Source organism: Crocodylus siamensis, chromosome 3 (assembly GCF_052110815.1).
Source record: "Crocodylus siamensis isolate JL-2025a chromosome 3, ASM5211081v1, whole genome shotgun sequence".
Classification (NCBI taxonomy): domain Eukaryota; kingdom Metazoa; phylum Chordata; order Crocodylia; family Crocodylidae; genus Crocodylus; species Crocodylus siamensis.
In genome coordinates, this window is record NC_143397.1 from 72615723 (window position 1) to 73184251 (window position 568529).

The 568529-nt window shown below is 42.9% G+C and overlaps 3 protein-coding genes and 1 pseudogene across 6 annotated transcripts in view; 3 read left to right on the plus strand and 1 right to left on the minus strand.

The window, feature by feature from the left end:
• Window positions 1-200391: 200391 nt before the first annotated feature.
• ADAMTS19 (ADAM metallopeptidase with thrombospondin type 1 motif 19) lies at window positions 200392-457123 on the plus strand. Of its 3 annotated transcripts, XM_090038506.1 has the most exons (23): window positions 200395-201013; window positions 202099-202709; window positions 254888-255053; window positions 260529-260701; window positions 261418-261501; window positions 263534-263691; window positions 279651-279694; window positions 324680-324785; window positions 357270-357410; window positions 358686-358836; window positions 375271-375372; window positions 379426-379556; window positions 382545-382714; window positions 387177-387304; window positions 389897-390017; window positions 395567-395647; window positions 406523-406680; window positions 408293-408446; window positions 409895-410030; window positions 414071-414275; window positions 418611-418763; window positions 450670-450847; window positions 455854-457123. In XM_090038506.1, exons 1-23 carry the CDS (start codon window positions 200929-200931, stop codon window positions 456003-456005), a joined length of 3588 nt encoding a protein of 1195 aa, XP_089894632.1. In that variant the 5' UTR covers window positions 200395-200928; the 3' UTR covers window positions 456006-457123. The 3 variants fall into 3 exon arrangements, with proteins under 3 accessions (XP_089894633.1, XP_089894632.1, XP_089894634.1); XM_090038508.1 differs by lacking the exons at window positions 200395-201013; window positions 202099-202709 and adding an exon at window positions 228518-228712; XM_090038507.1 differs by lacking the exons at window positions 450670-450847; window positions 455854-457123 and having other exon boundaries at window positions 200392-201013; window positions 414071-414280; window positions 418611-418750.
• Window positions 217751-223627, minus strand: LOC149868401 (uncharacterized; annotated as a pseudogene).
• Window positions 457124-462007: 4884 nt separating the features above from the next.
• On the plus strand, window positions 462008-478412 carry MINAR2 (membrane integral NOTCH2 associated receptor 2). Its single transcript, XM_090037215.1, has 3 exons — window positions 462008-462187; window positions 476905-477150; window positions 478233-478412. Exons 1-3 carry the CDS (start codon window positions 462023-462025, stop codon window positions 478410-478412), a joined length of 591 nt encoding a protein of 196 aa, XP_089893341.1. The 5' UTR covers window positions 462008-462022.
• Window positions 478413-536746: 58334 nt separating this feature from the next.
• CHSY3 (chondroitin sulfate synthase 3) overlaps window positions 536747-568529 on the plus strand; it is a 252663-nt gene continuing 220880 nt past the window's right edge. Inside the window, exons 1-2 of one of the 2 annotated variants that reach the window (XM_090038509.1) lie at window positions 536747-537988; window positions 541888-542171. In XM_090038509.1, coding sequence (XP_089894635.1) covers window positions 537382-537988; window positions 541888-542171 — 891 coding nt within the window. In that variant the 5' untranslated portion in view covers window positions 536747-537381. The remainder of the gene's footprint in view (window positions 537989-541887; window positions 542172-568529) is intronic. The other variant, XM_090038510.1, reaches the window with a different exon arrangement.

The window sequence follows — 568529 nt, forward strand, 5'->3', positions numbered from 1 at the left end:
CTCATCCCTTTTGCAGTGTGGCGTCCAAAACTGGACGCAGTATTCCAACTGTGGTCTGACCAGTGTCCGATAGAGGGGAAGTATCACCTCCTTGGTTCTGTTTGTCATGCACGATAAAGTGCAGTTAACTTTGCTGATGGCTTCGTCCTGTTGACGACTCATTTTCATATTGGAGTCCACTATCACTCTGAGATCCCTTTCCACTTCCGTGCTACAGAGCAGATCATTTCCTAGGCAGTAGGTGTGCTGGACATTTTTCCTCCCTAGGTGCAGCACTTTGCATTTCTCCTTGTTAAATTACATTCTATTGTTTTCTTCCCATTTGTCCAACTTGTCCAGGTCTGCCTATAGTTGTTCCCTGCCCTCTGGTGTGTCTACTTCTCCCCACAGTTTTGCATCGTCCACAAACTTGGACAGAGTACACTTCACTCCCTCGTCCAAGTCACTGATGATGACATTGAAGAGTATTGGTCCAAAAACCAAACCCTGCAGGGCCCCTATGCCTATGTCCTTCCAGGTCAATACCGACCCATCCACCACCACTCTCCGGGTATGACCCTCTAGCCAATTTGCCACCCACCGTGTAATCATTCAAGTCACAGCCTCTTAATTTGTTCACCAGTATGGGGTGAGATACCGTATCGAAGGCCTTCCTGAAGACTAAGTAAATGATATCTACCCCTACTCCTGTGCCCAGGTGTTTTGTAACCTGGTCATAAAAACAGACTAGATTGGTCAGGCATGACCTACCTGCTATGAACCCATGCTGGTTTCCTCTCAGCATAATTTTTCCTGCTGGGCTCTCACATATATGAGCCTTAATAATTTTTTTGAAGACTTTGCCAAGGATGGAGGTGAGACTGACTGGCCTATAGTTGCCTGGATCTTCCTTCCTCCCCTTCTTGAAAATAGGGAACACATTGGCCCTTTTCCAGTCCTCCAGATGTCAGGGTAGTTTAGGTAGTTTAATTTAGGTTTAATCTTTCTCTCTCTTTAACCTAAACTAATGTTAATTGAAAGCTGAAATAACTGTATTAAATGAAATGGATGTGGTCTGGTACAAATGAGAGCAGAATTCTGGTACAGATTCTGTTCTGAATCTAGTATTTGAAATAGATGGAGATGGGATACTCATGTAGGTGGCTTAATTTTTTGGATCTCCAAAAGTACTTGATATTACTGTAACTTATTTAAGCATCACTGGGGACATCTACATATAACACTGGGCACATCTACGTTTTTTGGGGCTTACCAGAACTGGATACCTTAATCAAGAAGTTTGTGCTTCTATACACCATATATTAGTGACAGTGGAGCTCGTTTTAAAGGTGGCCTACTATTTGTACTGACCCCATCCCATAGCAACAATGTGCAAAAGAAGCAACATGATGCTGTCCTTTGATCAATCATCAAGCATGCAGATGAACTGGTAAAAGTTAAGCAGTTTAAGTGATTGGAAACCCTACTAGTAGAATGCTGTTCAAGTGCTCATGGGGCTGGCTGTATGTTTTGTAGACCCTATTGCCAATGGCACCCCGTTAGGGGGCCCCAGAACATTCATCCCAGTGTACTTTTAGGCTCCTCAGTCTACATAAAGAGAGGTGACAGCACTCAAGGGCATAGGTCAGGAGTGACTGGCTGGCCCAAATCCCACTTCCCCACAACACCTCCTCCTTCCCTGCCTCCCAGACATTTAGACAGCAGACCCTGAACATGTCTTCTGTCTTTTCAAACTTGTCAATTTGCTATCCAGCAGCAAAGTGGGTTCTTACCTCTATAGTATGAGCTGAGACTGTTCCAACAGAGGTTCAGGTGAGTTGGTTTAGTGTTGGGTGCTGTTGAACTGGGTGCTGGTCTGACTGATCTGGTTCCACTGAGGGGGGACAGGTTTGGGGTGTCTGGTTCTATGGATCAGAGTCTACATGCTCCAGGAATCAGGAGTCAGTGCAGCTTGGGTAGGGCTGAGGGGTCTGGAGTCTGCAAGTGGTGGATGGGGAGGTGGTCAGGGGGCTCCAGGAATAGCAGGGACAGGAGCTGTAGGGGCTGAGTTGCTGGTGGGAGTTAACCAGGGGGTTGATGACTGGTGTGTGATCCAGGTCTGGAGTGGTACTGGTGGATGGCTTTCCCCCACCTGCCCATGGTTGGGTGTGTGGCAGGGGGTGCTAACAGCTGCACAGTCCTGGGGCTGTGGAGAGGGGTTGAGAGGGGGAGCAGTGGAGTCTGGCTGTTGCAGACAATTTCTGGAAGGGAGGAGGGAACTGGAGCAAGGTATGCTGGGTAGTATGCCTCAGTGGGTGCATCTACATGTACTCATTTGCTGTGAAGTAACTGAGTTAGGCTCCGGAGTGGTGAGAGATGCGCAGGTGAAGCCCACTGCAACCCCGCTCCCCCGAAGCCCCCCAGACAACCCCCAGCAGCCGCAGAGCCCCCTGCCGGCTCCCAGCACAGCCGGAGGTAAGTGGGCTCGTGGTGGGAAGGGGTTAACTCCTCGCTCCCTGGAAGGAGGTGGCTGCATGGAGCCGGGCCAGGTCAAGACCCCGCCAAGGCCCCTACTTGGCCCAGCCCCCCAGGGAGAGAGAAGAGAAGGAGTGGGGTACTCACCAGTCCCCCTCCTGTAGGGCAGGGCCCCCCAAATCCCAGGCAGGGCTCCCTCTGGCCTGAGAAATCAGTGTTCCCCGATGGCAGGCCCACTGTGCATGCGCGCAGTTTAAAAGGGCCGCCAAACAGGGAAAAAAAGCTCAGATAGGCTCCAGAGCGGTGAGAGATGTGCGGGTGAAGCCCACTGCACCCCTGCTCCCCCAAAGCCCCCCAGACACCCCCTCAGCAGCCGCAGAGCCCCCTGCCGACCCCCAGCACAGCCGGAGGTAAGCAGGCTCATGGTGGGAAGGGGTTAACTCCTTGCTCCCTGGGAGGAGGCAGCTGCGTGGAGCTGGGCTGGGTCAAGCCCCCGCCCAGGCCCCTACTTGGCCGAGCCCCCCAGGAAGCCATGCAACCGGAGCCGTGCGAACAGGCTGCATAAACAGGCACTCGAGTTAGTGCGGAGTTCGCCCAGGAGAGGGCACGGGAGGGCACGAGACCCTGCCTGCGAACCCCCCAGAGTAGTCAGCCCCAGCCATAGCCAGCCTACCAGAGGCATGACACGGATGGGCATGCGCCGCACCCCGAGGGTCCCCTCGGGCTCTGCGGCCCCCCCCATTTGGCACCTCAGGGACGGCCACCCAGACGGAGCCCATGCTTCCGGGCTCCATGCAGACGGAGCCCCTGGCTCTTGGCTGCGGGGGCTGCCTGTCCCTTTTTCAGGCTCTGGGGCCCGGGAGCATGGCCACCTTCTCTTGCGGGGTCTGCTCCCTACTGGGGTCTCTGGCACACCAGCTGGAGGAGCTCCAGGCCATAGTCCAGAGACTGTGTGCTATCAGGGACTGCGAGCAGGAGATAGACTCCTACTGCCAGGCCCTTCTCCCCCGGGAGCCACAGGGTAGAGCACCATCTCCCTCCAGGACTAAGGAGGACTCTGGGACCTCCCACTCTGCCCACTCAGGGGCATGGACCAAGGTGGTCAAGGGCCCTAAGGCCCGCCGCACCAAGGCCCTTCCCTTGCCGGAGCTTAGCAACAGGTTCGCACCTCTTGCAGCCCCAGCAAAGCCTGCTCACTTGCCAGCTCCCGCAGGCAACCCAGGCTCAACCTCAGCTACTACCCCCGCTCTCCCCAAGACAAAACGAAAGGTGTTTGTTGTGGAAGACTCCATCCTGAGGTGGACTGAGGGGGCAATCTGCTGCCCCGACCCCTTAGCCCAGGAAGTCTGCTTTCCAGGGGCCCGCATCCGAGACATTGCGGAAGGGATCCCAGAGCTCCTCCAGCCCACAGACCACTATCCCATGATCCTTATTCATGTGGGCACCAATGACACGGCTCGGAGCACCCCCAGCCAGGTCATGAGGCGCTACAGGGATTTGGGAGCAGGGCTTAGGGGTCTGGGAGCTCAGGTGGTGTTTTTGTCAATTCTCCCAGTCTCAGGCTATGGGCTGAGGAGGGAGAGGAGGATCCACGCAGTGAACCAAAGACTGTGGAGCTGGTGTCATCGGAAAGGCTTTGGCTTCCATGACCATAGCCCACTCTTTGGTGAGAGAGGCAGTGAGCTTCTGGGAAGAGATGGCCTCCACCTCTCCCCCCTGGGGAGGAAGCTCTTTTCAGCCAGGCTGGCTGACCTGCTCCACCGGGCTTTAAACTAAGCCCGCTGGGGGATGGGGGGACAACTGCCACTGCTGGCCCACTGAGCAACCCTTGCAAAGCCAGCAGACTAAGGCACTTAAGTGAGCCCACCCCTGCCCCAGCCCTGGTACAATCTGTGGGCAAGGCAAGAGCCCCCAAGGGGACACTTGCCTGCCTGTACACTAATGCCAGGAGCCTGGGTAACAAGCAGGAGGAGCTCATCCTCCTGCTCAGTGCAAATAATTATGACGTCATTGGGATAACGGAGACCTGGTGGGACTCTACCCATGACTGGACCACGGGTATAGAGGGCTATACCCTGTACAGGAGGGATCGTGTTGACAAAAGGGGCGGGGGTGTAGCTCTCTATGTGAAGGAAAGCTACATGTCCCTGCAAGCTGATGTTGGCAATCAGCATGGACAGCTAGAGACCCTCTGGGTAAAAATTTGTGGGGAATACAGCACAGGGGACACAATGGTGGGAGTCTACTACAGACCTCCCACTCAAAGTCCTGAGCTTGACCAGGAGTTCGCCCGGGAACTGACTGAGGCTGCTTGCTCCAGGACCTTGGTTGTCATGGGTGACTTCAATTACCCAGACATCTCGTGGGAAGATCACTCAGCAAAATCCAAGCGGTTGCAAAGCTTTCTCTCGTGCGTGGATGACCTCTACCTGACTCAAGAAGTCTGTGGGCCAACGAGAGCCAAAGCACTGAATCAGCAACTGGCTACGGGGGACGACCTAATTGGTGACCTAGTGATTGATGGGAAGCTGGGTGACAGCAACCACGAGCTGATCACCTTCACCATCCGCCGTAAAGCTGGCAAGTCAGTCAGCAACACAGAAGTACTTAACTTCAGAAAAGCCGACTTTGACAAGTTCAAGAGGCTTGTCAGTCAGACCCTCAGGGACCGTGACCCCAGGGAGATGGGAGTTCAAGAAGAGTGGTTGCTTCTCAAGGAAGCGATCCTCAATGCACAAGCTAAATCTATGCCAACACGGAGGAAAGGCAGCAAGAAGGCACAGCAGCCCTCCTGGCTCTCCAGTGGACCTCCTGCAGCTAAAAAGGAAAGCCTACAAAGGATGGAGGACGGGATTCACCTCCAAGGAGGATTATTCTGCACTGGTCCAGTCCTGCAGGGAGCAAACCAGGAAAGCCAAGGCTGCAACTGAACTCCAACTAGCTTCAAGCATCAAGGACAACAAAAAGTTGATGAACATGAGCCTGCAATAATGCTGGCTAATAAAGCGACCAAAATGCTGGCGTGCATCCATAGATGCTTCTCGAGCAAATCTCGGGACGTCATTCTCCCCTTGTACTCGGCCTTGGTGAGGCCGCAGCTGGAGTACCGCGTCCAGTTTTGGGCTCCACAATTCAAAAAGTATGTGGAGAATCTTGAGAGAGTCCAGAGGAGAGCCACGCGCATGATCAGAGGTCAGGAAAGCAGATCTTACCATGATAGGCTGAGAGCCATGGGACTCTTTAGCCTGGAAAAGCGCAGGCTCAGGGGTGATCTGATGGCCACCTATAAGTTTATCAGGGGTGACCACCAGGATCTGGGGGAACATCTGTTCACCAGAGCGCCCCAAGGGATGACGAGGTCGAACGGTCACAAACTCCTGCAAGACCGTTTCAGGCTGGACATAAGGAAGAATTTCTTTACTTTCCGAGCCCCCAAGGTCTGGAACAGCCTGCCATCGGAGGTGGTTCAAGCACCTACATTGAACACCTTCAAGAGTAAATTGGATGCTTATCTTGCTGGGATCCTATGACCCCAGCTGACTTCCTGCCCTTCGGGCAGGGGGCTGGACTCGATGATCTCCCGAGGTCCTTTCCAGCCCTAATGTCTATGAAATCTATGAAATTACTCTGCAGTACAGGTGCATGTCTACACATGCACACCTATACTGCACAGTAAATATGGCGAGTTAGGCCAGCTTGAGTGTAAATTTGATACCTGCATCATGCAGATATCAAATTTATGCCTGATTAGTTACTGTATAGTAATGCATGTGTAGACGCATTACCGCACAATATCACTGCATGTATGGACTGACTTGGGACTAACTTGAGTTAATGCCGACATGTGTGGATGCTGGCCTATTCCCACTTACTGAACAGTAATTTACTGTCCATTTAATTTAAGCTGGCATTAATGCATGTGTAGACATGCCCAGTTTCCACAGGTTGGATATTTGGGAAGAATAATAAACTTTCTTGCTCTTGCTATCAAATGTATTTATTTTTTTCATAGCAACTGTAATCACCATTTAAAATATACAATTAGTTTATTAATAATGAATTCCATGCAATGTTTTATTTTCTTAGTGTTTCTTCAGCTTTAGTTGCCATAGCAACTGCTTCATGTGTAACCTTTATAACACAGAGCAATTATTTTAGTCACTTTATATGGCTTTCCAAGAGACAAGGTTTTTTGGTCTTTCTGAATAAACCACAGACATAATAAAAACATGGATTCAACACAAGCTTGGTTGCCAACACAGTAATGTACTGCACTGGACTATTTCCTCCATCCAATATGGAAGATTCTACAAAGCAGACAAAACTGACCTAGTTACAGGAAGTAATGTCAGACTTAAAAATGAAAACGGAAGAAAGTAATCTTATAATCAATAACCCCTACCTGACCCTCCTCTTAATACTGGGATTTGCCATGGTAAGGCTACCTTCCAATGGCAATATAAAGGGGTATTTCAGATTTTACTAGATAAATGTGTAGCAAAGCTAACTTTCTTTCTAAACCGCTTTTTCTAGTTTTTGTGTTTCTCTTTTCTTTTTTAGATTAGATTCTGTAGCCATTATCACTTAGTAAGGCAACCAGCAGGTGGCAGCAGTGTTCAATAAATATAGAACAAGTGTATAATTCTGGTAAAACAGACTGCTACAACAGCATTAATGTATATTGAACTTTATGGAACATAGATAAAATCTATTTGTTGCACAGATGATGTTGTTCATGACACAGTTTCTGCCATCATTATTCACTCAGAGAAGTGTTTTACTCTATGAGTAGTTCCCATGAGTACAATGAGGCTGCTTAAGGGGTAAGGCACCCTCTGATGTAAGCTGGGATGGTAGAATGACCCACAGTCCTTGATTTTTGAGGGGAGTGAATGATATAAGGAGTTTGAAAAAGCAAGAGAGGCTTTACTTAATCTGAATTTAAATTCTAAGGTAGAAAGACTTCAGTTGCAAACTAGATATTTGGTGACTTAAACTCACTTAAGTCTGATGGAGTTCAGATGCTAAGTGTTGGTTTAGCCCCCTTTCTACTTTATTCCTGTCCTCTATATTTGGTGGGTTTCCACTAATGGAGCTTTAAAATATATGGAGCTACCATTTTCTACAATTGTGTTTAAATGATTTTTCATATCTGATGTGAGAGTCAGACAAAAAGTGAGAGTGCCAGTTAATATGACGTAGAATTATATTTGAATTTAAAATAAGAGAACAGTCCTTGCTTTAAAAACTTCAGTGGCATGAAACAGTGTCAACCCATCTCTTGTCTGGGCTAGTTCCTTTTAAAAGAATGGCCATGTGGTGGTTAAACTCTATAAAGTGATCAAATTCTATAACAGGAAGTAAAATTCATAACAATAACATGACAGGGATAAATAGTAATACCTTAATAGGTGATTTCAGGCAGCACTGGATAATTTCAATGTTAATGAACCACCAAAATTACTGAGAGAGACACAAGTCATATTTAAATTACTGGAATATGTAAAAAGTGGCTTTGCCAGGTGCTAACTGGAGGAGAGAGACTATATCTTCTCATACAAATCTGAGAGTTTTAAGAAGCTACATTTAGTACTTCCAAACCATATATTGGCCACATCCCTGTAAATATTAGCAAGAAGACTTAGGCAGTGAAGTATATTGAGCATAGTGTAAAATAGTCACATTTTGAAAGTTTTCCTTAGTTTCATGATTTGCTGTCTCCAGTGCTATTCTCCATTTTAAACATCTCTTTCTCTCCCTCTCTCTCTTCTCAGCAAAATCTTTCAAAATGGGGAGGAATGCCCTTTTGAATATATTTAATAAAATGGAAAATAAGGTTTAACTAGCCTGCAAAAAAGTGATGCATGCTTGCTTTCTTTCTTCTCTCCCTAACAAGCAACATCTGTATTCTTTCTAATTTAGAGGTTATAAATAACAAATAATAGAAGAAAACACTCATTTAATAAGCTTGTGCGTGTGTGGAGGGGATGAAGTAAATTGATTTACTGACAGCATGATGCCAGTTAAAAATAACAACTAAAAATGAATATAACCAGTCAGTATACACACAGATGGAAATGGGGATTGGAAGACAGAGTTGATGACCTGGGATCAGTGACAAATGAGGTATTTTTTTCTGTTGTTGTTTTTTGTTGGTTGACTGTCTGTAAATACTATCTATGAGATACTGTAACTTTCTGATGAAACAGCCATTTCTTGTTCTCAAAACAGTTCTCTTGGCTGTGATCAAATTTGGCTGCTGCGTTGTTCCTGGTGATATCATTTGTTAGTGACTAAGGATTTGTCTACAAAGAAAAAAATGATTAGCTTAGCTATAGGGGAATAACTAATCTGTTTATAGCTAGCTTGTTAAAACTGCACACAGTGAGCACTTTATTCTGGAATAATTATTCTTCAGTTATTTTGGAATAAATTCACTTTCATTCCAGAAGAATTTCTTATCACGAACAGGTCTTCATTTCTAATGGTACAAATTTCTGAGAAAATTCCAGTGCTAGAAATGACTCTAGGAGAGGGAGTAGTACAGGCGTACATCCTGCAGCTGCCCCTTGTCCTTTGCTTTTTGTGCCTTCCCAGGACCGTGGTGGTCTCTGTCTAGGGAAGACATCAGGAACTGTGGTTGCTTCACTCCTGCACTCAGGCTGAAGCAATCTCATTCAATAAAGCTTATGCTCTGTATACATATAAATTGCATATCTACCATGACTTCTGCTTGACTTCAGACTAACATGTCTAACTCTCTTTGCTTCACTCCTCCCATTCTGGGAAGTATGCTTAACTTGGTATGCTTGTAATGACACTTCAGACTTGTGAATTGCTGTTTGTTATCTGTAACTAGGTCTTACACAATTCTACCACAAGCTAAGTTTGCTAACATGGCATTTAGGGCTGCTTGCAAACAGTAAAAAAAGCATAACAAAACCCCAAAATGGCACTTCAAACTCCAAGTGCCCCCATGCTGAGCCCAGCACATGCTTAAAAGAGGCAGCATGTTGGTTAGACGTGGCTCACCTGATGTCTGTATAGATCAGGTGCTTTAGTGGGGCTTTTTGGTGCTTGTATCTAATAGCTGATTGACTCAGCTTTGGAGAAAAGTGCCAAAAGGCCCTGCTGAAGCCCCCGATCTATACAGACACTGAATAGCCAAGTCAAAATAATGCACTCCTGCTTCTGGTAAAGAGTTTTTCTTTTAATAAAAAAATTTAACATCTGCAAGCAGCCATATTTGTTTCATTTGTTGTGCAATAGTTCAATAGTTCCTGTATTTATTATCAACTTATGTTCTGAGGGTGACTGTCATGCCTGGGCTAAATAGAAAATTGGGCTCTGAGCTTGCACTGTTACAAATCGGGATGGAAATCTTTTTGGGTTTTGCTTATTATTTGATGGCACACTACTTGGTGTGGTGATAATGATAGTGAATAAACACCTACATTCCCCAGCTAGAAATCATGTCCTGTTGTGCCAGTTGCTATGTTAATAAATAAGCTAAAATGCTTTAGAAAGGTCTTTTTCTCGGATTATGACATGCAGTTATTGATACCATTAGATGTAGAAATGTGTGAATAAGTGTATAGTATTAATGGTTATAATTAACCTAAACAATTCAATTTATGGCTCTTCTGTTTGTCTGCAACTTTACTTATTGGAGAATGGCTTATCAAGGGTCTAATTCAGAACCTACTGAAGCCAATAGAAAGACTCCTATTGATTTCTCTCAGCTGTTTGGACTAGACCTTGAATATTACTTTTAAGGACTAGCTCTGCAAATAGTAGAAATCCTTTTTTTCCTTCTCTTCTTCCCTTCCCCTGGCAGATGAAGCTGATTTGTCTTAATTAACATACTCTATGCATACTTTCTGAATTACTGGTGGGAAAAGCAATAGCAATATATCCTGCTACTGGATGACTCATTCTTGTTCTCATACTATTTTCTGAGTGTATGCTATCACGTTTTCCATGCAACTATGTTTTTAATGCTAAAGGGAGAAGCATGGCTTGGATTTGCGTATGAACAACATTCCCAATAAGATTTTAAGCTTGTCAAAACCTGAGCTTTCTCTGGGGTGATCCATCTAGAATTACTCTATCAAACACTTGTAGGCTTTGGTCATTTGGGGTTTCTTGTTTGAGGTTGAAAAATTCTGTTTCTGGATGAGTAGTACTAAAATCATTTATTTTAAACTTCTCACAAATGCACTTGTATATATAATTATTTCAAAATCATTTATTTGCTATTTATAGATGCCATTGACACCATGTGTCTGATACGAAGCACCCTGCATTGCACATTTAATGAGTCCTTTTTTGTATTCACTTCATAGTTCACTTTTAAAAAAACTTTATAATCATTATTTGAAGTCAAGGCAGTACAATAGTTTATGATCTGCTTCTATACTGCCCAACTTCTGCTCATAAACACATTCCACTCCCAACTAAAAGCAATTTATTTTATTTCTTTTTCAATCTAGCAGAGTTCTTGTGTGTGTTGTATTTTTGAGGCATGTGCAACTGTGCAAACAACTTGCAAAAAGACAGTGCTTGTTATCATTTTTAAGCTTCATTAACCTCAAAATATTTATGTTCTGGTGTTTGTGATACTGATAACTTATTTCCCAGGAGAATCTCTCTTACCAATTACCTCTTTACTATTCTGTATTGTCCTCAAGCAAAACTGTAGGTTATTTCCATCCAAATCTACAGACCATAAATAGTTACTTTTGCCCATTGTGTTAATTTTAATAAAATAAATTGAATGGTAAAAGGTGTTAACAACACCCTGTCATGGTGCAATTTTAAACAGTTAAACAGCACTCATGGTCTGAAGTATAAAGCCTTTGGACTTCTTGGTTACCATGGCAAGCACAATATGAAACGTATGCCAAATTTTGGATGCCAAACTTAAATGCCCACAGGACAAAGAAGTGAAATGAGACATGAACTTTTTCAAAATAAATTACTTATTTGGACAAACTTAATCAAAACGTTTTAGGAAAGAGGATACCAGTTACTTTTATTCTATCAAGTAAGCTGCTTTAGTAAATGAGGAGGAGCTTTTGTTTAGTTCTGAGTTGAGGATGATAGTTACCTCCTTTCCTGCCTTTGACGAAGAGACAAAAGGATAAAAAGATGGTAGAGGGAATGTTTCTTTCTATTGTTCTCAAGCTCCAACACAGCTGGTCTGTCACAGTTGGATGCTTCAGACTAGCAGCTTGGCCATGACAGCTGTAACCTAACTTCTGGCTTATTTCCCAGAGCCCAGGATGAGATGTCATCTGGATGCTCTGACCAGTCTCTCTCCTTTACCAGACTTTCTCAGATTGAGTAGATCTGGATGAACTGTCTTATATCATCCTGGTGGTGCCATGGTATTCAGTGGCTCTCAGGACCAATGATAGCTGGTAAAGTGGGAAAGGGGAAAGACCATACAAGGGATGTAGAAACAGAACAAAGGTTTCATAGCGCTAGTCTGGGGTCTTCACTGGTGAGGCAGTGATGCTCAGGCATCGCCACTAATTTGCTGAGATCAGGATGTCACAATGATGAGGCTATCTGTGGGGTGCATGAAATGAAGGTAGAGTCCATGTACATCTAGAGGCATAACAAGTGGAAATGTTTCCCCTTCCACTGTGAAACCCTCAACCATTCATTCCCTGCAAAGTCTCTCTCTTTTCCCTCAGCACCTTTGTTGGCACACTGGACTTCTCTGGCACTATGTGTATTTTCTCTATTTCATACTGAGCAGCTGAAAGGCGTGTGATCTGTCCAGCCAGTTCTCTGCTGGACCAGGCCCAGATGGTAACCCTGAAAAGCTTCATGAAATGGTGCTCATGCTCTCTATGTAAGGACCTCAGAAATAGGTGCTGGCTTCTATCATCCTGTTATTTATTTCACTTAGTAGGCCTTGCCTAACAGACCAAATTAGATTAATTGATATCTAATCACATACTTGTCTTGTGTAGCAGAGAACACCATAGTTTTTGGATGGTATCTATTTTGTTTGGATTAATTTTGTCTTTCTCTTCCTTTTTGTACCTTTCCTTTGAAACACGGTTGTTAAGGTTATTAGAACATCTCATAGAATCATAGAAAATAAGGTTTGGAAGGGACCTAATCATCTAGCCCAACCCTCTGCTCAGATCAGGAGCACCAACTCCATCATCTCAGCCAAAGCGTTGTCTAACCAGCTCTTAAAAACCTCCAAGGATGGAGATTCCACAACCTCCCTGGGTAACCTGTTTCAGGGCTTTACTACCTTCCCTGTAAGAACGTTTTTTCTTCTTGCCTAACCTAAACTTCCCTTGCCACAACTTGAGACCATTGCTTCTTTTTCTGTCATTTGCCACCACTGAAACCAATCTAGCTCCATCTTCTTCGGAATCACCCCTGCAGTAGTTGAAGTCTGCTATAGAATCGCCACCCCTAGTCTTTTCTTCTCTACATTGAATAAACCCAGTCCCCTCAGCTTCTCCTCAGAAGTCATGTACCCCAGCCCTCTAATCATTTTTGCTGCCCTCTGTTGGACTCTCTCCAGTTTGTCCACTTCCTTTCTGTATTGGGGACCACAAAACTGGACTAAGTACTCCAGCTGTGGCCTCACCAGTGCTGAATAAAATCACTCCCCTTAATCTGCTGGCAACGCTCCTACTACTGCAGCACAACAAGGCACACTGGCTCATATTCATCTTATTTTCCACTGTAACCTCCAGGTCCTTTCCTACAGAGACTTATAAATCTATTTTTACTTTTCTAGTTAATCATAAATTATATAGACCTGCTAGACCCTCATTATTACAGCATGCCTAACCCACATTGTCAGTGATCTGGTACGGTGCTTGAAACACATGGGCTGCAAGTTTCATTCATAATTGCTTAAGCAAACACTAACCTACCTTTCCACATTAGCTAGCATTGTTTACTAATTCTCACTGATAAATAATGTTATCTAACTCCAAAGGAGAAGATGAAGCTAACTCCAAAGAAGATAGAGCTATCCAAGTGCAGTAGATGTCAAACTACCACTTTTGTTGCATCTGTGCTGTTTTGGAAATGGGCAAGCTAAATCTATAAAAGCCTGTCCAGTCCTACAGCCTGGAAATGCCCCCACACAAGCCATGTGGACATTCTAATATCATCTTTATCTGCTTGGCCATCCCTTCATAATCTTAAACATTTTACAAATATCCTTTGATAATTTGTGCCAACTCCATCTTTGCAGTTGCAGAAGGATCTTTTACTGGTAGAGATATAAGCCAAAACATTTTAAGTGAGCTAATGCAATGATTACATTTATCTATTGAAGCCAGGGTAGAAGTTGAGCCTCTGAAGCAAAAAGTACGTAATGTGTGTGAAAAATAAAATGCATTTATTAGGTCACTGTTACCACTGGGAACATGCCTATGGGCTTGATTCTTCCTTGGCATGCCATCATTCATAGGTCCAGAGCCAGGCATGCCACTTGAGCCAAACTTGAGGCCATGTTGGCTCATCCATCTCTGACTATAGGTCAGCCATAGAGCATAACTGTTGATATAGCCTGATGCTAAATCTTCCAGTTGGAGAATATTAACTCAAAGCAAAGGATTAAAAAAAAAAGAGGGAGAACAATGTGTAGCAAGAATGGTGAAATGAAAAATGTGCTTTTACACTGTCAAGATACAGCGGGGAAAAACACATTTTAAATGTATTTCTGTTTTTTCAGTGCTTAACAAAAAAGGAGGCAGTGAGTGAATAATGAATAGGGAACAGTATCAGCAAGGTGAGATTGTAGCTCCATAAAAAAAATGGCAACATGCAATACATAATTAAATGTCACTCTGGCTATATTTAAGGAGTACAGCCTAGCTGTGACTGCTTTTCTGTGGTTTGAATACTACTAGTTTGTCACATATTATACCCTGCTATTAATGTCTATGGAGAACATCCAGGGTTTTCAATGGGAACTCTGTACACACAATGTAGCAAATATTTGGATTTATATTCATACCTATAAACTTATTTGTAAAGTTGTTTGGAGTTCTTTAGCTGAAGAGCACAATGAACCAAATCTTGAAGGGTTGTGTAGAATTAAACAGCAAAAGACAATGGGACAATGGGACAATGCATTTTTCTTTGGCTAGCTAGTAAAGCTGCAGAGAAGGCGTGAAACTTCTGTGCCATGGAAGTCACTTTCATGGGGATCTCTGCAGGAATCAATGCATGCCAAGGTTCTCCTGCCATGAGACAGGGTTAAGTGCTTAACTTATCACAAATGTGATGCATCTGGTAGATCAATCAATAACATGTCAGAAAGTTGCTCAACCCCTGAACTTATACCTGAAATGCCCTAATTTCATGTCTCTGTTTCATATTTTTATTGAGATATTCATTTTTACTTGCCTTTTGCTAAATTTTCACCCAGTGTCATCTGTTCATTTGATCTCTGCCTCTATTAGTGTGTTCTTACTTTTATGTTATTTCTCAAGTTATTCAGCTACTGCTTTTTGCTACCCCTTCCTTTAAATCAGCTTCTTCATTCATTAGTGTGTTTTTTCTTTTTCACATTTCTCATCAGGTCATTCAACGGTCATGAGGCCTGTTCTTCCCAAGCTCCTTTCTGGAGTCTTAGCTTAACTATAGTTTAGCATAACTATGGCTTAGCAACTCCTACACTCACCAGTAAATCAGTCTGTACTGTGAGGTCTGTGCTCATCTGGTGGCCTTAAGTGGAGGTACCTACAAATTACTTGGGGAAACTGTAGTTATTAAAATGAAACAAAGTGAACTAGCATGTAACTTTTTTCCCCCTCAGAGTATAAATTAAGAAACTTTAAAAAGGAGCAATTTCTCCCTTCCAGTTACCACCCACATTATCCCTCCAACTCCTCCTCCTAATGACCTGTTACTTTACTTCATTTTGCCAGTAGTACCATTTTAAATATAGTTAAGTGTAAATTTGCCAGATTTTATTTAACAAGTGATCTTGGATAACCTCTTGACTGCCTTGTTAGGTTATACAGACTGCTGTAACATGAGATGGCAATATACTTTAATTAACAGTCTGTGATGTGAAACTATTAGTAGCCAGTCAATGTCTGCCTATTCTTACTTTCATTAGAAAGTTAAATGACTTTTCTGTTTTGTTTCAGGTTGTTAACTTTTTACCTCATCCAGTGTACCAAGTTCCCTCATGAGATCTACCTGGCTAAAATTAAACAGCAACTATGCACCAGGATGGACTGGAAAAAATATAGAGGAGGGAGATGTACACATACCATGGGTGCATCTACGTATGATGCTATGTTCCTGTGGCAACATGGTTCGGTGACATAAAATCCGTGGACAAGAATTGGGATGCTGCAGCTATGTTGCCATAGGGATGCGCTACAGCACAATAGTACATTGTGACACCAAAGTAGTGCCTAAAAATAACTGTGCAGTGTGGGCTGATACTGTGCTATCTTTTAGTACTTCCTTTTGTGTAATAACAACTTTGCAATAGCAACATGTGTAGACACGCCTCATTAGGAGGACATTTCTCATAGAACAACTCCCTCTCTGACCTTTCCTGTGAGTCCTTGTGCTCACAGGAAACCTACCTAACACCTTTAAAAGGTGGACTTGGGAACACAAGTTCATAAAACAGCTGAACACTTAAGAACCAAGGACTGAACACTGATCCTGAGTAAGATAGGTGAGAATGACCCTCCTACCTTTTTTTTAGACCTTAATCTCCCAGTAATCAGCTTCTCTTCTTCTACTAATTGTCTGCTACCCTTGTGTGCAGACCGAAGTGACAATTTTTGCCTGGTCTGGTCACAGAAAGCTGTTTATAACTGTGAGCAAATACAAATGCACAGCTGCAAACAGCTTTAAAAATGGCTGATTGGAATGAAAATCTGACCCTTCATTGCATGAGGCATCACATAAAGATGTTACAAAACGTAGCATCTTTTGTAACTTGCATCAGCTCCCAGCCTGTCCCTGTTTTCAGAATGGGAGGGGGGGAAAGGGAGCAGAGGGAGTTCAGCCTGGGGGTTTTCAGCCTTCCCTGGAAAGTGGGGTGGGTGTATTGCAGACCCCCCCCACCCTGAGGGGGAGCCAAGGTGGGAGGGGGTCCAATTCATCCACTCCACCTTTCAACACCAGCTGGGGAGCCCCAGGAATAAACTTCCTACACTGCCTTTCCCCCCTCACATTCTTTAAACAGGGAGTGCTGGCAGAAAGCCCTGGCCATTGCTATAGGAACCTGGCTGCAGGCTCCCAGCCCACAGCTAGATTCCCCTGTCCCCTGGAACCACTAGTGAACTTCTGTTTGGTCTGGGGTAACATCGTAGCTCAGAAAATCATTCTGAGTTACAGCTGGGAGCTGCATTTCTGTCTGCACCCCCCCAAGAATCTCTCTCCGCCCTGTCCCCCTGCTGTTTTTCACTAGGCTGTGCCTGACTTCCTGTGATCAGAGACCTAACAAAGAATGTTTTCAACTTGAAAGCTTGTGTAACTTTATCTCAACTACATAGCCGGTCCAATAAAAGATACCACCCTAAGAAACCTTTGCCTGGCTTAACTTTAGAACAGCAGGTACCAAAACTACAAGACACCAAATAGGTTTAATGTTGGAATGAGAAACTTTTCATACTTATGGATTATTTAATTCCACACATACACATCTAGAAATGTTTGTCTTGAAAAGTTTGAATTTAAATTCTAGTCTAGTCTACTTTTTCAAAGAGCAGTGAAACAATTATGTATGCACTTTTCAATCACTTTTTTGGGATGTTGTGAGTAAATTCCAATAAAATCCTTAGAGAAAGCATATTTCTTCTTTTTGGATCTTTCAAACAACCAGTGATAGTTTGAACATAGCAATTGTGGCACAATACCATTTTCTCTCTTTTCATCTCAGTCCAGTTTTATGAATTTCTTCTAAATACTAAAAGGTATACTTGTTTGTAAGTAGCACACAAAGGGTGTGTAAAGGTGAGAGAAGAAATCAAACTTTATTTTTCCCTTAACTTGCTAAGAAGTTTCTTGTCCCCTAGAGGTAACTGTCCCCTGGATTAAATATATTGGCAGGGTAGTTTTGGTAAGATGAAGCTTTAATTTTATATTTTGCTTCCTTCTCTGATACAAGGAGATCAGCTGGCCTTCAAATAATGCTGCAATGCCCTTTGGAGAGATGCAGAAGATTGTATTTAACAAGTGAAAATCGGCTCTAACAAATTGTTTGTTCAGGTTTTGTTGTTGTTTTTGTTTCTTTGGATACATGCACATGTTACATTTTATCTTGACCTAACTAGGGTTAGGTTCATCTAAATGCTGATCTGTGCAGATGTTTGGGGGTTTAAACTGGGCCAAAAATTGGCAGGCCTGATCTAAGTTAGTTCAGTTGAGTAGGTGAGCAAACTTAGATTGGGAACAGGCTACCTCAATCCAGCAACAATCTCCATGGGTTTGGAGTGCAGCCCCAGGCTGCAAAATACCAGCCACTCGTGCTGGCCTTGGGACTGTACACTTCCTAACCGGAACCCCTTCCCCCCTCTCCCAATGGACCCTCTACTGGCCTTGCTTTATACCTCCCCTTTCCTGCCACTCTGAGTTACAGCATCTCCCAGCACCGGTGAACGTTTGCACACACCACTGCTCTATATTCACATGGCTTAAAGTAAGCTGTATGATCGTAGACTGGGTGCAGCAAACATTTGTATGCACCCTGTGTCGTTTCTATGTACTCCACAAACACATGCACATTCAAAAAAGGATGAGCCAGTCTTACTGTATGACAGGGTTAAGATGTACACTCCTGCATATCTGGCCCACATAATTAGTATTGCTGGCTGCACAGTGGGATGACATAGTGTTGGTAGCATGGGTGGTTTACTGTTTGAAATAAACAAGGAGAATATATTTAAAAGGACTTTAAAGTAGAAGGAGCCAGAGTGCAGGAAAATGGGGAGTTTGCTAACAGATTAGTTACTGATAAGAACACCATCATAAATGTTTTTCTATGTATTGTAAGCCACCCTGTCTGCATTAGAAAGAATTATTAGGGTGGGAGGGAAAGAAAAAAATGGAATTTCAAATAAAAAAAAAAAGGAAGAGTAGTTCTTTCCCTCCCCGCTAACTGTTAGATATAGAGACTGAAGGTGTATGACAGTGAGTTTCTCTTCCCCTGGTCTACTGAGAGGGGAGCCAGGAGAGGCTTCTGGACCTGGTCTGGGGAGTGGAGTGGGAGATAGGGGAGCCTTTTAACAGCCCATGCCCTGGTAAGCAGCAGAAGTCATTTTCCTGCTCTTCTAGTTTGCCTTCCATCCTTGTCCCCCCACCACGGAAGCACCTTTTAAAAAAAAATCTGCGAAGTACTGAATGCCTTTTATGGTAGTGTTGAGGTGATATTGTTTCTGTGATGGTCCAGGAAAAGTGAGAGGCAAGAAGTGTGGCTATCTTTTATAGGACCAACTCCATGGTTGGAATAAACACAGGAAAGCTTCAGGTATCACAGTACCCTTTCTCAGGAGAGAAGCAGACACAGCAGAGAGCTCAGTAGGAGATGAAACAAACACTTATATAAAAGCTCCATATATAAATATAAATTGGATATGACAGAAATTATCAGGTAGCCAACACAGAGGAGAGATGCAGTAAAAACCCAAGGTGGAAGAACAAGCTTGTTCACGAGGGCCATCATCACCCTTCAAATGGAGAGAGGTTTGTGAATATTAGGCAGATTATAATGGCCAATGAAGCTGTTATCTATGTTATGTCCCTAGTACTTAGTGTCCAGCAGGCTAATGAATTTCTATTTCCATGCTTCTTACAGCATTTTATTGTTTTTCTATGAGGTTTAAGAGCCCAGAATGAAATCCTGGCAATAATAAAGCCAGTGGGAGTTTTGCAGCTGACTTAAATGGGGAGTGAGTTTCCAGGCCTAATATTTGAACAAGTTCTATATTGCATTGAGGGAAGAAATGTAGTAACTGAGAAGAATCCAGCTTGAGGTGAAATGAGTTTAAAAGTGCCAGATCCTGGGAAGTGCTCCTATGTGTAGTGATTCTGATCTAGTGTAAAAGGAGGAGCAGGAGAACTGAAATTCATTTGTACAGTTTTACTCCTGAACTAATTGTTTCTTTAAATGCATTTCATGTTTCATGATTAGCATTTTTACATGCCTGAGAACTTCACCCCCAAGCCTCCAAAACTGAAGTTTCATCTTATGACCGGCAAAAATGAGCTACGAATGTCTGGTCATCTCGCTGGCAGATGCATTAATGCTTCCATGAGAAGAAACAAGCTGCCAGAATTACTCTTTCATTTTATAGTCCAACTCTTGACCAAACTTCTCATGCTTGAGAGTAATGACATAGGCGAGTATCACCCTGATTTTTACCTCCCCATTTTTGGGGAGTGTGGCAGGTGAAGGAGCTGGAAGAAGAATATTTGCCAGCTCATTTATTTGATAAATTTCACAGTTTTCTATTACACTGTCTTATAAAAAATATATATTCATTACTTGCCAAGCTTTTGACTGTGAGACTAATGCATGCATATTTGCAAATATTTCCATTTCTTTTAAAAATACAAGGGAAGTGTTGGTTATGTTGTCTTAGTTCTAGACACAAATCAACTCCAGCAGCATAGATTACCTCATATATTTTGGACTCTGCTCCCACAGATTTCAGACTTGGTTATTGCATGTGAACATGTTTAATCTTACCTGGTGGTTGATCTCTTCAGATAAGGGTTTAGTGTTGACTAGAGTTCTCCATGACCTTTGACTCCTTCATTCTTGAGATGTTACTAATCAGTCACTTGGGGAACATTTCAGTGGGGTTGGACACATAACATGATTACTCTGATGTATCCCATCATTTTACTGGTATAAATAAAGAGCATGCACGTAAGGAAACTTTATGCTAATATAACTTACTAAAATCTGGTGTAGCATTATCCCAGGAAAACTTAGTGGTAGAATGACACTGAGATGTCTGTTGTGTTTGCTCCTACCTAGGGGTAGCTAGCAGCTTGAGCTAGTTTCACCCATCACTCAATGCCAAGGTACAGTAAAAGTGTACAGTAATAGAGTCTGCTGCAGCAGCTAGGGAGAACTGGTTGCCTATCCAGTTCAGACTTAAGTTTGCTAAACCAATGCTATCTACACTGGGGTTAATATTTTATGCCTCATGTTATAATGGACTGAAAATCCCTTTAGTGGTAACTTGACATATTTGTTTTAAAGATTGCGTAGAGTAGTGTGTAGTAACAACACATAGTCATCACATTTGCCCCAGGATGAACCATTTTGTTCTGGGACAAGCTGCAGTTGTTTAGATGACCATGTCCATTGTCCCAAGAAATATTCTTAAAAGGTTCACAGGATAAAAAGTAGTAACATTTTATCCTGAGACATTGCAAAGTACATCTGAACAGTTGTCCTGGGATTGCATCACTGAATTAATGGCAGAAAAAAGGCACTGTATTCAGCCATTCATTAAACCCCTATTACTAGAGTGATGTCTACATGTGACAATTCTGGAATATTTCTGTTCCAGGACAAACGCAGGCACAACTTGCCCAGGGACAAAGGTAACGTGTTCCAAACCCTAGAGAGCATTCATTCACCTGTGGCACCTAATACACGTCAGCACTGTCATCTCTTTTACTAAAGGATATATGAAGCTGTTCTAAGAATCTATAAGGAGCTTCAGATTACATTGATATCAACATACTAAGTCTATCAGAAGCCTAGGTAATGCATCATTCTGAACTCTAGAAAAATCTGAAGTTAAGCAAAATGAAAATTTCAATTTCACATTGAATGAATGCTTCTGCTTTATTTAGAAATTTCCCATTGGAAAATAAAAAATGAATTTTCCTATAAAATATCTTATTTGTAGTAATGTCCAGTTTTTACCAACAAAATGTTTAAATTAAAAGCTTCAGCTGGCTCTGCTAAATTGTATCAGATTCAGAGACCACACTTTACTGTATGCCTTACCACCACAAATAATTTTGGAAGAATTTTGGAAGAATCACTTCTATGGCAAAAGTGAATCAGATGCTAGATGAGGAAAATTTTGATGGGAGAATGTGACTTGCTTGATTCTATCTTGTCACAAATGCCTGGAATCTTTTGACAGCCTAGAGGCTGTTATTTGCCATCACAGATCTCCTCACAAAACCCTAGGGTACCTGATAAAAGACCTGAAGTATGCTATCTTTTCTAGGGAAGCTTTTAAATCAAGATTGAATGTCTTTTTCAGAGACATGATACATCTCAAACAGAAATTATGATCTTGATATGGAAATTATTGGATAAAGTTCTGTGGCATGTCCTGCTGGGTCACACTAAATGACCTGACTTTAAAATGCATGAATATTTTGTCTGGGTCTCCAAGACTACTGATAACTTGTCTATAGTTATTTCTAATAATAATTTACAAGTGACTTGCAGACAAAAATGAGAAATGTTTCCAGAATCCCAAGCTGGGCCTCTTGTAGTGATTTCTCCCAACTGCATGTGCATGGCAAAAGGCAGTGACATTAGTGGGAAAATAGGGAATGGGATGTTACACGTTACAAGCTGTATGGATTGTGTGCACAGTCAGGGAAGATCTTCAATTGCTCATGGAACTTTTGAAATTGAAATACCAGCTCTGGATACTAATTGTGTATCTTGGCCTCTATATTTTTTTAAAAAGCTGGCGTAAGCAAAAATTAGACAATTATTACTTAGAGTAATAACAAGCATTCTGCGTTCCTTCATATAAAGATTTTTCATTTTCATTTTGCACCTAACATGACATTTGTTGCTTATAAGTCTAGAGAAATGACAATAAAATTGCTTAAAACCAGTGTCAGATTGACATCAGGCCCCTATATTTAAGTAAAGGCAAATAGCTATATTTATTCCAAATCTTTTATTTGAAAGTTTAGTAAGATACCTACAAGACATAGTCATTTATATAAAAAACATTTTTACTTTTAGGTTTTTTTTTAGTATTATTGGTATGGGAGATACAGCAAACATACGTGGATGATAAGGCATGGGACTTTGGCTTGTTTTACTTGGGTTCTGTTCCTGGTCCTGTCACTGATCATGTCACGGGGCCCTGTACGTGTGACTCGGCCTGAAGTTGTCTTCCCTCTCTTCTCTGTCTGACATGCTTAGTTACAGTTTCTCAGTTTGGTGAGTAGTTTATTTGCTAAGAATAATTTCAGGAATCTCTATGTAAATTTGAGTCAAATTCACCAAACAGTGTTTGGATGGGAACTTTTTTTAGGGCTCGTCTTACAAAACTGCTGTTAGTGTAGGCTTTCTTCTTCTGGCTAGTATGCCAGGGGCCAGGATAGTCATGCTGAGCAGAGGTTCCCTCCGTCATTTGGGGAGACTTGAAACCACATCTTATAGCTCCCAGGAAAGTGTCTCAGCTACCTGACTAACAATTTAGATGCCCTGCTCCAAGATGGAATCAACTGAAGATTGGGCCTGATAGAAGTAGCCTGGGGATAAGCAGGGTGGAGTGAGGCACCTGAGATCTCCCTCTGATAGTTTTAGGGATGCCTTCCAAATCTCTATTTATCAATATCAAGGCATGGCAGAGCCCTTACGGTGCCCAAAGTGCAGAGCAGGCATAAGCACCTGCCAGAGGGTACCTGAGCGGCTTTAGGGGCAGAGCCATTACAGAGAGATTGAATAACACCCCACCTGAGATCTTTTGGTAGGTTAGTAATTAGAACTTGGAGCTGAGAGGCTCAAATTGAAATCCACACTCCTGGTGAGCCTGGCTTACCCACTCCCCAGGTGAAAGAGCTAACCACTGGACTATTAATACTCTCATGCATGAGGAGTTCTGATTGGAGCTTTTTCATTTGCGTGTCTGCATCACTTTGAACCTCCACATCACTTCAACCAGTTTTAATTGTAAGGTCTTCAGAGCAGGCACTGCCTCTTATTTTGCAGCTTTACAGTGCTATGTACAAAGCAACTGAGAGCTTGCTGGAGGCAACTACTTTATATTGCGACATTAATTTCTTTGTAATTTTCCTTCTGAAGTAAAATATGTGGGTTTACTTATTTTGAGGCATCTCTGGTAAACCCCCAAAATACAAGAAGTGATTTTGGAAACAAACGTTTTACCAGTTTTACAGAGAAGAGTGTATTTGTCTATGTTTATTTTGCTCACTAAAATCCATTTTAGCAAGGTTGAGCATATTAAAATATGCAATATATGTACTAGCAGTGCATAATTTAAGCGTCTGTCATCTGTGTGTAAATGTCTAGACCAGGTATCCTGTTCAATTCTGCAGTAAGCCAGCTGTTGTAGTTTACTAACTACTATATAAACACTTGGAACTTGGATCAATTTCAAAAATATTAATGACGTGTTTTTTCTAGTCTGGAAAATCACCCTTCAACTCCTTACCTACTGTATGTAAACTATAACAGACTATTTAAACTATAAACTGAAAAAGCTTTAGTTACAGCTAGCAATTGATTTATTTCAGGGTAAACGCATTACACTGAATTTAACATGTTACAAACAGATTTCCTACCCCCCCGGTATTAGGAAGCAGTGTTACTTTGTTAGACCACAAGGCTAAGAATCAGGATTCCTGGGTTCTATTCCTGGCTCTTTCCCCTGACTGTGTAATTTTGTGTCAAATTTTCCTTTCTACTTGTTAGTTAGACTAATGAAGTTCACATATTCATATTTAATCAATTCACATGTGTACTGCAAGTCTGAATGCTTTGAAAAGTACTTTGATATCCTTAGATAAAAGGTAATATAGTATCTCCAAGTATTAATATAGAAAAGCCCAATCCAGAAAACCCATCCTAAAAATGCTCCCTTTCTGCAAAAGTTCAGATCAGACATAACTGTCTTCTAATTATAAACACCAGTCTGTTTTCTCTGACTTCTCATAACTGCAAAGAAGACTATATTAAGTTCACGTCATATGGATAAGCTTGACATCATCCTCTCATTTCTTTTGTATACTGTAGGTCCTACTGGGCATGTCTACACATGCATTTACGGGCGCTTACATTTAATGTGCATTAAGTGAATGCACATTAAGTGTATTTTGGCAGGTGTCTACACAAACTAAGATTTTGGACTAGCTTTAGTCCCAAATTGTTCCAGTCCTGCTATGTGCCCCTGTGGCCACCAGGGGGAGCTCTTGGCAGCCATGTTGAAGGCAGAGCCAGCTGCCAGCACTTGGAAGCCATCTTGAAAGCACACCTTCCACACTATGACCTCTGGGCTGACACTTTCTGTGTCAGAGTAGCAGTGTGGCAGAGACACAAGCAGCATGTGCCTGTCCTGCTCCTTCTGCAGCTGTGCTTCCCAGCCCTGGCTGTCCCAGCTCCTGGGTCTGGCACACAGGGACAGGGTCCCTTGCTCCCCAGGGCTGCCATAGGTGTACTGCTCACTTGCTGCTGTTCTGAGTGCCTGGCACTTGGCCACCTTGCACTACTTAACTCCTCCACCTGCTCTGGATGCATGCTGGATGACTGTTACATGGCCTTCCAGAGTCCCCACTGCTGTGCAGCTGCTGCCACCAGCTATGTTTACCATGGGCTTCAGGATGCCTCCACTGGGACCTCCATTGCCTTTGTGTCCCAGCAGCCCCACTGCCTCTGGGCCTGTTGCTCCAGCCATTACTTGTGGCAGTGCATCATGCTGCAGGAGTAAGATGATGACCAGTGGGTCGACATGTTCCAGGTCACCTGAGCCACCTTTGAAGACCTGCTGTGCCAGGACATGGAAATGTGCCTGGCCAGACCCACTGACACCTGCCTGCCCCACTGCCCACACCCCCTATCCCCTGCCCACCCCCAAAACCAATCTGGGACATACACTTCCAGTTTCAACCAACAGAGCTCCCCCCTACACCCTCCCCTACACACAGAGTCCCTCCCCAAACCTCCCTGCTCACAAACAATAAAGAAAACCCTCCTCCCAAACTGAAAACTATCTACAAGAATCTCAGTATTTCCATGAATCTTGGAGTGGGGTGCTGTGTGATGGGGGTACCCAGGATGCAGAGCCAGGTGGCAGGTGGCCAGCACCCTGGCCATGGACAGTTTCCACCATGAGTCTGGAGGCCACAGTGAATGTCAGAGGCTCCTGTGGGGGAGAGGCAATGGAGGCCTTCCTCTGAGGCCTGGGTGGGGGCCTGCTGTGGGGCAGTGGACAGGACCTGGGGTCCTGTGAAGCCAGGGCTAGAGGCCAAGCAGGGGGGGAACTGGATGTGGTTTCCAGTCCTGGCTGGCCAGTTGCTGCTGGATCAGTTCCACATTGTGCTGCTCCAGGACCTCCAGCTGGACCCAGTGCTCCTGTTGTGCCTGGTCCTGGGCCTTCCCTCAGGAGACATCTTCCTCCCACCAGGCCAGCTCCCATGCCTGCAGCTCTCATACCTGCCCCAGCATTGCCCAGTTCTCCTGGAGCAGGAGGATCCAGTGTCTGGTGTGCCTCTGGTCTAGCTGGCACATCCAGGTGGCTCCCACAGTGGGTGGTGGTGACCCTGATGTGGCATTCCTGCAGGGCCCTGCAGACTCTCCTCCACATCCAGATGTTGGCCCTGCAGAGGCAAGAGACAGAAGCCTTTTGTGTGAGTTTGCAACATGGCAGAGATAAGATGCTCTGCACCAGGGACCCTGAGCCTCCCAGTTTCATATCAGAAGTCTGTTGTGAGTGGGTGCCCAGGGACCATGGTAAGCTGTCAAGGCAGGGCTGGGCCCAGGAGACTACTGGCCAAACTCCCCAGCCCCACTTGCTCCCCTGGGGCTGGCTGGCTGTAGGCTGCAGGCAGCCTGCCTCCCCTGCCTGCTTCCCAGGGCAGGCGAAGCCAGTCCAGGCTGTTGGCAGCACCTGCTGTGACTGCTCCAGACCCCATCACGCCCCCTTTCTTCCTGCAGGCCAGCTGCTCTGCCGTGCTGCTGCCCAATCCATGGCTCCCAAGCTTGGGGCATGCAGGGCTTCCAGACAACTGGGATGAGGGGCTGGCTGCACCCCCATCCTCCCTGCTGGGGGCTTCCCTGGGGAGGTGCCCCAGGGCTGCCTCTTTGTGTGCCCCTTATGTGTGTTCCCCAGGTGATGTACAATATGCTATTTATGCAGGCAGAGGGCTGCCTGTGCCACTGTGCCCTGCTGCTGTTGATTCTGCTAGTACCCTGGGCACACCTGAACTCCTTGTTTGGGATCCTGAGCTATGACTGCATGGGAAGCAAGCCTGGGCTTCCCACAACCTTTGCCACTACCTGGAGAGCTACCTGGGCTGCACTACACATCCCTGCCTCCTGCTGCTGAGGAGGACATTGCTGCTGTCATTGATGCCTTCCTCAGAGTGTGAGAGGTCTGTGCCTACCCAGTTGCAAGGACATGGTGCTGCTCAACAACGTTTTGAACTGGCTGGTGAGGCTGGTGGCTCAGCATAGGGCTTCCCATCAGTGACTGGCTGCACACAGTATCCGTGGCCTGTGGTGTGTGACAGGCTGATGCACAGCCAGGCCCCACCCCTGAGGAGGAGCTGGTGGCCAGTGGTGACATGGCTGGCTGCTACTTATGGTGGGGTTGTTACTTAAAATTGCCAATAGCTCAAATTAACAGGGAGACCTTAAAAAGGGGATAAGGCAAAATGCCGTGTTTATTGGTTACATGAAATAGATACATAAGCTTGGACACACCAGTCACACAAAGACATACACAAGCATACATACAAACAGACATACACAGATATACAGATAAAACCATTCCAATAAGATGTTATAGTTACCAACAGATGTTACTCAATATTAGCACTGGATGGCTGGGTGCAGGCTTACTGAGGTTGATAGGAGAGGGGGAAGAACAGACAGACATGTCTGTGCTCCATGAGGTTGCAGAGAGTGGATTTTCCATCTTTTATGGAACCCACTTTTATATTTTATATTTATATGGTCCTGCCTAAATTTGATACTTGCATAAAGCCATTTTTAAGGTGCATTAAGGGTATACATGTATAGATGTACACCGTTAATGCTCCTTAAATCAGGCTAATGAGCATTAAATGAGCATGTGTAGACACACTTACTGATCACTTGCAAATAATTATTCTTTCTCCTATGAAAATTCACAAAAGTCCATGTTTACTAGTTACATGGCTAGCTTCATAGATTTAATAGATTTCGTAGACATTTGAGCTGGAAGGAACCCCAGAGGATCATTGAATCCAGCCCCCTGCCCCAGGGGCAGGAAGTCAGCAGGGATCATAGGATCCCAGCAAGATAAGCATCCAAATGTGTCTTGAAGGTGTTCAAAGTGGGTGCTTGAACCGCCTCCGGCGGCTGTCTATTCCAAACCTTGGGGGCTTGGACAGTGAAGAAGTTCTTTCTTATGTCCAGCCTGAATTGGTCACAGTGAAGTTTGTGACCGTTCGATCTTGTCATCCCTTGTGGGGCTCTGGTGAACCAATGTTCCCCCAGATCCTGATAAGCACCCTGATAAACTTATAGTGGCCACCAGATCACCCCTGAGCCTGCACTTTTCCAAGCTAAAGAGCCCCATTGCTCTCAACCTTTCATCATAAGGTCTGTCTTCCTGACCTCTGATCATGCGCGTGGCTCTCCTCTGCACCCTCTCGAGCTTCTCCACATCCTTTTTAAATTGTGGAGCCCAAAACTGGACACAATACTCCAGCTGTCCAGTACAGCTGTCCAGCTGTCCAAGGCCAAGTACAGCAAGAGAATGACGTCCCGGGATCTGCTTGAGAAGCATCTATGGATGCAAGCCAGCATTTTGCTCACTTTACTAGCCGCAGCATCACACTGAAGGCTCATGTTTATCTTGTGGTCAACCATGACCCCCAAGTCCCTTTCATCTGTAGTGCTAACCAGCATAGCACTACCGAGCCTACAAGCATGGTGCAGGTTTTTCTTCCCAAGGTGGAGAACCTTGCATTTTTCAGTGTTGAACGCCATCAGGTTCTCATCCGCCCATTTTATGAGTCTGTCCAGATCTGCCTGGATCACCCTCCTATCCTCAGATGTGGATGCTTTACCCCAGAGTTTGGTGTCATCGGCGAACTTGGCCAGTCCGCTTCTGACACCAATGTCCACATCATTGATGAAGATGTTAAACAGTATAGGCCCTAGGACAGAGCCTTGTGGGATCCCACTGGTCACAGCGCACCAAGATGATTGGCTCCTGTCAACCACCACCCTCTGGGTCCTACCGTGGATTGTAGTGATGTCAAGGCCACAGTTAGCCAGTTTAGCCAAGAGGTGATCATGGGATACCAGATTGAAGGCTTTTTTAAAGTTGAGGTATACAACGTTGATCTCTTCCCCCTTGTCCAGGTGATACATCACCTGGTCATAAAAGGAAATGAGGTTGGTCAAGCAAGACCTACCCGTAACAAACCCATGCTGGGTATCCCTCAGGATATTGCCTTCAGCCAGTCTGTTAAGGATGGCTTCCCTGATAATCTTTTCCAAGACCTTGCCCAGGATAGGGGTCAGGCTGATGGGCCTATAGTTTGCCGGATCTACTTTCCTCCCTTTCTTGAAGATAGGCACAGCATTGGCCCTTTTCTAATCATCAGGCTCTTCACCAGAGCACTAAGAGCTCTGAAAGATCCTTTTATTTTATTTTTTTTTCAAATATCAAACGGTTGTTTAGTGCAAAAATACACAACAGAGTAAAACACCAAAAAACTACATTTCCTAATGAAATAAAATTAAAATAAACTAAAAATAAAAATAAAACCACACTATATTGTGTCTCACTTTTTTCCCTGCTTTATGGCTGAACTCCTAATAAAAAGTGTCTCTTATCTTTTTCTCTGGCAGAAAGCAGCATTCTCTGCTTTTAAAATCTCTTTGAGAGAAAAAAAGGTAGCAAGAGAGAGGGGGGAGAGAGAGAGAGAGAGAGAGAGACTTTGTCCCTTTAAAATGATGATGTCTCAAGTACATAACTTCTGTGTTCATTCAAATTTCAGTGGCTACTCCCAAACCAATTAAAATTTAAGTGCCTGTTAGCAAATGTCTTTTGCCTTATGGTGATTATGGCAGCATCATTTGTTGTGTCAGTATTATACTTTTTAGCTTTGCCACCTGGAGCTATTAGACTTTCTCATTAGACCCCTCCATCCCACTGCATCCCCCAGGAGCTACTAATTACTGTCTTTACTCCATTTACTCTTATCTCCAATTCAATTATGTGCACTAAGCCCTAATGAAAAGTACAACACGGCTGCTCCTACCCTGGCATTCCCCATTACGCTCTTCATACCCAGCATTGCACAGATAGTTGCCAGTGGGTACCAGCCATTCACCATCTACCTCACAGTACATTTTTGGCACATCCTTCTCTTCCGAGTTGTTGACACAGGAACCACAAAACTCTACCAGAGAAAACATATCGGTTCCAGTGATGGTGTCCAGAAATTGAGCCAGCTCTTCAAAGTCTATGAAGAAGTGATAGATTTGAGACTGCACACCAATCTCAGCTTTGCTCTTCTTGTATATGCATTATTATGGTGTTTAGTTGCATGATTATTTCATTTTTTTCTTCACTAGCTAAAGATACTCGTGCAATGTCTTCTGGTGACAACTTTATTCAGAGTGAGCCAGGTGGAATTCATGAGGAGTAAGGTACTTTGCAGCTGTCATTCAGCATGAACAAAGGAATTTGCCATGGAGCAGCTGATACACAGGAAAGCCAAGCCCCCTTTACCTCTTCCTTTGTCCCTACAGTAGGTTGTTTCAGAACACAATAGTACTGATTACATGTAATGAGGTGGAAATTAGCTGTATACAAGACATACTTAAAGAATGTGTCTACATGTTGACAACATTGCTATGGTGCTGTGCTTTAAGTACTTCCTTTTGGAAGTACTAAAGCATAGCACAGTATGGGTGGTTACTGCACTGAGTGTGTGACGCATGGTTGGATTGTGCCGCTATGTCTCTGTAGAGGTGTGCTATACTGAGGGAGTGTGCCTGTACAATGACATAGTTGCCAATCACCTGTAGACCCATGTGATTGCTACATGGCTGTAACACACTGTTGAAGAGAGGTGCCTAGGCCAGAGCTTAGTCATAAAGGTACAGTGACAGTCACTGTAACATTTTGGGAACCATTTTATAGTCGATTTTCATTTATAAGTGAGGAAGGTGCTCATTGTCAAATGCCTTGGTGCAGATGCAGCAAGTTCCTTCTTAAACCACTGCAAAACCAGGTTGCCTTGGCTTTCATACCTCCCAAAGGCTAGATCAGCTCCCCATCTCATCTCTTCAGAGACATGTGAAGAGCACAGCTGGTCAGGTCTGACGTACTGCTGATTAGTAAATCTTGATGAAAGCAGAAACTAACATTTAGAATTATTTTCATTTTTGGTTTTCATCAAAATTTGCCTGTTTGCCAGAGAGAGGTTGGCAGAATTGGAAAACAGTAGATTAATGTGAGCAGTCCCATCAGGAAATCTTGGCAAAACTCAATTAGATTATGGGAAATAATCAAGTCCTTATGTGATTAAGTTTAAAAGGTCAAAACCAGCATATGCCTGAGATGTTATCACACCATGTGTTTTATGTAATTTGAAGTTGGTAGGATCTGTGGTTGTTTAGCTGGAGGAACTAAAAGGTAAAGGGAAGCTGGGGGCGGGATGCCCCATAGAGGCCACTTTAAATGTTTTATTGTGCCAAAGGTATAAAACCATCAGACATTTCTGTTACCTCTGAAAAGTTATTGTATTCATTTTTAAACACAAAGCTCAATCAGCAAAACATGAAGTCAGAGAATTTATTCCAATCACACCCTAGCCTCAAAACTCCTGCCTCTTGTGTTTTTCATAATTCAATTTTCATGGAAAAAATGAAATTTCAATAAAACATATTCTGTTTTAGGAGAGTAAGCACCCCATTACAAATCAGTTATTTAGTCTGATAATGGATGCCTGTCAGACTGGTCTTTTATTATCCTACTCATTGAGTCATTGAACTTCTTGTCTTTTGCAAACTCCATTGAGCCCGAAAGGCTTTGCTCTGCCTCTGGTGAACCTGTATGGAGCTTGTCTGAGCATTGCCCATACATCTGAGTCCATGTGTCGCAGTGCACTCAGGTGTCCTGCGCCTGAGAGTGGAGATTGTTCTGGGGAGACCCCTAGTGGCAGAAAGGGGGAGGCTCAGCTGCTAGTCACCAGGGCTGCACAGGTGCTGGTTATTGGGACAACTGGTAAAACCAGCTGACAGGAAGGGGCAGGGCTTATCCCTTCTTAAGCCCAGGTAGGAGGCCAGGAGGGCAGTCCCTCTCCAGCAGCTGTGGGAATAGGGACTCAGCTTGGACAGACAGAGGGGAGGACTCTGTGTGGAAAAGCCCCGACCCCAGAGAGCCTCAGGGCTGGCCCGACCGGTCGGAGCACGCCCGGCCAGGGCCGGCGGCGTGGGAACGCGGGGCGCGAGAGTGGTGGCGTGGCTGCAGCTGGGACGAGAGCCTGGGAGGTGAACCCCACGTGGGGCTTGGCGGCACGCGCCTTAATTAACTTCACCAGGTGCGGCGAGGAGCTGGGCAGCTCAAAAGCGGCGCCGGCGCAGAGCTGGGAGAGACCGGAAGAGCCGGAGGAGGAGGAGGAGGTGCTTCCCGGCGGGGAAGCGGCACAACGGAGGACGGCAGATCAGCACCTGGCGAGGGTCGTCTGGAGCCGGGTAAGGCCCTGCAGGGGCAGGACACGAGAGACGGAGGGCCCTGTGGGCCGTGGACAGCAGTGTGAAGGCTGGGGAGGGGGAGCTCCCCATCCCAGCCCCAAGCAGCGCAGCCCGTAGCCGGAAGCGGCGGAGGCGGGCCGGCCCATGTGGTACTGGGCAGAAACAGAGCCCAGGCAGGAGCGGCGTGCTCTGGCTGCACAGAGGGAAACCCCAATCAGGGAGCACTTCCTCTGGCAGGAGGTGGACGGGACCCAACAAGAGACCTGAGCCACGCCCAGCAGGGAGCTGGCGGAGCAGCTCGCGTGTTGCTAACGGGACAATTTTCTTTCGAGGGACTACCCCACCTCAGCTGAGGAGAGGGGGGCACCCCTTTCAACTCACAATGGAGGCCTGGGCGAGGGTGTAGGGGAGGCAGAAGCCCTCACAGACCCCGGACCGGACTGGACAGGAGGTACCGCTTTTGGACGTGCGCGCGCCAGGGAATTCACTGAACCTATTAACAGCAAAGTCGTGGCAGGCGGACTTGGCAAGAGCATCCCAGAAGGGGGGGGCCACCCCGTAACAGGAGGGCAAGCCCCACAGCGATCCGTGGGCGCCCCAAACTCATGCCATTGTGGGCGGACTCGCGGACACTCTGGCAGTGAGAGCATCCCCCGGTCGCTGCTGGGGTTGGGGAGCCCTCCTTCCCTCCTGCTCCCTCACTCTCTAGTAGGGAGTAGATTTTGTTTGACCGGGCGGTCTAGTTTTTATGTTGTAGCCCAGGGGCTTTATGTTTTATGTTTACTGTTTTGACCGGAGGACTGGATGAGGCTGTTAGGGGTTGGAGGAGGCCTCACAGGGACTCCCCAGTAGTGTGGGGGTTCCTGGCATCTGAGAGGGTGTAGCATTTGGGGGGTGCAGTTGCCCTATCCCCAGAGTGGGGGGGGGGGCAGCGAGGAGCCCCAGAGTGAGAGGGGGGGCAGTGAGGAGCCCCGGGAGTAAAGAGGAGGGCCAGAACATAACAGGGCCCAGGTCAAACCACATCAACTCCATCTGAGAGGCTTGGGCCATGGTGTAGGGGAGGAAAAGGAGCTGCAGGTAGCGCCCCCTGTCACTGGGGCACGGAAAATGTAATCAGTGGGAGGCTGCCCAACCATCTTCTAATCAAGTAAGATCAAGGCATGGCAGATGAGTAGGCAGGCAGTTGGCCCATTACAGGAGGGCGGAGCCACCCCGGAAAAGCTCCGATATTGATACCCCGTCACACCATGGAAATGCTCCCGACCTGGAAATTCACTAGTAAGTCAGCTCCAGACTCATTCCTAACCCCCACACTCAGACCTAGAACTAGAGACTCGGAACAGAGAGACGAGTTTGGAGCAGTTTCACCTAAGTGTTTCTAGTTTGGAGCATATCTAGACTCAGGTAGGTGAGTCAGACTCTGAGGCATGATATAGACAAGAGGGTTGATACTCTTACTGATTACAGTGATACTTGGAGTGAGCATAAGAGCTAATGGATTCAACTCTGCTGTCTTTTTGGGGTCAGGATTGTTAAATGCTGAACATGTGTGTGTGTGGGGGTTACAGCTTTGGCAGAACAAATTGAATGATGCAGCCAATGAGATGTGAAACTGGTGGTTTTAAACCTCCACACTGTACCAAAATAATCTTTTATAATAATGATTGATGTCTGAATGGGTACAGTGCATCTGATGGACTTTTAAAAGTGGTAATTCACACTAATTTTTCTGAAGTTGATTGTAGGCCTAAATTTCATCTTTAAAGGGAAGGGGGAATTATGTTTGGGGGTGTGCCTTTTGTTTGAATTTAACTGTTATGTTTGCATGCCCCTATAGTGGTATAAGTGAGTTAAACCTTTGTAACTAATTCTTAATGAAGAATTTTACTCCATTGTAACAGCATATATGGGTATGAAATTATAACTATAACTGGTAGCATACAATAAATGGTGACATGTGGGGTGACATTACACATTATTAGACCTTGTTAATGGTCGTTCAAGTTTTTAAGTGCTCTTCATTTAAGGCTCATTAATACAGGACAAGTGTCCTCCAGCATTTTAAAATTATACCACTTCGGGCTAGGTTTATCTTTGAGCTGTGCGACCTAGATCGAGTTAAATTAACTTCTGGGTGTTCACCTAAGATAAAACCCACCAATTTGTGGTCCTCCAGTATCCCAGAAGGCACAGCTCTCTCTCAGATGGACTAGCTATCATTCAGGACTATACAGCCCTGGACTGACAGCTGGGAACAGTTGGGCAGCAGATAAGTGGGGGGTTGGTGAGTCGGGAGGGTAAGTGGGAGAGAGAGTGGATGAGGAGGTGGCGGGCCACTGCCTCCTCTGCCCTCCCCCTAAACTCCAAATTATCCCCTCTACCTGCAGATCACCCCTCTGCACCCCAGTCTCTCCCTCCACCTCCATCAGTCTCTTCCACTCTTAGCCCCCCTCTCCGATCACTATCTTGCTGCCCTGATCAGGCCAAGAGTGGTAAAGGCACTGGGTGGGGGGAGAGGTCCTGTTTGATCCTGAGATCCCTGCAGGTCATGCAACACCCCTGGACACCTGGATTTAGCCCCTGCCAGGCCCCGCAACTGAGGGGGGTTAGTGCGGGGGGGGGGGCACAAGGAGCTGCTGGAAGCCAGCAGAGTCTGGATCCAGGTGAAAAAGGGGTGGTCTGGCCTGCAAGGAGCCTGGCAGTTAGATCAGTTTTCTTTCAGGTCACCTGAAGAAGAATGTCTTGCACTTAAAAGTTTGTCTAACCCCAGCCATGTAGATGGTCCAGTAAAGGATAGCACCCTAACAAATCCTTGCCTGACCTTTAAAAAGGAAGGCAGAGATGGCTGTCTCTGAATATGCAGAGTATTTTTCTTTAACCAGGAAAAAAGTCATGATCAGGAGCCATCAAGGAATTGATAGAAGGACCACTGAGCTCCAGGGTTTTCCTTGAGAAAGACCTCCAGCAGGAACACTACTGGAAACTCTTGACATACCCAGCAAGTGTTGTTAGGCAGGGCATGACTTCCAGAGCTGCAGCAGGGAAGTCAATTGATAAAATTGCTCTTTAAGAAGGATATTCAATAAATAGGATTATCTTTAATGGGATTACCCAACAAGAGGCAAAACCATGAATGAACATTCCTGGGAAGGGGACAGAGAATCTCCAAACTAACAACCAATGTAGCAGTGTTAGGAGAAGTGGAAATTGAATTGGCAATTGGTCAGAGGGGTTTGTTGTTTTGTGGTTTTGTTTTTTTTGTTGTTCCACATCTAAAAACCAAATAGAAAGAAGGCAGAGAGGAAACAACTTTTTGGTAGTTGTTCCCTTTTAATTTTATTTTTACATACACTATAGGTACTATTAAAGATAACAGGGGCAGAGTAAGACCTAAATAGTTTTATTGATAAAGCCAATATAAACTGCAAGGCTTGGTTCAATATTTATACTTCCCTAAACATAGAGCTGAACAACACTTGCAATTTCTGTGTTGGGGAGTATTCTGGTATTTCAGCATTTTTTTAAAATTTAAGCTGAGACAATGTTGCAGAATAAATACAGTGAAACATTTCAATTTGAAAAAGTCAAAACACTTCACTTGGCTTTTTTAGATGCTTAGAAACAAACTGTTTCAAAATACTTTGAAATTGAAGTCATATTTTGGTTTATTGAACTGATCCAAATGCTACTTTGGAGTCAGTTCAATGTTAATCTATTATCTATGTGTCATCATTGGGTATATTCCCTCATGAGAGTTTGTTTAGGAGCATGATTCTCCATTTTCTTTGGAGCAGGGTCCCTGGCCATACTACACATTAGTAGAGAGATAGCATATTTACTCAAATCCAAGACAATTCTCCCCACCCTCCCATTCAACATGGGAAAGGGAAACTCCTAGTCTTAGATTCAAACATAGGGAGTGAGACAGCAGCTGCACAACCTCCTTCCCTCTTGTACCTTGAGCTCAGGGTCAGCATTGGACCCCAGTCACTGCCCCTCCCACCACCTGCTCCCTGCAGTGCCTCTTCCCTGCTGCCACCTTCCTGCTGCCCCTGCTCCCACTGCAATGCAGGGCTTTAGCCAAGGCCAAAGCTATGACAGGAAAGTAAGTGTTGGTGGCAGAGTGGGGAGGTGGTGCAGGGGACAGGCAGCAGGTGGGTAGGTGCCGGGGAGCAGCAGATGGGAAGGCAAGTGCAAGCAGGGAAGGAGCAACAGGCACTGTGGGGAGTGAGACAGGTGCCAGTGGGTACAGGCACTGCAGGGGAGCCAGTGTGGGGAGTGCAAGGACTCCCAAGTGGTTGGGCAGAAAAAGAGGGAAAGGGAAGGGGTCAGGTCACCTCAGGACCCCACCACCTGCCCTTGGCTACTGCTTATCGTTTTGCAGTGGTGGTGGTGTGGGGGGTGACATTTCCAATTAGATGCTATATGTGGAAAATTATAATACCTTTTTCCATATCGAGAATCTAGTTATTGGCATGAGGGGGTATCATTTTTAAATCAAAGTAATCTTGAATTCAGATAAATATGGTTGTTAGCTTTGTTAGTCTGGCAGGGGGTACCTTATAGACTAACTGAATTGGAGATGTGCAAGTTTTCATGAGAAACAGCTCACTTGATCACCTGTTTTTGTATTCATCAAATGCATTTTCATCAACTGCATCTAATGAGGTGAGCTGTTGCTCCTGAAAACTTATGAATCTCTTATTCAGTCTACCCTTCACAATGTATGTTAACTGAGGCAGCCAGAGTTCTGTAGCTCTCATGATAAACAGCACAGTTTGGTCAAAAAATTGAGACACAGAAAGTCCTCCAGGAAGACCAGCTTATAGAAAAAATGAGAATATGAAGTAAAATTCTCAGGAAGCAATGTTTGCTGAGAAGAAAATGCAGGTAAATATTTTGCTGAACAACATCAAAATTATGGGTCTGGATTCTTTTCCAAAAGTGCATATTATATTGGAAAAGAAGTTAATTGAGTGAATTGTAAGACAATTCTTGACAGTCTTCAGCACCCAGTTGTTGTGACTTTTGTTAATTTTGGAAAAATGCTTCTACTAACTAGTAGTTGATATCTCTCCCAACTCCTCATAAAGGTCTTACATCAGTGCTTAGTTGACGATAACCTTGAAATTGCTACAGGCAGTTGATACAGGCCGTTCCATTCTTGTTTCTGGCATTGGTGGTACTGCATTTGCTCCAGTTAACTACAGGATAATTCAAGATTCTGATAAATTTGTCTTCTACCTCTACCTTTTTTTGTACTGTAAAAGGTACTAGATGGACTTTGCCAGTGATAGCAGTTGTTTCCTCTTCAAGCAGGCATGTGTGTTTTTTATGGGGTTTTTTTTGTTTGGTTTGTTTTTTTTTTTCCCTTTCATCTGATATCACTTAAAAACATTAACTGCCTTTTTCACTATTTTTGGTATGATACTGGTGGTGGTTGGACTTGAGTGCCTAATTCTTCCAGGGGCAGAAGGGACCTTTTGCTTTTCACCTGCAAGGGAACCACATGGGCACATGAAATATATGTTTGCTAAACAAACATATATAATATGTAAGGCCTAGCTACATAATGCAACTAAGGTAAGCTTCTGATGGCTTCTGAAATGAGAGGGTTCAAGCTCCTTAAAGGTATCTTACTTAATTCCTATGTACCACAGCAATGAAAAAGAATAGACAGAGGTGTGCCCTGACTTACTGGGCTTTCCTTTACTATGACATGTTGCAAAATGGTGTGGCGTGGTATTGATGTGATGAAATACTTACATGGGTGGAACAAAGATTTTGGGAAAGGTGGGTAGACATGGTGTGACACTTCATTACATATAACATAACAGCTAGAAGAGCCAGTTCTTAAAGAGATTTTTCTAGAACCACCCATCCCAGCCTTTAAACAAGCACCTAACCTTATCACCAGAAGCAAACTCCCTATGACCCAAGCCACACCTAATGGATCTAGACTATGCCAAGGCAAGACATTTAAAACCTGCCAACCTATCTCCACGACCCCCAGAATAGGTACACCCCACAACAGAACCTTCACCATTCCTGGATCTTACACCTGCATTTCCAGAAATGTTATATATCTCATCCAGTGCACCAAATGCCCTGCTGGAAAATATGTAGGAAAAACCAAACAACAACTGCACACCAGAATGAATGCACACCGTAAATCTATCAGAGACAAGAATATCCAACTACCTGTGGGGGCACATTTTTCACAGGACAATCACTCCCTCTCTGATCTCTCAGTTCTGATCCTCAAAGGAAACTTACAAAACACCTTTCATAGACAAGCCTATGAACTTCATTTCACAAATCTACTGGATACTAAAAATCAGGGACTCAATATAGACATTGGATTTATATCACAACCTGCCTGACATCTGATTCACCAGGTACCTACCAAACCTGACCTCTTACTTTTTTCCTTTTTCTCCATCTTTTCCTTACTACCCTCCCCTACTTTTCTGCCTGTTGTATTCCTAATTTCCAGCTGTTCATTTTTTCACAGACAGCCTCTTTTTTTTTTTACCTTGAATCACTACCACTGTAGTTTCTCCCCTACTCACCTTTGGCCTTTTTCCCCTGCTTTTTCCCCCCTCCATTCCTTGCTTACCTTTTGTTTTTCTTATTTTTACCTATTTACATTCTCACTGACATCCTGCCACACTTTTAGCTTCTCTCATTCCTTGGAGTTTCAGAACACCAGAGACTCCCTATGTTTGAAAAAGGGTGATTGTGCCCAAATACTTGCTAAGAACTTTCTCCCAACTTCTCAGTTAGTCTAATAAAAGATTAATAGAGTCATAGATTGTAAGGCTGGAAGGGACTTTGGAAGATCATTGGGTCCAGCCCCTAACAGGAAAGATAACTGGGGGTCAGGTGACCCCAGCAAGGTGACTGTTTAGTCTCCTCTTGAAGATTTCCAGGGTAGGAGATTGCATCACCTCTGGAAGGAGCTTATTCCACAGTCTGGTCACCCTGACTGTGAAAAAGTTTTTCCTAAAGTTGAGCCTGAATTGGTCTTCCAGGAGTTTGTGGCCATTACTTCTAGTTTTCCCCTTGGGTACCCTGGTGAACAGTTGCTCAACAAGTCCTTAATGTACTTCCCTAGTGTAGTGGTAAACTACTACCACACCCCTTCTCAGCCTTGTTTTCTTCAGACTGAGGAGTCCCAGATCCCTCAGCCTTTCCTCTTATGGCTTGGTATGTAAGACTCTGATCATATGGGTGGCTCTCCTTTGGACTCTCCCAAGCTTGTCCATGTCCTTGTTGAAGTGCGGTGCCCAGAACTGGATCCAGTACTCCAGCTGTGATCTCACCAGTGCTGAGCAGAGTGGAAGAATCATCTCCTTGGTTTTGCTGGAGATGCATCGATTGATTTGCCCTACTGGCTACAGTGTTGCACTGCTGGCCCATATTCATACTGTAGTTTATTCTTACCCCCAGGTCCCTTTCATTCGTGGTGCTGGTCAGTTTGGTGCCACCAAGCCTGTAGGTGTGTTAGGGGTTGCTCGTCCCGAGATGGAGCACTTTACATTTCTCGATGTTGAACTTCATCAGATTCTGATCCACCCAACCACTAGCCTGTCTAGGTCTGCCTCTATCTGTAGCCTATCTTCAAGCATGACCACGCTTCCCAATAACTTGGTGTTGTCTATAAACTTGCCAGTAAGCTCTTCACCACCACATCCAAATCATTAATAAAGATATTGAAAAATACTGGACCAATCACTGATCCCTGCGGGACATCACTGCCCACTTCTCACCAGGATGACACACATCTTGTCACTACAACTCCCTGGGTCCCATTCTGCATCCAGTTTCTCACCCACCTGACTGTTTTGAAGTTAAACCCACAATCCTCCAATTTTCTTGCAAGGACATTGTAGGATACTAGATTAAAGGCTTTTTGGAAGTCTAGAACAGTTGCTTTTTGCAATGTCAACCTGTTCTCTCATGTCCAGGTGATAAATTACCTGGTCATAGAAGGAGATGAGGTTGGTAAGACAAGACCTGCCTGTGATGAAGCCAGGCTGGCTGTCATTCAGAATCTTACCTTCTGCAAGCTTATTGCAGATAGAGTCCTTGATGAAATTTTCCAGGATTTTCCCTAGAATGGAAGTTAGACTGATTGGCCTATAGTTACCTGAGTCCTCCCTCCTGCCCTTCTTGTGGAATGGGCACAACATTGAACCTCTTCCAGTCCTCAGGGACTTCTCCAGAGCACCACAAGTTGTGGAAGAGTTTCACCAGGGGTTCTGCAATGGATTCGGCCAGCTCCTTCAGCACGCTCAGATGATCATCCAGTCCCGCGGACTTGTATATATCTAATTTGTCTTATTGGTCATACACCAAGTCTATGGCAATAACAGGAAGGAGATTATTTCTACTGTGCTCATCCTCTACCTGGAGTTGTTTTCCCCTTGGTCTGGTGAAAGACCAAGGTGAAGTAGTCATTCACATCTCATATCACATCTATTCAAAGAACCTTGCCTGCATATAACATAACACACATTTTTCTCCAGTTAAAGAGAAACTACAAGCTTATGGGGCAAATGCCATGTTATATAGTTTAAGATCAAAGCAAAAACCAATATAAGTACTGGAATGTGCACTAATTTCCTATGAGATAATATATAAACTTTACAAAAGTGTGACAATCTAGGTAAGAAAAAAGTCAAAAGACAGTTAAATGTATGTCTTTTTCAGATTCATAAGATAAAATATAGCCTTCTGGAGTGTCTTTCATAGATTTCATAGACATTAGGGCTGGAAGGGACCTCGGGAGATCATCGAGTCCAGCCCCCTGCCCAAAGGGCAGGAAGTCAGCTGGGGTCATAGGATCCCAGCAAGATAAGCATCCAATATACTCTTGAAGGTGTTCAATGTAGGCGCTTAAACCACCTCCGCTGGCAGACTGTTCCAGACCTTGGGGGCTCGGACAGTAAAGAAATTCTTCCTTATGTCCAGCCTGAAACGGTCTTGCAGGAGTTTGTGACCGTTCGACCTCGTCATCCCTCGGGGTGCTCTGGTGAACAGACGTTCCCCCAGATCCTGGTGGTCACCCCCGATAAACTTATAGGTGGCCATCAGATCACCCCTGAGCCTGCGCTTTTCCAGGCTAAAGAGTCCCATGGCTCTCAGCCTGTCATCGTAAGATCTGTTTTCCTGACCTCTGATCATGCACGTGGCTCTCCTCTGGACTCTCTCAAGCTTCTCCACATCCTTTTTGAATTGTGGAGCCCAAAACTGGATGCAGTACTCCAGCTGCGGCCTCACCAAGGCCGAGTACAAGGGGAGAATGACGTCCCGGGATTTGCTCGAGAAGCATCTATGGATGCACGCCAGCATTTTGGTCGCTTTACTAGCCACAGCATCACATTGCAGACTCATGTTCATCTTGTGGTCAATGATGACCCCCAAGTCTTTTTCTTCTGTAGTGCTAACCAACGTAGCACTGCCGAGCCTATACGGGTGCTGCAGGTTTTTCCTCCCAACATGGAGAACCTTGCATTTTTCGGTGTTAAACACCATGAGGTTCTCGTCTGCCCATTTGCTGAGCTTGTCCAGGTCAGCCTGGATCACCCGCCTATCTTCTGGCGTGGATGCTTTGCCCCAAAGTTTGGTGTCATCGGCGAACTTGGCCAGTCCACTCCTGACTCCAATCTCCACATCGTTAATGAAGATGTTGAACAGTATGGGTCCAAGGACAGAGCCTTGAGGGACCCCACTGGTCACAGGGCACCATGATGAGTGACTGCCATCAATCACAACCCTCTGGGTCTGACCACGAAGCCAATTTCCCAGCCAGCGGATCGTGGTGGAGCCAAGGCCACAACTGGACAGTTTGGCCAAGAGGTGATCATGGAATACCAGATCAAAAGCTTTTTTGAAGTCAAGATATATGACATCAATCTTTTCTCCCTTGTCCAGGTGATAGGTCACCTGGTCATAGAAGGAAATAAGATTGGTCAAACAAGACCTACCCGCAACAAACCCGTGCTGGCTGTCCCTTAGAATGTTAGCCTGGGCCAGTCCCTCAAGGATGGCCTCCTTAAGAAACTTTTCTAAGATCTTCCCCAGGATAGAAGTCAGGCTAATGGGCCTGTAGTTAGCCGGATCCACTCTCCTCCCTTTCTTGAAGATCGGCACCACATTGGCCTTCTTCCAATCTTTGGGCACTACACCAGAGCGCCAGGAGTTTTCAAAGATCCGTGCCAGGGGCTGGGCTATGATGCTCGCCAGCTCCTTGAGTACCTTGGGGTGCAGGTTGTCAGGGCCAGCTGACTTGAAGGTATCCAGCTTCTCAAGGTGTTCCTTCACGAGGTCAGCATTGATGGAGGGTAGGGGATTCCCCTCACCCAGATTTCCCTGTCCCATAGCAGGCATGGGCATCCCGTGTGACTGATGAAAGACTGACGCAAAGTACCTATTTAATAGGTTGGCTTTTTCCTGGGCGTCAGATGTCAGTTGCCCCATCTGGTTTAGCAGGGGTCCAATGTTGACCTTGCTTTTCCTCCGGCTCCCCACATATCTGAAAAAGGACTTTTTGTTGTCCTTGATGCCTGAAGCTAGTTGGAGTTCAGTTGCAGTCTTGGCTTTCCTGGCTTGGTCCCTGCAGGACTGGACCAGTGCGGAGTAATGCACCTTGGAGGTGAATCCCGTCCTCCATCCTTTGTAGGCTTTCCTTTTTAGCCACAGTAGGTCCGCTAGGTCTCTGGAGAGCCAGGGGGGCTGCTGAGCCTTCTTGCTGCCTTTCCTCCGTGTTGGAATAGATTTAGCTTGTGCACTGAGGATCGCTTCCTTGAGAAGCAACCACTCTTCTTGAACTCCCATCTCCCTGGGGTCATGGTCCCTGAGGGCCTGACCGACTAGCCTCTTGAGCTTGTCAAAGTCGGCTTTTCTGAAATCAAGGACTTCTGTGTTGCTGACTGACTTGCCAGCTTTACGGCGGATGGTGAAGGTGATCAGCTCGTGGTCGCTGTCACCCAACTTCCCATCAATCACTAGGTCGCCGATTAGGTTGTCCCCCGTAGCCAGTACCAGGTCAAGCAGCGCTTTGCCTCTCATTGGCCCATAGACTTCTTGAGTCAGGTAGAGGTCATCCACGCACGAGAGAAAGCTTTGCGCCCGCTCAGATTTAGCTGAGTGATCTTCCCACGAGATGTCCGGGTAATTGAAGTCACCCATGACAACCAAGGTCCTGGAGCAAGCGGCCTCAGTCAGTTCCCAGGCGAACTCCTGGTCAAGCTCGGGACTTTGAGTGGGAGGTCTGTAGTCTTGATTAGGGGAAGGCAAAATATGGCCCACAGGCCAGATCTGGCCTGCTAACTGATTGAATCTTGTTCATGGGGGATGCCCATCAGTTAATTGCATCTGGCCCATGTCTGCTTCTGTGGCACTCTGCATGTAGCTGAGACCTGCCTGGGGCAGCCCATGGTACACTCCAGCCCCTCTCTGTATGGCGGTTCCTCCTCCTGCTGCGATGATCCAGGCTGGGAGGAAGCTTTAGCTGGGCAGCTCCTGTCCCAGCACATGGGGCTTCAGCTCCAGCTCCCAGCTGCCTTCCACCCACTCAGCCCCATGCACAGTGCTGCAGGGGCAGCTGCAGACCATGCTGTCTAGGTGAGCTCTGCTGCACATGCCTTCTCCTTTCTCCCCTTACCCTCAACCAGCTCCCAGGACCTAGCACCAAGGCAACCCTTCCCCACATCCATTCACACATTCCACCCCTGCAACACTCCCCACCACCTCTACCCACACCCCCAGGGCAGGGGATGCTCCATGACCCTGCCTCATGATCCCAGCCTTGCTTGCTTATTTAGCTTCTGAACACTGCTTCCCACCTGCCTGCATCCCCATCCCGTATAGGGAGTTTTGGTGAGTTGTTGCAGTGGTGGAGGTGGAGGAGGTGCTGACCCAGCATGCAACAACTCATCTAAACTCCCCATGTGGTCCCCAAGCCCAAATAATTGCCCACCCCGGTCTTGACAGTGCCTTCAGTGCTTTACTGTCTGTCATTTCTGCAACTGAGTTAAGGATTTAGCTACAGCTAAAAACAGCTTGCAAGGCTGTGAAATGGAAGAAAGACATTACCAGGAATGGTAACCACCAGCAGAATTGCAATATAGTTTGAACAGTGGCACATCAAGTCCATTAAAAAGGAGAGAGAGTCATTAAGAGCTGTAGAGTGGAGAGAAATGAGCAGAAATCAGGGAGATGACAATGAGCTATGAAATCAACTGATTTCCTCAGTGCTGCCTGAATAGAAATGCTGCCACCCCTCCCAGGGAGTGTACTTTAAAATTGGGCTGCAGCATGAATCAAAGTGGGGTGAAATCGCACCACTGCACCCCCCTGGATACTTATGATACTTTTCAGCCATCTGACAAGAGTTTTTTTCAATATAAAATACTAATGCAAAACATGTTAAACTCATTGAAGTTGACACAAGGCTCCTATTTCTTTAGTGTCCGTTGAAGCAGCTCTTTAGTACTGAGAGTCATTAACACACACGTGTGTGTTGTCAGTCATTTGACATTTTTAAATTAAGGTGGCTGTCTATATGAAAGAGAAGCTCTAGCTCCATTAGAAGTGATACCTTTGATTTAGGGATTATTTTGTGAATGTTCATGGCCTGAGTTACACACGAGCTCAGATTCAGAGTTCCTCCTGGCCTGAAACTCTCTGAATTAATTTTATATGCACAGGAGTAAACCATTCTAAGGCTAAGTACAAACAGTCAAAAAGCCTGAGGCTGAATCTATTTAGTCTTTGCAGGTTGGTCTAAGTTGCAATTGAACTGACAAGCAAGTGAACAGACATTTACTTTAGATGCTGGAAATGCAGTCACATGCCTGTAGTGGCCCAGGCCATAAGTGTTGAGGGGTGCTAGAGCATGCCTTCCTGCTCGGCTGGAACAGACAGCTTGGGCCAAGGCTACCTCACCTTGCTCTGTAGGGGAAGGGGTTTGGGGAAGGTGCAAAGGATCCTGGGGTGCTGGAGGACTGTGAGTTAACTTGAATCTGGAGAGGACCTGGAACAGAAGTTCAATAAACTGATTTAACCTAAATCAGTTAATTCTGGTACTACATCCATCCAGGTTTATCTTAAATTGTTTCAGCCACTTTGAAAGCAGTTTATGTGCACTTAACTTCTGTTCTGTTACATAGTTGAGTGGGTTTCTGATCACTTATACCAGTTTATGTGTAACTTCGGTCCCTAGCCTAATAAAGACTCTTCTTTCATGCACTCAAGTTATATGATTGTTCTTATTACTAACTCTTTTCTCTTTCAGCTCTCCACTGTGCTGTACATGTATAGTTAACTTTCCTACCTGCCAATAACTGTGTTTCTATTTACTTTTAAAATACGTTTTTATCAAAGAAGGCATTTATGATCTCCTATTCTTAGAAAGACTCATTTTTATGGGAAATTAAAAGGTGTATTTTCAAAGCTAAATATATAACAGCAGTTCCACTTCACCTCATTTGTTTCCAAGTATAGAAGCGTGCCAAGGGAGTGAAGAGGCATGCACTAAACACTTCCATCAAATTATGCCTAGCATCTTTGAAAATTATAAATTCTAAGCTTCATTTTTACAGTACTACATTCCATAGTTTCTAGCACTAAATAACTGTAGTCCTTACAAGTTTATTATACCTGGAACATATCCTCCATGAAGAACTGTAGTAATGCAATATTTCTTCAAATGGAGACTCGACTCAGCTTCAGAAAGGATTCCCAATCTTTAAAGAGGAGACAAAGACAGAGAGAGAGAAAGGGAAGAATTTCAGGCCATATTAGGACAGTTTCAGATTTTGCAGTATTCTTTCTGATAGTACAATTCTTTCAGGGGCAGATCTAGAGGCAACTAGAGGGGTTGTAGTAATGCATTTGCTTCTATTGCATAAAGTATGCTGAAAAAAGTCACACAACTACTATTAGAGCAGTGCCGGATGTGCTACTCATGAGCTTGCTCATGACAGGCATCCAGGCAATGGGTGCATCCTGCATGTTCACTGAAAGATGGCCACATGGCTTGAGTGGCTGGGATGAGTTTTCAGGGTAGTGCTCTTTAGCACTATCCAATGCATTGTAGATATGCCCTTTATTGATCTATGTAGACCTTTCCAAGATTGTTATGGCTGCTCACTTTTGTGATGTGCTTTAAGATGAGAAATATGTGCTTGAAAAACATAAATGGACAGAAGTGAAAATTTACTTATTCATGAGAGTTCTGATTGTGTCCTAGTGTAATGCAATATTCTCAAGCAACATTATAAGGAGTTTATTAATCCATTAATCCTTGTGTCTAAGCTCCCTGGGTGACATTTTAGTCTTACTGAAGTCTGCTCTTGTTTAGCTATTTATTTCATGAGGACCAGGAAATCAGCTGCTGATTTACCTCCTAGGAAGATTAAAACAGAAGAAAACTTAATCCTGTAATAGCTTTTCAAATGTCATTAGAAATATCTGCACAGATCCTGTGTTTACTTTTCCATTACTTTTAAAAATAACTTTATTTATTGGATGCCATTAATTCTGCAGACAGAAGAAGAGCAAAACCTATGAAACACATTTCCAGATTGTTATCTCTACCCCTGGAAGATGCTTCCTACTTTTGTTAAATATGGTGACCAAGACTGTAGACATCTCTGAGCCCACCACTCTGAAAAAGCCACACATGTCATTGGACATCTTGTCTTAAGCTTTCTGTAGATTAGGTTTCCTTGAAGCCAATTCTTCAGAAATATCTCTCCAAAATCTACAAGAAACCTAAAAGGAAACATAAATCTTGGTCAGTAATCCCTAAAGTAGATTAAGCAGTGCTTGCTAAAGTAAAGAGCTCTTTGTCACCCAAAGACTTCCTTCAGTTTAACTTGGAAGACTTTCTGGAAAATGATTTGAGCTGGCCTTTTCCCAAAGAGATATTTCTATAGAGTCTACATCTATGTACAATTTGTGATCACAAAAGCATAAAGTGATTTTTATAATCTGAGTCTGCTGGCAAAAGACTTTGTGGCTTTGTCAAAATGACCATATTTTTTCATAATGTTAATTAGTACTTAGATTCTAGCCTTCAAAAGTGCATATATTATTTAGTTAACACACATTGGATTAATGTAAAAATGTAAGCCAAGTTCTGAAAGTTGACTTTCTCTCTTCTTTACTCAGAATGTTTCGAAGAACTCCATTTAATTAATCCAGTACTCTGTGACATCACGTGTGGTCTTTACATGACTTTGGAAGCTAATATTGTTACTTAATATTTATTCCTTATTGTTCAGCATTGTTTAATCAGGTTTTTTTTTCTATAAGCGGAGCAAACTAATTTATTTTTCTCCTGGAAAACTGACCTCTGTGTCAAATGTATAACTTTTTTCTTAAAATAGAAACATTATTTCATATAATCAAAGAAAAGAAAGTACCATAAGATCAGTCTGAACTTTCCCTTTCCATAAGACATCAAGAATTGTCAACAATTTTAACTGAACAATTTCTTTAGTAAATGGGCAAACATTAAAGGAAACTAGGATAAAAATCATACGATGCATGTGAATTACCATTATTCATTCCTCTTAATAAGGAAATCTATAGATATAAAACAAAAAAAAACACGGTGTTGAACTTTTTTCTGATCTCCAAGTGCTGGTAGGGATATGCGGGAAGTAATGAGTTTGAAATAAACACCTTGGCATCAGTAATATATTTTTAATAGATTCAAAGAGCAGTGCTGATTGAAAATTGAACATTCACTGCAGGAAATTCTGACATCTTAACACTGATTTATTTTTCAATTGGAGTCAGAGCCAAAGTGACAATATCAAAATTTCATAGAATGAAAAGTTCTGACAATTTTCAATTTAGAGTTGCTGAAAAGTTTCAGGATTAATCCAACATGCAAATGCATCCATCTAAGCCACAACAGTTAGGGGGAGAAAAGTAACTCCCTTTGCAGGGTTTGCATGCCTTGACATTTGGTTTTGTTCTGATTTAGAAAGACTATAAAAAATTTCTGTGGTTTTACCTGAAAGGGTACCCTACAGCCACAGGGTCTAGAAGTCCAGGAATTTCTGACTCTGAGGTAACTCTGGATCCTGAGAAGTCCTCAGCATGTGGGCTATCAAGAAAGTGAGTACCTATGCAGGTGTCCTCCAGGCCAAGTGAGTGGTAAAGCAAAAACTTGATAAGCCCATCAGATGGGCTGCCAAGGAAGTAGGAAGTGAACTGGGAGGAGCCTTCTCTGGGCTCAGCTGGAGTTTCATGGAACTTAACATTTTTGTGAAACACTGATTTCAATAAACTAGTGAATTTTGATGCGAAAAATTGTCCTTGAATTTTTTTCCATATGAGATTAAATTCATAGGAAATATAATCTGATTGCGCTATGCTTTCTAACTGAGATGGGCTCTGGCTGCATTACATTTCCCATTTACATTATGACTGATTGACCCTCCATAAGGTACCATGGCTGGCAGTGAGGCATCCTGGAAGGTATAATTCAGTTGCAAAGCCGAGACAGAGTGACGACCAGGGACACAAAACACTAAACCACAATTTTCTTACCAGATGGGATGACACATATTAAGTTTTATCTAATCTAATATGAAATGTTTCATTTCACTTTCTCTAACAGATATACATTTAATTTTGTCAGAATCAATTGGTAACATCAGGGCCTAATTCATGGTAGATTTGGCTATTAAATATGATCCTAGAAAAATATTAGTAATACTGAAACTAAAAATATTGAAATGTATTAAAGCTGCCTGTCATGCACACAGTCAAGAACAAGACTTTCTTGGAATGCAGTATGGTCAGAAGAGTTTGTATTTAAGTCAGTGCTCATTTTGTCTCTCCATTTTACCTCTCATCATTGTCCTCCTGATCTCATGAAGATCATTCAGTACAAAGTAGTGTGAAAACATTAACACATTTGATTTGTTAAATATGACTTATTTTCTTCAAAGTGGTAAATTGTCAGTTCTAGAATGCTGGTTTATAATACAGCCATATATAAAAGTGTGTTCTTTTTGTTTAACTCCCTTTAAAAAGATTTTGCATGTGGGAATCATATTAAATATATACAAAGGAAGGGTTTTCCATTCTTTGAAGAGTCTTCAAAATAAATAATCTTGTATTAGGTCAATTTGGGAACTTATGCCAGCATATGCATGCTTCTCACCAGTCTGTGTGCCTTGTGGATACTTAGCCACGTCTATAGCATTGTCTTTTAAAAAGTTGATTTCAGCTATTTGTCAAATGTTTTCCCTAACTTGAGTATGGCAATACTTTTTAAAAATTGAGTTGGCTTGCCTGTAAGTAGGTATGATGAAACTAGAGTTAGCACAGCTCCTCAGCAGCTAACAAAATCACGCTGTAGTAAGGATGCAGGCTACCTCCACTTCGCTCCTATTAGTCCTCTAATCTCTTCCTAAAGTTCTTCCCACTTACCCCTTGGAGTAGATAAATTCTACAGTTCACTGGGAAAATTCATGGAGTGGCTTCTGAGGAACATCACATGAATCCTTTTCATTGTGATAAGTCAGAATGAAAAGAATTCATGTGATGTGCCTCAGAGGCTTTAGTGACATGTGGTTGTCTTCAGTGCCAGTGTGGTCTTTACATGCCAGTGTGGACAGAGTAACTTGAATGTTGAGAGAGGTAATTAGCCATGTTAGCCTGATGTTAGGCAGAAGGCATGGTAACTTTGCACTGTATAGACTTTACAAGCTAGAAAGGTATTGCATAAATTTCTGCAAGCGGCATAACTGTTTGTAAGCTTATTTCATCTGATGCTGCGAAGGGAGTGAAGGAGGCAGAGTTTCTAAATAGAAAGCAGTGATTAAAGGAGCAAGATCTGGTTGCAGAGGGGTAGGGAAGGGGAAGGAAAAAGGAGGGGGTACTACTGAGAGAGGCAAGATGGACAGGAGAGAAAAATAAAGAAGTCCTATTGAGGGACACATGGGATTAGACCATAGACCATCCAGTCTGTAGATTTGTTTCCCAATCAAGTTCATTTTTAAAATTTTGGTGTCTAAGAACAGATTGGATTAGCTTTTATAATCAGTTTAGCTTAGCTTGTATAAACTCTGCTTCCTGAAGTCTCTTCACAGCATCTGATGAAGTAAGCTTGCTGCTTAAAAAAGCTTTTATATACATTTATTATTTAGTTTATTTGGCAGTGTGGTCACTCTCACGTAGACAAGGTTAATTCAAGAGACCTCCCCTCTCCCTACCTCCTCTCCCCGAAGTATTTAGCAGAATTCACAGTCATTGACTTTGATGGGCCATGCCATGAAGGCTTCTACTGAGGCCTATTCAAGAGAAGCAATGTGAATTAAGGTAACTTGAGTTAACTGCATGTCCCCCCATGGGACTGCCCAGTAGTGTAACAAAGCCATGAGCCCTAGGCACTGATTTAAAAGGGGCATTAGCAGCACAGCTCCTTCTACTCTCCATTCCCTTCTCCCTTTCCCTCCCCTGTGCTCTCTGGTGCTCAGCACCATCACTGCCTAGGGAGTCATAACTGCTAGTCATGCCTCTGGTGGTGCCCATATGCATCAGCTATATGTGTGTGTGTGTAAATACTGAAGAGTAAAATCCATTGTCACTTATCCTTCAGTAAGCTCTCTGCAACCAGATCTTGCTCCTTTAAGTCAAACACCAACACTGCAGTCCTGGGACTTCATATAAAACAGGATAAGTGGGACATGAGATCAAGCAGATGGAGAAACCTTTCAGTTTTCTGAGTGCCCTGCAAGGTGGAAAGCCAAATCCAAGCCCCACTGACTGAAATCAGTGTGAGCACATCTACATGAAATGTTTACTGTGGAGTAAACTAATTAGCTCCACAGTAAACATCATGCTTCTACACGTGTCCTTGTTAGGCTGGAGTAAACTAACTAACTCCACAGCAGGATAGTATTTGTAAATTCAAGCACTATCTTGCTGCAGTTTTTTTTTTTTAATTCTGCAGCAGCGCGTGTGTAGATGCTGCCCTGGCTGGTGGGGGCATGAGGGTGCTTCAGTGGGGGTGCTGCCTGCCAGCTAGCTCCACAGTGGGAGCACCCTCATGCCCCAGCCTGCCCTTCTGCAGCACACTGAGCGGGGGGGGGGGGGGGTGCAGCCCTGGGCTGGCAGGCTGACTCCCAGAGTCCTCTGCCAGATGGTGCTGCTCCAACCCAGCTCAACATGCATGTTCAAACAGCATGCCCAGGAGCAATAAACTGCAGAGCAATGAGCTCTAGAGTTTATTGGTTTGCATTAATTGCATGTGTAGATGCATGTGTAGCACCTCTCTACGATGCCTATTTGCATGTCCCCATTGCATGCTCAAGAGAGTGGGAAGCTTCTGCTTGTTTTGACTGTGATGTAACATATGATAACATGAGCCAGGTTACATACACTGGCCCTGCCTTCTGAAATTGTAAAGTTTATAAGGATGATGATGATGTAGGAGAAAATTGGCTAGATAGCTGAGGTCAGTGCTTATCTGGAGTTGTGTGGTGGATGGACCCTAAGCTCAGGAGTCATGGGAAGGTACAAAAGGCTTCCTCTAGGTGCTATCTACTAAGATGGCATTGTACTTTGCCATCAGGCCTTACAGGGAAGAGTGATCCCCGGAGTGGTTTTTGGGTTGAGGTCTGTTACCCGGGTGTATCTAAAAGAGCTGAAATGTCTGGGCTAGAAGCAATGTGTCAGGTTTAACAATGCATGTGCTAGACTTTAAAGAGCTGAACTCCTTGGGCTTGCTCAAGGTCTAAAAGACTGAAGGGTCTTCTGGCAGCAACAGCAGCAACCCCCAAGCAATGGCAGGCAGTGCACCCTGGTGCCAACCCTGGGTGGCAGAGCGGCAGTGACTCCATGTGGCACCACCAGAGCAGCAGCAGGTGTGATGACCTCTGCACCAACCCCGAAGCTGTGAAGCAGCTGGACCCCCAAGCACTGAGTAATGGCCAGTTATGAGATTGCAGCAGTGATCTGGAAAGAGTCTCCTCTTCCCCACCCTGGTCTAGGCAGGTAGCAACTGCCAGGGTGGAAAGTCTTCAGTTAGAGACTACTATTGAGAGACCAATGGTGTTTGATGTTTTGGTTTGGTTTGATATTTGGTTTATTTACCATTGTGGTGTTTGATAAGGTTTTTTAAAGGGAAAATGAAAATAATGCTCAACTTTTATTCTCTGTTTGGTAATAAAGTTGATTGCACATGGGGAAGATGTTTTTTCAGGACCCTCAGTAAAAGCTATTTTTCCCAGGTTTCTTGGTAGGGGCTTGAGCCAAAACTCACAGATATCATAGACATCAGGGCTGGAAGGGACCTCGGGAGATCATCAAGTCCAGCCCCCAAACTCCCCAGATTTGAGCCTGGCCCTTGTACTACAAACCAGAGCCAGGCAGAGAGGTTACAAATACCATTTTACAGGGAACGGGTGAGATCTCACCTGGAATAGTAGGTACAAGCTGAGGAAGGATGAGCTCAAACTGGAACCAATGGAGGGCGGACGCACTTACATGAGAGCGGGTAGTAGAGAGGAAACAGAGGTGCTTCAGCTTTTAAACCCAGCAAAAGGAAGGTTGAGTGGGGACATGATTGGTCTCTAAATATACCCAACTAGATTTTTCTTATGGAAATGATAATAAAATTATACTACTTGAAATAGACTTTCCTGTTGTTGCATAAGTAGATTTCTCTTGTCAGTGTCACAATGGATTTTGGATCAGGCGCAAATTTTGAGGTGAAATCCTGGCCCCATTGAAGTAAACATGTTTTTTTCTGCTTGACTTCAGGGGTCAGGAAACACTAAAATTTCATCCTTACCATTTCAGCAGAAACATTTCCATGGCAAGAGGATTTAATAACAGAATTTAGCTTTAGTAGCAACCCATTTTTAATGTACAAATATTTGCAAACTCTTTCTATGTTTACGACTAACACAGATGAAAACATATAATTGTCTTCTAAAGCAGTAGGTAGCTGATAATAGGTTCACAAAGACTTAAGCAGTGGAAGGTTTAAATCCTCAGTTAACATTGTGTAACAGGATTTTATCTACATAGTTCTTTCATGTTACTAAAAGCTTTTCTTTATGTGTGTGTACATGCATTTTTCAGTTCTCTGGCTCATTTGGAGGTATGTTGTGCTACCCTTCAGTCCTCCTTAATGCTCACTAACTCGTGTAATCATTTTTCTGTTTTCAGAATCCCATTTCCCATGGTTTAGGTAAGACACTGAAGACAGTAACAGCTATATTTGTAGACATAGCCCTAAAAACTGAAGGGTCAAATCCTGTATTCCTTATGCATGAATGTAAACAGGCTTTGACTTAGAATACATGGCTCTGAAAATATGAATAGCGTTTCTATCATTAGAAATGGAAATATTATTTCCTTGGTGGGAGGGGTGGGGAAGGAAGCTTCATAAGAGAAAAATGTCCTTCTGATCTTACCTCCATTGATTTCAGTAGAATTGGTTCAGGAACACGAAGGATAATTTGAGCATTTATTAATATTTTAAAGATAATTTTATCACTTATCTCCTTTTAAAATCTTAATAAGGCCTTGTCTGTAGATAATGCAGGCTTTTCTTTCATTCTTATGATCTTTCTTTTTCCTTTCTCAGTTTTATTACATATTCTGACTACCCACCCACCAAAAGTGTCAGCCTTTGAAACTGGAGTTATCTTGTTAGTGTGGTGTTGGGGGAAAAACCCCCTTTCGATTGGCTGTATGTTGAGACAGTAAAATTTTTATGAAGAAAGCATATAGATGGCTCGACCTATTGAAGTCAGTTTTGTATTTGCTTATCTGGGAATTGGACTGGTCCCCGACTGAGCAGAAATAACAACTCTCAGTGTAGTCAGTTTGTATTCTGCATTCTGTATTCTACTGGTATGCAAGAATGCTATAAGAACCGTTCAAGTTTTAGTAATGCACAGTTCACTACGTGTAATATTCATTTTCATTCTTATGCAAGAAAAAGATCCTATTGACTTTAATGGGCGATTTTCCTACTTAAGGAATACAGAATTGGGTACTTTGCTGAGAACTAAAGAAGCATTAATGGCTTCCATATGTCATTGCATAAACCTCATTCATGTGTTTTTGATTTAATGGACTATAAAACAGAAAACAAAAATATTCTGTGTAACTTTTTTGAAGAAGAGAAATGCTTCAAGGATCACAGATGAGAACAATTGTGTTTTAGTTTGATGTACAACAATTGTCTGAACCCTGGAAATCACTTCTATAACACAATCTATTGTTCCTTTTGTTCAATTGATCTTACATACTATATCCATTCCCTTGTCTTCACCTTTTTAATTTTTCAGGGCACTGTGGGGATATTATGTCAGCACTTTTTGACCTCATGCAGCGAAGTTGTCAGTATTGAATTAAGCATGTTTTTTTAATATAACCGTACAGTTCTATGCATAGATCAATTCTGCAAGGTCCTTGATTGTATGCAGTGCCAGATTATGGCATGCTGAGGCCCTAAGCTATGTCCAGTTTAAGAGGCCCCATGTGATAAAAATAATCCACAAAAATGGATTTTCATGAAATTTTAAAATGAATTATTGTTATTTTATGCACAAATGTAGTAACTCAATATGGATAATAACTGTGGAGCCATATATATGTATATTTTTTTCTTATTAGAATGAAAACGTCCAGTTTTTTTTTTCTTATTTAGAGGCCCCTCATACTGTGAGGCCCTAAACTGTAGTTTAAGTAGGTTAAGCCTAAATCTGGCAGAGATTGTATGGCAAACAGACAATGGTTGATATTCCAGCATAAAACTGAAATAAACTACAAGTGCGTGAAATAGTATACACATTTTTTACATAATTATGGATTCAATGCACAAAAGTTTTTAATCTCCAGATTTTCTGCAGCATCAAGGTATGGACATAAAGTCCATAGGAAGAATTTGAATAAACAAGGTAAGCAGGGGCTAGGAAAATACTAACAGCATCTAAGGGATGTACTGAAACACAATCTATTCAGACATGTAAGGACAGATTTTTAGAGTGGCTTCATCCAGGCTTGTCACTGTGATTCCAGAATATGCAGACATCATTTCTGTTCCCTAATCAGGTGCCAATGGGGTACAGGGGTATAGGTTGTAGCAGTGTTGGTCTAAGAACATAGGCAGATATGGGTGTTAACAGAAGTTTAAGCAGCCTGTCAGGTATGTGCTCTAACTATAGTGCTTTACACAAAGCACAAGTTAAAGTGCCATTGAACCCAACAGGCATTTGCCTGTCGGATGCAGGGGGCTCAAAGCCTGCATGCACTGGCCCAGGTCAGCAGGCAGCAGTGCTCCAGCAGCCTCCCAGGAGGATGCTGTACCACCTGTCTGCCCAGCCACATCCTCTTGCCGACTAGCAACTGTCAGCAGTAGCTAGGGGGGAAGACAGAGCTACCCTGCTGCATGGCTCCCCCTCTCTCCCCCCACAACTACTCCTGCTGGGGTCTTGGAGAAAGCCAGGCAAGGCCCACCAGGCAGCTGTCAGCAACAGCTGGGGGGGAAGGAACACAGACCCTCTGCTGCACACCTTCCTTCCCCCATCCTTTTGGCTGCGCAGGGAGGAGACAGAGGGTTTTATGTCTCCTCCCTACAACAGCCTCAGGATGAGGACTTGTATCCCATGTGGCTTTGTGAGGCTGGGCTGGTGTTTGCATGGGTGAGCACCAGCCCAGCCTCACAAAGCCACATGGGATACAAGTGGAATTGCCCAAAATGAATCCTCTCAGAGAACCTGTACACAAGTTCCCTAGGGTGCTCTACATCAGACAAGGGTTACGTTTTTGTGCGACTGGCCATTTTAAAAGCTCTCTGCAGCTGTGCATGTTTGCTGAGTTAAAGCTACAGAGCATTTTAAGCTATCGTGCAAAAAATGCAACTTCTGCACACACCATACGCGCAAGTGGTGTGAGCACAATTACTCTTTCCTTTTGTGTGTGTGAAACCTCTGAAGCTGTTTTACCTGCATGCAAACTGAATAAAGGCTGTAGTCTGCATTTGGTCAATAATGTATAGAACTGATTTTTCTTCCTTGGTTTTAGGAAATTAACTGTGCACTGCAAAACAAGCTTTTTAAAATGTTTTGTACGTGAATAGCTCAGGAGAGCAGAAAGTTAAAAATGAGAGGCTTAACTTGTGATTGATCTGAAACATCAATATATGGTAAAAATAAAAGCAATAACAATTGAAACAAAATATTTTTCCATCTTGAAATAATCTAAGTACTAGAAGACCAAGTTTTTGAAATAAAAAGTATGCTACATCATAAAGAGGCTTTGTGAACTTGAAATCTAGGACAACAACCAAAGAACACAGAGGGTCAAAACGGTTTCAGGTAGTCTGCCTACAGCACTGTAAAATTTTTGTAAACAGTTTTTTCAAATTTCATCTTTTAAATTTTTTGCCTCCCCCACTGCTTTGTGAAAGACCAGCACAAAGAACAGAGTATATAGGTGTATAATGAAATGGACTACAGATAATGTAGTGTCTAATATAGAAAATAAACAAATGATATGGTAAATTAAGATGAAAACTTCTGTGGATGTGTATGGTGATAGAAGATAAAGCATAATAAATAATTATTAGAACCTTAGTTTCTAAAAAAATCAGGCTGAAATATATTATATTTAAAGATATTATGTTTCAGCCTGATTTTTTTTTTAGAAATTAAAATTCTAATCATTACTAATTATATATGACTTTCTTCAACTTTAAGGAAGAAAAAAGCAATTTCAGAGAGAGAGGCTCAGGACTGTCCTGGAAGAAACCGTGAAGTGCAGGTCATATTACTAGGAGGAAGAGAAGGTCTTTCTGAGGAGGAGACTGTTGTTGCTGACTTTTTTCCACCTATGATCCTCACCTACTATGCTCAGCTTGATGCTTGAAAAGTTGTTATGAATGCGGTACTATTAGACTCACTGGAAATTAAAGATCCATGGAGCTGAGGTTGGTAGCTACTAAAAGAATGAAAGACAGATGTTGAGCTGGGAGTGGGAGGGAGAAAGAAGGGTTGTGATGGAAGTTTTCTTGTGGTGATGAAATTTCATCTTGGCTTGTAGGGAACCTCAGGATTTTGTCTGATAAGGTTTAAATTTGCACATACATCTGTTACAGCTGTGTCTCAGCTATTTTCAGGAGGTATAACTCCTGCTATGCATGTGGAGGAAGGGAATTTGTTGTAGAAGACAAGTTTCAAGGACTTGGACCTGATAGTTTCTGTTGTGAATAAACTAAATAAAAAGCATTTTTGACGCAGTCCTCCACTCTCTGGACAGCAGTACTGAGTGGCATGATAACCCAGTTCAGAATGCTTGGATGAATTGCTTTTAACATCTTTAACATTATGAGCGGTCATTCTGACAACTATAATTCAATGTATGCATTTGATATTTGGAGTAGACGTGGAGGTGAGAGATGATACATTTTTTGGAAAAGATAGTTAAGTCAGTCAAGAGGTAATCATCATTATATGTGTAATTATATATATAATCTAATTGCATGACTTCATGCAATCTAAATGTTCTTCCCCATAACCCATGTATCTGCTTCCCTACAACATGTGGTTAAAGCCTCTTCCTTTCCCTGGTCCAAAATGTTAGTTAAATCAGATGTTTGGAGTGGCTTCTCCCCTTTTTCTGCTGGCTCAACTCTTATGTCTTTTTTTTCATCTTGGTACCCAGTGCCTCTCCTCAGAGTGACTCCTCCCATCATCCTATAACTAGGGGCGATTTCTCTTGAGAAATTATTGCTAAGCCTACATATTGGAAAGGAGTGTAAAGCTCAATATTCAGGGGACAATAAAATATATAGAATACATTTAAGCAAGGCATTATTTGCCTTGCATTCTTGGAGCAGGCAAATAGGACCTGGGAAAGTAAAGGGTTAAAGTCAATTAATAACTAAATACTAATACTGGTCCCTTAACTTTCTCAACTCTTCTAAGCCCCCCACTACCTTACCTCCCAGAACCTTTTGGCAATCAACAGTGGTCAAGTTTTCACATCCTGTTGTATATGTAACGTGCTGGGGCATTAATTGGCTAAGTAAAAAGATTGGTTTTTTACTCTTTTTTCCCTCGAGTCTCTTCTGGCTCTTGACAGCCTGGGCCCCCTGCGTTGTAGTTTTTGTGTGTGTGTGTGTGTGTGTGTGTGTGTAGCACATACACTCATGCATGTGTGTGTGCACACTTCCAAATGAGATTTTTTTTCCCTCTTCACTCTTTTTTTTTTTGTCTCAGTCTGCTTGCTCTTTCATCATTTAAGTAGGAAGGCCCGGCATGAGCTGTTGTTCTGGCACAGGTCTGCTGTTCTGCTTGTCAAAATTAGGCATGGAATTGTGTCTCTCTGACTCTATCAGGAATACCTGGTTTTTCCTGTCCTTGCCCCTGATTTCAAGCATGTTGGAAATGTAGCTTTGACAATCATTTTAATTGCAACTTTTATGGTATAGCCCCCTAAAGGGTCAGCCCAGAACTCTAGGCACTGGTAAACCCTTACAAAGGTTATGCCCATATTATGAGCTATACAATAGTTAAACAAAGTATTGTACCAATACTTACAGATTTTTTTTGTTTCATGGATTGACAAAAGCCTGATACACTACTAGTTATTCTACATGTCCATCAGAGGCACAAGGAAAGAGAAAGAATCCAGTTCACCTAAGCAGTTTGTAAAGTTGTTCCACAAGCACTTTGTTTTATCGCTTGACAGCTCTGCCTCTAGGGAGATTCTATTCTCAACTGTTCTCATTCGCTTTGAACTACCCTTCTTATGCTATTAACTATGATGGAGCTATACAAATTTGACAGCCAAAAATCTGGCCCACCTTAGGTGGTAAGGAGTTTCTAGTACAAGTGAAGCCATGCTAACATGGATGGATGGTTTTATGTTCACGGGTACCTAAAGTTGTAAGAAATATATTTACTTAATGTCTGCTGCTGAACCATATTACTACTGAGGTTTGATTTTAAAATAAGCTACTTCAATAAATTTATAACTATCAGCTATTTGAAGATGTTGGGAAGACTCATGTCCTCTTATGTAGTTGTATAGGTAGGAGATTCGCTTGTGAGGGCAAAGGAGGACTATAACATTTATATTAGTTGTATGTTTTAGCCAGGCAAGTTGGAGCCAAAAAGCTTGGAGTTTTTTTAGTTTCGTTTCATTTTAGTAGGTAAGACCTCACTGAATAAATAACATACTGTAGTTAATAAGAAAACACAGAAACCCACAGGAAAGCCACCCAGTCAAAATGTGATACTAATACAAATTTCTCTCTCTCCCTATGCCCATTCTCTGTTATTATTGGTAACTCTTCCTCATCGTTCATAACTTATAGATCAACTTTTCCTCCCCTTTCCGTTTTTGTCCCATACAGTCTAACCAAAGACCCCAGTAAAACAGACAACACACTTCTGCCCCACCTAAGAGAAGGAAGTCCCTGCAGTCTCTCAAAAGAGCCTGTTCCTCTTGGGTTTCCAGGCAAAGTGTGCAAACAGAAGTTTTAATGGTCCAGGAATGCATCCAAAGGTCTAGTTTTATCCCAAGTTAGCACAAACCTTTTGATATGCATCCATCACTATTTCGTAGTATCTCCTCCCCCTAAAAGTAATTTCAGTTGATTATTTTTATTATACTCTACATGCATTTTATGATGCAATTAGAAAATTATAAAGATGTACTGTAGACCACATTTCACGTCTTTAGTGGAGTCTGGAGTAGGTCAGAATTACCTACATAAAGCTGTACTCATTGAGAAATTACTGAGAGTCTTTTTGAGTCTGTAGATATAGTTATGCCACAAGATCAACTAAAAATGGATAACTTGGATCAACATTTTAAAAGTCTTAGTCTCTATGTTGACTCTAACAAAAAAAATCCCTTCACCATTCATTTTTCATTTATAAACCTTGGTGGCAGAACATTGATCATACTGTGTTACAGACCTTGAGAACTATCACTTAAAGAAGAAGGATTTACTTAAAGAATGCACTGTGTTAACAGAGATTGTAGGAATAATGTATGAAGTGTAACATACACATGCTGCATGGTTTCCAGCTGTTTGGCTTCGCAGTCATTCTATATGCTGTGAAAGAATACATGAGTCTTTAGATAACATAACTATAACTTTAGGAACTCATCGGTAACTCTTTTGGAAAAAGTGTGGAGAACATCACTTCAGTACTTAAGACTGGAGCTCTTAACCCCTGGCCCGCGGGCCAGATCCAGCCCCTACCACCATGTAATTCAGCTCACAGGGCTCCCCTTGGTTCCTGGGGAGTCCTGCAGGCCGTGGCTCTGCATGCTAGATTTGATGTGTAGGGCCCAGTCCCAGTATATGAAACCAGGGGGTGGCATGGATCCCCCGAGTCTGATCCTGGCATGTGGGACCAGGTGGAGGTGGCCTAGACCCCCAGAGCCTGATCCTGGCAAGCAGATGTGGCATGGGGCCCCAGTAGCCAATCCTAATGAGCAGGGGTGGTATGGGGCTTCAAGGCAGGAAGGACCTGATCCAGCCTGTGGGCCAGCCCTACACTCCTCATTTGGCCCATGGAGCCAAAAGGTTGAGCACCACTGCTTAAGACCATAAAAATCTACCATGAGACCTGGAAGGTAGAGCATATGAAATGTGACTAGCCGATTTGCAGGCTGAACTTAAAATAGGTCTATGAACATCCATGATGTTTTCCTATACTCTAAATAAGATTTGAGGGTGAGTCTGACCATATTAAAAAATAATAGCTTTGAAGGGGACACCTAATTTGTTCATGAATAGGGTTTTAAACATTTAAATAAGCTTAGTTCTTTCTGAGGAGCAAGGCTTCTGCAGTGGCAGATCCAGCAGAGGTGCAGTTACACCCCCTTTGAATTCTGGACCACCTAAAATTTAAAATCAATTGTCTGGTAGTGGCATTAGTTTTTCTATTCAGAATAAGCAGCACTGAGAGAGTCAATTGTCTTCATGGTTCTTTATAAGCTACCTGATTCCTTTTAACCTCTTCACAGGTCTTAATTCTCTCTCTTTTTTAATGGTCTTGATGTTCCACTAGTAAAGCTATCCTTTCTTCTGCAATTCTCCTGTCTGTCAGCTGCTCTTGCTAATATAGCTGTTATTCTGCAGTCCTGCAGGCTGTCATTAACTCTAGCTGAAAACATTTACTCTGGTGTAAAAATAACTTCCAGTGAAGCATTGGATGCACTGTCAAGATGCTCAGGAAAGCTAAGTTGTTTTTATGAATCTGAAAGAGATGTATATTTAAAACTAATGACTACATGACTAATGAAACAATAGCTTTCAATTATTATTTGCTTAGCTTGTGTTTCTTTTCATAAATAATATAATCTAACAAATGAATGCACATTCCAACAAAGTTAAATATGGTTTTGTTTTGATCTTAAACTGGATAATATTGTTTTATTATTAAAAAAGAAAAAAGCAGCGAGGGGCCTGATCCTTCTTATTTTTTTCTCAGGGAGCCTGCCAACCTCTCCCACAGCTGAGGGGGTGAGCTGCTGGTGGGCCCTGAGCTTTGGGGGGTCCCAGTCCTTCCCTCCATGATGGCAGTATCCCCCATGTGGCACCCACCCACTAGCAGCCCACTCAGGTGGCCCCAGGGGGCACCGCCACTATGGAGGGAAGGACTGGGGGCCCCTGCAGCTCAGGGGCCACTCAGCTCACCAGCAACTTACCCCGCTGGATCCAGGAGATATAGGCAGGCTCCACAAAAAAAAAAAAAAAAAGGATCAGGCTCCTCGCCATAACAGTGATGGAAATCCCTAAATTGAAACGGTGGGTTTTTAATCGTCTCAGTTAAAAACCTTACATTTCAATTTAAGGGGCTGAACTCCCATCACATGTACAAGTGCCCTTATAGTCTGTGTTGATGCGGAAATAAAATTGCTATCTGCATGTGAGTGGCATTTGTGGCTCTTATGTGGCTAAAAAGCTTCTATTTAGATATACAAAGGGAAAGAGAATTCCAGCCCATGGAGACACATGCTATATAAGTACCTGTATCAAAAACTGAAGACCCCTGTAATTGAACCTGTAATATCGTCACAGTCCAGTAGTCTGTACAAATACTACCTAGCCATTACAACTTCAGTACCTAGTTAAATAAAAAAAAAAGGGCAGCCAAGTTATAAAATCAAACTTAGCCTGATGAAGAAATCCAACATTTGTAGTTTATTAAGAGACTATTCTAGGGAACAGCACTGAGAATCCAGCATAAAATGCACAAGTGCTATAATGTGTTGAAAGATCTTGGAAATGATTGGATTGGGCTTGTGGCATGTTAATACACATTAATGTCATAGTTATGAACCTGCATTTAAAAGCCTGTTATTATGGCCATAAACACAAGCAGAATTTACAAACAAGAACTTCTCTTATTAATCATCTGGCTCTTTTGCCAAGAAATTATAAAATTTGTAAGATAATGGAAAATAAGAGACATGATTTAACAGTTTAAGTATCTTTTCAGTCTGGTCTGCAGACTCCAGCCTGAGATATGAAGTTTGCTGCCAACCCACCAAAAAGCAATGGAAATGAAGCCATGATATTAATTACAGCTATTCTATAAGGTGTTTCATTTCAGCAAGTGTTAGGTCAGTTAGAAAACAATGCAAACATTGTAATTATTTCTGTTTCTGCTGTAAAATGAACTTGTTTGTTAAGCCACAAGATAATTCTATCTTTTAAGCTCCAGATTTCACAGAGAGTAAAAGGATACTTTCTGCCTCTTTCTACCACTGAAAAAAGGGGATTGGAGGTAGGATTGAAATGAAAGAATAATTGGCTATTTTCTACTTGAGAGGTGCAGCACAGTCAGTGACAAATAAGTTTTCCCATGTTGCTCTTCCAAATTCAGTGATAAGCACATAACCACTGTACATTACAAATGACACCTTCTCCATATCTCAGGAAACCAATTCACCACTATTATCTCCTTTACATCTCCAAAACAGGTTTTCATCCCAGTTGAGTAGTTTGCCATTAATAGCATTCTTGGCTAACCTTCCAAATGAGTCGTTACTGTGATGCTATCAAAAGTTTTCTTAGTGTTCATGTAACGTTGTCCATGCCTCAACCATTTGATTTTATTGCTACTGGCAATGAAAAATTAATTGAGGCCATGATCCTGTAATACGAACTGTGGGGGCAGGATTCTAAGTTAAGCCAAAGCTTCACAAAAGTTCATGGGTGTGATCATGTGTATCTAACTGTAGGATTGTGGTATAAGGTCTGCATAGTATTTGTATGCAGATTGTCTCTAAATAAACATTTGTTAGTCGGATGTTCCTATTTATCTTGGGTGCTTGTACAGCACACATCACTACCTCTCAGTCTTTCGTATAGTTATTTCTCAACATTCCTGTAAGGTAGGGAAGTACTAATTTCCTTAATTTAAAAGTGGGAAGCAGTGTCACAGAAAAGATGAAGCAACTTTGCTTACGGGTATGAATAATGTCTACAGCAAAGTGGGAACTAAAAATCTCTCCCCTCTTTCCCCAGGAGAATACTCTTAATACTGGACTGTTTTTCTGCCCATGCTATTGTGTCTTATCTGATTCATAACTCTGGAAACTTTCCTAATGCTGTGGTCTGTATTTAATTGTGCAAATATTAAACAGAAAAAAAACAGTGAAAATCTGAATTATCATTTTTACTGATCATTCAGCACAGTTGTGCTTTCCCTGTGGTCCCTGTGCATGAACAATTATACAAGTGAGCCTTGTGAACATGAGATTTTGTGACTGTATTTGCACAGTTTAATTTTCTTTCATGTGTTTTTGGCAGGGCAGGGATGTAATCTCTATCTAATGCTGACAGAAAACATGCAACTTCATTACCAAATAAGACTAAAGGAAACCTCAAAATTTGGGATGAAATTTTGGCTCAATTAAAGTCAGAGGCAAAACACCCATTAACTTCAGGACATTTCTTTTTTAGGGTTTTAAATAGTGGATCAGCTAAACACTGGCTAATGTACAGAAAAATCAGTAAATGATTTTGAATCATGTATAGATATAAAAAAATACTATTTTCTACCTGAAGATGTTTTGAGAATTGACATTACAAAAATATAGGAAGCTCTTGTTTTAATGAATTATTTGTTCTGCTCCACCTGTTACCTTTTTCTTGACTATTTTTGTCTAAGCCAGTGGTTCTCAACTTTTTAGAGCTAAGGCAACCCTTGTTAGACTTGAGGCAACCCTCCCTAATTTTTGTGAACTTACTGGCACGCCATTTCAAAGCCTAATGTATTAATGAGAAGGCTTACCACCTTGCTGAGGGGGCAGGCAGTAGGGGTGGGGGAGCAGCTTGGCAGGGAGAGCCCGAGCCTGCATTTATTCAATTATCTCTTCACACTTCCTGTGTCACCCTTCAAAGGATCTTGCAGCACCCCACGGTGCCCTGGCACTCTGGTTGAGAATCATTTGCCTAAATTAAATTAATGCTGGCATGCTGGCATTCTACAGGCTCAGAAAATCTCCCTCATTTCCAATGAGGAGGTATTAAAAACTTCAGCTAAAACCAATGTCTCCCTCAGGATGTTCATGCTTAAGCTGTTCTGTCCTGGAGCCATTGCTTTAGTATTAATGCTGTGTATTATTTGATATATTATGTGATCCCACCAGTGGTGTCACACACAATTTAATGAATATCTTACATGTCTTGCCTTTCTCTAAAACTTACCTTGTTTAATGATGTGCTCCAATTTTCCATGTCCCTGGAAAACACTGGGAGAGAATTTTATTTGCTGCCATTTCACAGGTATTTTTGCCTCATTGGTCACTAACTTCCCCTTCCTCAAGTGCAGAAGAATGAACAATATAATAATGGGCAGGAAAATGGTTAAATAAACCCTTTGAAAGCTGCAACAAAGTTTGGTCTAGCACTGGAGAAAGGCTCACAGGTTCAAGGAAGTAGGGGAAAGTAGCTGCTAATTTTTTTCTGCACTTGTCCCCCATCTGAAGTGCAATACCATGAAGTAGATGCAATTTGTTGACTGGGTGAGTTGAGTTTATAACCTCAGTTTTTAAGATTAATTACCCTAGTTATATGGAAAGACATTCCCAATTTACATGGCAGAAATGGCCGAACTCTAAGCTAACCATGGAGTGATGAATCTATGTTATCTGGTGTCAAAGCATTTGATAGTTTTTCGTTTACTGAAATAGACCTCAGTCTAAAATTATAGACCAAATGCATGCTATCTACTTGTATTTGTTTGTTTGCAGGCTATGCAGAAAGGGAAGGAAGTTGATGTTAAGAATGCACATGCCCTGCAGGGGCAGAGCTCTAGTCTAGCTTAAGAATGAAAAAAACTAGTGCCTTCCTCCTGCAAACTTACTATAAGTCTCCAACCTCAACCACCCCAGGAAAGTACTTCAAAACTTTTTGCCCCTATATCTTTCAAAGAAGATCCAGTGAGCCATTGTGCTGCCATCCCTACTGTTCTAAATAATTATTGAGCTTTCTTTTTTTGCCTTCTCCCCTCTCATTTTCAAGAACAAAAATAAGGTAAGGGAAGCTTGCTTTATTCACTACAGCAGGGGTGCTCAACCTCCAGCCTGTAGGCCAAATGTGGCTTGCAGGGCCATGGCATCAGGCTTACGGGGCTCTCCAGGGGTTGGAAAATGTGGTGGCAAGGGAACACTGACAATTAATACAGGATTGCCACAATCCTGCTCTGCCAAATTCCCAAACCCAGCACAGCATGCTTGAGCTGGTTCATGCCCCCTTTCCACACATGGCCAGATTGGGACTGGGCCACCCGCTTCCCTCTGTACAGCCAGGTTGGGGATGTGCTATGCCCCCTCCCTCTGTGCTCGTGGATTGGCATCAGGCCATGCCCCCTTTCTCCCGCAGGGCTGGGTGAGAGTCCTATCAAGCCCCTTTGCCCTGTGCAGCTGGATCAGGGATTGTCTGCCTCCTGCCCACCTCTGTGTGGCCAGATGGGGCCCTACTGTGACTGCCCTATGTGCTGAACTGGGACCACTGGCTGGATCCACGAACAAACCAGGCACTGCCCATTTGGCCTGCAAGCAAAAATGTTGAGCACCACTGCTCTACAGTAGGTGCATCTACATGAAACGCTACTGTGCAGTTGTTACTGCATGTTTATTTTGTACTTGTATTAACAAGTACTAAATAAGTGCCAGAAAAAGCCTTTTAGGTGATGCTACTGTGCAGTAGCATATTAGCACTGTCTGTGCTGTGACGCACTATTGCACAGTATTTTTTAGCTACTTCACACACAGCGTCTCGTAGACATGTCCTGTAAGACTGACAAATGTAGATAATGTGGACAAGGGGGTTTATGGACAAGTGAGGAGCTGGAAGATGGCCAGAAAGTGGCCTTTTCTGTAGTTTATGCAGCAGAACAAATTGATGATGCCTTAACAACAAGGTAATTTATGTAGCTTTGTTTGCAGGCCTGACTCATACTTTTATTTTCCATGCAAGAGATTTTGTCTGTATTATGTAAAGGACTGGAGCCAGATCCATTTTGTCTTGGAGGCATTTAGCCTACCCATAGCTGCTCCAGTATCTAAAATCTAGGTGCTTTGGCTTGGCGGAGTGATCCAATTTGACTGGATTTAGGTACCCAAGGTCTATAACAGCCAATGGAGAAACATAAGTGCCTCTGAAAAACAATCCTGGTTGACTAATTTAGATGTCTAAGGGCTCTGCATGAATACTGGGAGAAGTAGGTACCTGAAGTGTGATCCAGAAAGCCTGAAGTTGCTTAGAGGTGCCAATATGAAACACAAAGTATATAAATATGTCTGAACTGCAACGCTTCTCTGGAGCCTGGGTGCCTGATTCAGGCTGCACTTAAGAAGCCTCTGTTCACCTGTGATTCAGAACACTTAGGCCACATCTGAGGTTAGGGACCAACCTCTGTAGCGGTGCATGTCTTTTGAATGATAGCCTAGTGGCTAAAGCACTTATCTAGGCAGTAAGGAACCTGGGTTCTAGGCACCTCTCATCTGTAGGGTTATTTTCCTCTTCTTAGGTAAGTATTTTGATTCAAAAGGCTAGGTGATGGCATTTTTCAGCTCTTCTGTTGAATGTGGACCACTAAGTGCCCAACATTGGCAAAAGCCATTGGCCTAGAGGGAGGGCACACAAGAGAGAGCCTGCCTCTTGTCATGTCTGAGTTTTACCTGTCGGTTAGAGTGCCGATGACAGCAAAGCAAAAGACCATAATAACTTAGTAAGGATGCAGGCCATAAAGACCCCTCAGCATTAGTAGCCTTTATTTCTTTGCTAAAAGAAGCATTGCAGTTGGAGTTTGTTAAAAGTTTGTTCTCCACACTTACGGAGCTTGTTGTTTGCAATGATAAGTATTGCAGGTGCCAATCATAAGGTTGACCTTTTGAACCCGCTGAGGACAGCCAGATGAATAATGTATCTAGGTCAAATGAATAGGTATCTAGGTCAGATGAATATGTATCTAGGTCACTGTGTAAGAACGTAATTGGTGGTCAGTAAATATTCACAATTGGCATGAAGTGATTGGTCACTGCTGACTATAACTAAGAGCAGATTCCCGCCATTAAGCGGAGAACTCTGAGCACACTAAGGAGACACAGTCAGCAGATTGGCCACCTGTAGACATCTCCCCGCCAGCCATTCTTCATTTGGCGTATCTCGTTCACCGGTTCATCTGATCATCTCGTCAAAGAGCTCTCGGAAGTTTACTGATCGAAAATGCATTATAGTTTTTCCCTGTGCATGAGCTGTTGACCAGTTCTGGGACTATTGAGTCGGGCAGCCACACCTAGCCTACGGGTTAGAAAGCAAGGGCTCAGCTCAGGAACCCTGTGAACCAACAGACCCCTTTAGACCGTTCTGTTCTATGCACTGTAACTGAACAAGTCAGCTATCCTGCCTACGCTGCGACCATCAGTAGCGTAAGTACAATAAACCTTTCATACAACCAATACGCTTCAAGCTGCCTGACTCCTACTCGCCGTTACTCCCCACCTGTCCAGTCATCTATCCTTTCTGCGCCAAGCCAGTCATGCTGACCCAGGGTCACAGGTCAAGGGTATGCCGGTTATGAGGTGCAACACCTCTTAGCCCAGCCCTCATCTAGGAAGGAGGAGACTACGGCTCTGAAGCCTGATGCCAGGATTCTGTATCTCTTTTATGATAGATAGTTTTTGGTTAAAAATAGAAATAAACTTGTTGGCATAGACAACAACCTAGACCCTTCTTTTTGTAGCAAGGGGCCCTAACCACTAGGCATTCCTCTGGATCTGGACATGAGCATTTGAAGTTGAATAGTTAATGACAGATTGAAGGTGTCCGGCATATATACTGGAGCCAGCCTGATGTATTTTAAATTGTTAGTGGATTAGTTTATAAGGAGGGAAGGGTTACTCCATGCATGCCATAACCTGTTCAAGTTGTTTGGCCAGGTCAGCCAAAGTTAAGTGTTGTTATGTTCAACGTCCTTGTAGTTTTATAGGTGGTGAGGGGATAGATGCATAGAAGGGCTAAGATACTTCTGCTTTTGCTCTTAAAGTGCTGTCATTTTTTGCTTATTATATAGAGTTAGTGTCTCTGGATCTCAGCTTTTGGGATGTATGCATTTAGCAACACCCCTCAATGTATATTGCTAGTATGAGTCTCATGAGAGCACAACTGGAACGCATCATTTCAATAGCTGCTTATGAGTAGGTTAAGACTTTTTCCTTCCCAGCTTGAACTGCATGTCTTTGTAAGTATCAGGAGCCTGAATGACAACTCCTGCCTACTTGAGTCATCCTCCCTTATGTGAGTAGTCTTGTTGATTTACAGCTTCCTCAAGTGGGTGATGTTCTGGCAGGACAAGGCCTTTGGTTTTTATCTGTTGCTCTACAGCATTACACTGTAGGAAAGAGGTTTTGTTTGTAGGGATGTTTTAAATAAAATCATCCCTGTAGGTGCCGTGAAATAATAATTTTGCATTTGATTTTTTAATTTTTGCTCATTTATTTTGCAGAAGTTGTATTGCTTGAAGAGAATAAACTCATCATAGAATATGGTTAGGTGCTGTAAGTTGTCTGAACAGGTCCTTTGGTTCAGTCTAAAAATACAATCTTTCAAAAAATAAGGGAATTTTCTCCAAAACTTTATCCTTGACTTAATGTTCATAGATTATCTCTTGTTCTCTTCACCAAAACACTCTTCCGCCCTTTATCTCAAATAAAAAGTATGTATATAAACAAACAGAAGAAAATAACCTGGCTCAGTCTACAGCACTCTTAGCCACTGTACAACATGTTACTTTTCAAAGGCATCTCTTTCTACTAACTGTTACCATTTATTTTGAAGTGTTAGCTATAGCTGCCTTGAAGTCCTTTCTGCATACCTTATCATATAGTCCCAACCTTGATCTGTTCATCCACCCTGTATGTGTGTGGTATCATACATGAGCAGGGAATACCTCTGTGCTTTCCAGAAATTAAATGAAATTTTCTATTCCCTGTCACAGGAACAATAAGAACAGGTCTAATGATGTAAAACAATTTCTTCAATAACTGATGATTTCATGCCTGCTGACTAGAGCAGGGGTTGGCATCATGGCCTGCAGACTAGATCTGGCCTGTGGAACCATTGGGTCCAGCCCCCTGGAGCTGGGACTTTGGATTTTGGCCTTGTGATGCCATGCCACAGCTAGGTAGCCAGGCAGCATCGAGCTTTATCTGTGTTGTGCTCCAGCTGGGTAGTGAGGAGAAATAATGGCCAGTTCTGAGCATCAATTTGCCTTGGACTTGAGCTGAGCTATTCCAGCCCACTGCCAGCAAACATTGCTGAGCATTGCAGTAGAGAAACCGAATTTCTAAACTTAAGTTACATAAATATTTATACTGTTGATGGAGCGTGTGTTTCTTAACTAAGGCTGATTGTAGTTTTATTATTTTAAGTAATGTCCCCATTAAAATTCTTCAGAAATTAGTGAATCAGAATCTTGCCTATCCTTTTCTTTTTTGAGAGGTGGAGGGGTGGGGGAGAAATTTGGAAAAGTGGGGCAAGTTTTGTCATCCGTCATTTAATGTTGTCTATTAAAAATGTGAAGGAAATGAACTACATGTCCCTGCTATTGGCTTTATTACCTTTTGTAAATGTACATGTGTGCTGGAAGAACATGTTATTCAGATACTTTTTTGTAGCTGTTCTGAATTCCAAGGCTATGACAGTAGGAATAGTCATGATGTTATCACCCCCTAACCATAATATGAAATAATGTTTACTAAAATACATAAATAATGAGGCAATGAGTTTTTGTCTCTACTCTCTCTTCACTCCAAACTTTAAAGCTAGCCTGGCTGTCTGTAGTTTGACAACTAGACATTTATTTAATGTTTTTCTTAGAAAAGTTCTGAGGCTGTATCTGTGTCCTTGAGTTTTAGCTGAGACAGAGGAGTGATATGCTGAAATGCACTGAGTGGAACATACAAATACAAGAGTAAAAACAGCTGTTCCCTTAGGCTAAATGAACTGGAGATAGTTACATGACTTCTTCCCTCTACCATCCTATGAAATGCTTTTTTTTATTTAATGCTCAAGAGCAAGTATTGAATTAATAATGTCCTAAACCAATTTTAACTGGCTCAAACCATGTTTTGTATGAAGAATATTTTTAAGTTAGAGTTACATGAACTACCTAGTGACAAGAGTTACTGGACCAGTCTTATTGTAGATTGTACTGGGTACATAAACAGCTTGAAAAAGTCAAAGCTGTTCTACAGCTTTTCTCTGCTAATTTACAATTCAGCCTAAAAATGTAGACACAAGAAGATTCTTCATGTGAAGTTATTTCTGTTGTGTTGGGCCAAGCCTGTAGTATATCATAGCCTGTGTTTTTCCCTAGCCAAACATTTAACAATTGTTAATGTTAGAGGGAAGGTGGCAGGGACTCTAATCAATCTATGTATGTCTAATTTTAAAATAGAAATCAATATAGATAACAATGAAATAATGGCTACAGATATATATTAGGATGTATTTTCTAATTTACTTGTAGTAGCTTAATGTCCTGTTTGGCTAGTGAAAGTGGCACATGAACTATGTGTTGAGTTTCTGCCCAGACCTGAAATTCTTTCTAGATAAATATAACCAATAGCTGGTATTTGAATGCTTCTCATCCTATTCCTACTTCTGTCACTTGGCATTGTAAATGTCTTGTGAAAATAGCACAGTAGAAACAGCAACAAAATATCAAACTCACTGTGTATATATCTCTCTGCAGAGCTCTGTAATAATACTAACTTCTCAATAAAGTCTATCATTAAAAATATTAAATGAATTAATTTGACAATGAGCTGTGGTAAGCAAGCATGCATGTAATGAGCTTGTTAATATTTTGCATTGATCTGTATTTTTGCATTGCCTTTGCATTTAACAGCCATAACACTTTCTCATGTTGAATAGTTTTCATTTGAACTCCCTGGAATATTTTGAAAAAACAAGTACATTAGAAGAAATAATTTATAACCTTGATTCTGGTGTTTTCAGCTGCATGATTTTTATTATTAGTATTATGATATTGGGAGCCAAATCCTATTTCACTTTTACACAATTAAGTGCTATTGAGGCATCCAAATGTAGCAGAGTAAGTGGCATTTTGGTGCTTGCACACATTTTTTATCCTGTTTTCACCTGTACAGCTCTACCTACCCTTCTAAGCATGTCCAGAAGGCTCCATGATGGCTGTGTATTAGGGCTGTGTGAAACAGCACCTTTTCGTTTCGACTTCCATTTCACTATTTCAAACGGGACAGTATTTTGTTTTGAGTTTTGTTTCATTTCAAAAGCACTGTTCCATTTTGTTTCATTGAAACTGTTTCACTGTTTCTATGCTGTTTCAACGTTTCGCCCATAGGCTATAATGTGGAAGCACAAAACTGCCTATAACTTTGTCATTTTTTTTTCACAGACTTGGATAAAAACAGCAGGGATGGTAGCCCCTTCTGAGGGTATGAAATCTGCCACGTTTCAAGGAGATGAGATAGGTGTAGGGGTTTCTGGGAAACTGCACCTCAAAGTCTAGAAGACAAAGCTCATGCCACTTGTAAATGTGAAGGCACAGGGGGGTGAAAACAGCAGGCATGGTAGCCCCTTCTAAGGGCATGAAGCCTGCAAAGTTTCAAGTAGATAGGTGTAGGGGCTTCTTGGAAACTGCACCTCAAGCTGCTGACAAGCAAAACTTGTGTCATGTGTATGTGTTAAGGCACATCAGGGTGAAAATTGTAGGCATGGTAGCCCCTGCTGAGGGCATGAAGACTGCCAGGTTTCAAGGAGATAGGTACAGGGGTTTCTGGAAACCACCTCAAGCTGCTGACAAGCAAAACTTGTGACATGCGTGACTGTGTGCATGGGTTAACGCACGCCCTCACTGGCACTGGGGCCTCTGCATGACATGGTAGTGTGCCCCAGCGAGGCTTCCTCCCTTACAGCCTCAGCCTGGTCCACCACTTTAACTAACAACAGGTAATAACTTAGTAAGCTGCACAGTAGCACCAGCAGCATCTCAGGCAGCCAAACAGTCACAGTCAGTATCAGAGCAGTCCTTCCTCGCTCTTCCCCCTCCCTCTTCTTACGTTCTGTTTCCCTTCAGGCAAGCCCAGCTTCAGCTATGAAACAGGAAACATTTCAAAACTTTCAAAATGTTCGACTGCGCTCGTTTCGTTTTGAAGCTGTTTCAAAGCCCTTTGTTTTGTTTCAGTTTCACTGTTTCAAGCTCAAAACGAGTCAAAACAGCATTGAAACAAAACAGCTGGCAAAATTTCACACAACTCTACTGTGTATGCTCTGTGGTAAAATAGGAGTTTTCCAGTTGGTACTTAAGTGCATGCAAGTCCTTGAAAGCATGGTTGGAGAAATGGACCCAAATAGAAAAAGGCCCTGGGTTCCATTCTCTGCTACTCAGGCAAAAGCTACCCCATCGCTGTTCATCCATTTTATCCAATGGCTATTAAATACAAGATGTAGAAAAGCCATCTTGGACTGGTGGAGTCATGGTGGGGGAAGGGGGCAGAGGGAGAGGGGCAGGGCAAGTCCTCACCCAGGCCCTTTCCATCTTAGGACAGCATTCATTTCACTAAGCCACACTTCCTCGGACTTGCTTGTCTCGTGGCCCTATACATATTTTCCCTCTTGGCTGCCTACTGAATCAGCTTTCTGGGAAGTGGTAAAGGCAGGTTCCAACCTCCTCTGGCATCCAAGGTGAATCCTCTCACTCTCTGGGCAAGTGTCTTAACCATGAGGCTATTGGGCTAAAAGGTGGTAGAAACCCCCTTCCTCCATCAAACAGTCATTATTCAGTCTTTTTTTTCTTTTGCAACCTCACTTTTGGTGATCCATATCACAGGATTGTGAGGCATGTATACTTCTAGGATAGTCCTCCAAAACTGTACTGCTCCACGTAGAAGACATTACAGGACAGCAAAAGGCCTTGGAGAACAATGAACAATGGACTCTGCCTTCCTCAGATAGTTTGTCTCGCAGGTAAGAATGGGTTGAGGCAGGAGTGTAGAGGAGGAAGTTAGAATAGCAGGGGAAATTTTGTCCAATTCTGTTTCTTTTTGGAATGAAGAGAGTTGAGACCAGAGTGGATATTTCAGAACTTTATAAAGGTTTTCAGTTCAATTCAGTTCTAGGAATGAGTGAACATTTAATGGTGGAAGTGTTATATTCTCTGTATGAGTTGACCCTTCCCCACTGTCATGTAATGTTGTGGAATCTGTTATGGAAAAGTATTCTAATCCATAAGATAAATATTTTTTAGTTCTGTAAGCAATATTGTGAATAAGAACATGTGGTTGAAATACATGGCGTTAAAACTCTTTTTTCACTAGGTCATATCAGCATGAAATATGTATTCTGTCAATAAAGGGATTTATTGTTAAAGAGTTGTTTATTCACACACATTACAATTTTATGTAAAAATTGCAAAAAATTGGCTTACAAGAACAACTAACATTTGCAAAAGCTGTGCAGCTGTATATGCCAATTTATCCTTGTGACTGTGTGTTATGTTCCTATACGTGGCAGCTGGAGATTTGCTCCCAACAGGCCTGACTCAGTGCTTGTGGAAGTCATTGAGAGCCTTTTCACAGCTTTCAAAAGGGTCTGTCCCTTTCCCAACATTAGAACTATGCTGGCTATTCTGTGTGGGCTCGTGAAGTTTATCTGGACAACTCCAGTGCATGGGGGGCAAGACAGAGAGATGCATAGATTAAAAAAGCAAAACAAAACACTTTTTTTTATCTAGTCCATTTTAGAGAAATTGGAAGCTATAGGACCTATTGCACTGCTTTTGAAGGGTTCCCCTTAGACTGCATCTTGGGGAGGGGCTAACCTCCTTCCAAATGAAGTACTCCATTTCAGAATATGTGTTTTATTTAGTGAGACATTTACATGATTGAAATTCAGAAGACAACATAATTACCTGAGTACTTGATGTTACAGGTAAGTCCACCAGTTTAATTGTCCCAGTTGTCACAGCCAGTCCGTCATTGTCCTCTGCCCCCTTTTCTGTTATGCACAATAGACAGGTATGATCTACTTTGAGTCTGATTCAGTTCCTGGCAGGACCAGGTAACGTCCAATTCTAACTGACTTACCACACATCAGGATGTATTAGGGCTATGTCATTCATTACACTTAGGATGTATTAACTTCACTTCAAACATGAATGGACATGTGTTTAAGCAGTAAATTATGGCTAAATGCTCTCACATAGTAGCCAAGTTATGACTTTCCATAAGAGGAGTATCTCCAGATGGTATTAAGTAGCATATAGTCAGCTATCGTTGGACAGCTCCATGGAGGTAATATGAACAATCCGTGGTCCTCTTGGCATTGGCAGGATCCAGTGGTAGAAGTAACACCCTCTCCTGGGCTGGGCCTGAGCCTCTCCCTGGGTCTTCCCTCCCTGAGCCTACTGGCACCAGCAGTAGAGACCTGGCTCACCCTGGCATGCCAAGGATAGTCACTCCTGGGCTGGACTGTGCTGGGCATGTGGCAGGGAGGGTATAGAGTCTGCATGTGGTGGTTCCATGTCTTCACAGGCAGACATGCAAGCTCTGGTGCCCTGTGCTGGGGTCAATGTTCACAGCCAGCTCTAGCCCTTGTCCAGGGTGGGCTGAGATTGTACTAAGCGTTACTGTGCAAATGCTGAGAACACATTGTAACTTGTAATACAGCATTGACATATACATTATTTACATATAGATGTGTAAATAAATAAAATAAATTGGATTTTATTCTTTAATTCATTTGAATGATTTCTAAGTCTGGCTCAGGATTTTGCTTTGCCCAGCACTTCTCCTCTTCTCCCCACACACACGTGTACATATAAGAGACTGCACAGTCTATTAAACAGAGAGACTGATTTGAATGCAAAAGGCAGAGAAGGGAGGGAGAGTTGGGGAGCAGTGCTGGGTGAAACAAAAACCTGAGCCAGGCCTAGACATCATGAGAATGAATTCAAAGAATGTGAATTAAAAAGTGTGTGTGTGTAAAAATGTGGCTATATTTTTATTTGCCATCTTGCTTTATCTTTTTAATTTTCACTGTAAATGTGAAGGCTAGACACTTTTAAAAAATGAAAGCTGTGATTCTCTCATAATTAAGTAATTCCAGGACTAGGTTTTATGAAAAGTGGTGCTCACCAAGAAACACTACTCACTTGCAATAAGATCATGAGGACCACGAGTTCACTCAGTCCATTGAAGCAATGAAAGATACTTATCATGTCAAAAATGCTCATTTGAGTGCAGTCAGTTGATTAAGTCCTACTGAGGACAATGGGAATTTTCAGTGGTATTTTCAATGGGAATTTTCAGCCATTTTGAAAGATGGAGGAAAATTCTACTTCCTGCTTCTTGAAAAAGAAAACTATTTTTCAAGTTTTGCTTCGGGAAAAGAATATTGATTTGGGAGCAACCACAGGTCATAAACCCATAAAAATGTATTTTTCGGAATTCTTTTTGTGAATAGGATTTCAGTGACTGTAGCCTACATGAGAAATTTGAAACTTTTGCATTACATTCATAGAACTAGCAGAGAGATACGTATCTTTACATTTATACACATATACATTTATACATGTATATATCTTTTTAATTTCTCTGTAACTTGATTGCTTATATATATACATATGATACTATTTCTAGAAATATTTATTTTCATGTGAATCCGTGCATTGCACCTAGAAAGCCACAATTATTACTGAAAGATCTGAAGCAGTATTTAATACGTATGTGAACACATGCTATCAAATGTGGTCAAACGATTGTTAACATTTTCAATGTGAAGTCTATTTTATATGGAAATTTGAGAGATAAACCCATTGTGTCAAGCAATCTCATGTACAATTTAATTATTTGTATTATTTAATGTAAAGGTCTGAAAAATGATCTGTTGATGGATAGCCCATTGTCATATTTGGATGTTGTAATTTCGTTTGGGAGTTGCAACAGAGTGCTATAATCAATCTGTATATAGACCTTGTAAATTTATTTGCAGTATGTCTGTCCAAAATATTCCTTTCTAAAGGGACATGCACTTGGAACTAACTATATAATCTGATGTTGACAAAACAAACAGGGGATTCAAACATATTCATAATAACCATGTCCTCCAAAGATGACTAAAGCAAGATACACGACACTGAAGCATTAAAACATTTTACCTGCCAAAACCTGAATTTGAAGTGAAGTGTTTCTTTTGTAACAGATGACGACACCTAAAACTGTTCAGGAAGCTTGTGCTCCTTTTAGCTGCTGTTGTTATTCATGACACTATCAGTACAGCAGGGAAAAATTCAGAAGTGCTGAGGGCCTCCACTGCCCTAGGTCCTAGTAAAAGCAGAGCTAATTTTAAACAGCTTTGTTCAAAAATGCATTTATTTGTGAATGTAAAATGTTAATGTTATGCAGAAGATTTCAGGAGGGTGGTTATTTTTTGCATTTTGTTAATTTAACACCCCCCCCCAACAAAACACAGGTTATCTTAAAAATAAGACTTATCTCATCTATAAAACTGTCTTTCAGAGGTGTTGAAAACTGATATGAACACCAAATTGTTCGCTTTTCATTCCTCCTTTTTAGACGAGGAAAAATGAGAACAATATATCTTAGGATCTGTATGGGTGCATTTACACATCACGATCTAGTGACATTGCTATGGTTCCATGTTTAGTACTTCCTTTTTGGAGTTACTGTACAACCCCTACATCGTTGTAGCGGCACACTATACCCAGGGAGTGTGCCACTACCGTGATGTAGCTAGTGATCACGTGTAGGTGCCTGTGATCACTACATTGCTGTAGGGTGCCATACGGTGAGGTAGTGCATCGCTACATCGCCATAGGGTGATGTGTAGACATGCCCTATGTGTAAGTTTTTGCTATCATGGTGAGAAGATAGACCTCTACTCTTAAACATCAGTAATCACATGTATGTAACATAGTAAACAAGCAATGTCATTATTACAGAGGAGTTCACCTCTTAAACTTTTAATATGCAAATAAGATTATCTATAAATGGAACACACAAAAACAATTACAAATAACCACCTAGTCAAAGATATTTGTAATTGCATTTTTAAAAAACTGAAACTATAACCAGGAATATTTGGGGACTCTGTACTGAATATCAGTGTGAAATTATTCGAGCATTATGAATGGGAATATTGGTTATGGTCTACTTATATTGTCAAATGCAATAAAAACCTTCAAAGTGTTTTACATAAAGAAATCATTTTAATAAATTGAAAGAAGCTTGTATCTGAAAAATATATATATTTCCTGCATATTGCTTCTAGCTATACAAGAAATGAAAATGAAAATGTGAATTAGTAGTTCCTGATGGGGAAGTATTGCTTGCCAACATACTTTTGGTAATTTTTTTTGGTTTGCATAGTGTACTTTAGCCCATAAGTATCTTCAAATGATTAGGATTTCAGCTGTGTTAAAACCATCAAAACAATTTTTTTGTTCTCTATTCACTAAACTTGTTCCATATTTTTAAGCCAAACTGGTTAGTGACTGAAATCCTTTATGCCTTACCTAGTTGAAAAAAATTAATATTTTCAGTTTGTTTTTGTCATAATTACAAAAAACCCCTACATTATGTTTGAATCCAGTATCCTCTTGACCCCCTGACCATTTACATTCCCAAATCCTAGGGGTGTTAGACTTTAACAATCTAATTTAAACAACAGGATCAAAAACATTCAGAATTAAGGTTAATGGAGTCTCTTAAACATATCTTATAAGATCAGAAAAGCCATGGCAGGAGGGTCTTTGCACCATCTCAGATATTTTGCAATGAGCTGTATTTAAGCAGGTAGCAGTAGGGCTGTGTGACGCTCCAGTTGCTGATTCAATTTGGCAGAGATTCGGCCCAATTCAGTGGCCAAATCTCTGAATCCAAATTGAATCAGGAGACCCTTTAATTTCTCCAAATTGAATCAGAACCCTCCAAATTGATTCGGAGAGATTTGATGATTCCAGCATAGACACAGCTTAAATGTTTTTTCTACATACCTCAAGGTACCAGGTGGCTCATGAATGCTGAGATGCTGGGGTGGATGGAGCATCCCACAGAAGTGCAGGGGGGTGAGGGGGAGGAGGGTCTCCAGCGTCTTCAGCAGTGGACCTGGAAGTAGATCAGAAGCACTTCCAGTCCACTTTCAGGTCTGGTGTGGAGCTCACAGGGGACAACCCCCCTCCCTCTGGCTCAGCAACTGGTGCCTCCTGGGTCTGAGGGGGGGCACACAGGGTCCCCTCATGGCTGATCCACTACCGGATCCACCACGAAGCACATGGGGGCCCCCCTGTGCTCCTATACGTGGGATGCTCCATCTGCCCCAGCATCGCAGCATTCATGAACCACATCTGGTACCTCGAGGTATGTAGAAAAACCATTTAAAGCTGTGTCTATGGCCAAATCGCTGATTCTCAGAATCAGCAGTGAATCTTCAGATTCAGATTCAGCTGAATCAGATCGGGACAGTGATCCAAATCAACAAATAGAATCACTGTCCCTGATTTGGGCCAAATCTGAATCTGAATCGAATACAGCCTATTTCGCACACCCCTAGGTAGAACAATCTAAAAAGACAAGCTAAATTAGAAAATTCAAGATTTTTTTAACTTGCCTACATTATTTTCTGGGGCTCTGTGTGTGTGTGTGTGTGTGTTTAATGGAGTGGGCTTTACATAAGGTAAATTGAAAAGCACTCATGAAAACAAATGTCAAGTTTATCTGTATATACAATAAAGAATTAAAAAGAAAAAGCTTTCCCCAGAATTCATAACTAGATAGTTGGGATTGGATACAGTTTCCAGAGAGCTATCAATATTCTTATACTTAAATCTATGAACTTTACAGTTATTACTCCAATTGTGGATTAAATTAAGTGCTGCTGTGACTAAGCTATAATATTACCTTAGTCCTGCTTAACGCTGTTTTGCTTAGTGCTATTTTGCTATAACTCTCATTTTACATGGATACGTGATTTCACTTAGTGCTCAGGAAGTTTCATGATAATGCTCACAGTCGCCATGTTGAATCATTAAAAACAATTGTGGTCACTATCTTGGGTCATCAGCTACTTTCAGTTTTGCTTAACCCTCATTTTACTTAAAGCTCGGTTTTTCAGGAACCAATTAAGAGCACTAAGTGGGGCTTGTCTGTATGTGCATAGGTCATGACAGGATTTGGGCCTTGACTTATTGAAAGTTAGTCAATTTGATTGATGTACTTAAGTTTTTATCAGTTCAGCTGATTATTTACTAGGGCTGTGTGAGGCCTTGGGTGCTGATTCAATATGGAGATTTGGCTTGATTCGGTGGCCAAATCTCTGAGTTTGAATTGAATCAGAAGACCAATTAAAAGGTCTGAATTGATTCAAAGCTCTCTGAATTGATTTGGAAAAAATTTGGAGAGCTTTGGTGGTTCAGGAAGTCCCAGCTCACTGCAGCAGGGAGCTGGACCCAGACTCCATGCTGTTAAGTAGGGGGCAGTAGAAGAGGGACTAGAGGAGGGATGAGGGGACCATGGGGGGACCCCTGCCAGGCCCAATCCCCTGCCTGCTCCCTGAGCCCCCCTGAGTGCCCCTGGCTGCCACCCACTCTCCCAGCCAGGGGCACTCAGGGGGGCTCAGGGAGTTGAGTTGTTACTGTGCAATCATTTAGTACTTTCATACACAAGTACTATATGACTGGAGTTACTGCACAATAGCGTCACTGAATGGCTTTTAGGTGATGATGACTGAGTAGTAGCTCATTACTACTGTGCGGTAGTGTCAAGTCATGCTTCCTGCCATAAGATGCTGCTGCATAGTAGTAGCAAGCTACTGCTCAGTGAGCATTTTGTGTCGACATGGCTTGTATGCAGGAAGAATTTGGGTTAGGCATGGATTGTTTTCTTTAAGGCTATGTACAGACATTACACATAAACTGGTATAAGTGATTGGAATCTAGTCTAAACTCACAACAAAACAGAAGTTAAACACACAGACCTGTTTAAAAATGGTGGAACCTGGTCTAAGGTAGACCTGGATGGATATAGTATTGAACGTAATAGGTTTAGGCTAGACTGAAGGTCAGAAGAAGCCATCTGTGACTATCACCTGGACAAGGGAGAAGAGATTTATGTCATATATCTTGACTTCAAGAAAGCCTTTGATTTGGTATCCCAGGAACACCTCTTGGCAAGACTGGCCAATTGTGGCCTTGGGTCCACCACAATCTGCTGACTGGGAAATTGGTGCCGTGGTCAGACCCAGAAGGTGGTAATTGACGGAAGTCAATCATCATGGTGCCCTGTGACCAGTGGAGTTCCCCAAGGCTTTGTCCTTGGACCCATATTGTTCAACTCCTTCATTAATGATGTGGACACTGGAGTCAGAAGTGGACTGGCCAAGTTTGCCGATGACACCAAACTTTGGGGCAGAGCATCCACACCAGAAGACAGGAGGGCGATCCAGGCTGACTTGGACAGGCTCAGCAAATGGGCAGACAAGAACCTGATGGTGTTTAACACTGAAAAATGCAAGGTTCTCCACCTTGGGAGGAAAAACCTGCAGCATCCTTATAGGCTTTACACTGGCTAGCACTATGGAAGAAAGAGACTTGGGGGTCATGATTGACCACAAGATGAACATGAGCCTGCAATGTGATGCTGCAGCTAGTAAAGTGACCAAAATGCTGACTTGCATCCATAGATGTTTCTCAAGCAAATCCCAGGATGTCATTCTCCCCTTGTACTTGGCCTTGGTGAGGCCGCAGCTAGAGTACTGTGTCCAGTTTTGGGCTCCACAATTCAAAAAGGATGTGGAGAAGCTTGAGAGAGTCCAGAGGAGAGCCACGCACATGATCAGAGGTCAGGAAAACAGACCTTACGATGACAGGCTGAGAGCCATGGGGCTCTTTAGCCTGGAAAAGCGCAGGCTTGGGGTGATCTGATGGCCACCTCCAGGAAGTGGAAGTGGACCTGGACGTTTATCGGGGTGACCACCAGGATCTGGGGGAACTTTTGTTCAAAAGAGCACCCCAAGGGATGATGAGGTCAAAGGTTATAAACTACTGCAAGACCATTTCAGGCTGGACATAAGGAAGAATTTCTTTACTGTCCGAGCCCCCAAGGTCTGGAACAGCCTGTCATCGGAGGTGGTTCAAGCACCTATATTGAACACCTTCAAGAGTAAATTGGATGCTTATCTTGCTGGGATCCTATGACCCCAACTGACCTCCTGCCTTTCGGGCGGGGGTCTGGACTCGATGATCTCCCGAGGTCCCTTCTAGCCCTAATGCCTATGAAATCTATGAAAATATGAACAGGTAATGGAAAAAAAAACAAAACATTTTTCAAGCTACAAAATGAATTATGTAATTCCAGTACTAAAGTCAAATTAAGTCAAACTGAAAGATTATTATATATACTTTTGTATTCCAAAAGTGAAAGGGAACCAGGCACTGGTTTACACTTTTCCAGTGGGCTTTGTCACTGCTAATTTCCCAGATATGTGTGAGGTCAAAAGCTTAAGTTTAAGCTTGTTTATAACTTTAAGCATATTATTAGTCATTAGAAAGTAAACCAAGTTTTTCACACTTTTAAAGTTTTATGTGTCAAAATAATGTGTATAATATTTGTTTAAATTGCAATGATTGGATTTTTTATATTGATATTGGATTTATGCCGTACTATGTCATGGGTGACTTGATTGTCATGGGTAATTTCAGCTACCCTGACATCTGTTGGGAAGATCATTTAGCTAGCTTCAGCAGATCAACCACTTTCTTGGTGACTATAAATTACCTGTTCTTGACACAGGCTGTGGAGGGGCTGACTAGGGATAAACCCACTCTGGATTTGGTGCTGGCCAAAGGGGAAGATGTGGTAAGTGACCTGAAGATTGGAGGTGTGCTGGGGTGACAGTGATCATGATCTGATCAGATTTACCACCCAGCGAAAGGCTGGGAACTCTACCAGCACAACAAAAGTCCTAGACTTCAGATGAGCAGACTTTGGTAAACTCAGGAGTCTAGTTTGAAAGGCCCTTCACAACCATCAACTGGACAACTTGGGAGCTTGTGAAGGATGGCAATTCCTCAAGAAAGCTGTTCTTACTGCTCAAAAAGAGGCCATCCCCATGCAATCAAAAAGAGGAAGAGGGACCAAGAGACCCACCTGGCTCAAGAGAGACATTATGGAACTTCTCAAAAAGAAAAAAGAAGCATACATGGAATGGAAAAATGATTTGGGATCCAGAGAAGAGTACGGTCATGCGGTCAGGGTTCTGCAGATATGAGACAAGGAAAGCCAAGGCATCCATGGAAATCAAGCTAGTGACTGAAATTAAAAAATAACAAAAAATCCTTCTATAGGTACATAGGGAGCAAGAAAAAATCAAGCTCCACTGTGGCACCCCTACTGAACATGGAGGGAAAGCCCACAGTTGAAAAAGTAGATCTTCTAAATAATTAGTTCATATCAGTATACCTGAAACCAGGCAAGAACTGGTCACTAGACTGGCAGTGCAGGGAATACAGCAATGACAGCAGTCCTCATAAAATCATATTGATGGGGTGGCCTCATCCTGGAAGGTTGTCTCCAGTGGTGTACTCCAGGGACCAGTGCTCAGTCTCGTGCTCTTTAACATCTTTATTAACCACCTGGGTGAGGGAGTGAAAAGTGCAATGATTAAGTTTGTGGATGATACCAAGCTGTGGGGACAAGCAGGCACATCAGAGGACAAGTCAAGAATTCAGGAAGACTTTGAGAGGCTGGTACTATGGGCTGAACAAAACCATATGAGGTTAACAGGGACAAATGCCGGGTTCTTCATCTGGGTAGGAAGAACCCTCACCATATCTATACAATGGGTGGTGGTCCACTGGCTGGCACTGCATCTGAAAGGGATCTAGGGGTGTCAGTTTACTCAAGGATGATATAAACCACCAGTGTGATGAAGTCACTAACAGAGCAAATAGAACTCTGGTGTGACTCACCAGATGTGTCTCCAACAAATCTAGAGAGGTGCTCCTTCCCTTCTGCTCAGCGTTGGTGAAGCCATAGCTGGAGTACTGTGTCTAGTTCTGAGCACCACACTTCAAGAAAGATGTGGACAAGTTCAAAAGGGTGCAGAGAAGGGCCACCCACATAATCAAGGGCCTGGGGGACAGGTCCTATGACGAGAGACTTTGGGATCTGGGTTTATTCAGCCTGAGCAAAAGAAGGCTGAGCACTGACTTGATAGCCACCTACAAATATGTCAAGGGAGAACACCAGGATGTAGGAGAACAACTTTTCAGAAAAGCCCCCTCCCACCCCCTGGAAAATGCAGATCAATGGATACAAGCTAGTTGAGGAAAAGTTTAGGTTGGACATAAAGATAAACTTCTTTTTCATATGGGTAACTAGAATCTGGAACACACTTGCAGCAGAGGTGGTGCAGTCACCCTCTCCGGTGGTCTTTAAGAGAAGGCTGGACAAATACCTTTTTGAGCTCATTTGAGCCCAATTACCTCCTGCCCATGGCAGGAGACTGGACTTAATAATCTAACAGGTCCCTTCCAGTCCTTCTTTCTGTGATTTCATGTGATAACAAGTTTCTGCTTTATAGTTAGTATTTTTTTAATAAATACTGATTTTTGCATACTTTACTTTTATTGTTTTCATATGAACAAGAATGTGAATTGTTTTATATTCGTTGTTCTAAAGCAAATTTTGTTCACTAATGATTTTGAACAGTGCAAAATAATTTGAATAATTATTGTGGGATTCATAAACATGTCCGTGTTTAGTTTATTGTAGAGGGAATACATTGGTATTGATATTTGCAAAAACTGGTATTGCTGCAGACAATTTATGTACAAATTTTTTTTTCAGATAACGTATACATAATTGTGCAAAATGACTTTTTGCAGCAAGACGGACTGCTCTCATACTAGGTACCAGAAATGCCAAAGCGTTCTCAAATTATATAATTGTGGGTAGTAATTAATAAGTACTGGCTGGTATATGTTTTCACGAGGGGAAAATGCCACCTTTTTTTAGATAAACTTCCATAATTGTATGGGTGACTGGTGCCTCCTGAGTCTGGGGGGGCACCAGATCGTCAACGGGGGCGGGGGCACTTCTGGTTTCATGGCTGGATTTCCAGGGGGTGCATGGTCGATCTATGCGTCACCAATGCATAATTGGCTCCTCACTTGCAGCACTGAATTAAAAGCTTCCCCCAAATGAACATGATTTATTTATAACACAAATACATTTCACCCCTATCCTTTCACCTATTTATTTATTTGGGATATGAATAATACCTGTAGGCACACTGTTACCCCACCCCCCAAATAAATAAAATAAGATCAGGGAGGGACATTCACCTTCTGGTGGTCAAGTAATATTAGTAGAAATTCTTAAAGCTGTAGCACAGTCTGTTAGGAAGCAGACACTATCAAAATGCACACATACTGGCTCTGGAATCTTAATAGTCTAATGTACTTATTCCATATAAAAAGGCACCACATTCTGTGTTTCAATAGTTTCAGCATATTTTGGCAATTGTGAGCTACTTTCTTAATTTACTTCAGGTTAGTGATATAAAGTTTTTGATCAATAATACAAATGCCAAGCCTGCTGTTTCTGTATTTGAAGCCTTGTACTCTGTTTTTATTTATATCTTTTTCTAGTAAACTAAGCTGTTTGTCATCAGTGTGGCTTTTAATATGCAATTGCTTTGTGAGCTGAAAATAATTTTTGTAATTGTAGAAGTGTCACAGAAACATACCAGTAGTTTTACTAAGCAGTTTTGTTTTAGAAAAAAAAATCAGAAACTATTTCACAAATTTCTTTCATTGCCAAAAATGTATCTTAAAATGTGTTAACCATTTGCCTTTATTCTTTACCGTGATCCGCTGTCTGTCTTTGGTTAGGAACTGAGTGATTGGTGCCAAATGTTTAAGGCAACAATTTATTATTTTGGTTTCATTTTGTGGTAAGTCCATATTAAAAAGAAAAAAGAAAAATGGTTAGAAAGAGAGAGAAGAAAAAAAACTTTCAGAGGGCACAGCAGAGCGGACAGCAAATATCCCGTAAGTAATGCCAGCAGTCAGGAAATAACATATATTAAATTCAAAGCAGTCATTCGTGTCTTCAGTCTCTCCAAGAATGCTAGTACAAATCCAGCTGGCAGTTCAGGTAGGTTCTACAGCCACATCTGCCTGATGCATTTGGCGGTGTCTGCTACTCTCTCTTTTTTTAAGGCCTCAGTGCTAAGAAAAGTATAATTCATTTATTTTAGGATTTCAAGGAACAGATAATCCACCACGTGGCAAGAGTTCTCCTCATCAGCTTTTTCCTACTGTTGTAATTCAGAACGGGAATCGAAAAAATATGACAGACATGCTTTAAGTTTTTTGTTAAAGCAATAGCAGTATTTCCATGATATGTTTGCATTCTTTTCTTTGCCTGGTAAGGTGGCAAGTTATTAGTTTGGTAAAATGCTGACTTCTTTTTCCTTCACCAGAAAATATGAAACAAAGGACGATACAATTATGTGATGATAGTTGCCCATTTTAGTCAGAGAGGGATAAGTTACTGATATAGCTCTATAACGTCAAAAGCATCTTGCGAATATAGTGGAAATGATTTTAGTGAGATGAATTTGCCATATCTTTGTGGTATAATTCTGACTTTTGTGTTATGATGAGGGATAAATTTGACCCATTACTTCAAATGGGATGTCTAATACTTCAGACTTCAACTTGGAGTTTTATTTCAAGTCAGCACTTGATAAAATTAGAGTTAGGGAACATACAGAGATTACATTTAGATCAACATAACTAGTGGTATGTTAATCTAAATGCCCATCTGTGAAGACATTTGTGGGGTTTAAATTGGGCCAAATAGGGTGGGCCCAATGTAAGTTAGTTCACCTGAGTAGGGAAACTAACTTAGAAGTAACAGGTTAATCCAATCTAGTAGATGTCTGCACACATTTGGAGTGGAGCCTTGGGGCTGGGAAAGCCCAACTGCTCTCCCAAGCCCTGTGGCTGTGCTCTTCCTACTCCCCCCACCCCTTGACCTGACTGTTTTTTTAAGTCCTTAATCCTGCCAACCCCCTCAGACCTGTCAACCCCCCCTTGCACATCCACTAGGACCAACTTGATCCTGCCCACCCCTTACCCCACCTGAGTTACTTACACTGGCTTCATGGCTCCCATCACCAATGAACACCTACACATGCTACTCCCAGTCTACAGTCACATGGTTTAAAATAAACTGCATGATCATAGTCCAGGTGTGGTGTACATTTATAGATTCATAGACACTAGGGCTGGAAGGGACCTCGGAAGATCATCGAGTCCAGCCCCCTGCCCCAGAGGCAGGAAGTTTGTATGCACCCTTAATGTCAGTCTGAGATAGTCTTCTATACACACATGTACACATGAACATCTTAACTCTTAACTTAATTCCATTTCAGTTGGACTTGCATAGGTTTATTTGATGCCTCATAACTATAACTGCTCACATGAAAAGGTGAATAGTTCTAATAAAATACTATATTTACCTGATTCAAGATGCCCACTCCAATTAGATCCTATACATGGAAAATTAGAAATTAGTTATAATTTTCTATATATAGTTTCATAGTTTGTAGGGTCGGAAGGGACCTGAGCAGATCATCTAGTCCGACCCCCTGCCATGGCAGGAAAGAGTACTGGGGTCAAATGACCCCAGCAAGATGTTCATCTAACCTCCTCTTAAACACCCCCAGGGTAGGAGCCTGCACCACTTCTCTTGAAAGCTGGTTCCAGACCCTAGCCGCCCTGACTGTGAAGTAGCGCCTCCTGATATCTAACCTAAACCTACCCTCTGCCAGCTTGTGACCGTTATTCCTGGTCACTCCTGGCGGTGCTCGGGGAAACAGTGACTTCCCCAATGCCTGCTGATCCCCCCTGACTAGTTTGTAACAGGCCACAAGATCCCCCCTCAGCCTTCTCTTTTGGAGGCTGAAAAGGTTCAGGTCCCGCAGTCTGTCCTCATAGGGCCTGTCCTCATACTGATCATCAGCAGTATGATCTGCTGTCCCCTGATCATACGAGTGGCCCTCCTCTGGACCCTCTCCATGCTGTCCACATCCCTCTTGAGGTGCGGCGTCCAGAATTGGACGCAGTACTCCAGCTGCGGCCTGACCAGTGCTGCATAGAGGGGGAGGATCACCTCCTTGGACCTGCTCGAGATGCATCTGTGGATGCATGCCAAGGTGCGGTTGGCCTTCCTGACTGCCTCTCCACACTGCCGGCCCATGTTCATCTTGGAGTCAATGATGACTCCCAGATCCCTTTCCGCCTCCGTGCTGACAAGAGGGGAGTTCCCCAACCTGTAGGTATGGTGCCAGTTGTTCCTCCTGAGGTGCATCACCTTGCACTTGTCTGTGTTGAAACCCATCCTATTCTCGTCCGCCCACCCTTGTAACCTGTCGAGGTCTGATTGTAACCTGTTGCATCCTTCCAATGTTCCCACATCCCCCCACATCTTAGTGTCATCAGCAAATTTGAACAGGGTGCTTTTTACCCCCTCATCCAAATCGCTGATGAAGATGTTGAACAGTGCGGGCCCGAGGACCGAGCCCTGCGGAACCCCACTGCCCACGTCCTTCCAGGCTGAGAAGGACCCATCCACTACCACCCTCTGGGTGCGGCCCTCCAGCCAGTTGGCGACCCATTTGACTGTGTGGGTGTCTACACCACAGCCCCCCAGTTTCTTAATAAGAACGGGGTGAGAGACAGTGTCAAAAGCCTTCTGGAAGTCCAGGAAGATTATATCCACTGCAACCTCTGCGTCTAACGATTTGGTGATCTGATCGTAAAAGGTTGGTCTGACAGGACCTGCCACTGATGAACCCATGTTGGTTGCCCCTAAGCATGCAGTCTCCTGCTGGCCCCTCCTGGATGTGTGTCAGCATAATTTTCTCGAACAGCTTGCCTAGGATCGAGGTGAGACTAACCGGCCTATAGTTTCCCGGGTCCTCCTTCCTGCCTTTTTTGAAGATGGGGACCACGTTGGCCTTCTTCCAGTCCTCCGGTACCTCACCAGAGCACTACGAGTGCTCATAAAGTTGTGCCAGGGGACTTGCAATGACCTCGGGCAGTTCCTTTAGAACTCTAGGGTGGAGATCATCCGGGCCGGCTGACTTGAATACGTCCAACCCCTCCAGAAGCTCCCTAACTAAATCCTCACTAACCTGTGGCCCATGTGTGCCTCCCCCGGGGCCCAAGGGGGGCCCAGCAGGGAGGTGGCTGTTCTGGTCCCTACTTAGGAAGACGGAGGCAAAGAAATCGTTAAACATGTTAGCTTTGCCGTCTGGTATGACGACCAAGTTACCCATGTTGTCCTGCAAGGGCCCCACATTACCCGGGACCTTCTTTTTACCCCCTGTGTGTTTAAAAAAAGACTTCTTATTGTCCTTAATCTGGGAAGCTAGTCCCAGTTCCATCTCTGCCTTGGCCTTCCTAACTGCCCCCCTACATCCCCGAGCAACTACAGAATAGTCCTCCCTGGTGATGACCCCTTCTTTCCACCGGGTATAAGCCTGCTTTTTAGCCAGGAGACATTCCCGGATGCTTTTGGTGAGCCACAGAGGCTTGTGTGCTCTCCTGCTCCCTTTGATCCTCCTTGGGATTACCTTCCTTTGGGCTTGGAGGAATGTCTCCTTAAGGAGCGACCACTCTCCTTGGACACCTGGCTCCCCTCCCCCCCGGGACCTCAGTGCTTCTCCAACTATCCTCCTTAGCTCATTGAAGTCTGCCCTTCTAAAATCTAGGGCCTCTGCCTTACTGCATGCCTTTGCCACCTTGCGCTGGATGGTGAATTCCAGCAGGCGATGATCGCTGTCGCCCAGGTGGTCGAGCACTCGCAGCCCCCTCACCAGGTCATCACCCGTGGCCAGCACTAGGTCCAACAAGGCGTCCCCCCTGGTGGGGCTGTGCACCTCCTGGGTTAGATGGAGGTCCTGCACTCTGGCCAACAACCTGTGGGAGCATTCAGACCTGGCTGACTGCTCTTCCCAGCAGATGTCCGGGAAATTCAGGTCCCCCATGACAACCACATCCTTAGCCTTCACTACCTCTCTGAGCTGACCCAAGAATTCCTGGTCAAGCTCTTCACCCTGGTTGGGAGGTCTGTAGTAGACTCCCACCATTAAGTCCCTTTCCCCTTGACTGCCTTGTACTCTAACCCAAAGCACTTCAGAGTGCCCCTCCCCTGGCTCCTTGCTAATTAATGAGGATGTGTATTCCTCCTTAATATAGAGCACCACGCCCCCACCCCTCTTTCCTATCCTGTCCCTCCTGTACAGCCTATAGCCCTTGACATTGACCGCCCAATCATGCGTTGAGTCCCACCACGTTTCCGTAATCTCCACTATGTCCGGGCTGGCATCAGCCAGCAGGAGGGTGAGTTCCTCCTGCTTGTTGCCCATACTACGAGCATTTGTGTAGAGGCATTTGAGGCCTCCCGTGGGTGTGTGTACTGACCCCCTAGTCCCAGCGTTACCCTGGCCCCTCTCTCTTACCTGTTTGATTGAATCTAATGAGTGGAAGATCACCTTAAATTTGTTCCCCTTACTGTTATGGCAGAGAAAGCAGTGATGGGGGTGAGGGACCAGACCCCCTCCCTTTGCTCCCCTGCCCCTTGTCCCCCTACACCTGCCCTCCTCTTCCCACCTCCATGCCCCCACATGTCTGTGCCTGGGCCCTGACACCTGTCTCCCTGTGTCTACCCCTTCACTCCACTTATCTTCTGTGCAACTCTGCTCCTCCAGGGCAGCCAGCAACAACGGTGGTCTAGGCCTGGCCCTAGCCCAGTCTGGCCAGGGTGAAGTAACGGCAAGTCTCAGCTGGGTTGGAAGGACAGGAGCAGAAGAGTAGAAGGTAATGGGGAGAGAGGGCAGCTGGGAGAAGGTGAGTAGAGAATAGGGAGACAGGAGTGGGGGAGGCAAGCATCGGCATGGTGAGGGCAAGGGGTGGGGAACAGACTACTCACCTCCCCCTCCCTTCCCCTCCCCGTGGTCTCCCCTGTGTTACCCCCAGCTACATGCTCCCACCCCCATCAAACAAACTATTCCAGACTGGAGAAGGCAGTGGTTAAGCTCTGGCTTCTGCCCTGAGCCCAGAGCCAAAGCTGAAGCTGAGCCATTGCCTGCTGCCAGAACTCAAATCCAAGGCAAGGCATTTTCCCCACATGCTGATAGGGAATTCAAGGAAATACAGTAACAAAAGTCTCCGTGATAAAGAGAGTGCCCACCTTTGTTAGGACAGGAACACCACCAGTTCTCAGTAGCTTATGAAGGATAAGAAATAACACAGGAATACACATGGAAAAACACCGCCACTGTCATCACCACTACTGCTGCAAGGACAAAGTAACAAAGGCATTAGTGAATAACATAAAATTTGGCTTGAGAGGAAACTCAGGAGGTTGTGTCATCCAAATCTGCTGCTCAAGTTGGAACCATCCCTGTCTAAGTAATCTCAGGCAACCATTTGTTGAATCTGCTCTTAAAATTTCCCAGTGATGGGGATGTCACAACCTTTCCATGTAATTAGTTTCAGAGCTTAAACGCCTCACTGACGGACAGTTTTTCCTAATATCTAACCTAAATCTCACTTGTTGCAATTTAAATCCATTACTATTTGTTCTGTCCACTGTGAATATAAAGACCAGTTGATCACCACATCCTTCATAGCATCCTTTTGTATTTGAAAGCTATTATCAGGTCGCCTGGTCCCCCCCCCCAATATTTTCTTCTCGAACATAAATCATCCCATTTCTTTTACCAGTACTTATATCATGTTTTTTAGACCTCCAATATTTTTTGCTGTCATTTCCTAAACTCTCTCCAGTCCGTCCAGATCTGACTTAGTACTCATTGTGAGGCCAGGCCATCTTTAGACAGAGTAGAACACATCCTCTGACTTGGATATGCCACGCCTATTAATACATCCATTAATGCTATTAATGTATGCTATTAACTTAAACTTTTTTTTAATATCATGCTATTGACTCACGTGCACCCAGAGGATGATTTGATCAGCAAAAAATGGGGGTCCGTTTTCCAGTCAGCAGCAGCAAACTCCATGAGGACCTACAAAATTATGGTCCCAAAATGCCTCATACTGCTTGACACACTTCCTGTGCTGGCTGCTTACTGAAGCCCTTCACAGGTGGAACATGAGACAGTAGGGTGAGGAGTTCCTTCTCCATCCTTCTGGTCCACCTCTCTCAGATGGTATCTGGGGCACATGCCCTGGCTACCCGTCTCAATTTACACTACTGTGGGCATGATTACACGTGCATTATTGCACCATTACTACTACACATTAAGTTTAGTACCTCTAATACGAGGTACTGTACTACATAAATACATAGCAGCCAATGCTAATGTGCAGTAGCAAAGGCTTGCAGCCCTTTTGTGATGCTTAATGTGTAGTAGACTAATTCTACTTTACATTAGTGCAGTAGTACAATTTTTGCTGTGATGCGCAGTAGAATTAGTCTACTGTGCATTAAGCACCTCATATAAACATGCCCAGTGTGTATCATACAATCCTCTATAGCCCCCAAGTCCTTTTTAACAGTACCAGTCCAGTGAATCTGCCCCATATTCTTTTTGCATATATGATAGTTCCACCCTAAGTGTAGTGCTTTGAAATTATCCATTGTGAATCATATTTATTTCAGGCAAATTTATTATTTGAATCCTAATCTATCCCCTGAATTGTCGGCCATTCTATCCATCTTGTTTTAATCTGAGTATTTACTAACTGTAAATATTGTTCTGTTCTTCAAGTCATTAATGAAGCTGTTTGCATGTATCATCTCTTTAAGTAGCTCTAATAGAGAAGAGTTTTCCTTGAGAGACTATGAGTATGTCAACGCTGCTAATTAGTATCTGCCTTAATACAGCCCCTCTACATCTATTGTAATTAATTATGTGGCATACTGATCTAATCTTCAAAAGGGTTTAAGGGACAAGGATTTAATGAGATACTGAATCACACTCTACAAGTCTGACCTAAGACAATGAACTCTTGGTCTTTTGTGGGAAAGAGATGGTACTAGCTGTCGCGTCCAAGGACCGGTGCACCCTTGACCTGCGAGCCTGGGTTGGCACAACCGGCTGTACGATACGGTGGTCGTACAGGTGGAAAAGCGAGAGGAGTCAGGGAGTTTAAATGCATTTTGGTTAAAGATTTATTGTTACTTACACCACAGAAGAGTTGCGGCGTAGGAAGGAAGTTGTGGTTACACAGTGAGAAAGGAGAAGTTCAGTTCAGCTTACAGATGCTTTTTTGTTGCACAGATCATAAACTGCTTGGTGCAGATTTTCAGCAAAGCGTACAGGTAACTTTGGTTTAAAGACGTTCGTGAACTCTTGGTGAGAACGGATGAGTCGACAAAATCGTATACACCTGAAAATTTTCGCTGCAGGTGGGGAAGGGTCAGCGACTGGCCAGATCGCTGACTATGTCTCCTGGGTGTGCGTGGAGGTCTCCGCAGAAGGCGGAAATCTTTTCAAAATTAAAGGTTTTCAGGTAGCGAAACACAACACACCAGGCTTGAATAATTACAGGACTGCCAATTATGACTGTGAGCAGACTTTGCATGTTCTTAGGTTTCATGTGAGATTGACTGTGCATGTATTTTACATTTAAGCTGGGGGAGGGCTGAATACGGAAGTATGATGACGAAATATGTTATGTTAACCTTTTGACCTTTTTGCCATCGGCATCTGAAATCAAAGATTTTTCTTTGACACTAGCCTCTATTAATACTTGTAGTTATGCAATGATGTGTTCAAATATAATGTTTCAGGGTGAAGTCAATGATGTGTTCAAATATAATGTTTAAGAGAAGAAACTGAGAGGTAGTAGGGCCAAAGAGTAAAATGCAGTTCTCCTCTTATGAAGTACTCAACAGTGCAGTATGATTTGTGTTGTCAGAAGGCAAATCTGGTCCTATAATGTCTCGCATAGTGTCCATGGTAAATCACTATTTTTAGTAACTTGTATTCACAGAAAATATGTTTCTGCTAAGACTGGGTATACTAAATATCAGTCTGGCAGTGAATATATTCATTTTTTAGGCTGTTTGGGGCACTCATCCTAGCTAAATGAAAAGTGATTTTTATATGAGCATTTCATACCATAATTTATACTGTGTGGACTTCGAATGAAAAATCTTTTTTTTCCTGCTCATTCTTCTTACTCTCCCTCCAAACATTTAGTAAATAATGTTAGTGATTATTCAGCCTGAAGGTGTTACAATATCAACTAGCTTCGGTGCTACTTGCATGAGTAAAGACTGCATTTATGATAGCTAAATGATTAGTAAATGGAAGACCTTAAATGTTCAGTTATATGATACAAAGATTTAGTACTTCAGATAACTATAAGAACATCCTCATCCATTTGTAAATAAAATAATATACATTTAGGGTGATCTTCTATTACCATTGGCAGTCTAGATTCTATTTCCATTTGGTTGTCTAAGCCATGAGACCTAGTGCCCATATAGATCGGGGTAGTCGACTTTCTTTAGCTATGAGCTGGAGAGACTTACTCTGGGTCAGAGGTGGGTAGGCATGTGCTAGGATTAAGTTGCTGCTGCTGCCACTCATCTCCAGAGTGGCTTAGGAAAAGTGGCTGCAGCTGGTGCTTATTCCCGTGACCAAATGCTGAAGCCCTACATCCATAGTTTCATAGTTTCATAGTAGCTAGAGTCGGAAGGGACCTAGGTAGATCATCTAGTCCGACCCCCTGCCTTGGCAGGAAAGAGCACCGGGGTCAGATGACCCCGGCAAGGTGCTCATCTAACTTCCTTTTAAAAATCCCCAGGCTAGGAGCCTGCACCACTTCCCCTGGAAGCCGGTTCCAGGCCCTAGCCGCCCATAGGCCAGATCTAATGGATCCTGCTGTCTATAGATTGTCAACCCCTGACTTAGGTGACCAAATAGTAATGTCAAATTCATCTCAGTGAGGAGAGCCTTCTGTACTGCTTCACCCTTAATAAGGTTTTTTTTTTACTTCATTTTACTGTGAAGTTGAGCTAAAATTCCTCCTTTTTTGCTCAGGGTTTTAATACTTAGGACTTCAGATTTTCTTACTGCACTTCCTACACTGGAGATAGATTGAATCTGAGTTTTCTCTTGCCCAAACTTGCTTAAATCTGAAATAATTCAATTGACATTAAGGCTATGGATAGAAGTTACACACAAACTGGTTTAAGTGATTAGAAATTAGTTTAAACCTGTAACAGAACAGAAGCTTAGTGCACATAAATCAAAACAAAATGGCCGAAACTGGTTTAAGATAAATCTGGTTGAATGTAGCACACTTAACTGATTTGGGTCAAACTGGTTTATGAAACTTCTGTTCCAGACTTCTTCCTGGTTTCAGTTAAATCAGAGTCCCTCAGCATCCCAGCATGCTTTGCAGCCCTGGGCTGTCTCCTCCAGAGAGCAGGGCTGGCCCTGCCTTTCTGCTCCCTAGCTGGGGCAGAAGGCTGACTGACAACAAAACCAATGGGAAAAACAATAAGTAGTGAGAGGAGGCTGCAGCAATTCTAACAGCAGGTACAGCAACTAGCTACAGCAAACCTCATTATTTGCTTTTCTTTTCAATTCTGCATCCACTGAAAACAACTGTGAAAAATCTTGATTTTTAGTACTGGTTATCCTGAAAATATTAAAAAGGACTTTTTTTTTGCTGCAGAATACAGATAGGGAAGATTGGCAGTTTCCCCTTTAGCATTGCTATGGGTAGCAGAACCTTTTGCAAACAAATTTAGTAAGGTCAAATTTTATCCAAGAAGCTCCAGCCGCATGCTTGGTTTTGCTCTCATACCTATACTCCCTCAGTCCCCAGGTGTCCTACCTGTGATTATCTTAAATCACCCTGGAACCCTAGCAATGAGGTTACATTTACAAGATGAAACATTATCATAAAATCATAGAAAATTAGGGTTGGAAGGGATCTCAGGAGGTCATCTAGTCCAGTCCCCTGCTCACAGAGGAACCACCCCCAACTAGATCATCCCAGCCACGGCTTTGTTGAGCTGGGTCTTAAAAATCTGCAAGGATGGAGAGTCCACAACCTCTCTGGGCAACCTGTGCTAGTGTTTTACTACACTTCTAGTGAGAAAAATTCTTCCTAATATCTAACCTAAAATTCTCTTGCTGCAATTTGAGACCGTTGCTTCTTGGCAACAAAGGCACACTGTTGACTAATATTCAGCTTATTGTCCACTGTAACCCCCAGGTCCTTTTCTGCAGAGTTGCTGCCCAGCCAGTCAGCCCTCAGCCTGTACTGGTTAATGGGATTGTTCCATCCTAAGTGCAGGAGTTTGCATTTGTCCTTGTTGAACCTCATGAGATTTCTTTTGGACCAAAGCTCCAATTTGTCTAAGTCACTATGAATCCTAGCTCTACCCTCCAGCATATCTACTACTCCCCACAGCTTGGTGTCATCTGCAAACTTGCTGAGGATGCACTCTATGCCATCTTCCAAGTCATTGATGAAGACTTCCAGGCCCCAGGAAGATGAAAACTGGTCCCAGAACCAAGCCCTGGGGCACCCCACTTGATACCTGCTGCCAACTAGACATTGAGCCATTGATTACAACCCTCTAAGCTTGATGTTCCAGCCAGTTTCTTATCAGAAAAATTCAGTGCACAAAAAAACCCCTGCTTTCAAAATGGCTGAAACCAGTTAAAGATAAACCTGGATGGAAGTAGTATCAGAATTACCTGATTTAGATTAAATCAGTTTATTCTGTCCCAGATCCCCTCCAGTTTCAAGTTAATCACAGTCCCCCAGCATCCCAGGATACTTTGCATCTCCCCTGCAAACTCCCCTTCACAGGATGGGCAGGCTAGCTTTGGCCCAAGCTGTCTTCTCCAGCCAAGCAGGGCAGTGTGTTCTAGTACTTGCTTATTGGTTCAATCTACACAGTTTAGACTAACCTGTGAAGATTGAGTCGATTCAGCCTCGGGCTTTTTGACTGTCTATATATAGCCATGAAGTCTCATCCCTACAATTTAGGAAAAGGATGATGAGTTATTTTAAAAAAGTATAAAGGCCAAAATCTCTTGACATGTCTCCAAATCCGAATGTCATTATTTTTCTTTTCTTTTTTTTTTATTCTTACCTACTCTTGTAGTGTCTTTTCAGGATTTGGTCCACAGTACGTTTGGTAGACTGTATCCAGTTTGGCATGGGGAATAGGGGAAGGGAGCTTATGAGATTTCATCCCACACACTGAGGCCTCTGTAGAGGGCTGGGAGCAGTCTCAGTCTTTGTATTCTTATGATTTATAGGCTCTTAAGAAGTAAATGACACTAGTTCTGCTGGCCTTCCCCTGCCAAGCAGGATAGCTAGGTAAATGTCATGGCTCTGCTGTCCTTTTCCTACTATCCAGAAAAACTGTCTCCTCTGCAGGTGGAGTTCATATTGCATCCTTTCAAAGGGTGGCAAATAGCCATCTTTCCGTTATACTCCGGGAGTGCTGTACTGGCATATGGCACAATGCCAGGAAACCTGGTGTTTAACTTGTGTAAAAGTAAAGAAAGGAGGAGTTAAAAATGCTGCTGGGTTTTCTGCTGTATCCTCTCCATAGATAATATGTGAAAATATTTAACACCTTTTTTGATACTGTATGTTCAAATCCAGAAACACAGAATTGTTTTCTGAGGTATTTTTTTTTAAATCTAGGGATAAACTATCTCCAAGGGTTGATTTAAGCTGTATCCATGGAGGGGAGGAAGTTTCCCAAATCTTTTTCAGTTTGGCCCTGGACTTTTTACAAGGGCTTCATAAGAGATCATGAAATTCCCTCTACCACATAACTGGCTCATTCATTATTTTGCACTTGAGGCTGCCAAGTGGAACTTTATCTAATGCCTATTGATAATTTAGGTTCAGCACTTTGCCCATAGTGTGGCTAGCCCATATGCTTAAACTTGCAATATGCTTGCAATGCAGTAGGATTACTTTGGAATAACTATTTGCTTTGGAAGCCTGTTACCATTAATGGGAAATGCTTTCCTACCCTCACAGGCATGCACGATCCTTGCCATCCTTAGATGCTGCACTCAAACTATGTCTAGAGCTTGAAAGCAAATCCCTAGCCCAAATTAGAAGTGTGTTTTGATTTTATTCATAGAGTAAAAGGGAAGAGGCCATAAACTCTGTCAAGTGAAAAATTATACCACTATTAAAGATCACAAAGAGTGCCAGTTTTCTATTCAAATGGAAACTAGGCATCTGATAATTTAACAGAGGTAGTGTACTAGTAATGCAGCTTTTGATGTAGAACAAGATTTACATCAAGCTGATTTATAACTTTGTCTTAATTTGCAGCTGCATTAGGTGAGACAATAGAAAGTGAAATTACAAGGTTCTTGCATGCCAGGTTTGATAAGGGTATTAGAAAATCTAGGCCAATTGTAGCAATGATAACTCTGGGATAAATTGTGGAGCCGGACGATAAATTGCTGTCACTATGCACCTTTGACTATCTTCTCTGCATGGCTGTCATCTAATTAGAGTTAGTTGCAGGGGTGGGGAGGGAGAGAGAGAGGGGAAGAGGAAAACATCATAACCTTAATTCTATCTTTTTATTTTCACATTTTGAAATTCAAACTTTTATTGAAAGAGCAAAATGTGAATGTTTACCCAGTTCTATATTTAGCTGTAGTGGCAAAAAATTATGAAAATTTTCCTTAAATTTCCTTAAGTTGGAATTTCTTTCCCATTTAAATCAAATGTTGACCAGCTGTAGTTATAATATCTAAAATCTCTTAGCTGACTGAGACAGCCACCATTTTTCTAAAAATCCACATGCTACAGAAAAAGTTTTCCTCTTTTCCTTTATATGCAGAACTTGATGCCAAGATTTACTGGCTTGAGGTTCACAATCAGCAATATGCAGTGCTGGACCAGGGGGAATTACATTCACATCCTTGCCAATCTAGAAATGGGAGAAGGAAATAGGCATATTCTTTCATCCTTTACAGCTTCAACATGTGCATCCAGCCCTAGAAGTTCTTGAGATATCAGTCAGACTTTAGTGATGTGACATTTTTATATGTAAAAACCTCTTTCAGATCAAGTTAGCTTCTTTTCTTTAAAATCCCTCCTTCTGAACCCTTATTCAGCTGAACTCATAAGCTGGTAAGTAATACAGATAGGGAGATGCAAGATTCAGATTTAGTTAATGATATTAACTCTTTGAACATCCTAAAAATACTCAGTAAAATGTTTCACATACAGAATACATGATGCATGTACACATCATTATTCCAGCAAGTGTTTGGTTCAATTATTTTCAGTGTTGTGAATATGTGAATTCTTTTTCAAAGCTTCTTTCAGGTTTCATGTTTCTTACCTTGTATAAATAATTTCCTGCTCTGTGACAATAGCCACTTCAGTTGAAGGATTCTGGCTTCTGCCATGTGATAAGTGCAATAAGGCTGTCATATATCAAGTGACCGAGGACAGGAAATGAAGGTTAGCCTCTTATCTACACTCTTGGGTATTGCACATGCTTAGTGGTCCAATAGATGAGAGATTCTTTATTTTAAAGAGCTGTAGCCTTTATAAATGAGGTGAAAGAAACCTTTAATAATAATGGCTACCTGTGAAACTGCTTGGTATTAAAGTAGCATCCAGAAAAGTAACTTTTGCTTCTGGTTAATTTTATAACGCATAAGTGACTAATTGTCTCTGGTCCTTACATAAGTATACGTGGTCACCAGAGATCCTGGTTTTTCCTGATAAAAAAAATTGCAAATTCTCTGATTTAAAAATAGCAAAGATTGCAGGGGGGACGAGGGTTTATCATTATTCTCTAACCCCCCTCCCCCAAATTGCAAATTTTCTGATAAAAAATAGCAAATTCTGATAACAAAATTGCAAATTCTTTGACAAAAGAGTCCAGAGAAGAGCCACGTGCATGATCAGAGGTCAGGAAAATAGATCTTATGACAAGAGGCTGAGGGCCTTGGGACTCTTTAGCCTGCAAAAGCGCAGGCTCAGGGGTGATCTGATGGCCACCTATAAGTTTATCAAGTGTTCACCAGGATCTGGTTGCATGATTGCTCACCAGAGCGCCCTGAGGGATGACAAGGTTGAATGGTTATAAACTACCTCAAGACAGTTTCAGATTGGACATAAGGAAGAATTTCTTTAATGTCCGAGCCCCCAAGGTTTGGAACAGCCTGACATTGGAGGTGGTTCAAGCGCCTACATTGAACACCTTCAAGAGTAAATTGGATGCTTATGTTGCTGGGATCCTATGACCCCAGCTGACTTCCTGCCCTTTGGGTGGGGGGCTGGACTCGATGATCTTCTGAGGTCCCTTCCAGCCCTACTGTCTGAAATCTATGAAAAAACCCCCAAAATCTGTGATTAAAATGAAAGGCCCCTCACTTCCCCACAAGCCCTGCTGGTGCCTCTCCCTCCCCTCCCCACCACATCCCTCTGGTCCTGCTGGAGCCCCTCAGTCTTCGCCACAGGCCCCCCAGCCCTGTTCATTTCCCCCAGCCCTGCTCACACCCCTCCACAGTGCCCTGGCCCACCTGGTGCCTCTCACTCCCCCCCCCAGCCATGCTAGTGCCCCGTGCCCCCCCCAACAGCCTCCTGCTCCCCCAGCCATGATGGAAGGGGGGCACCAGCTGCCAGTGCTTTGGGGCCAGGGACCTGGATCCAAAGCCCCCTGCCCCTGGCAGGAGGTGGTGGCTGCTGCAGCAGAGTAGAGCCTGCCTCCCCCTCCCCCTGTTTCCTGCTTGCTGCAGTCTTGGGGGAGCAGCTCCCTACTGCTTCACGCACCCATGGGGGGCAGCCCGCCCCCTCCCCACCCCAGCCCTCACACAAATCTTGGGGGCATGGGTCCCCCCTGCCTCACCATGAGTGCATGCAGTGGCGGGAAGCTGGTTCCACCCCCCACCACCCGGGGATGAGCCACCTGCAGTCCCTCGTGTTCTCCATCGGGGCCCTGTGGCTGCACATTGTGCCCTCAAGCCCCATGCACCACCTGGCTGGACAGCAGCCCGAGCCCTGCCCAACTCTCTCCCACCCTCCCTCCTATGGTGGCTTCAATACCCCCACCCCCTAACTGCAGAAGCTGCTCTGCAGGCTGCCTGGCGGCCATGTGCACATACATGCACATGGTATCCCCTGCCTGACCGCCCTCCTCCCGCTCCCTCCCAGCCCCCTGCAGGCTAGAACTCTTCCAGCCTGCAGAGAGCTTTTTGCAAAGCTGCAAAATCTGTGGGTGTCTCCAGTAAAATGAGAAATCCATGTTTGCCTCTGCTAAAGGGTAGAATCTGTGGTTTTCTCTGTTTTTCCATGGGAAACAGAAAACATGGATCCCTGGTGGTCACATGACAGAAGGATCCCCTACCCTTGAAGGTCTAGGAATACATTTACAGCCCTCACTTAATTCTGAATGTTCTCTTCCCTCCACGCATGCTGAGAAAAACAGACCTGCATCCACTGAGACATCATCTGGTTATAGTTCCACTGCAGTCACTGTTGCACATATTCTTAGTCTAGTTTCAAATTAGTTACCTAGCTTTTTAGATGATTTTGTGGCCTGCACTGAGCTTGCAGTAGATGAGCAAACTAGTTTAAAGCTAGATCAGATAAGTCACTTTCCATCAGTCCAGTGAAGAAAGGAAGACCTACCTACAGGCTGTATATAGAAAGTACACTCACTCATCATGGCTGTTTGTGCCATCAGATATACTGTCCTGTTCCATGTGGGCTGTCTTCTGACCAGGGAGGCGTATAACCACATTCATGCACTATGGAGGGCAGGATAATTAGAATGAGTGGGCCAACTGGGATCTTCACAGAGCAGTTCTGGCTGGTGTGATTTCAGTGCCAAGTAAAGGTGGCTACATTGTTTTTGGTTTAGAGGCGGCCTACAGAGCAGGGCCATATATTTGAGAAAGCTGCTGCCTGACACAGTAAGTATAGATATGACCTCAGACACTCTTGTTTGTTTTTTGTGGATAAGCAGAAAGTCCTGTTTCCTTGAAAGGCTTCAGGGGCACAACCTCCTTCCTCCAAAATGCATACATTTCTTTGGTGTCATAGGTATAAACAGGATGTGATGAACATAAATAGGTGTTCATCACATCCCTTTTATGGCTATGACGCCGAAGAAAAGTATGCATTTTGGTGGAAGGAGGTTGTTACTCTGAAGCCTTTCAAGGAAGCAGCCCTTTTATACACATTTTTCTGAAGAACTGTCTGTAATATTAATGGGAATTTTCTGATGCAGGGAGCTGGCCTTGCTGCTTCTATTATCTGAACTGTACAAGAGAAATGGTTGTTAGCTGTGATAGAGACCTTTTTTCTTTAAAATGTGGAGCTTATCACTAGTGAAGTGTGTTTCCTCTCTTTGAGCCTGATTTACTTGCAAAAAGTAACAATATTGCTATGGATTGTACCTATACAAACAAAGTTCGCATCGAGCAATTCCTCTGTTTTGGAAAGGAAAGGCAAATCCTCCGTTAGAAAAAGCTGTCTACCATCTAACAAAACCCCAACTGTATTTCTATCAAATTCATTTTGTTATGGTGTCTTTTACTTTTTGTTTCCTTTTGTTTTTAGCAGCTAGCTCATTCAGTTATCTCACTTGCATTAGAATTCTCTAAAATACATTGCCATGCAATCCAAAAGAAAGCTCAATTCATGTTCACAATCATCCCAACATTCCATGTCAAAGGTGGACATGGTCAACATGGTCTGATGGGGGTGAAGATGGACATTGTTAAATGTCTTTTTGCACTTGCTTAGGTCACACTATTTCAACTGTTGGCATATTGTCAGAATTGCCTTTAAGATCTTTACTAGGTTTCCCCTTCCTTTCCAGCACTGATTTGGCAATACTAAGCCGGAAATGCAAGTTCCGTGTATGGGGAGGAGGTAGGTGTACACATATGAGAAACAATGACACAAATACTCTACTTACTATGCAATACATTAGGTTCTTGATTCTTTTCAGAAATGAGGATCCAGTAATGATATTTCATGTGTAAAGGAGCCAGCAAATTTTATATATTTATATTTCTGCTATGTTAATCAGTCAGAAACATTATGCAATTTTGAAATTGTTATATATTTTTTTATCTTCAGGTTTACCGCTGTTCTCCCTCAGTTTACCCCTCTGTGAAATCAAGGTAATAATAACAGGACAAATTGCATCTAACAAACACTTTATTAAATTATTTTTATTCTTCACATTTATTTTCTACAAGTAAAAAAAAAATCTTTAATGTGTTGCTGTAAAAATATCAGCAATTTAGGTGACTTATATCCAGTTTGCAAGCTGCTTGTCAATTTAGTTAGCTGGCATGGTTCAATCAGTCAGCTGGATAAATCTAGTTCCTAACAGGTTGTGAGAAATTTTGTGGAAAGTAAATTTGAGGTTTCCTTTCTAGCATATTCTGAGATTTTCATTTTTTTCCAGTTGAACGAGTTACCTATGATCTAAAATATTTTCAGAAAGTGATTGACCTAAGGCTTAAATAGTCTCAATAAATTGATGTCCAGATTGGTGTGAAACAACTGGAGAAAAAAATGTAATATTCCACTGGTAGTATTCAGCATATATTATTTACAACATAGGTTTTATAAGACCTATTACATTATAAAGTATTCTGAAAGTATAATTGAAGTGGTTTGTTGTTGAAAAAAATCAGTTTAAAGGATATGTTTCTTCAAATTGACAGGCTATTAGGGAAAATACACAGTTAGGACCAATGAAGGAATGGATTAGATTTAACCTAATACATCGTTTCCATCTTTTAATTTCTGTGATTAAATCTGTTTTAGCAAACTTCTTTATATTTGCAAAGAACATAAACAAAGGAAATTATCTTAAAGGGCCAGATACTATAAAATATGTTTGGTTTGAGCACTGTGCAAGCCTACATACAGCTGCAAAAGCTCTGGAGAATCTATTTTTGGTTATTTTGTGGCATGGAAACTGGATGCATTTTTCTTTGCTTTGAATTAACTATTAAATTTGGAATTTAATAAAAATAATAGAGTAGAGATGGAACTCTTTTAAAGACCATTGAAAACTGATCAAAAGAACTCTAGAAGAAAAGAGCATCATAAACTGAGCAATGAGGTGAATTAACACGTCCTCTCCATTAGAGCTGAAGAATGCTGGAATGGTAACTCAGGGGTTCAATCCAGGACATGTGGTGTTAGTTACATAAAAATATCTATAGAATGTAACAAAGCAGCAAACTTTAGCTGCTGTTATTCTCAGTTTTTTCAATGTGTGATCTGGGTTCATAGTCATAGTCATGTAATGCAGAAAGAGAAATACTGTAGACAAAATGCCCTTGTGAGCAGGGGGAAAATGCATGCAAACACATGGAACATGTGCATGTATGTATATGTACACATGCACACGCATGCTGAAAAGGTATTCCACATTCTCTGTCCCACTTGTTCACTCTTTCATAGGCATGTAATTCCAGACTTATACATACATTTACAACTTGTACATACAGTTACAAAAGCTCTTAATTAAGAACTCTAGGTAGATAGTTAAAAAGCAGAATCATAAAGCAATGCAATCAACACCATCTCATAGTGCCAAAGCAGATAATAGGCATTGAAAAATATCAAACAACTCAACTTACTTAATAGTCTTCATAACATCTGTCTCAGCAAAAGCTTGGAAGCATAACTGAATATACCACAGCATATTCAGAATGTTATCATGTTCAGGCTATCAAGCAGGGTCACTCAGTTACTAAACTGGGTTGTGTAGATCCTTGTCCATGGCTTACATGTTCTGGAGGTGCATTTAGACAATCCCCTGAAAGGATGGGAGAGCTACAGGGTTCTCCAGGTACAATAGAAATTATCTCCTGAAGCAAAACATATATTTTTGTGGAGTAAGTGGCTTAGATATCTAATAGGGAGGTTAAGATATGGGAGTAAATGTCTTCAGTGACATTACTAATTTCCCCCACAAGTTTGTCAGTTCTACTCTGTAAAAGCTCTTAGAAAAAAAAATTACCCGTGATACTTTAACCTTGCCTCTTCTTAATCATTAATTCTAGTCACAACTTTAGGTTTCTTTTTCTTTCTTGCATATTGCAGATCTTTAGATAATAGCAAGCAGCAGAATCTTCTTTATTTCTTTCAATGAATGCAAGATACAGAATTCATGTTCTGGATTAACAACATTTTACGAAGAGATGTTTTCAAGGTAATTAGTGACTAAGACGATAATTCTATTTTACTTAATAAAAATTAACTGGTAGAACTTCTTGTAAGATAAATTCTCTTTGTAATTGCTGTTATTTTATAGGAAAGCAAGTAGAAATCTGGACATTCTGGGAGTACATATTAGTAGGCTAGTCACAGCTTTTGCTAAAACAATACAAATATATACACATACATATATGTACACATACCCATAATGATACAGAGCATAGTGTATGAGGATTCAAAAATATATAAAATGAAGCATTGGATAGGAAAGTAAAATGGGAATTCTTTTTGATTTTGGCCTTTATTCTTTGTGCAAGTAATGCAAATAAGTCTTGGGAGCACAGGAAAGTCTGATAGTTATTAGAAAAAAGTCAGATTGTTCTTTCTTCATTAGCATAGTCTTTAAAATTTTCCACTAAGGGAGAGATCCATTTGCCTCTCATTTCTTCAAAGAGTGAAAAAGACCACAAATAGTGATTTAAATCACATATCTCATTTTCCCACAAGAACATATTCTGTCTGAAAATGGGGTAATGGGCCCATGACAACTGCAGATCTCATTGGAGTTAATCACAGTCAAGAAATGGCCTCTCATTGTTTGTAGTTTTGTACCACAGGTACCACTACTTAGGTTTCTAGGCCAAAAGAGAGCATTATTAATCTCAAAAAAGGGGAAATTTGAGAGAGTCTCACTGCCTGCATATCTGTCAGTATGCTGGCATCCTGAATTCTTAAATTTATATCTGGTTTTAAATATTTGGGGGATATTGGATCAGTGACTCTCATTACATTTCCCAAGATATTTATCTGGTGGAGATTATATATTATTCATAGTTCAGCTAAGGCACTAACATTTAATCAGTCCTGTTTCGGAGCACATGAGTCTCTTCATTGAAGAATTAAGTAGAGATAAGAGCCACCTTAAAAAGCAATGAGAGTTCCTCTCTATTTTTGAATGAACTTTGGGGGGAGCACCCCATAGTTCTGCTCCATACAACAAAATGGACTTTACCTTAGATCAATAGACCATTAGTGCTGCCAGGATTGCCCTTCTGCCTGCTTTATTGTAAAAGGATAGAATTCCATCCAAGGCTTGTTTTGCTCTAGTGCTCACATGTGCCTATTTGAGATCAGATTTTTATTAAAATAGATTCCAAGACTCTTAAAAGAAGACAGCCCCTCTAATTTCTTTTCCTGAAAAAAACAAATTCATTTTCTCTTTTCATTCCCAAAAGTGAATGCCTTGGATTTAACAGTGTCAATTTCCAAGCTATTTGAGGCTCAGTATTGCTGAAGAGCATCTAATAACCTTTGGAGGCCTATTTGTGACTGTAACATGAATAATGCATCATTTGCATAAATTTGTTTTCTTGTTTGTTGCATAAAGCCTGTTTTTTATTTAGGAGAACTGGCTGAGAAGCTCCTCGGGGAGCAAATACTGCCTGAAGAAGTCAGGTAATTCACAAGAGCATTATCTATTGCTGTTCTTATCAGTTTCCTCCATATTTATTTATCTGTCTTTGGATCAGAAACTCTCTTTAGCTGTATGAAGACGACAAATAAATGATTTTTTTAAACCTGTTTAGAAGCTAAATAGTGCAACACTAAACAATGGTTCATGCAAGAATAGCCTTCTCTGAAACTGGCTAGCTTTTCTCCCAAAATATTATTTTCAGAAATTCACATCTGAAGATGAAAAGTAAATATTTCTTAAACACTTACCGTATTTCATTCAATTATAATACAGCCTGTTTATTTGTAGGGGGATATTGGAGGGTTACCCAGGTTGGCAGATATATGAAGTGTTATTTTTTTTTATAGGGTGGTGGGGTTCTGTTGTCTGTATCTGTTTCCTACATAGCAGGACCAGGAGTAGAACCAGTGGGAAATGTTTTGACTCGATGGACTTTAACTGGAAAAGGCTACCTTGTTACAACCTAAGTTTTTTTTATCATGAAATCTCCCTGTTTTGATGAAACTTTAATTAAGAAAATGCTTCTCAGGCAAGGTTTTTTGGGTAAATGTGATGTATTTTATTAAACCAACTAAATAGTTGGAAAAATGGGTCTTTACAAGCTTTTGGGCACAAACACCCTTCCTCAGGCATAAGGGGTAGTCTGCTGCTGTTTGTGTATGCTCCTGGGTGGAACAGAAGCTTAAGCCAAAATGCAGGTCTGTGAAAATGCAAATGTGCAGGGAAGAACAGAGGGGATGAGAGTTAATAGGTGTAAGACTGGTAGGTGGAGGAGAGAAGGGTGGGATATTGACCTGGTTATAGACTGTAGCTGGTAAAATTCAGAAAGGTTACCTAGGGTTATCAGGTGGCAGCAGGTTACAATGTGCATAAATCTAATGTAAATCTAAATTTACGCCACAATTTCTTGTATCTTCTAGATTTATGAAGTGAAGTTCATAGGCTTATCTACAAAAGGTATTTTGTAAATTCCCTTTGAGGATTAGAACTAAGAGACTGATGGTTATCTTGCGAGAAGTGTGCATCTATGGGTGACTGGGTAATTTTCTCTCTGATAGATTTTTAGCGTGCGTTCATTCTGGTATGCAGTTGTTTGGTTTCTCTTAGGTATTTTCCATCAGGGCATTTAGTGCACTGGGTGAGATATATTGCATTTCTGGAGACCAAGAAATTTGTTATAGAGGAACAGACATGATCACAGATTAGTTCATAGCCCAGTGTCCAGGATACTCACTAGATTTACAGGAAGTCCATATTTAAATTTTTGGTTCGCAGAGAAGAGATGTAAAAGTTGGTCTCCTATGCCCTGTATGATTATTCAAGCCACTAGGCTCTTCCATGGTAATCCATATTGTCATTTTTCATGGAAATCTTGGAAAGATCTTAGTTTTGTCCAGTAGAGATGAAAAATATTAAACTATAGGAAAATTTTGTCTCCTGGGACTAACTAGGAGTTGAGAGATGCATTTTGTTTTCACTTCTGCTACAGATTTTGGCTATGGACAGGCATTACACATAAACTGGTTTAAGTGATCAGAAACTGGTTTAAACCTATAACAGAACAGATGTTCAGTGCATAGAAACCAGTTTGAGGAAAAACCTGGTTGAATGTAGTATCAGACTTAACTGATAAGACTCAAACCAGTTTATGCAATGTCTGTCCCAGACTTCTTGCTCGTTTCAAATAAATCAGACTCCCCCAGCATCCCAACATGCTCTCTGGGCTGGGCAGGGTTCTCTGCTCCAAAAAAGAGCTGGCCCCTCCCCTCTGCTCTCTAGCCAGATCAGGGTCAGGGTGTGGCCAGACGCTGGCCCTGTGGCAAATTTCTTTCTTTGTCCCCTCTTCCCACCCACCTCCCACCCTCAGCTGGAAAACCCTAGGGACTGCAAGAGCTCTATGGCTTGCCTGCAACAGGCAGGGACAGAGTTAATCACTCCCTCTGTCCTCCAGAACACCAGGGCTTTGAGAGCAGCCTGTTTGGCTTGCACAGCGGTCCCAGGGCAGGGTAGAGAAGCAAGCAGATCTGTGTGCAGATCCAAGCCCTGCTGCAGCTCTGAGCCCAGAGCTAAGACTTGCAGGACAAGACTGAGAGGTGGAAAGTGTTGGCCAAGACCTGACACTCATTCATCAGTGATCACACATGCTGGAGATTTAGTTGAGAAGCTGCACCAAAGAATGCAGAGAGCTACATTTACATTATAAAACAGAACATGTCAACAACAATGTTTCTGAATGTCTGGCTATAAGGAAACACTCTCCCGTCAGGATTAGTAAGACGAAATCTTGTCTTTCTGGTTTACATTTTAAGTTAGACTAAGTTGTGTATGTTGTGTTTTACTGGGCTGTATCTTAGCTTAGGAGAAGATTTTTGGTAGTTCCCTGTTGTATGCTTTGAAAATTGCTGTGTTCAATACTTTGCTTCAGATAAAAGACTTTTTCCCCATCCTCTGTGCTAGCCCCAGTTGGTGCCTGGCCACACTCCCTCTGCTCCAGCAGGAAGGGTTGAGAGCCTTGGAGGGCCTTTCTTTTTCCTCGTCTTTGTCAGTAGCTGGCAGGCATGCTCTAATGCCCGTGCCTTCTGGCATGAGCCACTGCAGGCATGTGTCTGCATTTTCTGGTTTAACAGAGCATGTCTGTCCAGCTATTAATTAGTTTAAGCTACTCTGCTTATACTAACCTGAAAAGAGTGAATCAATTCAGGCTTGGGATTTTGAATGTCTGTCCCTAGCCTTTGTGTTTGCATTTGAATAAATAATGTAACCTCAGTGTGGCTCTGCCTCCCTGTCTTTAACATGCAAGTAAAAATACTTGCTTACCTCATTGTTTTTGTAAATTTAATTAATCAATATTTATAAAGGACTTGGGGATTTTCTGATGGAATTCCCTTTAAATCAGAGAAATAAGGTTGTGGGACAGAATTTCCAAAAGCAGTAATAGCAGGAAGATGGAGCTCAGTATTTTTATGAACAGGATTAAAAGACTTTACTGCCTGTACTAGGAGGAGATCCAAGAGGTCCCTTCCAGTCCTGTGTTCCTATACTATAATGGAGATGTGTAGTATAATATCAATAAAATCCTATTGATGTATTTATATTGCTTATGATACTGATAATATAGAAGAAAACAAAACTGCAGAAGAATATTCATTATGCATTGAAGTATTTTAAGGTACAATATTTACTTAAATAGAAGATGAGGTTTTCCCCCCAGTTGACATAAAAGTGTCCCCCCTCCACCATCTTATAATTGCATACAAAGAAATTTCACTAAATACATTGTCTATCATTAAACTTCTGCCAAAAGCAACATGTGCTCAGCAATGGAAACCAGCTATGAAGTTGATTAAATGCAACGAACACTGAGTATGGCTAAAAAGATATGGCCCACATTGGGCAAATGCATTGATGAGAACATAACAAGTATAAGTTAGTATAAACCATCTGAATAAAACATATGGTAGTGCCCATTAAGCACTGTCCCCTTCACTGCCAACTCTTCCAAGTTATGGTGAGCCACAGCATTGCTCTCTCTATTGTCTCCTCTCTCAGCCTGGCACATATGTTTAGTGTAACCATGCCCTCCAAGGGGTTAAGTTAGACCAGGTTGCTGTGCACCTGCATATAATTTTTTGGAACATCCCAGGACTTGTGACAAGAACATCTGGTTCCAGTCATGAATGGAGGCCAGTTAGCAGATGGCTCCTTTGTGGGTGGTATCTGGAGTATATACACATACTGAGCAGTGCTGAGCTGTGGGGTCATCATGGAGTGTGGGGCCACACTAATCATATGCACAGGGCTAAGAGAGGGCATAACAGAGGGCATCTGGGTGAAATGTATACAAGAACTTGGCTCACCTGGCTTGAAATGTTGCTGACTTTGGCAAGGCCCAGCCCTGTAAACTATGTGGTAAATTATGAACTTTTTAGTTTTGGACTAATATTAGGCATGGTTTATACTAGATATAAGTGGGCACATCTACATGAGATGTTTACTGTGGAGTTATCTAATTAGGTCTGCAATAAAGTCACAGGGTCTACATGTGTGGCTCTTTTAGGCTGCAGTAAACTAATAAATGCTGCTGCAGGTTAGTACTTGTAAACACAAGTACTATCTTACAGCAGCATTATTTACCATACTTCAATGCACATGTAGATGCTGATGAGGCTGGCTGGGGCATGGGGGGAGGTGGGGTTCAGTGTGAGGGCTTTCTGCTGGCTAGCCATGCACTGGAGCATCCTAATGCCCCAGCCAGTCCCTCTGTAGCATACTGAGCCATGTCAGAGCATTCTCCAGGCTGGCAGGCTGAGCCCCTGGATCTCATGCCAGCTGGGGCTGCTCTGACCTGGCTCCATGGGCTGTAGTCCCAGGCACATGTATAAATGCAGCACCCAGGACCAGTAAACTCTGGCACAAACTGCGCTGGAGTTTAATGAAATTAACTGCATGTATAGATGCTCCCAGTGGTCATGTCTACATGAAACATTTACTGTGCAGTTGACTAAGTAGCTGTAAACATCTCAGCATCTACATGTGCACCCCTGTTAGGCTGTGGTAAATTGATTTATTTCACAGCAGGATAGTAATACTGGGTAGTAAAAACCTCTGCAGTAGCACATATGTAGACACTGGAGGGGCTGGGAGGGCATGATGGTGCTTGAGTGTGGGGTCTGCCTCCTGGAGCTGTCTGCAATGAAGCTCCCTCATGCCCCAGTCAGCCCTTCCACAGCACATTGAGCTGACCCCTGGGCCCTCTGCCAGCTGGGGCTGCTCTGACCCAGCTCCCCATGCTGTGCATGAATAAACTGTGACCTTATTGCTCTGGAGTTTATTGTTCCCAGGTGCATATTTAAATGGCATGCCCAGGAACTCTGGAGCAATAAGCTTCACAGTTTAGTCATATGCAGTAGGAGCACATGTAGACATGCCCGGGGGTAACAAAGTGCTGTTCAAAAGTGTGTTCATGGAGCATCTGTATGAAAACTTGCGGCAGTTTTAAACAACATGCAAGTTGTTAAAGGTAACATGCATCAATTCTGGATGAACTATGTGCTGGGGTACTATAGTTGCAGCCACGTTTAATTTCAAGATTCATGTTTTAAAATTTGCTCCTCATTTTCACATGCTCCGAGAGAGCAGGGTCTGACAGTAAGGGGAGTGGGAAGGGGCTCCAGGGGAAAATGTTTTGGTGGGGAAACAGAGAGCAAAGGGGCAACTTGACTCACAGATTTATTTTCCCTGCTGTAGCAGTGGGAGGGAAAGAAATTTAAGGCAAACCTCCAGTAATCAGATCCTATACCTGGAAAATTATAACAAATTTATAATTTTTCTACATACAGAACCTTATTACTGGGGGGGAGGAGGGTTATCTTATCATTAGGGTTGTCTTCTATTCAGTAAATATGGTATCAGTGGAACATGTGTTTGATGCATCTCTTAAACCCTTATACTATAATCTGATGATCCTGCTTCTGCTGGACATCAGCAGAGTAGATCTGCTAATGAAGGCACATTGAGCACATCCCCCTGGGTGAGCATGGATTTAGTTCTGTGGGACATGGTAATCAGCATATTGCAAACTGAACCTACATGATTAAAGGGCCTAATCCAAATCCAAATGTGAATACTTAGAGAGATGCGCAACATTAATTTTTAATTTGACTTGGGCTCCTGAGTCATTTGTAAAAGTGTTTCTTCAGTCCTGAATTACTTGTGTTTTCAATTTTTTAATAATTAGCTTATTTAAATACCTGATCCAAAAAGCATTTTCATGACCTGTTAATAAGTTAACTAATATATTTCTAAGTATATTTTTAATGACAAAATGTACTACTACACCTTCAGAGAAGTGTTTGCATAGTGCCATCATGCTATTTTTATACTATTTAGGCACTGACAATTTTTAAAAATGACTTTTCTTACTATTAGAACACAAGCTTCAAGTTATAAGTTAGGTGGACAGTAATTCAAATGTATACATTTTAAACAAACAATCACAGCTTTTCATTCAAATTATAGTTCAACAAGATATATTCTGGGTAAGAAAGTTCTGAAAAACCAAACATTGACAACTGAGCTAACCTACCCCCTCCCCATCAGTGAATTCAGAGTAAATAAAAATAAGGAATAAATCAAAGGGTACATTTGATTTAAAAGTTACATTTCTGTTTATGGAATTTTCTGTGATGATTCACCCAGAAAATTAGCAAAAGCACCAAAGAAAACTTTTGCTGGTTTTGCTTCATAGTTCTATAACTTAGGCTAGGAATAGAAGTTGCACATAAACCAGTTAAGTGATCAGAAACTGGTTTAAACTTGTAACAGAACAGTTTAGTGCACATAAATTAGTTTCAAAATGGCCCAAACTGATTTAAGATAAACCTGGTTAAGTGTAGTATCAGACTTAACTGACTGAAGTCAAACTTATTTATGGAACTTCTGTCCTAGACTCCTTCCTGGTTTAAGTATGGGACAGGGAGGGGATATTTGCCCCCCTACCCCCCATCTCCCACTGGGGGACCACAGCAGGGTCTACCTGCCTGAGGCAGAGCAGCCCCTGTCAAGCATTTTCCCCATTTCACCCTTGCTGCTCAAGTGGCGGGGCTGGTGGCCAGACGCTGGCATGCCTCAGCTCCCTGAGGTGAAGGGGTGAGGACAGGGGGGATTAATTCTCCCCTTCCTCCCTTTTCCCCTAAGGGGACCCCAGCCAGGGTCTGCCTGGCTGGGATATAGCAGCCCCTGTTGGGGTTCTCCCACCTTGCTGCTCCAGTGGTTCAGACACTGAGGTGAAGGTGGCAGGGAGAGGGTTTATTCCCCGGTCCCTTAGGGAGGGTATTTATTCCCTCCTCTGTTCCCCAGGGGGGGCCCAAGCCAGGTTTTTCCTGGCCAGGGCATAGCAGCCCCTGTCAGGGTCTGCCCCCTCACTGCTCCAGCAGGTGAGAGCATGGCCCCCTGAGGTGAGTGGGTAGGGATGTGGTTTATTCTCCCCCCCTGCCCTCTCCCACCAGAGCACTCCAGCTGGGGTCTACCAGATCCAGCTGTCATCTCTACCACTTGCCTCCATGCAGGCTGAGTGCCCTCTGACAGGGGCTGCTGTGCCCTCTCCAGGCAGACCCTAGTTGGAGTTCCCCGGGGGAGAGGGGAGGGAGTGGGGAATAAACTCCCCCTCACCCCCTTCCTCTCAGGGGGCTGTGGTGGCTGACTTCTGGCCATGCCACTACCCCTGCCATTGGAGTGGTGAAGGGAGGTGGGGGGTAAAGGGCTGCAGTCCCTGTTATGCTGTCTCGGGGAGTGTAAGTCTCTTCCCAGTGGGGAGGCTGTACTGCGGGCAGGAGCAGGGTGGGCAGAGCTGCTGTAGTCTGCATGGGGAGGGTGGTGATGGTGGTGGGGCTGGGAGAGGTTGCTATGGGGACCTAAGTGGTGGCAGCACTCGGGCGAGGGGGAGGAGGGCCTGTGGCCAGCTCCACATTCACCTTAGCCTCCATGGCCATACCTCCCAGTGTTGCTGGTGCCACCGCTCATCCCATGCAGGCTGTGGCAGCTTGGCCTACCCCGCCCCAGCACTCACTAGGATGAGGCTTGCGCTCCCTGGGATACCATGACAGGACCTGCTGTCCCTGTCACTGTTCCCCACTCACCTTGCCACTCCAGCGGCAGAGGTGGGGTCATAGCCAGACACCAGCTGGCATGGCCGCACCATCCATCCTTCTTGCCTGTGGCTGACGCTGTGGCTGTGAGGCTGAGCCAGGGCAAACCTCAGGTGCTGCTAAGGGCAGGCAGGGAGGGGCCATGCCATACCATGGGGGCAGGGCCCTTCTCAGCTGTCTGTGGCTCGGGCTGGGACTACAGGAGCTGTGCACCCGGTTTGCTCCCAGCTCCCTATGCCCAGGCTGGGCAAGGCTATCACAGAGCTGCTGAGGTGGGCAGGGTTCTCTCCCCACTTGTTCCTCCGCCACCATGGGGCCAGGTGGTTCTTGACCCGTCAGTGCCAGCTGGGGACTGGGGTCTGGCCATGCTCCCTCCCTCCCCCCTCAAAAGCCTGGCAGGGGCTGCTTCCCCCTCCCGGCATACCCTGGCTGGGGTCATTGCAGGCCATGGTGAGGGTTTGAACTCCTCCCCAGTCATAGTCAGGCATGCTGGGGCCTGGCCATACTCCACCCCCTGCCTCACTTCCCCCACTTCAGCTCAGCTTCTCTCCAACCTTCTGGCCACTGTGGAAGAGAAAGGAGGGCTCACTCTAGCACCCCCCAGCTTCTGGCTTGAGCCACTGCAGGAGTACAGCTGCATTTCTGGAATCAAAAGTGAATGTCTATTCACTTGCTTGCTGATTCAATCTATGCAGGTTAGACTAATCTTCAAAGATTGAATCAATTCAGGCTTGAGCTTTTTGAATGTCTGTACTTAGCCTTACAGACAACAGCTGGCAATTAATCACAAAAACTCTAGTTCTATCCAGACACATTTATATTCCAGGTGTCCTTCTGTAAATTTAGGCTGTGAATGAGATTATGTCTGCCTTTTTATGTTGCTTGCTCTGTTGGCTTTACAGCACAGTACCCCCAAGTGGCCTGTTTAAGTTGGAATTCAAACACAATAGTTCACTGATGGTTTTTTAATGAACAAAGCTGAAGTTGAACTAAGATTAAAAAGAATATATAGAGTCAGGGAGAGAACTTCAAAGAATCCTATGTAAACAGAACTTTAGCTCAGTGACCATATCAGAGGAAATGGCTGTTTTAGTTAAAATTAGGCAGAAGACAGTCACTCAAATTTTCACTTTACTATTCTGTTCAAGTGGCCTGTGGGTCTTGGCTCTTGACATGGTTTTGCTCAGAGTATCTATAAAGTGGTAATTCTAATCTTTGGAAGTCACTCTTTTCCCCCTCTGAGGAGTTTTTCTATGATCAGGAGCCAAGAAGAACTGAGAAGAGCTTAAACTCATTAGCAAATTTATCATATAGCATATAAAGCAGCAGGGCAAATTGTATACTGATGAAAGTAATATTCAGGGAAGAGGATACACTTGAGTGAGAGAAAGACTCTTCACTCAGACCTATTTTTTTTTAATTGGCAGTTTTCCTTAATGTTTATTCATGAACTAAAATACAGTACACTCTGTACTCATGACTTTTGCTTCAGGTGGTGAGGGAGCCCACTGATGATGTCAGAATTCCTTGGACAGTTGTCATCAGCTGTCTTGATTGAAACCAGGTTACTTTAAGCAGTCAGAGAGCTTGATTCTGCAAGATGCTATGTGCTTTCAAGCTTTATTGAAGTTATTAGGAGATAAAGCACTCAGGATTGATTAGGAAGTATGAATGGGCTCATTGCTTGGCCAAAGGTAGAGATCTAGAAAATAGTGGCTGGGATTGTATGGTGAACCGCAAAGCATAATGGAGAATTCCCTTGCTGTATTCTGAATATAGGAAGGCTGATGCAGAGTGGAAACAGCCTGTGTGACCCTGTGGTGCGAGGAGGCATTCTGTGTCATGTGTTTTCAGTATCATGTGTTTTATCATTCTTAGTGGTATTGAAGTCTGGATTTGGCTTATTGCTGTCACGACCATATTATAAAAGACTAGGTACTGGGTACCATAGCCACTTTATTTTGTATTGAAATACTGCTGTTGAGGACATTTCTGTATAAGGGAGGTAAAGATACTGTGTTTGCAGCTGTGAACTCTGGAACACATCCTGTTATCTGAACATTGTCAGTCAGCTTCAGCTGGTACAAATGCAGAAATGATAATATGGCTGACAGGGAACAAAGCATTTAATGCAGGATGATACCTTTAGGATTTCTCTTCTTGTTTTAAAATATGAGACATACAGTACTGTGTGCGGTTAGGATTTAGTGTCAAAGGCAAACGTTATCTCATTTAACATAACTCTTGAATTCTACTGCCAATTAAAATAGTCTTTTGTTAAAACAAACCACTTATTCTTGGAATCCTCCTCATGGTTTATACAAGAACTGATATTTTGAGTCAGTATCACTCTTTCAAAGGCAAAGCCAAAACAAAAGTCTTGGGGGATGGAATTATTATAGTAATGGTTATGTATGTTGCTAACAACTTAGGTTTTCTTAGCATACAGCCATTCATTATTTCATTTTTAAAAAAGAAATCATGAGCTGAGAATAAAATGGAAGACTTAGGATGTGATGTATTACTACTGGCATGCTTGAACTTTCAAAAGTCTTCATTTAAGGTCCAGATTCAATAAAACTCTGTCCAGCTTCCGCACCTTGAAATCTCACACCAGGCCAAAGCAGCATGGCTTGCATTGGTTTCCGAAGCACAGAAATGGGATGGAATTTTGGTGAATCTGGCTCTAAAACACCACTTGCAGAAATCTGTACCCATGGTGTCCAGAAACCTCATCAAGTTCAGATGATTAAAAATTGACCATCTGATACATTGAAGGTGAATGTACAGAAAAATGTATAGAGAAGTTCTTATCTTTACCATTATTCCTATCCCTTTTCCTGTTGTTATTCATTTCACTGGAACGTGCACAACGTCCTCAGTGACTGCTTCAGTATGTGCAATGAATGTGACACAGTAAGCTTTAGCACATACTGCACTGGTGTTTATTGCTCGTAGGTGTTGTGTTTACATGTGTGTCTGGCACCACAGCATGTTGAGCTGGGTCAGAGCAGCCTCAGCTGGCAGGGGGCCCAAGAGGTCAGCCTGCTAGACTGGGGCTGCTCCGACTTGGCTCAATGTGCTGCAGAGGGGCTGGTTGGGGAACCAGGGTATTTACAAGTACTAACCTACAGCAGCATTTATTAATTTACTGTGACCTAATAGGACCACATTTGTAGATAAGGAGACTGTACTGCGGAGCTAATTAGGTATCTTGTGTAGATGCACCCAATACTGCCTATACGCACAAGACGAAATGTTTTCTGCCCAAGGAGCCGAAAATCTCAGGCCCTGATCCTGCATGTTCTTATGTATGTAAGTATCCTGATGCACATGCCTACTATCAAACTTACCCATATATATTTTTCTCTAATTCAGAGCCTGACGAATATATTACAATATTTTAACTTTGTTTTGTTGGATGCTACAGCCTTTTTCAGGCAAATCTCCAATTGAAGTCAAAAGTAGGTTTGACTGAATAAAGTCAAATGACTTGGCAGAGGCCCACTCATATTTGGCACCCAGGGCTCAGAGCAGAATATTTAATTAGTAATTGCAAAATACTAACAAACATATAGTAAAAAACCCCATTTTATAGGTTCTACTTCAAGCTAAATACCTAACATTTATTCTGCAAAATAATCATTTAACTTGTGATTATTTTTATTTGGATTTACTTTTAATTTCTATGTTTTTTTCTTACAACATGAACTTCTGGATTTCAGATTCCTTGGTATTAATTATGGGTTTCTAAGGCTAGATACATATCAGTTTTGCTGCCAACGCTCTGTGAGCCATAAATGATATTTTTTTTAAGTTCCCTCCCTAACATTGCTATACCAGTTAAACCTCAAGTGTGAATGCAGCTTTGCAAACAGAAGGCAGACAAGGTTCTTTGGGTAAATGTGATATCTTTTATTAGACCAACTAAGAACATTTTCTGTCAACTTAGCTTGTGCTGCCTGGGAAGATAGTATAACTGTGTCTATTGAAAAACTTTCTGTTGGTCTGTGCTGTGTTTCCACTAGAGGCCTCTGCTATGCTGGCCTAGGCTCTGTAGAGTAGACAAGCCTTAATTTAGCTATTCTGTGTTACCTGAACCTTTCTACCCCTAATTTTAATGAGACTTTTGTCATTCCAATAAGAATGGATAGATGTTTTACTTTGTCAGGTGCTTATCATGATGATCTACTTCTATTTGCAGCTACCCCTTTCGCTTACCCCTTTGCTTGCCATGTAGCTTGGGCACCACAGCCTGTTCCTGCTGTGCTGCCATTCCCCTAGAAGCAGGTGCAGGAAGTTGATGCCGGAGGACAGAGGGGGAGCAGAACCCAGAGGTTGTGGCAGAAGCAACCAGGACCTGAGAGGTGACTGGGTAAGAGCCCACAGGTTACATGATAATCCTTTGGGGACTGTATGTGGCCTAGCCTAACATAAACAGTCAGATACAGAATGCTTATTCAAGCAAAACTTCCATTTAATTAATGCAGATGAGGAGTTTGAGGTCTGGACAAAAGTAGGAAGAAGAAGGCATACATGATTGTCCCTTTGGCATGGAATCACTCTTCTGAACTCAGGCCTTATGGTAAAATAATCTTTTATAAATAATACCTAAACTTGATCTTTGCATGTCCTGTCTGTAAATTTTGCTATTGCTACTGTGACAGGGCACCTTTTGGGTGCCTGTCACTTTAAGGGTCAGAGTAGACATCAGGACAGCCAGTGGCTGTGAACCAAAGTAATGGGCCAGTAATGATTGCAGAAGAGCCCTGGGTTTGGAGGAGGCAATGGAGCAGCCTCCATTTAATATCCAGGCTCTCAGGGCTGAGCCAGCAGTCTACTGCTGGCAGCCGGAGAGACGCCACCCAGCTAAGCAGCTGCTCAGGAGCACCTTGAAGGTAAGGGCAGGATCTATAGGGATGGCAGGAGGATCCTGGTCCTGGGTATGACTTGAAACTGCACCTGATGGGGAAGGATGGCCTGGTAGGGCTACATATGGTGGGGTAGCTCCCCAGAAATGCCAGGCCAGTTGCCTCCCCAGTGAAAGAGGGGTAGGGATGCCTTATAACCCTAGCCCTCACTACCCAGTTGGTCTTAGAACAGATAGTGGGGCCAGGCATGCCTATTGAGAGGCACCTGAGCCATGGGGATATAAGACCCCAGACCCTAGTGAGAGGGTGGAGTTGGGGCCAGGCATGCCTAAGGAGAGGCACCTGAGCCCAGGGGGTGTAAAACCCCGATGCCCCAGCATAGGGGGCAGAGTGTTGGCCACAGTGAGGAGGCAGTGGTGAAAAGTAGGGTTGCAAGGGGTGACTTGAAGGACTGCACAAGAGTTGTTACATGAGAGAGCCCCAGGGAGGAGAGTAAGTTGTTGCCCTAGAGAAAGCGTAGAGAGGTAGCCCCAGTTAGGTGGCAGAGGAGAGTTAAGGGCCAAAGGCAGAGCTGAGGCTTAGGGAGAGGGCGTGCTGTGCATAACTGAGGATACTGGGACAAGCAGAGCCAAAGGCTGAGGGAGGTCTGTAAGGGGCAGGGGAAAGTCATAGTGGGTAGCTGTGTGCACATTGTAGCGGCACTATAACGGCAAGCTCCAGGGGAGAGTAAGAGTCCCAGTGAGACCCTGGAGCATGGGTCACAGTGAGGCATTCTGTAATATGGATGCCATCTGTAAGGCATAGGACACGGTAAGGGAAAGTCAGAGCCATGTATAAACCCCTCGGCATTGGGGCATTGAAATGGGCAGCCTCCCACTTAATACATCAGGTTGATCCCAACAAGTCGTGGCAGGGGAGATGGGGCAGTCTGCCCTAGATGAAGTGGTGGGCCGGTATGATGACTGACCATGAGTAGGCACCTTTTGTCACAGCTGCCTGTGGAACATGGTTATACTTGCCCTTTTCTCTGCTGATATCTCCAGTCATGCATTAATCACTTCTTATTGAGCTGTTGTGATTGCCCCTTTTATAGTCTTAATAAATCCTCATTATCCAAATGTCAGAATACTGTTGTCAGACTATTTTTTATCTAAGAAATATCAGCTTTGTCTTCCAGAGCCCTCCCAGGCCTTCTGTTTATAGCTGTTATCAAATCCACTTCAAAATGTACCTGTGACTTTCAGAATGTTTCATGGACTTATTCTACTTCACTTCTTTGAACTTCTGTTCATCCACACACCCACTAATTTAGAGCCTTCTATTTGTCTCTTCTTCATAATTTGTAGTCAATATTTAGCATAGATGATGTATAAGTGTTGACGGGGGGGGCACAAGTCTGTGCCACCACCAGTGCCCTGCTACTGTGGGACACTGGCTATAGCCAGGCTTTAGCCCTGAGCCCTGCTGTCAGTGCAGAAATCATGCCACCACCACCCCCACTGCTGCTAGGCCCTGGCTTCAGCCTGGCTGCAGCCCTGCACCTCACTGTCAGCACAGAAATCTGTGAGGAGGGGCATGCAGATCCCATATCTCCCCATGTTGCTTATATTTAGTTATAACCCCATCTATCTGAAACCTTGTTCCTTTCTCAAGGTTGAATTACTTTAAATCTCTTTTCTTTTTCTACAGTTTGCCTGACTCTGCAAAAATTTATATGATACCATGATTGTTCTGTTATGGTTTAGTATTCCAAAATTTGCTAATCATGTCAAAGTGAAATAGCAAAATATAGATAATACCAAGTAATGTACACTTTGATAATCTCTTCCTATTAACAGAAGAGAAATTGAACAAAAATTCAGAATTATGTGGCTTAATTATTAGCCTTTTGCTTAAAAATGGGAACCTCTACATAGTGGTAATTCTTATATTTATTAGTCCCCAAATTCAGAAAACAGTTTGCTTTAAGAAACATATAATTTGTAGCAGTGTAGCTAGATTTCAGAATCTGTGAAGCTACAAGTAGGGCGTTACTTATGTATGTACCTCACATATGTTTTTGTCTCTCAAACCCAAAGATAATAGAAAGCATTGAACTTGTAAGGGTTACATAATGACTTTAGAAGGTTTTAAAATCTTTGAAATTCTTTATACGAGAGCAACCTGTTATTAATCCTAGACCTCAAATATATATTTGATGCTAGGCCTGAAATATATTTTAGGAAATGGTTAATAAAAAGAGAAAGAAATTCAAAAAAGAAAACAAAAGTATCAAATTATTATTCAACCAAATCTTAAAATGAATTTAACATCATTGAGTATTTTTCTTTGAACAAAAATTTTTATTAAGCCTTTTCCTACTTTCCCTAATTATTTCCTTCCTGAGTGAATGAACATCTTTCTGATCATTATATTGATGATCAAATAGGATAAATAGTAAAGCAACAAATGGCCGCTATTTTTACTGTCGCTTGAAATAGAAGGTCTGAGAGAGAGAGGTAAACTGCCAAAATAATGTCAAGATGGGGTTACCTCATATACCTACCAGTGACATTAAGGCCCAGAATTTAAAAACAAAAATCATAGGTATTTTTTCACTTATTTACTGCAATTACTGAAATTGTGCTTCTTTACATTCACTTTTGGCTGCATCTATATGAGATGCTTTACTGTGCAGTAGACAAACCTACTATGTAACTCTGCACAGCAGTTATGGTGTAGTAAATTAGGCTACTGTGCGGTTAGCTGGTACCTGTAAATACAAGTACTAAATTAAATGTGCAATAATTTCCTCACAGTAGCACTCATGTAGACACTGACTCGGTTCAAATTTGCTTCCGATCAGCAACACGAACTGGTTGTTGGGACCTGGTTGTTGACCTTGCCCAGCTCCCAGCTTCCCCTAGGAGTTGACAGCGGATCAATACCAGGACAGGGTCGCTCTCTGCCCTCCGTCCCCATGCTGTGTGGTGACTAGGGAGCTCTCTGCTTCCCCACCCAGCTGTGGGATCACTGTCAGAAGCCCCACTGGATGACTGGGGCAGGGAGGCTGGGAAACAATTGCCCCGGAAGCAGGACGCCTCCCCCCACCTCCCAGAGCCTAGGCCTGACCCTGGTGCCCCCTGCCAGGCTGTTGCTGGCACCTGGGGGAGCCTAGAGCTCCCCCTGGCTGCTGTATGGGAGCAGAGTAGGAGTAGCTCTGCTGTGAACTGCTCCGGTTAGGAGCAAATTTGCTCCCGACAGGTACATGTGTAGGCACACTTCCAATGAAAACTTACTGAATAGTATATTATTACACGGTAAACTTTCTGTGCATTAATTACAAGTGTAGACATGCCCTTTAAGAGTTAAACTCACTGGTGTTTCATGTTTGAAATTAAATGTAAAGTTCTTTAGGACAGTAGCTGTGAAACACCTAGTATGCACTGAGCCCTTGATAAGTAGTCACAATATATCAGTAAGTGTACATTATTAATTAAAATGTAAGTATTTCCCTGGTAATATTTGTTCTCTGTTTCATAATGAACATATTTATTAGGTGTAGGTGTGGTTTTTCTTTTGTGGTGTAAAATCTTGAATTACAGATTGGAGTAGAAAATAAGTTGCACAGTTACTGTTATAGTTTATACACCTTTTAGTTCCATTGCTAATTTTTTCCCACTGGCTTTAAAGTATAAAACAAACCAGAAGGTATTTTAAAACTTGAAGTATACATTTTCATAAGTTTTAACTTAAAGGACTACATTGTAAGGTCCAATTTAAAGTATTAAGGATGCTACAATCCAGGAAACACTGCTTATGAAACACCCAGACTTTTCAGTGAGGTACAGAACATCACATGTTGTTAAAAAGCTGCCAGTAGAAATGTAATGGAGAAGAACAGAAACAAAAAACAGGGACTAGGTCAAGTCTGGAATATTTCAGAGACTTAGAGAATGACAGATGAGTGCTATAGAGGTATGAAGAAAAAGTCATGGAGGTTTTTTTTATAATTAGAATGTAAGTCCTGAGTATCTGGCAGGCACTCTTCAAATACATTTGAAGTGACAGCTTTAATAACTGACTCTATTCTTTTTGTTCTCTACCTCCTTTTGAAATATGGCAGGGTCACCCTGACATGAAGTGCTCACGTCAGACTGTGGCACACTGAACATGATTTGGCTGCATACATGTTTCTTTTGTTGCTCAGTCTCTCTTGATCAGCAAGCTGAAAGTTGGACAAAAGTTCAATACTGAGATAAAAACCACTAGAAATAAAAATGTTGTGATCCCTCATGGACAGTTCATGAAGTGCCTATGGAGTGAAATCCTAATGCACAAGGCCTGTTAAAACACTTTACACAATTTAAGAATGCCTTATGACCTTTACATAGGGTTTATATAGGATTTTAGAAGGCGAGTCACTCAGGAGAATTTTACCTATAATTCTCATTTGTGCATTAATTCCTTATAACACTTACTAAAGAATTACCACAGAAGCCCCCCATTATTTTCCAAGACACGACCAAGACTTAGGCTACAAGCAGAGGTCACCGTTGTTGCAAGATAAACCATTTTATCCCAGGACAAAATGCAGTCATTCAGACATCCCAGGATAACAGACATGGCTATATCCTAAGAAGTTTCATGGGATTAGTAGTAGTAATAATAGTTTATCCTGGGATACTGAAAAGTGCATCTGAATGGTTATTCCGGGACTGTATCATTGAATCAATGGCAGAAAAGAGGCAGCAAATTTAGCCACTTGCTAAACTCTGATTAAAGGGCAATGTATGTACATGCCAATTCTAGGATATTTCTGTTATGGGACAAGCACAGACACAGCTTGTCCAAGGACAAATGCAACATCTGTTCTTTGCCTTTGAAACTGTTGCTCTTTTATCTCTCACTGTCAAGTCACTGAAATTCACAGAAAACATTTTCTAAATCTAACATCAAGTTATGTGGGGTGAGGAAGATAATGGAAAATTTTTAAACAATGAGGAAAAAGAAGGAAATGTAGACCAGCAAATTATAGAAAGCGAGGGTTAATATAAATCCTCATCTGAAACCTCAGAGTGAGCATTATAACAACATGGGAGAAGTAAAGGCTTCAAGAACTATTATTAGAGCACAGGTAGATGGCTAGCCTTATAGTAACAGCTGAGATATGTCTTGATGGCCTCCTAACTCCTGGGCTGAACATAGTGTAATGTAAAATGGCATTTAATTGTGCTAAATTATATTTCATAGCCTTTGGTCTGCTAAGGTCCATACCAAGAGCCAATCACTGAAGATCAAAAGAATGCCTCCTTTGTCAGGAGCCAAAGGATTGTTAACTGAACACCAGCTTTTGACTCTCCAATGCCAGGGGGTGCATCTACACATTTGCTTCAGCAAACTAAGTTTTGCTGCTGTACTGGAGACAGTACTATCTTACGGTGGTTAAAAAAAGTGCACCTAAGCAAACATGTAAATACTGACCTGGCATATGTTGCACCCAGTCAGCCCAGGAAGCAGGAGGCCAGACCCTTGCCTATTGACTAGACACATGGCTGCACTCTTTGGGCACTCTCATGCCCCAACCAGCCCCTCTGACGCCATGACTCAAAGCCCAGGGCTGAACCCCAGAGCCTGCTCCACCCTAGCTCAAACTGGTGCAGTACCAGGTGCACATGTAGACACTGCACCTAGGAACCATTAACTCTGGCATGAACTGCACTGGAGTTTATTGTGCCACATTAACTGAATGTGTAGATGTACCCAGGGTGTCCACCAATAGCCATTCCCACTATAAGTTTACCAGCCAACAATCCATCTCTGTTAAAACCTGATTTTATGGACAATTGGGGGGGAAAAAGTGCAGAAAAGATAAGTTTGTAAAATAAAAGAAATTCAGGTTGCACCAAGTAAAGAGAAGTACTTATTGCATTGCCCAGGTTACGTTTCCTATAGTAGCAATACATTACTTTTTCTACCATGCAGATTTAGCTGTGTTGAATGGCACTTTTGAAAGTGAAGCCAAGGTTCTGCCAATTGTGATTAGCTCTTGGTTAAAGATTACACAGTAGTAGTAAGAATAGGTCAGATAAATACCTGGTACATTTAAAGATTATTTTGATTCATAGTATCTTATTAATCTTGATATAATTATTTAACACAGAATATTACCTCACTCCAGCTTGTTCCATGGTGATCCCTAACCATTATGTTTGCTTATTTTGTCACAAAAAAATACTACTGTAACATTTAGATTATTTATTGGTAATTTAAGGAGGTAAAACATCTCAAGTTATAATGAAAAGAAAAAACATTACTAATACAGGAAATTTAAAGTAAAATTATCCAAGAAAAAAATCGTTAAAGTACAGCCATAATTCCTGTCTGGTTTCTCATGCCACAGAAGAAAATGCAAATGCATTCTCAGTTTTAAAATTGAGTTTAAATTAGGACCACTTAGATGGTCATAATGAGTTAGATGAGGCAGCCATTTCTTACTTCAGCTAACCTTCCTAACTTCTAAGGAAGTTCAAATTTTAACAATAAAGAAGTTTTGGGGGGATGAGTATTTTTCCCATTATTAAGATCATTCAAAACAAAAACAGTTTGAAAATAAATATTAAATTTCTTTAAATAAAAAGATTCATTTTAAAATTAATTGTAATAAATAGTGGCTTTTTGTGGTAATACTAAGGACATGTATTCTGTACTGATAGACAGTGCTGTAATTTTGAGAAGAATTGAAATATGTGCTGAACTCTTCCATGAAGAGCCATGTGGTGAACTCTGCCGTTACACAATGCTGAAGAGCTGGAACTGATGCACTGAAAGAAATAACAAACATCTTAGACCGACCAGGACTCTCTGACCAGATCTGACAATAAGCTGATTGTCAGACCGTCTCCAGACAACACTGGGCTGGAAACTGGACACTTTGTGTATCTACAATGGAACATAATGGCCACAAGCTGTAGTGGTAGTCCAAAACATTGTGTATTGAAGAGACATTGATGACACCTAAAGCTTCTGAAAGAAAGGGATACTAGGGGCACTGAGCCTGTCATTTGTGTCTGGGAAGGTCTGATGCAGCAGTCACAAGAGTTTAAGAGAGATGAGTCCCTGGACAAGATGCTCTCAGTACAAATGGATTTATTGACCATGAATGTCTCAATAGGAACATGAAAGTCAAAGTAATGGTATAAGTCACCTCTGGACACATCCGCACATGCAGGCACTAGTAGCAGCTGCACAAATTTGCGTGAGAGATTTCTCCCTCAGGACACATATCTGAGCAGGCACTTTGGTGTGAGGCAAGTTGTGCCACTTGAGGCAAACTGACCCTGGCCAGTTCCTCCCAGATCTGCAGCCAAGGGGAGCTAGAGGCCGGGGCCAGTACCATAAAAACCTGCCCTGGAGCAGCTCAGGGCTACTTGCTCTCAGGAGCTTCTCAGGCTCAGCCAGTTGGTATCTGGGGACACTAGACACTTGTGCCAGCTGGACTGCTGAAGCAGCTCTAATCTAGAGTGGTCCCTGCATCTTTTATGCACTGCAGCAGCAGTCTGGCTGTGGGGGCTGCTGCCTGGCTGTGACCTGCTGCCACCTGCAATAGCACACACCCCCTTGTACCCATGGTCCCATGGCTGCATGCCTGCCAGACCCAGGCAAGGACCACATGGCTGGCTGGTCTGTGGTACAGGCATTGCAGCAGAGATGTCTGCACCTTTGGACCAGCTGCCAATAAGCTATGACTGCACAGTTGGCCTTTGGGCAGCACTGCTGTCATGTCTTTTGGTGTCCCTGCTCTGCCATCCAGGCAGCTATTGCCCAGAAGATGTGCTCCTTGCCATGACACATTTTGAATGTTGAAGCATGTCCTCCTGGCCCCAAATGGCTAGGAGGTCAGCCACCTCATGTGCCCTCCAGCTGGGTCCCTGGTGCTGGCTTTGGGCAGGCTTCTTTGCCTGGGTCACGCCACTTGCCTCACTAGCAGAGGTCCTGGTGTTCCCTGCTTAAAAATAGCAAATTCTCTGATAAAGAACCCAAATTCTTTCATTAATTGTTAATTAATTAATCATAATAAAACAAATTCTAAATACATGTAAACTTTGGATGTGGAGTTTGGGGGGAAGGGGTGTGGAGGGAGAAAGGATGGGTGAGGGGCTGGAGAGTTTGTGGGTGGGTGTAGAATTTGTGGGGCTGATGTGGGGCTTGTGCAGGGGTTTGGGGTGGTGTGGGCTATATGGGTAACAGGTTTATGGGGGTAGTTTTGGGGTATGGGGTTTTTGGGTGGATTGTGAGGGGTCTGTGTGGTGGTTGTTGGGACTGTGGGGTTGGCAGGGAATGCTCAGGAGAGATGGGTCCCCTGCTTATCCCCCCAATATGGTGCATAGCCCCTCTGCAGCAGCAGCCATCAGGGCACTTATGCTCACTCCTGGCAGAGACCCCTGATGGCGTGACGCCGCCTCAGACCTGGGGGGGGTTGTACATGGCTCAGCCTTGCTTGAGAGCATGCACCAGCCAACTGCGCCCATGCCATGTGCAGCTCCCAGGTCTCCAGTGGTGCCACGTGCTGCCAGGGGGCTGTGCTTGCAGCCGGCCACAAGCACCCTAATGGCTGCTGCTAGCTGCTGCAGGGGAGCTGTGCACCATGCAGGGGGGCAGGTGGGAAACGCACCCCTCCGGAGCAGTCTCCCCCTCCCACAGTTTCCTCCACCCCCACACAGTCTTCCCTCCACCACAGCCCCCCCACTACCATGTCCCTACTTACTGGGGACAGAGCCTAGGTCCGATCCACTGCTGCAGCCTTGCCCTGCTCCTATTTACTCCAGTACACTGAGGCAACATGCTGGAGCAGCAGGGGTATAGGGCAGCCATAGAGACTCTCTGGTCAGGTGCCAGAGCATCTCTTTGGAGGACCCAGCCTCCGGCTGCTTGAGGCCCTGTGCCACTTTTTTCCAGCTTGTAATTTTTTGATACCAGGATTTCCTGGTATCAAATTTAGAGTCGACACTGCAAATATGCAGTGTGGGAAAGATGTTTTCATTCTCAGACTGCCACCTGCGGCATCTCAAACTACGTTGAGGCACTGCAGCAGGCTTGTGCTCACTTGTTTGGATGTGGCCTCAGAGACTAATTGAATATTTTTAGTGTGTTTTGTCAATAGGTTGGTGCTTGGAAGTTTGTGTCTACATAGACATTTAGTGTTTGTTACAGTGACTGCTAAATGTGGAAGGGATAGTAAAATGTGAGATAAATGGTTTCTGTTATGCAGCACTGCATAGCCAGGACCCCTAAGGCAACTGTAATGGAAGCAATGAATGAAACAGATCTTTGCGAAGCAACTTGTCTCAGAGTGATTATTGCACACAACATATTGTAATCTTTCTACATAATAGGTTGAAAGACTGTTTTTATAAGAACAAAAGTTGACTCAACCTTAACTATGGAGTTATAACCAGAATGTCCATAGGAATGCTTGAATTACACTGTATGTTGGTAAGAATTTCACTTCAGAACATTAACCTCCCAGCAGCTATTTATACTGATCTTGCTTGCTTCATGTAGTTTCTATCATTCCTTATTATCTATCCAGACACTACATGCACTTGGGATGGATGATGCATTTGTATCTGACCCCCTTTACATGTGCAGGTAAAGGCACAATTAGATCTAATGCATGATTTATACAATCATACCTTATTGCAGGTGTAGGGGGAGATTACTCAGGTATGGGGATTCTCAGTCCCAGCTGTGCATGGTGCACAACCAGGACCATCAGATGCGGGACTTTAATTCCCAGCTGCACCCTAGCTGGGACTGAAAACGTCATTAGCTCCAGGACTCTCAGCCCCTGTACCAATGGGGTGCTGCTAAGGTGCTTGGGAGTGCATGATGTGCCCCAGAGCTGGGAGATCACAATAGCTCAGAGACTGCAGCAGCTATAATATTTACGCTTGTTTGTGGCCTGGAGCACCTGTGCTATGTTGCAGTCTAAACATGTGGAGCACTTGACCCAGTGTTTGCAGCTTGGAGTAACCCACATCCCTGCAGCTGGGAAACCATATTGGCTGGATTTCTCAGCCCTGGGAGTGCATTGTGCTCCCCCGTGGCTGGGAGACTGCAGCAGCTATGGTCTCCCAGCTCCAGACTGCTTACATATACAAATTAAACCTGGATAGAAACCAGCTATAAAGTTATTACATATTTTTAAGCAATAACTTTATAGCTGGTTTGAGTTTTTAAGGTGCAATAGTTAATTTGCACATGTAGCCAGTCTAAATTTATTGTACAATTAATAAGGTAATTGTGCAATAGATATAACATATAGAGGGGGCCTCTGTGTCCCTTTAAAATGGGCATTTTCAGAGAACTCATACTTCGTCTCTCTGTATTAAATCTGTTATTTCTGTTTCCCTGATCTTCCTCCCTCACAGCTGCAAGCATAATATGCGCTCCCCACTCTTCCAGGAAACGGGCCTGAACAAATGTGGTACAATCCTTTTGTACTAAGAATTACTTTGGCCCAACTTTCTTGTGGTGTTCTCAGTTGTTTCCATAAAACAAGTCTTCTGCATCCTTTGTATCATAACGGAGTTAAAGTACAGCAAGAATGGCAGCCTTTTGCTTTTTTCAGTAAATACAATATAAATGTCTGTGTGTGTTCCCACTTTGTAGGTTTTTACAAGCATTAATAATTCTCACACCCCGCTGTGTCAGCTAAACTATTGTTATTGCCCAGGGAATAATTTGAAATGGAAAAAAAAACTTGGACACTTTTTTTCTTGCCTGCAGTTTCTGAGAGGTGGTCATCACTTTATCAAATTTATTTGATGTATATAAACCATGAGGATTAATATAAGTATTAATTGCAATAATTGAGTGCAAATATTTGACTATCGATATTTAAAGTTTGAGATGTCTTTCTTAGTTTTGACTAACCTCAAATCACATGGCATGGTTTCTGGTCCCTGACTGAGCAAAGTTGATTCCTGTAATCTGGAGATGCATTTAAATTACTACCTGGGCTTTTGTCTTGATCTTGAACTTTTCAGAAAGGCATAAGAATTAAGGGAGAAATAGAAAATACTCAGGATTAGGGAATTCTAGGGAAAAAAGTGTTCTCAGAACTGTGCAGACTTGCCTGAAGCATTATTTTAAAAAATAAAGTGAAGCTACTGTCAGACTTAATTTAATTTTAATTTAATTTTCCTCTGGTCACACTCATACAAAGGGAAAACATGTGTATATTTTATCTTAATTGTGAACAGTATGGTCAGATACTCATCTGGTTTATTTAATTGTTTCTTTGCCAGAGACTGTGGGAAGCCTGTCTCCTTTCTAAAGGAGTGTCCCATACCACATAAAATATACAAAATGTTTTGAATGTAGTAGTCTCTAAGGGCATTTATATACATGCTCTGGGAACAGGGGGGAGGGCTTTAGTTAGAGTGGTTCTCAGAACCGCTCTAATTAAAGCACCCAAAGTGTCATGTGTATCAGCATCCCCACACCGACAATGCCAGTGAAGGTGCTTTAACTAAAGTTCATCAAACAAGCTTTAGTTAAAGCAAACCCGCTGCCATTTTTCAGCGTGAGGATGCTGATACATGTGATGCTGGAGTCTGCTGGAGAGCTGCAGAGCACTGCTGGAGTGATTGATTGAGTGGGGGAGATTTAGTTGGCAGGCAGGCAGCTCCCACACTGAAGCACCCTCATGCCCCAGCCAGCCTCAGAAGCATCTGCTCGTGTAGTAGTAGAACTCCGCTACAGGATAGTACTTGTATGTACAAATATTTGCAAGTACTAACCTGCAGCAGAGTTAATTAGTTTTCTGCAGCCTAATAGGGCTGCACATGTAGACACTGAGACTTTACTGCAGAGATAATTAGGCAGCTGTGCAGTTAATGTCTTGAGTAGATGTGCCTTCTGAGTGTCAACAACACATCTTTAACTAAAAGTCCCCTTTATTTATGCTGCTGTACTAAACCTTCCTTTCTCCATCTGTTTTCAGAAACCTAACTACTGAAAAACATGAATGTTTCTGACCTGAAGGAAAACTGGGTTGGGCTTTTCTCACAAAGTCAGGATGAGACCTAAATTTATCACCTTCATCTTCAAAGTTTACAGGTATTTAGAGATGGGGTTGATTTGGACCCACCTTGACTGGAAGCTGTACGCGTCAGAAATATCACAATATTACTATCACTTTCCTTCTGTCATTATTAACCAATCTCTTTCCAAGCTCTAACTTATGCTACCCTTTTTTTAGTCAAGTAGATACGTTGAAGGTAAGCTAATAATCCACAGACCAGGGGTTGGCAACGTTTTTGGGCAGAGTGCCCAAAATGCCCACAACCTCATCTTGTAAGATGTTGGTGTACCAGGGGCAGGTGGTAGAGGAACTGCAAAGGGCCCGAACCTTGTTGTAGCAGTGCAGCCCTGACCTCTTCCCTGCTGTCTATGCATTTGCCCTTTGCATGCCATACTCTGGCACCCATGCCAAGGGTTGCCATGCCTACCCCTGCCATAGAACCATTATGTATAACCCACAGACCCATTGGAAGCATGGTCTGCAGGACTGAATAGCTAACTGGATTTCAGGAAATTCTTAGATCTAATCACAGCACTACTACAGTCTCCTTGGATTGTGCTGGGTAATCGATTGTCCATTTTATCCCTTGCTTCAATTCAACAATATCAAAAATAGGCTAAAGAGTACTTGTTCTTGGTGGCACCAAAACTGTAGCAGAGTTTCCAGACAAGGGGGCATAGTTCTTGTCCAGAGAGCCTCATGTGTGGATGTAGCAGGGCACTAAAGTGCCTGCTACTTGAAGAGCAGAAAGGCCACCAGGATCTGTTGAGTCAGTTGACCGAAATGGGGCAGGGCTGACTCCTATAAAGCTCAGGCTGGAGGCTGAGCATGGGGGTCTTGGCTGGCAGCCAAGGAGAAGCAGTGGTGCCTGACTAAGAAAAGGAGTGAGGCCTGAACACAAGCAGTTGGGTACGCTAGTGAAGGATGTAGCACCCACAGAAGGCAAGTCAAAGGAGGTTAGCTGAGTGGTTTAGCTTTATGTTATAGCCTAGGGGCTTGTGTAATTGTTTTGTTGTTGTTGTAAGACTGGAGGACTGGGTGAGGCTATTAGGGGACGGAGGAGGCCTCACAGGGGCTCCACGGTAGTGTGGGGACCCTGGCGCCAGAGAGGGCGCAGCATTCGGGGGTGCACTGACCCCAGCCCTGAGAAGTGGAGTGGAGAATTGGAGGCCAGGTAAGGCTGAGGCTGCCTGAGCCCTACAGAGGGGTTTAAGACCCAAGGAGGAGATTTGGGGGCTAGGCATGGCTATGGCCACCTGATCCCCAAGGCTCCAGAAGCCCCAGAGTGGGCAGCACGAGAAACCCTGGAGCAGGCAGCACAAGAAGCCCCAGAAAGGGGGGCAGAGATTGACGAATGCCAGGGAGCAAGGTTGCGAGGCAAGCCAGAAGCGCCGGTGAGGTGCAGGAGAGTGAGACCCAAACAATGTCTGGTACATCTGCGAGGCTTGGGGCATGGTACAGTGTTGGTTAGAGCCACGCATAGCCCATAAGGCTGGAGTGCACCGAGTCACCCAAAATAGCACAGGGACCAAGATACATCAGAGCACCATGTTCAAGGGGACAAAAGGCAGCCTCCCTTATACATACTTGACATCAAAGACGTGGCGGGCAAGATGTGAGGGTGCTTTAACACCGACTTGGCACGGTAGGAGGTGCTAGGGGAGATCATGGCCACCCTAGGACTCTGTGCAGCTACAATGGACATACAACAATTTATCACAAGGCAAAAGGGGGCTTTACCACATATAGTAACAGCCCATGTTGAATACTCTTGCCCTGTGCTAAGTTTCATTAAGCGTTCAATTACCATGGTAAAGCCCCACCCCTTTGTATCCTATAGTAAATTATTTGTATGCCCACACCTATATTATAGGAAGAGTCAATCTAGTAGAGATTGTTGGAGGGGAAACAACACCTTTTTAAAAAAATAACACCTTTTCAGGTTATATAACTGCTTTCTTGTGAGCAATGCAAAATAAGTAGGTGTTCAAAAGGGGCTTGTATGTGGGAAAAGCAGAAGCCTTGCACATGACCTGAGGAAGAGATACTGTTTTGAGGTGTGGATCAGGGTTCTGAGACATCTATGCAGGGAGCTGACACATGAGAGAGAATCACAGAAAATGAGGGCTGGAAGGGACCTCAGGAGGTCATCTAGTCCAACCCCCTGCTCAAAGCTGGACCATCTCCAACTAGATCATCCCAGCAAAGGCTTTGTCTAGCCGGGTCTTAAAAACCTCCAAGGATGGAGATTCCACAACCTCTCTGGTTAACCTGTTCCAGAGTTTTACTACCATCCTGGTGAGAGAGGTTTTTCTAATATCTAACCTAAACTTCCTTTGCTGCAACTTGAGACCTTTGCTCCATGTTCTGTCATCTATCACCACTAAACACGGTCTAGTTCCAGTGAGTTGATGAGCACTGGAAAGCAGGATGATACAAGGTAAGACAAAGGGGGACATCTATATGAGATGCTACTGCCCCAGATATAGCATAGGCGAGCACGAACTGTGATGTGGATGCCACTGCTTGTTGCCACTGCACAGTAGCATCGGAAACGACCTGTGCACCACTGGGACTATGCAGTAATGGTGGTTACTTCTCAGTCATTTAGTATTTGCTTAAGCGAGTACTAAATGACTGCGCAGTAACAACTGTGAAGTCTGGCACATGTGTAGATGCTTCCAGGGAGTAACAAATCTGCTCAGGGCTTTGAATGTGGTAACAAGAAGCTTAAATTTGGTGGTATACTGAAGGAAGAGCAAATGGAGGGACCTGCCTAATATTGATGCTGTGAAGATTAATTGGAAATCATTTTTACATTACTTATTTTGAACATATAGTGTTAATCATATTACTATGAAGGTAGAGTTGTAGGGCTGATTCAAACCACACTGAAGTCAATGAGGAGACTCCTGTTAATTTCAATGGGTTTTGGATCTGTCCAGTATATCCATTGATCCTCCCTTTAGGCAGACTGCATTGTTGGCCAGAGGCTAACCACATGGGTTTGAAGGTCTTGAGGCTCATTTTGGATCTGTGTATTCCTTACCTCATCCACTGTGCTTCAGAGCTGTTTTCTCAGAACAAAGTGCTTTTTATTCAAGCTTTTCTCCATTTGTTAGACGTGTGCAGAAGTAATTGCTGTGTTTAATTGCTGTCATGCCACATCACAGCTCTGTACATTATACAGTACATGCTTTGTTTATTCCAAATATTGGCCAGATTCTGCTGTACTAATGCAGATAATACCACTGAACTCAATATAATTAGTCACAAGTACAGAGAACAAGATTTTTCCTGTGATTTGTCTAAGAGGAGCATAAGTAAAAATGAAGCACAGATTTAATAAGAGGGGAAACAGCTTGTGGTTTTGCACTAGCTCCGGCATTTGCAAGTGATAATTCAGTTTTGTTTTGCAGTAAAGCAGACACAACATTTTTAGCATATAGTGAATGTTGACATCGAAGTATTTCACTATGTTAATGAATTTTAGCATGTCAGAAAAAATTAGATTAACTTGTTTAATAATTTTACCTACTCATCAAATACTACAATGACTGTCATTAATCATGTCCATTTTATATACACAGCTTGTAAAAAGTTTATGTATGTTTGCAATTAACCTTAAATGTATTGTTTTAGTTTCAAAACAGCATGTTGAACATGTTTTTTTCATTTTCAAGCAAGAGAAAAGAGAGTTGTTTTGCAGCAGGAATGTTTTCATATGATGGAATATAGCATAAAGGAAGGGAACAAAGCAAGACGATGCATGTACCATGGGTTAAAAAAAGAGGTTGTAGTGGAATATATAGCAACTTTACCAGAGGATGTGATTAGTAGGGCCATGGCACTGTTTGGTCAAGATCAAAAAGGAAGTTGATGTGAATGAGAGAGAAGCACGGATTGACTTCAGAAGGGAGTGGGGAGAGAAAATGAGCGTGGAAGTACCATCCTGCAATTCATCCTCATGTTGCTCCTTTCTCTTCTACCTTTCCCATTTCAGATCGATCAGCACAAACACCAAATTTTCCTCAAACTTCTTCCCACCTTGACATCCCAGCTGACCCTTCCATTGTCAGTCTCCATGGCCTTTCCCTGGTATCCAGTGTCCCACAGTACTGCTGTTTGATAACTTATGTGAATGAAGTGAGCTGCAGAGGGATATACAGGGAGCCGGGGAGAGTGAAAATGATGTTGGGAAGTGGGACTGAAAAGACAGGAATTTGGTTAGGAAGTCATCACTTTTTAAATTTCAATAGGCTTATGTCTAAGAAATTATGGAAGTTCCACTTGGTATTTTATTGACACTCTAGCTATTTTTCTCATAAGAACCAAAGAAATGTGAGGAAAGCCAGATTAAATTTTAGAAAGAGATTGCTGCTTTTCTGCAAGATCTGCAAAAATTGGTAACTATGTCACTAATTGGTAACTGGGAAATGATTTGCCCTGTGATGCCTTTGTCAGAACTGGAGAATGAATTCATTCAGGAAAGCATGGAGTAGAGGAACTTCACTCCTGCTTTAAGTGCAGATATCAATGCAGCCTTAATACAGGATTGTTCATTACAGCAGAAAAGAAAAATGGAGCTGCATAGAACTGCTGGTTCACCAGGAATAGGAGACGTACTATTAAGTGTGACACTTTCCATTCTGGTTACCATCTGCAGAGGAAGATACATGAACAAGCAAGACCCAAAACGTAAATACTGAAAGCTCTTAGGGGTTGGGATAGTCTTCTCTTTTCTGTATATTTTCCCTGAGTCAGGAAGAAGACATGGGAGGTTACTGAGCAGAAAATTTTTTTTAAGGGGTTGATGTTTTACAGGATTAAGCAGGGCTTGTGTGGGTGAGAAACGGAATTGAGCACCAGAGCAGGTGCTTAAGCTGGCTCAGCAAACCTGGAAAGTTAAACACTCCATTCTGCACAGGCTTGTTCACCATGAGCTCACATCTTCCACACCCACTACGCTCCCTGGAATTACTACCAGGAAAGCTGTATGAAGGGGGGGAGGCGGGAGTGTTCCTTGTGCACACTGGGTGTGGCTGGAGGGACCTGGCAGGTCCTGAGCTCCTCCGTCAGGTGAGCAGGATTCTTTTTCCTTTTAATAAATAGCCCCTGACCTGTGCCTCTTTTGTGCGTTTTCCTGTATGCTGAGTGCTGCAGAAGTGGGCAGCAGTTCTGCAATGGAAACATGAGGGGGACAGCTTGTCTAATGATGTAGTCAGCCTTTCATAGGCACCGGAGAGTGGAAGCATTTTCTTTACTCTCTATGGACTGAACTAAGGGGCCTCTCATGCTTCAGTGGACAAACAGCTGTGGAACCTAATTATTACTACCCTGAGCCTCAAATGAGGTCACAATCTTCAATCTTCTTTAAGACAATAAAAAATGTTTTAAGCAGTTTTTTGAGGAAGATGTAGCATTTGATGTTCTTTAATAGCTGTAACTTGGTTAGTATCTGGGGCACCAATTATTTTAGGAAGCAGTGAAGAAAGTAAACAACATCATTAGTTTTTCAGGTATTAGATTATTACTAGATTTTTTCTTCTTCCACTGTTCTCTCTTCCCCGCTCCCTTTTTCCTTCTGCCATTACAAACCCTTTCAAGTAACTGCATTGTTCAGTCCAGCCTCCTGCTAAGAAAAACTGATAGTGAGAAAAACTGATACAAGGCAGACATTGTTGTGCAGTCAAATTTCTTAGATTTCTGGCATAACTAGTTCAGTAAATGTAAGTTTTCCATCACAGTTTGCTCTACTATGTGGCCTAATCTTCTTGATATTTTGCCCAATATATTATGAGTTCAAGCTACTATTTCTTTCCTTTGTACAAGCCAATAATATAAAAGCTAGAGCAAATGTATAAACCCCAATGGAAAACACATCTCTATTTCATTATGGTTATTATTTGCCAGTGGGAATAAACAGTTTTCTCCCTTTGAAGACCTCATTAGCTTCTAAGGAAAAAAACAAAAACAAAACAAAACAAAAAGAAAAACCTTTTTTAACCTTAAATCTTTGGGGACCTGAAAACAACTATTTAATTTAATATTTTTGGGAGCCTCCACTGACCTTGGCCATGACAAACCTTGTGAGCTGTACTTTAGCCCACACAGATTCAGATGCTTGCAGTTAATTTAGAGTGTATCCATTAGTGCCTGTGTCCAAACTGCAGAAGGGTGTTGGTTTGGAAAAGCAACTGACTGAACTTCCCCTGATGAACTCTTCTATTAGATCACTCCTATCCCCAGTTTTGCCTTACTGTTTCTATTCTTGCTTTCCCTTTCAGGTTAATTAGTTCAGTGGTTTGTTCAGGTAATACAGGACACACATCTGTCTTTTTGTTTGAATCCTATTCCTATCTGGAATTTCAGTGTGTAGCTAGAGCTGTGTCTACTGCTACAGCTATCTGTCAATCTACTGGTTCTATCTCATTTAAGAAATACGGAAATACCAAAACAAACAAGACAAGTTAAGCCAGTATGGTGATTTCTACTTGAGCAAAACTGTAACTGTTAAGGTTGGGTTTGCTTGAGAAGACACTGCAGTATTTGTGCCATTTTTGTCCCCCCTGAAAGTAGTACATAAATATATGAAAAGTGTCATCTCCTAATAGTGGGGCAGACTGAAAAGTGAACTTTTTCAAGGAAATTTAGCAAAATGAAACAGCTATTCTTTTCTCTTATGCACTTGTTAATTTTAGGCAGCTCTGGGAGCTCTTAACCTCTGGGTTGTACACACATTAAGATGTCTAAATCAGTTTTAAGCACCCTTTAGGCATCTTAAAGTTATGCCACTCCGGGGCAGGTTTATTTCTGATCCATGTTACCCAGACTATGTTCCACAAATGTGTAGCCACTCCCCAGAGATAACCCATCCAAGTTTCAGTCCTCCAGCTTCCAAAGATGCAGTGTCCCCTCTTTCCCCTCCCTCCTTTTCTGTGTAGACAGACTATCCACTCCCTGAACTCTACTGCCTAGGGAGAGATACTGGTACCAAGACAATTCCCTCTTCCACCTCTGGGTGTATGACTTAGGCAGGCAGTTTGCAGGGGCATAGACAGGTCCAGGAGGGAGGGCTGGGGGTGAGGGGGATGGATGGACTGGAGAGGAGAGCAAGGTAGGGGCCAGATCGGGGTTATTGCGTGCTGGGGTTTCCCTTCCAGGGCAGAGGCAGTGTCCCTGTGAGCGGAGGTATCCCAATTCATTAAAGTTGAGACTTTCTTTAATTTACTTATTCTTTATTTCTTTTTATTTTTTATTTTCCTTATTTTATCTTTAGTGGCTTCAGTGGCTGACTGACTTCATTTCATCACCCAGCCACCATTCCCACCCATTGCCTCTCTACCTTCCATTTCCCTACCCAGTCCCCATCATTAAACTGACCCCCTTCCAGCCTCATGTTCCTAACCCACTAACCCATCTCAACAGCCCACCACCACCTAGAGCAGGTATAGAAGCCTGTCCTGGGTCACCAGCCCTTTGGTAACAACTCAGAGCTGTAGCTCCTAGTTGGGCCCCTGCTCACCAGACCTCTAGTGGCAAATCACAACTGTGTAGGTCAGGGACAGTCAGAGAAGGTTTTAAGCCTGAATGTGTGACTGCTTTAAACTTGACCTAACTCTAACACTGATCAGTGTTTGAGAAGTTTAAATTGTAATGTGTAACAAAGACCTTAATCTCATGTGCATCAGAATACAAACTAGATTGAAAACTCCTGAAGTGCCCTGGATATATAGCATGTGTCTGCAAATGCAGGACCTATACTTTTATAGAGATTGATCATGTATGGTCCTGGTTTACTTAGAGTGATGATTTTGTAGCAGGAACCTACACTGACAGACTCAAAGTTAAGTTTTAAATACATTGGTTTTCAGCCTAAATATAAAATATATAACTTGTAATTGCTGGTGAATTCATTCAAATTTCCAGACTTGCAAACATAATGGCTGTACACATTCTATAGACAAATATAAAAATTTGATTGCAGTACAATATAAAATATATCTCATTTTCAAATACATTTAATGATGACTGACAGTGTATTTAAAACTTAATAAAACTTTCAAATTAAGGGCTAAGTAAGAATTATAATAATAGCAAAATCAGTTACTGTAGTAATATGGATAGGAGTAACCCATTATTTGATCTAGGGGAATAGCAAGGGATATTAATGCTGAATTTGTGAGACCTACATGAATAAAGTGAATAAAATTAATTTTTACTTGCCAAAAGAATCAGTCAAGGAAAAATACTTCAGGTTCTTCTTATTATAGGAAACAGGCATAAAAAGAATGGCCACTGGTATTTGAAGAGTGAAGTTACTGTACCTTTCTCAGTTCTGGTGTCAGACATTTTATCTGTGCTATCCACATGCTGAAAACAGCCTCCTGCTTCATGTGTCCTAAGTATTCTTGTTTAAATCTGTCCTTATACCTTATTTTCTCCCTGAAAAGTTCCAGTCTTGGCTTATGGCACACCCCCTCTTCTTGCTCTGAACAATTATTCTGTAGATTGCATTTTTATGAATTTGGATCCAATCCTGTTTCCAATGAACCCAACAAATTTTTAGACTCCTAAACCCAATGTTAACTAAGAAAATGATATGCTGCTGACTGTACTTGTCAACAGCAGTTTCTTTCTTGATGTCCTGCCATCAGCTGTTACTAAAGAGGGGTAAATACTAGTAGTGTTAATGGGACCAAAACTTTTTCAGCACCTATAGAAAGAATGATTGTTCTATAAGACTGAAAATGTTTTCTGCTATTGTGCTGAAAATGCTTTTTATGAAGCTATTTTCAACACAAGCTAAATCATTTTCTAAATAAAAAATGGTCTTCATTTTGAAAATCCTTTGGAACGTGAAGATTTTTCTTCTTGCTTGCTTGCTAAATGCTGGGTTAATTAATTATTACTCAAGCATAGCTTGAGCATTCTTAGCTTCCATGTCCCATTGACTTTGATAGAGTACTTATTGCTCAGTGCAGAGAAATATTAAGCCCTTTGCTGGATTCAGCGCTGCATATAAAAAAGGGAATTTAAAAAAAGTTAAAGATCCTCCTGAATAGCTGTAAAACAAATACAGTTAATTCAGGGAGGCAGAAGTAGAACTTGCAAAGGGACATAAACTTCATTCATGTAAGTAAAATGAAAACAAAGAAAAAAGAAGTGGGGGGCACTATGCAATGAGGATGGGTTTGAGATTAAAAATAATCTAGACATGACCTAAAAATTAAATACATACTTCTAAACTTCCACTAAGGACCAGGTTAACCATAGTGGGTCAATGGGATGGCTAACAGGAATAACCAAAAGGAAATCACATGGAAGTGAAACTCAAAGGGCACGTCCACACAAGCAAGCACATGCACTTGCAGCAGCTCAAATGGAAGCAGTGCAGATTTGAGCTGGGGCTTTTTGCCTCAGTGCACATGCTCAGACATGCATTTTGTTGTGGAGCATGTTGTGCCTCTTGGGGCAAAATAACTCTGCCTGGCTCCTCCTGGATCTGCAGCCAGGGCACAGCTGAAGCCCTCTGATGTGGAGGACTCCTGCCCCACTCCCAAGACCACCACATGGGGGGGAGGACGGGCCCAGCTTCTGTGGGCCTCCCCAGCTGCACTTGAAACCCCACCCCCAGGAAAAATCAAACAAGTATCCCCATGGAGGAGGTTTTGGGGATGCTGGACAGAGGCCCCTCACTTCACTGGCCAGAGTCTATCCCCTGAGACCATGGCCACTGAGGCTGAGTCTGAGACTGACTCAATGAAAGATCCATCAGTGAAGCCCGCCCCGTTCCAACGATTTAGGGGAGATGCTCACCCCGGTGAGTTCTGAGGGGGGAAGTAACCTCTCTCAGGACACTGAGGCATTAATAGCACCCTGGTGCCTGACTGGTCTCCTTCTCCTCCTTCCCCTCCCAGTCAAACCCCACTACTAGCCCACCCAATGATCCCACATCAGAGAGGGTTGGGGTGGGGTCCCCAGATTAACAGTCCGATCTTTTTGGGGACCCTGTGCAGACCCCCCAGGGTTCAAGCTCTGCCCTGCCATCTTGTGAGGGAACCCAGCCCCCATGCTTACCCTCACCTCCATCTCTCAATCTCAGCCAGAGTCTGGGTTCTTAGCGGACCAGGAGCTTCAGATGGTGCCTAAGGAGCCCACTGAACCCCAGGACCAGGAGAAGGACACCCGAGATCCAGAAGACTCCATAGATACTGCAGACCCTTCGATCCTGGCAGTTCCCAGGGGTGAGCTACTTGCATTTCTTGACCATGACTACACCTGCCAGACCACCAGCAAGGTACAGCTCGCCTTGCTGGGGATTTTGACAGCATCCTCGCCACTGTGACGGCGCTGGTGGGGGAAGGCAAGGGGCCCAAAAGCTGCAATGCCTGGATCTATAGGTGGGCCCGCAGTTTCATAGATGCTGTCTATACTTATGGGAGGGTGCTGTGTGAGCCAGCAAACCCCACACAAGGCATTGAGATGCACGAGGTCTGTGCTGAACCATCTACTCCACCCCCCAGCCATGAGGTCATTTAAGATTGCAATCTCAATGTCCATGGTTGCAGGAAGGGTCTCTGGAGATGTTCAGTGCTCTCCTTCCTTCAGGTGGGGGTACTCCATGGTATTTGTGCAGGAGACCTTGATGACTCCAGCCAATGAGCCTAATTGGCAGCTGGAGTGGGGAGGCAGGGTCTTTTTTAGTCACCCCTCAGCCACCTCCTACTGGGTGGCCACCCTGTTCTCTCCAGGCCTGCAGCTGGAGGTTCTCCAGGATGTTGAGGTGGTGCTGGGCTGCCTGCTGCACCTCTGGGTCCAGGTGCAGGGGCTTGTCCTGAACCTTCTGAACATGTACGCCCCTGTGAGGGACCCGGAGTTGGTGGATTTTTTCTGCCACTTACATCAGCACCCTCAACACTTGCGAGTGCCTGGTCCTTGGTAGGAACTTTAATGTCACCCTAGATATGTGAGACTGGTTGGGCAGGGAGTGGAAGCAGGCTGCTGTGGGCATCCTCAGAGAGATCCTGACAGATCCTGTCCTGGTGGACATCTGGCATGCTTGTTACCCTACCAATCCCCCTCTCTTCACTTATGTGAGTGTGGGGGAGGAGCAGGCATGCAACTCCCAGCTGGACTGGGTTTATATCTATTTGCCTCACTTTTCCTGGGCCCACTCCTCTGGCATCTGGCTGATCCCTTTCAGTGATCACTACCTTGTCTGGGCCCAGGCCACGCTAGGGCCTGGGTATCCGGGGTTGGCCTACTGGCATTTCAGTGGCAGTCTGCTGGAGGTTGAAGGCTTCAGGGAGGCTTTCTGGGAGTTCTGTCTGGCCTAGCAGGAGCAATGGGCAACTTTCCCCTTGGCTTGGAGATGGTGGGACATGGGGAAGGTGAGCATCCTGCTTTTTTGCCATGGCTACACTTGGGGGCACACCTGGCAGAGGGAGGTGGTCCAGGAATAGCTCGAGAGGGAAGTGCTAGAGCTGGAGAGGTATCTGGATACCGACCCAACCAACCCATCCCTCTGTGGAGTGTGTTGGGAGAGGCAGGAAGAGCTTTGTGCTCTGGATGACCACTGAACCCATGGTGCTTTTATCTGCTTGCACTTCTAGTTCCTTCGGGAGATGAACCATGGCTCCCGCTTCTTCTATGCCCTGGAGAGGAGGATGGGGGCCAAGAAGTACATCACCTGCCTTCTGGTGGGTGATGGCACCCTGCTCATGGATCCATGTGAGATGCACCAGTGCATGCAGGCCTTCTAGGAAGAACTCTTCTCCCTGGATCCGACCAATTCCAAAGCCTGTCAGGCCTTGTGGGAGGGACTCCTGCAGATCAATGCAGGTGACTGGGACCAGCTGGAGGCTCCTCTCATTCTGGCTGAGTTTTTGGCTGCTCTCCACCTGATGCCTGGCGACAAGGTACTAGGCATCAACGGGCTGATCGCGGAGTTCTATCAGGCCTTCTGGGATGTCCTTGACCAGGACTTTGCCACAGTCTGGGCCAAATCCGAGAGAAGTGGAGAGCTCCCCCTGTTGTGCCAAAGGACCATGCTGATCCTCCTGTCAAAGAAGGGGGAAGCAAGAGTGGTGGAGCAGCTCTGGGTATGGGCAGGGCTCCTGAGATGTCTCTCCCTGTGTAGAAGAGTGCTGGTGCTGAAGCAGCTGTTCCTGTCCATGCTCTGGCCCCAATTACACACCCTGCCTGTGCCCCCTGAGGTCCTGGTGGGACTCCAGAGATGATCACTGGAGTTTTTCTGGCTGGGACAGCACTGGGTTGCTGCAGAGGTCATGAGCCTCCCCTTGTGGGAGGGAAGCCAGGGCCTGGTTTGCCTGCACAGCAAGGTCCTGGCATTCTGCCTTTGGGCCCTACAGCAACTGCTATATGGTGTTGGTAACCATGTGGCATGGGGCCACCTGGGGCACGCTTTCCTCTGCCACTTCCTGGGGACTCCAGTATGACTGGCAGCTCCTTAGCCTGTGGGGCTTCTCCCTGCAGGACTTTTGGGGCTGCCAGATTTCTACCAGGACCTCCTCCAGGTCTCCACCTCCAGGTCCCCCGCAACAGTAGCCCAGGGTGCTGACCTGCTTGTCAAGCCCCTCCTCTGGAATACCCCAGTTGCAGGTGCTGATGGCAGAGGTTGATCCTGGCTGGTGTCACACATATCTGGCGTCCAGTTCTGGGCGCCACACTTCAAGAGGGATGTTGACAGCATGGAGAGGGTCCAGAGGAGGGCCACTTGTATGATCAGGGGACAACAGGGCAGGCCCTATGAGGAGAGGCTATGGGACCTGAACCTGTTCAGCCTCCAAAAGAGAAGGCTGAGGGGGGATCTTGTGGCCTATTATAAACTAGTCAGGGGGGATCAGCAGGCATTGGGGGAGTCACTGTTCCCCTGAGCACCGCCAGGAGTGACCAGGAATAACAGTCACAAGCTGGCAGAGGGTAGGTTTAGGTTAGATATCAGGAGGCGCTACTTCACAGTCAGGGCGGCTAGGGTCTGGAACCAACTTCCAAGAGAAGTGGTGCAGGCTTCTACCCTGGGGCTGTTTAAGAGGAGGTTAGATGCACATCTTGCTGGGGTCATTTGACCCCAGTATTCTTTCCTGCCATGGCAGAGGGTCGGACTAGATGATCTGCTCAGGTCCCTTCCGACCCTAGAAACTATGAAACTATATCAGAGACCTCCTGGACTGGCTGGAGAGAACAGTAGAACAAGCAGGAGACCGGACACAGCTTGTCTCCAGAGGCTTTTCTCCAGGGCCCTGCTCATTCCCGTTCTCGTCTCCAGTATTGGAGATGTGTAGACATGCATGATCCCTACATTGTCATAGTGCACCATGTGGTGACATAGCATGTTGCTGTGTCACCACAGGGTGACGTGTAGATGTACCCTTAAAGTTCTACTAATCAAGCTATTCTTTCTTCTGCAATTCTGCTGTCTGCTAGCTGTTCCTGATAATGTAACTCATGTTTTATAGTCCTACAGGCTGGTTTCAACTTGAGCTAAAAACATTAACTCAGCTATAAAAGCACTAACTCAGATGTGGAAATAACTTTCAGCAAGGCATTGGATGAACTGCCAAGAAGCATAAGAAGGTTTGATCTTGTGTTCTGAATCTGAAAAAGATGTACATCCTAATAACTACAGATCTAAAGAAACAATATATTTTGATTTTTTGCCTAATTTGTTGTGTTTAGTAGATAATATATGATATAGAAAATGAATACACATTCCAATAAAGTGATATTTGTTTTTGCTTACTTTTTTGTTTTGAATAATATAGCCCTAGGTCCCCAGCATATTAGTTAAACCCTGTAGTTTCTTTTTACATGGAGAAAAATGTGTTGTGTGTATATGTGATAATGAACCACACCATTTGTCGCCCCCTTTTCAAAATCCTAGATCTGCTTGTCTTCTGTAAATATGTCAAATGTAAGCATCAGGGAGAGAGAAGTGCTATTTCAGCTAGAGGGCAATGATGACACAAGAATAAGTGAGCATATACTGAGTGTGAAATCAGAAGAATGTTTTTAGACATCAGAAGAATGAACATGGGTAGTGGGCAAGAAACCACCCAAAGTGGCACTAGTTTGTAGATGAAACTTGATCAGCATATGAAAGGGATGATAGGGCATTGTTTTCAATAGTGAGGCATTGGACTCATTGACCCAGGAGATATTTCCAGTACTGTTCTCCAGAAGTCCTCCACATCACCAGCTGCAAAACACCTACATTCATTTGCAGCTTACATTTTAGACTGTAATGCATGTGCATAAGTACTTTAGTCTGAGTAACCAAGTGGTAAACTCCCTGTGCTGCTCTGTACTGTTGCTCAGTACCTGCCACATGCACTCCAACAGCCTTAAGTCCTGTCACCTTTAAGAATGACAGTAATAATAGTGCCCACCTTTTAACTCATGATGGCCTTCCTGGCCTAAGGAGATTCAAGGCTATATCTTCAATATCTTAGGAGTGTCCTAACCACTAGCATGTAGAATAGTCAAGATGGGGTGTGTTCCACCACTTCTGTTTTAATTAGACCACTGGCAGCCAAAGAATATCAGATTGATGGGGCTAGAAAAAAAGAAAACAAGCAGGAGCTTGACTTGCATTTTCCTGGTTAGGACAGTAGAGTGGGAAGACTCCCTGAGTTTGGCCCACTGCACTGTTAATAAATTTAACATTTTCCCAGATATTTTATGAAAGCACAGAAGCAAACCAGAGAGCAAGGAACAGAACCAAGAATTTCCCCCCACCCCGCAGGTGAGGGGCCTGAGCGTTTAGCATTTCCTACTGGGTAGATCTAAATAGCTCACTGCATAGATTTTACAGGTCACCATGCAGATACATTTCTGTCCATTCAGTGTGAATTACCATTAATGCTAACTCTCTTTAAATTAACTCTCCCCATTAACTGTATAGGGAATCTTGGGTTTTGCTAATTTTTAGGAATTGTGATTTATCCATTGAAGATATGTGGATGCTGCCTTCTTGAATCATAGAAAATCAGGGTTGGAAGAGACCTCAGGAGGTCATCTAGTGCAACCCCCTGCTCAAAGCAGGACCATCCCCATCTAGATCATCCCAGCCAAGGCTTTGTCTAGCCAGGTCTTCGAAATCTTCAAGGATGGAGATTCTGCAACCTTTCTGGGTAACCTGTTCCAGGGGTTTACTACCCTCCTAGTGAGAGTTTTTCCTAATATCTAACCTAAACTTCCCTTGTTGCAACTTGAGACCATTGCTCCCTTTTCTGTCATCTGCCACCACAGGGAAAAATCTAGCTGCATCCTATTTGGAGCCACCTTTCAGGTAGTTGAAGGCTGCTATTAAATCATCCCTTCAGTCTTCTTTGCTCCAGACTAAATAAGCCCAGTTCCCTCAGCCTACTGATAAGTCATGTGCCATTTTCATTGCCCTGTGCTAGACTGTCTCCAGTTTGTCTACATCCTTTCTGTAGTGGGGGGCCCAAAACTGTACACTACTGCAGATGTGGCCACACTAAATATAGAGGGGAATAATCACATCCCTCAATTCACTGGCAATGCTCCTACTAATGCAATGCAATGTGCTGTTAGCTTTATTTACACTAAACTTCTTCACACTACATCTCACTAAATTTCCTCCTCTGCAGATCTTCAAAATACATAGAAAATGTAAAAATGAATTCTTGCTCTGAGCCAAGAAAACTGTTAGGGATGAATTATGAAATTTAGCTTCTTGTGGTAATTTCAAGCATTTTAACTTTTGTGGGGAGATTTGGGTGAAGATTTTCAGTCATCTGCTCTGCCTTTTTGAAAGGTAATCTATGGTTGAAAGACTATTCAGAAAGAGAAAGTGAAAGGAGGACAAAATGGCAAAGGGTTGGTGGTGGCTATATGGCAAAGTGGATAAGGGGGTTATTACTGGCATGTATCCTAAAATGTAGCATCAATTTTACATTGGTGTGCTTTAATTTTTCCTAGGCCTGTCCACAATTTTGACTGTATTCTCAAATGTATATATTGGATGTAGCAGGGCACTAGGGTGCCTGCTACTGGCATTGGTAATATGACTTGGCTGCCAATCAGCAGGGCAGCACAGCTGAAGGTTGCTTAGGCAACTGAGTGGGTCAGCTGACCGAAAGGGGGCAGGGCCTGGCCTTTATAAACAGCCAGGCCGAGGCCAGAGGCAGTTCCCCTCTGACAGGCTGAGAAGCAGGAGCTTTGCCGCTGAGCAGGGCTAGGCAGGGCTGCCTGAGTGCTTGAGCATCCACATGTTGATGGGATGGAGAGGCCTCTATCATGGAGGCTTGACGGAGAGCCAGGGTGGCGCGGAATGTTATAGCCGGTAGGCTGATTTTGTGTTACAGCCGGTAGGCTCATGGCTTTATGTTCATTGTTGTGGTGATTGTGTAATACTGGAGGACCGGGTGAGGCTGTAGGGGAAGGAGGAGGCCTCAGGGGAGCACTCCAGCAGAACAGGGGGGGTTCCTGGCAGCGCAGAGGGCACTGCATTTTGGGGTGTGCCCAGGGAGGGCACAGTGATTGGTGCCAGAGCTGGCATTGTGGATGAGGCACGGTGTTTTGAGGTGTCCTGGCCCCAGTGGGGTGACCTTGGAAGGAATTAGGGGGGGTGTCCCAACCCCAGCCCAGTGGGGGCACTATCGGGAGTAAAGCCCAGTGGGGTATATGACCCAGAAGAAGGGTCAGGGGGCCAGGCACGACTATGGGTCACCTAAGCCCCAAGCGCAGGAAGTGCGTGAGCGAGGCCCAGAGCGGGCAAGAGTGTGAAAGGGTGTGAGAAGCGCGAGGCATAGGCCCCAGTGAGGGTGGGTGCGAGAAGCGCGAGGCATAGGCCCCAGTGAGGGTGGGTGCGAGAAGCGCGAGGCATAGGCCCCAGTGAGGGTGGGTGCGAGAAGCGCGAGGCATAGGCCCCAGTGAGGGTGGGTGCGAGAAGCGCGAGGCATAGGCCCCAGTGAGGGTGGGTGCGAGAAGCGCGAGGCATAGGCCCCAGTGAGGGTGGGTGCGAGAAGCGCGAGGCATAGGCCCCAGTGAGGGTGGGTGCGAGAAGCGCGAGGCATAGGCCCCAGTGAGGGTGGGTGCGAGAAGCGCGAGGCATAGGCCCCAGTGAGGGTGGGTGCGAGAAGCGCGAGGCATAGGCCCCAGTGAGGGTGGGTGCGAGAAGCGCGAGGCATAGGCCCCAGTGAGGGTGGGTGCGAGAAGCGCGAGGCATAGGCCCCAGTGAGGGTGGGTGCGAGAAGCGCGAGGCATAGGCCCCAGTGAGGGTGGGTGCGAGAAGCGCGAGGCATAGGCCCCAGTGAGGGTGGGTGCGAGAAGTGCGAGGCATAGGCCCCAGTGAGGGTGGGCGTGAGAAGTGCGAGGCATAGGCCATAGAGCGGCCGTGAACACAGGAATAGGGACCCCAGGAAGGGCTGATGAGGTTCAAAGGCCTGGAGAAGGGCGGGCGCACGATTAGAAGCCTGGAGGGGGCACATGTACTGGGGAGGCCCCGGAGAGGGGGCGCATATCACAGAGGCCCCAGAGGGGGTGCGTATACTGGAGAGGCCCCGGGGAGGGCACGTATAAGATTAGAGCGTCTGGTGAGGACGAGGATATGGGAGAAGACCCAGACAAGGGCGAGTCAATTGGGAAGCCCCTGAAAGGGGCGAGGGCAAGTCTAAAGAGCCTGGAAGGGCAGAGCGCGTGAGCAAGAGCCCAGAGAGGGTGCACATATCAGAGAGGCCCCGGAGAGGGTGCGCATATTAGAGAGGCCCCGGGGAGGGCATGTACAGAGAGACACAAGAACGTCCAGAACACTGGCGAGGCTTGGGGGTGGTATTGGGGGTGGAAGGAGCCACGCGGCGCCCTAGGGTGGGTGCACCAAGAGCTATCCATATAGGGCAAGAGCACCGGGTCTGAGAAGCCCAGGAAAGGCAGCCTCCCATTAATATTACATAAACAGCAAATCAATGGCGGGCGAGACGAGGCTGCTAGAAGGGCAACTTGGCACGGTAAGGGCGCAGGAGAGATCATGGCCACTCCTGGGCCCTGCCCCGTGACATTGGAGCATTTATTAAAAATACTTCTCTTTAAAGATACAGACACCAAATGGAAATAGATGTGCTGCTGCTGTATAACCCCAGCTTTGGGACCGGTTTCCAATTAATCATTAGGGGCATCAAATGGAAAGATTCATTGCTTCCTTTTCATATTCACTATACCTGAGGGTCCAATCCTGTAGTTATTCAATGATACTACCTTTGAAGTCCTAATGTGGAATATCGTTAGGATCAAACCCTGATCTAAAAGCCTTATTTGGAACCCATAATATGGTGGAAGAGCCTGTGCTGTCTAAATGTTTGTGTAGGAATGAAGAATTCTTTTCTTTTGTCATTAGTTTCAAATACTTAAACCTTGCAATAATGTTCAGCGGCATTACTGCTGAGTCTTGCTCTTAAAGACACAGGGAGAAGATGTCTGTTTAGAGTTATGTGTTATTGCTTTGCAAGTGAAATGAAACCCCAGGAAGAACATGATTTTGAAGAGTAAACCATTGTTTGAGTATGCTGTTAAGGATGGTTTGGATGCATTCTGTATTAGATCTCCAGTGTTGTTTTAATATTATTAACATTACAATGGAAAATATATTTATCCTCCTTCTCTAACTTAATAGCTGAAGGGTTTTTACCAAATTTTGCACAAAATAAGGACATTTCCCTTTTAAACAGTGAACAAAATGAAAAAATTTCAGCCCTCAAGCTGCTGCTTTTAGGAAATTGTAAGTATTTGATAACAGGGCATTAGAATAGAAAGTATTATATATCCTTAGATAGTTATTATTGCTATGTATGTTAGGCTCATGATCACGGTGCCACTAACAGCATGCTGTGCCTGTTTAGTTTTGTCACACTGGAGTCTACTCACCCACCACAACTTGTTGTTGTCTGAGGTTTTACCTGGAGATATTGTTCAGTGGTTACCCAGGTGACTTGTTGGGACTTCTTCTGTGGGGTTCCTCCTCCCCTACACCCCACCCCTTTCTGCTTAAGGGGTATGGATCAGCCTCAATGGTATCCTGGTTTGATGAAGGTGCCACTGTCCTCTTGTTCAAGCCTGATCTGATGGCTGCCTGCAGCAGTATAGCTGCAGCCTTGTGGGCTAACAGCTTAAGCAACCAAACAATTCCAAAATGAAAAAAACTGGTGTGACACAGTGGGCAAAAATACCCACCATGCCAAGTGTTTCATCTCAGGGCTTGGGATTTTTTGAGATGGGATTCACCTGGTTCACCTGTGGTCCCATGTTGCGGATGTCCCTGGATTGAACCTGTGCCTTGGGCTGGCTAGTGCCTAGCCACATACTGTAGTGTCCCATGGAGCATTTCTTCATGCCTACATGATGCTCACATTTCTGGTACCTCCCCCTGGGAGGCTCTGGTTCTGAAGTTGTGCAGGTGGGATGAGGGGGATGGAAGAGTTCCTAAGTAGGGTCTTCCCTGCTGTGGGCCCTGGCAGGGCCCACTGAGCTGTTCTCTCCAAACCACAGCTGACCTGTGTATTCCTAGACTGCTTCTCCCATGTGCTGGGTTGATCCCAGTGTCCTCTGGTCTTGCTAGGTGATTTTGTTCCTGGGGGAATTCTCTGGCTTCCAAGTGATGGATAAATGAATGCTCAATCCCTCCCTGGGTGCTCCAGCTGTGGGACAGGCAGTGCTGCTTCTCCAGTTGTGATCCCTTGACAGGGACATGCTGTCCCTGAGGCCAGAGGAGAGTTGGCATCTTGTTCTGCTGCCAGTGCTCTCTCTTCTCCTCCCCCCAGCCGCTGCTAGTTTGACTCCTGTGTTCCTCTTATGCCCAGAGCCTCTAGGCATTGGACCAATCAGTGGTGCTTCTTCCAGCCACAGGGTGCTGGCTGATTCTCCTGCAGACTAGCCACTGGGATGCCAGTGCCACAGTAAGTGTGGCATGAGCCCACCATACTATGATATACACAATAAGTTGACTACAGATTACTTTGCATGGAGTGGGTATAATTCTGGCAGGCATCACTCAACCACCAGGAAATTTCATTAACTAGCAACATAGATCAGGTGAAAGTGACAAATATCACAACATTGTTTTTTCTCAATATCTGCAGAGGTTGCTATACAGGTTTCTGTCACAACATATTTGCAGGAGGTGTATTTCAGGAGAAGACCCTTTGATTCAGAAGTATAACTTGGATGACGATGTGCATCAGAAATGGACCTAGTGCCACATTATCACATACATTTCTCATCTTCATGCCTTGTAAAGATATGTAAGGTGGCTGAGAGCCATAATGTAGGTTTACATCAGAGGTTCCCAACTTCTGGGCTGCAGCTCAGTACTGGGCTGTGGCAAGTTGACTGCCACTTCATGGCACGAGCCCCCTGCTAGGATCCCTGTCTTTCCACCTGGGTGAGTGGCTTCTGGAGTTAAAGCTGAGCTTCCGGAGTTAAAGCTGCATGGCAGGACAGCCCCTGGAGGGAATTCTGCTCTTGCTGGGCCATGGTATAAAAAAGGTTGGGAACCAGTGGTTTACATTACTGAAACTTTGGCAAAAATACATGTTGTACAATTAGACCCTTATGCTATTGTGCACTTAGTTTGAATCCTGCAAAGTGATTAAGTCTGTTGTTGTACTGTCCTGTTCCAACAAACCCTGGAATCAGTGGGGCTCTTCCATTGATTCTGGAATCCTAAATTATCTGCTTGCATATGGAGGCACAACTGCATTTATATCACTGTAATTAAAAGCTAATCTTAGTCCCTAGTTTCTATTATAATTCTTATTCTATTAATATTTTAATTCAGTTTTTGTTCTTTGCTCCCCCTTATAAATGTTAATGCTTTGCAATACAGCTTGTTGAAATAAAAAATAGTTTATGATGGTATAATGCTATATATATTTATAGTCTATAGACATAACTATGGCCTTCACCCTTTAAAAAAAATCTCTGAAGTTGATTAAATTCAGACTTTTAAAACTATGATTGTTATATTTATGGAAATGCCTTTGTTATGAAGGTAAGAAACAAAGTTTAAAGTATAGAGTGCACCTCTCAGAAAAGGTTGAAGAGGCATGTGGGTGGAGTTTTTTGTGACAACTGGCTTGCATCAATTCTCTTTAATAAAAAAACAGCTTAAGATTTAGAGACACCAGAGTCAAAGCTGAACCTGGTCAGTTTAAGTTTTGTGTTGAAGTGTGGTCTTTCCTTATGTCTACCCTCCATAACCATTAATCATAACTCTGTGGTGACTTGATAGATTGAGAAGGAATGCCATTCTTTCTTGGAAAATATAACTTAATTTGTTCATGTAAACAAATACAGATTTAGTGTGATTATTCCACTGTGGTATCCTTGTGTGCACATGGTTAAAGTAATGTATTTATATTAAACCCGCTGAAATCAATAAAATGCAAATATAGACATTTTTATTTACATCTGAGTCATTCCAGACTGGATATTTGATTGATGCTTTTATACTATATAAAAAAACAAAAAAGCTTGCATTAAAACCACTGGAGTTGGTCTATTTTGATCAACTTTCTCAAGGTTCAGTTGACTTGTACTTCATCATAAGTATTGTGCATATTACTGACCAGTTTCATCTCTCTGGTTTTATGCTTTATACTGTGAAGGAAATCCTGGCTGCCTTCACAAAACTCCCATGGACTTCAGTAGGATTTACCTTTTGTGTCCAATTAAGTCTTTTCCAGTCTTTATCCAACTTTGAATTAAGTAATTATGTAAAATATGTTCATAGTTGTAGGCTATTTAAAAATCTTTCCAGCTGTGGGAAATAGGTAGGCTGATCAAGTTTCTCCCTTGGGTTCCAAGCCTGTTGTGCAAAACTTCAATGACTGTATGGAAGATGACTTTTCAGAATTATCTCACAATTTCATGGCTGTGGTGATAACCATTGGACTGACTTTGAATATGCAGTGGGCTAGTCTGTCTCATTTTTCACGTGCTGTTGGAGTTGAAAAGGAATGGCAGCACTGCCTTTGTAACTTACCCATTTCTGTATTTTCAAATAAATGTTTTGTAATAGTCTAGACTTGTTGAGGACTCTGACCAGCTACAGACAGCTCTGAGGGATGTTTATTGTTTTGCCTATTAAAATCACCATTAAATGCATGTGCTTGCAGCTGTAAGTACTGTACTTCCAGGAACATCTTTTTTTGCTTACTTACAGATAGCCTCCAGTAAGTACCATAAACAGCTAGTGGCAAGAATCCTAATTGGACCAAAATAAAAAAGTTTGAGTTAAACATTTTGTGTGCAATAAAGAAGAAGGGTTTTCCTTTCCATTACAGCAATCAGTAATGAGTTTCAAATGATGCATAATTTGGTGAAACCACATTTTGTTTCTTATTGGGATTGTTTCAGTATTTTTCATTGTGAGGAATTTTTGTTATACTTGCATGGGTTTAATAAGAATCAGACTTGCTGTGGCCTCCAAGGAACAGGAGTTGGGGACAAAATAGTAATTTGAGTTTTTGGGCAACAGAATCTCTTGGTCAAGTTCTGGAAGTACTGAAATAGGTTGAGGCAACAACTTGTGAGTTAAATCCATGTTCCTGTTGGTTCATAACATTATCAAAAGAGATTATCAGTGCTTCCATAAAGCAGGATGTCTCCTCCACTTATCAAACTGATTAATCAGACCTTGCTCATCTCCTTGATAGACTCCCTCTTAATTATTTTATACCTTCTGAAGAGAGAGAATTTAAATTACAGCAAAACAACTTAGAGCAATTTGTTTTTTAAATGTGGGTATAGTATGGAGACTGACCTACTTTTATCAGTCTTTGATTTCTCCTGACAGCTAAGGTGTTATGAACATAGCTGCATCCCATAGTGGGAGGTAAGCCAGCTTTGGAGTAGATGTATATTTTTTTTTCTTTCTTTTTTGCTGAAATGACTCAGTAAGTGACTCGGGGGTTTGGGTAGAGAAGTTATGTAACTTAAGTGATCAGAAACTGGTTTAAACCTGTAACAGAACAGAAATTCAGTGCACATAAACTAGCTTCAAAATGGCCAAAACTGGTTTAAGATGAACCTGATTGAATGTAGCATTAGACTTAACTAAGTTAGGTCAAACCAGTTTATGGAACTTCTGTGTCTCAGACCCCCTCCTGGTTCAAGATAAATGACAGTCCCCCAGCATCCCAGGATGATTTCCAGCCCTGGGTTGGGCTATGCTGTCAGATTAAGCACAGCAAGGTTGCTCCCTCTCCCCCCCGGCTTCCTTGCCAGAGCAGTGAGGGCTGTCTGACAAGGGGGTGGGGATGGGAAACCCAACTGGGGATGCAGCCCAGTCTGCCTGGCGGAAGCAGAGCAGCCCCTGACAGACTTTTCCACTGCTAAAGTAGAGGGGGCAAGGGCCTGGGTTGGTAGGCTCAGGTGGATGGGAGGGAGTGGGGTTTAAACCCCCTGCAAGGCCCATAGGAACCTACCCTGGGTCTGCATGGTGGGGCCTGCCACGTTTCTGTGTGCCCCCCGCCCCACACTTCTCCCTGCTCAAGCAGGGAAGAGGGTGGCTCTTTCCAGGGTTTTCTCTCTCTCTCCCCACTCAAGTGGAGAGCAGGGGGCATAGCCACACCCCAGTTCATGTAGGTAGAGTGAAGTGGGATGGGGGAAACTTAAATACCCCTGATCTTGGATCCCAGTTGTGGTTTGACTGGGAGGGCAGCCCGTCTTAGGCTTTTGTCCCCTTCTCCCCCAACACCACTCCCTGCTCAAGCTGAGAGCAAGGGGTAGGGCCATGCACCAGCCAGAGCTGACAGGGTAAGGTGGGGAGGGAGGTGTAATCCCGCCTCCCTCCCCACTCCCAACAGCATGGGACTCCAGCTGGGGTCTGCCTGCCAGATTAAACCCCCATCCCTCCCCCTCCCCCTTATCACCTCAGGCTGGTGCCAGGGCAAGCATTTGGCCATGCCCCTCACCACTTGAGTGATGAGCTGGGGGCGGGGGTTGCCTGACAGGGGCTTCTGCACCCCTAGAAGGCAAATCCTAACTACAGTCCCATGCCAGTGGGAGAGGGGAGGGAGGTTCCCTTCTCCCCTTTCCCTCAGGCTGCCACCCCAGCAAGTTGTGAGTGGGGGGGAATGCCTGGCAGAGGCAGCTTCCCCCATCCCTTTACAGGCACACCCCATCTGGGGACCATGCAGGCCAGGGTAGGGGTTTAAACCCCTCCCCAGTAATACTCAGGAGCCTTCTGAGGTCTCCCCATACCCCTCTGCTCAGGTTCCCTCCAGCCTTACAGCCACTGCTGAAGGGAAGGAAGGGGTTGATCTAGTGCCCCCAGGCTTCTAGCCTGAGCCACTGGCACGTGGCTGTGTTTCTAAAATCAAAAGTGAATGTCTATTCACTTGCCTCTCCATTCAATCTACATAGGTTAGACTAACCTGAAAGGATTGAATTGACTCAGGCCCAGCTTTTTGAATGTCTATACTTAGCCCCGAAGGGCAATATTCATTCTGTTCTGTTGCCCTTTGTGATCAACATGTTTGCAACACCACTGGAGAAGATAATTCAATTTGGAATGTGGCTGCTACTCAGCTTTACATTTTCATGTCCTAAGACTTGGCTGTCACAGTCAACTGGCCTCTTCAGTGTCGGGAGTTGTATGAGGGTGAATTGGCAGAGAATGAAACTAAACATGTTAGGAAGTTATGCATGTATCTTTGAGAAACTAGCTGGAGTAATGGAGGGAGTTTGCCTGTCTTTTGTTACTAGAGGCTGAAACCAGCAGATTCTGTTGAATCTTTAGCTGCTTTTATCTGCAAATGTAGATGTAGAAATCATGATTATTGTGGGGGAGGGGTTTTCCCCTCCCAACATTTGTTTGGCCATAAAATTGTCTCTCCTTTAAGGGAGGGATCTTGCTACAGTAATCAAAGACTTTATCTTCTTCATACTGGATCGCTATAATTCATTCTGCAGGGGGAATATCAAAAGACCACACTAAATCTTCAACTTTTGGGGGATGTAATGGTACACTGTTAAGGTGTAACATAAATTAGTGTACATTTCAGTTTCTTTACCAAGTACGATATCACATATTTCTTTGAAATTATGAATCGGTGAGTGGGTTGATTCTCAGTTATGTCAGGGACAGCTTCTCTTATCAAAAGAGACCATGTGAGTGGGGATAATCTGAAGTGCTCAAGATAACATTTTTGGAGAGGTTAGAGATAAGACTTTTTCAGTAAGTGTTCCTTGACAGTAGAAATGTCCTTTCTCTAGCTATAGCTGAATAAGGTTGATGGGAGAGTCTTGTGAAAGTGACTACTAACTGGTTTACATGAAATCAGTAAGGTTCTCTATTAATTAGAGGATTGGTTTTCACATAAAAAACAATTCAACTGGCAGAAATTAATACTCTTGTTGGCATCCTTGACACAATTCCAAAGAAGTATAAAAGTGTCTTTTAGTTTCATCACCCCTTGGGATGATTCTTCAACTTTCAATGGATGAATCTTAGCCCTGCTGCAAGTGGATTCCATCACCCCTGTTTGTCTGGAAAATCACACTTAGAGGATAGTCTTTGGGGGATAGCCTTGCTCTGGAGGAGGCCTCTTACTAACTCTCAGGGAAGCTGATACTTTTGAGTACAGTTAAACGGATAGAGCTACCTAAAAATGTGGTTTATGGGAGGGGGCATGTTTTCCCTCCCATTAGAAGGTGCCATAGGAGAGATGGTTGCAGTGAAGTCCCCCTTGCCTTTGTTATCTGTCCCACATCCTTTGGCACCAAGGTTGAAATTTCTTCCAGTGATTGCTATTGGAGTAGATTCTGTGGTGGGAGACCAACTGGTGGATGCTTTTAATATGATCTGACCTTTGGGTGTGGATGCCCATATCTCTGGTCTGGAAATCAAAAACACTAAGAGGCCCCCACTTCTAATGATGTTGACCCAGTGGCAATCCATGGTCCTGATTTTTGGCTGGGTAAATGAGTGTCTGCCTATTGATTGCAAAATCTGTTGTGGCAAGAAACTTTACTGGCATATTGGAGCCAGGCACTAGAACTCTTTGGGTGTGACCTTGAGTTTGTTCAAGATCCTGAGTTCAAGGGCTTGAGATTTCCAAGAGGATTGCCAGTACTGGACTTACCAAGGCAGTTTCTACCTGCATTGCTAGTGATAAGCTCTTGAAGCCTTGGCCTAGGATAGATGTTGGTTCCACCTCTTGATCTTGAAATGGTGCTACTAATCCAATTGAGAAGATTTTCTCTCCTCAAAGGTGGGAGGAAAAGTTCCACCTTTTTATCTGCTGTCCAAGGAAAAGTCCCCACTGTGATCTGAGAATGATCCACAGGAGCTGATATTTGTTATATCTTCTTTCTCTCCCTGCCTCCACCATTCTCTTACTTTTTGTGTAGGGTGGGGCATTCACCAGCTTACCTGCCAAATCCAGCTCATAGTTGGAATAGAAGATCAGGGGGTGTTTATACCAGCATAGCATCATTAGGTGGGGTACCAACTCCATTCTATGGCAGCTATGACTTGAGGTTCTGGGGATTCTTGCAATTTATAACAGATCATCACCAGCAACTCCTATAGAAGGGTGGTTTCCACATCTTACTAACTAGGGTTACCATATTTTCATAGATTTTTTTTTTTTTTCATAGACATCAGGGCTGGAAGGGACCTCGGGAGATCGAGTCCAGCCCCCTACCCAAAGGGCGGGAAGTCAGCTGGGGTCATAGGATCCCAGCAAGATAAGCATCCAATTTACTCTTGAAGGTGTTCAATGTAGGTGCTTGACCCACCTCTGCTGGCAGACTGTTCCAGACCTTGGGGGCTCGGACAGTAAAGAAATTCTTCCTTATGTCCAGCCTGAAACGGTCTTGCAGGAGTTTGTGACCATTCGACCTCGTCATCCCTTGGGGCGCTCTGGTGAACAAACATTCCCCCAGATCCTGGTGGTCACCCCTGATAAACTTATAGGTAGCCATCAGATCACCCCGAGCGTACGCTTTTCCAGGCTAAAGAGTCCCATGGCTCTCAGCCTATCATCTGTAAGATGATCAGTTTTCCTGACCTCTGATCATGCGCGTGGCTCTCCTCTGGACCCTCTCAAGCTTCTCCACATCCTTTTTGAATTGTGGAGCCCAAAACTGGACGCAGTACTCCAGCTGCGGCCTCATCAAGGCCGAGTACAAGGGGAGAATGACGTCCCGGGATTTGCTTGAGAAGCATCTATGGATGCAAGCCAGCGTTTTGGTCGCTTTACTAGTTGCAGCATCGCACTGCAGGCTCATGTTCATCTTGTGGTCAATGATGACCCCCAAGTCTCTTTCTTCTGTAGTGCTATCCAACGTAGCACTGCCGAGCCTATAAGGATTCTGCAGGTTTTTCCTCCCAAGGTGGAAAACCTTGCATTTTTCGGTTTTAAACACCATCAGGTTCTCGTCTGCCCATTTCCTGAGCTTGTCCAGGTCAGCCTGGATCACCCGCCTATCTTCTCGCGTGGATGCTTTGCCCCAAAGTTTGGTGTCATCAGCAAACTTGGCCAGTCCACTCCTGACTCCAATGTCCACATTATTAATGAAGATGTTGAACAGTATGGGTCCAAGGACAGAGCCTTGAGGGACCCCACTTGTCATAGGGCACCACGATGAGTGACTGCCATCGATTACTACCCTCTGCGTTCGACCACAGAGCCAATTTCCCAGCCAGTGGATTGTGGTGGAGCCAAGGCCACAACTGGCCAGTTTGGCCAAGAGGTGATCGTGGGATACCAGATCAAAAGCTTTTTTGAAGTCAAGATATATGACATCAATCTCTTCTCCCTCATCCAGGTGATAGGTCACCTGGTCTAGAAGGAAATGAGATTGGTCAAGCAAGACCTACCCGAAACAAACCCGTGCTAGCTATCCCTTAGGATGTTAGCCTGGGCCAGTCCCTCAAGGATGGCCTCCTTAATAAACTTTTCTAAGAACTTGCCCATTAGAAGTCAGGCTAATGGGCCTGTAGTTAGCCGGATCCACTCTCCTCCCTTTCTTGAAGATCGGCACCACATCGGCCTTCTTCCAGTCTTTGGGCACTACACCAGAGCGCCAGGAGTTTTCAAAGATCTGTGCCAGAGGCTGGGCTATGACGCTCGCCAGCTCCTTGAGTACCCTGGGGTGCAGATTGTCAGGGCCAGCTGACTTGAAGGTATCCAGCTTCTCAAGGTGTTCCTTCATGAGGTCAGCATTTATGGAGGGTAGGGGATCCCCATCACCCAGATATCCCTGTCCCATAGCAGGCATGGGCGTCCCATGGGACTGATGAAAGACTGACACAAAGTACCTATTTAATAGGTTGGCTTTTTCCTGGGCGTCAGCTGTCAGTTGCCCCATCTGGTTTAGCAGGGGTCCAACGTTGCCCTTGCTGTTCCTCCAGCTCCCCACATATCTGAAAAAGGACTTTTTGTTGTCCTTGATGCTTGAAGCTAGTTGGAGTTCAGTTGCAGCCTTGGCTTTCCTGGTTTGCTCCCTGCAGGACCGGACTAGTGCAGAATAATCCTCCTTGGAGGTGAATCCCATCCTCCATCCTTTGTAGGCTTTTTCTTTTAGCCGTAGGAGGTCCGCTAGGTCCCTGGAGAGCCAGGAGGGCTGCTGTGCCTACTTGCTGCCTTTCCTCCGTGTTGGAATAGATTTAGCTTGTGCATTGAGGATCGCTTCCTTGAGAAGCAACCACTCTTCTTGAACTCCCATCTCCCTGGGGTCATGGTCCCTAAGGGCCTGACCGAAAAGCCTCCTGAGCTTGTCAAAGTCGGCTTTTCTGAAGTCAAGGACTTCTGTGTTGCTGACTGACTTGCCAGCTTTACGGCGGATGGTGAAGGTGATCAGCTCATGGTCGCTGTCACCCCGTTTCCCATCGATCACTAGGTTGCCGATTAGGTCGTCCCCCGTAGCCAGTACCAGGTTGAGCAGCGCTTTGCCTCTCATTGGCCCATAGACTTCTTGAGTCAGGTAGAGGTCTGAGTTTTCCCAGATGTCCTCTTTTTGGGTCCTCCCATCTCTATCTGGGAGGTTTTTTTTAAGGCAGTAGCAAATGTCCAAGATTTTGCTTTACCTCTGCTTTCCTGGTACTTAATGTCTTGCCCTAGCAAGGAGCTGCTTGAGGTTCGGGGGAGCAGGAGCAGGGCAATTGGAGGCAGGGCCATCATGTGTCTGCACAGGGGACCTGGCAGCTGCAGGCAGGTAAGTCTGTGTGCATGTGTGTGTGAACGTGTGTTCCTGCTGCCACTGGGGCGGCAGCAGGGCAGGGAGGCAGCGGAGTTGCCTGCCCGTCCAGTTGGGGGCAGGCAAAGGGTGGGGGGTTCTTTGGGGGCAGCAGGAGCTGTGTGGGCAACAGGACTGGGGGTGGGGGGCTGTGGGTCAGGAGTAAGAGGCACCACCATGGTTTGGGGGTGGGGTACTGTGGGTCAGAAGTGAGAGGCAGCAGCAGGGCTGGGTGTGTGGGGGGTTGTGGATTGGGAGTGAGGGTCAGGGTCAGGAGACAGGCATGAGCATATCACTGCCCCCACACAATTATATACCCACCCCCTCTTCCTCACCTTTCTCCTCCCACAGGTGTCCTCTTTTCTGAAACTGCAAATATGGTAACCCTATATTAAAAACACAGCCTGGCACAGGTGCATATCTGTAAGAAGACGTTTATAAGAAGATGCCCTCCTCTGTATTTTGAAGTCTCGTGCATGCCTAGCCCTGGGGAGGGAAGTTAATATTACCCTAGAAGCAAATGATCACTTTGGGAGACAGAGTTATTACTGTTCCCCAGTGTCACTGAAGAAATCATTCCTTGGTAGATCTCTGGTACATCTAGCACTTCAATGTGGGATCCTTCAGATTTGTTAGAGTGGAACATTCCCAGCTGAAAAGCATTTCTATTTGAGGCTTTAACTCTCAAGTCCATTTCTCCAATATTTTTTCTGGTTTTCTTCAGAGACCATTGTCCTGTGAATGACAGTCACTCAGCACTCTAGCTTACACCTGGGTATCCTGGCCAGTCCTCAGAAGAAGATCCTGGAGTTGTTTTGATGAGGGAACTACTGGATATCCCTCTGGAAGAGGATGGATAAAGCCTGGTTTGCATTCACAAACATGTTCCTACATTCTTCTTTTGAGTTGTACGCAGGGTCCCTGAAGTCTTTTTTACTGTGATGCCTATTTCCACTTTTTTGTTCATATACAAGTCAGGGTTCCTCTGTGCAGCATACTTTTGACTCCTTAAATTCCTTTGTGCCACAGTTGATGCAGTCTAGGGATTCTCTTCTGAGCGTCTCCTTCTGATAGCCTAATTTTAACTTCTTTTTTTCTGCTTTTTTGTCTCCTATAATTAGTAGAACTGTATCTAGGATGTCCACCTAGCCTGTTCTTTCAGGGGGTCTCTCTGGTGTCTGGTCCCAAATGCCTCAGGACCTTTTTCAATTATTTCTTTCATTTAAAAAAAAAAAAAGTAATGTTTTTATCATTTCAGTAAGATTTTAACAGTCCTTAAATGCTATAATGTATTTAATACAAAGCAATTCTTGACATACATTGAATGCCTTGTGTCTTTTGTGGCAGAAATCCGGTAGTGTGTTATGGTAACTGATTGAAGGAAAAAAATGGCAATTCCCACAAACATCCTTCTATGTGATTAAGCTATACAGCTGGATTGGCCTTGGTATCCCACAGCTGGAATCCTCACTTCAGACTCTTGCATAAAAATGCAAACTTGCTGCAACTCTCATTAGAACACTAACAGATGTATTAAATTCACTAGTAACATTAAGGGGTTTAGATGGGTACTGGTTCACTGAGATTTGATTATTTTTAATGTATCAATGCCATCTCCAGTCACCTAAATGAGATAAATGTCAGTAATAATTATAGTCAAGATAGACAATAAAGCACTAGTGATATTTTTATGTAAAGCAGAACCACTTTGGTAAGAGATATTTGAACAAAGGTCTTTCTCTAAGGAGAATTAACTTCAGTCTTGATTTAAGCAAGCAACCATTTAAAAAATAATAATGAAAAGTTAAAATGTGCTCCTTTTGGGTATGTAGGTGTTGAAAGGAATTTTCACAGGCATTGCAGATGCCAGCATTCATTTATATATTGAAAGTCAAGTTCTTTGTGATATCTTATATTGGATCAACTGTATAATTGGGAGAGATGTTAGAGAAGCTTTTGGTCAAGAAGTGCCCTTTGAAAGTTTGTCCAACACAATGAGTTATCTCACTACACAAAAAGTCAAGTAAAAGAGATCACAAAAATCAGTTGCCTGTCATCCATTTCCTAGATCATCATAGCTATAATGACATTCCAAACTTTATATCTATCTATCTATCTATATATGGATGTTGTTAAGTTACTGATTTAAGCTTAAATATTGGGGTTGCAATGTCATTTGAAGTTCTAGGTTTATGAAAAGCCAAAAGTTTTACCTGAAACTTGAGGGAAGTCCAGTGAGATTCATCATGAAGTCCGTTTTGCCTGCTATTAGCTACTTACATGCTCAAAAAATCTTCTTAAATAAAGCTAAAATGATGTTAAGGGAACCTCACCATGTCTCATGGGTTGTCCTAAAGACATTCTTATGCTTGTTGTAATGATATGGCATGTGTGGTCTCAATGAAAAGCCAGTGTTATGCTGTATCCATTTATGTTGCCTTCATCATTGTATAGATTATCTTATGCTGTCTATATGTATCTTTATGATTTTGGTTATAGTTTAATCAAAGGAACTGAGGGATGCATACTTAAGAAATAGAGAGTAGGTGCAACTGCCAAATATCCCTGGCCATCATGGTATTAGAGCAAGGCGAATTGCCACTTCTAATCACAGGTGTAAGGGGGTGCCCAAGGCATTGTCTGTCTGTAATAGGAAAAAAAAAACTTTATTTGCCTTTCTGTTCTCTCTCCAAACTTATGATCAGTTTTTCTAATGCCATATTTACTTGAATAGAAGATGGCCCTTATTATAAAACAACCCCCTAATAATTGGATTATTTATATGGAGAATTGATAAATTTTATATAATTTTATCAGGTATAGTATCTAATTTTGGGAGGTTTGCCTTGAATTTCTCCCCCTCCCATTGCTACATCAGGAAAAATAAATCTTGGGGGTTATGTAGCCCCTTTTGTTCTCTGCTTTCCCATAACTTTTTCCCTTGGCAGCCCCCTTTCCTTACTGTTAGACCCTGCTCTCCTTGAACCCATGGAAGTGAGAAACAATTTTTAAAACTTAAACATAGCAGTAACAATTTTCATATAGTACTCATTCACTTAGTTCATCCAGAATTAATACATGTTACCTTTTTTTAGAACCTGCTACAAGTTTTAGCACATTTAGCATAGACACATTTTTAAACAGCACTTTGACACCTACATAAATATAGTACAATGGTTTTTTTTTAAGGAAACCATCTCATGTCCCACATCAAATTAACAAGATCAGTTCCAAATCCTTTGAATAATTCAAGAACCTTATGTGGCCCCACAACCGGCAAGTATTCTCCACCCCAAACTTTTCAGGCTGATTCTTCAGATACTTCCAAATCTTTTGGCAGGCATCCTACATGCAGGCCTAAGCCAGGAGGCTTAGGATTCAGATGCCCTTGAGTACAAAGTTGTTTTCTTATTGTTTTTTAAATTTAAGGAAAATGTTTCATGTTCTAAGTCAAACCAGCCAAATTAATTCCAAATTTGAGTCATTGAAGAACAATATGTGGTCTACTACCAGCAAGTAGTACTACCAGCCCTACTAAATCCTTTGTTCCCACTTGGGGCTTCAGATGCTTCCATATCTTTTGGCAGGCATCCTATGTGCAAGCCCAAGCCCGGAGGTTTGGTGTTTAGATGCCCCTGAATTTTGCTTGCCCTCAGCCATAATGATTTCATAGATTTCATAGACATTAGGGCTGGAAGGGACCTCGGAAGATCATCGAGTCCAGCCCCCCACCCAAAGGGCAGGAAGTCAGCTGGGGTCATAGGATCCCAGCAAGATAAGCATCCAATTTGCTTTTGAAGGTGTTCAGAGTAGGTGCTTGAACCACCGCCGATGGCAGACTGTTCCAGACCTTGGGGGCTCGGACAGTAAAGAAATTCTTCCTCATGTCCAGCCTGAAACGGTCTCGCAGTAGTTTATGACTGTTCAACCTCATCATCCCTTGGGGCACTCTGGTGGACAAATGTTCCCCCAGATCCTGGTGGTCACCCCGATAAACTTACAGGTTGCCATCAGATCACTCCTGAGCCTGAGCTTTTCCAGGCTAAAGAGCCCCGTGACTCTCAGCCTGTTGTCATAAGGTCTGTTTTCCTGAATTCTGATCATGCGTGTGGCTCTTCTCTGGACTCTCTCAAGCTTCTCCACATCCCTTTTGAATTGTGGAGCCCAAAACTGGATGCAGTACTGCAGCTGCAGGCTCACCAAGGCTGAGTACAAGGGGAGAATGACGTCCCGGGATTTGCTTGAGAAGCATCTATGGATGCAAGCCAGCATTTTGGTTGCTCTACTAGCTGCAGCATCGTATTGCAGGCTCATGTTCATCTTGTGGTCAATGATGACCCCCAAGTCTCTTTCTTCTGTAGTGCTAGCCAGCGTAGCACTGCTGAGCCTATAAGGGTGCTGCAGGTTTTTCTTCCCACGGTGGAGAACCTTGGATTTTTTGGTGTTAAACACGATCAGGTGCTCATCTGCCCATTTGCTGAGCTTGTCCAGGTCAGCCTGGATCACCTGCCTGTCTTCTGGTGTGGATGTTTTGCCCCAAAGTTTGGTGTCATCAGCGAACTTGGCCAGTCCGCTTCTGACTCCAATGTCCACATAATTAATGAAGATGTCAAACAATATGGGTCCAAGGACAGAGCCTTGGGGTACCCCACTGTTCACAGGACACCGTGATGAGTGACTTCCATCAATTACAACCCTCTGGGTCCGACCACGGTGCCAATTTCCCAGGCAGCAGATCATGGTGGACCCAAGGCCACAACTGGCTAGTTTTGCCAAGAGGTGATCATGGGATACCAGATCGAAGGCTTTTTTGAAGTCAAGATATATGACATCAATCTCTTCTCCCTTGTCCAGGTGATAGGTCACCTGGTTGTAGAAGGAAATGAGATTGGTCAAGCAAGACCTACCCACAACAAACCTGTGCTGGCTATCCCTTAGGATGTTGGCGTCAGCCAGTCCATTAAGGATGGTCTCTTTAATAAACTTTTCTAAGATCTTCCCTGTGATATAGGTCAGGCTGGTGGGCCTATAGTTAGCCGGATCCACTTTCTTCCCTTTCTTGAAGATAGGCACCACATTGGCCTTCTTCCAGTCTTCGAGCACTACACCAGAGTGCCAGGAGTTTTCAAAGATCCGTGCCAGAGGCTGGGCTATGATGCTTGCCAGCTCCATGAGTACCCCGGGGTGTAGATTGTCAGGGCTGGCTGACTTGAAGGTATCCAGCTTCTCAAGATGTTCTTTCACGAGGTCAGCATTTAAGGAGGGCAAGGATCTCCCCTACCTGGACCTCCCTGTCCTGTAGCGGGCATGGGCGTCCCATGGGAAAGATGAAAGGTTGGCTTTTTCCTGGGCGTCAGTTGTCAGTTGCCCCATCTGGTTCAGCAGGGGTCCAAGTTGCCCTTGCTGTTCCTCCAGCTCTCCACATATCTGAAAAAGGACTTTTTGTTGTCCTTGAAGCTTAAAGCTAGTTGGAGTTCAGTTGCAGCCTTAGCTTTCCTGGTTTGCTCCCTGCAGGACCAGACCAGTGCAGAATAATCCTCTTTGGAGATGAATCCCATCCTCCATCCTTTGTAGGCTTTTCTTTTTAGCCTTAGGAGGCCTGCTAGATCCCTGGAGAGCCAGGGGGGCTGCTGTGCCCTCTTGCTGCCTTTCCTTTGAGATGGAATAGACTTACCTTGTGCATTGAGGATCGCTCCCTTGAGGAGCAACCACTCTCTTCTTGAACTCCCCTCTCCCTGAGGACATGGTCCCTTAGGGCCTGACTGAACAAGCCTCCTAAGCTTGTCAAAGTTGGCTTTTCTGAAGTCAAGGACTTCTATGTTGCTGACTGACTTGCCAGCTTTACGGCGGATGGTGAAGGTGATCAGCTCATGGTTGCTGTCACCCAGCTTTCCATCAATCACTAGGTCGCCGATTAGGTCATCCCCTGTAGCCAGTACCAGCTCAAGCAGTGCTTTGCCTCTCATTGGCTCATAGACTTCTTGAGTCAGGTAGAGGTCATCCATGCATGGGAGGAAGCTTTGTGACGGCTTGGATTTTGCTGAGTGATCCTCTCATGAGATGTCTGGGTAATTGAAGTCACCCATGAGAACCATGGCCCTGGAGCATGCCAGCTCCCAGGCGAACTCCTGGTTAAGCTCAGGACGTTGGGTGGGAGGTCTGTAGTAGACTCCCACTGTTGTGTCTCGTGCCATGTTCCCCATGAATTTTAACCCAGGGGATCTCTAGCTGTCCACCCTGGTTGCCAATATTAGCTTGCAGGGAAATGTCTCTTTCCTTAACATAGAGAGCTACACCCCCGCCCCTTTTATCTACATGATCCCTCCTGTACAGGGTATAGCTATCTATACCCATGGTCCAATCATGGGTGGAGTCCCACCAGGTCTCCGTTATCCCAATGACATCATAATTCTGTGCACTGAGCAGGAGGACGAGCTCCTCCTGCTTGTTCCCCAAGCTCCTGGCATTTGTGTACAGGCAGGCAAGTGTCCCCTTGGGGGCTCTTGCCTTTCCCACAGATTGTACCGGGGTAGGGAAAGGGTGGGCTCCCTTAAGTGCCTTGGTCTGCTGGCTTTGCAAGGGTTGCTCCGCAGGCCAGCAGTGGTGGTAGTCCCCCCATCCCCCAGTGGGCTTAGTTTAAAGCCCTGTGGAGTAGGTCAGTCAGTCTGGCTGAGAAGAGCCTCCTCCCCAGGGGGGAGAGGTGGAGGCCATCTCTTCCCAGCAGCTCGCTGCCTCTCTCAGTAAAGAGTGGGCTGTGGTCATGGAAGCCAAAGCCTTCCCGATGACACCAAGTGGTGCAGTCTACGTGGATCCTCCTCTCCCTCCTCAGCCCATAGCCTGAGACTGGGAGGATTGATGAGAACACCACCTGTGCTCCCAGACCCTTAAGCCCCACTCCCAAATCCCTGTAGCACCTCATGACTTGGCTGGGAGTGCTCTGAACCATTTCATTGGTACCCACATGAATAAGGAGCATAAGATAGTGGTCTGTGGGCTGGAGGAGTTTTGGGATCTTCTCCACAATGTCCTGGATGCAGGCCCCTGGGAAGCAGCAGACTTCCCGGGCTAAGGGGTTGGAGTGACAGATTGCCCACTCAGTCCCCTTCAGGATGGAGTCTCCCACAACAAACGCCTTACATTTTGTCTTGGGGAGAGCAGGGACAGTAGCTGCAGGTGAGCCTGTGTTGCCTGTGGGAGCTAGCAACTCAGCAGGCTCTGCCAGAGCTGCAAGAAGTGCGTACCTGTTGCTAAGCTCCGGCAGGGCAGTGGCCTTGGTGCGGTGGGCCTTAGGGCCTTAGGCCACCTTTGTCCATGACCCTGACTGGACAGGCTGCACAGAGTGGGAGGTCCCGGAGTCCTCCTTTGTCCTGGAGGGAGACGGTGGTCTACCCTCTGGCTCCTGAGGGAGAAGGGCCTGGCAGTAGGAGTCAATCTCCTGCTCAGAGTCCCTGGTGGCACGTAGTCTCTGGACTGTGGCCTGGAGCTCCTCCAGCTGGCACACCAGAGACCCCAAAAGGGAGCAGACCCCACACGGGCAGGTAGTTATGCTCCCAGGCCCCAGAGCCTGAAAAAGGGACAGGCAGCCCCTGCAGCCAAGAGCCAGGGGCTCCGTCTCTGTGGAGTCTGGAACCATGGGATCTGTCTGGGTGGCAGTCTCTGAGGTGTCCAATGGGGGAGGCTGCAGAGCCCGAGGGGACCCTTGGGGTGTGGCGCATGCCCATGCGTGTCATGCCTCTGGTAGGCTGGCTACAGCTGGGACTGTCTACCCTGGGGGGTTCGCAGGCAGGGTCTCGGGCCCTCCTGCGCAAACTCCAAGCTAACTTACGACTTACGTGCTGGCAGACAAGCGTGCCTGTTCGCGCAGCTCCGGTTGCGTGGCTCCCTGGGGGGATGGGGGAAGTAGGGGCCTGGGCGGGGGTTTGAGCCAGCCTGGCTCCACGCAGCCACCTCCTCCCACTCAGAGAGGGGTTAACCCCTTTCCACCATGAGCCTCACTTGCCTCCAACTGTTCTGGGGGTTGGCAGGGGGCTCTGCAGCTGCTGGGGGCTGTCTGGGGGGTTTCGGGAGAGCTTTGGGGGGTGTGGTGGGCTTTCACTCACGCGTCTCTCGCCACTCTGGAGCCTAACTGGGTTTTTTTTGCTGTTTGGCAGGCCCTTTTAAACTGTGCGCATGCGCAGTGGGCCTGCCTTTGGGGAAAGCTGTTCTCAGGCAAGGGGGGCCCTGCCCTACTGGAGGGGGCTGGTGAGTACCCCCTCCTACTTTTCTCTCTCCCTGGGGGGCTGGGCCAAGTAGGGGCCTGGGCAGGGTCTTGACCCGGCCCAGCTCCATGCAGCCGCCTCCTCCCACTCAGAAAGGGGTTAACCCCTTCCCACCATGAGCCCTGCTTGCCTCCAGCTGTGCTGGGGGTCAGTAGGGGCTCTGTGGCTGCTGGGGGGGTGTCTGAGGTGTCTGGGAGGCTTCGGAGGAGTGGCGGTGTGGCGGGCTTCCACCCGCGTGTCTCTTGTCGCTCTGGAGCCTAACTGACCACAGAAGCAAGCTAGGGAGGAGTCTCCCACTTCCATAAAGCTAGTATATAGCCAAGATCTTCCCACTAAAAGAGAGGGTGGGAGGCTAACTATGATGCAGGCCCCTGGGAAGGACCTTGGTCAGGGTCCTACCCTCTGTCATGTTCCTGGTTTTCCCCAGCCAGTAGGAAAACCATCTTGGTACTACCCCCTGCCACATTCATGGTATTTTCCCTACTATTCCAAAGCCAAAGGCTCATCATTTACCACATAGTTCACAGGGCTGGTCCCCACCACAGTCAACAGCATTTCAAGCCATGGTGACCACACAGCTCAGCACTGCATAGTATGTGTAGGCACCCAGAACCACCCCTGCAAAAGAGTTCATGTGTTAATTATACCCCAGTCATGACTAGAACTAGTTGTTCTTGTCATGAGGCCTGGGATGCTCCAAAAATGTACAGGCAATTACCGTTTAATGCTGTTTCACTTAGTGCTACTTCGCTATAAATTTTAAATTGATTCCACTTAGCGCTCAGTAAGTTTCATTATAACACTCAGAGTCACCATCTTGGGTCATTAAAAATCATTGCAGTCACCATCTTGGGTTGTCAAATACTTTTGGTTTCACTCAATGCTCGTTTCGCTTAACACAGTTTTTCAGGAACCAATTAAGAGCAATGTCCAAGGTCACCCAGACTGCTTGTTCTTCTATTAATGCCATCTGCACCAGGCGTTCCCATTCACCCTCCTGTGTTGCAGCCCCGAAACAGTAGTCCATGGGTTCGTAGTGATCTCCTTCCTTGGACCTGTCCCTCGGTGGGGGGGAGTGGGCATTGTCATGCGGCTCAATTTGCTCAGGCCCAATCCACACTCCCTGGAGACGGGACTGACCTTGCTGGAGCAGTAACATACTATGCCTCTCACTGTCCCTTTCTGGGACCCATTTTCTTCTCCTCCTCTCGCCTGGGATTTATGACCAGGGCATGTAAACCCCAACCACGGCTGTGCTTGCTCTCTGAGACAAAGAATGCTTTTGCTAGGCAAAGTGCCTCCTTCCAGTTCTGTGGCTGGTATCGTCTTACCCATGGCTGTGTCTCATCCTCCAAATCCCACAGGAATTGTTCCAGTAGGACTTGGTCTATCGAATCAGTTTGCTGGGGTCCTTTTGTTCAGGGCATCCCTCAAATATTGCATGAGGCTTTGGGGCCTCTTAACCTCTTTTGTCTTTTATGCCCTAAAAGCTTGCCTGTAGCTCTCAGGCAATATTTCCAGCCTGTACAGGATGGTGGCCTTTACTGTATCATAATTACAGGCTTCCTGTCTTGACAAGGCCCAACATGCTGCCTGGGCCTTGTCAACAACTAGGGCCCCTAGATGGTGAGCCCATTGTGAGTGATTGTGTCCAGTCTATATGGCTGTTCACTTGAACGCCTCTATATTAACTTCTGGGTCATCGTCCCTAGTCATACAGGGCATCTTAAACAGGGATGCATTCGGTTGCATCCATTCCTGTTGATGTGCCCCTTGTCTCTGCTGCATCTCAAGCACTTGCCCTATTGCCTGAATGGCCTGGGTAAGGAGCTCTGCACGGGCCATGGCGGCCGGCTTAATGGTAGCCTCCACTGGGTCAGGGTCATTAATCCTATATTGATGACTTTCCAGCCAATGCACCACTGTCACTGTCACCCCACTTCTGGGGACAGGTCCCCAACTCACCTGCCATGACTTGACAGAATTTTAACTGAAAAGGAGGGGTTCAGTGGTGTTCCTGCCCTGGGCCCAGAGATGGGGGTACTTACTGCCTTGTTGCAGTTGGTCCTGAGGCTCTGCCTCCCCTACACCCTGTCTACTCACCAACCATCAGAATTGTCATGCCACTGCCAGCCTGTGGTCCCGGCTTCTCTTATCTAGCTGAAGGACCCCAGCCTCTTCAGCCTCCACTCACAGTGCAGGCTTGTGGTCATAGCCTGTGCTTTGTTCCTGATTCTTGACTTCTCTTGACCACAGTGATGGGCTTGTGCCTGCAGTGCCTTCTGCAGGCTCAGGGTTGAGTAAACCCTGCCTATGCCCTGTAGGTGGTGGTTGACCCCAAGCCCATTCCTGTGAAACCTGGGGTCAATGAGTCTTGTCTGGATCCCAGACACTGCCCTCACCTACTCTCTGCAGGGCAGAGTCATATGTCACTTCTTCTCAGCTGGGTCGCACCCTGTTGAGCTCAGCTTCTTGCTTCCTGCCTCTCCTATTGCCCCTGGCTTCTGCCAGAGTTTTTAAATCCCATGCGGTGGTGGCTGCAGCTGATGTCATCAGCCAGCTGCCACTGAACTAGATTGGCAGATGCTTGAAAAGCCGGTGGAGCATGGGCTCAGATGACTCGCCTGTTGACCCAGCCTGCCTCCTGGGTAAGTTTTCTGTGGGACTGGGGTCCGTGGGTCTATCTCCCAGAGCATTGGGGTCTTCCCTGGTGCTTCTGGTCCTTGGAAGTATCTCCCGCCACCACAGGGGGACTGTGCTTAATAGTTACTATCATATCTGTTATGGGGGGGCAGGGTTTGGAGTTTGCCCCAGCCGTGCCAGCCTGGTATTGCAGTATCTCCAGGCTCAGAGCTTGTTCCCTCCTGGGGGAGCAAGTGCCCACCTTTTTATGGACTATACATATATATTTTTAAAAAGGTTTACCATATTGTGTTTGCCTTATGCGGGCCATGGGTGTTACTCTTGTTCAGTGTTGGCTGCAGTTAATCAGCTTCAGAGTTGGTTTCTATTTCTGAGCACTGGCTGGTTTTAGCAGCAGTTTACAGATAGACAATGTATTTAATGAGATTTCCTTGTGTGCAATTATAAGATAAGGGGCTTTTTAAAATCTCTTTTTGTATTTGAGTAAAATGCTATATCCTTTTGTTGTTTTGTCTCCTTACTAATTGTCTGTGGTAAAGGGTGATCTCTGGGCAAGTGGCATTCCCACAACTACCCACTCTCTGGAAAGAGGAACCTAAAATTTATTTTGCAACCCAAGGGGGATCCACTTAGAACTGACAGAGATTCCCCTTTTGCATTTGTGAGCTCCAGTGTAAGGGCAGTGGAGCTGAGGTTTGTAGGGATAGTTTTTGGTCTGCTCCTTGGGACAAGCAGCAGGACTGCAGGGAGAAACTCTGGATTCTGGGGGTACTCCACAGATGGGTTTGTGACAGGTACTTCTCTAGAAAGAAGTGGAAAGTTCCTAGTAGAAGAGCTCTACCAGTTGAGATAAGGGAGTATCGCTTCTCGGCCTCTTGAAGGCTCAGATCGAGTGAAAACATTTACTCTTCTATCTTTATTGTCTGTGGACCACCTACTAGAGGGAAAGGAACCATACTTTTTGCCAATGGATTATCATACAAAGAAGAATATCCAACAGAAATCTTTAGTTTGCAGATCTAGCTTGTAGTTCTATTACTTAAAAATAAGGATTTTTGCAATATTATGGATCAGCCTTTTAAAAGAAACTCCAGGTGGTCAAGTACCACTAAGTCCAATTGAGCCAAAACATTCTACTTCCCTGTTTCATGGTCACAAAATGTAGGGTCTTTTAAAAAAATCATGTCTTATATCTGTCACAAGCTAATAAACATTTCTATATGGATGAGTGTAATACATTGGCTTCTAGCTCCAAACTCTCCTGAGAATCACAAATCACTGTAATGTTTCTTAGTACTGAATCTGAAAGAAGTGAAACATCACATATATGCAGAGAGTATTATTGATCCTACTGAGGGAGGATCATATATTGCTTATTTCAACTAATAAGTAGAATATATCACATTCAATGAATGCAGTGATAAATCAATGGATTTTTTTTTTTAGCTTCAGTTGTTGCTGTGACAGTAATAGATGGAAAATGAGGTTTTTTTTAACTTGGTCTCTTCTTTTAGCTGTGACTATGCAAAATTATTTTTCTGAGACTTCAGTATAGCAGTATCCCAAAGTACCAACATTTTGGCCTGGAGGTTGATATTATTTTCTTGTATTGTTTTGGGTGATGGCTGTATTGGAGAAATTAATAGTTTATTGTCATAGCTAGGGACCAGTGGAATTCACGCCCAAAGTCTATTGCTCAGTGGCTCCTTTAGCCTTGCAGTTTCTCCCATGCGCCATCCCACTGATGATTGGCAGAGGGGCCTTGTTGGCCTTGCCACTCACTCCTGATGCCTGGGATGGTGAAAACTGCCATTTTCTATGTGCTACAGTTTTTGCCTCCTCTCAAGACAGCAGTAAGCCTCAGGGCCATCGAGTAGGCCTGTGCGAGTAGGCAGCTATTTGATCCAGCTTCAGATCTGGCCTCTTCGGATGCCAGTGATCCAATCTAGAGCTCTGGACTGGGTTTCCGCTTTGACCTGGCCAAAGCAGCTCCGAAGCTTTGGAGCAGCCTCAGAGATCTGGCCATAGGGTATAATGGGGAATTGATGAAATGTCTATAACTTTGTTGTTTTGGATGAAGCTTGTAGGATTAGTAGCCTCTACTGAGGGCATGAAGCCTGCCACATTTCAAGAAGATCGATGCAGCGGTTCAGGGGTAACTGAACCCCAAATGCTTGAAAGCAAAACTCATGTCATGTGTATGTGTTGCACCACAGGGAGGTGAAAACTCCAGGAGTGGTGGCTCCTGCTGAGGCCATGAAGCCTGCAAAGTTTCAAGAAGATTGGTGCCGGGGTTTGGGGGGAACTGCACCTCAAGATGCTGACAGGCAAAACTTGTGACATAGATGACCCTGTGTGTGTTAAGGTGCAGAGGGCTGAAAACTGCACAGGTGGTGACCCCTGCTGAGGCCACACAGCCTGCCAAGTTTCAAGAAGATCAGTGTAGGGAGTTGGGGGGAACTGCACCTCAAGCTGCAGACAAGCAAAACTTATGACATGGGTGACACTGTGTGTGTTAAGGGGCAGCAGGGTGAAAGCTGCAGGCCTGCTAGCCCCTGCTGCAGCCATGAAGCCTGCCAGCTGTCAAGGAGATAGGTGAAGGGGGGTTCTGGGGCCCCCCCCATATCTGGGAATGTGATGGGTCTGTGGTGGCCTGGGCACCCCCAATCATGGGAATGTGATAGGCCCATGGGGCCCTGCACCCCTAGCTGCTGACAGGCAAAACTCGTGACATGGATCCTTGTGCAACTGACTGTCTGTCTTGAGGCAGTTGATTGTCTGTATTGATTATTTCCTCTCCTTAGTCTGTGGTTTTGTAGGTGTTAATCTGAACTAATTAACTCATTAACGCCTAATTAACATCTACAAAACCACAGACTAAGGAGAGAAAATAATCAATACAGACAATCAACTGCCCCAAGCTTGGCAGACTTCATGCTCTCAGCAGAGGCTAGGATCCCTGCAAGTTTCATTCAAATCAGAAAAAAACCAAGTTACAGATATTTCATTGATTCCCCATTATACCCCATGGCTGGATCTCCAAGGCAGCTCTGATGCTTTTCCAAAGTGGTTCAGATGCTCTGAACCACTTCAGACAGCCTAAAAAAGCCAGTGTTTCAATCTGGACATGCTGCTTCCGACACCAAAGTGTCCAAAGCTTCTCCAGATCCAAAGCACGGTCCAAAGCCTCACACAGCCCTACTGCTGAGGCCCCTCTGCCAATGAGCAGTGGGAAGCAAAAACTGCAGCACATTTAAAATGGCAGTTTTCACCTCCTTGCTAATCAGGGGTGAGTGGCATGGACTCTCCATCAATCAGTAGTGGGAGGTGTAGGGGTCACGCAGAGGAAACTGCAAGGTTAAAGGAGCTGCCACACAGCACAATTACAGTGTGAATTCTAGTCTTCCCTAGTTATAGCATGCCCTGAATATGCCTATTCTATCTTGTATCATTTAATACTATAAGTTATTTTGATGTGCACTTTGTATAGGACCATGCAAGACAAAGTTATGCACTATTTTGTATAACCAGCTGTCATAAAGGAAACAGTTATAAAGTTCTAAATATTTACAGATAAGCATAATTTATTTTAAAACATTTTAACTTCATTTTGTTGTGGGAGAAAGGTAAGAGAAAGGGCTGCAAAGAACTGAACAATTCTGAAAAAGCCTCCTGTTGAAGAGAATTGTTCATCAGTTCCAGCAGTAGCAGAAAGTAAATGGAAACATGACCTGAATCAGCAGCTGAAAACAGGGTAGAAGTTTAAGCCTGCTTGAAATGCTTTTGTCAGATTTTTGGCATAGTTTTGTCTTCATATTATACATCTAAAAATGCTGTAGGTATGTTTTCAAAATAATAATAAAAAAGTGTAGTAGACAAAGTGATTCTCCTTGAAGAAGCAATGACAGTTTAATAGGAACCATCTGTTAAGATGTTCAGACTTCAAGAGGCCATTGCTTTAGCTAGTTTGATTTTTTTCTCATATATTTTTAAACAATGAATTCTTTGCAAATACATTTTTAAATATGTAAATTTCCATTTAAAACTAATTTCCTGAAGGGTATCATTTTATTTTTTTTCCCTGGCTGTAACATGTTCTATTGTTGACATAAAACTCCCTCTGGAACCATTCCCTATTTTATGTTTAAGGGACTTAATTGATTCATATGCTAAAGCCTTGTTACATGCATAAACCTTCAAGTTGAAGTATATTATAGTCAGATTTTTCTTCATTCTTTCACAGAGTAGTACCTTAATGGGAGAAGTCATGGAGTAAGTAAATGGGGTAGAATCTGGCCCTAGACTAATTTTATAATTAAAATGATATTACTAAAGAAAAGTATTATTAAAGAAACATCCTCTTATCCATGTCCTAACCACAACGTTCAGCCTTTTACATTCTTTTCTAATTGTTCCATCTGTCTTGGTATGTCATGGCTGTGAAATGTGGACTTAGGAGTCCTTGCTTTAAACTAGCTACTTTAAGTACTACTCATAGTTTAGCTGCAGTAGCTCTCTTATTTCCCTTGTTTCTTTGGCTAGCTTTGTAGCCTGTGCTAAGATTTGTGCTACCACAACTAGATTGCTACCCAGGATATCTAGGAGTTTAAAGCTGTTTTAGGCAGATGTATGGTACAACTTATTCAGGCAGTCACTGCAGTGTGGACAAACCCTTACTGCTAAATCTATCCGAGGAGTAGGAAGTAGGGGTACATGAAATGGGCTGTATTCAATTCAGATTTGGATTCGACCCAAATTGGGGACAGTGATTCAATTTGTTGATTCTGATCACTGTCCCAATTTGATTCAGCCGAATCCAAATCTAAAGATTTGATGCTGATTCAGAGAATCAGCAATTCGTCCATAGACACAGCTTTAAATGTTTTTTCTACATACCTAGAGGTACCAGGTATGGCTCATGAACACTGCGATGATGGGGTGGATGGAGCATCCCACAGGAGGATGGGGGGGGGTCCTCCGGCGTGCTTGGCAGTGAACCGGGAAGTGGACCAGAAGTAATTCCAGTCCACTTCTAGGTCTGCTGCCAAGCATGCTGGGGTCCCCCCACGTTTCTCCAGCTCAGCAATCAGCCATGGGGGGACCCTAGGCACCCCCCCCCCCAGACCCAGGAGGAACCAGTTGCTGAGCTGGGAAGGTATGGGGGGAAGGGCCAGCGTGCTCCCTGGCAGACCCAGAAGTGCTTCTGGTCCACTTCTGGGTCTGCTGCCAAGTGTGCTGTGGACACCCCCATGCTCCTGTGGGATGCTCCATCCACTCCACCATCTCAGCATTCATGAACAACCTTGAGATATGTAGAAAAAACATTTAAAGCTGTGTTTATGTCCAAATCGTTAAATCTTTCCAAATCTCTCCAAATTGATTCAGAGGGTTCCGATTCGATTTGGAGAGATTAAAGGGTCTCCTGATTCAATTTGAATTCAGAGAGCTGGCCACCGGACTGGGCAAAATCTCCACCAATTCCAATCAGTCACCAAAACTTTGCACAGCCCTAGTAGGAAGTACCCTAACTGGAAAATAGTAGCCTGATTGAGGTGGAATAATTTTCCTAGAGTCTATGGACCTGATCTAGCAAAAGAGTTCAATCCATAATTAACTTCAGTCAGTAAAACTTGTAATATAATTAAGTGCTTTGTTTGTTCAAACCCTAAAGTCAATGGACATTTTATTGAAATTTAAAACTGCAGGATCAGTCCCTTCATGGCCAAGAAGGACTATGTTACAGTCGCCCGAGGATGTAGGGGGGCAGTCAGGAGGGCCAAAGCAGAGATGGAGATAGGACTAGCTTCCCGGATTAAGGACAATAAGAAGTCCTTCTTCAAATACATAGGGGGTAAAAAGAGGGTCCCGGGTAATGTGGGGCCCCTGCAGGACACGATGGGCAACTTAGTCATCACGCCAGATAATAAAGCTAACATATTTAACGATTTCTTTGCCTCTGTCTTCCTAAGTAGGGACCAGTTCAGCCACCTCCCTGCTGGGCCCCCCTCAGGCCCCGGGAGAGACACGCCTGGGCCAGGGGTTAGCGAGGAGTTAGTTAGGGTACTTCTGGAGAGGCTGGACGTGTTCAAGTCCGCTGGTCCGGACGATCTTCACCCTAGGGTTCTACAGGAACTGGCCGAGGTCATTGCGGGACCCCTGGCGCGGCTCTATGAGCACTTGTGGTGCTCTGGCGAGGTGCCGGAGGACTGGAAGAGGGCCAATGTGGTCCCTATCTTCAAAAAGGGAAAAAAAGAGGACCCGGGAAATTACAGGCCAGTTAGTCTTACCTCAATCCCGGGTAAGCTCTTTGAAAAAATTATCCTGGCACACATCCAGGAGGGCCTTGCGGGGGAATGCATGCTCAGGGGCAACCAACATGGGTTCATCAGTGGCAGGTCTTGTCAGACCAACCTGGTGGCCTTTTACGATCAGGTCACCAAATCATTAGACGCAGGGGTTGCTGTGGATGTAGTCTTTCTGGACTTCCGGAAGGCTTTCGACACTGTCTCTCACCCTGTCCTCATCAAAAAGCTGGGAGACTGTGGTGTCGATGCCCACACGGTCAAATGGGTCGCCAACTGGTTGGAGGGCCGCACCCAGAGGGTGGTGGTGGATGGGTTCTTCTCGACCTGGAAGGACGTGGGCAGTGGGGTTCCGCAGGGCTCGGTCCTCGGGCCCGCACTGTTCAACATCTTCATCAGTGACTTGGATGAGGGGGTAGAAAGCACCCTGTTCAAGTTTGCTGATGACACTAAGATGTGGGGGGATGTAGGTGCACTAGAAGGGTGCAATAGGCTACAAGCTGACCTTGACAGGTTGCAACGGTGGGCGGATGAGAATAGGATGGGGTTTAACACTGATAAGTGCAAGGTGTTGCACATGGGGAGGAAGAACCGGCACCACACTTACAGGTTGGGGAACTCCCCTCTTGCCAGCACGGAGACGGAAAAGGATCTTGGAGTCGTCATTGACTCCACGATGAACATGGGCCGGCAGTGTGGGGAGGCAGTCAAGAAGGCCAACCGTACCCTGTCATGCATCCACAGATGCATCTCGAGCAGGTCCAGGGAGGTGATCCTCCCCCTCTATGCGGCACTGGTCAGGCCGCAGCTGGAGTACTGCGTCCAGTTCTGGGCGCCACACTTCAAGAGGGACGTGGACGATATGGAAAGAGTTCAGAGGAGGGCCACTCGTATGATCAGGGGTCAGCAGGGCAGGCCTTATGAGGAGAGGCTACGGGACCTGAACCTGTTTAGCCTCCACAAGAGAAGGTTAAGGGGGGACCTTGTGGCCTGCTACAAACTGGTCAGGGGGGATCAGCAGGTATTGGGGGAGTCCCTGTTCCCCCGTGCGCTGCCAGGAGTGACCAGGAATAACGGTCACAAGCTGGCGGAGGGTAAGTTTAGATTAGATATTAGGAGGCGCTACTTCACAGTCAGGGCGGCTAGGGCCTGGAACCAGCTTCCAGGGGAAGTGGTGCAGGCTCCTAGCCTGGGGATTTTTAAAAGGAAGTTAGATGAGCACCTTGCCGGGGTCATCTGACCCCGGTGCTCTTTCCTGCCAAGGCAGGGGGTCGGACTAGATGATCTACCTAGGTCCCTTCCGACTCTAGCTACTATGAAACTATGAAACTATGGCATCTACTGTACACAAATCTATTCTTTAAATACACTTTAATTCCATTCACAGCTTTATTTATTATTTTCTAGAATAGTATTAGTGTTCTTATGTCAAGAGCAATATTTTCTGCTTCTATGATATTCTTACCAACATAAGAATAGTAGGTAGCAGAACTACTTCAGCTTTCCCCCAAACTCGAGCTACAGCACAGTCAAAAACAATAATAAATAACTAACTAGACCCATATTAATCTTTACTTTTAAAGTGACCTGCAGTAGGGTATTTCCCATTTACGTTTCATTCTTGTGTACTTTAATTTTTGTGTATGTAAATTGTGATATTTTTGCAGGGTTCACTTGTTTGTGTCCATAAAATATGTAGCTGTAGAGCTCCCTCTAGCAGGGCTTTATATCTCACTTCATTGTATCCAGTATGTTCTCTTCCACAGTCATACAGTTCCTTTTCCTTGCTTATTATTATAGTACAAAATGTTATATGGGTGCTTCTTTAGCATCCAAAACTGTATATTCAAGGACTCAGACCTAGTTTGAAAGAGATGTATAATATACCAGAGAACATATGTTCCCCCACCACAAATCTGAAAAATTTAAAGATAAAAAACCCCCAAAATCAAGTTAAATGTAAACTGTATTAGAAAATATTTTTCAAAATTACATTTGATCATACTGTGTCTTTTACTAATGGTGGAAAATTTTCTTAAAAAGTTAAGTCCTTGTCACAGTTTATTCAAGGTTAGACGTTTTCTTACTGTGCCTTTAAAATGTACAGAGTGCTGGTTTGAGCAAAATGGGTTCAGTTTTCCTTTAAAGTTTGGTTTGGGCCTCATTTAAAAAAATGAATAGACCTAGTGAAAGACCCCATTCATTTTTAAAGCATTTTGAAAATGCTTGCAGTTCCTATATAATCCCATTTTCACCATGAAAACTTGACTCTAATCCCCCAGCCATTTTAATCAAATCCACAGTAGTTGAAATTTCTATTATAAATCTATTCCTCTATTATTTATCTAGTCAGCAGTGTAGAATCAACATGTAAAGCAGAAGTTATTTCTTGCACAATCATCATTTGTTAGAAGTTTTGTCTGACTAATCTTTCAGTATAAATGCATTTAATTTTTTTCTTTAATTAATAAAGTACATCTCAATCGATTAAATATGCTGGTATATTAAAGTTATATGAAGGAATAAAAGAGAGAACAAATTATAAAGAGGCACAATGATCTTATTGATAATATTTTGCTTTTAGTGATTTGACTCTGAAATTGTGTCTTTAAGGCACAATACCACTGAAATACAGCTGCCTCTGCAATAAAGTAGGATGTAGAAACAGACAACTTATTGCAAAATTAAAGAAAATAAATTTCTGTGCTAGGGCATGGGTAAGTCCTCCACTTTATTGTCATAGTATATTTAATATCCACCATGGTTCACCAGTTAATGTTTTATGTATCTATTTGTCTTAAAATAACAATACAATGTGTTTTTCTTATATAAACTATTTATTTGTAAATTAAACAATCACATTTAAAGGATTAAAATATGATTTATTTTATCTATCTCAATCATTTAACTGGTCATTTTCCTTTTATCTGGACTAATAAAGTAGGAGGTGCTAACCAGAATAATCTTGTGCCCTGAAAGTGTTTGCTTGGAGAGTGACAATTTAGGCAGTCTTCAGACTTGTGGCTGGTATTCCAGAAACCTAGTGAAAGAATCTTGCAGCATTTCATAACCATTAGACGAACTAAGGTACTCTCAGATTTCTTTTTTGTTTGTTTTTTTCAAATGTTTCCTAATTCATTTAGACATGGCACTTGCATTTGGTACTCACAATTCTTTTCAGAAGATATCCTTAGTTTAATATATTTAAATGGGAAAATATTTTTTAAAAAAAGCAAAAATAATTATGAATTGTTAGCAAACTATGGACAAAATGATACTTGCCTACCAGGCATATCCCTATTTTGGCATGTCAATGATGATTCTGGAAACTGGTTTCAGTACTTCTAACTACTGAAGAATTTTCCATAAATGATGTACAGTGAAAAAGGGAGAATTTTGTCCTATAATCGTTAGGCCTGTGTGAAGTGGGTAGTATTCACTTTGGATTCGGCCAATTCAGGGGACATTGATTTGATTAGGTGATTCGAATCACTGTCCCGAATCAAATTGGCCAAACCTGATTCAGAGGTTTGGCCACTGCTGAATCGTCTGAATCTCCAAATCAGGCGGGCCCCATCCCCCACCTGCTCTCCCAGTCCCGCCAATGGCTGCCCTGCCTGGCCCCAGCTCCCTGCTCTCAAAAAAAAAAAAAAAAAAAAAAAAAGCCCTGAACTCACTGGCTCCTCCCAGACGGGGGTGATCCCCACTGCCCCCAACTGCCCTGTGCTGTGTGAGGGGCTCTATCATGAGCCCCCACCTGCTCTCCCAGCCCCTGCTTCTGGCTCTTTAAAAAAAATAAAATAAAAGCCCCTACTCATGGGCTGCTGATGGGTGTGGGTGATCCCTGCTGGTCCCCACTGCCCCATGCTGTGCAGTGGCCTCTGCCAAGAGCTCCTAGAAGCCCTGAGGCTACTGTAGGAGCCAGTGAGTGAGGGCTTTTTTTTTTTTTTAAAGAACTGGGAGCTAGGCTGGGGAAGGCAGCCATGGGGGCAGGGCTGGGAGAGCAGGCAGCAGATGGGGGATCCTGACAGTGCCCCTCATGCAGTGTGGGACAGTAGGGGTACAGCAGGAAATGCCCCCCTGCCTGGCAGCAGCTGGTGAGTGGTTTTTTTAATGTTTTTTAAAGAGCCGGGAGCTGGGAGAGTGGGTGGGGGATGGGGGCTCATGACAGAGCCTCCCACACAACATGGGGCAGTGGGGGCAGCGGGGCTGCCTCCCCCACCTGACAGGAGCCTGTGAGTTCGAGACTTTTTTTTTTAAAGAGTGGGGAGCTGTGGCCATGCTGGGCAGCCATTGCCGGGGCTGGGAGAGTGGGTGGGGGTCAGGGTGCTTAAGGAGGTTAGGGAAGCAGGCAGGGGATGGGGCCTGGCAGAGGTCCCCCCATGGTCCTTTCCCCTCTCCTGAAGCCCCACCCCCGCTACTTACCAGCATGGAGTCTGGGTCCAGCTCCCTGTGGCAGTGAGTAAGGACTGCCTGAATCTTTGAAGCTCTCCGAATCTTTTATGAATCGATTTGGAAAAGAGCTTTGAATTGATTCAGACCTTTTTATGTGTCTCCTGATTCGATTTGGATTTGGAGATTTGGCCACTGAATCGGGACGAATTTCCTCCGAATTGAATCAGCACCTGAAGCTTCACACAGCCCTAATAATCATACTATTTTACAAGCCTGTCTGAATGAAACCATTTAACCAAGTTCTACCTAACTTCCTGTAATCAAACCCAACCTATTTTGGTGTCATTTCCTCTGCTTCATTCATAACTAACAGCAATTAAGCAAATCTATTTATATGACCCTCTTTCCATAATGAAACACATAGTTTTTTTGGGATATGGGAACAGGAGGGACTATAAACATGAATCAGGCAAGTTAGGATGAATATGAAACTGAGTTACCTATGAACATGTCAACTAGGAAAAAAATTATAATTTCAGGTGGTACTTCTTTAAAATGTTTCAGCTGTGAAATATCAATACAAGCTGGTATGCTGTATAAGTTTTGCTGTATACACACGATTCCTGTTTACTGGCAGATTCAGTCTAAAATCTGTGAGCCTGCCTGGCCACTGATTTGAGGTAGAATTTAAGCTTCTGATTCAGAGAGGTAGCTCTAAATGGCTCTGAATGGGCTGAGATCTACCGATATATAAAACTAGTTCTCCCACAGTAAATTATTGCTACAGGTATGGTCAGAGAAGACATTTATCTCCACTACTGTAATTAATGAGGATTGTTGACAAGGCATATTCTCCAAGGACACCATATTTTTGGACCTACCTCTGCTTTATCATTCTGTGATAAAACAACTGTCTTAACCTTCAAGTCTTACTGTCTGTCTTTTCTTCTCTGCCTGGAAATAAATGAGTGAGACTGGGTGGTGATGAAAGTGGGATGCTGGTGGGGACTTTGTTGTGAATGTATCCTCCTAATGGTTGTGTTTTCATTAGGGTATTATGGGCTGGTAGTAGTTGATCAAATTTGTTTCTAGTTAAGAAACTTGCTATTCTGTCTTCTTAAGAGAATAGCAAGGTAGTCAGCCATGTTAGTCTGAAGTCAAAAGGCATGGGAGATCAATACCTTAAAGACTAACTAAAACAGCATAAATTTTCATAAACTGCAGTTTACTTAATCTGATTCTGGAAAGGGATTGAAAAAACAGAGCCTCCAAATATGAAGCAGTGATTAGAAAACAAAGGAATACCTAACTCCAGTTCTCATCACAGCATCAGACCTTGCTCTGGACTTAGATGCCAGCTGCGCTCCCTTATCAACAGAGACTACATAATCACTGGACCAAACAACATGGATTATAACATCCAAACGGTCATCTACCTGCACCTCTACCAATGTCTTATACACCATTGGTATACAGGTGCTTACTACTTCTGCTGTCTAAATTGGGCAGATGGGGTGATTCTTACCTGTAAGAATGGATTAACATAGCTTTGAGATCAATATCAGAAAGACATACAAGCCTGTGGCAGAACACTTTCATCTCCCTGGATATTCCATTGCTAGCCCAAGATTGGCTGCTCTTAGACAATAACATTCTTTAAAAGAACTTGAACGGGATATTACAGAACAGGAAATCATCCACAGATTGGCTTATGTTAAATACCAGTCTAAACCAAGACTCTTGATTCTTATCCTATTATCTAGATTAGCTCTTATAACCTCTATTTATGTCCCTCAACTGCTTTTTCTCTCTCCTACCCACTTTGCCTCTCTCAGCAGTGCCCCCATCTTCTTCCTCCCCTTTCCCTGCCCTTTGTGGACTAATTGCTGCCTCCTATTTAGAAGCTCTGCTTAGATGCTGTGGAGGCACTGCAGGAATGAAGTAAACTGCTGTCCTATTTCATTTCTTCCCTCAAGTTTAAAAGGTATAAATCTACCCTGTGTTTTTAAGAAAACGTAAGTGGTACCTAGAACACAGTAGTTCCTAGAGTACTAGAGTAATGGAAATGAAACGCACTGAAATGTTTTAAAGAGAAAAACTAACAAGGTAGAATAACAGAGTATAAACCACAAAGATCTTTATCTTAAGTTAAGTTTTAGCTATATTTAGGAATACATCTACATCAGGAAAAAGTTTCAGTTTGTCTGAGCAGAAGAATTTTTCACCTGAGTGACTGGGAGAATGCTGAATACAAAAATGTTGAAATTAGATCTGTGTATTGCCTACTTACCTAGCAACCCTAAGGAATCCCTGCACTAGTATAAATGCTCTGTCTTGTCTTATATATTTTTTCATGTTAGGTTTAAAAAAATCTCTTAGGTGGCTTCCTCACACATCAGGGATCAAGCGTATTTCTCAGACAAGCTGTCTTTATTTCCTTGAGGTGAATGGAAGCTTTCCCACATTAGGGAAAATAACTAGATCTTGTTAATAAGTGATGCGAGAGGACAAAAATACAATGACAAAGTACAGTGAACCCACTGTGCTCATCATGTAAAACAGTATTCTGTAGTTAGACATTAATCATTCATTTTAAGCGACAAAGCACTGGTGTGACACCATTGGACAGGCACCAAACCAGTAGCACAATTAAGGTGGGGTAACAGGAGCAATTGGCCTGGGCACTGACATGAGTGGGGATGGGGGGAAACTGTTTTTTGCAGCAACTCTGTGATTGTGATCATTGCAGCAGCAGCAAACAGAAGTCGTCACTTCCCCGGTGTGCAGCAACTGGCCCTGGCACCCTGCTCTACTGTTACACTGATGTGCCAAACTCAATTTTCTGAATCACACAAATATATATATAACTGCCACATATTTAAAACTAAGTGCATACAGAATGAAGAAATGGACGTGAAACCAACAAATGGGAAGACAATAATAGTAAATTAAAACATACATTGGACACACAAAAATATTTTGCTCTACCTATAAAAATGTTCCAGAAAATATTCATATACAATATAATTTGTAATACAGGTCAGACCTCAAGTCACATTTCTAGTGTTCTCCAGTGATCAGCTTTAATCTTGCCTAACTTTGCTTGCTACACATAGCTCAATTCTAAAAAAAGCTATCTAACTGAGTTTATGTCTTATTGTGTCATTATTATGGCACGCACCACATGAAATGTATGACAGATGCTTTTCTTGTCTCTGCTGATGTGAGACTTCAAAAGACCTCAGTAGAGCTTATCAGTAAGAGGCAAATTCTCTTATGCTGGTTCTGCAAATAAAGGACAGCCCAAAGTAGGAAATTTGGGCAGGTGAGTGAGCGAGAGGGAAGCTCTTTTATATGAATACTATTTATTTCTAAAACCTGTGGAAATCCCTGTATTGATGGTTTGCTAAGATCTGCTGTGTTCATTTATGCATTGAAGGATTCTAGCACTCAAAGACAACATGGAAGGAATTAAGGGCCAGGATACATTGCATAGATCCAGGGCTTCTACTGACAGCTGGCCTCTCTTTCCAAACTGCCATTTCTCTGGGCATCTTATCATTACTAAAATGATCAGGTGGAAAGTTTGAAAATAAAAGCTCATAATCCTTTTATGCAGGTAAGCCCTCATAGGGCAAAATGTGACCCAAACTATTTCTCTGTACATGCAGATACAACTTCATTGTTCTTAACATATATGAAGAAATATATATTTTGATGTACAATTGTACAGGTGCCAAAAATATATATTTTGTTGTACAATGATGTACAGTTGCCAGCTGATGTGTAGATTCAGCCCAAGTAATTAAGGTCAAAAGTTGTAACTATTTCATTGCTGCTCAATAACATCTGTCAAAGAGCATTATGGTTAGTAGGGGTGTGCGAAATGGGCCCTATTTGATTCAGATTTGGCCTGAATTAAGGACAGGTATTTGATTCATTGATTCAAATCACTGTCTCCAATTTGATTCGGCTGAATCCAAATCTGAAGATTCGATGCTGATTCAGAGAATCAGTGATATGGTCATAGCTTTAAATGTTTTTTCTACATACCTCAGGGTACCAGGCGCGGCTTGCGAATGCTGCGATGGTGGGGTGGACGGAGCACCCCACAGGAGTGTGGGGGAGCCCCCGTGTGCTCAGCAGTGAACTTGGAAGTAGACTGGAAATACTTGGGGTCAATTTCCAGGTCTGTGGGGAGTGGACCGGAAGTGCTTCTGGTCTACTTCTGGGTCTGCTACCCACCCCCGTACTTCTGTGAGATGCTCCATCCACCCCACCACCTCAGGATTCACGAGCTGCCTGGTACTTTCAGGTATGCAGAAAAACACTTAAAGCTGTGTCTATGTCTGAATCGCCTAATCTTTCCTAATCTCTCCGAATCAATTTGGAGGGTTCTTAGTTTCATAGTTTCATAGTAGCTAGAGTCGGAAGGGACCTAGGTAGATCATCTAGTCCGACCCCCTGCCTTGACAGGAAAGAGCATCTAACTTCCTTTTAAAAATCCCCAGGCTAGGAGCCTGCACCACTTCCCCTGGAAGCTGGTTCCAGGCCCTAGCCGCCCTGACTGTGAAGTAGCGCCTCCTAATATCTAATCTAAACTTACCCTCCGCCTGCTTGTGACCGTTATTCCTGGTCACTCCTGGCAGCGCACGGGGGAACAGGGACTCCCCCAATACCTGCTGATCCCTCCTGACCAGTTTGTAGCAGGCCACAAGGTCCCCCCTTAACCTTCTCTTGTGGAGGCTAAACAGGTTCAGGTCCCGTAGCCTCTCCTCATAAGGCCTGCCCTGCTGACCCCTGATCATACGAGTGGCCCTCCTCTGAACTCTTTCCATATTGTCCACGTCCCTCTTGAAGTGTGGCGCCCAGAACTGGACGCAGTACTCCAGCTGCGGCCTGACCAGTGCCGCATAGAGGGGGAGGATCACCTCCCTGGACCTGCTCGAGATGCATCTGTGGATGCATGACAGGGTACGGTTGGCCTTCTTGACTGCCTCCCCACACTGCCGGCCCATGTTCATCGTGGAGTCAATGACGACTCCAAGATCCTTTTCCGTCTCCGTGCTGGCAAGAGGGGAGTTCCCCAACCTGTAAGTGTGGTGCCGGTTCTTCCTCCCCATGTGCAACACCTTGCACTTATCAGTGTTAAACCCCATCCTATTCTCATCCGCCCACCGTTGCAACCTGTCAAGGTCAGCTTGTAGCCTATTGCACCCTTCTAGTGCACCTACATCCCCCCACATCTTAGTGTCATCAGCAAACTTGAACAGGGTGCTTTCTACCCCCTCATCCAAGTCACTGATGAAGATGTTGAACAGTGCGGGCCCGAGGACCGAGCCCTGCGGAACCCCACTGCCCACGTCCTTCCAGGTCGAGAAGAACCCATCCACCACCACCCTCTGGGTGCGGCCCTCCAACCAGTTGGCGACCCATTTGACCGTGTGGGCATCGACACCACAGTCTCCCAGCTTTTTGATGAGGACAGGGTGAGAGACAGTGTCGAAAGCCTTCCGGAAGTCCAGAAAGACTACATCCACAGCAACCCCTGCGTCTAATGATTTGGTGACCTGATCGTAAAAGGCCACCAGGTTGGTCTGACAAGACCTGCCACTGATGAACCCATGTTGGTTGCCCCTGAGCATGCATTCCCCCACAAGGCCCTCCTGGATGTGTGCCAGGATAATTTTTTCAAAGAGCTTACCCGGGATTGAGGTAAGACTAACTGGCCTGTAATTTCCCGGGTCCTCTTTTTTTCCCTTTTTGAAGATAGGGACCACATTGGCCCTCTTCCAGTCCTCCGGCACCTCGCCAGAGCACCACGAGTGCTCATAGAGCCGCGCCAGGGGTCCCGCAATGACCTCGGCCAGTTCCTGTAGAACCCTAGGGTGAAGATCGTCCGGACCAGCGGACTTGAACACGTCCAGCCTCTCCAGAAGTACCCTAACTAACTCCTCGCTAACCCCTGGCCCAGGCGTGTCTCTCCCGGGGCCTGAGGGGGGCCCAGCAGGGAGGTGGCTGAACTGGTCCCTACTTAGGAAGACAGAGGCAAAGAAATCGTTAAATATGTTAGCTTTATTATCTGGCGTGATGACTAAGTTGCCCATCGTGTCCTGCAGGGGCCCCACATTACCCGGGACCCTCTTTTTACCCCCTATGTATTTGAAGAAGGACTTCTTATTGTCCTTAATCCGGGAAGCTAGTCCTATCTCCATCTCTGCCTTGGCCCTCCTAACTGCCCCCCTACATCCTCGGGCGACTGTAACATAGTCCTTCTTGGTGATGACCCCATCTCTCCATTGGGTATATGCCTCCCTTTTAGCAAGGAGACATTCCCGGATGCTCTTAGTGAGCCATGGGGGTTTATGTGCCCTCCTGCTCCCTTTGACCCTTGTTGGGATTACCTCCCTTTGGGCATGGAGGATCGTCTCCTTAAGGAGCAACCACTCACCTTGGACATCTGATTCCCTTCCCCTCTGGGTCCTCAGCGCTTCCCCAACGATCCTCCTTAGCTTGTTGAAGTCAGCCCTCCTAAAGTCTAGGGCTGTTGCCTTGCTGCAGCCCTTTACCACCTTACGCTGGATGGTGAATTCCAGCAAGCGATGATCACTGTCTCCCAGGTGGCCCATCACCCGCAGCCCCCTCACCAGGTCGTCACCCGTGGCCAGCACCAGGTCCAACAAGGCGTCTCCCCTGGTGGGACTGTGCACCTCCTGGGTTAGATGGAGGTCCTGCACTCTGGCTAAGAACCGACGTGAGCGATCAGACTTGGCTGACTGCTCCTCCCAGCAGATGTCTGGGAAGTTCAGGTCCCCCATGATGACCACATCCTTAGCCCTCACTGCCTCTGTGAGCTGACCTAAGAATTCCTGGTTGAGCTCTTCTCCCTGGTTGGGAGGTCTATAGTAGACTCCCACCGTTAAGTCTCTCTCCCCTGGACTGCCTTTTACTCTAACCCAGAGCACCTCAGAGTGCCCCCCCTCTACCTCCTTGCTAATTAACGAGGAAGTATATTCCTCCTTGATGTAGAGTGCTACTCCTCCACCTTTCCTTCCTATCCTGTCCCTCCTGTATAGCCTATAGCCCTTGACACTCACCGCCCAGTCATGCGATGAGTCCCACCACGTTTCTGTGATCCCTACTATGTCAGGGCTGGTGACAGCTAGGAGGAGGGCAAGTTCCTCCTGCTTCTTCCCCATACTTCGAGCATTCGTGTAGAGGCATTTGAGGCCTCCAACGGTTGTGCCCACTGACCCCCTAGTCTCAGCAATGCCCCGTCCCCCATCACTTACCTGTTTCTCCCTTTTGACCATTGGTCTGGGCTCGCTGGCTGTTGCTGGGCCTGGTAGTTCATCATCTCCTCCGCGCTCATCTTCCCCCTCCCCCGACGAGCCTAGTTTAAAGCCCGCCGAAGGAGGTTCACCAACCTGGAAGAGAACACACGCTTACCTTTAGGGGAAAGGTGGAGCCCATCCCATCCCAGCATGTCTCTCAACACGATGTGCCGGTCATGGCTGAGGAAGCCAAAGCCCGCCTCAAAGCACCATTCCTGTAGCCTCCAGTTGGTCTCCGCTATGCACATCTCGTGGTGTCTGCCTCGACCGCTCACTGGCAGGATGGAAGAGAAGACCGCCTGTGCGCCCATCTCCCTCAGCACGCCTCCCAGAGCATGGTAGTCCTCCATCAGGCGATCAGGGGCTTTCCTGGCCGCATCGTTAGTACCCACATGGACAGGGACCATGGGGTAATAATCGGTGGGCTGGATGATGGACTGGAGCATCCCCTTCACATCCTGAATCTTCGCTCCGGGCAGGCAGTAGACCTCACGTGCTGAGGGATCCTGGCGACAGATGGGCCCCTCCGTACCTCTCAGGATGGAGTCACCAATCACGATGACGCGACGCTTCCTCCTCTTAGGCTTCTTGACTCCCGCCGCCCGCACAGGACATTGTGTGCGCAAAGTCTCCTCCCTGGAATCTTCCACTGCTCCCTCCTCCTCCAGGGCTGCCAGGGCCTCATATCTGTTCTCCAGATGGACAGGAGGAACTGGTGCCGCAACATGGTTAATAGCCCTGGCGCGGGAGACCGTCTGCCACTCAGCAGTGGAGGGCTCATCCCGGGCTGCCCTCTCCTCTGTCGTACCACCCTGCAGAGAAAGAAAATACCTATCAATTTCCTCCTCTGCCTCACGGATTCCCCTCAGCCTGCTAACCTCCTCCAGGAGCTCCTGCACCCGCTCCTCCAGGGTCCTAAGGCGGATACCTACAGGACAGGTGCAGGAGTCCCCAGTCCCTGCCCCCCCAGACCTTGCCGGGCAGTTCCCGCAGGCCAGGGGGTTGGAGGACGGCAGCCCCCCCGAGGGCTCTGTCTGGGTGGAGGCCTCGGACAAGCCCCGGGAAGGCCGCGCCCCCCGGGCAGGGGCCCTGGGAGAACTCCGTGTCGACACCATCGCAGGAGTTGCTGCCCTTACTAGCAGAGCAGGGGTCAGCCTCTGGGCCCCGCCTGCTCGCCCGCCTGTGAGAACGCCCTCTTACAGACCGCGCCTGTTTGCGCGCTCTGTTCGCGCGGCTCGGGAGCGCGGCTCCCTACTGGCTCGGCTAAGAGGGACCCGGGGGGCTTCCCCTCCGGATCCGGCTCAGCTGCGCCGGCCCCTCAGTCCCTCAGCCCCACTTACCTTAGGGGGATCAGCTGCTGCTGCCCCCTCAGCTGCTCTGCTCGCCGCCGCCGCCGCTACTGCTGCACTCTCCTCCGCTCCGGGTCCAGAAAGGAGGCACACGTGTGGGAAGGACACACGTGCGCCTGTGTCCCTCTTCTCCCCACTGCTCCTGACCTCCAAGTCAGGATTTGATTCAGAGAGATTAAAGGGTCTCCTGATTCAATTCAGATTCAGAGATTTGGCCACCGAATTAGGCCAAATCTCCACTGAATCGAATCAGCAACCGAAGCTTCAGACAGCCCTAATAGTTCTGCATTCAACAATCACTATTTCAGCAGGCACGCTTACAGATGGGGCATCCTTCCTGGTGGGGTACATGGTCATCTCTCATTCCTGGAAATGATTCCTCCATGTTAGGGTCAGGGCAAAATGTAATGAGAGCATGGGGAACCTTGTACCCTTACTTTGTTGTTCTGAGGATACTCGATTTTAAGTCTCTAGGTTTGCCATTTTAGCACCTTTGATGAATGTTAAACTCACTCCAAACAACTTTGGTGAAGGGGGAAAAACACACTAAGGACTTTGGCATTATTGCTATGTATCTTGTAATTTGATACCTGTGCCAGGTGCTTTTAAGAAAATAAGTAATATGTTTCAAAGGAGATTGAGTATATATGATAGTGAATTGAATTACTTTAATTAACTTATTATCTATGACTATAGAACTGCTGCAAGTAAAATAAATTTAAAGAGGAAGCATGGAGATGGGTTCTGACACTAGTTTCTATGTAACTCTGGATATATCACTTAATGGCACTGTGTCCTATGCTCTGTATCCCTAAAATGGAAATAATTCTTTTTTATCACACAAGTGTGTTGGGAGAAGCTGTGATACTGAGGACCATGTAAATATCATAGGTAGATCCTTGCCATATTTCTACATTTAAAGAAAGAGAGGCTCAATATATAAAAAGGAGTCTAAGAATATTATAGATCATTGGGTCTACTTTGGTAAAAGTAAGCATATGTGTATGTGGTTGGTTGCAAGCCTGGGACTTGAATGAGAAAACTGTACAGAGAAAATATAAAAAAGCTGTTAAAAATGTAAGCAGTACTATGCTTTTGGCAAAATTTGGTTGTAATCAATGTTATCTCCCTGTGATGTCAAAAAAAATCTATGCTGTAGCCATTGTTTCAAAGAACTCATTATAAACCCAGTTTCACCCCATCACAAATTAAAATTTTTTTTTTGAGGATGAAAGACTTGGTCGGGCCATCTTTTGAGGAAGGAGTTTTTCTTTCCCTTCTACTGCTTTAAAAAAATATTGTTTGTGTTGTATGCTTGCTTATTCATTGCCTTTCTGTCTCTGAGAATGCATATTCATTGGGATATCTCGCTGGTCCTGAGATTTTTGTGTGCAAATTGAGATTCCTCCATTTCTTCAACATGTAGTGGTATTCTTCCATCTTGTCTGGCAGAATATCTCTCTAGCAATATTCTATTTTATCAAATACTTTTTAAAGTAAGTACATAAGTTAGTCAATTCTCAAGATATTCCTATTTCTTGGGAGACTCTGTTTGCCTTCACCTTTGTACGCTAACTTTGTATTATCTAGTAACTTGCTTTCCACTGCTTTTCCATTAATTTTTAGTTTTATATAAACAGAAATATATTTTCCTCAATTTGATCACAGAGAACCTTGCACTGACAGACTTTACTTACTGTTCCCTATTTTTGTATACTTGATTTTTTTCCTTTCTCTTTCTTTTCCTGCCTGTTCTATCCTTGTTTTCCCTTAGATTTCCTGGCCTGCCTTGAATGCCTCCTGCTTATTCTTGTTTCGTCATGCAGTTGAAGTCGGTCATGGTCTTTATATATTTGCTAAATTTAAATGAATAGAAATTTAGTAGTAATCATAAAAATAGTAATGTCTACAATGATATACAGAATTTATCAGTCAGTGTGTCTACAGGAATGGTGGTTAGTCATGTTTTCATATTCTTAAAGATTCAGCTATTTTCTCTTTCATCTTTTTTTCCTTGTGTAACCTTCCTATGCCCAACATTTTTAATTTCTTTCATGCTCTCCAGCTAGAACTGATTTTCCTGTCAAAGTGCCATGTATTTAGGTGCTGTATTTGGCAATGGAAACCTTATTGTACTGCTCAAATGTCCAAAGTGTTACTTGTAATACTTGTAACTCAGGCAGAGATATTTTTAATGTCTTGCGTAATTTTTTACATGCCTCATTTTAATTCCTGAGTAAAATTAGAATAAATTGTGAAGAAGCTTAGCTGTCTGGCTAGTTAGGGATTAACCATACATCTCAAAATCACTGGCTTATATCTATGTACTATTCAGTGATAATTTAATTTGTTTGATTAATCCAATCCCACTTTGGCTAGGAACACTGTTGATTTTTTAACATGATCCCATGTGTTTACAGTCCTGGCCAAATTTGTCTTGTGTTCTGTAAGATGTGTCCCTGACATAAATTGGAGCAATTAGAAAGAGCTTAGATAGACTATGACTGGCTATGGTCCCTACCAGGATATACTGATGGGAAGCAATGTTCCACCCTGCCACCTACCTACTTTTGAGACATTAAATTCCCTCCATCTCCCAACATGTCCTTTAAGCATTGGGAAGATTAGTATAGGAGCCAGAACCACTAGATTTATGGCTGTAAATTCCCCCCACACTAGGAGAATTCTCAACTAGCTAAGTAGCACAATGAGAATGGAATGGGAAATTGAGAAACAATCATTTTGTGGTGGCGGTGATAGTGAAAACGTATTTTACAACTAACAGCGCTTAGCTACTAATATTCAGTATGTACACACAACGTTTGTTCCTGGTGATTTCTAAATACATTACATGATAGTATGTTGTTTTTGAGTAAATTCATGTATCAGAAACAGCCAGGATCCACTTTACAACGGGGAAAAAAGCAAAACTAAAGAGAACTCCCATTTACATTTAATTTAATAGGAAATTAGATAGGACAAGAATCAGTAGAGAACAGACTAATAATGGTTATTGTCTTCATAATGATTATTTTTGTTATATTTTCATGCATTCACTTTTCTCTTCCTAATTTACTAAACTTGAGTATATTGCTTTATAATCAAGGCAACTCTGTTAGAAAAAAAAAAGCAAAGGGTGGGTATAAAAATTTCTAACTGGAAACATAAAGTTTCCAAACTGTAGACCTATTTTAAGTGACTTCTGCTTGTCATTTGTTTTTGCTTAATCAGCAATAATTACATTTTTAGATACAGTTTTTTGAGGTTTGTTAGCTTTCTTTTCTTTTTTCTTAATATTTTCAGAAACATATGTGAAGTAACATTAAGCAGTCCTTTCTCTTCCTTTTGTTCAAGAAAAGTAGTTCATCATGGTATTATTATTTTTTGTCTGCTTATATCATTAAGAGTATAACAAAGTTACACTAATACACATTTTCCTTAAATTTCAATTATGTAAAATTAACAGGAAACTCAGACCCTTGATGAAGGAGAAAGGTTCCAATGGAAAAAACCAAACAAAAAACTAAGGGGAGTTTTTTTGATTCCTTCTCAGCTGAATTGGAAAGCACAGGAATGGGAAAATGCCTATGAAGGAAACAATAATCTTTGACGGTGCTGAGCATTTTTGTTGAGGCTCTTCTGGTCTCCTGTGGTTTAATTTCTTTTCTTGAGAGGTTATATTAAAGCAGGAATAGAGTTCTTTGAGGTTTAGGCCTCTTTCATTTAGGAAGCATCTTCTCAAATAAGTGACTTTTGTGTTTTTTTGTGTGATGTCTCAGTGTCTCAAGTTTGGATTCATTCTTTATAAGGCACCCCGATGTTTCAAAGGAAGAAGATAGTCTTTGTGAGACATTTGTTTGTTAAATGGTAAGGTTGATCTTTCAAATTAGATGGGTAATGCTTTTGCATGGTGGAACAAGCTCTGAGGCACAAAATTTGAAGTACAGTTCTTTTTGTGAGAGCCCTTAGAATCTCACGTTGTTATTGTGAACTGAGATTTATGGAGGGAGTCTTACTATCTGTACTTATATGCTACAATTTACATAGGATACCTTTAGAAGATTGCTCTCTGTCAAATTGGCAATCCACACTCTTGTAAAAAAAATGGAACACTAAATGAAAAAAATATAACTACCCATGAAAGTGCATGCCCATTAACTGATGGCGCTGCCAAACAGCCTATATAAATAGAGCATTGTAAGTGTATTTTTACTTCTCTCTACCACCCACAAAGATCTAGATTAACTTCACAGTGTGGTTTTTTTGAGAGAGCTCACCAGTTAATGACTATGATATACTAAGAGTAAATCTCACTGCATTATTTTAACTCAGTAGTACAATCATGAGAACCTGTGGAGAAAGATATAAGGATCAGGCTACTGTGAGTTTAACTCTGCATATTTACTGTGCTGGCACTTTAAACCAGAAGTGTGAACACTGAGCATGCAACATTAAGTTCACAGTAGTTTGACACATATCTTACTATTTGGGTTATCATGATTATACTACTAAGTTTAGATAGAACTGTGAGATTTACTCTAAAGTAAGTTTCGTAAAAGAAAAGTCTTTTGAAGTAGTCTTAAATGCATACATTTAAAATAAACCCTTCATTTTTGAGCATGTAAATAATGGTATAGAATTACAGACTAAACATTCGGAGTCCATTAGTTAAGAGGCAATGAAGTTAACTGATTAGTTCAATGGAAACAGAACACAACTTTTTCTAAAATGTTGACTTTCTTCACATCTGAAAATATCAAGAAATGGCACATCCGTTCACATTTACCTATGGGTTAAAGTAAGGTACTTCAACTTGTATTTAGCTTCAAAGTTTATTTATAACTGAGATACCATTTGCAAGGCATTTCTGTTTCTAATCTTAATAGTCATATGATATGTGGCATTAGCGTAGTAAACACCATTCAGACTAGCACAGTTACTTCTGTTGATCCAGTACATTTTCATTAAATTGTAAAAATTTGAAACAAATGTCCACAAAGTTAAGGCAGGCAGAGCCTTTGAGGCTTACACTCAGAAAAATAACAACTAAACCACTGTGGAAATCCTTGAAGATTCTTTATCAGAATTTGAAGCATTGTTTAAGGTAGATTCTAGAAATGGATTGGATGTGTAAAATAAAATAAAATTCCTTTTTGTAAACACACTTGCTAAAGCTTTTATAGTTTTGAAAATAAGCCCCCCCGCCAAAACAAAACAAAACATTGGTTAAGGATAAAAAACAGCTTCCTAAAAACAGCTATTAATTATATCATTCATTTACTTATGGTTATAGGGAAGATGATGCTCACCAGTGGGCACGTCTATGCGAGATGCTATTGTGCAGTGGTTATTGCACATTTATTTAGTACTTGTATAATCAAGTACTAAATAAATACTCAGTAACCAGAGTTACTGTGCAGTAGCTTCAGTGAATGCCTTTTAAGTGATGCTACTGCGTAACAGCCTAGTAATACTGTGCTGTAGTGTATTAGCACTGTTGGTGCTGTGATGCACTACTGCACAGTATTATTTGGCTAGTGTGCAGTTAGTGTCTCATGTAGATGCACCCACCTAGTAGGACATCACTCAGAAAAGATAGGAAGTGACTGGCAGCATAGATTTAGCTGTAATTATACTGCTTAGGGGGTTTTAAGGTCAATAGGCAAAATCTTTTGAGTCTTCTGCTCATGTTTTGAGATCTATGGAATGTCTCTAGTGACTCTGAGACAACCATGAAGATAGCAGTCCTCAACTTCAGGTCAGACTATGGAAAATTTTGCCCTATTAATTCCAAAATAATTAGTCCTCAAAAACATGGTACAGTAGAACCCAAATAATTTTTATCAGTGTGGTTCACAACCCACTTATTTTGCAACAGGTTTAAGATGAATCCCTCAGCTCTTTGCTGCAGCTTTTACTTTAAAGGACACTACTTCTCTGATCAGCTGGAGATCATCAGCTGTCCTGCAGAGGTGATGGAAGAAGTGGCAAACAGCTGGAGCTTCTCAGTGGTCTTGTGCAGCTGTTTGCTGTGGCTAAATGTACCACAGGCTAGTTCACATCTTTGTAGCTTTGGGGGAAGGGAGGTGGGTAAGGGGAAGAATATAAACCTTCAAAATATCTAGGTTATACTCAGATATAAACTCATGGAGCCAGATTCTCAGATGGGACAAATCTTCTGATGCTTTGTTGGTTTCTGTAAATTGATTTACACCAGCTGAGGAATGTGTACATATATATAGAATTTCCCATTTTTCATTTTTCCTGGGATGGAATGGATCTGACCCCCCTCCCCTTTTGAAAAAAAAAAAGAGCTATACTTCTATTGAAATTAAGAACAGGAATTAATCTAACTTTTTCTTCTTAGTGATTATAATTTTGACACAGAGACTGAACAATAGAAAATAGATGCTTAAAATGATACAAGCTTTATTTCCTTCAACAAATTTCTGAGTTCTTTCAAATATATTATGTATCCTAATTTTATAAATACATAGTAAATTATATCCAGCAAGTGAAGAAAGGGTTTTTAAATAATCATAATAGGAGCCAATGTAGGTTGCAAAACAGAAACTCTGAGACAGAATTTTGCTAGTCCTATGGATTATTAAAGGGAAAGTTCTTTGTACAGCACATGTGGATACAATCACATTTGTGTTACAAAATCACAGTTTGAAACACAGTTTGCTCTTTCAATTCTTATTCTTTTACAGATAGACTTTTTTTGTATCACTATCACAGCTACAACTGTTAGCATCCGGTGGGCTACAATACCATCGTACCAGTATTAACCTCTGACCAGACTCTGTTAAAACTAATGAACACCAGTAGGGGCTCTGTTTTACAGTGCACTTTCCCTGAAGTCAAATGTAAAGCACTTCCATTATATTTCTATTTTGGCTATTAAAAAAATACAAATGAAACATAAAAGGAGCAAAGAAAATACATTGCAGCTACAAATAATGTTTTTTTAGCTTTGTTTACATATTTGTAGAACTGTTTCAAACATTTCTCTTTTGTTTGTAATAAAGTCAAGCATCTCAAAGTCTCTCCTCATTGTTCTCTTACAGTCCTACTACCTCCTGCAGCTTATGCTTAAGGACTCAAATTCTACTTACTTTACTCACAGAAGTATTCATCTTGGCTTCATTGAGATCTGCAGATGAGTAAGACAAATAGGATTTGGTCCAAAGGTATGAAATTAATATAGGAAAATATAAACATTGTTATGACATTTTCCAGTTTAAAGAAATAGGAAAAAACCCCACATTGTTTGTTTCTTCCAAGTTTTTGCTGATTGTCAATTAAATGTATATTTTCACTCTTGCATAGTAAGCTCTGTGTAATATACCATACATAATTGTTGCAATTTTAGTACATTTTCTTACTGTTCATTCATACCTAAAATTGCAATCAAAATCAGAACTTAGGACTTATATTGTAGTTTGTGAACCCCATCTCCCAGGCTTTACTTAGAGAGGCTGCACAAGGAGTTTTGCCTGTGAAAGGTTTGCATGATTGGGCCTATTAAATAATTCCAGGTAAATTAAAACATGTAATATTATTTACTCAGGTATTCAAGCTTTATTGCAAGCATTCAGTCTAAATTTAATTACCAAATGAATACTAGTTTGTACTCACTGTAAAACTCTTCTTATGTTAAGCTATTAACTGTAAATCTGTCATCTTGTTTTTACTAACCCTCCCTGATTTTTGCTTAGTTTGAAAGTTGGCTCAATTAATTTCCAGCAAAGCATCACTATGTAGTATTTTTTTCCATAAAACCAAATAACTAATCAAGAATATTGTTTGGAGGTGGTTGAGAATACACACCCTGACTGTGTAACGTTTATGCAGCTATTGAAGACACAGAGCAGTGATCAGATCCCTAGTTGTTTGGCTTCTGTGGCATCTAAACATGTTTTTTATTTGGAGCCTAAACATGTGATTTTTTTTTGTTTTGTTTTGTTTTTTTTAGGTTTTACTTTTCATTTTAACATCTCCTTAACTTTTAGGAGAAATGCTTGCAACTTTGTAGATTTCGCTTACTGACCAAATGTCTTTCTCTCAAAAATAGATTGCTGTGCTTTTCCTTAAAGGCATAACAATCACCTTTGACATCAGCAACCATAGGTAAAACAGTGAAGGTTATGATGAGATATTGGCTACATAATTGGATGTGTTTACCTGTTGTTTTTGAAGGTTAATGTGCTTTTATATGTTTGTTTTACCATATCACTTGGCTTCTTGTTTAATCATTCCTCTGCTGACAGAGATTGGGGTGGGAAGTGTTGGGTTTCCATGGAGAGCTGTATAGTGGGGGAAAAAAGGGAATTTAGAATCAAATTACAGAAAAACAGGCAGATATGGTTAATCTTCAGAGTAACTTGAATTTGAAGCAAAGCCCTTTTAAACATGTTTTTATGTGGGAACAAAAGATATACAGTATAGCTTTTTCAGGTATTCTAGTTAGTATATACTCAAGTGTGTTTGTGTGTGTTACTTTGGCTAGGGTATAGTGTAAGATTTTCTTTGACAGTGTTTGTGTGTAGAGTTTGTGTGCATATTTAGCGTGTGCATGGTACTGGGAATGTTAGGTATGGCATATGCATGTTTTATTCTGTGGATAGTAAGTCAAGTGTTGTGGTCTGAGCAAGATTATGTAAGCTGCATTTGCTTATAACATTGTTGTGTGCCTCGGGGCTATGTGGGTATAGGCTGAATTGGAGGTGTGCTACAAGATGAGGGGATTCAAAGGGTATATATGGTGGTGTCTGTAAGGTACTGAGTGACTGTCACAGAGTGTGCCTAAAGACTGTGTGCATATAGGTTGAATTGTGGGTGTGCTACAAGGCAAGGCAGGGGATACAGATTATATGGTGGTGTCTAAGGTCTTGAGAGGCTGTCATGGAGTGTGCCTAGGGGCTGTGTGGGTGTAGGCTGAATTGTGGGTGATACACAGAGATTTACAGAGCATATGGTGGTGCTTGGAGTGTGCCTACGGACTGTAGGGGTGTAGGTTGAATTGTGGGTGTGTTACAAGGTGAGGGGGTATACAAGATATATGGTGATGTCTATGTGGTACTGAGAGACTCTCACAGAGCGTATCTTGGGACTGTGCGTGTAGGTTGCATTGTGGGTTGTGCCTACTGAGTTGTGTGTGGGCTGTGTGTGTGGAGTATCTGGTGGGTATTAGGCTCTGGGGGGGGTGTGAGAGAGAGAGAGATAGCACAGAGAAGGGTTCAACACTGAGATGAGAGTGTGTGTGTGTGAGAGAGAGCACTGTGTGTGTGTGTGAGAGAGAGAGAGAGAGCGCACTGAGATGAGTGTGTGTGAGAGGGAGAGATGGGTTCAACAGTGAGGAAAGTGTGTGTGTGTGTGTGAGAGAGAGGGAGAGATAGCACTGAGACGTGTGTGAGAGGGAGAGCACTGAGAAGGGTTCAACAGTGAGGACAGAGTGCGTGCGCGTGTGCGCGTCCGGCCTGGCCAACACGCTGCACGTGGAAACTCAGGACCGCGACCTGCCTCCTTTCAGGATCTTCCCGCTCTTCGCCTTCAAAATCGAAACTCAGACCAAAGTTTGGAAAAAAAAAAAAAAAAAAAAAAGACAGACATGCTTTGCAGCATTGTCCGCAGCCGCCTAGCCCGGCCCGACCCGGCCCTGGGAGCGGCGGGCAGCGGGAGGCCGCGCTCTACCTGCCCGCACCTCCGGGCCCGGCCATGGAAATCGTGGCGGGCGCGGCGGCCAATCGGGCGCGAGCTGTGGGCCTTGCGGGGCTGCCCCCGCCGGGCGGGGCGCGGGGCTGAGCCGGGCACATGCTGCCGCCGCGCGCGCCTCCCGCTGCGCGTCCCTCAGCTGCCGCTGCCCCGGCTGCTGCGCCCGGACTGTTACACGCGCTCTGGGCGCACAGATACTGTAGCTCCCTCCCTCTCTCCCTTCCTCCTCCCTCCCACTCCGCGCTCTCCAGGCAGCCTCTGCTCCTGCTTCTGCTGCTCCCTCTCTCTCCTCTAGGACACGGCATTTGCTCTGCCCATTCCTTGGAGGTGGTTTTGCTCCGCGGGGCTCCGGCCCCCCTGTAAAGCAGCAGGCAGACTCCTCCTGCCACCCGGCAGGGAGCTGCTGCAAGCTTTCCTGCCGCTCCCCTCCCCTCTCTGCCTCCCACAACCTCGGACCCACACCCCGGGAAGAGGCAGCTGAGCCACACGCCGCCCTCCAAAGACCTTGTGCAATTCAGTGCACCAGCCATTTAGGACTGGAAACAGCAGCAGCAGCTCATTACAAACCAGGACCGGAGCCACACAGCCCTGCCAAGTCGCCTGGTCCCTCCGCGTGGGTTTCAGGCCAGTGAAGTGGATGGAGAAGAAAACAGGGATGCGACTGAGCCACATTTGCTGCATTTTTTATCAGCTGTGTTTCCTGTCAAGTGGAATAATTTCAGGTAAATTTATCCTTCTCTCATGTCTGTGCATTTCCCCTCATTACAAAGGGGGTGGGGTGGGGATATCAGTGGTCCAGCATGTCCTTGGTGCTTTCTCTCCTCTGCTTATGTTAGCCTTTCTATGCCGCTAGCCCCTACATCTGTTCACAGATGGATCAAGCATGTATAAAATGGACAAGGGGTGATTCTCAGCTGTGCAGTGCTTCTTGTATTACATTCCGTTCCTTCTGTGCTTATGCCTGTATCCTATATTTTCTTATTTCTAAATGACCTAGCTGTGTTGTGTGGCTGTCCACTAGTTGTGAATAACTATCTCTCGATGATTTGTATGTACGTTACCCAGCTGTGGACCCACCTCTGGCTTGACTAGCAATGTCACTCCATAAAGTACTTGGGGAAACATATGACAGCTTCTACATTACACACAGACATACTTTGCATGAATATGCTCTGAATGTGATCTTGATAGAGGTTTTGTTTTGGTGTGTGTGCACATGCGCACGTGTGGCTCAGGGACATGTGTGTTTAGCTGCACTGTAATAATATGTATGCTATGATAGCACAGGCAGTCTTAAAAAGGGCTGATGGCAACACCATTTTCATGAATTTTGTCCATTTTTTTTCACTGCAATGTCAACTAGCTTTTATGACCAGCTCCCTAATGAAATGACTTTGAAAAAGTTTTGTCATGGTTTTGCGTAAATTATTTTTTTTGGTCTAAGCCTGGCGTTTAATCGGAGGCATTTACTAAAGAAACAAGTATAATGACAGATAGGAATACACACGCAGCTTCCATGCAGCTCAGTTTCCAGCTCTGTCTCCAGTGCTTACCAAGAACGGCATCCTGTCTGGGATTCCTCAACAGCACATATGAAAACCTAGTGACTGACTGACTACATGCCACACTGTATAGGGGAGGGGAATGGAAATTTGGTATGTTTTGTATGATGGGTTTGGCAGTGGGGAGCACTGACTGTCAGTGCCACCAAGTCTGAATTGTGTGGTGGCCTATACTGTGATTTTTGTGAGGTTGTGTAGATGTGCCTTTGCCTATATCGTTTAATCACAGCCTGGCCTTCCCACAGGTCTGCATGCTTCAGGAGACTCTGAGGAATGGGAGATTGTCTTCCCAGCACTGTGGAGCAGGGGCCAGCAGGAACCAGCTGGAGGCAGTGGTGGAGGAGGCAGCTGCAGTACTGATCCCAACTGTGGGAATAAAAGCAGCACGAGCAATACTCCCACCACTGCTAGTCCAGTGGCAGGCAGCTCCCGTGAGGTCCGTTCAGTCTCCTCTTCAGTAGACAGGCAGCCACAGCCGGCTGGAGAGGCAGCGGAGGAGGAGGACACAGAAGATGAGTATGAGTCTCAGGAGTTCTATCACTGGTCTCCACTTCCTCAAGGATCTGGTGCTACTTCTCAGCTACTCCCACCACCTTCCCCACCTCCACCTCCTCCTTCAGAGGATGGGGATGAGGTGCTGCTGAGAATCCCGGCCTTTGCCCGGGAGTTCTACCTGCTGCTAAAGAGGGACAGCCGCTTCCTGGCCCCTGGCTTTGCAGTAGAGGAGCGTCTCAGGGGCGAGGGGAAAAGTCCTCCAGGTGCTGCGCAATCTCAGCCTGAGAGAGCCTGTTATTACAGTGGTGCTGTGCTTCACTACCCTGGCTCCTTCGCATCTTTCAGTACTTGTGGTGGATTGGTAAGGTGGATGCTCCCTTCAAGCAGAATCTCTCTTGCCTCCATTCTAGTCTCACGATCATCTTGTCCTTACTCCCATTTCCATCCCATTTCCTACAATCTTTTCTTCCCTATCCTTTTCCTCCCAATCCCTGCCTTCCAAGCCTCTCATACTACCCTCATTCCTAATCCCAAATCCCATCCACACTGAACAGTCCTAGCCCTGTCTTTTTCCTGCTCATTACTTTTTCTAGCTTTACCCAACTTTATGTATATTCTGTTACCCAGTCCCAGTCCTACTCCATCTAAGTCTCATCTCTGAATTGTCTTCTTTTCCCACTTCCTTCTCATCCCTCTTGTCCTCCCCATCTTCCTATCCTCAGTATCTCCATTTCCTTCTGTAGTTCCATTTATAATCATCTGATCCTTTTTCCTCCTTCCCTTTCACATCCTCTTTCTCATCTTCATTTTCTACCTCTTCCATAGCTTAACCCAATGTCTTTACCATCTCCTCATCTTTCTTTTACCTCATTCATCCTCCTATCTCCTCCCCCACTCATACTTAGTTGTATGGATTCAAAGAGTGACTTTCTTTTTTTTAGATTTTCTTTCATAAAGTTACAAAATGAATATGTTTGCAGTTGAAATGCTAATACAACTCAATATTTCTGTGTTTTGGTTTGTTTTTTTTTCACTCTAGGGACACTGGATTCTTAAATGATACCTGGGGCAACTTCCCTTAAGTTACTTCTGATTTACACGAGCATGAGATCAGAATTGGGCCCACAGAAGCAATGGTGTATCTTAATGAGCTGGAATCCCAGGATACTTAGTAGTAGATGGAAGCAGAACAGGCAGCTAAAATGATATAAAATCTTGGCAGGGTTTAAAACAAAGGCAATTAGTCTTATTCATATCGGGCTTTTATATAGCACTATAAGTATACATTCTTGTAGGACTTCACAAAATGTAAAATAAGAGTAGAGATGGTGATGAAAACAGCTAGCAACACTCACCCTGTGCACCTTGGTTTTTTGTGGCTAGATAGGTGTTGGTCTGTACTAACTATACAAGGCTTACTTGGTTTCATTCCAAAATTGAACATCGGACTCAGGCCAGGATAGATTACTTAAGGTTTACATAACTTTTGCATGAAATTAGCAGTTTTGTGTGGTTATTATGGGAAAGAATGTAAAATGTAGAGATATTGACTTAATTTTCCTTTGCTTGTTTGGATTTATTCAAACCCAAAGCTTATACTAAAACTGGTAGGGGAGGGAATGCTTGTGGATTAATACCAAACACAATATTTGTCTACACTCCTGCAAGGTGAAATCGCCAAGTTTCACACAGCTCGCAGTGGTAGTGGCTGGCATCTAATTATTGATGTTTTGTCAGATTTTCCAAAGCATAGTAGCAGAATTAATTGGTAAGAAAAATACTTGAGTCAATTGAGGGTGGTCTGAAATCTATCAGTAGCTTTTTAATACTCTGAGGAGGTTATTTGGTTTATACTCTTTTTGCTCTTGATGCTATTTTACTTCTCTCTAATAATGCATATGTGCAAATGTGCGCAACATAGGACTGAGAAGGTCATCAAAGAAATTAGGTGATAGGTAAATAAAGGTGCATGACTGAACACAAGAACATAACAATTGTCTTTTATTAGGTGAGATCATAGGTACTTCTTGCTCAATGTCCTATTTCACACAGTGGTACACAGTGGATGCTGAAAGGTACTGTGAACAGGGTATGACAGGTTTTTCCACTGTTCCTCTCTCACTTGCAGCCTCCAGCATTTAAAATCTAGGAAGTTTTGATTCAGAGGTTGTACTCCTAATTACCATGCTCAATAGCTACAGATATACCTTTCTTCTAGTAATTTGTCCAATCCCTTTTAAAATCTAGTTAAATTGTGAACTTCTACAATATCTTGTGGCAATGAGTTCCACACTTTACAAGCTGTGCGAAAAAGAACATCCTTTTGTTACGTTTAAATTTACTACCTAATAGCTCCTTTTATGATCCATAGTTCTTCTGTTATGAGAAACAGTAAATAATAAATTCCCATTTACTTTCTCTTTACCATATTTGTAAATCCTTATCATGTCTTCCCTCAACTGAATGGGCCTAGCCTCTTTGGTCTTCCCTCATATGGAAGCCCCTCTCTACCAGTAATGATCCTTGTTGCTGTTGCTGATACCATCTGTAGTTCTTCTGTATCCTTTTTAAAGTGTGGGGGCCAAAACTGGGCACACTACTTAAGGTGTAGCTACACCATGGATTTATAAAGGGACATAATAATGCTTTTTGTTTAGTTTACAGTTCCCTTCTTAATAATTCGTAACGTTTTGTTTACCTTTTTTGACAACTGAGCTTATGCTTTTAGCAAACTGTCTGCGGTGACTCCAGGTCTCTTCCCTGTGTTGTAACAGCTAATGTGGAACCCATCATAGTGTAGGTATAGTTTGGGTTATTTTTCCCATGCTCATCACTTACCTACACTGAATGTAACCTGCCATTTAGTTTTCCATTCACTCAATAGTGTCAGATCCTGTAGTTCCTCTCGGTCTGCCTTAATCTTTACACTTTGAATAATTTTTCCTCATCTGCAAATTTGGCCTCTTCAGTACCCACCCCCTTTCCCACATTTATGAATATGTTAGACAGTGCTAGTCCCAACACAGATCCCTGGGGGAATCCCACTATTTACATCTTTCCATGCTGAAAAATGACCATTTATATTCACCTCTTGTTTTCTATCTTTAAACTAATTTCTAATCCAGCAATAGAACTTCCATGTAATCCTGTGACTACCTGACTTCCTTAAGAACTTCTGAAAGGGGACTTTGTCAAAAGCTGTTCTTGGAAGTTCAGTATGTCATTTGGATCACCCTCACCACCTGCTTATTGACACCCCAAATAACTGGGTAAGGCATGATTTCCCATTGACAAAACCATGCTGACTCCTCCCCAGCAAGTCTTGTTCATCCATGAACAGTTCTTTTTCTTATTATTGTTTCTATAAGTTTTCCAGGAACAGAAGTTAAGATCACCACCCTGCAGTTCCATGGGTCCTCTCTAGAGCCTTTTTAAAATATGGGAGTTACATTGGCAATCTTCCAGTCCTTTGGTACCAAAGCTGTTTTTAGTGATAGGTTGCAGATTACAGTTAGAAGTTCTGCAATTTCTGATCTCAGCTCCTTCAGGACCTTAAAGTGAATGCCGTCAAGTCCTGGTGAGTTGCTGTTTAGTTTATCAGTTTTCTCTATGACCTCATCTATTGAAATCTCAATTTGGATCAGCTCCACTGACTTGTCCTTAGAGAGGAGTGGATCTGGTGAGGGAATCTCCCTAACATCTCCCACAGTAAGACCATATGCAAAGAATGCATTTAGTTTCTTTGAAATGGCCCTGTCATCCTTTAGCACCCCTTTTAGACCCTGCTCATCCAACGGTCCAGCTGACTCCCTGACTTTCTTTGGCTTCTAATTTACTTAAAGATTTTCGTATTGTAACCTTTTAGATCTCTAGCAAGTTTCTCCTCATATTCTTTCTTAGCTTGTCTTATGGTTTTACATTTGATTTGCCAGAATTTCTGCTCTTTTTTGTTTTCATTAGGATTTGTTTTCCACCTTTTAAAAGATGCTTTTCTTTCTATTGATTGACTCTGCAACTCTGCCATTAAACCATGATGGCTTTCTTTTGGTCTACTGTCCATATTTTTTTTCATTTATGATGCACATTTTCTCTGTTAATTCAATATGGTGTTCTTAAGCAGTTCCCATGCTGCTTGTAAGTCCTTCACCTCCTTAGAGGCCCTTTATAACTTCCATCTAACTAATTCCTTATTTTGGTATATCTCCCTTTTTAAAATTAATGGCCACTAGGGCTGTGCAAAACTGCTGTGTTTCATTTCGGTTTTGGATTTGGCCGTTTTGGAGGACAGTGATTTGTTTTGGTGTTTTGGCTCATTGTTCCATTTCAGTTTGGCTGAACTTGTTTCTGAGTTTTGGCAATGACTCAGACGTTCAGATTGGCTGGGGAGAGGCAGGCACAGCTGGGTGGCTGCATGTTCTCCCGCTGCTCCTCCGGCTGTGCCTGCCTCTGCCCCTGTGGGGGGAGCCATGGGAGAAGGCCCCATGGCTGCCCTGCCCAACCCCCCTCCTCCACCTTGCTACAGCCTCCTGGCACTTTAAAAGGAGGGCTGCAGGGCTGTGTTAGATTATTCCCAGGGAACACCTCTGAAACATCCGAAACATTTTGGATGGTTTAATGTAGATTCGGAGCCTTCCGTTTTGTTTCGGATTCAGTGTTTTGGGCACTGAAATGGGCTGAAATGCCTCCGAAATGAAATGGCTGCCCAAATTTCGCACAGCCCTAATGGCCACTATTGTAGATTTTTCTTTTTTTATCTCTTCTCCTATATGAATGTCAAATCCAATTGCATTTGGTCACTATTGCAGAGCAGCTCAGTAACACTCAGTAACACTTTGAACCAGGTAACAAAGTAACTCTTTGAACCAGGTCCTGGGCACTACTTAGGACTAGGTCAAAAATAGCCTTTCCCCTTGTAGGTTTCAGGATTATTTGCTCCAGAAAGCAGTTTCTGTGATGACAAAAAGATGGTTTCTGCATCCTGGCTTGATGTTAGATTTAGTGTATTTGTGGATAATTGAAGTTGCCCATTATTACTGTGTTTTCTGCTTTTGTAGCCTCCCTTATCAAGTCTGTCTTGCTGCTGTCCAGATCTGGGGCTCAATAGTATATATCCAGACATACTCTTTTTTTCTGTTGAAACGTGATTTCTATCCACAGAGATTCTATGGTCTTACGGCTTATAAAATCTACCCTATTTGATTCAATTCAGTCTTTGATGTTGAGTGCCACTCCCCCATCAATACAACCTGTTTTATTATTCCTGTAGTTTGTATCCTGGTCAAAAGTAATATGTATTATGGCTCATATTTGCGAAAGGTGCTGTCTTTTTCAATTTGTGAACTGATCATTCATCATTTAAATATCCCGCAAAGTTCTAGGACCTACTTCAGTAGTTTTCATAACAACTGGACTTTTCACAGGAATATCAGTTTACTTTTGAACATACATATAGACTAAGCATGCATATACTCAGATCATATGTTATGTTCAGATAAATGCCACTCAACTGTAAATTATTTTTTCAGGTTTCAAGTGAAAAGGTGTTTGATCTTGCAAAACTTACTCATATGAATTAACTGAGTTTGTAATTAGACTGTTTACAGAAGTATTAAGTCTTCTTGTAAGTGTTGCTAAATCAGGCCCATAATTAAAATTGGCACAGCACAATATTGACATTATCTTAACAATTTTGAAGTTACACCTTATTCTTTATTAGTCAATGCATATGCCTTTTAAATATGTGAGTAATTTTTCTTTTTTCCCCCCAAGTTCCTTCACTTGCATAAATACTGTATAAATATTGCCATTCATGTGCTATGTCCTCTGCTTTATGCTACCGAAAATAGTCGGGAAGTATTTCAGATGACACTTTCTATTTTTAAATACATTACAATTCACCGCAGAAATATTATAAAGCTAGTTTAGTTATAATGTGTTTTCTTCATTTGGATGTATTTAGGCGTGTCTACATGTTCAATAATGTGCTGTAGTTACTGCACATTAAGTTTAGTGCTTGTATAACCAAGTACTAAATCAATGCGCAGTAACTGGTGCTACTGTGCCGTAGTGCCAGTGCATGACTTTTTTTAGTAACGCTAACTGCTCAGTAGGCTAATATTACTGTGCAGTAGCATTTTAGCATGGTTTTTGCCCTGCATGCTACTGCACAACTAGCATCTCATGTAGATGCACCCCTTGTGTATGTATTTCCTCCCACACAGCCATTATGAACTTTGAGTTATTTTGCTAGACTGCTAATCCTATCAGAAATGAAAAGAAACAAGAGGAACAAATCAACACCCTCTCTCTCTCTCCCCTGCCAGAAACTCATGGTAGGGTATGGACAGCTAAGTCATTTAACCTACTACAGTAAATGCTCTGTTATCCGGCATCCATGAGGAATGGTTAATCAAATATGCCTATTATCTGTGAGTTATACTTATCTCCAGCCTGGACGGCATCCCAGGGCTTTTACTCTCTGGCATCAGTGTGCCGGGGGACAGGGAGTGGGGCCCTGCGCAGGCTGCTTTGCCCTGGGTCGTGGTACACGAGGAGGAAGTGGGACTTGGCACATGGTGGTGAAACCAGAAGTGCCACTGTGGGACTTCCAGTTTCACTTTTGCCATGTTGATCGGCAGGCTGGTATGTAAGATGACAGATGCCGGTTAATAGAGCATTCTAGATGGTAAAGTGCAAGATAACACAGCTTTTACTGTATCTGTAGTTCTTCCATCACTACTCCTATTTGGTAGCCTGCTCTCTTCATGTCCTTTTCTAGCATCTGGTGAAGTAAACTTCATTAACAAAAGCTAATGCATATCTGAGTCAGTCTAGAAGATGCACCTCTACAGTATTTTCTGACTGACTTCAAACTAAAATGGCTGACTACTTCTGTCCATTTATCAAATTCACTTCTTGATCTTAAGTTCCCGCCTCTGATGCCAAAGGTTTCATCATTCATTCTACTCTTTAGATACTTCTTTTTTCTAGTGAATCTCCTTTGTTTTGCCAGGACAGGACATAGTAATGCTATCTCACTTCAGTTATAGTTTAGAAGGACTTAGACCTTTAACTGAGTTTGTAGAAGCCTAGATAAGAGGCCTAGAGAAGGGATGGGGTCATGAATGTATGTACCTCAAAGTGGAACAGGTAATGGAAAAGGTTCCTACTTGAATTATATTTATAGATGATACAGAATCTTCACAGAAAATAAAAATTAAGCCTTAGGCAAAAATTATAAAGCTCTGAATTGACCTAGTATTTTGATTTGCATTACAACATGACTTAACCAGCTTAAGTCCTAGTGATATTAGTGAGACTTACGCTGCGTTTACACTGAAACCAAAACCATGATTGCAGCTTTTCAGACCTATTCAAGTGTGCTTTAAATTGGCTTGCTTTAAACTGATAGCAGTGTACCTATGGCAGCAAGGAACTTAGTGTTATTTATTTGCCTGAGTAATTCTCCAGGTTCCTGAGTTTTGCTGTCGGTGCTGAAACCCATGCTACTTTGGTTACCATATTACCTGGAACCCAAGCTACCTAATTTAAAGCTAGCTTCAGGATGTCTAAATGAGATGTAGTCACATTTTGCCATTAGTATGGGCATACTGTGAGCACCTAGTTATGTAAGAGACACATTTATAGTTAGATATACGAGGGCCTTGTTATATGGTAAGTTTGGGCCGCTCTGGTTGCTTTTGAAACGTGGATTGTCCACACATTAACACCTGAAACTAAATGAAGTGGTTTTTAGGCAGCTCAAAGCTACATGGTTCCTGGCTTTCCTCTATGTGACTGTAAATGAATATCTTGTCATTAAGGGTGCCTGTAGATATGCAGGGTGCTGCTCTGATGTGCTTGTAATTACAGCATGTTAGAGTGGACTCGATTAATTGAGTCTGCTGGAGCATGCTAATTAGTGTACTCCAGCAACCTTTGCATCTCATGGATTCAATGTCCCTGTGCTTGAAAATGGCAGTGGGGACACTTTAACTAAAGCTCATTGAATAAGTTTTATTTCAAGTGTGTCCACTGCCATTTTGAAGCATGGAATGCTGAAGACATGAGAATTTGCAGGCGTTTTAATAAGAGTAATTCTTGGAGCCGCTGCAAGTAAAGCACCCTCCCCACCTACCCCTGGAGCACATGTAAAGATGCCCTAAAGCTTGAGAGTTAAAGGCAGGCAAGCATAGTGCTAACCACGTTGCTCCTTGATGGCTACAGAAACTGATTTGCCTTAATGACATTAACCCAAATGACTGCTAGGTTTGGGCAAGCCTTTGACTTTGACCTAATATAAATAAAAATAATACATGATTCCACTACTACAACTATGTAATGCACATTTTAGTCAGATGTGTATGGATTTGTACTGCTGTCTTCCTTCCTGATGGTGATCTGGAAGTCAGCACAAGTTCAAAGTTCTCTGGAAGAGATACTCTGCAGCTGTTAGTATGGCCTGCCTATAGTTCTACATTCTAGTACATACCTAGCACACACTTCTTTTCAATTTTTACTATGTTTGGAATGTTTAGGAGTAGACATTTTAGGGGCTAATCAAGGACTAAATGGAGGGTGGATTGGTATTTTTTTTTTTTCAGTTGTTTGTCCAAACAAATAGACTACCTTTGTGTGGGGAAAGAATGGAGGTGCCTTTCCCTTGAGAAGTTGCAGATAAAGAGGATTATGGTGCATGCCGTCAGACAACACAGCTAAGAGTAAATGTGCATTGAAAGAGAGTTGGAGATGGCTGATAATTACCTGTGCAGTCATGCTGTTGATTGGAGTGCTGCCCTCAAGAATGCCTCATAGAACATGCATGGAGTGCCAGGCTAATGAGAGGAATATTTTGGAGAATTAAAAGCTTAATTCATTTCCTCTCTGAAATCAATGAGAATGCTTCCACTGAAATGATTGGAAACAGCCTTAGGGTACCTAAACAAGTACCAGCCCTATGTGAAATAAATGTAAGTTAGCTCTCTGTCCTGTTTTAGCCCTCATTGTCTTACCCAATGAAAGTATTTCAAATCCTGATTAGTAGTTGTATGAGCAAGTAGCTGCAGATTTACTCTAGCTGTTTCATATATATCTATGGGTCATGCTCCATAAAATTGCCAGCTTTTGAGAATCTTATAGTGAGTAGCAAATAAAGAGTGGATTTTAGTAATTTCTGACAGCAAGACAAGTAGGAAATAGCACCCTAGTTAGCTCATTCCATTCTGACAGTAACTTCTGATGGTAACAAATTGACAGTGTACTTCATTTAAGTTTATAACTTTGGAAAAAAGGATTGAAAAAAGGCTATTCACTTACCTGGCTTTTATACCTGCTGGAACTTAGTGTAAACAATGCTCATTGACTAGACGAAAAGTGTGTGCTAAGCTTTGCATGCTTCACTAATCCTCCTTACCGTGTTTTTCAAAGGCCTTGTGGCATTAAGTAGCCTTGGAATTGACAGGACAAGACGGGACTGGCTTTAAATCTGAAGGTTCCTAGTCAGGGTCATCAGCAGAGATCCTAGTTTTCTGTACTAAAAAGTCCCCAAATTCTCCGATTAAAAAACCCCCCATTAAAATCCTCATTTTTCAATGAGGATTTGGCCCTGGGGCCCTATTCACAGCCTCACCCTTCACCACTGATTGGCTAAGAGGTCTGCTGCTCATGTGGCCCCATTCCTTACTGCTGATTGGCAGTATGGGAGAAGCAAGAGTGACTTGAAGAATGGCACTTTGGGTACTTGTTGATGTGCAGGACGCTTGCTTCAATTACAGTGCGTCAAAGCAGAGAGGGGCAGGGCCTCATAACAGGAAGTCCTTTTGGCCAATCAGAAGTGGAGGGAGGCTGGGGAGGGCTGTCATCTTGGTTGCTTCCGTGTGTTGGCTTCTCCCCCCTCAACTGGTTGCTTTAGTGTCCAGAAGAACTGCTCAGTGGGTGTGTCTACATGAGATGCTACATCACTATAGCGATGAGCTATGGTGATGTAGCATTGGCGGGCATGAACCTTGACACAGACATCACTGTGCAGTAGGATTGGGAATGATGTGTGCACCTCTGGGACTGTGCAGTACTGGTGCCAAAGCAAGTACTAAATGACAGTGCAGTAACAGCTGTGCAGTCAGGCACTCATATAGGTGCGCCCACTAAGTGTTTATTTTTTTTCCTGGTGATTTCTAAAGATTCTCTGTAAAAATTCAAATTGCACATTTTTTCCATGTTTTTCTGTGGCAAATGGATTTCTGGGATCCCTGGTCATCAAGTACATAATTGTACTTAATCGCTATGCAGATAATTGATGTTTATTACAAACTAATCAATAAATAACAAAAGATTATAAAGTAAGATGATAAACAGATGGATGGATAGATAACAAAATAAACAACAGATGAAGTAAGCAACAGATAACAAATTGGGACTAACACTATTATGTAGCTCAGCAAACATGTATTTATCTGTTATGCAGCTGAGTAAGCAACCAACACTTTATATGGACACTAATTATCAAAATGTACAGTTTGTAGCAGAAGCAAAAATTCTAGTTTTAATTAGTTTTAAAGGCATCTTACATTTTTAGTAAATACAGTAAAAGAGCAGATATTAAAGACATATTAAGGTCGGCATATTAAAATTGAGTGTTATTGTACCCATGATGGTCCAGAAAATATGGGAGAAGCAAGGGTGACTTGAAGAATGGCACTTTGGGTACTTGTTGATGTGCAGGACCCTTGCTTCAACTACAGTGTGTCAAAGCAGACTTGATTAATCGAGTCATAGAATCATAGAAAGTTAGGGTTGGAAGGGACCTCAGGAAGTCATCTGGTTCAACTCCCTCTTCAAAGCAGGACCATCCCCAAGTAGATCATCTCAGCCAAAGCTTTGTCTGGCTGGGTTTTGAAAACCTCCAAAGATGGATCTTTCACCACCTTTCTGGGTAACCTGTTCCAGTGTTTCTCACCCTCCTAGTGAGAAAACTCTTCCTAATATCTAACCTAGATTTCCCTCCTGCAACTTAAGATGGATGCTTCTTGTTCTGTCATCTAACACTACTGAGAGTAGTCTGGTGCCATCCTCTTTTGAACCACCCTTTGGGTTATTGAAGACTGCTATTAAGTCTCCTCTTAGTCTCCTCTTCTCTAGACTATATAAGCCTAGTTCCCCCATTCTTTCCTCATAAATCATGTCCCCCAGCCCTTCACCATTTTTGTTGCCCTCTGCTGGATTCTCTCCAATTTGTCCACACTGTTTTTGTAGTGGGGGCCTCAAAACTGAACACAGTACTCCAGATGTGGCCTCACCAGTGCTAAATAGAAGGGAATAATTACTGCCTTGGACCTGCTGGCAGCACACCTAACAATGCAGCCCAAGATGCCATTAGCCTTCTTGGCAACTAGGGCACACATCTGGCTCATATTCAGCTTATTGTCCACTGTAACCCCCAGGTCCTTTTCTGCAGAACTGCTGCCCAGCCAGTCAGCCCCCAGCTCATTGTGGCATATGGGATTGTTCTGTCCTAAGTGCAAGACTTTACACTTGTCTTTGTTAAACCTCATGAGATTCCTTTTGGCCCAGTCCTCCAATTTGTCTAGGTCACTCTGAATCCTAGCCGTACACTGCAATGTATCTACTATTCCCCCCAGCTTGGTTTCATCTGCAAACTTGCTGAGGGTGCACTCTGTGCCATCTTTCAGGTCATTGATGAAGACACTGAATAAAACCAGTCCCAGGACCAACCCCTGGATGACTCCACTTGATAATGACTGCCAACTAAACATCGAACCATTGATTACTACTCTCTGAACCTGATTCCAGTTTTCTATTCACCTTATAGTCCATTCCTCTGGCCCATAGTTCCTTAGCTGTCCTGCAAGAGTGTTGTGGGAGACTGTATCAAAAGCCTTGATCAAAATCAATGTACACCACATCCACCAGTCTCCCTGCATCTACAGAGCCAGTCACCTTGTCATAGAAGGCAGTCAGGTTGGTCAAGCATGATTTGCCCTTGGTGAATCCATGCTGACTATTCCTAATCACCTTCTGCTCCTCCAAGTGCTTGGAAATGGATTTCTTGAGGATCTGCTCCATGATTTTTCCAGGGACTGAAGTGAGGCTGACTAGTCTGTAGTTCCTTGGATCCTTTGTTTTCCCTTTCTTAAATATGGGCACCATGTTTGCCCTTTTCCAATCATGGGGGACCTCTCCTTATCTCCATGAGTTTTCAAACATTATGGCCAGTGGCTCTGCAGCCACATCAGCTGACTCCCTCAGCACGCTTGGGTGTATCCCATCTGGCCCTATGGACTTGTACATGTCCAGCTTTTCTAAGTAGTCCCTAACCTGTTCTTTCACCACTGCAGGCTGCTCATCTCCTCCCCAAACTGTGCTGCCCGGTGGAGTAGTTTGGGAGCTGACCTTTCTTGTGAAGACTGAGGCAAAAGAGGCATTGGGCACCACTTCAGTCTTTTCTGCATCCTGTGTCCTGCTTCCTCCATTCAGTAAGGATTCTCCTCTTGCTACCAACATACTTGTAGAAACCCTTCTCATTACCCTTCACATTCCTTGCTAGCTGCAAGTCCAATTGTGCTTTTGTCTTCCTGACTTCATCCCTGCATGCCCAAGCAGTGCTCTTATATTTTTTTCTTAGTTATTTCTTCAAGTTTCCACTTCTTATAAGCTGCCTTTTTGTGATTTCATTTACTAGAGTTCCCTGCTAAGCCAAGCTGGTTTTCTGCCATACTTGCTAGTCTTCCTGTACATCAGGATGGTTTGTTCCTGCACTCTCAGTAAGGCTGCTTTAAAGTACAGCCAGCCCTCCTGGACTCCTCTCCCCCTCAGTCTGGCTTTGCAGGGGATCCTGCCCATAGTTCCATGAGTAAGTAGAAGTCTGCTTTTCTGAAGTCTAGTTAGTATACTCCATCAGCCTCAGTGTCTCATGTATTTAGTGTCCCACAGGTGCTTTAACCAAAGCTTATCAAATGAGCTTTAGTAAAGTGCCTGTGCCACCATTTTGAAGCATGAGATGCTGAATATAAGCGACACTGTAGATGGTTTAATTAGAGTGGGTTTTGAGAGCTGCTCTAATTAAAGTGCCCCTCCTCACCCACTCACCGAGCATGTGTAAAGATACCTCATATCTGAAGCCTTGTCTGACATCTTTCCAGCTATGCAGGTGGTCCAATAAAAGATATCACCAAAAATCCCATTCTTTCTTTACATATCAAAGCATTACATTACTGAAGTATATTAACATTCTTAAAAAAGAAGAAAAGACATGGGCCTTCATTCTATGAGAGAATTTTTATCTGCTTTTTTACTGTACTTACTAAAAATCTAAGATGCTTTTGAAACCTAGTAAAACCAGAATTTCTACTTCTGATACAAGCTGGCCATTTTGGTGATTATTGTCCATATTATGAGCTTTAGTAAATATGTGAGAGAGAGATGTTAGAGTAATTGGACCCTTTGATACCTTGGATAGCATACACTCTATCCCTTAGGGCTGAAAAACTTGTTTAAAAACTTAACCTTGGATTCATGTCACTGAAAAACATTAGCTTCTCTTAACTCTAGTGGTATTGCAGTTAGACTGCAGTGTAAATTTATCCACTGGACCTCCTACACAAATGTTTTTTTAAAAAGAATTAAAAGGTAATTATAGTTTTTGTTCTGTGGAATGGTTAGAAGACAGAGTGCTTCCACAGTATAGTGACAGACAGGGAAAGACAAAGATAGCAAGTATGGTTCATGATCCATTTGATGCACGAGTGCAAAGTGTTGATAGAGCAGAAAAGGGAACGCTAAAATAAATGGGAATATCTTTAGGGCCTTGTGAAGACTGGAAGGAATAGAATATAGGGGTATAGGTTGTAGCCATGTTGGTGTGTGTAGATGAAAAGGAGGCTCTAAATTGAAGTGGTGGGTTTTTAAACCCACCGCTTCAATTTAAGGCCCTTTAAACTCCGGTCTCATGCACATACTCCACATTTATCTACCCCTCTGGCAGCGGCAAGGGGAGGGCCAGCTGCCAGTGGGTGGAGTAGTCTCTGGGGTGTGGGGGTGGGGGCCGGTGCTTCCCTCTGCAGCAGCGGCAGCCCCCCCCGGTAGCATTCGCCCATAGGCACCAGGTTTGGGTGGTTCTAGAGGGCACTGCAGCCACGGAGGGAAGCACCAGGCCCCTGCGCAGCTCAGGCAGGCAGGCTTCAGGTAGGAGGGTGGGGGGAGGTGGTGGGCAGGCAAGATCAGGCTTGCCACTTTTCTTGGGTGGAGCCTGCCTTCTGGGGCTGCTGCCAGGCTGACTGCAGAGCTGTGGAGCAGCTGCATGGAGCCTGGTGCTTCGTTCCATGGATGTAGTTATTTAAGGAACACTATGCCACTGAATTTCCTACAGCAACTGTGATTAATGCACAATACACTGCCAATGCGTGCAAACACCGACAGCATTAAAGCGGTGCAAAAGCATTTAGCCCACTTTAAAGTTGCATGCACGCATGCCCGTCGTTTTGTCTACACATGGCCTATGGACATAAGTAGACTAGGTTCATTGTGTAAATCTGATATCTTTTATTAGAGAAACTCAGATAGTTGGAAAAAAAATTCTTTGCAAGCATTCAAGTACAAATACCCTTTGTTAGGCTGAAGAAGCATCTGTAGTTGGTCTGTGCTCTTTCTGGGTGGAATAGTAAAGAAGCCAGAGGCCAGGAATAGAATACACACATCCTCTTTTGGGAGCTCATCTCTTACTGATCCCTAAAACAAACTGAAGCGATAGTAAGAACAAACACCAAACAAATACTTCAGATCCTTTTCTGCTAAGACCAAGGTTGGTTCATTTAATAGGGTAAACTCTGCTTTCTCAAACTTGCATTGTTGAGGTTCTCTTGTTGCACATTTTATTAACTAAAGAACATAGGTGGAAGGGGTAGAAGCAAGGGTGGGAATTGGATCCCTTACTGAGAGGTCACAGGTTCGTAGAGCTTTGCTTTGTTTGCTTTAACTTTACCACTTATTTTTGTTTAAAACATCTTTAAACAAACAATATCAGATTTATCAGCAGTGGAAATTGTCTAGGTAGGACATCAATGATAATGTTAAATCAAAAGCAGCTTTGATTGATCTGTATGGGAAGTGGATTTCCTCACAGAAAACCAGAAGCAGCACTATGAAGATAGAGAGAGGTACTTAGCTGTGTTAGTCTGAAGTCAGGCAGAAGGCAGGGTAGAGATACATGTTATAAACTAGTTGAATCAGAAATGCATATACTTTCATGAGCAAGAGCTCACTTCATCAGATATTATCTGTGAAGATAAGCTAACACTGAGACTTTGATGTCATTGCCTTGTAAAAAATGGAGGAACCAGTGGATTTCATGCTGGTTTCCTTCAGTGTTTTAGTTGAAATCAAATTTGATTAGTTACATGTCTGATTATCAATAGTATGAGTTACACTGAAATGGAGAAGATAGAAAAAATAAAGAAAGGTAGATGGTAAAAATGAACAAGCAGAAATGATAACGATACATTTGTACAACCTAAGCACCATATAAAAACAAATTATTGCTGTGTAGTTACTAAACACTGAGTTTACAGGGAGCAAGCAGACCACCTAACTGCAACTGTGGATCACTTTTTTACCTTTGGAGGAAACAAAATTAGGAGGTGATGATATTTCAGATGTTTGACTTATGTGACAAAGAATTACTATGAAACAAGAAAGACCTGATTAAAGTATAAAGGACTAGACCTTTTCTGATTTTAGTTCCTTACTTGCATCCTGGCACTAAGGGTGGGGCACTAATTCTGGCACTAAGATCTATTCCTACTCAAATTCCCCTTTCTGAATGAAGAAAAAGCTCTCTTTTTACTTTGCAGAGCTCTTGCTTGGTATACCATGATAAGAATAAATATATGTTGCTGCATGGCAAATGTCTCTTGGATTCATAGTTCTATAGTTGGTAGGGTTGAAAGGGACCTGAGCAGATCATCAAATCCGACCGCCTGCCATGGGCGGGAAAGAATGCTGGGGTCAAACGACCCTGGCTAGGTAATTATATAGCCTCCTTTTGAAGATCCCCAGGGTAGGAGCAAGCACCACTTCCCTTAGAAGTTAGTTGCAGATCCTAGCCATCCTGACTGTGAAGGAGTGCCTCCTGATATCTAGCCTGAATCTACTTTCAGTCAACTTATGCCTGTTATTCCTTGTTACTCCCAGTAGTGCTTGGGGGAACAGGGACTCTAGAATAGCCTGCTGGTTCCCCTTGGCCAGTTTGTAGATGGCCTCCAGATCCCCTCTTAGCCTTCTCTAGTGGAGGCTGAACAGGTTCAGGTCCTGTAGCTTCCACTCGTGGGCCTGCCTTGCTGCCCCTTGATCATTTGAGTGGTCCTCCTCTGGAACCTCTCGATGCTGTCCACATCCCTCCTGAAGTGCAGCACCCAGAACTGGACACACTACTTCAACTGCAGCCTGACCAGTGCCGCATAGAGGGGGAGGACCACCTCCTTGGACCTGCTCGTGATGCATCTGTGGATGCATGACAAGGTGTGGTTAGCTTTCCTGACTGCATCCCCACATTGGCAACCCATGTTCATTTTGGAATCAATGATGGGCCTGTAGTTTCCTGGATCCTCCTTCCTCCCTTTTTTGAAAATGGAAACCACATTGGTCCCTTTCCAGTCCTCTGGCACCTCACCAGAGCACCATGTGTGCTCATAAAGCTATGCCAGGGGTCCCGCAATGACCTCTGCTAATTCCTTCAGCACCCGCAGGTGGAGATCGTCAGGACCTGCTGATTTGAACAGATCTAGTCCCACCAGAAGTTCCCTGACTAGGTCCTCACTGACCCTGTGCCAGGCAGTGCCTCCCCTGGGTCTGTTGGGGATCCCAGTGTGGGAAATGCCCCATTCCCTGCTCAAAAAGATGGAGGCAAAGAAATTGTTAAAGAGGTTAGCTTTGTCATCTGGTATGACCACCAGATTTCCTAGCGTATCCTGCAGAGGCCCTGTGTTACCCAGTACCTTCTTTTTACCCCAATGTATCTAAAAAAGGACTTCTTGTTATCCTTGATTTGGGTCACTAATCCCAGTTCCATCTCCGCCGTAGCCTTCCTAACAGCCCCCCTACAGTCTTCAGTAATGGAGGTATAATCCTGGTGATGGCCTCTCCCTTCCATTGGGTGTACACCTCCTATTTAGCCTTGAGACTTTCCTGAATGCTTTTGGTGAGCCATGGGGGCTTTTGAGCACTCTTGCCCCCTTTTATCCGCATTGGGATTGTCACCCTTTGGGTGTGGAGAATTGTCTCCTTAAGGAATGACCACTCTTCCTGGACTCCCAACTCCCTTCCACCCTGGGACCTCAGTGCTTCCCCAACTAGTCTCCTTACCCCATTGAAGTCTGCCCTCCTGAAGTCTAGGGCCTTGCTGCAGGCCTTTGACACCCTATGACAGTACTATGAAACCCTGTACTGGATGGAGAATTCCAGTAGGCTATGATTGCTATTGCCCAGGTGGTTGAGAACCTGCAGTCCACTTACCAGGTCGTTGCCCATGGCCAGGACCAGATCCAGCACGGCATTTCCCCTGGTGGGACTGTGCACCTCTGGGGTTAGGTGGAGGTCCTGTAACTCAGCTAGAAACCTATGTGAGCGGTCAGGCCTGGCTGACTGCTTTTCCCAGTAGATGTCCGGGTAGCTAAGAGCAAGTTCCTCCTGCTTGTTCCCCATACAATGAGCATTAGTGTAGAGGCATTTAAGGCCTCCTGGATGTGTATGCATGCCCCGCTAATCCCAGGACTCTCTGGACCCTGTCTCTTACCTGGGTATTTCTTGTGCTTATTGACTGTCTTGTCTGGGCTGTTCTTGTGGGTGGCTCCCAGTTCGGCATTCCATGGCTCCCTCATCTTCCCCTTCCCCCAACGAGCCTACTTTAAAGCCCTCTGGAGGAGATTGGCCAACCTGAAAGAGAACACCTTTGGGGGAGAGGTGGAGCCCATCCCACCTGAGCATGTCTCTTGTCCTGAAGTATGGGTCATGGTTCAAAAAGCCGAAGCCTGCCTCAGGACACCATTTCTGAAGCTGCAGGTTGACCTCCCTGATGCAGGTCTCATGGTGTTGCCTGCATCCGCTCGCTGGAAGGACAGATGAGAAGACCACCTGTGCCCCTGTCTCCTTCAGCTTGCTCCCCAGAGCTTGGTAGTCCTTCATCAGGTGATCAGGGCTGCTCCTGGCCGCATCATTAGTGCCCACATGGATTAAGACCATGGGGTAGTAATCGGTGGGCTGGATAATGGCCTGAATCATCTCCGTCACATTCTGAATCCTTGCTCTGGGCAGACAGTAGATCTCATGTGACATGGGATCCTGGGGACAGATGGTACCCTCTGTACCTCTTAGGATGGAGTTGCCTATGATGAGCACCTGACATCTCTTCTTCCAGGTTAGGCTGCCTCCTCCAACCTTTTCTGCGCGTGGACTGGCTTCCTCTCCAGAGGTTTCCTCCTCTTTTTCCTCTTCCTCCAGTGTTGCCAGGGCCTCATACCTGTTCACCAGCTGTACTGGGGGAACGGGTACTGCACCGTTGCGAGCAGCCCTGGCTCTGGAGGGAACTGTCTGCCATTCTGCTGTGGAGGGCACCTTCTGGGGTGCTTCTCCCTTTGGTGCTTGGCCTTGCAGGGAAAAGAAATACCCATCAATTTCATCCTCTGGTTCTCTGAACCCCCTCAGCCTGCTAACCTCCTGGAGTTCTCTCTCCTGCCCTTCCAGGGCCCTAAGATGGGCACCTGCAGGAAAGGTGTGGGGGCCCTCATTTCCTGTCCCCCCCGGCCCTGCTGGGCATCCCCTGCAGGCCAGGGGGAAAGGTGATGCCAGCCCCTCCATGGGCTCCATCTAGGTGGAGGCCTCAGAGAAGCCCTGGGTGGGCGGCGTCCCTTGGGCAGGGGCCCTTGCTGCACTCCACGTTCACACCACTTTTATTTATTTATTTATTTGATGTGGTGCTTTCACCTTTCCCTTGTTGAAGATTTCCTCCTGGCCCCTCCAGCTTGTCCGCCTGCGCGAAAGCTGGCGCAAACACCGGTGCGCCCTTACAGAGCATGCCTGTTTGAGTGCTCTGTTCATGCAGGTGGCTCGGGAGCGCCGCTCCCTGCCGGCAAAGCTAAAAGGGATCCGGGAGGCTTCCCCTCCGGATCTGCCTCAGCTGCGCCAGGTCCCTCCACCCCACTTACCTTAGGGAGATCAGCTGCTGCTGCCCCGCTGCTGTCTCTGCAGATTAATTGATTAAATTTTTATTAAAATCAAGGGATTTGAACTATAAGCATTCCTGTATATCTGTCATTTTATTTTGAATATTGTCAGGTAATGCAGGAAGTGTTATTTCAAGTTGGGAAAAGCGTTATACAAAATATTGCAACTGTGCAATGGTAATTCCTTTCTTTCTTTACAAACCTTAGCATATCACATAGATGTCCCACTTTTGGGAAGATGTGGTTAATGATTCCAGTGATGATTGTTTTGATGTTTTCCCCAACAAGTCAACCTCCGAGAAAAAAAATCTCTTTTCAATGAGTTTTCAAGCTAAATACATTTTCTGTTGAAGAGATCCGATGTTTTTAAAAATTAAATTAGAAAATATTACGAAGTGCTTTAAACCTATATCCCTCTTAATGAATAAATATTTGTGAAGTTAAGAAGTCTTATTCAAAAGAAGTGATAAATTGAGCCAGAAATTATAGTGGAACAAAGATGATGCCATTAATTATGGCATCATCGGAGGCTTGACGTCTACCTGGCTGGGGTCATTTGAGCCCGGTTTTCTCTCTTGCCCAGGGCAAGGGGTCGGACTTGATCTACAAGGTCCCTTCCGACCCTACTTCAGTGAATCTATGAATTATACTCTTAAAAATGACTGTATCCAGGTGGTTTTGCAGAAGATTCTTCTAAAAAACTGAGAGAGAACCAAGTCTATTTTTGTGGTAACTTGTTAAAAGTAGTGGAATTGTATTAATGTGTGTTAAGTGCCATTCTGGCCTTTTCCTCATTTAGTGTGAGGGTTGTATGCAGGGGTTAGCAACTTCCAACCCACAGGATGAATTGCCTGTAAAGAGGTCCAATCTGGCATGGAGGAATCAGTGGGAATACCCATCTCCTCTGCAGCACCCCTTTTCTGTGGAGCCTGCAGCTCTTCTGTATCTATACCTGTCTATGCTGAAGGTCCAGGTATCTGCAGTGAGTGTGAATGTAGGCAGCTGGCTGCTATGGGGAGCAGAGACTTGAGGCCCATGGCAATGGCTGGGTCCCAAGATCTGGCCCATGCTGGCAAAAGGCTGCTGGCCTTTTCTCTATTGTAAATGAGTCAGAGGAATCCAATATAATACAGAAATTGCTCTACAAATTGTCTCATCATCTTGTTATGGGGTTTATAATATTTGGGCTTTAAAGTCTAATGTTCCAGGTACTCAACCTGTTTGTTTATATGATAATTTCATTTAAAGAAAAAAGTTGAGGAAAAAAGTTTTAAATTTAAACTACAAATGCTCAAAATCCAGAATAAAAGAACCTCAAACCTCTTGTTTTTAAGGCTCATGATATTTAAACCAGTTTCATAAATGATTTTTGAATGCTGGCAGCATGGTTCTGTAGCTGTGGAACTGGAACTGCTCCAGTCATATTTGCCTAAGATTTGGTCTGAACTGCTTCTGTTTATTTCACTTTGGGTTGTTACTACTTCAGTCTATTTTTTTATTTACATGTCAGCTGTGATTATTTTGCAACTGAAGAAAGCTGCAAGAAAGAGGTATAATAATCAAGTAATGTCACTGCATGCAGAACATACAAGAATGAAAAACCTGCACCAAGTTTTTAATAGTTATTTAATTCAGGGATGTGTCTTAGTCTTTTCTTTCCTCATAGCTGTGAAATGAAGCAGGAAGTGGCAGTCTAGAACAAGAAAAAACCCATAACTTGCACATATTCAAAAAGCAATGGATGGTCACCTTTTAGAATAGTGGTCACCAACCAGTGGATCCTGGTCCACTGATAGATCTCAGAGCCTCTTGGAGTCAATCCAAAGCTGGGGTGGGGGGCTGAGTGCCTGTGTGCATGCATGCATGTGCCGCAGCCCAGCAGGTCAGTCCGTGAGGGAGGGAAGGGGTGTGCGTTAGATTAAGGCCCCAGTGGTGAAGGACAGTGCCACAGAAGCAGGAGCAGGGGTAAGTTGAGTGGGGCTCTGGCTGGGTGGGACTTACCTGGTGGGGAAGCACACTGCCAAATGATGTTTTCTCTCTCTGCCTCCATCTGCCCCCCCGCCACTTTCCCTCCCCACAGACTTAACAGCTGGGCGGGGGGTGGGAGGGGGTGGGGTGAGGTGGCAGCATTGCACAGTTGATCTTGGGTTGCTTTTAAATGCCAAAGGTGATCTCCTACTTAAAAAGGTTGCAGACCACTGTTTTAGAAAGTTGGGCAAACTGACATTGTTGAGAGAAAACTGGCACTTGCTGAGAAAGAATTCTTGAGGGGTATGAAATACCTAAAGCCTCTGGAGAAGTAGAAGACAAATGTGGGCATAGGGAGGTAGTTTTATGCATCTTTGCTAAGCAGTACAGGTGGATATTAGGGGTGTGCAAAGTGGGCCCTATTCGATTTGGATTTGGATTTGGCCCGAATTGGGGACAGTGATTCGATTTGTTGATTTGCATCACTGTCCCTGATTTGATCTGGCTGAGTCTGATCTTAAGATTTGATACTGATTCAGAGAATCAGCGATTTGGACATAGTTTTAAAAGTTTTTTCTACATACCTCGAGGTACCAGCATGGCTTGTGAACGCTGAGATGCTGGGGCGCATGGAGCATCCTGCAGAAGTGCAGGGAGGGGGGGCCCTCCTTGTGCTTGGCAGTGAACCTGAAAATGTACCAGAAGTACTTCAGGTCCACTTCTGGGTCCCCTGGGCAGCACACGGGCCCTCCTCGCCATATCGCCCTGGCTTAGTGATTGGATGTGCGGAGACCCAGATTCAGGAGGCACCAGTCACTGAGCTGGGGGGGGTATGGGGGAAGTCCCCGCATGCTCTGTAGCAGACCCAGCAGTGCACCCTGGAAATGCTTCTGGTCCACTTCTGGGTCTGCTGCCAAGCATATTGGGGAGGTCCCCGTGCTCCTGTGGGATGCTCCATTTGCCCCAGCATCACAGTGTTCATGAGCCGCCCACTACCTAGAGTTATGTAGAAAAACATTTAAAGTTGTGTCTGTGTCCGGATCGCCAAATCTTTCTGAATCTCTCTGAATTGATTTGGAGGGTTCCAGTTCGATTCAGAGAGATTAAGGGGTCTTCTGATTTGATATGGATTTATAGATTCAGCCACTGAATCAGGCTGAATCTCTGCCGAATTGAATGAGGGACCGAAGCTTCGCACAGCCCTAGTGGATATCAGGATCCAGGGAGATGAATCAACACCACTGGGCTAATTAGAAAGATGTTGTTCTTGTAGAAGAGATCTTGACTGTAAAACTCATGTTTCTTGTTGATTCATCAAACTTTGATGTTGTTGACTTTATGGCCATATTCGAAAGCTTTTATCTTTGCACAGGCTTTTTCTGCTGAGAGGAAGGAAGCAATATAGCACGACGAGGACTCTAATAAAATAGTGTAGTTTTATTGGACATTTGACCAGTTATTTTTATATTGACTGTTCATACACCTAAAACACTAGATGGAAACACTTTATAAAACAAAATAATAAAATATTTGTGGTCATATTTAAAATAAGAAGTTGTTGTATTGGGTGGTTTATTAGTCACTGTAAATGAACAGTCAGTCATGTTTTTTTGCTTACTTATTACCTGCTGTAATGATGATACAAATGAAAGTCTTCAGGATCAAAGACTTGCTAGTTGGAAGAAAATACTGAATAGTGTTTCTCATTAATTTTGGAACCGTGTATTCAAGATTATAGACCTCAATCACAGTGTTTAATTATATTTGCATGTATGTGACTAAAGTTAAATTTTTGGAAGCATATGCTATGAATTACATGATGTTTTTCTTATTTTCTTAATGAATTTTAAGTCTAAAAATGTAGAAGTATACCTCACAATGAATTGAAATGATTTAGTTTCTTTGTGATTACTTTCCAGCAATTGCATATGCTTATTTTATGATCTCAGCTGTTCTACCCGTAGGCTTTCATTAGATCTCACAGGCTAAGCTGGGTCAAGCCAGGTCAATGCTACTTGGAGAGAAGAACTTTGACAACCTAGGAATTGTAAAAAGTAGTCTTAATGATTCAGCAGGTGACACACACTGTTGTGAGTCAGTGGGTACATCTACCCTAGACACTTAAGGCACAAGTGTTGAATAGCACTGCCCAGTAGCATGCTGAGCAAAAACCATGCTAATATGCTACTGTGCAGTAAGCATCACAAAATAACTGTGAGCTGGTGCTACTGCGCAGTCACTATAGTTACTGTGCATATAGCTAGTACTTCATTAATAAAATACTAAACTAAATGCACAGTAACTACTGCACATTAATGAATGTGTAGACATGCCTAGTATAGAGTAAAGTAAGAATTAAGATCTTTTTTCTGACATCATGCCTTCTATTCTGGGTAACTCGTATAGCGATTCAGTAAAAAAAGTATGTATTGTGTGAAATTCACTGTAATTCCTCTGAAGATATAGGCGATTGAAAAAGACATGTTTAAGGTGGATAGAAGAAAGGACTTTGATTGCTAGTTTGTTTGTTTCAGGGAGCTGTCCAGCATAAGGCCAGGGCCCCTGCCTGCCGGGTATCTTCCTTACATGTGTCATTGGGAGGATCTGGGGAGTACTATCACTGCCTACCACAGATGTTCTACTCTTTCCAGCCATGTCTTGATGGATATTCTTTTATTATTAGGAACTGGACATAAGATGGATGATGATTCTGCTGGGTCCTTCCCTGGAGGCATGCTTTGCAGGGCTCCTTCTCCCCTTACACCTGTCTTTACTATTTTCAAGGTGAGACAGGCCAGAGCAGTATCTTATGTTAGCTGAGGCTACCACTAGTTGTTACCTGCTGTTCACTGTATCAAGTTTACAAGTTAGACTCTCTCTTTCATGATAGCTACATTTGTCCTAGAATCAACTCATTATGGACTCTCAGGTTCATCAGTGGGTTAGGACATTTAGGGTCTGTGAGGTTTCAGCCTTATATCAGTTCATCCTGAGGTCTCAGGCTAGTTAATGCCTGCCAATCCAATCAGGGTCCTCAACCAATAACTGTTCATCCCAAATTTCAGGGTTAGTCACATTAAAATCACCCCTCCCCACACAGTTAATCAATTAATATAACAGAAAAGAAAACTAAATCAGTTCCTTCTTGGGAGCTGACTTAATCCAAGGGTTTGTGTCCTTCAAGAGTTCATGGGGGCAATCTAACTAAATTAGTTTCTCCCCTGTTGAGGGATCTGCTGGCTCAAGATCACTTTACTGCGAGTCCTGTCCTGCCTTAACTACCTTGGGTCAGGACCACCATCTTTGCCAGGGAAGAGGTTTCCCTTCTGCTACCCTCCTGGCTGGTTGAAGGGGAACACAACCCTCCCAATACAAAAAGGGAAAAAAAAAAATAAGGTGAAGAGAGTGACTAACCAAAGGGGTATTGCCCCTTGAACTCGCAGCCTTTTATGTGCTGGGTACTCTCTCTCTCACACTCTCTTGCTCTCACCTGTTTCTGAGTCTGCTTTAATCCTCTCTCAGCTGTCCTGGGGTGGCTTCTTGGTGCGGTATGTCCTGGATCCTTTTGATGGTCCTCTGACCACCTTGGCCAGTATGCTGGCTTGCTTCCCAGTTGTCTGCAGGATGCTGTCAGCAAAGAATACCTCTGGTGTCTCTCTGCTCCACTGGCTGCTGTCCTCTTTAGGCTGCCCCTTTCCAGGGCTGGAAATAGCTCTCTGTGTTCCTTGTGCCAATCCAGAGGGAGCATGCATTCTGGAAACATGTCAATTTACTCACCTCTCCAGCGGAATTCTCCTCTGCACCTGTGGTGAGTGTTTTCTGCATGAGTTCCTTGGTGCTTTCCTTTGGCCCCGGTCTCTTTATCTCATAGGAGCATAACTTGTAGTGTTATACAAAATCATTTTGTCATGCCTTAGTGCTTAATTATACTGCATTTTTGGCATTTTTCCTTAAAATTGCATACAGGTGTCGCGTGTCTCATGCAAAATCTTAAAGGAGTCCTTTTCAGCAGTCCAGAGTACTCACAGTGCAATTTGAAGTCAGGGGATCTGATCAAATTGGGCCCAAATTGTTGTGTCACTATGTAGCATAAAGGAAGATATGTAGAATTGCCTCAAAATAACATACATAGTATATGTACACACACACACACACACACACACACACACACACACACACACACACACACACACACACTTTATATATAGGCTATCGATAGAGACCTACTGAATTCACGACTGTGCAGTTTTCATGGAAAATGTGAAATCGGGTGGGCTCCACAAAAATGGTTGGCTCTGTAAAAAATGATAATTTTGGTGGGCTTTCAAGAAAACAAAAAACTAAGCTGCAAGCAGAGGAAAGGGTGGAAAGCCTGCATACCTGAAGTATGGGGGGAAAGGAAGCAAATCAGAGGAGTGAGTCCAGGGCTAGTCAGGGACATGAGAGAGTTTTGGCACCTGCTTTTAAAGCAGCCACAGGCATTCTGGTATGGCATGCTGCAGCTTGAGAAGGATTCTTCAGCATGAACACTGAGAAAAAATCCTCCATGATTTCCAAATATGTTTCAGTGTTGGACTGTGGAAGGCAGTATCCTGCACGGAACTTGCACCCAGATGGAGGCAGACTATTCTGTACTGCCTACAATGTGACTCTGGATGCATTAAGGAAAATCAATATTGATCAACACTTAGAGGCTGAGGCACACATGAATCAAAAGGCTGTTGCAGAATCTGAAGGTCAGAGCAAGAATCAAGTGACTGTTTCTTCACTCTTTAAAAGGACCATAGAAAGCAACTTGTCAAGGCAAGAGATGGCATTTTACCTTGTGGAGGCTTTCACAGTGGTGAAGATCCCACTGGAGAAACTAGTTAAGGGACTACCCAAATCAAAACATGACAAATGCTGGCAGTTTTCTGTGTGCTAAGAAGCTTCACCAAGTCTATTTCCTTGCAGTGATTGCTTCTCATCTACAGTCCACAAAGTCTGTATTGGCAGAATATGACCTTCTGCATTGTGGCCAAGGAAGCTACTGACCGTCAAGATAACTCGGCTGCACGCTTTATTTGTACTGGGAAGCTGGACAGATCGGGACCTCCCTGTTTTTCAAACAGAGCCGATCCGCCTAACATCTGTCAATTTTTCTAGTGTGTCTCAAGCCACAGTGAAGGTAATTGCTTAGAATTTAACAAGGTCTTAGCATTCCTGTCTGACAGTGGCATGTACATGTGCCAGACTTTCTCTAATGTGCTTCAAGGAATGCTGCCCAACACAGTTCATGTCACTGCAATGTTCACGTTCTGTCTTTAGTAAGTAATATCTTGTGTACATAGTTCCCTGATGTGGGGTAGCATGGTGCCTTTCTTCAAGAAAGTCTTCACACATTGTCCAGGCCATAAGGTCCAGTACAGAGAGTCCATTGCCAGTCAAAGTGGGGACTCATGTTGCCACCAGAACCTATGCTCACAAAATGGAATTCGTGGTTTATTGTGGTCTGTTACCATGCCAAGCATATGCAGTGCTACTAGCAGTTTGTGCACAGGAAGTTGGAAATTATACTGAACATGCAGTGAATGTTTAAGCTGTGTGATCTCTTAAGGTGAGATGACATTCAAGATCAAGTGATGCTTGTGGCTGAAAATAACACCTGGTTCATGGAGCTTCTAATATGGTTTGAAGGCTGGTGGGTTGTGATATACCATGCACACAACAAACTGATGGATTTGATAAACTGGATTGAAGACATGGCATCACAAGAACTGTCAAGCTTTGCTCGTGAAAACCAGCTGTTCCAGGCAATAGTTGTGGAGCTGAATCAGTAGTACAGGTATGATGTGTTACTGCCACTGCAGTTCAGGCAACTAACTGCCTCCTTCCTTGGTACTGTTAGCATTTTGGACCCCAACCAGGTGATCCTCAGCTACTGAAATTCATCCCTGGGTGGTGGAAAGAGCATGACAATGAACATGCTGCCTATGTGGACTTTGTCAAAGAGTGCCAGATGCTTTCTGTGTTCTGGGACTGTGTGACCAGTTTCCATATCTCTACACACCCTGGTAAGATGCTGCCTCACCATTCCAGTGAACTCAGTGGACACTAAGTATGCCATCCCAGTGAACAGTCAAGTGTTCACCCCACAGATAGAGAGTGTCCACAGTTGCTGTTGCTGGATGCAGCATACTAGCATTTAATAGCACGAATTGACTGTCTCGAAGTTAGAATTCAGTAAACTCCTTTTTACAATGTCCTTTTAATAAAGTGTACAATCTTGGTATTAGATATAATTCATGCTGTGTATAGCTTTAATACGATGTTTCAGTTTAGCATTTAATTACATGAATAGATTGCTTAATAACATATCAATTCATGGTTTCTGTGGACTTAATCCCCTGATTAAGCCCACAGAAACCATTAAGGGAACTATTGTAAAGCAATTAAGCCACGGTTTTGGGCCACGGTTTTGGGCCATCTGGCAATCTTCAGGGAGAGACAGGATTGCTGGCCCCCTCAGCCAATCAGAGGTATGGAGGGGGGGCCTCACCACACTCAGCCTGTGAAAATGGTGGCCAGCTCAAGGATCTGCCCGTGGAATTGGCCAGCCATCTCTTCAAGTTTGGTAGTCCCCTAGTTACTGATATTTGTTATACTTTTTGTTGGTTCTTGCTAATATTCCTAGCACATTTTTCCAGCTTTCATGTGATCAAAGGATAGAGGACATGCCCTGGAGAGAGAGATTGGCATTTTGCATTTAAATATTAATTGTGGAGTGCAGACTTTGTTGAGGTATCTTTTAAAAAAATAATTTCTTACTCTGTGCTTGAAAATAGCTCATCCCTATTACTCCTACATTTTCTTTTGGGGATATTAGTTTTACCTCATGAGATAAATAAAAAAATACTCAAGTAGCATCATTGTCAATAGTTTTGATAAACGTTTTTGAGAACTGGAGAGCTAGAGATATATCATTAGAAATGTCATACAATAAAATACTCAGTTTGCAAAAAATGTTTAACATAAATGTGGTGCTGGAAGCTAGAGATGATGTTTGTGTTGTTAACTTTTTGTCTGTTTTTTTACTTTTTTGTATTCTGGCATATGGATTCCTATTTTAGATAAGAACATAGAAAGCCTAAGTAAATCTGTACACTGTAGATTCTATGAGCTGTTTGTTTGATGTTTAAGGATAGTTTCCCCCTGAATTTTACTTTGACATATTGTTGTCCTATTAAAAGCTCCTGTTTCATGAAGAGTTTTGTTAGTTTGCCATAATTCAAACCAGACTTTGGATGAAATTTAACCCCTTGCCTTGCTCAAAGCCTAAGTAATCAGGCTGTGAGTGGGAATTTCCAACAGGGCTGGAGAGGATATAGGTTAAAACAGTTGCAGCAGCTCATTTCTATTCATTATTTGAGGATCTAGACAATTGAGTTAGTATAAATATGGATCCCAGATGTATTGATATGTGTGGCACAGTTTAATTTTGCCATATAAAGTTGCAGTTATTCTTTTCCACTTATGCCCTCAATCCAAGCAACCCCATTACTTGGTTTAGTTGATGCAGATTGCTTTCTGCTGGCCTTTTGTACATTGTTAAATTTTGTCTATTTTAAAACCATACTATAATGGCTTCTGAGAATAAATCTAGGCACAGAAAAAAGAAATGGGGGTACTGCAATTTCATTAGCAGAGCTGCAACAGTTTGTTCTACATACTTATGTGCCCTACCCTAACCTCTAGAAGTGCTGCATTACTCTGATTACAGTGCTTTAGTCGTATGGAACATATCCTTATAAACACTATGGCCTTTAATTTTGGGGGTGTTTCTTTGTAGGGGAAGGTGATATTTTTTCCCAGATTAACCATGCTTGTTCATATATAGGATCTGTATTCTTCCTTATATGATATTAGTAACAACTGCAAATCTATTGGGTAATAAACTGTCTGAGGTTTTTCACATAACGTAGGCATTATATACATATGTATTAATACAGATGTAAATTTCCATGGAATAATTTTCTTCTGAAGTCACTTTTTGCATGTTTTTGGATCTGTTAGATGTTAGGTAGAGGGAGATGATATGCTGTATATTGCTTTATATTGAACATAGCAGAGATTGCCTTTTGAAGATTGCCAAAGTAGTTTAATAAATTGTATCTATTAAATGACTTTATTATAGCCTTAATCTCATGTCTAATTTCTCATTTACATTCTATAATAAGAATAAAAAAGAGCTTTGCTTCCAATCTTAACTTTAACGTGGCTGCTCTCTTACTAAAATATATGAGCTTGATTACAGTTGGCATGAAATAATTATCTTTGAAAAAAGCAAAAATGTTGTTGCATAGTTATTCAGTCAGAAATTATTCCGGATACTTAGGTGCTGAAGTATAGATTTAAGAGACTAATGTAAGGTAGTGAAGTTTGCAAATATTTACATTTGTTTTTCATAAAGCTACCACCGTGTGTGTGTTTATTGCTTGTAAAATGGCCTGAACAAATTATATTTTAAAGAATTAAGACTTATGACCATTCAAACTCCATATTTCTCAAGAAGTACACCTCAGCTTTGATCAAATAGGATCATCTCTCGGGTGTATGTTCAGGACTTAGTGCCTCTGTAGTTGTTGACCTCTCTATTGAGACCCCATAGAAAGTTGCCAGCGAGGCCAGTTTTGTATATGATTTTTGTCATGTGGTCATATATTTACAGAGAAATGAACTGAGCTAATCAAGTACCTTTCCAGTAATACTGGGTCATATGGCTTGTGCTGTGTTAAATGACCAACATGTTCTATAAGCCTGATCCAATGTCCAGTGAAATCAAGGGAAAGACTTTCACCATTTGAAAGGGAATTTCATCTAGCCCTTTTTTTTTTTCATAATCAAGCTCCTGGATAGCACCCTTATTGAAAAAAACACATTTTCTTTAATTTTGTCTGGAAATAGTTTTAGTGATCCCAGCTAGTTGTAGGATCTTGTGATGGGTAAATGTGAATAGTGGTTTGCCAATAGCCCTCTCTGTAATATAACTAACAAAATATTGTTAATATTTTCCTAGTAACCCAAAGAAAATTTACATTATTAAACTATTAAATAGTTTAAACCTGATTACACCCTTAAATACTGGATTGTAAAGGAATTTTAACTGTTATTAAAGTAAGCATGTTGAAAAGCGTGCATTTATGTCGCATTGCTAGTGTTAAATGGAATTGAATCTGGGAGCCCCTGGTATTAACCTCCCCCCCCCCCCCCCAAAAAAAAAAAAAAACACAACAGTTTGAAAGAACCTAGTTTAGATAAGACCTACAGTGCTTTGCCTCCAATGCCTTGTCCATCTTACCTCCCAAAGTTGGGACACATTATCAAAACCAAGGAGGACTAGAACTTCATACAGAAAGAACTGAATGTCCTTGAGGGCCAAAATAAAAAATAAATGAATTAAATATAATGGTATTGGAGGCCTTGGAGGCAAACACTGTAGGCATTCTCTGAAGTAGGTTCCTCCGCACTGTAGCTTTCAATGGACTCCCAAACTAAAATTGGAGGTATTATGGAATTGGCTAGATGTTGCACCGGGAGTTATCATTTTTAATGCCAAATAAATACAATACAAAGGACAAGACCATGCACTAAGATGAATATATGCTGTAAACTGGAGGCATACCATTTTGAAATGATTGATGAGGAGAAAGATCTGATGTATCAGTCAATCATAGGATTACTACAAGCTGTCAATGTGATATGGTCATAACAAAAAGAAATATATCAAAAGAGGTGATTCCAATAGAGATACAGAATTATTGAACTCATTGTACAAGACTCTGATGATCTCATGTGGAATACTATATACAGTTCTGATCACTTATTTTCAGGAAAGTTGAATTCAGACTGCAAAAGGGGCAGAGGAGAGATTCTAGAAAGATTAGGGAAATGGAGCCTTTTTATCAGAGAAGACGAAGCAAACCTGGCAGCGTGGAACCTGAGGTGTGATAGGGTTGTTGTCTGTAAATATATTAGGTGAGTGACCAGTGATGAAGCAGTATTTAAGCTAAAAGACCATATCAACTCATGAGCGTGTAACTGGCTTTTGATGTATTTAGACTAAAGATTAGAAGAAAGTATCTGACCATGAGAAAAGTGGTAATCTTCCAATAGGGGTGTATGGGAGGGAAGTGGGGGATGGGGATGGGGAAGCAAGTTGTTTTAAAATGGAGGTTAACAGTTTAGACCTGACAGAAGTAATGAATTAATACAGGAGCTAGGTGCTTGAAACATCTGCAGCACAAAGCCAACAACACGAAAGCTAAGAATGTGCCATGAAGGTTAGATAAATATGTCAAGTAGAATGGACCTGACCTATAGATCAGGTGTCTGATAATGAAAAGGCAATAGGATGAAGGAATAGATTATTTATTTTTGTACCAGCCTGTTTCTTATTTTTCCTTTCATTATTCTATTGTAAAGAGCTTATACAATATGTTGATACCTGAAAAAGGAGTAGCTCTCTTAAAATGGCAATACTAGTAATGACATAATGCATGATATAGTGTGTGAAGAGGATAGTGAGGATAGAGAGGAACGCGTAATTGAAATACTGTGTTTAATTGGCTTCTTCTATCTTGGACTCTGTAGTAGCATAGTAAAGCTTAGAACAAATTCCTTGAGATATTACTTTTTACCCAGAAAAAAATTCCATCAATTTTATTAAGAAAAGCAGTATAGTTAAACAAAATCAATCCTGAATACATACACTTAGCTCTGAGGTGTTAGGCTTTGGACTATTTAGAAGAAATAAGTCAGCTTTTCTGATTTGATCTAGGGACAGAAATTACACAAAAACTGGTATAAGTGATAGGAAACAGGTTCAAATCTGCAACACAATAGAAATTCAGTGCACATAAATTACTTTCAAAATGGCCAAACTGATCTAAAATAAACCTGGATGGATGTAGTATCACACTTAACTGATTTAGTTTAAATCAGTTTATTGAACTTCTGTCCCAGATCCCCTCCAGATTCAAGTTAACTTCCCCACAAGTCTCCCTGAGGGTGGGTGGGCAGTTTAGCCTTGGTCTGAACTGTCTGCTCTAGCCGAGGAGGGAGGCATGCTCTAGCAGCTCCTGGCTCTTGACCTGGGCCACTGCAGGCATGTGGCTGTACTTCAGGAATCAAAAGTGAATGTCTGTTCACTTGTTTATTGGTTCAGTTTATTCAGCTTAGACTAACCTGTGAAGGTTGAATTGATTTAGCCTTGGTTTTTTTGACTGTCTCTATTTAGCCTTATGGATAAAGGAAAGTATATAGCAGCCGTGCAGTTTTACAAATGAGTGGTGCTGAAAGTCTCCAGCTATGTTTACCCTTCAGACTAGTGTGAGAGAGACAAATGATCATTGTATTTTTAAGATGATGATAAACAAGATAATCTCAGAATTTATCTAACAACTTCTTCTTTCTTCTATTCTCTTCACTTCAGAATGGGGTCTTCAGAATCTTCTCTTCACCCCCCCGAGACATGGCTTTTGCAAATTGTAACAGCCAGTCACCCCACTAATTGCACACCCATGGCCCTGCCCCATGCTCTTTCCACTTCAGGAGAGGGGCAGAAGAGTCTCTCCTTTCCCACAGCTGTGGCATTTATCACTTCTAAAAGCCAAGAGCCAACTTTTTGGAAGCATCCAGACACCAGCCCAACCACCCACAAGTTCCTGCTCTGTGCTATTCCTTGGCTTGGAGATAATGATCAAGATGCTGATGCAAAAAGAACAGATATTTTTGGCATGGGAACAGGGCTTGGGAGGTGGATTCCTGTCAGGTGGTTTGGGCAGGAATTATTTTATCCTTTTAACAATGAAAAATGGTGCTGAATAGCAAGTGACTTGTGAACCTAGTTATGCTTCCCTTGGGCAGTATAGTCTACTGTGACACACAGACTCCCTGAAGTTGTAGTGGAAGGGAGGTGAGGGGCAAAGCCATCTGGGATACTGGAGGATGGAGTTAAACTGTGGCACTATACCTAACTGTATAAATGTTGCACATAGTGCTAGAAATCATTATGTTGCCTAGAAGTTGATGTTGAAAGAGGTAATATTTTTTGTTGTGGAACCACCATGGTTTTTTCCATGACAAACTGCTTGATTGGTTCTGTACTTGCTTTTTGTAGTGTCCCGGGCCTCATAAATACAGTCTTACAGTTATGATTCTTGGAGTTATGATAACATGAAAACATGGAATTTGATCAGTAAGAAACTTCTTTTTTATCGTCTTGCTAGTTTGTTAGATTACATGGCACCATTTAATTATATTTTTATAATAATGACATATTTGGACAAAGCTTATAAAAATATTATGAACAACATGAAATATAAGTTATATCCTATTTTGGGAAAAAATCCTTCCCACTCACTTTATAGTTTCCAAAATGCAGTATTTAAAACTGTGCTGCTCTTAGTTATAGTGCATCAAAGAAGCACCCAACATCACTCAGAAAGTTACTTCTAACTCTCTACATCTAAAAATGGTCTTATATGATTAATTGAATCTTTTCTAAAACTAAATTTGAAGGTCAGGTTTCTTTGTACAGTAATGCAAATGGTCAGTGTAGCAGGCTTGTGGCCACAGGGACAGCTGTGTGGCCCCATGCCTGGCTTAGGCTTGACTGTCGCCTTCCCTTGGTCACTCGCCTGCTGCTCTTTGTTCTTATTGAAGGTTGTGTAAGGGAGGCTATCCATGGGCTCTGAGCGAGCCTGAGCCTGTGTCAATCACCACTGGGTCCTCCTGGTCCTCCTGGGTCCCCTTAGTTAGAGTCCTGCCCCCTAGGTTAGTTGGTTTTCTTGGCCTGTGCATGCCTCTGCTGGGCACCTGTAGCCTTAAGAGGAAATTGTATGGTTCCGTTTCTCCTCTACACCATGCCCCAAGCCTCGCAGGTGTTCTCTCTCATTGATATTGCGTATTTATACAGTCAGCCTTCTTGGACCTTCAGACCCATTGGTCCCTTATGCAGTCTCCCCTTGAACTCCCAGACCCCTGGTCCTACATGGAGCCCCTCCTCTGGGCTCCCAGACTCCCCTGATCCAACTCTCAGCTCTTCCACCAGACTCCCAGCCCCCTCTTCCCTCCCCCCCGATTTGACTTTCAGCCCTTCTGGGCACAGAGGTCCTCTAGTCCAGCTTAGTTCCCTCTGGGCTTGTGAACCCTATGGACTGGCTCAGCCTTTCTCTGGGCATATAGATCCTCTGGTCCAGGTCTCAGCCTATTCCCTAGGCTCCTTGACCCCCTTACTGGGCCCCACTCTGTCTGTGGGCTCCTGGTTTACCAATTCTCTAAGTAGGCCTTCAACCTGCCATAGCAGTGCCACTTAAATATAAAGAAGCATCTCAACCTTCTGGCAAGCACCTTAAACTCTCTCTGGGTTTAACATAAAACAAAGGCCACTTGCCTGTAAAACCCAACCTTTCTCTACCCAGGTGATCTGCCTCTGTTCCCAGGCCTGCAGAGTTGTTTGCATAAATCCAAGTGCCTTCAGGAGCTCTGCTGCAGGGAGCTCCTCACGTTGTGGCTGCCAAGGAGAGACTGCCTAACTGATTCAGGTTCTGGGCTTATATAGTTCAAGTATAGTGAATGACGCCTAATACTAACTGACTTACAGAACTTTACAGATGGATTTACTCAAATGATCAAAGAAACAGCAGAAGATTTACTTGTAAGAGATAAGAAAAAGAGTCAACCATGGATGAACAACAGAATCATGGAAATGTGTGATGCATGACAAGCACTGAAAGCTAACCATTAGGGCTGTGCGAAATACCATAATTTTGTTTCAACATCCGTTTCACCATTTTGGAGGGACAGTGTTCTGTTTTGTTGTTTCATTTCATTTCGAAGTACCGTTCCATTTCATTTTGTCAAAACTTTCGCTATTTCAATGAGTTTCGAAAATGGACAATCATGAAAATGTCTGGAACTTTGTCATTGCATGCACAATTTGGGTGAAAATTGAAGGAATGGTAGCCCCTTCTGAAGGCATGATGCCTGCCAAGTTTCAAGGAGATAGGTGAAGAGGTTTCTGGGAAATTGCACCTCAAAGTGATGAAACCAAAAGTCCTGACACTTGCCAGCAGCGGCAGCCTTCTGTCATCTGTTGCGCAGATCCTGAGGCATACATACCAGGGAGAGCTGTGCCAGAATCTTCCTGAGGTTGCAAGCCCCCAGATCTGCATGCTGGATGACAGGAGGCTGCTGCTGATGTCTGGTATTGGTGGCAGCAACAATTTTCCCCAGCACTGGGTGTGGGCTGTGCCCAGTGCCAGTCCCAGGTGGCAGTCTGAGCCTCCTGTCATATAGCTTGCACCCCTGGGAGGAGTCTGGCACAGCATGGCAGCCCTCCCAGGGGTGTGAGCCCCTGGATCTGTGCCCTGGTGAGAAGAAGCTCAGCCTGCTTGTCCCACCTGGGACTGGTACCCCTAGCTCACCTCCCTGCCTGGCTGTAGCCCCTTCCCTCATGGGCCCCTCCTGGCTGCAGGCCCACTGCACAGCCCCTGCCTGGCTTCAGTCTCCTGCAACTTACCAGCATCAGCAGCTGTGCTCTTGGCCCCCTGCCTGGCAGGGGTTAGCATGGCTTGACCCCAGCTACCAGGTAACCACTGCCTCTGCCACAGTGTGCTGCTGCTGCCTTGCTCGGCGCAGTGCAGCATGAGGCCATGTGCTTTTGGGCAGCTCCAAGCCATCACCTGAGGCTCTGTGCCACACGTGGGGATTGCTGGCCACACCGACCTGAGTCCTGCATGCGCAGAAGCAATGCGCAGGGCTCATGCATGCAGGACCTGGGCTGGTGTGTCCAGTGGTCCTTGTGAGTGGTGCGCAGCCCTGGGTAACAGCCCAGAGATGCCTGAAAGCACAGCCCCATGCTGCGCCAAGCCAGGCAGCAGCAGTGCAGGTGTTTCATAGTTTCATAGTTGGTAGGGTTGGAAGGGACCTAAGCAGATCATCAAGTCCGACCCCCTGCCATGGGCAGGAAAGAATGTTGGGGTCAAACGACCCCAGCTAGGTGATTATCCAGCCTCCTTTTGAAGATCCCCAGGGTAGGAGCGAGCACCACTTCCCTTGGAAGTTGGTTCCAGATCCTAGCTGCCCTGACTGTGAAGGAGTGCCTCCTAATATCTAGCCTGAATCTACTTACAGTCAACTTATGGCCGTTATTCCTTGTTACTCTCAGTAGGGCTCGAGGGAACAGGGACTCTTCCATAGCCTGCTTGTCCCTCTTGGCCAGTTTTGTAGATGGCCACCAGATCCCCACCTCAGCCTTCTCTTGTGGAGGCTGAACAGGTTCAGGTCCTGTAGCCTCTGCTTATAGGGCCTGCCTTGCTGCCCCCTGATATGGCAGAGGTGGTGGATACCTGGCGGCTGGGGCTGAGCCAAGTGGGAAGTGCGTAGTGGGGGCTGCAGCTGGGTGGGGGACTGTAGCCAGCAGAAAGCACATGGTGGAGCTGTCACTGGTCCCAGGTGGGACAAGCAGGCTGAGCTTCCTCTCCCCAGGATGCAGATCTGGGGATGGCACCCCCAGGAGGGCTGCCATGCTGTGCCAGATTCCTCCCAGGGGTGCAAGTCCCCGGATCCACGCCACATGACAGGAGGCTCAGGCTGCCACCTGGGTGCAGCCCTCACTGAGTGCTGGGGAAGATTGTTGCACTTCTGGGAAGAGTCCAACACAGCCCTGCAGCCCTCCTGGGAGTGCAGACCTCCAGATCTGCATGCCAGATGACAGGATGTTGCCACTTGGGTCCAGCGCTGAAGCCAAGTAAGCCCAGCTTTGAAACTTTCAGAACGTTTCAAGTGTCTTTGTTCGTTTCAAAGCTGTTTCAAAGCCTTTTGTTTCATTTCAGTGTTGCTGTTTTGAGTTTGAAACGGGTTGAAAAAGCTTCAAAATGAAACACCTGGTGAAATTTTGCACAGTGCTGTTAACCATTTGAGTCAGAATCTACCAGTCTCAATTACAGAGAAGCAAGCAGGAATGTAAGAGATGAAATACGAAAGGCGAAAGAAGACTGGATTCTAAACAGGCGTGAAGAAAGTCCAAAGTGGTTTTGAAAACAACAGCAAGAAAGTATTTGAGAGCCTGAAAAAGATGACCAAAGCACAGCAAGCATAAACAATGGCAATAGAAGACAAGTATAGATATTACTTGCTGAAAGCCGTGTGAAACATAAGAGATGGACAGGGTATGCAAAGGAACTCTACAACTACAACATCCAAATGGGGCCCAAAGTACATGACCAGTTAGAGAAAGGAGGATCCACTGAAGAGGAAGACCCAGGCATCTCATTAGCAGCCTGAAGAATGGGAAAACATCTGGAATAGATACCATACATGTAGAACTCTTGAAGACAGGTGACAGCATAATAAACATGTTTCACACAATTTGCAACATGATACGGAGGGAGAAAACTTGCCAACCCAATGGATGAAAGCAATCATCATTCTCTTTCCTAAACAGGGGAATCTCCACCAATGCACAAACTACTGCACCATCAGTTTGATTGGCCATCCAAGCAAAGTACTTCTAAGACTGAAACTAAAGAGATTCAAGCATCAAGTAGAGCCGTTGCTGATAGAAGAGCAAGATGGGTTCAGAGCAGGAAGAAATACCACAGAACAAATCTTTACATCCAAGTACTGTGTGAAAAGTATGTGATCACAAAAAAGAACTTCACCAGAAATTCATAGACTTCAAGAAGCTTTTGATAGGGTGTGGCACAGAACACTTTAGCTCACAATCAAGAAGCATAACATCAGCATATCCCTGATGACACTAATAGAGGAACTTTATAACAATGTACATAGTGGAGTCCTGATTGACAACAACATTGCTGAATAGTTTGTGACTTCAGTAGGTGTGCCAGGGTTGCCTGCTCTTGCTATATCTTTTCAACCTCTTCATTGAGCAAATCATATCAGATGCCTTAGATAATTTCACAGGAACTGTATCAGTTGGAGGGTGGAAGATCAACAACCGTGCTTTGCTGACAACATCACTCTGATAGTGCGGACATGTGATGAGATTCAAGAACTTACAGAAATGGTAGACAAAACTTCAAAGAGCTATGGCATGGCAATGAGCATTGAGAAAAGCAAAGTGATGACAACTTCCAAGATAAACAACAGCAATGTCAATGTGAAGATTGGCAATGAAAAACTAGAAAGAGAAAACTAGCAATGAGTTTTAAGTATCTGGGAGCTACCATTACAGAAAACTTAACATCTAGAAAGGAAGTGAAGACCAGAATAGCCATTGCCACCAGCCAAATAGCAAAGCTAAAGAAAATCTGGACAAGCAGCAATATTACACTGAAGGTAAAGTTACCTCTGCTACATGGTCTGGTCATCTCTACAATGTTTTATGGCTATGAGGCACGGATGCTTAGTAAGAGGTTAGAGAATAGAATTGAGGCATTTGAAATGTACTGCTTTAAACAACTTCTGCGTGTCTTGCATTGGACCAATGAGTCTGTCAAGCAGCAAATCATTCAAGAAACTGGAACCTATAAACTGCTGTTGGAAGTTGTGAAATGAAGGAAGCTGCAATGATTTTGATACATCATGAGAAGGCAAGACACCCTTGGCAGCACCATAATGCAGGGTGCAGGGGAGGCAAAGAGAAAAAGAGGTAGACCCAAGAAGAGCTGGGGAACCAATAATAAAGACTGGATGGAGTTTCAACTGACAGAGTGCACAAAACTAGCCAAACACAGGGCAGAGTGGAAGATGGTTGTTACAGCATCTAAGGTGCCCCAGTGATTGCAGCAGTCTCAGGATTGACCTGACCTGATCTGAAGTTGTTTACTGAGGTTGAAAGAGCAAAAAATACCTTTCATGTAAGATGGCAGTGGGATTTAGGTTGGTTTCTTCAGTTTTCTCAAGTGAAACTTGTACTACATAACAGATATAAATGTCAGTTTCATAAAAAGAGGTAATCTCTTGGCACCTGATCCAAAGCCCGTTGAAGTTACTGGAAGCTTTGTAAGAGGCTCTTGATTTTCGGTAGCTACTTCTAGTGAATGAACATTTTATTTTAAGGTGAACTGAATTAAAAAATGCATAGAAATGTTTGGGTCAGAAATATTTTCACTGGCTTGTTATGCATATCCAAGATTACAATAACAGTGAGATTAACTGTGATACCTTTTCTTGCAGTTTGTTTATTTTGTGCATTTAGCATTTTGTAGGAAGTGAGTACCCTATTTGCCTGTAAAATAAGTTATTCAGTTTCCCCTTTCTGAGCTTTTCACAGGTAAGTCAGGAAAAATATTTCAAGAACCGAAAATTATGATTGCAGAACCATGGAAAACAGGCAGGAGGAATCAGGGTCAAGTATACTGCCTGAAATTATTTTTTGCCTTATGAAAGTTATGGGATTTCAAATTGACAGCATTATTTTAAATTAATAACTCTAAGGTGAATGAATTAGCACAGGTTTTTTACTAGACACTAGGCTATTGTTCTTGGAGTTCTCTGTTGGCCTACAGGAAATAGAGTTGTATTTATCAAGTCTTTCTATGCAGTCTTTTAAATACTACTCCCACGTGGCTTTTGGCCTTGTCAATAAGCTTTTGCATGAGAACTGGTTTATTGTCAAAATGATTTCTGGGCATTGGATACATCTACACATGCAAATGGTGTTTGTGAAAGGGTAGGCAAAAGCCGCCCCCAACACATCCCAAACCCCCGCCTGATGCGCCCTGATACTCACTGCAGGAGCGAAGATGAGCAGCAGCTGGGGAGAAACACCAGCGGAGGCTTGGCAGTTTTGGAGCTGCCTGACCCTGCAAACTGGTGAGCACCGGGGGGCCTGGCTCTAGAGAGGCACGGGCTGCTCAAAAGGCAGCTGGTGACACAGCTGGGCCAGTACCAAGGAAAGGAGAGCAGAACGCCAGCTGGAAGACGCTGGCTGCAGAGCCAGGGAGCACCAGCCCTGAACACGGGGCAAAGAGGCTGAGTGTCTGCTGGAGGATCCTGGTAGATGGAACAAGGAGCCCAAGCACCAGAAATGGAGGGACACCAGAGAGCTCCAGCAGGGGGAGGCAGTCCTCCGGGGCACCCAGCAGTGGAGCTGCAGCCATGCCAGGGAGCACAGGTACTGCAGCAGGGAGTGGTGATGAGGGACCGCCAGCACCTTTGGGCAGCATGGCAAAGAGGGTGGCACAGGAACCTACAGAGCCCCACGTGGGAATGGCAAGTATCACCGGCTGCTGGGACCCTGACAGCCCAGCTGTAGGTCAGACGGGTCAAAAGTGGGGAGAGATGCAGACTCCTGGGGGGCCTGCCCAAGAGGGCCAACAGATGCCTGGCACTGGACAGCTGATCCATTTGAATGCCCATAAGGCAGCTTAGAGAGGGTTGCTCCCACCCTGCTCCGCCTTCCTGGACCAGCCAGGGGGAACTCCAGGCACCCCCTGGGTGTACTAGCCCAGGGGCTGGGAGGGAGCATGGGGCCAGGAGACATCTGTCTTCTGGTGAGAGCTGGGAAATTGCTTCCTGTCCCCAGGAACTGCCTGCTGCTGGGGCAGGCTCAGGAGCCTGGGCTGGGACAATGTCCCCCTGCCCCAGGAGCAGGGAGCTCCTGGCTCTGGTTTCCTGATTGGGGGTGGGCGGTTTGGAAAGAGCTGCAGGGGTGGGACAGATCCCAGCCCCCTGCCCCAATTCACCAGTGGGGCAGCTAGCAGTGAGTTCCCAACTGGGTGGGAAATCCCCACCCAACTCGGGGCTCTCTGCTAGCTGCAGCACCGGCAAACCAGGGCATGGGGCTAGGACCTGCCCTTCCCCAAAGCTCTTTGTATGCCCTGTGCCTTGATTGCCTGATCAGGGCATGGGGGTGGGAAAGAACTGCAGGGCTGGGACCTGTTCCAGACCAGGACAGTTTCTGGCTAGCCCTGGGATATGCATGGAAGTCTGCACGTGCAGCCTGGAGGTGATTTGGAACTATCCTGGTCTGGGGCAGCTCCCAGTCAACTCCAGGCTGGGTGGGGAACTCTCCTTATGCAGGGAGCTCCTGGACCCATCTCTGCAATTGTAATGGGGGCTGGGAGATTTCTTCCTGCCCCTGACAGGTGTCTGCTGCCAGGGTGGGCTGCAGTGACAGAGCCTGGGTCAGGAGAATATCCCTCTGCCCTGGCAACAGGAAGCTCCTGGCCCCAGCTCTCTGATTGCCATCTATATGTGACTTACTGCACAGTAACTACTTGGCAGTTAATTTGCTAACTGCCTTTGCAGATATCAAATTAATTGCCAACTAGAGCAAATTATTGTGCAGTAAGGGTCTGCATATGTAGACGATGATGCTTACTCCACAGTAATCTGTTCTACTATAAAGCGTCCCGTGTAGACTTGCCCATTGGCTCTCTTTTCTTGAACAGAATAACGACACATAGAAAAACATATATTTTTGTACATTATTAGGGTATCCATATGTGTCCTGCATCTTGAGGGATTTTGCTATCCTTTCATTTCCAGGGGATATGGCTGTTCAAGGACTAGTTAAAGCAGTATTACCCAACTGGTGTACTGGAGCACACTGTTGTGCCATCAGACAGTAACAGGTGTGCTGTGGGAACTTGGGGGGAGGGTGTAGCTCCTGTTGGGGCATGGCTCCAGCCAGTGTTGCCACCATGGCCCCATGCTGCCCCCACCCCCCACATCCGGCCGGTGTGCCGTGGGATGGAAAAGGCCATGTAAGTGTGCGGTGGGATGAGAGAGGTTGGGAAACATCGAGTTAAAGAAATGTGTACAGTACATGAATTTCCTTACTATTAAAAGCAGGCACTTGAAGTACTTGATCATTCTAACTGACACTGGTGTTAGGAGAAACCTTTTTGTAGTGATTTGGATTTGTATTTCCAGCCTTTCCGACCTGAAGATCTTGTTGCAGGATGTTTGCATCATATTAAGGAAGCATGATTTTTTTATTAAACTTAAGCAGTGGCATTTCTAAACACCTGGATCCTATGACAGTACACTTTCTTAATTTTTTTAAAAATTTATGTACTTTAGGAAAGGTTTAAATTTAACTGTAGAAATATTTAGCTGTAAGTTTTGGTTTGAGTGTAAGGGAAATATTGTCTTGGGGAGGCAGTAATTGCTCCAAAAGGACTGTGCTGGTCTGAATATGTTTGACCTCACTGGGTTTTAAAAACTTAGCATGTATGGACCTTTTTTATTTTGCTTGGGCAACTTTATAGATGAAGAATAGTATCTACATCATCCATGTATGCTACGATAATATTTCTAATATATATTACATATAACACATATAGATTGTTAACTAAATGAGAGAGAGAGAGACAGAGTTTTCTTGATTGCCCTCCAGTTCATACTAAGGGTGCAGCAACATAAGATACATGGTAGGATATTCCTTCTAGCATATGGGTTTGCGATGTACTCCACCAATCTCAGTTTTTTGGATGATTTTAAGGTGTAGCCCTGTGTTGCAGGGTTTTTGGTTGTAGTTCTACATCCGAAAGGAAGAGTCACAAATTCCACATCATAAGTAAATAGTAAAAGCAGATTTTTTTTACTTGAAAAGCTACATTACCTTAAATGAAAAAAGCACCATTCATGTTACAAAATTAAAATCATAAAAAGTCAGTATGTGCAAAAGTTAATGTTGCCATTGGAACTTTATCTTGGCAATGTGCAGTATTTGCTATTCCTGTTTTTCTGGTTTAAAGTTGTAGTTGAACTGTATATAATAAAATATACAGGGGTGTGTAGTACAGCTGAGTTAACATTCTTGTTGGATCTGTAAATTTTAATCTATAGTATTCAAAAAGAGTAGGAAAATTAAATCAAGATTTTAAAATTCATGAATGGTTTTCATGGAAGAAGAAGAGGAAATGAGCTATTCATTTTTTATATTCCTTGCTGTAACTCCCTGTAATATTCTGAGATGTCTACAGTGGTTGGCCTGAATAATCCATGGTCACTTGTGGGTTATTCTGAAACTTTTTCTTTATAATCTTTCTTTCAAAAAGAATAATAACTTTTCAGGAAGTTTAGTTTTAAATGCATGGTGCTTGCTGGTAATAAAGTGTTCAGCCTCTGGAAGGCAGAGAAATATGGATCCTTCACACTCTTGCCTTTAATTCAGCGGACACATAGGCCCCATCTATACATTACACTTAAAATGTGATTAACCAGTTAATCACATCTTAAGTTGTGGCCCAGCCATCTGTTCAGTAAGTTAATGGCATGATAAAACAAGGAATAAGCCACAAAGTTATTTCACAAAAAATGTAGAATAACTTTGTGGCTTGTCCTTGTCATGCCATTAATTGAATATGTGGGCAGGTACTCCACTGTGGCTGGAAGCCCCATCAGCTGAGGGGGATCCCAGCTGTAGGTGTGCACCACCCATGGCTCCAGCTATGAGCTGTGCAGCTGACAAAGTCTACTGTGAGGGCAGTGTGTGGAATGCTGCCCCGATGCAAACCTCATCAGCTGCAGGGCTCACAGCCATGGGAGCTGGCTACTTGCTAGTGCAGTAATAAGGTGTGATTGGATCTGATGCTAGATCCCACAGTCATACTTCCTGCCATGCACATGCGGCATGGCAGGAGGCGTGATTGTATCATGTATGAGATTATAACATGCTTGAATATCTAGAGGAGCCTATAGTGTTCTTAATATGAAAAAGGATGCACATAAGTGAATTGTAGGATGTTATTTAGTAATGTTTAAATGCTGGAAGAGGACTAATAATATGATTTTTAAAAAATCAGCTGTCTTATCTTCACTTGTGAATTTACTAGTTTAGGGTTAACAAGGTTATTTATTTGATGTGTTAGTAAACCAATGCAACAAAATGTGTTTACAGGTGTAGAAATAGTTAATGTGGCATGCATGATGGAAAGAATAAAACATAAATTCCAGCATGGACAGTAAATTAAGAGTGGTATATTCCAAAGTAACAGTATAGTGTTGAATATAGCATATTGAGAATCATGGTGAAATGTAGTTTTGGAGAAACATCCATTTTGATCTTTAATTGAATGCATGCAGAAACTGAAGAGACATTTTACTTACTAGTCCATATCACAATTGAGGCCATCTACTGGGTTTCTTCAGTTATCTGGTTTCCATGGCAAACCAAATTTGCAGCAGCTCTTGGGGGATATGTAGGAGGCTGGTAACATTTTTGTTAATGGTGAGATCACTATTAATGGTCTGACAGCACCAAATCATTCCCAAAACTAAAGATGTATGTTCTTCTTGGAGTTCCGGTTTGGCTCACAGTTAAAGAACAGCACTGAACTTGGCTGGATTCTTTTTAGAGATAAGGTGCTCTGGTGTCTGTAGCACATGTGCTGAAGTGGCCCTAAGACCAGTGAGTGAATAGCCATGTTAGTGGGTAGAAGCGCCAGAGAGAAGCCAGCTGCAATATTTTTAATCACTGTTAAAGGGGAACTGCCCATTCCTAAATCCTGTCATTAGAAAAAAACCCAAAAACCTTAATGTTCTAATTTTCTCCTGTAAATATTTTTGGGTGCATATACACATGCATCAAGGCTGCTCCGACATTGTAATTACAGAGGGTTAGTGCAGACTCAATCAAGTCTGCTTGAAGCATGGTAATTACTGCATTCCAGCAGACTCCAGCATCATGCGTATCAGTCTCCCTGCACTAAAAAATGGTGGCAGGGGTGCTTTAACTAAAGCTTGTTCGATGAGCTTTTGTTAAAGCACTCCCACTGCTATTTTTCAGCATGCTATTTTTACACATGGAACTCTGGATGCTTTAATTAAAGTGGGTCTCAGAGCCACTCTGATTAAAGCAGCCCTCCCCACCTTTCCAGAGCACATGTATAAATGCCCTATGATACTCGTTTATTCTTTGTGTTTCGCTTAGTTTGCACTATAACAGAAAACTGGTTAGTTTTCTCTTTTTCTAGAGAAAACAGTTTATCTCTTAACTGAAATTTATAATAGAGAAGTTTTTCTTGTACTGTGGAGTTTGGAGAGTGTCTGTGTGGGTGTGAAAAGAAAGACTTACCTCTGCTGAACAAGCAGCAAAGCCGGCGGGATGCTACGCCAGAACCAGGATGCAGCAAAAGTGAAACCACGGCAGATGGTCATGCTGTGGTAAAAGGAAAAAAGGAAAAACAATGCAGAGTCAGGAGGAGCTGGGACTGGCTCCCAGGTCCGCGTGGGCATGCTTTATAGTAGTGTGCTGGGACTGATTTGCTGCCCGGACCCCCAAGACCAGGATGAAAAGCCCAGCAGGAGAGCAAGAGGGGGAACCGGTAATGAGGTTCCTGACCAGGCTGGGGGGGGCCAGATTTAGAGCACAGTCCCACTGCAGTGATGTGGGGATTTCCCAAATAACCAGAGCCAGACAAGGCTCAATAACTTACCTATAGAGACTCTGTGGGAGTCAGGCGTCCACAACTTGGGCTGGATCCAGGCAGGACCAGATAGGGTGAGGACCTATGTACATCTGACCCATAGTAGGTATAAAATCAGAATAGGGAGAGGGATGTCAGGGGACAAGACAGCCTGGGACCTGGAAGACACATAGATAAGGCAAGGGATGGTAGGGAACACCTGGGCCAAACAATGTCTCAGTCCCACCATCATAAGTTTAAAGGGCCAAAACATGAAAGTGCATGTGATACCAACTCTAGTGGTCCAGGAAAACAACATTGTTGGTTGGCATTAGGCGGGGTGTAGGGGAGACAGAGCCCCAAGCAGGAAGGACAACCGGCATGACTGAAGGAAGGCACCAGGAGGAGCAGGATAGACCATCTTCTTCCCAATTAAAATAATTTCCAGCAAAGATGTGGCAGGCAAGATCCCCTGGGACACCGACCAAGATCTAGCCCATTAATGAGCCTGTTTTTTTCCTAAACAAGGGCGAAACCAGAAAAGACCCTACGGACTTGACGCACAGGTGAACAGCACAGGAGACTACAGTGGGGCATAGGAAAGATGTATTATATTTTTTACTTGCAGTTTTGAAAAAAAAAAATGGAATATATCTCTGTGCTTTTAACAGCTCCAGCCACAGTGTCACACATATTGTGCACCTTCAGGTACTCACAAGGAGGACAAAGGATTGTCAGCCAAGTACTTGAAGAGTTTGCCATTAGGGGCAGGAGTAGGGCAGAATTGGGGAACAGAAGCTTGAGGGAGAGCCAGCCCGAATTGTCCTTGAAGAAAATTCCTCCTAGATTATATATAGGGACCTATCTAAATCTCAGTTTGCGATGCAGTGACAATTTTTATCTTGCCCTTTTGCCCCAAGCTCCCCCTTTTCCCCTGTTGCTGCAGGGTAGAGAGGCAATGCCATGGCATTTGCCTCTCAAACACTCAGAGGCGGGGGAAGGGGGCTGCGCAGCAAAAAGTAAGATAAATGATGTTGCTGAGATGTAAACTTCCACCATGATTTTGGTAGGTTCCTAATTATATATTAAGTTTAAATACACAACAAACTAAGCAAAAATTGTCAAAGGATAAGGTTTCATTAGTCCGGTAGTCATTATAGTTACATATACATTACATGAAATAGAATAGACATTGCCAGGAATGGCTGGCAGAGCAAAACTGCAGAAGAAAGTGGAATTTTGAACAGTGGAACATGAAGATCATTAAAAAGGACTTGTTACCACTTGTGGAGTGGAGGGAGATTAGCAGGAATCAGGTTGATGATAAGCCACGAAGTCAACTGACTCCCTCACTTCTGCCTGGATAGAAATGCTGCTGCCACTGCAGGTAGTTGGTTTTAAAGTCTGTGTGGAGCAAGAGTCAAAGTTGGGGAGGGTGCAACTGCATCACTGGATACACCCCCTGCTGCCTGAGTGGACCTGCCTTTGTATACATTTTCCATAGGGCTGAATGTAACCTCAGTGCAGAGCAGAAAGTGGTGTGCTCATATACTGATTTCCTGTTTGATGGGTAGTGGTGTGGTAGGGCACATGGGCTCTGCAGAACCTGCGTTCCTTCCCTGAGAGTGCTGGACAGGAGGGTGTGGGAAACGTAATGCTAGGATCAGAAGATAGGTATATTATGTTCACTTATTAACCTGAGTGCAGAGAATGGAATGGGCAGGACATAGTGTGAAAACCGATGAGAAAAGACATGTGAAGCAGATTTTGGAAGCTAAGGTGGAGGATATCAGCTCTCAAGGTAGATGAAGGCAAGCTGCAGATGGGAAGATAACAGAAAAAGTAATCTGGCAGGGTAGGTAACAATGTGACAAGGAAGAAGGAGATTGCAAAAGACAGGGAGAGATGGAAAGCTCTCTTTGATGGTAAATAGTACCACAAAAAAGGAAACTTTCCACAAATATATCACACAAAAAAAGGTGCAATATCTTTGTGACTGGTTTTCATCTCACTTTAAATAGAACATGTGGAACATGTTAGGAACATGCTAGGACCACATGGCCTGGTTATGGTCTCTGTAATTATCTCCGCCTAGCCCCAGTGCGGTCCCTACTGGCCAACAACCAGCTGCCTGTGGGACTGCCCAGGGGCTTGAACCAGCCTGGTATGGTGTTTGTCAGCTGATGATCAGCTGGATTAGGACCACACTGAGGCTTAAACTGACCCTAGTGTAGTGCCTGGAGCGCTCCAAGAGCTGATTGTCAGTTGGAACTGGAGGCCACACTGTGGCCAGTTGGAGCCCTAGTGAGGTCTTGATCTGGCTGACGATCAGCTGATTGGCTGGCTCCAAGGAGTACACTGCGGTTGGTTGGAGCCCCATTCTGGTCCCAGAGCCAGTTGACAATCAGCTGGTTGTCAGGCACCTGGTTTTCAACTTGCCAGGGCAGAGGGAGCCTGGGATCATGACTGTGATCCTGGGGTGCCACCTCATGGGCATGTAGGGCACAATTTGGATCTGATCCTCAATCCCAAAATTGCACATCCTGTCATGCACATATGGCAAGGAAGGAAGTGTGATTGTTGGGATGGGGATCAGATCCCATCATATCTTTAAATGAATGCCTATTAGTGGCCCTTATTTCATTGTTTGTTGAACATACATAACAGCAAATGGAGAATAGCAGAAAGCAGCTACTGAGGGACAGAGGAGGAAGATTGTTGGACAGAATAACAGTTATTTTCAGATGAACAACGACAATTTTAGGACTATGAATTCTACCATTATTCATGGCAGAGTAATAGATGAACCTACACATAAGAATGCAGATGGCAGCAATGACCATTTGTGAAACATTTAGTTCTATTTCATATGTGTGCATACATGCATCTCCTGTAGGAGCAATATGCTTGAGTTATATTATTTTAAAGTTCTTGAAATGTAAATGCCAAGAAAAGACGTTTTGTTTATTTTATAGATTTTTTAAAAAAAACCCAAAAGATGTATTTAGTGACTGAACTAGTGCTCAATTCCATTCTGCTCTGGTATTTTAACCTGTCAGGTTGTAGATACCACAGTCAACACAAACTAAATTGTATCCCAGTGGACACATCTACATGTACTATTAATGCAGCCCAATAAACTCTGGTACATTTGTGCCAAAGTTTATTGCTACTGGGTGCCATATTTACGTGTGCACCTGGGACTGCAGCATGTTGAGTTGTGCCAGAGCAACCCTGGCCGCCAGGGGGGCCCAGGGAGGTCAGCCTGCCAGCCTGAGGCAGCTCCAGCATGTCTCAAAATGCTGTGGAGTGCCTGGCTAAGGCACAAGAGTACTCCAGTGTGGGGTTAGCCAGCAGGCAGCCCTTGCACTGAAGCACCCTCATGTCCTAGCCAGCCCCGTCAGCGTCTACATGTGTACTGCTGCGCACTAAAGAACAAATACTAACATCCGGCAGAATTAATTAGTTTCCTGTGGCGTAATAGCACCATGCATGTAGACACTGAGACTACTGTGAAATTAATTAGGCAGCTTTGCAGTAAATGTCTTATGTAGATGTGCCCAGTGACAGTCATTTTTTAGGAGCTGGGGAACGATTTCCTCATTAAGCGGCATTATAAGGACCCACATCACAAACAAGGCAAGATAGTCTGAAATTTCATCATGATGTCTCCATCATGACATACCTATATTCTTTATAAGGAAGCTTCACTGTTTTATCAGAGAATCTTTACAATCTAAGCATTATATAATTAAATATTGGGAAATTGTGCTATATTAGCTTGTGACACTTGTAGGCTACTTTTGTCTCTGCCTTTATTTATCTTTATTCCTAGAATGGGATAATTCTTCTTTTTCTCCTTCCTTGCTCCTTTCTGAATGTAGTATGTCCTTGTAGGTATTTCTTTTTTTTCTTACCCTTAATTTTCTCTCTTGTCTTTAAAGATGTGGGGGTTGGGGGGAGGGTTCACCCTCAAAGGAACAAGGAGGGGATAGAATCTAATGTTTTTAGCTGTATATCATTAGGGCTCTAACTTTCCTCCATTCTTCCCAGTCTTTTGCAATCCTTGTACAATCAGTCAATTTTAATCCCATCCAGTCTGTCATATTTGGTGGTCCTGTTTTGACTTCATCCTGCTGAGCATCAGCGAAAGACTCGGTTGTTGTTAACCTGGGCCTTGACTGATGTGGTATGAGGTTAGTTGATTGCTTTTGTGTCATTGGCAATTCTTTGGGCAAAAATAACCCAGTGGTGCCAGTCTCTTCTCCAGGTATGGATGGCCGTTGGCTTTTGTGAGCTCACCTGCCCTTTGACAGGTTTTGTTTTTAGTCCTGCTGGGTATCTCTAAACCCTCCTCACCTGGCAGACCAGGTGGGAGTGCCAGTTTAGCCCAAGCACGTTTATCCTACACATAATCTTCACCAATGCGTTTGCTACATATATATGCTACATTTAAAATATACTTTAAAGAAGATGTTGGAAACTGCAGGAATCCCCATGTGTAGCAAATATCATTTTCAAATGCGTTACCTGTCCATATAAAGACAAGTGCCCCTAAAGCTTCCAAGGGAGGTAGTCGGGCTTCCAAAGGAGGTGGTGCTTTCCCCTACCTTGGGGGTCTTTAAGAGGAGGCTAGACATGCACCTGGCTGGAGTCATCTGATCCCAGCACTTTTTTTCCTGCCCGGAGAAGGGGGTCGGACTTGATGATCTTCTAAGGTTCCTTTCAACCCAAACATCTATGAATCAATGAATAAAGAGTGCATCTATCTAGTGACCTCCTATGGATGTTAAAATCAATGGGGTCTTTCTATAGTTTCACTGACAGCTGAGTCAGATCTTAGGTACTTAATAATAATGAATGTTTTTTGGCTCTTAAATCTTAATCATATTGCTCCTCTTCCCCCTGAAATGTATTTGTGTGACATATGTGTTTTGCAATCAATACTGACTGAAGGTCTGATACAGTCTTGCTGCTATCCAAATTTGTCTGAAATGGATCTACAGTAGTTGAATAAATATGGCTGATACTAATGGTCTTTGCTAAATTTTTATGTTCAGTTTTCCCATTTCTCCTGCAATAACTCCAGGCATTAGGAGCAGTTGTTGGAGCCCCACAACAAAGCAGTAGGGTTCAAAAGCCAATATGGAATATATTGACAGTATCAGTCCAGCTGCTGAGTCTGTGGGTAGCAATTTAAGAAAACAGACCCTTAAATTGTCCTTTCTATTATTCTTAGCAAAGACGTCAGGGACTGAACGAGCATTGAGAATGAAATGATTTAGTATTTTTGAAGATATTTTCTCAAGGTCAGGGCTAATGAACGCTAGCTACATATTTTGATGAACCTTGCACAGTTGCTGCTTATGAAATACCTGTTCTGAGACTAAAAAACTCCTGTTTCCCAAGATGTCAGTTCAGCTTCTTTTTAAAGGCACCCAATTAAAAAGAAATGGTCCAAAAATCAGTATCTGAATGAAGCTCAAAACCACCTACAAAACCAGGAGAAAATTAGTCAGATTTCCTTATATTCTACCTGTTGTTTAAACAAACCAATGTTCTTAATACAAGCAGACTAGTTAGTGATAACAATAAAGTATGCTGGCTGTGTGGGAACACAATTTCATTGTTGTAATGAAAGCATATTAAATAATTTAGCTTAGCTTCTAAGTGTTTGATATTTAAGACTTCTGTTTCTTATAAAATTGCCTGAAAAATCAGCACAGGAAAAAAACAGCTAATCAAATCTGGCTATTAGAAATATTCCACACTACTAATGGTTAACTGATGGTAACTCTTTTCAGCATTTCCCATCAGAAAATTTTGAGAAAGGTTGAGGTACAGCCAACATACCAAACTGAGAAATAAACTAACTATATACAATATTTAAGTTGCCTGTAAGAAGGGCTGTAATGCACATGTATATGTTTGAGGAAATGCATAATTTGTACCACACATGCAGTTTAATTTCATGTTCTCAGCTGGATCAAGGTTTGTTTCTGAAGATTTATCAATAACTGTTTTGTGAAGTTATGTCATTCAAGAACCCCGATCAGGAACAGCATCCCATTAATTTCAGCAGAGGCAGATTTTTTCTATTTCTGTATAAATGGGAATTAAATGCATGCATGGAGAAGAACTCTACTTATTTGAGCCAGATGTGTCATTTTGTTTTCCTATAAGCAGTAGTATTTAATGGCTTTTCAAATTTCTGGAATTAGAAGTCAGCTGACAGTTTTGTTCATGGTATTTTGTAGAAAAAATAACTTCCTTCTCTATAGACTTTGTATTTGTTGGCAGTCTTAGGAGATCTGAGTTGGATCACCACACATATTAGTTCTAGAAGCAAGTTTTTCAGTAGTTTTGTGAGCTCAACTATGTTCTCATAAATCAGACCTACACCTGATGTAAACATCAGCTTTGACTCTTTTAACCCTGCACAACTTATTTTCAAAGGAAAGACATTTTTAGCAATTAACAAATCAATGCTGGGGCTTCACAAGCATTTCCGTTTTTTTGGAGCTATACGCAGTTGCTAAATAGTCTCATTTTCTAACTTAATCTTAAAACATGTACTGTTTTAGTAAAACTACTTAGCAAAAAGTATGACAACATTGTGTATTATAAAGCTAATATATAGATTTTGCTGTACATGCTGTACATATTTAATGACCCCACGGGTCCCCCAAAACAAACCTTTAACATTCCAGATCCATAATATGCATCTGCTACTGGCATCTAGCCACCCACCCACACAGATCTTGCTGAATTAACTGAATTTTATTCTAGTGCACTGCAGTACAGCGGGTAATAAAACAGAAAGATGGTCACCTGCCTAGTAGGGTTACTAAAATAAAATACATTTTAAAATAAATTTAAGTTTCTTTTGTTTTTTTCCTTTTGTGGGAGGTGTGTGTACACTTCTATAGTTTCTTTAAAGTACTTCCCTTACATATTCCCTTTCTTTTTCTTTCCAGATGGGGTTCATACAAATCAACGAGGACTTCATATTTATTGAGCCGCTCAATCGCACTTTGGCTGTGACAGGTTATGCACACAGGGTGTACAGAAGGAAAAGGTCTATAGAGGAGAAAGTTGCTGAAAATCCAGTTTCTCACACTCATTACTGTGGTGTTGTTACAGGTAATATGATGGTCTCATTAAACAGATTTAATGTATTGGGCATATTTAAACCCCATCCCCCAGGTAATACTTTTTCCTAATGACCTGTCTGATTATTTTTCTAGCAATAATTGGATTTTAAGTGGCATGATGGACTTCTGGCTGTAAGTGGAACTGTGCATTCATTTTTTATATGAATGTTGCACATCCAGTGAACCATTAGATTTTAAAGAGGTCTATGGGCCATCTTTCACTTTGATCCAACATTTATAGTCTGTTTCTTGTGTCCATGTGTCATCTGGTTGGTCTCTGATGTACTTAATGAACACAGTGTTTATGACTTTGTCTTCCACTTCCCAAATGACAGCTCTAACCAGTATGTTCATGAGGGAAAATGAATATAGCCAAGTGGTAATGGTATTGAGCTGGGAGGATAAGATCTTTCTCTAAGGCTTCTTGATGCAGTCTACTTGAAGCAGTCATAGGCTAAAATGTATAAATAGGTGGAGGAGCCAGGACTGGACTTTTGGAACTCTCTTAGATAAATGCTTTGACCACTGATCTAGAGAGGGTCCTGCTCCTTTTTGCTTTCTCTTTTTGTCCTAAAGAATATCAAGTTACTTTTTTAAAGACTGGCACAGTTTAACAGGAGGTAGGGAGAATACCTTCATCCCAAAACAGTTCATAGACCAGAGGTTGGAGCACTTCATAGCAAAGTGAGAGATTTGGGTTTGATTCCTTCAGACAAGGAGTCTGGTTCTCTCGCATCTTGCATGACTGCTCTCGCTTAACCAGTAGGCTGTTGCATAAAACAAGGTATTGATACTGGCATGAATGACTCCTCAACTTTTGAAAGAATGGTTGTAAGCATCTTTCTTTCATGTAAGGTTCTAGGCTGTGGATCCTAAGTGTATTAAGGCACCATTTTGTGTAGGGTTCCAGATTTCAGACATGGTCTTCTTTTCAGTGTTTTCATTGGCTAGCTTTAAGTAGCTACACCCGAGCGTGCGGACCTTAAACAGTTCCTGCTAGGTATGCTGGCTGTTTTGGATTCCTTTCTGAAGTGCTGAAGTTACTCTGTGCACTATGTAGGGGCCTGAGGCACCTAACTCAAAGTTTGGGTTTTACTGCAGGCTCAGGGATGTAAAAGGTACAGAAATACCTTACTTCTAGGGACCCAAGTCCTTTTAGAAATTGGGCTCGTATTCATTAGGTAACTTAATAGTTTATGTGCCTAATAATACTTGCCCAAATAAGTCAAGATAACGAGTTCTATGCAAAGTTCATTTGACAGAAAGCATTTAGATGTTTACTGTGCAGTGGACTAATTAACTGTGGACAGTAAACATTGTACATCTACATGTACATCTTATTAGGCTGGAGTAGTTTAATTAACTCTGCAGCAGGATAGTACTTGCAAACACAAGTACTATCCTGCTGTGGAGTTTTTCACTCTGTAGTAACACATGTGTAGACAATGCTCTAGCTGGCTAGGGGAGAAGGGTGTTTCAATGTAGGGCCTGCCTGCTGGCTAGCCCCGCATTGGATTACCCTTATGCCCCAGCCGGCCACTCTGCAGCATGTTGAGCTGGGGGGAACACATCGGCAGCGTCCCCCACCAGCCAGGTCTGCCCTGACCCAGCTCAACATGCTGTGCTCTTGGGCTCACATGCAGACGGAGCACTAAACTCCAGAGTTTGCTCATGAGCACTAATAGCACATGTAGATGCACCCATAGACTAGAAAATAGAGACTCTATTAATTGGAATGTAAACACCATAGAAGCCAACAAATTAGTTACATAGTTCCTCTTATGAGAGAATGTAGACTTTTGACCTCACAGGAAAAGAAGTGGGATGGAGTAAGAGCTTGCGAACACAAACTTGCAATGCCTCCTCAAATGGTGCTGGTGAGAAACTGGCACAAGTCAGGGAATAAGGAGCACTGAATAATCTGAGGGTTGCAGTGCTTGGTTACAGTCACTAACAGGGGGTGATTCTGAACAACTTATTGTTCTTTTTACATTTTCTGTAGCTATAGAAAAGGATTCAAAGGCTGTGTTGTAGAGTACCCATTGGTAGGTTTCACTGTGTTCTTTATTCCATTGCCAACTAAAGGGAGTTGATTGCATTGGATTTGTATAGATATAATGTAAATCTTCATGAGCCGTTTATTTGCATGACCTAATTTCTATATCAACAACTTGTACAATATAAATAAATACTTTTGCATAGAGGTACTTTATCCTATCCCTTTATTTCTTTACATGTTTACCTGCTTATAACTGTATAAAGAGCTGTACACATCTTTTTAGGCATTACCAGATTATTTGGCAATAATCATTGAAATCTAATTTTTTTAATGCCAGTTAAGGCAACACGTTATAACCCTAGTTATCTGAAGATCTTGTAGAAATGGAAATCTTCAGATAAATGAGATTTTAAAGGATGGGGAAGCCTGCCAGTAAACTTTGAAAAGGCAAGCTGGCTTGGAACTGGCTTGTCAGAAGGCTCTAATGAGACTGATGTCCAAAGCCCCTTGAAAAGTTGTCCTTTTGGAGAGCTGAGAAAAATTCTTATGGTGTACAATCCTTAAAGACAACATACTTTTTCATAAACCAGGATTATCCTAAAATGCATAAGTGCCTTTCTCTATGATGAAAATATTGAGAAGCAGCACTAGATATATAGCTTATTATTTTCTGTTGACACCACTAATTGTTCATTTTGAAGCATAAATTATTCAGCTACTTAAAAGCTAAATAGAATGATCAGCAGATTTTTTTAATTTTTCTAAGCAGAAATACTAACATCCCATTAATTTTTCTAGCTAATAGCTGTCATTTCTAACTAAGAATAAAACGGTGGATAAATTGTGTTACTTTGCTGGAATCCAGGAGTCCTTCTAGGATGTGGGGGAATGGACTAGATGACTCACTAGAGGTCTTTTCTAACCCAAATTTGTCTATTATTTAAACTTACAGTCATAGCTTTCTTTTTTTCAGCATTAAATGCTTGTATGGTAAGTCATAGCTGCACAGCTTCTAGGGTTGTGTTTCTTGGCCAGCATCCTGACACCGAAGTTTCATTAAAAATTGATTCTCTAAAGAATGACAAAATAAAGGAGCCTGTGGTTCTACAGTTAAAAGTCATGTGTGTAAAGTTAGGGACTGTTCGTGTGTATAAAGTTAACTTTGTATGTTAAGTGTTTGAAAGACAAGGCTCAGAGACATTAGAATTATATCTCTTAGAATTTTTATTTTATATTTTTAAAATCAGTTTGGTTTTGAAGCAAATATAGCTCATATGCTTTACGCATTTGTCACACATATTGACATTCCTTGGCAAAAGCAACAACATCACTATAATTCTGGAAAATAAAAGTGCACATTGTATGTAACTTCATATATCTTATTTTATTTTAGACAATCAGGACTTGTAGTAGAGATGATATCTTTTATTAGACAAACAAGATTTTTGCAAAAAAAATTTTAATTACAAGCTTTTGGGCACAAATACACTTCATCAGGCATGGGAGAAAAGGTTGTAAGAGTTCTCCTGGTAGAAATGAAAATATTTTATAGGATTTCACAAAAGAGTCAATAGATGGAAAACTCCCTTTATTTTATTTTAGTAAGTTATCTTTCTACAAATAAGAGAGAGAAAAGGTATTTTTTATAAATTGCTGTATTTTAAGAATGAGATGCACACCTGATTTTTTTTTTTTTTTTTTTTTTTTTAAGCATGCAATACTTTGTTAGCACAATACCATTTCACCCTGCTGAACTTTCTCCTGTCTGAGTTATATTCTTTTAAATCTTTAGATTGTTTTAGCACTTCCTTGAAAAATTGTTCTTCAGATTTGGAAAACACACTCATATTGAAATGGAGTAAAGGAATTTTCTTATTTGTGATGAAGGCGATTAATTGAAAAACATGTTCTTTCAATCTCCCAATGCCTGAATGGTTCCAGAACATGTGTTTATAATTGTCATCTTCAGCAGAAATGTTGTTGAAAATATAGCACCCAATGTTACACATTTACACAGGGCCTTTTGTTTGAATTATTCTACTGGTGTATATAGCTTTCATTTTGAAATGTTTTCATACTTTTTCTATAAAAAGTGTTTGCTTTGATTCAGTCCTCTGGTATATGATCATTTAAGCTCTTCCTTCAAAAGCAAAGTCTGATCTTGATCTTTATTAATAAATTACTTTTTATGTACAACATGATCTTATGTGTTCATTTGGAATTTGAGTATGTATCAATCCACGTTTTGTTGTTATATGGTAGGGTTTGTTGACTTCAGGGTATTCTGTGTTTTCTGATGGTAGGAGGGTTTCTTTTCAAATTTAGTGAGTCTGCTTTTGTGCTAACATACAGCAACATTTGGTCTTCCTTTATTAGCAAAATCAAGGACAAAATACAGTTTTTTGTGTAGATTAGGAATAGAGAAGAAGGTTCAGAGTATCTGCCTGGTTCTGGTGCTTCTGCCGAATGGGATTCCTATTTGAATAGTTGTTTGGAATAGTGATATAGTCCATTACTTACAGCTGTGTAAGTAATCCCTTGAAAGTACTTATTAGGGTGTATAATGATTACATTGTATCTTAAGTACATTCCTTCACATAGTGTAACTATTAGGGGTATGCGAAATGGGCCCTGTTCGATTGAGATTTGGCCCGAATCAGGGACAGTGATTCAATTCATTGATTCAGATCACTGTCCTTGATTTGATTTGGCTGAATCCAAATCTGACAATTTGATGCTGATTTGGCTAATCAGCGATGCGGACCCAAGCACAGCTTTAAAAGTTTTTTCTAGAAACCTTGAGGTAGCAGTGCGGCTCATGATCGTTGTGGTGCTGGGGTGAATGCAGCATCCAACGGCAGTGTGGTGGGCTCTCCAGTGTAATCAGCAGTGAACCCATGTCCCCCCAGCCAAGACCCAGGGGGCACCAGTCGCCCAGCTAGAGGGCTGTGGGGGGGCCCCCGCATGCTCCTCGGTGGACCCATAAGTGCTTCTGGTCCGCTTCTGGGTCTGCTGCCGGAGGCCCCCATGCTTCTGTGAGATGCTCCATCTGGACCAGCACTACAGCAACCACAAGCCCCTGCTACCTGGAGGCATGTAGAAAAAACATTTAAAGCTGTATCTATGTCCAAATGTTGAATCTGTTTGAATCGCCGAATCTGTCTGAATCTCTCTGAATTGATTTGGATGGTTCTGAGTTGATTCAGAGAGTTTAAAGGGCCCTCTGATTCGATTCAGATTCAGAGATTCAGCCACCGAATCAGGCCAAATCTCCACTAAATTGACTCAGGGACTGAAGTTTTACACAGCCCTAGTACCTATCTTACTGCTCACAGATATATATTGTTAGTGGCATTTGTAGTATAAATTATTTTTCCAGCAAATTCAGAAGTATCAGTGACATGCGGTTATATAATGCTGCTGCATTAAAAGATGAATTCATGCAGCATTTTTTTTATGTTACAGAGAAGAGAAAATCCAAGAATCAAAAAGTATCAGAAAGCGGAAGAAGAAAAAGATATTCCTATAAATTACCTCAAGTGTACAATATAGAAACTGTAGTGGTTGCAGATCCAGCAATGGTTCTATATCATGGAACAGATGCTGCCAGACGATTTATTCTAACCATCTTAAACATGGTAGGAAATTCTTAGAACTCACGTTAGCCTTTGCATAATAGATTGACTTGCTTGTTAGATTTAATGATCAGACTTTTAAGTGGAGTCAATGAAATGTAATGGAACCTCAGAATGCTCTCAGCATAAAATTACTGATATACTTGTAATTGATACTATGTACCTTTGACAATGAAGGCAAGAAATGGGACTTGATCAGCTTGATTTCTTAGAAACCAGACCTGTTAAGAATGAATGCTCATGCCCAAAGTGACATGTGGTCCTTCTCATGTAGAGGAATCCTATGATGCTCTTGGTTGCTGCTGACAGAGTACTATTATAACCTGAGAAGTGATAAAATGTTATTGCCTCTTCCCAGCTATAGCTCAACCATGATCTTTTGTTCAACTCAATGGGACATCTCATGCGTAACACAATGTATGTGTATAAGGGGTTATAATGTATAGAATAGGGGGTTATAGTCATTGTCAAGTGTAAAATGAACTCTTTTTTGGGTACTAGGACTAAAACACTATATTAACCCCTTGTTTGCCCCTTCTCTGTCCAAAAAAGAGAGAGGTAATATATTAGCTTTTATGTTGTACTGCTATGTAGGAAATTCAGGTACTTAAATCAAAGTACTACAGAATTATTAGGTGCCCTTATATTCTGAGATTTGACTTTTTTTAAAGCTATATTCTACATAATGGAATCATTTCTTTTTTTTTTTTTCATTTTAGGTTTTTAATCTTTTCCAACACAAGAGCCTTGGAGTGCAAGTGAATCTTCGGGTGACTAAGCTTGTTCTGCTTCACGACACTCCAGTAAGAAGTAACTTCATTTCTCATAGTAAATGTAGAAGGACATTTGAAAATGGATAAAAGAGTAGAGTTATGTTGTTTGCTTCCACACTAAAGCATGGCATGCAGTAACCAATCACTTAGTACACCCTGGCAAATTGTGTCAGTTATTTTCTTTGTGTATTTATTAGGGCTGTATGAAGCTTCAGTTGCTGATTTGATTCAGAGGAGATTTGGCCTCATTTGGCGGCTGAATCTCTGAATCTGAATTGAATCAGGAGACCCATTAATTTCTCTGAATTGAATCAGAAGCATCTAGAGCGCTTCAGAGAGATTTGACAACTCGGCCATAGACACAACTTTCTATGTACCTTGAGGTACCTGGCATGGCTTGTGAATACTGAGATGGTGGGGCGGATGGCATGTCCCACAGGAGCATGGGGGCGTCCCTTGCACACTCCGCAGCAGACCTGAAAGTGGACCAGAAGTATTTCTGGTCCGCTTTGGGTTCCACTGCAAAGCGTGCAGGGAAGTACCCCAGCCCCCAGCTCAGGAACTGGTGCCTCAGCAACTGAGGGGGTGGAATGTGGCAGCCCAGCTGGGATGCCTTCCCACCCCCTGCTGGATCTTACACCGGGGATGGGAAGTTAGCTCAGCTGGACTGACTTCCCATCCCCAGTGCTATGGTCGAAATGTTTCAACTTTCAAAACATTTTGACTAGCCTTGTTTTGTTTCAAGGCTTTTTCGATGGCTTTTGTTTCATTTCGATTTTCTTGTTTTGACCTCAAAATGAGTCAAAACAGTGCCAAAATGAAATGGCTGTTGAAGTTTCACACAGCCCTAGCGTGTATGTGTGTTTTGGTACATATGTGTGTGTGTGTGTGTGTGTGTGTGTGTGTGTGTGTGTCAATTGTACCATAAACAAAGCACTAATGGTAATAACAGGTGTACATTTGAAGTTGTTTCAAAAGGGCAATATCTGTTTAATTTTCCAGTTGTTACATGTGGACGAGTTGGGAATGAAGCAAAGCCAAGGCTGGTTTTGTCCCTGGATGGAGCAGTTTTAAAATTAGAGCAGTTTTGCTACGCTTATGTCATTCCCTGCTTGTCCACACATAACAATTAGAGCATATTAGTTTCTGCTCTTCTGAAGTGTTCCTCTTGTTGAAATAGCTCCATACATATATATGTCCATATCCTAAGTACTATAGTGTTGCTATATTTTCAGACATCATTGGTAAGCTTATCTTTTAAATCCTGTTCTCTTGTTGAAGAGAAATGAATCAGCTGGCATAGTTGGTGATGTTCTTTGGTGTGGCCTATGCTTCTTTCATTGCATTTCAGAGCAATATTATGTGGACATATTGTTATTTTTGTAAAGTGGCTAAGACATCATTCCATATTTTAGTTAAAATTCAAAACAATAAAAAATAGAATGAGAGAGATTCCTAATATATGCATTTAAAGGAATGAGGTTGTATTTTTCTTACCTGGGTCTTGACATAAATATTCTTCATTCTGTAAGTGCAGTTAACTCCCATTTATGTCAGTGGGAGATTGGCATATGCAGGATGAAAGAACTTAGGTGACAGAGTCCTTTGAAACTGAATTTTCACCCTTAAGTCAAATAAGGATAGTCTGCATTCCTGAAGCTAAAACAGTTGTGCCCTGAATATAGAATTATTGTAAAACAGAACATTTTTTATAAAATCAGTCAAAGTATGTGCTTAAATCGGGAAAACTATTTCAGAAGAATTTTTGTTTTTTGTTATTATTGGTATATTAGAGTGGAAAACAAAGATTCAGAGAAAAATAATGTATAGGTAAATGTCTGTTCAAAATGTATAATGAATAATGAAATCTGTTATAATTTCGTATAAACCATTAGGATAGCTGGACAAGGCATTTTAAGGAAGTTTTGATCTTTGGGTCAAAATTGTTCTCAGCTTTATGATTATTTAAACTCTTAATATACCCTGACATATTAAGATTAGAGAACTATACATGCATACAAACCATGATGTGTGATAATATGGCATGCATTTCAATTTTCAGGCAGATATGTATATTGGTCATCATGGGGAAAAAATGCTGGAGAGTTTCTGTAAATGGCAACATGAAGAGTTTGGCAAGAAGAACGATATACATCTAGAAATGTCAACAAGCTGGGGAGAAGACTTGTCATCAGTAGATGCAGCTATACTGATCACAAGGTAAAATATATAATAATTCTTGTTATTAAAAACACAAAAAAGATTGGTATACTGACTTGCTGGCAGTACTGTAAAGCTAGAGTAGTTCAAATACTTTATGAAGTGACAGTGAGTTGATGTTAGTTGTAGCAATGAGTCTACACTCAGCCCTTACTCCTGCTTTTTTTATGATAATTTATAAAAAGTACTATCATAGATTTGAGGTGTTAGAAAAAGAGGAAATGAAGCAATTTGGTAATTAAAAAAGCAGTGCGCATTAGATCCAGACAGTAAATAGTTGAGATCTCTAAAGGAGCTTATGTTTGTAGTGAGTGGCCACATTTACATGTGTCCCTATGGCACCTTTGTTACTGTGCCATCATTTAGTACTTCCTTCTGGCGTTACTGTACAGTACCGTCACCCCACGTTTTTTCCCCCGATTCTACTGCACAGTACCAACAAGATACTGCGCAGTAGTTAATTACTACAGTGCAGTGGCATCACTGCACAGTTAGTGTCTGGCGATGCTGCTGTGCAATAGTAACGACCTGCTGTGCAGTAGCTTGTTGCTACTGTACTGTAGCATCTTGAGTAGGTGTGCCCTTTGACTATTTAATTAAGGTAGTGGATAAAGGAGAAGGAGTTAACACAAAAGACAGAATCCCAATATCCCATCACCTTACCCAGTTACCCAGCCACACAACTGCAGCACAGTGCTTTAACTACCAGGTTGTAAATTAGGTATTATCCAATTCAATTTCTAGTCTTCCTTTTGAGGCTCGCAAAGTGAGAGAGAGTTGTGCAGCCAAGAGGAGGAGTTAACAAACAGAGATTGTTTGGTTAAATGGGATGGAGGCCTTTCAACTTGTGACTACTAAGTTCTTTTAGTAGCGTCTTATGAGGGACCTCATCAAAGGCCTTTTGAAAATCTAAACAGTTTGGGCAGAAAGTGAAAGGGTCTTGGGCACCTAGGGGCACTGAGGGGTGTGTAAACATGTACTAATTTCGGAGGAGATTTGACCCAATTCGGTGGCCAAATCTCTAAATCTGATTCAGATCAGGAAACCAGTAAAAATGTCTGAATAAATTTGAAGCTCTCTGAATCAATTTGGAAAAGATTCAGAGGGCTTTGGAGGTGCTGGCAGTCCCTACTCACTGCCGCAGGGAGCTTGACTTGGACTTCATGCTGGTAAGTAGAGGGTGGGGGAGGGGGAGCTGGAGATGGGGGCAGGGGACCATGGGGGAACCCCCCATAGGCTCCACCCCCCCATGGCTGTCCTGCCCAGCCCCAGTTTATGGCTCTTAAAAAGAAAAAAACCCAAAAACATTCACTGGGTGCTGCCAGGTGGGGGGGGGGGGGCAATCCCCAATGCCCCTCACTGTCCCATGCTGCATGGAGGGCTATGCCATGAGCCCTAATCCCCTGCCTGTTCTCCTAGCCCCCCCATGTCTGCCCCACCTGGCCCCAGCTCCCAGTTCTTAAAAAAAAAAAAAAAAAGGCAAGAAAAAAGCTCCACAGTCACCGGATGCTGCAGCAACTGTTGGGCCTTCTGGGGGCTCATGGCAGAGTCACCCACCCAGAGCGGGGCAGTTGGGGGGCAGTGGAGATCATTCCCCCTGCCGTGAGTTTGGGGCTTTTCTTTTCTTTTCTTTTTAATGAGTGGGGAGCTGGAGCTGGGGGGGCAGCTGTTGATAGGGCTGGGAGAGTAGGCGGAGGATGGGGCCTGTCCAATTCAGAGATTCGGCCAATTCAGCAGCAGCTGAATCTCTGAATCAGATTCAGCCGATTCAATTTGGGACAGTGATTCGAATCACCGAATCGAATCGCTGTCCCCTGAATAGCTGAATCTGAAGTGAATACTAGTTACTTAGCACAGGGCTAGTGTATATGCACCCCATATGGCTAATGGCAGAGTAAGATTTAGGCCTAACTACCTTCCCCATTGAGAACTGCTGCATTTCATGGATGGGTGAAAAGACCCTGTTTTATTTTTAGACAGTGCAATGCTTTAAGTTATTGAGATAACCATGTTTAAGTCCTGATTTTCTGATTTATTATTAATAGTTTTCCTTTGGTTTTACAAATATTTACCTCTTAGTTTCTACATGCTTTACAAAGGTAAATATCATTATCCATGTTGAGAAAATTAAGTCACAGAGCAAAAAAGTAATTTTTTGAGGACATATAATAGGTCAGTGCCAAAGCCAAGAATTAGAGCCCAAATTTCTTGGCTTTTATTCCAGTGGCATTATTCTCTGGAATATGCTACCTCCTATCTCAGGGCTGTTTCAGCTTTTAATAAATCATACCAGTGTGGTTTTTTGACTGTGGGAATGTTTTGCTAATCCAGACTCCCTCTGCACATTGTCAGGGTTTATGGTATTGCTAACCCCATGTGTGGCTACATTTGTGTGTTTTGCTAGTTCAAAGAGTCTCATTCTGTTTTACAAACACAGAACAGACTCCCTTGTCATAACTTACAAACAACCCTGGATATTAGACCTGCTTTACTGAGAAAAATAATATTGTTTGAACAGATGAACATCAACTACTATTACAATATTCTATATGTAGAAACATGTTTTAGCTTATTAAACTCTTTCATGTAGCAGATCATTAAAAAATATCCCTCCTTGCTTGCTATAGCTTGAGAACAGAACAGAAGGACCCTTAGAATGCTTTGCTCTTCCTAGGTCAGTCAGCTCTGTGAGTTTTCATACAGCAAAGAATTAACAATAAAATACTGAGCCATCATTTTACTAGTGAGCTAATTTTAATGTCATCATATGTTTGAAAGAAATATACATATTTTGCTTCTCACACTTAATTTTTTTTACTCCATCAAAATCTAGTTCCTTTGATATTTACAGTAATTTAGCTTCAGTATATATTTGATGGAATTTGTACAGAGCTGAATCAGTATTATGAATACTGATAGGAGAAATTGTATTTTTGATAAAAAGTGACAAAGTGGTAATTGGTACATATAGTAGTTGGACTTTCTAAACTTTAATGAGCCTTTACTGTAGTGCAGTGTATGGTAGGTATGCAGTTATTGTTCTAATATTATAGATAATGAAAGTATGCTCCAGTGACTTGCCTAAATTCACTGAGGTGACTTTGTACCAGAGCTAGGATTAATATTAATTGGGTGTTCCTGTCTTCTCTAACATGGAAAGATGATATACCTGCTGTGCAATCCCTTAGAACTGTGCTCTGTTGAGCTCGTTGTTGCTGTCTGGTGTGGGAGAAGCAGAACTGTGATTTTGGTTTCTCTCTCCTGCTTTTGAGAATAACTTGCTCCAGGGGGGCTGCTAGCTAGGACTGTCAAAATGGCTAGTATCTGCTTCAAATTCGGCCGATTCAGGGGACAGCAATTTGATTTGGTGATTCGAGTCACTGTTCCAAATTGATTTGGCTGAATCTGATTCAGAGATTTGGCCACCACTGAATCAGCCTAATCTCCAAATCGGACAGGCCCCATCTCCCACCCACTCTCCCGACCCTGTCAATAGCTGCCCTGCCCGGACCCAGCTTCTCAGCTCTTAAATAAAAAAAGAAGCCTGTACTCACTGGCTGCTGCCAGGTTGGGGTGGGGAGAGTGGCGCGATCCCCACTGTCCCCCACTGCCCCACGCTGTGTCGGGGGCTGTGTCACGAGCCCCCAACCCCTGCCTACTCTCTCAGTCTCAGCTCCCATCTCTTTAAACAAAAACAAAAAAATCCACTCATTGGCTGCTGCCAGGTGGGGGTGGCGATCCCTGCTACCCCCCACTGCCCCATGCTGCATAGGGGGCTCTGCCACGAACCCCCTGACCCCAGCCCCCCACATAGCTGCCCTCCCCAGCCCAGCTCCCAAGTCTTTAAAAAAAAAAAAAAAAAAATCCATACACACACTGGCTGCTCCCAGGCAGGGGGGTGATCCACTTCCCCACAGTGCATGGGGGGCTCTGCTATGAGCCCCCAAAAGCCCTGAGGCCATTGCAGCATCTGGTGAGTGCAGGCTTTTTATGTTTTTTTTTTTTTTTTTAAAGAGCCGGGAGCTTGGGGCCGGGTTGGGGGGCACTTGTGGGGGCTGGGGGAGCAGGCAAGAGATGGAGCCTGGCAGAGGTCCCCCCATGGTCCCCTCCCCCCTCTTCCAGGCCCCGCCTGCCGCCCTCTACTTGCTAGCATGGAGTCCAGGTCCAGGTCCCTGTGGTGGCAAGCAGGGACTGCCTGAATCTCTGAAGCTCTCTGAATATTTTCCAAATCAATTCAAAGAGCTTCAGATAAATTTGGACCATTTTATTGACCTGATTTGATTCAGATTCAGAGGCTCAGCTGCTGAATTGGCCGAATTTCCTCCAAATCGAATCGGCACCCGAAGCTTCGCACAGCCCTACCAGTAGCACATACAATTCCTTGTGCCCAGGAAGGCATATGACTGCACAGAAGCTAAAATGGCAGGGTCATTCAACAAAGACCTGTTTTATGGCTTTTCTAAGGGGCAGGGTGATACATTTAATAGTCATAAAACTCTTACGGCTAAGTTTGGTGAAATTCTTCCACTGAAATTTAACTTTATAAAACTAAGCTCATGCAGGGTTGTGCAGTGTGGGGGGAAAACACTATTTAATTTCATTTTCAGAGAGTTTTTTCTCCCCAAACTGCAGTGTAGCTAGTTATCAGTATTATTATGAATTCTCTGTGTTTTTAAGACCTCTGCTACTGCTATTAAGAGAGATCTGGGAGAATCTCAGCTACAATTTTTTTAATGGCTGCAGTTTTCAGAGGTGCAGAGAAGTTTGAATTCATGAAAAGAGTGCATCTTAAAAGGTTAGAACCCAAAGAAAAGGAACCTCACATTTTTATTAAAAACATCTAATAAACTTTAAATCAGTCAGATTTTTTTAGCATAGCACATGAAGTTTGGCCTCTTGTGGTTACCAATAATGTTCAGTATATGTCAGAAAGGTTGCTTGACTTCACATAGCTCTGTTAGATCATTCTTAAATACTATAGTATACCAGCTGCACATTTCATTCAGAATTTTCTCTCACTTATTCACCTGTCAAATATTCTACTACTTACTTATATGTGATTTTTTTTGGACCACAACTGATCTTCTTGATAACCGGACTATGTCTGTACTGTACATTTATTGTGCTAAGTAGCATTGTTCTGAAACATGCCAAATTTCTCCATCCACACTGTCTTCTAAACCAGAAACTTTGTAGTTGCATTCACATGTCCTTGGACTGATTAGCCCTGCTGAGCAGCAAAGCCAGTTAGCCCACCCACAGTGCTGCAGGCTAAGGATGCCCACACTACTTGTTCAGAAAACATTTAGAACAGAGCTTTGTTTCAGCACAGTGTTGCAGGGTGAGCAGTGAATAGTGAGTGGAAAGGTCATGACTTCCATACTTTCTACATCACACTTATGACTTCTATCTGAGCAACGGCTTAATATTTTTACGAAGTGATGGAGAACCAACTGTATGCCACAGTAAATTGCTCTGATGGGTAATTTTTTCATGTTCTAAGTTAGGCCCCATTTTTCATTTTAACTTGTGTCATTTTGGCTGTCAGCCATTAAATCTCACTACACCCTTTTTTTTACTAGAGTAAAAAGCTAATAGATATCTCTTTCCTATGTAAGTGCTGGTTGACTATCATCAAGTCACCACTTCTTTTAAATAAACAATGGAGACTGAACTTCTTTAGTCCGTTTCCTAACATTTATTAATTCTTGTAGATCTTTTGGAGAACTCTTTGCCATTTTTCAACTTGCTTTTGGAAGTGTGCTCACCAGAATTGGACAAAGTAATCTGTTAGTGGCCTCACTAATGACATGTAAGATGTATTACCTTCCTGCTCCTATCTGATATTCTTCTGAATGTGTATTCAGTGGTCACATTCAGGCCGTAAGCTGCAGTATTGCCATTAGAGCTGAAATAATCATATACCACTTCCCCTAAGTTATTTCAGTTCAGTGTAGGATGTAGTATCCTATCTTATAACCTATATTCCTTGAGTCTACCATTTGGCTGTATTAAGACAATATTATTCTAATGAGCCTACCTTATGAAGCAAACTAGTCACTTCCTTTAAGTGACCTATGTTTGTTGTTATTTACTGTGACATCAGTCTTTGAGTCATGTGAGGTATTTCCAGCTTTTAATGTTTTATTACAGATTGTTGTTAAGATCTGAGGCCAAAGAAAAAGGGGACCTAGCTCAGAATAACTCCAATAAAGTGATAATTTTCCATTTATATTTACATTGAGATATCTATTAGTTTTTTTAGTTCATGTAGTATAATACACCTGTTTTGATTTTTGTACTATTCCAATTTTTATTGTACTAGTATACACAGGTTAGAAGATAAATATTGTTTTGGGCTTTAGGTAGAAATGAAATAATTGCTTACAATTGCTTGTAATATCAAGCTTCAAGAATCTTTCAGATATTTTAAATAAGACAAAGAATTCCTGACCCCATCAAATCCACTGTTTACTTCTACACCCAACATGGTATTTAAACGTACAATTACTTACTTACTTCATGAACTGCAGCTCATGATAAGAAGTTAATGTCACCATTCACCTTGCTGAATATCTCCTATTTAAATTATCCAACCGACCAATGAACTAATATTTGTTAATGTGTTAATTTCATTGCCTCTTATAATCCTCCAGAGTGCACATTCAATTAACATTAAAAAAGAGAATGAACAAAATGCTTTGTGTGTCTTGTGGTTCTGTGGCCTATGTTTGAGGCAATTTTCAGAATGCTCTGTTGTCTGAATATGAAAGGGGTACTTGAAACCTTGTCATCAGTCACCTGGTAAATGCCAAACTACCGGCATTTGCTAATACAGTGTGAATATTATTGGCCCTTTGAGCCTATTAATTGAAACCGTAGTTAATAATAGCCATGTGACTTGTGGAAACTTGTTGCTTGGTAAATTGTCCCAAAGTCTTTTATGTCTGAAAGAGCCTGATATCTTGGAACATGCAAGCAAAAAAGCTCTAGGTTTTCTTTGATAAACAACCCCATTTTAAAGCACATCCTTATAGTTGTGCAAAGCTATACATATTAGAGAAGTAAGGAGAATTGGAAGAAGAAAGATAAAGTATTGGAAACTTAATTTTGTTCTTAATATTTGATAGGGTGTTTGCTTAATTTACATTGGGGAGTTATAGATAAGTCTGGATTTAGAAATACTAAGTGCCTTTTGGTGACAAATCTGCCTAAAGGCAAAGAAGTAGACTTAAAAATGACAGCTAACTGCAAAATTATGCATAGATGTGAGACTCAAGGATTTTCTTGTCTTCTTCTGTTTCCTATCTTACATATCAGGCTGCCTGTTTTATTTTGAAAAAAAAATCTGTATAAGGGAAGGCTTTTCTGTTTGGTAGCTGGAGATTGAGTCTTTGCATTGCCCAAAGGACCATTTAATATGGTTTTATTTAATAGATTAAAAAATTTACAAGCTAAGTGTAATTTATTAAAACAACAAACTAGTAGTTGCTTATTCCTGCATAAGGTTCTTTTCTACCATTTGTCACCTTGTTCAAGCTTGGAGATCTGCTATAACCTCATAAAAGTTCCACTGTATTCCCAAATGAATAAGGGTGTACTTCCTGCTTTTCATTGTTAGCTTGCTCTTTTAATAAACCAGGAAAAATTGTCATTGTAACAGATATTAAATCAGCAGCTTAAACTAAAGAATGTAGTGCTTGTGTTTTAAAACTTGATTTTAAAATATATGTGCATTTAACTTTCCCTTCACTTAAGCCTGATCTAAGATTTATATACTTAGATATATATTCCATATGAAGTGACTCATATATTTACTTAACTATAAACCAAAGTTAAAAAATGCTCATGCTAAATTTGCATATTTTCACTAATATATCTATTCTTCATTTCATAATTTTGTTTTAATTTGAATTTTAAAAATACCCTTGCTTTGTAATTATGATGAATTAGAACTGATTTTAATACATCATTGCAGAGTTGTTGCTGTAACTATTCATCAAACTCTTCATCAATTTTAGATTTTTATTTATTTTTTGTATTATTCCAAAATAACTGGTACATAGATGTAGTCATAGAGCCAATTACATGTAGCAAATAAAAGATAAAGAGAAGCAACAGATAATAACAGTACCATTTATGGCTTCCATGACCACAGCCTGCTCTTTGGTGAGAGAGGCAGCGAGCTGCTGGGAAGAGATGGCCTCCACCTCTCTCCGCTGGGGAGGAGGCTCTTCTCAGCCAGACTGGCTGACCTGCTCCACCGGGTTTTAAACTAAGCTCGCTGGGAGATGGGGGGACTACCACCACTGCTGGCCTGCGGAGCAACCCTTGCAAAGCCAGCAGGCCAAGGCACTTAAGGGAGCCCACCCCTGCCCCAGCCCTGGTACAATCTGTGGGCAAGGCAAGAGCCCCCAAAGGGACACTTGCCTGCCTATACACAAATGCCAGGAGCTTGGGGAATAAGCAGGAAGAACTCGTCCTCCTGCTTAACACAAATAATTACGGCGTCATAGGGGTAACGGAGACCTGGTGGGACTCCACCCATGACTGGACCATGGGGACAGATGGCTATAAATTGTATAGGAGAGATTGAGTAAATAAAAGGGACAGGGGCGTAGCTCTCTATGTTAAGTAAAGCTATGTGTCCCTGCAAGCTGATGTTGGTGACGAAGGTGGATGACTGGAGACCCTCTGGGTTAAAATCCATGGGGAACACAGCACAGGGTACACAACGGTGGGAGTCTACTACAGACCTCCCAACCAAAGTCAAGAGCTTGACCAGGAGTTCACCCAGGAACTGGCTGAGGCCACATGCTCTAGGAACATAGCTGTCACGGGTGACTTCAACTACCCAGACATCTCGTGGGAGGATCACTCAGAAAAATCTGAGTGGTCGCAAATCTTCCTATTGTGTGTGGATGACCTCTACCTGACTCAAGAAGTCTACGAGCCAACGAGAGGTAAAGTGCTGCTCGACCTGGTACTGGATACTGGGGATGGCCTAATCGGCAACCTAGTGATCGACGGGAAGCTGGGTGACAGTGACCATGAGCTGATTACCTTCACCATCTGCCATAAAGCTGGCAAGTCCATCCGAAACACTGAAGTCCTTGACTTCAGGAAAGCCGACTTTGACAAGCTCAGGAGGCTTGTCAGTGAGGCCCTAAGGGACCATGACCCAAGGACGAGGGGAGTTCAGGAACAGCGGTTGCTCCTCAAGGGAGCGATCCTCAATGCACAAGCTAATTCTATTCCATTTCAGAGGAAAGGTAGCAAGAGGGCACAGCAGCCCCCCTGGCTCTCCAGGGATATAGCAGACCTCCTGAGGCCTACAAAGGATGGAGGATGGGTTTCACCTCCAAGGAGGAATATTCTGCACTGATCCGGTCCTGCAGGAAGCAAACCAGGAAAGTCAAGGCTGCAACTGAACTCCAACTAGCTTCAAGCATCAAGGACAATAAAAAGTCCTTTTTCAGATATGTAGGGAGCCAGAGGAAACGCAAAGGCAACATTGGACCCCTGCTGAACCAGATGGGACAACTGACACCCAGGAAAAAGCCAACCTATTAAATGCATACTTTGCAATGGTCTTTCATCTGTCCCATGGGATGCCTATGCCCACTATGGGGCAGGAATGTCTGGGTGAGGGAGATCCCCTGCCCTCCATCAATGCTGACCTCATGAAGGAACACCTTGAGAGGCTGGATACTTTCAAGTCAGCTGGCCCTGACAATCTACACCCCAGGGTACTCAAGTTACTGGCGAGCATCATAGCCCAGCCTCTGGCATGGATCTTTGAGAACATCTGGCACTCTGGTGTAGTGCCTGAAGACTATAAGAAGGCCAATATGGTGCCTACCTTCAATCAAGGGAGGAAAGTAGATCCAGCAAACTATAGGCCCATCAGCCTGACCTCTATCCTGGGGAAGGCCTTAGAAAAGTTTATTAAAGAGGCCATCCTTAATGGACTGGCCAACACCAACATCTTGAGGGATAGCCAGCACAGGTTTGTTGCGGGTAGGTCATAGAGTCATAGAAGTAGGGTTGGAAGGGACCTTGTAACTCTTCGAGCCTGACCCCCTGCCTGGGCGGGAGAAAAAGACTGGACTCAAATGAGTCCAGCCAGGTAGTCATCAAGCCTCTTCTTAAAGATCCTCAGGGTAGGAGCCAGCACCACTTCCGTAGGAAGTTGGTTCCAGCTCCTAGCCGCCCTAACTGTGAAGTAGTTCTTGCAGATGTCTAATCTAAACCTACTCTCTAATAATTTGTGTCCGTTGTTCCTTGTCATGCCAGGGGGCGCTAGGGGAAACAGTGTCTCCCCTAAACCCTTCTGGTCCCCCTAGTGAGTTTATAGACAGTCACCAGGTCCCCCCTCAGCCTTCTCTTGTGAAGGCTGAACAGGTTTAGGTCCCACAGTCTTCCAATGTAGGGTCTGCCCTGTAGTTCCCGGATCATGCATGTGGCCCTCCTCTGGACCCTTTCAATGTTGTCCACATCCCTCCTGAAATGGGGCGCACAGAACTGGACACAGTACTCCAGCTGTGACCTGACCAACGTTGCATAGAGGGGGAGGATCACCTCCCTGGCTCTACTTGAGATGCATCTTGGATGCACGACAAGGTGCGGTTAGCCCTGCCAACCGTGACCTCGCATTGTTGGCCCATGTTCATCTTGGAGTCAGTAATGACTTCAAGATCCCTTTCTACCTCCGTGCTCTCAAGAAGGGAGTTTTCCATTCTATAAGTGTGCTGCTGGTTTCTACTGCCTAAGTGCAGCACCCTGCACTTGTCAGTATTGAAATGCATGTTGTTTATGTCAGCCCACTCCTGTAACCTATCCAGGTCTTGTTGCAGTCTTTCCCTCCCTACTAGCGTGCTCACCTCACCGCAAATTTTGGTATCATCAGTGAATTTAAACAGGTTGCATTTCACCCCGTCGTCCAAATTGCTGATGAAGAAATTGAACAGTGCAGGTCCCAGGACCGAGCCCTGGGGGACTCCGCTGCCCACTTCCCCCCAGGTTGAATATGACCCATCCACCACCACCCTCTGAGTACGACCCTTGAGCCAATCTGCAATCCATCTGACTGTGTAGGCATCAATGCCACAGTTGCCTAGTTTTTTAATGAGGATGGGGTGGGAGACGGTGTCAAAGGCCTTGCTGAAGTCTAGAAAGACTACGTCCATAGCAACACCTGCATCCAATGCCTTTGTGATCTGATCATAAAAGGCAATCAGGTTGGTCTGACAAAACCTGCCCCTAATGAAACCCTGCTGGTTGCCCTTGAGCATCATCCCTGAAGCCAGCCCATCACAGATGTGCTCCTTGAGGATTTTCTCAAAGAGTTTCCCAAGGATAGAGGTAAGACTGACGGGCCTATAGTTGCCCGGGTCCTCCCTCTTCCCTTTTTTGAAGATGGGGACCACATTAGCTATCTTCCAGTCATCTGGCACTATGAGCGCTCGTAGAGCCGCGCCAAGGGCCCTGCAATAACCTTAGGTAGCTCCCTCAACACCCTGGGGTGGAGAGCATCTGGACCCGCTGACTTGAACATGTCCAGACCCTCCAGAAACTCTCTAACCCGGTCCTCCCCAACCTGAGGTCTGGAGGCATTCCTCTCGAGTCCATCTGGCATCCCAGCGGGGAAGTCCCAGTCCCTGCACAAGAAAACGGACATGAAGAGTTGGTTAAAGAGTTCCGCTTTCTCCTCTGGCGCAACCACCAGATTGCCCAGCATACCTTGCAGGGGCCTCACATTACCTGGTGCCTTCTTCATCCTCCCTATGTATTTGAAAAAGGACTTTTTATTATCCTTGATCTTGGACACTAGTCCTAGCTCTATGTCTGCCTTCGCTTTCCTGACAGCCCCCCTGTAGGCCCCCCCTACAGGTCTTGCTTGACCAATCTCATTTCCTACAACCAGGTGACCTATCACCTGGACATGGGAGAAGAGATTGATGTCATATATCCTGACTTCAAAAAAGCCTTTGATCTGTTATCCTATGATCACCTCTCGGCAAAACTGGCCAATTGTGGCCTTAGGTCCACCACGATCCACTGGCTGGGAAATTGGCTCCGTGGTCAGACCCAGAGGGTGGTAATTGATGGAAGTCAATCGTCATGGTGCCCTGTGACCAGTGGGGTCCCCCAAGGCTCTGTCCTTGGACCCATATTGTTCAACATCTTCATTAATGTTGTGAACTTTGGAGTCAGAAGTGGACTGGCCAAGTTCGCCGATGACACCAAACTGTGGGGCAAAGCATCCCCACCTGAAGACAGGAGGACGATCCAGGCTGACCTGGACAAGCTCAGCAAATGGGTGGACGAGAATCTGATGCTGTTTAGCACTGAAAAATGCAAGTTTCTCCACCTTGGCTAGCACTACAGAAGAAAGAGACTTGGTGGGGGGGGGTCATCATTGACCACAAGATGAACATGAGCCTTCAATGTGATGCTGCGGCTAGTAAAGTGACCAAAATGCTGGCTTGCATCTAAAGATGCTTCTCAAGCAAATCCCAGGACATCATTCTCCCCTTGTACTCAGCCTTGGTGAGGCCTCAGCTGGAGTCCTGCATCCAGTTTTGGGCCCCACAATTCAAAAAGGATGTGGAGAAGCTTGAGAGAGTCCAGAGAAGAGCCACGTGCATGATCAGAGGTCAGGAAAACAGACCTTACAATGACAGACTGAGAGCCATGGGGCTCTTTAGCCTGGAGAAGCATAGGCTCAGGGGTGATCTGATGGCCACCTATAAGTTTATCAGGGGTGATCACCAGTATCTGGGGGAACGTTTGTTCACCAGAGCTCCCCAAGGGATGGCGAGGTCAAACAGCTATAAACTACTGCAGGACCGTTTCAGGCTGGACATAAGGAAGAATTTCTTTACTGTCTGAGCCCCCAAGGTCTGGAACAGTCTGCCATCGGAGGTGGTTCAAGCACCTACATTGAACACCTTCTAGAGAAAATTAGATGCTTATCTTGCTGGGATCCTGTGATCCCAGCTGACTTCCTGCCCTTTGGGCAGGGGGCTGGACTTGATAACTTTCCAAGGTCCCTTCCAGCCCTAATGTTTATGAAATCTATGAAATGTCCATGAAATCTATTCCTAGGGCCTCCCAGTGCATTTTGTGTTACCACTCTTATCTTACCATAAGATATTTGGGATCTTTGTGTCTGCATGTAACAGATAGAAATTAAAATTTTATTTTGTGTTCATATAGGTCTGTTTGAGTGCTGACAACACATATGTAGAATATAGATGTATCATAATGATGTTTCTGAAATTATCCTGGAGGAAGCAGAAAAAAATGGCCAAATGAGTCATTTATAGGTATAGCTAGGGCAGCATAAATCTTTACAAAGGGGCCTAGTATGTAATGTATCCTCATTCTTGGAAATTAAGAGATGTAATGCATTCTTTTTTCAATGTAAATCAGGAACTAAGAGCAATTAATATACTTCCCTATTGCCAAGATATAGCAGTACCATTTCCCCAAACACCCATAATAAAACTCTACAATGTATAATTTATCCATAGCCTGAATCAGCCAAGAAGCGGGGAAAGCCAACTGTATTTATCTGAGAACAAAACTATTCAGTAAATGAAAAAGTCTTTTGGACATTAAAAGGCCAGTGTTCTTTTGTCTCTGTTAAATGAAAGTGTACACTTTCCCCTTTTTCCTGTGTATAACGCTAGTTAACATTCATGGTAGTGGTATATGACTGAGAACTTACTTTCTACATACACATTTATTTACTTCAGCATAGGTGCCATATTTCCACTAGTTTTGTCATGTTGCTTAACAACCCAGTAACTCTCATGTGACATAGCATAAGGCATGGCTTCTTTTAAAACTCAGTGCAAGTTTGGGAAGAAAATAAAGCAAAACAAAATAAACTTTGCCATTTTTACTTTTAACTCGAACTTATTTAAATGGAATATGAGAGTTTATCATTTTATTTTGTATCTCTTCATGTATTTTCTGCTATTATTACACCGTTCGAATGATAATTTACCTCGCAGATGACTAGAAAACCATAATCCATCATTCTTTATTTACCACTCCATTTTTCTAGTGGCACTGGCTGTCTTAAGTGTCTGAAACCTGTGCAACAAGGCTCTTGGGACATGTCCTGGTTATGCTGGTTCTTGTTAGGAAGAGAAAATACCATGAAAACACCTTTCTATTCAGTCATGCCCATGGTGTGTCCCAAGTCATGAACAAATGTAACATAGCCACCCGAATGAGGTGGGCAGTCCCAGGTAGCACTGGATGCATCATGGGCATGTGCCAGGAAGTGGTTACATTGCCTTTTTTTGACATGTAGTGAGTCATTGTATTTTCACAGTGGTGCTCCAGGAAATTTGCTGGTGGATCCAAATCACCTATGAGGGAGTGTTCTACATTAGTGTAAAATAAGAATATTATATTTAGTTTTGCTTTATTTGTAAAAATAATGCGGAACAGTTACTTTCCTTTCTCACACTAACACTGAATACCATTGTACATACAAGTGGACATTTTTGATCAAATGTAAGCAAAACAAAAGAAAATTATCTTTGGCTACTGGAATATATAACACAATATCATAACATATTAACCTTTTGAAGTGGAGTTTCAGTGGAGGACTGAATTGATTGCTTCTGGGTGCAGCAGTTACACATGCACCCAGGGCCACAGTACATTGAGCTGAGGCAGAGCAGCCCTGGCTGGCATTGTGCCCTGGGGGTCAGCCTGCCAGTCTGGTGCTGCTCTGACCTAGCTTAACATGCTGTGAAGGGGGCTGGCTGGGGCACGAGGGTGCTTCACTGTCCAGTTAACTGACAGACATCCCCGCACTGAAGCACCCTCATGCCCCAGGTGCCCCAGTCAGCATCTATACATGTGTTGCAGCAGAGTAAATAACTCTGCCTTAGGATAGTACTTGTGTTGGGCAGTACTATCCTACAGTGTAGTTAGTAATTAGTGTACTCCAGCCTAATAGCATCATATGTGTAGATGCTTATGCTTTACTACGTACCTAATTAGTAATTGCTGAGATCATTTTTGGGTCATTTTTACTCTACTGTGCAGTAGCAATGACCTACTGCATAGTAGCAACAGCATCATGGTTAGTACCTGCCTATGTTACACTGCCGTAGCAACAAGCTGCATCACCTTGTTGCTATGGTGATGTAGTGTCTTGTGTAGACACACCCAGTATGTTTGAATAGTTGTCTCCGGATTCCCTCAGTTAATGGTAGAAAAGCAGCTGTGCATTCAGATTCTCACTAAAACCTGATTGGAAGGGTGATGCATACACAGCTATCTCAGGAATTCTTTTGTTTCAGGACAGACACAGGCACAACTGGTCCCAGGACAAATGCAAGCTCTGTCCCTGACCTTATGGATACATCTACAACAGAATAGGTATTTAGCTGCCTAAGGCAGCTTTTTCATGGGAAAACTGCAATAGCATTAGAAGTTAGCATTAGCACAGGTTGTTTTCCAGCATATTTCCATATTATGTATCATTCTAATTAGTTTATCTTTTCTCTTGAGCAAAAATATTATTTCCAGCAGTATTAAAGCAAATTGTGCTCTGCCTTCTGTTTATAAGTATTAATGATGCTTTCTCTTAGAATAAAAAGCGAAAAAAAAAGTTGAATTTCATAATGCTGACTTTATGGTAATTTCAAGTAATTTCAGAACAGAGAAATCACCAAGACCTATGACCCATGTAATTTAAATGTGAGGTACATTTTTGTCACCTGATTAACCCCACATCCACTTAGTGAATGAACCAATGCTAAAGCATTATAGTTAATCCTGGCCTTTGCTTCACCATGTTCTTTGTTGAAATGATGGAGTTTTGTAGTTAGTTTATAGCCATACGTTATTTTCAAATGGGTTGCACAATCATTGCTGATTTGATAGCTTGGCTTGCTTAAAAACTGTCTTTTTTCCCCCAATTCTAGGAAGGATTTCTGTGTACATAAAGATGAACCGTGTGATACTGTTGGTAAGTAAATGCATATAAAAAAACCATAGTAAGATGTATACAATCTGCATAAGTCAGCATTATATGAATACATATGCAAAGTTTAGTGAATACCTCAACATCTATGGATGCATATTTATTAACTAGTTCGAATGCAAAAGCTATTTAAAATGACAGTGATAAACTGCCTGAATTTGTGCCCATTATTAACAAAATAATATAAACATGTGAAAATGTTTTGAAAATATTCATCATTTTAATAAATCTTTCACAGCAGTTATTTTAATGCCAGCCTTGTAACACATTAACACTGAATTTTTAGATGCTTTGATTTAAATTAAGGATAAGATAAACAAAATGTGTATATAATTTATTGAAGATATTTCGCATTTCTTTTCTGTCAGAATATGCCTTTTAAAAAAAAGATATGTTATAAAATGCATAATAATATAGTTTTCAGGAATATGTAGGTAACCTGGGTGTAAGACATTTTCAGTAGGTGGATATACACTTAGTGCACTGCAAGCTTACTTTTAGGGTGATATTGTCCACATTCCCTATATTTAGAATGTAAATGCAATTACTGCAGGTGTTAATTGTCCCATTTTAATGGTATTTATTCTCAACTGTGTATATATTTAAAAGTCCACCATGCTAGAGACTGTGAATGGAAATCTGTTAACTTCTGTGTGCTAAAAATGGTAGTTTTCTAGAAATTGTGTTTTTGGCATTTACACATAGGTTGCAATTCTGTTAACCCTGCAATTGTGTATGTATAAACATGTACACATCAACTGAGCATGATCAGTCAGCTTTGCACTGGCTGTGAACATGCAACTATGAATGTGCATACCTGAGGTACATCTTCAGAAAGAGGTGGTGGGAGGACCCCCACAGTGCTTTAACCACCATGCCACAAATCAGACATACAGTCTTTCCAGTGCTTTTCTTAAAGCTGAGCCACTGCACATTGCTTTTAATATATAGATGTAGAGCAGTGGGGAAGTTTCAGCCAAGGTTCTAGCTAGAATCCAGTGTGGGGGCTTGCTGACTTTTAGGGAAGGAGCCATTTCACTGAGGAATATACTCTGCAGTTTGTTTTCTTCTTTTGGGCCCCACATATCTCCCTAATCTGTAGTGTGGTGGTTAAAGTACCATGGTGGTGAGTTAGGCACAAGTTCAACCACACTCTGGGCGAAGAGGGACTAGAACCTGGATCTCCTGCTTTCTGGACGGTGCCCTCAACATCCTGGACAAGTGCCCTCAACATTCAATGCTTGGGGCTAAAATATGGGAAGGATGCTCTCCTCCTATAATACCCATTAGTCATGGGTTTTTGCTGGCTGCATTTTCATGATTTGGGTATATTTTCCTATCCACAGTGGACCCATATACAGGAGCGGATATGTATGTAGGCAGTGCATAGTCTTCTACATATGTGCTGCATGAATATGCTTATGTGTTCACAGGCCACGTGTACCTGAGACGCTTACTGCTTAGTAGCTTGTTACTACTGTGCAGTAGTGCCGTGTGGCATGAAACTGATGTGGCGCTACTGCACAGTAGTAACAAGCTACTGCTCAATCAGCATCACCAGGAAGCTGTGCTGGGATGCTACTGCACAATAATGCCAGTTACCACACAGTTATTTAGTACTTGTGTATGTAAATATTAAATGACTGCATAGTAAGAACTGCACAGTCAGTGTCTCATGTAGACACGGCCACAGTGCAGGGATAATAGAATTTCAACCTGTCTGTAAGTGCCAAAAATGCTACTTTTGTCGATCACCCTAGTCTTGAGAAGGTGACTGGAACAGGAGGGAGTAGGGGTAGTAGCAGGCCTAATGCCTGCATTTTTAGCAGTGGAAATTTCTGGTAAATTAATGACTATTCATAGCTGTAGTCTAAATGCCAGTTCATAGGTGTACCATTTAAAAGTGGACATTTTCCATCTACGGTAGTTAAGATCTGATACTGTTTACTCTAGTAGGAAAACTCTTTAATACCACAACTGCCTCCCCCTTAGCTTGGTGGGGGGCATCTTAAATGAGCAAAACTTAAGTAAGGTCAGTGGAGTGGTACTTTTTTATCCCAGGTTTGAATTTTGCTCCTGGCGTCTAAGGTAGAATTCTTCAAGTGGAGAAACAAGGCTTCACTGTACTGGTCTCTTCAAGAAGATTAGGAGAATGCAGGTGGGCATTTTAACAGTTGTAAATATACAGTGATACATGATTGCTTTCTGTGTGGTAGCATAGAATTATGGGTTGTTTTTGCTAGGTTGATAGCAGTTTTAAAATGAAGTAAAGTTTTGAAGAAAAGTCATTGTTCTTTAGTCTGCATCAGGTCCTTTCCCCTCACTGATTTTAGTGTTTTTTTTCTTTACTTTTTTCATGACAAATCTGTGGAGGTATGTTTGCATGGTACATATGAGCAAAAGGCATTTAAGTACTAGGGTCTGTTTACCACAACAGATAAGATTTGGTAATGCTTTCTGTTTCTTCCACTTGTTGGTCTTTTGTTGGCCTATTTTTTTGTATAAGTTAGCTGTCCACCTCAGGAAGGATCGCTGCAAGAACCCACATGAATCATGTCCTTTCACTTGCTGAAGAGCTCCTGCTATAATTTCACTGTGGATTTAGAGAGCATGAGGGGGAATACATGACATGATCTCAACAGCTCTCCAGCTGGAGGAAAAACACTGTGAACAACATAAATGTCTCTACATGGCCTTCTTTCACCTCATGAAAGCCTTCAACTCTGTCAACCAAGAAGTACTGTGGAGGATCCTTCTGAAGTATGGATGCACACTGAAATTAGTCACCACTCTTTGCCTGCTCCATGACAGTATGTGAACAGCAGTTCTCAATAATGGATCTATTGCAGATCTGTTTGAAGTTAAAACAGGAGTTAAGCAAGGCCATGTCATCACTCCAACACTGCTGTCAATATTCCTTACCATGATGCTACATCTGATCACCACCAAACTTCCAGTCAGAGTAGAGCCAAATGGCTGATAAGATATTTAATCTCAGCTGACTGAACCAAAACCGAGCCCCCCCCAGACCTCAATCATTAAGCTCCAGTATGCTCATGATGCTTTAGTCTGTGCTCACTCAGAAGCAGACCTTCAGGCAATCGTTGACATTTATAATAAGGCATACAAGAAAATGGGACTGACACTTAACATTCAAAAGACTAAGGTCCTCCATCAACAAGGTTTAATAAGCAGTCCTCAGCTCTGGTAATCCAGATCCATGGTGAGACACTGGAGAGCGCTATTTTCCGTAACTTGGAAGCCATCTCTTGCAGAAGGCTGACATCAACAAAGAAATCCAACATTGCCTCAAACGTGCAAGTGCAGTTTGAGGAAACAGTATTAAAAAATCATGACATGAGATCGGAAACTAAGCTCATGGTTTATCAAGCAGGTTTAAACTCCACCTTAATGTACAGACCTGAGATGTGGACAATGTACAGGAGACGCCTTAGGTCATTGGAGAAAGTACTGTCAATGCTGCCTGCAGAAGATTTTTCAAATCTAGTGGGAAGATGGATGCACCAACATTAGCATCCTCTTGCAAGGCTGATCACATCATCCAGATATCCGACTCCAGGTGCCCAAAGCAAGTTTTATTCTCCCATCTCAGTCAAGGCGTACATTTAAGGGAAGGGCAGAGAAAGCACTTTCAAGGATGTCCTCAAGGCCAACTTGAAAAAGTGCAACATCAACATGAACTCATGGGAGACTATTGCCCAGGACCATCTCAATGGAGGAAGAGTCTGCTGCAAGGAACTCAGTACCTTGAAACCTTACAGTAACAGGAAACAGAAAAGCTGCAGCGGCAGAAACAGCATTTCGAAGACCAAATCAATAATCTAAAGCCAAGCATCCTGCACAGAAACACATGCCTAAGTTGCAACAATGGTCTATCAGTCTTGGATCAGCCTCATCAGACATCTTTGGACCCACAGATAAGATAATCATGGAAGACAGTCATCCTTGATTGTGAGGGATTGCCAAAGAAGAAGAGTTTTTTGTAAGTTAGCAAGACCTAGTTCACACTTGTTGTTCCTTCTTGCCTTGTTATAGTGAGAATTCTTATTTATACCCAAAGAAGGAAATTATCTGACAAGTAAAATCTTATATTTTAGTGTTTATTTTCAGACTGATGATCTTTTCTATAGTAGTGACAGTGGATCTATGTTTAAGAACTATTCATGAGAAACTGCAGATGAACGTTTCAGATGAGAAGTTGTATGTGGCTGCATCTGAAGTATAGTTTGTCTGGACGTTAAACCTTTGGCAATTTAAAATTTGTAGTATAACAGGATGCTTAGAAAAGTCTTGTCTCTAAATTTCACCTTTTAAGTCAATGTACTCAAAGAGTTTACTTAATAAGTGTTATGTTCTGCAGATCTTTATAGATACTGTCTGCCAAATTATTTGTTTCTGGGCCTGTGTCTGTGGTGTATATACAGAAGGTCAACTGACAAAAGGATCCAGACCTAAAGTGTCAACCAGTTACGTAATGCAGATCAAATCAGATATTGCATCGGTGATAAGTATGTGGAATTTTGTTGAACTAATGTAGTGTTGATTAGAATGAAGCAGAGGTCTTTGTTTGTCTAATTTGACTGGATGAATGTTTATTCACTGGATCACAGTTCAGTTACTTATATCCACCGTAGTGGATATTCTTGATGGCTAGTTATTTCTTTAGGAATTGGCTGATATTTCCCATGTTTAGTTTTTCCTTTATGACTTGTATTGTGAGCATACTTAAGGCAGGATGGTCCATTTCCTGTGGTCATGTATTACATAAATTCTTAGTTGTCCAGGGATGTGGCTCAGAATATTAGATGCCCCAATCCTCTGGAATATAATTTTTCCATAAAATAAATCCATTATTCTTGCCATGCACTTTGGACAATATTATGGGACCTGCCATGCTGCTAGAAGGCTACGTCACTTTCAATCAGATGTCAGGGTTTGGTAATTAGTCTGAAGAATGGGGCTGAGGACTAATGATAATGTTGTGCCTTTCTGTTTAGTGGCAAGAATATTACTTCATGCTGTTCAAAATTTTTGCTTGGCCAAGAACAAGATTATTACATCAAAATTTTGACAACTGCAGAGCTGGAGAGGCATCTCTGGGGATGCTTTTTACTGCAGGGGTATGCTTAGTTCAGCATCTTTTGATTTTGGTTTTGCTAGATTCTGTATACCAGAAAGATGATTTGGGGTTTAGATTAGATCATAAGCAACTGTTTGATAAAAGGTAAGCAAAAGAAGTTTGATCTTTCAATAAATCATCCTACAGTATGTTTATAGGCAAAGAGAGACGATGCATTCCAGGAGTGCTTAAGTTATAAATTATAGTATTTGCCAAATGAAGTAGATGAAAAATGCTAATGTAATATCAACTGAAAAATTCGCAGCTGCACCAGGTTGAAGGGGGGAAAAAACCCATGAACACACTAATGCTGATACTCATCTACGGTCGCCAGGAGAGCAATAAGTCAGTTTGTGCAAAGACTAATGCAATTGTACATGTTACTCCTCCTACATGATGCTTACAAGGTGTTCTTTCCAGCATATTACACAATCCAGAAACAGAGGACATATGAAAGGAACACTGAAGGATGGATTGTGTTATTGGGAGGCTTTGTCATGTTAAATTATAATTCTCCTCAGTGATGGTACTAAACCATCACCAGGTTTGGTGTTTATTCATTAAATGCCAAGAGTACACAGTATGTTTTAAGATTGGACATCATTACCCATCTTAAATAAATCAAGATGTGCCAGGATTGTGTTTTTTAAGTTTGCATGTATTTGTGTGGCAACAAAAACAAATTTCTAGGTAACTCATATGTTGCTCTACTCAGAAGTGCCATGAATGATTTCTCAGTAAATATATTATTTTATTTTAGAAAAACCGAGTGTTTTACAATTATTTGTGTGATAATTTTATGATTTAAGGTGAGCATTAACCAAGAGCTCTGTTTACACAGGAAAAAAAGGTTTACCCTAAATCAAAAACAGGTGTTGTCAGACCCCTGAAAGATTTAATTTCACTCTTGATTCAGGGACAAAATACATGGTACAAATGACTCAACTATTGCTTTCATGAGGGCCTTGAATGTTATCTACATCTCTAGGTGAAAGCATATGTGGGTATGGGAAGAACTGCAATTTTATTCATACTTCAAGAAATCATTTATCAGGTTTATGTGGTTTAAAATTTGAGTTTTTAGGTCTTACTCAGAAAAAAAAGGAGGAAAAAAAGAACTTTACAAATCTGAATTAACCAAAAATATGTTAATACTTATTTTACAGCAAGAAGAGTCTTTTGGAAAGATATTTCATTTCCAAAAATGTTTTGGATTTTAGAATGCAGATTTTTTTTTCTTCTGTTTTTCAAGCTTCTGTTATGTACTGTGGTATAGGTATAAGCGTTTGGAAAGCTCTGCTATAGTAGAGTTTTGGCTTAGGTTCTGATTTCATGTTGTATAAATCCAAAGGAACATCAGTCCCTTTCTGCCTTAACTGATCTCAGTTTCCAATAAAAAAAATAGCTTTGTGTGTTGTAAATCAGTATAGGTCCTTTGGATTTGGTGGAACTCTCTTAATTTTCAGTATTGCCAGCTTTCACAGGCTTGGTAGAACACATCCTTGCTTGACACTTACCATGCGGTGTGTCTGGATTCAAATTCGTTAGACGCACGTGCTCTTAAATGTCCCCTAGTTCTGACTGGCTGTAATACTCTCCCTTCTACCGGCTTCCATGGCCCTCTTCCTAGGCACAGGCTCTTTGTCCATTGTCCACAGAAGGACCAGTGTTGATCCCCATGACTTATTTTAGAAGTATAAGTACAACCTTTTGGGAATACAGTTCACTCTTCAGGAGCACATATGACACTTGAAAGAAACATTCACTGAACTTTGTAAAGGGTCTTACATTACGAGGTCTTGTGATCTCTGATGTCTTTGCTAATGCACCAGCTACTAGAAACAAATGGTTGCATAAGAATGTTAATTTCAACTATTAAAAAAATGAAGGTTTACTCCTAACAGTGGTAGAGAGAAACTTGAAAACCTGTACATGTGTGTACTGCAAGGACTTGGAAACCATGAAAATAAATAAACCTGTTACTTTTAGGCTAGTATCCTGTGTTTTGGATACATTACAAACTGAAAACGCACTTGGATGTTATGTGAGTGGGTGGTGTTAAAAAAAACTGAGAGAAAAAAATCAGTTTCCCCCTCCCAAATGTTTGTTTTGATCATTTTAAGGATTATTGATTACAATAAAAAACTATACATTTTGAGATATAAATGAAGTTGTTTGTGTTCCTAATAGAGCAACATTGACATTCTGTGTCACTTTCACCTGAAAATTGAATTTGTCCCCTTCCAATAAGAGTGGGTAGAACAAATTGTTTTTTCATAGACTGGCTTCTTAATCCTAAATTTGCGTTCTGCAGATGTTTTTTTGTATTCTTTGTGTGTATTATCCTATTCTTTGCCTCCCCTTGGTCTTGTGGATGCGATGAGGAGTGTATGTATGTGAGCAAAAGCTTGCCTTTTCTGTGGCCTGGTTATTTCTTCTACTGTTGTCTTCGTTCTCCTGGGTTCCTTGGAAGAACAAGAAGGACACAAGCTGCCTGAGATTTTAATGCTTTCTTTCTGTATCAGGCTTTTAAATGTACAAAAATAAATCCACCTAACACAGGGAAGTGCTAGGTTTTTGCTAGTACTGCCAGTATCATTTTAACTAATATTAACCATTATTTTTTGGCTATTAATTATCCAACATAAAAGGCACAAATGGCACAATTTCTTGAGATTGAATCAATTCATACAAAAGCAAAGAAAGAACCAAGATCAAAGATTAAATCAATGACAGGCTTAGCAAAGGAACCCAGAACTCGCTCAGTTCCTAGGCCCCTGTGTTTAATCTGTTAGACCAGGTGCGTCTCCAGCATGTAAGATATGTCACTTAGCAAAGCAAGAACAAAATGTTGTTGCACTGAGTGTTCCTTTCATATAAACCTCATACCACATAAGAGGTAACTACTCAAAGACCAGTGAAAACGTAAATATACTGACTAGGAATTTGGCTTGTTCCAAATGTGACAGGAAACAAATTTATTGTTCAATGAAATTAAGATTTTGTAGTAAATCTTACTTTAGATCATAAATACCTCCCATTTGCAGGTTGCTGTTTTAGTAGTAATGCCATATTTTCATTTTATAGTAAATTATAGGTTGCATTCCTTGGAGGCAGTCCTTTTTTCTTCCTCAAAATTGTATTGAAGATTGGACATTTCAAACATCAGTTGTTCAGCACCTGAATCTTATTATTGTACTACAAACTACAGTGATTCTTTAAGTCATATCTCCTCTCATCCCTTGTCAAAAACCCACAGGTGTACAACACATGTGCTACATAAAATCCTGTGATTGCAGTTAATGTTTTTGAAAGATTTATGGCAGCTAGTAAAATGGCCTAGTAACACTTATTGTTGTAAAGTACAAAAAACCCTAAACAACAACACAAAACCTATTATTTTTAATTCACTTAAGGCCTTTCTTCCAAATCATTGACACAATTCTTGAGCTTTTGTAATATAGTTATCTCTGGATCTATAGAACAAATTAAAAATGATCTATTATGTTGAAATTCAGAGTCATTTGATAGGAAACTTTTGCTTGAGATAGACTGACCTCAGAAGTTTATCATTTCAGCAGTAACTTCTTACTGCAGCAGAGGGAGATATTTTTTATATAAACTTTAAGTCAAAACACCTGTGCGATGGCACATGAATACATTTACTCTGAACCTGGTATCATTTTTTTGCAATCTCTCAGCTTCAGTTGAATTCACTAAGTAATAAGATGTTTCAGGACCAGCAAATGAAACTTTCCTGACGCTTTACAAAAGACAGAGCGTCCAATGTTTTACTGATCTCAGAGGAGCATACGTGCAGTATTCTGGTACTTGGGGGTCTCTTTGAGAGGAGGTAATTAAATATATGTTCCTGCCAAAAAAACATTTCATTGCTGTGCAATTTTATTCTTTTTCAGCATTATTGTCTTATATGACATTGTACATTTTTAAAGCAGAACAATACTTACTGTTAGCTTTAGTGGCTTAATATATACTTGTTTCGTTTATTGAAACACGAACTATAAAAACATTGTTTACTGAATGAATGTCTTCATCTTTAACTTGTTTGCTTCTATAGTGTTTCTGTGAAAATACCAAAATCACTATGCTCAGGCAGCACAAGAATTGATGACTTCAAAGGATATGCTTCAAATTATTGTCTTCTAGAGCTTTTTAACTTGATATCAGTGAGTGTTGCAAATTAATAACAGAATATTCCAAGAACCCTCAACTCTGCCTTGCCAACTAATGCATCTAAACTAGCATATTAGATATGAATAGCAACTATTAAGGATTCAGAAAAAGCCTACAAAATAAACATTTCCAAGCAAACTAAAACATTAAAAAATGCTTTATTTTAATCTATTAAATGCTCATTGATGGGTTTTCTGTAAGTACTTGGTAAGAATTGGATCAAATTATAAATCCTAAATAGCAAATATGTTTCCTTTTGTTCCATTGGGCAAGCAGAAGGCCCAGCCAATCAAAAGCTACAATATCAATAAGACCATCAGCCACACCTTTGTCTAGCATAAATTAATGCTTGATATACTAGGAAATTCATGAGGGCTACATCAATTAATTAGCCAAAGAAATTTTGTAGAGTACAGTTATCAGCATAAATTTAAACAATTTGTATTCATATGTTGCTTCTTGTCTTATAGTTAAGTAATACATAGATTTCAGTTACCAGAGTGACAATATAGTAAAGCAGAAGTGCACAAGGCAGCTACGAACTCACTAGTTTGGATAATGGTAGCAGCCTGGTAATAGCAGCATTATACTCAACATACTCTACCCTGCCAAGAAGCAGGTTCTTGTGTCCCTTTGCATTTCCCCTAGTCTTTATAAGGCTGTCATTTAGTATTTTAATAACTAATAACAATATTGCAGCAAGACAATCTATGGCTTTTTAATATTGATTTGTTTTTCTTGTGACTTTGCTAAGGTGTCTTATTGAGGTCCCATTTACATGTTAGGCATGATTAGTTAACCAGTTAATCACACCTAAAGTGGTCACTCAGCCACATGTTCAATCAATTAATAGTGATACAAAGAGGAATAAGCTACAAAGTTATTACGCAAACTATGTGTAATAACTTAGTAGTTGCTTCCTATCACACGATTAATTGAACGTGTGGCTGGGGACCCCTGTGGCTGGGACCCCCATCATCTGATCGGAGGTCCCAGCTGGGATGGCAGGCCATGTGCACCCCTAAGCCTGTGTGCTCCCAGCTGACAGGGCTGCCAGCCATAGGGGAACCCTATGCACCCTGACAGAGGGGAGACTGTAGCTGCGGTGATCTCGACCTGATGGAGTGTCAGCTGAGAGACTTCCCAGAGATAAGGTGTGATGGTATCCAATTTATGATCCCACAATTATGCTTTCTGCCATGCATGTATGGCATGATAGGAGATGCGATTGTGTGGATCTAACACTAGTTCCCATTGCACCTTTACCTGCATGTGTAGAGAGGCTCTTAATGTAACTTGATTTCTGGAAGTATGAAAGTTTCTTAGGAAGCAATTGCCATTTGGTGTGACATGCTTCTGATGTATAAATAATGTTAACATACAAATCCTTAATTAAAGAAAATCTGACTTTCACCATTTGCAAGCTAAAACTCCTGTTGATGCCAGCAGAAGTTATACATCTGGAAAGGCTGAAGGATAGAACTGTAATTAGGTGCAAGTCCAAGTAAATAGAAACCAGAAATTTAACTGAGGATATCATGATCTACCAGATTTATTATTGCCATTGAAAGTCTTTGGTGAGTTTTCTCAGGGAAACAGAATCATGAATTAAAAAGGACCTCTTGGATTATTAAAGCCTATCTCTTTTTATAACAGCAAACTACATTATATTATCCCTTCCATAAATTTGTCAAATTCTATCTTAAGACTAGTCAGATTTGTTTTTCCTTTTACCAGTGAAAAAATCATATTTGCTTTTACTTTCCAGTAGAAGGCCGTTCTACAATCACATTCCTTTGCTGGTTAGAAACCTCCTTCTGATTTACAACTTAAGGCATTTATGGACACTTAATACCCATTTGTTTGTGCCATGAAGAAACTATAGTCCCTTTCTGATCTGGGCACAGTGTTAATTGAGGAAGGTAAATGTGTTTTTTGTACATCAGTTGAGGGGGTAGGAAGAGTATGGGGGGTTATTAGTCCATTAAAATGAAATACTTGTATTTCTATCATTCTTTGTTTCTTATTTGGATTTAGAAAGTTTGCAATAGAACATCTGTCTTGTTTTATTTAATGCGTGTAGTAAAATCCTGACCCCATTATATTTAATGGCAAACTTCCCATTGAATCAATGGGGCAAAGATTTTGCAAAATCCCTGTGGATGCAGTGGACTTGTATGTATGTTTTCATATTGTAACTCAGAGCACAACTGCCTTGCAATATTTTGGACCACATTCTGGTCTCTGTTCATTGATTATTAAACATAGGGTACTCTGAATTAAATTAGTATGACAGGTCAGAATCTCTCTCACTGAGTGTATTATGGTACCATGATAGCAGTTTAATAATATTAATGTTTGAACTTGCTTTTCACTATAAAAACTATTTTTGAGCATCATACAGTCACCTTTCATAAAAATAGAAGCCTTTTTATATTTAATTTTTATCAGAGTTATATTCCTTTAGGACTTGAGAAAATTGAGGAAATTCAGATTAGTTACTCAGAGAGTTCAGAGTTATGAATACCTGAAAAGGTGGGTTTTAGCTTTTTAAGATGTCTTCAAACACTGTTTTTTAAAGGCTAACTTTTTGATCATTGTATTGCAAAAGCCTTGTAGTTTGTAAATACATAGAGAAAATTAAAACATCTGAACAGTTCCGGAAAGGGTTTGTGGTTAAATTTTGGATTTATTTATAAGAGATTTCTTAAAGTCTGTTAAAATGCTCATCTTGAAAGCATTACTAAATCGATCAGATGTTATTTTGATGACATTCTGGTGGTGATCTAGAAAGTGGGAAACCAAAATGAATGAACAGTTGTATTTAGAGTAAATGTGTGTATAACAGGGATACCAGTAATTGCCCTTAATATTATGCCATTTTAAATCAAAGAACATTTCAAGACAATAGTAATCGAGACACAATAAAGAATAGCCATCTTAATTCAGCAACTCCATTACCTAAGGAAACACTTTATTTAGATAATAACTAGTTAAAATCATGATTAAGGTTACATGCAGCTTGACTCTTAATGTTATTTTCTGTTACTGATTCATAACAATCCTTCTATATACAAACGCTGTCATACTTAACACATCTTCATTTCCACGATGAATACAAACACTCATCAATCACAATATAAGTAAACACAGGAATATAGATCTTCTCTCTTGAGTCATATCATTAGGTGAGCATCACCTATTTATTTTTTTATACCTTCAGGCTATCGTTTCATTGTAGCATTATAAAAATGTGTTGGCAACAACTCCTGAGTTTAAGTGTAATCAGGACATTTCTAAGTTTTTCTATCTGTATCTTTAAGTCTGTGTTAAGGAGAACTTAAACTGTGATTCCTCTCACCTAAAACAGTTTTCTAAACTCTATGAGAGATTACATCATTATCATTTAAATAATTCATTAGGCAGGACAGACCCCAACTTTAAAGTCTTTTAACTTTACATCATTAATAAAGGCTGTTTACAGACATAACCCCAACCCCAAAACAGCACTTTACTTCAAACTTGGCACATCTCTGCACTGAACCAAGTGCATGCCTAGAGGAAGCATTGCATTGGTTTAACCTGACTCACCCAATATCTGTATTGATCAGGTGCTTCACTGGGGCTTTTTGGGCACTTTTATCTAATAGCTGATTCAATCAGCTATTAGATAAGAGAGCCAAATACCCTGCTAATGTGCTGCCTCTGCTGGTCAAGTGCGCTTTTTGAGGGGTGGGGGTGGGATTCACATCTGTCAGGAGCCAAAAACAATAATTGGGTGGGGGTAACAATGTATTCTTATCACCTTCCATTTTAGAATACATGGATGGCGTGTGCTTATTAAGGACAGGAAATATAGCCAAGTTTCTTCAGCTAACTAATTCTGTTTTCCATTGCCTGTACAGAGCAAAGTGAACTCACACACACCAGAGAATCTCCCAGGAAAATTCTGTGTGGAAGAACCTCTAGTGTAAGTAAGGCTTTGTTGCCCAGTACACCATCCACCCCAGTTACTGCAGTTGCCTCCTCACCAGAGCCTCACTCCCCAGTGTTAGCAAAAGGCCTTTGCACAGGGGTAGGGGGAGGAAGCAAGAGACAAATAAAGGGTCAGGAATAGGAATGAGTTTGCTATGTCACCTTTTCTGTTTGCAGAAGGCTTTTACCAGAGAAGTTGCAGTTCCAGCTTTAACTTAACCAGCTGCTAAGAATTAAGGAGTAGCAACTGACACCCTGCCAATGCTCCTTTTGCTAAGTGAAGCATAGAATTGAGTCTTATGTAATTTTGTTTATCCCATGTACTGAAAAATCACTGCACAAGCCCCCAGCAATCGCAAGATTTTTAAAATAACCGGTTTGAAATTTTTTTTTCTATTCTAGGTTTTAAGTCTTTAGGGACCACATTTTTCAGCTTTTCTCTACAACCCTGTGGGCTGGAAACTTTTTAAAATGAAAGCTGAGCAAAAACAGGGTTTTAAGAACTACACCAAATATTTCAATATTCACACAGTCAATATGTTTAGTATTGGGAAATTACCAGTATACTCCACAGTAGTTTTTACTTTCTGTCATAACATATTATGCTTTCATATATTTCACAAATAATTTGGCTATAAGGGGTGCATGTGTGCTACATGTGTGCTTTACTGTGGAGTAGACTAATTGGCTTTACAGCAAAGCTTCATCATCTTCATATGCACCAGTATTAGGGTGCAAGAAATTTATTAACTCTGTTGTAAGATAGTACTGTTGGGGATGGTACTATCTTATGGCGGAGTTGTTTACTGCCTTACAGTGCACTTGTGGACAGTGAACAAGACAGCACTTTGAGCCAGGACAGAGGAGTCCTGGGCTGGTAGCAGGCTCAGGGAGTCAACCACATGGCTTCATAGTTTGAGCACTCTCATACTGCAGCCAGCCCCTCTGCTGCCCAATACTGCCACCTGGAGCCTGGGGCTGACCCCTCAAGCCTGCTGCCAGCCCAGGGATGCTCTGCCCTAGCTCAAAGCATTGCTGTCCCAAGCACACTTGTAGATGTTGTGCCTGGAAGCAGCATACTCCAGCACAAACTGCTCCAGTGTTAATCGTGTTGCATTAATTGCATGTGTAGTTGCACCTAGAGAATATGAAAATAAACATTTCTATGATTTGACATCTAACTCAATTGTACAAATCAAAGTAAACCAAACTATTGGGATGGAAGTGAGCTTAACAATCATTACAGATTGTTTAATTATATATTTTTTAAAAACCATCTTGGCTTTAGCAGGCATGTTCTTATGCAAATTTTAAAAAATAAAATATTTTTATGCTTTCAGATGAAAACTAGATAGCACCTTTTTTTAGTTTGGTGTTTATCACTACATTCTGTGTCATCTTTCATTCAAATAACTCAAAGCATGTTGCACATTTGAATGTAGGCTGCAGTTAATATTAGTCACAGTCAGCATTCTGCAGCCCCCATGCAGAATATTAACTGCAGTTTTAATACCTGGAAGATTAACTGGAATATTAACTGCAGCCTGCATTCTTTTCCCCAATTACAAGTCGGTTCACTCCACATAAACTTTACCTAGATTTTTTATAATTTTTCAGGCTGCAATCAGGAGGATTCCAGATAAACTGCACGACATGCCTACTTCTTGTCCAGAAGTACTTAGGATGGGATTTTTAAAAGCACCACCCAATAAATAGGACCTCATTAGTCACTTTTGATGCATCCCAGGGGGTACTACTCAGGCCAACCTCGTTACTACCCTATATAAGGTTCTAGATTCTCTGACTTTTGTAAGTAGATTTTTTCAGACCTTAGAGCTATCAGCCCCTATGTCTTGTGGCAGTCACAATATTCAGTTGTACTTATATCACCTCTGCATATAAAAACCTTGGAATTTCGTAATCACAAAGCAGCACAAAGATTATTACTGGTATTTGGGTGATGTCTGGTCATCAAGTCTTTTTGCCTATGAACAACTTGAGATGCTTTACCAAGTAAAATTGATAATTACAGATGCCTTTTGCTTGGGAAGAAGACTCTGTTGATCTTAGAGCTTTGAGTTGGTAGGGCACATCCCCACAAGTGTGCACATGCAGGTTGTGATGCCTCAAAGCTGTTTGAGGTACCGCAGACTGCATGCAGTGCACATGCACTTGTGCACTGCATTGCTAATTTGCAGCACGGTAGTGTTCCGTTTTGTTTTTTTACATGGTGGCCAGGCTCTGAGCAGCTGGCTCATCACTGCTGCTGCCCCAGGAGGCCCCCATGACTCCAGGTAAGGCTGCTGGGGTCAATACCTGTGCTGACTCCAACCTCTCCTACCCCACCTGGGTTCCTTTGCCACATGCTGGAGCACGCAAGTATGTTCCGCTGCTTTTTGTCCCATAGGAAATGCGTACTCATAGGGATGTGCCCTTAGAGTTCGACAGACTCCTACAAAATATGGAGAGAGAGAATCTAGTGCTCACCAGAATTTTAACTATAAAACGATATCAGCACTTGTTCACTGAGATGAAAAAATTGTTAGCAAAAGGACAAGAAAGACCTTATACATTTTAGCTCAGAGGTATGATTATAAAAGGTTGTTACAATTGTGTCCTCTAAGAAAGTCTCTGAATGGGGAAGACGATACCACTTCAGCGTCCATTGGCTTGACTTTTATGGTGCACTTCCTCTCTTCTTTCTTTTTTCTGCTTAATACTTCCCCTTCTATTATATTTTTCTTTGAACAGCGCCAGAACTATTTTGTTTGAGAAGTGTGTTTTTACAAGTTTTTAAGTGGTTTTAAATATATTTAAATAAAATGCATATACAAATAGTGTGTATTATATACATACATAATAGTACCATGATAACTTTAATAAATAAAATGGCAAACACTTTGTCATAACAGTTTTAAACACAGTCTAATAAGGGTTGTTTTTCATGTGTGGAAAGGTTTATTCTCCTTGTTTAATGGCACTATTTCCTCCCTCAGTCCCGCATAAAACCTGGAGGAGGAAGGCAAAACATAGTAGGAAAAGCTCAGAGTCTACAGGACAAACGTGTACAATCAATTTCTGAACTGTTCATACTGTTTTTGAAGCTGTGCCATTGACAACTGTTTATGCGTAGCTGTTGCTAGCGAAGTTTGAGTATAGTTGTCCCATCCATTACAGGGATTTTTTCTCCTGTGGAGAGCTGTGTCCTCTAGATACTTTATAAAGCCATGTAATAGCCTGTTTAATAGGATAAAGCTTGTTTTGCATATTGAAGATAGAACACTTTTAAAGAAAATGTGTCTCTCAAGTAGTTGTTTCTAGATTAAGAGCCACATTCATAGTAGTCCACTCACAGTGGGCCAAAAACATGACTACTTTAAGGAATATTTTAGACTTTTTTGAATGCCTCTGGCTCTGCTTACAATATCACTTCAGCAGCCATTTCGGACATGCTTTTTATGCATTAAAAAGTATGTTCTATTTGTGCCATCATGTTAATTCTTCAATTTTGTAATATACAAATTAGTTCTGTGTAACTCCAGTACACATGCAATTTTAAGGTTCTCTTTGAATTTCAGACTTCATTTCTATTTTTCATTATTCCGCTGCCTGTATTTGATGTATAGCTCCTTGGTAATTAGCTTTAAAAACAAAATAAAAAATGGTAAAAATGATTTAAAGGTAAAAAATGTGGCTTCCTCTCCTACATTATAACATCACTATCTCAGATACAGTCAAAATGGAACCCAATGAATAAAACGAATTAGTAGTGAGTTGTTTCTGGTTACTAGTAGAATTTGTTCAACATTTTTAAGTAGCTCTTTTCTGTACATGTGCATCTTGTTTTTAGAAGAGTATTTAGTAATAACAATAGTTTATGCAGTCCTTCTATTTGAGGATCTCAGATTTCTTGAATTACATCTCATAAGGTACTATCAGACATGGGGGGAGAGGCGGAAACCCACACTTTGTTGAAAGAAGCAGAGCATTGGTTTGACATGGCTTTGCAGTGTCTGTATAGATCAGGTGCTTCAGCAGTGATTTTTGGTGCTTTTATCTAAAGCTGATTGATTAGCTGTTACATAAAAGCCCCACTAAAGCACCTGGTTTATGCAGACGTTGGGTGAGCCGGGTCCTACTAATGTGTTGCCTCTTCTGGGCATGCACTCGGCTTGTTGTGGGGGAAACCAAATCTAAAGTGCCATTTTGGAGTTTTTTTATGTCTGTTAACAGCCTTACTGCCCCGGCAATGTAATGAAAATGGCATTATTCCCAATTCACAAAAGTGGTTTTTAACTAGCAGACTAAATTCTCTTTAGAACCTAAATTGTAAGCCAGGATATTTGAGTCTCAATATTCCTGTGTTGTTAGCAAATAATCAAAAAACTCAATGGCAAAATATGTCTCATATACACCCTAGTGGTTAGCTTACATGAAGATAACAGCCTATTCCTGCTATCATTTACTACCATTTTTATTCAAATGTAAATCAACTGTGAATTTAAGATGATCCCCCCACAATAATTAGATTCTATACATGGAAAGTTTATAAATGTGTTATAATTTTCTGGGTATAGAATGTAATTATTAGAATCTGGCTTTGACTTTGTCCCCTTCCCACTGGTGCAGTAGGGAAAATAGAAGTGGGAGGAGGGATCAAGTGACCCCCCTTGCCCTCTTCTTTCCCCATACTTATTTTCCTTGCAGATCCTACTCCCTCTGCAACCTGTACCCTCCAACCCCCAGCTCCCCATAGCCTCTGCCCTTCTCCCCCATTTGCCACAATCTCTGCCCCTCCTCCCCTGCTTTGCAGTTTGTGCCTCTTCCCCTCACCACCTTCTTTCTCTCAGATGCTGCTTAGGCTCTGTTTGTAGAATCATAGAAAAGTAGACTACAATCAGTTTTCAGACCTCAGGAGGTCATCCAGTCTAAACCCCTGCTCAAAACATGACCATCCCCAACTATATTATTCCAGCCGAGGCTTTGTCGAGCTGGATCTTAAAACTCCCCAAGGATGAAGATTCTACCACTTCTTCAGGTAACATGTTCCAGTGCTTCACCACCCTCCTAGTGAGAAAATTTTTCTTACTATCCAACCTAAACCTCCCTTACTGAAACTCTGTTTCCTCCTGGAGCACAGCATGTGGAAGCTTAGCCCTTGTTGGGCCATGTCAGTGTCAGTAGTGCTGATATGCTGGCAGAGCAGAGAGTTTCCATATGCTTTGTGCCAGAGACAGAGCCCAGCTGGAGCCAAAGGGAAGCTGTGTCTAATAGTAAGGGGGGGTGGAAGGGGTGGTGGGGGGGCAGCAAAAGATGGAGGCAAGGAGGATGTTGTGGGTTTGACTCTGGCCCCGACCTAGACTTAGGGCTACAGTCAGACCCACAGCAGCTGCCTGCCCCACCTCCCACTTTGTATGTGAATCTAAGATGAGTGCCCCTCCCATGCTGATTGGGGAGGGGGGCATTGTCTTATATTTGAGTGAATATGGTACATTACCTGAAAGAGATCTGTACAGTCGATCTTAAAGTTGTGATTCTCCTGAGATTCATCCTCTCCTGAGGATGACTCAGATGTTTCCATAAACTTTCTTTTCCCTGATAGCTTTTTTCAAAACTTGGGAAGCAGTATGCGTAAAACTATACAAAAAGGTCAAGAATGTTATTACTCAGCTGTCAAGCACAAGAGCTTTATTGAAGACAGGCAGCAGTTTGTGTAGATACTTTTTTGAAAAGACACTGGTTAACTATAATAGACTGCTCATATAGTTAGTGCATGATGGTTTCTGGCACTGCAACAACTAATCAAAGGATAAGTGGGTTTAATCAAAGGATAGGTTGGTTTATTGTTGCAGAGACATGTGCATAAGTATTTGAACTTATATATTTTAAAGTTTATAGATTTCAAATAAGTTATTTAGAAAAAAACCCTGTCTCAGTTGACTAGTGTCTTGTTGAAATAGACGTGGGTCTTAAGGGAATTTTTAATGAGAGAAATGTAGCAGATAAGATTTTGTTGTACTGCAGATGACATAGGGAAAAAAGGCATTAATCAAGTTATGGGAGTAGTTCCATAGGGCATCAAAGCTAGAATGGGTATTATAGCAAAGAGGAGGATTGGGTTGACATGATATATAGCTAGGACAAATAAGTAAGAAGAGGTGGTTTTTCATAGACATTAGGGCTGGAAGGGACTTCGGAAAGTCATCGAGTCCAGCGCCCTGCCCCTGGGGCAGGAAGTCAGCTGGGGTCATAGGATTCTAGCAGGATAAACATCCAAATTTCTCTTGAAGCCATTTAAAGTAGGTGCTTGAACCACCTCCAATGGCAGGCTATTCCAGACCTTGGGGTCTCAGACAGTAAAGAAGTTCTTCCTTGTGTCCAGCCTGAGAAGGTCCTGGAGGAGTTTATGACCGTTTGACCTTGTCATCCCTTGGGGTGCTTTGGTGAACAAACATTCCCCCAGATCCTGGTGAACACCCCTAATAAAATTATAGGTGGCCATCCAATCGCCCCTGAGCCTGCACTTTTCCAGGTTGAAGAGTCCCATACCTCTCAGCCTGTCATCATAAGGTCTGTTTTCTGATCTCTAATTGTGTGTGGCTCTTCTCTGGACTCTCTCAAGCTTCTGCACATCCTTTTTGAATTGTGGAGCCCAAAACTGGACGGAGTACTCCAGCTGAGGCCTCACCAAGGCCGAGTACAAGAGGAGAATGACGTCCTGGGATTTGCTTGAGAAGCATCTATGGATGCAAGTCAGCGTTTTGCTTGCTTTACTAGCCACAGCATCACATTAAAGGCTCATGTTCATCTTCTGGTCAGTCATGACCCCCAAGTCCCTTTCATCTGTAGTGCTAGCCAGCGTAGCACTACTGAGTCTATAAGGATGCTGCAGGTTTTTCCTCCCAAGGTGGAGAACCTTGCATTTTTTGGTGTTAAACACCATCAGGTTCTCGTCCATCCATTTCCTGAGCCTGTCAAGGTCAGCCTGGATCACCCTCCTGTCCTCAGGTGTGGATGCTTTACCCCAAAGTTTGGTATCATTGGCAAACTTGGCCAGTCCGCTACTGATACCAATGTCTACATTGTTAATGAAGATGTTGAACAAAATAGGTCCAAGGACAGAGCCCTGAGGGACCCCACCAGTCACAGGACACCACGTCAACCACCACCCTCTGGGTCTGACCACGGAGCCAGTTCCCCAGCCTTATGGGGTATTATGGAGGACCTTAAAGGCAAATACGAGATTGTGGCCAGCTCACACTTGCTGCGTTGTTGATGGTATGCCCTGGCTGTTTGTTTTTTTCTACATCGGGGTTTACTTGTCTACCATGATGTGGTGTTGTCTCAGTTTTATCTGGAGGTGTTGTTCAGTGATGTCCCTTGGACCCCAGGGGACTTAGCTGGTACTTCTTCTGCGGGGCTCCTCCTCCCCTACACTCCAGCCCTTTCCAGTCAGGTGGTATGGATCTGGGTATGATAAGGGTGCTTTTTGCTCCCATATAAAACCTGATTGTGCGGCTACATGCAGGACTATAGCTATGGCTTTTATTAATTAACAGAATGGTAAATGAACAATATTATAACCAAAACAGCATGAATGACATGGGTAGGGTGATGATGCCTGCCATGTCCAGTGCTTTGCCTTGGCACTTGAGGCTTCTTGAGGTGGGATTCACTCAGTTCCCATGTAATCCCATGTTGTGGGTATACCTGGGTTGAACTGGGGCTGGGTTGAACTAGTGCCTTGGGCTGGCTAGCATCTGGCCACATATGGTAGTGTTCCATGGGACAGTTCCTCACACCTTTGCAACCCTCATGATTCTGATAACTCCCCACTGGTAGGGTTTGGGTCCATGGCTGCTCTGGTGGGTTGGACAGAACTGAAGGTTTCCCAGATGGGTTCTTCCCTTTAGTGGGTCCCAGCAATACCCATTGGGCTGGCCTCTTCCCGCCCCTAGTTGACCTCTGCTTTCCTACAGGTGGAGTGGTGAGGGGGTGAGGTCAGGGTTGGACACGGGCCCCTTAGCTCATCTGCTGCTGCTCCCAAGCTGTTACTTGGTTCTTTTTCCCAGGCACCTGGCTGTCCTCGGTGTCCTTGGGCTTGCTGGGGGTTTCCTTTCCAGGGATAATGTCTGGCTCCTGGGTGGCAGGTGAGCGTGTACTCTGGAATTCTCTGGGTGCTCCAGCTATGGGAATGGCATCTTACTGCCTCTCCTGGCAGAGATGCTTTATGGGGATGTGCCAGCTTCATAATGGCTGTACAGGGAGCATCCAATGGGGCAGCCGATGTTCCTTCCTTTTCCCCCCCCCGTGGTTTGGCTCCAGGGCTCCTTTTACCCCCGGAGCCTCCCAGTGTTGGACCAATCTGCAGGGCTTCTTTCAGTTATGTGGTGCCAGCCAATATGCCTTTGAATCGGCCAGTTGGATGCTGGTGCCACGGTAAGTGGGATGTGAGCCTGTCACAGAGATCCTTTAACTTGATACAATATGGTAGAAGAGCACAGGATTAAAAGTGGGGCAGTGTGGTTACATGTAGGGCCCAACAGGTGATTTTAGCAGCTATTGTATATGTAAATTGAGCAAGTCTGTGAACAGGAATCTTGTTAATCTAGATAAAAGGTAAGGACCTGAGTAAAAGCTTTAGTTGTGTGGATAGTAGGATGAGACTTTTTAGTTATCATACTCAAGGGTTAAGGTTACCATACTTAAGGCTCCTGATAGACATTACACTAAAGATGCAATTAATCGGTTAACTGCATCTGAAATAGTGGCCTGGCTACATGTTCAATCAGTTAATGGCCTGATAAAATGTGGAATAAGCCACAAAGAAGATGTACAAAATATATGTAATAACTTTGTGGCTGGTTTGTATCACACCTTTAATTGAACCTGTGGCCAGTGTTCCCAACCTCTGGAGTATACTAGAGCCTTCCATGACTCCGGTGTGCTCCAGGGTCTGAGAGCTCCTGACTAGGGCTTCCAGCTAAGAAATGCACCAGGCACTCCTGCAGCTGGGAGCCCTGAGCACCAGCTGGGGGCTCCCAGTGGGGAGAACACAGGGAGACAAGCCACTTGCACTTACTAGTGCATGGAGATCCTGAGAGAGGTTTCCCCATTCCCCAACAATATGGCATGACAGGGTCTGATGCTACATCCCACAATTGCAACTCCTGCTATACACATGTGACATGTTAGGAAGCATGATTGTTGGGATTCTGCATCAGATCCAAGCATGCTTTTAAATTAACATCTGTCAGGGGCATTATTCTTTCCCTCCATAGTATTGGTATGTTTTGATTCAAAGGTAAGGTTTAGCCTTCAAGTTACAAAAGTATTTCAGAATCTGATAAATTTAAATAATGTTTCTTGGATATGGAAACAATTGTAAGCACAGTGATCATTTTTGGATTTTCTTATGTTGCATTTTACATAAAGATCTAATAACTTCTTGTGAGTTAATTATCACATTTTTATTTTCATATGATCAGTATAGGAGATATGTACAGAGTGGTCCAAATTTTATTATACCCATATGCAACAGAATACCAAAATCTCATGATTTTGTCAAATTTCAGAAAGCATTTAAGCCTTGCAATGTGAAATCCATGCTCACTCATTAAAGATTCTACTGGTTTGATCTGTCCAACTGATTTATAATCAAAATGTCTATGTTAAAGATTTCAGGTATCTTTGGTATAAGTAAAGTCTATCAAATTAATATTTAGGATCTGTGAAGTGTAATAATATCTATTTATACCAGTATATTGTTTAGCATACTATTATGTGAAGTGTGCTTTTTGCTGCCTTGGCCCAAGGACCGTCAGTGTTATGCTACTAATTTTTCTAATCCCAAGCTCAGTGATTTGTTTGATGTGTTCCAGACATATTTAAATATTGTTTAAATCAACAAAGCTTTGTGCATAATTTTTAAACAAATGTGTTTAATATAGTTAGTGCCTAAGTAAAAGAAATATATTTGTAATTTAAACTGCCTGGCAGTAGCACCAAAATATGCAATTGCAGAACTGTAACCAATTATTAGGAAGAGGTCATCTTCCCCTAAAATGAAAACAATTTGTGTTTTGCAATAGTAGCAAGTATTTAAATTGTAATGCTCTGTACTACAAATCCTGCTGTAGTTTACCTGGCAAATTAAGTTTTCATTTGGCTTTTTGCCAAGAATTACTTCTTTTAAATTTTGCATAGAGCTAGCAAGCATTATTTTTCCACAAAATCAAATTGTGTTTTGTAGTAGAAGCTGCTACTGCTGCTAAGTCTGCAAGACTTTAAAAGTTCCCATTCAAAGTACTCTGACTAGACTGGAAAATTAGTGTCCCTGGCCTTTTTGGAAAAGAGACTTGCTTTTAAATACTTGACAAGCTAAAAAATCAACATGCCATTTCTTCCTTCACCTTTCATTACAGACTGTTGATCAGACCACTTATAGACAACAGACTTACTTATCTACCAAGTTTTTTGGTCATTTAAGAAATTTCATGCGTCAGACCTTTTATTTGTCCCAGTGTTAGTAATTTTTAAAAAGATGTGCTAGGACTGGTCATTTTCTACCATTATTCTTTTGCAACACTAAAAAAAAAAGTATCAGAAGTATTTAATGAATTATTTCCCACTTCAAAAGAATCTCACAAAGGATTATTTTCTCCCAAGGTTGACACCATCTCTCATTGTTTTCCATTATATTAAGACAATAGACTGTACTTAACAAATATGGCCACTGGTTCTATTCACCAGCTAGTCCAAGGCTACCTCCTGAGGTTATGAGAACATACCATATTCTCCCAAGTCATGTAGTCTTTACTTCATAGGAAACTATTGAAAAAGGGCATTTTGTCTTGCTCTAGACTCAAGTTGATATCTGCCGGCAGTCAACTGTGTCATAAAAGGTTATACTTGGGTTTGGTACTGAAGAGTCAAAAGCAGCCACATGATGATGGTAGCCAGATCACTCCACTGGCTACAGAAACTAGCATGACTTAGACCAGTGATTCTCAACCAGGGTGTCACGGTACCCTGGAGTGCCTTGAGATTTTTTCAAGTATGCTGTGTGTGCCGTTTAACATTAGCACATTAGGTTTGCAAATCATCATTCAGATAACCCAGACATTTCAAATAGAAATCCACAGCTATCTTTCTGAATGCTTTGTAACAGAAAATCAAACCACTTACATCTCAGCCTCACTGTTATTGAAAACAATAGGCAATAGAACCATTTTTGCAATAAAGGATTCTGTGTAGAAGAACATATTTTTTGCCTCATACTAAAGGCAGTAATTACAGTTACGAATAGCCATGCTCAAACATGATCAGTAACCTAAAATGGTTCTTTGCAAAAACAACCAAGTGGCACAAAATATAGCAAGAAGGGAGAGAATTGGGATGTATGTAAGTGATGCAAGGGTTACCAGTAAAGTGAAAATTGGAAAGCATGTTTGTGCATGGGAATTTGGGGGTAATATAATCAGGATATACTTGTGAATCTCACCATAAGAAATAAAATAATTTAAGGTGGTTTTTAAGGTTAGGAGTATATACTGGTAATTTAAGGATGAAAACAACAATAAGTTGCAATTATCTCATAATAAAACATTACGTAGGGAAAAAAAAAGTGTTTAAGGTTAAAATGAAAGGAACTCTAAACATATTAAGGTATAGAAATGCGTAAGTTTAAATGGATGCCAGCAATCTTATTTCTGCTCTTTCACCCTGCAATAATGCTGTGTAATAACCATGCAATTTTGTTTTGATTAGTCCATAATCATTATTTGTAGTATCAGTAAGCAGTACCTGTAGTATCATTATGTGGGCTTGTGAGGGAATTTTTTTCGCATAGGCAGGAATGACAGGAGTGTGACACTCAGTATGGCAGTATGCCTGACACTCAGTATGCCGGTGTTTAGACTAAGCTTTGGCTTCAGGGTTGTTCAGTTGTGAATTTGCATGAGACCGTACTTCATTCCACTGAAGCATTATTAGTATGGCTGCTGTACTGTTCTCCTCTCCTCTTGCTAACAATTCAGCTCTAATACTATTTTGTCTTGGAGTGCTCAGTAGTGGAGTGCTTGCTTAGGACTTTTGTGGCCTTGTCTGGTCTCTGAGAGCACTCCTTTGAAGCTAGTCCAGGCTTGGCTTCTAAGAGCCAGTGGGGAGTCTGAACCCTTTTCCACTCTGAAAACCTGGACTTTCAGTCCCTTATTCTCACTGGTTTTCAGTGGCCCTGAGTCAAGGCGTCTACATCCAGTTCTGCTCCTGACAGAAGTGACTTCCCTTCCTTTTGGGGTGATCCAGTGCAACTCACAGTTCCAAGCAGCACAACAGACAGTCTCTTCCATAAATGCATTTAGTGGAGTAAAGGTCAGTGAGCCAGAGTTCTCTGCGCCCTCCAAAGGGGATAAACAGTCCCTCCATCCCCAGTCCCGCCCACACAGCCCTGAGCACCCCCAAGAATTCTCAACATAGCCTTTCTAGTCTTCCCAGCTTCCCAAGGCTTCTTCACCTCTCTGTCCCCAGATTTCTCTCAGGAGTTGCCAGCGTGCTTGTTTTCATCTGCTTTTCCACTGGCATGCTTATCTCCTCTTGATACTTTCTAATTGTGGGATGGGTCACCTTTATTAATATGTCAACAAAGCCATTCAGTCATTTGCTGCTGCTACATATCTATCTCGTCTCTTTCTGCATGTAGCCAACTGTGTCTCAACGCTTCATTCTTTATACACAGGCTAACACGGGTGGGCAAAATGCGGCCTGCAGGCCAGATGCGGCCCACAAGGCCATTCTATCCAGCCCGCAGGGCCCCTAAAAAATGTAGACAAATAATATTTATCTGCTCCTGGCTGCCTGTCATGTGGGCCTCAGTGTCTTGCCAAAACTCAGTAAGAGGCCCTCTGCCCAAAATAACTGCCCACCTCTGGGCTAAAAATATCAGTGGAGTTGCACAATATTATAACAATTTGAATACAGTTAACACAATAGAACCCATAGTCCATCACAGCTTGGCTCTTCCAGCTTTCAAACTTTTTGGAGCATAATTAATTTATCACCACTTCTGCTGCTAGGAATAGTTGCTGTGAGACTTGTAAGAGTTGTGATGGTATATAGGCATGTTAAGGCAAATCATTGTGGCTGATGTGGGCTGGAGGCCAGTGGCTTAATAGATTAGGGATGAAAAGTACAGAACTAGCATGATTTTTATGAAGTATGTGTTGAATTTGTAACTAATGATATTTTTTGTTGGTTGGGGGAAGAACGTTTTAGCTAAGGAATATTACGTGCATTGTTGACTGGAAAAAAACATTTTACTTAGATATCACTTACTTATATGATATTATTAATAATTATAATAGTGGGAGTAGCTAATCTTCAATCAAGGGAATAAATACTGATAACAATCTTGATTTATATCCAGTGTGCAGTAGACATGGGCATTTAATATTTTTTCCATTTGGTTTGATATTCTACATTTTCAAAAACAATTTTAACTGGAAAGAAATAGAAATATACCTCTTAAAATAAGCTAAAAGGATAGTTTGCCTCCACAAGGAAGAGTTTCTGGCTCCTGTTACTGCTACAGCAAATACAAGATGACTAGTGCCATATGCTTGGATGTCATCAAGGCTTGAAATGGATAATTCATACAAATGTGTTTCTCCACCCACTCCTCCCCCTGGAAAAATATAGCCAAAGAAATGGGACAGTGAGAAAAAAACAAAATATAACCTGAAAGAATGCACAGCGGCACCAGCACAAGACCCAGCTGTAGGGGCTATCTAATGGAAGAACACATTACTGTACAACAAAAACAGTTTTGAGCTTTCTCGAGTAACTGTTGCTGACATACCATAGAGTGCACGATCATCACCATTCCTGTCTGTCTGCATAATGACAAATGTTCTGGCATCTTATTCAGAAGAGTTCTTATTGAAGGACTTGGGAACAGGCTATTATTCAGGGGCATCTGATACTCAAACAGTGGAAACTGAATATTCTGAATGGCTGTCCGGTGCGTCATGTCATCAAGAGCAAGCTGTTGGGATTTTTTTAATGAGAACTGTTCTGAAAGTGACTAAGACTCGGTTTGGAACCTGACCTAGCTGTCCAGCTGACACTTCTTCAGCCTCACCATGGAAAGCTACAGGGGTTGTTTTTTTTCCAGACTAAGAAGTAAAGTGATTCCTTTTTGATTTAGCAAACCTCAAGCATCACAGGTGTTTTTCAGAGGGCACTTTAAAAACAATATAGTAATGGTGAAAACCTTTATTGTGAAGATCTTAGTGTGAGTTTTCCTAGCTCTGCATAATATTAATAGTTTTTAATGATGTAGCGAGGAACTGTGTTGGTCTGGGAAAAACACCATTTTAAATCTCTTGAAAGATTAATCATGAATGTTCCTCCATGAAAAAATTAGAGTAGTGGGTCAAGTTGGATTCATGCTATCAGAAGAAGATAAAATGTATATGTTTCAGAAAAGCTTCTTGATTTTTCTAGTATCACAGCTGGACTTGATGAACCAAGAAAAGTAGACTTTCACACGACTACAAATAAAATGATTTTCCTTTTTTTCCCTCTTACTCTGGCTAAGGATACTTTCTAATGGTGGGTAGTAAACATTTTAAAGTTGCACAGGTTATCCTAGCATATAACATACTCTTCTGCATCACATCTACATCTGTAGATGCATGTAGATCTGTAATTTGTATTCTGTTTCATTTTATTTTGGGGGGGGGAGTTTATGGGATCCATTGTTTTTCATTTACTCTGTGTGTGTGTGTGTGTGTATGTGTGTATGTTGCATGCATTTATCTTTTACATATTTATTTCCTATTCATTTCACCCCATTTCTTAGGGTCTGTTGTCATGGCAACATTTTCCATATTGTGAATTTTTTTTTTAAAACATCACTGTCCCAGGGGGACAGCCACTAGGAGACAGGGAACCCCTCCTGCGGTGGGACTCAGGACAGGGACAGCCTGTTCCTACAAAAAAAGCCCTGGGCTTTTTGAACCCAGGGCTTACTTACATGTTGCAGGTGGAGAAGGGGCGGACAAGCGGTGCCAGTATGAAACTGCCACATGGCTTGTGAGCTGCGCTTATTTCCAGCTTGAGCCGGCACGGATGGGTAACATCATTCCCGGATGCCACTGATCAGCATAAAAGCTGGCACCGGAGGAAATACCGGGAAGGCACCATGGGAGGTTCAAGGTGAGGGTGCTTCCCATGCTGGGTGTGCACAATGCTGGCATGCAGCATTAGGAGGTGTCCTCAGCAGAGGAGAGGACCATGGACAACATCGAGGGACAGTGAAGACTATAAAACAATGTGCCTGTGAGCAGGGGATGGGTCAAGACCCTACCCTGGACTACTGCTGAAATCCTTTTTTCTTTTTTTCTTTTTTCTGCCAGGGATCAGCCCAAGAGGCCTTGAGGCAAGGGCAGGGGCATAGACAGCACTCTGAACATAGGAGTGCCCGTAGAGCCATGGTCAACAGCCAGGCTTAATCAAAGCTCCAGCAGAAGGCTGGAGCAAGTCAAAACACCCCAGGAACTTGAAGGTTGGGATGAAACAATTGTCTCCCTACCAATGAGAAAAGTGTAAAGAGATGACATTGGAGGGCAAGCTGTGTTAACACCAAGGGTCTGTCCTAGAGGCTGGAACATGGTTGGGGTTTAGGGGAGGTGAAGGCCCATGGATACCTACTGAGGGTTGCACATAGAGAATATCCCCTTTTAAAATAGTTTGGAAAACCATTCTGAAGACCATGTTGCCACCTCATTTCGTGTGTCTTTAAGAAAACTGGCAGAATAAATTCAGCTGATGCTAAAGAAGATTGCGCAACAAGGACAATTCTAGTAGAGATTAGGTTTCAGGGTAAACTGGCTGACTTTCAGCAGATTGACCATTTTATGATCATTTATCAATGAACTGTTAATAAATTAGTACAGTGCAATCACAGGAGAATAACTTACATGCTATGTATATCAGTATGAATCTTCCACCCCTTTTCTAGATGTTTCCACTTCAGTGGTTAAAATCCAATAATGTTCTCAATTAAATGTTTACTAATAGGTGATTCATACTGTATTATTAAACAATGAACATCACTGGATATATCTATAAATATCTTGCTATAGGTCTTTTTTTGAAAATCAGGTTTTAGAAACAGCTAGTCTAAACTTAAGTAGGCATCGCGGGTCAGATTCTGTTCTATCTCTAAAACTGCCCAAAAAACGACTGTGATCCTATTTCAGGAGTGGAGGTCATATCTCCCCCAGTCTCTCAAGGTGCAGCCTATTGCACCCTGAAGCACTGATCCTTCTTCATCCTTCAGAAACATACAGCTCCCTCGTTTTGGTAATCAGCCGCAAGCAGTCTTGTGCATCTCTACTGGGTGAATCTGTTCCACCTAAGGCATTGGTTCTCCACCTTTTTAGACTCAAGCCACCCCCTGATAGACTTCAGGGCACCTCTCAGTAAATTCAGAGCACCCTATGGAAAATGTCAGCTCTTAGTATTCATTAGTTTATTGACAACAGCAAAAGAGAAGTTATGCTGCTGCACAGAACTCAGAAAGATCTCAACAGGCCAGACTTTTTTTAACACTGTAGAATCCTATTTAAAACCTCTTGGTTTGTTTTGTGAATGTTTGCACACCTAACAATACTAACATTGCATAGCACCCCATGGTATTCTTGAAAAAATCCCAAGGCACTGCAGGGTGCCATAGCACTCTGGTTGAGAATCACTGACCTACCCAAGGAAATGTGCAGACTTCTCTCATTCTCAGTGGGCAGTGTTATGTGCTTCTATTATGTCAAGTTCCAACTCATTAAGAAGGAAGACATCCCGGTGGGATCTAGTTCATTCACAGAGGAAGATGGTTATCTGAGCAAGTGCATCTACCTGATAAGTAGCAGCATTCACTCCAGTGTAAACTAAGGTACGGTTTGGCAGTACTGCTTGTCCTTGACAAGTTTTAAGGCACTTTCCCAAGAAGAGAGACCTTGGTTTTTGGCCCACCTCCACTTGAAAAGGATTGAACCCACATCTCTTACTTCCACGGATGTTCCTTATGTATCAGGCTATGGCTCTCCTTGTGAAAAATACTTACCTGAAGTGACTTCTGTGTGGAGTGGAAGAGTGGAATAGGATTGTGTTTTGTAACATAGGTGAAGAGACGGGGAGGCGGCAGGACGCTGCACCTGGAGCTGATCGCGGTGAAAGTGAAACCATGGCAGCCGGAGCTGCCGAAGATCAAAAGGAAAAAAAGCAGCTGAGTCACGAGGATTTGGGAACGGCTCCTGCGTCCACCTGGGCATGTTTTATAATAGCGTGCCGGGGTCAATTGGGCAGCCAGATGCCTGGTGCCGGGATAAAAGACCTGGGGGAAGAGAAGCTTGGGGAACCGGAAGTGAATTCCCTGACCTGCCCAGAGGGGCCAGAGCACTTGAATGCTCCCAACAAGGGGACCTGGTGGGTATCCCAGAAAGGGGTCATGGAGGGAATGCAGGGCCAGAGAGGACCCAAGGAGCTACTTACAGGATCAGCATGGACTGAGGAAAGTGGCAGCGATGACTGGAGTATAGCTGGACCCAGCAGGGCCAGGATCCGGACACAGCTGATGGACAGCAGGTCCCAAACCTGGGGAAGAGTTGACATTTTGGGGGATGGAACGCTGTCGAGGCCAGATGCCGTGTAGACAGAGAGGTGGGAGGCCATAGGAGATGCTCGGCAAAGAAGCATCACCATTCACCTGTGGGCAAAGACCCTGAGAGACGGAGCGCCAAGAAGTTTCAGAACATTAACCTCGACAACACAGGTGACAACATCACAGTTGGTGTTAGGTGGGGTATAGGGGAGGTGGAGCCCCAAGAAGGAACAACAGGAATGACCAAGGGAAGGCACCAGGGGAGGTGGGACCAAACATCATCCTCCCGATCTGAACATAACCATCATCAAAGACATGGCAGGCGAGGCTCCTGGGGAATTGACCCAAAGTCACCCCAATAAACAGGTTGTGTGGCCCAAGGAGCCATGGCAAGGTTCGAGAAGAACCCACAGGTGCGACGTCCAGGGGAAAGACGCAGGAGGTTACACTCCTTTATCCCTCCTATGAAAGCTGGACCACTGGTTGGATAGGAATGCAAGAGTCATGGGGCCAGAAGGAGAACAATCAAGAATGAACTGGAATCTGTGCTGAGAAGGGGGCTCTCTTGGGAAGAAGTAAGCACTGGGCTCTGCTCCAAGTGCTGTTCATGCATTGTATCCAATGACTAATTTAATGTGTAGTTTTTCACTGTTTAAAAAACTGGAGACTTTGTTGGAGCTTATGTGCTTCCCAGCCACAATTAGATGTCAACATCAATAAGGAGTTAGATGTGTAAATGGCCCATCAGGTGCACTTCTGACCATGTGCAGTAGGCCAAGTCCACTTAGGAATCTCTCCTGGCCAAGATAGAGGCATGTCATGGATCTAGATACCTTAGTGATTTCTGTGACTGCTGTGTGGAGTGGAATAGGATTGTGTTTTGTCACATAGGTGCTTAAAAAGCTCTGGAAGTGCTATATAGATGTTTACAGAAAGAATTAGATATGCACCCAAATATATAGTCTGCACTATATGCCTTTTGTCTCCCTAGATCACTGTTTCTACTTTTCTTTCATGAAAAATAGGACCGAGGACTTTAAAAGTTTTATTTTAGGGTTTGATGTTCTCATCTGAAAATATATTATGTTAAACGTGCTCTTTTCTTCTCCTCCCCACCCCTGCCTTGTGTTCTAAGGCTGCCAATGTCAAATAAGTTTTTTTTTTCCACAGAAAGCCTCAGAGTATACTATACTGTTAAGAATTTTCTAAGTTATACTTCAAGGTAGTAGCTAAATAGCTATGTGGAAAGCTTTTCCTTATAATGGGAAACATTTGGACTGCTGAAAGAAAATTAATATTGGTTTGCTAGTAACAGAGATGTAAGTCAAACTAAATTTCCACCATCTATGCTCACAAGTCCATACATTTGTCAACTCAAATGAAAAAGTCTTAGGTGTATAGCCAAAGCTACACATGGGTATTCAAATAAATCAAGAACTTGTTACAGTGGTTTAATTTATTTCACACATTTCCAAACAAACTTTATAAAACAAAGTCATGTTTCTACTGTGTATGAGTACTAACTACTCCACGCCAAAGGTTTGCCCAGAGTTCCTGGCTCTAATTCCTATTTTTGCCCTCTGTTGAGCAGTGCATGCTGCTTGTCTTCACTGAATTCTAGAGCTAAATACATTTTTCTGGCTTTTTAACTTAGTTATATTTTGTGAGGTTGTCTTGGAATCTTTAGAACAAAATATGTTATGCATGTAAAATATTACTATTTTAACAAAATAAGTATTTAAAATATTGTTCCATTTTGTAAAATTATTATCATTTCATGAAGTTAATTGCAAACGTACCAGATTGTAAGTCTAAACAATGTTCATTCAGTTTAATTTCATGTATGCATGTTAATAATGATGCTGTTCATTTTCTTTAGTGGATAATGAGGAAAGGATTGGATACTCTTGCAACCTGCTCTTTTGCATTAATTTGTTTCAGTCAAAAAATAAGAACTTTGATTGATAGAGTCCTAGGAAATGCCATATTAAAACAGTCTTGGCCACTGAGGATATGGAACACTTAATTGGTTCTTAGCCAGCTTCCTGTGGTTTAGAAGAGTGCTGTATGCTCTCTTCTAAACAATAATTTTTTTGATAGACCATCACTATCTGCCAATTTAGAAAAGTTCTTCTGGATGGCAGGAAGCTATAATTCCCAAAACTGGGCAGGAAGAGCCATGAAGCTGTTCACTACTTTGTTATGTATGAAAAATACAGGGTATGTGCCCAAAATATACAACACATGATTTTTGAGCACTGGGTGAGTTTTCTAATAATTGATAAATAAATCAAGTAATACCTTTAGTAGTTAAAATTAATTTAAAATCAGTAATTTAAAAATGTAGCATTTATGTTAGCATAATAATACCCTAAACTTGGAATAATGTTGACTTTTCTAACTTTTCCTATGGTTAAAATTAATTGAAATGTTGCACATAGGCTATATAAGAATAAATTAGATTATGGTTAAGATAAATTAATCATAATTCTGTCTGATTGTTATGCTTGCATGGGTCACAGCTGGGGTCAGATCAAAAAGCTCTGGTATGTCTTATATGGAGCCATATTTAGCGCCTCATCTTCATCTCCATATGCATATGTCTATTCTATTCTATTCTGTTAGATGTAACTAGTCAGTGACATGAGACAGCCTGAACACTTATCAAATTCCTTTTCAGAAATTGGTTGGCCCAATGGTTAGAGCTCTTGGTAGGTTTCATAGCTATACTGTAAGTTCGAACCAGTGCCTGAAATGGTTCCCAGTTTCACTGCTGCTGCTTGGGTCTCCAATGCAACACTTCTGAAAAAAACTGGAGTAGGAGCAGAGTGCAGAAATGCTGAGACTCAATGGCCACGTTTACATGAGAAGCCAACTGCGTGGTTGTTGCAGCACAGTCATTAGTACTTGTTTATGCAAGTACTAAATGACTGTGCAGTAACTAACCAGACTTACTGTGCAGTAGCATCACCAAACAGCTTTTAAGTGATTTTGACTGCTCAGTAGCTGATTATTAATCCACAGTAGTGTTGTGTCATGCTTTCTGCCACACAACGCTATTGTGCAGTAGTAACAAGCTACTGTGCAGTCAGTGCCTCATGTAGACATGGCCAAGGAGTAGGCTCCGCTTTTTCATCCTTTTTTACATGGGGCCAATCTTAGTCATGCCACCCAATAAACCAGTAAATCAATTGTAAATTAGGAATAAGATTCTTTAGTACTTTGGACTGCTCTGGCAAGGAGCTGTAAATTAAGTTTAGCTGGTCAGTGTGCTTATTGTTTTGTTTTACCCTTGTCCACTGTTGAATCTGGGCCTTAAATTAAAAAAAAAATCTACATTAGAAATGTCGCATCGTAGCATTCTCTTTGAGTTTCTTTTTTAGTGTTTGTATATGTAGTTAATAATTTTGAAAAAATAAGGACAATAATATGTCAAACTAAAGTTAAGATTGCGTGGATAATATAAACTAAGACCATTCAAAAGCAAGGATTCAAAGAAAATAAGATTATAAAGATTGTTATAGGAAGAAAGTTTAAGTACTAAGAAATCTTAACTCTGTCCTGTTGTGATACCGTAAGGAGAAAAACAGTAACATCTCTTCTCCATTCCTCCATCTCTTTTCAGTACGGTTTCATTTAGTTTGGGGCTACAGACACTAAAATACTTATATCATGACTGTACAGTGTTTGCAAACTACAAAACAGAGTTATGGCTCTTTGCATTTCTTAATTAAATATGTGGATTTTCTTGAAGTGTAAGTTTAACTCTGAATTTCTTTAAACTGTAATGTTGGTTTGAGGATAATTACTATACCTTCTAAGGTTTTATATTAAATTATGATGCATTGCTGTCATATACAAATCTGTCTTATTGTCATTTTTCATTGCAGAGATCTCTAAGGCTCTCAGTCAACAAACTATTTAAGCAAATGTTTAATTTTAAGCACTTAGTATTCTATGTGCAATCTGAGGGTCTAAGTTCAAATGAAGTATATGTTGAAGTGCTTTGCTGAGTGAGGGCATGTCTACACAGGGTGTTTTATTTGTTTTTCTGAAGCCATCTATTTAGTCATTGCATAGGCACTGTATTGAAGAGGATGGGTCATAGCTTTGATCTGTCATGGAAGTGCTCAGGTTTTCCTAGTTAAGGGTGTTTGTTTGTTTTTTTTTTTTCAACTAAGGTAGAGTTTTACCACATAAAGGAAAGGTAACATTTTCTCAGAATATTTGGCTTTTCTCAGGGAGTTACATACTTTTTTCTATGGTAAATTGTGCCTGATTGTTCTTCTGCTTAGGAATGGAAGTTAGTGAGGTTCAACTGCATTAATTAATACTTAATTTCCTTTTTTTTCTAAATAAAATTTAGAAATCCTCTACAGGCTAGAGAAATGTTAACAACTTTTATCAGGTCTACATCAGTTTTGTTCTGTTTTTTGTTCTGATATCATTCAACATTTCTTGTATTTTTTTTTCTTATAGATACTATATTAGGAGCTTTTTAAAACTTTCATTGTTCTGCTATCATTGATTTCCAGTGAAGAATTTTCAGGTACAAAATATGTTAATTTGAAGTTGCATGGAGAGACTACAAGGTTCATTGGGGATAGTTTAATCATAACAAGAAAGCAATTGTTCGGGGTTTTTTTCCTTGTGGATTTAACCTTGAAGCAGTTCCAGCTGTGTTAATAAGCCACAGGAAGCTGCAGTGAGCATATATACATTTAAAGAAGAAATTCTTTCTTTTACCTAACACTATGATAGCTAAACAAGAGCAGCTGTTTACTGAAGCCAGCTTCATTTTCTTTACACGTGAAATTAATAACCATGGACAAGACATGAAACTAGTTCATGCTTAGTAACTGTCTGAGTTATATCTAGTAGCTAGCGTTTGATGTGGCTTTCATGCATAAGGTCAACTTTGTTTAATAAGGAGAAAGTCACAAAGCATTAATTGCATTTGATATTTTTGGCTGTATCTAGAATCAGAAATCTAATATAATTTAAATGAAGTTCCAGTTTCATGTTAGTATTAGGCCCCGAAAGATTAGCAATAATCAGTGCACTCCTAAGAAGGTTGAGTACGAGGGAGCTATTTCTTATGTAAAGTGTGATGTTGAAAATATGAGCTATTGGTTACAGTTTCTTTATTGTAATAGATATGTAAATTAAAGGATTTACCTTTTCAGAAATGAATTATATCTCTGAAGGTCAGTAGAGTACTATAGGGTACCTAGTGCTCAAGTGGTGATAATAGGAAGCATTTATGTAAGAAAAACATCTTACTAGAAGAGGGGAGCTATTTATGGTAATTTATCCCAGTCCCTTCTTGCGAGTTGCTTTGCTGTTGTGAAAAACAGTTAATGGGAAAGGCTGGGGAGCCTCGAGACCTTCTCAGTTACTAGCTTCAGCAATTCCTTGTTGGGGATGATTGTCTTCCATGATTGTCTTATCTGTGTGTTCAAAGATGGCTGAGGAGGCCTATCCAAGATTGACAGACTCTACTGCAGTTCAGACATGGGTTTTTGTGTGGGGTGGGTGGTGCTGGATTCTTGATTTGGTCTGAGATGCGCTGTTTCTGCCACTCCTGCTTTTCCCTCTCTTGTTATTGTCGTGAGGGCTCAAAGTACTGAGATCTAGGAGTGTACAAAGTGGGCCCTATTTGATTCAGATTTGGCTGGAATGGGGGCAGTGATTCGACTAGTTGATTTGGATCACTGCCCTGATTCAATTCGGCTGAGGTACCAACATGGCTTGTGAACACTGTGATGCTGGGGTGGATGGAATGTCCCACAGGAGTGCGCGTCCTCCTCCTCCCTCCCTCCCCCGCATGCTCGGTGGTGAACCCAGAAGTGGACTGGAAGTACTTCCAGTCCACTTCTGGGTCCACTGGGGAGCATGGTGGAGCCCCCCCACTGCTCGGCAATTGGCTATGGGGGGACCCTGAGTGCCCCCCCGACCCAGGAGGCACCAGTTGCTGAGCTGGGTGTGTGTGGAGGGGGTCCCCAGCGGACCCAGAAGTGGACCAGAAGTGCTTCTGGTCTGCTTCCAGGTCTGCTGCTGAGCATGCTGGGGAGCACCCCCCGCGCTCTTGTGGGACACTTTATGTGCCCAGCATCACAGCATTCACAAGACACCTGCTACTTAGAGGTATGTAGAAAAAACATTTAAAGCTGTGTCTACGTCCAAATTGCTGAATCTTTCTGAAGGGTTTGGGGGGTTTCGATTCAATTCAGAGAGATTAAAGAGTCCTCTGATTTGATTTGGATTTGGAGATTCAGCCACCAAATCAGATGAAGTCAGGGACTGAAGCTTTGCACAGCCGTACTGAGATCCCTGCAGCAGATTCTTCGTCCATTTGAAGTGGTCCTGAGTGATAGTCTCCCATGAGTTGACATTGATGTTGCATTTTTTTAAGTTGGCCTTGAGGATGTCCCTGAAGCACTTTCTCTGCCCTCCTCTTGAGTGTACACCATGACTGAGCTGGGAGAATAAAACTTGCTTCGGGAGTCTGGAGTTGGACATCTGGATGACATAGCTGGCTCAATGAAGTTGATGTTAGATCATCATTGCTTCAGTACTCTCATGGTGTTTACTTGCAGAAGTATGCTAATGCTGGTGCATCTGTCTTTCCCAACGGATTTGGAGGATCTTCCTCAGGCAGCATTGATGCTTCTCCAACAAGTTTAGATGTCTTCTTTACATTTTCAGTGTTTTGGCTCCATACAGCAAGGTAGGGATCATGATGGCTTGATAAACCATGAGCTTAGTTTAAGATATAATGTTGCGATCTTCGAATAACCATTTCTTCAGGTGTCCAAAGGCTGCATTTGTACATTTAAGGAGATGCTGGATTTCTTCATCGATGTCAGCCATCTGGGAGAGAGGGCTTCCAAGGTATGGGAAGTACTCAGTGTTCTATAGAGACTCACCATGGATCTAGATCACTGGAACTGGGGACTGTTCATTAGGAGCTTGTTGATAGAGGTCCTTAGTTTTCTGAATGTTAAACATAAGTCCCATTTTCTTCTATGCCCCAGTAAAGATGCTGAGCATTGCCTGAAGGTCTGCTTCTTAGTGAGCACACACTACAGTACCATACTGGAACTCAGTAATTTGAGGTTGGGGTGGTCCTGGTCTTGGCTCAGAGTTGTCTGAGGTTAAACAGCTTATCTCCATTCACTAGTTTAATTCCAGTCTGATTGGAAGCTTGTTGTAATCAGATAAAATATTGTGGCAAGGATTATTGAAAAGTGTTGGAGCAATGACACAGCCCTGCTTAACTCCTGTTAATGTCAAAGAGATCTGTGATAGCTCCATTACTGAGACTCACTGCTCACATACCACCATGGAGCAGGAAGAGAATGGTGACAAATTTTGATGGGTATCCATACTTCAGAAGAATCTTTCACAATATTTCTTGGCTGACAGAGTCAAAAGCTTTTGTGAGGTCAAAGAAGGCTATTTAGAGAGGCTTATTTTGTTCCTGGCATTTCTCATGCTGCTGGTGAGCCACTAAGATCTTGTCAGTTGTGCCTCCTGATGCCCTAAACCCACAATGAGATTCTGGGAGGAGCTCTTCAGTAAGTGAAAAGAGACCGTTCAGGAGCAGTCTCACAATGATATTTCCAGTGGTGGACAGCAAAACAATCCCTCTGTAGTTTCCACAGTTGGACTTGTCTCTCTTCTTGAAAATTGTCACAATCATGGCACCCCTGAAGTTGTCTGGGATTTCCTCATTCCATATCCTTAAGATGAGGGCATGAAGCTGTGAGGTGAGCTCCTCTCTCCCCTGCTTGAAGATTTCCATGGGGGTTCCATCCATTCTAGAAGCTTTGTCATTCTTCATCTGCTTGATGGCTTTCTTCACCTCATCAAGAGTTGGAGGGATTATGAGATCATCTCTGACTGGGTGTTGCAGGATGGAATTGAGAACACTCTTATCAACAGCAGCGTCTTGATTGAGAAGGTCTTCAAAATACTTCTTCTGACCAGCATTGATGACTCCATTTTCCTTGATTGGGTCTCCTCCATCCTTAGGTCTCAAGGGGTTTGGTCCCTGAGTGCTTAGACTATAGATGGCTTTGGTGGCAGTAAAGAAACTGAACATTTCATGGATGTCAGTGGGATGTTGAATCTCCTTAGCCTTGTCTTCCCACTATTTGTTCTTCATATCACAGGTCCTCCTTTGGACCTCTGCCTTGGCTTGTTGGAGATTCAATTTCTTTTGCTTGCAGTTGGTGTCATTTTGCCAGGCACAAAAGGCCTTATGCTTGCAATCAATCAACTCTTGGATCTCCTGATCATTCTTATCAAACCAGTTTTCATGTTTCCTGGTAGAGAATCCAAATGTCTCTTCCTAGTCACTGATGATGGTGGCCTTGAAGGCACTCCACATGCTGATGACATTCTTCCATTATTGTTGATTGGAATTCACCACTTTTTCATTGAGGTGCTGATGGAAGGTATCTTACTTGCTTAGGTCCTTGAGTCCTCCAACATTGGTCTTCTATCAGCATTGGTTCTGCTGCAGCCATCTCTTGGGAGCCAGTTTGAGTGACATAACCAAGTGGATGAGTTGGTGATTAGTCCAGCAGTCATCAGCTCCTAGCATAGCTCAGGTGATGCAGACATCTTTATGTTCCTGGGCACAGAAGATGACATAGGCAATCAGGTGCCAGTGCTTAGATTATGGTGTCTTGTGCCATGGTGTCTTTTGCCTGTTTCTGTGGCATAAAAATAGGCACAACAGGTACAAAAAGGTGTTTTTCAGGTCATAAAACACCAGTCAGAGAAAAGCTGGAAGTATTCTCTTATTTTCAGGCCTAAACATTGTTCTTATAATCAATTTAGTAGGTCTAAATTGAAGGTACATTTGAAAAGCCTTCAAGTACATCAGACTTCGTAATGAAGACAAGAAAGAGAAACCAACAACAACAAATATTACGATGTAATGTTATTGTAATTTTGTTCTAGCATTGGTGTGTCTTGATTGGTGCTGGCCGCAGTCAGAGCTAAAGACTTTTTTATCATTGCATCCTAGTCAGAAATTGACTACCTTTTCTTTTAGCTTCATTGCTGAAATGATGATGATGATGTAAGTTGGGTCACCAAGAAACATGTAAAATTTAATTGTACTTGAACAAAATGCTTTTAATGTCTGTCTTTCTCATTTCTTCTCAACATTTTAATTCAATTTTAGCTACATTTGGGCTGAAAATGTCATTTAAAACAAAAATGTTCAAATATTTTGTTTTGGAAATGTCAAAAGCATTTTTTTTCTTTTTTCCATCCTTCCGTCCCCCACCCTGCTCCCCAAACATTTTTTTGTGTGTTGAATCTGTTGACAAGATTAAAGCTGCATTTGGCCCTTTGGGTCATCTCAATCCTTTTTTTTTGGCAAATAAATTATGCATCCCAATAAAAATCACCCAGCTCTACACAGAAGAAAATCAGGCAAATGATGGAGGTGAGGTAATGCTCAAAATTCCAATGTGGCCAAGGCCTGCATGTCTGCAGACTGACATATATTTGGACAAGTGAAGTGAAGTTTATCCTGTGATACATTACATTAGAAGGCTAATCATGACTAAATTCCACATGTCTTCATTGTTTCACTGTTGATCTTTGTATCAGAAACAGACAGCAGAGAAATTGGTCCAGTGAGTGTCATTCCTTTGAAAGGATGATCCATAAGAATTAGGCATAAGCTTGGAATATATAAATAATTAAATAGTACTTCAGTTTGTTGGGCCAAGACTAAAAATAAGTGGCTAAAGTTAGACTCTGCCATACTTGTATAGGCTCTTAAATAAATCCCCTAATTCAAATAACAGAGGTTGTGTTTTGCACTACTTACTGATTTATTCTGAAGATTCTGAACTTGGACTCAAGAGCCTAACCTTTGGGCATCTGTCTCTGAAAACCTAGGATTCAGGTAACAGAGGGTGCATCTACACATGTGTTTAGTCATGAATAAATTTAGTGCACAGTAAGCGATTTTGGCTAGGCATCTACATGTGCAGTGACCTGGCACCAAATTTTCTGCCAGGTCCCTCCAGCCCTGCTAAGTGTCCCTGTGATCACCAGGGGGCTCTCCAGCCTCTGGTCCCAGCTTCCAGCACCTGGCAGTCATGTTTGAAGCCAGGCCCAGCTGCCAGCACTTGGCAGTCTTCTTTAAAACCTAGTCCCACTCTGTGCCCTCTGGTTAGTCAGTTCCTGTGCTCAGAGGAGCAGCGTGGCACTCACAAAGGGAGCATGTGGCAGCTATGCTTGTGGCCTTTCTGCACTATAGCTGGCCCTGGCAGTGAGGAACAGAGTCTTCCGATCCTTCTTGCCGCCTTGGTTGCCTTGCTGGCCTGCTGCACTTATCATCACCTGGTCCATGGCTGTCTAGCCTCACCTGGCTCCCCCACGCACAGCAACCACATGCCCACATGCAGCGCACTCTTCCAGGGCTCCTGCCACCATGCAGCTGCTGCTGCCAGTGAGGGGCTCCAGGAGGTCACCACCAGGACCATCATCACCCTGCTGGGCCTCCAGCCCACCCTCCTGGGCCTGCGATGCCAGCCTGCACTGGTGGCAGCACCTGGTGCAGCACAACTGGGACAATAAGCAGCAGGTGGAAGCTCTTTGGATGACCCAGGCCACCTTTGTGGACCTGCACCACCAGCTCCAGCCCCACCTACAGTGTGAGGACACTGACATCTGCCTGGCCCTGGTACTGCTCAGGCTGGCCACGCCAGCCAACCTGTGGTACGTGGGACATTTGTTTTGGCCCAGGCAAGGTCACCACCAAGGAGGCCATCCTGGAGGTATGCAGCATCCTCCAGGTCATGCTGACAGACACCGTCCTCTGTGTCTGCAATTCCCAGGCAATGATGGCAGGCTTCTGTGCACTGGGGTTCCTTCAGTGAATCAGGGCCCTGGATCTCACCCACATCCTGGTGGCCCACCCACCCCATGGAGACCAGATCTATTATAGCTGCGGGGGGTTCCACTGCTTGGTGGACCACTGGGCATGTTCATGCATGTCAGCGCCAGTGCATGTGGCACCCACGTGTTCTGAAACCCTGGACTGGTCACGCTGGTGGAGAGTGGGTGCTTTGCACTGGGAGTGGAGGATGTGCAACTGGGCACCATCATTGTCCCATCCCTGCTCATCGGGAACCCTGCGTACCCACTCCTGCCCTGGCTGATGGGGCCCTACACCGGCCACTTGGACCCCTGCCAGGCCCACTTTAATTGATGTCTGGGCAGACCTGTGCCTTTGTCAAAAGTGCCTTCGGCTACCTCAAAGGCTGCTGGTACTCCTTCAGTGCCCACTTCAGATTAGCCAAAGAGAACCTCCACTGGGTCATAGTCATATCCTGTGTGCTGCACAATATATGTGAGTTCCGGGGAGAGTTGTTCTGCAAGGCCTGGGCAGAGGAGGTGCTGCAGGTGGCAGAGGCCTGTTAACGGAAGCATGAACCACTGCAGCAGTAGGTTCCCTATGGTGAGGCCCTAGGTAAGCTGCTTACCTGTCAGTAGGAGTCAAGGCATTGGGTATGGGAGGCTCTGGTGGACCACCTCATGGAGCACTCCCCCCTCTAGCCCTCCTGCCCCACCGCCCACGCCCACAGATCCCCTACCCCTTGCCCCCACCCCCAGCACCACTCTCATGCCAGGCATATGTCCAAACAAGAAATCTTTAGTTCCTTCCTTCTTTCCCTCTCAAACAAAAGACCCCCTGTCCCCACCCTCCCCAACAAACAGAGACCCTCCACCACTGTCCCCACACACCAATAATAAATCCTCTTTCCAGTTTCAAAACTACTTAAAAGAGTCTATGTTTTTGTGCCCTGGAGTGGGGGGGCTGTAGGGTGGGGGAACCTAGGAGGCAGAGCCTGGGGGTAGCTGGTGAGCAGCCCAGTTTTGGGTCATTCACCCATGGGTCCAGCAGCTGTGGAGACTGGGGTGGGGGCTCGTCGGTGATAGTGTCCAGCTGTGAACAGTGTCCTGGGTGGGCATGTGGTGTGTGCTGTGCAGGCACTCAGCTGCCCCTCTCCTCCCCCTCCCAGGGAGGAGATGGTGCTGCTGACAACCGGTAGTGTCATAGCTGGCCACTCCTCATGGCAGGGTCTGAGGTGCAGAGCTGGTGAGGTAGCCACTGGCCAGGGCTCCCTGAGCTGCTAGTGGGTTTAGCATCCAGGGAGCTAGGCAGGGTGGGACGCTGAATTACTGAGGGCCCCTCCTCCAGTGACACGTCACCAGAGGGTTCAGGGTGCGACGGGGCTTGGCCAGGCTGCCTGTGCTGATGTAAATCATATGGCTGTGACCTGGGTCCTGGGTCCCGAGGTGCCAAAATCTGGGTTAACTGCCACATAAAGAGCATGGTCTTATGGGCACGACCAGACTGACTGTTGTGATCGGTCATGGCCTCCTACAGTGCCCACAAGGCCTTGACCTTGATGCAGCGACCAGGAGTGCCCACACTTCCGCATCTTGCCCGACTGGGCCTCATAAATGTGGGTGTTCAGGTGCCTGCCTTGTTTGAACTCCCTCTTCACCTCCACATGGTCCCAGAGTGCCATGAGTTTGCCAGTCTCCTCCCGGTTCCAAATGGGATCACGGGTGGCTGATACAGGCATGTGTATGCAGGTGGGGGTGGACCTGGATGGGGAAGATGAGGATGGCATCATGGTTCCTCTTCCAGCTCTCTGTGCCCCTGTACAGCTGTCCATGAGTTGCTGGCCCAGGGCAGCTGCCAGCAGCGCCCAGTGCAGGTTCATGGCATGGGAGTGGGAGCCACATGGCTGAAGCAAAGCTATTCCCTGCAGCACCTGCAGTCACAGGACTGCTGGGGGTTTGCAGCAGGGAGGTGGTGCTGGCCCTGCTGCACTCGGGTGCCTGTAGGTGGCCCTGGGGGCTGGCAGGGCTGCCCACAGACTGTAGCAAGCTGCAGTCAGCAGCCACAGGCTAGTAGCCAAAAGCCCTCCAGCCAGCAACCACAGTCTCAGCAGGCATCAGCCATGGGCTGAGCAGCATCACTGGAACTGTGACTGTGGGCACAGCAGGGCTGTGGCCTGCCCAGGGGGACATGCAGGGCGTGCAATACCTTCAGGCTCCTGTGTTGTGTGTCCCAGGGCAGAAGATGGTTGCTAACTTTTATAGCCTGCAGACGGGGGCTGCCAGTGAAGCAACTCAGCCCTGGAGCAGGAGAAGCTCCCAACCACTAGCCCTGGGGCTGGCCTCAGGCCAGTCTCCTAGTGGCTGGGCAGACCCTGCAGCATACTTAGTGCCAGGTTGCATCTACATGTACGCTGCTGTGTATTAACTAATCACACTTAAATCACACTTAAACATGATTAAGGAAGTTTACTGCATGCACTTACTGCACAGTAAATTAGGCAACAGCCTAGTAACATGTCTTGTGTAGACGTGCCCAGAGATACTTAGTACTCTCTTACAGCATTTGTAACGGACATAGTGCTGAGATTTCCATCTGGTAAAATTGCTATACTTTTTATGGGATTTGAAGTATCCTGTATACTTTTTCTTCTTTTTTCACTTTACACACTGAGTTCTGTATTGATGCTTAATACATAATAAACAGTAAAGCATTACTATGTAAGAGAAAGACCCAAAAGAATAGAAAATAAAACTGAAAGTATCAGTTGAAATACTTACGCAGCCTTGTAGATCTTTGCTTCTTCTATTTTTCCTTATAGCAATAAGGTGTTTCTTATCTTACTGTTATATTTTATTTAAATACCTAACATTGTTTAAGAATAAGTTCTTTTACACATTATAACTTGTGCAATCAATGATATTGCCTCTGCTTTGTATTCTTTTCTCTCTTCCCTCTATTTCTTTGTTAATTCAAGTCATTTGTGTTAGTACAGCACTGAGCACAGTAGAGTTCCAGTCCTTTTTGGGTTCATTCATGTGGCCATAATATATGTTGCTATTACTACTAGTAGTAATAAACATAGTGATTAATTGTGATTATTGTGTTTCCTAGGTATAGCATATTTGAGTGGAATGTGCAGTGAAAAACGAAAATGTATAATTGCTGAGGACAATGGGCTGAATCTTGCATTTACCATTGCCCATGAAATGGGACACAAGTAAGTACATGAAAAACAGGTTGGTTTGTATTATCCCCAACTGTTAAGTTGTTTTAGAAGTATTGCTTGTTGAGCTCCTTTTTTCTTCCTTTCTTAATTAAGAATGATTGTTCCTTACAATAAAATTGTAAGGAAAACCATCTTTTTTATGCATGTGCTACATTAACAATTAGATATTTGAATAATACATCAGCTTTTGTATGCATAAGGTCATTTATTAGAATAGTTGTAAGATCTAAATTAATCTGGGAGAAAACAGGTGCCTTGTTATCTTGTTTTTTGGGATTGTGGTACTGTGCATTGAATCCAGCTCTGACAGTGGTTTCCAAATGACATTTTAATGAGATCATAAGTTGGAAAGGTCTTCAGTTGAGTTTGGCATTCTCAAAACAGTTCCTGTTAAAGCATAACGGTCATCACAGCACTAGCTTAGTTTTTTTCCCTTAAGTAATACAAAAAGAGGACTTTGCTGAAGGTGAAGCTGTATATTCTTCTCAATCAGATGTTCATCTTTCAGGCTGGAGGGAGAATAAAAAGTATTATGGATTAAATATGAAAAATGTCCCATGCTGCCAAAACCAAAAGAATTAACAAAACTTGCATTCATTGCTTGGTCTTCTCACGTTTCAGTAAAGAACAAACAAGTAAGGGCTTCAGAAAATGTCAGTATTATTGGGTGGGGAACTGTCATATTCATTGTCATTATTTGCTAAAAAGGAAAGGAAAAAGTTAGGGAAGGTTCAGAGGCAGGTGACAAAAATGATAAAGGCCTTGGAAGTAAGTCATACGAGGAGATATTGAAGGAAATAGGCAATTTCAGCTTGCAGAAAAGGTGATTTAGAGGAGACAAGATAGCAGTTTTCACATTTTTGAAGTTCTGCTTTAAATTAGAGGGAGAAACACCTTTTCTCTGTTACTTTAAAAACAGAATGCTGATCAGTTGCTTTCAAGTTGTAGCAAAATAGTTTTAGACTGGAAAAAAACCAACTTCTTCTCTGTTGATTTAACGAGGTAGTGGTGGACTAGATTGCCTAGGGATATCGCGGAATCTCCATCATTAGAGGCATTCAGGAAGGTGTTGGGTAGCATTGGTTAGGGATGATCTAGGACTAGCTATTCCTGTTACAGGTATTTCCCATGCTTCTGGGCTTTGCTGGCTGCCACATGGGGCCAGGAATAATTTTTCCTGTTCCTGTTGGTGTATGTCATGGTTTTTTTTATTTTCCATAGGAGCATTGGGTGTTGGCTGCAGACCAGACTGGGGATTTTGACTTATTGGGGGCTGGGAGGGGGGTGGCAGTGCCATTGTTTCTGCTGGGACTAAAACCTAGAGGTTCCTGGCTAGAAAGTATTTCCCCCGCACTCAGGGTCAGACCCATCACTGTGTTTGTGGTTAGAAGGAAATTGTATCCCCAGGTCAGAGTGGTATGGATTGTGGGTTTTTTTTACTTCCTTTGTAATGGGGATGTGGACCTCTTCCTTGGATTTCTCAAATTATTTCAACAACCCTTGCAGCAGCTGGCTGCAACACTGACTTCTGTTGTCCCCCCACTTTACCTGTGTCTGGTTAAAGTACTATGCCTTGTACCCATGTGACAGGGTTGATTATGTGGTTTTAGTAGTAGTTTATGCACACATACGGGGCTCATTTACACAAGACATTTATTGCAGAGCTGCTGAATTAGCTCCGCAGTAAAGTCTCAGCATTTACACATGCAGCCCTATTAGGCTGGAGGGAACTAATTAATTTAACTCCAGGTTAATTCTTGTAAATATAAGTACATGTATTTACAAGTACTATCCTACAGCAGAGTTCTTTAGTTTGCAGCAGTGCACATATAGATGCTGACAGGGCTGGCTAGGGCATGAGGGTGTTTCACTGTGGGGGCTGCCTGCTGGCTAGCCTGTCACTGGAGCATCCTCATGCACCAGCCATCCCCTCTGCAGCACCTTGAGCCGGGTCAAAGCAGCTTTGGGCTGGCAGACTGACCCCCACAACCCCCTGCCAGCTGAGGCTGCTCTGACCTGCCTCAGTGTGCTGTGATCTTGGGCTCATGGTCAAATGTTGTTCTTGGGAGCAATAAACTTCAGCATGATATGTGCAAGAGTTTATTGTTCCATGCTAACAGCATGTATAGATGCACCCATGGTTTAGAGATCTACTCCCTTAGTTCTCCATGCTTTCTGACTCTACTGGCATATGGTATATGCAGGCTAAACATAGGCAGTCTTTGGAAAGTTAATGTCTTGCATTGAAAAACATTTCAGGTTTATGTGCGGTTTGGGTAGGACCCTAGAGCGACAGTTCGACATCTATAAAATTAACTTTTTCCTTCAGAAATATTTTTTACGTTATGCAGCCATCCTCACATGTCCCAAGCAAATTCACATTTAAAAAGTTAATGAAAATATTACTGCAGTTTTACATCTGTATGACCACACTGACTGAAAATAGGCTAATGACATATGAAACTGAAGAAATGCAGTGGTGAGTCAAAACTCTGGCCTAAAATGAGTGCTTTCATTTGAGCCTTCCATATCTTGGGATGGGGTCACTTTGAAGGACACTGACAAATACTGTTGCATGTGAACAAGCAGTGCTTTACCTATTGAATAGTAAAAGCCTGTACTTGAAATCTGAGTGTAGTAGATTTAACATATTTATGAGTTTATTTTAAAGAAGGAGCTTTCATATAGATCAAAAAAACTACCTGACCAGTTAAAAAAGAATAGAATACTGCCAGATTTTTAAATCTACCATTGTTATAATGGGCTAAAACATATACATTTCAGATGGAGAAATAAGAAAGAAATTCCAGTTCTGAAGCTAGGTTTTCATTTGCTAAATAATATTTCCCATTTAAAGTGTGTATGTGTGTGTGTATGTGTGTGTGTGTGTGTGTGTGTGTGTGTGTATATATAATAATAGCTGTAATTTTGTAGCTATTCATGATCATACATTTTCTTTTTGAATACATAAAGGAAGGGTCTAAATTGTAACATCTTCAAATAAAGGTACAGTAAACACTATGCACAATAAATTTAAAGACACAGTTCTGAAAAACTAAATTAAATATTGTTCTTTGGTTAAAGCTGATGTCTTTTATTAGACCAACTCAAATAGTTGGAAAAATTCTTCTTAACAAGCTTTCAGGTATAAAATACCCATTGTCAGTCTGAGGAAGCATCTGCAGTTGGTGTATGCTCTTCCAGGATGGAACGAATATTCCATCTATTCATTCTATTCATCCATCCAGGAAGAGCACAACCCTATAAGTGAAATACTGGTAATTTTTCTCAGAAATTATTTAAAATATCATTCAGCATTTTTAGGTCATGTTTTGGAAAATAAAAATAAATGTATTGTTTTTGGCATTATCATTCACCCTATTGTTTTCTACCAAATGTTATGGAGTTGCTAATAAATATTCTTGTGCTTCAAGCATGTTTTTAAATATTCATAATCAATAATCTGTGCTCTTTTTATTGTGAAAAAATTAAACAACCACACAAAATCCATTGCAATTAAAGAATTTTAAACTCAGATTTAGGAAACAAAAATAGAGGATTGCTTTTTCCAGTCTCCTCTGTGACCACATTGCAAAGTGTATCATCAAGTCTAATAAGGTCTCTATTTATAATGAAGTTAATTCCAAGATATGTAGTAACAATCTTGTTAAGACTATCCAGAGATGTATATGTTAAAAGAAGAATTTTACAATTAAGCCTAAATTTAAAAGAAGTAAGGTTAGCACATCTGAAAACAGGTGATGTGCTAATGCCAGCAAAAATTCAGGTCTCTTATAAATCCTGCTGCCTAAATATCATTTAATCACAAGTATCATGAAACTTCAGAAATTGGACAACTTGTACAAAATTATATTTTTGAACCATCTGTGCTTTGAATTCATTAGGTTTATTACAGTTTGAAACCTAAATGCCAAATTATCATTACTACCAGAGACAGTATCAACAAAGGTCACCATATTAGTACATTGGGGCATGATGCATTTAATCCCAGAAACTAAGACTGAGTTTTAAACTGACTATGATGAAATTAAGGGAATTTACAAGGAGTAAGTATTGAACGATATTCCCTAATATAATCTCCTTAGGTTGGTACAAGTCTTAAGAGAATATTTGATTTAAGATTTTCTAACTGTGGTTTTAGAAACAGAGTATATGAAACCCTCTGTCTAAGGACAGATTATCAGCTGTTGAAAGATGATATTTTTCAAAAGTAAAGTTTCTAATGTGATTCAGTATATTGTCTTTTGTGAACTGTTCCACCACAGAAGTTCAAAAAACAAACAAAAATAACTATTGTCTAATTTTGCTCATCAGCCATATAACCTTGGTCTGTGGTGTCATCAGATCTTACAAAAATATTTGAAGAGGAGATATACAAGGAAAACTCAGGTTTCTGAAACTGCTGAATCGTTCCTTTTCTCTGAGGGAAGATTGACAGTTTAATAAAGCTTGTGTTACTGATGATTAAGGCGTGATGTAAATTGCACACCCAGTTCACTAATATCATGGCCTGATCATTATGGGGACTGTCATTTTCATGCCAAGATCGTAGCACCCCCTGTTTGCTGATGGTTGCTGCAGGCTGGGGAATGTTTTGCTTGGAGAGAGCTTGGGGGTGGGTAGGGCACATGGGCCTGGGACAGGGTGGGTAGCAGAGGGGCTGTTTGCTCCTCTGCATGTGTTCTCTCCCCCTGTCGTCAACTCCCAGTGCCCCAGTTTTCCCATCCAGAGAAGCAAACAGTCCTTCTGCTACCCACTAACAGACTTTGCAGAAAGAAGAAAATTATAAATAATATTTTTATAGATTTTTAAAAGTATCAGATTGATTTTTTTTTTAAAATCAAGACATTATGGGCATATGCGCTTGCAGCAGCTCAAATAAAAGCAGTGCAAATTTGAGGTGGGGCTTTTTGCCTCGGCGCACGTGCTCGGACATGCACTTTGTTGTGAAGCAAATATTGCCGCTTGGGGCAAATTAACTCTACTCCTCCCAGATCTGCAGCTAGGGGGAGCTAGAGCCCAGGACCAGCACCTGTGCTCTCTTTAGCAGTATAAAAAGCTGCCCTGTCTTAGCCCATCTGAACAAAAAGCTGCCCTGGTAAGCAGCTCGGGGCTACTCACTCTCAGGAGCTTCTGGGGCCCAGCCAGTTGGTACCTGGGGACAGTACCCCTTGTGCCAGCTGGACTGCTGCAGCAGCATCTTAATCCATTTTTTAAAACACCCCAAAATCCATGTTCTTCCACAAGACCACAGTGATCAGTTGGGCAATGCTTTATTGGTAAATTTACAATGTTAAAGCAGTTTGGAAGCCTACCAGTGTCTCTATGATCATGATAAAATAAATTCTAAATAACTATATGTGTTGATGTGTGCTTTTGGTTTTCTTCACACATGACAGGTGTGCGATGGGGGGATGTGATGTTTGCAGGAAGAGGGTGGGAAGGGGTGTGGGGGAAGGCGGGGTGTGTGGAGAGATGTGGGTTGGTGTGTGGGTAGGTGTGGGGTAATTGCTGGGGGGACTGTGGGTGTTGGGGTCCTTGTGGGGGGGATGCTCAGGAAGGGTGGGTCCCCTGGCCCTCACAGGGTGCAGCCCCCCACACAGCACATGGAATGCCCCCCCACACGGCCCCAGCTCCCCCCTGGAGGGCCACAGCTCCTATCCCCCACAGAGCTCCAGCCCCACCACCCAGGGTCCCAGGCACCCTGGAGGGCCCCAGCCCCCCCACACAGGGGGGGCCTCTGCTGCCCAGCTGGGTGGGTACCATGGTGGGATATTTAAAAACATCTGTTTCCTGCAGAAATAAATGTAGTTCTGAAATACTACAGAATATTTTATGAATAACAATGGAAGTACTAAATGGTGCATGCTATTGTTAATTATGTTTTGGGGTTACTCTGTTACAAATGTGTTTCCATATGTGAGCAGTTTTTCTGTAAATGCTGTGAATCAGTAATGTATGGCTCCCCCATTGAAACCACAACCTTTACTTGTTTTCTTGGCTCTAGTAAAGGATACAGTGAAATATGAGACGAGTGAAATTGACATGAATTTTCTTCTTTCATTGACCTTTTGAATGGCTGTTCTCAAGATTTGCCAATTTCAATCATCCCCACTCAATTAAGTAAATTGTTAAAATGAGAGTATGGCTTTTTGGCTCTTGCTTCCCTTTTGGTTACGTTAAACTGCTGCTGCACAAGTTACTTCACTTGATCAGTAAGTTAATGGCTAATAAGAGTTATGCATTTTTCGGCCTATGGGACTTAAGAATTACACTGTTTGGCACCTCTAAGGGCTCTAATCTTGATTTTAGAATTAAAATATTTTATTGTAGCTATGGAACTTAATGCTTCTGTTTCATATCTTCCTCCTTTTCCTTTTCCTTATGTAGAACTTGGTCCATGTTTTTCCATTTCTCTTTGTAGTTCTAATAGGAATTTGAAGAAACCTTCCTATTCGGTCCCTGATTTGGTTCAGTGGAGATTCAGCCAGTTTCGGTGGCTGAATCTCTGAATCCAGATGGAAGCAGAGGACCCTTTAATCTCTCTGAATTGATTTAGAACCCTCCAAATTGGACAGATTTGGAGATTCGGATGTAGATACAGCTTTAAGTGTTTTTTCAATATACCTCTAGGTAGCTGGGGCTCTGAACACTGTGGTACTGGGGCAGGCGCAGTGTCCCACAGAAGCCCAGGGGCTCCCCAGCACACTCTGCAGTAGATGTGGAAGTAGACCAGAAGCACTTACAGTCCACTTCCTGGTCCACCAGGGAGTGCACGGGGGGCGGGGGGGGTCCTCCATGCCCCTTTGGCTCGGTGACTGGTGCCTCCTGGGTCTTGGGGTGGGGACACCTGGGGTCCCCCTGTGGCTGATCACTGAGCTGGGGGAGCCTCTCAGCATGCTCCTCGGCAGACCCAAAAGTGGTCCGGAAGTACTTCTGGTCCACTTCCAGGTTTGCTGCCAAGCATGCAGGAGGGTCCCTTGTGCTCCTGCGGGACACTTCATCCACCCCAGCACCTCAGTGATCACGAGCCACACCTGTCACCTCGAGGTATGTAGAAAAAACTTGTAAAGCTGTGCCTGTGTCCAAATTGCTGATTTGCTGAATCAGCATCAAACCTTCAGATTTGGATTCAGCCGAATTGAATCGGGGACAGTGATCTGAATCAACGGCTTGAACCACTGTTCCTGATACGGGCCGAATCTGAGTTGAACAGGGCCAGTTTTGCACAGCTTTACTTCCTATAGTTGGAATTATTATGGTTATTGTTGTCATTTGTATTACAGTAGTGCATAGAAGATCTAACATTGAAGCCTTATGATTCCAGGCACTGTATGGTACATAATAAGTGGCAGTCCCTGCCGCTAGCTCCTTAATATTGAAAACTTAAATAAATTAGCACAATTTAGGACCTATACAATGATAATAATACTTGAAACATAAAGATGTATCATAAAAGTACATTGTGTATTAGCCAACATTTCTGGAGATGGAAAACCATATTTAAGAGCTTTCCTTTGGAACTGTATGATATTTTTAATGACCTAACTTTTAAAGTTTATTTAACCAGATAAACAGTTTGTATCAATGTTAGAATAGGTATTTTGGGAAAAAGCATTGGGTAGGACCAGATACTTAACACACTAACAGCTACACTGAAGGAAGCAAAAGGAGCAGCAGCCCTGAACCCCTTTGCCTATGGTCTTATTTCCTGGTACTATAACTTCCATTGGACCCACATTGTTGGGCAGTAACCTGGTTGTGAATTTACACTAAGGCAGACAGCTGTTAAGGAAATACTATGCGTTTGAGTGCAGGCAGGGACCACGATGCAAATATTGTAGTCCTAGCTTTGCTAACTACCTTCTCTTTACAAGCTGATTTCTGGACATGTAGAGATGGGTCTCTCTGGGGAATGGTATAGATGGCTCCTGTGCAAGTGGCTGACACTTATGCCATTCCATATGAAAATTATGCATAGAGCAGCCCTCCAGGCACATATCACGCAAGCACAATTTGCTCATGGTAACTTATCTAGTTTTATGACCATTTCCTTTATACTTTCCAAATTTTCTAGTTTTTCATAAGACACTTCAGTAAAAGCTATACTTTTATACCTTATACCTTAATCTACTAGATTTGTATCTTCTGAAAAAAGATCATTTACTCCTAGCAGCAACACTGCTCTTTGAAGCCACAACACTGCAGGCTTTCAAAATCAGACATCTACAAGTAGGTTTCCTGAATGGAAAAGGCCTAGTGTTTATTCCCGGTGCTAAGCCTGTGTTGTTCTGCTGATTTCCCTGGGATATGGGGCTGCTTTAGCACTTCTGGAAGCCAGGCTGCTTCTATTTAGGATTGAGGAACTTAACTTTGGGCAGTAAAGTTTAAAAAGTGTGGCCATAACATGACAGGTGTAATTTTATGAGAATTTTCACTGTAACTAATGACAAACCTTCAGGAAAGTAGCTTATTCACATGTAGTTTTCACAGAATTGTTGGTATTAAATATTCTTTGTGCAATCTTCAAGTTTGTTGTGCAGCAGGTCAATTTTTGTAATAAACTGTCATATAGTAAGGATAAATTTCATATTATTTTCGGCAAAGTTTGGGCAGGCTTTTTCTCTATCTATTTGTTCAATAGCTAGAGGCTGTTTTTTCAGGAAATGTGTATTTAAGACATTTGCTTTATCTCACCATAAGTAAAAGAATGTCACACTTAACTCACTTCTTTATTAAATGGTTATTATTTTGATAAAAGTCAAAAGCAGCATAGAGAGCTTTCCTTTATTTTTTGTATAGAGCCTGATTTTGATTTAGTTTAGTCTTATTCCTGTGTAAGTTCCTGTTGGTTTCAGTACACTTATCATTTTTAATCCTATAAGTAAAAACAGAATTAAGATAGATTTCAAAGTGATTCTTTAGGTACCTAATATGTACTGAAATGAAGTTTAGGTGCCTGAGTTCCAAAGAGAAATTCAAAACAGTCCTGTGCCATTGCCCACAAGATGCTTAGATTCCTAAATTGATTAAGCTCCTCCATTTGGGACTGCAAAGTGCCTTAGGTGTCTAAACAAGGTTTCTGAGCATTCTCAGGAGAAAATCAGATGGTGCACATAAACACACCATGGTATTTAACTCAGCTCCTCTGAGATTTACCTGTTCCCGAGAGTCACAGAAACTAAGCAGAAGGCTTCTTTTAGTTGGTGGAACACACACCTAAATTGTATCAAAATTAACTAAATCAGAGCTTTTATGAAGGCAGGCTCTTCATAGCATCTGATGAAGTAAGCTGTTAATTACAAAAACTTATGAGTTTCTGATTTAGTTAGTCTGTGAGGTACAACTCTACCCTGACTTCTGCCTGCCTCCAAACTAACACAGCTAACTACCTCTTTCTTTGTACAACAGCCAGTGTGAGTTAAAAAGCAGAGTTAAGCCTGGCCAAAGAACTGAGGCACCTAAATGTGAATCAGTTCCATGTTTTGACTGAGTCCAGATGTGCATGGACATTTGGTTCCCTGGGGACAACTAGTGACGGTGCACCTTGTGCCACTGCTAGTTGTCCCCGGGGAATGAATGTGCCATGTGCTCTGGCATGCAGCAAGTTATCCCATGTGGGGCAAGGGAGGCTGGGACCAGCACTGGGCTGGCCCCTACAGCCTTACTTGGGGTCCTGGGAGCCACCTGGGGGCTGCAGCAGTGGCAATCTTGCTATGCAGAGCCTGACTGGCAGTGGAGTGTGGCTCTGGTCAGCCAGGTTCAGCTTTAGGTGGCACACACTGCCACCATGTGTGCTACTATGCTTTTTTTTCCAAGGAATATCCAGGGGTCAAAAAACTGCCTCTGCATTGCTCCTTTGCAGCGCAGAGAACAACTGAATGTGTGGTATGCGATGCCACAGATGTGTCTGCAGTACCACATACCGCACAGCCGCATTCATCTGGACGCGGCCTTTGTGTCTCTCAGTTGGCTCTACAGGGTTCCTAGTTGTCAGAGTTGGTCACAGTGAATTGCCATCCAGAGCCAGGCCAGTACTTAGGCATTGCATTGATTAACTTTAAGTTCCTTACAAACCACTGAATCCTGCTCTTAGATGCTGAGGTAATTGTACAAAACTGTTGTAGAAAGGCAGAATGCACTGGGGAAGAAAAAACAGGGCTAAAGCACATTTGTTCTTTTGTTTTCTGAATTATTTTTTCCCCATTTTAACAATTAAAAGGTACGCATTTCAAATTCCACTCTCTGTCAAGATGTTAAAACTCAATCCATAATGGGTGCATATACATGTTACCCTACAGTGACACAGCAATGCTCTATGGCACCCTATGGTGCTCTACGATGACTTAGCAATCACATGTCTACATGTGATCACCAGCTGTGTCACTGTATTGGCACGCTGTCCAGGTATAGCACATCACTATGGCAACGTAGCCGCCAAATTTAACCGTGCGCCATGCAGACAGCACAGTAACCACCCGTATTGTGCCATGCTTTAGTACAGGGTTGGGCAAAGTCCAGTGCACAGGCTGGATCCCGTCAGCCATGGACTACATTTGCCAGCTGCCCCTGCCTGCATAGTTTGGGCTGGTCTCCCTGGAGACCACAGCTGCACCTGTGCAGGAAAGGTCAGGCTGGGTTTGTCATGGAGACCAGCCTGATCTATGCTGGCAACGTGCTTGGCAGAGCAGTGCAAGGGGCTGCTCTGGAGCCACTGGGAACTGGGGTTGAAGGCAGCTTACTCCAGAGCCAAGGCATGCTCTGTAGCCTGCATGCTCTAGGCAGGGGCACACAGGCAGGGGATCACAGCTTTGCCCCAGCTCCAGACAAGGCTATCTCCACTGCAAGGAACTGGGGCAAAGCTGTGATCCCTTCCATAGCAGCCACAGCCTGAGCTTTCCCATGCAGGTGCGACTGGCATCTCAATGAAGACTAGTCCAAGCCATGAGGGCAGGGCCTGCTGGGAAATGGAGTCCAGTTGCTGACCAGATCAGCCATTTTGCCTACCCCTGCTTTAGTACTTCTAAAAGGAAGTACTAAAGCATGGCGCCATAGCAACGTCACCATACAGCAACGTGTAGACATGCCCAAGTATAACATGTTAAATAATGGCAAAACTGTGGCTTCCTATTTCATAGGAAGTTAACAAGTGTTTGCAAGACCTTGCTTAGGTTTAGGCAGCTAAGTTTAAACCTGAGCTAGGAGCAGCATTTGCTACTTGCCCAGAGAACCATGGGCAGCCAGAGGTAAGTAAGTTGGAGAGGGGGAGCGGGGTATTGGCAGCTCCAGAGGGAACTGGCCAGTCTGTGGTGGAAGTTGGCAGGTCTGTGAGGGGAGCTGATTAATCTGGGGGAGGAATAGTTGTGAGGGTGAAGGCTGGGGTGGCGGGGAGGGAATAACCCTGTCAGGGTCAGAGGGATAAGAATAGCACAACTCTGGGGCTGTGGTGAGTGGCTGAGCATTTCCAGTCCAGGGCTGTGCTATGAATGTGTGCAGGCATTCAGTAGGTCAGAGTGCTAGATCTAAAGTTAGTTCACTTCTGATGGGAACTAACTTTATATTGGGTGTACCATTTTTAGGGCAACCTAAATTCAGTGAATGGTTGCACACCAGGCCATTTAGATCATTCTAACCTTGGTTAGGACAATCTAAATGTATCACTTGTATGTACCTGTAAACTGCACTCTAACAAAGTATTCTTTCCCTTTGGCCTGAAAAAGGCTGGTCATATCCTCTGCATATCTCAGCCCTCCCCATGGGGATCTTTTCTGTGTAATTTAAAGATCAACAGATTTGAGCTGTTGTGGACCAAAACTGAATTCCAGAATTGTGGAACCATAGTGACTTACATCAGCTGAGATTCTTTTGCTCATGAAAATTAGTGCATAGAATCACACTTTCAAGTGGTATGGAAAAGATTGTCGAGATATACATGTACAAATAGGATATTAGAGAGGACTGCAAATTACGCACCATGTTTAGTTTTTCCTGGTTGGCAGAACATCTTTATTAGAACATTAAAAACCACAAAAAATCCTGTCTGTTTAGTTCACTTTCTAAGAACAGGCAAAAGCTTATAGAATAATTTAATTTATTCAAATGCATTTTGTCATAATGGAGACCAAGCTGTCATGTGAAGACAGACAGTAGGGTTGTGCAAAGCTTTGGTAGTCAATTCGATTCAGAGATGATTCAGCCCAGTTCAGCAGCTGAATCTTTGAATCCAAATTGAATCGAGAGACCCATTAAAAGGAAGCTTCTGAATTGGGTCTAAGGGAGAGCCAAAGGTCCCAGAGAGGGGACCACAGCTGGAGTGGGTGAAGGATGCAATCTGTGAGGCGTGAGCCACAGTGTAGGGGAGGTATGGAGGTGTGGAATGGATGTCACCCCTAGACATCAGGGGCCTAAATGGGCAGCCTCCTGCCTGGGTAACATCTGAATCAGTTTTCCATCAAGGCATGGCAGAAGAAAGAGCAATGGGCGGTTGGCCCAGAAACAAGCTGGTATGCGTGCCAGAAAGCCGGTCAGTGAAAATTGTAAAGTGAGGCATCAGGGCGTAACAGGCAGGCTTGGGGGGTGGGGCAGGGGGAAGGGGGATATAGCAAGTAGAAGTGGAGAGGTAACTGAGGAGTCAGATGTCAGGAAGGTTATAGCGCATCATAAATCCAATGTCTATACTGAGTCCATGAGTTTTTGCATCTAGGAAATTGATGAAGTGAATTTCATAGGCTCATCTTTGAAAAATGTTTTGTAAATTCCCTTTGAGGATCAGGACTGAGAGATTGGAGAGAGAGTGGTTTTCTTGTGAGAAATGTGTCCCCACTGGTAATTGGGTGTTCTTGTCTTCAATAGATTTCAGGTGTGCATTTGTTCTGGTGCACAGTTGTTGTTTGGTCCATCCTATCTATTTTCCATTAGGGCATTTGGTGCACTGGATGAGATATATCTTGTTTCTGGAGGTGCAGCTGTAAGATCCAGGAATGGTGATGGTTCTATTGTGGGGGTAGTGGAGATATGTTGGCAGGTTTTGCATTTCTTGCCATGGTATGGTCTGGATCCATTCAGAGTGTTTTAGGCTGTAGGAAGTTTGATTCTGGTGATGAGGTTAGTGAGGTTTGGTACATGTTTGAACTTACAAAACACTTTTCACAGACGAGCCTATGAACTTCACTTCATCAGCCTCCTAGATACAGAAACTCATGTACTCAATATAGATATTGGATTTATGATACACTATAACCTGCTTGACATCAGACTCCCCAGTTACCTCTTCACTTTAACCTGCTATATCCCCCTCGCCCCGCCCCCCTAGCCTGTCTTTCATTCCCTGATGCTTCAATTTACATTTTCACTATCTGGCTTTCTTGCCTGCATGCTAGCCTCTGGCTTCTTTGCTGCTATTCATTCCATCCAGGAAGAGCACACACCAACTGCAGATGTTTCCTCAGCCTGTTGAAGGGTTTTTAAACCTGAAAGCTTTTAAAGACAAATTTCTCCAACTATTCAGTTGGTCTAATAAAAATGATAAGATTGACCCAAAGAACCTTGTCTGCCTATGTCTTTAGATCATCATAGCTACAGCCTACACCCCTTAACACACACAAGTGATATGAGTTTTGCTTTCAACAGTTTGAGGGGCACTTTCACAGAAACCCCTGTACCTATCTCCTTGAAACTTGGCAGGCTTCATGCCCTCTGAAGGTGCTACCATCCCTGCTATTTTCATCTGAATCTGCAAAAAAAATGACAAACTTATAGGTATGTTAGTGATTCCCCATTATAGTCTATGGCCGAATCTGCAAATTGGTGCTGAATCTCCAAATCCGATTCGGCTGAAGTGAATCAGGACAGTGACTCAAATCACCAAGTTGAATCACTGTCCCTCTTATTTGGCTGAATCCAAATCAAATACTTGCTGCTTCACACAGGGCTAACTGACAGTTTAGGAAGAAACAGAAGACAAAAAATTGATGAACCCGCTTTTTACATCGTTTTAGATTTTGAAACAGTCAGATAGATAGAGTTTTCAGTTTGCAAAACTCTGGAACAGTGTTCTTAAATTGAATGTGCAGTATGTGTGTAGAGTTTTTATACTCTACATAAATGCATAATTTTCATAGATATTTAAATGTGTTTAATATAGCTGTGAGAAAGTTTACAAAAGGTCATGTAAAATAATGTCAATGTTTTTCCTTAAAAACAACCTTTTTTGGCAGTTCACTGAGTAACTGATGTCTTAAAGTTTCCTTTCCTAATTATAGTTTTTTGCATTTGAAAACATGTTATATTTCAGTGGTTTTCTTGGTATGTGACCAGGGACATAAAGCTTAAATATAATTGTTTATTTTGAAATACTGAAGTTTGCAGGATTTGTCTTTAGCTTCTTATTTGCCAATCCTGCATACTTGCTCTGTATTAGATAATTCAAAATCCAGTGAGATGCCATGCATTTATTTCATGTTATGAAGTTCAATAAAATTTTCATATACAAGTTTTTAAATGTTTATATTGCATGTATGTATGCAATATGTCTCTGTAGCAAGTACACCTGCCTTTCTATAACCCCAAGACCCTGCAAGGTTTACTTTGTAAAGATCTCTTAGTTTTCTGTTATGGAAGAACTATTTGCGGACACTGTCCAATCTTAGAAAAGAAACTCAAGTCGTACAACATTTTGGCTCTTTTCCACATTTTTCCTGATCCCATACCTTCTTTTTCCTCTACGATCTCCTGGTGCCTGTTAAAAAAAATTGATCTCTGAGGAGAATATTAATTCAGAGTTTGATCATGAAGCAGCATTTATTTATGGTAAGAGGAGCATAGGATCATAGGAACCTAGGACTGAAAGGGACTTCACATGGTCATCTAGATCAGCCCCCCTGCACAAGGCAGGATCATCTCTCACTAAACTATCCTAGTCAAGTGCATGTCCAACCTGCTCATGAAATTTTCGAAGGATGGAGATTCCACAACTTGTTCTGATGCTTGACTTCCTTTATAGCCTGAAAGTTCCTTCTACTTGCCAAAATTTTCTCTGCTACAGTTTGAGGCCATAGCCACTAATCCTGTTCCCTATAGCCACAGAGTCCATCTCCATCCTCTCTATAATCTTCCTTCAGGTTTTTGAAAACTGTTATCAAATCCCCTTTAATCTTCTCTTCTCCAGACTAAATATCCCTAGCTCTTTCAGCCTTTCATTGTTCCCACTCATTTAATCATAGATTTAAGAGAAGGCCATACTAAGGATAGTGACTTCTTCCCAACCTCAACCCCCCATTTCTTTCTATAGTTAAGCACATAGCACAGTACTTATGCAGAACAGTCACAGAGGGAATCAAGCACAGAATACACAGGTTGCTACAATAAGCACCACTAAAGAATTCAACAGACAGCGTATTGATTTTACTGTAACAGCCACCTCAGGGTTATTGTCATTTGATAGGAAAATGTTATATAACAATGGAAGGAGGCAGCAAACTAGGGGTGCAATTTCTCTAGCAGTTACACTCTCCTTTAATCTCGTGTCACATGCTGAAAGATAGTGATCAATATGGCAGACATAAATCAAAAGAGCTTTTTGACAGACATCAGTGATCAAAACTTAATTAGGTGGCAGGGTGTGTTATTGTGCCTGAAACATGCTCAACAAGCTTTATCATTTTTCATATTTTTGTTTATTAGAATACTCATAATACTTATTAATCACAATGCTATCATGTTAGCCCTAACAATGATTGTAAAGAAGTAAATGTTCCTTGCTACATATGCTTCTCTGAATACGTTTTTGTCTTTCTAAATATAAATAACCTCTAACCTTATGCCTTTTTTGCAAATTATGCCCCTGTAGCAAGGTCACTTGCCTTTCTATAACCCCAAGACCCCCTGTAAGAGTAATGGTACAAATCTCTTTGTACCATGATGTATGGAGGTTTTCTCTTGCATTCTAAAACAATTATGTGTATTTTCAGACTTAACTTTAAGATGGGGTACCAGCTGTGCTTTGGTCACAGTCTCATTATAGTTATTAACTAGAATAAACATACTGATGCCTCATATGGAACCTGCATATAACATAACATAGCATTTGAAACAGGCTACTAGTCATTTGCCTGTGATGTTTTCTTCAATATAATTATAATAGTATGGTAGAACTTTCTGTCCTTTAAAATACAGCGCAAATATTGATTGTTGCACAAATAAATGTAATCAGTGCTCACATAGCTATCCGTAATAATTAAGTATCGTTATCCTCATTTTACTGAAGAGAAAAATGGGGGGAAAACAGATTAAATGATCTGCTCAAAGGCACACATTGAAACCATCTTAAACTCAAGATAAGATGTAAGAGCTTGTTGCTTCAAGTCCTTTCTTTAATGCTTTTAACAAGTTGGCAATATCATATTTATTTGTTAACAATTAGTCTGTTATGAAAAAACTAGTCTGTTTCATTTAGTCTGTAATGAAACTAAAACAAGATTGTTTTATTTGCAAAAAATATTTTTCCAAAAATTATATGAGGGAGCAAATATTTGTTAATTATCTTAAAATAGTCCCTTCTCAAAAAAATAATTTAGGACTCCAATCTTATCATACATCTCCTCACAGGTATAAACTAGCTGAGATCTTTAAAGTCTTGCTATCTCCCTTTAAGAAGATGAGATTTTCCAGCGATGTCTCACAAAATTATGAATTTGGATTAATCAGCATTATTATCATCTTGCAGTTCCTACTTATCATTCCCACTCTCCTGATTATCTTTTAGAAGTTTGTAGGTGGAAGTGGGATTATTGTCAGGTTGAAAAAAATATCTATTGTTACTAAGGGGGTCTTTTTAATTATTTGCTTAGTTTCTCCTATGCACTTTGTAGGCTCTCTTGTCGCTGGCAGTTCCATGTGACTCAGAATAATAGCCAGGCTTCTTCTGTAGTTTCTCTTTACACTTAAAAGAATGTTAGTAAGAAATAATATAGGACACCCCACTGTAGCTAAGATCCCTTGGTTTTCTACCTTTAAATTATTTAGTCCTGATGTACCATTCATTCCCTATACCTGCGCTGTAGTGTGCTAGTGGTATCTCTAGTGAAATAAATAACTTAATCAAAGGTAGTTCAGTTCTTGGTGGAATAATGAGCAGAAAAGCAACTAAGAGGTGTTCGCTCTACATGAGGCAGGTTCTCTCATCAAGGCTAGTCTGAAGGACACATTAGGTTGAAAGACCATGTCCTTTTGCCACCTCTTCAAATGTTTGCCCTTACACTGCAAAGTTTTGAGATGACCTCAACAGAATTTTCTGGCCAATTAATTATGATTAAATATTACAGGTCTTAATGGGGTTGCATTTTTGTTTTTATATAAATACTATGACTGTGTATGCATTGTGTCAGGACTCTTTAAGATGAGAGTTAGCTTGAAAGGTGGTCTGCAGGGGGTCTAACAAGAGCCTCACCTGACAAAGAGAAGGCTAGGCTTAGACACGATATAAGCCCAGACCCTGAGTGGAGTAGGCAGTAAGATCCTGGGGGCTGCCAATGGAACGTCTCTTAAGCAGAGTGGCTTCAGCTCCAGAATGCCCCTGTGGAGAGTACAGCCAGCAGCACTTGGCAGGATTGGGAAGTGACTGGGGGGTGGAGGAGGTCCCTAGGGGCCCAGTTAGGGGGGTGGAGTCCAAAAAGGGGCTGAGTGTTGAGTATGGAACCAGTGGGGTACAGGAGCCCAGAGCTGGGCTGAATGAGGGACTGGGGGGTCCAAGAGCACAAGAGGGCTGAAAGTGGAATCTGAGTCTGGGAAGATCAGAGAGTGATGATACCTGCAAGACTTGGGCATGGTGTAGGGGCAGAATGGAGCCACAGAATTAGCCCATAAAGCAAAGACCACAGACACCTGGTATTCTCATGTAAATGATCTAGATTGGGAAGCCCTGGGACAGCCTCCCTTATATAAATTTAGACGCATCAAGTCATGGCAGGAGACAGACAGGGTGACTGCCCAAAGGCAACAGAGTAGGCTGAGGGCTGAAGGGACTGCAGGGGCTTCATGGCCACCCCTGGAGATGACCCCATTACAGGCACACCCACAGACACACACACACATAGAAAGCAAGTAGCTTTTTTGAAGTTACATTGTTTTTTTAGTTGGCCATGAATTTACAACTTGCACTACATAACTGATAAGTTAACAGGAACCATCATTTGTATTTATATGCATGTGATTAGTTATTGTATCGCTCTATAGTTTTTTTTTCCAAGTACTCTGTTATTTATAATAATCGTGAATGTTGTGTATTATTAAACATTTCAGAACAGTGGTACAAACTTCTAGCCCCATAGGTCAGATGAGTGGTGTGTGTCCACTCTGTGAGCCAGATGGGTTCCTGTGCTGCTTCTGCTGGGATCTGTACACCCAGTTTGGGCCCTACGATGTCCCCACACACTGGGATTGAGTCCCAGAGCCCTGTGTTGCCCCCACTCAGCTCCACCTGCTAGGATTAGTCCAGATATGTCACAGGACCATGCTATCCAGTCTGTGGGGCTCCTTAAGTGTCTGGGAATTTGGTAGCAGGGGAGTGGTGACACTGCTCCCCCTTTGCCAAATCTTGAGAGCTCTAGGGAGCTTGGATAACCTGGTGCCAGGGGCCAGATCTGGCCTGCAGGCTGGGAATTAAGCAGCCCTGTATTAGACCATTTCCAGTTTATTCTAGGTACAGACTTCAAATTCTTGAAAAGTTTGAAAGTATTGTGTTGCAAATATTTGTCTCATCTCAACATCAGGTCTGATTCTGTTATGTTATGTAGGTAAACAGACATGCATTGAGATGGCAGGATTGGTTCTTATATTCTAAATGCTTCTAGACTAACCTCTGATGTTAATTATCTCAGTCTGCTATTAATACATCATTCGTTTATATGGAGTGTGTAAAAGTGCTTCTGACTAACACTGATGAGAGAATAAAACCAGGTCTTCACCTTTTCTTTGTACAGCACAATATGCTCTTATGGTGGCAAGTAAACAATGAATAACACACAAAAGCATTCCAATATAATTGTGTAGTGTCACTGAGCTAATTTGCTGCAAATTATGTAGTAAATCATTTTGAGTGCCTATTTCAAAGGTAAATATAAAATAGCAACTTTACAGGGTAGATTTTACCGAGAAGATGCATGCATAGCTGCATTTAACCTACTTAAATATAATAAAGTGATTGTCATTTCTTCACAAGGCTTAATTTATTAAAGCATTTCTATAATAAAAGCTTAAAAGTATTCTGTAATTCTTTTTCAATGTGTCTGTTGATGTAGGAATGCAGTTTGTGACCACAGAATTATAAACTATTCTCTTTCAGGGTTAGGGAGAGAAAGACTATCATCTATTTCCCGCCTTCAGTTGTACGCATGGATTATTTCATGTTTACAGTAGTCCAAAAGAGGAGTACGGGTACTGCATTGCTCTTTGAAAACACAGTATTTATCTTCTACCTTCATTGTTTTGGATTGTTAACTCATGTTTGTTGTGAGTACAGAGAAATTTAGGTGATTTTTTTTCTTAGTTCCTAGTACACGTTAAACATCAATAAGGGTCATCATCAAAATCCACCATAGTGTGCTCCAACTTTCTGTATGATATCACAGAAGTTTTCTGGCAGTGGTTTTTAAACAAGTTGTGAGAAGTTTTATATGACAAAAATATTTTTTTCGGTTGACTTGACAACCATGCATAATGTTAGGGAGAGTTTATTTGACCAAGGCTCTTTGTCAAAATATATTTAAACTGAGATTATTAAAATGTAGTTTAGTTGCATAGTGCAAGTTGAACTACTGCTAATGTTTCAGTTGGAGAATGTCTTCTTTAGGATGTTTCCTACTTTCAGGTAGTATGGCTGCACCTACGCAAGAAGCTGATTGCACAGTAGTCTGTGACTGTTCCTTGGCATGGCTGTGTAGTAATTCTGGTTACTGTGCAGTCATTTAATATTTGTATAAACAAGTTCTTCTATAAACAAGTACTAAATGACTGCACAGTCAGCTCTTGTGTAGGTGTGGCCTATGTGACACTCATATTCTGTGTACCAGGATGAATGAAAGAATTTTATATCCCATTCTCAAAGCAGAATTTGATTAATTTTCATGACACGGGGGTATTTTTTTTGTTAAAAATACAGTATTGGCTTTTTGGTAAAATATAGTTTTTCAGATTATTGCAGATAAGCCCCTTATCCCAAACTCCCCTTTCTTTTTCCCCTGTGCATGGTTGCCTTCTTTTCATTTGTGTAAAGTTGAATGTTTCCAAAAGAAGGAAAGAGAGCTTGTGGGTAAGAGGGAAAATCTATCCAACATGAACACAATAAATTGTATAGAAACAGAAGTGTAAAGCCTCAGAACAACACTATACAAATAGACCGAATTTCTGAAAAGGCTTTCGTTTTGTGAAAAAAGTGCATTTCTTTCGTATGCACGAATATTGTATAATGGAAAGTTAGAGAATAGCGTATCTTTGACATATGTCCCCAAGCTGAACATTACGTACTTTCATATTTATGATGATTCGCCTAGAACTATGTAAATCTGGTATATATGTTCTTATATGAATGCATCTCTTGCTAGATGGTGACAAGCCTTGTTTTTTGTTGCATGTTTGGCATGTTGGAGAAAGCTGAGCAGGGGAACAGCTGAGTTGCTGCACTACCAGTTGCTGTTCACTTTTTATGCACTCTTGCAGTTGATATTAAGGAAAGGGTGCAAGCAGCAACTTTTTCTGCCAGGCACACTGCAAGATAGACTGATGTAAAAATCATAGTATGGCTTTGGATCTTTGATGATGCCTATCCTGGGTAAATACTTATAATTAAGTGGAACTGAGACATAATGAGTATCGCAATCTTAAATTTCAAGTTATAAAAGCCCTAGAGTGCTCTTGGGCACTGGCTCTGCTCATATGCCAGTAGAGATCTTCAGGCTCATCTGCTCTGGCAGTCCCTGGCTGTGGTCCCTCCCTGACCTTAGCTCCTCCTTGGCCCCTCTCTCAGGCCAGTTGAGACCTTGAGGCCCTCTGGCCTGAATTGCCCCCCTAGAATCCATCTCTGCCTGTGGTCTTTCCTGTTCCTTTGGCCCCTCTTGGGACCTGATCCCACTCGTGGGCCAGTTGGGATCACCAGGGTTCCCCAGCCTTGGCACTCTCTGGCTACAGACCCTGTTCTGGGCTCATGGACTCTAGGGTCCCACCTTCAGCCCTTCCCAGGCTATTGATTATCTGAGTAAGCCTTGAGCCTGCCCTCTGCAGGGCTCAAGGCTAAACCACCCATGCAACTTAATAAAAACACTTATGCTCTCTGGCAGACACCCAAACCTTCTCTTGGTTTACCATAAAATAAAGGCCACGTGCCTCCATAAACAAACCTTTCTCTCTGCCACAGGAAACTATCCCCCGTTCCTAGGCTTGTAGAGTTGCTTACCAAAGTTCTTGTCTTTCAGGAGCCCTGCTGCTCTGCAGCCAGGAGTTCATCTCTTTATGGCTCTCAGACCTGGACTTCCTGACTGGTGCAGGCATGGGGCTCAAGCCTAGCCTTCTTCCAGTCAGGTGAGTCTCCAGTCAACTTTGATGATGCCTGCAAGCTGCCTTTCAGGCTGCTTGCCATCTTTAAGTACCAGCTGCCCTGTCACAATCCATAACATTCTTGCCTTCAATGGAAGGAACTTCCATTGATGTCCTGACCGTGCATGGAAACATGCAGGAGAAATCAGCACCTGAGATAAGAGGTCATTATGTATTAAAAAGAGGCAAATTAGTCAACTTTGCAATGCTTTTTTCATGCTTCTTTGCAAAATGCTAGTGAAAACGTTTAGGTTCTCTCCCATCATCTCTTGTAGCTTAAATCAAAGGTTGGTATTAACAGTTATGTTAATGATATCTTTTCTAAGGCTGTCTTTTCATTTTGCTAGCCAGATGTTTGATCTCATTGATTATATTTCACAGAATATTTCACAAGCATATGAGTATAGAACTACAAATTAATATTTAAGTCTGATTACAAATGTTAAAAATGCACTTTATGGGAAGAAGCAGCTAAATAGTTTGACCCAGCTTTGCAGCGTCTGTAGAGATTGGGCACTTTTATCTAAAGCTGATTCAAACAGCTATTAGATAACATGCCAAAAAAAGTCCCACTAAAGCATCAGATCTATACAGATGTTGGGCGAGCCCGGTCCAACTATCGCACTGCCTCTTCTGGGCATGTACTGGGCTCAGCAGAAGAGCACACCAAGTTTAAAGCAAAGTGCTGTTTTTCTGGTGGGGGTTAATGTCTATAAGCACCCTTTCTACACATTGAAGTATATTTAGCAAAAAATCATGATTCTCCACTTCCAGTGCTTTGAACTTGCTTTTAATGTCAAAATAGTGTAAAGAAAGCTTTTTCCCATCTGTCAGGAAAGTAAAGAAATAAAAATAGGAACCTGAAACTAAATCTCAGTATTTAATGCCATTGCTATTTATACAATACAGTTGTGAATGCACCATACATGTAAAAAGATGGGTCTATTTGCTGTATTAATGTACTGTATTCAACAGCATTCTGACCTTAGAAAAAAACTACCCTAATGTTTATATGTAATACAGGGCATGTTCCACATTCATTAATATGCAGTATTTACTGTGTATTTAATTTAGTACTTGCTTAATGAAGTACTAACTAAATGCACAGTAACCAGAGTTACAGCGCAGTAGTGCCAGCGCATGGGTTTTTAATGGTGCTTACTGTGCAGTAGCCTAACACTACTGCACAGTAGTGTATTAGCATGGTTTTTGCCTGGCATGCTACTACAGCATGTTAGTAGGCTACTGTGCATTAAGTGTCTCGTGTAGACATGCCCACTGATTGATAAAGAGACCATCTGTTAATTGATATCCTCACTCAGCTTATCATATACATTTTACAGATGATGTTTACAGGTGACCAGGGACAAAGATGAACTTTAAAAGAATTATAGCTCAGAATGAGTGCAGAAAATAAGTCATGACATAGAAACAATATTTGACTTGATGTGTATTATGTTTCTTTGCCTTGCCATAAATGGAAGCCATGAATTCTGTCGTAAATAATATCAAGAAGAATTGCGGATTATTGCATAAACTTTTTTATTGAAGCATGAAACTTAAGAGAAAGTGATCATGAAGTCTTCTGGAATTTCATTCCTTTTAGTGTACAGTTGGATAGGGTTTTCCCCTCTTCCAACTCCTTATATACCAGGCAGTTCTTTTAGGGGAACAGAAAAACAGAACTTTGTGACATTTTTCAGTGTTTGTTTCATTTGTTCTCACTGTAATCTCACTTACCTGGATTTTGGGTATATCTGAATCTTTTATATATTTTAATTATATATCTTTAATTTATACCCATACAATATTGTATACAATATTATATACTTATAAGAATCTTTACTCAATAAAGTATGCCTTAATTTGTTATGCAAATAGAGCTCAGCTCTGGTATCTATACAGGGGGATTCTCTTCACTTGCCAGTCAGAAGGAAGATGAACTGAAGAGGTTTTCAATCAAAGATTTTTTGTGAAAGTATCCAAAACAGTGTTTTAAAAGTTCTCTAAGAGATGGAAAGGAAAATGGTCTTCCCTGAAGGATAATACAGTCCAGTATGTGAATGTTTTGGATTCTGGCCAAGGACTTGCAGGGCAGAGGCAGTGCAGTCACCCTTGTGGAGATCTTTGGTGGATAATCTGCCATGTATGTGGACAAATGGAGCCTTCAGGAGTTTTAGCCCACCTCCCTCCCCTGCAAAATCAAGAAACTGCATTAATAAAGGAAATAGTATCCTAGGAATGGAACAGAAGCTTCCTTATCTCAGTTTATTAAAAATAGACAAATGTAGTCATGCTACAAAGCTACTTATTAAAGCATTACTTTTTAAAACTTGAGTAAAAAGAAAAAGACCCAAACAATGATCTTCACCCTGGGTATCTTGAAATGGATTGTTCTGCAGCTGTTAGCTGTAAGTCATTAGTTTTTCTTTGTGTACATGTAAAATCATATGCAATAGTTGAACTGTGATTACCCCACTGTGGACTGAAACCTTGTTTTAATACAACATAAAGCACTGAAACTGAGCTAACTTACAGCACTGGTTGCTGGTACAGTCAAAATTATTGTTATCAACATTCCCCTTTCAGAAAATAGCTGACAGGCAGTTGACTGAATAAAAGGAGATGCTTCTGAATTGACTTCAGCAGTTTTCCTGTATGCTGACAGCAGGCTTGCAATGGGTTGAAATCAGAATAATAAATTTGAAGCATTGTTTGAATTTACATTTTACATATAAGCACTTGTTCTTTGTTGAAGTTTGTTGTTTTATCTATCATAATCATAAACCATTTTCCAGAAAAGTCCTCAGAAAGAGCCCACAGTTACCTTGTTTTGAATAAGTGACTCTGTGAATTTGTCTGGCTCTTTCAACCACTTAAGTTGTTCTGAGCAGATTCTGTGTACAAATAACATTACAGTCAGTCTGTCCACTTTGAGACATATTTTCAGTTTGCTCAATGTAATGGTATTACAGTATAATGTTTTATCCAGCAAGATATACCATATACCTTTGGCATTTTTGTTAGGATCTTCCTGTTTTCATCTGAGTGTAATGAAAACATAAGTGTCACCAGCATTCTTCATGGTTTTTTGTAGTCTTCATGATGGTACAGAATCTTTGTATCATTCAAATTTGTTATGAGCTTTTTTCCACTTTGAAAATCCCAAATGTGTGAAAGCTGTGTTTATGTAGTTCATCAATAGTTGCATGTGCCTAAAAGCTACACAATGGTAAAAAGAAATATTGTCATCATTTTGGAATAATGGAATAATTGAAAATCATAAACAACAGAAGCAATCTCTGTGCCCCCTCTAAATCGTCACTTGGGCCTGTTGCCTGGCTTGCTCACCCATAGTTGTGCCATAGAACCAGAATGAACAGAAGGGTTTGCTTTGTTTTCAGTTACAAACAAAAGAAGACTAAAGTTGTGGTTGATGAAATAGCTCAGGAATGCTAATGGTATCAGAAAACTTGCAATTAGTTTCAGTTTAACACTTGAAAATATAACCTTTCCTTTTGTATTTAAGTGATTCACTGCTTAGTAAGAACAGGCTAGGGTTACATGATTTAAAAACATGCACACTCTCTGGCATAAATTGAACTATTTAGCTGACATCCTAGCATTCTGTCTAGAATAGTCTAGAATGAGACAGAATGAATAAAGCCAACTATTCACACCTGATCTGTTGAAAACAATGGCCACTGTGTTGAAAGCCATTGCTTTTATGGGTTTTTTTTATATGTAATCCTCTGGGTTCCTTTCTCACTCAGCAATTCTGAAATGGGAAAGATTACAATGAGATGTTGTAGGGTTAGAGTGTTGTATCCCTGATGATCCAAGAAACATGAGGGGCAAGGATGTTTTTGTTTTTTGTGTGTGTTTTCAATACATATGTCTTTTTTTGGACCAACTGTATATAATTATGCAGTCCAATAAAAGATTTGCACACACGAAAAAAACCCTCTTGTACAATGAAATGACCATTGGTCTTGATAAGACTCCAAGAGAAGAGAGTATAGAAGGATTTCCATATAAGACTACTTGATGTCTGGCTTTCTCTCCTCCAGTCAGGAAGGTCTTTGAGTCAGCCCTAGAGGAGTAGCAGCTGTCTGTCACTAGCCAGCTGCTGCTCTGCTAGAGGTGACAAGAGAAAGGGGATCTGTAACCTGCACAAGGAGAAAAGGGAATAGCTGGCATGTAGGGTAGGAAGAGTAGGAAATACACAAGTACCTAACACAAAATTCCTCTTCTCAAGAAGAGAGAGATCCTGCTGAGCAGTTTCCCAGGTATATAAGAAAGGACCTTCAGTCTGGCCCCAGCTACCAGGAGCTTGCTCATGTTCCAGAGGAAAGAAGTCAAAATTCTTGCAAGACTGTTAGAGAAGAAAAATGGTCAAGGAATTATCTTGCTACAATAGTTAGTGTAAAAGCAATATTGAAACAGCTCTTACTTTACTGTTTTTAAGTTTAGACATCCCTCCCTAATTAAAAGGAAGTTTCATGTAATGTAATGCCCCTGAATATTTAAACAGCCAGCTAGATCAAAGGTAGTAATCATCATTTTCAGGAATTCTTTTGTCTGGGCAGGTTAAAACAGCATGGTCCTGTATTTTTTTAAATAAAAGCTTCCTGAGGCAATAGTCTACTGCCAGCAGATGCCCCTTTTCTGTACCTTTTCAGTGTTGAAAGTAAGATCTTTTATGAGTTCTTTGGGGCCTTTCTGAGCAATCTCTTCCTTTTTGCCCACACTGAAAAGTAATCATGAATCAGTATCTTTGTGTCATCTTCTCTTTTTTTGCTTTCCTCTGCTTACAATGCATTTAAGTAATTTCATCTTATCTGGTCCCTCTAGGATGATTTCATTAATTCCCTTTACGTTGTCGTTTCATTTAAATGATTACTTTTAGTGTTGAGAACTCTTCTTTAGTCTTTGTGTAACCCAGTACATCTAAGTGACAGTACTTTAATATAGTTGCAAAAGAAAAGGAAATCTCAGAGACAATGCAAAACAGATTGACTTTGTAGACAAAAATAATTCAGCTTCAAATAGTAATTTGATGTGACACATTTGGCTTTCATTACAAGGAATATACTGTGGATCTATGGCTTAAAACAAACATATATCTTATTAAGGCATAAAATTAATTAAGTTAACAGAGGATGACATTTAAAAGACTTTTGCAATTAAGTAAATATTTTTGAATGAAATCTTTCAGCAAGTATTTGTGTATGCTTTGCTCTAATTCTGAAATTGCCAAGCCGTTTCAAAATAATTGAATATATTTACTGTGCATTGTACCAATAATTATTAATGCATTGATAATTATTAATATGTGCTAATGATGTATAATAAAATAGTTTACTATTATAAAAAGTTATAAAATAATTATTGAGGAAATGTCCTCTGATTTGTTGTCTCTAAGCACTAGTAAGAGTAGTAATTTCTAATGGAGAATGATCCATTAGAAGGATCTAATTTGCATGTAGTCTTGATATTTTTGATTAACCCTTGAAAACCTACAGTTGATATCTTGGGGAATATTTAGGGGTTTGTTCACAATAATTTTAGTGCTTTATATTTGACTGTTAAGATACACATTTGTTTTGTTGATTAGTTAATTCCCAAAATGGAATATATTTATCTAGATAGGATCTGCCTAACACCATGATATTTTGACTGTCTTGATATCTTTCTACTGAAAAATAATAAATATATACATAGGTACACAATATGATCTTTAGGGGATGTCTAGCAGCTTTAAGTAAATTTGCTCTGCTGTCCCTACTAGCTGAGTACAGAAGTGATATTTGAGCTGTCCTTCATCAATCTGATCAATAGGAAATTCTGGTTTCATTACAATTTAGGTCGGCATGCCAATACTCAGAGATGCTCTCTAGGTGCTTTTCTGCCTTGTTTTTTTTTTTCTGCTGTCCAGAAAAGAGTATTCTATATTGTTGTTTCCAAGACATGAGGTGATAGCAAGGACTTCTGGCAGTGTATATTACTGAAGCAAGGAGCGGCTTGGGAGGACTACATGCTCCTCATGGCTGTGACCACATAATCATGAATGTTTGTTTCCCCAAGGACAAGAAGCAGTGGCACACCTTGTGTCTCTGCTACTTGTCCCCCAGGAATGCCTGTGCCATACATCCTCTGACAGGTGGGGTAGGGGAGGTTGGGACCAACACTGTGCTGGCCCCAGCACCCTTATGTGGGGTCCTGTGGGCCTCCTGGGTCTGCAACAGTGGCGATCCTGCTATTCAGAGCCTGGCCGGCAGCCAGAATGCAGCTCCAGCTGGCCAGGCTCCGGGTTTTGGTGGCACACGCTGTCCCCACATGCACCACTTCACATTTTTTTTTTTACATAGGTTTTTTTGACCCTGGGATCTTCTGGGGTCAAAGTCCCACCCCTGTGCTGCTACCTTGCAGTGCGGAAAACAGCTGAATGTGCATTAAGTGATACTGCAGGTGTGATTGTGGTGTCACATACTGCACATCCATGCTAATCTGGACATGGCCCATGAGTCTCTACTGTGGGCAGAAAAGAAGACTAAACAAGGACTAGAAGAGTTCACAGGAGTGGGCAGTTTAGGGCTGAGAGGTGAACCAGGGCTGAGGGAATTTGAAAGAGTCTGGACCAATAGGATGCCTAAATTGAAGGGCTTCTGGAGACCGTTTGTATAGCAACGGACCACGTGGGAGATTTTATAAAGAATTTATTAAACCAACCTATAAGTGGCTTGGTGTGCCTGCTGCCTTGGGAGCCCCTCAGCCAGTTATCTTAACAAAAAATAGTCTGTAAGCAGACAGAAGCCTCACAGGTTGGCATTGCTCTTCTGGAAGTCCCTCAGCCAGTCCTCTTAAGATAAACAATAATTCTTGCACCAAAAACAAACATGCAAATCAAAACCTTTAGCTCTTATTCAGGTCACAGGAGGAGGCCTAACCTTTGACACCTTCCTATATAGTGAGCTTATCAGGGCGTCAATCGGCTTCCTAGCCAAAGACTGCTCTTTCTCCCAGCTAACCACTTTCTGCTTCCCTCCCTGGGCTTTTCATCATCATTGTCAGTGATTCCTCACAGTTGAGGACATTCACTCCCATGGGTCAAGTAGAGGGTTGTAGATGATCTGGGCTTTTAGCTGCTAGAGCAGGGGTGGGCAAAATACAGCCTGAAGGCCCTAAAATTTTTTGAAAATTAATATTTCTCTGTCCTTGGTTCCTGTCAAAAATGACAGGAACCAGGGGCAGTAGGACCCCACAACACCAGGGCCCTGCCTGGCCCTGCCCCCCAGCCAAGACCGCATGGCTGCCCCACGCCAGAACCTCAGGTAAGTGGGGGTGGGGGGAGAAGGCAGAGAAGGAGCTGGTGCGGAACACGGGGGGGAAAAAGCAGCCCCTCACCTGCCCCATCGCCCATGCTTCCTGCTGCATCTGCTTGCAGACCATGCAGCTGTCTTGAGCAGGCACAGGCAGCCCCACATGGGCTGTGAGCAGCTGCAGTGTGGGGCAGTGGGCATGGGGCGGGCGAGGGGCCGCTTTTCCCCCCCGTGCTCTGCACCAGCTTGTAACCTGCCCCTGCGGCCAGCCTGAGCCCCATGCCAGCTCTGGGCTCACCCGTTGGGGCTGAGCTGTGGCCGCCCTGCTTGCCACCCTGGGCCAGCTGCCTCCTCTTCCTGCTGGTGCAGCCCAACCCAGCTTCACAGACCCCTGCCAGCCTGCACCCCACTCTGGCCCCCACCGGCACTGGCCCTGAGACACTGGTCCCAAGATGGTTACCAGGGGGTGGGGCACCTGTCAAGGAGCGGGGCTACCCATGCGGCCCTCGACAGCTTGCCAAAACTGGGTAAGCGGCTCTCCGCCCAAAATAATTGCCTGCCCCTGTGCTAGAGGAATACTCTTGATAAGCTAAGTGCCCCCAGCTGGGCTTCCACAAGAGGGCTATCTGTCTCCTCATAAAGAGCCAGACAGCCATACTACACAGTCCCATAAGAAGAGTATTTTATTTTAAAATGTTAGTAATTCTGGATGTTATTAGCTCAGACTTAGGAGGGAAAGAGTAATTTGGAAAGAGCTGTGGAATTAACCCTGTTTTACAGTGATGCCATTTAGATAGATTTTCCTGTAGCCACATAAACCTTTAACTTATACCATAGGGGATTTCTTTTTTTTATTTTTTTTCTTATTCCTTCACTTCCCAGAAAGATAGAAATGCATATAGTGAAACAGACTGTAGGCCATATCTTTGATGCCCCTGCCTTAGAGAATTTTGCAAAAGCCCTGTAGTGAACGGTTATGAAATAATGTGCTGATAGGAAGCTTCTTCCTGAATTCATAGTGGTTAGTTTTGCTCTAGAGGCTTTGTATCCTCCTCCTTTTTTTTTTTCACTTACCTGGTATGATGGTGGATGATGTCATTTTTCATATAAAAGCCTAATATTTTATTAGAATCCTGCCAATTCTTTGTTCCTTTCTGGTTTTGTCCTATAATCTGTTACAATAGTGTGAACTAAAAAGTGTTCCATTAAGCCATTCTGCAGTAGTTTATGTTTGTTAAAAGTTGCCCAATGAATTCAGTACATCATCATGCACAATATTTTTAGAAGTAGCTATCTGGAACAGAGAAATTGTAATGCCACTAAGCAAATTCTTTTTCCAAATAGACAATATAGTCATGCTTTGTCATAATGATACTGAACTGAACTAATGAAGTATGTGTAGAGAGAATTACGACTTCCTAGAGGTATATGAGGTTTATGGAGTCTGTTTAACATTCCTACCATTGAAATAGCCTAAACGGAAAATAACTACTATTTCTTCAAATCTGCTAATCCTTTGCTTAGAGATCTTAATCACTTTATCACATAAAATGATCTTTTCTTTATACTTGACACAAATCACTTTATCACATAAAATGATCTTTTCTTTATACTTGACACAAATGCTTACAGGTTACAAGAAGGTAGTTCATATTGTACTGATCACTGGGGGAAGGGCACAGTTCCAAGGGCTGTGACCTGCAGCAAGGGCTGTGTTGCAAAAAGTAACCCATAGTAGTAAAAGGCTGCCAACACCTGCTATAGGATTACATGGTTTGGTTAAGTCCTGAAGAAACTGCAGAATGCCATCAACTATTCTGGATATAGTGCTCTGGAAAATATACTCAGAATCACTTATAAGTCTTCAAAAGCAGCTGAAAGTATTTTATTTATTTCTCACATGCCAGCAAGATGTGTATCTGCGTAATAGGGCTGTGCAAAGCTTTAGTCCCTGATTCAATTTGGTGGAGATTCAGCCCAATTCGGAGGCTGAATCTCCAGATCCGAATAGAATCAGGAGACCCTTTAATCTCTCTGAATTGAATCAGAACCCTCTGAATCAATTCAGAGAGATTCGGAAAGATTTGGTGATTCGGATATAGACACAGATTTAAATATTTTTTCTACATACCTCTAGGTAGCAGGTGGCTCATGAATGCTGTGATGCTGGGGCAGACTGGCATCCCACAGGAGTGCAAAGGGGCCCCCCGTGTGCTTTATGGCAAACCCAGAAGTGAACCGTAAGTACTTCTGGTCCACTTCTGGGTCTGCTGGGGAGCATGCTGGGGGCCCCCCTGCACTCCCCAGCTCGGTGACTGATGCCTCCTAGGTCTGGGGGGGCACCCAGGGTCGTCTCCTCCACTGATTGCCAAGCTAGAAGAAGTACAGGGGAGGCCCCCTGCACCCTGCCCGGTGGACCCAGAAGTGGACCGGAAGTACTTCTGGTCCACTTCCAGGTTCACCACCAAGTACGCAGGGGGCCCCCACACACTGCTGTGGGATGCTCCATCCGCCCCAGCATTGCAGCGTTCATAAGCTGTGCTGGTACCTTGAGGTATGTAGAAAAATATTTAAAGATGTATCTATGGCTGAATTGCTGATTATCCGAATCAGCATTGAATCTTCAGGTTCAGATTTGGCTGAACTGAATTCGGGACAATGATCTGAATCAACAAATTGAATCACTGTCCCTGATTTGGGCTGAATCTGAATCTGAATCCAAATCGAATAGGGCCTGATTCGCACACCCCTACTGTGTAGCTACTATCGAACTCTTTAAAAAAGGAACTTTTGACTTACCTTCTCTCACCCCCGAGTATTGTCTACAATAAGGTAAGTTTTCTAAGTCACAGAATCTTTAACAGGTAAATTCAAAATGGTAGTCAGAACTAGCAGAATTTTCTGGCTACTGAACTGTAGTGCCCTGTGGCAGCATTCACTGTGTTGAAGATGCTGTGTCTTCATAATGCAAATTTCTTAAGTTATTCCATTGCTCTTTTTTTCAAATACAATGTAGTAAAAAGCCAATTCTCTGAACTTAATTTCTAAAATTATAAGTGACGTTAACCTAATGCCCCTGATCAAAATATTTTTTTAAAAATAGGATCTTTGACTTACTGCATGCATGCAGACAACAAAAAGCAAGCTTAAGTAACTGTAGGATTAAAACAAGTGAACAGATTCACTAGCTACTTTTGTAAATTATTAATGCTTTCCTTGCTACCAACAGCAATCATTAAAAATATGCCTTCTCTTTCACATTGCAAATATCATTTGCATAGAAGTAAATATCTTAGTACTAGTTTTAAAGCCAGAGTCCCTACAACTGTGAGAGAGATGTCTATAAAATGTATTTTTAAAATCAAGAAGTGTATATATTATTCAAATATATATTATCAAGTATATATTATTCTCATAGTTATCTGTAAAGATTTTTTTTTTTTTAAAACGGACTTGTTCATAAAACTTTTGAAAAGCTCTCTGCTACACTGATTCTCTAAATTGTTTTGTTTTATTGTGTTTTGTTTTTAATACCTGCAAAATTCAGCATGGGAATAAATCATGATAATGACCATCCATCCTGTGCAGATGGCCTCCATATCATGTCAGGAGAATGGATTAAAGGCCAGAATCTTGGTGACGTTTCATGGTCCCGGTGCAGCAGGGAAGATCTAGAAAGATTTCTCAGGTAACTTACTAAAGAACATAATGTAATGTAATGTAATCCTTTTTATTTTAACGGATAGAAAGTAGTCTGGGCAGTCATTTGATGGTTAGAGCACTTTGATGGAAAGTGGGAAATGCAGTTTCAAGCCCATTCAGGGGTCCTAGGGCCTGGGTCTCTTGTTCTGCGGGCAAGTTCTCTAACCACTAGAGACTGTTAGGCCAAAAAGTGGGAGGACTTTACTCTGTGTGTTCACATACACATAGACAAACCTAATGCATGTATGGCACTGGTAAAGTGAAGAAACAAGAAAAGGGACCATTGTAGATGTGCCAGTGTAGAACCCTGACCTGCATGGTTTGGGGGTATTGTAGGATGAGATATTTTCATCTCTTCTTTTGTATCCTTTTTCTTTAAAAAAAAATTGACAACTTCAGTGCTAGCTCAAAAGTAATCAGATGCACACACAAAAAAAGATTGATATGCTTAATGTCTGGAGGCAGTGGGGGGAAATAAGCTCCAAAAGTATGTATTAGAACCGTCCAGTATTAGCCAATTAAATTATATAGTAATCAGACTGAAACATTTTCCAAGGTTTTCCTGTAGCTCTTGTAACTGCTTGAAAAGATTAACTGGTTTTTTTATTTCCTGGTAACTACTTTGTCTCATTAATCTATAGGGAGCTATTTCTTTAAATGATAACACAATAATGCTTTAAATCAGAGCTGTCCAATCTCCAAGCAGCTGGGGGCTGCAGGCTCCACAGGCCACACAGGTGGGGGGAAGCCATAGCCCCCCTGAGCCACACACCCCATAGACACCCCTTCCCACTGCTGCACTGCATGCCTATACCTTCCCTCCACCGCTGCACTGTGGGCCTGTGACCTCCCACCCCCACTGTACCCAGGCCCCCTCCACTGTATGTCTGCAGACACACCACTGATACACCATCCACTTGTGATTGCCCCCTGTTCTCTTCACCCCTTGTTGAACTGAGCACCCCAGCCTCACTCTTAGTCACCCACACTGCTGTAAGTGCTCTGCCCCCTGGCAGGGGCAGAAAGCAGCAGCCAGAGGTGCAGGAAGCCAGGAGCCTCTGGCTCTTGTTATTGCTGGAGCAGCATGGGGAGTGACAGGCAAGCAGGAGCCTGGGTGCTACAATTTAACCCCTGTGGGCCATAAGTGACTTGGCCACCAGTTAGACAGCACTACTTTAAACATTTATCTCTATAGTATAATAAAGTATAGTAAACCTTTCTAGTATTATTTAGCATATTATAAATCTCTGTATTTTGCCAGGTCAAAGGCCAGTAACTGTTTGCTACAGACAAATCCTCAAAGCCTCAATTCTGTGATTATTCCCTCCAAACTGCCAGGAATTACATACACTGCAGATGAGCAATGTCAAATTCTTTTTGGACCAGCTGCTTCCTTTTGTCAAGAAATGCAGGTAAGGTTTGGTTTTGACTTTAGAAGGAAGATTTGCTCTTGTTTCATTGGGAGAGAGAGAGCAAATATCACTGACTTGTAAGCAGAATCCCTGAGTTAACTCTGAACAAGCTAAACTGGATATCCAAGTAATATCACTACAGATTTCTCATCCCCGCTAATTATCCCAGCCAGAATATTGTCCCATTGTGGCTATATTGCTTCTAAACTCAGGACTATCTCCGGAATCTTTGTACAGCACTGCTTTATGCTATGTAGCCATACATATGTACAGTGCATCGGTTTACCAGAAATGCTTTACTCTCAAGACCATTTTTAACAAAATGTGCATGTCCTTCTTTCTTACATGGACTTAACTGAAGAAGCATCTTGAGGAGCAATTTCAAAAGAGAAATGGTTTTCTTTTACATAAAGAAGCCTGATATTAATGAGTGGTTTGGAAAAGGAAACAGATACAAGGGAAAAGGGTGGCAGAGATAAAAGTGAGAGTATGTTACAAAGTGCACTTCAGAAAGACACTATGTTAAAATTAAAACTGAGATGTAAGGAGAATTAGATGATAAAGCCTTGAGAGCAAAGAGCAAAAGAACAATCTTTCACTTCTCCAGTTTCTCACTTCTTCATGTTCTCAGGTGGAATTTTGTTCTGCATCTAGTTACCATGACGAATGACTCATGTCATAATACTTCCGAAAACTAGAGTGAGCATATGGTATAGACCATAAGGTACAATGTGAAATTCAGGAAATTCCCTCCACCCTCTCAAATCAATTGTGCTGCTGCAAGCAGAGGCCAGGTGACTGCAGGGCAGTGGTAAAGTTCTGGTATTACTATTCAGGCAGCTAAGGAAGTCAGTGCCCTGTTAATGACCCATTGTTCTTTACTTCACAGGTGTTAACAATCATCTCCCCTTTTGAAAGGTCATTCAACTAATCAAGCTAACTAATCTATTTCAGGGCAATTTTGCTACCTGTAAGGGCTTCCTATTTCACAACTCTTGCTGCTCTGCATCCAGGATGTGTGGTCATCCTCCCCAAAACAAACATAACCAAAGTTGCTTTGTTGAAAAGGCATTGTTTGTCTTCTTTTTAACTAGTACTAATGTGCTTTTTAATGATCTTTTTAAGCACCTTGCTTTATTCAGTATATTTTCAGTGGAAATAGAGGCTAAAATTTAAAGGCTCTACCTATTTTCTTGAGTATTTTCAAGTATGAAAACTTACGTGCATTGCAGAATAGTTTCTAAAAACAGATGATTTGTTTTTAATAACTGAGACTGCCATAGGATTTGTTGGATCTTTAGAACATGCTACAAAAAAGTAACAACTAGTGAGAAGTAACTGATAGTTTGAGAGGTAGTGTTTTGAGCAAGGATAAGTTCACTCATAAATAGTGAACTGGCGTGAATGTATGTGTCTGTTTGGTAATACTTGTAATCTCTGTTTTATGGGAAGCACTGAGAGTTTGAATCTGTGCAAGGAACTTTTTTGAGCAGAAGTTTAAAAGCTTTCTTTTGCTGCAGGTCTATGTCTATGCCAGTCTTCAGCTGATGGGGCAACTAACAGGGGAGTTTGAGGGAAAGATTGGTTTGATAGCTGTGTATGCTTGTCCGTCCGTCCGTCCTTCCTTCCTTCCTCTCTTTCTTTTCCTTTTCCTTTTTCTTTCCTGATGTTTTCCCCCCACAAAATTGTTTGTTAAAACGTAAAAGATAGAGGATAGCAACTATTGGATTCATTAGAGAGTCTAAGCAAGACAGGGGAATGAGGATGATGAAGTGTAGAAGCAGTTCATTCTTTCAGTCGTGGACTGGGAAAGGAGAAGAAAAGAGAAGTTAGTCCTGAAAGAGGGGAAGAGAGATGGGAGTGTATAGGTGATATCAGCCCCAGACAGCTAGAGGAAGCATCAAGGCAGATCAAAAACAAAAGTAGCAGATTAGAAGAAGGAACAAAAGAAAAAAGATCAGAGAGATGTAAACCACAGGAAAAATAAGATAGGAGTCTTGGAGATTCACTCCTAAGTAAAACTGCCAGACCAGTCAAATGGAACAAACCAAAAAATGTGTGTGCTCTCTACCAGGATGAAAGATAAAGGACACAGACTTGAAGTTAAAGAATATTTTGGCAGAAACAGGGAAGAGTCCATTAATCATTTCATGTGCAGAAACAAATTAAATGTCTAGATATTTGCTGACAAAGATAATGAACAATTATTATAGGCTGGGAATGATGCTTAAAGTGTTAGAAGCTCAGGTGCTCTTAAGTGGGATCTTTTCTGTGTTAAGGAGAAGGTTGGGCAGCACAGAACCTTTTGAGGCATAAAGAAAAAAAGAATGTGTTTGAAATAAAATCGCATTAAGAAGAAATAATAAAAAGGCCTTTAAAAGATTGTGTTGAGTGGCTATTATAAATCCCTATGTTCAGACTTGAAAATAGGTACAGCTCTTTATAAGTACATCGGAAATTAAAGTAATAGTGAAAATTTAAATAGTAATGTAGTTATTGGACAAGTCAATTTCCTTGACATAAATAGGACTAGAGGGCTACAAATGTAGTTCCTGCTTGTAAGAAGGGGAGAAAAGGATCCAGGCAATTACAGGTCTGTTAATTTGATTTAAATAGAACAAATGCTGAAGAAAGGAATAGTCAAAGGTGTGAAAGACAATGGAAGATAGAACAAAACCCAATATGGGTTTGTTTATTCATGGAAGATTAATGGAATATCCCTCTATGACAAAATACTTATTGGATAAGAGCAATGCAGTAAACTTAATTTACCTATTTAAACAAACCTTTTGATGCCATGTCTAATGAGAAATTGGGATGCTGGAGAGGATGGGAGTTGGCTAAAAGGGAAACAGTTAAGCTGTATGTTTTACTAAAACGTTGCGGTGGTAAGTTAAAAGCCAGCAGGGCTGGGATCCGGTTTAAGAAAAGCTTCCCCAAGCATGGTTTCCAGACCCACTGGCTTTTAATTATCATCCACACTGCCCAGCTGGACAGTGTGGGCAGCAAGGGGAAGCTGTACAGGGCCAGGACCTGAACTTGGGGAGGCTGTCTAAATTCCTGGTGTGAGAGGCACACAGGATTTTCCCCATTACTCCCTCTATTTGGCTTCTTGGAGCCACGCTCTGGCAGCAGTGTAGCTTTCTGCTTGCTTCTCGCATAAGAGTTTCTGCCCCTGGAACACAGGGAATGGAGCAGCCCATGCCTTCTCCAGGTTGGGATCACTCCAGTCTTGGAAAGGCATAAGGAGCATTGGAGAGACTTGTTGCAGACTGAGCATCTGTACTTCTCCCTCTCCAGGAATCATTTTCAGTCATGGAAATGTTCCATTGAATATTTGCACCCAGCTTTAGGCCAGATATATTCAGTAGAGACGGGGGCACAAGGCACTGGTTAGGTTCCATTTAGAATATTGTGTACAAGTCAGGCCACTGTTAAAAGAGTCATGGACTTAAACTGGAATGGAACAAAAAGTAGTCATTGGGATGAATAAGAGAATGAAAGCATTTCCTTATAAAAGAAGATTGAAGGAACTTGGCTTAACTAAATACAATTTAAGAGGGGGTGCGATTATACTTTACAAGTACTTTTGTCATGTGAGTATTAGGGCAGAGATGATCTCTTTAGGCTAAAAAACAACACTGGCACTGGATTAAATAACTACAGATTAACAGGTGGCAAATTTAGGTTTAAAACTGAAAGATTTCTGTCTGAGAGTGAAGTTTTGGGATGGGTATTCTGAACGAAGTTGTCTCAGCAGCGAACTTGAGTCACATTAACAAGAAATTTGACAAGTTTATGGGATGTATGATATGAAAGGACAGGGAGTTCTGTCTCAACCAACAGTGTGTATGATATTTAGATTTAGTTGCAGTCCAAACAATGGGATATAGCACTGCCTTGTGGCATGTTAGGTATCTGGTAATCCAGTGCTTCAAGTTTGCCAGTAAGAGCCAAGGCAGATTTTCTTCCCCCTCACATGAATGCTGCTGGCTTCAGTAGTGAAAGGGGCAGGGAGTCATCTCTCTTTGAAGGATGGGAACATTGGCCACCATGGTGGATGGAGCTTTTTTGAGTGATACGTGCTTATGCTCCTGTTGGTACTAGGTTAACCCAGCATTCCTAGCTAGTCTTGCTCTTCTGCTGGGTCAAATGCTGAGCCCCAAATATGGAGCTGGAAAATAATGTTTTCCTAGGTCAGATTTGCAATGACTTTAGATGATTTTCTCTTTCGTTGGCTGCCTTTTGTTCTTGGTGTTTCTGGTATTGTGCTGTGTCATTGTGTGTGCGGATTTGGGAGGCTACTTGAGTAAATGGTCATCAGTAGTCCAGGAGGCTCCTTCAGGGTCTTATGTTCCTATATTTGTATCTGGGTTGGGATGGAGATAAAATGTGGTGCAGACCTCCTGTTAGCTTCTACTTTCTCTCAGCTCCCTGCTCTTGTTTTGAACATTGAAAAGTCTCAGGAAACTATAAGTCATGGACCAGATTCTCAAAGATATGCACATGCACTTACATGTCTTTGCACACTTTCAATTCCATAGTGTGTATACTGTTGGTAAATAAATCAGATAGGTATATTGTCATAATGTAGACATGTAAAGTGAGGTGGCTTAGAGTCCCCAGGAAGTTTAGGTAAACTCTCACTCAGGTCTTTTAGTTTCCCATATTATTTTTAGAAATGCTAGCTGCTAAAATATTAAATCAAAATTGTTACCCTGATGCTGATGGGATTCTGTTGATCTATTTGTTCATTCCTAATATTTATTTCTGAATATCCATTTTTTCCCCTCTGGTTCTGGGGTCTTATATGTGAAAGTTTACACTTGTAACTTTAAATACCTTATCTGTCATCTTTTTGCTTGTTTGTGTTATCATTTTAAATTTTAGGAACTCAGTGTAACTGAAAGCTAAGTGTATGTGGTATCACTTTTAGAAGGAGCTGTGTAACGATGAAAGGCCATATGAAAAGCAATGACCTTTTCAGATATTTCCTTTCCAGATGACGGATTATTATTTATTTTTGTCTCTAGAGTTACTTCAGAGGCCAGTGTATTTGACAGTTAAAAAAGGAACTTAATAATAGTTTTGAGGGAAAGGACAACCCTTCTACAGTTTCACTGAAATCCCTTTCAAAACTGATAATCCTGAACTGAGAATTAATAAAATATAAGCAAGGGATACATCATAAAATGAATGTAACACCTCTTTAAATGATTTGGACCAATGTTACTTCTTACCATGACTTAATAAAAATGGGTAAAGAAAATCAGAAATCCTGAGAGAAGAGTTTTGAAGTAGAGGGAAGAAAACTTGTAATGTTCCTCATGCAAAATTCCCCTGCCAGTTGCTCTCACATTCTTCGGTCAGGGAGCAGTGTTTGCCCTTACTGCCAGAAAAGAAAGCAGGAATGTGATCCTCGGATCCTGTGAACCGCTGGACACGTGTGTTCATAGCTCTGTCTGCATTTACACAACTGTGCAGTCACTACTGCGCAGTCATTTAGTACTTGTATAAAGTAGTACTAAATTATTGTATAGACAAGTACAAAACAACTGTGCAGTAACCGGAGTTGCCGTGCAGTAGTGCTGACAAAATCCCTTTTTCATGACACAACTGTGCAGTAGCATTGTATCATGGTTGTTGCCACACAACTCTACTGCACAGTAGTATTGGGCTACCTGTGCCATCAATGCCTCATGTAGATGCAGCCCCTGTGAATTATCTCCGGTACCAGAGCCGCATACCATCTCTAGCTCCCTACCAATGAGTCTCGGACAGACCTGGATTATCAGGAAATCTTGTATTCTTGGTACTTTTCCCCCAGTGAAATAAGATTTCTAGAACATGGAGGGACAGTAGCAGAGCCCATGTGGCTTGAAGTAAAGTATATCTTATTCAGTGTATATCCTATTCTAAACCCTTGAAACTGTTTTCCTCCTACCTGTTACAGTATTTGAACAATGAAAGTATTTCTGCAGTGATTACAGTCAGGAATTAGGAACACTAAATACACAGATCCTGGTATGTGGGATAGGGCCTAGTTATTTCTTCCAAGTAACTGCATACATGTTGTACTTTGTTCCTGAATGCTGGTGTATTTAGAAATTAATACAGAAATAAGAAATCTGTTGAAATTAATTTATCAGTGTAATTGCACTGAATATGTTAAAGATGGTGCAACAAATATCATTTTCACCTCTTTTACACTAGGGAAAGATATTCTAGTATTTTTCCCCAAGTTGGGTCATCTTTGCATACAACACTTGCCATAGGAGAATACTGATAATAGTAACTAATGTGAGATAAGTTCCATAAATGCCTAAGCTGGCCTTCATGCCTGTTTCTTGAATGGAGCATAATATTTATTCTTCAGATTGCTTTTTTTTTTTTTTTTTCATCTTGTGAAGATTACTAGAGCTAAAACTGTGATGTATGTAGCTTGAGAAGAATAGCTTAATATCTTTCAAGAATAAAGTTTGAGTGCATCCCTCAGTATAGGTTTTATATTGTGTCATTGTGCTTATGTTGTAAAACAGCCAAGTTTGCTTTTATGTGGATGATTCGTCACATAAGAATCAAGTAGACTTTAACGTTGTTTCAAATAACAGATAACGAGATCATGGCCCAGAAGTAAAACTCGACAATTGAATATAATTGTAGAACTACAAAATATTGGCCTTCAAGATTAAAGTCCAGGATGTGAATGTTATCTAGTCAACTTCACTAAAACAATTCCTGTCATAACACAGCTGTGATCTTTACTAAGAAAGAGTAGCATGGTTGTATATTATGACAACTTTTAAGAAACTTCAAGGGAAAGATCATAATGAAAAGGGCAGAGGTCATGGAAACATTATAGTCTTGTGTACTTATCTTCCCTCATCTCCACCATGACCCTTTTTAGCTATCTTGATTTGGCATAGCATCATTATAACTGCCCCTTTTGTCTCCTTTGCTTGCCCTCAAATTTCACCTTCTTCCCAGTTGCTTATGTGCCTCGAGCAGCATCTACAACACGTACACAGATCTCCCTCACTCTTCTCCTTCAAAAACCTCCTGAAAAACCAGCTGTTTTGTGATACGTTCCAGCTGTAATCTCCCCTGCTACACTCTTTCTGTATTACACTATGAAATTCATTGTATAATATATTAATTTTTGCCATTAGGATGAATGTACAGTGAGCCTTTTTGAAAGAAAAATCTCCTTTTAGTTTGCACATTTTTCCAGTTGTACATTGCTGTATTCTATTGCACTGTATAAGTAATACATTATATCATAGCTTTTAAAAAGTCATGTCACAAGTATTGTTTTATATCCTCAAATAACTCTTATTTCCCATTATTAGTCTAAATAACTTCAACTGCTGTTGAACTGTGATGATGATGCAGTAGATGGAGAACATATTGCATCAGAATAAACATAAATTTAATTGTCCTAATTGGAAGAGAGAGAAACTTTCACCCTGGAGGAATAAAACTCGGGTGAGTTCAGTGCTCTGGTTTTTGAGTAATGTTGTTGCAGAACTTTGGCTTTCTATGAACTTCTGTTGCAATCCTGATTTAACTGGCAGCACTTAAAGTCTCCAGTAAATTTTTTCAGCCATTTACCATGATTTGCTACTACCCACATGCTGAAATGTTAAAATATCAAAGGTCACTTGTATTTGTTTTTGGTTCTTAATAAAAGAAAAGTAAAAAAAAAATTAATCCATTTCTTGTGTGACAAAAGTTTGGTGTTAAATATGAGTAAATCTTTTTAGTAAAGCATCTGATCTAAAGGGCAGGGAAAGATGGTCTAACCAAGAGAGTGCAGCAAAGAAAATTTCCTGTTTCAAATTTTATTTTGGGTTTTCCTTTAGAATTACATATAGGTTATATCAGATGTCAAGAAATATCAAGATTCACTTAATCCAAGGGCCTCCATAACCCCAAACATTCTAAGAATACTGTTATAAAAGTGAAAACACTGAGGCAGCAGAATAGACTGCCTAGGGAAACGGTGGATTGGAGGTGTTCAAGAAGAGGTTGGACAGCCATGGGGTGGGATTCACAGGTTCACAGAAGTTTAGGTCATAAGATCATTGGGTCTAGCCCCCCTCCTCTGGGCAGGAAATACTGCTGGTATAAAAATAAGTCACAATAAAAATAGGTTAGTTAATCCATGTGCAAGAGGCTCTGTTTTCTCACCATAATCAGAAGTTCCCAGATCTACGTGTTACTTCAAAATTAAGTTCTCAAAATTTGTTTTTGATCTAAACATAGCTATCTATGCCTGTGTTCTGTTATAGGTATTTCCCATGTTTATGGGCTTTGCTGGTTGCCACATGGGGCCAGGAGGGAATTCCTGTCTTCCTGCTCCCACTCCCTTCCACATATTCCTGTCCCTGCATCCTCCCCGTCCTCCCCACCCCCAGTGCAGCTATATGTCACATTTTTTTTCCTATACCTTCATCTGACGTATTGTGTGTTGGCTGCAGCTGGGGATTTTGAGCAGGTTATGCCAATGCTCCTTTCAGGACTTAAACCTGGAGGTTCCTGGCTAGGGGACCTTGCCCCTCTGCTCAGAATCAGACCCATTGCCATATTTGGGGTCAGGAAGGAATTTTATTCCATAGTCAGATCGGTATAGACTGTGGGGATTTTTGTCTTCATCTGTAGCAGGGGTTGTGGCCCTCTTCCTGGTATCTCTCGAGGCTATTAACCTTTACAGCAGCAGGAAATTGGCCACCATGGTCTCCCAGGTTTACCTGTGGCAGGTTATGTCTTGTGTTGTGTCAGAGGTGGCTGTGTAACTTTGCTAAGAGGTTGGACAATGGTTTTGCATATGATGGTTTGGTTAGGAATGATCGTAACTCAGGAAGGGGGTGGATGACCTATGAAGGTCCCTTCCAGCTCTACTTTTCTGTGATTCTATGGTCTGATCTCTATTTTCTCTTCTGAGTCTCTGATCTTTATCTTCTGTCATATACAGTGTTTAGAAGATCTTTTTTGTAGCTTGTAAGGCACCCAGTACAAATATGTTAATGATAATTAATAATATATATAAAGCCCATACACACTTGTGCTGTGTATGGCAGGGTGTGTGTCTTTGTTGGTTGTACATTGTATGGGGTTTTTTTCCTCTGCATTTACTTTTTTTTTTTTTTTTCCCCTTTTCCCTCTCTTCTCCTGTGGCCGTTTGCTTTAAGGAGAAAACATGGTCTGGCCATGTGGCAAGAATGGCCCCTGTTGTTCTGGCCATGTGCTCTTCACATAGAAAGCTAGGACCTTGTAGCTCAGTGAGATACTAAAATACTCTGACTTGATTGGCCAGGGGAAGCAAAGACTCCTCCAGGTAGATTGAGTAAGAGAGAGTCTGGAGCCTGGCACTGCCTGATTGGACAAGGCTTAGGTGATGTAATGCGAGGTATATCAGAACAACTTAACTAAGGCTGTCTCTCTTTTTCCTGGGGCTGCTAAGAACTACAAAGCTGAATTGGGAGCCAGAAAAACTGCTCCCCATTGGGGTGGTCTCTCCCCATCTTCGCTGGAGCTAAAGCTATGTGAAAGTAACGTCTCAGGTATAGGGAGAGATTTGGTCTCAGAGTTTGGGATCCCTATTCTCTCCCTCTTCTTTCCTTGTTTTTTCCCCCTGAGTTTTGAGTGGGATAATACTATGGGGATATTAATCCCTGGAGCAAATGGAGTAGGTATGGAGTCCTGACAGTTATTGGCCACATAGGCCTGTCCCTCCTCTATTGCTTTGTAATTGTTGTGTTGCAGTGTAGTGGTGTAGCTGAGATGAAATATCCAGGCTGCAGCCACATAGGCCTGGGCCCCTTCTGCTGTTTCACAGCTGTTCTGTCAGCCTAGTTGTGTGGCTGAACTCCAGCTGTATGGGTGGCTGGCAGATTTGGGTCAGGGTGGAGTCTGGCATGGTTTGGGTCAGGGTGAGACCTGGCACTTTTTGTTGGTGATCCAGGCCTCAGTGTGGTGTGGCCCTTACCCTGTGTCCAAATTCTTTTGTAGTTTTCTGCCCCAGCAGAGCTGGGATTGGGACTAGGAATTTTGGGGTACAGTTCACTGATGAAAGCCACAGTTAAACCCTCAAAGCCACCATGCAGAAGTGGAGGTTCGCACTCTATCACTTCCCCAGGAGCAACAGGACCCCTTGCAATGCAGAAGCACCCACGCTCTTGAGTAACTCCCTCAGTGCTGCAAACCCAAGGAGCAGCTCTTATGACTCTCCAGTGTGGGACCCCCTCTCCAGCCCATTTCTGAAGGGCAGGTATAGAGGTGCAGGCCCCCAGAACTACCCTTTGGGGAGCCCCCAAGTCCTGGACTCCTTGGGCAGGGGTGAAGCCAAGAGGGTACAACCTATAGACTTTGTCTTGTACTTAATAGTGTTTTAAAGTGTACTTGGTGTTTTCCTTTGGGTTTTTGCCTTTATTTTCTGTAATAAATGTGTTCTTTTGTGTTTATACTGCTTGCAAGAAGGGGATTTTGTTTATGTGGGGTACCCCAGCAAATTAAGTGTTCCCAGATTTTTGGGTGGAGCCTCGAGCCACTGGTATGACTCATTGGGTTTCCCAAAATAAGAACCTGGCCCTCCTTGCAGCTGTCTAGTGCCCAGAAGAAGGGAATGTCTGGGTAAAGCATAGATAAGAATATGAATATATTCGAATTGCTTAGATTCTCCTTACATTTTTAGGACATGATGAGATGCCTATCCACCAGCAGTGAGGCTGTTTTGACACACTGTAACTAGAACACATTGGAGCAGACTTGATTAATCAAGCTCGTTCGACAAGCTTTAGTTAAAGCACCCCTACCACTGTTTCTCAGCACAGGGACAATGATAGATGATACTATATGAGATGCTCTGGGTGCTTTAATTAAAGCTACTTTAATTAAAGTCCCCCATCCACACACACATAGGCACACACTCCCAGAGCATGTATAACTGCCCGATGTGATCTCAATCAGTGTTGTAATAGTTTGAAGAATAAAACATGACCTCAAATGAAATAAGATTTCAAAGAGTTCGGTTTTTATATAATGGAAAAGCCAATTTTATAGGCCTTTTGAAAATATCTCTTTAAGCTGGTATCCTACCTAAAGTGGTTATGGGCTACATGCTATTCTCCCTAGTCATGCGTTTATTTGCCAGATCAGAGGTTCCCAAACTTTTTCTTATTGTGTACCCCTTCCAGATTTACAAGCTGCCCATGTACCCCAACCGGCATACATGTTATATTTTAACCCCTTAAATGCCAATTAGTATTATAAAGAAAATTCAATCTACCATTACACCATTTCTCTCGCATACCTCCCCCCAGAGATGTCTTGCATATCCCCAGGGTAAGTGTACCACAGTTTAGGAACTCCTGGCTCAGAGCATACCAAAAGACTCCAAGAACATGCACAGTTTTGGCTTACAAGTATACAGTTTTATTTAGTAAACAAACATTAACAACAGAAGTTAAAGATAAGGACAATTTTAGGCTTTCTGGAAAGGGTACCTGTAAGCTTTTAGTTGAAACAAGCCAAACTATATGAGGAAAGGTTGAAGGAACTAATTATTTTTAGCTTGAAGAATAAGGGCTCAGTTTAAAAGAGGAAGGCAAGGCAAAGCGCCTTCCTGGACAAATACAGGACTGCTTAGACCTAGCGTAGCACAACTTAATGCAGCAGTTCTCAGAATTTTTAGAATCTAAGGTACCCCTCATTAGATTCAAGGCATTCCTCCAAAAATGCCAGCTCTTAGTTTCTGCTTATTTTTTGAGTACAGAAAAATTATAGAACACTCTTCTGTTGCAAAGAAAGACCACAACAGTCAGAATGTTCTTTACACTATGTATGCCCATTTGAAACATTTGGGTTTATCTTGTGAATCATGTTAGCACACCTCACAGTGCTGATACTGAGCAACATCCTGTTAAATGTAAATGGGTTGTGAACCATTGGAAGGTCTGAGAAGCTCCTGCCATCCTTCTCTATCGTCCTGTTAATTTGTTCAGATGGTGGTGATGATCTAATCATTGGTAATTATCTAAGGAAGAAGCTTGGCTTGATGTTATGAGACTTTGCCTTTAATTTGAGAAGCATTTAATTCTCTCTGCATTAGCCCCTTGGGCTGCATACTGGCAAACCACACTCCAGTTGCCAGCCAGGCTCCAAGTGGAAGGATTGCTGCTGCTGCAGCCCCAGGGGAGCCCTAGGATTTCAGGTAAGGTGCTGGAGCCACCCCAGTGCTGGCCCCAGCCTCCCTTACCCCACCTGGGGTAACCTGCCATGCGTCAGAAGCCAGAGGGGCACAGGTGTTCCCCGGGGACAAGTAACAGTGGCACAAGTAGAGAGCATGCAAATATTAGAGAACATGGAGAATACATTTTTCCTTGTGCTGCTGTTTCTTGTCTTCAGGGAAACAAACGTCCATGCTCGTGTGGACGCAGCCTTGGAGCTGGCATTTTTTCATGTTCAAATCATATCATCAATGCATTCTTGGTACTCAAAGCTATGAATAAATTCAGTGTAGCAACAGCACTAACCCTGCTTTTTAACAATTTGGTAAATAAAAAAGTGTTTGATTTTAATCCTTGTGTTAATTCATAAGAAGCACCTAAAAGCAGACTGGCCTTGGTAATTGACAGCAGGAATAGAGCTAAAAGACTTCATCATTTGACTCTAAAGACATGATGTGAACTGACGTCTTTAGTAGATCTGAAGCCATTCAGAGGTCTGTGTTCTTGAGGTGGTGATTGTTTTCAGGCCTCTTGATGTAGGCTGAAGACCCAACAGTAGAGTTTTTATATACCCTCGTTCCCAATTCAGGAAAAAAAATATTCTCCATGTTCTTTTTCTCTAATATTTTCTTGCTGTCTTACACTCCCTTTCATTATAGTTTTATATCAGAGGTCACTTAAGGTATACTAGGCATCTAAACTGGTTAGTCTGTCTCAAGGATAAGTGTAGGTGGAATCTGTATAGGGACACAGTTCACAAGCTTTTTAGTAGCCTATATATATATATATATATATCTCTAGGTATCTAGTAGAATTTACAAAATCATCTAAACAAATAAGGTGTCTGATTCCAGTTGTTTTTACTCTACTTATAGAATTTTGAAAATCCTACTTACACTTACTGGCACCTAAAACTTTGTAAATCTGATTCCATGTTTTTCATAATTGGAAGAATTCTCTTTGTTTTATAGGTAGCTATGGCTTCATTCTTAAACAGTTTTGCATTCCTAGGTAGGTATATTTCTTTGGGCATAAGTTGAAAGCTAAAAGGGGTATAATGTATTCTAAAACATATTGGTTTAGAGTACAGACTTTAGATTTTAGATCTTGAAATATGGGATAACATTTTTCCTCAAATATAGTCATTTGGGAATGTGAATCCTTGAACATAAATTATTAAATAGCTGTATCATCTGAACTATGAAAGGTGAATTTTCCAGCATCTTTTCTTTAGTGAGGTTCTGTCATCATCATTTCTTACTTGAAACAGAAGGATTATGATATGGTCGAATTTCTGATGGCTTGTCATTTCTGCATTGTCTTTAGGATTTGGCCTAGTAGGCCAATTTAAATAATTCTCCTTGTTTTTCTCTTCAGTGATTGCTCTGACATCTTCATATATTAGACATGGGCTAATGCTTGCAGTTCACCTTCAAGTCCTGGCAGAGAGACAATCATTTGTGAATGATGTTTCCTTACAATGAGATTTTTTAAGGTACCATATGTTTGGCAAACATAGTATTTAAACGCCTTTTCATGCATCCTCTTCAGCATACACACTTTTATTAGATTTACCAGTATTCTAAGTAATTTAAGCTAGAAACAACACATCTTCTATTCTAGCAGCCCTGGATTCTGAGAACCTGCTGCTGATCTTTTTCTTTTATCCCCCTCTCTCTCCTGATTCTTCTTGCCCCTGAACTGTTCATATCAGGCTGCGCAAGCAATAACCTTCAGGCAGTGATCCAGCCCCAGCTGGCCCTGTTCGCTTCCATCTGGTTTCCAGGTAAGGGGGGAATATAATAGGAAAAAAAAAGAAGGAAGGGGGAGGAAGTCATGATTCCAGACTTGATCTCTTTCTCTCAAGAATATACTAGCTGTACAGCTCTTATATGAGGGGAAAACTAAAGGTTACCAAGATAAGTTGGGAAATTACAATAAGTAGTAATGTTCATGGCTAGATTTTCTCTTGAAGAGGAATAAAAGCTGTCTTGTTCTAATGCAGAGGATGGATTCAATGATTAATTCTTCTTTTCATCTCTAAAATCTGCAATGAAATGACTTAGTGAAGAAAAATTATACCTGACTTGTCATCTTCTTAGTATCTATTCTTTGTGAATGTTGGCTTTAGTTAAGAGTTGACCTGCTTCCAGGAAGGAAAAAGGTTATGGTGAAGTGAAAGTATCCTGTGGAGGAGGGACCATTGGGTGTAAACAGGGGACATTTGAGTAAGTCATCAGTGAGCCTAATAGTCTGGAAAATATTTTATGTATTAAAGAAGAAAAGTAGGAGTTTTGTGTAAATTCATTCAGGGGTTGGAAACTCACTTTAATCTTGACAATTAGAGAGTTCATACCTGAGTTCAGGATGAACTGCAAACTTGAATTAAGCTGAGTGAAGCACTTATGAGCTGAACACTCCCCTAAGTGTTCCCCTGTAGCAGGGCATTCAGTGTAAAACTACATTTTCACTAAACTTCTAATATAGGAAATCTTCCTGGCATATTCTGGTTTATTGGCAATACAACAGAACTTATTTTTGGTATTTCCACTATAGTGGATTCTTTGATGTGATCCAAACTGAGAAATATGAATTGAATTTTACTATAGGTGGGAAAAATATTAAAAGTGTTTATTCACCTGATTACCCTGTTGAAGTGAGGTTGGATTTAGTGCACTTAGCTGTGGATGTGAAATTTTCCATTTCAGTTTTCAATTAAACATTTCAGTTTCACTGTAAGCCTCAAATAGTCTGCTATCCTTTATTGTGCATAGTGAATATACTTTATAGCAATTTATATAAGATTTCTTAACTATTTTCACTTCTAAGTCCTACTTCCATGTTTAGAACCATGCTGGCATTCTCTGTTCTCCATGCATGAGTGAGTGGCCATAACAAGAACTGCTACTATTACTAGCTTTATTTTAATTTTGTCAGAACCACGTAAGCCTACCTGGTTTCTGTCAGTGTACTTTGGGACAGATTCTGGCCCCAGCACGTAGCTTGAATTAGCTCTGAAGTTATGTGCTAGTGGGCAGAAAATCCTCATTTTTAGGGTGTTCCAAACCAGTTAGCACTACCTCCAAGACAGTGAATCTGTGCAATGGCAGAATTGGTATGCTGGGTAAAGCTCTCCAAAAGATTTGCAATATCCAAGGGTTGTGAAACTATGTATAGGTTCCTAGAATCCTTTCCTCCCACCAAGGCTCAGGACAGACATTCAAAAAGCCTGAGCCTGAATTGATTCAATCTTTGCAAGTCAGTCTAACCTAGCTAGGCTAAACCAGTTTGTAACTGAACAGACATCCCAGAATTGTAGACACATGCCTGTAGTGGCTCAGGCTAGAAGCTGGGGGGTACTAGAGCAGCCTTCCCTTCCCTTGCACAGCATGTGGCTGGGCTCCAGCAAGACACTCTGATTAGAACAGCAGGGAATTGATAACAATGTTTATCATCCCTAACTCAGTGTTTATTACCCCATTAAGAAAACAACAGAGGGAGATTACCAGCTATCTGATTCTGCCTGTTGATTCTACCTGTTGGTTCAGCACCGACATAGCCTGCATGTGGTCTGCTAGCTAATACACAGACACCTGTCCACAAGGCAGCGGGGAGCAGGGAATTCCTGCTTAGGAGGGAATGGTGAGGGGAGGACGGTGAGCAGCCTGCAGTCCCTGCAAGAGCTGCAGCCAGAGAGCAGAGGGGAGGGGCCAGAGAACCCCACCCAGCCCAGAGAGCATGCCAGGATGCTGGGGGACTTTGTTTTATCTTAAATGAGCAAGGGGTCTGGGACAGATATTGCATAAACCAGTTTGAGCCAAATCAGTTAAGCCTGATACTGCATTCAACCAGGTTTATGTCAAAGTGGTTTCAGCCCTTTTCAAACTGGTTTATGTGCATTAAACATCTGTTCTGTTACAGGTTTAAACCAGTTTCTTAACTTAAGCTGGTTTGTGTGTAATGGCTCTCCCTAGCCCAATAGAACAACAAATGGTTTAGTGCCACTGTCTCCAAATCAAGGAAAGTTCAAACAGGAGTTCCACCCCTTTGAGAATTGGATTCCTACTTTGTATTCATGTTTTTAACCTGGCTCTGTACAGACTGTATACCATTAAACTGGCAACTTGGTGAAATTAAAGGATTGTTAACACACAGTCATTTTTGCATTAGGGACCTATTTTCTTAGCAGCATACATTTGTTTTTCAGCATGTTATTTGCACTGGGTTATGGTGTAAGGTGGAAGGTGAGAAGGAATGCAAAACTAAACTGGATCCACCAATGGATGGAACAGACTGTGAAACTGGAAAGGTATGATACTTATTTTACTTCTGTTGTTAATAGAAGAAACACAGCAATTAATTTATTCTACTTAAGTTTTGGAAATTGCTTCTACAAAGTCGTGCGCTCGTTACTTTTAAGTTAAGATTATTCATTTTAAATTTGTAATGTGAATCTAGATGTTTCTGAGATTAAAGCATCTTAACATGAAGCTACTATAATATACCATAAAGAAATAATTTTTCCCTGTACATACAAATACGCTTGCTTGGGTTTTTGCAGCAGTACTCAAAAAAAAAAAAAAAGATGATCTCTGTCTGGTTCTTTAGTCTTACACATATGCAGTTATCAATGAAGTCAGTTTTGCCATATAATGACTATGGGTTGACATTAACATGATTAGCACCTAGACAATGCTGTGATTAATGATATATACTTGAGTATGATTTACATTCAACATAAAGGGAAAGTATTGCATTCACCAGTTAACACATTTTACATTTCCTCCACTGTTGATATCTCAGGTTTTCGAATGAGCAGAGTTTGATCACTCCCCCTGTTCATTTTTGATGTCCCTATTTATTCTGTACTCTGTTAATAAAACATAAATTATTTTGAAAAGATAACAGTTTTAGGTGAAAATTCTGTTGTGCTGACTGTTTATTTTGTTTAGAAAATGGGGAAGGCTTGTTTGTGGTATGGAAATATTTGTTTTTACGTGTGGGCATTTTCCTAAAGAAATATTTATATACAAAAGTAGTTTATTTGTCTGATTGGAATCTGTCTCTGAAGAATGTGCTATTTCTAACATAGCCAGAACAAAAGATGTTTTCATGCTGACACCACCTCGTTTAAACTAGATTATATAATGCATTTTATAAATGTCATGTCATTGTTGCCCAGTTCCTATACTTTATTGTGAACAAAAATATCAATTTATTTTCAGAGACATAAAGGTCTCTGGGAGCTCACAATGAGTATTCAGCTCACAAACACTGTTTATTAGGATTAATCTCCTGAAAAGAACCTGTTCAGATTTACAACATAAAATTGCTACAGAAAACTTGTTTTAAAGATAAGTTTTAAAATGTCACTGCATCCAAAGTAGTGACAGTTTTGGTAAATGAATCATCAAAAATTCAACAGTCACTTACGCCAAGAATGTTGTTACATGTCCATCAACAACTCTCAGACTTGAGATAGTTTCTACCAAATGTGAATGTAAATAGATGTCCAGTTTGTAAGCTATGGTCTGTACTGTGAGAGACAACAGGCAGACAGACTGTTTGGAGCTAATCAACAGGTAGCTTAATGTCCTTCCTTGGAAGAGCTGTTCAAGAAGAGCTCCCTTAGTTACTGGAGAAAGGCTTTGTTTTCTTAATGCGTTGATAAACATTGAGTTAGAGGTGATCACATTCCCTGCTGGGCTGCTCCGGGAGGGGGGGAGAGTGGGCAATAATCAGAGCGTCCTGCCAGTGCCTGGCTATGACCCCCTCAGCTCAGTTCTGTACCCCCCACCCCATGTGCAGCTGCTGGGGTACACTGCTCCGTGTCTTGCCGCCAGGGGCACATTGATCCAAGAAGGTTGAAAACCCCGGACCTAAGCAAAACAGAACACCAGCAAGTAGTGCAGTGGTGGGCAATTATTTTAGCTGGAGGGCCACTTAATGCATTTTGGTGAGCTATTGAGGGCCTAATACACAAAACCTTTTATCAGATATCATTTTAACAAATTATAGATAACAAAACAATCCATATACTAAAAATTAAACACCTGTTATAAAATATTTCAATTTTATTCCAAAAAATAATTTTTTTTCCTGGTTTATGCTTTTTTTTTTGAGTAGTGTGTATAGAAGTGATTGCATAATAGCTCAAAATAAAGACTTACTATTGTGGGGATGTGGGGGAGTATGTGGTGGGTGTATAGTGTGTGTACATGGGGGGTACATGTGTCAAGGGGTATGGATGTGTGTGCACATATGGGGGTGCTGTCTGTACACAAGGTCCCAGGAACCAGCCAGAAGTTGGGAAGAGAGAGCAGGGGGCATGTACAGCACAGCTCCTGCCCCAGTGCATGGGGCTCCAGCTCCTGGCTCCCTTTCACCCACTCAGCCACCCACAGATCGCTGATCATCACGCTGGATGGGCAGAGTGGATGGTAGGCAGCATGAAGCTGAAGCCCCACATGCTGGAGCAGGAACTGCCTGGTTGTAGCTTCCTACCTGCCTGGCTGGACATCTTCTGCCAGGCACATATCTCCATGGCTTCCCCAAGTTACCTACTGGCTGCAGCAGGGCAACAGGGGTAGCAGGAGGAGAAGCCACTGGAGGAGGTTGGCAGATGAGCAGTTTTTGGGTGGCTGTGGCAGCAGCCCTGCTGGGAAGCTGTGTACATTGGCTGGGTTCAAGGCCAGGTGGTGTCTAGAGGGCATGGGGTGAGTGCAAGCAGGAGCATGACATGGGCTGCCCTGGACAGAAGCAGGTGGGGCTTGATCCCATGCAGAGCACAGTAGGGGCAGCCATGGGCAAGATATGATCAACTGGTGGGCACGTGACCATGGATTGGATCCAATTAGTTGGCAGATTGGATTTGGCCTGTGGGTCACATTTTGCCCATCCATGGACTAGTGTAATACAAAGCTCATCTTGGATGGACAGAAAGGAAAGGGAATTAGCAGCCCTTACAGCCCTCCCCATCTCTGCCCCCCAACCAAGGGCAAACGTGTTATGTTTAGTATCCATCTACACTTACAAAAACCCACATATCTTAGATTCCACTTCAGGCTATTTGAGGCTACAGACAGACATTACACATAAATCAGTTTAAGTGGCACGCCGTCAGCACTCACTACCAAATATCCCCTGAGGTCATCTTAAGTAACCCCAGGAGTACACATATCCCCAGTTGAAAACCCATGAGGTAGCAGATAGTGTGTATATGTCTATTTCAGATGTACAAAATAGCTATATACATGCTCTCACAGTCCTGATACGTCATTTACCTGCTATCTGGGCACCAGTATTACCTGCTATTACCTGCTATCAGGGCACCAGAATTTTTCAATTAAATGAAAAAGATGTATCTATTCTGTCAAGAGATAAATGTTTAACTGTATATCTATCAGAAATATACAATACAATACAATGAATAAAAATAATATGCAGAAGACAAATAAGAGGAAAATTGTGGTAGTTCACTCCCAGTAGGTGATTATATATGTGTGGAAGTACCTACTACAAAACATCTCTTGGCCTCAGTAGAATGAGGATTTGACCAAATATCTTTTAAAAGCTAAGAACCTTCTATTCTCATGGTACACCATTCAAACTATCAGTAGTCTCCATTATGTTACAGCTTGTGTATTCTGTTGCATCAGCTTGGATTAAAAGTTGCAAAAATACACTGAGTATGTATGTCAAATCTAGAACTGCTTATAACCTGATTATATAAATATGTACTCCCAGGGCTTGTCTACACATGCGTTTACTCCAACCTAGATTTACTGTGAGGTAAACGTCTACACAGTGGGCATGTCTATATGTGGTCCTATGTCCACATCGCTACAGTGACGTAGCACCCGTAGGTGTCTACATGTTACCAGCCGCTACTTCGCCATAGTGGTGTGTTCCCCGCATTATAGTGCGCCGCTACAGTGAAGTAGCTGCTAAAAATAACCATGAACCATGTGTACAGCACAGCATAAGTGGAAGTACTAAAGCATGGTGCAGTAATAATGTTGCCGTAGGGCAACGTGTAGACAACCCCCCTGTGTACTGGCTCTTCATATGCCTTCCTCATTTCAGTGCTTTTTGGGAGGTAATTGAATGACAGGGAAAGCTAAAAGACCATAAAGACCGGAATGGTATGAAATAAAGTCAAGTGCGATTTCTAGTGGCATCCATGAAAAAAAAATCCCGTTGGGAGTTAGATTAAGGAATTCCCATAATTTCCTTTGACATAATGCTGTTATTAGTGCATTCAGTAAACCAGCTTATGCTATGCTATCAGTGGAAAGGTAAGGCAATTAATTTTTTTGGATGTGCCCTGATTTATTCACCTAAGAACTGCATTTTGCTATAGTGGTGTAAAGCTGGCGAATGTACCAGTCGGACCTCTTTTCCTGAACATTTGGAGGGAGAATGGAGTGCCTGGAGTACTTGCAGCAGAACTTGCAACACTGGAATCAGCAGTCGACAACGCAAATGTCCTGGGTAAAAAAAAGTTCAGTTTTCCTTTTTTGTGTGCTTCAGTATTTTTAGTATGTTTAACAGGGGCTAATAATCAAACCTGATCACCATAGAGCTGTGCGGCCACACGCATGCTACAAGTAGACAATTTTTCTTTTCGGGATACTGACTAATGGGAAAGTGAAAATTTATCAGGTCTACGATGCATCATGAATTCCTTCAAAAAAAATTGTGAATTCCCCTTCCTCTGATACAGGAGCTTATTGAGTTATATAAACTTGTGAGGAAAAGAAGCATTCATAGTGAACTATCTGTTTCCCTGTATTATTACTCATTTTCTATGCGGAAATCCCTTGCTGTTTTCCCAAATAAGTATCTTCTTAATTTTTCCAAATAATTCCATCAAGCTACTCTTTTCTTGTTCATTGCAAGTATTCAGTCTTTGAGATTTGAGCTGTGCTCTCTAGTTTTCATTGGTGTTACTAGTTGGAGATGTATAGCTTTCATAATGTAGCTTCTGTTGTAAAATTTTACAATTTAAAAATTCACATTGCTCCATTGTTTATCTAAAATTAGCAATATCCAGGAATGTTTCCAACAGTAAATGGATGCATTAAAATATTCACTTAAAAGCAAATATGCAAGAAACAGAGCTTATTGAAGCAAACTCAATTAAAAAACAGGTATCTTCATAGGTTATATTTGAATATTTTTGCAATTTTGCTGAAGATTTATGTTTTGGGAGGCTTGTTTTTTGTTGGGGCTTATACTATGCAAAACTAGTGAGAACAGCAGAGCAGGAACAATACAATTATATTTTTAAAGGTGACCCACAAAGGAAGGAAAGCCCTTTGTTATTAGTTAGTTAGGTTTTGGTGCGTTTTTTTTAAATCTGGAGAAATATTCATAATATCAGGCCATGTCTTTTCTTATTCCAAAAAACTTAAAGAAGAAAAACTGAATTCTTTAATGTCTGTTTAGAAGGACTTAAAGTTTTACATAAAGAAGTTTCCTTCTAGCAGTTTTACAGGCATGTAAATGGAAAAGCTATGAATGAAATAATTAAAGAAATGCAGACATGGTAATTTTGCCCCATTGAAGACCAATGCAGTTTTACTAATGACATCAATTGGGCTAGTCTATTACTCCAGGTATGTAACTAACCAACTAAAACATACTTTCCTCCCAGATGGTCAAGACCAATTTTTTTCTTTGCAGGTCACTCAAGTTTTAAAACATAAAAGAAAGGAGTATATAAGAGTAGGAAAAAGTACAGTGGAAAGTGGGAGGTGGCAACAGGAAGGGGCAATATTCTGAAGGCTGAAGATAAAGATGGAGAAGATAAAAGAGAGACACTCCAGAACAGGGCTAAAGACAAGGGGACACAAGGGATGTGGAGACTGAAGAACAGAAGATTTTGTAAAAAGAAAAAACTAAAAAAAAACAATGACTATACTACAGCAAGGTGTCTGGTAGAAAAGTCAAAATGGTGCCCTAGTTCCCTCCCATGTGAATGTTACTTTCAGCTGCATACCCATGAATTATTTCCAGACTTTAGAGATGCCAACGTTTCCCAGTAATTGAATGCTTTCCAATTCCTTTTAGTCCTCTCCTTTAATTAGCACCCATAGGATCAACTGAAGAGTCAGAGGAAAGAGTAGGAGAAACATTGGCTATAACATTGGCCATGAAAACATGTCTCATTTGTGCTAGAGAAAAGTTTTTCTTCCAGCACAAAAAACACATTAAGCTATTTGTTGGATTTCATGTGAAAGAGAACTGGCTCTTCTGTAAGAAGTTAGATCGTATGCTACCAGGAAGATCTCTGTCCTCCCAGGCTAACTGGAGTGACCATATACTTGTCTCAGGTGTGGATGACACCCAATATTCCACAATCCTCTGATCTCCCTCTCTTTCTCCAAGGGAGAGGACAGGAGCAAGATCACTGACCCAGGATAGCCCACTCAGGGATGAGCTGTTAGTGAGCTCTTTGGAGACCCTGCCCTGAAAAATTCCCCTTCCCTCTCTCTGACCAGCTGATTGCCGGGACAGGGGAGGGATTCTCCTACAACAGAAACCTCCTGGAACAGGTTCCCACTATGGGAGAATGCCCCTGCCTTTCCCTGCACTGTTCTGGTCAGCCTGGAGCAGAGTGGGGGAGGCAGGCTGCAGTGCCCAGCAAGAAGGCTGCCTGAGACTTGCTACCATGGCTGAATGTCACCCCTGACCCTCCCCCTACATTTCTCTGGATTGGCCTGGAGGAGTGCAAGGGTAGGGATCTATTCTTCTATGATAATATGGCCCCTCCTTATCCCACCAAACAGCTGGAACCTCCTGGGGCTGCCTGTCACCTGCTAACTGACAGCCTGCTCCCTTCCTAGGCTTCTCTAATGGGCTTCCCTAAGTAGGCCAGGGAGCAGTCCCATAGTGTGCCCAGAGCTTGCCTGTGCAGTTCTCTGGCAAGGGGCTGGAACACATGTACACTCAAGTTCCTGGGCTGGTTTTCTACCAGTAAGAATTCCAGAGAACTGAATGCCTGTCTGTGGCCATTATAACGTTGCATCAACAACTTGAAGAAAGTCGGTCTGAAGTAGATGAAATTGTTGTGTCCCCTCACTGATGACTTTAGAATAGCTTTGGCTCAGTCAGGGGCTGAAAAGTATCCTTAATAATACTTAAAAATCACTTGGAGGTTCTAACTATCTTTCTTGGAGATGTAAGATGAACTTCCTCTTCTCCTAATGCCTAGGTGTAAATGAAAGGCTGGCATTTGTAATTCTTGTGTATGAACATAGTTAACCAGAAATACAACAGAAACGTAATTTTATTTTAAAAGTTTGATTTGGTTGTTAGTGAATCTTTTTGCTTTTTTATGGCAAACAAACTATCTTATTAAAACATCTGTTTATTAAAACAACTTTTTGTATAGACTGAGTAAACTGGGCTGTGTTCTAAGAGTTTGACTAAAATGTTACCAACCAATAACAAAAGTGTTTATATCATCTTCTCTAGGCCTGGTCCTGAAGGAGATTGTCACGGTCCTCGACTACAATATAAAATATGTGAGAACCTTTCCTGTCCTGCTGGAGTGCCTGCATTCAGGGACTGGCAGTGCCAGGCTTTCAGTGTCAGATCTTCATATCAGAAGCACATACTCCAGTGGCAGGCTGTTATAGATGATGGTATGACTAAATTACATCCTCAAGAACCTGTAATATTCTAATATTTTCTAGATCGAGGATTGCTGTTAATTGAAAATGAGATTATAATAAAAAGGAAATTATCATTCTACAAGCCTGAGCTGCAAAATAATTTCCCAGCAAATCATTTAAACTTTACTGCACATTTCTTCTGTGGATAAGTGGTGGTTTCACTTACTCCTAGGATCCATTATCTGGTCTTTATATAGCATTGGATGTCCCCAGTACAGATCACAGTGAACATCTATAATATAAATTAGATATTGATAGGTCAAATTCAGTAATACTAAAAGCTCTAAGTTAAGCTTTATAGAGGAGCACCAAGATGTTTAAGACAATGTGTGTTGGTTACACATTTAGTTACAAAGCTAGGGAGGCAATGCAACTAAAGAGACAATGCAGAGACAATGTAGTTGGCATTCATTTTCAAAGACATACCCTCTGCTGGATTTTGGCAGAAGCCCATGTTTAATGCAAATCTTGGACTTGCATGAGTTTCTTATAAATCCAGACAGCAACTGCTTGCCAAGTTCTGGCATACTTCATGGATGCTACTACAATGTACCAGTCTTGCTTACTAACTTTAAGGGTGCACTCAAGCATGGAAAGCGTAGTTTCAAATGTTTATGATATCTGTAAAACTAAAGTAAGCACAAAATACTGACAGTCTAAAAAAGAAATAGCCTACCCAAATTCATACAAGGAATATGAACAATAGCTGCTGTTAGATTGAATTTCCTTTTAAATTGTCATAATATATTTTTGTCAAAGAAACTAACCCAAGGAATTGAATTACAAAAACAGTCCTAGAAGTAATCAAAATTTCAGCCACTGTTGATAAAGGTATGAATCCAGTCTGAGATGTAAGATCACTTAGAAATGCTTTATCACAAGTTAAACTGCAGCTTTAAAAAATACATCAGAAGCATTGATAATAACTTGCAAAATCATACATTTAAAAATATTGTATATCTAGGTATTAAAACAGTGGTTTTCAAATTTTTTGAACTGAGTTCCACTTTGTTTGTTTGTGCCCTCCCACTCCCTTCACCCCAGAGGAGCAGCACAGCCAAGCACAGGCCTCTCATCCCAGCAGCCGTCACGGCTTGGTTTGGCTTGGCAGGGTGGGCTCCACCAGCCGCGGCTCCAGTGCCTTCTCCCTTGGCCCTACTGTGACTCTAGCCTGCATATCTGTCGTGCCAGGCTTTTGGAGGCTTTTTGGCTCTGGATTTAGGACCCAGATGCCTTGTTCAGGGGAGCGGGGGGCGGTGGCAGCCCACCCTCAGACCGACTACAACTTTTCCATTTGATAATAGGTAAATGTATTGATACAAATAACAGAAAAGAAGCAATACAAACAATCAAACAATCTATATACTACCAATCCTAGAGCTGTCATCAGGGTCAGGATACATGTGGTCAAGATGCAGGCTTCACTCTAAGGCTCTCTCTTAATGTCAGCAGCCTGGAAGGGGATACTGAGCACCGCCCCCCCCCCACACACACACACACCAGTGGGGTGGATGAGATGGGCTGATGGTGTGCCCTCTGTTCATGGTGGCCTCAGGGACCCTCCCAGGGAACGGGGACCCCTCTTGGGGAGAAGGACGGAGGGACTTGGGTGGAGAACCCTTTGTTACCCTCAAGTCTCTGCTTCTGTATTATCCTTCCCTCCTGATGACTCCTGATTATTCTGGATCCATGGCTGTCACTGGTTGGTCTCTCTGTGTTCATCACATGTCCATGTAGCTCATCATATGCACACATATTAATTCGGTCTCTCAGGCCTTCTCCTAATGTAGTCTGTTCCCCCAAAACTGGGACTCAGGCCACCCATCTCTGCGGCCTTGTTATCTGGTATTATCCTTATCTCATGTTATGGAAATAGTGTGGTACATGCCCCCTCTTTCCCAGACTCTGTGTATATCCATTGGCCTTGTGTTAGATAGCCTGTCTGTTTCCAGGGCTGTATGAAACTGTGTGTGTGAGACCCAGCCTTCTTAGAAATCAGTTAACCCCTGCTGCCCATCCTGAACTATTCTAACGTATATACATATACCTATTCCCAAAAAGCAAACCATTAAATACCATTTCAAAGGCAACGAGACATAGCAGTCAGCTGGCAGAGCCTGCTCAGGACTCTTTTTCCCTGCATTTTCCTGCATGGCTGCAGTGGTGCCAGTTCGTTGCAAACTTCTTGTCTGTCCCACAGTTTGAAAACCACTGCCTTAAAACAAAGTTGGATCAGTGTTTTGCCAAATGCTAAAAGCCATGCTTACAAATTTATTCGAATTGTTTCGATAAAAATTGAGAGTTATTCGTGTGGGTCTAGGCAAAATGCCAGTGTTGGAGGCTTTAAACCAATCTGTATTATGTATAATTAATAACTACTCAGGTGGAGAACTGTATTGCTTAATATTCTTAAACAGTATTGTATAAACACATATTTTCTCATGTTAGTTTTAAAATAGGAAGACTGAAAACTAAATTACAGCTTCTGTCAAAGATTCCCCATGCTTTTGGATCACAAATCCTGTCAGTCTTCATTAGAGCGCTCAGAAATACTAGCTTTAATTTAAACAGTACATTTTTATATGCAGTTCAAGTTTATTTACAGTACCAAGGGATTTGTTTCATGATATAAACAAAAAAGATGCATCTTATGAAAGGATCATATTTATTACAATAGGGTTTAAAGAATATCATGTTTTTGTCACACAGTATAAGACAGCAGTGTAGAATAAGTTTGATCAAGCATTCATTCATCAAAGAATCAGATCACATTTTTAGACGCAAGTATTTTAAATTGCATTTGCTTTTTTTGCATATTCACAAATTTAGGCAAACGGACTTTTAAACAGAAGACAAGAAAATTCCTTGTCTGCTTTCCAATTGGGACAATAGACATTTTAAGAAATGTGGCATTGACTAACCAGAATCTATATACCATAGGATCATAGAAAAGTAGGGCTGGAAGAGGATTGTCCCTGACTAAATCATCCCAGCCAAGTGTCTGATCACTCTTTAAAATTTCTGAAGTCAGAGGTTCTACAACTTCTCTAGGTAGCCCATTTCAATGCCTGACCACCCTCATAGTCAAAAAGTTCTTCATAATCTCCAACCTGAATTTCTTCTGCCACCATTTGATGCCATCGCTCCTAGTCTGTTCCCTACACCCACAGAGAAAAGCCCATCTCCGTCCTCTCTATAATCCCCCTTCAGGTGTTTGAAGACAGTTGTCAAATCCCACCTCAGTCTTTTCTATTCCAGATTAAATACCCCTAGTTCTTTCAACCTTTTATCATAAATTTTGTTCCTGTGAAGCAACTGATTGGAGTTTTCATCATGTGCTTCCCCAGCTAGGGGTCCCACCAGCTAATCGGGGCTTTCAGATGATGGTGTGCACCATGCCCCACCCCCCAAGCTGGGAGCTCTGATCTGCTGACTGGTACTTCCAGCTATGGGAGCACTTGATGTGTTCCCGTAACTGGGAGCCAAGTTTTGTACTTGCCAGTGCAGGCAGGGGAAGCCTGGTATTGGGTTCCCTCTGCACCAGCAATATGGCACAGTGGGATCTGATGTGTACATGTGGCATTTCAGGAAATATGATAGTTGGGATCTCATATCAGATCCCGTCTCATCTTTAATGTCTATCAGGAGCCTAAGGTGCCACCCTGCTCTACTGCCTGACTTCAAACTAAAACAGTTCACCACTGGAATAAATAGTAATTCACTTGCTTTGGTAGAAAAGAGTTTGTTCTTAGTTGTTTTTTGAAGCAATGTAAACTTTGTAAATTGGGGTGTTATTCTTTTGGGCTGCTGCTTATTCTGACTAGCATTTTGGAAAGTCTGAAATATTTTAAGTCCTTTTTCATGGTCTATTAGAAGTATAGATGAAAATGAAAGTATGTGCCTTTTTATTGCAGCAATGAATATGACATGAGTATTATATAAGCTAAAGTTTTGTACGTGGGGGTGCATCTATGTGAGATGCTGACTGCACAGTAGGCTGATACTACTGCGCAGTGGCATTGCATGGCAAAAACCATGCCAAGACACTATGTCTCAATCATATTAGGCTACTGCACAATAGGATCACTTAAAAGGCATTCGCCAGTGCTACTGTGGAGTAACTCCAGTTACTGTGCATTTATTTAGCACTTATACAAGTACTAAATAAATGCACAGTAATCACTTCTCAGAAGCGTGTCTTGTAGATGTGCCCAGGAAACCCTCCTTGTTTTCCAACAGGAAAAAAAACAGTGATTTTTCCAAAACAAGATTGAGAATCATATATTAATTTGTCTTAAAGTAAGTTTTAATTACAGTTATTATTAACATCATGAAGATAGCCAGACATCATTACCAAAACATTGCTTTGGAAAAATTTTGCTTATATTATATTAATTTTACTAACTAATTTATTTTATTATTGATGTTATAGAAAAACCATGTGCATTATTTTGTTCCCTTGGAGGAAAGGATCAACCTATTCTTCTAACAGAGAAGGTCATGGATGGGACTTCATGTGGGCTGCAAGGATTAGATATCTGTGCTAATGGTAGATGCCAGGTATGAGTCAATTTTTTAGAGCCAATTTATATCTGTATCAGAAGTACATGTGTGCATACACACACATATATAGGGTCACTGCTTGTTATTTTGTCATCTAATATTTAAAAATAATTTTATTCATTTCACTTTTTCTCTTAACTCTGAATCTATGGAGTAGCTGAAAGACTAGCTGGGAGAACACAGAATATATATGCATTAAGGTGAATGGTGGAGGCCATGATTGGTTTCATTTTCTAAAGGATGGCCCATTTTTCAAATTTGTGTGACATGCTGATTATATGTGTGTGTGTGTGCATTTAATTTAGCCAACTCCTAGAAATGTAATATTTTAGTTCAAAATCAACTGTAACTGAAGGACCTAATTCATGTATAATAGGAGCTGCATGCTAATTCTGTACATGTTACTTTGCCCTCAGATTTGGCTTGGATTCATGGAAGCATTTTAATCTTCAGCTGTCCTTTCTTGCCTCTTTTGCTGGCTGTTTCTCCTCCTGTCCAACCTCTTTATGTCTCATAATCATATGCTATGTAAGGGGCGTATCTACACGAGACGCTTTACCATGCAGCTGACTAAGTGACTGCATGGTAAAGCGTCACTGTCTACATGTGTAGACACTTACTGTGCAGTCAATTAGTCAACTACATTTGCAAATGAAGTAGCAAATTAACTGTGCCATAATTACTGTGCAGGAGCCCATATGTAAATGCTGACCAAATGTGTAGATGCTAACCAAACGTGTAGATGCCCATGTGTAGATGCTGAGCAAATTTACTCCCGATCAACCCAGGCAGCTGGGGGCAAGAGAACAATCCCCTCCCCTGGGGCACTCAGGCAGATTCAGTGCCTTTCTCTGCTTGGAGAGAATGAAGCCCCCATCTTCCACAACCATAGAAAATGGAGGAGAGTGTCCTGGGTTCTAGGACTTTTAAGGTATTTTACATTCAACAGCCACTAGATAAAATGTATTAAAACTCCTTGGAGCCAGGACTGCAACCCAAGTGTGCCTTTTGTATAGTGCTCTAAGCACTGCTACATTAGTGAGACTTGCTGTCTTTCTCTATCAATAAATATTTAATTCTTTTCTGCAAGAGGAATATTTGGACAGGAAAGTAAGAGATAGGTTTGAATCCTTAAGGAGAGATAGGAATTAAACTTGGGGGTCTCACGTGTATGTCATATAAGCTATTTTGAATAAAAGTGGGACTTCCTTCACCATCCCTTTTGCTTAAAAAAAAAAAAAAAGAGAGAGAGCAGCAGCTACCACTGCATTTTGTGAGGATCTTGATGTATTATCAAGATCAAAGCATAGGAATTCCTAATTTGTGGATCTAAACAAGGCTTAAGTATGAAACCAGTATAGAGTTACTCAGTCCTGTGAAGACTGCGGGTGTTTTTGTGCATTTCAGGTAGCGTAACTTTAGGTATTTGTGGAACTTTAAAGTCAAAAGTATTTAACTTGGGACTTTGAATGCTGTTAGGTTTAGGTAGTAGTTGAGCAGGGGTTTTTTAGGTTGTAATTTTGGACTTAGGTGCCTAAATGCAGCTAAAATGTGACTTTGAGTACCTAAATACTTTTGTGAATCTGGATCAGAATTCTCATTTGAAAAATCCCCATCTATATTACTTTCTTCTCTTCAATTTTAAAGAACCATAATGCAGAAATGAAGTAACAATCATCATGTGCTTGAAAACAAACAGATTTTCAGTGCAAAGTAATTTCTATTTTTTATAGAATTATTTTATTTTATAGTTAACCTGCCATTACCTTCATGATCTGTGAGAGGACATGAGGTTTTATTGGTTTCATTGCATGCACGTATACTAATACAGTTGATTCTGACTACCCTGGATGACTTCTCCAGACTTTTAAAAAATACATTTTACTTCATATCAGAACAACATATGGTATTCAGTAGAAACTATTCTTCTGTCATCCAGTTAGCAATTATGTTTATCAATAGAACGAAGCCTGGCATGGTAATTAGTATAAAATAAATGTTCCTGTATTTAGCTAAGTATTTGTATTACTAGCTTTTCAATAAATCATTAATAAAGTTTACATTTGCAAGTACATAATTCAGGTTCCACACATTTTCATACTTATTTATAGTATATATATCTTATAGGGTTCACTGTGTGATTTGACATTAGATTGTGCTTGAGCCTTGTGGGGAGGAGCATAATACAGAGGAGAACCTCTCCTATCTTGCACAGTGAGCATAAGGCCAAACAAAACTGCTGTTTGTGTGAGGACCACAAGAATCTGTGGGTAGTACTGTCCTTATCCCCAGGTGCTCACAGTACCACCAGGGAGAGAGGACAAGGCAAATAGGAGATTGGTTCCACCCCTTCTTGCATGACAGCTACCACATTGTCCTAGGTCATAAGTGCTGTGTTTATATGGATTAGTGCAGCATGTGGGGAAGTTAGTGATGTGCACACAGCAAAGGAGTAAGAATTGTCTTCAGGAATATCCTGTGGTTCTCTCCCTTTTGCAGGGCAGCTATGCTTTGCTTCTCTCCAAATTGTGAGCAATGTCTGAATTGCAGAATCCATACAATACTTTTTTTTTTCCCCCTCTCCCACAGAAATTTGGCTGTGATGGAATATTAGGATCTCTAGCACGGGAAGATCATTGTGGTGTGTGCAATGGCAATGGAAAATCATGTAAAGTCATTAAAGGTGATTTTAATCATACCAGAGGAGCAGGTAAATCTCTTTATTATTTTAATCTATTCAAAAAGACCATTGGTTTATTAGGTTGGGTGTCAGGCACTATATTACCTTTTGCTTAGCAATTACCCCAGAACCACTTCAAAAGCTGTATAAGACTTTCTATAGAGAATGTTGTAACTGTTTAGTTATGATGTGTTATAACTGAGTTGTTATGTTAGAATTCATGAAGAAATGAAGAAACTGTAAATTGATATTTTATCTGTTATCCATTGGATTATAGTAGAAGAGGAATGACTCTATATAGTTTCATAGTAGCTAGGGTCAGGAGGGACCTGAACAGATCATCTAGCCTGACCCCCTGCCACAGGCAGGAATGAATGCTGGGTTCACAAGACCCCAGACAGGTGATCATCCAACCTCCTCTTGAATTTGCCCAAGGTAGAGGCGAGGACCACTTCCCTAGGAAGTTGGTTCCATTTTGGCCACCCTCACTGTAAAATATTACCTTCTGATCTCTAACCTAAACCTATTCTCCATCAGCTTATTTTCACTGTTCCTTATCACCCCAGGTGGTGCTGGGGAGAAAGGGGCTCTACCTATTTGCTGTTGATCTCCCCTGATGAGTTTGTAGGCAGCCACCAGGTCCCCCCTCAGCCTCCTTTTGCTGAGGCTGAACAGGTTCAGGTCCCTCAGTCTCTCCTCATAGGGCCTGTCCTGCTGCCCTCTCACCAAGCGGGTGGCCCTCCTCTGAACTGTCTCCAGGCTGGCCACACCCCTATTGAAGTGCAGCACCCAGTACTGGACATAGTACTCCAACTGCAGCTTGACCAAAGTTGCATAGACGGGGAGTATCACCTCTCTGGGCCAGCTTGAGATGCACCTTTGGATGCATAACAAGGTATGGCTGGCCTTGCTGGTTGCGGACTGGCATTGGTGGCTCATGTTCATCTTGGAGTCAATAATGACTCCAAGATCCCTTTACGCCTCTGTGCTTTCAAGGAGGGAACTCCCCAGCTGTGGATTCCTTCTCCCAAGGTGCAGCATCCTGTATTTGTCTACGGTGGCCCCAAGCTGCAGCACCTGCATTTGTCTACGTTGAACATGCATTGCCTACAACAAACATCAGTACTATAAAACAGTTTTCTCCAATATAAAGTAGATTGTCTCATAATTGAGGCTGATTCTGACAGTTTGAGGCCAACATTTAGTAAAATTCACTTTATAATTTTGCAATGTAGTGTCGTTTTTCTTTTATTAATTTTCAGAATAAACATTAATCCATGTTATGATGTATCATCTGAATGAAAGCCTTTAAACAAGAGGCAATATAAGAATTTAAAGAAGTCCTTTAAAAGAATAAGTAACCAAAGAAAAATTCTTATAGAGTATTATCATTCACCATTATATACTTTTGTTAAGATATCTTAATATGAATAGTATATTTAAAGTGATATAGGACCTGAGGCCCTAATCCTATCTCCCTTCTCAAAGTTTAGTATTCTCATTGGGTTTAACACATGATTTAGGAGCATAAGGTTTTGCAGAATAACAGCCTTAGTACATGGTAATTTTGGATGGCTCTTGGAGCTCTTAACACCTGGATTGTCTGCACATCAGCAGCTTAAACTAGACACCTTAGGTGGCTCAAAGCTATGCCACTCAAGGGCAGGATTATCTCTGATTTGTGTTACCCAGCTCATGTTACACTAAAGGCCTCGTTATATGGTAATTTTGGGTATATCTTAGAGCTGTTAACCCCTGGATTGTCCATACATTAACACCTTAAAATTGCTTTGTTATGCATCTCAAAGTTACACCACTTCAGGGCAGGATTATCTGTGATCCTCATAACCCATTAAAGTGTGGCTACTCCCCACAGATACGCCGCTCAAACTGAAGTCCTCCAGTACCCCAGTGGCCCCTCCCTCACCAGCACTAACCCTGTTGGGGTGTGTGGCCAGTGCTGAACCACATGCCTCTCACCCTTTCCAAGCCCTAGGAAGTGGTGGAGAGCATAACCAACCCCATAAAGCCCCCAGACTTGGCCAGGCTTCAGCAAGTCTCAAGCTCTGAGGTGGGAAGGGGGAAGGTTAGGAGCCTGATCATGTCCTCATAGTCACGTAGGCATGCCTAGGCAAGCCCCATTCCACAACAGTTGCTTTGGGGTGGGGGATAGCCTGCTGCCAGGAAAACCACTTTTCCAGGGTGGGAAGACTATGTGTGGATCTGGGTTGCGAGCACGGGGCTCTTCCGCTGTCTGTGTAGATGCAGGAGCCAGATGTGGGCAAACTCTACTCCCAGCTGCAAAGTGAAGCCAACTTGGGGGGGAAGCTGGAGCTCCTTGGCCAGCCCCACTGCCTCTGCAATGCTCCCTCCTTCCTCCCTCCTCCTCTCCCTCCACACTGGAGTGGGCACAGCCACCTGCCAGCAAACTACAGACCAGCTCCGAGTCTAGATTGTCAGGACACCTATCCCCAAGGAGATCTGCGAGCATCTCAGCTGTCCTGCTAGGCCTTGAAGTGCTGGGCCTCCCAATGTAGCCTTGTTGGTGCCAAGCCTCAGTCCCATGGAAATGATCCCGGGAGCCAGCCTCTAATTTGGTTTCCTGGGAGTTGCTTTGGTTTTTGCTTTCATCACCTCCCACCCATCCAGCAGTAAGCAGTCTCAGCCTCCTGCTGCTAGGCACTTGCCCTTCCATCCTTGGCCTCAGAATCAGAAAGAATCATAGAGAAGTAGGGCTGGAAGGGACCTCCCTGCTCACCAGGCCTCTGTTGACAAGTGACTGCTGTGCAGGTGTGATACAGTCAAAGAAGGTTTCTAGACTAAGGGTGCAACTGCTCCAAACTTCAGGCTAGCACTAGCATCTATCACTGTTTGTGTGCCTCACAGCATAAGGTATAACAAAGACCTGTGTCATAGCCACTCTAGTCTACACCTTGGTGAAAACACTCATCTGCCCCTGCCCCCTGTTGGCCCCAAAAAGGCCCACTACCTCCACCCCATCATTCCTAGCAACCACTTACTTGTGGCTGCCCATGCTATCTAGCCTGGAGAAGATGCAGGGAAAGGTTAACCTGCAGCCCAGCTGCCACTACTGCTGCTGCTGGGCTGGGGAGCACCAGAGGAGCCCCAAGGGCTAAGGGAGAAGTCTGAAATAGGAGATGGGAGGATTCTTACCTTTCAGCCCCCCAGGCCCATGAACATGTAAGCTGTTCCAAACTCAAGCTAACACTAACACCTATCAACGTTTGTGCAGCTCACAGTGGAACGTTGTAACAAGGCCCTAAGCTAATGTTATTCATTGTACACTTCATCACAAAGCCTAAACATTAGAAACAATCCTTAATCTGGAAGTGCATTTGACAGGCCGTCACTTCAGCAGTAAAACGTGTATGTAGTTATGATTTCAGCTTCTTGCTAGGAAAATTTACAAAATTTCAAGATAGCAAGTAGATTTTTTAGCACAAAAATAATATAATTAGAAACAGACAGTGTATGTTTAGAAATCAAGAGACGTTAGTACAATCTAGACTAAACTAAACAGTACTTTAGAAAAGAAAATTAGACACAGCCTTCAGTTGCTTGAATGTGGCTCTTTCCTAGACTCAAGGTAATGTAGAACAGGGAAACTGACATACAAAAGCTAGGACCGTAGAGAGTAATGGAGATTAAGTGTCGGCTACAGATCAAAGTTTGAATCTCCAAAGCTTTATAGAAGCTGGTTGTCCATATAAGTCAAAATCTGCCAGTTCTCATTTATAGCTGAAATAAATATCCAAACATCCAACAGGGTATATTCAGGATTCTGTTAAGACATATAATATAACATATAATCAGCTTTTAAGCATGCTTTATGAAGAGATGCTTTCCTACCTCAGAAACTGAAATTTAAACTGTTCAGAGAAATTTTAATTAACTTTTAAGGAAATGAAAAATAAATAATACTGTGCTGAAAATGTGCAATTTTTGTGTCAAATGTAGGATAGCAAGCATGGAGAGTTCAGTACTCAATAACTTTATTTTAGTACATACAAAATGAAAAATCATATTTTATTATCTATTCTGTGACGTCTGTCTCAGAGTCTGGTTACATAAATAAAATGTGTTTAAATATAGTTTTGCACATAACTATGCTGCGCTCTCTTAATTTGAAGAGGATGACTTTTGAAAAAATCTAACCTTACACTTTTACCATAAAAAATCATTTAAGTATGCTCCAAATAAACACAACTTAAAGACAAATAGAGAAATAGTTGAGCATGACAAAGAAACGAAAAAGTTACAAAACTGTTTTTAATGGAGTATATAAAATTTGCATGGACCGTGTAAGTCTGGAATTCCTCTGTGGTCTTTTGGTAACATTAATGACAGCCCACTCTACTGGGCTTGTGACAGTGCCTCCTGGGCTTGAGACAGGGTCTCTGCTCTCATAACTTCTTGAAGGAATAGTAGCTTAATAGTTGCATAATTTTGTTATTTTCTGTTGTTTTTTGATTATTGTCTATTATGTATAATACACGTACATATTTTTGTTTTGAATCTTACTGCTCAGTTTTTACAGGATCTGAAAGGAAAACTACCAGTCCTATTTCCTTATCCCATAAAGCAAAAAGAAAGTAAATCTTGTGCAATTTTTTCTTTGAAGTGCTTTCTTAATATAGGAGTGCCAATTAAGGACACAGACAGTTATATACTGTTACAGTTTTCCATGCCCAGTAGTGCTGCCTTTACACTTTACTGCGGAGTTGACTGATTAGCTCTGCAGTAAAACACCACCATCTACATGTGCACTGGTATTAGGATGCAGTAAACTAACACTGGCATAAGATAGTACTGTCCCTGACAGTACTAGCTTATGTTATGATGGAGTACATAACTGCTCTGAAATGCACATGTAAATGGTGACTGGGCAGGGGCCAGACTCCTGTCTGCTACCTAGCTACGTGCCTCTGCTGCTTCTGCACCCTTATACCCCAGCCAGCTGCTCTGGCACCCAACAGCACCACCCGGAGCCTGGGCCTGACCCCCCATGCCTCCTGCCAGCCCAGGCCTGCTCTGCCTTGGCTCAGATTGTTGCTGTCCTGGGCACATGTCTAGACCCTGCACCTGGGAGTAGTTCACACAAGCTGAAAGTGCTCCGAAGTTGATGGCTTTTCATTAATTGTACATGTAGATGCGCCCACATTGTGCTATTCTACTTCCAGTCTGGAAGGTTAGGATGCATAACTTGAGGATGTGCTTGGGGAACCACTGCCTGCTGCATTAAATATGCCATGTAGATATGGCCTCAATGTTTATGGGCCTGATCCAATGAGGTATTGGATGTCATTAGTTCTTGGCAGTTTATGGGACTGTTTTCTTGTCTAAATTTGGACAAATGCTAATATATCTGGCCATCTCAGGATCTTAGGAAGTCAGTAGTATTTCCATATGCTCAGCAGGTTAGAGGTTTGGCTTCTCTGTAGGCATTCTCTATTAGCATCCATAGAAACTATTCACAGGGACAGTTAGATTGAAATAATATGTAAGATGTACTCTTTCCTATTTTGTGTCTAACTAAGGAAATTTGATTTCATGATTAGGTTATGTTGAAGCCTTGGTGATACCGGCAGGAGCAAGAAGAATCAAAGTTGTGGAAGAAAAACCTGCTCATAGTTACTTAGGTAATTTATTTATTTATTGTTTACATAAAATCATAGAATCATAGAACTGGAAGCATTCTCACAAGTCATGTAGTCCAACCCCTTGCAAACCCAAGTGAGGCTGGAGCCGGAGCTGGACCTGTAACTGAGGGTAGGTCTGATTGTGGTTGGGGGTAGCGGGGCTGAGAGGACAGAAGCTGCAGTGCAAAACAGGTTTGGGGGCAAAGGCTGTGCGGCACCAACTGCAGCTCCAATCCCAATCCCATGTCAGGCTGCCATACTACCTTGTACTCAAATCCAAGATGAGGAGCTTTCCACCCCCCACACTATTGAATGAGGGGGAAGGCAGCCCCATCTTAGATTTGGAATTTGAGTAAATATGGAAGCTGAGAAGCACAATCAGTAAGAGTCACTAGTACAAGGAAGTGAAAAAATCCCCTGCCTGGGCTTCCCATTAGCAAAATTAACTTACATACTGTCGTCTGTTAAGGATTAGTTGGGCCATCTCCTAGTGCTCTTAAGAATTATTGCATGCCTTATTACAGTTGGGGTGTACCAGAACCCATGGCACTATCTGCACCCTCTTCTCCCATATAGGCAAATATCTGCCTTCTGATACAATTTTGCATTAAGAGGATTCGTTTTTAGTATTTTTTTAGGCAAGGGAATTATTTTCTGCACCTCACAATTTTTCCTTTGGTATTAATTACCCTTCTCAGTTTCTTGTTGTCTGTCTTGTTTTGACTCCCTGTCTCTTCCATTAAATTATTTGACCCTTTCTTTTCTTTCTTGGCTGTCCTAACCACACTAAATCCCACATCCCCTCATTTTCCTCTATGCAGAGCCAGTATCAGCACAAATCAAATTGTGCTTGTTCTCTTATTCAGAGGTCACTATTACTTCTTCTTTGATCCCTATCCCTTTGACAAGCCTGAGAAAAGTTTGCAGAAATCACATTTGCTGGCCAGAGAGCACTTATCCAGTTATATCCCCTCTGGAACTTCTTTCTCTATGCCACCACCTTTTTTGTGAGAAGCAGAAGCCATGTTCTCTCACAGTTAAAAAGCTGATAAAACTAGGACACAGGAGTATACTGTCCAGAGACATTCAGGCTCTAAACTTAATAGTCAGAGTTTGACATAAAAAATACGCAGCTGGAATTAGATTTGGGAAAATAAAATTCTCTCATGAGTAATAGCAGAGCTCTCCCCTAATCAGTACTTTAATAAAGCTGGACAAAAAGAAATTAAAATGTTTTTCACTTCCACTACATAATGTCACCAAATAGCACAGAAGACCTCTTCAGACATTATACAAATCTTAAGAAATGAGCTATTTAACATAACTACTCATCACTCTAATTTTACATTTTATCTTAATAAAGTAAATTGGCCTTATGGAAAACCAGATCATGTTATATTTGAATGTTATTTAACCAATATTTTTTTAAGTATTGCAGAGCTGTAACTGGTCCCATATGATATTTTTAGCAAATCTTGTATGTTCTTTCTGGATTTTACTGGCTGAACTGTTTGTATAATTTTGATGTTGAAGGTCACAGAAGAGCAGTATACATAGCATGAAGCAGTAATTCAGAGCCAGAGACAAAACTTTACATTCAGAAACAGCAGTTTGCAGAAAACTAAATGATAAAAAAATGTATTTATCATGCAAGTTGTTGCCTCTTTTTAATTTTTCTTTGTGCTATTTTTCCATACTTATTTTTCCACCTTAAGTTCTGAAGCTGAAAGCAAACTTTACATTGCACATGTTTAAGACATTTTTTTCAGCAAATAGCAATGAAATTTGATCGTACAAATTCTATAGCCAAATACACAATGTGCCTGCAAACACATGCACGTTCCAAGTAGAAGCTCAGATAAAACTGGTAGAAAAATTGATCCTTCTTGCACTTGGGTAAATCTAATAAAAAGATCAGCAGAACTATGTTTCCTTATTTAGATTATTTGGCAGTAAGAAGCACAAAAATATTGGTGTGGGTCTTACCATTGTATTGGTTAAATTGTGTCTTAAAGGTGAAGTGTACACCAACACACACATATAAAGTGGCTGTGTTACAGCAGCAACTATTGGGAGGATTTCTGATTGATTGGGCTAGAATTCTTCCACAGGGCTACAACAACATAAGCAGTAGTTGTAGCAGTTTTGCCATCTGAGGAGAGGAGATGGCGTAATACATGATGCTGTGACTGGTCCTACCTTTCCTTCATTTTGTCTCATTCCTATGGGGAACTAGGACTATGGATAAAACAGGGTACACTCCTTAGGCATACTTTGACTGGGTCCTGTGTAGACCTGAAAAATCTACAAAACCTCTGATATTGCCAAAGATCTGTATATTATCTAGTCAGCTCTAGAGGATACATTGTATGATTCTCATAGTGACAGTGATCTTTCTTTGGTAAATTACTCTTAAGGTTGTATGAGTGGATGCCACCTATGTTCATTGGCATAAATGGAGAGACCTGAGATATTTTATTAATTGAGGAACATTTCTTACAGCTGAAATCCATTTAATTTTGGATCTCAAACACAGTATTCAAGAAGGAATTTGAGATTTCGGTCTAAAGAGTAGAATAACATAATGTTAAAAAGGTTGATATGAGACTTCATTCATTTTATCTTGCTTTACAATTTCTATTTTATGTACAATTAATTAGAAATTTGTTTCCTGTACTGTTTGGATTGTGCATTCTAATGCTGTGCTTTGCCCATTGCTAAATTATCAAATGTGATAGAAGATAATTGTAAGGTCAATCTGTTTAAGAGCCTTACTGATGTAGGGTAAACAGAGTAGTTTATAGTACTTTTATATGGAATATAGTAAACTTTCCTATTAAAATGCTTGCTCTTCTGACAATATTATATAATTGTATCAGGGTTTGAATTACACTTTAACTCTTGGGGAGGTCTGCAAAAAAAATTGGACTGCCCATCATGATGCCCTAAGAAAATCCCTTAGAATTCTGACCTCCCCCAGTTATGATTTTCAAATCTTACAGGGAGGCTCTCGTTTCTTATGGGGGGCTCAGCACCCATGAGTTTCCCCATAATTCAAACCCTGAATAGCATGACATAATCTACCACCATAACCATTAAGAATGGGTAATAGAATACAACTAAACAATTTGTTTATTACAGAAAGGCTATAATAATCTCCTTTCCTAAAATGAAAGACATTAGAGGGAAAATAGCTTATTTTCATTTATAGCCAAGAAATAGATTAATTGCCTTTAATCACACTGTTTCCAAAGTGCAAACCTTTTGGAGGCCTGAGATTGAGCACTGCATGAATTTGTGTTTGCTGATTCCATGTTGAGGTATTGCATGCATAATTATGCTGCATTCTCATATAGTTTCCATTGTGAAATGTATTTTCTGAGAGAGGAAAAAAATCTATTATATGGTCCTTTAATATAGCCTATCAAATATACAAATTTTTAAATCTCATTTCTGACATAACTGACAGTTTTATGCATCTTGGGTGACATCCTTAACCTGTAAATTGTCATAATTCAGATGAAGTTCATTGGAGTTATAAAAGTTTAGCCTAACTGAAAATCTGATTATTCATCAACACAGGTTTTATACAGCCCATGGTTCCCACCCATATATAAAGTATCATATAATATGATTAATAAATATCACTTTAAGATCCAGTTTTACATGAGTACAAGTTAATCATGTGTTCTTTAGAAAAGTTTATCTTTGCAAGCTGTCAACTATTTATTTCACAAAATTTTGTGTTTTACAGTGATACAAGTTAAAGCTGCCAAATTTAGAAAACCCTTTGTGGGTTTGAGTATTTTCCAGGAAGTTAAGGTTGTTCATATATGTTTTATTCTGTTTTACTTTTGTAGCAGTGAAGTCTCTACTGTATCTCAGAACTTTTCAGTTCACTCAAATTTTGAAGAAGAAAAAAATCCCAGTCAGATCTTAGACTGTTAAATGTGGTGTGCACACAAAATAGGTAGAACTGGCAACAGCTGTATAGCACATTTCAGAGAACATCCAGAATTAATAATAGTAAAGTGTATCATGCTCAATTGATATTTGATTAAGCCTGCTGAAAATGTTTATAGACTTCTCACCTTGCCAAAGTGGTAGATTGGGAAATGAAAACTGATACAACTCAGTCATTCATTCTCATTCATGAAAGTTATAACTTAGGGCCTTGTTAAAAATTATACTGGGTAGAGCCACAAAGTCTGGGCAGAAACATAATGGCGCAGCATATCTTTGCATTTCTATAGCTCATAAATATGCAAAAGAAGTATGTGCTAGATAAAACTACAATAAAGCAGGTATATTAACTGGTTTGATTATTGTGTTCAAAGAATAGTCATCAGTGCCCAGCAACCCGTCAGGGGGCGCTCAAACTGCATGGGGGTGAGTGAGAGAGGCAGCAACCAGGCCTGCCAGACCCTGGCTGTGGTTCCCCAGTGGGAGGGGGGAGGAGGAGGGAATCAGCCTCCTTCCTGCCCCCTTGACCTTAGGAAGCCATGTTGGCCAGTGTCTGGCCCTGTCCTCACCCCTGGTCCAGCTAGACAGCAGAGAGCACAGCCCAGCTCAGGTCTGCAGAACATGCTGGGATGCTGGGGGATTCTTAAATCAGGAAGGGGTCTGGGGCAGAAGTGCCGTAAATGAGTATGATCTCAGTCAGTTAAATCTGATACTGCATTCAACCAGGTTTATCTTAAATCAGTTTTGGGCATTTTGAAACTGGTTTATGTGCATGGAACTTCTGTTCTGTTACAGTTTTAAACCAGTTTCTGATCACTTAAACTGGCTTATGTGTAACTTTTGTCCCTAGCCCTGGAGTTTTTAAACCATCTTCATGGCTGCTCCCTCATTAGTTGGTATCAAATTCAGCTGACCCCAGTCTCCCAACCTATTATCTGCTAGTGGAGTCATGGGAGTCTTTTACTCTGTTCAGCACTGGTGAGACTTCATCTTCACCTGCAAGAAAGCTTTAGGCAAATTGGAGACAGTGTAGAGAATGAGTGTGGCAGGGCACCTTTGGATGCCTGCCACTCAAAGGACGTGAGTAGGCAGCAGAGGCAACCTGCAGGTTGTGGCACACCCCAGTCAGTAGTCACATGGGCATCAGAAGACTGCCTGATTGGGGAAGAGAGCTCAGCTGCTAGTCATAGCTGCAAACTTGATCAGGAAAGCCAGCAGCAGTTGTAGTAAGCTGCCAGAGGCAGAACATCACCCGGTTGGAGCTGCTGCTCAGGAGCACCTGGAGGACAGGGGAGGAACTATGGAGATAGCAGGAGGTTCCTGGTCCTGGGCATGACCTAAAGCTACACCCTGCTGTGGTTGAATGGTGTAGTGGGACTGCTTCTGCGAGATCAGCTTCCAGGAAATGCCACACCTGTGCCTCTCCAGTGAAGGGTATGTACGGGGTGCCAGAAAGCCTCAGCCCCAACTGCCTTGTGGGTTACCTTGTGGAGGAAAAAAGCTAGGGGAGCACACCACAACAGAAAGGCACACAGGCCCAGGCCCACTGAGTGGGGCCTGAGCCAGGGTTAAAGTAAGTCAACAGATGCCTGAGGCCCAAGGGGGCATAGTGCCCCAAAGGGTCCAGGTATGTCGGCAGGTGTCTGAGGCCTATACAGCCATAGGCTGAGTTAGTGGGGCCCAGGTAAGTCATCAGACACCTGAGGCCCAGAGGCCCCAGCAAGGGAGAAGAGTACAGTTATAGGAACCAGTTGCACTGTAGAGTAGGGCCTGAAGACAGTCTGGAGGGCTGCACATAAGCCATCCAGAGTAGTGGTAGCCAGCAGCAGTGTAGAGTGGGGCCTAAAATGGTCTGAAGGGCTGCACAAGACACTGACTAGGGTAGCCACACCTGGCAGCAGTGTAGAGTAGCACCTGAAGATGGTCTCAATGGCTGCACAGAAGCTGACTGGTATAATTAGAGTAGAGGGCCCCAGGGAGGGGCATGAGTTAAAGGCCCAGGCATGTCCAAAGATGCCTGAGGCCTAGTTTAGGCCAGAGGCCAGAGTGGCCCACCAAGTAGCCAGGGGTCTAGTGGAAAATTTGGATGCCATCTGTGAGGCATGGGATGTGGCATAAGGGGAGATATGAAGCCGTGCAGTTCACCCTTGGCATCGGGCTCTAAAATGGGCAGCCTCTTGCTTTCAAATAAACAGCTTATTGTTTACATGAAGGTGTGGCAGGAGAGCGTAGGCCTACAGACTGCCCAGACAGGGGGTTGGGCTGGCCATGTGCCTGGTCTTGCTAGTTACCCTGTTACAATAAGTCCTCAGCCTTTTTAGATTTGAGGAACCCCTCAATAGACTTGAGGTATCTCTAGCTTCACTAGGTCTGTAGGCTCCTGGAACAAAAGATTTTCTCCCTGGAAAAATGCTGTCTGTTTATAACCATGAGGAAAGGTCCGAAAAACTGGGGTTATTTACTATAGAGAGGATTGACATGGGATTTGTTAAGTGTTCAAAGATAAAAAAAGTTGTTATAAAGAGGCTGGTGAGCAACAGCTCTCCCTGTCTACAGGGGACAAGATAAGACATAATGGACTTAAATTGCAACAAGGGAGACTTAGGTTAAATATCTGGAAGAACTTTCCAAGTATGAGAGCTGATGAGTACTGGAACAAATTACCTAGGGAGATTATGACACCTCTATGATTGGAAGTTTTTAAATACAGATTGGGCATATGTTTATCTGGAATGGTTTAGACAGAGAAGATCTTGAAACACAGGTTTAGACACTGCCAGCCCTATATTACTATGATTCTCAGGTGCAAAGATTATCCATGTAAATTGGATAGATAAACACAACTGGCTAATTAGATATCTACTTAATTATTTGCTTTTGCACTTACCCAGTTAGCACGTAAATACATGAATATTATTAATAATTTTTAGCACACGATACTTCATCATGAAGTCAGACTGTGTAAAAGAATTCTAAGGTAGTGTACCTAGGGGATTTGACAATATATTTTTTCAAAGGCTCTACAAAAATGGGTGGGATACCAGAAATATAAACATACTGTCAATGTTAAAGATGCATATTTAAATTTTAGAAGACAATTTTACAAATTAAGGCAACAGTTTAGTAAAACATTGGATTACATGCTTGAGCCCACTGCTGCTCAACCTACTGCCTTCAACTAGATTTAAGTGTTTGTTTTTCTGAATAGCAAAATACTCCTCCATGGATTTCTGTGTACCCTTTGGGTTGGAATACCTTGGACTGTATGTGAAATTTATGAAAATTCAGAGACCACTTGATTCTTCATCCTTATTATCTGCATGAAGTATCAGAGAGACTACAGGTAGTCTCTTTTATGTATACTACTTACAATTGTTTCCCCCATGAAATCCAAACAATTACAGTGCTTCTCTTGTTCTTAGTTTCACTTTATAGCAACAGTAATGATCTTAGCATGTGGAATTTCCTGAGAATTAATGACCAGTTGGGGTTAATTGCCGGAGGTGCTGCTGAAGTGCTATCAACTCCTCCCTGCCAATCAGTAATCCTCAGGAAATGTCCTGTTCTTTGAAGTTATTGCTTTTAAAATAGAATAGGCCCTGTAGGCTTGTTCTGCACACACATTGTAGTGTTTAATATTAACACAAAAATACAGGAGATATAATAGTTATTCCAACCCCCCCATATGATCAGAAATGCGTAAAAATTGGTTCTGTATTTAAAAGTCAATAATAGAAACGTATTTTGCCAATTAAAAATAGTCCCGTCAACATAAATAGTGAACTTCCTTTTCTCTCCTTTTTTATAATCGTGCTTCCTCTCAATATCCTTCTGCTGCTACTTCACTTCTTACTGATATTCATCAAGCATATTCTAACTGATGTTTTTCTTAGCTTTTCAACAATGTCCAAATATTACAGAATGTAATGTAAACACTGTTTACATTTTTTCTGAAATTCTCCGTCTAAGGAAGGGAGAATCCACTTTATGGCACTCAGTTATTGCCAAATACCTATTCAATGCATTATAAAAGGGAAAATATGTGGCTGATGGCAATTTTTCTTTGAGTCCTTTTATTTTGATTTACTTAGGTTTATAAGATTGGCTCTAAAGAGAAAGTGAGAGAAGATATTCCTACAGAGAAATAATATCAAAGTTTGGTTCCAGTAATTTAGAGATGAAAGAGAGGTTGGTTATTAAAAGCACAGTGTGGTCCTATAAAAGTAAAATAAAGTCTGATAATGAATTGCTTCATTTACTTAAAGATGTTCATCTATTAAACTGAGATGTTCATTAGGTGACATTAAAGAAATACAGGTTAGATTATGTTCAACACCTTTAAATATCTTGTTGTTTGATAATTAAAAATTGAAAAATGTAGTTGGAAAAAAGTTTAACAGTAAAATGGTATATTATGCAGTAAAAGAAACACAGGTAGTGAGCTCTATACATAAGGCCGAGGTAGAATTTTCCCTTTCAAAAGGTGAGATTTCATAGCAAACTCAAGATTTGGTTGATCAGTTTCAGGTGTTCAGATTCTCTAGGTGGCTTCAGAAATCTCTGCCTAATAACCTCACTGGTTGTAAAAGCAGACTCTTGAAAAAAATACCAAAAGTCAAATGTATTCAGTGGTGGGTTGGGAGACGATGGAGGTGAGGGGAGGATGGTCGGGGATATCATTTTTTTTATAATCTTTGATTACTAGTAAGTCTTTCTGCAGGAGATGATCAAAATGATGTTATTTTGAAATTCTACCTGGGCTATCTCACCACATTTTGTTCTGTGCCTGAAACAAAACTATGCTGCCACCAAAATATGAATTCCCAAAGAGCTGAATGTACTCTTTATTGGAAATATAGATTAATTTTTTTATTTTTTTAGTATTTTTAGAATTTTCCATACTTTCTCTGTAAAACTTGGTAAATTCCCTTCAACCAAAAATAAAAAAAATCAGAATAAATCTGCCATTTCTCAATAGGGGCCATATAATAGAAGGGAGCATTCCCTTACTATTCAGCAATTAAATAAATAGTAGAATGGTCTAAGTTCTGAAGTATGAGTATTTATATGTTTGCATTAGCCACACAAATGTTTAATCCATTTTTAATTCTGCTAAACTTTTGATCTTAGTGGTTGAAGCAATATGTTTCACAGATTATCTATTTACTCTTTAAAGATATGTTTTCTTTGATCAGTTCCATTTGTTTGGAATTGTTCCATTTGTTTTTGTGTACTGAGAGCAGTGTAAACAAGACTGCTAAATTTACCTTCTCTGCTCTGTTCGTTAGAAGACCATATCTCTCTCATTTTCTCCTTAAACTAAGCAGAACACAACTCTCCTGTCTTTTCTTATAGTAAAGGCTTTCTGTGACCCTGATCATTTTTTTCACCCATCATTGAATCCCTTTTATTTCTACTATATCACTTTTAAGAGTGAATGACCAGAAAATCAAGTGGTGAGGTGAAGCACAAGGCGAGTAAAACCATCATGGTTATCATAAGCAGCAGTTTGAATACATACAAACTGCTAACTAATGTCAAGTGCTTCATATCCCCCTGTATACAAGTTATAGCTGCTTAAGTGGCGCCTCTTTTGTTCAGGAAGAAGGTTCCATTCCATCTCTACCACCCTGATCCAGGTGAATCTCCCCACTCTGTAGCTCGTTCATTTTGGTTGTGAGCAGAGGAGAGTGTGTGGCATTATTGTCTTGCCACTGAAAAGGACTTAATTTAAATAGTGGAATCATTCAGCATAAAAGACCAAATTTGAAACTTATAAAATCACTGGATATATTTAGTACAGGGATATTTTCCAGCATTCATGCATTTATTTTATAGTCTTAGTATTTATCATGTAGTCCTGCAGTGGCACATGTTAGTGATGGCTAATGCAGTTGTATTGCTGCCAGTCACTGGTCCTAGTGCCATTGTTTCCCATAGAAACAAAACATAACAGCATAAATAGGAATGGGAGAGAAGCTGATCATCACAAATGACTCATAGTAACTTACAATTTTAAAAAAGAAATTTGTGGGCAAAAACTAGCTGTTGAGGTTATTTCACATCATTCTTTTGCCAAGCATGCAATTTCAGTAGGCAGGAATATGTAGGACATCATTTTACTTCACGTGACTATTTAAGGACCTGATTCCTTCAAGAATTACAGGATGGAGAAATGTAAAATTTGTGTATTAACAATGATGTAAAATAATGTAACCTCAGCTTCTTGAAGCATATCTTATTTGACCTCATGAATGCTTGTGGGGAATGATCACACCAAGAGAGAAGTCAGCCAAATAAAAGTTATTTTTGGCTTATAACATCAAATTATGCCTATTTACAAAAGTCACAGTGAAAAAAATCCATAAATATAATGCACACATTTATCCTGTTAGGGACAAAAATAGTATTTCCATGTTTTTGGTTAGAAAGCAATGCTATCTGATGTTTAGAGGAAAAGATTTAGAGCCTGAAGATTCCGAATTGTAATTTATACAGGTTTAGAGAAATTCCCTGTGATTTTTGAGGCATGTTATTTAAACTTCTTGTTTCTTAGGTCCTATATGTTCCCTAAAAAATTAATATACTGGAAACAAAGATCTATTATATAGACAAAACTAAACTATCTTAATCAAGTTGACCTTTAGTCTCTGTGGTAAGGCCAATAAAACATTCCCCAGAAGTTAGTAGCATCCAAATAATGGTTAATCCATAGTTTTTGTCATGCATTTTGCAAGAAAGTGTTACTGTTGAAGTTGTTTATATAGCTTATAAATGAAAAATAGCATTGAAAATCGGGTCTTGTGATTCTACCAACCCATAAAATTCTACCCGAGAAATTATAAGCGGGAAAAGACAATAGGAATACTGTGCCAGTAATACCTTTTACATTGTTTTCTGATATTTCTACAGCTCTTCGAGATGCCAGCAAGCAGTCAATTAACAGTGACTGGAAGATAGAGCATTCAGGAACTTTCAATATTGCTGGGACTACTGTTCATTATGTTCGGAGAGGTCTCTGGGAGAAAATCTCTGCCAAAGGCCCCACAACATCACCTTTACACTTACTGGTATGACACAGTGGATCTCAGGGTTTTTTTTACATGATTTGTATATAATAAATTTCAGCTATTAAGTAGTTGTTATATGTTTCTGGAGTTCCTTATAATTTAATTAACTTGACAGTTTTTCCAAATGTAAAATTGTCAGATTTAAAGATGAAATCTTTTGTGAGGCAAACACAATGCTTACCTCAGAAAAGGAACCAACAAGAGATTTCACTGTGTAGTTAGATTGTGTGTATAATATTGCAACTAAAAAGTTATTAACACAATTGGGAACAAATCATTAAAAGGATAGAAGATCGGGTTTGGAGCACTCTTAATTATTAATATATAGTTGGGTTTACATACCAGTTCTGAGTAGTAGTGATTTGAAGATTATTCCCATGAAGTACCCACACAGTGGCCTATATGAAATTTGTTTGGGATAACTATTTCTTGCCCCCTTTGAGGGATGGAGGGATATGCAGAATTTTGGAAGAGAAAGAAAAAGCTGGTTATGGGGGCCACGGGATGGATTTGAGAAATGGCAAATTGTGTTGCTAGAAATAGAAGGGAGAGCCCAACTAGTGAGTGAATGTGGTAGTGGTAGTGGGAAGATGGTTCAGATTTTAAATCTCACAATGACAAAAATTTCATGAGATATCTAGATCCAAAATTAAATTAAAATCTCATGTGTTCTTTGTTTTCCATGTCTTGAAACTATTTTGTGACTAGTGTTCCCTGGAGTATTTTTTATGAAGAGATCTGAAATCGTAAATTTCTATTTTATCACTTGTATTAGTTAATATCAGACCTTTGCTGGTAATATTCACAAGCTATGGAACATAGATTGACAAATTGTTTGTATTTAACAATGAGGCACAACTACCTTGTAACCCATCTTTATTTCTAAAGAAAGGGGGTAGGAGGCATTTTTTTCTCAAATGAGTCAGAAGAAACTAAAGTTCTGTTCTAAGTTATTTTTTTATCATGGCTATTGCAGAATAATTCTGTCATCTTTAACATGCACAAACTTCTCTCCCATGCAAAGCAGCCATATCTTCATTTTTGGCAGACCATTGGGCAGAATTTAAATAGCTTGTAAATCCTAACACCTTCACACTGACTAAAAATATTGTGCATTCAACATTGTGCTGTTAGTGCATTCAACTGTGTGCTGCTAGTGAAAATCTTTATAGTAAAAAGGAAACCCATTTGGAATAAATGTTCTCTGATTAATTACAATGAGTAATGAATTAATAGCTCTGTTGCTGTCATAGGGTCAGTTTCTAAATTAATATATCCATCTTTCCTTCCTCTGCTTAGGAAGGTAAACTTAGCTTTTGCTCATGACCTGATTAGTCTAGTGCCCCCCTTATTTTCTTATTAAATATGAGGTTATGAAGCCCCTTCCCTCGTATAGGTCTTTCCAGATCTACTATCCCAACAGCAGCAAAAAGCCTATAATTAAGACAGCCTATAATTGTTTCTGGTAATACCAGAATACAACTTTTTGTAAGATATTGGAAAGTGCACACAAGCATTCCTCCTTCTGTACTTTTTTGATATTTAACTTCCCAGATTGGAATTTGTCTTCACCAGTGTCTGTGCATGAATATTTACTTCGTGGATCTTTCAGGTGCTGCTTTTTCATGACCAGAACTATGGTCTACACTATGAATACACTATCCCTCTAGATCCCCTTCCTGAGAATCAGAGCTCTAAAGTGTCTGAACCCCTGTTTATGTGGACACATTCTGGTTGGGAGGACTGTGATGCTGTGTGTGGAGGAGGTAAGTTATTTTTTGAAGCAGTAGCATCTATTTTTTGGATAAATGTTAATAAATTAAATGCCATTATAATGTTTTAATAGTATTATCTGTAGTATAGCTTATACAGTAGGCACAGAAAGAATTCAGTGTTTTGGTTTTAGATTTACTTGAAGGAATCATGATATTCATAGGTCAATTTTATATTTAGATGAAGTCAAAAAGGACAGTAGGAAGAAGTAGTCCAGTAAGCAGGCTGATTTATACAGTTGCATAAAAGAAATGGTTTGTGTGTTTTTGGGTGGGTGTGCACACACATTCATTATGGGGCATACAAATATGTTTACATGTTCCACAGCATATTTGAAATGAATTATAAATTAACAGGAAATTCTGTTTCCAGGTATCCTAATAGCACTGACAAAAATCAAATAATCATGGGCTTCTGTCAGATCTCACTCACATTGGCCTACTCATCTACTTGGTTAGTTGTTGCTTAACCAGTTTCCTAAAGATTGCTCTGCATTTAGTATTGTGCACCCCACAATGCATTCTGTGCAGTTATAAATCATCACATCTCTTTTAGCTTTCTTTAAAGGTTCCTGGCATCTTTTGTTTCCGAAACTTTATTTCTATAACATAGAAACCACATTTCACATTATTCTAAGCCTGAGTGTGAATTCAGTATGTGATATTTTTCACAAAACATTTACTGTATTTTCACGCATATAGCCCACACCCATGTATAACCCGTGGAAAATTGTATTTTCATAAAATAGTCCATGTATTCCCCGCACTCATGTATTCCCCATACCCCAAGTGCAGGCTCTGCTGGGCTTGTGGGTTCTGCAGGGGAGAGGAGGGGAGGGATGGGGAGCTGCAAGCCCTGCTCCCCACTGCTGCCGCCAGCCACACTCTGCTGGGCACAGGCGCCAGAGCTGGAGCCCACAGCCGGGGATGGGCTTGCAGGCTCTGCATGGGAGGGGAGGGATGAGGAGCTGTGAGCCCCACTCCATGCTGCTGCAGTCAGCTGCACTCTCACCGCCCGCCTGCAGCCCCCCCACCCCAAGACATGCCTGCAACCGCGGGCTCTGCTGGGCACGGCCGCCGGAGCCAGAGCTGGAGCCCACAGGTGGGGATGGGTTATGATGTTCTAAAGACTCTACGTAGCCTGCGCCCTTGTATAGCCTGTACCCATCCGTCAAGTTTGTAAAAACGTGTATAGCCCACAGACTATATGCGTGAAAATACAGTACTTCTCTGAAAAGGGGGGTTGTAAATGTTCATTTAAGAAACTAAATTATAAAATTATATGAGTTTCTCTTACAGGATTTTTTTTCACTTCCCTCCTTCAAAGGATAGATGGTTTAATAGTTTTATCAGATAAAATTACCAGAGACTACATATATAACCATCATGCAAGCTTATGTACTTAACATTTTATGATTTATCCTTGCTTTATTTTTTATTAGGAGAAAGAAAGACAACTGTATCTTGCACAAAGATTTTGAATAAGAATATCAGTCTTGTGGACAACAAGAAATGCAAATATTTAACGAAGCCTGAACCACAGATCCGAAAGTGCAATGAGCAGCCATGCCAGACAAGGTGATAGAGTTTCAGTTAAATAAAGTTATAATTGATATTAAGTTTCAAATACCATGACAGTTGCAGTCAAATATGACTGACTATCACAAGACATAATGCATCAAATGTGTTATTGTAGTGTGAAATGGAGAAAAAGCGTAGATACTAACAAGTTTCTGCCAACAATGCACTTAGGCTGCATATAAACTTTCAATCCTAGCAGTGTAAACTTTCCACCTCTAGAAATGATTCCAGAAGAGGGAGCAGTATAGACATTCAGTCTGCAACTGTCCTCTTTCCCCTGCTACTTCTGCCTTCCTGAGACTAGGGTGATCCCAGTTTGGGGAAAACATGGCCTCATTCCATCCTGTCATTCCCAGGGGGCCTGGAGCAGCAGGGGAAAGCCCCCTGCCTTTTTCTCATAATGACTGGTTGCTTCTCACTCTAGGGATGAGTGAAAAGCAGGCAAGGAGCACCTGTCAGCCGCTCCTCCCTTCACCTGGTCTGTGAAAGAGGTGGAAGCTCTGCCATGTGCTACTTCTGCCACTGATTGACGAAGGGGCCCTGGTGGCCTTGCCACTAGTCATTGATTAGTTGGAAGGCAGAAACTGTGGTTTTTGCCTTCCAGTCAATCAGGAGCAAGTAGCAGGGCTACCAGAGCCCCTTGGTCAATCAGTGGGTGGTGGGAGGCACAGCAGATAGAACAAGATTAAGGGAGCTGCTGCACAGCACACTTCTGCCACAATTTAGGTAGGTCCCTACTTATTACTAGTGGTGGCCGCACACAAAGGAGGTGTAGGAGCTGACTTATTTTCTATGCATGATGGGGAGCAATGTGGCTCTGCCCTACTATAACAGCAATGCTATATTTCAGTGATTACTGTTCTTGTGTTTTGAATTGCTGATGAAGTTATATATATTGTGTATGCTTGAAGGGAGTCTCTGGATGTTAATGAAGAAGATGCACACAAGAGAATTGTTGCTATACTTCAGAGAAGGGGAGTCTGCATGTTGTGATATAGGCCTCACACAAACTAACAGTCTATTAACCTCAATGGGCATTCAGAAAACATCAAACTTGCAAAATAAGTATCAAAATTATAGCAGTGATAGGGTGAATATTTTTATGTGCAGCAAAGCAAAAAGTAAAACAAATTATGTAATAGTAGTAAAGTACTTTGATGTATCATGCATAGTGATTGAACATAAAAAATACTTAGAAAGAATGAAGACTTGAAAAGACAAGATCTGTAAACTGAAAATTATTAATATATATTAGGTTTGACAAGATCACTGTTGTCGTATCTCTTGAGAATTGACTGGATCAATTTTATTTCAGTTCATATAGAGAGGATCTGTTTTTGTGGGGTTTTTTTCTTTTTATATGGCAAATAGTACCTGACGGAGACATATAGGACTAGTCTTCTCCTGAATAACATGTAGACAATCATTTCTAAAAGTGTTGCTATGCCCTTACTCACAATGAAGGTACCACCTACAGTTACAAAGGATAAACACACACACCAAACAAACTGCATAGTTGATACTGAAGATGCCATTTGGAGTAACATGCCATTTAGAATGCATGTCATAGTCTGTCAGGGGAAAATATTATTTCTAGGGCTGTCAAACAATTAAAAAAAAATTACTTCAATTAATTGTGTGATTAAAAAAATTAGTCACAATTGTGATTTTAATCGCACAGCTAACAACTCAAAATTGTTCACAGAAAAATGCAAAATTATGCAAAATTTATACAAGTACTTTGTATGGATGTGGGATGTGTGGAGGGAATTTGTGAAGATGTTGGGGGCTATGGGTGTGTGTGGGGGGTTTGGAACCTGTGGAGGGGGGTCCTCGCACACCCTGGCAGGATGTGAGGTACTGTGGGTCAGGAGTGCTGGGCAGCAGCAGGGCCGGGGGGCTGTGGTTTGGGATTGAGGGGCAGATACAGATGCACAGAGATGCACACAGACAGCACCCAACAGGTAAGTCTGTGGAGGGGAAGGGGTGGAGGGAGAGGGAAGGGGTGATGGAGGCAAATTGAGGCCCTCACAGTGAGGGAGGGAGTGAGGCAGGGGCAGGGACTGGGGTGAATGGGGCCCTGGGGTGGGGCTGGTTGTGGGACAGAGGCATGGGCAGCTCATCCAGGGGCTCCAGGGTGGGGGGTTGTAGCTCCCTGCCACTGTGTGCACCCCTGGGGGAGACATGGGAGTCATTTATCTCTCAGATTTGTGCATGGGGCAGAGGCAGGCTACCTGCTGTAGGCTGGAGGTCTGTACCCTGCTGACTTTGCCCTGGGAGCCATGCAGTGCCATGTTGTGGGTAGGTGGGCAGGGGATGCGAAATGGCCAGCACACAGCTCCCAAGACAAAGGCAGGAGGATGCAGTTATGCTTCATGGCTAAATACAAACATTTTGTCAACCTATGTTCCATAGCTTATGAATATCATCAAGAAAGGTCTGATATTAAACAATACAAGTGATAAAATAGAAATTTACAACTTCAGAGCTCTTCATGAAAAAAGTCAAGGGAATGCTAATCACAAAATAGTTTCAAGACATGGAAAAGAAAGAGCACATGAAATTTTAATTTAATGTTGGATTTAGTTATCTCCCCAAATTCTTGTTGAGCCTGCAGTGAGCAGCCCGCCTCTGCCCCACACACATATCTGGGGGGCTTGTTCCCCCTCTGCCTCCCCAGGGGTGTGCGCAGTGGCAAGGAGCTGCCCCCACCATGCCCCTGGATGAGCTGCCCAGGGCTCCATCCCATGACCCGCCCTGGGGCCCCATTCAGCACTGCCTCTCTCCCTCACTGTGAGGCCTTCAATCTGCCCTTCCCCACCTCTCCCCCTCCACAGACTTACTGGTGTGGTGCTCCTCTACATGTAGTATGAAGGCTGTGGCTGCTTCTGTGTGTCTATGTGCACTCCCCTCTTCCCTCTCCCCCACTTCTGCTGCAACTGCCCAGAACCCGTGCCTGGGCTGTCCTATGGTCCACTGCCTCACTGGGTGATCCAGAGGTGGTGGAGTGGAGCCTGGGCATGGGCGTGGGATCTAAAACCATGCTCATGATTAACGCGTTAAAAAAATGAATGCAAAAACCGATTAATGTGTTAAATGTGAGTGTTAACTGCAATTAATTGACAGCTCTAATTATTTCCTTTCAAAAGTAATATACCTATGTGTGTTTGGGAAATTCTCTGAGTATAAAGTTGCATTGGTAGGTATTTATTGCTGACAACAGAAGAAACAGCCTGAACAGTTTTTGAATACCTGTTCATACCTTCTTAACAAGTTCCCATTTTCAAATTGAGTCTTTTGAACTAATAATAAAAAATACATATCTTTAATTGTGATGCCTGCTCAAATTTTTCAGAACATTGGAACGTGCACTGTACATTTCTGTTTTCAACATATTGTCAGTTACAGCTCCACACTCTTGGGATGCAGCTGCACATTGCACCACACGCCAGAAGTGTTTGACTTTTAAGGACTGCAAGAATATCAGCCTTGGAACGTTCTAGAAAGGTTACATACCAGCAGCTATAGCTCTCCAAATATTTTGGCTCCGCAGATCCACACTGACCTTTTCTTACTCCCAGAAGTTGTGATTTAAACTAGGTGTCCTGAGTAAAGTTGATGTGAAGGACACATACAGGGAAAGGATTCTGAGGCACATGTTTGGACTTCCATAACAGCTCATTCAAAGGGCATGTAATTCCTTCAGTGTGGATCTGCAAAGGAAAATATTCAGGGAATAGTTACTGGTAAGTAATTTTAAAAAGAAAAGCATTTGGCGATACATTTGGGTACTGTTCTGATTATGATTATAAGGAAGGAGAAAGGAAATGAAAAAATTATATAAAGGGTTCTGAATAATTAAGAATAATGGGGCGCCATTGAGAAAAGAAGTAGTAATCTAAACATTAGATTGTATTTCTTATACGTGTGTTGGACTGGCAGCCTTTTAGGAATAGTGGTGTGCCCTTGGGGAACAATTCTTTTAACATGGAAGCAACCTAAGTCCTATTATTCACCTGTTTTATACTTCTTTTTAGATGGATGATGACAGAATGGACTCCATGTTCAAGAACATGTGGGAAAGGGACCCAGAATAGACAAGTAGCCTGTACACAACAACTCAGGAATGGTACCCTGATTAGAGCTCGGGAAAGAGATTGTCTTGGGCCAAAGCCTGCATCTGCTCAGCGCTGTGAAGGCCAGGATTGCATGACAGTTTGGGAAGCTGGAGTGTGGTCTGAGGTGCAGTATGTGCAATATTCACTGTTTATTGTTTGCATCTGGGCATTTTCTGGGAACAGTGTTGGAATTCATGGATGCAATACAGAAAACTCTTGTCCAAGATTTATCTGTAATTTTTACCACTGAAAGCTCACTTTAACTGCTTTGGAATAATTGATGGATCCTGAACCATTAAGTGGTGCATCTCAGATTAAAGGTTTTACAGCTCTTTAGACTGCTGTTCTGGTGCCATTGCTATTAGGCAGGAATGAGTAATAACAGCCTCTGTATACAGTTAACCTCTTTTACTCCATTGCTGCTCTGAAATATTTCAGAAGGTCATGGCATGCTGTAACAGAGAGCTCTGGGCTTTCTGTTCCTTTAAGAAGAAAAGCAGCCCAGCCAGGGAGTTCTGCAGGCTAGGCAGGGGGCAGCAGCTGCGAGTTGCTGGGGCAATTGCTAATGAGGCAATTAGCAGTCAGTCCAGGCAGTCACCTGACCAGATGTAGGCAGGGCCCTGGGAACATATAAATCTAAGGCCAGGGCTGGCGGGGGGTGGGCCCTCCCTGGCTGCCACAGGGGAAGGAGCCACCCAGGGATGCTGAGCTGACCGTTGGCTGCCTGTAGGAACTCTGAGGCTCAGGGAGCTCACAAGGAGCCTGTGCTGGGAGGTACAGTGGCACAAGGGGAGAAAGGCTTTCCCCCTTAAAGGGGCAGAGGGCTGCTACTTTGTTGTTAATGTTATAGCCCATGGGTTTATGTTATGTTGTTTCTACCAGTGGTTTGGGATGATGCTGGAAGGGGAGATAAGAAGGCAGGGGGCTCCAGATTGTCTTACTGAGCCCAGAGCAGCACCAGAGAGGGTGCAGCCACAGAGGGGCCGGGGAATGGCAGACAGGGGCCAGGGACCCAGTGACTGGAAGGGACAAAGGAAGCTGGTGCCTCAAAGCCAGGTCCAATTTCAGTAGGCCTAGGCTAGAAGTTCTAGTGAGATTAAAGGGGCAGAGGCCAAGGAGACTGAAACCCCAACAGAGGGAATGATATACTGGTAACACCTGTGAGGCATGGGGCATGGTAAAGGCTATGATATGGAGTCACACAATCAGCCCTTAAGGCTTTGGGTGCCCTACTGGGCATAGATGACTATAGAGGCCCAGCTAGGGGCCTGGAATCAGTGGGCCTGAGGCCTAGCAAAGGCCTATGGGCAGCCTCCCTGTAATAATAAATAATAATATAATAGTAAACCATCAAAGCATGGCAAATGAGACAGGAAGGTGTCCTAGGGGTGGAGCGGGGCACAGTCACAGAGCCACCAGGGGGCATCACAGCCACCTCGGGGACACTGATGTTTTGCACATGCGAGTATTACTGCCTGGGAATGTCAGCTGGTAATTAGGAGCCAGTAGAATTAAGTGCATTTATTTTACTTTATCTTTGTCTTTAGACAGGTTCTTTATTACATATTTCTTCCATTTGTCCTAGCAGCACATGAAAAAAGTGCAGGCTTAGGGGTGATCTGATGGCCACCTATAAGTTTATCAGGGGTGACCACCAGGATCTGGGGGAATGTTTGTTCACCAGAGCACCCCAAGGGATGACGAGGTCGAACAATTATAAACTACTGCAAGACCGTTTCAGGCTGGATATAAGGAAAAATTTCTTTACTGTCCGAGCCCCCAAGGTCTGGAACAGCCTGCCATCAGAGGTGGTTCAAGCACCTACATTGAACACCTTCAAGAGAAATTTGGATGCTTATCTTGCTGGGATTCTATGACCCCAGCTGACTTCCTCTCCCTCAGGCAGGGGGTGGACTCAATGATCTTCTGAGGTCCCTTCCAGCTCTAATGTCTGTGGGGGGAAAAAAAGTACCTGGCAGGTTCTAGTCCAGGTGAGAAAAATATGGCTTGCCAAGGGATTTTATCTGGCTCACAGTGGGCCCCTTGGCCACACCTGGCCCAAGTGTCGGGGGCAGTCCAGGCCATGACATGTGCAGCTAGTCCCACCACCCCTTGGACATGGAGTGGGGTGGGGGCAGCGTGGCAGCTGGACTGTCATTCCCAGTCTGTCCCACACCCACTGCTAGGGGCACTGGAGGGGGAGAATGGGCAGTCCAGGTCTCCATGGAGGCCAGCGTGGGACCCCAACAGGCAGGTCACACTTGGCTGGGCAGATGGGATTGGGGTCGTGGGTATGAAGGGGGTAGCATCCAGGAGCAGGACAGGTGGGCTGGGGCCAGGATCATGAAATGGTGACAGTGTGGGGCTGGGGCCTGGGGCAGAGCCACAAATTGCTCCCTTCACATCCCTGCCTGCAGAACTGGCACCTGTTGTAGGCCCTGGCTCTGTACTGGCTCTTCCCCACGATTCTGGCCATGGCACCAGCTCCACCTGCCTGTCCCACTCCCAGATACCACTCCCTGCCCACTTGTGGCCAGCCCCAACCCATTCACCTGGTGGCGCACAATCTGCCTGCAGGGGTCCCAAGCCAGTTTCCATGGAGACCCCACCCATCCCCCCATCTGTTCTGTCTGCCCCACACCCACTACTGGGGATGCTGGACCAAAGGATGAAAGATGCTGTGAAGAGGCATGTGGCTAGGTAAGGAGCACAGTAAAAGGGGGAAGTAGTCATTGTTAGCAGCCTGATGAGCTAAGTTCTGTGACCTTCCTAGGGGAGAGTGGACAAGTAAGGGAAGTGTGAAGACCTGCAACATGGGGTGAGTGGACAGTTGAAAGGGAGAACAAGGAAAGCTGGTGATCTGTTGAGTATGCAGTGTGGAGGTAAGGAGAAAAGCACAATGCAAACTGGTTGCTCATTTTCAGGACCTCACAGTTCTTGTCCTCAGAGGGAATTTAAAACAATTCTTTCAGAAAATGGGCCTGTGAACAGAAGTTCATCACTCGACTGCATATCAAAAACCATGGACCAAGACCTTGCTTTGGTGCATCATTATGTAGCTTAGCTCTTAATTGTTCTCTCTGGTCTTTATTTGCTTGACAGATCACTTCCCACTTCCCTTTCAAGTGGTCAAATTCATTGGCATAATGAGGTTAAACTAAATTAGTTTTTTTGAATTGCACCTAGCTTGGACTGTAACTGCTTCATAGAATCATAGAAAATTAGGTTTGAAAGGGACCTCAGGAGATCATCTAGTCCAACCAGCTGCTCAAAGCAGGACCTTCCTTTCCTAGTTCTGATGAAGGGCTCTTAAAACCCAAAATGTGTCTCCCATGTCTTCCAACTGTACACAGCCACCTTGTTTAAGGCAGTTTTCAAATGTTATTGCTTCAATAGATTTCTTTTTTTAACAGTAGCAAAGAGATGTGGTAAAACAAATTGGACTGCTGCATATAGACTTCTGATATATAATTTTGAAATGAATTCTGAAGAAGGTCTACTATTTGCATTTAGGGATTGTTTGAAGTTTTATTCCCACATTCCTACTTTTTCTTGAAAACAGTATTTAGAATTTCTTGCATTATTTCTCATTTAATTTTCCTCTGTTTCCTTTTATTTTGTGGGTATGCACACATCCATTATATTTGGATGTCATACACTGTTATAAGGGGGGTTGTGTACTTTTGTTTTAATCCTTATCTTAACTGGTTCAGCATCAGAACCAATGAGAATAGAACAATCACAAAACCACTGAAATTTTCAGTTTTTTAATTTAATTTAATTTAAATCCAACAGGAGGCCCAAGAGATTCATAGTTAACTCAGTGTATTCACTCCTTTGTCCTTCACTCCTGTGCAACTTCTGTGACTAATGTTCCCCAGACACAAATAAATACCTATGCTAGATATAAGCACGCCTTAATATTCCAGTATTTTCTTTGGGTACTTCTTTGGTAGAGTAAGAAGGAAAAACATTTATATTTCAAAGCCAAAGGCAATTTCTGTCTTCTGTGGCCTACTATTACTACCAGTTATATTAGTTTAAAAGGAGGGTTTATATTTTATTTAAAGCTTTTCAACCATGGGCTGCTGCTTATGATCCAGCTCCCACTGCAGGCTACATTCCCTGCAGCTCCTCGATGATCAGCAGATGCTGGGAAGGGAATAGAGACAAAAAGTTGGGCGCTAGGACCCTGGGGGTGCCTCCTCTGTTGCCTTAGCTGGAGCATGCAGCCAGTATCCTAAGCTTCCATGGGCTGGATCTAATATCGTCAAAGGCCAGATACAGCCTGCAAACTGTAAGTTTCCAACTCCTGATTTAAAGTAATTTTTTACTAGAGTGAATATTGCCCAGTCTTTTATCAGAATCATATTGGAGGCTGCCTAAAGCCTCTAGGTTGAATACCTAGTCATTTATGGATGTATCACAGTTGTAAATCACATATTTCTCTTTCCTGCAGTGCTCTGTAAAATGTGGCAAAGGAGTGCGACATCGAACGGTGAGGTGCACCAATCCCCGCAAAAAGTGTGTTTTGTCCACAAGACCTAAAGAAGCAGAAGATTGTGAGGACTATTCTAAATGTTATGTTTGGAGAATGGGAGACTGGTCTAAGGTGAGATATCGTTGGCACTACTGCTGCAACATAAAGTAGACATTTTGTAAACAGGGTTTCTTGGAACAAGTACTGGTTTTATCAAAGATACATCAGTGACCCAAATGAGTGAACAATGCAGGTGCAAATAAATATAGGCCTATATAGTCATATTATAGACAAAGGCAGGTGCTAGGACCTTGGGGGTGCTGCCTCTCCTGCAACTGAGAGTAAACTGAATAGTAAACCGAATGTGGTGGGCAGTAGTCAAGCTGTGAGAAGAAAACAAGCCTTAAACAGGAAGTGGACACATGAAACACAGGCCTTTTAATGTGTAGATGTGTTGTCAATTCAGGTACAAATTACAAATTAGTAGTTGGGACCATGTCAACTAAATATAAGTGTAATTGTCCTCTATGTACCTGTGGTTCAAGTAACTAGATATGACTTGTAGCTAGATATGGCTAACTAGCAAGGTGGAGAGCAGAGGCAGGCTCTTTTCAAGAAAATGATAAATTCAACAAGGTCTGCAAAATTAGGAAAAGCTGAAAAGCTCTTGCAAAGCATCTATCAAAAAAAACAAAGAGCATAGAAATTTCTGTAGTCTTCTGGCCTGCCTTGTCTATAATGGTGGCATACTTTTGGGCAAGTAGTTACCTCTCATTTGTGCTCTCTGGGCCAAATTCTGTGACCCTTTACTCATCCAAATGATCATTTTCAAAGCATGTACATAGGATTTTACACACAGTTTCCAATTCTGTTACCTTTATAGTGTGGGCAGATAAGCTTTAACCAGGCAGTATCCTGGGTTAGACATTATCCAGTCCCCTCTTCAGCCCTGCTTTTGAAGGGTTCTGTCTCAGAGCGAACGAGCCCGCCCCTCCCTAGTGCAGTATCCATATCACTAACACCCACTAGTCCTGGATTTTTGCCAGGTAGAATGTTATAACTTCTTCATATCCAGTGTACATACATACATAGCCACATAGTTGCCTAGTCAGTGCATAGCTTACTGCATATACTCAGTAGCCGGAGGGCTGCGTACTCATCCATGGTCCATGGATGTGTAAGCACTCGCTAACTGTGCCTAAATTAGGGATGTGCTAAACAGGGCATATTCAATTTGGATTCAGACTAAATCAGGGACAGTGATTCGATTAATTGATTCAGATCACTGTCCCTGATTGGATTCAGCCAAATCCGAATCTTAAGATTCGATGCTGATTCAGAGAATCAGAGATATGGCCTTAGACACAGCTCTAAATGTTTTTTCTACATACCTCAAGGTACCAGGCGTGGCTCATGAACATTGAAATGGTGGGGCAGATGGAGCATCCCACAGGCGCATGGGGGGCCCTCCTACATGCTCAGCAGTGAACCTGGAAGTGGACCGGAAGTACTTCTGGTCCACTTTTGGGTTTGCTGCCAAGTACGCCAGGGGCTCCCCATGCCCTCCCATCTCAGCAGTTGGCAACAGGATGCCCCCCCCAGACCCAGGAGGCACCAGTCGCTGAGCCAAGGGGGCAGAAGTGGATCAGAAGTGCTTCTGGTCCACTTCCAGGTCTGCTACCAAGCATGCTGGGGACCCCTCCATGCTTCTGTGGGATACTCTGTCCGCCCAACCATTTCAGCATTCATGAGCAGCCTGGTACCTGGAAGTATGTAGAAAAAACATTTAAAGTTGCATCTGTCTGAATCATCAGATCTTTCTGAAATGTTTCAAAGGGTTCCGATTCAATTTGGAGACATTAAAGGGTCTCCTGATTCGATTCAGATTTGAATTGAATCAGCAACTGAAGCTTCACACAGCCCTAGTATAAATGTCCAAAATGTCACTTATGCATCTAGAAAATTCTCATTTGGGTACATAAGAACACAGACAGCCTCCTTTTCACCTTGGAGAATGCAAGTACAGTAGTCTCCTTTACTTACCTTTGGCATTTTTCTCCCTTGTTCCTTTCCCCCTCCCTTTCTCTGTCTTTTTTTAATTTTCCTAATTTACACCTGTTTACATTCACACTGACATGCTGTCACACTTTTAGCTTCTTTCATTCCTTGGAGATCTCAGAACAGCAGAGACTCCCTGTGCCTGAAGAAGGGTGATTGGGACTGAAAGCTTGCAAAGAACTTTTTTTCCTACTACTCAGTTGGTCTAATAAAAGATATCACATCTACTCAAAGAATTGCCTGCCTATGTCCTTAGAGTAACACAGCTATAACCAAAAATCTAGCAACATGGAAGATATTGAATATTCTTCTACCAAGTGACTTGATATTGAAACAGCTCCATGCAATCCATTTAATGTCACTTAATGTGTTTTTACTAAAAACCCAATACCATCTGTAGTAATTTATTTAGCAGATGAGCCCTGATTCAGCAAGGTACTTAGGCACATGGGTAACTGTAACCAGACATTTCAGAGCAGACATGTGCTTAAAGTTAAATGTCTGATTAGTACCTTAACTGTTAGATATAAATTACTGGAATTCAGAATAAAAGGGAAATGCTGAAAGTGACCCTTGAGAACCATTCTGTGGCAGAAAGTTCCAAATTTTACCATATTATGGACTTCACTTTAATAGAGCAATTGTCTTTTGAACCCCCTCCTTTTCTGTTAATAAGTGTAAACTCCTCTCTCTTCCTACTTACAGCCATATAACCTCTTTGCAACAACTATAGAAATTACTTGCATGGAGAAGTAGTTAATGTATTTTTAGTTGTCTTTAATGTGATATAACAGCTGGAAACAAGGAGAAAAGCCAGCACTGTGTGACCAGCCAGGCCTCCAAGAATCGGCTGCAAGTGCTCTGTGGACCACAGGTGGTTCATAAAACTTTTTTGGGAACTCCTGTTTTAGGGTCACAGGGCACAAAAGCTTGTGTACAAATCTGTACCCAGATTCATTTACTTTCATTCCACTTGCAACTTATTTTTAATTGTTTTTTATTATTATTTTGCTAAAAAGGGTTGAGCCAAGTTCTTTATTTTACCGTGATGTCTATTTTTAAAATTAATCTACTGTTTGAAACACATTCTTAAAGTGTAGAAGATAACATTTTTCCCCTCCTGGTAAGTGTTGAATAATATAACATAGTGTAATCATGAATTATTCAAACGAGTTAGGAACAGTTAATTATTTATAAGAAATACTTTCACACAAAGATGTAGATGTTTCATAGAATCAATGGACTGGAAGGGACCTGTAAGATCATCAAGTCCAGTCCCCTGCCAGAAGGAGGAGGTTAATGAGCTCAAACTAGCTCAAAGAGGTGCTTGTCCGAACTCTTGAACACCTCCAAGGATGGTGACTGCACCATCTCTGCTGGGTGTGTGTTCCAGGTTCTAGTTACCCTTATGGAGAAAAAGTTCTTCCTTATGTCCAGTCTAAATCTTCCCTCTAACAGTTTGTAACCATTGGTCCTCATCCTCCCCATGGGTGCCTTCCTGAAGAGTTGCTCCCCTCTGATATACTTGTAGGTGGCTATCAGGTCACCTCTCAGCCTTCTCTTAGTCAGGCAGAACAAGCCTAGTTCCTGTAGTCTGTCCTCATATGACCTATCCTGCAGGCCCCTGATCATACGGGTGGCCCTTCTCTGCACCTGCTCAAGCTTATCCTCATCCTTCTTGAAGTGCAGTGCCCAAACCTGGGCACAGTACTCCAGCCGTGGCCTCACCTGTGCTGAGTAGACAGGGAGAAGCACCTCTCTGGGTCTACTGGCAACACACCGGCTGATGCACACCAGAGTTGTATTTGCCCTGATGGCAACTTCATCGCACTGTTGGCTCATATTCATCTTCTGGTTGATTGTGACCCCGAGGTCCCATTCAGATGTTGTGCCAGCCAGTAGGCTACAACCTATCCTATAGTTATGGTGAAGGTTCTTCCTACACAGATGAAGGACCTGACACTTTTCCCTTTTGAACCTCCTCTGATTCTGATCATAGAACCAGTGTGTTTATGTCATGTTGGATTCTTACCCTATCCTCTGGTGTGCTTGCATTTCCCCACAGCTTGGTATCATTGGCAAACTTAATCATAGAGCATTCCTCCTCTTCAAGTCATTAATAAATACGTTGAAAAGCATGGATCCAGCACCGATCCCTGTGGGACACCACTGGAGACAGCTCTCCAGGCTGAAGCCATCCCATCGATTACAGCTCTCTAGGATCGGCCTCTAAGCCAGTTATTCACCCACCTCATTGTAGGCTGGTCCAGGCCAGTACCCTCCAGTTTAATTGAGAGAATTTCATGGATAGAGTAAAAGGCCTTACTGAAGTCTAGGTAAATGATGTCTACCTCATATCCTTTGTCCAGCTGGTTAATTACCTGGTTGTAGAAGGACACCAAGTTCCTTAGGCACAAAGGTTCCTACACACAGCCATGCTATTGTTTCTTAATACCCTGTCAGCTACAAGCTTGTGATTGATGGCCTTCTTAATTTTTTCAAAAGTTTTTCCTAGGACTGAAGTCACACTAACCCATCTATAGTTTTCAGGATCATCCCCTCTCCCTTTCTTAAAGATGAGTACTATGTTGGCCCTCTTCCAGTCATCTGGGATCACTCCCAAGTTCCACAACTTTTCGAATAGCTTCACCAAAAGCCTTGCTGTGAGTTTAGCCAGTTCTTTTAGGACTCTTGGATGTAGGTCATTTTGGCCAATGGACTTGAAAATGTCCAGTTGTTCTAAGAGGACCCTCACCTGGTCGGGGCTCATTTCATGTTGTCTGTTGACTTCCCCATATTCCCTCAGCCTCTGGACAGGTGTGCAGCTCCTGTTAGCTTTTTGGAATACTGATGTGAAGTAACCATTTAGGAGCTCTGCCTTTTCATGGGGATCTACTGTGGGCTGCTCCTTCATATTCAATAGGGGTCCTACAGTGGAACTCAATTTTTTTTCTTGTTCCCCATGTACCAGTAGAAGGACGGTTTGGTTTCCTTAATTTCAGATGCTAGCTTGATCTCCATGCTTGCGTCGGCTTTCTGTATCTCATACCTGAAGACCCTGGTTATATGAGTAAACTCTTCTCTGGTTGCCAGTCCTTTTTTCCATTGCCTCTATGTGTCTTTTTTCTTTTTCAAAAGCTTTCTAATATCTCTGTGGAGCTAAGTGGGTCTCTTGGCTCCTTTCCCACTTCTGGATCTCATGAGAATGGCCTCTTTTTGAGCAGAGAGGATTGCTCCTTTGAGGAGGCACCATCACTCCTGAACCCCCAGATCCTCCAGTTGGTGGTCACAGAGGGGCTTTCTAACTAGACTCCTGAGTTTGGTAAAGTTTGCCCTTCTGAAATTGAGGATCTCTGTTCTACTAGCTGAAATCCTAGCCTTCCGGTGGATGGTGAATTTAATTGGATCATGGTCACTGTCACCCAAGGTACCACCAATCCTCAGGTCCCCTTCCCCTACCGTGTCCTCCCCTTTGGTAAGCACTAAGTCCAGCGTGACTTCCTGCCTAGTTGGTCCTTCAACAACCTGTGACAGAAACAGGTCATCAATAGTTGCCATGAAATTGGCTGACTTGGTGGAGCTGGCTTAGTGGTCCCCCAACAGATGTCAGGGGAGCTGAAGTCACCCATGACAATCAGGTCTTTAGTACTGGCTGCCTCAGCCAGTTCCCTGGAGAATGTCTGATTGTTCTCCTATTCTTGGGAGAGAAGCATGTGGTAGACTCCCACCATCAGGTCTCCCTCTCCTGAAGCCCCTTGCATCTTGACCCAGAGGGTCTCAAGGGACCTCTCCCTGCTATCAGACCTGACCTGCAGGGAAGGGGTACCACTCTTTCACATACAGAGTCACTCTTCCTCCTTTCTTCCTAATGTGATCTTTCCTGTAGAGCCTATAGCCATCAATATCCAGTAGTGGGTATTGTGCCACCAGGTCTGTGTTGAATTCCTCAGCTATCAGAAGGAGAGCCAGTTCCCCCCTGTTTGTTTTCCATGCTTCTAGCATTTCCATAAAGGCACCTTAGTTCTCCTCTGGTCACCTCAGGTTTTCTGTCACTATGCAGGTATCTTGGGGCATTGGTGTTCATCTGGATGTCTTCTACGTCAATGCCCTTTCCTGGGTTAATAATGGAAAGGGGATTTGTGTACAGTAGTGGTCTCATGTACAGCAATGGAACCTTCCCATATCCCCCAGTCATGCCTAGTTTAAAGCCCTCCTCAGCAAGTCAGTGATTCTTATAGACAAAAGCTTCCTCCCTCTACCTGGGAGGTGAATACTGTCTCTTGCATGCAGACTACTGCCATCAAACTGTCTACAAAGGCTGAGGAATCTAAAGCCTACGTGGTGACACCATCTCATAGATTCATAGACTGTAAGGCTGGAAGGGACTTCAGAAGATCATCGGGTCCATCCCCCTGCACCAAGCAGGAAAGATAACTGGGGTCAGGTGACCCCAGCAAGGTGACTGTCTAGTCTCCTCTTGAAGATTTCCAGTGTAGGTGATTGCACCACCTCTGGAGTGAGCTTATTCTACACTCTGAACACCCTGTCTGTGAAGATGTTTTTCCTAATGTTGAGCCTGAATTGTTCTTCCAGGAGTTTGTGGTCATTACTCCTGGTTTTCCCCTTGGGTGCCCTGTTGAACAGTTGTTCACCGAGCTCTTGATGTACTCCCCTAGTGTAGTGGTAAGCTGCTACCAGGTCCCCCCTCAGACTTCTTTTCCTCAGGCTGAAGAGTGCCAGCTCTGTCAGCCTTTCCTCGTATGGCTTTCTTTTTAAGACTCTGATCATACGAGTGGCTCTTCTTTGGACTCTCTCAAGCTTGTCCATTCCTTGTTAAAGTTTGCTGCCCAGAAGTGGACACAGTACTTCAGCTGCAGTCTCACCAGTGCTGAGTAGAGCAGAAGAATCACCTCCTTGGTTTGCTGGATACAATTGATGCATACTAGAATATTATTTTCCCTACTAGCTACAACATTGCACTGCCAGCCCATATTCATACTGTGGTCTGTTATTACACCCAGATCCCTTTAATTTGTGGTGCTAGTCAGTTTGGTACCACAAAGCCTGTAGATGTGTTGGGGATTGCTTATCCCGAGGTGGAGCACTGTACATTTCTCAGTGTTGAACTTCATCAGGTTATGATCTGCCCAACTTACTAGCTTGCCTAGGTCTGCCAGTAATTGTAACCTATCTTGAAGTATGGCCATGCTCCCCCATAACTTGGTGTTATCCACGAACTTGGCCAGTGAGCTCTTCACCCCACACATCCAAATCATTAATAAAGATGTTGAAAAGTACTGGACTGAGTGCTGATACCTGCGGGACACCACTGACCACTTCTGGCCAGGGTGACACAAATCCAGTCACTATGATTCTTTGGGTCCTATCCTGCAGCCAGTTTCTCACCCACCTGACTGTCTCAGAGTTAAGCCCACAATCCTCCAATCTTTTTGTGAGGACATTATGGGATATTAGATCAAAGGCATTTTGGAAGGCTAGGTATACAATGTCAACCCGTTTTCTCATGTCTCAGTGGTGAGTTACCTGGTCATAGAAGGAGATGAGGTTGGTAAGGCAGCCATGCTGGCTGTCATTCAGAATCTTACCTTCTGCAAGCTTATCCCAGAAAGACTCCTCAATGAACTTTTCTAGGATTTTCCCTAGAATGGAAGTTAGGCTGATTGGCCTGTAGTTACCCGGGTCCTCTCTCCTTCTCTTCTTGTGGATGGGCATAACACTGGCCCTATTCCAGTCCTCAGGGACTTCTCCAGAACACCATGAGTTGTTTCATAGATGTTAGAGTCAGAAGGGACCTATTAGATCATCGAGTCCGACCCCCTGCCCTGGCCAGGAATGAGTGCTGGGATCAGATAACTCCAGGCAGGAGTCTGTCCAGTCTCCTTTTAAATGCCTCCAAGGAAGGGGACAGCACCATCTCCCTTGAAAGCATATTCCATATTTTAGCAGCCCTCACTGTAAAGAATTTTTTCCTGATGTCCAATCTGAATTTGCTCTCTTCCAGTTTGTGGCCTTTATTTCTAGTTACCCTGACAGGCACCCTGGCAAACATTGTATCCCCGATTTCATGCTGGATCCCGCAATGAGTTTTGTAGGCAACCACAAGATCACCTCTCAGCCTCCTTTTGCAGAGGAAGAGTTTTGCCAGGGGTTCCACAATGACTTCGATCAGCTTCTTCAGCACTCTTGGAAGAAGAGTCCTGCTGACTTGGATACATCTAATTTTATTAATTGAGCATATACCAATTCTATAACAATAGTAGGAATAATAGGATTATTGCTCATCCTGTACTCTACCTGGCATAGTTTTCCCTTTCGTCCAGTGAAAGACCGAGGCAGAGTATTCATTCAGGAGTTCAGCTTTCTCCTGGGTGCCAATAACCAATTCTCCTAAGTTGTTGAGCAACGGCCCCACATTCCCATTTGTTTTCTTCCTGTTCCCTATGTACCTAAAGAAGGACTTCTTGTTGTCCTTGATTCCCACTGCTAATCTAAGTTTGAATGCTGCTTTAGTCTGTCTTATCAGTTCCATGCAAATGTGGGCCATCCTGGAATAGTCCTCCTTGGGGCCCGCCCCAAGATTCCATTGTTTATACACCTCTTCCTTCTTTCTTAAGAGGACCATGATTTCCCTCTGAAGCCTTCGGTTGACCTCCTCCATGCATTCTTCCCTTCGTTATCCTCAGTCCCTGAATGGGAGGATTGAGGACAAGACCACTTGTGCCCCTGGGTCCTGGAGCTTCACCCCCATAGTCTTGTAGTATCTATGATTCTCCCATGATGTCACTGTGTCATTGGTGCCCACATGGACAAAAAGCATGGGGTAGTGATCCATTGGGTGGGTTATCTCAGGGATCCTTTCTGTGACATCTCGGATCCTGGGTCCTGAAGGCAGTAGACCCCTCAAACAAAAGGGTCCAGAGAACAAATGGCTCCTTCTGTGCCTTATAGCAGGAAGTCTCCCCCAACATCACCCTTCGTTGTTTCATTGGTGGGGGTGGCTGTTCCCATCCTGTTTGCAAAGCAGATGACATGAATGTCCCATCCATCGATGATATGAGGGCTGCATAGCTGTTGTGCGGAGCTATTGGTGGAGCTGCTGATGTACATTTCTAATTTTGCAGTTGCTGTGCATTTTTTCAGAGAAAAAGATGCCGTATAGAACAGAATACAAATAGTTATATTTTCTCTATATTCACCCATATGATTGAAAAACAAGCATATGTTTCCAACTGCTAATAGTATAACAAACTATAGAAGAAAAAGGAACAGGGAGTTATGGGTGCAGATATTCTATGGACCAGATTGCTATTTGTGCTAATTTGAACTGAAGACTCAGTCCTGTTCTTAGTGAAAAAATGTACCTATCACAAAACTGCCACCAAAACTGGCATTATTGACAACAGTGTCTATAGGATCTAGAAAGAGTGGCATACTTCTCTAGTAGTAGAAGTGGTGGTCAGTCCAGGTCATGATTGAGGAAGACAGTATCTCCTGTGTTCTCTATTTTGTGCCCAGAAAGAAGCCTTTATTCTCTAAATATACCAACGTAGTACTTTTAAGAAACCTTTGTGATATAAAGCCCTTGCAGATGTTAAATTTATGGTATGATTAATATATTAGTTGTGCCATAATGAGTTATACTGCAACATGTTCAGGCAATCAACAGCATGATAAAATGAGAAACTAGATACAATGGTGTTCTACGTATAATGTAGAACATCTTTGTGGCTGATTTGCATTGTGTCTTAAAGTGAGCATGTGACATCTCAAGCTCTGCTGATTGTCAGCATTGGGGTGGGGAAGCAGTGCTGGCCAGGTTGGAGACCTCATGCTGCCCTGTCCCCATGCCAGCAACCAGTGTCTCAGCCTGGGGCTGCACAAGGCTCTGCAAGTTTGGGGTTAGGGGGTGGGAGACAGAGAGCAGGGGAAGGGAGTTTATTGGCATGCAGGGCTGCTGGCTTTGAGCTTACTGCACAGAAGGAGCCAATCAACTCTCCCTGCACAGTACTTGCATGCAACACTGTGTGCACTCCTCTTTGAACTTGCCAGTGTAAATGGAGCCCAGGATCATGATCTTGGGCTCCCCTTTCACTGTCAAATAGGGTACAAATAGGATCTGATCCCTGATCCCAAAATCATATGTGCTACCACTCACGTTTAACATGGCAGCACATGCGATTGTTAGAATCAGGGATTAGTTCCCATCATTCTATTAAATGAACTTCTGGCAGGGGTCCTAAAACAAATAAAACATGATTTTCTTTTTTAAAAATATATTTAAATATTTTAAAGTCGGATTAATCTTCTCAAAGCTAAGAGTTGTACTCTACGTGTTATGATAAGATTGTTAGCAAATATTTCATATGAAGGTTTAAGAAATCACAAAGAATTGTGAGTAGTATGTGTCTATGCAGTTGTGTTTTTCCAAGATTTATGCCAAAAAAGATACTTTTATTCTCTCTATAGAGACATGAGTTCAATATAGCATATACTTGGATTTCCTATTTTTCCTTGTTACTATTCTGTTCTGTTGCTAAAGTACATAGCAACATGAAGTGATGGCATACATATTAATGTGTCCGCAATGGAGGAAACAAATGGAAAGCTTGGATAAATGTTAGTGTTTGCTCAGTGTTTGTTCCTGATTCAGAGCTCAGTGAAGCCTTCTGTGTTCACCATTTTTGCTCTTTAGGTTTATTCTTGACATTGACAGAAAGCTGTTCTTTGAACAGAGCCAAGTTGCCCCCAGGTTTATGCCAAGATTTGTCTTGAGAAATGTAAATGATGTTTCCTGCACACCAAAACAGGAGGCTTAATGTGATCCTTATTGGCTTTGTTGCTCCCTTTGAACTCCTACAACATGTTTTTAAAATTAAGTGGGGATATTACTAAAAGGCTAATGTTATTATTAATAGTAATAGTTTTAATAACAACAATAATACTATAGTAATGGAACTCAATTTATTTCATAAGAACAACAACACAGATCAGATCATTCTTACCGTTTTAACAATATTATCAACAGAAACAAAAAGAACCTGGCCAAAATGGATGGTTTAAATGAGAACAATAAAAAAACCAGCAGTTTCTCTAATATTCTGACATCATTTTAAAGTCTGTAGCATAATCTTGAATTTATACTGCATTAAATTTCATGATAGCTCTTTAAATCAGCATTAAGCATTACTATATTAATTAGACATTTGGTTCTGTCTGGGAGAGAAGAGTATTATGGAGGAGATTAGGAAAGAAAAGATTCAAGTTCCTATTTTTGACCTGACACAGGTCATCTCCTTCCAACAAGTGCCATGCATATAACATAGTGCTGAGCAACATGAAGGTTGCTTTCAGTTAAGGGAACTCATCAGAACTCCTATAGGTTTGATTTGTTGTATACTTAGCTTACTGTTAATTGTACTAACTACTATGTCCTCAAGTCCTCTCCAAACCCATAAGAAAAGTGGTCTCTGCCCTGAGGAGCTCCCAATCTAAGGATAAACAAATAGAGGAGCTTAAGTTTGATACAACATTGGTTGGAGTTCAATGGGGAATGATGTAATCAGAGCAAGGAAAAAGGAAGAGGAACTTAGCAATTTTTAAGGACTGAAGGGGAGGCCGTGTGTGTGTGCATGCGCGCATCCACATGTGTGTATATAGAAGGTCAGAGAGAATAGTATGCTAATCAACATGTGATAAAATGCAAGCCTTAACAGGAGATTTGGCTGAAGGGCATAAGAGAAAAGGATAAATGCTGGAGATGTTAAAAAGGAAGAAGCAGTGACATTTGGAAAATACCATGGATGCATCAGGCTGGAGAGAGAGAGAGTCCAATAAAATACCGCAAAATGGGTGCTTTTGTCAAAGGAAATTGGAGAAGACAGAAAAAAAAAGTTTTGGGAGCTCATCTGTTGAAGTTGTTACTGCAGACTCCAAGGGACACTTGAAGTAGATGTTTAGCTTTTTATGAAATTACCAAAATGCAAACCATCTCCAGCAATCATGTCCAATAGCTCTGATCATCTCAAATGCTATCCATAACACACCATATACATATGCAGTGCCTTCTAGAAATCCAAGTGGGAACAGGTTCATTTTCAGCTACCTAACAATTGTTCTAGGACTGATTGAGCAAGCAGAATGGCTTGCTTACTCAGTTGTTTTCCAGTTGAGAAGTCCAGAATATTGAGCCAAAATTCCCTTGCTCTCTCCCATCTTTCTTAGGAATATTAGGAGGTAAGAGATCACCAAGTGATCTGTTCTATACCTGCCAAAAATGAAGAAACCAGGATTTTTACTCTATACCTGCTGCAGTGTCCCATTTACACTGTAGTACTGTAACTACCACAGCCCTAGCTGAAGGGCTATAGCTATGACCAGAATCTACAGAAAATTATTAGCAGGGCATAAAATGTGATATATGAGCAAAATTAGTTCAGGTTGACAGTAAAGATTAGTATTGTTGACTGGACGACTATGAATGAAGCCAGTTTCCAGCCTCTGCTGCCATGTAAACTAGTCCCAGATTTGCCCGTTCACTTTCTGATGTTATATCAATTGAAAAGTATATGTAGTAATGATATTTGTGGCTTTCATGTTTAATGTGGGTGACACTTCTTAGAGATGAAGAGGAAAGGCAAAAGACAAGTGCAGTGTTTTTGCCACCTGTTCAGTGATATGGCAGATTATACCTTCAGTCTGTGTAGAACTCTTCCCTATTAAATAGCCACAAGCAGTTTAGTCGTCTTCTCACGGGGTCACTGTTACTGCCTATGAAAGGCTGGTAAGTCTTGGTGACCACATAATACCTAGCCTCTAACTGGGGAAAGGCTTGGCTCACTCCCTCCTCCAGGAGAGACTGCTCCTGTCTTCTCTTATTCTTGCCTGCCATGACTTGGATGCAGAATTACAGGAGGTAATGTTCGGTCTGAGAACAGTCAATCCTTGAGCAGGAAAAGAGCACCAGGAATGACCCCTGTTTTGTACAATACTGTGTCCTTCGGGACCAGCTGACTCACCTGAAAGGCCAAAGTTTTGGGAGCTCCTCCAACCCCGACACTCCCATCTTTGTACCTCTGGTTATGTAATTACTTAAGGTCTTACTTAAGGCCCAGCCTTGTCACTGTAGGTGCCAGATTTAGCTCCTGGGATACCTGAGAGTCTTTCTGTAATAAGAATAATGAAAGATTGAACAGCTCAGCTGCTCCTCACGATGTCTGGTGCTTGGCTTGCTGTGCCATAGATTCACTGCCAAGCCTCAGCTCCTGGGGCTTCTTGGGATCTCCTGCTAGCTCTTTGCTCCAATCAGGTGCAATCTCTGCCGCACAGCTGAGGCTCATAGTCCCTGCTAAGGGAATGACCGAGGCTTAATCAGCTGGCTTCCAGCTCAGCAGCAGAGCCAGCATGGGGTTCTGGCCCTACCCCCATCCAGACACTGACTTACATTGGCATAGGTCTCTAGCATCAGCCTTGGTCCCTGTGAGGCTTCCCAGTGCAGCAGGAGTGATGTCCTCACTGCAGCTCTACCAACTTTGCGCCAGTTTGCATGTCCGGGTAATTCCCAAGCACTGAAATAGTTGGGGTAGGGGTGCAAGTGGAGTCCTTCTCCCCTTCTCTTTACCAGCACTGCCACACTCCTCCAACTGAAACAGAAGAGCAACCATAGGACTTGGGATATTATTTATGAGATTAGTTGTACTGATAAGGTTATTAGCTTTGGTTTAGTTCTTTGGTTCCTAATCGTTAGCTCTTTTAAATTCTGGGAACAGAGCAGTGCTGGCTAGATATCAAAATATGTCATTATTATTAATAGATGTATGGACAAAGAGATCATGTGAGTATTGTGATGTAATATAAGTCAAAACAATCTTGGCATCATGTTAATAACTGGTATGTTAACTTAATTACACAGTTAGTTTCCAGCAAATGAGTTGTCTGTTTTCAGAAATGATGTATGAGCAAATAATGCACAAGCTGTCAATATAATCAAATGAGTGTGGGAGTCGTTTGTTCATTTCCAACTAATCCCGTAATATTAGCGTAATTTGCTTCAAAAAAAATTTTTTACTGATCAGTTCAAAAGTTATTTGTTAGTTTCTACTTGGAATAAACATAATGTCATATAGGGTTACAAGAAAAAAAGCTTTAAAGAAAAAAGTAAAAAACCAGAACATGCAGATATGCTTTTGAAAGTGTGAACACGGTCCATATGTGTTCACAGATCATATTATACAAACTAACAGGTAACTGAGATGTATTGATACTTGTCACCCAGTCAGAACTAACATTTGGTTTAATGTTATTATTAGGCATTGGACTCAGTGAAATTGAGGCCTTCAGGAATCAGAAGGCATAGTAAAGTTAGAAAGTACAGTAGAACCTAGATTTTTCATATTGAGATAGTATATGACTTAATTTGCAGCTCCACTCAGCTGGAGCACAGCAATGGCCCAGCACAGCTGAATGGAAAAGCAGTGTCCTTTGAAAGAAAAGCCTCAGCACATACCTAGAGCACCTCAGCAGTTCCATGCAGCTGTTTGCTGCAGCTGTATGTATCCATAGTTAGTTCATAACCCTCATCTTCTCAGGGCAATGAATGACCTATCCCTACAAAGAATCTGAGTTATACTGTAAGCATGGGCAGATGCTTTATGTTTTGTAACCTTTAAGGTATGTCACCTAATAAAGTGGATCAGCTGTGCTGGGACACATCTCTACACAACTGATCCGCTTCATTTGACAAAACACATCAATTGATTCCACCAATTGATTATGAGGGACAATGGATGACAAGTTCTGTGCTTACAGACATGCACCCCTGAGAATCTCTAGGCCATGTCTCCGTAAGCAGGGAAAGCCAGGGTTCCCCACTTACAAAGATGTACCCTGTTGTTTGCCAAGGGCACATCTCCTGCCATAAATCAAATAGATGTTTGCTGCAATAATGTAGCATAGATTATTACTGCCTTTTCTCATGTCCACAAACAAAGGCATTTGTGGTGTGACAAAGGGCATGGGCATCTATTTGCATTCACTTGCATTCACTTTCTGCTGCTGTAAAAAATATGGTGGCACAAAGGTAATGTCTGTTTCCATCCTTAGAAATATAGGTATCTGTAAGGAGAGGTTTATTACTGTGTCTTTGTACTCTGGTAGAGCATCAAGGTTTCAAAATGGGGACTCCATTTTGCTTGGCACTGTAGAGTTACAAAGGAGGTAACAGCTGTGCCCCAGGGAACTTGCAATATAAGATAAGTCAGATACCAAGAGTGGAGAATAGGGATGCCATCAAATGTATACCCTTATATTGGAATACAGATGTTATGCGGTTTGATAAAATTAGATACAAATATTTCAAGTACATCCAACAGACAATGAACTCATTATTTCTTCTAAGCTTCCTATGTATGGGTTGTGAGGAGAGGTTAGCAGCCATATTTATGGGTTGGATAGAGTATTCCATGCATAAGGGCAGGATCAAAGAAATTGTAAAGATAACTTTGGGGAAAATGGGCAAGTGAATAGTCAAAACAAACATTGTCAGGGAGCAGCTGAGCAGGAGCAATGCACAAAAAAATTAAAGGCATAAAAGAAGAAAGGGCAGATTTGTGAAAGCCAGAATGGGATTCGTGAACTTGAGCTAACTGAACAGAAGGTGAGTGAAGAAGGGGTGATATAGTCATAATGGGCTTTTATGCACTCCTAAACTTAATGCACATTGGCCTACTGCGCATTAAGGCAATTTAGGCACATGTCTACACATGCACGCACTAATGTGCATTAACATGGGTGTGTGGACTGACTTGGGACTAAAGTTAGTCCCAAATTAATGGAAACACACCACATTAATGCACATTAGCGCATCTACATGTTCACTAATGCAATCTAGCTATTCGTGCATAAATTTGATACCTGCTTTATTCAGGTATTAAATTTAGGCTCAAATAACCTTAGATTGCCATTTTTAAGGTGCATTAAGGGTGCACACATGTAGAGCTTTTAATGCACTTTAAATAGAGCTAATGCATGTTAAATGTGCATGTGTAGACATGCCGAATATGTCAAAAAGCTGTTTTTAGCAACTATAATTTGACTACTTTAAAGAGATGATGTCAGGAAGACAAGATGATATAATTAATAGGAAGACCAACCAGTAGTCAATACAGATTTGCAAATTATAAGCAAAAAGATGGTAGCTGATACCATGTGAGTAAAATTACCCAATCGGTGGCCTTTAGACTTCTAAAGGTACTTGGTCTTGGTAGTTTTTACTTACCTCTAGGAAAAAGAGATAATCATGAATGCTGCTAAAATGGAATAATAATTTAAAATTAAACAGTTAAAAGATTTTAAACTGTTTCTCATATATAGATATAGATATATATAGCTATAGATAGATCTATATATCTATATAGATATAGATATCTATATATATCTCAGACCTAGATGATTATAATTATACAGTTAGCAATTTTGAATCGTAGGCGCTTTTACAAATTTTGTAGACTGTCCCTTCAGTCTGTTATCACCATATCCTGTGTTCTAACTAGAGCCCGAAACGTTAAGCAATGAAGTCTGGCTTCCATTTTCCTTACTACAGTTTGTCACTCCTTAAAATTGACATTGACAGGAATGATTGGTTTCTGGCTTACTGATCTAAGTAGAAATGCCTGTATAATCAACATACCGCTTTATTTCCAGTGAAGGAGAAACAGCAGAAACCCCTTCATTACTGGAGGTGAATTTAGGAAATTTATCATGATATGATCTAAGCCAGTTTATCTTAAATCTAATAGATTGCATATAGTATAGCATATGGTTAAATGGTCCTAATTTTGTAACTGACAATGATGAGAAATATAATTGTCCTTCTGTCTTCAGTAAACGTATCCCACCTGGTTATTTATTGAATTTTCAGAATTTTGGAATGAGATAGTTTAGTGGTATATTAGACTCGGTAAACTAGTTTAGCTAGTGATCTTAGTGATACGACTGTTTTCTTCCAATTCAATTCGCAAATTTCAAAGTTTTCAAAGGAGCCTATATTTTGCCATCAGAAAAAGTATATTTCAGAATTAAGCATATTTCATGTTTGAAATGCTATATATAATAATACAGTTGTATAATTTATATTCCATATTCCAACAGTATTTGAGATAAGAGTGGGTATTCTTAAGGAAGGAAAGAACTTGCATACATTTTCTGTTACAAAATCAAACTTAAACAAGTATCAGATAGCTTAGTCATGGGCAGTTTTAATTTATAGACTGAAACTTATCTTCCTTATAGCATGATCACTACAGATCAACTACCTTCCATCAAGAGCTTTTCTGTATCATGGCTAGTCTGTCTAAATTAAGTTCTTTGTGATCCAATTTACTCTATGAGCTGACCTCCATAACTTTTCTGAATTTATCAGCATCCCGTTTCAAAAATGAATTTATTTATTAGAGTGCTTAGCTCCTCACAAGTGAATGCCTATCTTCTTGTACCCTGTGCCACCCATATAGGATTTCACAGTTTAGAATCATTGTCAGATGCCTGCCTTTAAAATAATAGAATCTAGGTTCCCTCCTTTGTTTTATCCCAAAAATGATTCTTACAATTATTCCTATTTTTTTTCTTTCTATTCACACCTGATATATTTTATTTTTTCCTGTAGAGTCATGAAAGCACCTTTTATTCTGCGTGTTAATTCCTCTGTTTTGTATGCTGTCATCTTGTTCATTCATGGATCTTGATGCACATTGAACAGATGACTTCATTAAGCTATCCACAGCGGTGCCTAGATTTTTCCCTGGGAGGTGACAGCTAATTTACAACTTATCAATATAGACATGGAAATTAAATTATTCAATCCAGCATGCATTATTTTGTACTTGACTTCTGTATATGAATGTCACCCATCTTTCCAAATGTTTTCTATAATATCTGTAATTGTAGGGTTTGTAAACACACAACTCAATTATCTGCCTGATAGAAACTCTTTTAAAATTTGTCTTCATCACTTCTGGTCTTCAGTGACTTTGAGTATTTCATATTATTAGATCATTTCTACTACATCTACTCTTTTGTACATTCATAAGTACATAGCACTGGTTTAATTGCTCATTTCTATAAATCACATTATTAATTTTTTCAGTAAAAATACAGGGCATATATTATGATGTCTGTTGTATTCAGTTTTTAGTCCACATAAAACATGATCTCACCTTATGTTTCACCACTGTTTTTAAACCTCATATTAGACACTATTATTGTTAGATGTTTGAAAATCTTATGTTACCATTATTTTTTGCAAATCTTTTTCCAAGGGCTACTTCATTTGAGAGCTATTTTACCTATTATTGTAGTAAATTTTAAAAGTAAAGCAGAATCAGGGTAACCATTTGTCATTAAATTGTTAATTTTAATAAATTATAGTATGGTGGTATTTCTAGATATTAGAAGAAAGATTTTTTTACTTAATCTTTGCTTCTCTGACACAGAAGGATATTGTTCATAGATTTATGTAGGATCTGCACTAGTTTATTTCTCTAATTTCACCCCAAATGTTTTCAATAATATTGAAATGCAAATGAGTTCACCAAAAATGTGATCATTTGGTAAATTTAGATTTGCAGCTACTCTGGTAGATTTACATGGTCTGCCTTTTGGCTCCGAGATATTACCCCATAACAGTCATATTTCCATGCTCTCTCTCAGTTCAGTAAGAAAATTCTACATTTTGACATGCTTTTTCTAATAATGTAGCAGTTAAAATAATTTTTTAAAAATCTATGTACTTACAATGGGTGTGTTTAAATATGTGAGGAGAAAATTATGTTAACCAGTATGAATCTTGTTCCGTTAATATGAAATATTTATGGCTTTTTTTTGTGCTTCATAAGCAGTGGTGACTCAAGCTGTTTTAACATTGGTTTCTTTGAGGAGAAATGGCTCTCATGTGAGATTCACAGTATTTCTGCCAAAAAAGTTCTTAAGGCTAAGTTCCCTCATAACTGTCAGTTTAAAAAAAAATATTTTGACTCCATTTGGCTTAGATACCTGCTATCAATTTAGATCACAGTTATCCCTTGTATTTAAATACAGTGAATGGAAACAGAGCAACCGTTAGAACCAAACAGCCTGATTTACTTATTATTGAAAGAAACAGAAGGAGCTATATGTCACAGTGCTATTTAAAGGCATACATTGAATTTTATCTGAAACAAAGCATTCTTTTCTTTTTTCTCAACACACTTTAAACGTTTTTTTCAGAAATTATATAATATGCTGGATGTTTTGGAAAGGGGGCTCTTTTAAGGTGACTATCACATAAACTAAACAGAATGATTGATTGGGTTCTTAAACTTGTGGTACTCTCTAACATTTGGCACTTTACCCAGGCATCCTGTGTTGGCAGCTCTGGAGCTACTTTGTTTATGCTCCTGATGGGCTCTCTGAATTGTCTTTTCATTCAAAACACCATTTTCCTCTAATTGTACTTTTGTGCAGAAGAATTTGCATTTTTATATAAAAGGTCTTATAGGTCAGTATGAAGGCAGTATCTAAGAACCGTTATATTTTTAAAGGGACAATTCTCCAAATGATCCTGAGAATTAGAAATATTGGTTCAGACCATATAGTCTGAGAATTTTAGAGTTTATGTATTGTTTGTTTGCCCATTTGTTTTCTCATGAATACCTTGATTATTCAAAACCAATTGTGTTTTCAGACTATGGTCTTTTTCTGTTAGCTTAATACACAATATTACTACTAGAAAGCTTCTACTGTTGTTGTAGTTACAGAGGTATCAAAGGTGCCGTAGCAGAGAGCACTATGGTAACTCAAAAAATAAAGAAGCCAAGAAAATATAGTAAATTAAATGGAGATGGGGACTTACAGGTGACCAGCTACTCTGTGCTAAGTATTTATGTGTCTTCTTCTAACCTGAAGTAAATGAAAACTAACCTGGATCAGCTAACAGTTCCATGAAACAGGTCTAATTTGCCCAGGTTACCTTCCACTTGTCATGGGATAAGAGCAGATTCATAGGCAGTTACTATGGGACAGCTGTTATGCAGTAAGTTTCTATCCCCATTAACTCGCTATACTTAATTCATTTCATTTGTCAGTTGTCACCTCATTTACCATGCATGATGACTTTTTAATGTAATAGTATACATATTATATTATAGACACTAATTTCCACTAATATCATTTCTGAGCATGTCACTCAGTATAAATCCATAAACAGATATGAGATGCATCTTTCATAATGATTTTCTCATATGACTGCTAACAGTTTTCTGGGAGCCTGTTTTCATTGGCTAAAGCATTTTTAAATTAATAGAGTAGTTTGAAGGCAAACATTTACCACCATTAGACTTATAGAAATGCATGCAAACAGTAATTAAGCTAGCACACACATTGTAAAAATACAATTGACTTCTCTTGGAGTTACTTGTATTCTGTTATTGAAAAAAAAGACACAGAAGAAATGAGTGTCCCAAAGCTTTCTCCCCTCAAAATACCTCAATGCCAACAGATTGACTTTCACACAAAAATCAAGTAGCCTGTTGGAACAAAAAAAATCTTTTTAATGGTTTTAGTCTGTTACCTCTCAGTCTGTAGGTCTATATAAGGTTTAAGCCCCAGAAAAAATAACAAGTAAAATTACAGTGTCTGTTTCCCCCCGGGATGAAATAGAATTGCCCTGTATGTGTTTATGCCAGAAGTAAAATGAAAGAGGAAGGCCTTCTACCTTTTAGCCCAGTATTGTAATTGTGAGGGAATGTGCTGAGGCAGTGGAAGACTCAGGTTGTAGTCCCCCTAATCCAGAGAGCTTTGAACATGCATCTCAACAGTGCTTTAACCATCAGACCATAGGTCAAGCCAGCATTATCCAGACCCCTTTCTAGCCCTCTTATAATTGGTCCACAGGGCAGGCAGATATATGGGGCCAGGAAGAAGTGTTTAAGTCAGAGGTTGTTTCATAGTTTCATAGTTAGTACAGTCAGAAGGGACCTGAGCAGATCATAACGTGTGACCCCCTGCCGTGGCAGGAAAGGGTACTGGGTCAAATGGCCAGGTGTTCATCTAGCCTTCTTTTAAAAACCCCGAGGGTAGGAGCTGGCACCACTTCTTTTGGAAGTTGGTTCCAGATCCTAGCCGCCTCCTAATGTCTAGCCTGAATCTACCCTGCGCTAGCTTGTGTCTATTGTTTCTAGTCACTCCTGGGAGTGCTCAGACGAACAGGGAGTCTCCCAGTGCCTGCTGATGCCCCCTGACTAGTTTGTAAACTGCCACTAGATCCCCCCTCAGCCTTCTCTTGTGAAGGCTGAACAGGTTCAGGTCCCATAGCCTCTTCTCGGAGGGTCTGCCGTGCTGCCCCCTGATCATGCGGGTGGTCCTCCTTTGGACCCTCTCCATACTGTTCACATCCCTCCTGAAGTGCGGCACCCAGAACTGGACGCAGTACTCCAACTGCAACCAGACCAGTGTCGCATAGAGGGGGAGGATCTCTTCCTTGGACCTGCTTGAGATGCATCTGTGGATGCATGACAAGGGATGGTTGGCCTTCCTGACTGCATCCCCACATTGTCAGCCCATGTTCATTGTGGCATCAGTGATGACTCCTAGGTCCTTTTCTGCCTTGGCACTGATGAGAAGGGAGTTTCCCAGCCTGTAGGTATGCTGCTGGTTCTTCCTCCCCAGGTGCCTCACCTTGCACTTGTTGGTGTTGAATCCCATCCTATTCTCATCCGCCCACCCCTGTAACTTATCTAAGTCTGATTGCAGCCTATTCCTTCCTTCTAGCGTGCCCACATCCCCCCACATCTTAGTGTCATCAGCAAATCTGAACAGGGTGCTAATTACCCCCTCATCCAAGTCACTGATGATGATGTTGAACAGTGCGGGCCTGAGGACTGAGCCCTGCGGAACCCCACTGCCCACATCCCTCCAAGTCGAAAATGACCCATCCACTCTCTGGGTGTGGCCCTCCAGCCAGTTGGCAACCCATTTGACTGTGTGGCTGAGCAAAATAGACGAAGGAGGAGATACCAGATTCTGACCTCGTCCCTGCTCCCAGTGGGGCAGGAAATTTCCCAGTACCATTTATCCATTTTATCCCATGAACATTAAGGTTGGGGACAGACATTACTAATAAACCAGTTTAAGTAATCAGAAACTGTTTTAAACCTGTAACAGAACAGATGCTCAGTGCACATAAACCAGTTTGAGAAAAACTTGGTTGAATATAGTATCAGACTTAACTGATTTGGCTCAAGCCAGTTTATGCAATATCCAGACCCTTTCCTGGTTTAAGATAAACCAGACACCCTCAGCATCCCGGCATGCTCTCTGGGCTGGGCAGGGCTATCTGCTCCAGTAGCAGGGCTGGCCCCTCCCCTCTGCTCCCTGGCTGTAGCTCCCCCTCACCGCTCCCCCTCACCACTCCCTGCTAGGCAGGAATTCCCTCCCCCCCCGGCCATGCCTTGCTGAGGAGGTGTCTGTGTATTAGCTAGCCAACTACATGCTGGCTACCCTCCATGCTGAATCAACAGGCAGAATCAACAAATAGTTGGTAATGCCCCTCTGTTCTTTTTTTAATTGGGTGATAAACGTTGTTATCAGTTCCCTGGTGGGCTAATCACAGTGTCCTGCCAGAGCCTGGCCATGGCCTTCTGAGGTCCATGCTGTGGAAGGAAAGTAGGGCTGCTCTAGCACCCCCTGACTTCTAGCCTGAGCCACTACAGGCATGTACCTGCATTTCTGGGATGTCTGTCCAGTTACAAAACTGATTTAGCCTAGCTAGGTTAGACTAACCTGCAAAGATTGAATCAATTTAGGCTCTGGCTTTTTGAATATCTGTCCCTAGCTTAAGGGTGCTGATAGACATGAAAAAACAAAACAAAACAAAAAAGATCTTTACCAGAAGAGGAAGCACATTATTATGACTCAACTCCCCAGCATCTGTATAGATCAGGTGCTTCAGCGGGGCTTTTTGGTGCTTTGATCTAAAGCTGATTCAGTCAGCTATTAGATCGAAGCACCAAAATGTCCTGCTAAAGTATGTGATCGATGCGGATTTTGGGTGAGCCGAGTCAAACTAATGTGATGCCTCTTCTGGGCATGTTCAGGGGCACGCTAAGCTGGAAATAAAGTTCTGGGTTTTTTTGTTTTCTCATGTCTGTAAGCAGCTGAAATATAAGGTGCAGTGATGCCAGGTTTGAAAAGAGAGGTTTAGAGTACTTTGCTAGGAAGTAAAAGATGCAGTTTCAAACCTCTGGGGTGAAGGGGGCTTAAATATCCTAACTACTAGTCTAGGGCTGAAAAGGTGGCAGGGCTCTTCTGCTTCACTTCCCCACAACCACTGTCTGTCACCTGTTCCTTGTGTTGCTGCCCAAATAAGCTTTTGGGACATGCTTGGTTTTATGTGAGGATGATTCTGTTTCAAGTCCATGGTTTGCCACAGATCTTAGGACTGTTTTGTTTACCTGGCAAAATATAGAGCAGGGCAGCACCTTAGATGCTTTTCATCCTGCAAATTTCATAAACCTCTCTGAACCAGTTAGTCTTTAAAGCTAGGTGCAGACATTCAAGAGGGTTAGGGGGAGTTTAGATCGGGTTAAAAATAGCCAGCCAATTTAACTTACTTCACCCATCTTACAGTCAGACCTGGTGTCAGTGTTTGGAAATCAGTCTAAACCCGTAACAGTACAGAAGTTCTGCATATACAGACTGGTCTAAAAATGGCAGAACCAAATCTCAAATAGACCTGGATTAATGTAGTATCAGACTTAATTGATCTAGTTTAAATTGGGGCATTGAACTTCTGTACAGTTACCTGCACAGCCCTAAAATTGGGAAAACCCAGCCACTGGCCCCAGCCCCAGGGCTGGGATTTTCCTCCCTGCCTCCCAGGTTATTTCTAGGCCCCCAGCCACTCGCCACCCCTCCCCCCACAATCCACCAAACCCCACATCCCACTAGCTACTCCTGGTACTGCTTTTATCAGTGTTTGCACTGCTGGGAGCCAAGCAAGTAAATATTACTAGGTGAATGGGCAGGAGGGATGGGGTATGTAGGTTGCTGGGGGGAAGGTAGAGGTAAAAATAGTCCTGGTCCCCTTCCATGGACCCTGTGAGCCCCCCTAATCCCACTAAACCCTCTCAGATCCCACCAGTCCCCCACAGACCCTACATGCCTCCAGTTGCTTCTGCAGATTGCACCTGCTCCCCTGATCCTTCCTGCTGATCCCATCTGCCCACATCACCCTATGTACACCCTCCACAGATCCTGCTTGCCCCTCCAACCCCCACTCCAGTCCCACCATCCCAACTTACCTTAGATCAAGTGGATATTTTAAATGTGATCTAACCTCCCTGAATATCTTCACTTAGCTTAAGCTGCCACCCTGCCCTACCTTCTGCCTGACTTCAGAGTGATGCAGCTTACCACCTTTTTGCCCCATCTGATGAGTCTTTTAGGCTCCTTTGGGACCCAGGAATGGGAGAATCTGTCACTGATGTTCCTTCTTTCCTTCCTATGGGCCTCAGGACTTCTGTAGAAAGAAATGATTGGGTAAGAACTTTATGTATTTTGTATGCCAAATTTTTATCTTTCAGTTCCCCTTGAGAATGTCACCACTGACAGAACCTAGGTTCAGACTTAAAAGGCAGGGATAGAAAGTTCCTCATCTACAGAATAACCTGACAAAGATACAACTGAGCCCAAATTCAGCTTTTCAGACAAAAGACACTTTTACAGCCATTTTCAGATACTAATGAAAGTTCAGAATGAAGAAGAAAAACAGTCAAAGAAAGACAATGGAAGAAAGAAAAAATATAAGGGAGAAGTAAAAGTGGCTACCCTAGAAGAGACCAACAGCAGGGCTTTCTCAACTGAGCATAACACAAGTTCTGAATTTTGTATTTGGCATCTAGTTTCTGAGGTGTTGGGTGTGTCAGAAATGAGAGAGGCAGAGAGACCTTCCTGTAAATGATGCATGAGGGAACACAGACTCTGTTATGTTTGGTTCCGTTATTCCCTTTTCCTTATGATTAAGTGTACTATACGTGAGTGCCTCTACAAAGAAAGTAAATACAGCTTGGGACATAAATAACTGCATAAAAGTTGATAAGCAATACTAGCATGGCTTAAGACTATTTAAAATAGTTATAAGAACAAGTACAATGTATCATGTAATACCTGCCTTCAAAATCAAACTACATTAAAAGGTGCAAATTAAACAAAAACTTTGAAAACTTTTCACCAGATATGCACAGTGCTACTAATTTTTTATTCCTCTGTGTGCTTGTTTCACACTCACTTTATTAAAAGGTTGAAACTGCTTGAATACTGGAACTGTCAAACCTATACATAAATGATTAGGAATGCTCCACTAATAATTTCCAGTAGAACTCATCATTGAGTTTCCTTATGAGAACATCTCTCTCCACTTTGAATGCTACTTAAGACTTAAAACTCTTTCTTGAGTGATTCATTTCTTCTTGAAGATAAACGGGCCAAGTTGATTATGTTAACATTGTCACAGACTGGCGCTTCTCATTGTAGATTGTATCAGGCTCTGTAATGATTGCCTATTGTCTTGGCGGAGAGACACATTTTGACCGTTACTGTCTGCCAGTGACAATTTTTTCCTTAATTTAGGAATTCCTACTTCTTACTGAGGCCAGCTGGAAACAACTAAGGCATTACAGCACCTTCTTCAGCTGTTGGCCATGGGAATATGTATTCTCTCCAAAATATATATCTTTGGCAGGGAACAGAAAGAAGGAATCTTGGGTAATTGTTTTGTATGCCAAGTGTAAGGATTGTTATATTTAACGCCTAGATTTCTGTCCCTAAAAGTATGTTCAAAAAAAGTTCAAAAGTAGGCCAGTATACATATATAGGGTGTTTAGATTTTATGCAAATGACATTTTAAAAATAGCTGTTAACTATATCTAGATTTGTTTTCTTATAGAGCCTTTAACAGGAGTGTTTTACATGACTTGCTGCTTGAACGGTTTTACAGTACCTTTAGGACTATGTCCAAAATGCACAGATTAACAGCCACATAAAAAACTCTGGCTGCATATTAGAACATTTAGTCTAAACCTACAAACACAGTTGTCCTACGGGAATTTTTGCTAATCAGCTACATGGCCTCAAAATGTAGGTCATCTGAACAGTCAGAAGTAAGAAATAACTAAAACACCACAAAAAGAAGGACCGTGTGTACAAGTGTGACATTCTTTCGGAGAAAAAAGTGTAAGAGAGTATTCGTGTATCCTCAGTGATTAAATGAATAGATTGAATTAAATTAGGCTTTACTAAGAAAACCTGCTGAATCTCCACATTTTACTAAGGAAGTAGGTTGGAGTCATGTATTTTAGGTAAATCATTATTTTGATTTAACTAGAATCGTGTCTGATTAAATCATTGCATAACATTAGCATGGAAGAGATACCATAAGTGGAAAGCAATAATGTGATGTAACTTGAAGATAATTTTATTTTTTAAAACATAGGAAGTTACTATGCAGTTATAATCCACTGTGGGAGGAGGAATTGCTGCCTAAAATTTACATATAATGGATGGAACAGGCACTGATTTGAATATTTTTAATGAGAACAAATAAGTCTTAGAAATGGTTTTGGGAGAAGTTTTGCCACACAAATTAAAGTATGCAAGTGAATATTCAGGTCCCTATGCAGCACTATATGTGGCAAAACTGAAAGATGGATCTTATATCTCAATCTGCTTGCCACTGCTCTGCCAGCAATGAGGGTCCTTTGGCAACACCAGAGCACCACCTAGGGCACAGACAGAAGAGCACCTCCCCATTGCAACTCAGCACTTTGCAGGAAGTGCTGTGAGTTGCAACAATGCCCTGAGCAAAGCAGGAGTTCTCTGTTGGGTCCGGGAGTTCAGGATTCCAGCTGCTTGCTGCGAGCCTGCAGCCCAGTCTCCATAGCAATGCCCCTCCCACCCTGTCACTGTTTTGAGAATGGGAGGGGGGGACAGGAGAAGAAGGAGCTGGTTCTTGGGGTTCCCCATCCCGTGCTGGAGGGTGGGTGTAATGGACTCCCCCACCCCCACCACCCTACCCTCCAGTGCCGGCTGAAAAAGCCCTAAACCAAACTCCCTCCATTCCCTTTCCCCCCTCCCATTCTGAAAACAGTGATGGGCTGGGAAGTCCACAGACAGAAGTTACTGAAGCCGCTCCATTTTGCAGCTTGTCCATTTGAATCCTTATGCAATGAGAGTTCAGATTTTTGCAGGTTCAGGCCCTTTTAAAGTGGTCTGCAGCCGCACACTTCTGTTTGGTCACATCCATAGCGTGCTTTCTGGGGCCAGATTAGGCAAAAATTGTAACTTCTGTCTGTGCTTCTAGGCTCTCTGCCACCTTTAAGAGCTACCAAAGGAAGGGAAAAGCGAGAGTGTCTGTTTTCACCATAATCCTAAGACTCCACAGTAGCATTAGGAGTAGTGGCAGTGAGAAAGCAGGGTACCAGTTCCAGGCACCTAGTTAGAAGGGAGTCCAAAAATGGCAGTTACTGCAGCTAGCCAGCCCCTGCCATTGCTGCTACCTAGGGCACAGACCCTACTTGTTACACCTCTGCGATTCCATGGATTCAGCTGGCCAAGAAGCAGGGAAGGATCAGGTGTGTAAAGAGCAGTGATTGGAGCAAGCTAAGAATCTGGCTTTTAGACCACATATTAGTGGACTTGAATAGTTGTGGTTTATTTTTAATGCCATCCAGTTTTGTGCTTTTCTCCATTTGTTGAAATGACTTAGGGCTATGTATAATTGAGACAGTTTATTAGACTACTTGGCTTTTAGTTGCTGATCATAAAAATTGACAGTCTAAAAATTGCACTTTAAACCTTTATGAATCCACTCTGCATACAAGTTGTGCTGACAGAAATACATTTTATACTTCTTATAAAGCAGCAGGGAGAAGACAAGAATGGGAAAGTGACCTTGAATTATTTTCTGGCTTACAAATCATCAGCAGAATTGTTAAATGAATTCTGAATGCAGAATTGTTATTACTGGTGATGATGTGTGAACTAGGTACAGCTTGATCACCAGGTCTCAGACTGAGTTTACAGTATGAGTAATGTGAAAAATCATCTTTTAAATTGTAAACATATCAGCTTGGATGTAGAAGTCACTGAAAACAAGTAGACACAGAACCCCACCGTGCCAGGATTGCAGAATCACTTTTTACTGCTTAATATCACTTCAAAGTCATACAAAATAAAAATAAATATGGAGTTAAAAATCAACACAACAGTGGCAAGATAAGGGAAGAATGGTTTTAGGACTAAAACTTAGGGCAATCAGAAAATCTTTTTTCCTTGCTTTTCCACAAACCTTCCACAATCTCCATTGGCAAGTCACTTTTATTATCTGTATGTCTTATAGAAATCATAGAGAAATAGGGCTGGATGGGACTGCCAGCTTGTCAGCTGGTCACACATATGTCCTCTAGTACAACTCCCTGCCTGAGGCAAGATCATTCCTATACAAATCATCCTATACAAATCCATAATCTAACCTCTTACCATCAACCCTGACAAAACATAAGACATAACACCCTCAATTTCCCCGTGCAAAAGTGGGATAGTAATATGGAATTTTTTTCCCCCAAAAAGGCTATTGTAAAATTATAATTAATTGTTTATCAGGCACATTGGTTTCCTTGGGTAGAAAACACTGTAACTGCAAAGTAATATGATTTAATATGTAAATGGAAAATATAAGAAGTATAGAAAAATATAAGAAGTTGGTGTGGGAGAGCCTTAGCTATGTGAAGTCATGGGCACTCAAACACGTTACTACAAGGTAAGTAAAGAAGGGTGAAGATTTACAGCATGTCAGATTCTGCACCTTCATGGCAACCCCTCAGTAAAATAAGATTACGTGGGTTCGCATTTATTCACCAGAGTGTTAACATGGACGGTTACCTTGCAGCTGATACCCTGTGAAGCCCCATTTTCCCTTACCTCACAGTAATTTGTTTATGGGCCCATGCTTGCAAACTCAATCAGGATAAGACTGAAAACCTTGGAAGAAACAAGTGGAATAACTGGTGAATACTAAGGGGATGTTGTCACTGTTTGTGTTTGAGTTCCACACTCTCCCAGACTTTGGAGTAGTTGCATCCAGGGTTTGGTTTGAATTTATCTCCAGTTCTGGGTTGTAATGCATGTTAAATAAGGCACTCTAAGGATAGATTTATATGGGTGTTTAAGAAATTAAATTTCCCAATACTCCTTTAAGAGTACTCATAGGAATGTCTCAAATGCTGCCTAACTGCTTCCATGCCACAAGCTCCCAGCCCAGAAATGAGGCAGTGAAGCCATTCTGCTGCTGTTCTTGAGATCTGTGCCTGGCATATTTTAGAGCAGCAATGAGGGAAGCCTGTAAATAGCTTCACTCCCTCATTTCCAGATTTGGGACATGCAGAACAGGAGGGGATGTGCAGAGCGTGCTTGAGAGCAGAACTCCTGAGAGAGCTGCAGCAGTGGCATAGGCAAACGCTAAGATTTCTTTGAATAAAAGTGTAGTATGTGCCATGTGACTGCATAAATACACAGTTTTCTAGTCCATCTGTGTACAGGAGATTAAAATCACATTGAAAGTATTTTTCAGTTGTAAGACTTTCCAACATGTAATAAAAATATAACTGTAAGAAAGCAGATGAAATAAAGGATTAGAGTCAAGATTACTAGCAGAGTAGGAAAAAATGGCAATATGTCATTATTTTGCAATGAAATTACAATTAAAGCAATGGCATATATGTGACTGAATAAATAGCGTACATATACCTCAAGAGATTCAACATGTGTCAAGTCAGCAAGTGGGTTTCATCAGTTCAAATTAAATTTCATATGCAAATTAGATTTCATATGCATTTGTAAGGCACTGCCTTGGTTTATTTTCCAGGTTTTTATTTCACAATCGTACTTTACACTGAAATACTGTACTGTAAAAGGCTATGTGACACCACTCACCTTTTTTACATGGGTGATTTGGGGTCTGTACAGTTAATGCTCATGTATATGTTGATATGTGATGCACAATACTTGTGTGCATTGTACCACTGAAATAAGATTGCACATAGAAACTATTTAGCTATCTTTAGTCTAAATGCAGAAATGTTTTCTATGCACCTCCTCTGAAATATAAATAAATACTTGGATAGTAACTCTATCCCTATCCCTATCTGGCACGCGTACTGCTGCTCTGAGTAGAACTGGTCCACACTGAGGGTAAAGTTACATGTTGCACTTAGATTGTACTAAATGCACTTAAAGCATGAGTGTTTAGATGTTAAAGCTCATTAACTCACAGTAAGTACCCTCTGAATGTCCCAGAGTTGCTCCAGGGTTAACTCTGGGCAGTATTACCTAGCTCCTATTAGGATAACTTCAGTCTGCTCCACAAAGATAAAACAAGCAATTTATAGTCCCCCAGAATCTCACACCTCTCGCAACCTCATCCCTCGTCCCCCTTCCACCCACAGCAGGACTAGAGGAATAGAGCCATGCCCCTGTTCAACAGTCCTCTAGTGGCCAGCCAGAGCTCTGCAGGCATTAATGTGCGACTGCTTGCAGCACATTCTAATTTTAACATGGCTTAACACTCCATAGAGTCAGTATGGTTTAAGTGTAACAAGTAACTTCCCCCTTATATACTGTCACTGTTATATTATCTTTCAGCTGACTATGCTCATGGGTGGCAAATGAATGTTTCTACAGTCCACCAGCCTTAGGACTGTGCCAGCCCCAAGAGTCTTACTTGATATGGTTAGCATTCTGCTGAAAAGAAGCAATCAGACTTTGGATCTTAATGGTTACAAACCATTATGTGTAAGAATACCTGACTGAAAACTATCTGGGGTAGTTTTTTAAGTGATTTAGGGGACAGCTCAGTGGGAACAAGCAACCAGCTTTTCTTTTTGTGTAATTTGTGCTCTGTATATTCAGTCCCTGCTTGGTCATCATTAGGGCCTAAAATTTGTCACTCAGATTACTGGATGAATGAACAGCAATTTTATCAAAGTGGCAGCTTCTACCTTGAATACATTTATATTAAGTGAGACTGAAGTTTCCTTTCTCAGCATGAAGGAAGGATTTTCCACGTGATCCTGTTTTGTTGGCACAACTTTCACTGACCACTCCCTTTTTCCTCTCCATCAGATCTCACCTTCTTCCCACAGGTCCTTTTCTTCCTCCATTTATTTCCCTTTCTTGATTTTGCCATCCCCTTTTTTCCCCTTGTTCCAAAAACTCCATGCTTGGAGAGTAAGAGTGAAGAAAAAGCCTATTGATGCACTTGTCATGTTATAGGAGCTCAAAAGAGGCATGTCAAGCTGATTGATACTTGAAGAAAGCATGACACCAGAAGACAGACTTTAAAAGAACTGGCAGATATTCTGCTTGGTGAAGCACTTGTACAGAGGGTTTGGGAGTACAGCTGGTTCTTCACCCACCATGGCCTTTCTTCTTCAGTCTCTCTGAGCTTCTACTGTTACTCCACCCAACCCCATTATTATGTATTATGAGTACATATTCAGAAACTGGAGCGGGAAATCAGCCATTGTTGCTTAGGGGCTTCCTTTTACCACTGGTGCTGTCAGATGAGTCACCTGGAAAATAAAAGGCAGTTGGCACCAGTGCCCAATCCTGAAGAGGTATCATAATTAATTGGGGGCAAGGGTAGGGGCACCGTACAGGATTGAAGCAATTTCCCTTGGGTCTTAACCGTTACCACGTTTTTAGGGGGTTTTTTTAATTATTTTTATCATGGTTTTCGTTAATTAATCTGTCATAAAATCCCAGCCCACTGGTGTCAGTAACAACACAGCCATGAACTTTAATGGGGCTCAGGAATTCACCCTAATTTTCATGGGCAAACCCAGAATTCTAATATATGCCTTTCTTCCTTCTATTGTAGTGCTCGGTTACCTGTGGCAAAGGAATGCAGTCTCGAGTAATCCAGTGCATGCACAAGATCACAGGAAGGCATGGCAATGAATGTTTCTCCTCAGAAAAGCCTGCAGCATACAGACCCTGTCATCTTCAACCCTGCAATGAGAAAATTAATGTAAACACCATCACATCACCGAGGTTAGGTAAGCAGCCAAAATAACTACCCCTAAATAAAAAGAGACTGGACAAACACCTGGCTGGGTCATCTGACCCCAGCACTTTTTCCTGCCCAGGGCAGGGGATTGGACTCTATGGTCTGCTGAGGTCCCCTCTGACCCAGAAAATCTATGAAACTATGATGATGCAGTAGTTACCTTTTCTGTCTTCTCCTGTGAAGGTGAATGATGGTCTGTGACTAATAGCATAGGGCAGGGGCTCGAGTGATTTTGATTCTGTCCTCAGCTCTCCTAAAACCTTACTCAGTCAAGACAGTTATAATAAATGTATTGCTGTTAATAATATTTATTCAGGCAGTTGAATTTTAACATCTCTTTACCTCGGTTTCCCCATGCATAACTTTGAGGACCCTTCAGAGTGATTTTAGGAATCTTGAATCATTAATGTCTGATGCACGTATAGGTGTTCTAAAAGTGCTGCTAAACATGCAGGCAGAGATGCTGTTAGATTGGTGTAAGAAATGTATTTTGAACAGATTGCAACACGCAGTTTCCTAAACTTACAAAAATCTCGGAAGTCTTTTTGCAAAGTTTTCCAAAAGCATTTCTCACGGTTTTTGCAGGATCCAGAAGCATATGGTTCAAGGAGTTTACTGCAGATAATTCCTTCCATCAGTCTTTAGGCCAAATCACTAGCCCCTATTACTGAAAGCCTAAGATGTGAGAGGTTCAGTTACTGACATAAAGGGGTTTTAGTCATGTCATTGAGACCCTTTTTAAAATCCCAAAGTTCCTTCACCTGTTTCCTGTTAGAAAATCTGGAAGGAATTCAACAATGGCCATAAAGACAGAGCTGTTAATATGACCAATTTTAAAATACTACTGGAGTTTTGATGATAGTCTCTCCATCAGGTCCTTAAAATGTCAGTCTGATCCTTGAGCATGATTGGGGGTATATTCAAAAGTTTGCTATCACCCAGTATACCCTTTCCAGATGATTTTTCAAAGCTCTTGTTAGGATAAACCCTCCTGTCAAACAGATTATTCCTGCACAGAAAGCAAGTCTAATGTTTTGGGCTCTGTGTATAATCCTCCCTTTGAGCCAACCCAGGGCCTTCCTCTTTGATGTTTTTAACCTTTAAAGCATTTTGTGCTGTGACCATTGTTTCAGCCTGCTGGATCAGATGGCAGCTGTATCTTACAGTCCTTCTCATCTGCTATTTCAGAGGGACAAAGATGTCCTTCATATTTTATCTTTCTTTGTTCACAAGTGCCCAAATGATCACAATCAGAAGCAGGGCACCATCCTCCCATCATAGCCATTCTCAGTTTAGTTAAGTAGAGGCATCTTCATACAGGCTACAAAGTTGTATGTAGATAAATACATACAGGCACTTCCAGTTGATTAAAATGTGTTAACTTAATTTAAAGGACCAGAAAATGAGTATTAGACCCCACAAGGCTATGTTGTTCATGTGGATTAGAATATGTTGTCTTGATGCTTGTAATCTCACAGTCAGTTTTACTCAATATTATTTAGGGCATATCTTACCAGAAGCATGTCTAAGACCACTGGCAGATGTTCATTTACATGTACCATGGAATCTGATTCCCAGTGCCAACAATCACATTTCCTGTCCTGCCACGCTTAAATGGCAGGAGGTACTATTTTCGAATCAAGGATCAAATCCAATTCACAACCTACTTGCCAGTGCAGGGGGAGCCTGAAGTTCCCCCTGCACCAGCAAGTTGAAAGCCAGGTGTCCATAGGGCCAGGACTGAGGCCAACAATCAGCTGATTGTTATCTTGGGCTGGGGACCACCCTGGGGCTGGTTCTAGATTCTGGTGCAGTCTCCAGCCAAACTTAACAATCAGCTGATTGTCAGCTGGCCACACATTCAATTCAAGGTGACATACAAACCAATCATAAAGCTGTTCTACATCAGGCATTGACAACCCCCAGTATGTGTGCCAGAGCATGACATACAAGGCCATTTTCCTCAGCACGCTATAGCCAGCCCGAGCTCTGGGAAGCTGCCGCTGACCACAGAGCCTGGGCTGCTTGCAGCAGGTGGCTGGGAGGCTGCAAGCTCTGCTGCAAGCAGCCCAGGCTCCATGGTAGGCAGCAGCTGCCCAGAGCCTGTTTGTTGGCTGCAGCTGGGAGGCTGCAAACAGCTGCACTGGGCTCCACAGCCCCACCACTGGCTCTGTGGCTGTGGTGGCTGCACACATGCCTCTGGTTGCACAGCCAGGTTGGGGCCGGGACAGCACAACCCCAGCCCCTCCCCCACCATGTGTCACGAGGCACACATGAAGCCCAGTGCTGGGGTTGCAAAACCTGGCGCAGCTGTTTTGTGGCCTGCCTGCCACTTCCTGCTGTTATCCAGAGCCTGAGCTGGCTGTGGCAGGCAGCTTGGAGGCTGCAAACAGATTGCAGCCCTGGCTTCATGGAAGTAGCAGCTGGACACACACCTTGGGGCAGCCAGCAGGGAAGGGGCCAGGGTTGTGTTGGCCCAGGCCACTTCCCAGCTGTGTGCCCAAAGTTATGCGAACAGCCACAGAGCTGGTGCTGTGGCTGTAGAGCTTGGCACAGCTGTTTGCACCCTCCCAGCTGCCTGCCACAGCTGGTCTGAGCTCAGGGCAGGCTGCACCAGGCTCTGGCACTCCAGCACTGGCTCTGTGGTGGCAGCGCACAGCGGGGGAGGGGCTGGGGCAGTGCAACCCTGGCCTGTCCTCTGCTGTCCACCTGGAGATGCTTGTGCAGCCACCAGCAATGAGAATTGGGCCCCTCATGGCTCCCCTGCCTCTGACACAACAAGTGAAGGTGTGGGTGGAGTTTGGTGTTTTTGGCACTAGCCAAAATCATTTCCAACTGCTGTTCTACATTATATATGAAACAATGTTATAGCTAGTTTGCCATTTTATAGACTCTTAAATTGAGTGTATATGTAGCATCCTTGTTGTTTATACCACAATTAACAAGTTAATCATGGCAAAAATGTAATGTATGGAGTGGGTGGGCCATAAAGGCCCCTTGGGTAGATTTGCATTTAAGACTCCAGGCACATTTTTATTAGGCAATATTGATACCTGTCAAAAACAACTTTTGAAATCTGTTCTAGTTTCTATTTTTGAAGTAATCTCACCTTTTTTTCTATTTTAATGGAAGGAGAGCTGCATAGCTCTTAACTGAGACTGACCTTGTCACCTCAAAGGATATGCAATTTATGATGGGTTTTTTAACAATGTTTTCAATGGCCCACTCTCAGCTTTTGTTGTATTTTAATGTTATTTTTACATTTAATTATGTGTATAACATTGGAACATATAACATTAGATCAGATTAATTCACACACACACACACATACAAATATATATCTCAGTTTGTGGCCTCTAGACATGACAGACAGACAGACATATAAATCAAAGTGTCTGTATAAATATATATAGTGTCTAGTGGTTCCAAACTGCTGGAATCAAGGTGTTGTGTGTTAAGTACTGTAAAAATGCATGGGGGGGTAGGACAAGTGGACAAACACATGGATGGACCAGAGGGGAGGTAGATGACAATAGCTTGAATGACCCTGTTCTGCATAGTAAGCAATAACGCAACTTACTATCTATGTCCCTTGGCATCAAGGTAATGGTAAGTCTTAAAGAGGAATCTTTCAAAGAATGTGATAGATTTTTTTTTGGAGTGGAGGGTGGGTGACATATTACAGACAGCATTTTTCTCATACATCAGTGGTGGTGATGAAGAAAATATGAAGCTAGAAGCTGACTGTCCAGCATATTGGCAGAGTGAAGGTCAGTCATGATGAGCTATAGGGCAGCTTGGAAGAATTGTGAAAAAGGAGAGAGAAGTTTGTGTTCATGTGGTAGAGGGTAAAGAACCAGTTGAGTGACAGAAAATTTGATGATGGAATGCAATGACCCAGGAATAATTTTAGCAGCCTGATTTTAATGGACCTCCCTAGGCAGGCAATGCCATAATACAACACTAAAGGGTGCACAGAGATGCACCTTTTGGCAGTGCCCTACAGCTGAAGCAAGGATGGTTACATTTTAGGTAGGGGTTTTTTGGAGTTGAGGGTTGTGTTTGGGAAGAGGGGGTGGAATTAGGTGCGTTTTTTGGAGGGGGGGGTGACAGTCACAGCCCCTTTGTAGGAGACATGTAAAGGCTAGGAGGGGATGTTGAGGAAAGGTGGGGGGATCACCCCTGTAATGGGATGGTGGGAGTAACATGAGTGGTGGTGGGAAACCATGGTTGGGACTGGCAGAAGGGTTTGCTTGCATGAATGTGGACAGGGAGGTGGTGGTTATAGGCACAGGGTTGTTGGACTTCCCAGGTTTTTGGGTGTTTGAGTAATCCTGTCTGTGCACTGTTTGTTTATTGGAAGCTGCTCTGAGCCTCTCAGAGTGGGATATAAATCTAATAAATAAATAAGGTTTCAGTGGTCCTGGCCAGAAAGGAAGAAACTGCAGTAAATAAAATATGATCAGGTCTGAAATAACACGTTGTCCTAATGCTGGAATAAAAAAACTATTTTCTTGCAGTTTTCATTGTCTACATAATTTTCATTTTCTATTTGCTTCATTTAAGCTTGACTATTTTTAAAACTTTGCTCATAAATGCCCTTATGGTAGATGCTGTGCCATTTTGACAGGGGTCTACTGAGACAATATAGAATGGTCCCTTTTTCATCTGAGTGGCTAGCCAAAATTCAGGGTCTTGCTGGATATTCTAGTGAGGAGGGAGGAGTGGAATTAATTATGATATCATATAGCTTTGATGTGTTTCTAGTTACAATAGAAGCAGTCTTGCATTTGCCCTTGTTCTTGGTAGAAACACGGGCTTATCTACCTCTTACTGGTATCTAAATGGAGGGGAGCAATTAAACCTACCAGTTTCAACAAGTTTGAACCAGAGTGTAACATAGCTTCAACAATTCTGTCTTTTCTACCTGGTTATTTACTGAACAAATTTAATAACACGTAGCTGTGTGTATGTCTTTCTTATGTTGTTTCACAGCTGCTTTAACATTCAAGTGCCTTGGAGACCAGTGGCCAGTCTACTGCAGGGTAATACGAGAGAAGAACCTCTGTCAGGACATGAGGTGGTATCAACGTTGCTGTGAGACGTGCAGGGACTTTTACGCCCAAAAAATGCAACAAAAGAGTTGACCTCTGGCAGGCTGGCTGGCTTTCAGCTCTTGTATACTTATTTATAAACACACATACACACACACATAAACATACACATTCACACTCCAGCACGCTTCTTCAGACCAAATATTATCAGATTACATATAATTTAATCAAATTAATTTATTTTGCCTGCCAGACATCCTTTATTGTTTTGGTTAGACATCCTTCTTCTTTTATCCTCTAAGGTTTTCATAATTAATTTTATATGAACAATTTTGGATACATTTATCAGAATTTTTAAAAAAATAAATCATTAGTGTATTTTAAAAGTTTATTTTCAGTAAGGTCATCTCTCTGTTGCCAAAAAGCCATCATGTTATCTTGAATTTATTTTAATTTAGCTGAATAGTTTTGCTGTATATGGAAATAAAGCCCATTTTTATTTTATTTTATTATCATTTTTGGCATACAGAGTCAGAATGATCTTGTGTATTTTGCAACAGATGTTAAGGTGACTAAGCTAACATTATTGAACAGGTTATTACAGAATGTATTGTGAAATCAGTTCCTCTTTGATTTAGGAATCATACTGTAGGAGAGAATCTACTGTAACTTATAACCTACTAGAAACAAAAACAAATCAAATAGCAAAGTAGGGATTTTGATCATGCTCATGAACACATACTTGAACACAAGTATCGAATCAATGAAACACTGTAGAGATTTACACTGAATCACTGTTGCACTGTTTGAGGTAGGATAGAAAAACACAATTCTAGAACTTGTACCATCCTATGAAAACACGTCTGTACTGTTTTAACATGTCACTTGATTTTAAGTGTTTTTAAACAAAAGACCCATGCCCCTCTATGCCTTGCGTGTCCTTTCGCATTTTTATAAATAGAAGTGTCCTTGCTCCTGACACTTATGTATAAGTTAATCTGTTAAACATTTTCACTTTTCTGTGGACTTAGAAGATAGCCTTGTGATAGTGCTTTAGTTTTACTTTTATGAAAAAAGTCTTTATAAAAAATAAAATGTTTTGCACTTTTGTGAAACATTATGAAACAGCTAAATTTTCCTTATGAGAAAATATTGTACATGATTCACATGATTTTTACATTTTCAATAAAAAGGTAAAGCTTCTTTCTTCATTTGTATTTTCCTGTTGTGTATATTTGTGTCTAAGACTTGGATCCACAAAAACCAGCACACTGAGCAGAGACCTTTTAAGGTAGCATATAGGAAATGACAAGGACAGGGGTTGTCTTAAATTCCATCCCTCTCCATTGCATTACTGCTTTCCTCTGGTTTCAGGGAGACATCTTTTCTGCAGTATTGAACATTTTCCTGGAACTGGATACATTTCAAAAGGAGGGGACTACTCCTTTATTTTAAAGACTAGGGAGCTAATAGAGTGGTTAGTGTGCTTAACTAGTGGTTAAAGCACTCATCAAAGGTGACTGAATGTTTCTCTTCCCAGAGAGTGCCTAAGGATAGAGCTGTAAGAGAAGGTGGCACTCAGTATTTCCTGTTAAAATCCTGAACTTTATTTTGAATAATTATGTATACATTGGACCAGAAAAAGAGAGAACAGGAGTGATAGAAAATGAGAATAAATAAAATTAACTGGGAATGAATGAGAGAATAGTTTAGTGATTAAGTCACTCACCTGGAAGAAGGTCCTACACCTACATTCACGTTTCTGCTCTAGTAAAATAAAGATATTTTAGCAGTGCAGGGACTGGAACCTAAATGAGTGTCCTAACCACCAGGCTGTTTAGAGATGCTCAGTCTGTGTATCTGGCCACTTCGTATTTAATTATTACGTGGAAAGTAGAATGGCTTCCAGAGGAAGGGCTAAGAGTACTTCTCCCCATCTCTCTCCTCACTTCCTCCTTCCTGTTCAAAGTATCTCTAACATGGTGCTTAGTGCATGGTCCTAAGAGATAAGTAATGTGAGTTTGAGTCCCCTCAGGCTAAGGGGGAACTGAACCATGGTGTCTTGCATCCTGAGTGCTGTAACCATTTAACTGTAGAATTAAAAGGGTGATAGTCACCAGTACCTAGCCTGACTATGTATCCCCAGAGAATGCCCGTGCCATGCACGCTCTGGCACACGGCAGGGTACCCTGGGTAGGGGAGGGGAGGGTGCTTTACCTGGGGCCCTGGGGGTCTCCTGGGGCTGCAGCAGTGACAGGAAGTCTGGCCAGCAGTTGGAGCATGACTTTGGCCAGCCAGGTTCTGGTTTTAGGCAGTGCATGCTGCTGCCATGTGCACCACTCGCCTTTTTTTTGGCATGTTTTTTTTTTTGACCCCAAGATCTGCAAGGGTCAAAAAGAAACCTGGGCTGCAGGGCGGGGAACACCTGAATGTGTGGTGTGGTAGTACAGATGGGTCTGCGATGCCACATCCCGCACATCCGTCCTCACCTGGACGTGGCCTTAGAGTCGCAGCACAAAGTGCTTAATGTGGTCTTTAATTGCACTTTCTAATCGACCAACAGTTAAGTATGAAGTTTAGTGTGTAATTTAAATTAAGATAAGTGTCTTATGTGTATGTTTAAATTAAGATAAGATACTATTTATTGTATCATTCTTTCATTTTACTTGTGTATGAAAAGAAGAAATTTGGGCCCACATTCAAGTAATGTAAACAATTTTATACTGCACAGATGTTATCTTTTCAAACTTAATTTATTAAGCAAGCAATTATTCTTTTAAAAAATGAGACTCAAATTCTGATTTCTTTACCCTAAAGGAAGGGTGAGAGAATCGCACCTATTACCTGGAGCTAATGTGTTCTTTAATTTTCTCTGAAGATGTTAAATTAATATATTAAATACAATATAATAACTGAGGTTCTGGTCAGAAAGCCTCCCTGCCTAGGAAGAGCGCTCAAGTCCCTCATTAATTCCCACTGATGTTGGTATAGGTATTTTAGCATACTTGATCTTGAAATGCCAGATTTTAACTTTAGCATTTCTGGGTTCAGAAATACAACTTGAATGCACTAATGTATGATGATTAATTTTAAAAACTGAGGAAGAAAAGATAAAAAAAAATTGTGACATTAAAAACGTTATTTTTGCATAACGGCTAACGACACAAATTGTGTGTTATTTACAGCTAAAGACTTGGCTGCTATAGTACACTGCTCTACAATGTCACAGACAGTTATGTAATATACAATCTGGTTCTATAATTTTGCTGTCTTAAGGGGTTTTTTCGGTCAGATTTACCGAGAATTTTTACAAATGCTTCTGCACTTGCTTAGCTTCACTCTGATGCCTGAAGTCTAGCACATAGAAATAGGCTGCAAGGAACAGGGCCCAAGAGGCTTATTTTCAACAAGGACTGTTATCTATATTCTTTTAAGATTAAAAGTCCTGCAAGTTTTCACTTTTCCATGAAGAAAATTGCTTTCTAAATAGACAAACACAAACAAAGTTATATACTAAGTTGATTTACAGCCTTAACTGTGGCTTTCATTCCTTTAGTAGTTATGTTATAGGACTGACTATTCATGAGATGTGTGTGAAGTTTGTGTGACTTGAAGTCATTATGTATAGGCATAGTCATAGAATCGTAGTGAAGTAGGGCTGGAAGGGACCTTGAGAGCTCATCTAGCCCAAACCACTGCCTGAGGCAGGATCATGCCTATCCAAACCATCCTATACAAATTCATTGTCTCGCCTCTTAGCAAAACTAAATAATCAGCCCTGACAACACAATACGTATCGCCCTAATCTGCCACAGGTAAAGCAGGGGACCATGGTAACCAATGTCCTGCTGCAACCAAAGTTAAAAATACACTCAAGAAATCCAGTCTAAGTCCTTCCTTTTAGTAATTCTCTGATCGCTCTGAAATCAACTATATTGTACTTCTTTTTTAAGCAATCACCATAATTCAAAGAAGCAACACAGATCAATATGCTGTGTTGTTACAAACTAGGACATAAGTTTTGAAAATGTGTTTGGTTGGTGGGCTGTAGGTATGATGGTCTCAAAATGTATTACTACTTTGCACAGCAATGTCACTCCAGAGACTATACAGGTTGGACTGACAGCTCAGTGCACTTTCCAGATGTGTTCAGTGAAGCAGTTGCAGTCTTCAGCTGCTAAGCAATCGCATCAGAATTTACTCAGTTCTCCTAACAATCCCTCTCTATTAATAGGTTTTCCTTCCAGGCTGATGAATATATAACACTTCAACCAATGTCAAAGCAGTCAAATTCAGTTGGAAAATAAAGATGAAATTCACTCTGGCTCACAGGGGCCAGCCTGGGTGCTTATTAAATCCCACTTACACTCTGTTTTGATGGATGAAGTGGGATTTTAGCAGTGCAGAGAGCTTATTCTAGTTGTACACTGTGGGGATATGTGAAGCACAACTCTGACCAAAAGTTCCCCCCAGTTATCACTCACTCTACCTTCCTGGCTAGTAATTCTTCTGGCATCATTTCAACTGGAAGAGCATTTTATTTTATTTCAGTTTTTTATGTCAAGTTTTTCTTGATGAATACCACAAATACCTTGTCCTTTGGCCATTTATATGTAAAAATATTCACTTAAAAAAAAAAAGTGAGTGGTCAGATCTGATGAAGAATGTATTGCATTTGAAAGCTTGTCTAACCCTATACTGACTATGGTTGATCCAATAAAAAAATATCACTCTAAGAAATCTTTGCCTCTCAGATCTAACTAGGACATTAGTGTTAAAAGTAAAAACCTATGACAGATAGAGATGCTTCAGAGGATGTATCTGGTCTCTTTAAGTATGTCACAACACTAATTGCTACATTCTGAATTCTGGTAAAGCACTATCAAAGCAAATTAGTAACTTCATGAATGTTACAGACACCATAAACTAGCAATATATTCTAGTGGTGCCTCAGGGCTTCACCATAAAGCTCTTCAATTAAACGAAGTCCGTTGAGGAAAAAACCAAAACTCTCATTGTGGTAGCAGGGACAGACAGGAGTATGCTCATCCAGTCAGACATAAACTTTTAGCTAGGGACCTGCGGCCAGCTGCAACTAAGTAACATACTTTCCGAGAGATTTCCAATTGGTGAGCTATATATTAACAAAGTTCATAAAATATTTTGTTGAATAGTAACAAATATACATATTCTAGGGATATCTATGAACAGAAAAAGATACGAAAATATTACTGCAATAAGTTGACTCAAATTGTGGAGTTGTTATTATTAGGACCCTGCATTGTTACCGGAGTGGAAATTGGTTTTATATTCCTTTCATTTTGCCCATCTTAGCTAGTGAAAACTGTCAGTATCATTTGTGTAGAATCATTCACTATAACAGATTAAAAGAAAATACAGTACAAGTATTAAAAATATAATAAGGCTTAAGCTTCATCTTATAGTGTTCAAAGTCGATGACAGTTTTACTATTGACTTGAAGGGAAGCAGGATCAATCCTCTAAGAAGAATTTCCTGTATCAATAGCTGAAATAAATTAATACTCTTCAACTCAGTGAAGAATTGTTTGTCAACATCTTTTTACTCTGAGAACATGAATATCAAAGTAGCAATGGCAAGCCACTTGCTAAACACTGTGGCAAGATCAAGTAAGTTAGTATCCCTATAAAAAATTTCTGGAAGATTTGTCCCATTTCCTTCTACTATAGGCTGCTTCTAATTTTCAGAAAAAAGAACCTCCTTTGAAGTACTCTAAGCCTGAAATCTTTGGCAGGTCACTTTAGGAAGTGTGGGTATGCATTTAAGTGTGTCATGCATCTGGTCACTGATACTCTTACCTTTAATGAGCACATATACATCTATCAAAATGGACCTTGAACTTGAAAACTTAAGTTAGGCAGTTATAGAAATAAGTCTCACCTGCTCTGCTGCTTCTAAATGATCTGTTATCATTTGTAAACAATATAAGTGAGCCTGACACCAAGCCGGGGTCAGGTACAGTTTCAGGCAACTGTCGGATCCTTCTTCACTTCATTAATAATTGACTGTGTGTGCACAGCCAGGAAGCAGAAGCCTGGGCTGTTTTTATTATTACTCAACAGGAGGGAAACATGGATTTCTCTGCTTTGCCAAACAACAACCACCCTGATAAATTCCTTCAACTGGAAGTAAAATCTTTGGTGAAAAACTCTGCCTTTCTACAAGCCAGCCTGGCACACCTCCCAGAAGCAGTTTTTCCAGAAGCTCAGCAATGGCACAACAGGGTCTATTTACAGGTAAGGGCTACTGGAAAGACCTGAACAGTGGGTTTCTTTCCTTAGTAGCCTATAGCATTTTGGTGAAATTTGGGGTTGAGCCTTTTGCTGCAGCTCCATCATCCCCTATCTTGCACAACTGAAGTCAGTAAGAGTCTTGCCATTGATTTCAAAAGGATCAGGATAAGGCCCTATGAGAACAATCTTTTTGGTACTGTAAGCTTAAAGCCACCCCTGTCAGATCGTTTTGCCCTCATTCTTACAGTGCTTCAGGTCATGTGATTGCTTGTGATTTACTTACAGAATTTCCTGATTCCTAGATGAATGGCAAGTTCTACTGTTAAGTGCATTTACTGTTACCTGGAGTCAGATGGAAATCTTCCTCCTACATAATACACTAGGAAGCAGAGGAGAGAGAAATTCCCAAAGAACTCTATGGCAACCTGAATACATTCTTAATTATAGGAAGTTTTTACTATTTATGATTATATACTATAGTATTAATTTGATTAATGTTGGTTATATAAGTGGACACCAAAGTGTTATGTTAGGGTAATAGAGAGAAGAAAGAAGAGAAGAGTCAAGCATGGGGAGGGGAAAAATAGGAAAACATTTAAATGAAGGCGGAAGTTATCCAGATTGCACAATTTGGTCCTCACTCTGTGGAACCAGCATGAGATCTCCAGAAAATCCTTAGAACTCAAAGGATTGGCTGACAGAGAGAACCACACTGTGAATTAACTGCTTCACTCTCTGGCTCCCTAGCAAATTGCCTCTAACTGGGTGTGTCTACAGGTGCAATTAAGTTGAAGCAATAAACTCTGGTGCTTATTGTGCTGAAGTTTATTGTATCCTGGGCACTGCATTTGCATGTTAACAGGCAGCCCCCACACTAAAGCATCCTTGTGCTCCAGCCAGCCATGTCAGCGTCTACATATGCACTGCTGCAGATTAAAATATTCTGCCGCAGGATAGTACAGTAAAAGCTGTTATTGGGCATCCCCCAGGAATGGGGGATGATCGTTAATCAAATATTCTGGTTAATCAAATGTGCACCATCTGGTGCACTCCCCAGCATCAATGTGCCAGGGGACAGAGAGGGGGTCCCCATGCAGGCTGCTGTGCTGTGGAATGAAAAAGTGGCAAAGACGAACTCAGCTCGCGGCAGCAAAATGGGAAGTCCCCTGGAAGTGATACTTCCAGTTTTGCTTTTGCCACATCCCTTAGATGCCAGTTAATAGAGTTTTCTGGCAAATAAAGTACCGGTTAACACAGCTTTTACTGTATTTGTAAATATTAGGATAGTACTTGTAAATATTAAGCAGGAGTTAATTAGTTCACTCCTGCCTAATAGCACTGCATGTGTAGACACGAGATGTTTACTGCGGAGCTAGTTAGTCAACCGTGGAGTACGCATCTTGTATAGACATGCCCACAGATTCCTAAGATAACCACAACTGCAACTTCTTCAACCTTCCTTAAAAGGGAGGCATGGGATGAGTATCTCTACAAGATGAGCCTTGGCATAATATATTATGATGCTTCCCTCATAGGAGTTGGGATAGGGTGGAATGAAATACGTGCACAGAGCTCTAACCAAGGGAGAGATGCCCACATGATTCAAGAGAAAGGGAGATGGTATAGTACTGGCAACTTATTCCTTACCACACCTAGCCCAGCACTGGGTGCAGAAATGAAGCAATGCATACAAAGAGACTCCTCATCAGCAGGGAATATTCTAGTTCACTGTTAGTAAATAAGGCTAACTGCCCCAGAGCCATTACTGAAAAATTCCAGCAGGATTAAATCTGTGAGGCGTATTCCCCATCAGATGACTAGTATCACATTCCTAAAACTTACTCTGCCCCAGGACAGCCATCTCAACAGAAAGCTACTGGATTTCCAGTTCCTCATAGATTCAGAGATGTTAGGGTCGGAAGGGACCTCAATAGATCATTGAGTCTGACTCCCTGCATAGGTAGGAAAGAGTGCTGGGTTCAGATGACTCCAGCCAGATGCCTATCTAACCTCCTCTTGAAGACCCCCAGGGTAGGGGAGAGCACCATGTCCCTTAGGAGCCCATTCCAGATTTTGGCCACTCTAACTGTGAAGAAGTTCTTCCTAATGTCCAGTTTAAATCTGCTGTCTGCTAGCTTATGGCCATTATTTCTTGTGACCCCCAGGGGCGCCTGGGTGAGCAGAGCCTCACAAATTCCCTTCTGTGCCCCCATGATGAATTTATAGGCAGCCACAGAGTCGCCTCTCAACCTTCTCTTGTGGAGGCTGAAGAGGTCCAGGTGCCCTAGTCTCTCCTCATAGGGCTTGACCCGAAAGCCCTTAATCATACGAGTGGCCCTTCTCTGGACCCTCTCTAGGTTATCCACATCCCTCTTGAAGTGTGGCGCCCAAAACTGGACGTAGTATTCTAACTGCAGTCTGACCAGTGCCCGATAGAGGGGAAGTATCACCTCCTTGGTTCTGTTTGTCACACATCTGCTGATGTACGATAAAGTGCAGTTAGCTTTGCTGATGACTTCATCACACTGACGACTCATGTTCATCTTGAAGTCCACTAGGACTCCGAGATCCCTTTCCACTTCCGTGCTGCTGAGCAGGTCATTTCCTAGGCAGTAGGTGTGCTGGACATTTTTCCTCCCTAAGTGCAGCACTTTGCATTTCTTCTCGTTAAATTGCATTCTATTGTTTTCTGCCCTTTTGTCCAACCTGTCCAGGTCTGCCTGTAGTTGTTCCCACCCCTGGTGTGTCCACTTCTCCCCACAGTTTTGTATCATCCGCAAACTTGGACAAAGTATGCTTCACTCCCTCATTCAGGTCACTAATGAAGACATAGAAGAGTATCGGTCCAAGGACCAAGCCCTGCAGGACCCCACTGCCTATGTCCTTCCAGGTCAATACCAACCCATCCACTACCACTCTCTGAGTATGACCCTCTAGCCAATTTGCCACCCACCGGACTGTGTAATCATTCAAGTCACAGCCTCTTAATTTGTTCACCAGTATGGGGTGAGATACTGTATCGAAGGCCTTCCTGAAGTCTAAGTAAACAATATTTACCCCTACTCCTGCATCCAGGTGTTTTGTAACCTGGTCATAAAAAGAAACTAGATTAGTCAGGCATGATCTACCTGCTACAAACCCGTGCTGGTTTCCTCTCAGTATAATTTTTCCTGCTGGGCTCTCACATATATGAGCCTTAATAATCTTTTCAAAGACTTTGCCTGGATCCTCCTTCCTCCCCTTCTTGAAAATCGGGATCACGCTGGCCCTTTTCCAGTCCTCCGGGACCTGGCCTGTGCGCCATGAGTTCTCAAATATTCTTGCCAGTGGCTGTGTAATGACATCAGCCAGTGCTTTCAGTACCCTCGGATAGAGCTCATCTGGGCCTGCTGACTTAAACACATACAGCCCTTCCAAGTAACTCTGCACCATCTCAGGGTCAACACTTGGTAGTCTGGCGCCCTGCTGTTGTCTCTCTACAGTCTCATTGTGAGACTTGTCTTGCCCCTCATTTAGGAAGACTGAGGCAAAGAACTCATTAAGGAGTTCAGTCTAGTCCCCCTTGTCTGTCACCAATTGCTTTTGCCCATTCAATAGTGGTCCTATACCGCCCTGGGCCTTCCTTTTACTCCTTATATATCAGAAAAACAATTTTTTGTTATCTTAACTTGGGATGCCATCCACAGCTCCATGGTAGCTTTGGCCTTTCTAACTGCCTCCCTACAACTTCGAGCTGAGGAGGTATACTCCTCTTTAGTAATTGCTCCCTGTTTCCACTGCCCACCCTTTTTGCCCTTAGGTTGCTCTGGATTTCTCTGGTCAGCCAAGGAAGCCTCTTGGCCCCTTTCTCCCTTTTTCTCAAGAAAGATCTTTGGAGTATGTTTCTAAAAATGTTAACTCTAAAGTACAAACTTTGTCCTTGTTATGCATTTGTGGATGCATGTTGTGCAGATAAAGCACTGTGGCTTGAAGTACATTTTATTTCTCTCTCTTTTTTTGCTGATGAGCAAATAAGGAGAAGCTAAGGCACTGATGAGTTCCAGACGTTAAAATCAACATGATGGCACAGTTCAGAGCTAATGGTGTAGGAATAACATGTTTTATTTTAAGATGGGAGGGCTAATGGGGTTAAGGGTTAGTTAATTCAGGAACAGGAGGGGGGTGTTTCATTTCAGAACAGATGTGAGTGACCTACAGACTCCTGAAGTCATTAAACCTTGTGAATAGCCTAATTCCCTGTCCAGGAATTCATTTTCTTTTAAGAAACAGTTCCTCCTCAGGATTCCCTGTGTAAAGTGACTGCTCAGTAGTGCATTTGTGGGCTCTCTGGGACCTTTATCATGAGATCATTCAATTTCAAGTGCACTTAAGTGCTTATGTAAGTGTTTCCTCCACCTATAAGTGTTTTAATTTATTTCCATTATAAAAGGCAGCTTGACATAACAAATAACTTGCATTTCAGACAAAAATGGTTATCTTTTTGGTGTTAGACAGACTGAAGTTTTCCCACCTTGCTGTGTATTTGAGTTGTATATTTTAAATAAAACAATGCACAGAATCTTGGCCCTTGCTTGTAACACTGCTGTTTGAAAACCAAAGACAGTGTTTTTTCACTAAAGGTCATTTACTGCATGCAGCCTGTCCTTCAGGATTGTCTAGTCCTGCTGGTGTACAGAGCTACTCTGTGCCCTCACCTCATGCATTAATTTTCTGGTTCTAAAGTACAGCCTATTAACTAGTTGTCCCTTTGCAGAGTTTATCTGCCTCTCCACATACTTCTATTTGGTGACTTTCATTGAATTGCTCCTAACTCACCTTTCCTGATGATCTTTTCCTGTTCTTCCTAGAAAAAAATACCAGGCCATTTCTCTTTTTGTCTTTAATCTACTTATGGGAAATTCAACACTCATCCTGCAAATGCTGCCACTATATGTATCACAGTTATCAGGCTAACTGAATTTCTGACCTCTTGGGCTGTCCAAAAAGTCCCCTCTAGGCCTCGGGATAGAATCATGCAATTCTTTCACTCTTAGCCCAAACCCCGGGTCATAGTCCCTTTTATATCAACTATGATTGCTTCCATCGGTCTGACTTTGGCTCAGACCCTGCATTTCTCCAGGAGCAATGATGTTGGTAACCAGATATCAAGCTTTGCTTTCTTTAAGTGAAGCATTATTTATTAGAACAAAGACCTTTCAGAGAAAACATAAAATTAAAACCAGTTGATATACATGCTTACTTTTCCCTAGGGCTTTCCATTCCCTGGATCTGGTAAGAGTTAATTCTTTTGAAACTTTTACAAATCATCTTTGAATCAGCCCCTCTCCCTGGTCACCTCCTGGCATGTGACATCCCCTTCTGCTCACAAGAAGCATTTTTTAACTCATTATTGGATCTCCAGGCTTTCAAAATACTAACAAAAGAATACTTGTTGGAACAGAATGCTTAAGAGAAATGCTGGCCCCACTGTCTTCCAGGTGTGTGCTATAAGTTTATCAGGGTAAACACCAGGATCTGGGGGAACATTTGTTCACCAGAGCGCCCCAAGGGATGACGAGGTCGAACGGTCACAAACTCCTGCAAGACCGTTTCAGGCTGGACATAAGGAAGAATTTCTTTACTGTCCGAGCCCCCAAGGTCTGGAACAGTCTGCCAGCGGAGGTGGTTCAAGCACCTACAATGAACACCTTCAAGAGTAAATTGGATGCTTATCTTGCTGGGATCCTATGAACCCAGCTGACTTCCTGCCCTTTGGGCGGGGGGCTGGACTCGATGATCTCCCGAGGTCCCTTCCAGCCCTAATGTCTATGAAATCTATGAAATTAAGGCTACCTACCTAATTAAAATATTAGATTGTCTTCCTGTTTGCTGCCTTCATAGATCCCTATTAAGTTAGATCAATATAATCCTACTAATACAGTCCTAATAATCCACCAGACCGCTCCAGAAATTCTAACTTACTGACCCAAGTGACTTACCACATTCGTACCCTTATTACATATCAGGATTCTTAAATAAATTCATATCAGCTTCTTATCTTACGTAGCTGGTCTCCTAGAAGCTTGTCTTTAAAGTAAGAAAAGTGTCCTTTCTAATGTTTGCAGTGTTCTTCAGAAGCATGACATACAGCTATGTACAACTGAGGTTAGAGTTATAACACTGAAAAGAATTTATTCATGCTAATTAATGACTAATATAATCATTGCCCTGCTACCCACTTTCATTACTGAGAAGGTCATGACAAAGCAATTCCTGCCAACATCTGGAGTGCTTTAATTCTTTGTGGGTGTGTCTACACAAGACTTTTACTGAAGAGCTGCTTAATGAACCATGCAGTAAAGTCTCAGTATCTAGACGTGCAGCCCTATTCGGCCATAGTAAACTAACTAACTCTGCTGTAGGTTAGTACTTGTAAATACAAATACTATACTATGGCAGAGTTTTTTACTGTGCAGCACCACACATGTAGACACTAATGGGGCTGGCTGGGGCATGAGAGTGCTTCAGTGTGGTGGCTGTCTGCTGGCTAGCCCCACACTAGAGCAAACTTGTGCCTCAGCCAGTCCCTCCACAGCACACTGAGCTGGTTTGGAGCAGCCCTGGGCTGGCATTCTGACTCCCGGAGCCCCCTGCCAGCCAGAGGTGCTCTGTCCCAGGCGCATGTGTAAACACAGAGCTAGGGAGCAATAAACTCCGGCACAATATGCACTGGAGTTTATTGCTTCGCATTAATAGCACATGTAGATGTGCCCTCTGCTAATGTAAGTCTGATTTTAGACCTAGCTACATACAGATATCCCTTGCCTCCTTCATTATCTCCACATCCCACAACCAAGTACACATATTGATAATTTCTGATTCGCCACCTGCTTTTGTATCCAGTAATCATGCGGTTTTGCTGGCACAGTTGTGGGTACTAGCAAAGGTAGATGAAGTTGTGCTTAAATTGCTCCATTCCTCCTTCCAGGTGGTATAGTAGTTGGTGATTCTTTTGTGTCCCAATAGTTCTCTCATTTGAGAAGCTGCCACCAGTCTATGTGCTTTTTTAATATGTATGTCAAGTCACTAGAAGAGATAGTGATATGGTTATTCAGATGTTGATAAAATTCATCTCTGCATCAGTTTTTCATTGGACTCAGGGCTCTCTCAGGTACCAAAAACTGGGACCTAAATCACTACTGGCTGACTGAAGTTCACTGAAACTAATGAAGGTGATGGTAGTAAACTGTAAGTAACAGCCAGCAGAAATGATGGAATTGGTAGTTCTTCCTTTCCTAGGTATAGTTTATTCTTATCTTTTTAATAAAATGTGCAGTCTATGATCGTGTTGAATATCCAGCTACTTTCCAATTGTTAATCTACAGCTGTAGCTGTGTTTGTACCATCAATGCTTGGCGCAAAGGTTTCAAAGTTCCCTTTGTATTGCAGGCTTTGTCACAATTATCCATGTCCAGGTTACCTTTGGGCTGCCTCTCTGCAGTGCTGTTTGTGTGGAGCTATACCAGTTCTCCAACAGAAAATCTCATTAAAGGTACTGGAGACGGAGTCCATTCCCCTGCATCTTCTATGACTCAGAGTTCAATTGTGGACATGCTGAGGATGTCATGGTGAGGGTCAGCAATGCAATAGGAACCATGCTGTCCAGAAACAACAAGCCTGGAAGGTCTGGGGAAGAAAGTAATGTGGAAGAAAAGCATTGCTAGCCAAATATTATTCTAGTTTAGTCAAATGACTCGGTGAATTGACAAACTCTTATGGGGAGGAGTTATTTTGTGTCAGAACATCTGTTACTAGGTGCTATGTTACATACATAGAGAAACTGTATGCAGAATTTGACCTCCAATATGTAAAATCACTTATTGTTTAGAGATCCCTTTGATCCCTACTTGTAGTAAGATGGGCTTGAAAGGACTCAGCCTTAGCTTGTGATTTCCTGATTTTCACAGTTCACATTCTTAACATTAGTTTAATTCTTGATTTTCACTTTAGGAACAGATAAAAATGTGCATAAGTTTTCTCAGAAAGATCTACTTTTCAAAAATTTTACTTGGTCTAAGATAAAGTCAATGTGATAGAAACATTCCCTAAATAAACAGGTGCTTTTATAGTTTTGTTTCATGGAATAATAAAATAACATACTGTAATAAAATATTGAGCTAGAAAACTTAAAGAGGAACCAGATCTCCCAGAGATGGAGCCTCTATTAATTCTCGATAAATCTCTCTGCAAGGTCATCCTTCTCTATGCCAGATTTCTGTCCTGCTTAGAACAGGGCAATATGTTCACTGTGAAAAATAAGTCAAATGGTTTCTTTCTGGCAAATTACCTGTTTTGTAAACAGCATTACAGATTTGTAAATTATTGAAAGTGCTCATTGGATATTTTATTAATACATTTCAGATTATAGCCTTTTCATGAATTCTCCAGCACAAATATTGGTTGGAGCATTTAACATTTCTAATTCACAATTCATATTGCATGAACAGTCACCTAAGTCAAATATTAGCTTGTATGTTTTAGATGAGTTCCAAGCCCACAAAGAGTTGTCCATTTGACTTCTCCAAAAAATAGCAATAATCGTCTGAATGAATATTTATATCAGGATTCACAACACTTTCCTTTTTTTGAACGTTCCTGAATAAAACCTTGTTTGCACAGAAGCCTGTGCGAAGTACTTAGAATAGGTTGCAAGTGAATGGTAAGAGCAAGTGCATGGTTTCTAACTGAATGACTATTTGCAAATATAGTAAAACCTTAACATAACAAGCCCTCTTTAAAACACCCTCCCCCCTGGCTTTTAACAATTCCAACATCAGGAACTCATTTTTTCGTTATTATGATGCAGCAAACTGACTAATGCGGTTATAGCAAACACCCTCTTTTAATGAACTTTTCACCCAGTGTCAAGGCGATTGATTATAATGAAGTTGTACTGCATATTTTCCAGCTCCAATCATCCCCTGTTTTTCTGTCTTGTGTGTATACATCTAATTGCTGCAGATTACCTATAGTCTGCTTCATTTTTTAGATCTAAACTTTTTCTCTGGACTTCTGGGATCTTGCATCATTCCTTCTTCTTTCTTACTCTATTTTTAGGGCCATTTTAGCTTTTACTGTAAAAGCTCCGAGACAAAGTGTTTTTCTCTTTTCTTCACTTCCATCTCTGTGGGTACATGTATGCTAATACTTAAGGTTGACCTAGTGGTTGTATCTATCAGCCCAAGCCTCATGAACTGTCCTTTCCCATCTACAACTTACCTAGAAGTCTGTATAAAAGACATCCAAAATGGCTGTCCTGTTCCTTGAACAAAGGCTCTTAAGGAATCAGATTATGAACTATTTCTAACTTTTCCATAAATATACTTGGTTCCAGTTACAGAAAATAGGGACAGAAAGTGGAATGTAAAAGGTTGGAAGCTGGGAGCAGCAAGTTGTGGGACTGCTGTTGATTTCTTGTACTTGTGGTCTCTGGTCTCCAGTTTGAGACATGTACTGCACAGTTGACTAATGAACTGTGCAGTGAAGATCCTAGGAGCTACATGTGCACTCCTATTAGGGTGCACAAACCTAATAAACTCCATAGTAGCGTAGGACTTGTAAATACAAGTCCTATCCTGCTGTGAAATTTTTTTGCATGCAGCAGCACACATGTAGACACAGAACTGGCTGGCTAGGGCATGAGGGTGCTGCCTGCTGGCTAGCCCCACACAGAATCACTCTTGTGCCTCAACCAGCCCCTACACAGCACATTGAGCCCAGTTGCAACAGCCCCAGGCTCGCAGGCTGAACCCCAGGGCGCCCTGCCAGCCAGGGCTGCTCCAACTTGGCTCAATGTGCTGTGGTCCAGGCACATGTGTAAACCCTGCACTCAAGAGCTTCCCATGAGCAATAAACTGTGGAGCAATAAGCTTTGCAGTTTATTGCTGCACACAAATGGCACATGTAGATGCACCTAGTCTGAAGTTCAGTAAAGCTCTCAGAGTCGGGCTGGATTACTACCAGGGGTCTTGCCTAGAGATTTATTGATTTGAGGGCAACATTAAGGTTGTCCCTACCTAACAGTGGATATATTTGTCTCTTTTATGAATTGTTTGCATGTATCAATCTATGAATTCGGTTTGCATTCCCTCACTTCAATAACCGTTTCTGCTCTCAGAGGGTCTCACTCCACATTATCTCGTCTCTATTGTCATGCTCATATGCATGGCTACCCACATTTCCAAGTCAATATTCTCCAAGAAAAAGAAGTTACAGTCAGTTTCGGTATCAATGGGCCTTTCTAGGTGCTACAAAATTGGCTTCTAAAGCAGCTTAAATGCTCTTTTGCACCACTTTAATTTTATAGTTTCATAGTAGTTTGGGGTCAGAAGTAACCTGAACAGATCATCTAGTCTGACCCTCCGCCACTGGTAGGAGTACATGCTGGGATCACATGATCCCAGACAGGTGTTCGTGATCACACAACCCCAGGAAGGTGTTCATCCAACCCAAGGTAGGAGCGAGGACCACTTCCCTAGGAAGTTGGTTCCAGATCCTAACCACCCTAAAAGTGCAATAGTGTCTCCTAATCTCTAATCTGAACCTATTCTCCAGCAGCTTCTGGCCATGGTTCCTCGTTACCTCAGGTGCTGCTGGGGGGAATAGGGCCCTTCCTATTTGCTGCTGATCTCCCCTAATGAGTTTGTAGGCAGCTGCTAAATCCCTCCTCAGCCTCCGCTTGCTGAGGCTGAACAGGTTCAGGTCCCTCAGCCTCTCCTCACAGGGCCTGCCCTGTTGCCCTCCAACCAAGCGGGTGGCCCTCCTCAAAAACCTCTCAAGGCAGGCCACATCCTTCTTAAAATGCGATACCCAGAACTGGACTCAGTACTCCAATTGTGGCCTGACCAATGTCACGTAGAGGGGGAGTATCACCTCTCTGGACTGGCTTGAGATGCATCTTTTGATGCACGACAAGGTGCGGTTAGCTTTGCTGGCTGAGGTCTCACATTGGTGACTCATGTTCATCTTGGAATCAATAATGACTCCAAGATCCCTTTTTGCCTCTGTGATTACAAGGGGGGAGCTCCCCAGTTTGTATGTATGCTGTGGATTCCTTCTCCTCAGGTGCAGCACCCTCCATTTGTCTACATTGAACCCCATCCTGTTACCATCCACCCACTTCTGTAGTCTGTCTAAATCTAATTGCAGTCTCTCTCTCCCTTCGAGCGTGCCTACCTCTCCCCACATCTTGGTGTCATTGGCAAACTTGGACAGCGTGTTTTCTGGACTCTTAAAGTCCAGAAAGACTACGCCCATGGCGACACCATCATCCAGGGATTTAGTTATCTGGTCATAAAAGGCCATCAGGTTGGTCTGGCAGGACCTGCCTTTGATGAACCCATGTTGATTTCCCTTGGGCATGATCTCCACTGCTGGCCCCTCACAGATGTGATCCCTGATAATTTTTTCAAGGATTTTCCCCAAGACCGATGTGAGGCTTATGGGCCTATAGTTTCCTGGGTCCTCCTTTCTCCCTTTCTTATAAATGGGGACCACATTAGCTAGTTTCCAATCTCCGGGCACCTGGCCTGTGAACCATGATCACTTGTACAGCCGGGCCAAAGGCACAGAATGACCCCCGCCAGCTCTCTCAACACCTGTGGGTGGAGGGCATCAGGGCCCACAGATTTGAAAACATCCAGCCCTTCCAGAAGATCCCTAACTACATCTGCACAGACCCAAGGCCTGGCAGTGCTATCCCCAAGATTGCCCCTACCTGTGGTGGGAGAGTTGTCCTGGTCCCTGTCCGAGAAAACAGAGGCAAAGAACTTGTTAAAAATTTTGGCTTTCTTGCCTGGCGTAGCCACAAGATTACCATTTGAGTCTAGCAGGGGCTTTACGTTACCCGGTGTCCTCTTCTTACTCCCAATGTATTTGAAGAAGGACTTTTTGTTGTCCTTGATTCTGGTCACTAGCCTGAGCTCCATCCCCACCTTGGCCTTCCTAATAGCCCTCCTACACTCACAGGCCAAGGAGGAATGTTTGTCCTTGGTCATAGCTCCTCCCTTTCACTCGGTGTATGCCTCCCTTTTGGCCCTCAGGCATTCTTGAATGTCTTTGCTGAGCCATGGGGGTTTCAGAGCACTCTTACTCCACTTCTTTCTCTCTTAATGGCGTTGCTGTTTCCATGCTTTGCAGCGCATTCCATTTGAAAATGACTTTGTAACATAGAAAGATAAAAAACCTCCGAGGTGTTTTAGTTTGCTACCTAACAAAGTGCAAGAGTGCATGGAGTCCTGGAAGTGCACAGGGTGGCACTCACCCACTGGCACCTGGCCTGGGTGGTCATGGGGGCACTGCAGCCACAGAGAGAAGCACCAGACCCCATGCAGCTTAGGGGCTGTGTGACCTGGTGGCAGCCCATGCAGGCAGGCAGGCTTGACTGAAGAAAAAAAAAAAAGTAGCAAAGAGCCTGATCTTTTTTTTTTCTCCGAAGCCTTCCTGCTTGAGTTGTGCAGGGGCCCAGTGTGGTTATGGGGGGGCAGTGCTTCCTTCCATGGCTGTGGTGCCCCCCAGGACTGCCCGACCTGGGTGCCAGCAGGAGGGTGCCACCTGGGGTGCGCTGCCACTGCTGTGGAGTGAAGCACCAGGCCCCCATGCAGCTCAGGGACTGCTTAGCCTGTTGGCAGCTCACCCTCACCCCTGCCACCAGAGACTCAGGTAAGGATCAGGCTCCCACTCTTGTGTACACACCACAGGAGTTTCAATCAGCTTAATTCTCTCTAAAGTGAAACAGTGGAAACTGTGGGTTTTTAAAAACACACCATTTCAATTTAGGGATAACTAAACCAAATTCATAGATTCATACATGCTAGGGTCAGAAGGGACCTCAACAGATCATCAAACCCAATCCCCCGCCTAGGCGGGAATAAAGTGCTGGGGTCTGATGATCCCAGTCAGATGTCTATCCAGCCTTCTCTTAAAGACCCCCAAGGTAGGGGAGAGCACCCTTGGAAGCCCATTCCAAATTTTGGCCACCCTTACTGTGAAGAAGTTTTTCCTGATATCTAGCCTAAATCTGCTCTCTGTCAGTTTGACCTTTGTTCCTTGTAACCCCAAGAGGTGCCCTGGTGAACAGAGCAGAATTAAACCCCCGTCGTCTGTACAAGTGCCCAACAGGGGACTAGATTATTTGGGACATTTGGGACAAGTATCGCCTTCATGAGCAAATTTTGAACTAGTTCTGTTCCAATTTAAAAGCATTTTTATTTAAAACAGATTTAAAAATTACTGTCAAGTCACATACTTTTCACAGTATTTTAGCTTGGTGAGAACATGCATCCCCTGGTGAGACAGTTCATTTTCTTCAACAAAATGTTCCCTATATTCAACCAACTAGCAAGCCTCAGGGATGCATCATTAAAGCTGCTGAAGATTTTTAAATACGAAATAAACAAAATAAGATGCAAGCAGCAAGAAATGACAGATTAAAACATCAGCTCAACTGAAATCAGGCCAGCAAAAGCCAGAGGGTTATAATGCCAACTATAATTGCAATGTGAGGAAAAATATCAACAGGGGATATGTCAAGGCTAAAGGATGACATATGGAAACTGTGAGCTAACAGAGAGACTCATGGGTGCTGGGGATCCACCCACCCACTAATACCAGATTGTGATAATTATTGATGTGCAACATGCTTAGTCACTTGTGTGTGATCAAGTGATAAGATTGTCAATGATGCTCCCTCAAAGGGGCATTTTTAGAGAATTCTGTTTACATGGGAAACCTTTCGAGGGGAAGCTCTTCTGCTTCCCATTGTTTGCCTCAACTGCTTTACACCTTTACGGAGGATGGGGAAAGTATTCAGTGTATGGCTGTTTTTCTGTGCTTCTTAAATATAGAGGAGTTTGGGGTGTCTGATTCTATCTGCTTTCCAGTGCTCATCACAATGCAGGCATAAGTCACCATCAGACTTCAGCTATCTCAGATCAAAGTTCCCAGTGGCAAACACTTTAAAGACTTAAGGGGTAATGCTAGGAGAATTCCTTTTGTACATTATGCATACTGTAAGAGGAAATTCTGACACTGCTATAGGACATTCTGGAACGAAGGGGTGCAATGACTGTATTGTACATGGATTTCTGGGCCTGCTAGGATATCACTAGAACTAAATTGAAAATAGCAGAAAAAAGTTGAAACTGTATGGTGAACTGGAATTGTACTTCTTAGCACACTGAAAGGGTCTTAGTGCTTAGTAATTATAGCTTTTGCTGATGATTATAACTACAGTTTTGTCAGCTCTTTGGACAGCTACTCTTCATTTAGTGGTAAAACAGCTGCTTTTGACTTCTCCAAGATTTTTTGGTCCAGATCCCGGTAGTGGTGGTTTTTTCACCCACTGAAAAAAATGTGATTAAATTATTATTGCTACTGAGGGATTTCTAAGATGTTGTCAAGGTTTGTGCTTCCATAATGGCTGTAGCAAAGGAAGCTTTCCCATAGGCAGATATAGAATTTTTAGAGCTTGTTACATTGGTTTTACTGCATTTACCTGAAACTGAGGGTGCAGAACAGGGACTGTGTTAGCTATCACCAGGTTCAACAGCAGTGAAGTCAACAAAGCTATATCGTCTTGCTCAAGGACAAAACGCTACTACTCCTATACAACAGGTGGTGAATATGGAGGGGCATCTGCATCACAAAGATGATGGATAATTTCTGTCCTAACTGTCTTACAGAGTGAAAAGAGAAATGTCACTGAGCAGCCTGACTTAGAATTCAGTGCAGTCAACCCGGAAACGATTGACAAAGTTCTTGGTAAACACATTACAGCTGTCACCTTGAAATCCACCATCAAGCGCAATCCTTTGTACAGTGGCATTCGAACTGATGATGCCTGGGAGGAGAAGAAAAAATGCCCTTCCTGGACTGTTCAAGATTATGACAGACAATCATTGCATTCTAATCTGGCTATTTGCATAAAGGTATTGTAGTGTAGAATCATGTTGGGATGTTGTGCTATGTATTTGGTCCTGAAATATGGCATACAACATGGGTGACTTGTGCCTCCTGAATCAGGGCGGCATCAGATCACCAACTAGTGGGGTAGGGCCCCTAGTGGATGATCGCTGAGCCCAAAATCACCAGTGGTGAAACCAGAAGTACACTTCCAGTGACACTTCTGGTTTTGCGGCTGGCATTTCCACGAGGTGCACGGCCAATCTCAGGAGGTGCACGTGCACCTGCATGCACCCCCTATGTGTCGCCAATGGAGTACAATGTTTTACTCATCTGGTGGTGATTCCAGGTCCAGAAGTAAATGTGAATGTGTTCTTGTACAGACAGCACATCTGGATGGGTACAACCATGAGAGGATGGATAGTCTTGGGGTAAAGGTTCTAAATATCTCAGTGAGGTTCTTACTTTTCCACAGTTTACTTCTCTGAAGCTCTGTGCCTCAGTTTCCCCATCTTTAAATGGGGTTAATATTATATTTTCCTACCTCACAGGTATCAAATACAGGGAACATTCATAAAGGTTTATGAGAGACTAAGATATTACGTTGATGGGAGCTACGTAACTGCCTAAATAGATTAATTATGCTTCAATTTAATTTTTAAATATGTGCCTTCCTATAGCCAGACCTGCAACATTCACTCCTTCCTGGTTTTGGGGTAGCACAAATCATGTGCGGGTTTGTTTTTTCTAGTGTTCCCACTGCTGAAAAAATAACTCAGATCCGCATTTGTAAATTAGCACCTCTGAATTAGCATGAGAACATCAGGAGAGTTGTTCTGGGTTTCTTTATCACATTTCAACGGCTGGTGTCCTACATTTGGTTCCTGGCTGAAAGCTGTGAGTTTAATGTTCCTCTCTGGGACAATATTCGCAGCATTTGGCAGCTAGTGCGACCAATGGCTCAAGTATAAGCCCTTCTGATTTGTGCTGTGATGCCTTAAATCTATTAATCACTAACTGATGATAGTCAAAATACTCCTGACTATGTTCTAAGAAACTTTTTGCATCAGACAGAGGAACTGAGTTCATTTTCTGATCTTTCTTTTAGGAAAATCCTAACGATCTACAGTTTTGGATGGGGGATATTTATACTCCTGGGTATGATACCTTGTTGAAAAAGAAAGAGAGAGAAAAGAAACTTTCCAAATACTGCCGAATTATCCTGCTTACGGTATTGGCTGTTTGTATCTTGATTGCCATAGTCACTGTTAGCATTTTATTTACTTGATTCAGCCAAGTCCTGTCAAGGAGAAATTTTCCAATAAAATTTTTTTATGAAAATACTCCCCTTTGTTTTGTTTGAATTCCAAAACTGTTGTCACAATTTGTTTGACATCAACATTTTAGAAAGTTCCTATGCAACATAAGGAACTGATCCTCGAAATAAATATGCTTGAGCACTACAGTGTCTCTCTGCATAGTTCATAAGTAAGTTGGCCATTTTAGTGCCTTGCTCTTTTGATCACTGATCTGGGCTAGATCCTAATCTGAGCTGCAAAGTGCACGTTGCCAGTACCTTGAAAGGTTTGTTATTTCATTCAGTCCACATACTATGCAAAATACCACATCACATATTTATGATTTAACCCAATTACTTTGATACCACAACAGTGTGCTAGCATAGCTTTCAAGACATCTCAGAGTATTTTACACGTAAAACAGTGGGCACTCTAGAAAATTATGCATTTAAAACTTCTCATAAAGCTTCGTGCTTGGGTGGTTGCTGTTTTTTCCTTGAAGGAAAAAAAAATACCGTGGGCCTTGTACTTTGATCCTACGAATTACAAAAGATTGTCAAATTTTGCTTCAGAGTTGCCTCAAAACCTCTTACTGTCCTCCAACAAAGCACATGGAACATGTGTACCACCTACTAAAGAAATGACCTGTCTTTCATTAAATGCCATATCATAGAAGGCAGAACAGGAGTTCTGGAGTTGAAGACAGAAAATGGAATACAGGATCTGCATTGAATTGATAAAGAATGAATTCAGTGCATGTGACAGGATGTAGGTCATTTGAAAATATTTGACTTCTGAAAGTATAAAGCTACCATAGGCAGAAAAGGAGTGCGTGTCTCAGAATCATTGAGGCTAATACAAATACATGAGAAATGGGCAAATATGTTGTGGACAAAAACTCTGTGGCCATGTCCAGATGAGTGCAGACATGTGGTATTGCACACCTGTCTGCAGCACGACACACTGCACATGCAGACATTCCCTGCACTGCTACCTTGAAGCAAGGGGTGGAGAGTTGATCCTGGGATCTCCCAGGGTCAAAAAAGCCTGATGAAAAAAATACAGAGCAGTGCACGTTGTGGTAGCCACCCAAAACTAGAGCCTGGTTAGCCAGAGCCATGTTCTGGTGGCCGACCAGGCTCTCAGCTGCAGGAGCACTATGGCTGCAGCGTCCCAAGGCACCCAGGTAAAGCTGCTGTGGCCAGGACAGTTGCTGGCCTCAGGCTCCTCTACCCCACCAAGGGTAACCTGACGTGCAGCAGAGTGCGCATGGCATGGGTGTTCTCTGAGGACGAGTAGCAGTGGCACACCTTGTCCCCTGGGAAACAAACATCTGTGCTTGTATGGATGCAGCCTACGTGCACAAGTTACACTTTTTCACTTCATCTGTACTAATCAGTCAAATTCTTGGTATAAGACAAGCCCCTTTACATGGCTCAAGTCTCACAAAAAGGGAAGTAAAGCCACCCTGACTGGGCAACTGGGGATTCCCTTGACCTGAAAGAATCTTACAGTATCATGAAACCTGAGTAGCTGACTTTGTGCCAGATGTTCTCCACTCCATACAGGCAATGTGTTAGGGCAGCTTACAAACAGGTCAGGGTAAGGCTGTAAGGCACTAGATGCTCACATTCATGGACCAATGGAAAGCTTACTGGGTGTGTCTACACATGCAATTAGTGCAACTGAATGAAGTCCAGTGCAATTTGAACTGAAGTAAACTAATCCAGATAACACCGTCTACACGTGCATTTGGGTAGACAGTGTCAGATAGTGCTTGTGATAGCACTGTGTCACAACACAGTAAATTAGTCTACACCAGCCTAATTGCCACACATGTGTAGAAAGTGACACTTTACTGCCCAGCAAATTAGTCTACTGCTCAGTAAAGCATTCGTGTAAATGCGCTGTTTGAAGAGAATATTTCAGCTGGTGTAAATTAGAATAGTTGCCTTCCTTACTGTTAGGCTGCACTCATCCTCAAGACAAGGTTACATTTTTTTCCCTTTTGCTCTAGCTGAACCAGGTTTCAAATTTGACTACATCCAACATCACTTTTATGATCTGGTTAAAACAGGACTTTCATCTATCCTAATCACCACGTTGTTCTGTAATGTTATGTAAATGGGATCTTAACCATGTCCTTAGAAAAACTGCATACCCTTGATAGGTTTATGCTTCAGGGATGAACTTAGTATCTATGCAATGTAACTGAATTGTATTTTAAGTACAGCACGAAACAATCATTTACTAACCAAGACTCCTGACATGCTGAAGCTTTAAAGTAGGCAGGCTCTTATTCTGAAAGATCAGATGCATTCAGTTTATAAAACAAGTGTTTAGAAGTGTTTTAGGAGATTAATGCCTGACAGTATGAAGTATTTATTCACATTAAAGCAACAATGCTTTATCTGTTTTTTTCTAGTCACATTTGCTTAAATTGCATCACATACGATGTAGAAATGTATTTTTGTAAATTATTGAGGCTGGTGGGCAGGAAGCCTAAAAGCAGAAAGTACTGTAATTTCCAGGAAAACAGCCAATAATGAGAGTTTCTTAACTGTTCTGCTCTCTGTGGGTTTAACAGGAGGGATAAAATTGTTTTCTCCATGAGTCCATTACTGGCTGTTTCAATCTGTTCTTGCTGCTGTCATCTAGTGGAGATTAGGAAAAGGAGGGGGAAAAAAAATTCTTCACTGTTTTCCATTTGCATTTATTTCCATCTAGATTATGCTACTGCCATCTAGAGGAAGTACTAAGGATACACACAAGGTGTTCTGTGATTTTGTTTACTAGAAGATGAAATTTAAATAGTTCATTGCTTAATTTCTCCTTTCCTTATCTAGACCTATGTAGCTTCCCATAGGTTCATTTTGCAAGGATTACAGGATTTTTTCCTCTACCCTGCTGCCACCCCCTTCCTATTACATGACTTAGTGGAAAAAAAACTTGTTCTTAAGTGGAATTATCAGTTCCTAAATGGAATCACTAGTCCTTGGTTACATGCCCCCCTTTGACTCTGCCTTTCCCCCACTGGTCCTGGGTAGCCTGCCTCTGCTTCTTGGGGATGGGAGCTTTGGAGCGAGAGGAGGACTTCTTTTGGGGCACGCTCCCACTGGTGCCAGGCTGAGGAGGAACTAAGGCAAGGGGTTGCTCCCTCCTGAGATGCAGCAGCATTGTTGTGGTGGTGAAATGTTTCTTGTCCTTGCCCTGACTGATCTGCTTTTGGCCGTGCTGGCAGGTAGCATACCTGGGATCATCTGCCACCTCAAAATGATCCCACACTACACTACCCACCCACTTCTGGGTTGTGGATGGGGATCCTACCTTATACCCCATCCTTACCGAGCAGGGGCACAACAGGAGAAGGAGCTGAGCCACCTGCCCCCACAACCTCCTCCAAAGTGCTCTCCAGAAGAGACCTGCCTCTAGGGGAACTCTGAGGGGTGCCGAGCACAAACTCAGATTCCTCCTCCTTCCCCAGAATTTCCTTTGCTATAGCATTCGGCTCCACTGCTTCCAGATCCACCTCTTATTGTGGCACTGGAAGGTTCATGCTGGGAACTGAAATTGGGGTGGAGACGGTCATGCTGGGGCTGGTGGTTATTGCTGGTGTTAGTGAAGGTGGTGCAGGTGCAGATGCTGCTCCCACTTCCTTGGTGCCACTAGCAGCAGAAGACTCATTGCTGCTAGGAAAGAAGGTGCATCTATATGTTGTTGTTTGGGGAGGGGTTTGAGGGGGGAGGGACTTGCAGCATTCCCTCTGCCTCCTCTCCCTCCCCTGCCAGAAGATCTGGGACTTGCCTTTCCAGAACACTCCATAATGTTTGGTGTGCTGCAAAATGCGTATGTGTCTGTAATATATGTTGTGTTTCCCTGCAGTGCACAGTGATGACACCCTGTGAGGGAAAACACAGAAGAAGAGAAAGACTAGCTACCAAGAGACTAGACAGTAAGCCAGAGCCTTTCAAATGCTGCTGGTCCAAAAGATACAGCTCAGAAAAGGCAAGGATCACTTCAAACACAGCCTTATATGTTGTTTTTACATCCCTCCCCCAGAGCACTGTGATTCAATGGCAGCTCAGGGAAAGATCACAGTCACTGGCCAGCTACAGATGTCAATACCAAAACAGTCTCCCCTCCCCCCACCCCATGTAACAGGGAACCCTAGCCTGTTACCAGAAAGCAGGCTACCAGCCCCTTTAAGACCAGAACTTTCTGGGCACAGCCTGCTGGCAGGGTAGGGGTTAAAAGCTGAGCCCTGCCAACTAGTCAGGTGACCAGAAGGGGGGAGGACAGAACTATAAAAACCCTGGGCTGAGCTGGCTAAAGGGGCTTGACTGCAGAGATGGTGGACTCCTGATGACTTCCAGAGAAGCTGCTGCAGTCCCACAAAAAGGAGAAGGGGGGCAGAAGCATAGAGCCATGGAAAACATCAGCTGGCAGACTTCCTTCCTTACCTTTTATTTTGGTTATAGCCCAGGAGCTCACTGTTTGTGTTTGATGGATATGCCAGTGGTTTTTAATTGAGGCTGCAAGGAGGAGGAGACCTCATTAGTGCTATGAGGTGCCGTCATAAAAGGACAAAGGGCCCAGTGCACTAGTGGGTGCAGCTGTACAGGGCCAGGGGCCCAGAGCTGGGAAAATAGGACTTTGAAGCTGGGTCCTAGTGGGTGGATCTAGGCTAATAGCCTGAATTTTAAGAAAGGGGCCAAGCCTGAGGAGGCAGAAGACCCAACAACTTGGCACTCAGGGGCACAGTGTGAAAGGGGGCCAAAAGGCCTGGTGCTATAGAGAGCACAAAAGGAGGGCCACAGGTCCAGAGAGTATTCAGGAGCTAGATCCTCAGAGTCAAACCCTACCTGGGGGGTTTAGGCTGCTAGGCCTAGCTAAAGACAGGGGTGAAAAGCTTGTGGCGGCTGAGAACCTCAACATAGAAATACAAACAACATCTGCAAGGCATGTGGCATGTATAGGGCAGGTTGGAGCATACAAGGACAGCCCTAGTTATCAGGGCATACAATAGGCAATCTCCTGCTTGTAAGAACAACTAAACAATATTTACATCAATGTGGCAGGCAAGCAAAGATGGGCTACAGGACAAAAACAGGAGTAAGTATTAAAGCACTTCAAGGGTGCCCCTCACAGGCTGCTAGAATGCTGCTGGGGAGGGTAACCTGCTACACCCCCGCTCCTCCTTCTGGCTTTTCTCAGTTGCTGTTTCCTGCATGTCTGCCTTCCGAATCTCTGAATCTTTCCAAATCTTTTCTGAATTGATTCAGAGGCTTCTGAATCTATTCGGCCCTTTTAATAGGTCTTCCAATTTAATTTGGATTTGGCGATTTGGGCACTGAATCAGGCTAAATTTCCTCCAAATCAAATCAGCTGCTGAAGCTTCGCACAGCCCTATTTGAAACCTCATGTCAACAACAGGGGATGGAAAAGTTGGAGTGGCAAAAAGTGTGTCGCAGACCAAGTTAAAAATCCAGTGCCAGATACCCCGCATAGAAACACATGTCTGAGCTGCAGTAGGGTTTGTTGATCTTGAATAGGCCTCATTACAGATAAAATAATCATCCATGACTGTGAGGAATTGCCAAAGAAGACTGAGAAGTTTTTCCTGATATCTAACTTAAACATCCCTGGCTGCAACTTGAGACCATTTCTCCTTGTTCTGTCATTTGCCACCAGAGAACATCCCCCTTTTGGGGAGTTGAAGGCTTCTATTAACTTCCCCCCACCCACCCCATCTTCTCTTTTCCACACTAAATAAGCCCAGTTTTCTCAGCCTTTCCTCAGCTCCCTAACTATTTTCATTGCCCTCCCCTGGACTCTTAATTTTTACTTTTGTTTTAATGAGTCGTGGACTTGCTAGTTCTTTATTACTAATTCACTTTTTTATTTATGAATGCCAGATTAAAAAAATCATCATCTATTATTTGTGAATCTTTAGGTTAAAGTCATCCCCAGTATTTGAAAAAAAAATCTCAGTTTTTCAAGCTATGTTTTTAAAGCTAACTTACTAAAAGCAACTCTGCCAGGCATTGACTTTTAAACTGTACTGACAGCATACCATATTTCTTATGCTAAGAATATAGAGGTGATGATAGATAGGACTCAGGTGCACCTAAGAGAGCACAAAAAATGGCCATACTAACTAATCTGTGAGGCCTCTGTTCATAACTTTTTCCCTCTTTAGCAGAATGCCTCATTTGATTTTAATAGTACTTAAGAAGGCCCTTAAGTATATTGTGAAAGACAAATAAATATAGACCGGGGTAGGCAACGTTTTTTGGCTGGAGTGCCGAAAAAACCACAATGTCTACCTTGAAAGGTGCCGAAGTGCCAGCATATCAGAAAAACAAAATGAGGGCAGAGGAGTACATAGCAGGACACGCTGCATATTAATGTTATAAGGTCTTTCTCTATATAAAATTAAACTATTGTTGTATGTAAAGTAAATAAGGTTTTTAAAATGCTTAAGAAGCTTCATTTAAAATTGAATTAAAATGCAGATCCTACCAGTTTAGTGTGATCCTTGCCCTTGCTTTTACTTGTTGAGTTTTCCAATGTCTGGCTTGTATTTGTATACTTTAAGCTGCACACAGGCTTCTGAGTAATCGGTTGTTAACTGGCTCTGAGATGGACAGAGGACTGCCTTCATGTGTGAAAATACCTGTTCACACAGGTATGTGGATCCAAATGCTGAAAGCATTGCAAACACAATTTTCTTCAAACTGTTAAATTTCACTAGCAGGGTCACAATAGAGGCCCCATGATCTGTCTCAGTAGCTTCAAGCACACTCCGCAGATCTCTAAACATTGATGTCCATGATTCTGAGTTTCTTAACTCAATGAGATGCATTTCGAGATCTTCAGCACCCATCCACTGAAATTCAGACAAATCCAGCTTGCTGTCATTGAAGTTTTCTGGTTTAATTAGAAAAGAAAACATAGGGCCAAATTGCTGGAAATCTTGAAAGCTGTCAGAAAATTCTGATTCCAGTTCATGCATGTACATTCCAATCTCATCAACACTGACAGTGCAACATGTTGCTTGCTCTTTTATATGTTGGAAGTTGTGGAAAAGTGACATTGAAGGTGAAGACAAGGGGAAGATGAGGGCAGAGGAAACATCGTACTGCCAACCAAGCAACACTCACAAGTACAGCCCAGCCTAGGCCGATGAGAGGAACATATACACAGGTAAGCGACAGGGGCCAGGGTAATGCTGAAAGTAGGGAGCCAGTGTACACATCCACAGGAGGCCTCAAATGCCTCTACACAAACACTCATAGTATGGGAAACAAGCAGGAGGAACTTACCCTCCTGCTAGCTGACACCTACCGAGACATAGTGGGAATCACTGAAACATGGTGGGACCCAATGCATGACTGGGTGGTGAATGTCCAAGGCTATAGGCTATACAGGAGGGACAGGATAGGAAGTAAAGGTACTGGCGTGACACTCTAATTTAAGGAGGAATACACATCCTCGTCAATTAGCAAAGAATCAGAGGAGGGACACTCTGAAGTGCTTTGGGTTAGAATACAAGGCTGTCACGGGGAAAGAGACTTAATGGTGGGGGTCTACTACAGATCTCCCAACCAAGGGGAAGAGCTAGATGAGGAATTCTTAAGTCAGCTCACGGAGGTAGTTAGGTCAAAGGATGTGGTCATCATGGAAGACCTGAACTTTCCAGACATCTGCTGGGAAGAGCAGTCAGCCAGGTCTGACCACTCATGTAAGTTCCTAGCCAGAATGCAGGACCTCCCTCTAACCCAGGAGGTGCACAGCCCCACCAGGGGGGACACCTTGTTGGACCTGGTGCTGGCCACAGGTGACACCTTGTTGGAACTGGTGATGGGGCTGCGGGTGCTCAACCACCTGGGTGACAGTGATCATCACCTGCTGGAATTCACCATCCAGCGCAGGTGGCAAAGGCCTACAGCAAGGCAGCAGCCCTAGATTTCAGGAGGGCAGACTTCAATGAGCTAAGGAGAATAGTCAGGGAAGCACTGAGATCCTGGAGGGGAGGGGAGCCAGGTGTCCAAGAAGAGTGGTCGGTCCTTAAGGAGACGATCCTCCAAGCCCAAAGGGAGGTAATCCCAACACTGATCAAAGGGGGCAGGAGGGCACATAAGCCCTCATGGCTCACCAAAAGCATCTCAGAATGTCTCCTAGCTAAAAGGGAGGCGCACACCCAATGGAAAGGAGGGGCCATCACCAGGAAGGATTATACTGCAGTTGCTCGGAGATGCAGGGGGGCAGTCAGGATGACCAAGGCAGAGATGGAACTGGGACTAGCTTCCTGGATCAAGGACAAGAAGTCCTTTTTTAAATACATAGGGGGCAAAAAGAAGGTTCTGGGTAATGTGGGGTCCCTGCAGGACAAGCTAGGAAATTTGGTCATTACACCAGACGACAAAGCCAACATATTTAACAATTATGTTAAATTATTGTTAAGTTAAATATATGTTAAGTTATGTTATTGCCTCCATTTTCCTGAACAGGGACTGGAACAGTCACCCCACCTCTGGGCCCCCCTGAGACCCTAGGGGAGGTGCATCTAGGCCAAGGGTTAGTAAGGAACTAGTTAGGGAACTTCTGGAGGGACTGGATGTATTCAAATCAGCTGGTCCAGATGATCTCCACCCTAGAGTACTGAGGGAATTAGCTGAGGTCATTGTGGGACCCCTGGCACAGCTTTACGAGCACTCATGGTGCTCTGGTGTGGTACCAGAGGACTGGAAGAGGGACAATGTGGTTCCCATCTTCAAAAAGGGGAGGAAGGAGGACCCAGGAAACTATAGGCCAGTTAGTCTTACCTCAACCCTGGGCAAGCTTTTTAAGAAAATTATTCTGGCACAATCCACGAGGGGCTAGCAGGGGAGATTATGCTTAGGGGCAATCAACACGGGTTCATTAGCAGCAGGTCCTCTCAGACCAACCTGGTGGCCTTCTATGACGAGATCACCAAATCCTTAGACGCAAGGGTAGCAGTGGACATAGTCTTCCTGGACTTTCGGAAGGCCTTTGACACTGTCTCTCACCCTGTTCTCATTAAAAAACTGGGGGACTGTGGTGTCGACACCCACACAGTCAAACGGGTCACCAACTGGCTGGAGGGCTGCACCCAGAGAGTGGTGGTGGATGGGTCATTTTCGACTTGGAGGGATGTGGGCAGTGAGGCTCCTCAGAGCTCGGTCCTTGGGCCCGCACTGTTCAACATCTTCATCAGTGACTTGGACGAGGGGGTAAATGGCACCCTGTTCAAATTTGCTGATGACGCTAAGATGAAGGGGGAAGTAGGCACGCTAGAAGGAAGGAATAGGTTGCAATTGGACCTAGACAGGTTACAGGGGTGGGCGGATGAGAATAGGATGGGATTCAACACCGACAAGTGCAAGGTGAGGCACCTGGGGAAGAACAACCAGCACCATACCTACAGGTTGGGGAACTCCCTTCTTGTCAGTACAGAGGCAGAAAAGGATCTTGGAGTCATCATTGATGCCAAGATGAACATGGGCCGGCAGTGTGGGGATGTAGTTAGGAAGGCCAACTGTACCTTGTCATGCATTCACAGATGCATCTTGAGCAGGTCCAAAGAGGTGATCCTCCCCGTCTATGCGACACTGCTCAGGCCGCAGCTGGAGTACTGCGTCCAGTTCTGGACACCGCACTTCAAGAGGGATGTGGACAACATGGAGAGAGTCCAGAGGAGGGCCACCCGCATGATCAGGGGGCAGCATGGCAGGCCCTAGGAGGAGAGGCTACGGGACCTGAACCTGTTCAGCCTCCACAAGAGAAGGCTGAGGGGGGATCTAGTGGCCTGTTACAAACTAGTCAGAGGGGACCAGCAGGCACTGGGGAAGTCCCTGTTCCCCTGAGCACTACCAGGATTGACCAGGAATAACGGTCACAAGCTAACAAAGGGTAGATTTAGGCTAGATATCAGGAGGCGCTACTTCACTGTCAGGGCGGCTAGGATCTGGAACCAACTTCCAAAAGAAGTGGTGCTGGCTCCTACCCTGGGGGTCTTTAAGAGGAGGCTAGATGTACACATTGCTGGGTCATTTGACCCCAATACTCTTTCCTCCCATGGCAGGGAGTTGGACTCGATGATCTGCTTGGGTCTCTTCCAACCCTAGAAACTATGAAACCATGAATATCCCAAGAAAAAACTACTAGTTTTGCAAGAAATGCCTTCCAGATTTCATAAAGATTCAGAACATGAGCCTGCAATGCGATGCTGCGGCTAATAAAGCGACCAAAACGCTGGCTTGCATCCACAGATGCTTCTCGAGCAAATCCCGGGACGTCATTCTCCCCTTGTACTCGGCCTTGGTCAGGCCGCAGCTGGAGTACTGCAACCAGTTTTGGGCTCCACAATTCAAAAAGGCTGTGGAGAAGCTTGAGAGAGTCCAGAGGAAAGCCACGTGCATGATCAGAGGTCAGGAAAACAGATCTTACGGTGACAGGCTGAGAGCCATGGGGCTCTTTAGCCTGGAAAAGCGCAGGCTCAGGGGTGATCTGATGGCCACCTATAAGTTTATCAGGGGTGACCACCAGGATCTGGGGGAACGTTTGTTCACCAGAGCGCCCCAAGGGATGACGAGGTCGAACGGTCACAAACTCCTGCAAGACCGTTTCAGGCTGGACATAAGGAAGAATTTCTTTACTGTCCGAGCCCCCAAGGTCTGGAACAGTCTGCCAGCGGAGGTGGTTCAAGCACCTACATTGAACACCTTCAAGAGTAAATTGGATGCTGATCTTGCTGGGATCCTATGACCCCAGCTGACTTCCTGCCCTTTGGGCAGGGGGCTGGACTCGATCTCCCGAGGTCCCTTCCAGCCCTTATGTCTATGAAATCTATAAATCTATGAGAACCGTTTGCCCTGCACCCTGGAGACAGAGGTGAGTTCATTTAGGTGAGCGGTGATGTCAGCTAGGAACATGAGCTTACACAGCCATTTGTCATCATCCAGTTTGGGGTAGCTTTGTCCTTTTTCCAACAAAAAGGCCTTGATTGCATCAAAACAGTTTACAAAGCACATAAAACCTTGCCACAACAGCCACCAGACATTGCTGTGAAGTGGAATGTCGTTATATGAACTGTGCATCTCTTACGTGCTTGAAACTGTCTGTGAGTCCAAGCAGATCGAGCAACAAGGACATTCACAATTTGCACTACTGTATTCATCACATTACTAAGCTCTGAATTAGAAAGTTTAGCACGCAGGTTTTCTTGATGGATGATACAGTGAAATTTGACTGTTGGGTGGCCGATTTGATCTTCAAGTAACTCTACAAATTCCTTCTGTTTTCCATCCATGGCAGGAGCACTATCTGTTGTCACACAAAATATTTTTCTGATGTCGACTCCTCATTTTTCAAAATGGTTTACAGACATTTTCACGATATCTTCCCCCTTCGTTGTGCCATGCAGGGGTTTTAGGCAACAAAGTTCCTCTCGGGTTTCATCAGAAGCACAATATGTTGCAACAGCTGCCAGACATGGAACATCATTTATATCCACACTCTCATCAAGTGCTATGCGAAACACCACTGCAGTTAATGCAGTTGGTTGCTTTTCGCTTATGTTTTCTGCCATTTCACTTACGTGTCTCTCAACTGTTTTGGCAGAGACGGGCAGTTCTTTTATTCTAGATAGGATTGTGTCTTTATTTGGCAAATCATTGAACAAAACCTCTGAACTGCTGAGGAAAGCTTCTTTTATATATTCCCCTTCTGTAAATGGTTTTCCGTTTTTTGCAATGCACTGTGCAATTTTGTAACTTCCTTCTGTGACTTCATTTTTATTTACACTTAAGCATTTAAAAACACTGATTTGCTTCATGTATCCTGTTACTGCCTTTCTGATTGATTCAGTTCTGTCTGCTTCGTCAAGAAAGGTTTGCTCATGCTTCATTTGAAAATGTCATTGAACACTTGATGTGCAACAAACAACACTTTCACAACATAAAGCACAAACAGCATGATCCTTCTTTTGAATTAATCCACATTTGTCTGTCCAAAAAGGCTGAAATGGTCGGACAGATAACTTTGCTTTCTTAGGAAATGACATTTTGTCAAATGTACCCTTCAACTTCAGGGGAAAAAAATCATGAATGACAGCAGCACTGGGCTCTTCCTGGGCTGGGGCTGGCAGTGGTGCTGGGCTGTGATCAGGAAGAAATTTTATCTCATGGTCAGAATGGTATGGACTGCTGGGGCATTTGCTTTCTTTTATAGCAGGGGACTTGGCCCTCTTCCTTGAATCTCTCTGTGTTTTAATAATTCTTGTAGTGGCAGGACACTGGGAGCCCCCATCCCCTGGCTGGAGTTGGTGCCCAAGTCAGGCTGAGTCAGTAGGCTGCGCCCAGCTGGGCCTGGAGGTGGAGGCACTGAGCTGGGGCCTGTGCAGGGCTGAGGCCAGCTGTGGTACCCAGCTGCAGTTGGGGCCATTGGTGGTGCTGGGATGAGGCTGGGCCCTGAACAGGGCTGGGGCAATGGGCAGCATGGGGCTAAGGCCAGAGCCTCCTGGCAGCACGTGGCTGGGGCCGTGGGCAGCATGGGGCTGGGGCCAGAGCCCATTGGCAGTGTGGGGCTGGAGCCCTGGCTGTGGGCAGCATGGGGCTGGGGCCCAGGCTGTGGGCAGTGCAGGCGCACTGGCAGCCTGGGGCTGGGGCTGGGGCTGTCTGCAGCACCAAGATGGGGCCCAGGCCCTGGCCCTGGCCTCATCCTGGTACTGAAGACTACCCCGGCCCAGCAGTGGTGCTGGGCTGGGGGGTGGTGATGGCCGTGGAGGTGCCGGCCAGGGTGGGCCTGGGCTCACCGGTAGCATGTGGCTGGGCCTACTGGCAGTGCTGCAATAGGGCTGGGGCCTGCGCAGGTCCACAGGCCCGGGCCCGAGCCCCGGGCCCCGGTCCCAGCCCCATCCTGGGGCTGCTGATGGCCGTGGCCCAGCAGCAGAGATAGAGGTGCCGGCTGGGCCTGTGCCTGCCTGCAACACTGGGATGGGGCTGGGGCCCAGCCTGCTGGCAGGACATTGCCAGGGCCAGGGCTGTCTGCAGCACCAAGATGGGCCCGGGCCCCAGCCTCATCCCGGCGCTGCAGACAGCCCTGTCCCTGGCCATGTGCCAGCAGCATGTGGCTGGGCCTGCCACTAGCACTGGGATGAGGCCAGGGCCCATGCAGGTTCATGGGCCTGGGCCCCGGCCTCATCCCGGTGCTGCCAACAGTCCTGGCCCTGCTGGGGCGGAGGGCGGCAGTGGTGCCAGCCAGGGCTGGGCCTGCTGGCAGCATGTGGTCGGAGCCATCTGTAGCACAGGGATAGGGATGGGGCCAGGGCCTGTGCAGGTCTGCGACCCCAGCCCCATCCCCATGCTGCAGACAGCCCCAACCCAGCGCCCGAATGGCAAAGGTGCTGGCTGGGGCTGGGCTGCTGGCAGCACATGGCCGGGCCCGGAGACAGGGCTTGTGGCAGCAATGGGGCCAGCCGGGCACAGGGATGGGGCCCACAGTGGCGATGGGGCCAGGCTGCTGGCAGCATGGGCCAGGCCTAGAGACAGGGCCGGCGGTGGTGATGGGGCTGGCTGGGGCCAGGCCTGGGGATGGGGCCTGTGGCAGTGATGGGGCCGGGCTGCTGGCAGCACTGGTCAGGCCCGGGGATGGGACCCGCAGCCACAATTGTGCCAGCTGGGGCCTGGGCCAACAGGGCATGGATGTTTCTGGGGATGGGGCCTGAGGCAGGCCGGGCTAGGGTTGGGGCCAGGGGCTCTTACCTGGTGTGGTCAGGGTGTTCCAGAGCCCGAGTCCCTCAGTGGCAACTCTAGGTAATGCAGGGGTCGGCAGCAGCAGAAGGCAGTTCTCCAGCAGCCACATGCTGCTCAATCTGGGCACGCCCCTTTCTGCCCCAAGGGGTGGGAAGTAGCCACATGCCAGTAAAAAGTATGCTGCTTGCCCCATTGGGCATGCATGCCATAGGTTGATGACCCCTGGGCTAATAAATAAAACCAAGCTTATAAATAAGGGCCTTGTTACACGGTAATTTTGGGTGGCTCCTGGAGCTCTTAACACCTAGATTGTCTGCTCTGTGCCCTGCTTCAGCCTAGAGCATTGGATTCACAACCCAGCACTGGATTCACAATCCAGCCCCAATACCTTTGTTCCAAGCTGGCATAGCCCTCAGCTCGACCACAACCCCTGCTGGTTGATAATAGAAAATGTATTGATACACAATGTGTCTGCCTGGCCTTGAACATCCAGTCACATGCGGCCTTGGCCCGGATGGCCGGTGGTGGTTGCCCTACTGTGTCCTGCAGGCCGTTGAGATGTTTGCTCCCAGAGCGGTCTCCCCCAGTCTCGCCTGCCATGACTTTGAATGTTCTATCAGTGCGAGGGCCGACCACTTGGGGTCCCTGGGCGGTGTGTAGTCCATCTGGTGGTTGTCTGCGGGGCTCCACCTTCCCTACATGCCAACCTCACACCAAGCCTCGGCGGATCACTGTATTTTTCTGGCCGTACTCCTGACACCATCATGCCCCTGGTTATGTCCATCTGGATAGCCCTCTCTCATCTCGAATATTATCTCCCGAAGTGTGACCTGCTTGAATAATCCCAGATTGCCTGTGGTGTTTAACTTGGGTTGCAAGGCCGACTCCCCTTCCCCAGGGCACAAAGCTTGACCTGGGTCGCAAGTGAAGATAGGGCTCAAAAGAGCTCTGCTGCCGTTATCCTGCCCGTGTCACCTGGTCCTACTCCTCAATCCCTCCAAAAGGGGGAAACATGAAGACCAAACAAAAAGCCCCCACTATTATGTTACAGGGGACCTACATGGTCCCCTCCCGGGCCCTTCCACCAGGGTACCGGTACCTGACTCTCTAAGGGTCTGTCTCTCGCTCAGGTCATCTCCCCCTTTTCCCAACCTTCTATGGATTATAGCCCCGCTCCTTGTCTCTCCCGTTAGTAGTGTCCCTCTTCGGGTGCCTTGCCTCCGTGGACACCTGGCCACTTCTCACAACCAGGATCAGCACCCCGTTTCTCGTGGCCTCATTTCGCAGCCCTTTACGCTGTCCCCATCTGGCGTCTTCCAGAGGGAGTGTCTTTTCCACCTTCCCGGTGCCCCCAGTGATCCCACCTGTTATGGTGCAGAGAGCTACGTCCAAATCTCTGGTCCTTCCATTGCTGGTGCCGGTGTCAGGGTCCCCTTTGGGATCCGTGTTCCCTCTGCCCCTGGTGTCAGGAACAACTTCTGGCTCCTTGCTCCCTCTGCCACTGTTGCCAGCATAAGGAGTTGCTTCTGGCTGCCTGCTCCCTTCACCATGGTTGCCGGTGTAAGGAGCAGCCTCTACAAGCTTTCTTCCCTGAAGGGACTCCTGGGAGGCACCCAGTGTTGGTGCCTTCCCCAGCCCTGGTCTCCCTTCTCCACCTTCACCAGTGGTTTGTTATATTCCCACCAGCTGGTGATTGCCGATGACATCACCGACCAGTCTCAGCTGTATGAAAGAGCAGCTCACGATCTGTGTGGATTTCTTCTCGTTTCAGCTGCATCACGGGTCCTGCTGCAGGTATTTGCCTTGTTTATTTTCCGTTTTCATTTTCTTTTCCTCAGGAGGTTCTCATCCCTGGGAGTCCCCATTTGTAATTTGGGGTCCTCTCTCCCACTCTCCTCTGCGACACACAGTGATAGGAAATAAAAGCAATACAGGCAAAGCAAATATATATATATATAATACATTACCCAAATTTCCCAGTCCCAGAATATACACAAGGTGAGCAGTCTGGCTGGCTGGTACATAAACGCCACCTTGAGGTTCATATATATATATGTGTGTGTGTGTGTGTATGTATGTATGTGTGTTTGTATGTATATAACTTATAAGCCAATTGCCCAAAAGCAAACCTTTAAATGCAATTTTAAAGCCAACAACTCCAACCCTGAGCCTGGTTCAAGGCTAATGTTGGAATTTCAGCAGCTAATTGCTTGCTTGCTTCCCCCCCCAACACTTATCCTTAAATATGTAAGGGGTCAGGCCAGTTCCCTGAAGCCACAAGCAACAGACCTACCTGCTCCAGACCTTAAGGCTATGGACAGGCATTACATATAAACTGGTTTAAGTGATCAGAAAATGGTTTAAACCTGTAACAGAACAGATGTTCAGTACACATAAACCAGTTTGAAAATGGCTAAAACCAGTTTGAGATAAACCTGGGTGAATGTAGCATCAGACTTAACTGATTTGGCTCAAACTGGTTTATGCAATGTCTGTCCCAAACCCCTTCCTGGTTTAAGATAAACCAGAATCCCCTAGGATCCCAACATGCTCTGGACTGGGCTCTCTGCTCCAGCCCAGCTAGGCTGGCCCTACCCCTCTGCTCCCCAGCCAGAGCAGGGACAGGGAGGGGCATAAGTTTGGCCAAAGAGGGGTTTAATTCCCCCTCTCTATCCCACGAGCAGGGACCTGAGCTCAGTCTGCTGGGTGCTCCCCCCAGGTGCTACAACAGTAGGCCCCATGACCCCTGAGGCAGAGCAGGGCAAGGACGAGAGTCAGTCTTCCCCCTACCAAGCCGGGTCTGCACACCCTCACTGCCATGCTCCCTTCTCCCTGTCTGGCTGTGCCCCTGCCACGCTGCTGCAGCAGGAGGGTGCAGGGCCCTTGTTGGGGGCAGCAGCCTCTGTCATAATGTCAGCAAGTGAGCCCCTTCCTGGTAGGGGCGCTGTACTGTGGGGCTGGCAGAGTTGTGGCAGCACCAGGGTCCAGAGCTGGCCAGAGCCCTGAAAGCCCCCCGCAGTAGCTCTGCCAGCCTCACAGAGTGGCCACCACCAGGAAGGGGCTTGCGGTCCAGGAAGCAGTGATGGGTTACTGCCCATCACTGTCACTCACTCACTGCTTGCCACTCCAGCTGCTGGGTAGGGGCAGGGCCTGGCCCCCACTGATTGGTCTGTGTTTGGGGCAAACCTCTTCCAGGCAGGAGGAGGCTTATTCAGCCACTGGTCCCGACAACAGGCCCAGCAGCGGCTGCAGCTAGGCCAGACAGACCCTGATGCAGTGTCAGAGGCCAGCATCCAAATAAGCCTCCTCCTGCCCAGAGGTGGATTGTCCCAAGAACAGAGCAGCCACCAGCATTGCAGCGGGGTCTGCCCAGCTTCGCCACCACCGCTGCTCTGTGCTTGGGGCAGCCCGCTCCCAGCAGGAGGAGGCTTATTCACCCGCTGCACCCTGAGCACAGGCCAAGTGGCAGCTGCCAGCCAAGTGGTCGTGCCGCGCACACCCCAATACATTGCCATTGGCCAGCATCTGAATAGCACCTCTTCCTGCCCAGAGGGGGCTTGCCCCAAGCACAGAACAGCCACTGGCACCACAGGGGGGTTTGCCCAGCAAGGCTGCAGCCACCTCTCTGTGCTCTGGGCCAGTGTCTGAAAAAGCCTTCTCCTGCTGCAAGGGGGTTGGCCTGAGCACAGAGCAGTGGTGGCAGCTGGACCAAGCAGACCCTGCTGCAATGCTGGTGGCCACTCTGTGTTTGAGGCAAGCCCCCCCTGGGCTGGAGGAAGCTTATTCAGATGCTGGCCAGTGGCACCGCATTGGGGTCTGCCTGGCTTGGCCACAGCCATCCCTGGGCCTGTGGTCAGGGCCAGTGACTGAGTAAGCCTCTTCCTGCCCAGAGGGGGCTTGCCCTGAGCACAGACTAAGTGGCAGAGGCCAGACCTCCCCCGACCCTCCCCCAGCAGCTTGAGCGGTGAGTGAGTGACAGTGATGGGCAGCAGCCGGTCACCGCTTCCTGGAGCATGAGCCTCTTCCTGGTGGGGCCACTCTGTGGGGCCGGCAGGGCTGCTGGGGAGTGTGGCAGCACTGTGCAGGGCTTGCAGGGCTCTGGCCCCAGTCCCGCTCTGGACCCAGGTGCTGCCACAGCTCTGATGGCCCTTCAGTGCCACACGCCTGCCAGGAAGGGGCCCACTCACCACGGTGGGGTGGGGGCAGGGGCATGGCCAGGCAGGACCCCTGGGTGGGGGAAGGCAACACAGCAGTGAGGGTGTGCAGACCCAGCTCAGTAGAGGGAAGACTAACTCTCCTCCCTGCCCCGCTCTGCTTCAAGGACCATGGTGCCTGCCACTGCAGCACCAGTGGAGAGTGCCCAGCAGACCCGGCTCAAGTCTCTGCAGGTGGGACAGAGAGGAGGAATTAAACCCCTCTCTGGCCAGTTCAGCCCGGACTGGTGATGCCTCCCCCCACAGTTTCCCTGCAGCCCAGGGCATGCTCTAGTGCTCCCCTGGCTCCTGGCCTGGGCAACTGCAGCCATGCGCCTGCATTGCCTCAGTCCAGAGTGAATCTCTGTCTTGTTACAAACAGGTTCAGCCTATGCAGGTTAGACTAACATGCAAAGGTTGAACCAGTTTAGGCTCCAGCTTTTTGAATGTCTGTCCCTAGCCTAAAAGCCAGACCCAGTCTGCAGTGTGCTTGTTTAGGCACAGATGAAAGCTGTTTTTTTCCTGACCTGCTGTGCCCTTCTCTGCTGGTTTCTCTGGTTTGGACTCTGGGTCCTGAGCCTGATAAGACCTGTGGCATTCTCTGACTGGTTCTCTGCTCTTGATTCTGGTTTGACCTTTGGCTCTAGCTTTTGATTTCTGACCCTGCTTACCTTATCTCCTGCTTTGACATCTGACCCTGGCCTGTCCTGACTTTGGCTACAGCTTCCAAATACAGTTCTAACGCCAGACCCCCAGCTGTCTGGGAACTGATTTAGATTACACCTGTGCTTTGAATGTCGAAACACTAGGCCAGACTTCCCATGCCCCAGTGCATGACAAATCTTGTTTTAACAAGAAGCTATTCCCCATGTCAAGGGGAAAAAAACTTGTCTAAATTCAAGTTAATAAAGTACCTTTCCCTCTGAGGAAGCCTTTTTATTTTAACAGAACTAACTGTCTTACCTTCAGAAACATGGATAAATACCCCAATTCTGTATAAGCAACTGGGGAGTCAGTGGGACTTCGGCTCCTAAACCACTCTTGCACTGTATTTGAGAAATCTATGCATAGGGTGACAACTGTTGCCAACCGGCTTGCTGTTAGAAGGTAATCTGCACCCTTAGCCATGCCACCTGGTATCAGAGTCAGTACCAGCTTCAAGCATTAAGCTAATTGCCAGCAAAATAGGCAAGGGACTAAGCCTAGACACTACATTTGGGTCTTTGCTTCTCCCAGCCTTTGATCCTTGTGAGCTGTTCCTGCCTTGTCCCTACTTTAAACCTCAGTACCCAGTTCCTGCTTATCTCATCCTCTGTGCTGGATTTCTCAACTTCTGCTCTGGCCTAGACTACAGATTTGGATATCACTGTAGATTAGGAATATAACTCAGATGCCCTGGTTTCGATCCATTTTTGCAGCTTCTGCTCCTGATCTGCATCCCCCACAGGTACTGGTTTAATGCTGTGCGCCTCAAAACTGTGTATGCCCCAATTTTTTGGCTGAGCCATGTCTGCTGTAGCAAAGACTCCAGGGGGGCACCTGGTGCCCCCTCTAAGTTAACATCTGGGGCTGAAAGCCTGGGTTGCCCCTTCCCACCCATTTTCACTAGTGTTCATTGGGTCAAACTAGTGAACAGTGGGTGCAATACTATTGAAGTCCATAGCACTGGTGTAAAATTGATCAGTAACACCAGGACCTAGCTTTTCAATACTACAGAGATGGGCTCTTTCTCATGAACTATATTCTCATGATATATTTCACTACTTAAAAGAATGGCTTTGAGACTTAAATGTAGAGCAACCCCACCAACTTACAGTGTGAGCTGTAACAATAAATCAATGCGATATTTATCATTAAACTTCAGGTGATCAGCCTCCCATTATTTTCAGTTAGCAACTCTTCTCACAGGCTATAACACTGATTAGCATGACTTCTTAGGGCTCTGTTACACATTACACCTTAAGTTTCTCAGGTGTTCATCAGCGTTAGTGTTGGCTTAAGTTTAGTTGCATGTCCAGGCTATGCCTGTCCCTGACCTGTACAGTTGTGACTTACCACTAGAGGGCTGGTGAGCAAGGACCTGATTAGGACCTATAGCTGTGGGTTGGTACTCGAAGGCTGACATTATCAGGACAGACTTCTATTCAGATGGGGGTGGGATTGAGAGATGGATTGGTGTGGGTAGGAGCACAAAGCTGTAGTGATATGGGAGGTGGAGAGCCAATGGGTGGGAATGGTGTCTGGGTGCTGAAATAAAGTTGGTTAGCCACTGAAGCCACTAAGGAAGGGGACACTTTGTCCAGGGAAGCTGGAGGACTGAAACTTGAGTGGCATATGTCTGGGGAGTGGCCACACATTTGTGGAACCTGAAAGGGTAACACAGATCAGAGAGAAATCTACTCTGGAGTGGCCTAACTTTTAAGATGCCTAAAGGAAGTTTAAAACTAGCTTACACATCTTAATGCATAGACAGTCTAGAGGTTAAGAGCTCTCTGAACTGCCTAAAATTAATGTGTATCAAACCCCTTACAACACTACCAGTAGGTGGCACTTTGCGGCTCCATGTCATGACAAAATGAGAGCAGAATAGCACTCCACTACAGAACTAAGAGGGAAAACTGAAGTATACACACATACTGGTGCATTCTCTTGGCATGCCTCAGAGGAAATATGGGGTTGCCCAACTGAAACACAAAAACAGACAGTTTATATAAAGTTTGTGCTTCTGGATTTAACCTGAAATGGAAAATTCTTTTGAGTGTTACAAACTCACCTGCCTGGCAGTCCAACCTGGTTCACTTCATCTTATTAGACTGTTTTCCCCTCACCACGACTCAAAAAAGATATGACCCTGTGTGGCAGCTTGGGTTGGGAGCACTGTACTGGATAACATAGGTATACAGGGAGCTAGAGGTTCCTGTTACTTTAAGGGGGTGCTGCAGCAGGCTCAGCCTGCTGGTTGGGACCAGCAGCTAAGCAAGGGCTAGCTGCTGGGAGGCAAGCAAGCCAGCAACAGCTGAGATGGTCTCACCCCCAGTGGTGGTTCCTGTTGCACTTAGAAACTTAATTTCTAAACCTAGTGCTTTAAGAATTGATGCAACACTCAGTTTGATTAATAGCAGAAAGACAGATTTTTCAGATACAAACAAAATCCAGGCAAACCTCTCTTATTTTATAAATGTACTTCAAATTTGAACCCATGCAGATTCCAAGAACACTTGTATTTGAGATGCACTCTTTGTACATCCCCCCTAGGGACTCTGTCACTGACCTCAGGCCCTGCTGCAGCTGCTTTGCTTTGGCCTGGTGACAGAAGGCAGATGTAAAACTAATTTAGCTAATGATAGTAATACTATCCCTGATCTAGTGTTACTTGAAGAGGAACAGACTTATTTTCAAAGTTCCCTGCAATACCTTCTGCTCCTATGCCAGCTTTCAGTTACTGCTGAAGGATCAAAGCTGGTCTGCTCCAGTAGTCCTTGACTACTAATGGACTCTATCCCCTCAGGACTTATTTTTACTGGGAAATGCTATGTTTAAGCACTGGGTTAGCTGACATGACACTGATTGCAGCCTGGCCTTTTTTAAATAAATGAGTCAACTATGGGCTCCATTATATCAGCCAACACTTTTTTTCTTAACAAGAACATTGAAACAGAACACTTTAGTTGTAAAAGTAAGTTCTTCAGAGTCTTTGTAGTTAGACAGATGTTAGAGTACCCCATAGCCTGATCTAATTTTTGCTGGAGCCAAAGATATTCCAAAGATCTAGAGGATGCATCAATGGTACCAAAGTCATTCGTACTGGGTGCAGCTCCACCATACACAGAGAAGGAGCTGTAAAACCTGTATCCTATGAAGTGCAGTTCTATTGGTGTTCACCAGCTTCAGTGGAATGATCCAGGAGCAAAACTTCTATTCACAAGCAGATTTTTCAGTTTTTCGCTAGGAGGACAGATGCTTCAGGAAACGTGCAGTGCTACAAAGGGGATATAAGAAGTAAGGCTGTGTCAAATTTCACCAGGTGTTTCATTTTGAAGCTGTTTCGAGCTCAAAAAAGCAAAATCAAAATGAGACAAAAGGTTTCGAAACAGCTTTGAAACAAAACAAGGGCACTCAAAATATTTTGAAGCTGGGCTTACTTGGCTTCAGAGCTGGTGGCAGAGGCAGCCTCCTCTCATCTGGCGCACAGATCCAGGGGCTTATACCCCCAGGAGGAATTTGGCACAGCCCAGCAGCCCTCCTGGGGGTGCAAGCCCCTGGATCTGTGCCCCAGATGAGAGGAGACTGCCTCTTCCACCTGGGACTGGTGCTGGGTTTGGGCTGTGCCCAGCACTGGAGAAGATTGCTGCTGCCACCTGTCCCAGGCGGCAACGGTAGCCTGAGCCTGCTTCCTCTCATCTGGCAGGTAGATCCAGGGGCTTGCACCCCAAGGAGGAGTCCATTCAACACAGTCCTGGAGCCCCCTTGGAGGTACAAGCCCCTGGATCTGCGCCCTGAATGAGAGGAGGATGCTGGCAAGTGTCAGGAGTTGTGTCTTGAAGAGTTTGAGGTGCAGTTTCCCAGAAACCTCTGCACTTATCTCCTTGAAACTTCACAGGCTTCATGCCCTCAGAAGGAGTTACCATCCCAGCAAGTTTTATCTGAATCAGGCAAGCAATAGCAAAGTTTTAGGCATTTTTATGATCCCCCATTATAGCCTATGGGCAAAATGTTGAAACGCGTCTGAACAGTGAAACAGTTTCGACGAAATGAAACAGGACAGCTTAGCTTCTGAAGCTTAGCGAGTCTCTGACCATCTACTGTCCCCCACCCACCCATTTTTCTTTTCTTTTGTTTCACATCTCCAGAGCGCTGGTTTTGAACAAAAATTAAATCACTTCCAACAACGGGGCAACAGAACTCTTCTATAGTTCTTCATAGGGCTCTAACACTTACTAACATGGCATTTTCCAGTAAGACCCTGACACTTGACATGAGATCTACAAAAAAACAAGAGTAAAGATGTTTTATTTAGCGCATGTACACACAGCACAACCTTCACAGACCTTGGTTCATCAGTCTTAAAAAGATGAAAAGCTGAGCTATATACTAACTGATTTATACTGTGAATCCAGTGTATTTGAAATGTGAGATTGAATCCTGAACACAATGTTACACTTAAAAAATGTGAATAATTTCACCAATATGTCACTTTGATCTTCAGCATGGCTGTGACTATGTAAGCTAAATGGCCTTCCAGAATTTTGCAGAACTATGTAAGAGCTCTCCAGAGACGGAGAGTTCAGTTTTATAATTACTTTCACTATGAAATATTGATGTCAATGGCAATAGAGTTCCAGTTCTCAGGTGGGTTCTGAGACCTAGAAGAATAATTTTGTAGTCATTTTTCAGTTTTCAAATTGCTAAAGATAGCAACGTGTTAATGCTTCACATCATTCCTTGCCTATTTACAACCCAGAAACAATTAAGGCATAGGACTGAATAATGAGAGTAAAGTTTACAACTTACTTAAAAGTAGATTGCTTTACATATGGACTTCTAACACCTAGCCATTATTTCAACTATGAAACAGTTGAATTGGGATTAAATGTAATATTTAACTGTAGACCTCATAGAACTAAAGTATTTAGGTTTAAAAAAAAACCCTTCAATTTTATTGAGGTTAGTACCTTAATTAACAAATGATGGCTGCCTAAAAGCATGGCACAATAAGAAGTTATTTATTCATAGATTTCATAGATTTCATAGACATTAGGGACCTCGGGAGATCATCGAGTCCAGCCCCTGCCCAAAGGGCAGGAAGTCAGTTGGGGTCATAGGATCCCAGCAAGATAAGCATCCAATTTACTCTTGAAGGTGTTCAATGTAGGTGCTTGAACCACCTCCGCTGGCAGACTGTTCCAGACCTTGGGGGCTCGGACAGTAAAGAAATTCTTCCTTATGTCCAGCCTGAAACGGTCTTGCAGGAGTTTGTGACCGTTCGACCTCGTCATCCCTTGGGGCACTCTGGTGAACAAACGTTCCCCCAGATCCTGGTGGTCACCCCTGATAAACTTATAGGTGGCCATCAGATCACCCCTGAGCCTGCGCTTTTCCAGGCTAAAGAGCCCCATGGCTCTCAGCCTGTCATCGTAAGATCTGTTTTCCTGACCTCTGATCATGCCCGTGGCTCTCCTCTGGACTCTCTCAAGCTTCTCCACATCCTTTTTGAATTGTGGAGCCCAAAACTGGACGCAGTACTCCAGCTGCGGCCTCACCAAGGCCGAGTACAAGGGGAGAATGACGTCCCGGGATTTGCTCGAGAAGCATCTATGGATGCAAGCCAGCATTTTGGTCGCTTTACTAGCCACAGCATCGCATTGCAGGCTCATGTTCATCTTGTGGTCAATGATGACCCCCAAGTCTTTTTCTTCTGTAGTGCTAACCAACGTAGCACTGCCGAGCCTATAAGGGTGCTGCAGGTTTTTCCTCCCAAGGTGGAGAACCTTGCATTTTTCGGTGTTAAACACCATCAGGTTCTCGTCTGCCCATTTGCTGAGCTTGTCCAGGTCAGCCTGGATCACCCACCTATCTTCTCGCGTGGATGCTTTGCCCCAAAGTTTGGTGTCATCGGCGAACTTGGCCAATCCACTCCTGACTCGAATGTCCACATCGTTAATGAAGATGTTGAACAGTATGGGTCCCAGGACAGAGCCTTGAGGGACCCCACTGGTCACAGGGCACCATGATGAGCGACTGCCGTCAATCACAACCTTCTGGGTCCGACCACGAAGCCAATTTCCCAGCCAGCGGATTGTGGTGGAGCCAAGGCTACAACTGGGCAGTTTGGCCAAGAGGTGATCATGGGATACCAGATCAAAAGTTTTTTTGAAGTCAAGATATATGACATCAATCTCTTCTCCCTTGTCCAGGTGATAGGTCACCTGGTCATAGAAGGAAATGAGATTGGTCAAACAAGACCTACCCGCAACAAACCCATGCTGGCTGTCCCTCAGGATGTTAGCCTGGGCCAGTCCCTCAAGGATGGCCTCCTTAATAAACTTTTCTAAGATCTTCCCCAGGATAGAAGTCAGGCTAATGGGCCTGTAGTTAGCCGGATCCACTCTCCTCCCTTTCTTGAAGATCGGCACCACATTGGCCTTCTTCCAGTCTTCGGGCACTACACCAAAGCGCCAGGAGTTTTCAAAGATCTGTGCCAGGGGCTGGGCTATGACGGTCGCCAGCTCCTTGAGTACCCTGGGGTGCAGGTTGTCAGGGCCAGCTGACTTGAAGGTATCCAGCTTCTCAAGGTGTTCCTTCACGAGGTCAGCATTGATGGAGGGTAGGGGATCCCCCTCACTCAGATTTCCCTGTCCCATAGCAGGCATGGGCATCCCATGTGACTGAGGAAAGACTGATACAAAGTACCTATTTAATAGGTTGGCTTTTTCCTGGGCGTCAGTTGTCAGTTGCCCCATCTGGTTTAGCAGGGGTCCGACATTGCCCTTGCTTTTCCTCCGGCTCCCCACATATCTGAAAAAGGACTTTTTGTTGTCCTTGATGCCTGAAGCTAGTTGGAGTTCAGTTGCAGCCTTGGCTTTCCTGGTTTGGTCCCTGCAGGACCGGACCAGCATGGAGTAAATTAAGTCTGTGAATGAGTGCACTGTTTTCCCTGCGCAGAGCATTGGTTTTTAATATAGGGGGTTAAAGTGCTTTGTTAATGTAGTATTTTCTAATAATGGTGTAATAATGATGTCTCTGGGAGCCTATATAAGGCTCATCACATCCAATTCCAGCACATCAGGGCACACTCAATTAACGGAGTCTGCTGGAGTGATGGCCCCCACACAGTTTGGGAAGCCCAGTTGCTCAAAACCAGCACTTACCTCCTGAGTTGGGTGAACCGAAGCCTCAGCTCCTGTAGTATGGCGTCACATATTTTGTGTACATGGCCAGCATCACCGTTGTCTACCCCATGCCAACCTGGTTTGCCATAAATGGAGGCTCTCAGGCTTGGCCAGCCTCCAGACCACTATAGCCACATTTGTCTCCATGGATGCAGGCTGCCAAAGTCAAGTGTCTTGGCAGTGGAGTGCAAAGGTCCACAACTCCATGTGCTATGGGACATCTGTAAGCTCTGCCATCACTGCATGCTGTCCCAGGTAGTGCCTAGCACCTAAGTGGCATCTGATACTGGGACCTCATTGCTGAAGCTTCTATGATGTCATCTTGTGCCTTATGCATCATGACCAGCATGATGCCCACAGCCATATATCATCATCCTCAAGTTAGTGCCCTAGCAGGGCCAGCAGCAGACACCACCAATGCATGGACTGTCTGAACGGTATGATCAGGGCAATGATTCCCTCAGTTCAACTACTTACCATCTCTAAGATCCAAACCCAGCTGGGATGGTTGGTTCAGTCTAGCAGAAACTGGGATCAGGCAGCATGTGCTGTGCCATGGGGATCTGAATTTGAGGCTGCTCATGGTTGATCAATCAGCACTTTCCAGTTCTGAGCAAAAGTTTGAATTAACCACTAATCACTGTGATCAATTGACTTTCATCACTGGGCAGCCCTTCTGCCCTGTCTGCCTGAGCCAGGGAGAAAGCTGGGGTCCCTCCTGCATCCACCCTGGCAGGGGTGAGATGGCACCACTTTGAAAAAAAGGAGCCAGATGGGGTAGGAAAATTTCAATAACCATCTTAATTGAAGTTTTTGTACCTTCTGCCTGGTTCCAAAGAAAGGTTCAGGCAGTCTTTGGGGATCCAGGGAAGTATGGGGGCCATGGTCAGGTGGGAAGGACTTGTTGAAGTCCTAGGGCTCAGCTACTATTCACCAGCCTGCCTCTTGGCCCAGCATGTGAATGTGGGCACCTACTTGGCTGCCAGTGACTTTTTCCCCTCTGTGTGCCCCCTCTCATTATGGCCCCCCTTTGCCAGCCAGACTTGATGACCAGTGTCAGCCCCTTGGCCTCATGCCCCCAGCCCATCCAGGGTGGGAAGAAAGAGGGTGGCTGGAACTGCACTGAGCATTAGCCAAGCCCAGAAGACTGGCTGCCCACCAGCCAGCCCTAGAAACCTGACCAGGGCCTGCTGCCTCCATGCTGCTCATGTCCATGTGCACCTGAGCCAGGGGGAAATCTGGGGTCCACCTCAAACTCCCCCTGGCAGGGGAGAGACAGCGCCACTTTGAAGAAAAGGAGCTAGATGGGGTCAGGAAACTTCCTGTGCCTCTTTCCTGGCTCTGAGAAAGGGACGTGATGGGGAAGTTGGAGTGGGGGAACTGAAGTGGTGTTGGCTGGACTTCTTGGAGCCCTAGAGCTCAGCTGATGGTATCCCAGCTTCCATTTGGCCCTGGACTTGAACATGGTGACTGGGAAAGGAAGCCATTCTCCCCACCAAGCTGCCTAAGCAAACTTCTCCCCAGCCTGCACAACACCTGACCCAATCCCAATTCATTCACATACAAGAGTTTATTTTACCTTCAAATTATTTTTCACTTCTTTCATTTTATCCTTTGCGGTTTTATTTCTTCCATTTTGCTTCAGTGGCTGACTTCCTTCATTTCACCACAGCCCTCATCCCTTCCCTGCATGTCTCTCTGCCTCCCAGCTATATGCTCGCACCCCCACAACCCACTTCTCCCACCACACCCTCACCTACAGCAAGAATAGAATACAGGCCTGGCTCACCCTCTGTTGCAGTGGTTCTCAACCTTTTTTTTGCTGTGACCCTAAATTGGCCACCAACCGGACCTCCTGACCTGGTGCTGTGGGGGCTACTAGGAGTGGAGCAGCCCAGGGATGGGGGAGCTGCCATTGCCCCCTTTGTGCATGGCAGGCCTGCCTGCCCACCTGCCCACTGCTGTCAGTCCCCGTGTATGAGTGTGTGTGTCTGCAGGCCATTCGCAACCCTACTGCGAACCCCCCATGACCTTGATTTGGGTTGTGCCCCAAGGTTGGGAACCAATGCTCTAGTGGCAAGTCACCCCTGTGCAGCTCAGAGATGGCATTAAGCTTTAAAGTGCAACTGCTCCAAGCTCATTCTAACCTTAACACCGCTCAGCATGCCACAGTACTTAGTATAGCGTAAGGGCAATGTGTAAGATCACCCTTAATTATATTGCTGGTCTTAGTCCTGAGGTACTGTGGCAGCAGGAACCAAACTAAGTGGTTCACAGGTGGTTCCATAGAGGGTATGGGCAACAGGGAAAACTGGAGATCACTGGGGTTTTTTGGAACAGCACTAACAAATACTGCGTACTAATATACTCAAATAAAAAAAGAGCAGTTACTTTAGTACCTACAAGTAAAATATAAAGTCTTTATTTACAGCACACCAATTTTAGCTGAAAATGAACAAAGCCCTCTTATTGTCACTGATGACAGAGTTCTGGGAAGCACCTGTGAAAGACTGCAGAGTTCATATTTTTAGTTAATAATATTATTTACATACTGAACATAAGCCTAGGAGAGCTGGTGGTTCTGGAAATATTCACTAAACTATTCATCAATAGTGCAATCAAACAAAAACCAAGGCTGTTAAACAAGGTACATATCACCTTGCTTAATAAAAAAGCTCTATCTGGTCTTGGAAGAAATGTGAATAGTGTTTGTCAGAGCTAAAGTTCTAGTTGCAATCTATAAAATGATTAAAGTGATTGGCACACATTGTTCAGGAACAGTATGTCCCAGTCACTATTATCAGTTCAAGGGGGAGCTTTTCACTATTAGTGTGATGGTGATATCTGAGGTGTTACAAAACAGTATTTTCAAAAGTGTACATGAAAGTTATTTAGAGAGTGAAAAAATCTGAGGACTAAAATGTAATACTCTCCTCAAATGAGCTGTGACTTTAAAGAATCTGTTGGGGCTTGCTGCAAATGCTGGCAAAACAAGAGAGGCTGCGTTGGTGACACAGAAAAGATGGATCCTGAAACAAAATAGGCATAGACTTGTTTACTCTAACTGGAAAAACCAGCTAGACAAAACCCATACTGCACTTATTCTGACTTCCTGGGTACTCTTAGTAAGAGATGCTACAGTTAAGCAGGAGATTGTATATGTCAAATCCATTCTCTGCTAGGCACTGTGTACCTGATGCGGTAATGCCTGAGAGTGGGTCTGGATTTAAAACATATGGTTTTGCTATCCCCTGACAATAGTGCCATTATTATTTTAAGGGAGACCCAGAAGTCCTAGTGAGAGTACATGGCCCCGCAGATGCTAATCACACATTGTGATATGAGCTCAGTTACAAGGCCAGTGAGAAGCATTTGAAAGCCCGTGCTTTACTGGTCGTGCATTGCAATGATTTATTACAGGATAACATCAATGAAACATGAGTTGTTATCTGCTGATATATTAATAAAAAACTGGCATTAAGAATGCCTGTGTCACGGAGTCACGTAAGTGCCCCGTGATTGTGAGTGTGATTGGCAGAGCTGCCAATCACCCAGGCAGCTCAGGTGCCGGTTACCAGGGTGACCAGGTGGGTCACATGGCCAGAAGGGGGCAGGGCCGGGCCTTTATAAACAGCTTAGGCCGGAACCTGCCTTGCAGTTCCCTTCTGGCTGCCGCGGGAGCAGGAGCTCTGCGGCTGAGCTGAGTGGCCTGAGTTAGCGGTCGCAGCCTTACCACGCTAACCGGCTGTGATGATGCAGGGAACAAGAACGCCCTAAAGGGAGGTAGGCTTGAGAGCCTTGGTGGGGCTTGTGTTTATGTTCGGAGCAGGGAGACACTGTGTGGTTTGTTACAGCTGGGTGGTGTGAGCTTATGTTACAGTTTGCACCGGAGGACCGGGTGAAGCTGTAGGGGAGTGAGGAGGCCTCACGGGGGCTCCCCAGCAGCTTGGGGGTTCCTGGTGCCCAGTAGAGGCACAGTGCCAGCGGGGCACTGTTGTTGGTGCCGGAGAGGCGCCATATTGCGCCAGGGAGGCGCGGTGTGCGGGGTTCCAGACCCCAGCCCATAGGGGCAGTGTTTTGCCCAGTGGGGCAACCGGACCCAGAGAAGGGTCAAGGGGGCAGGCACGGCGGCAATCGCCTGTGCCCCTAGCGTACGGAGCGCTCGGCGTCGGCCCTGGAGAGGGCGAGGCCCCAGAGCGGGGCAGAGAAGGAGCGCTCGGCGTCGGCCCTGGAGAGGGCGAGGCCCCAGAGCGGGGCAGAGAAGGAGCGCTCGGCGTCGGCCCTGGAGAGGGCGAGGCCCCAGAGCGGGGCAGAGAAGGAGCGCTCGGCGTCGGCCCTGGAGAGGGCGAGGCCCCAGAGCGGGGCAGAGAAGGAGCGCTCGGCGTCGGCCCTGGAGAGGGCGAGGCCCCAGAGCGGGGCAGAGAAGGAGCGCTCGGCGTCGGCCCTGGAGAGGGCGAGGCCCCAGAGCGGGGCAGAGAAGGAGAGAGGGCGAGCCGGGCCCAAGGGCGCCAGTATTAGGGTGGCGGTGGCGAGCTGGGCCCAGGGGGTGCCAGCGATAGTCGGATACCGGCGAGACAGGCCCAAGGCGCAGGGAGCAGGCTGGAAGATAGGAGCCTGGCCCAAAGGGAGCGCCAGATGGGTGAGGAGCCCAGGGTGCCCGAGAGAGAGAGGGCACCAGAGGGGCAAGGGACCATACAAACGTCCCACAGAACAGCTGCGAGGCTTGGGGCGTGCTGAAGGGGAGGTTTGGAGGCACGCATAACCCTTAAGGCGGGGCGCATAGAGATACCCCATTTCGGAGTAGGGGCAGGAACATCAGTACCGTCAACTAGGGGAACAGAGGCAGCCTTCCATACAACTTATTTGTCATCAAATTTGTGGCGGGCGAGATTCTGAGGGTGCTGAGTTCACCCTAACGTGATGGTAGGGGGGCGCTAGGGAGTTCATGGCCGCTCCTAGGCCCTACTCCCTCACAGCCTGTAACATCAAAAACTAATGTCTCATGAAGCTGGGGTTTGCATAAGCACAAAGATACTCATAAAGCCAAGTAGAAAAGGCACTGCACTTCGTGATCTTGGGAGCTGCAACCACTTCAAAGAGGAGAGTTGTAGCTCTCCTGGGGAAGGAGGATGTGGGGAATTTTCCCCCTGAGAGGCATGTTTTATGGTGCAGAGGCAGTTGGAATTGGGACACTGAAAGAAGCAGATCCTTGTCAAACAGGATATCTCAGAGTGATTACTGCACTGCAGTCCCACAGCTGGCAAGCTGGTTGCTGGTCAGTCAGTTCATATATAAGGCCTGGGAGATGGGCAGCTCCAGCTGTTTGACACCTTGGCAGCTGCCACTGTGATGCACAGACCTGAATATATAGGGATTTGGGGAACAGGCTGCCCGGGGAGCTCAGGAGCTGGGTAGGCAAGTAGCTGCATGGGCTGACAGAAAGCCAGGCAGGCAAAGCTGGCCATCTGTCTTCCTGGTTTGTGTCAAAGCTCTTGACAGAATTGGCACGTTCCTGCCAAACGTTTTGATCCTGTTGAATCAGCATTTCTGACAGAAAACTCTTCCATCTATAACTTTTCTGCCAGCTCTAGATGAACATCTTTAACAGAATTAATTTTCATATCTGCTAACGTTTGTACGTTTTGTAACTGGGGACTGATTGCTTGGTGGAAATAGGATTTTTGTTTTTTTAAATTATGTTTGCCTCCTTTGATCTCCTGTACATTGATGTGGAAAATAAGAATGAAACACAGCAAAAGCTTACCAAATATAAAGTTACATAGATTTATATAAATTATTATAAGCCATTTTAAGGGTGCAAACTTGGTTTTGTATCCAATCATTAAACAAGTTGCTGATACATGAATATAAAGTGCTGGAGAATAAATTTGTTAGAGGCCATATCAGCATGATTTATTTTTGAAAGTTTTATAGGTGATCAATGAGATTATGATGAACACATTCATCATAATGCATTTTATTCATTATTCATTCTATATACTAACAAAGCTGAATTTTGTTTTAACTATGATGATAGCATAGGAAATTCAGCTAAAAATGAAGTCTAGGAATTTTTATTCTTTTAGGAACTGTACTGCTCTATCGCTACATATTTATGTGGGAGAATTTCTTTGTAATGTTCAGATTGGAGGACTGCATGTCCTAATACAGTTTGAGGATTTGCTTTAATCCTGTATGCATCTAAAATTCTTTCTTTTCTGTATATCTGTGGTGTGCTCTGAGAGGGTGCAAGGATGCTCTTTGTAAGGTCTTTGTTATCATTTTACCATGATGCTGACAGGATGACTGAACGGTTTTACCTACCTCGCTGGAATTCATCTTCAGTCTCACTATTACTCAATCCTTCTTCTCATAGATGATTTTTCTGGGACTTCTGTAATCCTAGCATATAACCCTATGGTGAGCGTCTGTAGTAATAAACAGAGATGGGATCATAGAAAGTTAGGGTTGGAAGGGACCTCAGGAGGTCATCTAGTCCAACCTCCTGCTCAAAGCAGGACCAGCCCCAACTAGATCATCCCAGCCAAGGCTTTGTCTAACCTCCAAGGATGGAGCTTCCACCACCTCTCTGGGTAACCTGTTCCAGTGTTTTACTACCCCCCAGTGAGGAAATTCTTCCTAATATCTACTTAAACTTACCTTGCTGCAACTTGAGACCGCTGCTTCTTGTTCTGTCATCTGCCACTGTCAAGAACAGGCTAACTCCATCCACTTTTGAACCCAACTTCAGGTAGCTGTAGACTGCTAGTTGAAGTCTCCTCTCTGTCTCATCTTATCTAGACTAAATAAGCCCGGTTGCCTCAGTCTTTCCTCATAAGTCATATGCTCCAGCCTCCTCAGCATTTTTGTTGCCCTCCACTGGACTCTTTCCAATTTGTCCACATACTTTTTGTAGTGGGGGGCACAAAACTGAACACAGTACTGCAGATGTGGCCTCACCAGTGCTGAATACAGGGGAAGAATCACTTCCCTTGACTTACTGGCAACACACCTACCAATGCAACCAATGATTCATCTTCCAATCTATGACCTCTCTCTCCCCAACAAAATAAGCTTCACCACAACTGGTCTAGCCTGATCCCTCAAAGTCTACTCTACATGGGACGCAGAATCTTTGGGTGAGAAATCTAGAACAAAGCAGACCCCTGGACAAAGCCTTAGCGATTACCACGGGCTGCAAAGCCTGCTCCATAAATTGAGTATGTGCCGGACTTAGCCTGCAGTGAGTTCCATGCCACTATGGCTGGAGCAGTACCCAAGCTATTTAAAAATATATGGTTTGATATGAATATCTCAGACAGAGATCCTTTTCAGCTAGGTAAGGAACCCAAATAGCTCTAGGGCAATAAGAAACAGTTACTGATCCCACATTTCTTTTTTTCTGTAAAAAGAAGTATTTTTTTTCTCTATTGCACTTTGCAGACTGTGTCAACTTGCCAGATGATCTGTGTCCCTTACTGCAGTGAGATGAAGGAACCAAGACGGTAAATCAGCTTTTCTGATGATTCTAAATAGTGCTGACTTCCCATGAAAATTTCCCCTTGTGTCAGATATTCTGAAAATCTGTCTACAGGGTAGGTCTTGCAAAATGTATATATCTTTTCATGAACTCAATTACAGTAAACAAACCAAACCTCACCAACATGAATATGGCACCATAGCACTTATTGCAAAAGATGAACAAAATCATCAGTTGTATAATGACACGGGTCAACAAACAGATGTTCATTCCCCTTTCTTCTATAGGCAGAAACAGAAGGTACTACAGGTTTGTATTCTAAGATACAACTTTGGTTATAAAGGAAAAGAAATTATTGGATTCCTAGTCTTTCATCTTTGATTTCTGCTGTACTGTTAAAGCTTAGTGTACTGGCATTTATCATAAGCTAAATAAGAAATTAGGTGGTAATCCTTTGTTAGAGATGTTGGCAACTAATTAGTGGAAATATGCAATGTTACTCCTGTGTCCAATAGATCAGAAAGTCAGCCTTCTTCAAAGCAGGATTTCATGCTGTTCCATAAATCATCTCAAATCACAAGGGGACATATGCAGCTAGACTCTTCAGAGATTTATCATGTCACTTTTTCAGTTCTCTGAAATCTCTGTTAACTCCACTGATGAAGGAATTTGTATAGCAACATTTGAAAATGTGACTTACTGGTGATTTAGAAATGTAATGCATTTTTAGCAAATATGACAAATTTCACTGATGTGAATCTTTCTGCTGTGACATTAATTGCTCGAATTGTGCGTGTATTGATAAGGTTGGGGGTGGGGAGGGGAAAATTAGCTCTGCAAGTCAGTAGTTTTATAAACTTTACTAACAAATTCTGAGAAGCTTGGTAGCAGGAACAGATCTTCCCAAACAGAGAAAGCTGTAAAGTTCTTGTTGTTTTTCGTCACAGCCAGTGGGAACCCAAAACAGAACAGAGCAAATGTCTGTCCAGCACCTTAAGCACTGAGTTGTCACTGAACACCACAAAGTATCAGGAGTAACAGGGTCTGCCTATACCGGTTCTACACTATTTCAAGACAGTATCATATAATAAAACCCTTATGCTCAAAATCTGAAAATGGTGTGGTGAGGATGCTCAGAAGTACCTTTGATTGCTATTGTATTCAGAAGTATCCTCCACTGCCTCAGTTCTGAACCTGAGAGCCCCTCCACATGCAGGTATGCAATGGGATCTGATGCATGATCTATACAATTGTGCTTCCTGCTATGCCATATATGCAAGTTAGGAGGTGTGATTTGTAGGATCACAAATCAGATCCCATCGCACCTTATTTCTAGTGCAGGGGGAGCCCAGGATCACAGGAAGCAAGCTTTTGCAATTGGAACCCCCCTCAAATAACCCAGGCTCTCAGGCATAGGGGCACCCCATAATTCCCCATAGCAAGGAGACCTCAGCTGATGTGGTGTCCCAGTTTCAGGGATGCCTCGGGTACTGCCATGGCTGCAACACCATGTCGGCTGCAGTCTTCCAGCCGCATGGGTGGCTGGGGCTCCTATGCTGGAAGCCAATGTCAGCTTAGGGCTACCAGACTCAGGTGTGCACACTGACCTTCCCAGCTAGGGTCCTGATGATCTGGGTTCCCAGCCACAGGGCTTCTGGCCACATGTTTAATTAACATCATGGTGAGAAGCAGCTACAAAGTTGTAACATAGTTTGTGGAATAACTGTGTAGGTTATTTTTCTTTTTATCACACCATTAATTGTTTGAACATATGGCTGGAACCACTTGAGACGTGACTAACTAGTAAATCATACTTTAGGTGTGATGTGCAGATGGGGCCTGAGGTATGCACAATAGGAGCAGTTGGTGGAAGTTATTTTTGGTGGTAGCCATAAGAAAGATACAAGCCAATGTACACATACCCAGAAGGAATTCAGAAAATACCATGAGTGGAGGAATGGATCCATTAAAAGCACAGCCAAAATATGCTCTGGAAATGTGAAAAGGAACTGAGAACAGTTTTAAATAGCACTTCACTGTATCTGCAAAAATGGTGTGCCAGCAAAGAGAGTCAGAAGGGAGTCTTTTAGAAACCTCTACTTTGGGATGGCTCTGAAAGTCACCTTAACTATTCTCAGGCATTTACCTATCTATATTCTATGGATATGGCTACACATGTGAAGAGCAGAAGGAGAGATGTATGTTGTGGGCAGGATGTTGCTTAAAAAGGCCCCGCTCAAGGAAGCTTTCTGTTCCTTTTCAGGTAGAGCTTTTCTAGGAATAAGCCTGCCAATGCCCACTACTTGTCTCTCATTAGCAGAGACCATAAGCAGGGTAGAAAATGCCCGGGGGAAAATACTTGGTACTAGTAGATTCCCTGTGTTTACATCCAGTTGTGTCTATGTGAGTTCTGAAAACAATGCAGGGTAGGCAAGACCAAACTCAGGCTCTAGCACTCTAGAAAGTCTCTAGGGTCAAGCCAAACTGCAAGTTGGAGGCAAAATAAGGGTCTTTTAATGTAGAGCAGCAGTTTTCAAACTGAGGCAAATGAAGGGGGGCATGAAGGAATGTTGGCAGGGGGAGATGCCATGCACAAGGTATTTTACATTTTTAAAATTATTATTATTATTATTATTCTATAACAAGAACATGACATTTGACAACATCACACATTGAAATTGTATGAGTGAACCCACCTCCTTGCAACTGATTTTGTAGGTGTTACAATGTATTTAATTAAGCCAGTGATCATTTCCATAGCAATAACTACATTTTCCACCTTCCGGTTCAGTACACCTATTATATCTAATCTTAGAGCACAAAAAAATTCCTACAAGCATTTGTGCAGTGCAACTTATTCTGCTGGCGAGGTTGATATTTTTCATACTATTATGAGGTGAAAATGGATCAGTATGTATTGCCAAAAGATACGGTTTCAAAATGAGAGGCAGACGCTGAAACGGCTAAAGCTGATACAGCAAAAAAGTCTGCAAAAACAAGACAATATGAAGAAGTATATTTGGATTTTGGTTTCACTTCCATTGCAGTCAATGGAGAAATTAGGTTTCAATGTGTAGTGTGTGCAGTAACTTTAACAAATGATAGCCTGAAGCCAACAAAACTAAGATGCCATTTAGAAACAAGACATGGTGATCTGGTAGGAAAGAACAGAGATTTTTTTTTTTTTTTTTTTTGAATGAAAAGTACAGGAAATTAACAAACAAAAAAGATACAATGAAAAATGTGGTATTCATCCCTGAAAATGCTTTCAAGTGTCTTTATAAATTTGTATACCACATTGCCAAGAATAAAGTCATATACAGTTGGGGAAAAACTGAATCTCCCAGCAGCAATTGACAGGATGATGCTGGGTGACAGTGTGGCTGAGAAGCTAAAATTGATCCTGCTGTCAGACAACAGTCAGCCACTGAATCTTTGACTTGTCAGGAAATATCAATGCACAGCTGATCTCTTGATTGCAATCCAGTTGAATGAAAAATGGATATATTGAAAAAAGTTCATTGAATTGCATACATACATATGGTATACTTACAAAACAGCAATACCAGAAGATTTTTTGTTCTGTAAGCTAATTAGGACACATGCAACTGGATCTGAACTTTTTTAACATTTTAAAGGACTTCCTAAATTCTCATGATCTAAAGTGGGAAGACTGTCAGAATCTGCAGCAATGGAGCCCCTTCAATGACTAAAGGTAGGGAGGGTTGAAAGCCAAAGTGTTTGAAATTGTACCACATGTATGATAGACTTATTGTATAATACATCATGAAGCTCTTGGAACTTGAAACATGCATCAGGAACGTACTGATGTTCTAAGTGCTGCTATTAAAATCATTAACTTTTATTGAGATACAGCCCACAAAAGTGTGTCTCTTTGCAATGTTTTGTGCAGAAATGGGAGGCAACGATGATGCTTTGTCATTTCACACAGAGGTCAGGTGGCTATCCAGGAGTAAAATTTTGCAACCGCTTTATGAACTGAGAAATGAAGCTCAACTTTTCCTGTTGGATTTGAGTTTCAGCAGTGCAGAGACACTGTGTGATCCCAATCGGCCTGTGCTTTTGGCTCACCTTGCTGATATTTTTGACAAACTGAATTCTTTGAATGTCTCATTGCAAGGAACAGAAAGTACTGTTTCTGACCTGCACTAAAAGATAACTGCGTTCAAGCGAAAGCTAGATCTCTGGAAAACAAGGATTGAAACTGGTTCAAGTGTTCTATTCCCAGTGTTAACTGAGTCTGTCGGAGAAATGGAATCTGAACTGCCCAGTGTTGTGGAGCCCATCAAGAATCACTTGACTTCACTCGGAGCCAGTTTGGATAAATATTTTTCAGAAGGAAATGCACCCCTGAATGACTGGATTATCCAGCCTTTTGTAGCTGAGGGCAGTGACCTGGTCCCATGTCTCAAATAACATTTAGGAGGAGCAGATTGAACTTCAGTGACAGGGCACTAGATGGTCAATTTAAAAATCAGCCTTTGGGGGAATTTTGGTTGAAAGTTGGCTCAGAATATCCAGTTTTGTCAAAGTGTACAATCAAAGCTCTTTTTTATCATTCGGTTCACCTTATTTGTGTGAAATTGGATTCTCTGCACCGGCTGTGCTAAAGACAAAGTACTGTTTGAAACTGGAAGTGGAGGACAACCTCAGTGTTGGCTTCAAAAATCTCTCCACAAATTGATAAACTATTTGCAGAGGAACAGGCACATCCTTCACATGAATTAGTAAGTACAGTATCTGTGAATTTGAAATGTACAGGTGTAGGTAATTTAATTAGGTAATTTAAGTTGTGTCAGTCTCTATTCAGTTCATGAAATTATATTTTGCATATCTGTTTTTGTCTGGGTTGGTACAAGGGGACGCGAACAAAATTGTAACTCAAAGTGGGGCTCAGCTCAAAAGAATTTGAAAACTGCTGATGTAGAGGGTTGGCAGGTTTTGGTTAAAGGGCGTTGACTTGACAAAAAAGAAAAACTGGGGGTTTTGCTACAAGGGTAGACTTGGGAGTAGGACTAAGTACTAGTGTGCTTGTACCCAACACGCTAGTCACATACAAGTTTAGTTGTTTTCAGTTTAATTTAGGCAGAGGAGGCTAAGTGTAAAACTGTATTAGACATTTGAAGAGCACTGCCCCTCTGGTAAAAATGGAAAAAGTATGAGAGAGCTTTTAGTGGAGGTCAAAAAGAAAGTGAAAACATCACGTTCCTTACTGATGTGAGTCTGAAATGCCAGTCTTTAAATTTCTAGGAGCCGTGTCCCAGGGAAGAAACCAGGGAGTAACTGGATTCTGAATCTTCCAGTAGTCTCTCTGAGGTCTTTTTTTATTCCAAAATTAACCTTTGAAAAAACATTTAGAATTTGCCAACCAATGTTGCCTCATCTAGCATGAAGCCATTGAACTCTACACTGTACACATGACTGAGAATCCAATATGCTGTGAGGAAAAAAAAATGAGGCATAAAGGCATGTAGAATCACTGTGATTTACATCTAACGCTGTAGGTCAGTGATTCTCAATCAGAGTACCGTGGCAGAGTACTGTGCTAACATTGCATGACACCCTAAGGATCCTTTAACGGTGCCGTAGGGTGTCATGCAAAGTTAGGACTCTGTAGTGTGTAAATATGATTTGCAAAATAAACCTGGAGATTTCAAATAGGAATCCATGGTGTTAAAACCATTCTGACCTGTTGCTGTCTTTCTAAGTTCTTTGCAACAGAAAAATTGCTCTACTAGTTTTCCATAGTCAGAAAACAAGTGAAAACAAAAGCTGGCATTTTCCAAGAGGAACCTTGAGCCTAAAAAGGTTGAGAACTGCTGCTGTAATTTATGACACAAATGGATTATAGATTGGTACATGCTGACATTTTGTTCAACAGTAAACTGAAAAAAGAATGCCTGTGTTTTTAAAAATGCACATCAGAATCACTGAGAAGTTGCAGAAGTAGATCAAGATAGATAAGACAAAACAAAATCAATATGCTTGGGGTCCAGGAGCTGATGAAGATGATATAGTGCATCTCTATCATGGGAAACAATGCTTGGAAACAGCAGCAGATATCACAAAAAGCTGTTTCATGGTTGTGTGAAACTGTCAACCCAGTTGGTTGACAATTTTACTTAATACTAAGAAGGAAAAGATGCTACTTTACAAGGAAGGGAAACTATATTTGCTCTTTTTCCAGGCAAGGTCTCATGCAGATAGCAGTCATAAGAGGTTAAGACAATGGAGCCCAAGGATGTGAACAACATAAACTTGCTGTCACTGCACAGCAGTAGTGCTGATATTGCAAGGAAATCTCACATGTCAAAGTAACAGTAAAAAGTTCTCAAAAACTAACTGAATACTGCTAGTTCAAATAGGTTGCTTGTAAGTATTTGAAATTGCTATTGTTTTTCAAGTATTAAATTTAGGCTTGGAAGGCAGCATGTGATAGCAATAACTGTGTTCAAGACAAAGTTCAAACATGATGAAGTTCTTGTTGTTATATTCAATCTGTATGTGGAATTATTGGATTGGTGAGCACAAATTCAGATTTTGAGTGGTATCTGTCCTTCTCAGTATAGACATGGTGCCATCTGTTTTGCCTAGGAAAAGTATGCTAGAAAACTGTTGATCAAAGAAAGGTTCATTTGATCTGGTGCTGAAATCCGTTAAAATGCTCTCTCTCTCTATATCGGGCAACATTCTTTTCAGTACTGTTCAGAAAGCTATCCCTGATTTTGAACATATTAGGAAATAAGTTCTAATGAACTGTCATATATTGTTTATATACAAGTAATGATGCGAGCATGCTTGAGTATAAAAAGGCTTTGAAATATACACTCAGATAATAGGAGAGAGAAGCCAACGAGTGTACTGAACATGACATCGTAGCATGTTTTTGCATGAATTAAAAAATGTAAATGGACTAAATGAAGCAAAATAGAATATCTTGTACAGACTTAGTACTAGATATATTACTACAATATAAAAAAAGAAAAAGACGGATGATTATAATCTAACTTTGCCAGCAATATGCTTGGACCCTTTTCATATAAAGCTCAGAAAATCAGGATTAAACAGAACAAAGATGGAATAGAATTAAAGTTACTGTTAATGCTTTTATACCAGAATACTGATGGTCTCTAAAGAGTGTTAGGAAACACATAGAAGTATTACACTCCCAAGATAATAATTTTGATTCTTCAGTTATTTCAAGTTTCTCTACCCCAAGCAAAAGACTTCATTTGCTAAAGTTAAGGATTCAAGTATCTATGCTTAATATAGTAATATTTACATATTGTGAGAATATATCAAGACTATGACCAGGACCGATCCAATGGTATCAGGTGCTGATGTGCTGTACAAAGATGGGAGCGGGGCAGACAATGTACAAATTATTTATTTTAAGATCTGAGTTAACTTGAGAACACTGTAGTTGTCTCAACCATCCAGAATGTTGGCCTTGCATTTCAGAGTAAATATTCTCATTTAAAGGAAGCAAGAAATAATTTCCTAAAAACACTTAAAGGCTACGTTACTATACCATTGAACTAATGGCAACAATAAGGTAAATCTCAGCTTATCTAATTTTCCTGTTACTTGTGTAACGAGGATGAATAATATTTAGTGATGAATTTGTCTAGTAGCATGATGGGGGAGGCAGGGAGTGTCAGGGGGACAGTGGAGCACCAGCCTTCACAAAAATAGCAGCTACTGATGCTGACAGTCTGGCTGCTGCTGGTTTCCAGGGTACAAAACTAACCAGTTATGCCTGTGGATTTGTCCTATGAATGCCTTCCTTTAGGCAGTGACATAAAATGTGCTTCACAGTGCATTTCAGTTTTTCCAGTGGAGATTTAGATTTCTTAGTGCTTCCTTTTTTAGCTAAAACTACAATATTTTCCACTTTCAGTTTTCAGCTTAAACTCCAGAGAAGTGGAGTTTTACCCCCCCCATAATTTATGTCTATTAGAAAAAAGAAGGGTTGAGCATGTAAGGCTGACCCAGTGACTGGAATCTAAGCAAGTCTGCCACAAAGGATGCCTTTTCTAGCTCTCATGTGGTTATTTCCCTTAGGTTCCCAGATCATACCATTACTATCCCAGTCTCCCTTTTCTCCTCTTGCATCTTGTACTCAGAGGCATTGGAGGAAAGCAAAAGACATGTCTGAATGACTGGATTTGTTAGGGTAATGATATCTAGATCATTATATACCGTCACCTTTTCTTTCCATAAAAGTCCATCCTGCAATTCCAAGAGCTGTCTCCCTTTCTGACAATTAACAACCACAAACCCCATGCAACACCCTTCTTGTTGCTGCTTTGTTTATGTAGTCTTGCATCAGTTCAAATAATCTTTACAAAGGCTCAAAATGAATGTAGAGGAAACAGTGTTTAATAAGGTAATAATGGTCTAGGTAACAAGGTCATGGTCATAATTTTCCCTTCCCAAACAGCTGAAAGGCAGTCACGTTCAAGAAGAAACAGATCAAGTGCTGGGTGCTCTCAGCAATGCTTCAGTCAAGATTAGGGCAATTTTCTGGGAAATGAGAGACATATATAATTTAAATCCACCTTTGGGAAAGGGAGCCTAGAACCTAGATCTCCCACTTTCTGGGCAATTAGGCTAAGGTGGGGAGGTCTTTCTCTTGTATTTTCTGATTGTTGTTTATATGAATCTTCCTGGCGCATGTGTAGATGCTGCACCCAGGAGCAGTTGACTCTGGCTCAAACAGCTCCAGAGTTTATCGCTTCACCTTAATTTCATATGTAGATGCACCCTCCAAGATTTGACACTGGATGGTATAAAGCCAGATTCTTTACAGAACATCACATCTTACGAAACCAGAGTTTTCCTCAGCATGGAACTGAATTAAACTGAATGAAAGCATAATAAGGCTTAGCACAGCATTCAATTCATTCAATTCCCTTTAGAGTGAAAGGGAGTGTACATGGACAGTGAAAGAACCACTAGCGGTGTGGTTACTGTGTGAGGTTACTGCTAGGTGGGAGCAATGTATGGGGGCAGACTGTGTGTGGGATGGCTATGGTAGGCAGGAGTAGAACTGGTTTTTTTCAGATTTCATTTAGCTAGCAGACCACAGTACACTTACTAACCATTCTCTTAAAGCAGTGGTGCTGACCTCCCAGGCCAAATCTGGCCTGCAGAACTGTATTGTACATCCTACGGTGTTCCCCATGAGTATGGACATTTGATGATGGGGGAGTGGTGGCATCATTAACTGCACCAGTGCGTGGTTGGTTCAGGATGGTGGATCACACCTGTGGGTTAACTCCACCCAGGATTTGGCCCACAGACTGACCTGTCCAAATTTTCCAGCCATGGAGCTGAAGGTTGGCCATCGCTGTCTTAAATAGCAAATTTAGTTTTTCTGCACTTTGAAATCCATAACTTATTTTCCTCCTCTGCCTTCTATTTTTTACTTATTTTGGAACCTTGGTTTGTAGAAAAACATGTATGATTTTATTTTTTGGACATGTTTATAGTAAATAAGTCAGCCTACCCAGCTCACTATGAAGCCCTCAGCTTCCTAAGGCTGTATACAGTGTTGCACTGGTCAGAATAGCCTGTATATAAAACAGTTGGCTGGGAAAGCTCACTTTCCCACTAGGATGATCCACCCATCCTGACAAAAAGAAAATTGATTTTCCATATATTTAGGTGAAATACTTTTAAGTTCCCTTTGTGTAGAAATCCTTCCTTGAAACTTTTAGTATAAGGTTAATTGTACCCAAGGATTTTCCACAGTGTAAGGGGAAACATCAGCTTTCATTATGTGCAATGTCTCTGGAAAATTAAACTAAAATTTTCCAGAATAAATTCTTCATTCAATATTTTCATCTCTTCAGTAATAGATTAGTTAAATACCTCTCCCTATAAGAGTTAATGATCTCCTCAATGTCTAAATACATTTAAAATAAGTCTTTATTTGTTCTTAATTTCTGTGTTAGTCTGAAGTCTGCCTTTTTTTTTTCTATAAATAAGAGTTTGGAGCTCCATGGCTCAACCTCACATTTATCCTTAGCATAGTAATGACTCATTGCAATATATTCCAAATCTATATCAGTGACTCAGAACCAGTACTGCTGGATGTGCATCTGCACTAACCTTCCAGAATCTTTTGACATTTCTAACAATGCTGCTATTGGTAAGATATCTAAAAATTGTCTTGTTTCTAGGTTCACTGTAAATCTTTCCAAAGCTTCGTTCCAAACTTTTCTGCATACCTCTGAGCCATGAAGAAATTATAATAGGAGACTATCCAAACACCAAAAATAAAGCGTATGCGTACTTGTTTTGCAGAACTGGTGCCAGTTCTTGGCAACATGTCTGAAGCTTCAGAAATTACACCCGCTAGTCTGAATTGCATGGTAACTGGGTATATACATGCATGGAGAGATGTCAAAAGGTCTTCCTTTGCCTTTTTGTATTTGCCTGAAAGAAGCCAATTTCAGACGCACCTCAAATATGATATCCTACATATAAATACTCCCAGAGTAGGCAACTATCCTGATGTACTTGTTTTTAAGTACAATAACTGTCTATTTTATTACAGTATGTTGAGGTAAGTTCATCATGGATATGTGATATGAAGTTGTGTACATTGGACTAGATGCCTTGCAAAACAAACTCTTGATATCAAATCATCAAGCTACAGGACACTGGTCTAGTCTTAAAATGCAACATCAGATTTGCTGTATATTTGCACAAACAGCACTATTTCCAAAAGGGCTTTTGCAAAAGCTAGGACTTAATGAAGTGCAAGCATAGTTCTGTATACCCTTGGTGTACAGCCAGCCTGTCTACACTGAAGGTTATAAAGAAGTTGCACAAGAATGTTAAACAAATTGCTGGAGTGGCACAACGCAGCAAAACAGAGCTGAGGATTTTGTCATTAGATCTATTCTTTCCAGTTTTAGACCCCTAACATTCATCTGCACCTGTATGCACTTAATATAGTGGTACAGTCCTGCTGAAGCTAATGAAGAAAAGAATATTTTCAGGACTGAGTTTTAGAGCAGTCAATGAAATAACTAAAGAATATTCAATTTATTTTTATTGATATAAAATACATATCGAAAATATTCCAAATATATATCATTTCTGCAACTTGAAAATTGTTTACACAGGACAGTGGCAGGTCCTCAACATTCATCCCCAGGAACATGGCATTTTGGAGGGGGGCAATTCTTATTGTAATTACAAGAAAAAATACATTTTAAAAAGCTGTATTTATGAATACTATTTATGAAGAAAGAATAATTTGCTTTAAAAAATCCCAAGTTAGAAAAATATATGAAAGCCCAGAAAACCTAGTAAACCTAGTAATAATGTAAGTTGGAGGATTTTTTCCTAAGCAGAACAAATGAAAGATAAATACAGAGAAATTTGAGTTTTTCCCCTTAGAAATGCTCTATTCCCTTTTAGAATAGTTGGATCTGTTCAGAATGTTAGATTCCCTAGGCAGGACACCTCATAATAGAGGTTTTATATTTTTCCAAAGATGGAACTCTGTTGGAAAAACTCTCTAAGAGCTTTTTAATGTCTTCACACAATTTGCTAAAGCAACATCATGCAAGAAAGCAACAGTACAAGGTAATGCTTTCAAAGAACTGAATAGAATTTCCAGTAGCTAAACGTATAAAGCAAATACAGATACAGTGGCTTTCAAATGCCTTTTCTATTAAACTGGCTTTATACTTTAAGTAAGAAAAGAATTTGGCTGAATAAATTTTGGAAGACAAGCTGAGTTAGCATGAAACGCCTCCAAAAAGCATCAGACTGCAATCATAATATTGTTTCACAAGATGGCACAATTACTCTTCATATTGTACATGGATCTTTTCCAGCCACTTGAAGAAAAACTGCTAATGGCTTATACAACAAACCCATTTATACAGAAATAGTAGAGGAAGTGTTTAAATTAGAGCATGAACTTATAGAATAGGTTAATTCCACAGGATTTCTATGGACTTATGGATTTTAATAACTCCTACATGAAATATTTGTAACTAGTTTTAATCTATGTAAAGTTTCTTAAATAAAATGTAATTTGAAGCATTGTTTTGCAAGAATGCTTTGCTCTAAACTTGTTGACAAATAGGTGACATTTTGACTATCTTGAGCCTGTTATTAAATTCTATTCTTTGTTTACTGAAGAAGCCTATATAAATATATAGACTCAAACATGATAAGGAATATACACTATGAGATGGGACATGCAATAACAGTTTTAACAAGTTTGTCACTTCTAATGGCTGAGTCTCAGACCACCTGAATGAACTAAAGCCACTTTATTTCTGAATAAGAACATCCAGAAAAGAGTTTAAATATATTTTATCATTTGTGTATCAACATCACACTTCTAGTAATTTGGCTTATGTTTCCTGTATAACCTTTCATAGGCAAGATCTTAGATCCACCCTAGGCTTTACCACTTTGGCTTGCAGCATGTAACAGTCTGGCTCATGAGAGTGATGGTGGGTCTTTATAATACCAGTTGCAACTTAATAGGAAAAAATTCTTGAATGGCCTAAAGTGACCTGAGGTAGCTCTTTCTGACTGTCATCTCTGAAAGTAAACTCAACAAGAGGAAATACACTGGGCCAAATCCTAATTACCCTTCCTGAGTGAACTTGGTGTATACATAGCTGTGTAATATATGCACAGTTTGGGATTCTATTTCCTCCAGTAATGAAATAGAATTGCCTTGAGTGCAAATGCCTCGAAGCTGCCTACGTGAGATGCTGACTATGCAGTCGCTCATTACTACTGTGCAATAGCATCACATGGCAGGAAGCATGACATGACACCTACTGTGCAGTAGTAACCAGCTACTGCAGTCAGCATCACCTAAAACCATTTGGCAATGCTACTGTGCAGTAACTGCAATTACTGCTCAGACATTTAGTTGCATGTCGACACTGCTGGAAACAAAAGAGAGGAGGAGAGTCATTTTACCTTCTAGCACTCACTCAGATTGGGAGAACCATGTTCTTGGGCACTCCTACGTAGAGGAAGTTTGAATTTGCTGTTTCCCAGCAAAACACTGTAACTGCCAAGTTTAGGGGACAGACAGAAATGACAGATCAGGTGAAAAATGGCCCCTGAAAGTGCTTTAGAGCCATGACCAAACAGAAGTGCACAGCTGCAGAGTGCTTTAAAAGGGCTCAATCCCATGAAAATCTGAACCCACATTGAATGAGGGTTCAGATGAAGACACTCCAGAACAGAGAGGCTTCAGTAACTTCTGTCTGCACCACCGCTGAGCCCTGGCACTGCTTTCGGAATAGGAGAGGGGGAAAGGGAGTAGAGGGAGTTTGGTTTGGGTTTTTTTCAGATGGTGTTGGAGGGTGGGGTTAGGTGGATTGGAGACCTCCCTGAGGTGGTGGGCAGGCAGGGGGGACTCCAATCCATCTACCCTCTAGTGCCAGCTAGGGAATCCCCAAAAAGACCTTCTTCCTTTCCCTTTCCCCCTCCCATTCTGCAAACAGCATCAGGGCTGGGAGGAAGGGGGAGTATTCCTAGGGGAAACCGGCTGCAGTAGCCAACAACTGGATTCCAGAATCCCCTGGACTCAACAGAGTACTTCAGTGATCCCCCAGACGCAATAGTAATCCAAGATGCTTCCTGTGTAGTGCCGTGGGTTACAACAGGGAGCTGTACTTTTGTATGTACCCTTAGTGGCTAGGAATTACCAAATCTCTCTTCAGCATTCTCTTTGTAGATGCCCCCAAGGGCCAGGGAAAAACAAATACAAGTCAGAGAGCCTAAGCATTATTGAGGTGGATACTTGTCATTCTGGATTCCGATCTGAGTTCCTGTCCCTCACAGGGCAAAAACTTTCCCAGTGCTGTTTATCCAATGAATATTAAAGGTAAGGTGTAATAGGCCAGCTTCAAGGGCATTGATGGGCAATGTCTAGGGAAGTGTGTAGATGAAACAAGGGGCATGTGTGCATGACACTTTAAAGTGGGCCAAATGCTTTTGCACTGCTTTAATGGTGTCGGTGTTTGCATGCTGTGGCAGCGTATTGTGTATTAATTCCAGTTGTTGTAGCAAATTCAGCGGTGTAATGCGCCTTAAATGACTTGGGGTGCAGCAAACTAAAATTCCTCCAAGGAGTCTTAGTTTGCTGCCCCACAGCCATGGAGCAAAGCACCGGGCTCTGTGCAGCTCAGGGGCTCTGCAGGAAGACCTACAGGCAGCCTGGCAGCAGCCTGGAGAGGTTCTGCCCAAGAGAGGGGAAAAAAAAAGGTGGCAAGCTTGATCCTTGTCCTCCCCCGCTTTCCCTCCCACCCACCAGAGCCTGACTGCCTGAGCTGTGCAGGGGCCTGGTGCTTCCCTCCATGGCTGCTGGGCCCCTTGAGACCACTGAAGCCAGGTACCTGCGGAAGGTCCCACCTGCTGCAGAGGGAAGCACCAGCCCTCCCCACTGCCCAGGGACCACTCTGCCTGCCAGCAGCTCACCGTCCCCTCCCGGAGGGGAAGTTAAATTGGGTGTGTGCACAACACAGGGGTTTAACTGGCCCTAAATTGAAGTGGTGTTTTTAAAAACCCACCACTTCAATTTAGGGCTCCCATTTCATCTACATATGCCCTAGCTTGTCATCTAGTATACAGCAGAAGAGCCACATACAATGGTAAGGAGACCCTAGACCCCAAGTCTCCTGCTCCCTGAGCAAGGGTCCTAACCATTGGTTTACAATAAGGGCTAGAATCACAGGTGGGATTCAGCCCACAGAGTCTTATTTTGCATTTCTAACAAGCCTCCGGTAGCCTTGTGGTGTTATCTACTAGTTCTGTTACAACAGGGGCAAGGGCCCTAAACAGTGGATCTTTAGCCAGAGCCAGCAGCAAAAGTAAAAGTAGTCAGCTCTGCTAGTATGACCAAACAAGCCTGGCTGTGATACGCCCCAAAGCTACCCATAACAGCATACAAATTGGTTCCCTGGTTGGAAGGATTCTTCTTTTGCTGTGGGTTGCTAAGGAAAGGGCAAGGCAGGTTTGTTAAGAAGGCTAGTGAGAGGGAAGAGGGAAAAAAAAATGGAACAGATACTGCAGCTGCTGGCCCAGAAGTAGGCAGCATCTCAGGGGCAGGCAAAGCAGCAGGGAGCTCAGATGCTGGGGATGCTGCAAATATGGTTCAAAGCACCGAACAACCAGAGCTTGGAAGAAAACCAATGGGTGATAGCCTGGATCCTAGAGGCTTCTAGAGAAATCTCTTGTCGGGAGCTGGAGCTGGGGCAATGCCACGTATGACCACAAGATTTTTTTAGAGGCCTCTGAATGGATGGCCAGCCAGGTTTGGTGGCTGAAAGATGCCTGGGCATCTCAATTGGGACTCTTTTTGACCAGGAAGATGCAGGCAGCCTAGGATAGATGCCCTAAGCCAAGGCCCAGAACTATGATAAAGTAAAAGGGGCTATTTTGCATTGACTAGAAGTAACAGGAGGTGCACAGGCAGCAATTCCAGAAACAAAAGGCAGGAACTATGACCCCTTTGTCAATTTATACAGACCCTCCAGGATAAGGCTTATTGGTGGCTAACGCCACAGGAAAGGAATGCTGAGGAGGTACTTGAGAGGGTAGTTTGTCTGGGATCTAGAAGGGAGAGTGAAGGCCTGGGTCCAGAAGTACCAGCCAACAACAGTGCAGCTAGCAGGGCAGTTGGCAGAAGATTTTCTGGCAGCCAGGAGGGAACATGCACTGTCAAGGGGGTAGGCAGGTCATATGTACCTAAAAGGGGGACCCCAGTTCTCCAAAGGAGGCCAGAAACGCAAGAGAAGGGGCCAAACCCAGGAGTTAATATTACGTTTTCAGTGTGGGTGATCAGGGCATTGCATCTGAAATTGTCCCCAGGGCCCTCCCACAGAGGCGGAAGGGAGGCAAAGAGGCAGAAAGTAGACGTGAGCCTTCTTCAGTAGGAGGTATGGAGTGTGGACTTGGAGATGCCACCGTTAGGGGGCTGAGGAAGCTTCCAGGAGGCAATAACCACATCACTGTGGAGGCCTGGATTTGAGAGACAGTGGGTGACCATGTTGGTCAATACCACATCTGCCCAGACAACAGTGAGTTGGGAGCTAGTGTGGACCACTGCACATTGTGGACCACTCCGAGCACCTATGCCTGTATTGACAACCACAAACATTTGAGCAGGCCTGGATCCAGCTTACCATTGGAGGCCACAGTGCGGGCACACTTGGCTACATGTTTGCCTTACCCAGTGCTTCTCAGACAGACAGCACTGGCCCTGTCTCTGGGAGCTAATAGGCACACTAGCTGAAAGGACCAAGCATACTTTCAAGCCAAAGAGGGAAGGGCTCCTGGGAAAATCTACCTGTAAAGAAGCCCAAGGTAGAGAAGGGTATCCTACAATGGTGAAAGATGACATTGGCCCAGAGCTATAAAACATCCAATTTGTCATTGAGCAGACATGTGAAGAGGGGTTCTGGCACGTGTATTAAGGAGGCCTGGCCAATATTGAAGATGAGGTCATGCAACCTTACTTGGATGGTACCTCACTTTGAGGTAAGATGGGGTTTCCTCCACTGTGAGGTGAGGGCCTGGGATGGAGGTCACAGTTGTTAGTACCAAAAAGGTACTGACCAGCCTTGATGCAATTAGCACATGAACTCCCTTTGGGAGGAGACTTGCAGGATTAAGCAGGAAGTAGGCTGGTTTTGTCAATCCTGCCCTAAGTGCCAACTCACCCACCCACAGTGGCTACCACATGCTCCCATGGTGCTAATGCTGCTAATGGAGGAACCATTTGAAAAGGTGGCAGCAGATATTGTTAGCGCATTGCCACTGAGGGCCTCGGGGTAGCAATTTATTATGGTACTTGTTGAAAACACCACCCAGTATCCTCTGAGGCAGTACCCTCTGAGGTCAGCAAGGTGATGGAAGAGCTTTTGTACATTTTTACTAGGGTAGACCTTCTAAAAGAGACTTTAACTGAGCAACAAAACAATTTTATGGCCTGGGTTTTTACGGAGGTATGTGAAATTCTCCAGACCTGACACTTGTAAACTTTGGTTTACCACCTGCAAATGGACAGTTTAGTTGAGTGGTTTAACCAGACTTTAAAAAGCACGCTAAAAAAAGTAGTCAGGCAGGACACGCAACACTGGGACAAGCTGCTCAGGCCTTTAATGTTTGCATACCATGAAACTCCACGAAGTGCCATGGGATTTGCCCCCTTTGAACTGTTGTATGGCAGCCAGAGCTGTTGGAGCACAGGTAGTGCTCCACACTCACGATTAGCAAAGTTTACTGCTCAGTAAGCATGTGCATGTGTAAGATGCACATGCTCACTGTGCAGTAAACTATGCTACTTGGCAGCAAAGCATCTCGTGTAGACATATCCATTAGGTACTTTAGGAAGTCAGGAAAGAAATCTTGAAAACAGGAGTGAGCAAGGAAGAAGAAGAAATGAAGTTTAAATTAAGTTAGGGTCTTGTTACATGGTACTTTTAGGTGGCTTTTTTGAGCTCTTAGCCCCTGGATTGTCTGGACATTAACAACTTTTAAGTGGTTTAAAGGACTAATTACTCAGTTTAGAATAACACCACTCCATGCAGGATTATCTCTAGTCCACTTAATTTTGCCCCTCTTCCATAAAGGTGTGGCCACTCTCCACAGCTGTTCCACCCAAGTTGAAGTCCTCCACCATTCCAGAATGCAGTGGTCCCTCCTGAGTCAGGGTTGGGATGCTGGGATGCATTGGGGCCAGGCACAGTGCATCTGCCCTGCTGCTCTCGCTGGACAGAGCCAATGCCACAGCCCTAGAGTGCCCAGCAGGTATGGTGCCTCCTGGACTGGATCACTGCTATGAATACCTAGGCTGGACTCAATTTGTGGTGCCTGCAAGGGGTAGCAGGCTGGTGCTCAGCCTTGCCTTGGCCTATGGTTGAACTTGCACCCAGCTCCATGCTCCACTGCAGCACATTCCCCACCCAGTGCCTGAAATCCTAAGAACTGGAAACATTTCCCAACAGTTGGAGTAGAGATGCAGCACGACAGCCTAAGACGAGTTCCTGCTGACACCATGGTCTGTCAATCTGTGCAGGGTCTGGCCATCAGCTCCCCATGCCTTGCTTGCCCATCAGTAGATGTGGTTGGCAGGCACCTGAAGCCCCTGAACCCCTAGGATATATACATGGACAGGACTTCCTGCCTGACCAGCCTTGGGAGGCAGTTGTGAGCAGTACATCCTCCCCACCTGCTCTGTGCAGCCCCAGCTGAACAGTGCCAAGCTCCACACTCCATGCCCAGAGCTGCCCAGCTGCTATGGAGGCAGGGGTAGTGCAGGGGACTGAGCTCGAGAGAAAAAAAGGATCAGACCACTTGGAGCTCGAGCAGCAAGTCAGGCCTGTCCCTAGCTCCTAGTCCTGCCCCTGCTCACCAAGCCTCTAGTAACAAGTCACAGCTGTGCAGGTGAAGGACAGCCAGAGATGGTTTTTTTGTTTTAAAGTGTAATTACTCCACTAAGCCGAACAACACTAAGCTAACAAACAATTGTTCTGCTTACAGTGTAAGACCATGGGAGAATACTAAAAGGTGGTAGAAATGGGAAAAAGATGCAGAAGAAACTTATCATAAAGATTGTAGTGTATTAGCAATTTATAAATAGTAACTACTGCTTTTCAGCATCAAGTCTCACAGCTAATTAAAAAGAAACAGATCTGGGTAAATGCAAATGTAGTTGCCTTACTTTATTTCCTGGGCAATGTTTAGTTTGAGGTCTGTGTAACATGTAATTCACTGATATGTGTACTTGACATGGGTTATGGACTTATATAGGAGGAAAGTAGCTCTTGAAGACTAGAGCAATGAAAAAATTAAGAAAATTTTGAATTCATTAACTCTAGAAAGAGGTCATTAGCTATGCTAGTCTAAGGTTAGGCAGATGGCAGGGCAGAGTGGCACCTTTATGATAAAAAACCTGTGACATAACTGTTGCTTCTGAAAACTTATGACTGAATTAGTCTATAAGGTGCCACTCTGCCCTGCCAGCTCTAGAATGTGCCTTTACATTTCAGAATTTGAGAGCATCCCTGCCCATCTTGGTTTCCTTGCTGTTGAGAACAGAGCTACTGCATACTATTATCTTAAATTTATTAAGGGCATCAAATATTTTCACTTATTGAGAACAGCTGAAGGTTGCTCAATTATGGTCTGACTTGTGCTACTATGGATAGTAGCAGGGGCAGGTCTGAGGGGGTGCAGTTCCACTTCACTTTTGATTCCTACCCCACCCAAGTTTTAAAACCAACTACCTGGAAGGGGCAGGAACATTTCTATTTAGACAGTGCTGTGAATCAGTTGACTTCCTGGCTTATTATCATCTCCCCAATTCTTGCTAATCTCTCTCCACTCCACAGATATTTATGACCTTCTCTCCTTTTTAATGGTCTTAATGTTCCACTATTCAAACTAGTCTTTCTTCTAAAACGTTGCAGTCTGCTAGCCATTCCTGGTAAAATCTCTCTTAGATTTCACAACCCTGCAGATTGTTTTCATCTCTAGCTAAAAACACTCAGGTGCGGTAATACTAAGCCAGGTGTAGAAATGACTGATGATGAAGCATTGTCAAGACTTTTTTGAGCATTTTAACTACTTTTTACTTAATTTATTGTGGTTTTTTTAACTTTTATATAAAATCCAACAAATTAGTGCATATTTCCATGGTTATAGTTGCTTTTGCTTTGATTTTAAAATGAGTAATATAGAGCTGGCTTCTGAGCTAGGGTGACCATATTATTTTAAAAGAAATCTGGGATGTGGGCGGGGGGTAGGGGCTCACATGTGCATGAACACGCACACACACACACACGCACACACACACGCTCGCTTCCTCCTCCAGCCCAGCACACAGCATGCATGGAGGCAGGTACTGTGTTGCTGTGCTGTCAGCCTGCCACCTGCCCCCCCATGCACAGCACCACTGAGTTCAGCACACACTTTCCTTTGCTCTGCAGCAGTTGTTGCCCCCTCCCAAACCTTCTTGCTCCCCAGCAAGGAAATCTCTGACCCCTGCAGCCAGAAGTTTGCTCTATCTGCCAGCTCATGCCTGAGTTTGCAAGGGAGGCAGCACTAAGTTGGGGAGGCGGGAGCAGGGACCTGTGTCTCTGTACTCCCTCCCTGCATGGATGCATACATGTGCACATACCCATGGGTCCCATCCAGCATGCTTGCACATGAGGGTGCTGAATTCATCCAGCCCCAAAACTTGGTAGTGAAGCAGGGAGGGGTGGAGGGGGACAGTGCAGAGATCCACAGCTGGGCTCCATCCCTGGTGCTCAGAGGCTGGATCCAGTTCTAACCCTGTGCAGTGCCCCTTGGGCTTCACCAATCTGTACTGCATGGCCATACAACACCTCCCTCAGCTGCCTGGGACTGCCACATGCAGCCAGGGCCTCAGCAGCAAGGTATGAGATTGCTGGTGGTGGGCAGCCATCCCAGCTAGCCTTGTGCAGCTGCCTGAATCCTGGCCCACCCTGCCCTGGCTGATTCCCCACTCCAGGCAGGAGGAGCAGTGCTCAGCCCAGCCCATCCACCCAGCCTCCAGTTGCTACTTAGGAGGAACTGCCTTGGGCATGTGCAGGAGGGGTGGCACCAATCCAAAACTTGTGCTTCATTTTTCACCAACTGGCTGATGCTGAGATAGCTGTTTCACTAATATGCTAGGGGTTGTGTGACCATATGCCCCAGTTTGGCCAGCACAGTACTGGATTTTGTAGGCTAAGGCATTTTTAGTGCTCTAGTAGGAGGGGGCTAAAGTGCCTGGAGCATTGAATGAGTTTTAGATAAAGTGTCCCCGCTGCCATTTTGAAGTGTAGGGACACTAATGCACAAGATGTGGAGGCTGGCTGGAGCATGGTAATTACCACACTCCAGCAGACTTGATTAATTAATTACAGGCATGGGAGCAGCCCCCCACTGCTTGTGTATAGGCACCTGTAGCTTCTCTTTAACTGGAGAAAAATGTGTGTTGTCTGTTTTATATGTGATGATGTGCCCCACCATCTGCACCCCACTTTTCAAAATCCTAGATCTTCCCATGGATAGGAGGGGTTATTTCCCACATCAGCTGCTGCCAATGATGTTCTTCTCAGTTAAAACATGTCATTTAAAAAGTGTAATGTTCTCATATTCCTGCAGTCCTCCCCCATCAAAGTACTTTAATGACTACAAATTGCTTGCCTAAATTGCTAAGAAGAGATTTTCTTTTACCTATTATTTTTTCAGAAGGGGAAAAAATGGCATAAAGAAGTTAAAGTGGCTCCCCCCAAATCACACCAGAAAGCAACAGCACAGCTGGGAGCAACATTTTCTAATTCCTAATCCTGATTAATTCCAAGACCATCTGTCAAATATGTCTGAACCTGTCTACTCTTAGTCTTTCCTTTTCATTATCATTTTAGCAGCATGCTTTTGATGTCATTTGTATATATTGTCATTATCCTTCGTCATGTATGGAGCTACCTTAGAATCATAGGGTTGGGAGGGGCAATTAAATGCAACCCCTTGTACAGATGCAGGATGTGATGTTTCTAAACTAGCCCAAAGAGATGCCTATCCAGCTTCTATTTGAAAAAAACTTCAGTGAGATTCCATAGCTTATCTTATAGCCTGGTTCATTATCCTGTTCTTATAGAGAAGAAGCCTGTCACTGCAATTTAATCTAAATCTGCTATCTACTTTAAAACCATTGCCTTTAAGTCATACATTTTTGGACCAGGAAACAAACTTAGGCTCATTACAAGACACAAGGTAACCAATCAAGTTTCAGTTCATGGAGTCAATCCAAGCAATTAGCAAATATACAGAGTTTCTCTCTTAGTTTTGGAAACCGGTGTAGAAGTATTATTATTATTAACCACTAGATGCCACAGTTGCCTGTGCTAATGCAAAATGAGCCTTGAATTGTTAATTAAAGGAAGAAGAAAAAGAAACAGTCCCTAACAAGCCTGCCTAACTGGTGTCCAACCCCCCCCCAACCAAACAGAGGCTGTATTATATTTCTGGAATAATGTGTAGCTACAGAATATTTAGCTTAATGTTTATTTCTGCTCAAGAGGTCTCTATGGTGATCTCTAGATTGACTTGTGGCAGGACACAACTCCTTGAAGATGTGGTTTTATTCTGAGAAGCATGCACATATCCTTTCAAGCGATGGGTCTGAGTTATAACTACTGATTCTAGTGACAAAATACTGCCCCCTAACCGCCCCCCCAACAAACAAAAAACAAACCCCCAAACACGTCGCATAGCTGATAGCCCCAGCACAGCTCAACCTGAGAGTACCGGCAGCGATCTGGTGGTACCTCATCAGTGGACCTATGCCAGCCCTTAGCTCTGTGCACCGACACGAGACAGCAGGGATCGCTGAAGCCCCGGCTTGGCTGGCAGCGGGATACAAGCTCCACATGAGCTTTCTTGCTGGATCAGCTCCCCTGACTTCCCGGCACCAAGCTACATTTGCAGGAGTGGAAATTAGGAGGAAAAGTGACTTTTAAGCGGAACGTCTCCGATGGGGAGAGCTTGGAGATGCACAAAAACCACCAAGTCCCCGATGACATTTTAGAGAACTTTTCTCAACCACACTTTTTTTGAGTGCCCTTATTTCAATGCCTAACATCACAGCACGTTTCTCATAAAAAAAAAAGTGACTAGCTCCAGCGAGCCCATTAAAGGCAGCAAGACCTCAGGCTGTTGCCATTTTAACAGTTTCCAACTCTCTTCCATCTTTTCCTGCTTCCCCTTTTCACTACAGGATCAAAGTAGGCACAGCTTTCAAGACGGAGGTGATCAGGAGAAAAGCTCAAATCTAAAGTGAAGCAAAATCTCAACTATAAAGTGAAGATCGGGGGGGGGGGAAAGTAAATTCATCCCCTAGCTTCCCTTAGTCAGTATTGGCATGGGGCTTTGCTAGCAAAGGATCTTGCAGTGGTGGTAAATTGACTGCCTAGCCACAGATTGCTTCTGGCCCCAAAGAGAAGCTGAGTTTCAGATGCACTACGCGTTCCCCCCCCACCAGTTGATTGCTTAAAGTGAAAGTTGCCCCAGCTTGACTGCATGAGGTGTCAGAGCTCCTCCAGGGCTGCAGAAATGAAATTCCTCCAGAGCTGAAGGATGATCAGCTCACCCAAGCAGGGATATCTCCACCGCCGGGCGGTGGGCTGTTAAAGAGCACTTGCATGTCCTCTAATAGCGCTCATTGCTGCACGGCGCTAATTAGCTAAGTCCGTGTAGCAGCAATCCAGCCAGAGAACCAGCGTTACTCTGGGTAAGTCACCTTTTCTTCCCAGATTGCAGAGTGGTCTGCTTTCATCTATTAAGCACGCAAGACACTTTTTTTTTTTGGGGGGGGGGAGGGTAATGCTTAAAAAAATGCTATAATTAATTGATGAAATGTCTGGACTGATTGGCAGCCAAATGCGAAAATAAAAGAGGAATTTCATTCCTCCAGCAAAAGAAGAGGTTACAACATTACTATTTTGGAAGGAACTGGGTTTTGTTTTTTAAATGCTTATCCAACTCTTCCAGAGCTTCTGCCATTATCGTGGTGTAGCGGTCTCCTCCCAGCCCTGCCTTCTTTGCATCTGAGTGCATTTCACGCTGAATGTGTATCCTCCTAACTTTGTGAACTGCAAAAAAAAACCTGGGGCCTTTGATGACAGGCTGTTACATACGGTCTCTGCACCTAAGACCTCCAGTAACTCGCACTTGGCTTGGTAAAAGATCATAGGAAATGAGAGTCTAGAAGGGACCTCGGGAAGTCTAGTCCAACCCCTTGCTCAAGGCAGGACCAGCCCCAACTAGATCCTCCCAGCCAAGGCTTTGTGGATTGCATCTCCAAGGATGGAGATTCAGCCACCTTTCTGGGTAACCTGTTCGAGTGCTTCACTACCCTCCTAGTGAGAGAGTTTTTCCTAATATCTGACCTAAACTTCCCTTACTGCAACTTGAGATCACTGCTCCTTGTTCTGTCATCTGCCACCACTGAGAAGTCTGCTCCAGCTTCTTTGTAACCATCCTTCAGATAGCTGAAGGTGCTAAAAACCCATTTCACTTGGGTGAGATGGTTGATCTTGGAAAGTAGGGTTAATTTCAGGAGGGTGCTGGGGGGGGGAGTTATTCTAGGTAAGGGGATAGGAGGGTCTTCAGACTCCGGGAAAAACCCCCTGCATTGAAGGGTGGGGAGTCACCTACCCTTCTACTGCTGAATGAGCCCACCTGAGTTCTGGAGTCACTCTCCCCATGAGATGTTGGCCTGAACAACGATCTTCCTTAATAAATGGTGACACTGAGAGGTGGGGAAGAAAGCTCCTGATAACCAGTGTAGTTAAACCACAAAATCCCAGAACATGAGGGTTGGAAGGAAGCTCAGGAGGTCACATCTAGTCCAACCCCCTGTTCCAAGCAGGACCAGCCCCAGCTCCCCATCCCAGCCCAGGCTTTCTCTACCCAGGTCTTAAAAAACTTCCATGGATCCACCAGTGGCACTTGCAAACCTCCAAGGCTCCAGCGCTCCCACCTTCCTATGCAGTCTGCTTTAGCGCTTTCCTACCCTCCTGGTAAGGGAGTTTTTTTTCCCCCCCTGAATGAGGCTGGCTTTGGTACATGCGGATAATGACATTCTCTGTCTTTGGGCTGTGCAATTCATTAATAAACGAGCGTTTGTTGGGTCTGGATGAGCTTTGAAAAAGGAACCGGGAAGAAGCAACCAACTTCAGCCTCGTGCAACTTGAATGTGTCATGCGAACCACACGCAGCGAGAGCGACAGCCGGTTTCTGGCTTGGTCTAAGCACACAGGCAGGCGCGGTTCTTGGAGTGGATGTGCTATCTTTTATTAAAGAGCGGGCGGGGGGGGGAGGGGGGAGTTGTTGGCAAGCTTTCGGGCGCAGTCAGGCACAGGGAAGTCTTTGCTGGTCTGAGCCTCCGAGGAAAGAGAGAGGAAGACAAAGCGGGGGGAGGGGGGTACATTTTGTTGGCTGAAAAGTTGGGAGCTGCCCCCGGCTCCGAGAACTCCTTTCCGAGGAGGGGCAGGACCAGCCTTTCCTCGTGAGGAGAAACCGGGCCACCGTCGCCCCGAGGCAGAGCAAAGCCGCCTCCGCGTGCCCCGCCTGCCTGCCGCTCTGCAGCGGGCCCGGCCCCGGCCCCGGGCGGTGCCCCACGCCGCCCGCCTCAGGTGCGGGAGGACGGGGCTGAGCACGGCGCGGGCAGGCAGGAAAAAAATCGTTTCCTTCCGGAGAGGCGGCTCGGGCGGGGACTGTGCCTCCCTCCACCCCTCCCGTCCCTGCGGCTCGGCCCGCCGGGGTCCCAGCAGCGGCGGGAGCCGCAGCCGCCTGCGGGGTGAGGCGCGGGATGAGCGGCGCGGGGGCGGCGGAGCGGTGGGAGGGGCGGGGAGGGACCAGGCGGCGGCAGCGGCGACAAGGTGCCAGCGGCGCGGCCGGGGCTCCTCGCGGCTAAGTTTCCCTGCCCGCAGCAGCAGCAGCAGCCGGAGGAGGAGGGAGCAGCAGCAGCCGGGACAGGAGCAGGAGCAGGGCGGCTCCCCGGCCTGGCCCTGCCCGGCCGCAGAATGGCAGCGCGGTCCCGCAGCCCGTGGCTCAGCGTGGCGCTGGGGCTGGTGCTGGGCTTCACCGCCGCCTCCTGGCTCGTGGCCCCGCGGGTGGCCGAGCTGAGCGAGCGGAGGCGACGCGGCTCCAGCCTCTGCTCCTACTACGGCCGCGCGCGGCTCAGGAGCAGCCCCTGGGAGGAGGGCACGGCGGCGGCGCCCGCGCCCGCGGCTTGGGAAGGGGCCGGCGCGGAGGAGGCGGAGGAGGATGGCGGGGAGCGGCCCGGCGGCGGCGGCAGCCACAACGGCAGCGGCGACGGGGGCGGCCCGGCGGGGTGCTCGCAGCCCCGCGGCTTCCTCTACGTGGGGGTGATGACGGCGCAGAAGTACCTGGCGGGCCGGGCCGTGGCGGCGCAGCGCACCTGGGCGCGCTCCATCCCGGGCCGCGTGGAGTTCTTCTCCAGTCAGGGCTCGGCCGCGCCCCCGCGCCTGCCCGTCGTGGCCCTGCCCGGCGTGGACGACTCCTACCCGCCGCAGAAGAAGTCCTTCATGATGCTCAAGTACATGCACGACCGCTACCTGGACAAGTACGAGTGGTTCATGCGGGCGGACGACGACGTGTACATCAAAGGTGAGGGGGCCCTTGTCTCCCCTCTCCTGGGAGGGAGGGAGAAGATCCGCACCCCCCTGCTCTGCCTTTGATGGAGGAGGGAGTCCTAGAAGCCGGGCTGCAAGGGATCTCTCGGCTCTTATGTGCTGTCTTAAATCTTCTACCATTTGTTGCATGTGCCACACAATTAGAAAGCGGGGGGCGGCGAACCCGGTATGAATGACAGAAACTGCCTCCTTCTACTGGCTGATAAATAAGCAATGCAAAGCAAGAGCTGCTTGCACTGAATGGGCTCACAGGAAATGAGGGTTGGAGATCAGCTCCTCTGACACCTCTGCTCAAAGTAGGACCAGCCCCAATTAGATCAACCAGTTATGCCATATCTTATCTTTATTTGCTGCATTTTCCACACACTGACAAAATTAGAAGGGGAAAAAAGTCAAAATTGGAAAGGGAAAAAAGGTACAAGTGACTGACAATGCTTCCTTCGAAGATCTGATAGAGTGTTAAGCAAGGCAAGCAAGAGTTGCTTGCACTGAATGGGGTCAAAGGAAATGAGGGTTCGAAGGGACCTCAGGAGAGCTTCCCGTTCAACACCTGTGCTCAAAGCAGGATCAGCCCCAACTAGATCAGCCCGTTATACCATATTTTATCTTAAATCTACAATTTGCGTTTTCCACACTCCCACAGAATGAGAAGGAAAAAACCCCAGTATAAATAACAGAAAATACCTCCTTTGACAGTCTGATAAAGTGTTAAGCAAGGCAAAGCAAGAGTTGCTTGCACTGAACGGGCTCATAGGAAACGAGGGTTGGAAGGGACCTCAGGAGATCATCTTCTGTGACACCCCTGCTCCAAGCAGGACCAGCCCCAACTAAAGCTAAAGCTTTGTTGAGAGGGGGTCTTAAAAACTTCCAAGGATGGAGAGTCCACCACCTCTCTGGGTAATCTGGCCCAGTGTTTTACTACCGTCCTGGTGAGAAAATTCTTCCTAATATCTAATCTAAACTTCCCTTGCTGCAGCTTGAGGCAGTTTCTTGTTCCGTTATCTGCCACCACTAAGAACAGTCAAGCTCCATCCTCTTTCGATCTCTCCAAACCATCCCGGACAGCCACATTGCTGCTTGCTGCAGTTCCTCTCCACCAAGCTCCCTCTGTGTCCCCGAGCCCATTGTACAGGGAGGCTAGAAGGGAGAGTGAGGTGGGCATAAGCAGCCCCCCCCTCGCAACTGTCTGTCTTCCACTGGCAGCCTCTAGGGAGCTGTGATTCAGAGGCTGAGAGACACTTTTCTCTTCCTACCGAGGCCAGAGCTTTTCCTCCCAGTGACCTTCACCTCTGGCAGGGGGGTCCTTAGCTGGGAAGAGGTAGGCTTGGAGATGTTGCAGAGCCCTGGAGAATGCCTGCTTGGGGCTGGGGATATGAGATTCCATGGCTGTGGGTGTGAGCCCCAGACAATCACTCTTCAGTGGCAGGTCAGAGAGAGAGAGAGAGAGAAGCACTGCTGTCCAATTCCCAGGTCTGTGGTGTCAGCAGTCTGTGGTGCCTCTGTCTCTGACCATCCACTGTGAAACAGCTGTGGAGACTTAGTGATCACATCCCTCTACTTCCTCTAGCTTCACTGTCCAGCCTCATCCAAAGAGGGAGGGGGGAATTGAGAGCAGACTTTAACTATCTGAAGGGGGGTTCCAAAGAGGATGGAGTTAGACTGTTCTCAGCGGTAACAGATGACAGAACAAGGAGCAACGGTCTCCGGTTGTAAGTTAGAAAAAACTTTTCCACAAGTAGGGTGGTGAAGCACTGGAACAAGTTACCTAGGGAGGTGGTGGAATCTCCATCCTTGGAGGTTTTTAAGGCCCAGCTTGACAAAGCCCTGGCTGGGATGGTCCTGCTTTGAGAAGGGGTTGGACTACATGATCTCCTGAGTTCCCTTCCAACCCTCATTTTCTATGATTCTTTAAGAAATAGCCAGGTGTGTCTATCTCTGGCTTCTGAGGTGCTGCAGGTTTAAGGCCACTCCCCTGTTCCCAAGCTTGGCTCTCCTGGTGGTTAGAAGCAATGTGTATTTATTTGCGCAAGCTACTGTGGCTGGAGCTGGAATCAAGTGATGCAAGGAACGGAGTTGGCTGCCCCCAAAGCTTTTAGTGATATTAGTATGCAGGAACTGAGGCTTTTCTCTTGGAAATCAATAATTTTGATTGTGGTAAGCGCAGCCAGGAGGATGTGCTGGAAATTATACTTCAGGGTCAACCAATTCCTCTGTCTCAAATAGGCATTTTATTTAGTTTTTTTTTTTAAAAAGGGTGTACTGTGAGCCTCTGAGAGTTCACAAGCTCCCTTGAAGAGGTTTTCTTGCTGCAGTGTGGTCTCTGATTTTGGTCGAAGGAAAGAACCCTGCCAAATTCTGCCACTTGCAGAGTTTAGGATGGACACTAGGGGAGAGGTTAACACCAGGCTTGTGGGAATTCAGTTATGCTTTTTTCAGTGTTGTGCATTTCTGCTTCTCGCATGGCTCAGCTGTGTAGCCTAAGGGTGGCAGTCCGTCCTCATCTTACCCCTTTGCATCCGAGTACTGCTGCTCACAAAGCACATACTAGAGCCCTGGCATGTTTAGGCACCGCAACATATAGTAATCAGCCAGATTTTAAAGATTTTAATTTTAGCTTCCTCACTTTTTTTTAAACATGGTTAAAACTTATCGGTTGGTCCTTACACGCAGGGAAATTGGTACTGTCTCCTTTATCATGCAAAGGATTCCTTTCAAGCTGTTGTCATGGTCTGCAAGGTATCTCTGAAAAACACTAGCATGTTTTTATTCAAGATTTACTGTGCCACTGGAAAATGGCCTTTTGCTATCTTCCTTTTTCAAAATACATGAGTATTTTGATGATAAAGAATGATTGCCATCAATAGATTATGAATATTATCAGTGCAATGGTTCTACTTGCAGTGAGTGCTAAAGATATGAGAAACAGCAACTTGCCTTTTTGAGGCATCTTATTAATTTTTGTCATTTGGTTTGCTTTTAAAATGGTCTGATGGACTAATTTGCTTCCTTAAAAATAATCCAGTTGTCCATGTGTGTATATTTAGTTACAGTAATATAGAAAAGAAACAAGTTTTTTTTAATACTTTATAATATGGAAGTGAGCTATATATATAAAAAGATGTGGTTGTCAGACTAAACATAAATGCAACATTTAAACTTCAATAAAATGTTCAATAACAAACTATTCAAAAATAGTGAAGAAGGGGTCCAATGGAAAAGTTTATATAGACTTAACTCTTGCTGTGTGGCTGTCTCTCAGAGCAGGTGACTGAATGCTGGTGTTTGAAGTATAAAATAATTTTCTACAGGCACAACTAAATTAGTGAACTGACGTTGATCTCAGAATTTTGGGAAATGAAGCCACAATTTCAATTTCTGGCATTTTATTTCATTTAACCTTGTTAGTTTACTGAGATGTTGGGTCAAATCACAATTTCTAAATTCTTCTCCCCCATCTCACTTTTGAAAATGGTTTACAAAAGCAGAGCGATAATGGCAAAACATCCTAGCTGAGGCATAATTCTTCCTGGCAAATGAGCATGAATACAGTTTTTGCCATTTTGTCCCATTTCTCTGAAGCTATTTTGGGAAAGTGATGCAGATGAGTATACACCAAAGCTTTTGGCTATATAAAATGTCATAGTAATGTCAAGCTAGGGGAGTGACATATATTTGAATATACCTTATGTTATAAATTTTGTGTAAATGCAGCTTAAAGCATATTTAGTTGTGTACTGGGGCACAAAGAACTACTTTAGACATTTTCAGAAACTGTTTCAAAGCAGCTTTTTTCATTTAAAGACAATTTGTCTTGTGGAAAATTAGATATCTATTAGAACAGATGAAAAGAGAATGTTTTTTTTTTTTCCTTAGGGGAAAAATTGGAGGAGTTTCTTCGGTCACTAAACAGCAGTAAGCCTCTTTATTTGGGGCAAACTGGACTGGGAAACACTGAAGAACTTGGAAAACTGGGGCTTGAGCCTGGAGAGAATTTCTGCATGGGAGGGCCAGGAATGATCTTTAGTCGAGAAGTTCTCAGGAGAATGGTGCCACACATAGGTGAATGCCTTCAAGAGATGTACACCACACATGAGGATGTGGAAGTGGGCCGATGTGTCCGTCGGTTTGGTGGAACCCAATGCGTTTGGTCATATGAGGTAAGAAGCGACAGATAAACTTCCATGGCTTTCATGTGCAGATTTCAACAGCAGAGCATAATTTAAACCAAGCAGATGCACCTAATCTGTTTCCCTTTATTTTGAAAGTATGTGTTTGAGAATATACATTTCTCACAATAAAAAGAGAAGAAAGCATTCATAGAGGACCACAGGAAAACTTCCTGGTATATTTCTACCCATATATATTGCATGTTTTCAGGTAACAGACTACTGGACCTTATATCAGTAGGAAGATGTATCATAGGTCTGCCATGCCATATAATTCCTGATTAAAACACTGTATTTAAGGTTTACATATTTGAAGACACATCTGTTATGCAGACTAACTGTAGAAAAACTATATACTGAGATTGTACTTATGTATGATCAGCAAAAAGTAACATTTTGGACAATCACAAAACATTATATTCTTCTGCAACCCAGATTTTTAAAGTATGTCATGTATTTAGAATGGGGTAGTATTTGTTATTTTCTTAATGATTCAGGTATGCTTTTAGCAATGAACTGTTTGTTGTCTGAGAGAGAAGTAGTAAATTAGTGTGATTAAAATTGAATTATGATAATGAATACAAGCAACGTAATAAGTCTCAGGAAATTGTTACTATCTGAGGAGCAAACAATTTATACTATTCGATCAGGATTTTAGGTGCCATTAGTATCCTAACACTTTGGGTACAGTGCTGACATTGTTACAAAAATTCTGTTTGCACAGCTTCTTCACTGGAGATGGTGTGGGGTAGTAAGGTTATACTTGTAGATAAAAATAGACTGTATACACTGACAGGAAGGGTAAGGGTGATAGTTGATACAATGAGTATGATTTTAGTTATTTTGACTGGTTCTTTTAATATTAATATATGCTTGCCCTTGTGGCACTACCTCATTAAACAGGGAAAAAAAATCATTTAAATAGGCCACTGCAAGGGGTTCTATGCCATTAAGGACAAAAACTCAGCAAAGTAATTGGTTTTGTGCATTATTGTTTTTCAGAAAGGTCCAGGAAAAGGTGGTAGACATTCTCAAAATTGATTTGAAAGAGTACATTGGTTGTAAATATGAATGAAAGTATTTCTTAAGCAGTTTAAAACCTCTCTCTGCTAAAATATTACTTACATGTAGTGGGAGTCTTGTATTTAACCACACTATTAATAAATGTTTTGGAGATTTTTTTTTTAATGACAAGGCATAACATTACAGTAATTGAATAGAGAAAATGATGTGCGTCACACAGATGACTTTGAAAATTTTGATAGAACTATCTAAATACTTCTTTAAATACATACTTAATTGTTAGCTTGTATTCCTGCAGTCTTATCTCCTGGGCTGTAACCAGGCAAAGTACTACTGAAGTCAGTAAAGCAGTGGTTCTCAATTTTATTAGACTCAAGGCACCCAACAGAAGATGCCAGCTTCTGGGTGTTACTCATTTCTTGACAACAAAAAAAAGATGAGAGTAATTCTTTTCTTATGGGGAACTTGGAAAGACCACAACAGTTTAGAATATTTTTGATGCTATGCATTCCTGTTTGCACACCTAAGAGTGCTAATGTTGTACAATACCCTTAGAGGATCTTGCAGCACTCTGTTTGAGGGTGACTGCAGTAAAGCTTTATGGAAGCAAGAGGGTTGGATTGTCTAAACATGTTAGAATGTAGGATGGCTTCCTGAGCTTTACCATGATTTAATCAGAAGTTATTTCCTTTCAGTTCATTCTTGTCATCTTGGATATTTATTTTGAAAGTAACTGGAAAATTAGGAGTACCTTTAGGGCCCATAACACTAGTCTTTTTGGTTGCAGTTTATTTTGTTATTGGACCCCTGGCACCATTGGATAAATGGACTAATGCTATAATTAAGGTTAATTTAGTTTCCTTTCTTCATTTAGTTCTGCATGGGCACAGAAACAGACCTACTTGGGTTTCAGTGTTAGAGTCTTAAACCATAAAATCTTTGGCTTAGGAACCATGAGTTTTTACAGCATCCAGAATAATGAGGTCTTCTGTCCTGACTGCGGCTTTTGGGAGCTAGTGCCATACCAAATAAAGAATACAAATGTAGATGTTAGATGCCACACTGCTAACTGGTCAATTTTAAGACTGTCCTGATATTAGAAGATTCCTAAATGTCACTCCATGTACTTGAAAAACCTTTAAAGTAGATGTACAATTAAAACAAACTTTTTGAGAGAGATTATGTCAGTTGTATATTATTAAGCTTACTAATATTGCAGCTATACAGGAAGGAAGTAAAATAAGTAAAACAAACGAACAAAAACAAAGCCACATAACGAATCAAAATGCAGTCACTTTCAGAAAAAATATATTTAGACCTAATATGTCTATACTTCTATTTAGAGATGCTACAAAGCGGGCTGCAACTTTTACAAGATCCATTTTTTCTCTTTCCATTTTAAAGATTTGCTTAATGTGGTGACTTTTAAATATAATCTTAAACCTTAAAAATGAAGCATTTAGAATCTGTCAATACATTGAACTTGACAGAGTGAATAAGTCTTGCGACACTCTACAGCTTTGCTATGATGTGGAACAAGAGCCCTAATATATCACTTTGCTGAAAGTGCTGTATATTATGATAAGCCAAAGGATTCTTTGGTTAACTATGTGCTTTGGAATAGTTTTAGATATTTAGTATGTTTCAGTTTGTTAAAGACGTCCTGTTTAATAATGTTCCTGCACTGACAGCACCATTGAATGTACTTGTATCTATCCTGTGAGGTGACTTTATGAAAATGGATTGAATTGCTTTACCCCTTAGCATGCTTTTTCTCGACGGCAGTAGAGCAACAAGTTGCTCTGCACATCTCAAGGAAGATTTGGGCCTTTCATACGTGTATACAGCTTCAGAAGTAAGCAGTTCATACCCAACTTGCCTTTAAGAAAACCTGTTGTGCTTTGCTTGAGAGATTTGTGATGAATATTTCTTGGACTAAGTTTCAGATTTCTCTCTGGAATGTCATTGTTCTGTTGGTTTTGCACATTTTGACATCCATCTACAATCTATCAGTGTAAATTGGGAGCAACTCCATTGAAATTGATGGAATTAAATTGGTACATGTCAGAGCAGATTTATGTCTTTTTCATTTTATTGTGAATTGGAATCTATGCATCATACATAGAGTACCATTTATAGTTTGCATAATTAGCTTTATGAAACGGGTGTTCCTAGTTCACTGTACTGTAGCTTTGTTTTCAGTTTCTGCTCCCCTCTGCCCCTGCCCCTGCCCTTTCTCCACCCCCCACCCCCCGGGTACTTTTTAGAGAAACAGGTGTTTCTAGTTCCATGTTCTCAATTTCTTTTTGTTTCTATGTAATATTTTTAAAGTCATATGTATATGTAGATTGCCTTTAGGAAGAGTCAGGGTTGTTATTCAGAGAAGATCTTACTTGACTATTATCTTAAAGGTTAAACAATAGAACTATGCTATGTGTTGAATGCCCAGTGTAACATAAATCAAATGGGTGTAATCACTCTTACCTATGTTTCTAATTAGGGAAAGATAAAAAACATGAATTCTATTAACAAAAAAATGAAGTTTGGAAACCTGTTTTTAAATCGTTGGGAAGGGGAAAGGAAGAAAAGACAAACAGGAGTTATCAAACATGCACATGGAGTCACCTTTTGCTCAAAAAGCTGGTATTTTATTGGTTAGCACAAGAGTTCATAGATGCTAGGGCTGGAAGGGACCTCAACAGATCCTTGAGTTTGATCCCCTGCCTAGGCAGGAAAGAGTGATGACCCCAGCCAGATGCCTACCCAGCCTTCTCTTAAAGACCCCCAAGGTAGAGAAGAGCACCATGTCTTTTGGAAGCCCATTCCAAATTTTGGCCACCTATACCATGAAGAAGTTTTTTCTGATATCTAGCTTAAATCTGCTCTTCGGCAGTTTGTGACAGTTGTTCCTTGTTACCCCAAGAGGCACCCTGGTGAATAGAGCATCTCTGATCCCTTGCTGCATCCCCCTAATGAATTTGTAGACAAAAATCTACATCCCACAAGTTGCATCCATCCCCCAAAGAGGGCCAATCTAGCATTGGGGATCGGAGGCATGGAGCTGTGCTGCGCTGCCCAAAATGCCCATCCCCTCTGCCACATTCTCATCTGTTGCAGAGCCTGCTGCTCTGCCATGTTTCCATGTCTGTGCTTCCATCTTTGCAGTAGGACCAAGAATGTGCAGTGAAAGTTTAAGTGCAGGCAGCTGGCCATTTTGGGGTGGAGGTAGGGGGGTGGAGACTTCCAGCCTGTGCTGGCAAAAGGCTGCTGACTCCTGGGTTAGGGAATTTACCTGGATTGTGAAGGATTCTAGATTCAGATATTGTTCTGCCAGATTTTAAACACAGCCATGAAGTAGCCTCCCACATCCTAGATGCTAGTGTCCTAAATACTGGAAATAGTTATCGTGTCTCAATCTCCTCTGTTGGAGCCATTGTGCTACAAATAAATGTTTATTGGGTTACTGAGAGACACGGGACTTATGGAACACTTACTAGGGTTTTGGGTTACCTACGTTTAGGTACCAACTCTCAGTCCCCTTCAGTGAATGCCTGTGGGAATCTATTTAATCTTCTAATATTTTTTTTTCATCTAAAACAAATACACTACTGCAAAAAGATTTTTGTGACAGATTGACTTTTTGCCATGAAAAAGGCTTTAAAAATCATTTCTAGCCTATTAATGTTTCTGATCATTTGTGTTAGCTGATCGTGAAAAAAATGTTTTGACAAATATGCTGATGACCCAATATTAAAATAATTTGTAATGTCAAATCATTTGTAATGTAACAGATCTGTTACAATTGGGTGATGCTGTTTTTTTTTCTATTGGCATGAAAAATTATAGTTGTTTTAAAAATTGAGATTAAAATGCAGAAACCCCCGCATGTTCCAGTTATTCCCTTTTTTAAAATGAAAGTTGAGAGTAGCTATGTTGTTAATGACTCACAATTCCCTCAACTTTTATGTCCAGGAAGGTTTATATTATTGAAGTAGTTAAAAGAATTTAAATGTTGTGTTTTTGGTTTACTGTTTCAGTGTGACTACACTGGAGGTTTGCATAGGCAAAGTAATCTGATTACTTTGTGTTCCCTTTTCAAACTATAGTGCTTGTTTGTAATTTTTTTTTAAGTTGAGTGTAAAGGACATAGCGCAATATTGTAAAGCACAAAGTAAAATGCAGGGCTTAAGCTATTCTGACAGCTAGCTCCAGCAGCAGTTGGGCAACAGCGGAGTGTAAATGCTGGGTATTGGATAAGAAAGAGGTGGAAAAGGGTGTTTTAGGAACTAAAAGGAGAGAAGTAGGGAAGATAGAAAGAAATATTAAGTATCAAAAAGTTCTATCTGGGTTAGTCAAAGCAATGAGTCTAACATTAAGCTTTCCATTTCTTTATTTCAGAAGTAGGGCTGGAAGGGACCTCCGTAGGTCGTCTAGTGCAACCCCCTGCCTGATGCAGGATCATCCCTATCCAAACCATCCTATACAAATTCACAGTCTAACATTTTAATAAACCCTGATACAACACAAGACCTTAACCTGCTAAATATAAAGCAGGGAGACCTTGGTAGCCATGTCCTGTCACTCCAGTGACATATTATGGTCCTTATGAGCTACTCTCTCCCTCTTTAAAATAAATGCCTCAGATTTTTCATCTCAAAGATAGTATCTCTCATTTTTTTTATTTTCAACTTTATGTATGGTGGGAATACATAAAGGGAATGTGAAGTGCAATTTGTAGCATAATACACAATACAGGTTTCCCTTGCTTTATGAGGGTTATGTAAGTACGAATTCGCTCTTGTGTGATGACCCTTTTTATACTAAAAATTCATTATATATGAGGTAAATTCATTCTTATGCGATCAATGTGATGGAAACCCGCAATCAGCTGCTTTGTGCGGTGCATTGTGGGAGTGATGCACACCAAAATATAGTCTCCTGTGTGGATATGTGCTCCTGGTTCATTGTCTGTGATGTGTTTCTGTAGCTGCCATCCCCATTATGGTGACATTCACCACTAACCTGTGCTTGTATGTACTGTCTGCTGTTGGTGAGTACCAAAATTGTCTTGTAAAAGTGGTAGAAATGGGTCTGGGGGTCAGTACTGTTGAGGTCTTGGAATGTATCCCTATTTGTTACATTGTAAAGTGGTTCCCTTTACGTGAATTTGAGTTATGCGCTGTTTTCCAGGAATGTATGTACAGCATAAAGTGAGGGAAACCTATAGTAGGATGGTCACAGGCATATTCAGTGAAGGCTGTTCTGTGAGGTTAGAGTTTGGATTTATTGTGGATTTTAAGGTTGCCTGCTAACTGGATGCCCCACCTTTTTCTCATGACTAACTGGTCCTTTCTTAAAGGAAAAAATGCCTTGTGTGTTTGCATGCTTTTTCAGACATGGGAATTCTCATTTAGTTGACCTCTGTCAGTATGTTGAAATGTAAAATGTAAGTGATGATGGAGGAAGTGGTTAGGGAAATCTGTGAGTATCGTTTTAACATCTAATGTGAGATGAAGTTGGGTAGCTTTATTTCAGGATGTTTTATTCTAGGAGATGAATATTTATGTCTTTTACTGAACTTTTGTAGAAGGCAATCTTAATGCTTTCATAGCTCGATGGTTTTTAAGACATTTCTTCAGAACTTAGTCTATTGAGGACAAATAACAGAAAGATTTGCTTGAAAAATAATCTAGTTGCTTATTCTGATGCTTTGTAATTCACATCTGAAAACACTTCTAAGTCGATTTAAGAATAATTTGGTCTTTTTTTTTTAAGTTGAGCAATTGCAAATGGTCTTTGTGCGGCTTGTTTATTCTTTGTGTTGTTTTCCAAATAAATTTCCCTGTGACTTAATATTTTTCATGTTTGTACTCGGCTTATAGACAGATCTTTGTTAGAAATGTATAAGTTCTTGAAGCATCATTATCAATTTAGTATAGCTGAGGTCACATTTCTTTTAATGTCCAGAGCAGAAGAGTACATGATCAGTGTCTGTAAAACCACAGTGCTCTATAGGATGTTATTTAAGGTTCTTGTGATACACAGACTGCTGTACTAAAATTTATAACCATCATGGGATCCCTTTTTACATTGGCTGTTGCTGTTTATCATGAAAAAGTCTTGACTTCTAATAATAGCTTTTGCAGAAAAGGAATTTTGGGGTGGGAGGTGGGAAAGTACTATTAGTGGCTGGTGCAGGGGTGGGCAAAGTGGTGGATCCGGCTAGCGGCTGGACTTCATTTCCCAGTAGCCCCTGCCTGCATTGCTTTGACTGGTTTCCATGGAGACCCCAGGAGCGGTAGAGTTGTGACAGCACAGGGCCAGGGTCTCTGTGGAGACCAGCGTTGGCAGGGTGGGTGGCTGGGTGGGGAGCTGCATCAGGGCCGGGAGATTGTACCAGTGATTAAGAATAATAGGACCTAAAATGTGTACATCTGATTTTCACATGGAAAGCAAGATATTTGAATGGATATTAATTTTGTTCATGTAAAAAAACCCCAAAAACATGGGATAATTGTGTGTAAGTGAGGAGGAATTTATATGAGAAATAAACTGTCAAAAGGTCCTATCTCCTGTTCATGGTTTATGGGAATTTTCTAAAACTAGACAAGTATATTGGGTGTTCAGAGGACTGATTTTTTTTTTTTTTTTGTGTGGGTATTACTGCAAAGCAGTATTCTATTTTAGCATCTTTTAAAGTGTGTAAAATGTTTTAATACAATTTACCAGTCTGAAAGAAAGAAAGGAGTTAGTACTATGTGACCAATTATCTCTCTTCAGCACACAGTTTAATCTGGTTGTCCTGTTTGTTTCACAATTTTTATTTTACTAATTGCATTCCTCCTTGAAAGCCTTGCTATCTAATAGGAAAGATAATTTTAGCTCTTTCCATTTATGTGCAACACTGTGGCTAAGTACAGGCAATCAAAAAGCCTGAGGCAGAATCGATTTCATCTTCACAGGTTTCTCTAAGCTGTGTAGATTGAACTGATAATGAAGTGAACTGATGTTCAGTTTTCAATTGGGAAAGGCAGGCAGGGGCCTGTGCTGACCCAAGCCACAAGGTTGGGGCACTAGAACATGCCTTCCAGCTGGCCCCTGTGGCAGCAAAGAGAGCCGCCCCCCCCCCCCCCCGGTCCTGGCCACCCAAGCCAGGTGTCTGGCTACAGGGAGAGCCCCAAGTCATCCTGGGATCCCTCTAGCCCTGATCTGCCCAGCTGGGGCAGAGGATAATTCCCCTCCTGTAGGGCCAGGTCTCGCTGATGCTCAGGGGGGAGGGAGAAAGAAGTCCCTCCTACTGGGGCCAGCCTCCAAGACTGGCATTTGCCTATGTAGAGGGAGCCCCACACCAGGCTGTTGCCAACATGAGTCACTGACATGCAGGGCGGAAGGGGAACAGCCAAACCCAGGTCTCAGGCCTCCAAGCTGGGCTCTTCTCAGCTGGGGGGGAGTGGCTCTTGGGGTGGTCCCCTCTTCCCCCCACATCTGGGCCAGTTCCATTAAAAGAAGGATAGTGCCCTGCTGCCCAGCACAAGCCCCTTGTGCTACCTGGCACATCTTGCTGGCTGCTGCTGGTGCTGGGATCTGCAAAGAGCCCTCTGCAGGCTAGCAGAGTTCTAGCCTGCAGGGAGCTGGTGGGAGAGGGGTGGTTAGGAAGGGGGCACCATGTACATAGCCATGGGGAAGCCCGGAGAGCAGCTCCCTCAGGTAAGTTGGGAGTGGGGATTGAGGCTCCCATAGGGAGGGAGGGAGCCGGCTGGGCAGTGTGGGTGGCTTGAAGCCTGGGGTCTCGGTGTGTGACCATAGGTCCCTGGTGGGGAGTGGGATGGGGCCACAGGTGGCTCAGCAGGGGGTGGGGCTGGCTCCCTGCTACTGCACACACTCCCTGAGGGGGAGTTGGGGGGGAACCTGTGCCCCTCCAGATCTGTGTGTGGGGCAGGGGTAAGGATGAGAGTGGGCAGCTTGCTGTGGGCTCAGGTTCCCTCCCCTGCTGCCTTCCCCTGGGGCCTCTGCGGCCAGGGATGCTGGATCTGGTGCAGCTGGGTGGGGTGGCTGGGGAAGCTCCTTTCCACTGCTGCGAGCCCTGCGTTACTCTGGTGATACATCTTCTGCCTGCCCCACAGCAGTGGGGGCAGCAGCATGGGGTTGTGCCCCTTGTTGATCTGGGGTGAGCAGGGGGTGCATTTGCTAGGACAGTGCGGGGCTCATAGCAGCAAGGAGCTTCTGTACCTGGCCCAACTCTGCCCTGCTGTTGCTGCTGTGGAGGTCCTGGGGGAGGGCAGCAAGGTGGGGAGCCTGACCTCACAGTGAGCAGCCTGCCCCCATCCCATGAACAGATCTGGGGGGCATGGGTTCCCCATGCTTTCCCTGGAAGTGTGCACAGTGGCGTAGAGCTGCGCTGCCCCCCTCCTCTTCCCCCCCCTCCCCCCCCGCCAACCCCACCCAAGCCTGCAGCAGGCAGCCTAAACCAATCCTCCCATGGGCTCTGCTCTGGATATGCTGCCCACACTGTGGGGAGGAGCTGGGCTTGGGTGCTGGCAGGACTTGGGTGCTGCTGCAGGAGGCAGGGGGCTGCGGATCTGGGGCCCTGGCCCTGGCGGTAGCCTTGACAGCTGGCGTGCCCCTCTGGCAGGGCTGGTGGGAGGGCAGGGGGCTGTGATAAAAGGGCCCAGGGGACTGGGTGGGGAGTGAGGGGCACTGGCAGGGCCAGGGGGCTGTGACTTGGGAGTGAGGGGCCTGGATCTGCATCCTGGTGAGCTAAGGCAGCAGGGGGAGCTGATTTTCATGATAAAAACCCCAAAGTCAAAATTTATAGGTACTTAAAATTTATTCTACTAAAGTGATTGAGGCACTGGTAGGCTTCCAGATTGCTTTACAATTGTAAATATATCAATAAAACGTTGTGCTCAGTTGATACATGTGTATATATAGTGGCATTTTGTTTTAATTGTGGATTTTTATCAGAGAATTTGTGATTTTTTTTTTTGATAAGGGAAAACCAAGATCCCTGTTGATCAGTGTGGTGTGGTAGTGCATACGGGAAAGTGAAAGCATTTAGGCTCTCATACTGATTTTAGGTAATGCTTTCATTATAACCCTATGCACTATATCTAGGAGGCAGATTCAAATTCAGAGTTCAGAGTGGGAAATCTAATTGAAGTCCTTAAAATAACTATGTTAAATACCTATTAAGTATGTTCTTGAATACATGGTGCTTATTGACTCTAATTGGAGCTACTAGGTACTCAGTATGTCAGAGATCCTATTCTGTTTACTTTGGCATCTTAAAATAAGCTTTAGGAATAAAACATAGGTGCTTTGGACCATTTTGCTGTAGGACCCTAACTTTAGGAATCCATTGACTATTTTGGCTATTGTTAATAACATTACTGTCAACATTGTAAGCCAGACTTTTAGTACTATATGTATGCTAAGAAAAACTTCTGTTTGACTTTCTGGCATGATGCTCCAAATATTTCTGTAGCATTGTATGTACATGCTATAAACTCTGTACATGCTATAAAAACTTCAGCTTTTGAAGGTTAACAGAGGTTAATGCCTTTGCTAAAAACGGTGAGCCAGATCTTGAAACGTATAGATTCTTTTTAACCTTCTGTTTCCAGACATGTCAATTAGGGTATGTACCTAGGTTCGTGAGACCCAATCTATGATCACATGGCTTGCTTTAAGTTCCATGATCATAGTTTGTGCTAAATAAATAGTAAGGTGAAAATCTAGTAAAATTCAGTTGTGTTTTTTTTTTTGGCATGTGTTCATCAGTATAAGCAATAAAATACATTGGCTAACCAGTGTATAGTGTTTTTAAAATAACTTTCCCTACTGGATAAACGGGTGCTTAATGTATCTATAACTGCTTAGATGTCCAACAGCTCAAGCTGTGTGTATAAATAGAGGCGGACTTCTATCCTGCAAACAGGTGCTTGACTTCTAGGCACTTGGGCTGTTCTTTTAAAATCAGAGACTCAAGTGTGTTATGTTCTGTGGATCCCTAAACTTGTAGGATGCGCTGTAGAGACTGTTCTCCTGCCAGTGAAGCTTCCTTAGGTTTAAATGTCTAGCACTACTGTTACATTTTTAAAAACAAACCCTTTACTAGGAGATACGAGTTTGATCCAACAAACTCCTGAATTCTTTTTGTTCCATTTCATGTAAAATAAGGGCCGGGGTAAAATATTCTAGACAAAAATAAATAAAGCTGTTTAAGTTTCTTCTGAATTTTTCCTCCTGGTCTTAATTAAACTCTGATCAATAACAATGATATTAGCTTCTGATCTTGAATTTAACTTGAATATTTTTTTTTCTCTCTAAAGGTCATTGCTGTACTTTCAGCGACCCATCCATTACTATCAAAAGCTCTCCAGACAAAACCAGAGCAATGGTATCTTGAAGTGTTTTTAAAAGTTGCATTTAGACCATACACTAGTACCTCTTTAATTTCTTACTGACTACTGTGTTAAAGACAGAGAAGCTAAAACCCCAGGTAATTCATGTTCCCTCATAGCAGCATTGTTTTGTACTCTTGTATAAAATTGGTGTCCAAAAAACATACTACTACCATGGATCAGTATCTAAAATGGGCTCTTGAAGAAAAAGTTTTAAGAAATTCCTTTGTGCTTTGTGGCATAATTTTTCCTGACAAACTTTACTATAAATATTTCATTACTTTTCCCTCCGCATCAAAAGTGCCCCAAACACTTAAATCAAGTCTTGACTGTCTTGGGGGGGGCCGGGGGGGGAGCAGGAATTAACTTTATAACTCCCACTGAAAGTAGTTCTGCCTTAAGAGCTCAAATGCAACATTGTATGTTTTGTGCTGTAACTGCACCTTAATATATTAGCCATTGCTACTCTTCTACTCATTTGAGAGTGCATTTTGTTAATAATATATTTGAGAGTTTCCTCGGATTTTTCAAGAATAAAGGAAGCATGTCATAAGAACTCTTAAACACAAAAGTTGTTTCGTACTTTGAAATGTTGCTGGAGTCTCCCTGCAATATTTTCCCACAGCATGAAGATACAGAAGTTTATTCTTTCCCTTCCTTCTATCAAGTACAGGTTTAGGCCCCTTATGTGGAAATTTTTGGGTTACTTTTGTTGTCACTGCTTTCAATAGATGCTCTTAGTAATTTTTTTGCTGTATGATGGTTAGGTCTAAGTGTCAACTGCTAGAGTGTGGGTGGCTGGCCTCTCATTGTTTTCCACATTTCATAACTTTTAAAGGGTATTTGCCCAAATACTATCTGGTCAGATATCTTTATTTTTTTTTTAAATGAACATGCTGATGGGATGAAATTTGTTTCGTCAACTTTGATAAAAAGTAGAAATTTCTGAAAATAAATTAATGTAATCCAGTTGCTTAATCTTGTTTCTGAAGTTTAGTTTTCATGCCTACATCAGATATTTTCTCAAGGATGAACATCATTAGTGATGACTCACAACTATTAAGCTCTAATTTTCCTTTGTACAATTATGCTGCCTTAAAGCTGCTGCCAGTGAATGATCAGAACTTTAAAAATTTCATTACCTTAAAAGGCATTATTTTGTCCTCTAACATGTGACCCGTGTTTTGAAATTTTACTATACAGCCAAGTTTGTATGCAGGGCTTTACACCACTACTTTTGCTCTAGAACAAGTTATTATAAAAGTAATCAGAATAACAAATCTAAATGTAACAGCTTGGAAAACATCCTCTTAATACAAAGGAATTTGTTGTTCAATGCGTGCTGCTGGAATACTGAAGTCTTGTTTCTTAGGTCACTGGTTTGAATCCACATTTAATACCTGTAATCCTAAATATAAAATGTATCTGATAGTCTGCAAACAGAGTAACTATAAATGCATCAATATCAGAAAGGCAGGATGTTTCAGATAGGGATTCCCAGGGATGTGTTCTGGGTCTTGTGCTCTTATAACTTTTTTAATTAGTGATTTGGATGCAAGGATAGAGAGCTTTTTTCTCAGGCTTGCAGACGATACAAAACTGGGAGAGGTTGCAAACACTTCCAAGCATAGGATTAGAAATCTAAACTGAAGAACTTGCTAGGAGGTAAGAAATGAATTTCAACAGACAAATGTAACATGCTAAATCTGGGGGAAGCAGGGAACCTGAATGCACAAATACAGAATCAAGGATATTCAGGTGGACAATAGTGCTGCTAAGAAGGATCTGGGGGTAAGGGTTGATCAGAGACTCTGTGTGCCATCAGTTTGATGCAGTTGTAAATAAAGAAAATATTATTTTGAGCAATATTAACAGAAATACTATAAATAGCACATGGAAAGTGAAAGTACCAATCTATTTGAAGCTGGTTAGGTCTCAACATTGTGTTCGGTTCTTGGCTCTGTACCTTTGGAAGAATGTAAAGAAAGAAAGTAGAGACAACTTTGAAGCAAGCATCAAAGATGATAGTGGGGTTGGAATGCAAGCCATATGAAGAAAACTGGAGAGAACAAAGTATGAATAGTTCAAAAAAAGGAGATTAAGATGTGGGGGCATTACAGACGTTTTCAGAAGGCTACTATCAACAAGAAGGTGAACAATTATGTTCTTCCTTTCCCCACGGGGCAGAAGATGAAGTAGCAGTTTTAAGACAAAGAAAACCATTTATTTCAGAAAAAAATTTCTTGTCATCTACACAATAGGACAGTGGAACAGGGAGGATGTAAAATTGTATTCACTGGAGGTTTTCACACACTTGCCTGGAATAGCTTAGGAATAATGCATTTGTGCAGAGAGCTGGGTATATGACTTTTAAAGTCCTATCCATCTCTGCGGGCATTTTTACACGTGGTCTGGGAGTCGGGGAGTGGGGTGGTGGTGCTGAGGGCAGTTCTGAGAGCTGCTTTAATGAAAGTGCCTGGAGCATCTCATGTATCAGCATCTCCATGCTTTAAAATGGCAGCTGGGGCACTTTATCTAAAGCTTTTCAAACAAGCTTTAGTTAAAGCATCCCTGCTGCCATTTTGAAGTGTGGGGACACTGATACATGAGAGGCAAAGGCTGGCTGGAGCAGGCAAAGGTAATTACCAAGCTGCAGAAGACTCAATTAATTGTGTCTGCTCCAGTGAACTGTAATAGTAGGAAAAGATAACTTGTTTGTTAGATGCTTTTCACCTGAATTGTCCCATGCTTGCCTGCTGAGTGCTAAAGAGTATAATGCACCCACAATAATTCTAGTTGTCCCAGCATAGCCAAGGTAGGCCTTCAACTCTATGGAAATGTAAAGACTTTTTTGTGGTTTTAACAGAATATTATCTTGAATAAAGAGTAAAATAATAAAAATGGCTTGTTCCCAAGTCTTTTTTGTTTTCTCCTTTTTATCAAAAATTGTTAAAATTTTATGAACAATAACTGATCATTTTAACTGGCATTTTAACATTATGCATTCAATCACAGGACAGAAAATCAGGACTCTCATAAAAGCAGACCCTCTATTCTACATTTGACTCTAGGGGCTATGGAAGTCGAATGAATCTAATAAAAATATGCCCTTTAAAAGTGCAGTAGGTATTATTCAGCTCTATTCAATTGCTTCCTAAAAGTCATTATGACCTCAAGGGGACTAGGTTTGTAAAATGGAGGAGCACAAAAAAACAAAACTTCCCCATTGGCTTCAATTCAGTAAGTTCAGAATGCTTACTTCTCTTTCCACTTCATCCTTAAAAGTACACCTAAGGAGCACATACAAGTTTATGAAATTGTAAGGACTTGCCAGTATGTATCCTTCTCTAAAACAGCATACATAGTTCCTTACATGCCACATTCACCTTGCCACAAGGGCTCTGTTCCCTTCCTGGTCATGTACAGGAAGGGTGGAGCTCTCTCTTTAGTATCTCTTACCACATCACAGTGGCTGTAATGAGTTTAAATCTGTAGCTTTTGGCTGACCAGCAATAGGAAGTCGAGTGATCCCAGTGTTCCTCCATTCTGTTGTGGAAGCCTTTTCTCTTGCTTAAAACACCACAAAGAAGGATGATGGCGTGTTTGTATGCAGTTGTTCTTTGGAAGGAAGGTAGAGAAAGTTTGTCCAGTCTGGGTTTTTTTTCCTCCGTCCCCTCCTCCTATAAAGAAAGGGGAATGAATACTGCCTGCCATAATGGTTGCTGGTGCAAGAAGAGGAATCTGTCTCTTTTGAGTCCCCAATATTCATTTGAGTTATTTGGCAGGTTGCATTTGGGGTAAAATGGACAAGAGTCTGATTTGATCCCATTATTTTTATTATTTAAACAAAAGCCAGCAGGGGTTTTCCCTCCCCAGTAGTAGGCTTTGGATTAATGCCAGAGGCTGTTGAATGCAGATCAAAACACTGTTTATAACATTACAGTTTAAAAAAATGGGTAATGCCAACAATACCTACTGTGGAAATTAACCCAAAATTAGCAGACAAGGTTCTTTGGGTAGATGTGATATCTTTTATTAGGCCAACTAAATGGAAAAGTTGTTCTTTGCAAGTTTTCATGCAAAAACGCCCTTCTTCAGGCATAGAGAGAGTCTGCTGGTGAACTCTGTACTCTTCTGGATAGAATAGAAACTAATATGTAAAATGCAGGTCTGTGAAAATGCAAAAGCGTGGGAGTGAGGATCAGAGGGATGGAAGATTATAGGTGTGAGACAGGTGTGGTGGGAAGTGGTGAGAGGGAATGTTGAACTGGTGATACAAGAATATAGCTGGGAAAATGCAGACAGGTTACTTGGAGTTATCAGATGGCTTATAATGTGCCATAAATCTAATGTCTATATTTAGTCTGTGATTTTTTTTGTATCCAGTAGATATATGAAGTGAAGCGCATAGGCTCATCTACAAAAGGTGTTTTGTATCTTCCCTTTGAGGATTAGAACTGAGAGGTTGGAGAGAGAGAGATTGTCTTGTGAAAAGTGTGCACCCACAGGTAATTGGGTATTTCTGTCTTTGATAGATTTTTGGCATGCGTTTATTCTGATACACAGTTATTGTTTGGTTTCTCTTACATATTTTCCAGCAGGGCATTTAGTGCACTGGATGAGATGTATAACATTTCTGGAGGTGCAGGTGTGAAATCTAGGAAGGGTGATGGTTCTATTGTGGGGTATAGTAATTGTGGGGGTGGTGGAAATACGCTGGTAGGTTTTACATTTTTTTTGTCCAACCACGTCTGGATCCGTTTAGTGTACTTTGGGCCATAGGATGTTTCCTGCTGGTGATGAGGCTTGTGAGGTTCAATAATTGTTTAAAGCCTAGGATAGGTGGTTCTGGAAAGATCTCTTAAGAATTGGGTCTTTTAGTATGGGTTGCAATTGTTTGAGGATTTTTCATATAGGTTCCAGGGATGGATGCTATGTCACAGCCCTGCATATTGGCTTCTGTTCTACCCTGGAGACTACACAATTCGCTAGCAGATTTCCTCTATGCTTGAAGAAGGGTGTTTGTGCCTGAAAACATGCAAAGAACATTTTTTCCAACTATTTAGTTGGTCTAATAAAAGATATCGCATCTACCCAAAGCCCCATGTCTGCCTATGTCCTTAAACCAATATGGCTACAACCAACAATCCCAAAAATAGCACAGATTTGTGACTTGTCTGTTGGTTTGCCCATTGAGATATTGATATTCTATAAATATATGTACAGATTGATTATACCTAAATAAAAGTAAGACCCTTATCTTTTAAAAAAATTTTTTTATATGCACACACTATGCTGAAACCAAGTATTATGGAGAGATTTGTTTAAAAAAAAATCCATGTCATGCTTTATATAATTTCTGTTGCTCCCCTCAAGAAATGTTTATCACTCCTATATCTGATTAAAAAAAAAATATATTCTCCTTTTCTTGTTGAAGTCAAAGAGTTTTATCCTATGGTATTATAGTTACATTACCAAAAGTTCTGTAGCTCTTATTTAAGCAAGAAGCAGCATAAAGGAGGGATGGGATAATGACAAGGAGACTTGAAATAGATACTAAAAGTTCGTAGGGGTTTGCCTATGGGGCCAGTGACCCGGCCAGTGAGCCAGCCCTCACTGCTCCAGAAAGGGAGCAGAAGGGCAGGGCCAGCCTTACCTGGGGTTGCCCTGGTGGCTGCGAGGCCCCATAGGCTTGCCTGGGGTTGACCTGGTGTCTGCGAGGCCCCAGCAGACAGTACAGTCCAGCCCAGAGATTGGTTATTGTCTGCTACAAATAGGTTAGCATGAATTGAATCTTGCAGCCTTTACTTAAATATAATTTACTGAATAAGTGTTTGTGCATTTGCTCTCCTGAATTTTTCTCTCAATCGGAACTCCCTCAAACTCCTGTCTTCACTCTGTTCAAGTTTCCTTCATTTTATAGCTTCCTCGTATGCTCATCTTTGTGCCTTCTGCCATGCTGCCTTTGCATATATGGTATAATCTCTGCATTCCTGCCCATCTTATGATCTCTTTACCTTAGTTTTCTCTGAAACCTTTCAACGTGAATCCAATAGAATAGAAATTTGTAAAGAAAGGTAAATATTAAATGAAAAAAATCTCCAACCATGAAAACAAGTAGAGTCAAGCTTTCTTGTCTCTGTAGGGAACTTCAAACAGTCTGCTCCTTGTCATTTTTATACAAGCATTGTCCAGTTCCTGCATGGGGTTCTGTCTGCTGTTCTCTTGTCCTGATTAGTTAGACAGTGCCCCCTGACAGATGTTAAAGTAAAAGCACAATGGGATCTGATGGAAGATTCCAACAATTGTGTTTCCTGTCATATCACACATGCATATCAGGAGGTGTGGAATCCTGCATCAGATCCCACCATGCCGTGTTGGCTGTACAGGGAGAGCCCAGGTTTGGGCTCCTGCTACACTGGCAAGTAGCAAGCTTGGCTCTCAGCTTCAGGAGAACACTATGTTCAGCTGACTGGGGCTTCCAGCTGGGGAGCAGTTGGTTGACTGGGGTGCTTCCCCAGCTGGAAGCTTGTATCAGCTGAGAGACTTTCCAGCCTCTGCAGCTTACAGGACTCTTGACAGGCTCCTGTGGGTTCCAGAGCCTGGGTACTGGCCCCACATTCAATTAAAGGTGCGATTAAGAACCAGCCACGAAGCTATTGCACATACATTGTGTAATAATGTTGTTGTTTTTTTATAGGCACTTTGAGTAATAACTTTGGGGCCTATTCCTCATTTTATCGTGCCATTGATTGATTGATTAAATGTGTTGCCAGGTGAGTTTAAAATGTTATTAACCAGCTAATCAACTCTTAAGTGTAATGTCTGTCAGGGGCCTAAGTCGGCTCTTCCTGTTTTTTCTCAGCTTCAAAATGCCAAGAATACCTATTCATTATAAATAATTCCTGCCTTAAAGTTGGACAGGTGTTAAAATAAAGGCTGTTATCACTGTCAAAAGGAAGGCTTTTAATAATATGTAGACATATGAAACAATAGGGGGTAATTTTCCCTGGATTTTGCTCTGTAGCATATTTACTCTGTAGCTTTCCCAAGCTGTCTGTCCAAAGCGTACACTACAATGGTGTTTGGCCCTGCGGGGGAGGAGAGGTATGGATGGAGGGTGGTAAGCTGAACCTAATTGCATTCATCAAAGAGCTACTGTAGGATGAAATTATCTGTAAGGTTTCACATCTGGCTGATTCACTGGTGTATACTGAAGCCCTCAGTTTTTGATAGGCATCTGTATCCTGGACTGGAGTGATTTCAGTGTGATATTTTCTCACCTTTAGAAAATAAAATAGACATGTGGTAGAAACAAATAAGTAAGGTGGGAATTATGTTTAAAATTTCCATAAAAGGAGTTTGAAAACAGTTTGTTAAAGGAACATATGAACCTAATGTAAAATGAGGGTTTAAAATTAAGGCTATTCTGTTATAATTTCATGTACAGAATTCTAGTGACAGTCATAAAAAGAACAGTGCATGGAATGCTAGCAGTGTAGAGTAGCTATTAGGCCTGTGCGAAGAAGATAGTATTTGCTTTTATAGAATCATAGAAGTAGGGTTGGAAGGGACTTTATAGATCTTCAAGTCCGACCCCCTGCCAGGGCAGGAGAAAAAACTGGGCTCAAATGATCCCAACTAGGTAGGCATCAAGCCTTCTCTTAAAGACCCCCAGGATAGGAGCCAGCACCACTTTCCTTGGAAGTTGGTTCCAGAGCCTAGCCGCTAACTGTGAAGTAGTTCTTATGGATGTCTAATTTAAACCTACTCTCCAACAAGTTGTCCGTTATTCCTTGTTATGCCAGGGGGACGCTAGGGGAAACAAGGTCTCTCTCAAACCCTTCTGGTCCCCCCTAGTGAGTTCATAGACTGTCACCGGGTCCCCCCTCAGCCTTCTCTTGTGAAGGCTGAACAGGTTCAGGTCCCGCAGTTTCTCATTGTAGGGTCTGCCCTGTTGTCCCCGGATCATGCAAGTGGCCCTCCTCTGGACCCTCTCAATGTTGTCCACATCCCTCCTGAAGTGGGGCGCACAGAACTGGACACAGTACTCCAGCTGCGGCCTGACCCAGTGTTGCATAGAGGGGAAGGATCATGTCCTTGGCCCTACTTGAGATGCACCTGTGGATGCACGACAAGGTCCGATTAGCCCTGCCAACAGTGACCTCGCATTGTCAGCCCATGTTCATCTTGGAGTCAGTAATGACTCCAAGATCCCTTTCTGCCTCTGTGCTCTCAAGAAGGGAGTTTCCCATCTTATAAGTGTGCTGCTGGTTACTACTGCCCAAGTGTAGCACTCTGCACTTGTCAGTGCTGAAGCGCATCCTGTTTTTGCTAGCCCACCCCTGTAACCTATCCAAGTCTTGCTGCAGTCTTTCCCTCCCTACTAGTGTGCTCACCTCACCTCAAATTTTGGTATCATCAGTGAATTGATGATTAAACAGGTTGCTTTTCACCCCGTCGTCCAAATAGCTGATAAAGAGATTGAACAGCACGGGCCCAAGGACTGAACCCTGGGAGACTCCACTGCCCACTTCTCCCCAGGTCGAATATGACCCATCCACCACCACCCTCTGAGTGTGACCCTTGAGCCAATCTTCAATCCATCTGACTGTGTAGGCATCAGTGCCACAGTCACCCAATTTCTTAATGAGGATGGGGTGGGAGATGGTGTCAAAGGCCTTGCTGAAGTCCTGAAAGACTACATCCACAGCAACACCTGCATCCAAGGCTTTTGTGACCTGATCATAAAAGGCAATCAGGTTGGTCTGACATGACCTGCCCCTAATGAAACAGTGCTGGTTGCCCTTGAGCATCATCTCTGAGGCCGGCCCATCACAGATGTGCTCCATGATGATCTTCTCAAAGAGTTTCCCTATGATTGAGGTAAGACTGATGGGTCTATAGTTGCCTATAGGATTTGAATTTGGCCAATTTGGGGGACAGTGATTCAATTTGGTGATTTGAGTCACTGTCCTGAATTGATTTGGCTGAATCTGATTTAGAGATTTGGCTGCCACCGAATCTCTGAATCAGCCAGGCACATCCCCTACCTGCCCCGGGTTTGGAGGGGTGATTCCTGCTGCCCCCCACTGCTCCATGCTGTGTGAGTGGCCCTGCATGAGCCCCCTGATTCCCCTCATTGCTGTCCCAGCCTCTCCCATGGCTGTCCCACCTGCCCCAGCTCTGGCCCTTTAAGAAAAAAAACCCCAGACTCACCACTCTTGCCTGGGGTGGAGGTCATTCCTGCTGCCCCATGTCATGAGGGGTGGCTCTGCATGAGACCTTTAAAGCCCCAAGGCCACTGTAGGAGTGAGTCCTGGGGTACTGTTTTTTGTTTTTCTTAAAGGGCCAGAGCTCGGGTGGGTGGGGAAGCCATGGGTGGTGCTGGGGAGCGGGGGGGGAGTTGGGGTCTCATGCAGAGCCTGCCATGCAGCATGGGGCAGTGGAGGTAGCAGGGATCACCTCCCTGCCTGGCAGCACCTGGTGAGTTGGAGCTTTTTTCTAAGGAACTGGGAGCTGGGTTGGGCGGGGCAGCAATGGGTGGGGCTGGGGGACTGGGTGGGGGATGGGGCCTGGCAGCACTATACGCCTTCTAGATTTGATATTTTGTAGAATAGAGGGAGACTACAGGTCTGCTAACTTGTAATACCTAAAAGATCCCAAGGCTCTGTTTCTGACAGCCTCAAAGGTTATTATAGACAGTAAAAAGACCAAGGCTGAATTGATTCAATCTTTGCAGGTTAATCTAAACTGTGTAGACTGAACAGAGAAGCAAGCGAATAGACAATCACTTTTGATTCTGGAAGTGTAGCCACATTCCTGCAGTTGCTCAGACTAGAAGCTGGGGGGTACCAGTGCATGCCTTCCCTTTCCTTTGACAATGGCTGGAAGGCTGGAGGAAAGCTGGGAGAGAAGCCCTCTGAGGCTTTTTCCCCTCCGTGCTCAAGCTGGAGGGAGTGTGGCTAGGCCCTGGGCCAGCCCTCTGAGTGTGGTTTTGGGGGTTTTAAACCCCCACCCTGGCCTGCATAGACCCCAGGCAGGGTGTGCCAGAGTGGGGAGGGGGCAAGCAGCCCCTACCAGGCTTTTCCCCTGCTTCCCATCTTTATTAACGATTTGGATGTGGGGGTGAAGAGCTCACTGGCCAAGTTTGCGGTTGACACCAAGTTATTGGGGAACATGGTCATGCTTGAAGATAGGCTACAATTACAGGCGGACTTAGACAGACTAGCAAATTGGGTGGATTGAAACAAGTTCAATGTTGAGCTACATAAAGTGCTCCACCTCGGGATGAGCAACTCCCAACACGCCTACAGGCTTGGTGGCACCAAACTAACTAGCACCATTAATTAAAGGGATCTGTGGGTAATAATAGACCACAGTATAAATATGAGCTGGCAGTGCAATGCTGTAGCCAGTAGGGCAAATAAAACTCTGGCATGCATCGATTGATGCATCTCCAGCAAAGCCAAGGAGGTGATTCTTTCACTATACTCAGCACTGGTGAGACTGCAGCTGGAGTACTGCATCCAGTTCAGGGCACCCCACTTCAACAAGGACATGGACAAGCTTGGGAGAGTCCGAAGAAGAGCTACCCATATGATCACAGTCTTAAAAGGCAAGCCATACAAGGAAAGTCTGAGGGATCAGGGATGCTTCAGCCTGAGGAAAAGAAGGCTGAGAGGGGACCTGGAAGCAGCTTATCACTACACTAGGGGAGTACATCAAGAGCTCAATGAGCAACTGTTCACCAGGGCCTCCGAGGAGAAAACTAGGAGTAATAGCCACAAACTCCTGGAAGATTGAGTCAAGCTCAACATGAGGAGAAACTTCTTCACAGTCAGGTGTCCAGACTGAAATAAACTCTCTCCAGAGGTGGTGCAATCACCTATCCAGGAAATCTTTAAGAGAAGACCAGTCACCTTGTTGGGGGTCACCTGACCCCAGTTATCTTCCCTGCTTGGTGCAGGGGGCTGGACCTGATGCTCTTCTGAGGCGTACAGTCTATGAATCTATGGTCAACTGACAGTATTTGACTGGTTAATAAACCAGCTTGCCAATCCTAGGCAATGGGTTTTGTAAGAGAAACAGCTTAGACTTTTAGTTTTAAAAGGTAGAGCTCAGCAAGAGGTACTTATAGTTGTGTCCTATGAAGTTCTTGGCACATTTATGGGTATTATAAAATAACAGTGTCCAGTAGAGTGTGTTCTATACATTAGTTAACATAAAGTTCTTAATAGAAATTCAATTATATATTCTTAACTTGTTCTCCTTTATTAATTGGCCACTTGGAAAATTTGCATCTGGTGCAGCATGCGGTATTCAGCCAGCTCCAACTTGTGCTTCCTCTGACCACTTTATCATCTTGTTCTATCATTTGCTTTGTTCTCAAGCTTTAGAGAAAATTTCCGGTTATACTTATGTGTTGTTTTTTTTTTTTTTTTTTAAAGGAGAATGTCTTAAAAGGACATACAGCCCTTTTATTGGGTTTCAATTTAAAATCTGTACTTGTATTTCACTCCTCTTCTATCAACATATATCTTACCCAGTAGCAGATCAGACCTGAATATGTTACAATGCACAGCAACTTCTGGAAACGCAAGGTGAAGATAAAACTCCTGCTTCTTGGTAAATTGTCAGATTGATTCAGACCCTACTCCCACATTCAGTGCATAAAGCAGGAAAAAGTAAATTAACATTGGAACAGTGACTGTATAGAAGGAGATTAGTAACAACATAACCAGTCCCAGTCTAGTTCCTGGCTGCAAACTCAATACAGTGTTTTAATAGCTTGCCCAAACTTAATAGTTTTATATAGTGTGCAAAGTCTGTGGTGAATTTTATCTTAATCTATTCCAGCAAGCCTCTTTTAGTGACAGGTAACAAACTATACAAGTTTTTTATTCAAGTGCTGACCAGAAAATAGTGTGGATTAAATAGTGCTGCTTCCAATTCTAATAGAGTGATATAACAAAAGAACAGGTTCTTTTCCTGAATTTTAAGTATCAAATGCAAAAAAAGGGAACAATCTAGTAGTTTGGAAAAATCATGTGTGCTGTGAATAGTTGAAGGGGTCAGTGAACTGAGACTCTTCTGAGTTTGTTATTTGGCCACAATAAATAACAAGACTAAAAAATCTTTTTGCCAGTGAAGAGCGGGGGTGGGGGGGATTCATAACTCACGTATGTGAGGGAACAGGGAGGAGGAGGTAGTGGGATGGCTTAGTGAAGGACTGCTGGGTACGGCCAGTCAAGTCTGAAAGAAAGAGGAAAAAGAACATTTCCAACAGTCAAGGAAGGGTGGTAACACATATTTATTAAAACTACCAGCTGGAAGTTAACACTGTGGAGAGGCCAAAGAGATCACCTTTCCTCTTTGCTGCCATTCCTGGTTTCTTCTGGAGTGCTATCCCTGAAGCTGAATTCTGGGCATCTTGGCTTTGAATCCCTTCTTAGCTAGCGGACTTTATTAAGTTTGGCCAGGAAATATTTAAAGTTTTATTATTTTCATATGTTTTAACATAAAACATTTTTCAGTGCTTCTGTAAAATGGTAATGATAAAAGAACAATTAAATTTAAAAGTAAAGAAAAGCGTGACCCCATTTGTGTGTGTGGGGAAAGAGATGAAGAGAGAGAGCATTTTTTAAAAAGCCTCTATCTTAATTAAAGCCTGCAATTGTTCTGATATAGATTAATATAAAAGCCATTGATTAAAAAAAATTGCTAGGTGAATCTACAGACCTAAAATAGATAATTTTTTCCCTTTCTTTCTTTTTTGGTTTTATAACCCTTGTATTCTTAAGTAATTAAAATGCACGTAGATAACACAAGGTCTCACTGTCCTTGATAATTTTACAAGAGAAACCTTTTCCTATGAAAGACTGGATATGTGTTCTCTCTTTTTCCCCAATAAGTTTTTTCAAAAAGAGTGTAAGAGCCTTATTTAACTAGAAGATCCAAAAGATCTTCCAGATCTATGTTGTTATTTGGCATGCCTTAATGGAACATTTCAGTTGTTTGCAGGTTTTTAAAGTAAGATTCCACATTTCTGTTCCCTAACACCCCTTGTATGTTAGAATTAAATTACCTGATTACTTTGCACTGGTGTAAACCCTTAGTCCAGTGTTACAATGATCCATGTTTCTTTTGCATCAGGGGTGTTGAACCTATCTGACCCTGTGGGTCAGATGAGTGGTGTGGGGTGAGTCCATGGGCTGGATCACACCCATGGACCCCTTCTTCCTCCCCCAGCATACAGGATCTCGCAGCTGTTCTTAGTCCCAGACTGGGTGGAATAGCCTCTAGATCCAGCACAATGGGAGAAGGGAAAGCAGAGGGGTCCATGGGCCTGTAGAGCCCCACTGTCCAGCCCCTGGTCCTATTTTGGTCTGAGCAGACTCACATCAGGCACAGTGCAGGGCTGGTTCATGGGCCAGATTCAATCCATGGGCATATGTTTGACATCCCTGTATAACAGGATTGGGACCCCAGGTGTAGCAGTGATGCCATCTGGTGGCCACACAACTCCTGCCCTTCTCTGGCTCTTGATTACCATCCTTTTTCTTTTGTCTGCCATGCCTTGATGTACTGTGTTGATTTTCAAAAGGGAAGCTACTCAAGGGTCCTAGAGAGAACCCTCATCTGTCTTTCAATCAACAGGTCTCTCCTGGACCCAGCTGGTGCCTGTCCTGCCCCTTACATGCTAAATGCATTCTCCTGGTTGGTCTGTGCCCCCAGGGCATCTGTTGCCTTAAGGGCTATTCATGGCTTCTTTCTGCCCCTTTAACCATGTCCATGCCTCACAGATGTTATCAGTCAGTCACTGTCATCTCAGGACTACTTAAGGCTCTCTGTCCTTGGGATCTTGTTTTTTCTCATCTCCCTTTGTAGTCACTCTTGGTCCATCAGCTTAAACCAAAATATGAGCCCCCTTGCTACAACTAAAGCTATCCCCACACTGCATCCAAACCGAAACACCAGTTCACTTGCTGTACAGCAAAACACCCCCCCTCTACTGTGTCATTTCCCTGTAAGCTATCAGCTCTTAATTTGCAGTTCCCAGAGCAGCTCAGGTATCAGCTTGTCAGTCCCTCTACTGCAGCCATCTGGCTTGGGAACTTTTCTCCCTGCTGCCTGCAGTACTAGACTGACTGCCCAGTCTTGGGCATTGGCTTTATATGCCTCCTAAGCCCTGCCCCTTCCTGTCAGGTTTCCCCTCTGGGCCTGATGACTGAGCTTTTCCTGCTTTTCCTGCTGTGTCCAAACTCATCTGCCTGCAGCACTCCTCTTAATGTAACATGAGCTTTCTGGTTCCCTGTTCCACCCTGTCTTATGTAGAGTTCTTACAGGAAACAGGATTTCTGTTTCATATATTGAAGACTCATCAAGGGAATGATTCCCAATATCCTTTAATAATGTGTTGTCATCAGTCACTGTTTCCATTTACAAATCTTCCTTTGTCTCATCTTAAAATTTCTTACTCTGATCTTTTCCTCTCATTTGAACTGAATGATTTTTATGAAAGTTTTGGCCTGGAGGAGAAAAAATCCTTTTATGAAGAGAAAAGAATTGGGTTCTTTTTCTAGCCAGATGCGTAGATGGACCAGATTTTGCCATCATTATAGTGAATAGTGTCTTATGTACTAAGTAGTTAACTTCAGTGGAATTATTTACAGAATATACTTTACTCTGAGAGGGAACTGTTGAAATTGCTCTTTCAGAATTTGCTGCTTTCAGCTTGTTTGGTGTCCTGCTAATCTTGAGTTACAGACATAAAGAGTTAATGATTTCTTTCCCCTCTACTTAGCTGGTTGAGAAATTTCTTGATGTTTCAAATTACATATGAAGGTAGTTCTTCCAATCTGGGTCATGGCCTGAGACTGGCCCAGCAGAATCATAAATTGAGACAGTCGAGACTTTATCT

Excerpts from the sequence above, each read along its gene's own strand:
- ADAMTS19 (XM_090038506.1), top strand. The coding sequence starts at position 200,929 with ATGGAGAAGAAAACAGGGATGCGACTGAGCCACATTTGCTGCATTTTT. Across the intron at positions 375,373-379,425 it reads CAGACTGTGAAACTGGAAAG|TGGTGTAAAGCTGGCGAATG; the intron begins GTATGATACTTA and ends ATTTTGCTATAG. Across the intron at positions 406,681-408,292 it reads CATCACCTTTACACTTACTG|GTGCTGCTTTTTCATGACCA; the intron begins GTATGACACAGT and ends TGGATCTTTCAG.
- MINAR2 (XM_090037215.1), top strand. The coding sequence starts at position 462,023 with ATGGATTTCTCTGCTTTGCCAAACAACAACCACCCTGATAAATTCCTT. Across the intron at positions 462,188-476,904 it reads ACAACAGGGTCTATTTACAG|AGTGAAAAGAGAAATGTCAC; the intron begins GTAAGGGCTACT and ends ACTGTCTTACAG. Across the intron at positions 477,151-478,232 it reads ATCTGGCTATTTGCATAAAG|GAAAATCCTAACGATCTACA; the intron begins GTATTGTAGTGT and ends TCTTTCTTTTAG.